The 532,067-nt window shown below is 41.7% G+C and overlaps 13 protein-coding genes, 2 long non-coding RNA genes and 1 pseudogene across 45 annotated transcripts; 10 read left to right on the top strand and 6 right to left on the bottom strand.

The window, feature by feature from the left end:
• Nucleotides 1–24,279: 24,279 nt before the first annotated feature.
• Nucleotides 24,280–64,786, top strand: cntn2 (contactin 2). The gene is made up of 23 exons (XM_028997909.1): nucleotides 24,280–24,405; nucleotides 34,502–34,578; nucleotides 37,787–37,928; nucleotides 46,979–47,154; nucleotides 47,237–47,332; nucleotides 48,168–48,380; nucleotides 49,780–49,882; nucleotides 50,292–50,473; nucleotides 51,335–51,471; nucleotides 52,652–52,781; nucleotides 53,037–53,187; nucleotides 53,451–53,578; nucleotides 54,642–54,817; nucleotides 54,943–55,063; nucleotides 56,314–56,472; nucleotides 57,899–58,048; nucleotides 59,102–59,172; nucleotides 59,421–59,655; nucleotides 60,230–60,345; nucleotides 60,478–60,664; nucleotides 61,064–61,176; nucleotides 62,145–62,313; nucleotides 62,657–64,786. Exons 2-23 carry the CDS (start codon nucleotides 34,521–34,523, stop codon nucleotides 62,782–62,784), a joined length of 3,141 nt encoding a protein of 1,046 aa, XP_028853742.1. The 5' UTR covers nucleotides 24,280–24,405; nucleotides 34,502–34,520; the 3' UTR covers nucleotides 62,785–64,786.
• Nucleotides 53,973–54,080, bottom strand: LOC114801498 (uncharacterized; annotated as a pseudogene).
• Nucleotides 64,787–65,412: 626 nt separating the features above from the next.
• Nucleotides 65,413–71,042, top strand: chia.1 (chitinase, acidic.1). Its single transcript, XM_028998275.1, has 10 exons — nucleotides 65,413–65,437; nucleotides 66,120–66,351; nucleotides 66,823–66,879; nucleotides 67,230–67,395; nucleotides 67,727–67,851; nucleotides 67,938–68,061; nucleotides 68,339–68,521; nucleotides 70,240–70,356; nucleotides 70,427–70,553; nucleotides 70,834–71,042. The coding sequence occupies exons 1-10, from the start codon at nucleotides 65,413–65,415 to the stop codon at nucleotides 71,040–71,042; spliced, it is 1,365 nt and encodes a 454-aa protein (XP_028854108.1).
• A 2,931-nt stretch (nucleotides 71,043–73,973) lies between these two features.
• On the top strand, nucleotides 73,974–79,204 carry chia.2 (chitinase, acidic.2). Its single transcript, XM_028998012.1, has 11 exons — nucleotides 73,974–73,995; nucleotides 74,515–74,541; nucleotides 74,631–74,835; nucleotides 75,088–75,144; nucleotides 75,223–75,388; nucleotides 75,471–75,595; nucleotides 75,735–75,858; nucleotides 78,143–78,325; nucleotides 78,503–78,619; nucleotides 78,737–78,869; nucleotides 78,951–79,204. Exons 1-11 carry the CDS (start codon nucleotides 73,974–73,976, stop codon nucleotides 79,202–79,204), a joined length of 1,413 nt encoding a protein of 470 aa, XP_028853845.1.
• Nucleotides 79,205–86,258: 7,054 nt separating this feature from the next.
• Nucleotides 86,259–88,987, top strand: LOC114800530 (acidic mammalian chitinase-like). The gene is made up of 8 exons (XM_028998011.1): nucleotides 86,259–86,485; nucleotides 86,757–86,922; nucleotides 87,138–87,262; nucleotides 87,424–87,547; nucleotides 87,841–88,023; nucleotides 88,117–88,233; nucleotides 88,512–88,644; nucleotides 88,740–88,987. The coding sequence occupies exons 1-8, from the start codon at nucleotides 86,295–86,297 to the stop codon at nucleotides 88,985–88,987; spliced, it is 1,287 nt and encodes a 428-aa protein (XP_028853844.1). The 5' UTR covers nucleotides 86,259–86,294.
• Nucleotides 88,988–90,578: 1,591 nt separating this feature from the next.
• On the top strand, nucleotides 90,579–97,672 carry zc3h11a (zinc finger CCCH-type containing 11A). Its single transcript, XM_028998219.1, has 17 exons — nucleotides 90,579–90,669; nucleotides 92,295–92,356; nucleotides 92,595–92,727; nucleotides 92,957–93,076; nucleotides 93,316–93,439; nucleotides 93,531–93,728; nucleotides 93,826–93,894; nucleotides 93,973–94,053; nucleotides 94,134–94,241; nucleotides 94,358–94,420; nucleotides 94,654–94,743; nucleotides 94,846–95,415; nucleotides 95,505–95,569; nucleotides 95,650–96,037; nucleotides 96,145–96,329; nucleotides 96,450–96,541; nucleotides 96,689–97,672. The coding sequence occupies exons 3-17, from the start codon at nucleotides 92,674–92,676 to the stop codon at nucleotides 96,891–96,893; spliced, it is 2,412 nt and encodes an 803-aa protein (XP_028854052.1). The 5' UTR covers nucleotides 90,579–90,669; nucleotides 92,295–92,356; nucleotides 92,595–92,673; the 3' UTR covers nucleotides 96,894–97,672.
• Nucleotides 97,673–108,680: 11,008 nt separating this feature from the next.
• snrpe (small nuclear ribonucleoprotein polypeptide E) lies at nucleotides 108,681–112,115 on the top strand. The gene is made up of 5 exons (XM_028998595.1): nucleotides 108,681–108,843; nucleotides 109,257–109,283; nucleotides 110,917–110,979; nucleotides 111,554–111,632; nucleotides 111,807–112,115. The coding sequence occupies exons 1-5, from the start codon at nucleotides 108,790–108,792 to the stop codon at nucleotides 111,860–111,862; spliced, it is 279 nt and encodes a 92-aa protein (XP_028854428.1). The 5' UTR covers nucleotides 108,681–108,789; the 3' UTR covers nucleotides 111,863–112,115.
• Nucleotides 112,116–120,650: 8,535 nt separating this feature from the next.
• Nucleotides 120,651–144,553, top strand: sox13 (SRY-box transcription factor 13). 3 transcript variants are annotated; one of them, XM_028997713.1, is made up of 15 exons: nucleotides 120,651–120,954; nucleotides 123,710–123,830; nucleotides 132,356–132,566; nucleotides 132,869–132,977; nucleotides 133,230–133,316; nucleotides 135,299–135,471; nucleotides 136,278–136,346; nucleotides 136,684–136,798; nucleotides 138,422–138,492; nucleotides 138,662–138,821; nucleotides 139,937–140,055; nucleotides 140,745–140,856; nucleotides 141,078–141,245; nucleotides 142,389–142,605; nucleotides 143,172–144,553. In XM_028997713.1, the coding sequence occupies exons 3-15, from the start codon at nucleotides 132,357–132,359 to the stop codon at nucleotides 143,446–143,448; spliced, it is 1,887 nt and encodes a 628-aa protein (XP_028853546.1). In that variant the 5' UTR covers nucleotides 120,651–120,954; nucleotides 123,710–123,830; nucleotide 132,356; the 3' UTR covers nucleotides 143,449–144,553. The 3 variants fall into 3 exon arrangements, with proteins under 3 accessions (XP_028853546.1, XP_028853547.1, XP_028853545.1); XM_028997714.1 differs by lacking the exon at nucleotides 123,710–123,830 and having other exon boundaries at nucleotides 120,652–120,954; nucleotides 136,687–136,798; XM_028997712.1 differs by lacking the exon at nucleotides 123,710–123,830 and having other exon boundaries at nucleotides 120,652–120,954.
• A 3,108-nt stretch (nucleotides 144,554–147,661) lies between these two features.
• On the bottom strand, nucleotides 147,662–160,377 carry etnk2 (ethanolamine kinase 2). Its single transcript, XM_028997715.1, has 8 exons — nucleotides 160,067–160,377; nucleotides 157,403–157,662; nucleotides 156,397–156,537; nucleotides 154,557–154,699; nucleotides 154,399–154,482; nucleotides 154,120–154,280; nucleotides 153,202–153,275; nucleotides 147,662–150,675 (listed from the first exon to the last, which is right to left on the bottom strand). The coding sequence occupies exons 1-8, from the start codon at nucleotides 160,277–160,279 to the stop codon at nucleotides 150,603–150,605; spliced, it is 1,149 nt and encodes a 382-aa protein (XP_028853548.1). The 5' UTR covers nucleotides 160,280–160,377; the 3' UTR covers nucleotides 147,662–150,602.
• Nucleotides 160,378–170,071: 9,694 nt separating this feature from the next.
• Nucleotides 170,072–184,024, bottom strand: tmcc1b (transmembrane and coiled-coil domain family 1b). 12 transcript variants are annotated; one of them, XM_028998495.1, is made up of 9 exons: nucleotides 183,930–184,024; nucleotides 182,999–183,139; nucleotides 181,244–181,340; nucleotides 181,110–181,153; nucleotides 178,940–179,745; nucleotides 175,476–175,907; nucleotides 172,679–173,163; nucleotides 172,299–172,434; nucleotides 170,072–171,246 (listed from the first exon to the last, which is right to left on the bottom strand). In XM_028998495.1, exons 5-9 carry the CDS (start codon nucleotides 179,546–179,548, stop codon nucleotides 170,932–170,934), a joined length of 1,977 nt encoding a protein of 658 aa, XP_028854328.1. In that variant the 5' UTR covers nucleotides 179,549–179,745; nucleotides 181,110–181,153; nucleotides 181,244–181,340; nucleotides 182,999–183,139; nucleotides 183,930–184,024; the 3' UTR covers nucleotides 170,072–170,931. The 12 variants fall into 12 exon arrangements, with proteins under 12 accessions (XP_028854328.1, XP_028854325.1, XP_028854323.1 ...); XM_028998492.1 differs by having other exon boundaries at nucleotides 181,251–181,340; XM_028998490.1 differs by having other exon boundaries at nucleotides 181,110–181,340.
• An 18,813-nt stretch (nucleotides 184,025–202,837) lies between these two features.
• Nucleotides 202,838–203,742, bottom strand: LOC114801321 (uncharacterized). Of its 2 annotated transcripts, XR_003751484.1 has the most exons (5): nucleotides 203,696–203,738; nucleotides 203,574–203,612; nucleotides 203,403–203,463; nucleotides 203,226–203,283; nucleotides 202,838–203,052 (listed from the first exon to the last, which is right to left on the bottom strand). It is a non-coding gene; the product is annotated as an uncharacterized LOC114801321 (long non-coding RNA). The 2 variants fall into 2 exon arrangements; XR_003751483.1 differs by having other exon boundaries at nucleotides 203,403–203,612; nucleotides 203,696–203,742.
• Nucleotides 203,743–226,171: 22,429 nt separating this feature from the next.
• Nucleotides 226,172–389,244, top strand: dock3 (dedicator of cytokinesis 3). 16 transcript variants are annotated; one of them, XM_028999407.1, is made up of 55 exons: nucleotides 226,174–226,599; nucleotides 264,415–264,498; nucleotides 271,370–271,410; nucleotides 285,666–285,721; nucleotides 290,724–290,820; nucleotides 310,204–310,352; nucleotides 316,595–316,679; nucleotides 321,213–321,254; nucleotides 321,800–321,954; nucleotides 328,953–329,034; nucleotides 335,349–335,409; nucleotides 335,584–335,731; nucleotides 337,026–337,114; nucleotides 338,207–338,332; nucleotides 339,610–339,734; nucleotides 339,846–340,008; nucleotides 342,421–342,527; nucleotides 345,660–345,831; nucleotides 349,816–349,913; nucleotides 350,131–350,214; nucleotides 352,160–352,260; nucleotides 352,891–352,972; nucleotides 353,105–353,275; nucleotides 355,588–355,677; nucleotides 356,472–356,664; nucleotides 356,903–357,030; nucleotides 358,466–358,612; nucleotides 359,147–359,245; nucleotides 360,031–360,125; nucleotides 360,612–360,687; nucleotides 361,188–361,288; nucleotides 363,527–363,585; nucleotides 364,089–364,237; nucleotides 365,227–365,312; nucleotides 365,716–365,742; nucleotides 367,763–367,858; nucleotides 367,941–368,001; nucleotides 368,780–368,873; nucleotides 370,057–370,205; nucleotides 370,765–370,851; nucleotides 371,030–371,134; nucleotides 371,227–371,368; nucleotides 372,436–372,602; nucleotides 372,687–372,773; nucleotides 373,424–373,603; nucleotides 376,473–376,556; nucleotides 376,704–376,820; nucleotides 376,921–377,039; nucleotides 377,768–377,840; nucleotides 380,540–380,624; nucleotides 381,228–381,346; nucleotides 381,611–381,698; nucleotides 383,041–383,160; nucleotides 385,164–385,243; nucleotides 386,765–389,244. In XM_028999407.1, exons 1-55 carry the CDS (start codon nucleotides 226,563–226,565, stop codon nucleotides 387,311–387,313), a joined length of 6,207 nt encoding a protein of 2,068 aa, XP_028855240.1. In that variant the 5' UTR covers nucleotides 226,174–226,562; the 3' UTR covers nucleotides 387,314–389,244. The 16 variants fall into 16 exon arrangements, with proteins under 16 accessions (XP_028855245.1, XP_028855240.1, XP_028855236.1 ...); XM_028999403.1 differs by having other exon boundaries at nucleotides 377,768–377,903; XM_028999404.1 differs by having other exon boundaries at nucleotides 377,702–377,840; nucleotides 381,249–381,346.
• Nucleotides 389,245–390,055: 811 nt separating this feature from the next.
• Nucleotides 390,056–391,498, top strand: manf (mesencephalic astrocyte-derived neurotrophic factor). Its single transcript, XM_028999090.1, has 4 exons — nucleotides 390,056–390,291; nucleotides 390,464–390,591; nucleotides 390,676–390,817; nucleotides 391,047–391,498. Exons 1-4 carry the CDS (start codon nucleotides 390,201–390,203, stop codon nucleotides 391,229–391,231), a joined length of 546 nt encoding a protein of 181 aa, XP_028854923.1. The 5' UTR covers nucleotides 390,056–390,200; the 3' UTR covers nucleotides 391,232–391,498.
• Nucleotides 391,499–392,348: 850 nt separating this feature from the next.
• On the top strand, nucleotides 392,349–395,056 carry rbm15b (RNA binding motif protein 15B). Its single transcript, XM_028998647.1, has one exon. The coding sequence runs from the start codon at nucleotides 392,539–392,541 to the stop codon at nucleotides 394,921–394,923; it is 2,385 nt and encodes a 794-aa protein (XP_028854480.1). The 5' UTR covers nucleotides 392,349–392,538; the 3' UTR covers nucleotides 394,924–395,056.
• Nucleotides 395,057–408,103: 13,047 nt separating this feature from the next.
• pcbp4 (poly(rC) binding protein 4) lies at nucleotides 408,104–461,084 on the bottom strand. Of its 2 annotated transcripts, XM_028998036.1 has the most exons (15): nucleotides 461,066–461,084; nucleotides 460,553–460,661; nucleotides 435,757–435,956; nucleotides 433,743–433,766; nucleotides 432,016–432,048; nucleotides 427,683–427,799; nucleotides 424,267–424,398; nucleotides 423,937–424,065; nucleotides 422,893–422,967; nucleotides 421,286–421,357; nucleotides 419,884–419,925; nucleotides 419,017–419,092; nucleotides 414,925–414,980; nucleotides 412,047–412,216; nucleotides 408,104–410,278 (listed from the first exon to the last, which is right to left on the bottom strand). In XM_028998036.1, exons 3-15 carry the CDS (start codon nucleotides 435,862–435,864, stop codon nucleotides 409,921–409,923), a joined length of 1,392 nt encoding a protein of 463 aa, XP_028853869.1. In that variant the 5' UTR covers nucleotides 435,865–435,956; nucleotides 460,553–460,661; nucleotides 461,066–461,084; the 3' UTR covers nucleotides 408,104–409,920. The 2 variants fall into 2 exon arrangements, with proteins under 2 accessions (XP_028853869.1, XP_028853870.1); XM_028998037.1 differs by lacking the exon at nucleotides 461,066–461,084 and having other exon boundaries at nucleotides 410,254–410,588; nucleotides 460,553–460,918.
• A 48,866-nt stretch (nucleotides 461,085–509,950) lies between these two features.
• LOC114801366 (uncharacterized) lies at nucleotides 509,951–512,173 on the bottom strand. The gene is made up of 3 exons (XR_003751493.1): nucleotides 512,145–512,173; nucleotides 511,029–511,082; nucleotides 509,951–510,212 (listed from the first exon to the last, which is right to left on the bottom strand). It is a non-coding gene; the product is annotated as an uncharacterized LOC114801366 (long non-coding RNA).
• Between the last annotated feature and the right edge of the window lie 19,894 nt (nucleotides 512,174–532,067).

Genomic DNA, 532,067 nt, shown 5'->3' with positions numbered 1-532,067 from the left:
AGATTCAAGTCTGGGCTCTGGCCGGACCACTCAAGAACATTCACAGAGTTGTCCTGAAGCCACTCCTTTGATATTTTGGCTGTGTGCTTAGGGTCGTTGTCCTGATGAAAGATGAACCGTCGCTCTAGTCTGATTTCAAGTGTGCTCTGGAGCAGGTTTCCATCCAGGATGTCTCTGTACATTGCTGCAGTCATCTTTTCCTCTATCCTGACTAGTCTCCCAGTTCCTGCAGCTGATAAACATACCCACCCCATGGTGGTGATGCTGCCACCACCATGCTTCACTGTAGGGATGGTATTGACCTGGTGATGAGCGGTGCCTATTTTCCTCCAAACGTGAAGCCTGCCATTCACGCCAATCAATCTTTGTCTCATCAGACCAGAGAATTTAGTTTTTCATGGTCTGAGAGTCCTTCAGGTGCCTTTTCACTCCAGGCAGGCTGCCATGTGCCTTCCGTCTGGCCACTCTACCATACAGGCATGATTGGTGTCCTTCTAAAAGTGTCTCTCTGTCCACAGAAGATCTCTGGAGCTCTGATAGAGTGACCATTGGGTTCTTGAGAATAAGACGGTATTGTGTCTTTCCAAATTATGTCCAATCAACTTTTTTTTTCGACACATGGATTCCAATAAAGTTTCATGGCAAATGCTGTGAATACTTATGTACATGTGCTTTCTCAGTTTTTAATTTTTTACTAAATTTGCCAAAGCCTCAAGTAAACTTTTTTCATATTGTCATTATAGGGTGTTTCTGAGGGTGTTTCTGATTAATCCATTTTGGAATAAGGCTGTAACATAAAATGTGGAAAAAGTGATGCGGTGTGAATACTTTGCGGATGCTCTGTATGTACACTGTTGTTTTCTGGATATGTTTGCTGTCATATAACTTCAGTGTTCAATGCCACGTTAGATCCACTGTGTTTTCATTTGGGTTTCTACTTATTATAGATGTAAAAGAAAAGGTTCAACCTCTACTTCACCTTAGAGAGCCCCTGTTTTAAAAAAAAACCTTGAAACAATAAATCTTTCTATTCTGATTGAAGAATGAATATAGAAGTTGTTTTATCAGTGAACCAGAAAAAAATGGCCTTTACCCTCACAAGGCTGGTAAATATTAATGTTTCTCTTTTAATGACTCAAAAGACTTCTTGCACTCATGTCTCATATATCTCCCAGAGAAACCATTAGATATTTTATCTGTGCCTTCTTTAGCTGCTTCATTTTTTACACAGCATTTGGTAATGGCCTCTTTCAGAGCAGGGTTTGGGTTACATGGGTTACAGTTAATGCACTCAACCAACTGTGCTTTCAAGTGATTAATTAAATGGCCGCATCTTAGGAACCTCTGTCCAGTAATGAGAGAGAACCCATATGCTTCAAGGCCACGTTGAACAGGAAAAAGGGATTCATTCAGTTTTAATTATGTTAACATAATTTATTTGGTTATAGCAAGTTCCACAAACCTTTTTTTCCCTACCCTTCTGGTCATTAAGCAGTTTTACTTTTCATATGACAACAGGATATGAAATATGGAGTGGTTCCAGATACTAATCTTATTACTTTATTTCTCCAGCTTCCTTATTGCAACAACAAGGAGAAAACAAAACTAGTCTGTGAATTACTGGTAGCAAAAAATCTCCTATGGGGAAAAAATGAGGTCTGTCGATTAAATATTTACAAATTAATCACACATTTCACAAATGTATTCACAAATGTATTCTTAATACCCAACAACATTGTGTCACAAGGTATTGTGTGTGCTCAAGTATTTTCATCTGTTTTCATCGGTGATGTAAAGGTGTGCACAAAAAAAATTCCCTAGAACTCCTACACTGACATATTTTAGCTTGTTAAGTTAAAATGCACTCCTCATGCACCCATGCTGTTCAGTTTTAGCACCACCCATGACCACATAGGAACAAATCGTATTTAAAAATATTTTCCATGTCCATAAACGTATATTTTTTCTTTCCACAGTCATCAAACAGTTTCCTATATACTCATTTAAGTGATTTGATTGATAGGAACAGGCCTATTGCATCAGTAGGTATATCTGATATGCACATCAAAATCCATCTTACAATATTATTCATTAAACTGGGCTCCAAAGCCAAGATTCTACCTGCTTCCTTTCTCAGCCCATCGGGGAGACAGAGACAGCTGTTCCAGCCACAACAGCCCAGCACCAGCATCCAGCCTGCCAGCTCCAGCATTACAGCCTTCAGATTTAATTTGCAAAAGTGCATCTGTTTAGAGCCAACAAATCATTCCAGGATTCTTCTTTTAAAAAGATCTCAGAAGGTGTCCTTCAGAATGTTGTATTGTTGAGGACTGAGTTTGAGGACTGAATTTGGCAGGCTGTTGGAAATTGACCTTCAGCCCTATTCTTGATTAGTTAGCATTTGAAAAGGGCATTTTAATGTAGGGTCATGTGATGTGAGATGAACATATGTGAAATAATGATAAATGATAAATAGTATCTGATATTAAAAGTACCAAGCAGACCCTTAAAGTCTTTAAATGGAGAGATTGGGACACTTTGCACTGGCTTGTTTTTCAAGCATGTGACACACAATCAAAATCTGGGGACACTGTTGACTTGTGGGGACACAAGTCAACACCTTGAACTGTCCCTGATTGTGTCCCTGCAGCCATCTCTGTACAATTTTGGCTGCATGGCTCCTGAAAGAAAGATGTTACTGTAATATATGACACCCCAGATAACCAGATAATGATTTCACTTCACCTATTAGTAGTTTTAATGTAGTGGCTGAAACTGATAATGCAGTAAATTAAAATAAAAACATGGAAGATTTTAAAGCACGTGTGTTACTGTTCATGGATGTTTATGCACAAATCAGCACCATAGACAGTTCTTCTAGTATCAAAAGGCTGCAGCATATCAAATCTGAGGGTTATTCCAGGCCCAAATTTCTGGACTGTATACAGCACAAATATATCAATGCAGGTACTTTACACTGGCATGCTGATTAATCAGTCAGTCAATATATTGATATTTTATTGCATTGCTACCAGATCACAGAGTACAGGGAGTGCAGAATTATTAGGCAAGTTGTATTTTTGAGGAATAATTTTATTATTGAACAACAACTATGTTCTCAATGAACCCAAAAAACTCATTAATATCAAAGCTGAATGTTTTTGGAAGTAGTTTTTAGTTTGTTTTAATTTTTAGCTATTTTAGAGGGATATCTGTGTGTGCAGGTGACTATTACTGTGCATAATTATTAGGCAACTTAACAAAAAACAAATATATACCCATTTCAATTATTTATTTTTACCAGTGAAACCAATATAACATCTCCACATTCACAAATATACATTTCTGACATTCAAAAACAAATCAGCGACCAATATAGCCACCTTTCTTTGCAAGGACACTCAAAAGCCTGCCATCCATGGATTCTGTCAGTGTTTTGATCTGTTCACCATCAACATTGCGTGCAGCAGCAACCACAGCCTCCCAGACACTGTTCAGAGAGGTGTACTGTTTTCCCTCCTTGTAAATCTCACATTTGATGATGGACCACAGGTTCTCAATGGGGTTGAGATCAGGTGAACAAGAAGGCCATGTCATTAGTTTTTCTTCTTTTATACCCTTTCTTGCCAGCCATGCTGTGGAGTACTTGGACGCATGTGATGGAACATTGTCCTGCATGAAAAGCATGTTTTTCTTGAAGGATGCAGACTTCTTCCTGTACCACTGCTTGAAGAAACTGGCAGTAGGACTGGGAGTTGAGCTTGACTCCATCCTCAACCCGAAAAGGCCCCACAAGCTCATCTTTGATGATTCCAGCCCAAACCAGTACTCCACCTCCACCTTGCTGGCGTCTTGAGATATTTCTTGGCCCAGTCTTGACGTTTCAGCTTGTGTGTCTTGTTCAGTGGTGGTCGTCTTTCAGCCTTTCTTACCTTGGCCATGTCTCTGAGTATTGCACACCTTGTGCTTTTGGGCACTCCAGTGATGTTGCAGCTCTGAAATATGGCCAAACTGGTGGCAAGTGGCATCTTGGCAGCTGCACGCTTGACTTTTCTCAGTTCATGGGCAGTTATTTTGCACCTTGGTTTTTCCACACGCTTCTTGCGACCCTGTTGACTATTTTGAATGAAACGCTTGATTGTTCGATGATCACGCTTCAGAAGCTTTGCAATTTTAAGAGTGCTGCATCCCTCTGCAAGATATCTCACTATTTTTGACTTTTCTGAGCCTGTCAAGTCCTTCTTTTGACCCATTTTGCCAAAGGAAAGGAAGTTGCCTAATAATTATGCACACCTGGTGTTGATGTCATTAGACCACACCCCTTCTCATTACAGAGATGCACATCACCTAATATGCTTAATTGGTAGTAGGCTTTCGAGTCTATACAGCTTGGAGTAAGACAACATGCATGAAGTGGATGATGTGGACAAAAAACTCATTTGCCTAATAATTCTGCACTCCCTGTACACAGAGTAACCACATGTACTCTGTACTGTATGGTAATGTTACTTAACACCAGAAAACTCTAATAGCTTAGATTCATGCTCATGACCCCTTTTGCATGTTTAATGTTGCCTTTAAGACGTTGATAAATTACATTAAACTTTAATAATTCACAGCATGGGCACATATTATAAAAGGGACGAGCTGGATTAAACACCTATACTACAGGGTTGTATTTTACATACTCCAGAAATTATGAGGCCAGCATCACAAATTGGATTTAATCTCTGGATCCTTTTTGTCCTTTGTGTCAACTCTGAAGTGCATTCATAATTACCAATTGACTCATATTACTTTCTCAAAACACATAGTTGGTGTTTTTCTGAACCAGATAAGATGCACTCCAGGAGCCGGAACCTGAAAATTTACATGGATGTCTCTCAGGAGGCCTTGAAGAGTATTGGCAGGAAAAGAGCACAGGAAGTGGACTGCCCTATCCCCAGAGAAGGAACATTTCAAAAGTCCCTTAACGATACACTATCAAACCTCTCCCCATAAATAGCACCTCCCCCAAAACCCAAATATCATCTTGTTCTTTCTTAGCCACCAACCTTGGACCATTGTCCCATAATGCATCATGGCTGTGGTCAGTATTAGAATAATGAAAGCTGATTGGAATTGCTTTTGTCCAGATGTCTTGAAGCATTTCCACAATGCTTCAGGATTCCTGGCAAAACCACTGATGTCTCAGTGAGAAGGTCAGTCATCAAAACAGCTGTCTGTCCTGTGGCACCTGTCCTGGGACGAAAGAGCCCTCTCCAATCTCTCTGAGTGCCGTTTGGGTCGTGACCTGTGAGCACTCTGATAATCTGTGCTGTTGTCCATTGACAGATGACTTTAGAAAGTGAATAAATGAACAAAGCAGTGAAATTCACAACAGCACATTCACCCAAAAAGTCCTCAAGGTCAATGAGCTGCTCCCCACATGGTGCAGTGTGTATGCTCTAAAATGACGCAAAAGTCTCTTCTCTTTCACACATTTACACTACAAACACATGCATAACGTAAAATCAAGTAGGATGTTCCTCCTACAATGTTCCTCCAGCAGCACAACACAGATAAAACTACATATGTACTCACAGAACTGCACAAAGACAAGACAAGACAGCATCAGTACTACTCTTTTGTGTTCGCATCAAGAACACACAACTTGGGCAAAAGTAAAGCTGTGCAACAGTTCTGAGACAAATCTATCATTAATTTGTTTTCTATATAGAGTGTATTTATTAATTAATCGCTAAGAATGTTCATATATTTAGAAACAGCCACTCCTTATGTCGCACTCCTTATATGACACTATGATATGTAAAGAACAACATGTGTGTTCTTATTTCACTCGTTTTGAGGAGGCACAGCAAACCAGACAAACACTCACAAAAACTGCACAACTATGTCAAACTTCACTTCTAAATTTCCTTAATAAATTCATTTTTAGAATCTAATTAACGTAGACACAATTTCACCTTCAGCTTTACTCTGGCTCTGCATCAGAAATACTTGCACAGACAGCAACTTATTCTGTGCCTTCTTTAACAGATTATTATATATTGATCGTTTTTAAAAGCATTGCCTTGTTACTAAATTGACATTTCTGCAGCTGCAGGTATTACTGTACCAGTTGAGTGAACCTCAGAAGGGGACGCGCACACGCGTTCCCTGTGCAACGTGTAAAGTAAATGCATTCGTGTTAATATGCTTTTAGTAATTCATGGCACATCGGTGTAAGAGAGAGTGAAATAAAAAAATCAAGGGGTGTTGGAGCATCTCTCTATATAATCGCATTACTCTTCATTTGTCAAAGAGGTCAGGCTGGAGCGTCGGGGTGCATTTTGCACTTAAAAGCCACACTTTCCATTATTCATGTCACTCTAGGCATGAGACCATCAGCACGCGGCCAATGAGCTTTCAAGAGGTGAGGGAGGCGTGAGGAGGGGGATCGGTCCCCCCTTGCCCACCAGCTGAACAAGGGGAAGGTCTGCCTCTCCCCGCTTCCCCCTGAGGATCAGTCCCCATGTGTGCGTGAGAGCTCACCTTAATGAACTGGCCAGCCATCAAGCATGGACAGATGCCTGAGGATGGCAATTAGCTCACACGTCAAAGAAAGGGAGGAAACCACCCACCACTTCCCCTTTTATCCCTTATTCCTCTCCTCCGCCCACTCTTCTGATCTCTGATCAGCTGACCACACAAAAAATATATTATATTATATTATATTTGATTGGTAATATGATCCTTCCCTGACCATCTATAGTAAGAGGAGGATGGAGGGTCCCCTAAAACCAGCCATCTTTTATTAATCACCAGACCCTTTTAACACCGTCTTTATTAATCTTTCAGATGTGCTTTTCATTACGTTGGCTACCGGCCTTCTGCTTAGTAGGCTTGGAGATGAAAGGATCTTTTAGATGTTAACCCTGCACTTTATCATGGGTGTAGTTTAAAATAAATGTATTTTTATTAATGCTCATAATGTGATGCAAATTGTGTAGATGTAACGAGTGCAAAATATGGTTTTTATGATCTTGATCATTTATTTATGAGGAATAAATAGCTTGAAGAGGAGATTGTGCAGGGAAAACAATAAGTCATTTTTAACCAAATACACACAATAATTTAATTGGTAATATGTCAGACTCTTGCAACACAATACAATCAGTGCAAAACTATATTCAGTTTATTTCAGTCTATTTGCCTCATACACTAGACATAGAACACTTGTTCTGCTGTTAAGCTGTTATAATGTAACCATGGAGACTTTAGGAAGATATTCCATGGTCCTGTCTGATACTTGATCCTATTTCCTCACTGCAAAGCACTACAAAATGAGCTGCTCCTCAAATAACTTTCCCCTGCTGATCTAAGTTGTGCAGAATAAGCACGTTCACTTTTTTCTCCTCGGCTGGGGGGGGTTGCAGGTAGATCAGTGCATCACACTGTTCCGTCAGTCTGGATAATCGACATGAAGACGGGGCCCTTTTATCTGCGTGGACGCGTCTCCTGTTTAGAGACTTTGTAGATACTGAACCCAGGCTCGACGGGGCAGAAACTGCAATGTCTGCAAAAGTATCTTCATCTCAGGAACCACCAGCGTGTCTCTCGTTCTGAGAGGAAGGACTTTATTTATTTACATAGGTCTCTCATTTCATATCGTGTCCAAAAGCACTGAAATTGGAGCTTGAGAATGACAGAGGCTGATTTCGTTTTGCAGCAGTTAAAGAAACCAGGCTGCAGGTTCTCTGTTCTCAAGGACGTCACTCCCTGCCCCCTTCACCTTGTACCCACCCACCCACTGTCTTATGACAAAAGCCAATGTCACTTCCAAATGTCTGAGGGACGCACCGAAAATGTCAGACGTCCCCAGGGAGGCCTGCCAATGAAGAGGAGATCATGCACAGCCCCCTACCTGCCGTGTCCACCCCCAGCCTGTCAGATCGATGGGGCCGTTCTCTCATATTCTCTCTGTCCAGATAATGGCCTTTAATGGGCCTGGCCCCTTGGGAGCCGTCTACTGAGATAAGAGAGGGGTGGGGAGTCAGGGTTCGGGTGGCTCATCTGCTCTGGGACTCCTAGGACAGCGTCGGTGTCTTTCTCCTCACGACTTGACTGTGATTTGGGTGGACAGGCTGAAGACGAATGTATTAATTAGATCAGTTTCATTCGCCTCCATTGGTGCACACTGTGTGACAGACAGGTCATGTAAACAAAGTACTGGTATGCAGCCTATGTGAAATGATGAAGTACACACACAGCATCAAAAATCTGAACTGAATAATGTTAGAATGTGTGCATGTGTGTGTAAATGTAAAAGTGAATTAATGGCACATAATGCATACTATGACAGGATGAAATGAAATTATTATCCATTTTTGGAGAAGATCAGTGGGTATTGCCTCTGGAAATAGTATTAGTGTCTTAGAAGCCCAATTCAAAAGGCAAAACTTGATGGTTACTCTGTAGTTGTAACAAGGCCACTGTGAAAATCTGTATGTTAAGCATATTGTATGTTATATATATTTATGCCTGCATCTGTGTGTCAGTTTATATAATGTATATATGTGCGTATCATTATGTGTATGAAGCATTCAGAAAAATGCCCTGGGGTCAGAATCTGCATCTCCTCCCCTAACAGATGTTTTGTAGTGAAGCACTCAATAATGGAGAGGTTCGTCACCATTTGGTCTTGCAGAGTACACATTAAGAAGCCTGAGAATAGATTTACCAAGTCAAATGCAATGCCATGTCAAAAGCATTAACATGTGGAGACTCATCATTATGCAGATATATATTACGTAATATTACATATTACACATTGTTTGCACAGAAATAACAAAATTCCGTTGTCTTTCCAAAAATACTGGTAGGGGCTTGTCCATGTTCCCCAGGACAGATACAGCAGGTTGCACCATGGTCCAGTCTTAGAATAGTTCCAGGAAATTGGCTAGTTGAAACGATGTGACAGAAAGTCAAAAATGGAACTTCATTATGGCAAATAGGCATCAGCATATTACCATGTTTGTTCTTTTTTTATGCTGAGGACATTTCTTTCAATTACGCTTAATGAAATGACTTGGTGCAGATGCATGCTGACTTGGTACCATCCAATTACGTGCTCTTGGCAGCACCCTGGTGTGCCAGTCAGCATGTGCCCTTCAGGCAGATGGCATCATTTGTGCCACAATGGGAATTTCTATTCTGAGGTCTGACTTTTGGAAAGCTGTCTTTACTTTTTTTTCCAGACCTCTTGGGAATGGCACTTCATTTAAATTGACTTGGTGTTGACCTAAATGGATGTTTCTCTAAAAGGTCTTTGGCAACAAAAGCTGTGGGCTGTTTAGTGATGAAACAAGAGATCAGGCCAGTCTTCCAGCGCTGAGCTACTCCATGGCTTCTTGCCAAAGTTATACTTGAGAATAGGTATTCTGAACCTGAAGTTATTCAAGTTGGACTCCAGCAAGGTGGGCATTGTCCCAAAATGCTTAGGAAGACATGAACATGCACCTGCCAGAAGCTACCCGGAAGGCACCCTGGGGCCTAAGCCCACATGTCAGCTCAGGAGGCTTTGAGTGGCACTTCTCTGACAGAATACCTATCCCTGGCAACAGCTCTCCTGCGCAGTGGGAGAAGAGATATTAGCAGTGGAAAGAAGTGCTGTCCTCATCTGAATAGTAATTGTCACCAAGCTAAAAAACTAAATGAAATTCCTCTGCTACGAACTGATTCTTGGCTTAAAATCCAAGGAGAGGCAAATATACACTCAGTCAGAGTTGATGAGAGGCTGGAAAGGCAAAGAGAAATTAAAACCGGGACTCACAAGTCTCCAAAACCAATTCTGTCTGTTTCCGTACACTGGTCTTGCTGATATCAATGTTAAAATGACTTTCTAAGCTTTCCTCGATTTTATCTAACATTGCATATGTACGGCTTCTTAATGTCTTTGCTGGCTTCTCCATATTTGCTGAAAACGACCAACAAGAGGAAAATACAGCACATCCCTGCAGATGGTTTCAGCTGGACTCAGCTGGTACAACCTGTCCAAACATTCTTCAGGATAGGATCCCATTCAGAAAGCTTTATTTTATTCTGGAGGAATTTGCACACATCAAACACCTAAAACTCAATGACGAGAGCAATGCAGTAGAATAGAAGTAAAAATTAAACTAAAAATGAAAGGACTGAACATGATTTTAACCAAATATTTTACCTAAATGTTATCTAAAATATCTTGGATTAAATTTTTTTTTTAAACGATATAAATTATGGCGAATAAAAAAAGTTTGAAAAATAAACGTTCAATTAAATACTAAAAAACTGTTTCTATTGAATAAAAGTATATAAAAAAGAAGCAAATTGTACCTAGAAATTATTGCACAGTATATTATTAAAAATATAGAAGTATAAATGTATAAATATATTGCACATATTGTTATGAGGGTAAGTGATGGAGAGACCTTTTTGCTGATGAGGCTCTGACTGAAGCTTCTCTCCAGCTCAGTCACCACACTGTACAGTGGGTGGTCAGTATTGCTCATGATGGCCTGTAGACTGGACAGTGATATTCTTCTGAAACAGTCTCTAAAGTCTAAATATCTCTGATCACCCAGTTCTCATCACTGATTTCATGATAAGTTTGTTCTCTTAACGTAAAATGTCCTTGTCAACCACCTTAACCAGCTTTTTATGTCCAGGGATTGGTCCAATCAGATGTCTACATTGCTCATCCAATTTTACATACTATACTATATTACTGTACACTGTAAGAAGTGAACACTGGCTACACTTCTGGCTAACATTTAAATATAAGGCCTGAATTAAATGAGGCAATGTTATTTTGCCACAAAATAGCCTAATTAAATGAGCTCTGAGCAAAATAGTTCACAGGAGCTCAGGGACTTTTTCACACACGCCAGCTAGATCAGAGGAGTGGCGGCTGTTTCATCTAAACTTAGCACGAAAATTCTACCCTCTGGAATTAAACTATTATATAAGGAATTAAATTAAGGGTAATCTAAATTGATGAAATATTTAGATTTTCAGGATTCGTGAACTCTATCAGCATGATTCTGTTGATTCTATACACACACATATATATATATATATCAGCATGATGACTATCAGCATGATTCTGTTTATATATATATATATATATATATATATATATATATATATATATATATGTATGTATATGTGTGTGTGTGTGTGTGTGTGTGTGTGTATATATAAAATTTGTACATGTTTTAATGTGTGGGTACTGAGGATTGAGTTTGGGCTCTGAGGGCTCATCCGTCAGTCGGATGGCACTAGACGTCAGAATTTACCCCTGGGCAGAGTGATTGGGTTTCTGCAGGCTTTTAGCCATCGTTTAGGAATCAAAGTTATTGATCCACTTCCTGCAACAGATGGCTTTTCCTTCAGGGAGTTTTAATCCAGATCCTGGAAAAAATAAGAGTACTGCATGTCATGTCATTAACTGGATGGTCAATGAGATCACATCGTTTGTATGTTCCATGTAAATGAGTTGTGTATGAGGATTTTCAGCTGTTTTATATATATAAATTGGCTACAGTGCTTTTTTTACTTTTTAATTTAGAGTATTATAGTATTATATATTAAAAATACAGGTGCACATGTGAATAATATGAGCAGCACATCTGACTGTTTTCTGCCAAACATTTTCAAGATCACTTTCACATTTTTTGTTGCAACGTATCTCAGCATTCTCAGCATTGGTCATTACGTCATAGCATCATTAATGATGGCACAATGTATAAAATGTGCCAAAGACATGGTCAAGCGCAGTTGGTCTGACTTACACTGGTCAGCCTTCCCGCTTCAAGGCAGCAGCAGTAAAAACTTTTCAAAAGACTGAAGTGTCAATACCCAAGCCTATTCATAGAAAATAAGGGACATCAGGGACTCAACAAAAACACACTTCCAGCCTTATGCATCTGATTTTTTCACACCTCTGCTCTTTTTGCACACTGCTACACATTTTGCACATGTTTGTCTTGTCTTGTGTGTCCTATTTGAAATATCCAACATATCCACTTACAAGCATCCTGCATGATTTTGTCCATTTATGTCCTGTTCAACCTGTTCATTGTACAGAAAGGTTCTACTTTTCTCCTATAGAGAAACCTGTACAGTATTTTAGCTTTAGTTTTAGTTTGTATAGTTGTTTTATGATTGCACTATGGGGGGTTCTATGTGAAACATTATTTCAATACGTGGTATACTGTGTATACTGTTGTACTGACAATAAATCAGTCTTGAACCTTGAATCTAATATTTTAGCATTGCTGTTATAAACTACACATTAAACAGACAGGCCAGGAGGTGTTTGAGGAGGTCCAAAAACCAAAAGCAAGCCAGAAAGGACATATAGATCATGTTGTCAAGTTAATAGCAGAGAACATCTATTTAACAAAATGTGTTTGACAAAATCCTTTTGACAGTTCTGAGTGTTCTAGGCTAATATTAATATTAGCTTGCATGAAGTGCACATACTTTAGGCATTTACATTGCATGGCCAAATGGCTAGATATTTTTCAAAATGTGCCCAACATTAGCCAACAAGCTATTCATGAGTACAACTATAAGGATGACAGAATGTCATGCTCGGACGCAGTGATGTACAGGCCAAAAGTTTGGACACACCTTCTCATTCAATGTGTTTTCTTTATTTTCATGACCATTTACGTTGGTAGATTCTCACTGAAGGCATAAAAACTATGAATGAACACATGTGGAGTTATGTACTTAACAAAAAGTGGAGACCTGACCTCCACAGTCACCGGACCTGAACCCAATTCAGATGGTTTGGGGTGAGCTGGACCGCAGAGTGAAGGCAAAGTGCTAAACACCTCTGGGAACTCCTTCAAGACTGTTGGAAAAGCATTTCCATGACGACCTCTTGAAGCTCATTGAGGAAATGCCATGAGTGTGCAAAGCAGTAATCAGATCAAAGGGTGGCGGTTTTGAAGAAACTAGAATATAAAACATGTTTTCAGCTATTTCACCTTTTTTTTAGTACATAACTCCACCTATGATCTATGAGCGCGGAATCAGGAACAGGAATCAGGAGCAGAGAAGGCAGGTAAGATGTCATCATGAGAAGAGATGAATCCATAATCAAACAATGGCTGAGCACCGGCCAGCTGTCAGAATGCAAATTATATAGGAAACATGTCACCCGTTTCTGCGTTCGTACCGCCAAAGTCACATGACGGAACCACCCTCGGCCCCGGGAACAGAGGAGGAGCATCGCCAGCACTCAGTAATGGGTCCAGGATGAAGCGGCTCATCACACGGAACACTTCTTCGGGGGCAAAACCCGCCACAGTGGACCCCGCAGCTCTCCAGGATGTGCTCAGCTGATCCGGGTTGGAGGCGGAGCCAGATCAGGTGATGAACAGTTTGAGGCGACAGGCGTGGAAGACAGGGTTGACTTGAATGGATGGAGGGAGTTGGACCTGGTAAGTGTCTGGTTTGATACGGTTGAGGATCCTGTAGGACCGGATGTCGCCAATCGTGCTGGGATGCGGGGCCACAGAGCATTATCCTGCGGCACATTGTTTTTCACCAGAGGAAACAGCAACCGGGTGAGTCGGTTCATCTCTACGTAGCAGACCTGTGGGGGCTGGTCCCGCCCGTGTGGAAATTGCGAATCCTTGACACGTAAAACTAGGTGGCCTAACTGCCCATCTAAACCTGCCAAATCTGCTCACAATGCGGGAAGCATAACCATTTTGCCCGTGTTTTCCGTTCATCCACATCTGGCCGTCGCAGAGGCCATCTTCTCCAGCGCCACCTAATACTTTTCACTCAGTTACTGCAGCATCTCCCCCATTCAAAACATGTATGGTATGGTTGGATGGTGTGCCACTGCCACTGCTGTTGGATACAGGGGCTTCACGCTCCTTGCTGAACCTGTCCACTGTCAAGCAGTTTTTTTCCCATTATTCCCTCCGCCCTGACTGTGAGCTCCTCGGTGGATATTCCAAAGCGGAATAGTGGTGGGCACTATATGCCTGCCGCTTCATTATCAGAGCATGACTTCGCCATCTTTTACTTCTCACGTCTCTCATCACAGGGCTGACCTAATGGGTTTAAACTTGTTCAGCAGTCTGGGCTTTTCACTGACTGGTATGGATGGTGCCACCATTCTCACAGTGGGCTCACCCTGGCAGCAGCGCTGGCCTTCTCTGTTCCCTGGCCTGGGTTGTCTCACCACATTTAACCACCAGCCCCTGCCCTGTCATTTAACCACAACCACCAGTGCCCTGTCATTCAGCCATGGCGCCACCTCCCTCTGGTTCTCTGTCATGAAGTCACTGCAGAACTCAAGAACCTGCTCGAGCTGGGCATAATCGAGTGGATCGATGCTTCATCCTGGTTCTCCAACCTGGTGCTGGCACGGAAGAAGTCCGTGTGTGGATCTAAGGTTGGTCAACACTGCTCCAACAGGGCAAGTTCTGCTGCATCCCGAGAGCCTCAACCTGACCGCTTTTGTCACACACATGCCCATCTTCTGCTATACAAGGATGCCTCAGCTCTGTCCTTAGTTGCTTCCAGAAAATCATGTCCACTATTTTTGCTGCAGTTTTGGGGTAGTGGTTTACCTGGATGACATTGTGGTGCATTATCCAACCCCTGCATTACATGATGAGTGCCTGGACCACATGCTCAAGATCCTGGCAGGCCGCAATCTTACTCTGAATGGGGACAAATGCGTCTTCACTGTGCCAGTGGTCGTTTTTTGGTTTTTGCCTGTCTGCAGAGAGCATCAACCCTTTACATTCTAACGTAGAGGCTGTTCTATGCCTCCCTGAACCGTCCGGCCCAACCCAACTCGCATCCTTTCTGGGAATGAATGCGTACTACTTGCGTTTTCTCCCTCAATACTCTGCCACTACAGCCCCTTAGCACGTACTTCTGAAAACTGGGGCCCCATGGGCCTGGTCCTCAACCTGCTCCTCAGCCATCTGCCATCTAAAGGCCCATATTACCTCACCACTGGTGCTTGCTCACTTTGACCTGTCTTGCCCCACTTTGCTGACCCATGATGCCTCTGGTGCGGCGCTGGGTGCTGTCCTTTCTCAGTGCCAACATGATTCTGAGTGCCCCATTGCTTTTGCCTCCAATGTCTCTGATTCTGGCTGAGCAGAAGGATTCAGTTGGGGAGCGAGAGGCACTGGCCTGTTTCTGGGCATATGAGCGGTGGCATATGTACTGGTATGGCCAACATTTCACTCTTTGCACAGACCACCAGGACTTTACGACTCTACTCGCATCTTCAGTCACAGGGCACAGGCTGCTTCGGCTCCACCAATATAATCACTATAATCACAATATATAATCACAATATAATCACACCACTGTTTACCCCCGGCTGGGACAATGTTATGGCGGAACTCATTTCCATGGCCACTGCTGACACTGCTTATCCACATGCTTCATGGACCACTCCATGAAGTTGTGTCTCTACAGAACCTCCAACTGGCTTCAGCGCAAGACCAAGTGCTGTCACATCTTTGCACTTTCATTCGAGAGGGGTGGCCATTTTTTCGGATTAAAGATGAGCTTTCCTGCTGCAATGAGGTCTGCGTGGCACGGGGACTGCAGGCAGTCATACCCGGCAGCTTACAACCTCACATTCTTGCCATGGCTTATGAGGGACACCTAGGGATTGTAAAAAATCAAGCATTGTAAAAGTCCCTGGATAGAGAGGGACATTGAATTTATGGAGAAAGACTGCTCAGCCTGCCTTGGCCCTCCCACACCTCTGCCACTGCAGCCTGTGCAGTGACTGGCAGGTCTATTGTAACACATTCAGCTGGATATCTGTGAGCCATTCCAGGATGTACCATATCATCAATGCTTTCTAGTGGTTGCCTATGACCTTTAATCAGAATGGCCCGAGATCTCCTATACAGGCTTGGTCATGTCTCAGGCGGCCATGGAGTTCCTTGACTATCTGTTCTCAAGGTGGGGTCTTCCAAACACCATTACAACAGACAATGGGCCTCAGTTCACCTCTGTGGACTTTCAGACATTCCTCGGGGACAAAGTACGCACTGCTTTCTATCACCATCTATAACGGTGGTGTAGAAAGATACAACCAGACCTTAAAGAATGTTGTCTGGGCCCACCTGGCCAATGTCTTGGCATTTTCCTCAGCCCTGCAGCGTACCATGCTTCATTATAGATCATCTCTTCATTCCACCTCTGGCATCTCCCCAGCTCTCCTCATGGGTTTTGACTTCTCAGTGCCGGATGAAACCTTCCTGGTTGCCTAGTTATATTGTGTTGTTGCCGTTCCTCCTAGGAGGGAGAAAATGTTACATATGCACATTGGGGGTGTTGGGCAGTGTGTGTTTTGTGTCTGAGTTATGGATGCTGCTGTAATGCATTATGGGTATATGGAAGTAAAGTAAGAGTAGAAGCAGAAATGTGTTAAATGTCCGCGTTTTCAATCAGTGACAGCAAACATAACATGGTTGGTGGTGGTGACGGATGAAGGAAGGACGTGGACGGTAACCAGATGGACGGCCTTGGAGAATCCAGGTAGATGTGAGTCCAGGGGCAATGAGAAAAAGACAGAAGGGGCCCTACAGGTGGTGAAGTGGAGTTCATGGTGTCACAAGCGTCAACGTAGGCCCAGACGTCATGGGTGTCATGAAGAGGGTGGAGGAGCAAACCCAGCGAAGAACTTCCGATTTGCAGTTTTGAGTACTGGGCAACAGGAGAGGTGGAAGATAAACTGTTCAAAAAAGAGCACCCATCTGGCCTGTCAAGGGTTTACCACGAAAAAAACACGGCAGTGGCTGGAGATTTGGATGGTCAGATGGTAAAGTCGAACCACACCTTCCACGCCTTCCGGATGGCTGAAGATGGCTTTGAGTTGTTCTACGAAGACCTGGTAGGTGAGACAGTTGGCAGTGGGCATGGCCAACACGCTGTCATTTGTCCGTGAGCAGGGAGAGAAGAAGAGCAATTTGGGACTCAGTAAACTCGGACGTGGTGACGAGATGAAAGAGCAATTTTTGGCTGGGATGTATAACCCAATTGCAGGACAACACAACGTGGCGGGTGAGCCTCTACCGTTTGATATACGAGTGCGCTTCAGCTTTTGCTGCAACCCCCATGAATGTTCTCGCTTGCAGAATAAACTTGACAGATGGACAACAGGAATCAGGAGCAGAGAAGGCAGGTAAGAGGAATTGGGCTTACTTGGTTATGATGAAAAGAGATGAGCTGAGTCAAAGTCCATTAAGTAAATAATGACTGAGAACCGAACAGCTGTCTGGACGCTGATTATATAGGGAAACGTGTCACCAGGTTCTGAGTTTGTACCACCACGCAACCAAAGTCGTGACATAGAACAGATAAAAAAACATAATTTTAGCAAATAACAGGTCAGTTATCAAGACAGCATCATGTCATGTTCAGTTTTACCTTCAAACTGCCAGTCAATGTCAGCACAAATAAAAAAATGACCATGTTTAATAATTCGTATAAAGTGCTTTGAATTATGAATATGAACATGTGCTGTTCCTGGAAATGCAACTTCAGAAAATCATATTAAGATTTAGTACACAACTTTGATGTGTGAATACATTTCTTTCTTGTTCTCACTGCATTATATTATGAATAAATAATATCCTATGAATTCATTATATATGAATGAAGAGGTAATTATAAGAATGAAAAGGTAATTATACATCAATTATCAATGCTGCCGACTAGCATTTAGACTGACAACTTTACATTGAAATTTTATTTCACGTATAGTTCTATATTCTGTATTTTGGCTATATTCTGTATTTTCTGCAGTGGTGGCCTAGCGTTTAAGGAAGTGGCCCTGTAATCATAAGGTTGTCGGTTCGAATCCCGAGCAGAGGACATATTTTGTTCTGTCATCTTGTGCTGTGCTGCAGTGTTTCATAATGACAATCACTTCACTTTTACTTTCACTTCACTTTACAGAAATTGCACAAACAAAACCTGTTAATATGCATGAGATTGTGCCGATATGCAGACAAGGTCTTGCATCAAAGCTGGATATCCTAGATTACTTGTGGCCTGCTAATGATTGACAGGTGCTGGTTTGTGTGGTGTGGCCCCAGCAGCTTTTCATTATGTATGAACAAAAGGAAGTCGCTCGGTGTAGAGTGCTCCCCCGCCGCACCCAAACACAGACAGCCCCCCGCACTCCCTGAAAGCCTATGATGAGATTTGCAGCGCGTGGCATGACTTGGCTGCTCCTAATGAAAATGAATATGACCGAGTAGTGGGACTCGCTCCTCAGATCTGGAGAATGGGGACCCCCTTAGGGGATCAGCAGTGAAAAATGATCGCGTCCTCTCATGTAAAGGGAACCTTCGCAAAGAGCGAGCGCCACGTTACCGGAATCCTGAACGAATTTAAAACCCAAGGTACTTGCGGGGGTGCCATTTGACATTGTCTGGCTTTCTTTTTTCTTGTGCATGTTCATCCATCTTGGATTCATTTGAGCCAACCACGTTGGTGCAGCTGCATTGCTGAATTATGTTTGTGGTTGGTGTCTGCTTAACGATTTACATATTACTTTGGTAAATGGGAAATAATCCAATAAACAGAAAAGGATAAATAAAGAAAAAAGCATTCCATGTTTGACTGATGATGGGGTGTCTTGTTACTGACCACAAATAATTTTGCATTATATACTTTGAAAATAAGAAATATTATTGTGGACGCACTATGAATGTAAATGCACCTCAGGAACTTGCTCATCACAAGCAGCCATTTGTTTGACTTTAACAAAGTATTAAAATGAATAGTTACAGTGCAAATTTCAGTAGAAAATGCAAAATGCACTTTAGTGGTCAAGATCTCCAGTTTAAATAATTGCTATTTAACTTCTTTTAGACTCCTTCCCCAGGCAGACGAGGGCTGAATTCAGAAGATGATTAGAACTGACAATGGTCTATTGGTGGGTGGAGCATGGTGGAGGTTGAGAAGAGCATTGGTGGGTGGAGCATGGTGGAGGTAAAGAGGAGCACACATCCTGTCTTGGAGTATGGCACGTCCTATGGTTGCCGCCGCAGGTGCAGAAAGGAAAACTGTGCTCCTTTTTCATCCATAGTAGTACAGTCATTACCATAGTTGCCTGTATACTGATCTTCAAATTCAAGGGCTTTGAACATTGAACACTTCCCTGTGCATCTCACAGGCAGTGAAGTGAGATGGTGGAGGATGGGAAGAACTCCAAAAAAGGCAACTAGGGGTAAGGGACAAATGTCTACAAATTTGAGTCAAATGTCGACTCATTTGACTCTTGTCAAACACACCATGCCAAAACAATGAAAGGGTTTATGACCCTATATGACCAAGACTAGCTGGGCTGAAGTGACACCTATAACTACAAAAAATATGGTCTAACCTACTTTAGACCAATGGACCCTGTGAACCGCCTTAGACTGTAAAAGATATGCACCATGCTGAGCATCCGAAGCTGAGGACTGATGTGTGAGAAGCGTGTTATATATCACTGAACTGGTACCTTTGAGGTAGAAATTAATTGTAAGGATGGTGTCAGTAAGAGTGATGTGAGGTATGGCAGTGAAGGAAATGGTTACGAACAAAATCTCTGATTTGTAAGTATCTAAAGGAATGAGTCAACTGTAAGTCAATCACGAAGGGTTGGACTGTACAGGGCTTGGGTGACTTTTTACTTGCAGAGGTGTTAATGTGCATAAATCACTTTTATGTAAATTTCAACACTAACAAAGAGCAGACGATCTTCTGCGTAAGAACACTTTATGTTCAACACCACCCCTTGAGATATCCAGCAATGACCAAAGGCTCAAAGGCGATGGTAAACAGCAATGAAGAAAGTGGGTAACTCTGCCGGGTGACACATTTTAAGAGGAAATCATTTGAGTCTTTAAAGTCTTAGTTATTCGGAACATGTTTTCCTAACGAATGCCATCATACCCTGGTTAGAAACTCCCTACAGGGAGTCAAAGGGCAAAGCTCGTCACAAAGGGCAAAGCTCGCAGTCAAATGGCTATATAACAGGCTGTAAGGATCCTGAACTCCTGAACATGCCCCGGAGTCTTAATGCATGTTACACTCTTTTCGATCTGGCGCTAAGTTTGGTGCTACAAGCATGGTGCTTGTTTGCTATTGTCAGGATTTAACTAAATAGATGTACAAGAAAGAACCACTTATTAGGTATCTGTTTCTGGAAGATGAGAAAATAAACTTTGTTTTGGTGTTTAATTATTACCGTCACTCAGAATACAGATTTTAATGTAACAAGTCATATTACTGAAACCTGCACCTGTCAGTCTTCTTCTTCCTTTTGCTGCTCCCGTTAGGGATCGCCACAGCAGATCAGTCAGTCTGGCTGTCCGGAAAAAACTGACTTTGCAAAGGTTTTACACCGGATGCCATCCATGTTGCAACCATCCCCATTTACCCAGGCTTGATGCTAACTGGCATCAAGAAATACACTGTCACATGCGTCCCCAGTGGCTGGTCTAAACCTGCACCACATCATTAATGACTGTGTAATGACTTTTTCTTCTTTTATCATTTTGTTGGAATGTCTTTTATTTTATTTAATAATGTTCCAGTTCCAGTTCAAACGGAGTGCCTTGGATATCTGTGTACAGGATCACTTTATACTGTTCATCAGTACAACTCAGTTCATAGTCCTTCTGCAGTAACTTGCACTTCATTTTGCCCCCCTTGCTGCTCCCTTGCTCTTTTGTCAAATTATTGGCAAATAAATATTTCACTTGACCTGAAAAGACACATTTAGGTTTGTTAATGGAATTTGCACACTTCTATCATTGCACACTTCCATTACTGCAATCCGACCATTTTTCAGAATTAGATAAATGGCCACTAAGCAGGAGCAGGAGCTTGTCTGTCAGGGTGAGTGTCTTTATTGAGTTGCACCCTTTGCACTACATAGTTGGGCCGAGTTCATTTCCTTGGCCACTCACTCTGATAAGATCCATTATCCCTCCGCTTATACACTTTCTGGCCTTTAATGCTGATCAGAGGACAGCTCCTGCAACCTCAGCCATTAGAAGCAAAATGTGGAAACTGATCCCAGGTCACCCATTAATAGTTTATAAGCAAAGCTGCCATATGTCTGACCTTCCTTCATGTGTATTCTCTCTCATTATTCAGAATTATCTCCTCAATTAGTGGACTGTACAATGCTTTAAAGGAAAGACTGGGACTTTTTTTTATCTATCATTTTTCATTTTTATCCCTCCATGAATTTCTCATGTTCATTCAGTCATCAGACTGTAATGTAAAAATATTTTTTATTTTATGGTTGTAAAATAGAAACTTTTCAGTTGTTCATTAGATTTGATCATTCACTTGTATAAATGTGTCAAGTCATCAGTTGGAACGCGTATTGTTCTCTGGGCAGGTTCCCTGACAGATGCATTAAAAGTTCTCCTGAGTTATGTTGATAATGGTTCAAGATTCTTTAACTGATTTCAGCCATTCAGTATGCTGTCCACTCACATTCATGTGAATTATTAGGCTCCAAATAAACACAGGGCATTTTCACCCTAACAGTTCTCACAATAAGGGATGCCACACATTTCTGATATAATTACATTTTAATTAAAACAAGAACTTCTTTGCTTTGTGCATGTGGATATGTGGTTCACTATTCAAATTGTTTTCCGATGCCATTTCTACAGGTAAATTTACCAGTAAATAGGTAAAATGTGAAGAATTTAGTGGAATGAAAATAAATTTGGTTTCACTCATCGAAGGCAATCATTTGTTTTAAGATCACATGCTGGGCAATAAAGGCTGAAATTAAGATGTTCCTACAGAGCATTTTAAGAAAAACAAAACTGCTGTTACCATGACAATAAAACACACTGCACTTGACATGACAAACCGCAGCACAGTTTTCAATACACACACGTCATCCCAAAGGACAGGGCTCACTGAGGGTCTATGGCAGTGTTTTACTGTCCTGCACTCTCCAAAATGACCTGCCAAATGAAATTTCTTTCAGCATCACTCTTGAACTGTCAGTCACCCTCACCAATCAGCTTAATCAGAATTGAATCCGAATTTTTGGTTTTAGCAGACTGAGTGGAGCAGATATTCTGCTTCTTGTGATGTGGCATGTTTTGCCTGGATTGAATAACACCGATCAGCATAGAACTGCAACCTTTTAACCACTAACTGTCCAGAAATCAACATCTCCTCAGTCATCTGTTTTAAAAAATCCCCCAATTGATTGTCTGATGCCATTCTGTTGATGTAATTTATAACATGATCATTTCGTTTTAAAAATAACCTTGTTACTTATTTTAACACATTTAAAGGAGTATGTCTTTGCCTGATATCTGTACACATTGTAAATAGTTCATCTACTGTGATGAAACACTTATATAATGTTTGATTGTCATGTGGGCAGTGGTGGCCTAGCGGTTAAGGAAGCGGCCCTGTAATCAGAAGGTTGCCGGTTCGATTCCCGATCTGCCAAGGTGCCACTGAGGTGCCACTGAGCAAAGCACCGTCCCCACACACTGCTCCCCGGGCGCTTGTCATGGCTGCCCACTGCTCACTCAGGGTGATGGGTTAAATGCAGAGGACAAATTTCACTGTGTACATCGTGTGCTGTGCTGCTGTGTATCACATGTGACAATCACTTCACTTTATTTAGTACAGGGTGACGGGCGAAGGAGCGCGCAGAGACGGGAAATCTGTGCAATAGAGATTTATTAACTACAACAAAGGAAACGGCACGAGGGCGAAACAAAGGAAAACAAACCTACAGACGTGAGGCACAAGGCCAGGAACACAAAACCAACACTAGACCGGTCGATCTGCCGCGGGAGATTATGACAAGGATGATCAAATGACGTCACAAACACAGAAGAAAACGGATGCTAAAACCTTGTTTTAAACCGATTTAAAGCTGCAATGCTTTTTGGAGTAAAAAAAAAAGAAAGAAAAGAAAATTAATTTTATTAAATAATATCTTCTGATGCCAAAGACACTGCATTTGTTGCAAAGATATTAAGTTAACATGCTTATAAGCTAGTAGCAGGGGCAACATAATGAGTATATTTAATCGGTATTTTCCTACTTTCTGTTGATTTCTGCTAAGAACACTCTGTATCTAAAGAGCTAATGGTGATTAACTGTAGTAAAGACGGTCAGATCCTGACTTGTGCCCGCTGCACAATACGTTTTTGCTCATTTGGAGAATGAATTGAATGAATGAGCTGACCATGCAAATACAGTGTCACACTTTTTCTGTCTTTCTCTCTCTGGTGAAACAAATATGCAAACTTTTTACACTTGCTTTATGTTTGCTTGGGTCAGACTATATGTTTCCTGGTCATATGCTGCCCTCTATTTGAAGTTTCAAGGTTAAATTTGTACACATTTAACGTTTCACTCTAACCCATCCACTGAGGACGCATGTGACCGTCCTAGGTAAATGGCTATGGTTGCATCAGTTAGGGGCATCCACCGTCAAATTTTGACAGGTCTTTGAATGGTCCACTGTGGCAAAACTCTGATGAGAACAGTGAAAGGAGAAAACAACAAAAAGCTTAAAAACGATTTAAAGTGAGAATAAAGTAAATTATTTACCTTTCATACACATTGGATAAATACTGTTCACTCACTCACTACATTTACATTTAGAACATTTATCAGACGCCCTTATCCAGAGCGACTTAAATCAGTAGTTACAGGGACAGTCCCCCCTGGAGACACTCAGGGTTAAGTGTCTTGCTCAGGGACACAATGGTAGTACGTGGGATTTGAACCTGGGTCTTTTGGTTCATAGGCGAGTTACCCACTAGGCTATGATCACCCTAAGGCTACAACCACGATCCACGGACGCTGGACTCATCCAGGGTGGGGTGCCAGTCAACTCCAGGGAGCAAACACATACCATTCACTCACACACTCACACCCACCGGCGATTCGGACGCAAGAGGAAAGCAGAGAACCTGAGGGATCCTGCACCAACATGGGTGCAAGACAAGGCCCAAGCCGGAATTCCAACTCACAACCTAACCAAATGAATGACAATCGCAGGAAATGAGCAGAATAAGACAGAAGCTACACCTATCGTTTATTATAGGGTATTATAGGGTAAAAAGGGTGAAGAGGAGGAAGGCGGTGCTCTCTGGTTTTCCTCCGCAGGTTCCAGTCGGGGGCGGAGAGGGCGTGGTCGGTCGCGAGCGCGCGATGGATTGGCGCAGAGGCGGGAAGGGGCGGGGCTTTGGCGGAGGCTGCGCCGCGCCGCGCTGCGCGGAATGAAAGGAGCGAGAGAGGAGCGCCGGAGAAGGAAGAGTCCGACGTCTTCTCCATCACGCCGCCGGTTGTAGCCCGTTTCCGACGCGACGTACGGTAAGGCCCGCTGACGTTGTCGCCGTCGCCGCCGTTGTTGTTGTTGTTTATTGTCTGAGGGGCGCGTGCGGGGGAGACGCGTCCATCTTTCATCACCCCGCGGATGAAGGCGTCGATCTGGATCTTTCTCCACCGTCCGTGTCTGTCTAATGAAGCCATTTCACGCACGCTTAACCCGGCGGGGGTTCCACACCTACTGAACAGACCCCACTGGGCAGACACCCTTCACTGGGAATCCATACCCGCCCTACTGGGAAATGCTGGGCATCAGCTGTGCTGCAGGCTCAGGGCTTTAGCTTCTTTTTTTGCATTCTGTTAAATATGTGAAATTGAATTTATTCTGTTGTCTTGCAGTTTTTAAACGTTCATGCTGACTGGTTCCAGGTGGCCCATTGGATGTAGATTTGCTTAAAACCTGCATAAACAAACGGAGGCGTATCTCAGCATGTCCTGAAAACTGAGAGCATGCTCGTACTCCAGAGGTCAGCACCACAGACAGCTCAGTTTTTTTTTATACATTCAGCAGCTTCCTCTGTGCAGTGAGAACGTGGAATAAAGACCTGGAATGGGAATTTGAACGCACCAGCGGCCTGAAATTATGCGTGGTGTGAAATGCGACTATTGTGACTCAGCCTAAAGGAATGAGCTGCTGTCCACCTCTTTGTGATTTTCAGATTTCAGATATACTTGTATACAGTGATTTTTGATTGAAGCAGTCTGAACCCGTGGAACAAAGTGTGTCTTTGATAGTCTTCATCACACCCCCCCAAACCCCCATGGCCGGGGCTGTTAACTCCAGTAAAGGTCGTCTTCCATATAGAACCATGCAGTGTGACTGCAGCTATAAGACTGGACACTCTTTTTGTGTGAGTGTGTGTGTGTGATCTCGGTTGGCAAGTGCTTCTTTGTTGTGTTCAGTCCTTCTTCATCTCCTACATAAAAGTAGCCAAAATATGTCTATAATTCAGAGTTAATAATTAATAATTGAATGACATTAGCGATAACAAATAAGTAGGCCACAAGTATATTGGTATAATCAATGAAAATGTTATTTTATTGTTTTATTGTTTCCTCGTTAAACTCTTATTAAACATTACAGTTGTCTAGTTTGTGGTCCATTGATATAAAATTCCAAAAGCAAGGTAGTCACAGTTAGCATATTCCATCTGAATTCTGCTTACATACGTAGAAATAGGTACTTGTGGAACAAAAATATATAATTTTTGTGTGCTACCAACTTTTGAGAATTGCAGCTAAAAAGCCCTACAGGCTCAGTGACCGGGTTTAAGGAGGGCAGATGTCCGTCGGGGGTCAGTCTGCTGCTGGGGGGGAAATTAAAACCCAGCCGACCTCTGGGGGTAAATGACATAATGCTGGATCATGCTGACACGTTTTTTTGTTTTTTTTCAAATTTATCTCAATATTTGGTTATTTTCATTGAAATAAGTGAAACTATGAAATCACCACATTTGAATTAAATTAAACGGAATTGATATTTCATTTGTAACATTTATATATCCTGTTTCTTGTCTGAAGTAATCTGGAAATTGAAAAGGTTATATTTAATTCTGTTTATTCTAAACAGAATAAAAGTCCTGATATTCCTCAACCTATGTATATGTATAATGTGTGTGTGTCAAAAGCATCCCCCTTCTAAAACGAACGTCCCCCATTCCATCCTTTGTGCTATTTTATCAATGAATGCATAGGTCCATGAAGTAAAATATGATGAGCGAGGGTGTGAATAATGCGCGGGCCATTCTATTTACCTCAATAAGCAGCATAGCAGGTGACGGCCCATGGCATATGCAATATATGCAAAAGCTAAGGGCGCCATCCATTCAGGTGCCACAAACGAAGGAAGGAAAAATAATTGTTTCTTAAAACATTTGTATAAATGTGTATTAATCTGAAAAGTCAAGACAACAATTTACCTGCATAGTAAAACCTATTAGTTAGTAGTAGTTACAATAATAATGATACGGGAGTTTCTGCTGAGGCCACCGCGGTGATAAAAAATCTTTAAATCTTGTATACTACTTCAGGGCAAGACATCTGTCATGTTATTGACATTAAAAGACACAATAATAATACAAATACAATCATGATTATAATGATTCTCTAACTGAATCATGCAAACGTATCTTATTGATAACATATCTTACTTCATGCACACTGTCTCCTCTTCAATCTTTCAGGGTCTCTCAAGACCTTTCCATTCCAATTAATTTCTTTTTCATAAACCATTAGCCACAACATTTATGTTGAGGGAAGTAGGGTGCATTCAATATGCATATGAACACAGCATAAGTTACCTTGGTTACCAGAATGTTCACATTCACAATCGGGCATCTCCATCTAGTGGTGCTTCCTTATATGACACTGAATATATATAAATATATATGATATGACACTGAATATGTGTGTGTGTGTGTGTGTGTCTGTGTGTGTCACGGTGCTGGCAACATGGTAGTGATGGAGGACACATAGTCTTGACTTCACAACACAGGATTTACTAAAAAAAACACAGTATAAGGACAACACACAGCAAAGCACAGCACAATACACCCTGACATAGATGGGATACATTCAATGACCAGGCAGCAAAAAAACAGCAAAGAAGTACATTTAACCTGGATACAATTGGTGAACACATTTAGGAAATCGAGGGCACACATATACGCACAATACAAAACTCTGGAATATGGGACCAGAGCACCTCCCAAAGTCTGAGTCCTGAGTGTATATGTATACATACACACACACATATATTTTATACAGATTATACATAAATTGTCCATATAAGTGTTACAGGAGTGTCTACTACGTAATATCTGGCTCATATTCTACTTTAGTTGAGTGGCAATGCCTCTTATCCAGAGTGCTGTGCACACAGGAAGTCTCATCAGGAGTTTGGGGCTCAGCACGTTCCCCTTTGATTCTGCCCTTCAGCTGTCCGCTAAACCCAGCCAGGATTTATCAGCTGTGTTCAGAGTAGCTGACCATGTCTTGCTCCTAAATGTGTGTGCATGGAGTTGAATTGAACACTACATGTCCTGAATTATGACACTACTCTGGTGGATTGTGGATACCAATTATCCAATTTGTGCTATTTTGCTTACTTATGTTCTTGTGCTGCAGGCACAGGCTGCCTCAATGCTAATGCGTTTATAGAAAATGTCTGATAATTCATCTCCAGACAGCCTTGCATGGTATGAAAGCGCAATAGAAGTTCATTTTCTGTCAGTCTCAGATGCGGCTTCCTTTCATATTGCAACCAGACTGTTGTGCCAGGGCCACAAAAGAATTGGTTTGCAAATGAACATGCTGCACCTCTCTGGTTTGAAAGGAGACAGATCTTCCTCACAGAGCATGCAAGCGTGCATGATTTATGTGTTGTTAGGTTTAGAGGGATCTCGCATTCTGATAAGGTGGAGCATCTGGCTTGGGTAATAGACCACTTCCAAGGCCAGTGCCCAGAAACCTTTCTTATTGGGGAGGGAATAATGAAATACTGGTTAAAATGTTAATATTAATGTTAGTTTTGAAATATTGATTCAATTAATGGCTAATTTTCTTTTGTTGGTTCCTGTTTGATTTTGGTTGTTGTGCATTGTTCCATGCTCTTCATTATTAAGATGCAGCTGAACACACATGGATTTTCATGAAGTGACAAGACGTTGAGGTGACAGCTGATGTTGTGCTGTTTATTCCATGTTATGCATAAAACATACCTCAGCATAATTAAGGACAAGCTCTTCGCGCTTGCACAAAGCCGTTTGTTTCCACTGAGAGGGAACGAAATGACAACAAGGACCAGGGCTTGATTCTGTCTTGAGACTGTGGGGAAAAGTTGGATTAAAATGGGATGGATGGATGAATTGTTATTCATTTTGTGGAACTGCACTGCACTGTTTTCCGGTGGTGATGGGGTTAAAAAATGTCTTGCAACAACAAAAGTAATAAATCAGACATATAGTGTATTATGCATCTGTCACTACACCAGCAGGCATTTCACTTTTGTCCCAAGCCACCTTTCATTTTCATTTTTGTCTCTCTAACCATCTGTGTAGCTGTTACTCATATAGTCAGATCCTTAAGTCCCACGACGCTTGGAGACATGACAGAACATAAGGGACAAGGCCAATATTTGTGAGCCCTGGCTCCAACAATTGGACTCAGAGGTCAGTAGGTTATGGTGGGTTGTGTCTCTGGAGGAAATTCCGATCTGTTTGGTGGGAAAAAGCAGCACACAGCACATTTTGTCTTTGTTTCTGTTGCCTTTCTCAGTTAACCTTGACATTATAATCACAAAATCGTGTTGAATTATGTATCATTTTTGGAAACAGATTTTAAATCACTTAGCAAGTTTTCTGTCACTTAGTATGTCTCAGTTCAGCTGTCTGGTTCTGCAGAGCCGAGAGAATTGGTGTTAATGTAGAGCAGAATATGATTAGAGCATTTGAGAGGACCTTGTTCAGCCCGTTATGAAATTATCACTTCCATGGCTTCCCCTACATTAAAACTGAGGATATTTCAGAACTGCAGACTCACTGAGTTTACAAGGCCCTGGAATAATGCAAACTCGAGCCAAACTGGCTGTCCTCCTGGGAGCAGGGCAATTTTATCTGCATGTCTGCCACCCTTCTGGTTCGTGGACCCTATTACATTTTTTTTCTTTTCTAATGAAAAGCTGGAGGTCACGTCAGAGGAGAAAGGGCACAGGGGTCAAAAATCTTAGGGCCAAAAGGTCAATGGACTTGACATCTGTAGTGCCAAAGATGTCCGTTTGGGATAGAGGTGTCATGCTAGAAAAGAATACTGCTCCTAAATGGATGAGGGTCTCAGGATCTGCAGGGGGATGAGCAGTAAACAGGGGTCCAGGCATGTCTTACATAAAGACATCCTTCAGCGAGAAATGAGGGAAGCTCATAGGCCTTCCATTGTGTCCCCATTCTCAAACACAGACGCTGCGTTGTCCCTTTGATTTAGGAATCTGCCACTAACTTTGTCCAAATGAAGTCACCGCACCGTGCCATCACTTTTCACTCTGAGCACGCCGTCACAGAGGATGCGTACTCGAGACAAGCGCCCCATTTGTCTCTTAAAGGGCTTTGTTGTCGATCAGTCTGTGTTGAGGGTGCTGTAAATAGTGTAGTACATACTGAGCTTGCAGAGGTTTGGTGTTGGGTCCACTATTGGGTCCACTAGTGCTGTTCTAGTACTCTCCAGGGAGGCTGATGTTGAAAATAAACACGAAAATCTAAAACACGAAAACCCAAAAATCCTCAAAAGCTTCAAATAGCAAATAGTTTTATTTAAATATAGTGTAAAAAAAGAACTTAGTTGGAACTTAAATGTGCTTAGTTGAAACAGAACAAAGAAAGTAAACTGTGCTCAGAATGCACTAGCTCAAGAGGGCACCTGCAGGTCGATGAAACACGTGTTGTGGGTTTTAGGAGTATATATATTCTTGTTTGGGTGCCCAGACAGGCACCAGCTTGAATGCCATCTGCTGAGGGAAAGGGGCATTATCTCACATGGATGAGAACATGAACAGGTGGCGTGCATGATTCCCGCAATGGTCTCATGCTGCGCTGACATGGCTTTCTCCTATAGAGAGCTTAACACACAAGTATGAACAATTTCTACCTCCGAGGTACATATGGTACATCAATCTTCCCCCTACTTATAACACTGAACCGTTTACATGATACACTCTTGAAGGAGATCTTACGATTGTGGGGGAGCATTTTGCATTTCGCACTTGTGGATGGTAACTAGGTTATAAGATACAACACTATCATGACCTCCTGATGGAAAAAAGACTTTCTGAATATAGCAGAATTGTTGAACTACTCCAACCAAAGCCTATCAGAACATGCCATTACTCCCTTTGTTAAATCTGTTTTGATTTTTGATCCACTGATGAACGTATCTGAGTTTAAATGAAGTTTTCAGTTAATACCCTACACTCTATATGCTCCTGAGTCTCTTTTTGTATTACAACCTGGCTACAGGTTAGGCTGCATACTTGATGTAAAGTCAAGTACCTTTTAATTGTTTGATGTAAATTAATATTTCAAATAAATTGTACATGAATACTGTCAGGCGAGCGATTGTGTTTCAGCAGAAAAGAAAAACCCCAGTGCGGAGAACCCCTATCTGCTCAGCATGAGCTGCAACATCCGCAGACAAGCAGAAAAACAAGATCAGACAATCAGCAGATGATGAGGAGGCCTTGCAGGCTAAAGCAAATAATGACTGAGCGACTGGGGGCAGCCATCTATAGGAGTCGCGTCACCCCACTTCCTCGTCGGTCCTGGTCATGTGACATATACAATAAAAGAGGACGCTCTTTTAACCTGGCCTGAGGTAACAAATCCCTCCCATGCTGAATGAACCTGCAGTGTTGTAGTGCTTATATCCAACATGAGCACTGTGCACATTGTTAAAAGATGTAAAAATTGTAACATTTTGTCATGATCCGGACCGGCAGGGATTACTCCGAATCCGGAGTCCGGACCGGAGTTTCATGTTCACCTGGTGTATTTATATAATTGTATAAAGCTATCCTGTTCATGTCTGTTCGCTGTCGGGTCATTGTGCGTGTAGATGTTCCCCTGTCTTGTGAAGTTTGTATTAAACCCCTGTCCTGTGATCGTGCGAATGCATCCTCCTTCATGCCATGTCCAGCCCACCCGTGACACATTTAACAGCGTGCCACTAACTTTAAATGTGATTTTGTAGGTCAGAAGTAAGTGTGATTTCACAGCCTTAAAATATTAACTAACCCACAATGTTCCCGACCACACCTCATTTTAAAAACTTCACTCCTACCCACGAAAGATCATTTGCATTTTTTTAAAATGCTGGTGCATTAAGCAGAAGGTTCAACCTTCCACTTTTTTTTTTTATTTTTAAATGAGGCGACCGACTGACAGGATGAGACATCAAAGCAGCTGTCAGTAAATAATGCATCACCCAGGCAACCGCTGCCCTGACAGGGCTGCTCAGTTCAAACACACTTAGTCTGCAGCCAACTGTGACGCCTGTTCAGACGGGTTAAGACATTGGTCGTCCCCTCAGGCCTGTCTAGTGCCGGGGACACTGGGGGTCTGGCATGATGAGACCAAACTCCATCTGCAGTCAACTGGGAGCCCTTTGGCAGGTTAATGGACGCCCAAGGGTGGGGCAGAGGTCTGAAAGAAGCAGCCTGCCTGTCACTCGTGAAGCACCAGCAGCATGAGGATCATGTCATGCTGAAGCTGAAGCTCAGTTCAGGTCAGATGAAGGCCTTGATACTGATCTGGCCTCTAAGGGCTTTACACTCATCATGCCATTTTGCATGGTCATGTTAATAAACTAAGCATTTTAAACTGTACATTTAGTTTATACAAATGCCTTTTCTTAATTTAATGTTAAATAATTACTTTTACATTTACATTTACAGCATTTACCAGACGCCCTTATCCAGAGCGACTGTAACTACAATCAGTAGTTACAGGGACAGTCCCCCCCTTGGGTTAAGTGTTCAGGGTTAAGTGTCTCACTGTAAGTGGGGTTTGAACCTGGGTCTTCTGGTTCATAGGGGAGTGTGTTACCCACTAGGCTACTACCACTTTTACTTTTCAGACATGTCTTAAATTAAATTAAAGGCAGAAATGACGAGAGTGTATGTTTGAAATGTGCTGCACAGATCAAGCAGATTATTGTTGTTATCATGAGCAGAAATGTATGAATGTGGTTAAATGCTTTGTGTTGAGTTTGTTAAAAGCTGCTCTCAGAGGCGCTGACTGTTCTGAGGTTCAGAGTTAAAGGTCCATTCAGAAAGAAGGGAAAAATGGAAGAAGGAGGAGAGTGCACGTGCAGCTCGGGGTATATTTTGTATTCACACCTCTACTGAGAATGGTTTGATTTAATGCACCTTCATTCACTGTGGTTTTTATTTATAAGCCTCCATAGATTTGGACAAATCCTGAGTGCCGAGCACAGCTCCCGTAGATGCACAGAAGGAAAGAACACATAAGTCGAGGTGGTTCAGAGCATAAATATAAACATAGCATCATTAATATTAATACATTGGGCAGAATAGGATGACAGATTGGGGGGAAACCAGATGGGAATGGGTGCACAGTAGAATGGGTACACAGCCTATAATGAACTTGCCAGATTTTAGGGGAGTTTTCAATTTCTTGTCCATTCTTGGAGTTATTTTGCGAGCCGTTGGGTGTCCGTTTTGCTACACAGATAATCCATCTGAGTTCCCTGTAGTATTATTCCTGCATTTCCTCCTCTCATTAAACCCCCAGGGAAATGAGCTTTATTTCTGACTGTAGTCGATGACTTTGATGTCGAGGATGAGAACCACATTGCTATGTCAGCAAAAAGCAGAAAATGATCTAACAGACTCGCCAGCTTTTTACTGTTTTCTTTTAGAGAGGAGCTCAGGGGCAGACTGTGGTTTTGGCTGATGGATAGCATATCTTTTAGGGTTTTAGAGTGTCTGGTGGGACAGCAGTACACCTTACTATTCTAAGTGGCTACAATCCTCCACCTCCTTCCAGGATGAGCATTAAAAGGGTTAAAAAAATACAGTAGAAGATTTTGAAGTGACGCCATTAAAACACCAAATGAGTAAGTACGTTTTGGAAGAGTGGTGTCCATCGTTCCTGTTTAGGTGTTCTAGAGATGCTGTTGCAAGGTTTTCTTTCACATTTTTCTTTACCGGTTTAAGTGGTTGAAATGATGAACCAGCAGAATCACTCTATAAAGGTATTTCTGTGCCCTCCCCCATCTGGCCTGGTCACCACCTGCTGGGAGGAACCTTTTCTGGGAAGCACTTACAGCCTTACTGCCTATGGCCCTTATATGGAGAATGACATCTATTTTTTTGTGGAAAGGGAGGCAGAGAAGATTTATGTTTTTATGAAACTTGAATATTAGGATTTTTATAGAGATTTTTTTTTTGCATGTGGTCACTTACAGGAAGTGTTAGGTTGCTCAGAACAAAGACATAAGCACATTTATTTTTGCCTGAATTCATATGATGCAAATGATTTTTTGATGAACAGACAGAAATCAAAATGGGATAACAGACATATTGTATATCTGTTATAGCAAGAGTGTGGACACTCAGACATTCATGCTAAATACATGAAATGATTCACTATGTAAAGAGTTTTAGTGCAAATGAAAGGTGAGAATTGTGACTGGGAGGTGTGACCCGTGAGCAAAGGCCTACTAGACACCTTTCAAACAGTGAGTAGAATGAACGGGAAGGTAGGGAGGTGTGCCGAAAGCTCTGAAATCGAGCTCTGGTGAGTGCTGGTGTGTTGATCTATCATGGTTAAGCAATTAAGTTGTTCATTTTGTCTCAAAAGCATCCAGGTTCTGCCTCATGGTATCAAGCACAACACTAACCCAGCCTTAATACAATTTATTTAAAATGCCACTCCACAGCAAGGAAGTAAGGGGGCTGTATATATAATCGTATATAACAAGTATGCAGATCTTACTATTTAATCTGGCCAGGATAAATATTTAGCAAATTTTGAATTACTAGAAACTCTTAAGTCTCTGAAGATGTTTCTTCCATCTGAATTTCTTAAATTTAGTTCTCTGGTTGGTAATGGAAGTTTGAAAAACTGACTTTACACAGCTATGCATCTCAGGGACCGCACACACACACACACACACACACACACACACTGCTGCAGTGTGACATCCTGTACTGTACTGTGAAGTGAAGTGGATCATAAAGTGTCAGAAATAAACACTGTGAATATCAATGTAGAGGTAGACAGAAGTAAATAAATGCAAATAAATTACAGTCATCCAGTGCCAGAAAGAATACAAAAAAGGACTTTGTAGTTTACTGTATAATGTACCAATAAAAATGTTGATGCTCAAGCTTTCTCTGTTTTCATCTATTTAATCTAGAGGTGATTATAGAATGTAAATCTCTTGTGGAGGGATTCACAGATTGGCACCAAGGCTAAAGTGTGTCATGTGTATATGTTCCAGAGTGTGCTGATGGCTGTAAGAAGTTGTGAAACTGGCTAAATCAAGTTGTAACATTGTGTTTCTTTCTCAGGTGTTGCTCTAAGAGGAAGATGGGGTATTTATCCTGTCTGCTTATTCTCACTTCACTTGCTTTGACCTACGCTGTTGGTGAGTACACTATATTCTAAAATGGCCTGTTACATCTTGGAAATGTGATTTGTAAGGATTTAATATACAGAGAAAATCTAATATGATTTTGGCGAGGTTTTAAGTTTGCTTTTTATAGTGCGTTTGCCAATCATAACCAGTTGATGGAGCATATTACTGTAATATATACAGTACAGGACAAAAATGTTTGTACACACTTTCTCATTCAATGTGTTTTTTTATTTTTATGACCATTTACATTGGTAGATTCTCACTGAGAATCTACCAATTCTGGTCTGTATCAATTTTGGTCTGTACTGTATTAATATAACAAAATCATTAATAGCACTTGATATCTACAGTATTGTACATAAGTTTCAGGGAGGAGTAAAAAAAGCTGTAAAGTAACAATGTTTTTAAAAATCTAAATAACAATCTGTTCTTTTTTTACAATTTACAAAATGCAAAGTGAGCAAAAAATGGCAAATAGTTTTCTTTAACTATAAAGGATTTCCTTTATCCTTATTTGATTTCAATTATTCCTTATGATCACAGTTGAAACACAGTTATCTACTGAAACCGGAACAGATGTGTCAGGAAAAGCCAAACAATGTTAAGGATCAATCCAGCCAGAGAAACTTAAGATAAAAAACACATCAGTTTTCTTTTGAAATCATAAGATGTCCAGCAGTGCCATCAGTTCTGAACTGGCACAAACCAGCCAGAAGTAGAGCCAAAAAGCCATACCTAAATGCCAAACGTAAATTCCTGGTCCAGAGTATAAGGAAGTGTCCGGATTAAGACATGAAAAAGGAAGGAAGTGGGAGCTCTGGAATTTGAAATGTTTGACTGTAGCATTTATGGAATGGAACAGGAGATTTATTCAGGCTTAACGGTGCCCTGCAATACATGCAGGTATGATTGGCCCCAAATTTGTTCTGCAGCAGGACAACAACTTCAAACACACAGCCAATGTTGTTAAGAACTGTCTTCACTGTAAAGAAGAACAAGGATTCTTGGGATTCTTGGGAGAGTGTATGCAGAGTGTATTTTTTTTTTTAGATATTGTCAGGTAGAAAATGCCCATACAATGTGCAGCAGCTTCTGAATTATTTGCCTTGTTGTGCTTTCCTCTCCTTGCAGTCTAACTTGCAGCTTCATGCAGCGCGTTGCAACACAGTCAGAGAAACACCATTTAAATGCAAAGTGTTTTTCGAGGGTCTTGCAAGTACTTAAATGCTAAGGGCTACAGTAAAAAAGAACACAATAAAAACACTGGTGCATTTACTTTGGGCTGATTAATGAGTTCCGTCCCTTTTATATAGAGCTGCTATAGGGCGACCAAAGACAAGGGCGTCTGGAGTGTGCACACTTTTTATTCAACAATTTAAATTTCCTCCTATTCCTTATTCACAGCAACATTTAGATGTCAAACCGATCACCACAGAAAGTGTCTGATGTGTACGAATTAAGGCACTGGGGTGTTCCTCTGGGAGTGTGCGCAGGGGGATGCATCTGACAAGGGTGGGATTAGGAGTCAATTAAATATTGATGGTGTTATTTTAGCAGGACGACGGGATTTGGGTTTTGTGAGGTGTGCTTTTTGGACTTCCTCCCTTTGCAGTTGAAATAATGTAGTCTTCCATGAATGATTAATGCACATGTTCTCAAATTCTCACTGAGTGTGCAGTGGCAGTAGCCTGAATAAAGGACTCTTGTTTCAGTAAGAGACACATTCAAAAACAGTACAAAAAAAATTGCATTTTTCATTGTCTTTACTCAGAAGGTATTGAACATTGCTTCAAAAAAAAAAAGTTTATGTTAATCTTTCCTTGACCAGCTATGTGTTGTGCAGAATTATTCTGACCAGTTAAACAACACTGAGTTACTGCTCAGAAAAAAGTCTCATGACATGAAAATTGAACATTAATACGAATTCCCATAGCCTTTCTGTGGTCCTGCAGTGGCTAGAAATGGTGATAGGTGTAAAGAGTACTTTGGTGATTCTGTTTTGCCGTTCAGAGAGAGGCAGCTATTACGATCGGATCTGGAATTTGTCCCCTTTTGTCATCATAAGGGGATTGGTTACCTCCCGTCATGCCTTTTCTGGCCAGAGAATTTCCCACCCTTTCTCTTAAAAAGGAACTATACCGACCTCATTAGCATTTAAAGCTACAGACACTGGAATGGCTCATCCTGGGGAAACCTCATTGTGGGACTGGATCAAAGTGGCTGTAATTCTGCACCAAGGCTGAATTTCAGAAAGAGACTTCAGATACAGTATTAAGGGACAAACAAAAGCAAGTATTTAGGAATGTTCTTGTTTTCCTTTATAAGAACATTTAATAATGTATTAATAGAAATAATTATTAAATGAATAAGAAAACGTTATCAATACACATGTAGTGGAACCCACATTTGCTGAGGCAGATCTGTAGAGCACTGACACTCAGTGCCCAGTACAGACACAAAGCCAAGAAGGCCACAGTCTCTTCTGCCTTCAGGCGTAGCGAGTTGGGAGCAGGCGCAGGTCATTCTGGAGAAGGTGCACAGGAACTTCCTGGAGGCAGGTGTGAGGACTGCAGACTGAAGTTCCCCCAAAAACGACATAATGAGCCCACTTACATCAGCCATACCTCCCTATAGGCTCAAAGCCTCCAAAATATGTTTCTCAAATTCCTGAACGCCATGAGCCTCTGCCAGGAGGAGAACAACACTTGTGTGAGGATGACCACCCACTATGATACCTACCTCCTCTTGTTTACTGTGCATTTTGCATAATATAGATTTTTCTGAATGATGAGCACACTGTTGTGATGAGCTGTAAAACATTTTAATTACCAATTACCGGAGGAGGCTAGAGAATATGCCTCCAATGAATGGGACTTATAAGATAATTATGAGCATGTGCCTGTGATTTAGACATTTTATTATGCATTCCAGGTTGGGACGTGTTTGGATGGAAAAGACATCAAATTTACAAAATAAATCTTTTTACTTATTAACCAGAGTGCGATTTGCTGTGCATTAACCTGTCCATTTTCTGATATTTATTGAGTATCTATTTGAAATCAAAATTCATTATGCACCAGTGAATTAATTCTATGCTGAGCTTCACTGGAGCTCATTAGCAGCAGACATTTTCCAGAATCATATTACCTAGGATGTGCTTAAAATGCAGAGACTGGTAAACACTGACTATATGTGTGTGTATGTGTGTGTGCGGCAGGTGGGGATGTGTGTGTGTCGGGTCACGACAGCGGGCCAGTGTTTGAGGAGCAGCCCACCGGCCAGATTTACCCAGAGGGTCTGACAGAGGGGAAAGTGACCCTCACCTGCCAGGCCCGGGCCAGTCCTGCTGCCACATACAGGTAATAAAGTCCTGCAGCTGAGCTGTTTCATGCTTTTCCTGCATCCTCAGCTAAACTGGATCAGCAGTCAAATCTCTTTCTGTCAACAAGGCATCATTTTGTTCTACATAAAGTTTTTAGTCACTGTACTGGACAATTTGAAACGTTTAACTAAACCAACATCTACTTTCACTGAAGCTTTCAATTAAGAAATGATCCACTCTACAGTCTGATAAAAATAATAATAGTAATATTACAAATAATAATTCACTGTGTCAAAACACTATCTTTGTTTTGTTGTCATGGGCAGTTCTTTAAACAGTACGATTTTGGATTAATCAAACTAGCTGTATTACTAGCTATATACTAGGATCAATTGAATATAATAGTATTAGGGTAGTGGTGGCCTGGCGGTTAAGAGGGTTGACTTGTGATTGGAAGGTTGCAGGGTCAAATCCACCAACAATCAATGTACCACTGAGGTCCCTTTGCTCAAGGTACCGTCCCCACACACTGCTGCCTGCTGCTCTTTGTGTTGTGCCCACTGAGCGCTGTGTATTACATATGATGAATAATCATTTACATGATAAATATATTTTCTGAAACAGCTTATCATTTTACGATTGCATGCCACTTTCATAGTAAAGTTCTGTCGCTTTGGATAAGCTTCTGATAAATGCTGTAAAATGCTGTAAATGTTTACAGTTATTTGTATTTATATTTCTTATGAACTGTCCTATCTATTATTCCTGTTCTTGTATATTAATTGCACTTTTTCTAGGACTAGGAAGATAAAAGGTGTTCATAATTTAGTATGCATCTATGCATGTATTCATTTATGAGTTATTCATGTGCAGTGGATGGCTCTGTCTCTGTGAGATAATGATGTTGCCACATGCTGGGGAGCACGTCAGCTCGCACGGTGCACGTCACAGACCCGGAACCAACATCTGAACTGCAGCACATTTCAGAAAAACATTTAGCCATGAAACCACTAATGAATGGTATTAAGTGCAGTAGCATGGCGATCTCAGAGCTGATGCCAGATACAGCTTTTTATCACTGGCCAGGTATGAGTCTAAAATAGGTGTAGCACACTTGGCTAAATTAATAACCAGTGCGGGAGAGGGTTGTGTTCGTTCACTCCTTTATTGCACAACTGCAATCACACACGAAACTCAAATGAACAGCGCGAACTCGGCATGCACGCTACTCCGGCTGCCTCTGCTCTAATTCAGCGGCCGTGTAGAGCACTCTTACACAAACTTTTTCACAAAACATACTTTTACAGACATATTTGGTACACTAACATACATGGCCTTCTGTCTAGTACTGATTCAATCTCAAATCGCTCCTGTACAAAACACATTATATACAATAATTAAAACACTTTACTTTCATTTTCTAAGTACAGGTTCCATCCATTCATAATACATGGGAACATGACTTTTCACTACGCTCATCGGTTGTCCTTTTTCCTCTACACGTGTCTCTGCGACTGATTCGCTTACCTGCAATCACACACGAAACTCAAATGAACAGCGCGAACTCGGCATGCACGCTACTCCGGCTGCCTCTGCTCTAATCCAGCGGCCATGTAGAGCACTCGTCCTACTGTTCCTTTGGTGCCGCCCTAGTGGTGGGTGTTCGGTATGACATTTGCAGAATGCAGGAATTATACATACAGTTTTGCCATGACTCTGTGACCAAACATACAGGATATTAGGAAATACAAAAAAAACACAATGGGGGAGGCCCAGAATGATCCCAAAGTGTCCAGATCCCTACACTCTACCCCCATGAAAAAAATGCCGTCCGGGCATTCAGATACCCACACATCAAATGAGAACTCACAGAATTAACAAGGTTATCAGGTTAAGAGTCAGTAGTCCATAGAAGATGAACACAAGATACATTGCTGCAACAGTCCCGTTTATGACATCTGTCTCCCGTTAATGTCATAAGGTTGCTGTGAGTGTCATTGTGCACGATGACAGTCCACAGCTGCCCTGTCCATAGCCAGGATGTCCGTATCTTCCCTGAGAGTAAAGCATACTCATCCCACAACCTATGTTAACACTACCCTGTAATATTTACAATGTAGTACCATCTTGATGGGTAATCTGAAAGAATCAGTACAATTGGAACTAAAGAACTAACATTTTTTCTTTTTTTTTTTCACTACTAACAGGATTCTCGATTAACACAATCAATTTGAAACATCAACCAACGTGGGCTGTCCCACTCGATCATAAGTGAACATCTGTTTCAATTTTCTCTGTCTTAAAGGATACCGCCGTGTTGTTGCCGATCTGTAGTCATCTCTTTCTTCTTCGTGAGACTGGACTCCGCAGTCTGCATCTGACGTGTTAGCGTCACTGTCTGTGTTGGTCCCTGTAGGGTCTGTGTCTTCATTGATTCCCTCTCTTCTGTGCTCCGGCTGGTCAAAGATGTCCCTCTCTTCCAGTGTCTCCATCTCTATCGCTTCATCATTGGGGTAGAACGGGGGTGCCTCAGCTCTGAGTGAGCTTCCCACCTCGTCCCCCAGACTCTGTACCTCAGACCTGATGACATACTCCCCCTCCAGATCTTCCAACTCATCCTCTGATTCTGACTCTTCATGTGGATGATTGTCTCTCCTGATGGGTTTCGTCTTAGCTGCTGGTAGCATCGTTTCCTTTTCTGTCTGTAAGAAGTCACAGGGCAGCAAGAGGTTTCTATGCATGACCCGAACCCGACCTTTCCCATTCTCCGGCTGTAGTTCATACACAGGGCTATCTGGATGCTTGCGCTGTGTGACTACATACACTTGATCTTCCCAAAAAGATCTGAGTTTTCCAGGTCCTCCCTTCTCATTCAGATTCCGAACCAACACTCTGCTTCCAATCTGTAGTTCAGCACCATGAACTTTCTTGTCATACAAGGCTTTTCCTCGTTCATGCTGCTGATTGACTGTCTCCCGTGCTATCTGGTAAGCCTCCTCCATGCGAGCTTTCCACTTTTTGGCGTAATGGTTCTGTGACTGATGTTTTTCTTCCTTGTCAAGGCCAAACATGAGGTCAATGGGGAGTCTTGGGTTACGACCAAAAAGTAGAAAATAAGGAGCAAAGCCTGTTGCTTCATTCTGTGTGCAATTATAAGCATGCACCACCTTGGCTAAGGATGACTTCCAATCTGTCTTGTGTTGTGCTGTTAATGTTCTAAGCATGGCCAGAAGTGTTCTGTTAAAACGTTCCACCTGCCCATTTCCCTGCGGGTGATATGGCGTTGTCCTTGACCCCCTCACCCCACTGTATGCCTCCAATTTTGCGAACAGCTTATTGGTAAATTCCTTACCCTGATCATGGTGCAGGCGCACAGGGAATCCAAATCTCAACACAAAGTCTCCGAATATCTTCTCAGCTGCTGTCTTTGCTGACTTGTTTCTGCAGGGGTACGCCTGCGCGAACCGCGTAAAGTGGTCCATCACCACCAGAATATATTCGTACCCTCCTTTACATTTCTCCAAATGCAGGTAGTCAATTGAGACTAACTCAAAGGGATGCGAGGTAGCTATGTTCACCAAGGGAGCTCGAGCTGGTCTATTAGGCCGTTTGCTCTTCACACAGCTGCACACACGGTTGATGTAATGTTCTGTATCCCTTTGCATGTGAGGCCAATAGAATCGGCTTCTTACCAGGTGTAGTACTCTCTCCACCCCTAGATGACCCATTTCCTCATGAAGTTCTTTGAACACCAGCCGGTGAAACCTCTCCGGCAGGACCAGCTGAGATCGAGTAGCTGTCTTCCGATACAGTAGCCCGTCATCTTCCAAGAGCAATCTCTTTTTCTCTCTGATCAAGGCAGTTATCTTGCTCTGGGTCTTTTGTTTTCTGATTTTTGGCCAATTCCCCCGTGTAACATACCCTATTGCCTCACTAAGAACTGGATCGTTTCGTTGCGCTTCTATCAGTGTCGACATGGGGATCTGTGACACCGAGGCGGTTCCTCCCGCGCTGTCTCCATTAAGCAGGGTAGAGATTGTCAATGGGCACAGCCATGGGTCGCCTCCTTCGCGTTGGATGGACAGGACCTGCGTCACACTCCTCATAACCTCTGGGGAAACATCATGTGAACATGCCTGCATATATCCTTCCATGTCAATAGGCATGCGAGACAAGCCGTCTGCATCCCTATTTGCTTTTCCTGGGCGATACTTAATTGTAAACTGGAAATCAGCTAATTCTGCTACCCACCTATGTGTAGTGGCATTCAACTTTGCAGTTGTGAGGACATAGGTGAGAGGGTTATTGTCGGTATATACAGTGAATGGTGGGGAATAGTAGAGGTAGTCCCTAAACTTCTCACATATGGCCCACTTCATCGCCAGGAACTCCAGTTTGCCAGAGTGAAGATGGTAGTTTTTCTCTGCAGCAGTTAAAGTCCTGGAGCCATATGCAATGACCCTCAATTTCCCTTCTTGTCTCTGATACAGGACTGCCCCAAGCCCTTCCTGGGATGCATCACAATGCAGTACAAAGGGCTGCTCAAAGTCTGGATAGCCCAGCACAGGGGGCTTGGACAGGAAATCTATCAGCTGACTCAGTACTTGTCTGTGTTCATCCTGCCACTTGATTGGGTGTGCTGAGGAAAGCTGAACTGTTTTCTTCCCTTTCCTGTTCTGATATTTTCTGTTCCTGGGTTCTTCTGCTGCATTACTCAGGCAGAGTAGATCATACAAAGGTTTTGCTACTCTGGAGAAATTAGGAATATAACTACGGTAATATGACACAAACCCCAAGATCTTCCTTAGTTCTCCGACTGTAGCAGGTTCTTTCTGTTTTAAGGCTTGCACCGGGGCCACCTCTGCTGGATCCATCGTGTGTCCATCTTTCGTCACCATCTTCCCTAAGAACCTCACTTTATTCCTGAAAATGTCGCATTTCCTGGGTGTTAATTTCACTCCATGGACGATATATCGACTCAGAACACGTTCTAGATCATGTAGATGTTCTTCGAATGACTTCGAGTGGACCAAGTTGTCATCCAAATAAGGTAAGCATACCTCATCTCGCAGTCCGGTTAAGCACTCCTCCATTGACCTCTGGAACTCAGCTGGGGCTGAAGACAGTCCAAAAGGAATTCTGACCCATTCATATAATCCCCATGGCGTTATGAAGGCAGTGAGAGGGCGGCTTGACTCCTCCAGGAACCCTTGATGATAGGCCTTTCCTTGGTCTAACACTGAGAACCAGGCGCTGTCTTTCAGGCTATTTACCATGTCTTGGATGCGCGGAATTGGGTGACGGTCTGGAATCGACTTTCTGTTCAATTCCCTGTAGTCACAGCACAACCGGAGACTGCCATCCTTCTTTCTTACACAGACGATGGGACTGGAGTAGTGAGATCTTGACTTTGTGATCCACCCTCTGTTTAACAGATCTTCTAAGTATTCCTTCACCTCTCTATGTAGTGGCTTTGGTACTGAGATGTACGTTTTCCTGACTGGCGTTGGATCGCTCAGACGAATTTTTAGTTGAAGCGATGGAATGGTCCCCACATCATTCTCATCTCGAGCAAATGCGGTACTGGTTCTCCTCAGCAGCTGTCTTACCGACTCCTGCAGGTCTGGTGAGAGATGATGTAATGGAACTGGGGGGTCCCAGAGATCCTGCTCCCCTATCCTCTTGGCTCCACCAGCTGTTCTGCTATCACAGTCACTACTTTCAACATGATGGATTGATACTGGCTGCACCGGTGCTGGATAGGCCGTCTTTATAATCTGCGCTTGTCCCAATATTGTTCTCGGCGGAAGCAGGATGTCATGTGTGGTGTCATTTACCACCGGGACAACAATGTGGGACCAGGTTCCCTTCTGTAAACGCACCAAACTCTTATTGATCTTCAATCCCACTGGCCACTGGGGTTCTGAACTGGGTTCGAATAAAACATCCTGTGGTGTGCAGACGGGTCCTGCTCGTACCCCGCACCGCACCACCTGACTCTGACCAGCTGGGATTATGACCTTCTCTCTTCCTATCTTCACTGTTGCCTCATGCCACGTGTCATCTCCTGCTTTCATTATTTTTAAGAATACTTCTGTCTTCCTACAGTCAAAGGAGAACGCGTTGCTGATTGCTTCTGTAATCACTTTTGGTGGTTCCACCCCCTTCGCTAACAACTGTTCTATTACGTTGAACCCAATGATTGGTTCACCTGTCATTCCTTTATCATCAGTGATCAGCACCGGGACCCGCAACTGCAGTGAAGGGCTGGTTTGTGCAGGCAGTTCAAAGTCGATCTCCACCCAACCTGAAAAGGGGATTGGTGTCTGGTTAACTGCTTTTCCCTCTAATGCATCTGGGCCCAGAATCTCTATTAGACTTCTCACTGTTGTATGTGGTAGATGGTGTCGCCTCCACTTCTCGCTCATCAGGCAGACCTGTGAGCCCGTGTCCCACAATGCCCTTGTTTCAACCTTGTCTAGACGGCAAAGAATGTTGTACTTCTTTCCCACCAGGTTAACTAGTCGGGAACTTTGTTTTGGAGACAGAAGGTTGACACTGGCCATTTCCTTACTCTGCGCTGCTGTATTCAGTCCCTGAGCTGATATTTTAGCTTCTAGCTGTTGAATGCTGTCCGTAATAAGCTTGTGTATGTCACCCGCTAATTCACTCTGGTAACTGTGCTCTTGAATCTTTGTTGGGCTGTGTGTGACTGAATAACAAGATGTATTAAGTGTATCTGCTCGACTGGTGGTCCTTCCCACTCGGCATCCCCTTGACACATGACCACTTTGGCCACACTTGAAACAATGGTCACACTGCTCGCCTCTGTGTTTTTCTTGACAGTCTCTGCATCCACGCCTCTGTCTTACTTCCCGTGGGAGGGGTGATCTCGCTGTTCCATGTCCACTAGTTTTCATCATCTCTATTTCAACCTTTAGTTGTTTTATCATCTCTTCAAGATCTGATTCTCGATTTCTTGGTGTCTTGGTTGTTTTCCACTTGGCATGTGTGGTTGACGACTGCTCTGACCCGCTGGCCTCGCTCTGTGTAACCTCTTGTTTATGCACTTCAGCTCCCACTTCACGTACTTTGACTTCTTTATTATTCTTTTTGAATTTTTGTTGTCTTTCCCACTCTAAACTTGCAGCTTCATTGATTTTGTCGATCAGGACATCGTCTGTCACCGTGACGTCATCTAGGTAACTCTTCAGTTGATACTTCACACTGTCGCTGATCAATCCGGTTCCCACTGCCCTCAGAAATTTCTTTTGAATTAATTCAGAGCTGTACTGTTCATCTGATCCGGGTTCTCTTGATGCAGCCAAAAGCCTCTCTTTCAATCCTATGGCTCTAAACAGGAAGTTTTGGGGCGACTCATGACTGTGTTGAATTAGGTTCAAGAGACGGTGGTACAGATCTGTGGGACTGTCTTCCTTATAGTGACCCTTCAAAATGGTTCGGAGTTGTGGCAAGGTGAGATCTGTTTTAATCTCCAGCATGTCTCTGAGACTGAGGCCTGGGTTAATGGCTCTCACTACTGCTTCAATGATCTCATTCTCGCTGTGACCCTTCTTTACTCCCATGTTAATCTGATGCATCAGGTTATTGTATGACAGTTTGTCCTTTTGGTCTCTTTCTCCAATTTGGCCATTGATTTTGAAGTCACGACGTATTGTCATTTCTGGAGGTATATTTACAGAGGGTCTTGTTGAAGAAGACAACTCGTTTCCAGATTCCTGATTTGCCATTTTGTCGGTAAGAGCTCTCATTTCCTCCTCCATGCGTTTTGTGGAAGTATGAAAGTTCAGTTGCAATGCAGCATATTGTTCTTGCAATGTGGCCAGGATTGCTGCATCTCCACTGAGGCTAGATGTGCTCGGTGACGGCGCATCCTTTTCTCGTAATATTCTGGCTCTTTCCATTAAACGGAGCAGGAATTCACGTGCCACTTCTCCTTCTTCATTTTCAACAATCACATTTACAGTTTCGTTTATTGAATGAATCAGCATGTGCTTCTTAAACTGTTTTTCTGTTGCGATTTTACCTTGCTTGCACACTTCCTGAAGCCGCTCAGCACTTAGCTGCACCAGTACCTCGTTCAGGCGGTCCTGCAGCTGCTCCAGCTCCATTTTGTGCCTGCTTTCTTGTCGCTCTCGTAGCACAGCTGATCCCGGGTTTCGGCACCAATTTTGTAGCACACTTGGCTAAATTAATAACCAGTGCGGGAGAGGGTTGTGTTCGTTCACTCCTTTATTGCACAACTGCAATCACACACGAAACTCAAATGAACAGCGCGAACTCGGCATGCACGCTACTCCGGCTGCCTCTGCTCTAATTCAGCGGCCGTGTAGAGCACTCTTACACAAACTTTTTCACAAAACATACTTTTACAGACATATTTGGTACACTAACATACATGGCCTTCTGTCTAGTACTGATTCAATCTCAAATCGCTCCTGTACAAAACACATTATATACAATAATTAAAACACTTTACTTTCATTTTCTAAGTACAGGTTCCATCCATTCATAATACATGGGAACATGACTTTTCACTACGCTCATCGGTTGTCCTTTTTCCTCTACACGTGTCTCTGCGACTGATTCGCTTACCTGCAATCACACACGAAACTCAAATGAACAGCGCGAACTCGGCATGCACGCTACTCCGGCTGCCTCTGCTCTAATCCAGCGGCCATGTAGAGCACTCGTCCTACTGTTCCTTTGGTGCCGCCCTAGTGGTGGGTGTTCGGTATGACATTTGCAGAATGCAGGAATTATACATACAGTTTTGCCATGACTCTGTGACCAAACATACAGGATATTAGGAAATACAAAAAAAACACAATGGGGGAGGCCCAGAATGATCCCAAAGTGTCCAGATCCCTACATAGGGCAGTCAAATTGTCTCAAACTAGGAGGCTTTATATATATATATCACTAAATTTATCTAAATACCTTTGTAATTAAGACTTTGTCTTAAATCAAATGTTGTATATCAAGAAGAATAAAGCAAGGTGAATTTACTAAAGCAAGGTCATTTCACTTTCATTTTGAAGTCTTGTTATATTTCTTTTCCACTAGGTGGCGTTTGAATGGGTCTGAGGTGGTATTTGGGGCTGACCCACGTTACACGCTAGTGGCAGGGAACCTGGTGATCACCAACCCCCGGCACGATCGGGACACGGGATCCTACCAGTGCCTGGCCATCAACCGCTGCGGCACTATTGTCAGCCGCGCCGCCAACCTCAAATTTGGCTGTAGGCACGATTCCTCAAGACAAAACGAAAAATAACTTGTTTACATTGTACTGTGTCCCAACAATGCTTTTCTGGGTTTAAGACCTCCACGATTTTCCGCCGGAGAGCCGAAGTCCCCAGACAGCGTATGAAGGAGCCGGCACTTTCCTGGCCTGCCAGCCCCCAGCTCATTATCCAGGTACATTCAGCCGCCTGGGTGCTGTTCACAGCATTTTTCACGGAGAGAGCCCCTGTAGGAAGAGAAAGGGGATTTATGTACCTCAATCTAGAACTGTGATTTATATTGTGGAATATTTGATTTTTACATGGATGTGTTTGTACTGATATTTTTTTTTTTACTATTGACCAATGACTACTAATACTACTTTAGTACCACTGATCCATGACTACTGTATAAAAACAGCATCAAATTACCTATGTTTTGCTTAATAATGATGCAGGCACGTCCAGTCATATTTTAAAACTGGTAAATCTGTCTACTGGATGACTTTCTGTTGTCAAAAAAGAATTTTGTGGATGAAATGACAAAATTATTTTCTGTCCTTTGTACAATACAGATACAGTATATACAACACAAATGACAAAATTACAAGTGCTGATGTTTTTGGCAAACAAAATAAAGTGAAGACGTGTTTACTTTTACATTTGTGGCATTAATCAGACGCCCTTACCCAGAGCGACTTACAATCAGTAGTTACAGGGACAGTCCCCCCTGGAGCAACTTAGGGTTAAGTGTCTTGCTCAGGGACACAATGGTAGTAAGCGGGATTTGAACCTGGGTCTTCTGGTTCATAGGTGAGTGTGTTACCCACTAGGTTACTACCACCCGTGTTGCTTTTGAGTAACATGTGTAACACGTTGCACAGTGTCATCTGTGCTTTCATCATTATATTGTCATTATAGAATGTGTTTTGCACACAGAAATGAACACTTGACACTTGGTGCACTATGTCAGGGAGACTGAAGTTTTTTGCTTTTTAAAAGAGCTTTTCTCCACTTTGTCTCCTCTTAAGCTCTCTCCTACCGGTGGTTTGTCAACGAGTTCCCAAGCTTCGTGCAACCAGATGGGGGACGCTGGTTCGTCTCTCAAGTGACAGGAAACCTCTATGTGGCCAAATCCCAAGCAAATGACACAGGCAACTACTTCTGTTTCACCACGATCAGCATGGACATCAGCACGAAGAGCATCTTTAGCAAGGCAATCCAGCTTACTGTGCAGCCTGATGGTGAGGACCTTTTCTGTATTTGGAAACGTTAACCGTGCGTCTCAGATTGTGGTTATGAATTAATGAGCCTCTGGCCAGTAGACTGGAAGTCATTGGTACATTATGTCCCCCAATGTTTTATGGTCATGAATGGCCAGGAGCTGCACGGTGACATCGTGGTTAGCATCTTGGCCTCACGCCTTCAAGGTTGTGAGCCTGGACATATTGTGTGTATGTGAGTTTGCAGGCTCTCCCCATGTTGCCGCATTTCTTCTGGGTTTTCCAGATGAAGCGGTGAATCTTTTTTTTTTTTTTTTTTGTGAAGTGATTGTCACATGTGATACACAGCAGCACAGCACACGATGCACACAGTGAAATTTGCCCTCTGCATTTAACCCATCACCCTGAGTGAGCAGTGGGCAGCCATGACAGGCGCCCGGGGAGCAGTGTGTGGGGACGGTGCTTTGCTCAGTGGCACCTCAGTGGCACCTTGGCAGATCGGGATTCGAACCGGCAACCTTCTGATTAGCAATCTGAATGGCAATCTGAATCAGTGACAGATTTTTTTTGAGAATAAAATGTTCACTGTGCAATTCGACTCATGAAACAATGTCTGCTCACTACAAGCATGAGCATAGACTCTGCACAAAAGTAAAAAACAACCTGAACCTTTTCTGATCTGTTAGGGGGGGTATGATGAACTCAACTGAGCATTGCTGTAGCTCATGAAGGTTTACATGTTGTATACTTTTTGTTGTTGTTGTTATTATTAAACGAAATTGTTAAGCAGTTAAGTTATACTTTCACTTAAGATTACCAGGGAATACACTACTCAGCTTCTGACTCCGTACAATCCTCTGACAATATATTATTGCACTATTGCACAATATACTATTCACACAATAGATTAGCATAAAAACCAATTCATAACTGGAATCTGCAAAAAAATATTGCCAAATGTTCTTAATATCATGTTTGGTATAAGAGGTCCAAATGTTTTGATTAGACTTCGGGTGAACATTTATCTTCTTCACCATGCTTAGCTGCCGTCTCATTTTAGGATCTGAAAATCTCCCTTTCGTGATATTTTAGATGCTCCAGAATAAAGATGTTTTGCTGTGTCTGATCTTCATTGATCGGTGACCACTCACCTTGTAGTCACAGTGATTAGATGAAAAGAAAGGTCATTTTATTGCTATTTCTGTAGCTTGTGGAATATAGCGAAACTGGCTGTGGCTAACCACTATTCTGATAGTCATTGATTTTTTTTAGCATTTCGGGTAACTAATACAAAATGATGATTAAACATTAGCAAAACTCATCATGCCCTAGTTTTAACACACCTTCAATACAGTCAAAATCAATAATTTCCCCAGTATAAACTTATGTAACTGTAAAACTGTATCTGATTATCTTGCAGCAAACCCCAGAAAGTCGGCACCCAGCATCCGTGTTCGTTTCCCTGCTGAGACGTACGCGCTTGCAGGGCACAGTGCACAGTTGGAATGCTTTGCTTATGGAAAGTAAGTCCATGCCGAAAAGTACAAAGTCATCAGAAACAAATGGAGGCATAAATTGTTTATATGCCTCACAGTTGTAAAATTAAATAGACAAATTAATGTTTTTTTCCTAATTTCATTTTTCCATCCCTGTAAATACCACAATGATTGGGATGTGATTTGTTGTCTCCCGTGGAAATGACCTTAGAGAGAAATGCATCCATATGAAGACCTCACTGCTCAGCCTTGTCTTCTAATTATATCGCAAATTTGGCTTCAGGCTCCATAAGTCACATGCCCAAGTGCATTATGGGCTGTTGCATTACTGTAAATATTTATAGTCTGTTACTTACTGCGCATGACCCTTCCAAGAACCCAGGTATTGATAAACGACAGCAAAAATCTTTGCAATGCTCTGTCTTGCCCTCTTCAGCCCTGTGCCAAAGCTTCGATGGAGGAAGTTGGAGGGCGTTCTGTCAGCCAAGGCACTGGCCAGTGCTGACGGACCCATCTTGACCCTGCCTGACCTGAACTTTGAAGATGAGGGGATGTATGAGTGCGAGGCCTACAACTCGGAGGGCCGAGATACTTACCAGGGCCGCATTGTGGTACAAGGTAGAACTTCTTTAAAACATTTAAATAGTGTACTTAAATACTGTCTTTTGAACTAGTTCCCAATTATGGAAAAAAACTGAATTTCTGGGGGGTATACATTTTTTTATACATATTGACTCAAATATACACATTTTTATGAAATATTTAAATATTTTATTAATATTTGGTTAAATGTCTCCTTGCAAGCCATACTTTCATTAGATGCTTATGGTAACCATCAACCATGTTCATTTAAATGTGAACATTTTTTTCAGCATAGTATACACATTTTCAGTAGGAATGCGATGAACCATTGCAAAATTAAAATGAGCATGATTAATCACAGGTCAGAGGACTGTACCAGTGAATTATTTGATAATCTTGGTCTTGATGGCACAAGGAGACCGTAATGTTGTAGTTGATCCTATCACCTCATTTAATGTAAGTGCCTGTTAAGCCTGTTATGTTTTTTGATTATAAGTGATTATAAAGACATAAAGACACAGAGTTCTGCCATGTAAATGAATTGCAGTGAGGTTTGAAAGAAATCTGTCTCAAATGACTGAAAGACTTTTGCTTGTGCATTTTTCAAAATGAAAGTATATCCCGTTATATGAGGGAATATAAATGCAGTGAAGTCCTGGAAGTGAGGCATTACCAAAACCCTCCAGTGCTTTCAGCTCTCCAGTGTGCAATATGATACATTCATTACCCAGCAGCAGCAGGATTTAATGCCAGTGATGCCATATTATAGGCTGAGCATGTATGTGTGTGTGTGTGTGTGTGTGTGTGTGTGTGTGTGTGTGTGTGTGTGCTTATATAGTAATACATGATGTATGTACCAAATTTGAATTTTCTGTGTCTGTGTGTGTTTGTGCACAGCTCAGCCAGAATGGCTGCAGGTGATGAGTGACTCAGAAGTGGAGATCAGCTCTGAGCTGCACTGGAGCTGCATGGCGGCGGGAAAACCACGGCCCACCATCCGCTGGCTTCGAAATGGACAGCCGCTCAGCACTCAGGTACACAACCCTTCAATCTGTATGAGCACACACACACACACACACACACACACACCACTCTCACCTACAGCAATAAATCCATGGGGATGAGAACATGGGGACGGTGGTTCAAGTGTCTGTGATGGGTTTGTTCTCTGTACTGGAGATGCTGTGACATGTGGTCTGGACTGGGACCAGGGCCTAGATGGGCCTGTTTAGTGCTGTTCCAGTCAGACCATACCTCTTGCTGTTAGTCACATGATACACACATGTTTTATCAGTTCATACACCTAACTAACTGTGTGTGGGAGGAAACACTGGGATGACACATGATTTGTAAAATTTTATGGACAATTATCTTTTTTTCTTTTTGAAATCACACCACACTGTCACACAACCATAAAGAATTAAAAACTTAATTATAACAATAATCGACGCAGTTTTCACATTGTATATCTTCAGAATTTACAGATATCAATTGATTAAAAAGTAAAATACTGCTGCTAGTTACTCACACATTCCATTTTGTTGATGTACTATGTAAATATTTTTGATATCCAGAACATTAACTTTGATATTTTGTTCTGGGCGCAGTTGATATCTAAAGTAATAAAGATGAAGTGAAGTTATTGTCACATGTGATACACAGCACACGGTGCACACAGTGAAATTTGTATTTCACGCTGTAATTTGTAATCCTCTGCGTTTAACCCATCACCCTGAGTGAGCAGATTGGGATTCGAACCTTCAGATTACGGGGCTGCTTCCTTAACCGCTAGGCCACCACCACCACCATCTCTTGTTGATAGCTGCCCTGCTTCTTCTATCTCCACATTTTTTCCTCAATTTCACTTAATTTTCTTTCCTTTTAATAATTCTTGCTCACTACTAAACCAAACATACATTATCAGTACAATGATTCAAGAGCTCTGATTGGCGACCAAAACAAGACACAGTGAAATATAATGAATGGACAAGGACTAGACAAACACTATACACACAATCTGCAAATCAGGGACACACACAATGAACATCAAACAGAACCGGAGCTCCCTGAAAAGGGAATATGACAGACATGTTCATCTATTCCTCTATTAAATGACATTTGAATAGATTCATCAGGATAGTATTAATTCTAAAGTAAATTTGTATCTTTTCACCTCATACCTTTTTTTAATTACGGCACTTGCCCTCAACTCAGGACAGGGTCGATGTCAGCAGTGGAAGCCTGAGGATCAGCAACTTGGCACTGGAAGACTCAGGGATGTATCAGTGTGTTGCTGAGAACAAACACGGCGCGATCTACTCCAATGCTGAGCTGAGGGTGCAAGGTGAAGACCATATCCTGATTGGCAACAAAAGACACTGTCTAATTTATTATACTGAAGGGCAATGGTAGTTGTGTTTTTATATAAAGACTTCATACACATGAACAACAATTCCGTCTAAAGTATATTATTTTTTGTTATAATTGAGTATATTATGAATTTGTTGTAAAACATATTTCTGCCATCTGAAAAGAAGCTGAAAGACGCCATTACTGACTCTTCCTCATAACAAACTCATGTTCTTTCCCCTGACCTCAGTCCAGGCCCCGGACTTCCGTCTGAACCCGGTGCGCCGGCTGGTTCCAGCAGCTCGAGGGGGAACAGTGAGGATGGAGTGCAAACCACGCGCTGCTCCCAAGCCCACGCTGTTCTGGAGCCGCGGCACCGAACTCCTCACAAACAGCAGCAGGTAGGCTTTGCCATTTGAAATGTGAAATTCTTGAAATTACTGCTGTGCACTGTAATAAATAATGAAAGAGTGTATACAGACAGGGCAAAATGTCAGTCCAACGTCCCCAAAGTTTCAAATTGTTTCATCATATTTCAACAAGCATTGCAGCCTTTCTTGGATCAAAATCTAATAATGTTTTTCCCTTTTGAAGATCTGATTGGTTGTTTGATCTTGCAGAGAAGTTGTGTGATATGTAGTGTGTCTGCATTGCTCCCGTTCAGAGTGACAGTCTCTCCAGACGGTGTCCTGTGGATCTACAACATCAGTCGTGCTGATGAGGGGAAGTACACCTGCTTCGCAGAAAACTACCTGGGAAAAGCCAACAGCACTGGGCACCTTTCAGTCCGAGGTCTGTCTCTCTCCATTCATCCATCTTTCCAGTGTACCCACGGAGTTTTAGCAGTTCACACACCCAACTAACTGTGTGTGGCAGGAAACACTGGCATGACATATCTTACTGTAAAATTAAATATTTCTGTAGACTATAAAGAACAATTACTGACCTGGGCATAGGGCACACTAGCGGGTGGGATTCAGGGCTTGGGGTGATTCAAATTCAAAGAAATTTATTTATTATTAATTTAGAAGGCACAGTGGAGCAGCTCACGTGTAACACTTGTTACAATAGACACAACATATGACACACAATAAAGTTTTCCTTGTATGAACAACGATAAATAACTGTACATAACAGGAGCAGTAAGGTGCATCATTTATAAAGTGTGTGAGGTGATAATGGCTGTAGAAAGTGCACCGCTCCCAGAGGCACTGCAATACTGGGTACGTATCAGATATGAAACTGATAAGAACACATACTACACTTGATCTTAGCCAAATGTCTGAGAATCAGGTGATTACGCTTGAACTGGCAGGGAGGAAGAGTGGGCATGGTTGTTCTCTGGAGCATGACGGAGGTCGCTGGGGTGCGGGCTGTGGAGAGAGGAGACGTGGTACTGGCCTGGTAGTGGTAGTGGAAGGTTGCAAATGTGGACGACAGGCTTGGTCGGGTCTCAGGAGCGGATACAATATCAGAGGCTGGGCTGAAATCTTGGTCGGGGAAGGAAAAAGGCAGAAGGGAAATCCAAAGAGGCGTAGTTGGGTCAAAAAGGGTTGTGTGAGGCTTGGCCAATAAGCATAAGGCTTACAGCAAAGGTGAAGAGATTTTTAACGAATGAGTTCGCACCTGTCTGTTTATGTCTCCGTCCCTTTTATACTGTGTGCTGTCTTGGGTGTCATCATCTAGTCAGCTGCTCATCATTTTGAAGAAGCACAGTTGTTGTTGAAATTCAAAAAACAATAGACATGGCCTGGTTGCCATAGAAACAGAAAGGAATTTCATTCACAAATTTCCAGCCAACCTTCACTGTCCTTTCTCTATTCGTGTTTTATATTTTGCCTCTTGATTTTCTCAGATGCTACTAAAATCACCTTGGCGCCCTCCAACGCTGACATCAACCAGGGAGAGAATGTCACCTTGCAGTGTCATGCATCACATGACCCCACTATGGACCTGACCTTCACCTGGACCATGAACGGGGTCCTGCTGGATACAGAGGAGCCTGGCCAACATTACCATCGCGTGGAGGGGGTGAGTACACACAATTGGATAAACTCATACTTACACACACATACATTTCTATCACTTCAGCTCTGTGCACATGGCAAGGTGACAAAATGTGTCCAAAATGTGTTTTGTTTTTTTTTGTCCACCAGAAAGAGACAATCGGGGATTTGGTGATTGTGAACGGGCAACTGGGCCAAGCTGGCACATACACCTGCTCTGCTCAGACGGTTGTGGATACAGCCACTGCCTCTGCTAAACTGGTGGTCCGAGGTGAGAGGAGACTCATATCTTATTACATTACCCGGTTGTGTTTTATTTGGTTTATACTATAATTACTTAACATAACTGAAAAAGAAGATGCAACATAAAACAATCTCAAATTTGTTTTCTCAAACCACGTTTTATACTTACTAGGAAATCTATTAATAACTGAAATTACTAAATGAATAGGCCTCCATGGAATCATTGTTTAATTAACCCATTCTAATTTAGTTGTTACTCTGATAAAAATAACGTCTAATGGCTAGTGGACATTGAAAACACAGATGTTTCTGTTTATAATCTTAATTAATATCTGGACCTGAATTCAGTTACCACACTGAACAATGAAGTAAAGAAACACTCTACCACACATTCATTTTGTTCCTATAAGTGGGTATTTGTGAATCATTTGGCACATCTAGGATGAAAAGAGGAATACATACATCTGGGAGATTGAAATGAGTTTCAGAATCCTTCATTCGTTTATAACGTTCTAAAAGAAAACCTTATTTCGGGGCAAATGGAAAAATAGAACCATAACAGCCCAAGTATACTTCATAAATAATTCAAACATTCATCAGTGAAATTTAATGCATCATTAATACTGAAATTAAAAACATGATTTGTGCCACCATTCCACAAAAACAATGAAATGGGGAGTTTGGTGCAACCTCTGCATGTTAACAAGCTACAGTACATCACAAAGTGCTTCTTGATCTATTTCTCCACAGATTGTTTTGAAAATCAGTGTTGGGTTTTAAGGCACAAAATATTGAATTTGAAGATGTAAATTTTTTGTAGTGTTTATGTGGTGAGTACTTGAGAATGATTGAGAAATGAGGGCTATAATGGGCCCAGTGGCTAATCTAAATGAACTAATTTCCTCTGTAAGCACTTTATCACTCAATTAATTAAATGGGGGAAATTAATTGTGTTTTTGTTCATTGATTCATTTATGTCTATTAGATTACATATCCACACAAAACTGCAATACTTATCATTGTTAATTATTACAGTAGGTTAACATGAATTAACCTTTTAAAACCTTCTATATAAGCTGTATTTTCTCTGTTCCTGAGACATATTGCCTGAAAGACCATCTCCTGGCATGGCATCTCAGGTCCCAGTAATGTGGTCATCTGTGCTTTGGCCTTCATTCAGTCTTGTCGCTGTCCAGAATCTCATTGCACATTTTTGTACGCTTGACTCCTGATTGCTTGATGGACCGAGTGAATGTGACCAAATTCACATCTATGCAGGGCCTCCTGGACCGCCTGGAGGTCTGGTGGTGAAAAGCGCCAACGAGACCTCGGTGGAACTGCGTTGGAGCCGTGGATATGACAACCATAGCCCCATCAGCAAGTACCTCATCATGGGCCGGTCAAAACACACACACGAGTGGAGGAGGATGAGGACAGGTGAGTGCATTCACTAAAGTCAAATATTTGTGTTAAATTTACTTCACAGTGTTTTATATAATTCTGTCTTAAACTCAACATAAAATAAATCTGTTTTAAAATTCACACTTTAGAGGGAGCAGTCTGTAAAACTGTCACTATACTATCACAGTGACTCTACCCATCCCCATAGCCCATATGGGTGGTACAAAGGGACCAAACAGGTGGCCCATATTGGTCCCATCTTAGAACCCATATGAACAGTCCGAGCCTGTTTTGCGCCCTGGTATCCCCCATTAACCCATGAAAAATTACATAATGGGCTTGTACTGACAATATTATGAATGAAATGTGCTTTATTTGGAAGCACCCCACCTCCTCCCCTTTCCACAGATTGTGTGTGAGACTTTAGCAGCAGCAAGTAAACGTACTGAGGCCTTCACGCTCACTTCCCAAATTTACAAAAACACATTGGTGCAAATTATAAGTCTACGTCACAATGTCTGGTGCTTTTGTATTTCTTTTTATTTTGTAAGCTGGTTATTAGATGCCAGAATCAATGCGCTGGCATGTCAGGGCAGCATGGGCACACACACAATAAAAAATGGCAGAAACCTGTGTTGCCCATATCAAAAACTGCCACTGCATATGAAGAACCAGAACATCCCTGATCACTATCATGAAAATTGAATCACTATCATGAAAACTCTGATCATTGTGGGCCTCACTCTCTCTTTTCTCATTCCTGCAGTGGCTAGAAATGGGGATAGGTGTAAAGAGTGTTTTGGCCAATCTGCTTCGGCATTCAGATAGCGGCAGGTCAGACGGAGACAAACCAGTCGGTTCATTTTATTTTCGTTCTGGTGAAACGCCTTCACTATGTTTGTGAAAAGTGTTGATGACTTCATTTCCGAATGCCCGCTCACTTCTATAGGCCGCTGTCCTTCTCGTCCCGCCTCTCTGCAGTGCACTGCAACACTGCAACAGACATTAAAACTGCACCTCTTGGGGAAATCGAATTGTGGGACTGGTTCAATGTGGCTGTAATTCTGCACCACGACTGAATTTCGGAAAGAGACTTCAGATACAGTATAGGGGGACCACTAAGACCTGTATAAAAGCAAAAAACAATTCATAATAGGGGACCTTTAGAACTATGTCCATCAGTTCTGTTCCAGAACAAATGAATTCCTGTAAGATGAAAGTACAATTCCCAGACAATAGACTTTTTCTTTAGTTATTGGCTATTGTCTCTCTTCCATTGTTATTTGCCATTTCATTGCCATTTTTAGAGTAACACAGTACCTGCTGCAGTAAAATATTGTTTAAATAAAACTTCAAATAACAATCAAATATTTTCTTGAATTTTGCTGGTACTGTGTCCAGTATGTTGTAGCAGACTGTTCATTTTCTTAAATATAATGAAAGAAATGTCTTGATCTTTCAGAACCACACAACATTGAGGGCAATGCCGAGTCTGCGCACGTAAATGACCTTCGACCCTGGATGAACTATGAGTTCCAAGTTATTGCCAGCAACATCCTGGGAAGTGGGGAGCCAAGTATGCCTTCCCAGATGATCCAAACCAAACAGGCAGGTCAGAACCTCAAAGGAACACATCCTGAAGTACACAGTCCCTCATGTTGTCTCACTGAACTGCTTTTAGGCAATTTTGAACTCAAGCTTAATTTGGCTGCAATTGCAACTCACATGCTTGGTTTGGTCGTCATTTGCCGGGGGGGTTGGGGATCATGACTCCTCCATAAAACAGATCCAGCCAATATAACTCCCAAATAAAATCACATCTTCCATTAATAACTTGTTGTTTTTCTTTATTAATTTAATTTTCTAGCAAATATCATAATATCATGTTTAATCATACTAAACATTACCCCATTGCTCTTTTTTGAGCAGCATTTGGCTGGTTTTTAAAGTTTTCTGTTTTTCTGAGGCGATTACGCTGATGGACTTTTTTTAAACAGCACACGTTTTATTGTAGAAAGAAAACACCATCAACCCCCCACCCTGTTCTCTGATATCCCCCACTTCTAGTGGGTGACATAGCCATTCATATATTTATCTATATGTGGCTCTTATCTAGAAAATCGCAGCCAAATTAAGCTGCGCTAGCACCCTCCAATAGCTCCACCTTGTGTTGAAACTAAAAAAGTACACTACGGTTGAGAACAAATTTAATGTGTGGGCCATATTTCATTATATTTTTAGAATTAGCTGTGGGCCAATTAAAAATGGATCACAGGCCGCAGTTGGCCTGCATGCCGTAGCTTGGACACCCTGGATCTAGATTATCTGTATGATTTGACAAGCTATAATGTAGCATGCATGCAGTTTTTTCTTAGGTTATTTTAAACCTCTGATTTGACAATAGCTATGTTAGTAGATTTCATTAGTAAATATAGTGAAACACTGAAAATATTTTTTAGTACCGTTTTTGTCGCACATATGCACTTTATGTCAGTATGTAACTTTGTTTCATTGTTTAAATGTTACATGTAGCACCAGGATGCGGTGAAACGTTATTTCATTTTACTATATACTGTCTAACGCGTATATATCTAAATTGAGAATAAAGCTCAACTTCAAAATTCATGTCACAGTCAGTTCTGTTTGCTCTTTTTTTCTTCCTCAGCACCCACAGTTGCACCCAGTGGACTTGGAGGGGGAGGCGGAGACCGCAGTGAGCTCATCATTACTTGGACGGTGTGTGTTTTTTAAGGCCACAAATGTAAAGAGGACTGTCATGTGTGAGCTCAGGAACAGAATTGTATGTATTGCAGCCTACCACAATGTGAATTAATCCAATGTAGCTTAACAATTATGTATAAATGATCACTCCAAAACAAAATTGTTTGGCAAAGTGTTTAGCATAGAAAGTAATTGAAAGTGAAAGAGGCCATAATGTTCTGGAAAGCCATGATTTGTTTTTGGCTTTAATTAATGCACCACAGCCCATGGCCAGAGAGTACCAGAATGGGGACAATTTTGGCTACATTCTAGCCTTTCGTAAGCGTGATGCACCCACCTGGACGGTGGTGCGAGTCCCCAACGTGGAGTCCTCCCGCTACGTCTACATCAACCAGAGCTTGTCTCCCTACTGCCCCTTTGAGGTCAAGATAAAGGCTTACAACCGAAAGGGTGAAGGTCCCTTTAGCCAGGTGGCTGTAGTGCACTCTGCAGAAGAAGGTGAGTAATTACCCTCATGTTACTATGGTTAAAATGTTCTGATACTGTCAAGGATCCAAAAAAATTCTGAGCAAAATTTAGGTTGCACCATTTTCCTACAAAAATGTAAAAAAGAATGTAGACAAATTATGAAACTATGAAAAATTATGTTTCAATTGCCTCATTATTAAAAATGTTAAATATATTTTATTGTTTGTTGAACAATTCTGTAATGGGTATCTAGAACAAGGTATTATTATGTTATCGATAGCAAAACATTTTGAACAATATATAACTTTGTTTATGTGATTATTGTATTTATTGTTCGTGTTGCTTGTAAATATATTAAAAAATAATCAAAACTGTGATTTGGAATATTTAAAAAGAGGTGCCTGTTGGGGTTTTATATTGTAGGCTTATATTACTGAATTATAAAAGCTCTCTGGCACATAATACAGAGATTTTAAGGTGTTAATATTTGCTACTTCATCCATTTCATGATAGTTGCCATCCTGACTCAAGTTACAGCTTTAGCAACGTTTTACGATGGAAGCTGGTTTAACAGGATGATAATTCCTTCTCGCCCACCTGGTAGAGCCCACTGTGTCCCCGAGGAAGATCAGTGCTGTTGCTCTTACTGCCTTCGAGATCCAGGTGTCCTGGGACCCTGTACAGCATCTGACAACCAATGGAGTCCTGAGAGGATATGAGGTTAGTTTAATAGTTTACTAGCCAGTTAACAGGCCGTCCAAGCATGCTTTCTATTCCATATTTACCAACCTATTTATTTTATATCAGTTTATTTGTTTAAATTCTGTGATTAATTATCCATTGGAATCTTAGATCCGTTACTGGCGGCAACACGAACGTGAGGCAGCGGCTGATCGCGTCAGAACAGCAGGTCTGGAGACCATGGCCCGAGTGTCTGGCCTGAGACCCAGCACCCTGTACCACGTCACCGTCCTGGTTTACAACAGTGCCGGAACTGGACCTCCGTCACCCCGCACCACTGTCATTACCAGAAAACCTCGTGAGATACCTCCTTCAGTTCCATTGATTGTGTCCTTTGTGGGTGTGTCCTTGACATTGGGGCAGTGGTGACATGGCGGGTAAGGAAGCGGACTTATAACCAGAAGGTTGTGGGTTCAAATCCTTAACCGCCAAGGTGCCACTGAGCAAGGTATTGTCCCCTTTTATGGCTTCCTACTGCTCACTAAGGGTAATGGTTAAATGCAGAGGACACATTTGCTTGTGTGCACCGCAGTGTTTCACGATGACAAATAAAATCACTTTCACTTTCATTCCCAGTGTGCTATATGATATATGGTATTAGTAAATAATAATGGGACACGTGTGGATGTTAAAAGCACTGACTGAATTAATCATTAATCACAATGTTAAAACCTCATATCTCTGTCTGTCCTTGTAGCACCAAACCGGCCACCAGGGAACATCTCATGGAAGATAGATGGATCATGGGTAACAGTGAGATGGGATCAGGTGGCTGCCATGGACAATGAGTCAGCTGTATTAGGATACAAAGTGAGTCGTGTCTGGGCTGTGGCGTAATTCTATTGTGTTATGTACATATTTCCATGACTTGATTAAATTTGGTTAAAAGGATTCTTGGTCAAAAATGTTAAATATCAAGTATTAAAAATATAGCAAATGCCAAATATGTCTTTTGATTCGTTATTTATAAAAAAAAAACCTGAGCAAAACACTGTAGTGATTCTTGTTAGGAAATTTTATATGTGAGGATTCCGTGGGTTTAAGTAAGATAAAGCGTTTACACTTGTGCAAGAAGGAACTCCCCCATGGTGAAAGGATTGTGGATTTTGTTCTGAGACTAATTCTGCACAAGCTCCTTTGTCAGCAGAGGAAGTTACACAATAAGACAGAGATAGACATGTTCTTTGGTTTGAACCAATGAGATACAAGAAGCTCTGAACACATCAGGTACATACTGCAGACACCTTGGATTCCCATCAAGGTTTCCTTAATAAACCAGTCGCTTTTATGCATGCAAAACAATTCACATCCAGCGTTTAGAAAAATTTACTTTTACATTTACAGCATTTATCAGACGCCCTTATCCAGAGCGACTTACAATCAGTATTACAGGGACAGTCTCCCTGGAGCAATTTAGGGTTAAGTGTCTTGCTCAGGGACACAATGGTAGTAAGTGGGATTCGAACCCGGGTCTTCTGGTTCATAGGCGAGTGTGTTACCCACTAGGCTACTACCACCCTCTATTATTCTATCTTAAAATAATTCATTTATGATAGAATAATAATTTTCACAACTAATCTCTTTTCATGTTAACCTTTAGACTTCTTATTAGTATACGATCTAATCTGATCTAAATTTAGGATTTTTTTCATTGTCGGTGTACGATTTTGTGAGATTTTTTATTTTAATACATGGTACAAAAACTTTTTGCCACAGTGCATTCAATTTTGTTTGTTCATAATTGTTTGCTTATTATTAAAAGTAATTTTTTGTTGTAGGTGCTGTACAAACACGAGGGTCAGTCTGCACTGAAAGTCCTTGACAAAGGAAAGACCTCAGTGAGACTTCCTCTTCCGAAAGACAATAGCTACGTAGTCCTGGAAATCCGCTCGTGGGGTGAAGGTGGAGACGGAGCTGCGCAAGAGATCATTGTATCCCGAGACTCAGGTAATGAAGTGACACTACTGTATTTATTGAGGATATATATTTTAATGTTTCTCTTTTGAAATTTAAGTGATTTCCCTTATTCATCTTTTTGGAACAAGGTTAAATAGCACAGTCGAAAATTGAAAAGTCAGCTCATATCACATGGATTTCAACAAGGAAGAGGAGTGGAATATAAACAGCTTTATTGTTATATGGGACAAACAAACATATAGAGCTCTAATTTGGGAAAATTGACATGTAAATGGGAAAAGGAAAGGTCTCACTCTCACGGGGACACTCCACTCTGTAACACTGTGTTATCAGCTCATAAATAACTTGTTCCGCATTTCGTTTGCTTCCACAGGAACTGGGATGATGGTGCAGAACGAGGCAAACCTTTCCAGTTCATCCTGCCCTCTACTCCTGCTCACCGTTGCATTGTGGGGACTCATTTTCATTGTCTCAGCGGAACAATGGATGCCTCACTTTTGATTTTTTTTTTCTTTTTTTTTTGCCTCCTCTCATAATCCAAGAATATTGTACTGTATGTAACTTCTGAGGATGAGGTTGAGAGTGTTTGGAACGAGGAGTTTCACATTATCCTGCTTTTTACATGAAAACTAAAACGGCAAAAAATGTCTTGAGGAATGGGTGGTTATGACAGCGTGCCACATACAGAAAGTTGCCTTATGGAAATCAGCGTTTTTCACACAAACCTTGGCCAGCAAATATCAGTGTTTTGTTTTTGTGTTAAGACTGTTTCGACTATGACATATGAGACTATAGCATCTGAACACTGCCATCATGGGAATCACTATAATTGTACACATAAAAGTTGGCATTTCGTAATTCTTTTATTTGGGCTGAGTTGCCATAAATTACTGTTTTGTGTGTGTATGAAAATCTCATCACAAATATTTCATGAAACTTCGCATAACATCAGTTTTTGCATGAACTGAACGGTAGTTTTCACAGGTTTTCATCTAACTGCATTCAGTGGGTTTGGGGGTGAAATGGGTTTGAGCCTAAATGAATGTTGGCAGATATTTTATACAGTAGAACTCATTTCAAGTATTTGCATTATGTAACACAAAAAAATTCTGTTGCAGCCTGAGTTAATTTGACAAGTGGGTCGCGCCAAAGTTATCTTTCGAGTGCATTGTTATCTTACAGTTTTACGGCTTATATAAGTCTTGCATTGATTATTAACTATTAATAATACTTTCACTCAAAACCCACAGCAACATGTCACAAGAAAGATTAGGACATGAAAGACATGGTGTCATTAACCGTGATAAGAGGACTTCAGACAGACTGTACCTGATGAGATGAGTGATAAAACAGCAGACAACAACAGGAAATGTGATGATTTTGCAAATGTGAGAGATTCAAAGTAAATTAAAAGTTAATTTACATGATTGAATCAGTTCTCAGACTGGATAAAAGACAGTTTCCTACCAGTTCCTTTGTCATGAACTCTTTCGTCTCCATTTTAGTGACTAAAAAAAAAAACAAGAAAGTAGGGAACATCCCTGAATTTTTTATTTATTTAATAAAATGGAAATGAAAGAGTTCATGACATGGTAGAGGTGAAGATGAAGAACTAACAAAGACCTGTGCTGGCTTGATGTCTACTTGTACATGATGAAGGTTGTGGCTGTGTTCCACTGTATGGTGTCTTTGCTTTTTACGTCCATTCTTACATGTTTATAGTTTTCTATTTTTTTTATGCAATATGATTGTAAAATACAATATTAATGCATGGCTGAAGAATGAAGACAGACTGGTTGGTTTGAAAGGCCCAGAAACCCCCAGTTTGTAAATGTTCAAACATTTAAACCAGTTAAAGCACCAGATAAGAACAGGGTGGTTTTGTATTCAGCTTAATTGTGTTTTTAACTGAAATAGAGTTTTGTATGTCATTGATTTTATGAAAAAAAAAAGAAGTTACACAGTAGTGAATGTAATGGCCTAATAAATATAGAAATAGATGCTCTCACACTAAACCATGAATGTTCAAGTTAGGTTTCTTTTTTAAAACAGGTATTTCACTATTGTGTGCCATCTATGTATTTGTTACACTGAGCTTTCACATATGACATGTTGAAAGTTCAACTAAGCCATTGAGGTGATGATGTTGGACTGCACTGAGGAGCACACTGTGGATTTTTCTTTTGACATTTCTATATTGAGTCCAGAACAAAGGACACCTAGTTATTGTTTCTGCAGTCATTGTATAAGTGTACATTGTTGTAGACCCAGACATCTATACACACAATGTCCATGGAATTCAGGAATCAACACCAATTAATATCACAACCTTTCAGTAAAATGTAGGGAGTCCAATTCATTTCCACTAACTGCTGGAGGCTATTATCAGGTGAACATGTTTGAAAGCATTCCTGAAATCCTATAGCGTTTCCAATCCAAATGTAAGAATCAATGAGAACATGGCCCTTGTAAATATTCTTCAATAAACACAATTGTTTTAAAATTGCATGTCCTTTGTGATTTTAAATTACACCGATTATCTTGCATTATAAAATTATTTAATACGTTTAAAGATTCATGTTGTACAAGAAGATATTGGATTGAAAGGTCTGGCAACACATGTGAAACACATGTGAAATAATGTTTATTAAGGATGAAACCAGTATTCTTGTTTACTGATAAGTGTTAGAACCTCCTGCACTGGACTTGCACCCTTCAGAAAAACCACCGCTCTATGACCCAAAACTGGAAAAGTTGAATGGATGGATGGAGTTATTCACACGTTTTCACGCAGATAAAATTCTATCATTTTCGCATGATTGTCCCCTAACATGATTTTATTGAATCGAGCTAGATTGTTGATTATTAACTGCACCACAACAGTTACTGTTTCCCGATAAAGATCATAAATGATGTGCTTATCAGCTGAACTTTGGTAATAGAGTATTAGCAGAGTATAAATGAGCTGTTCTGTGTGCGACTGAGGTCTGTGGTCTGAGGTGGTGACAGGTAAATTTAAAAATCATTAGATGCATGATGTCAGTGTGTCAGACTGATTAATTAAATAGTACAAAGTAATAATAAAATTCTGTCATTATTTAATTCTCTTTGCACAGAGGACTGAGGACGATGGCACGACTTCTGTTTGTTGCAGGTAAGGTAGATCTGTTGCTCATTAAATCCTTTCATTTACTAAATATTCACAGATTATAACAGAAGGTTGTGAAAGTGATGATATGATTTTTTTCTACTCGGTCCTTTAGCTTTTGGGCTGCTGCTGTCCCTGCAGATAGGTACGTGTTTACTTTGATTTTGAGGAAATAATAAAAATGGACTAACACAATTATATTATATTCAGCAATTAATTAAGTATTCTAGAGTGTTTCTGAATATTCTTTTTTGCTTTTTATTATTGGTCAGAAACTGAACCACATCCATTTTTTAAGTTATTTGTCTTTGATCATTGCCCTCCTTCACCAGTTGAAACCATAATTATCAAGACTAATGGTGTCATAGAACAGGTAAAGGACAACACTAAGTAGTATGGCTGTGCTTGAGTCGGTAATGTAGCCCTGCCAGGGAATGTCACAACCAATTAACCAATAGCCAAAATTTGTTTTAAAAATGTCTCTGATGTATCTTAAAATTATGTTAATACTTGTGGTTTTATAAGGTGATAAAAAAAGGTGTTTCTGGTTCCCAACACTTAACACAGCAAATAGCAGAAATGAGATGCCGATGCTCAGTTTACCTGGAAGGAACCACAGTTCATGGATTGATCATGACAGTCTGGTGTACTTTCGGTCATGTGATTATGAAGAAATACTCGGGATAAGTATATTGCATATATCTACACTTTCCAGTGGCTTCCACCAAGCTGGTGTGTTACATCACCAACTGGGCACAATACAGGCCTGGTGCTGGGAAGTTTACCCCTGACAATGTGGACCCCTTCCTCTGCACTCATGTGATCTTCACCCTCGCCACCATCACCAAAGACAACCAGCTAACAACTGTTGAGTGGAATGATGTGGAGATGTACCAAAGCCTCAACCGATTGAAGAATGTGTAAGTAAACAGCATACATTAGGCAATAATACATGATGCCATGACTCAGAGGGCAGTGGTGGACTATCAGGTAAGGACCCATAATCAGAAGGTTGCTGGTTCAAATCTTGAATCGCCAAGAAGCCACTGAGGTGCCAGTGAGGTGCCACTGAGCAAAGCACCGTCCCCACACACTGCTCCCCAGGCGCCTTTCATGGCTGCCCACAGCTCACCAGAGGACACATTTCGTTGTGTCACTGGGTGCTGTGCTTGCTGTGCATCATAATGACACTTTCACAAATATTATTAAGAGCAGCTGCTAAAGCATGTAAAATTTTATAAACTTTATCAAGTCAAGTAATGTAAAACCTGAACAAATACATTCAAAACCAATGATCATTCAGTCTCAGCCAATCATAAACATATTACCACATTGGAACATGTTATGGATATTATGGATAATTAAATGCTATTAATTTTTTCTCTTTTCAGTAATCCCGCCTTGAAGACCCTACTGTCAGTTGGAGGCTGGGTGAATGGGGTTAGTCCGTAAGTTGTACGGGTGGTAGTAACCTAGTGGGTAACACACTCGCCTATGAACCAGAAGACCCGGGTTCGAATCCCACTTACTACCATTGTGTCCCTGAGCAAGACACTTTACCCTAAGTTGCTCCAGGGGGACTGTCCCTGTAACTACTGTTTGTAAGTCGCTCTGGATAAGGGCGTCTCATAAATGCCGTAAATGTAAATGTAAATGTAAATGTAAGTTCAAGGTTTAAATGACATGATCAAATGGATTTTAAAAGCAACGTCTTCATACATTTTAGCAAAATGATTATTGTCTAGTCACTGAACTGTGCACATGTACTCACTTCAACTTATTTGATCCCACTCTGCAGATTCATTGAAATGGTTTCCAAACCTGAGAATCGTGAGAAGTTCATTGCATCTGCCCTGAGCTTCCTTAGGACTCACGAGTTTGATGGGATGGACCTGGCCTGGGAGTTCCCAGGACACAATGGCAGTCCTCCACAAGACAAGCAGAGGTTCACTGCTCTAATTAACGTGAGTATTTACCATGTGTTGCCTTCCATCATAAAGCAGCATATAGTCAATGCTTTATAAAGTTATACATTGCTTTTTTAAAAGCTATTTCAAGATATGTGGTCAGAATGTGAGATTTCAGCATACTTTGAATGTCTATCAGTTAATGTGTCTTTGAATTAACTTCATTCTAATTTATCATTGTTTTATAGTAGTTTTGAAAGAAGAACAGCAGCTAAATGTAATTCTATATTATACATGTACATTAAGCCGTTTTTTATACTCACATTCAAATTCATGACACTTGCTTTTTGTGTAAAATCCATTGTCTCTTTTCCTCTGCCATTTGCAGGAGCTGAAAGAGGCAATGGCCAAAGAGGCTGTGGACACAAAGAAAACCCCCCTTCTGCTCTCCGCTAAAGTGGCACCACTTAAGTCCACCGTTGACATTGCTTATAATGTGTCAGCAATTGCAAGGTGGGCGCAGGCAGGCAACACTTCAACACTCTACCAAGCTCACCACGAGCTGATTCTCTAACTGAAGCCCTTATGTGTCTCTGCAGCCAGTTGGACTTCCTGAGCATCATGACCTACGACTACCACGGGCACTGGGAGTCAGTCACGGGACACAATAGCCCTCTCTACCCAAGCTCAATTGACAAGGGAACTCATCTACTTCACAATATTGTAAGCTTTTAAAACATAATCTGATGAGAAAGCACAGTGATAAAAAAAAAAAAAAACTTCATATAATTGTGGAAAAGTTTAATTTTCTTGTGAAAATGGTCTATAACTGAAACCACCTTAATTGTGGAATCATATATTTAAACCCTTAAAACCCCACTGACAGTTCCTCTGTACTATTCGCCAACTACATTGAGTGAAGACTGGGTGTCTGGACTGACTGATAGAGGTCAAGCCACAATAGAGCAAATCACAAAGTATTTTTACTTCTGGTCTGAAGGACGCATCTGTGACGTACTGGCTGGAGCAGGGTGCCCCTGCTGATAAGCTGCTCATGACCTTCCCCACATTTGGTCGCACCTTCCACCTCACCACCTCTGCACAAGGCCTGGGTGTGCCAACAAATGGCCCTGCTGAAGCTGGTCCCTACACCCGCGACGCTGGCTTTTGGTCGTATTATGAGGTATCCTGTTACATTTTATCATCAACCTTTAGTACACAGAATTTAGCAAGTTATAATATATATATATATATATATATACACACACACACACACACACACATATAGTAGTTTATATTTATATAAAATCTAATAAAATAATGTGCTGATTAATAATAAACAAATTAATATTTAATAACATTCTTAGAAATTGCTTGTTCACGTGTAAACGATGTGCCATGTCTACATAACAAATGCACTGCTCAAAAAAATAAAGGGAACACTTAGACAACACAATGTAATTCCAAGTCATTCACACTTCTGTGAAATCAAAAAGTCCACTTAGGAAGCAACACTGATTGACAATCAATTCTACATGCTGTCGTGCAAATGGATTAGACAACAGGCAGAAATTATAGGCAACTAGCAAGACGTCACCAATAAAGGCGTGGTTCTGCAGTTGGGGACCACAGACCACTTCTCAGAGTCTATGCTTTCTGTATGATGTTTTGGTCAGTGCTTTAACTCTAGTGGTACCATGATACGGAGTCCACAACCCACACAAGTGGCTCAGGTAGTGCAGCTCATCCAGGATAGCACATCAGTACGAGCTGTGGCAAGAAGGTTTGCTGTTTGCTGTGTCTGTCAGTGTAGTGCCCAGAGCATGGAGGCACTACCTGGAGACAAACCAGTACATCAGGAGACGTGGAGGATGGCGAATGAGGGCAACAACCCAGCAGCAGAACCACTTCCTCTGCCTTTGTTGCAGGAGGAACAGGAGGAGCTCTGCCAGAAGTAGGCCACAAATGTGCATGTGTTTGTTCAAACAGTCAGAAACTCTGTGAGGGCGGTATGAGGGCCCGACGTCCACAGGTTGGAGTTGTGCTTACAGCCCAACACCATGCAGCACATTTGGCATTTGCCACTGGCGCCCTGTGCTCTTCACAGATGACAGCAGGTTTACACTGAGCACATGTGACAGACATGACAGAGTCTGGAGACGCCGTGAAGAACGCTCTGCTGCCTGCAACATCGGCACGGCCGGTTTGGCAGTGGGTCAGTAATGGTGAGGGGTTGCACAGGCCTCCATGTGCTTGCCAGAGGTAGCCTGACTGCCATTAGGTACCGAGATGAGATCCTCAGACCCATTGTGAGACCATATGCTGGTGCAGTTGGTCCTCGGTTCCTCCTAATGCAAGACAATGCTAAACCTCATGTGACTGTAGTGGGTCAGCAGTTCCTGCAAGATGAAGGCATTGATGACTGGCCCGCCCGTTCCCTAGATCTTAATCCAATTGAGCACATCTGGCACGTCATGTCTTGCTCAATCACCACAAACCATTCAGTTGGTCAATGCTTAAGTCCAGGTCAGAGACCATCTGCACCTCATCAGAATCATGCCCAGGCGTTGTAGGGAGGTCATGCAGGGACGTGTAGGCCACACACACTACTGAGCCTCATTTTGACTTGTTTTAGGACATGTTGGATCAGCCTGTTGTCTGTTTTTCCACTTTAATTTTGAGCATGACTCCAAATCCAGACCTCCATGGGTTAAATTTTTTTTTTCTCGATAATTTTTGTGTGATTTTGTTGTCAGCACATTCAACTATGTAAAGAACAAAGTATTTCATAAGAACATTTCTCTGAGCTCTCTTTAATTTTTTAGGCAGTGATTGAAAAAAACAAATAAACAACAAAACAATCTCCATTGGCCCGGTAAAAACCTGACTCTCTTCTCACAGATCTGCTCCTTCATATCAGATGGGACAGTAGGCTGGATTGAGGAGCAGAAGGTTCCTTACGCAGCTCGCGGTCAGTCCTGGGTGGGCTTTGACAACCAGGAGAGCTTCACTGCTAAGGTAAGCAAGCCAATGTACCTGGTAAAGTGTTTACTGGAACAACCAACTTTCACCAACCTTACCGTTTCAGGCTCAGTGGCTGACAGTAAAGGACCTGGGTGGAGTTTCAGTGTGGACCCTGGACTTTGATGACTTTGGGGGCACTTTCTGCTCTGAGGGAGATTACCCTCTGGTTAACCATCTGCGCAACTCGCTGGGTAAAGACAATTAAGAGACTTTTATGTGACCATAGTAAATCCTACCACTGTGTGCTCAGTATTTGCTGCAATTTCAAACACAGTAAAAAAAAATCTTCCATGAACAATAATAGCATGCATTGTCCCCTGATAGACTTCATAAGGTTAATTGATGTAAATTTGCAGTTACCTACATAACACGCTGAGCAAATTACATTAAACAAGAGACAAGGCAATTCTTTTCATGATAGATTTACATGCATAAGAAATAATGTTTCGTAACAATTTAATTTTTTCCCAGGTTTCCCTCCCAAACCCACCACCACCAAAGCACCAACCACCACTCCTGACCCCATTACATCCTTCTGTGTCGGACGCCCCGATGGCCTTTACCCAAACCCCACTGACGAGACCACGTACTTCCAGTGTTTCCGTGGTAACACTTACCTGCACAAGTGCCAGCCAGGCCTCATCTATCAAGATTCCTGCAAGTGCTGTAACTGGCCATGATCAACTCATCAAAGTCTTTTTTTTCGTGCCACCTCTGTTTTCTAAAATACATTTGTTGGGTGTTCAGTGACTTGCAATGTGTTTCATACTTAACATTTCAAATAAATGGGTACAGTTTATGATAAGCCAGTTGCTTTGATCTCAAATATGATCTGGTTATAAAAGATTACAGTGCTATATGATATGTTTTCACATCCAGTGTAATAACATTTATAATGAAGTCTGTCCAATCATTTAATCTTCAACCAGATTCAAACTTACTTACACAATACAAATGCAACCATAAGCACATGGTTCTATATTATACCTTCTTCAGTGTTTATTTATTTCATGTTCATAGAAAAAAAAAGTTATTGTGGTATGTTATTAGCCACAGTGCTACAGATATAACAACAGTGTCTCAAAAAGACAATGTACAGAATAAAATAAAGTTTGTCTATTAAAGCATTGGCTCACACTGCAGCATATTTGTTCAGTGGATTAAAATGAAGTTTACAGTTTTTACTTTCTGGATAAAAATATGGTCAGCAATCAACAGATTACTTACATCATCTTGTTTCAAATTAAAAGTATCTTCTTTCAAAAAGAAACCAGAAGTTAAGGCATTTACTTTTCATTAAAAATGTTAAATTACAGAAATATACAGTGCTATGAAAATGTTTTTGTCCCTTTCTTGTGTGTTTGTCACACTTCAATTTATTTATTTCATTAAATAAATGTAAATAACAAAGAAATGTTTTAAGTGTTGGTTTTATTTATTGAGGAAAATTAGTCATGAAAATATTAGTTATCATGAATTAACTGTGGTTAATCCCGTTCTGGAAAAGTTGAGTTGCCAGACCCCTTGAATCAATTAAATAGAACCTGTGAGAAATTCCAGAACAGAACCAAAGTAATTGACATGCCACGTTCCCGCCTAGGGGATGAAGGATATGTGATTTAGGGATTCACACACAACAAAAAAAAGTGAAAATATACTGCAATTTATTTACAGTGCGAGTACGTGAAACAAACAACCAAACTAACTAACAATAGTACAGACAAGAGGCATTCTCACATTCTGTCTACACCAAAACTCTGCAATCTTTCCACGTCATCTGGAAGCATCCTTAAATAAGACTGGATGATTTGCTGATTAGTGGGTGGAGCAATCAAGCATGAAACCCCTCCCCTCCAGCAGACTAAAAGAAAAAGCACACACATACACACAGACACACCACCACCAAACAGAACACCAACAACACAACACTACGGCCCTAAGCATATCAACATATCAGTTTGGAAACGTTTGCAAAGCCATTTCTAAAGTACACAAATGGAAAAAACATGAACTTTGGACAAAAGCATGAAACATGGACAAGAGGTCACAATGGATGATAGAACATCCAAAGAACCGCTTGCCTTATTTAAGGTCAATGTTCATAACTATAACACAACTAGGCAAATCATATCAACATTCAATCAATCTAAAGGTCTGGGGCTGCTTTTGCTGCTTCAACTACTTGCTGTGATTGAAGGAATCATGAATTTTGCTCTCTAGCAATTCTGCTCTCCAATTTGTGACCTCAAGCACATGGGCTCTGCAGCACACACCAAGACACTCTGATTGGCTTAAAAAGGAAGGTCCCCAAAATCCAGTTGTGATTCCTTGGCATGACCTTAAAAAGGCTTGTTCATGCTTGGAAATCTGGCTACCTTTCTGCAGTAAAGACCGAACCAAAATTCCTCCACAGCAAAGTGAAAGACTCATTGCCAGTTGTCACTTGATTGCAGTTATTACATAACTAGTTCTTAGGCTTGGGGCGGGGCAATTACTTTTTCACACATGGCCATTTAGGTTTGGTTTACTGCTCTGAAACTGTTGCATAAGAAAATGGAACAGAACACAGTATGATTCAAATTTTACAGCCGAACTGATAAGACAACTGTCTTCAGACTATAATGGTGCAGAGCTGAAGGCAATTTAACCTGCTGCACTTTTAGGACCAGACTATCATCAGAGGCTAATGGTCTAATGGTTGTGGGAACACAACCATTAGACCATAAATAGCACCATTATGAAATTGTGCAGAAATTTAAAAATTCTTTGTCTGTGTATTGGTACGAGAGCAATCAAGTGCCATGAGTCTGAGCAATTTGCAATCAGGGATTTTAACTGATTATTTTACCTCTTGGTAAGATAATTGATGAAACTATTGAGTTTCTCTATATAATGTGTTGAAATGAGTTTGTGACTGGCAATACCACAAATATTATATATATATTCTTTCTTCTTTCACTTTCATTTTATTCTGTTTTATAGAACTTTCCCAGAATTTGGGATGTTTTTTTAATACACAAATGGAAGCACAACAGTCAGCACTCCCCACATCTGGATTTTCTTTATTGATGTGGAAATATCCCCCTGGCCATATCAGGAAAGACACTAATCTCCCACCACATTACTTCATTGTAGATCAGTGTTTTCAATAAAATTCCATTAAACATTCAAAAGAAATACTGAATCCTAATTTTTATTATTCTGGAAACACACAGCTTGTGGGTATTTTGTTTGTTTCTATCTTACTTATACTGTATACTTTGTGGTAGTGAGATAATTTTTCAGTAAAACTGAATGCTGAAAGAGATATAACAAAAAAGATAAAAACTGTGTAGAAGCGGTCATGAAAAGTAGATAAGTTAAGGTGTGATGTTCACTTTACATAATGCACCACTCCTTCTTTGGTCAAATGAGGTTACACCCAAGCATATATAAAAGTTAACAGATATAGGAGTGTCATCCGCAGTTGGAAAGAGCCCAAGGTGAGTATTTCTGAGAAGAAAAAACATTAGAAACCTTAAAAACACTGTCCAAAAATGTATGAAATACTGATGATATGGTTCTGGACAGCACAATCAAATTGAAGAAGAAAGGAAAATACTAAGACCAGCATGAGGCTCACCATCATATCAGGTAAGCTATTATTGTGGAATGTGACTAATGTTCCAATTAATTCTGTTCATCATGCACATAAAGCAATGGATAGTATATCTGGTATTACTAGCCCGAATATAAAACGTCTTCAAATATATTTTAGATCAAAGCTTGTTTTTATAACATAAATGATAGATGCTTTAAATGAAATTATTTCAGTTTCATTCATGTCATAAAAAATATATATTTATGTTTATTTGTATTTATTTGTAAATAAAATGTGTTATTTATAATAATTTGGCAACACTGGTTTCTATTTCAATCAAAACATTCCTTACAAAATATCTTACATGGCACATGTGGCATCTGGATGTAAGACTAAATTCTTGTTTTTTTATTAGCATTGGAGATGACATGTACTACTTATTTTGATTCGTTTTCATTCTGTACTCTTTTCCATTCCACATGTTGCATTTTCTGAAAATGTATTGTGTCATGTTGTACATTTATACTTTATTATTTCAAATTGTAATAATACAAATATTTTTAACTAAATAGGCTTGTGCCTGGTGCTTTGTCACTTAAGTGAGTATTTTCATTCATTTGTAAATTAATTAGTAAGCACCTTTTCTAGGTTAGAGTCACTGACTTTCTTTTCGTGAACTATTGTGCAGGTTATTCTGAGGAACTTGGATGCTATTTCACCAACTGGTCCCAGTACAGACCAGGGGATGGAAAATATACCCCTGCCAATGTGGATCCCTTCCTCTGCACCCATTTGTTCTATGCATTTGCAATGATCAACAGTGCCAATGAGCTTGTTACCTACGAGTGGAACGATGAAGTTCTCTACCAAGCCTTCAATAGCCTGAAGAACACGTATGTATCTGGGTTATTATTACAACTCACCTTTGCCCTTAGTATATGAGTAGTACAGTAATGCACATTTTTACATTATTAGTTCATGTTTCAACTCAAAAGTAATCCTGACATGATGTAGAGAGCTTTCTGTCTGTTTGACATGCTTATAGGCACAATGCAGTTTATCCTGAGAGGCACAAAATATGAATTAAGCATATTTGAAAATCAAGTCAATTGTTTAAAATCAAGATGTTCTTCTGTGTTCCACAGAAATCCATCACTGAAGACTCTATTGGCTGTTGGTGGATGGAACTTTGGCTCCACACAGTAAGTAATTTATTGATGAGCTGCTTTTTAAGTGAAATGTATTTGGATGAATGCTCATTCTTCATCATTCTTCTTAAGATTTTCAATCATGGTATCTACCCCAGCCAACCGCAACCACTTCATCCAGTCATCAATTAGTTTCCTGAGGAACCACGGTTTTGATGGTCTTGATCTGGACTGGGAGTACCCTGGTGCACGCGGAAGTCCTCCTGTAGACAAGCAGAGATTCACCTTGTTGTGCAAGGTGGGGTTGATATGGCTTCAACTTCCTGCTCCAGTCCTGTTTTTGTCTCTCATGCTCGGGGCTTTTCACAACACATTTTTAGGAGATTCTGGAAGCTTTTGAGGCTGAAGGAAAAGCCACCGGACGACCCCGACTACTGGTCACTGCTGCAGTGTCTGCTGGGAAGGGAACCATTGATGGTGGATATGAAATTGCAGAAGTTGCCAAGTTCGTTCAATAACTTTGAAACATAGCTCAGAATTGTTCCTATGTAATTCCATGATTATGAAGTTACATTAAATGTATTCTTATAATGCATGAGAAATTTAGAAAACTATTAATTACATTTAAACTTTCTTTGTTTAAGGTATTTGGACTTTATGAATGTGATGACCTATGACTTCCATGGTACATGGGAGACTTTCACAGGCCACAACAGCCCACTGTACCAGGGGTCTAAAGACTCTGGAGACCTCATCTACTTCAATACTGTAAGAGAAAACATGTTTAAAATATGACTCTTATTTGCTGTAATTCTTACTCTCTTTCACTTTAACACAAACAAGTAAAAAATTAAATAAAAAACACATAGAGATGTTGCACTAACATTAGGTACATACATACAGACAATTTAGAGTCTCCAATTAAATTAGTGTGCATGCCGAGAGGAAATCCTCGGAGAGCATGGAAATTATACACACACAAGGCTGGAGCTGGAAGTTGCAGACATAAGTCTCCCGAAAGCTAAGACGAGGAAACATGACAAAGAGAATGGTGCGCTTGAGTAGCAAATCCTGAGTAGCAAATCCTATGAAGTAGTAGTGAAGTGAAGTGAAGTGAAGTGATTGTCACATGTGATACATGTGCACACAGTGAAATTTGTCCTCTGCATTTATCCCATCACCCTGAGTGAGCAGTGGGCAGCCATGAAAAGCGCCCGGGGAGCAGTGTGTGGGGACGTTGCTTTGCTCAGTGGCACCTCAGTGGTACCTTGGCGGATCGGGATTCGAACCGACAACCTTCTGATTACGGGGCCGCTAGGCCACCACTGCCCCTAGTAGCAGTTCTAATGATAATATGTAACTTTTCTTTGAGGCCACCGCAGCTAAACTACGGCGAGCCAACAGGGCCAACAATCTTCAGGTTCACAACGCATTTTAAAAGACAATGCCATTGTGTTGCAAGAAAACAGCTTACACTGTGTTTTACTCTGCTTAGTGGTAAAGCGCTGTCCAGCATTCAGTGTGCAAGCGCCGTTAAAAGTGAAAGTCTGAACACGTCCTCAGCGCTGCTTTTTACGCCATCAAGTGTGACCCAGCATCATTCTGGGATTGCCACCTAAAACCTTCCCCAGGTCTCAAAATGTGTTAGGGGTCTTAACAGAAAATAATTGAGAAGCACTGGTGTAGTGTTCGTCTTTCGTGTTTTCCTCCTCGTGCATTTGAATGATAGAAGATACATCATTGGGGCAGTGGTGGCCTAGCGGTTAAGGAAGCGGCCCCATAATCAGAAGGTTCGAATCCCGATCCGCCAAGGTGCCACTGTCATGGCTACCCACTGCTCACTCAGGGTGATGGGTTAAATGCAGAGGACAAATTGCACCGTATGCTGTGCTGCTGTGTATTTTGTTCACTTTCACTTCACAAGTTTAATTATAGGTGCTTAAAACAGGAAATGAAAATAGGCTTAATAATTAAAACGCTCTCTCAGGCAAGGCGAACTAAGATTAGAACAGATATTTGGGACATGCAACATAGATGAGCGTCAAGTAGAGCTGGAGCTTAAATAATGGTGGTAACTGGGAATTCAAAACACATGGGTGAAACCTGACTAGGGTTTTACACAATGAATCAAACAAGGATGTGGCACCATCTAGTGGGTTAGGTGGGCCAATGGAAAAGTAGCGTGTCTGAGCTGTCAATCAGTTGACTCCTCCCATTTTACTAATTAAAGTTCATTAATCCATCATTAAAAAATATGTCCTGGGTGACTGGAACAATTGCACAAATAGGTAGTTAGTTTCTTTCCTCATAGATAACAACCAAGCATTTCTTCTGGGGCAGTGGTTAAGGAAGTGGATTCATAATCGGAAGGTTGCAGGTTCAAATCCCGAGCCGCCCAGGTGCCACTGAGGTCCCTTTGATCAAGGTACCGTCCCCACACACTGCTCCCCGAGTGCACATCATGGCTGCCCACTGCTCACTGCTCACTAAGGGTGATGGTTAAAAACATTTTGATGTGTGTCACCATGTGCTGAGCAACAGTGAAATGCCTTACCTTACCTTATCGTTAGTATAGTGGTGAGTATCGCTGCCTGTCATGCGGGAGACCCGGGTTCGATTCCCCGACGGGGGTACCTTTAGGCAGTTGGTGCCCCTAAACTTAAAGTTACTCTAGCAGTTAATGAAACAAACCCATAATTGAAAGGTTGCCAGTTTGAATCCTGAACCAACAAGGTGCCACTGAGCAAAGTACACTTCTCCCCGGGTGCCCTTCATGGCTCATCACTGCTCCCTCATGGGTTAAAAACGCTGAGAAAAAAATTCACTGTGTGCACTGGGTGATGTGCAGTGGTGTGTCACGTGATAAATACTCACTTTCACTTCACTCACCTTGATGACATTTATAGCATTTATGTTGGCCATTTAAGGTTCAAATATATGCATTCAATTTTGCCTTCATTTCACATTATATAAATAACTGGTTCTAAAACCACTGATGTTCATGATAAAATCATTGTTTTTTGTGATGCGCAGTCATTCAATATTCTCTCAGGATTTTGCCATGAGATATTGGAGGGACCAGGGAACCCCTGTACAGAAACTGAGAATGGGTTTTGCAACATATGGTCGCACCTTCCGTCTCTCTTCCGAGGAGAATGGAGTTGGTGCCCCATCCAGTGGACCTGCATCAGCTGGAACCTACACCCGCGAGGCCGGCTTCTGGTCATACTATGAGGTGATGTAAAATTTAGTAGACCTTATATTTCCCAATCATGGATTAAGGCTAGTCATAGTTGAATGGTGTAGGACTAGGACCATAAATGGGACCCTGACCATACATAGCTACAAAGCAAAAGAAAAGTATGGTCTGCTTATGGCTGTTGTTTCTGACATTATTGCATTTGTGTCCCAGATTTGTGGATTTCTGAAAGGTACAACAGTCCAGTGGATTGATGATCAAAAAGTTCCTTATGCCACCAAAGGCAATGAGTGGGTGGGATTTGACACCAAGGAAAGCTATGAAAATAAGGTGATCGTTTTATACAATGAGTTGGCCCGTTAGAGTATTATTGTGGTTTTGTGGATAGGGTATTTATTGTTTTGTAATAAAAAATGTATTTATCTTTTGTTCAATATCCTACTATAGGTCAAATATCTAAAGAACAATAAGTTTGGTGGGGCTTTTGTTTGGGCTCTGGATCTGGATGACTTTTCTGGGCAGTTCTGTGGACAGGGCAGATACCCTCTCATGCAGCATCTTCATGCTCTGTTAAATATTGGTAAGAAATGCAGATTCTTTATATTGTCTCACAAAGAAAGTGAGTAAGCTCATTCTTTTTTCCTGTACTCATACCATACAGAATTCCCTGACCCACCACCGACCACCACACCGAAGCCTGGAGTCTCCACTCCTCCCACAACCACAACCACAACAACTACAACCACCACCCACAAACCTGGCCCAGGATTTTGCAATGGAAAACCCGACGGCATTTATCCTGACCCTGACGATAATACAAAGTTCTATGTGTGCGATAAAGGAGAAACCTATGAGAATTTCTGCACGGTTGGCACAGTGTTTGATGACGAATGCAAGTGCTGCTCTTGGCCTTAAGTTCAAGACTTAAGTTACTATAAGACTTGGTAACTATAGCAACAATACACTATGTGTAAAACCATTCTGTGCCTACTCTCACCTATCTTAGCATGACATGTTAACTATTGTCACTAATAATGACTATGTTTTTTTTTAAAGAAATGTTTATGACATGTTATGCTACATGTTATGTTATTTCATTTGGTATCATTTTCAACTTTAAAAACAATTTTTAATATGTTCGAATTGGAAATTGTATAATTATATGTCACTAACTCTTTTCATAAATGATTCTACATGTTTTATGATAATTTATTTGCCATTTGATTTATTTCTTAAAGTAAGAAATAGCTGAGGTTGTGTAAGATCCAGGCAAATTTTATCTAGAGGAACATGAGTGCAGAAACAGATACTAAATTTGGTTATCATTTTACAAACAATCAGGATATTTGTCCAATATGAGCTGTCATAGGTGTTTTAATTCAGTCAAAAGGTGAAAAAACAAACTCTTTGCCAGAATCACAGGCAAAAACTACTTTAAACACTTGTTCCCTTGTTCCCCACTTCTTTTAAAGGCAAATATGATGGAATGAACTTTCTTGACTCTCATCTGAATTAGCCTGTTCTGTCTCACTGTGCCTCAAGCATAATTTCTTTATATTCACTCAACATTGTTGCTTCCCTAAGTGACACTTTTACAATTATGAGCCGGGGAAAACCAGGCTTCCATGATTTTTGCAGTTCTTGATTACACAATTGTGAAACTGTGAGCATTGTTGTTTGTTAGTTGTGAAATGATTACAACATATATACAAAATTTAGAAATAAAGTGACTATTTATATCCTTTTTTTTTTTAAATGGTACTGAGAAGCTGTTTGTTCTGTTAATGCTGGGTCACTTATTTAGTTTAATCCAGCCTAAATTCACAGTATGGATTTTCAGTACACAAGATTTTCTGATACAATAACATTCTGATGCCAAGGTACCTGCAGTAATGTGTTCGACACAGAACATTTACCCTTTTATTGTTGCTGCATGGAGAACATAAGTGTGCGGCACAGCAGCTGCCCAGTGACCCACAAGCGGCATTTCAGAGGGTCGTTAAATTTGCACAGAAGATCATCAGCTGCCCTCTTCCCCACACTGGAGGAGATGCACTCTTCCTGGTGCCTCAAGAGGCAGAAAACGTCATAAAGGACATTTCTCATCCTGGACACACACTCTTTGAACTGCTCTCACCAGGGAAACAGAAGCAATAAAACAAGGACCAGAAGATTTAGGAGCTGCTTCTATCCCACTGCACTAACTTCAATTAACACTGCTAATACATGATTTTTAACGTATATTTTTATGGGGATCTGTGCAGTGAAAGTTTGGACACACCTTCTCATTTGATATGTTTTCTTTATTTTCATGACCATTCACATAGGTAGATTCTCATTGAAGGCATCAAAACTATGAATGAACACATGTGGAGTTATTTACTTAACAAAAAAAGGTGAAATAACTGAAAACATTAGTTTCTTTGCTCTGGTTACTGCTTACTCTGGTTAGAGCTTCAAGAGATCGTCACCTCTTGAAGGAGTTCCCAGAGGTGTTTAGCACTTGTTGGCCCCTTTGCCTTCACTCTGCGGTCCAGCTCACCCCAAACCATCTGGATTGGGTTCAGGTCTGGACTGTGGAGGCCAGGTCTTCACTTTTCTTTAAGTACTTAACTCCACATGTGTTCATTCATAGTTTTGATGCCTTCAGTAAGAATCTACCAACGTAAATGGTCATGAAATAGTAATTGCAGTAGTTAATAGTGTACTTTAAGTGCTTTAAGTATTAGTCCAATTTCATTGGATTTTCATACTACCATCAAATGAGTGTTTTTTAATATACAATAAATAAATGTACTAATCACAAGCATATATCAGTCTGAGTTGTACTTAAATATAATTAACTGAAACTTAATGGTGTCTGAAAACAAATTGAAAATAGCATACTTTTGGTGTAATCCACATGAATACATTGAAGTATAATACACTTAAATTATTTGTACCTAAACATATTTTTTTACTTGGATAGGTCTATGCTAAATGACAGAACATGAATTAGCATAAATTTAAAAATTGTCATTTAAGAATTATTCATGTTTTGCATCAGTATCTTCCAATTGCACACGAGAAACAAAGGGTTTAAAATGCTGACTGTGAATGTTTGTGTTCGCATACGGACATGACCTCCACAATTTCAGGTAAGGATCATGGTTCGGGCTCTCAATTTGGGCCTGTACAGGACTGCAGTACTGCAGACGTGTTATGGTGTCATCACTAACAAAGGTTGTTGTGTTACATACCCTCATTGTTCTAAGATAACATGATAAGACAGTCTACTTCACTTTTATTGAACTGTATGATCGTTTGATAATCACGTTTGATTATCTTTCCGTTCCGATTTGTCTTGTATCTTGTCCTACCAATTATATTCAGTATTTGTTGTTTGTTGCTATGACAGCTGTAATGAAGGAGGAGAGACATCATACTAAAAATCAGCTTTGAACTCATCATATGTGGGTGGTACTCCATCATACTGCCTTCCATTGTAGGAAGTGCAAGATTCACGCACACATGTGTCCCCCGTCCATATTTGTCCATATTTGTACTTCTCCCTCTCCACAGTGCTTCAGCAATCTCGTTCATGCGAAGGACAACCTGAAGTAGGGGTCCATGTTGCAGCTGACCACACCACTGAAAACACTTCTGACACCACATGTAGCAAAGAAGTCTTGCCACCCATCCTTGAATCCTTTCTTCAACCTTTTGACATGTCAAAACAACAGGCCACCATTGAGAGAAAGATTTCTATCACTAAATCACTGTCATAAATGTAAATGAACAGCGCATTCAAAAGTATTCACAGCATATCAATTTTTCCCCATTTTGTTATGTAGCAGCCTTATTCCAAAATGGATACAAGTTTTTCCTCAGAATTCTACATCATAAGAACAATCATAAGGAAAGTGAAGTGATTGTGAGCACAGTGCACACAACAAAATGTGCCCTCTGCTTTTAATTCATCACCTTGAGTGAGCAGTGGGCAGCCATGAAAGCAGTGTGTGGGGACGGTGCTTTGCTCAATGGCACCACAGTGGCACTTCAGTGGCACCTTGGCTGATTGGGATTCGAACCAGCAGCCTTCTGATTAATGGGCCACTACCTTAACCGCTAGGCCACCACTGCCCTAATGACAATGTGAAAAAGTTTACTTGATGTTCTCCTGCCCTTAAAACACTAGCAGGCAGGGGGCAGGCACTAACGGGCTGAAGGGTCCCCACTGCCAAGCTCGGGTGTGTGCAAGTGATTTTTGGTGTGGTGCATTATAGGGCATGGGGACCTGGCCACACAACCCAGGCTGAAGGGGCAACACCCTGAGAGCCGAGGAGAAAAGGTGTGAGAAAGTTGGGGAACCTGCAATCTGACCTGCAACACACAGTCTGCTGGGAGAGGAGGCTAGAAATGTAAATGTAGAAGGCATCAATGTTACATTTATATTTATGGCCTTTCTTCAAAAATACTGCCTTTTGAAAATATTCATGATTGTGCTGTTCTGACCTCGAGGGGAAGTTCATTACACCACACAGTAGCCAAGACAGAGAATAATCTAGATTAGTGTCTTTCTCATACCTTCAGCAGTGGAGGGACCAGGCGAGCAGTACTGGAGAATCAGAGTGTGCGAGGTACAGTGGTTGTTGATGTCTGCAGCATCAGCGGTGAGATAATTTAGGCTTGGATGAACCCTGGCTGTTTTAAAGACAGGTGGTACATGACCAGATGTACATGAGCCATTTATGACGTGAGAAATGAAGGGGATAATGTCAGGAGAGATTGTGGAGGGGATAGACTCCAGTTCACAGGTAGTGGCCTGTCCACTGGCCACATCACAGTGGCCTGCACCATATTGATGGCTCTCTGCATGCCTAGTGACTTCCCAACTGGAAAATACAGTTCAGGCCAAATGTTTGGACACACCTTCTCATTCAATGTGTTTTCTTTATTTTCATGACCATTTACATTGGTAGTTTCGCACTGAAGGCATCAAAACTATGAATGAACACATGTGGAGTTACTGTACTGTACATCACTGGAGTGTTCCTGTTCAGCCGTAGAGGGGGCACTTGTCTGGTTTCTTATGAGTACTTTGGTCACTTGGGGATCCATCCCTCACTTTGTCTTGCCTTGCAGAAAGTAATGTAGTGATGGTGTAACGTCAGGCCGGCACCTTAACACGTTTTTTATCATCACTTTAAATAATACACTGAGAACTAGTGAAAAATGACTTGTGTAATCAATACAATTTTTTCTGATTTTGATTCTGGCATTATGATTAGTGAAAGGTACAGAGCAGGATGAGCTTATTAATGTAACTGACTGTGTTACTGTGCCACTCAGACTTAAGTTAAGCCCGTTATCAGGCTTGTGATCTTGTTTTTAATAGTGGTCCTTGGGGAGGGGCTATGGCAGTGCACGGTGAGGTCATGTCACGTGCAGCAAAACAACTGATAAAGCTGTCAAAACTGGATACTAGACTAGGACTCAGTATTCAGGTTGTGAGATACGGAGTTTTCTCAGGCAGCAGTAATAGCAGCACCTCACATGTTTTAATTTATGATGCAGGTAAAACAGATCAAAGTAATGTTTCATTATGATTATGTGATTAAAATCAGATTTTGATCGCAGTCTGGAGCCTCACATGAGACACAAATCAGTTTTCTGGGAAGGCTCTTCAATCCAGTTTACTTAAAGGGTTAGTAAAGTTCAAAAGCCAGACCTACCCAAGCTACTGTGTACTTGGATGAGCATTTGATTTGCTTTCCAGGCTGAAGAAACCAGACGAGGGTGTCATCAGAATGGCTGATGAATCCCTTCCCATCTACAAATGATGATTAAAGACACCACTTCAATGAGTATGGACTGGACATTGTTATGAGTGGGCAGAGTCTCCTGTCTGAACTTTTTTGTTTTGGATTTAAGACTATATAGCTATATAGGAATGAAAATCAGATATGGACTATAGGAGCATCTGCTAAATGCCGTAAATGTAAAACCAGTTACGGCTCTATGCTTACCATCAAATGAGTGAACACCACTAGTGTCATCATAGCAGCCAAAGGCCAGTCCCTCAATAATAAATGTCCGCTGTTACAGCCATAGATCCAAAGTGTCACGGTCGGTAAACAGGTCAGTAGAACATTCAGGTCATAGGTTCTGTATACCATGAATTCTGTATCTAGTCACCATGCAATCAAATAATAAATAGCAAATGACATAAACATAACATAAGTAGCAAATAAATAAATAATTTGACATGTTACATAATGCATAAAGCAGTTCATTGACAAATCAAAGAAACTGTCAGATAAATTTGGTCTGAGTAAGCATCAGTGCATATAATAATGCAACCAATTTTGACCTTCATACTTTGTCACCTTCCCCTGGCCATTGTTCCACACCAACATCCTTTTATGGACCCTGTAAACTTTACGATCCATTTCATTTGCTGTTGTAATCTGTTATTGCAGCTCTTCAGACAACATGAAGTCATATCAGAAAATCAGAGTTCTCCTTCAATAAACAGCCTCCTTATCTACACAGTGTGTTCCAGCATGAGAAGGCAACGCGGAGACCTTTTGAAGAATGTTAGCATGAATTTATTACAAATACATTTAAGTGTCAACTTCTAACAAGGACAGATCCTTTTTTTTGGACAATTTTAATACCAACCATGTCATTACACGTATTAGACCGTCCTCTTGGACAACTCATCACCAACCATGCACTGTAAGTGGGTCCCTCTCTGTCTCACTCTTTCACACGGTTTCTCACGTTTTTTGCTCTCCATGAGTTTTTCCTTGTGTGCAGAAAGGGTCAAAGTGTGGAAGGTGGCAAGAGTAGGGCCTGTCAAATCCCACTGAGGCAAATTGTATGTAAATTTGGGCTAAATAAAAAATAAATGTTGTTATATGAGACCCACAAATAGAATTTTAGTAAGTGTGTTCATCGCTGTAAAAAATTATAATAATAAAATACTGTTGTGCTATTGCTATGTGTTTACTGAATGTCCAGTAGATATATATATATCCAGTAGATATATAATTCTAGTTATTACAGTTTTGAGTGGGGTGACATATATTAGGCAGCAAGTAAACAGTCTGTTTATCATATGCTGAAGCCAGGAAATATGGTCAAACATTAGTATCTCAGTCACTTTGACAAGGATAAGCAGCTGATGTTAAGTGACAGAGCGAGAGCATAATTATAATACATTTATTGAGTGTTACGGTTAATCTGCGGCTAATGTACAAGATACCACAAGTCACCATCAGAGGTCTTGTGGAGTTCATGCCTTGACAGTTCAGAGCTGTTTTGGCAACAAAAGCATGGCCTACTCAATATCAGATAGATGGTATTATGGCTAATCAGAATCGATATGGCGGTCATCTTAGACAAATACTATTAATAGTATAATAGTATTAATACAATCTTTCTTTTAAGTCAGGTGATATAGCACAAATAGAACAAGGCTACCCTACTATAATCTACCAATGAACAGCTTGCATTTCCTTGAAAAATTGCATATCTTATCATTTGATTAATAAATGTAGCAGATCAGGGCACCGCCCATTTTACTGTACTCGTACAAATCTATAAAAGCCAGAGTGTCTGAAAAACGAACTGGTTTTTCCAACGAGTTGAGAAGTGCCCAGGTAAGTGATCTTCCGAAAAAACGGAAATTTCATATTGTTTTTCATACAGAGTTTGGTGTCTCATGTGTGTTTTCTTCTTTGACTCAGTAAAATAAAATAAAATAAACATTAGAGAAACGAAAAGATGAGACTGACGCTGATAGCAGGTATGTAAGACAAGGCTTTACACTATGAGATATTCTGGACCGACTACTGGACTGTTTGAAAGATTTAATTTTTGTTTTTTGTTCATGTAGGCTTATGCCTGGTGCTCTTTCATTTGGGTGAGATTTTACATTTTAAGTAATATGTTTAGTTTCATTTCCAATACTGTCAGTTACATTGTTGGTTTGTTCATCTTCATAGGCTCCTCATTGGAAATGGGGTGCTATTTCACTAACTGGTCCCAGTATAGACCTGGTAGTGGGAAATACACACCAGCAAGTGTGGACCCCTTCCTCTGCACCCACCTTTTGTATGCTTTTGCAATGATAAACCATGCCAATGAGGTTGTAACCTATGAGTGGAATGATGAGACCCTATACCAAGCCTTCAATGACCTGAAAAACATGTATGCTGCCACATTACACACAAAAATGAATATTTGTACAACACTTTCAATTTATCAGTAATGTTGTTTATTTTATTTATACTAAAATGCAAAATTCTAAATTATGATTATTATTTACAAATTGTTTTTCTTTATATTTTCATAGCAACCCATCGCTAAAGACACTCTTGGCCGTTGGTGGATGGAACTTTGGCTCATCACAGTAAGTATTTGCGCTTCTCTGTAGTTTAGTAGGGGGTCATTACTTTTTTAATGTTTCATATTTTTAAAGGTTTTCCATCATGGTGTCCACTCCTGCCAACCGCCAGAAATTCATCCAGTCATCCATCAGTTTCCTAAGGAAGTACGGTTTTGATGGACTGGATCTGGACTGGGAGTATCCTGGTTCTCGAGGAAGCCCCCCAGAGGACAAACAAAGATTCAGTGAGCTCTGCAAGGTGATAAAGTACTGCTGAAGTAATATTCACGCGATGGAGTCAGACCAAACTTACAGTCTGAACACAGATATTGGACATAATTGGCAAACAATAGTCAATACACAAAAATGATGTATTGGTTAAATGAGTATGTTAAATGTTTGTACACTAAATGAAATGGCATTAATATTCTTATTTATCATTAATTTGGGGTTATTTTATTATTCTAATCTAAGGAAATACTGGAAGCTTATGAGGCTGAAGCAAAGGCCACTGGACTGCCCAGACTCATGATCACTGCTGCAGTGTCTGCTGGGAAGGGAACCATTGATGCTGGCTATGAAATTGCAGAGGTTGCCAAGTAAGGCAATCGTTCAAATTTTCTCAAAATTATTTTGTTGAAAGAAATGTGTTTTGAATGATCAGGTAAAATGTCAGCAATGAGCATCTGCATTCAATATACCTAAAATTAATTTTGAAACATTTCAGAATACTGAACCAAGACGTCATCTGATTTTTCAGGTACCTGGACTTTCTGAATGTGATGACCTATGACTTCCATGGCACCTGGGAGACTTTCACAGGACACAACAGCCCACTGTACCAGGGGTCTACAGACTCTGAAGAACTCATCTACTTCAACACTGTAAGGGGAAACTATTCAGATTTATGCCATTATATCTACACAACACAGTAGTATATGTCAGATTAATAATTGTGACGTGATTCACTCAACAGGCCAAATAACAAATTTACAAATATTTGTTCCACTGTGCAAATCACCAATATTTTGAAAATGTTAAGAAATTCTCAATTTAAGGATGTCCCTCAAACTGTATATATGACATATTTTCATAATCACCCACAGGTCAACGTTATGGAAAAAATTGTGTTTGATATGATTCATTTATATAAACAAGCTTGATTGATTTTTCTCAGGATTTTGCGATGAGATATTGGAGGGACCAGGGAACCCCGGTAGAGAAACTGCGAATGGGCTTCGCCACATATGGCCGCACCTTCCGCCTCGTTTCAGCAGAGAATGGAGTTGGAGCACCAGCCAATGGACCAGCATCAGCTGGAACCTACACCCGCGAGGCCGGCTTCTGGTCATACTATGAGGTGAGTTTCTACAGGAGAGTGGGTTTCATGGATGGTGTATCAATTATCGTCTCTATGATTGTTTTAAATGTTTTCTGACATGTGCTTGTTCAGATTTGTGGATTCATGAAGGACACGACAGTCCAGTGGATTGATGATCAGAAAGTGCCCTATGTCACCAAAGGCAATGAGTGGGTTGGATTTGATACCAAAGAGAGCTTTTCTATAAAGGTGGGTTAAATATATATAGAGATATATTTATAGTGGTGTAGAAAAATAGGAATGTCATAAGTAATTGCCGCATCAATTATTGATCAACTTTATGATTTAAAGCTTTCCAGCACTTACATTAAACATGTTTTCTTTCTAGTTTCTTCCATTGGTATTATGCTTTCTGAGGGCAATATATATGTCGTCCTTGTAAAACTGCTGTGGTTACAACTCATTTTTATGTTCACAATTAGACAGCTCCATATACCCCCTGTAACGTCGTTATTCTTCTTTTGCAGGTAAAATATTTAAAGGACAATAAATTTGGGGGTGCCTTTGTTTGGGCACTTGATCTGGATGATTTCGCCGGACAGTTCTGTGGAGAAGGCAGCCACCCGCTCATGAGACACCTTCACAACCTTCTTGATATTTGTGAGAAAATTTCTCAGTGTAATGTTAATAGAAAATCTGTTTTACTGGAATTTACACACCATTTTAATTGCAACCCTTCAATTGAAATATTTCAGATTTTCCTCCACCACCACCCACCACAACCCCCAAGCCTGGTGCCACCACTCTTACAACTACAACCACCACCACAACGACCACACACAAACCCAGCCCAGGATTCTGCAATGATAAGCCTGATGGGTTTCATCCCAATCCGGACGACAAATCAAAGTTCTACGAATGTCTTCATGGAGAGACTTACGTAAAGTTCTGCAGTACAGGCACAGTGTTTGATCAAAAATGCCAATGCTGCAACTGGCCTTAAAAACAAGGAAGAAATGCAATGGTAGTAAATGCAAAAACATTGATCTTCATAGTTGAATGATACTGTCTATACTTGTATTACTTTTAGACTCTTTAAGTGGATGTACGTTCATGTAACTTCTTAATTAAAATGTGTCAAGCAAGTCAAGAAATTCAAAAATCACGATTCCTTTTGACAAGAAAGCATTCTGTTTTTATTAAACTTCTGTTTCAGAAAAGGGTTTTTCTAAAAATGTGCTCTTTGGGTTTTTTTTTTTCTTTCTTTCTTTTAACTTGTATGAGAACACATTGTAGTTAAATAAATGACACAGTGATGCTGTGAAACATATCTATTGCTAGATTTCTGCTTTTTGGTTGTTCTTTAGGACAGTTTTTTAGCCATCGACTTTATACCAACCAATAAATAATCTCCTGCTTCTCTCCATTACCCCCAACATACAGCAATACTCAATATTAATCACTTCACCTGTCAGCATCAGTAACGTGTGAGCAATTTTAAAATTGCACTGTAGACCAGTGGTTCTCAACCTTTTTTTGCAGTGGGCCGCACTATGTCCAAGTTCAAGTCTCACGGGCCGCATATTATTTACATATGACGTCATCAACGCTCAATAACCAGATATTATGCATCTAAAATTATTACAATTACAAGTATTATTAGCATTAGAGAGTATAATTCTACTTACCATTAGTGGGACACCTGATGTTGTCGGGAGCCGACCAATTTGGTGAAATTCGGCACAAAAGGAGTAACAGCACAATGAAGTTGTGACTAAGTTGTAGTCTGTAAAACGCGCACGGAAACGTGACTTGATGCGCGTCATTGCAGAAAATGTGCGTTCGCAAATGTATGTGGATCCAAATATGGAAAGCACTTTTGAACTTGAATCTGAGGTTTTGTCCCGCTTACTACCATTGTGTCCCTGAGCAAGACACTTAACCCTAAGTTGCTCCAGGAAGACTGTCCCTGTAACTTATTGTAAGTCGCTCTGGATAAGGGCGTCTGATAAATGCTGTAAATGTAAATGTAAATGTAAATGTTTCGCCACATTTCTGCAACTGAGGATGACTGCTGCGCGGTTCGGCTGTGTCCTCTTGCCTGAACATCCATCAGTTCATCTTCGAGCAAACCGAAAGTTGCAGCCAAGTCCTTGATTATTGTTCAAAGTTTGTTTAATACATTTATTTGTGTAATACATTTTTAAAAATGAATTGTAAAACCATTTATTATTATTTTATTTTTTATTTTTTTCACGTGGTCAGCATCGCGGGCCGCATTTGCATTTATGACGGGCCGCAGGTTGAGAACCACTGCTGTAGACAATGATCCTTCAGCCTGAAGAATATGTGTGTGAAAGGAGGTCTGTGTATGGGCCCACCCAGAAATATCTAGAAAGGATGAACACTGTTTAGTACATTTCACTGGTGTCAAAGGAACCTTGAACTGGTTATTTTTTGCAGACGAATTATAACGTCCGCGTCCATTTTTAGAAACGTTTCTTAAGATCGAAAGTTAGTTTTGATTGGATGCTCAGTAAAGGAAATCCCGGCGCATGCGCAGACCGTTTTGGACAGTTTCTTTTAGCCTTTTCTGCTTCCGCCATTTTGTTTGGGAGAAGAGAGAAGAAGAGGACTGCGTCGAGTTGTGAAAACGGATAGTTAGTGATTCGCTTAGTTAAACTGGTAATTAACTCGTAATTATTGTATTTAAGTGATCTGTGCTTCGACGCCGGGACGCGCTTTTAAACGACCATTCGCCCTCCGCGGTTTCAAGCTAAGTGTGTAGCCCGTTAGCTTGAGCTGGTCGATTAGCCGCTGCACTTTTATACTGCGCCTGCAAATCACGTCGCGTGTGTTTGTAGAGACTATCTGTGTATGTCGTGTCGTGCCAGTGGGACGTCGTCTGGTACTTTAACCAGCACTGGCTAGTCAATGTCTGGCACTTAGCATGCGCAGTTTGGATCATGCTGTAACACGCTAATCTTCTTCAGGCTAATAATTCGCCGTTGTTTAGCGTTACAGCAGGAGCCGTTGAAATCTGAAAACATTTTCTTTTGGTGACGCCATATTTTGTTTAACGCGCCGAGCGGGGAAATATTAATACCAACCTGTAAGTAGTCCTGGTTTTGTTAACCAGTTAACTAGCGCCAACAAAACCAAAGCACCTACTGTTGTGTGTGTTTTTCTTGATATTATGTTGTGTTGTACGATGCACACCAATCATCCATAATATTATGCCCACTGGCAGTAAAGAGTATAGATGATCTCGTTACAGTTATTACCTGGGATGATATTCGCCAGTAGACATGCCCGGTTCGAGAAGAGCTACAGCAGCTCATTCTGCTCCGAGAGAAAGGTGTCAGAACACACCACACGGATTTGCATGGGTCTGTCTGCTGGATGACCATTTGGGTCAATTTACAGCATCTATCAGCTCTTATTTCACAGCTTTACAATCAGTAGTGACAGGGGCCGTCCCCCTTGGAGACGCTCCAGGTTAAGTGTCTCGGGGACACAATGGTAGTAAGTGGGGTTTGAACCTGGGTCTTCTGTTACCACACACATGGATCTAGTACTGACTGCTTGGTGGAGTGTATGGAGGCTGGAAAGGGGTCCAGTGCGATATTAGGCAGGTGGTCATAATGTTATGACTGATTGGTGCATGTTTAACCATTTCATATAATCCACCGGTCTCAGTACCGCGTAGAAATGGCAGCTATATCAGAACCGTACCAGGTTCATGGCAGACACAAAATTCTTCCCATTATTCTTCAATTTTATTCTTTATTAAGCTTGTTGCTTTTGCAGTCTTCGCATAACTAAAATGTGTATTTGGGAGGTTTTTTTTTTTTTTTCCTTTGTTTTCCTGTTCACGTTTAGGTAAAGAAGCTCGATCTTCATTCTTGAAGATTTCTGGATGTGGGGAAGTTTTTTTCTTTTTTTTTTTCTTTTTTTTTCTTTTCCCCCATTAAAGATAAGATGGGAAAATTTGCATTTTACCAGCATTTTTTTTTTGCCAATTTTTTTTCCTCTGCCGTGAATGCTTTAATTCCATTAGAAGCCCATGCCCAGTGCCCTTAAGAAACCGTTCTGCTCCAAAGAGAAGATTTTTTCCCCCCTTGACCCATCCTACAAAAGTTTTTCCTTTTACTCCCTTTCCCTTGGGATGAAGATTTTTTTTAACCCCACGTATTAACCCTCAGTATTAATAAAAAAGAAAAAAAAAGGACTGCCTTTCTCTCAGCGGAAATTATAGGGTGTCTGTCCACCCTTTTCACTCTTAACTCATGGATCAAGTGTTCCTTCAGGACCCCAGACTGTGGAAGACAGTACTTTGAGAAGAGTGGAGGCATCTTCTCAGCGGTTCCAGGTACTTCCACATTTTATTTACGGTCTATGTGCTCCTGGTGTCCCCTACAACTTGGAACATAAGCTGCTTCTGGTGTTATTAATGGCTGAATGGTTAAGATGGCAGGTTATAAGGTAAGTTGGTTTGTCGGGCATGTGGTACTCCAGGAGCAGGAATGAGAAACGCTGTTCTAGGCCTTGGTCAGAAGTGAAATATTAAGGGTAGCGTACGTATGGTAACGGTGTGATCCTTGCATTAGGCAGACGTCCTCCGGCCCGTGGAAGACTCCAGGAAGAACGTCGTCCCATTGCCTCCACAACTTTAACCTCTTCTTCAGAATGACTAATAGTGGTGATGACTGCTATTTCTACTATTACTCTACATGCGCCAAGGTATTTTTATTTTTGTTAAAGAAATGTCACGTTTAACTGTTGTACCTGTTAGGACGATTACAAACAATAACCTGTGTTGATCTTGGCCGCAATAATCGCAAATAGTTTCGTTTTGGTGGAATCTAATGTGTTTATATGGACCGATAGATCTGTTGTTGTATGAAACGCTCTTATTCAATTTCCATTTTGTGACCGAGTAGTATTTCTGACCGTTGAACTGTCTGATTAGGGAGACCGTTGCCCATTCAGGCACTGTGAGGCTGCAATGGGCAGTGAAGTGGTGTGCACCCTATGGCAAGAGAACAGCTGCTTCCGCAAGATCTGCAAGTATCGTCACATGGAAATTAAAGTGAGCAGGGTTTTCTGTTTGTGCTGTTTAGAAATGTTCTATATATTCTTAATTAATTGTGTAGTATGGTTAATTCCTGAATGAAATTGTAGCTGTTGATCCAGCTATGATGCTCTATTTTGTTTGTCCAGTATAGGAATATTTGTTCTACTTGTACGCATGCACAAATTGAAGCTTTTTCATTTACATGTTTCATTTGGTGTCTATTAATTGAGCTTTATTTTATCATTACTTTTTAGAAAAATCGTAAGGAAATTCCATGCTACTGGGAGAACCAGCCTGCAGGCTGCCAGAAGCCCCACTGTGCCTTTCATCATGAAAAACCACGCTATACCGATGGAGTGTGTGTTCCTCCAAGTAAAGGTAAATTTGAAATAAGAAACATTATTCTGTTGAAAAATGTTTTTGGACCTTCTCACAGAGGCATGCTTTTTTGTGTTGCCTCCAACATCAGGCCCAGCTCTGAAAACGCATGTGGAAGACAAGATGGTTCCTAATGAGGAACCATCTCCGGTTTCCACCCCAGCCACCAACCCTGCTAACCATCAACTCATGGGTGTCATGAAGGTGGAGACACAGGAGAACGTTCCCAGCCCCACACATCCGCCTGTGGTGATTAACCCTGTTGATGATGAGGATGAGGATGAGGATGGTAAGGCAGTAGTAAAATAAACTATGAAAAGTGACACATTTCAATGCATTGCGAGTCCTGAGAATAAATGTAATTCACGTCTGACTTGTACCTTCAGATCAGTTTTCAGAAGATGACCTCTCAAAAGGAGCTTCTCCACGAAAGTTTGTCATAAGTGCCAGCAAAGGTAGAGTTAGTTCCATTGACACTTTCATGTCTTAATAATTTTTTACATTTGTCTTATTTATTTTCTGTTCCATTACAGACGACTCCCTAAACTTCAAGGTCCGAACGCTGGAGGAGATTAGACTGAGGAAAGCTCTCAAAGCTGGTCTAAGGAAAACTGGTAAGTTGCCTTTCTAAATCTATATTGTCACCTTTTCACAAAACTGGCTTCATATGCTCATGCACCTTTTATATTTTAAGGTTATTTACCCAGTAGTGGAATACCAGCCCAGCTCAACACCAGCACCACAGGAGAGAAGGAGAACATCCGCACTTTTGTACAGCCTTCAGTCTACACCGCCAGGAATGGTAAAACTTTTTTTTTTTTTAAATCTTTTATCGAAAGGGGGGAAATGATTTTCTTTCTGTTGATATACGGTGTGCTGGATTTTAATCAGTCTATTTTAATCCTCCCTTATTAACAGCACCCACAGAATCAGGCCGGCCAAGGTTGGCAGATAGGCTTGGCAAAAGGATTTTTCCAAAAGGTGAGAAATAACTTTTTTTTTTTTTTTTTTTTAATTTCATGTTGCAACAGCTAACAGTTACAATACTGGAATGCATTAAATTTGCATATGATCAGCAGCAAATTTATTTGTATATAGACTTTATTAGTCTGTTGAACAATACAATATTTCTGTAGTAGTTTTTAGTCATATTTCCCATTAAGAGGGAACAATTCTATATAAAGTTATCGCTAATGGTCATGTTTGCACATCAGATGATGAGATGCCTATGAAGAGCAGTCTAGCACAGCGCCTTGGGGGAGTAGTTGATTGTCCTGAAGATCCAAGCCAGTCATCTGAACAGGGTGAGCATCTTGTGACCTTTTTTTTTTAATAATAATTTATGGTTTGAAGTCATCATTAAGGATTATTTTTCTGACCTAATTTAAATTCACATATCTCTGCAGTTGCCAGACCTGTGCGAGCAAGACTAGGCTTGCCTGTGGAGGTCAACAGCACTTCACAGCCGAGTTCTGCATGCCCGAATGATCCAAAGCTTTCCGGAGAGATCCATATTAAAACCCTTCAGGAGATCAGACAAGAGAAGGCTGCCAAAGCTCAGGCTCAGATCAGCGGTACTGCCGACGAAGTCTCCTTCACAATCACTAGCAGCAGCATTCAAAAAGGTGCTAAAGCTTCAGTCGGGCCCCATGTCAAGACCATCTCTAAGGTGCTTCTTGCTAAGAAAAGTCAGGAGGAGAACAAGAAGAAGATGCGGGTGGCCAGCTCTCCAGATGCTTGTGCTGAACAGAAGGTTGCGGATTCTGCAGCAGAGACGGCGGGAGTTGCCAAGAACGGCACTCCCCAGTCGGCTGGAGAGGTCCGAGTGAAGACTCTTGAGGAGATCCGAAAGGAGAAAGCTGCCAGGATGCAGGCCAAAGCCGAAGATTCGGCAGCAGATGGTAAAATCCCAAGCCCTGTTGGAGGAGATGCTCCAAAGAGACGAATCCTCAGAATTAAAAAAAACACACCTACAGGTAATTTTTAGATTATTTATTGTTAAATGCATGAGTTTTACTGTAAAGTTTTACTACAGTTTTATATATTTTATATTTCATAATTTCAGCTGAGACAAAGGCCAGCACACCACAAGCGTTTCCTGACAAGCCTAATGAACCGGTTTCTGCAGAGGTGAGGTGCTGTTTGTGTGTCACTGTGTCTTTTACCTAAATGATCCTGGTCTCTGAGCTTGTGTGTGTGTCTCCCTCCAGACTCCCACAAATGGGAAGGTTCACCTGTCAGAGGGTGTGAAAGTGAAAACATTTGAGGAGATCATGAGAGAAAAGCGTCTCCGAAAGCAGCAGCAGGATGAGTCGGCCTCAGCTTCTTCCTCTACTGCGACCAAACCAGATGTCTTGGACAATCCCATCCACAAGCCTGCTGCTCGATCACAGCTGACCTCCCCAAAGAAGGACACCAGCACCCAACGGTGCATCACCAAGAGGAAGACCACATCTCCAGTGCCAGAAGTCACAGCCACTGTCTCTTCAGCAGAGTCTGCCAGCGTGAGCTCAGCAAAGCACAGTGGCTTTTCAGACCCACCACAGCCTGAGAAGCTGTCTGAAGCTGCACCTCCAAAAAAATCTCCTGAAGCTAAAGGTAATAAAATGCTTGTGTGGAAGGTCTTGGTTTTTATTTAGTTGTATTTTCTTAGGAGCGCTTGGCAAAAACTGATTTTTATTCATTTAAAAAAAATTTGGATACAGTAAAGCCCAAGGTAAACGTGAAGCCATCTGTGATGAAACCGGCTGCCCACGTGAACCCTGGCCAGAAGCGCAAGATGATGGGAAGCCAGCGCTCTGCTGTCGCTGCAGTGAAACCCCTTAATGCTGGTTCCAAAGCCCTGGAGCTGCCCTGTTATGCAGATGAACAACCAAGCAAACGTGCCATGGTAATTCTACTTAATCCAAACATCAAATAGCACTTTCACAATAAGTTTCTGGGTGAAACAAGAAGCACAAATAGATGCTGCTTTCATGCTAACTTTTTTTTTTTTTAACACACTACACAGAAATTTATACAGAGTCCAGACACAAGCAAATGTAGACCTGAAGAATCCCAGATGGTCCCAGTCTTAAAGGAGGCCACACCTGTCCCAAGCAGGTATTTATAATAGAACTCCTTTCTGTTTCCTGATTTTTTTGTTTTGTTTTAAAACGCTCTGTGATGCAACCTGTTGATTGTCTTATCACTAATATGTCAGTGGTACGTTTAGTGCACTGTCTGACTAGTTTGCTGAATGCCCCCCAGCCCATCAGTGTCGAGCAGCACTGCTACAAAAGCACGCCGATCAAGCACAGCTACAGTGCGAACACCCTCCGCCACCAGCTGCTCTAACGTAGATGACTTTGACGAGCTGATGAATGAATTTGACATGGAAGATGAGGTTGAGCTGGACCCCGGAAAAGGCGAAGATGATCTGCTTTTGGAATTATCTGAGATGATTGACGGCTAAGAAGAATGGAAGCTTCTCATTTACAAATCACTGCCGTTACAAAATGCTTACTTTTAAAACCATAAATTCTTAATGCCCCAACATTTATCTTGTCTGTGACATCTTCTGTGCTGACACACTGCAATTGTTTTATTTTCTTTTATGCTTGAGTTACATGTTCGGCAGCATTTAATGTGACTCAGTCTTCATACATTTTAAATGTTTTTTTTTCCCCAATTTTTTTTCCAAAAGTGAAATGTGTATTATAGTTGATATTGTAATAATGGATAAACCATTTTGAGCTTCAGGGATAAAATTGGTGTGGCTTAGATTGTGGATAGGCAATAAGTTTGTGTATACTATGTATGCGACGATTTTTTTTTTTTTAAAGAGAACTGGCTGGATAAATGCAGTGTGTGAATCCTCATTTCGCTCAACAGTTTTACAAATTGTGTTTTTGTTCCCTACTATATACCCACTGCTGTATTTAAATAATGCTGGTGGAGACATTGCTCAGGAACAGTACTGAAATGTAATTTCTTTTTTTTTGTCTTAATTAAATGAGTAACATTTACTCTTAATATTATCCTAATTGTAATCCCTCCAGTTTTCCCTCATATTTAAGCGTCTAGTGAATTGAAGTTGGGACCATGACACTCAATAATTTGCTGTTACCATTGGATAACTGTTGTAAACAAATGTTTTAGGTGATTAATACATGTATGTCATGCATTTTCTTCCTCAACTGCCTTTCTACCATTGCAGATCTGGGTGTTGGCATGAATAAAATTATAATGGCATATTAGCCTTTAAGGAATTCAATTTGCTTTTTAAATTATTGCTGGTCATGTTTTTTATTATTATTATTATTGTTTTGCATAGTCCAGTTTAGGTCAGTTATATTTTAGGGTCATTGTCTACATGAGTTTTTTTTTTTGTTTTTTTTTACTAAAATATGCACCACACATCCCACCAGTTTAATCTAATGATGCTTCAACCGATCTTTAATTATTGGCGGTGGTTTGCAGTGACAATCTCTTCAGCTGCTTTTGCTCAGGACACCTCTCTTCCTGGCTTCTTGTACTTCAGGTCATTGTGGGCTGTGGACAACTTATTCAAGGTGGCACTGGAACAGCTACGTGTATATTTAGCAAATTTTTACAAAACCTGCAGGTGAGTCTGGAATTCTTTTGGGGGCTGAATCACGATACACCCATAATACAATACACTTGGAAGCACTACATGACAATTCCCTCATTAATTGCATTTCTAATGACATCTGGACTCGATTGCACCCAGGTGGGGCAACAGTCGTGAGATGTATTTCATGTTGTATGTTGCAACTATCTCCAGTATATATATAAGTATATATATAACTCACAAGGTGATCGCGGTCGAACGCCGACAGTTTTTTCCGCTCATTATAGCAAATCAAAGCGTCCACACTATGGTGCTTTTGAACACATCATGTGACCATGTAGAAAATGATGGGGTGCAACAATAATCGTAAACAGGAGAAAGACAGCATTTACCCATAGTTCCGTTCGGCGCGTCATCTCCCAAACGTGCACAAACGTGATTACAAATAAAAGTACTGGAGCCTTTGCAACGCTACTACTGACATGAAAATGGTTCAGGAATTTCATAGAACGCTTTTTATTAAACAAGTAATGGCAGTCGAATACATTTCACATGTGGGCGCCTACGCTACTGCGCTGTCGACGACTGATGACGTCACGTGTCGAGCAGTGCCCAACCAATTAAACAATTTAATTTAAACAAATCACAACTACTCTAAGGACTACTACTACTATACTATAACAACCAAGGAATTATTCGTGTTATTCTGCTACTTGTAACTAAATCTTCTAAAAATTACACTTCAAGCAGAGTAAGTCATCTTCTGTTTTAATGTTTCAACAAATTCACAACTTGTTTGACACAAACAATTAGAGGTGTGAACCTTCAATGGTCTCATGATTCGATTCGATTACAATTAACAATGCCTCGATATTGACGCATCGCGATGCATCCCATACATTTTCTACATGGTCACATGACATCAAATATAAGAGTTAAGGTCATTTGCTACAATGAGCAGAAAAATGGTCTGTGTTCAGTCCGCATCCCCTGACGGCACGAACTCCCTAATAAAGACCGTGAAGACCGTTCTGCTGCTCAATGGAGAGAATCTAAAGCCGCTTTCAAGCGCAGTACTTTTAACAAAAATTTTTATGCTGCTACCAGAAAATCACCAAGATACGTCATTATGTAATCGATATTACGTAATCGATTATGTTCTTTAGCGTATAACGAAATGTGTCCCCTGTATTTAAACATCACCCTTACTGTGCAGTGGGCAGCCATGACATGCGCCCTGGCATCATTGTGTGGGGACGTTGCTTTGCTCAATGGCACCTCGGCGGATCGGAAATCTTTACAGACATTGACAAGAATCATTGTCTGACGGAATCATTGTCTGACGGAATCATTGTCATAGGAAAATATTTATATCGAATTCACATTTAAAGATTTATAACAGAAATGGATAATCGTATAGAAAATACAAACACTGTCAAAACTGAGGAACCAACTACAGTGCCGGTGAATGAAACACTGGCTGGGCCTCTAGATGAGACAGGAATGGTTGATAAGAAGATTTACGATAACCTGATGAGCAGGTTTGTGGCTTTGCATAAAAGTTACATGGCGGTCGAACAGCGGCTGAGGAATGTAGGTAACATCCATGTTAATACAAACAAAGAACTGGAGAAACACTACAAGGAGACTATAGAATTAGCACAAATAAACAGGAATTTAAAAAAGAAGTATCAGGTTCTACAAGCTCGCGTTACACAGCTAGAGCACGATAAGCAACAATTAACTGATCAGTTGTGCAAAGAATGCAAAAGAATCTTGGAACCCTGGAGAAAATCTCCTTCAGGCAACTTCCCAGATGAGCAGTCCAAGTATTCCAATTTTGATTATGTATTTTGCGCTCTTATCATATTAGGAGCAGCTGCTGTTGGATACACAGCCGTAAATTATTTCTGGCATCTTGTGTGAGTCCTGAAGCTGTACAGGCCATTGACCGTTTATTTATACAGCGATAAGACATTATATTGACTTATTGACCTGAATTTATATACATTTATTATCACAAATTCTTTATATGTGCTGGGCAACGATTAAAATTTCTAAAAAACACGATTATTAATACATAACCGTCAGTGATTACACTGACACTCATGTAATAATAACATTTTTTTTTTAGAAATTATTTTCTTAGAAATTTGAATCGACAATTAGTCGCATCGCAATGCGAAACATTCAGCCATAAATTCAAAATTCTTTCTTTTTTTATTGTTATTGCAACATTTATTCCAGTGCAGAAAAGTAATACTTATTCAATGTCATTTTAGACCATTCTCAGACATTCCAACCTGAAAAGACTTGGGATGGTTGTCTGCTTTTACAGTCGTTCAAACTGCTATGAACAATGTCGAAATCATACAGTAACAGTGGGCAACATTGTTATTATTTGTCCTTTTTACTAAACAAGGAAACACTTTTTTTTTTGTAGTCTGGGGTAAAATATTCATTATATTATATATTAGAATTTTTTTCAGGGAGACTGTCCCTTTGCCGTGATGCTCCAATGAACTGGTAACAGTTATCATAACTTTGGATCCAGAGATGCTAAAGGTCCCATGACATAAATTTAGTTTTATCATTTATATCTGTCTTCTTGGTCCCCTAATACTGTATATGAAGCCTCTTTCCAAAATTCAGCCTTGGTACAGAATTAAAGCCAGTTTGATCCAGTCCCACAATGAGGTTTCCCCAGGACGCGCCGTTTCGGTGTCTGCATCTTTATATGCTAACGAGGAGGAGAGAGGCGGGACAAGGAGGAGAGCGGCCTATAGAAAGTGAGCAGACATTCACGGAAAAGACGTCATCAACACCGTTCACCAACCACAATGTTTGCACAGACATGAAGTTGAGTCTGCGTTCTTTTCCAGAAAAAATAAAATGAACCCACTGGTTGTTTAGAAGTTCGTGTGACTGAACTAAAAAAAAAATATTTGGGCTAATTATTACATCTAATCACTGACCAACAATAATGCTTCACATTTTTTGAAGCCATGATGGTCGGTGGTGTTCCTTTTGTAAGGGAGGGGTGAGAAATTCTCTGGGTTGAAAAAGCATGAGAAATGGGAGGTAACCTTTCCCCTATTAAAATCATAAATGGACAAATTCCAGATTATAGAGCGCTTTTTACTACTGCTGTGTGGGTTGATCCCCGTGTGGGGGGTGACTTTCCTGTTCCCGTTTCCAAGTCATATGTCTCAAAGTATTAGCACTGTATGTTTGTGTCCAGTTTAAAATAATAGTTTTTGTGGTATTATTCCGCACGCTGGTCAGCGAAGATTTCTTCATTAACATTTTAACATAATTTGACTAACATGTAATATGTCAAGGATTCTTCATGTACATTTTGATATGATAAAATTCTTAAAGAAATTGACAAGAATGTATAATTTTCTTCATGTGAAACTCAAAGTATTTATATCTAAGATCACATTTAAAGATTTATAACAGAAATGGATAATCGCATAGAAAATACAAACACTGTCCAAACTGAGGAACCAACTACAGTGTCGGTGAATGAATCACTGGCTGGGCCTCTAGATGAGACAGGAAAGGTTGATAAGAAGATTTACGATAACCTGATGAGCAGGTTTCATGCTTTGCAGAAAAGTTATATGGCAGTCAATCAGGAACTGAAGAATATGGAGAATTTCTATTTTAATACAAATGAAGGTCTTCAAAGACACTACAAGGAGGCTTTACAATTAGGACAAGAAAATGTCAGTTTAAAAAAGAAGTATCAGGTTCTACAGGCTCGCGTTACACAGCTAGAGCACGATAAGCAACAATTAACTGATCAGTTGTGCAAAGAATGAAAAAAGAATCTTGGAACCCTGGAGAAAATCTCCTTCAGGCAACTTTTCCAGATGAGCAGTCCAAGTATGCCAATTTTGATTATGTATTTTGCCCTCATATCATATTAGGAGCAGCTGCTGTTGGATACACAGCCGTAAATTATTTCTGGCATCTTGTGTGAGTCCTGAAGCTGTACAGGCCATTGACCTTTTATTTATACAGCGATAGACATGATATTGACTTATTGACCTGAATTTATATACATTTTATTTCACAAATTCTTTATATGTGCTGGGCAACGATTAAAATTTCTAAAAAAACACGATTATTAATACATAAGCGTCAGTGATTACACTGACACTCATGTAATAATAACGTTTTTTTTTAGAAATTATTTTCTTAGAAATTTGAATCGACAATTAGTCGCATCGCAATGCGAAACATTCAGCCATAAATTCAAAATTCATTCTTTTTTTATTGTTATTGCAACATTTATTCCAGTGCAGAAAAGTAATACTTATTCAATGTTATTTTAGACCATTCTCAGACATTCCAACCTGAAAAGACTTGGGATGGTTGTCTGCTTTTACAGTCGTTCAAACTGCTATGAACAATGTCGAAATCATACAGTAACAGTGGGCAACATTGTTATTATTTGTCCTTTTTACTAAACAAGGAAACACTTTTTTTTTGTAGTCTGGGGTAAAATATTAATTATATTATATATTAGAATTTTTTTCAGGGAGACTCTCCCTTTGCCGTGATGCTCCAATGAACTGGTAACAGTTATCATAACTTTGGATCCAGAGATGCTAAAGGTCCCATGACATAAATTTAGTTTTATCATTTATATCTGTCTTCTTGGTCCCCTAATACTGTATATGAAGCCTCTTTCCAAAATTCAGCCTTGGTACAGAATTAAAGCCAGTTTGATCCAGTCCCACAATGAGGTTTCCCCAGGACGCGCCGTTTCGGTGTCTGCATCTTTATATGCTAACGAGGAGGAGAGAGGCGGGACAAGGAGGAGAGCGGCCTATAGAAAGTGAGCAGACATTCACGGAAAAGACGTCATCAACACCGTTCACCAACCACAATGTTTGCACAGACATGAAGTTGAGTCTGCGTTCTTTTCCAGAAAAAATAAAATGAACCCACTGGTTGTTTAGAAGTTTGTGTGACTGAACTAAAAAAAAAACTATTTGGGCAAATTATTACATCCAATCACTGACCAACAATAATGCTTCACATGTTTTGAAGCCATGATGGTCGGTGGTGTTCCTTTTGTAAGGGAGGGGTGAGAAATTCTCTGGGTTGAAAAAGCATGAGAAATGGGAGGTAACCTTTCCCCTATTAAAATCATAAATGGACAAATTCCAGATTATAGAGCGCTTTTTACTACTGCTGTATGGGTTGATCCCCGTGTGGGGGGTGACTTTCCTGTTCCCGTTTCCAAGTCATATGTCTCAAAGTATTAGCACTGTATGTTTGTGTCCAGTTTAAAATAATAGTTTTGTGGTATTATTCCGCACGCTGGTCAGCGAAGATTTCTTCATTAACATTTTAACATAATTTGACTAACATGTAATATGTCAAGGATTCTTCATGTACATTTTGATATAATAAAATTCTTAAAGAAATTGACAAGAATGTATAATTTTCTTCATGTGAAACTTAAAGTATTTATATCTAAGATCATATTTAAAGATTTATAACAGAAATGGATAATCGTATAGAAAATACAAACACTGTCCAAACTGAGGAACCACCTACAGTGTCGGTGAATGAATCACTGGCTGGGCCTCTAGATGAGACAGGAAAGGTTGATAAGAAGATTTACGATTACCTGATGAGCAGGTTTGATGCTTTGCAGAAAAGTTATATGGCAGTCAATCAGGAACTGAAGAATATGGAGAATTTCTATTTTAATACAAATGAAGATCTTCAAAGACACTACAAGGAGGCTTTACAATTAGGACAAGAAAATATCAGTTTAAAAAAGAAGTATCAGGTTCTGCAGGCTCGTGCTACACAGCTACAGCATGATAAGCAACAATTGACTGATCAGTTTTGCAAAGAATGCAAAAGAATGGTGGAACCCTGGAGAAAATCTCCTTCAGACAACATTCCAGATGAGCAGTCCAAGTATTCCAATTTTGATTATGTATTTTGCGCTCTTATCATATTCGGAGCAGCTGCTGTTGGATTCACAGCCGTAAATTATTTCCGGCATGACGTGTGAGTCCTGAAGCTGTACAGGCCATTGACCTTTTATTTATAGTGCGCTTTTTACAATTTACATAGACATGATATTGCCCATCACATATTAAAAAAAATGTGATATAAAATGTATATAAATACATTTTATATCACAAATTTTTCATATGTGATGGGCATAGATTAACATTTCTAAAAAACATGATTATTATTACATAAGCGTCAGTGACACTCATGTGATAATCGTTTTTTTTTAGAAATTGTAATAATTTTTTTAGAAATTCGAATCGACAATTAGTCTCGCATCGCAATGCGCAACATTCAGCCAAAAATTTAAAATTCTTTCTTTTTTTATTGTTATTGCAACATTGAGACATTATACAACACTTTATTCCAGTGCAGAAAAGTAATACTTATAAATGTTATTTTAGACCATTCTCAGACATTCCAACCTGAAAAGACTTGGGATGGTTGTCTGCTTTTACAGTCGTTCAAACTGCTATGAACAATGTCGAAATCATACAGTAACAGTGGGCAACATTGTTATTATTTGTCCTTTTTACTAAACAAGGAAACACTTTTTTTTTGTAGTCTGAGGTAAAATATTCATTATATAATATATTAGATTTTTTTTCAGGGAGACTCTCCCTTTGCCGTGATGCTCCAATGAACTGGTAACAGTTATCATAACTTTGGATCCAGAGATGCTAAAGGTCCCATGACATAAATTTAGTTTTATCATTTATATCTGTCTTCTTGGTCCCCTAATACTGTATATGAAGCCTCTTTCCAAAATTCAGCCTTGGTGCAGAATTACAGACAGTTTGATCCAGTCCCACAATGAGGTTTCCCCAGGACGCGCCGTTTCGGTGTCTGCATCTTTATATGCTAACGAGGAGGAGAGAGGAGGGACAAGGAGGAGAGCGGCCTATAGAAAGTGAGCAGGCATTCACGGAAAAAACGTCATCAACACCGTTCACCAACCACAATGTTTGCACAGACATGAAGTTGTGTCTTTGTTTTTTGCCAGAAAAAAAATAAAATGAACCCACTGGTTGTTTAGAAGCTTGTGTGACTGAACTAAAAAAAAATTTATTTGGGCAAATTATTACATCCACTCACTGACCAACAACAATGCTTCACATGTTTTGAAGAGATAATGGTTGGTGGAGTTCCTTTTGCAAGGGAGGGGTGAGAAATTCTCTGGGTTGAAAAAGCATGAGAAATGGGAGGTAACCTTTCCCCTTATGACATCATAAATGGACAAATTCCAGATCCCACCATCTGGAATTAGTGGAATGTCACTCTCACCTCTCATACTTCTGCTGTATGGACAACCTGTCACACTGGATCGCGTTAGGACCATGTTCCTCACGCTCTGATTGCAGGCCACGCCCCCTTGATTTCCCGCACCTGACATCCTCTCTGTTTAGGTTTCTAGATTTTTGAAAGTCTTAGTCTTGGTTTAGGTCGGTCTTGGTCGGAGGTGGTGTGCCTTCAGGGTATTTTGTGTTTGTGTGTTTGTGTGTGTGTTTTTGTGTGTGTGTGTGTGTGTGTGTGTGTGTGTGTGTGTGTGTGTCATAGTGTATGTAATGGTCTGTGTTTGCTTTTAAGATGGTGTGCATGTGTGGGTTGATCCCCGTGTGGGGGGTAACTTTCCTGTTCCCGTTTCCAAGTCACATGTCTCAAAGTATTAGCACTGTATGTTTGTGTCCAGTTTAAAATAATAGTTTTTGTGGTATTATTCCGCACGCTGGTCAGCGAAGATTTCTTCATTAACATTTTAACATAATTTGACTAATATGTCAAGGATTCTTCATGTACATTTTGATATAATAAAATTCTTTATAGGCATTGACAAGAACGTATCATTTTCTTAATGTGAAACTTAAAAAAAGTATTTATATCAAAGATCACATTTAAAGATTTATAACAGAAATGGATAATCGTATAGAAAATACAAACACTGTCAAAACTGAGGAACAAACTACAGTGCCGGTGAATGAATCACTGGCTGGGCCTCTAGAAGAGAGAGAAACGGTTGATATGAAAATTTACGTTTACCTAATAAGCAGGTTTTTGGCTTTGCATGAAAGTTATATGGCGGTCAATTAGGACCTGAAGAATATGTAGGAACTCTATTTTAATACAAACAAAGATCTTCAAAGACACTACAAGGAGAATATAGAATTAGGACAAGAAAATATCCGTTTAAAAAAGAAGTATCTGGTTCTACAGGCTTGTGTTACACAGCTAGAGCACGATAAGCAAAAATTAACTGATCAGTTGTGCAAAGAATGCAAAAGAATCTTGGAACCCTGGAGAAAATCTCCTTCAGACAACATTCCAGATGAGCAGTCCAAGTATTCCAATTTTGATTATGTATTTTGCCCTCATATCATATTAGGAGCAGCTGCTGTTGGATACACAGTCGTAAATTATTTCTGGCATGTTGTGTGAGTCCTGAAGCTGTACAGGCCATTGACCGTTTATTTATACAGCGATAGACATGATATTGACTTATTGACATGAATTTATATACATTTTATTTCACAAATTCTTTATATGTGCTGGGCAACGATTAAAATTTCTAAAAAACACGATTATTATTACATAAGCGTCAGTGATTACACTGACACTCATGTAATGGGATGGTTGTCTGCTTTTACAGTCGTTCAAACTGCTATGAACAATGTCGAAATCATACAGTAACAGTGGGCAACATTGTTATTATTTGTCCTTTTTACTAAACAAGGAAACACTTTTTTTTTTGTAGTCTGGGGTAAAATATTCATTATATTATATATTAGAATTTTTTTCAGGGAGACTGTCCCTTTGCCGTGATGTTCCAATGAACTGGTAACAGTTATCATAACTTTGGATCCAGAGATGCTAAAGGTCCCATGACATAAATTTAGTTTTATCATTTATATCTGTCTTCTTGGTCCCCTAATACTGTATATGAAGCCTCTTTCCAAAATTCAGCCTTGGTGCAGAATTACAGACAGTTTGATCCAATCCCACAATGAGGTTTCCCCAGGACGCGCCGTTTCGGTGTCTGCAGCCTTATATGCTAACGAGGAGGAGAGAGGCGGGACAAGGAGGAGAGCGGCGTATAGAAAGTGAGCAGACATTCACGGAAAAGACGTCATCAACACCGTTCACCAACCACAATGTTTGCACAGACATGAAGTTGTGTCTTTGTTTTTTGCCAGAAAAAAATAAAATGAACCCACTGGTTCTTTAGAAATTCGTGTGACTGAACTAAAAAAAAAATATTTGGGCAAATTATTACATCCAGTCTCTGACCAACAACAATGCTTCACATGTTTTGAAGCGATGATGGTTGGGGAAGTTCCTTTTGTAAGGGAGGGGTGAGAAATTCTCTGGGTGGAAAAAGCATGAGAAATGGGAGGTAACCTTTCCCCTTATGACATCATAAATGGACAAATTCCAGATCCGACCGTCTGGAATTAGTGGAATGTGACCAAGATGTAATATGTCAAGGATTCTTCATGTACATTTTGATATAATAAAATTCGTTATAGACATTGACAAGAACGTATAATTTTCTTAATGTGAAACTTAACAAAAGTATTTATATCTAAGATCACATTTAAAGATTTATAACAGCAATGGATAATCGTATAGAAAATACAAACACTGTCAAAACTGAGGAACAAACTACAGTGCCGGTGAATGAATCACTGGCTGGGCCTCTAGAACGGTTGAACGAGAGAGGAACGGTTGATAAGAAGATTTACGATGACCTGATGAGCAGCTATGCTGCTTTGCATAAATGTTATGTGGCGGTTAATCTGGACCTGAATGCTAAAGAGGCCATCTTTTTTAATACAAACGAAGATATTAAAAGACACTACATAGAGGCTTTACAATTAGGACAAGAAAATATCAGTTTGAAAAAGAAGTATCAGGTTCTACAGGCTCGTGTTACACAGCTAGAGCACGATAAGCAACAATTAACTGATCAGTTGTGCAAAGAATGCAAAAGAAAATCTCCTACAGACAATATTCCAGATGAGCAGTCCAAGTATTCCAATTTTGATTATGTATTTTGTGCTCTTATCATATTAGGAGCAGCTGCTGTTGGATTCACAGACGTAAAATATTTCCGGCATGTTGTGTGAGTCCTGAAGCTGTACAGGCCATTGTGCTTTTATTTATAGAGCGATTTTTACAATTTACATAGACATGATATTGACTTATTGACATTAATTTATACAAATTTTATATCAGATTCTTTATATGTGCTGGGCAACGATTCAATTTCTAAAAATCGCTCGTGTGGGTGGTGACTTTCCTGTCCCCATTTCCAAGTCACCTGTCCCACTGTATGTTTGTCCAGTTTAAAATAATAGTATTTGTTGTATTATTCTTCACCTGGGTCCTCTTTCTTCTTTCTGTGTCATAACAACCTGTTCCATGTGAATTTGAAATATTTTTACTCAGAATTTGAAATATTTTTTTTGCAATGATAAAATGTTTGTGAATATTTTGCGTTTTTTTTTTTTGTGTCTCATGAATTTATGACGTAATTGTACTGGACTGTGTTGCTGGCTCGCTTCCGCACCTGTGGCGGCGCTGTAACTACGATGTAGTACCAGTTTCTACCCGATATCCGCTTTGTTTCCGGAAGCCCGCCATTGTTGCAAGAGGCCAACGTGCGCGTTTCGTCGCGGTAATTTTATTGTATTAAAGCTCTTTTTGGGATCCAGAAAGCGAATAATCTGAAACCATGGCGTACAGAGGACAAGGACAGAAGGTGCAGAAGGTTATGGTGCAGCCAATCGTATCCTTTTTTATGTGTTTTTAATTCCCGCCGTTTGGCTGTATTTGCTCATTCATTCGGGTCAGAACGAGCGCAAAGTCTCTTAATTAATCCATCTTAGTTCTTTTTTAATGCATGTCTTTTTATTCTTTTGCCCCTCCAGATTCACCAATATTCGGACGTGTGGTCTGTGTAAATGGCGATACTAGCTATCGTATTAGCGTTAGCTTGAAAGTTAGGACCTTTTTGCAAATTGAATTGGTCAAATGGATATTCTGCGTCAGGGGGATGTTTAAACTTTACTGCGTCACAGCTAGCTTGTCTTATTGATTTACCATTTAACCATAGAAATCTGGGGTGTAATGGTGAATAAAGTTATCTTTTTTTTCATCAGGCAATCTGCTGTTAATAATTGTCCTTAACTGCTGGCTCAGAATCTCATTTTCAGATATCTACAGAACGTAAGTATCTACTTCACATGAACGTCTGAAAGGGTCTGGGAGACATGGTTGAGATATTAATATCAGTGTCTTCATTCTTTATGCTTATGGCTTCATAAACTAGACGTCTTCCTTTCTATGGCTGCTCCCGTGTTTAAGATTTTGTTTTGTGGTGTACACAATAACTATTTAGACTATTCAGCGAGTGACTAACAACTATGGAATCTGACTTTTAATGGTTGCTTAAGAAATTACACAACATTATTTTTCAGCTAAGGACACTACAGTAATAAACCCGTTTTACCTATTTGTTCATCAGTTAACTGGTCGTTAACTACACTGCTGGATATGAATGAAATATTCTTTGTTCTTTACATAGTTAAATGTCCTGACAACAAAATCTACCGATGGAATTCAGACCCATGGAGGTCTGGATTTGGCATCACACTCAAAATTAAAGTGGAAAACTCATTGCAGGCTCATCAAATTATGTAATGCCAGTCAATATGAGGATCAGTAGTTTGTGTGTCTTCCACGTGTCTGTTTGACCTCCCATACCACGCCTGGACATGATCCTGATGAGGTGGCAGATGGTCTTCTGAGGGATCTTCTCCCAGACCTGGACTCAAGCATCCGCCCAATCTTGGACAGTCTGTGGTGCAACATGGTGTTGGTGGATGTGCTCAATTCGATTCAGATCCAATTGAGGGAATGGGCCGGCCAGTCCATAGCATCAATGCCTTCATCTTGCAGGAAATGCTGGCACACTCCAGCCACATGAGGTCTTGCTTTAGGAGGAACCCAGGGCCAACAACATATGGTCTCACAAGGGGTCTGAGGACCTCATCTCAGTACGTAATTGCACTCACCTTTGGTGAGAACATGGACGGCCAAAGAAATGCCACCCCACACCATTACTGACCCACTGCCAAACCGGTCATGCTGGAGGATGTTGCAGGCAGAAGAGCGTCTCCAGACTGTGTCATGTCTGTCACATGTGCTCAGTGTGAACTTTCTGTCATCTGTGAAGAGCACAGGTCCCAGTGAAAAAATGCCAAACGTGCTGCATGGTGTTGGGCTGTGGACGTCAGGCCCTCATATCACACTGACTGAGTTTTTGATTATTTGAGCTGACACTGGAGGAGGTCATTTTGCAGGGCTCTGGCAGTGCTCCTCCTGTTCCTCCTTGCACAAGGTAGCGGTCCTGCTGCTGGGTTGTTGCCCTCATACACCATCCTCCACTCATGATGTACTGGCCTGTCTCCAGGTAGTGCCTCCATGCTCTGGACACTACGCTGATAGACACAGCAAACCTTCTTGCCACAGCTCGTATTGATGTGCCATCCTGGATGAGCTGCACTACCTGAGCCACTTGTGTGGGTTGTAGACTCCATCTCATGGCCAAACTTCATGGTACCACTAGAGTGAAACCAACACATCAGCCAGAAAGCATAGGAACTGAGAAGTGGTCTGTGGTCCCCAACTGCAGAACCACACCTTTATCTAATCCATTTGCACGACAGCATGTGATTGATTGATTGATTGTCAATCAGCGTTGCTTCCTAAATTACGTTGTGCTGTTTAAGTGATCCCTTTATTTTTTGAGCAGTGCTGCACATTACATTGCCCAGTAATTTTACGGCCTTTTTTATAGCGTTCCCGCATCCAGGTGTGGCTATATGAGCAGGTCAACATGAGGATAGAGGGCTGTATCATTGTGAGTATTTTTAAGTTTAAATAATAAGATGCTACACAATAGCTGATCCAAATGATCTTTTTACCTTCAGATTTAAGAGCATTATAATAAAATACACATAGAAAACAATAAAGTAAGGCGGTTTTACACATTGTGAAAGATCTGTCCCCTGTACAGGGATAATGTTAGAAACAATCCCAAAAGCAGTACCAAGTACGTCCTAGTTCAATGTGTTTTTTGTATCCAGCGGGTGGCTCCACTGAGTCGGTTCCATACAGTCGATTAGCTGTCTGTGACTGCTGCAGAGCACAAAAAAATCAGGTTAAGTAATACCTCAGGAAACACTTTTTTTATAAAACTAAAACGATCTAAGGGATTTTTGAACACCTTGTACTTAAGGTGCTTTTGTGGAGACCTTGTCCACAAAATCTGTAGGCAAAAGAAGAGAGGTACATGGTCTGTGGAGTATTTTCACAATGTTCCAAGGAGAATCCTACTGACAGCTTTTTTTATTTTCGGTGTCATTTGTGCTTGGCCTGTTGATTTATGGGGATTATGTTGCCGTGTTCATTAAGGTAAATGTTTTCTCCATCAGGGTTTTGATGAGTACATGAACTTAGTGTTGGACGATGCAGAGGAAGTGCACATGAAGACGAAGAACAGAAAGCCACTCGGTGAGTCTTTGTTGACCATCACGACGTTATCGGCGGATTAAGTGATGTTCATGACTAACTGCTGTGATGAGAGGATGAGTAAATATATACATCTTATATGTGGCATGTTGCATTTGTGATTTGTAGAGGTAATTTATTGAATTTTATTAAATTATGTAATTTTTACTCTTGCAGGACGGGTCATGTTGAAAGGAGACAACATAACTTTGCTACAAAGTGTGGCCAACTAATGGTGCTCCAACCCCACCCAGCAGATGTGAGGATGATGTGACATCTTTTCTTATTTTGTTGAGGCATATACAGTGGAATAGTACTAAAAATGCAATTTTTTAAAATACTCTTTCATAAGAAGTAATTTGCCTTTTTTGGGCATATACTTTAGTCAAGTGAATACTGTTTTTTTTTTTTTTGTTAGTTTTTTTTACTGAATTCTTCATGAAAAGGCCTCAGTGATGTTTTGAATAAATACCTGTATGGAAAGAGTTCTGTTGTGTGTGATTGTATTTATTTATTTTGGTCATTGTTTGGTCAAGGGTCATTGACCCTTTCAGTACTTAAATTAAGAATTAAGATGGAACAGCTTGTTCTCTCTGTATAGGTTTTGGACTTCTGTACTGTTGCAATCCCACTGGGTTGCCACAAGTGGGAAGCGTTTTTGTTCAGAAAGTGCATATTCTGCTCTTTGAGTCTCTCATCCTGTGGAATACTGATCTCGCATCAGGATAACCTTTCATTATAAGTTTGTGGTGATATATCAATGGCGCTTTTTAGTCATTTAGTGCCGCACAACAGGAACGCCAAGCACATGTCTGCTGCTTTTTCTTGTCTCACCTGTCTGGTTTAAAAAAAAATGAAAAGGCGTTTGATTACTTTCTTTCGTTTATGTGCAGGGAAACCTCTCATTTCTGACATGCTGCACAGATTAATTACCGCAATTGAAGTTGCAAACGCCAGAGAAGCGCAGCCATGGGAATGCCGTTGCCCTCCTTCCTCTACAGCAGGCCTGATAGCAATCTGGAAGCGTGAAAGCGGACGTCGAAGTCAGCGAGATGCAGGCTGCCGGAGGGGAGGCAGAGTGAGCGGGTGGTTTGCCTGCTATAGATAGAACCAAGTGTCAGTCTGAGGAGGAAGTGGTATCTCCATCACTTGAGACAAGTTTGCACATTATTACTGAGTCTGGGGTTAGTGCCAGCTGCTGCCACTGCCTCACTTCTCCAGCCCACGTGGAGGAAATCGGTTGCTGCTGACTCTAGAAGTGCAACTGGAGCGTTTTAAATTGGCCATGGCCACAAGCCTCAACACTCGTTGGGTAAAATTACAACTTAAAAGAGCTGAGTTTCTTACATTCAAAGGAGCTTCTGTTGGAATGGGTGGTCAAGTTTCTATAACTGGGTATAATATCTTGAAATGCTGGAGAATGTCTATTGAGATATGGAGACACACCATTAGCTTTTGTTATCAGTGTAATTAACGACAATTGATGTTCAGTCAGAACATCCACAGGCATTCCATGATGTTCCTGGTGTTGTGACAATGGAGGAGATGATGTTAAGTTGAGTTAAGACCATGGGAGTGTTGTACAAAGCAGGTACCTGGACCGTAGATCCCATGACATTAAAATTTCACTTTGTGAGATGATTTAACATTAATACGAGTTCCCCTAGCCTGTCAATGGTCCTGCAGTGGCTAGAAATGGTGTGTTTTGGTTCTTCTGCTTCACCATTCAGAGAGCAGCAGTTCAGACGTTTGGATCTGGAATTTCTACCTTTATGTCGTTATTAGGGGATTTTTTTTTATTCTGAAAAACACACTTTCGTCTGCGGCAAATATTGTGATTGGTGAATGTTGTTGATGACGTTGTTTCCGCGAATGCCCGCTCACTTCTATAGGCCGCTCTCCTCCTCATTAGCATTTAAAGTTACAGACACCGAAACCTCATTGTGGGGGGATCAAAGTGGCTGTAATTCTGCAAATATATAAAAGCTAGTGTAGACAGGATCTCCAACATGGACTGGAGCATCTGTCTATTCAACAGGGAAACCATTCAAGGAAATTCACTCCTTTATTCAGTGTGTAACTAATCATTGTTTCTAACAGACATTGGGCGCCCGTATGGACTCTGAAGGTGTACAGACGACCAGTCAGAATCTTTGACAAACTGATTTTTACACTGCATACTGAAATCTATGTCAACTAAAATGTTTCACAATTTCACAATCAGAACGTTGGCTGTGATGACAAGAGTTTGCGTTCTTGGCTCCTCTGAACCACCTGAAGTTTGGCAATGAGGAGGTTTTCCTGCTGCTATTCCTTCCCTCATGTTAATCAGCATCTCATTCATCCATCATGAAGGTGAAGGGAGGCAACTGAACAATCAGATTCATGAAACATACTGTGTTTCCGTCTTACACAACTAAATAAATATGTTTCCAGCATCAGATTATTCCAAATAACCTTCACATTGGTCCATTGACTATTTTAGTTGTCTGATAGTTCCACGCTGGTTGCATACAGCACAATGCCACACCACTCCATCTCTCCCTCCTGTTCCCCCGTCTTTCCGTGCGAACTTGGCGGAAATGCTGCATGGGTCAGACTGCTATTCCGCAGCTCCCCAAAGGGCTTCCTGTTCCTCTGGGGTTTATTCTCCTTCTTCTAGTCCTTTGGCCCTTGACCCTTCATCTCCTTTGCCCTGCTTCAGTCCCAGACACCGGCATGGCAGACAGTCTGGTCTCCCCCTCCCCATGTCACCACAAAACAGTTTGTTTGTTAGTTAGCATGTAAGTGCCAAGAGGTCACACTGCACCATAGTTTCCCCTTAAATGGAGCGGCAATTAAAGTTTATCCAGACAACTTCCACTATGTATCTTTTGAACGGGTTAAGCGTGTTGTGCACAGTCTGTTTGCAGGCTAGATCTTATCACAAAAGTGCCACTGGATAAGAGCAATCTGCAAAATATTGGCCAAGAGGAAGATCATAATCTGTGCAATGATGAGTCAGATAGTTATTCTGAGGCTCAAATTGTAACAAATAGTTCTTCCTTTCGATTTTCCTCACAGCATCTTCACTACAAACAGCAGGGCATTTGGCCCTTGAATTGAGCACTGCCTAGTCTAAAGCAGGCGGCACAGTTACTTTACCAAGTTTTAGTTGTGTAAGCACCTTTTTAAAGGAAACAAAATGGGATTCAACTGAGTAAAAATACTAAGAAGTCTAATATATAATTACTATAATATGCTATGAATAATTATAACACAGTTGCTTCTAACCAGGCATTCTGGTTGCAGAAAACTGGATTTTATTAACATATAGCTGAAAAGTTATAAAGTATTCTGTACTTTTAGAGAGTTTTAGGCATCTTAATTTAACTTCCAGCATTTTACTTTCAGCATGAATATCTGTAATTCTGCAGACAGGCTTGTTACTCTAGCTCTAATTCATTTGCATGTTGTTTTCTATTTTTAGGCTATTTTTGCCTATACTGTGTACTACCCACCCAGCCAAGAAAAAAATGTAAACAGTCAAAAGATGCCAAATAAAAGGAAACTGGTACTGTTTAGTATTAAGGCCAAGAAAATATCTTTACTTACAATGTAGGCAACGGAACTTCTTTAATTCAACTCCACTTTCTTTGCTTCTGCTCCATGTAACATTTGATCACACTGAACACATTCATTATTCATGTTTTTTGTCCTTTGCATGGCTACTTTTATCCTTTTACAAGTATGTTTCTAATCCCATAGAAAATAAATTTACATTTACAGCATTTACCAGAGCAACTTCAATCAGTAGTTACAGGGACAGTCCCCCCCCTGGAGACACTCAGGGTTAACTGTCTTTCTCAGGGACACAATGGTAGTAAGTGGGATTTGAACCTGGGTCTTCTGGTTCATAGGCGAATGTGTTACCCACTAGGGTAACATCACTCTTTTATTTTAGCATTTAGCAATGAGATGCAGTCGTCCTTATTCCTGGCCATTCATCAGCTTCAAAATTGGATTTGGAAAGGTTTTCTCATTGGAAAGGTTTTCCCTGCTTTTTTTGGTTTTGGACAGTTGAACTATTCAAATAACATTTCTCTCTGCAGCCTAGCAGCCCGACCTGCACATGTTTCTTATCTTGTTTTAACAGTCGCTGTGATGCACAATGCATTCATTTCTTTAATACATTGGTCTGATAAGGAAAACAAGGAAACCTTGTCGAGTTTTTTCGTCCTCATTGCCAAATTCTTTGGCCGGACAGTACAATATGGTGGGTGGGGTGGGGTGTTGGCATGCACGAGCCAGATCATCACCACCATTTGTTTATTCTGATGGGGCACGGTTGCTGCGCCGAAAAGCAGCTGGGTTCCACGTCTTCTTTGCGAACCGTTGTGTGTGGGCTGCTGATGAATGATTAAAAGCAGGTATAGTACAGCGTACCCCTTCACAATGCCTTCCCTGACAGGGCAGCAACCTGTTTGTTTGTTTGCAGTCCAGACCTTATGTGCACACACACACACAGTGACACACGGTGAGTCGATATGAAGTGTCTGCAAATGCATCGAACAAAAGATCTGCAGGGGAGCAAAAGGAGAAGGGAGAACAAAAAACAAACGAGTAATGCAATTATAACAATACAGAGAGAGAAAGAGAGAGAGAGTCGGCGCGGGTGCTACAATAGTAGGGAACAATCGTGCCGCGTCAATGGAAAAAAAAAGGAGGGGTGAGGGAGCGGTGGGGTGGCCTGGACAATGGAGCCGGTGACAGTGGCACAATGGCCGCACTGTTTTCAATTAGACATTATCTCATAGAGAGAGTGGCAGGTCGCATTGTGTGCGGAGGCTATTTTCAGGGCCCTGCTTTGTGTGGGCCACCGCCAATATTCCCTTCTAGCCCCCGCAGCGAGCCGCGGCCTTTATTCTTGCCTCTGTTTGTTTTTCGCAAGCCAGAGGGAGGGGGGAGGGAGGGACGGCAGCTTTCGGTTGGCCAGACCTTGACTGGGGATTTTATTATTATATTTTTTTAAAAGGTGAAAGGCACCATGGCACTGTCACCCGAGGTGACCGGCCAGCTGGTAATTGGTTTGAGGCGACCTTCTTGGTGTGCTTAATGAGCATCCTTCCTGAGTGATGTTCACATTTTTTATGACATTTAAGGAAAAGATAAGAATTAAATGTCATAAAGCAGAAGGAAAGTTGTTCACATGCACTTCATGGATTTAAACATATGATCAAAACCAAATCCACCCCACACTCAGTTGATGAAAGTTATTTTGCTGCCATGAAATTGACCCCTGACCCTCAAGGTCTCATAATAAGGAAATGGATCCTGAAGGAAGTGTTGGTGCCCTCGAGTTTATTTGTTCTAAGTCAACATTGCTCCGTTTGTGAGCTTGGCTCTTTAGCTTCACCTCTTTAGCAGTTTAACACAAATCCGCCTTTGTGCCGAAATAGTGTTCTGTAGAAGTTCAGTTATCGTGTGTATCAGATGAGAAGGGGGACACTGCGGTCTTCAGGTGTTTTTTTTTTCATTTCGGAACACTTCTGCAGAGCTCGGTATCAGCGGAAGTGGGATCGAAAACGAGGAGGGTTGGGCGGATGGGGTGTCACAGTCTTCCGATGATTCTCAGAAATCGTACCTCAACCGTTATCGGAACACACATGTGTTCTGCGCCACACATATTTGTCGCGTTTGCTGTTCCATATCAGCCGGAGTGCTCCCGTGCGGTCGTGGTGTCGATCCACCACTGTTGGGTTTCCATACAGCCATTGCATTTTGGCTGAGCGCACCTTGGTTTTGTGAAAATGCACATATGGGCAAAAGTGCCAGGTTGGTTACCCACCATGAGAAATTGCATCAGTCAGGCAAAAACCTCATACCCATTTGCAGTTTTAGGTTGTGTCCTTTTTTCTTTTTTTTTTGACATTGGGTTGTGTGATAAAGAAACAGCAGTTCTCAGAGCACTTATAAAGGTAGAAAGCAGAGAAAACACGATGGATACCAAGTTCAAATTATGTTTTTGCAGAAAAGTGAGTCTACTGACTGTAGAATTGAGTTTAGAATAAAGAATACTGTATTGATTTTTCCACCCTGAGTAATCTTAGCTTTACTGGTTGGCAATAATCCAGTGACAGATTATTAATGATGACTGAGGGATGTGGTTTGATAAAGATCTCAACCCAAATGGCAGGGGGCAGCTGAAGAAGTTCAGAACGTCACAGAAAACAGGAAGAGAACGTGAGAGAGAGAATCTTTTCTTTTTCATTCTTTTATGTTTTTTGTTTATTACAGATTTGTCAGATGAAAGTTCATCTTCTGCTGTCCACCAGAAGACGACCATAATAACTTACATTGAGGTTGGCATGTACAATAGACCTTATGCACAACCATGAACTTGACATTTAGTAAAAATGTAAACATGGTTATCATCATTTATTATCATCAATCCAGTGATGTCGCAATTAATTATTCTTATTTAGTCAAATTAGTTTCTTAAAATGCTGAATTTGTCGATCTTCGAGGGTAAGCCTGCACCAGCTCTGTATGTTGTTCAGTGGTGATGTGGCCCATTACCCAAGATTTATCTTTACGGCATTTATCAGACATCCCTTATCCAGAGTTCCTTACAGTCTGTAGTTACAGGGACAGTCCCCCTGGAGACATTCAGCATTAACTGTCTTGCTCAAGGGCACAATGTTAATAAGTGGAGTTTGAACCTGTGACTTTGTGGTCTTCTGGTTTGAAGATGGGTGCCTTACCCACTAGGCTACTACCAGCCTGCTTACAAAAACCATGTACCAGCCTCCACTGAATACTGAAAAGTGCAATAACCAGCTTTAAACTTTGAAACATTAGAACTATGTGCATTAAGCAAATATGTGCGCACAAACAAAAGTATTTTAGCACAAATGTGACACTGTCAGGATGTCGGGACAACTTAAGAACTATGATTCAGATGTAGCAGAGTGATGTATGCACTTGTCAGACGGAATTTAAAGAACCTAATCTGTCAAGAAAAGGTGGTCAAATCAGGTCAAAGGCATTTGGAGTTCAATAACGTTGCACATGGTTTCACTTTCAGAAGAAAAATCTCTTGCAGGTTTGTAACAAATATGTATATTTATGTCACAGTAAGCAATACAATATCAATTAAAAGTTTTCATAAATTCTTTAAAAATCAGTGATGCAGCAGCAGTCAGAAGAGGATGGCCTGTCATCCTATCCCCACATTTGACTAACATCTGTCTGGATGAATAAAAAATAAAAGCAAGTCTTGTTACCACATTAGAGCAAAACCTAATTTCTGCAAATACACAAAGACACGGACCTTGGCCAGTTAAACTGAGACACAGCAGTAGTGCACACACTGCTCTCCGGGCGCCTGTCATGGCTGCCCACTGCTCACTCAGGGTGATGGGTTAAATGCAGAGGACAAATTTCACTGTGTGCACCGTGTGCTGCTGTGTATCACATGTGACAATCACTTCACTTCGCAATCATATGATGATGTTTACGTTTTGGACATGTTGTGCATGCGCGGCTCTGCTTTCGAAGTTTTCGCTTAGCCAGAGAGGTTGGGGTGGCATTAATGCCGCAGGGAGTTGGGAGTGACGGGTTTACCTTCACTGTTTACCAGAAGATGAGTTCTTTGAAGAATGGATACAGGAATCAGTCATTTCAAAACCATTGTTTTCTTCCAACTGACTCGTCCAGCCTGTTTGTCTTTGGCGATTGTGCGTGTGTGTGCGCGCGCGTGTGTGTGTGTGTCTCTACAGTACACACATGCTCTACAGTACAATATCTTCAGGAATAATGATTGCTGATGTGATACGTCCAGTGTGGTTTTGGGGTCTTCTGGTTCATTGGTGACCCAGAGGCTATCCAATAGGCTACTACCACTCCAAATATTTTGCACATTTATGAAGTAACCTTCATTGTTAATTGCTGAAGCGTGATATAAGGTCTCTGGGCCAGAGGACGGCGTCCATTAAACAGTGCAAGTGAAGCGGGTAAGGATGGACAATGAAGGTCTCTCTCCAGGACAGTCTCCAGTTTGGCCAGAACACAAGAGAAGCGTATCTCCCTATCTTGGACCCACACAAAGAACCGTCTCAAATAATCCTCTGGGCCAAGGACAATAAAAGGAGAGAGCGAGAGCGAGGGATGAAAGAAAGACAGTCACCATAAAAGAAAGTCACCAACTTTACCTCGGCTCGGCACTGGAGACAAAGGTGGAGGACCTGAAAAGCATCAGAGGGGGGGTGCAAACAAAGGTGCAAGTGCTGGTGTGTGCTTCCAGAGTTGCTTAGTGACAAGAGAGCGACTCAGAAATAAAAGAAGCAAAGTCTGTGTGTGTGTGTCGGGCAGGGAGACTGAATAAGAGAAAGAAGAGGGGGGAAAGGAGAGACGGAGGGGAAGAAAGCAAGAGAAAGAGACAGGGCGAGCAAACATGAAGAAGTGGAAAAAGGGGTCTCTATAATCCTGGAATAGTGGTTAGTCGAGCATCTCCATGGAAACAGGCACAAAGGCCCGTGGTTTCCTATTGATGGCTAATTGTATTCTTCACAGCTCTTTTGTTAATTGTTGTCTGCCCGGCACTCACTTCCTGCTGGGCCTCAGCACAAAGGCAGGAACAGAGGGGATTAGGAATGGCACATCGGCTTTGGGCTCTCACCCCGCGAGGCAGTGGCTCGCTGCGCGGGCGCAGTGGGTGGCGAAGTGACAGAAAAAGAGACGTAAAAACACGGGCCTTAACACTTTGATGGCCCGAGCGCTTGGCTGCGTACCTGTGTCGAACCCGCATACCTGTCAAGTCCTGAACAATCCCCCGTGGGACCCTGAAAAACAATGCCAGTTAATGTCTGGAAAGTTTAATAGTGAAAAATGACCAGTGCAGCAAACTTTATTGTTTTCAGTAGTTTGAGTAGCTCTGCATGGAGATTATTATAATAATTTTTTTAATGAATGATTTTTTTTAATTAAATGCATGGTTGCATGACGTTTTTTAAAAGACCCCCGGCTTGGTAGAAAACAGCAGTTGTCGCTTGTCACAGCTCCACCATATTTCCCCGCCACTGGAGTCCTTTCCCTTTAAGAGGGAGGCGAACGACAGGAGGCTGAAAATGTTGGAAACAAAACAGCCAAAAGTCATTCGCGGAGCAGCGAGCGGCGGGCGCCGCGGAGGGACGTGAGCGCGGAGCGAGGGCAGCACCACAGCCTGCTTCCGTCCGAGGACACCGAGCGTCCGGGGGGGGCTGCATGCGGCCCAGCGAGCGGCCGGCGGCCAGCGGGAAGCCTGAACTTTCTTTTCGGGGGGCAGCGCGGCTCCGCGTCCGGGGTGGTGAGTCCATTCAGCGCCGAACTCACGCCGCTTACCTCAGGGACGTCGGTTACGTTCTTTCTTATTTACGTCAGGCACGTTAGTCACATCGCGAACTTTTGTTATTGTAGTAACGTGACCTACGTCGGTGACGTCATCCAGGTCCGTAATCACGCTTAACTTTAGTTCGCCACATATATTACTTACATTACTATGTCTAGTAAAGTTCGGCGTTGTTGTCCTACTTTCTTACTCCATGTTGCCCACTTGCCAATGGTAATAACGCATAATAATGTGTGTGTGTGTGTGTATATATATATATATCTCCAACTTGATAACTGTTGGCAATCAAACTCAGGAGCCATGTGCGGTAAAACGAGAGTGAGAGCGGGGCAGAGGCACATCTGACAGCGGCTGTCACCGCTCGACAGGCGGCCTGTGCGGCCTGCCATCACACTGCTCCGCTCTTCTGTATTTTACTCTGTATTTTTTTTTTTTTTTTTTTTTCTTCGTCCGCGTACACCACCATTCAAAATATGTGGGGTTATTTGAAAATGGCATCGTTTTTCCGTCAGAAAAAGTGACCAGGTCTCCTGACGTGAAACCAGTTTTATTGTTTCTTTCATCCTTTTTTTTTAAATTCTGTGATCAAAGATCAAAGATGTGAATAATCAATGATGCTTTTAAAGTGACAGACACAGCATCCCTCCGTTGGAACTCTAACTGTTGCTGCTGATAAGCCTCTCTGTATTTCTGCAGATGTTCCAGTCATTAACAGCTACCATGGTCATTTATATCTGGACAGGATTGTCCGAATGTTATTTTAAACTTTTGAACAGTAATGTGTTGTTGTTGTCATTTTGTCACATGCGCTCCTGCAATTACCTGCTGTTTCTGAAAAATGATCCCATGTCAAATAAAGATTTTAAAAATAGCTTAAAGCAGATCCTTTGTGACTCTTAATACCAAGTAGTAAAAGAGATCCTGTCACTGACGGTAAAAGCTCTCGTCTCAGTCTTCATTTCAGGTTGTAATAAATCTGATCAGAATATTTCTATCGGAGCCGCTGAAGAACGTGTCTGATGTGTTTCAGGGCCCGATTCAGAGATCCAGTCCATCATTTGGTTGCAGTTTTAGTCTTAGCAATTTGAGCATTGACCATATGAAATGTACGTTTCTGGCATTTATCAGCAATTTACAGTAGTGACCGGGACAGTCTCCCTGGAAACACTCTGTGTTAAGTGCTGTACTGTTGTTGGTACTGTTGGTGAGGGAAATTGTACCATCATGTCTAAAGATATTGTTCTGATAGCCTAGTGCCATTGGCTGATGCAAAATAAAAATAAAAATGAAACAAATAATGTCACCAGTTTGTCACTTTGTTGTCCATAAAAAGAATTTTCTGCGCTAGTGGACGTTGAAAGGATGGTGGTTTTGATGGCTGTGGGTCAGGTGAGGAGTGTGGGTGGCATCACTTGGCAAGAATCGTCCCAGTCGAATTTCCCGCAGGTGACAGTCGGCTCTGCCGCTCCCAGCGTGTCGACAGCTCATTAGAAGGGACGTTTGGCAAAGTGTCTGCCCGTGTTTGGCTGTCTGAACACAAAGCTGTCTGTCAGCAGGGAGTCGCTGACCTTTTCCTCGGCCTCTCTCTCCTTTCTCCACGTGGCTGCTCGCCTTTTGCCGTCTTCATTTGGAAACTTCTCGTTTAGCCTGTGCTGTTAATTTTTTGGAAGAAACCGGCCCGAACGGGGAACCTGGCGATGTAAATGAAGAGGTCGGGGGGTGGGGGGGTCCGCTGACAGTCAAAAAGCCTCTTCCTTTCATACGGCTGTCAGAGGAAGACATGAGGCGTGTTGGAGTTTGCATTCTGTAGCTGGTGTCACCAAACTTTCATTCCACATGTTGTGCGGCACAATAGTGTTTCTTTTTTTGTGACTTTCGTCTTTGATCCTGTCAGTCTTGTGTAAAGATGGCCTTTTGCACCGCAAACATGGAAACAAAAGGGCAAGACATTGGCTTCCTTTCTCGCCAGCCATGTCCATTTTCTCTTGGTGTTCCTACCCGGGCCTTTTCACCGCCGCACAATAATGCTGCTCTGTTTGTGTTCTGAGGGAGAAGAAAGGTGCGGATGATGCACAGTTCACGTCTAGCCCTTTGTTAGCTTAGCTTGATGGTTTGAAGAACAGCCGTAACATTTGACCTCTATCTCAGGAACGGAAGAAAAAAAAACGCAGCCTACAGAAAGGTAAATTGGCTGAGATGTGAAGAAAGATGTCTGGCCTGCTGTTCACACAATGCATCACGGTGATATGACCGTCACTATTCACTATTAAATTACAAAATGGAATGAGTTCACTTGCAGCTTCACGGTGAACCAGGAATCCAGTTTGGTTGTTTCATTTCACTTCTCTAACTTTGACATTGTGTGGATCCGGACAGGACTTGTTTCCAGTGTGCCATTTGGTGCAACAATGCTCTATAAAGTGTTTTTCCCCCTGGAGTTTGCCTGAGGAGCAGGGCTGTGAAGGACCTTCTCTTTAGCCTTATGTCTGATGTAACCCCCCCAACCATCGGTTAATCGGTTTTCAGATTTGAATATTAATAACAGCATTCATTTCTAATAATGGTGTTGTGGTTCTGCATATTTAGTATTGCTACGATAGTTGATTTCTCATGATCTAAGATTTGTTCATTAATTCTTTTTTTTTTTTTTATGGTCCTCTTGCCACGTACCCCCTTTTTCTTACCACGGTGTTGTATACGAATGCGACCACAGCGGAAACTCTGCCTCCCATAAGAATGGAGCTCCGACTTACTGATGCAGATACTGTTAAGAGAGGAGAACAAACAAGAGGCGAGTGTTGAACAATTCTCATTTTCTGAGTACACAAGATAAGGTAAGGCGCTTCCCATTGAAGTCAAGTTTACAAAATTTGTGTGTAAATTCTAATAATTAATAATTAATAATTAATAATTGTAATTATTCAGTGTATATCTCTTATCCTGTATATAGATTCTTACATTTTTAGAATGAGGAACTCCAAATTGAATTGCATTTCATTGGGACTGCTTAAAATTTCTTATTTGAAAAGTTTTTATATTTTGACATAACAGCAAATAACAGATTAATTTTGTACAGTATAGCCAGTAAATTATTTATTTCCAATGAAGAAAGCTAGGGAAACATTAATCTGTCGAAACAAGAAAGAACGGGAACTGATCTCTTCAAATAATACCTCTATTCAAAATCGCCAAACATGTTTGATTCCAAGTGAAAAAAAGAACAAAAGGCAGGCAGCCCAGTTTGTACACATTTACATTTCTCCAACTGCACAGACATTTACTCTGCAGCTTGTTTCAACAAGGTGTGGTCGCATGTCAGAATGCAAGCTGCAACAGGGTAAAAAGATGATCCAGGTCACACGTTCTATTTCATATACAGTACTTTACAAACCATTATGCAAATGTCTTCAGTTAATTTAGCTTGTGTTATGTATGCTCCAATCAAATAGGACATGCATTACTTTAACATTCAAAACAAAAAGGCGCTACATTATCGATAATTAATTGGTATTGAATGCAAATCATCAACATGTCAAATAATTTAGCTATGAAAATGGCAAAACTCAATGGAAAATATTTTATCTGTCAATTTCTAATCTCGTAATGGACTATTGCGAGATTCATTAGTGTCTTCTAATGTGCTTCTCTGGGAAAAATTCTGAACTTTGTCTCAATTTTCTTTAGTAAAATAAAATAATATTATATATGTATTTTGATATAGCATTAGATAATATAAGTTTATTATACAAAAAAGTATATTGTATTCTATAATTGTGTATTAGATTTTTGTTTTAGTGGCACCATCCACAAGAAATTTGAATAATTTACACTTATTATAACGCACAGCAGCCTGTGTTCACCGAACAAATCCGTAAACACTGTGGACACTTTTACGGCGCTCAATCCTCATTTGCGTTCTTCTTATTATTCTTTGATCAGAAAAATCTGAATAATTTATGACATTTTTGTAATTTGTATTTTTTACATTCAGGATGTGTGTTAGTGGATTTTTTTAAATGATATAACTTCAAAAAAAATGTACGTAAAAAAAAAAAAAAAAGTTCCCTTATGTTTTATGCTTTTAAATATTTTTTTTCCGTTGCTCTCTTGCTGTCATGATACAGTTACCACTTTCCTCAGTGGGTGAAAAACAACTAATCACTTGACATGTTGCCCACCCCTCTGATTGCAGGCGGTGGGGACGCAGTATAAAATGTCCTGTTCAGGAGTGTCAGCTGCACCTTGGGGTGGCTTTGGCCTTATAATAATGTTGCTTCCTTGCTGCTCTTACGTGGCACTTGGTGTTCTGTGCAGAACAGGACATTTTTGGCTTTGTTTGCATCGTTTCATTTACATTATGAAAAATGGCTCACCACTATCACCAGTGTAAACTGCCATTCCACCAGTTTTTTCCTTCTTTGTCCTGCTTTCTCTGCTCAGCATCACTCTGCACCTGTTACTTTCATCTCCAGTAAACCGACCACAGAAACCAGAGCATCATAACCAGAGCGCTGGGCTCTCGTCTTGCATAACTATTATTAAGCTGGCAGGAAGCTGGCATTCAGAGCACATGCACAGGCGTCCTCGTAGCTGCGGAGAGGAAGGCGGGCTCTGCTGGCTGAGGAGCACAGAAGAGCCATCTCTCTCTCTCTCTCTCTTTTTTTTTTAAACATAATAACACATTTTTATCAAAGACCATCCACCTTCTTCCCCCTATCAGATCTTCTCAAACTTTTACTGAGGTAGAGAGGCTGGTGCTCTACGGCCAGCATCTGATGGTGCTACATGCACGTGTGTGAGCAGGCAAAAGCCCTCAGACTTTTGAAAGCAGCAATAAAAATCAGCCAAAGACTTCCTACAGTTCTAGATCTTTTCCTGTATCTATTGATTAGCAGCACAGAGGGTTTCAGAATAACTTCCTCTGACAGTGTAGTCTTTTTTTAATGCGTTGTAAATACATAAATAAACATATATATCTCAAGAGGTGTGAACTTGAGGTTCAGAAAGCCACTGGAACTTCACACTTCTCCTCATAGCATAAAAACATACAGAGAAAGGCCTGAGCATAATGAAAAGGTGCTGATGACTGCTGCTGTATAAATGACATCAGAATATTTTTAACAATCATTGAATAAGAATGACAGAAACCCTAATAATTGCAGATTTGTGGAACCACAAACTGAGTACAGTACTTAATACAGGAAATCCTTACAATGCAGTAACTGTGCAAGAATGGCAGTCTGCACAGATGGTGGTGCACTTTAATAGAGTTTGTTACAAAGTTTGGACACACCTTCTTGTTCAACGTTTTACACTGGTAAATTCCCACTGAAAGAATCAAAACTATGAATGAACACATGTGGAGTTATTTACTTTTGGCCTGTACTATAAATCTAGCAATACAGGTAAGAAGAACTGACATGGACTACAAAGCACTGATGGACAGGAGCATCTGCTAAATGGCGTAAATGTGATTTATTGATTGACATTCAATCATCTTATCAATCAGCTCCATGTTATTGTCAGCTTGGAGTTTTCTTAGCAGTACAGTTTCGTTACCCCTGTACCCCACCGAAGGGGGTGCAGTGTAGATCTGATGTATGTAAAAAAAAAAAAACATGGCGCCCGGGGAGCAGTGTGTGGGGAAGGTGCTTTGCTCAGTGGCACCTCAATGGCACCTTGGTGTATCGGGATTCGAACCGGCAGCCTTCTGATTACGGGGCCGCTTCCTTAACCGCTTGGCCACCACTGCCCCATACAGCCCCCTGTGATGTACCCATAGTACCATAGTGGAAAGGGGGTGTTTCTATTCATGTTGCCTGCTTTTAAAGCAGGTAAGGACTGTGAAGTACTGTGGACTACACAGATATCGGCCTCGGTCCGTCAGTCTCTCACACTGCTGTTTCCCCTGGCATGTATCCTGTGTAGTGGGGTGCAGTAGTTCTCGCAGTAAAGGGCAGTTTGCAGAATGTCCTGAAAAAGGTTTGATCGTCACGATCTTATTTGACCTATTCGTCTGTTTTTTTCCGTTTTTTTTTTCCGCCTACATGCCACTGCTCTTTCTTTCCTTGTGGTAACGTGGTGGTGGAAAGACATTGGAATTTCCATTGCTGGGAAGTGCGTGTATTGTTTCCTTTAAGTAAAAGCTTGACATGACATGATATTTCAAATGGTTTTAAATTGTGGTCATGTGACATTGTGACTAGGAAGATCTTTATTTTGAGGGGTCACAGGGTGAAATTGAAGCAGGTAACTTGGTTAGCTGGTTAGCTTGTTCTTTAATGAGCTGAGTGAAATCCCTCACCCCCCCACCCCCCACCCCCCCCCTCCTGTGCTGCTCTCTCTCGTCTTTGAGATCAATACCGGTACCAGCCAGTGGCTTTAGAATTACCTGTTGTGCTCCTCCATGGTAACAAAAGGGGATGGCCTGGGTTGTCATGGAAACAACAGCTGTCATGGCCTTTTGGTCCTTTCACCCCATCCCTTCTTTTTTGTTCTATGTTTTTTAAGGACAGGCATTATCATGATCCAACCCTTTTCATACACACACACACACACACACACACACACACTCACTCAGTGACCCTCTCTGAATCCAGATTGGATATTTAAAGTGTGCCAGGAGAGATCTTGGGGGGGGAAGGCCTTGCACATTTTCATGTCTTTTCCCCCTTTTGTTTTTCTTTGCCTAGAGGAGTGTTTGTGTGTGTGTGTGTGTGTGTGTGGTGGGGGTGAATGAAGGGAAAGGGCTCTTCACAAACATCTTTTATTCCTCTTCTCTTGTTATATTTTCTTTATTCTGAGTGCGCTTTGTGCCTTGCACTTCTTTCACTCGTCCCTCTTATGTTGCAGATAAATACCACAGTAGCCTTTTGCTGGGCAGCACAATAACAGGACTGTTTTAGGCCCGGAGAGCTGGGATGAAAGAGGCTGCTTTTTAACCTGCGTCTCTGAAAAGCGCCGAGCGAGGGAGGTGAAGGGGGCGGTAATAAAGAGCAGGCCTTCCTCCCCCTCCCCTGCTATTTATTTAGTTTGGAGGAAGAGCACATCGTCCTGTTTATGTCTGATGGGGGTGATGTCTGGTGGAGGGCAGAGGGGGGTTTTGCCCCAGAACTGCATCTGACATCTCCCACCTGCAGATGTCCCGGTTCAGGATTGGAGGATCTAGTTGGCTATGATCCCTGGCAAGCCCCGTCCGTCACGATGGATGCACTCATGTCGCCGCCGCTGTCTAGGACTCGCAGATCCCGGTTCATTTGCATCATGTTGACCTTCCTGCCTGCAGAGAGTGCGCCGACGGGCACAGGGGACCGCCTGGGACTGTCCCCAGTAAGGAAGTGGAAGAGGAGAGGCAGAACAGGGCCATTATCACCTGGAAAGAAAATGTTCCGCCGCTGTTGTGTGTCAACGTTCAAAATAACATAAAACAGCACGCTTTTGTCCAAACACACACACAACCTTATCTGCTTAACTCATTGGCGCCCCACACAAGCCCATTGAAACGGAATCAGGCATTCATGACTTTTATTTTGTAAACATGTCTTTTAAACCCCAGTTATATTCTAATTGAATTGAATTTGACTTTTATCAGCCAATGATTATGTATTTTACATTCAGGGTTTATTGGCACTAAAATATTTCCTTGCACTACGTAATCATTTACAGCATTTATCAGACGCCCTTATCCAGAGCGACTTACAATCAGTAGTTATAGGGGGACTGTCCCCCCCCTGGAGACACTCAGGGTTAAGTGTCTTGCTCAGGGACACGATGGTAGGATTTGAACCTGGGTCTTCTGGTTCATAGGCAAGTGTGTTACCCACTAGGCCACTACCACCTGATCACAGTAATCACAGTAGTCAATCCTGTTACGTCAGATGAATTATCAGTTTTCTTTTTACTTTGTGACATACTCCTTTGTCCTTGCACATGATTAAAAGAGCACTGAAGATTATATTGTAGATCTACATTATGCAGGCCCAGCACTTTTATGTTTATTATTAGTCAGTGATAATTATGTACATTTCTGACATAGGTGGTGCAAGTTTAATGTGTGTGGCATGTGTCTGTATCTTGATGTTTTGTGTGTGTGTGTGTGTGTGTGTGTATTTAGGAGCAGGTAAGGAAGATCAGTTTATTATGACACTGGTGTCAACATCATGCAAATGCATAAAATTGTGTTCTGCTTTAAAAAAAAACAAGTCTCTTAAACCTCTTTGTGTTGACGATATGCCTCCGTTATCAGGGATGTAAAGCTGTGGGCACGGGGTCTTGGGTGATGACCACATTTTATGCAAATTCTGCTTTTGTATGTTTAGGTGAAATGCCATCAGAGTAGAAGATCTGGACACTTTCACCTGGTGTGTGTGTGCGGTGCGGAGCGCTGCACACTTTGTTGTTTTTATTTCTCTCCATTTTAAAACGAAGGCACTTTTTGTCTGGCATCAGCACAGGTAAGTGGCAGTCGGCTAGAAATTCGATCTGCCGCAGGCGACCCCCAACCCCGGAGCCTGGGAAGCAGAAGCAGGTGACGGGGACTCCTGTCAGGCTTCCTAATCCCGTGCTGGGGAAGCCCAGAGATGTTCTCTCTGTTGGAACATGTCAAATCGCTCCGCTTACCTGGTGTTTCGGACCCCTGGAGGTGTGTGTCTGTGGTTTTTCTTCTCCTTTCACGTATTGATTCAACGCCTTTTCCGTGGCACGTCGACTCTCCTGTGCTCATTAATCCTGCTGCCAGCTTCGTTCTTGACAACCTTGATCAGTTTTTGTTCTTGAGTCATTGTTTGCACTGGGGCAGTGTTCAGTGTTCGGAAACTACATGGAAGATGAATAACGGCTATAGCTTCCACAAAAGAAGACAAAAGTGAGACAACACACACACACAAGCATTCGCATGGGCTGTGCCCTTGAGCGACAAGTGGAGAGTGCATGTTACAACTTGTAACTGAAGGTTTTGTTGTGAGCAGCGGTGGCTGCCGTGGGAAGTGTTGGATTTCAAAGACGCTTTATCTCTCCGATGGTGAGAACCTGCTGAAGCTGTATCACCCGTCCCCTCCCACCGGGTGGGCCACAGAAACAGGACGGTCACTCCGACTTCTCCCCGACAGAGCTGTCTGTGCCCATGGCATGGTGTGACACTTTTCGAATCGGAAGCTGCTCTTTTCATTTGTGATTTTAGTCCACTTGGCTGGTTGATGTTGTCCAGACTTGGAACCATTTTTTAAAGAAGGAAATTGTTTAAAAAAAACAAAACAACTGGGTAATTTGATAGCCATTTACATTACATTTACATTCAAGGCATTTGGCAGACGCTCTTATCCAGAGCGACTTACAACGTGCTTGTAAGTCGACAACGATAGCCAAGTTTGAACTGTTTTTGAACAGTTTTCTGTGATTGGTTGTCCAATCTGAGACCATTGTGACCATTGTAGAGCATGAAAGGACCTGGTCTTCAGTTGGTCAGAGTTGCACAGAGCGGGTCCACCTGCTGCATTGACTGGTGTGAGTGCGGATGTGTTTTTGTGGAAGATGACTGTGTTTGGCACGCCGAGGGGGTGGGGTGGGGGGGACCAGCACCCTGACCCTGTATCCAGCACAGACAGGTCCTCAGCACATTCTGCAGACTTTTTTCAGCTGCCAAGCTTCCTGCTGCCCGATTGCTTTTGTCCATTTCATTCCCCATTGTTCGCACTTCCTTTGTTCCCCCTGAGCAACAATGGGTTTCTCTTCTCTTTTTTTCCTCCAAGTTCTTATGCACACAAACACACCAAGTGAGTGAAATACACACAGAAAATGACATTGTTAGTGTGCATGTGTGGGTCTGCATGAGCAAAAAAGTTTTTAATGTTTTTAATATTGTTCAATCTAACCTTCATTTTAAAGGAATTTTTACATTTACATTTACAGCATTTATCAGACGCCCTTATCCAGAGCGACTTACAATCAGTATTACAGGGACAGTCTCCCTGGAGCAATTTAGGGTTAAGTGTCTTGCTCAGGGACACAATGGTAGTAAGTGGGATTCGAACCCGGGTCTTCTGGTTCATAGGCAAGTGTGTTACCCACTAGGCTACTACCACCCTACCAATTTTTGCCTTTTCATATAAAATATTCTAATATTATTCAGCCCATAAGAGTGGTAGAGTGGCCAAGGAAGCGACCCCATAATCAGAGGAGCCACCGCTGAGGTGCCACTGAGCAAGGCACCGTCTCCGGGCACCTGTCATGGCTGCCCACTCCTTACTAAGGGTGACTGTTAAATGCAGAGGACACATTTCGTTGTGTCACCGTCTGCTGTGCTGCAGTGTTACAATGGCCATCCTTAAATGACGGGGCACACAACAAAATTTGTCCTCTGCATTTAACCATCACCCTTAGTGAGAAGTGGGCAGCCATGACAGGTGCCCGGGGAGCAGTGTGTGGGGACGGTGCTTTGCTCAGTGGCACCTCAGCGGGTCGGGATTCGAACCGGCAACCTTCTGATTATGGGGCCGCTTCCTTAACTGCTAGGCCACCACTGTCCCATAAATAGCGACATAGGTTGTGAGTTCAAATCATGGCTCCGGCTTTGTGTGTCCAGAGATTGCAGGCTCTTTTTTTCACCAGACAACACAATCGGTGTTGCCGTATAAACTTTGACTTTTAAATCATCTTACAGCTGAATTGCCCATGTTTTTAGCATAACTGACCCGGCATTACAGATTATTTCCTGTGTTCTTTAAAAGGTGACAGTGATGCTTATTTAAATATACTATGCCTTCCATTTCTATGGAAATTATTCATTTGTTTTGGAGTTTCTTCTCATCCGTCTTTGCCGCCCCTTTGCTCTTATGATGGATCTGAATTGCAGACTCGGCTCACCACCTGAACCCTTAAGGTTCCAGATCCTCTGGAGAGCCCTTCAGGGTGTTTCTCATCGACTCTGGCGCTGTACTGAAAGGCCTGTTTTCAATGGCCTCTGTCTGGGACTGTCACTCACAATGCCTCCCTTGTTCCACATGCAAAGCAGATCACTGCTGGTCCAAATCAAAACCCTTAGCCAGGATGCGCTCTCTGCCAACACATACCATGCTCTTGTTAAAAGATACGGTCATTGCAGTGCCATTGATACGTGAGAGGATTGTGATTGGAAAGGATTTAGTTGTTCTTTGAACTGTTTGTCATTTCAAAATGAGACCAGTGTTAATTATAGGATAGGAAGTTTCTTCATCACACTATAATGTGTGAATGAGTCATTAAGTGTCATCAGGAGACAGAGACTTCATTATATTTCTTTGATTAGCAGGTCTTATGAATTGTTGCCAAACTCAGCTGTTTTTTTTTGCAATTTTTATTTCTTCACCCGTCCCTTTTATTACAGAATGTGTGAGGCCAGCCCACCAGCAGTCAATCTCCATGACAACAGCAATGTGGCCATGGTGGGCATCAGTGTGAAGCAGGAGGAGGAATCCAGCGTAGAGGGTGGGGCCATGGGTGTGGGGAAGGAAGCTCCGCAGTCTTCCCCTCAAAACGATTGGGTGATGCCTCTTCCCGCAGAGCGGAGCACCACTGACCGTTCCCAGCCCACCTTGGTATGACTGACTAGATCTTACATCACAAGAGTCACAAGATCAAAAATGTAATGGGGACTGAATACTTAATTACATTATAAATACATACATAATTCTATAAACAACAGAAATAATTTCACTTTACCTAATGAGTCACACTTTTTGTGCTGTGCTGAAGCAATAAGCATGTGTGTTTTCTTAGTTATAACTTAATTTATAATGATTTTTATTGTATATGTGGCTCTTGATTTAAAATGAAACAGTTTTAAATGTTTTTGTGTCAGAGAAGGATGGCAGAGAAATGGTCTCTATATTTTCCTCAGGATGGTTTCCCCCAAAAGGACCAGCAGCCTGTTTCAAGCCCCAGCAGCCAAGACCAGGGGCTGAACAGGAGCTATAGCCAACCGGATGCCCAGCCGAAAGTCAGCGAAGGTGGGCAGCCCAACATGCATCCATCCCTCCCTCAAAAATTCACACAAAGAAGCATGAGCTCAGAATCTACATCCTTGATTAAGGGCATGTGGGTTTACATTCATTCAGAATTTTCATGTAGGTTTTAGTTATATATACAAGGTGTTAGTCTCCATTGATTATTCTTTTTGCCTTTTTACCAAAACTACTTTAGAATGGGCCATAGAAGCACAAACACCAACACAAATTAACTTCTGGATTTGATCTCCATAGTGATGCCAACCATAGAGAAGCTGCTAAGTACAGACTGGAGGGAGAAGCTCCTGGGTAAAGGCAGCCATGGCAGCAGCAGCCTAAGAGGTGAGCAGCCCTCCCCGTCCACCCAGCACCCCAAAGCCATTTGCCAGTGTTTATTCAACCGTCATCTCCAGCACAAAGAGCAAGGAATATTACATTATTTTATATTTGTAGACATTAGAAATTTCATACAATATACATATATTGATTATTGATCAGCACTGTCATTTAGCTGTCTTTTCATGCTTTCAGAGAGTAGTATTAAGGCCCTTTTGTAAGACGTGTATGCCTAGCTATGCCTCACCTAGTGGTACTTCCTCATACAACAGTTAAAGCAGTTCTCAAGTTCTTTAACATTGGTCCCAAAGGGCACTCATCCTGCATATTCCAATACACCTTATTTAGCCTCTCTGCCTGTTCCCTCCCAGGTCTTGAACTGAATCAGGTCTACTGGAACTGGTTGGAGAACAATGAGTTGAATTTACATGAATCTCTTGACATTTGTCAGACGCAGATTAAACTTTAAAACAATTTTCATATTCCATATTTACAGTTGAGGCCAAAATTATTCTGCCCATTGTTGGCAGAATTGATAATCAATTATTCACCAGTGCTATTAAGTAGCTTTGGTACATTTTGTAATTTAATACACATTTTTAGGCTAGCTTTTTTATCAAATATATAAAAAAATGGGGTGGTTCAAAACACACCTACAGTAATGAACCAATCAGCTTTGAAACCACACATGCGCAGTCAGTTGGCTTCCTAACAACATTCAATCAGCATTAAAAGACTGCAAGGAACAGTGCACCTGAACACATGAGAGGGAACGACTGTTACTCACCATTCCAGAGACTAAGGAAATGTGTCTGGAGCTCAGAAAGAAGATAGTAGAGGCTCATGCTAAGGGGGAAGCTACACTGCCATCTCCAAGCCATTCACAGTGTGGATGTTGCTTATGTTTGAGAACGTCCACCCCAGGAACACAGGTCCCACAGGTAAACATGGTGGTAGGAGCATCATGGTGTGGGAACCTTGTTCGGGTGCATGGCATCATGAAAAAGAAAATGCTGTTGACATTTTGAGGGGAAAATATTTCGATTGCAACAATCTGCTCATAGTCTAGGCTCAGGTTGTCTAGGCTCAGTTCATTAGTTCATCCAAAACCAGGATCTTGGAGTGACCCTCACAGAACCCAGACCCCAATCCTACTGAGAATCTGTGTCTCATGCTCAAAGTGAATGTCCATGCTGGGAAACCATGCAATTTGGACCAGCCAGAGCAATTTGGGCCAAAAACCTTCATCAGACCAGTGTCAACCTTGTAAAGTCTCTAAGAAGTTGGTGTCACTTGTGGATCAGAATGATTTATTATTAATGGCCAGGAAGCTAATAATTTTGGATGTCTAATTTTTGTTTCAACTCAGCGTATCAATAAAATATCCTAATTAAACAGTGTACACTGTTATTAATATAGTGTTTGGCTCCAGACACTTGTTGTTAATGGTCAATGGTGGCCTAGAGGGGCAGTGGTGCCTAGCGGTTAAGGAAGTGGCCCCGTAATCAGAAGGTTGCCGGTTTGAATCTCAATCCGCCAAGGTGCGTCTGAGGTGCCACTGAGCAAAGCACCGTCCCCACACACTGCTCCCTGGGCACCTGTCATGGCTTCCCACTGCTTACTCACACAAGTGACAATCACTTCACCACTTTATTTTCATGGAGAAATCAAGATTGTTGTCTAAATTGTGGTGGTGGTGGTGGTGGGGGGGGGGGGGGGGGGGGGGTAATTATTTTATTCAAGGAAATCCTTAACTTTAGCTAGAAGCTATTGATTGGCTTGTTGTAAGTAACCCTGATTTTAGAAGGGCGTACCTTGGACTATATGTATCATGGTCTTTACATGAAGCTTTTCAGCATATGTAAATATGTTTTGATCTTTTTTTTTTTTGCCTTTTTAAATATTTTGTCAAAAGGGCAATCGATTGATTACCTTATACCTCCATTATAGTCTGTGATCCTTCATGAACATATAAACATGTGTCCCAGGAACACCCGAGAGCCTGGCAGAGAAGGAACTCCAGCTTCTCCTGATGATCAACCAGCTCTCCGGCCTGCGGGAGCAGCTCCTGGGCGCCCACTCGGAGCAGAGGAACATGGCCGCTCTGTTGCTGGAGAAGCAGCAGCAGCAGATGGAGCTGGCCCGGCAGCAGCAAGAGCAGGTCAGGACCAGGCCAGTTTAGGTCTTAATGGGCAGACAAGGAAACAGCCCTGAATTAGCTTGGGAATTTCACAAATAAAAAGGTGAGAAATAAAGTGAAGAGAAGTTGACTTTATTGTCAGGTTAGACAGTACATAGTGAAGCAAAATAATGTTTCTCCGGAACGTGGTGCTACATGTAACGTTTAAACAAAGTTACACACTGCCATAAAGTGCATGTGTGCGACACAAACTGGGCTACATAAAGTGCAAACAGGGGACACAGGTATTGCAAGAGTAACAAAATTAGAGTAATAAGAAAATTAGTGGAAGATTAAAAAAAAATCTATATATACATCTATAAAAAAATCTATATATTATTTGTCAAACCCTATGTAAGAGAAAGCAATAAAATGTCATGCCAGTTTCTTGTGATTTACAGCCAAGACAAGTAACTCTGAAGTGGAATTATATCAAAGACTTGATCTCTCAATTCCTCTTTGATTCCTATGCTCAGCTTTTCTGCATCTGGAACATTACTGCACTTAATATTTCTTTATACCATTTATTTCATGGAATTTCATGGGCCACAGGAATGACGTTGAGGACTTCTCAGTTTTGGTGAACGCTGCAGCATAGTTCACGTATTTGATTCAGCCCAGGTGTGGTGTGGTGGGGTGGTTGATTCTTCCAACGTCAGCAGAGATATCTGACCAGCCATGTCTGCACAGCTGCTCCGTCCCTTGTGTATTAAATATATGTGAAACTTGCGTTCCTGGTATTTCTCCATGTTTGGATTGAAATGGTGTTCTTTTATTTTGTTCCTCAGATTGCCAAGCAGCAGCAGCAGCTGATCCAGCAGCAGCATAAGATAAACCTCCTTCAGCAGCAGATTCAGGTAAGAGTCAGATCTCTTTTTATTTTCCAAATGATAAGAAATCCTTTAATTAAACCGTGCTCGTCAAAGAGGATTTTGTACAGGAGCTGATGATTTAGTTAATGGTTAAATAACATGTCCATGCTCTTGCTGCTGAGCTTTGAAGCAATGCACATATTGCCAGTACGTTGTTATTATTATTATTATCATTATTATTATTGCTTTTTAAACAGGACAGTGTAATTGAGGGGGGTTGTGCAAACTTCTTAATTGTTCTGTATGTGGGATATGAGTAGTAGGAGGAGGTGTGAACCCCACACCGGTGAAGCTGCTGATGATGGAGCTTGCTGTGCTTCAGCAGGTGAACATGCCCTACGTGATGATCCCTGCGTTCCACCACAACGCTCCGCCCGTGCCAGTCACCTCAGAGACCCAGATGGGGCTGCCGCTCCAGCCCATTCCCTGCAAGCCATGTGAGTTCTCCTGAACATTCCTTGGATGGGAGTGGATGTCGTGTCTGTTCAGCATGCACGCAGTATACTGTTGGGCTATATTGCTCACAACTCCTTTTTAGAACCATTTTGTAAAATTATTAAGAAGTGTGTCATTGCTGGAGTTTCAGAATATCCATGTCTGTATTTTATAAACCACCTGTACCTTTATATCTGTGTTGTTTTCAGAATGTCTTCATACTCCATTTCCCTCCCTTTTCTCTTGTTGTACTGCCCCTTGCTGACATGGTCTCTGCAGTAGACATCTCAGGACCATGCCCACTGCCAAAACACACAGGATTTTTATTCAAGAGCTCTGATTGGTGAACTTGTGAATCCAACAATTGTGAAAACTCCCTGCATGCTTTAAAAAGCACAGCTGAAATATCCCCTTTACTAGGGGTGGGCGATATGTAGAATAAATGTCATGTACCACAGATTGTTGCACTTGTGATGTAGAGAAATGACTATAATGTGACCAAGTTATTGTTATTGTTAAACAGACAGCGTACTTTGCTTTTGAGGTTCACTTCTGTGCGTGACCACTCTGCTCCCTCGCCCAGAAGTGATCCCCATGAAAGTTAGATCAGTTTAGGGTTTATTCACTTTCACTCGCTTGCGGGAAACCGATTCTATAAACCAGGCTGGACACATTTTACAAAAAGAGGACATGTCCATGGAAAAAGAGGACATCTGGTCACCCTACATAAGGACACTGCCTTATTGATATTTTTTTGCTGATAAAGCACCACCGGAGAGGAAGGTGGCCGATCAGTTAATAAATGTGAGTTACTTCTCCACAACCGCAGATCTGTGGTCCAGCAGAACCTGCCAACCTTATCTTTATTACACTCTGGTTTGAATTAAAATCATTGACTATGTTAAACTTTAGTTACATTCATTATATTAATACATTTTATACAAGAAAGGGCTGAACTTATCATGTAAAGAGTGATTTAGAGGAAATTTCAAGATATCAGGATGTATTACGATATTATTTTTAGGCCATATCACACAATCCTACCCACTACATGAAAATACAAATATTCCGATGGTAGACATCATCTGAAGGACCATGCGAGGAGCTCTGTTGTCCTTTCTAACTGGGTTTTGCCAAGTTTGTTTTCCTCTTTGTTTTTAATCTTATTTTTAATGTTTTATTTCAGTTTTATGCTATTCAGTGAATGGTTACAAAAGTTGGATCTCTTTTCAGCTGGACTTGTTCCTTCCCTTTTTTCCAGCTTTTAAAAGAAAAAAGTTGTCATTCTGATGGTACAAGGTTGCGGTGTTTTTCCTCTCTTTTGACCTTACACAAGAGTGGTGGGGGTTGGACGGATGGATGGGTGGAAGACGGAGTTAATTGAATGAACGTGCTGCTTTCTTCCATTAGATCTTGCGGACAGGCACTGACTCATAGGGCTTGTTACGCCTTTTCCTGGATCACAGTCCATTTCAGGGCCTTTCATTAAACGATTCTGTGAATTCTGGATTGAACATCTGTGCACGTTATATAAAAAAAAAAATAAAAAATGTATGTGTTTGCAGGACATTATTTAAACAAGCTTTTTACTTTTTCTCTTTTTTTATGAACGTTCATGTCTGCAGTGGAATATCCCATGCCTCTCCTCCCCCACACCACTGCTGTCAAGAGGCCTTGCGGATCAGTCTTCCGACAGGTACCATCTTTCTTTTAGATTTACTGCTTATTCACCATTGTTTTTTGGGGGGATTTGGATGTGATTTGTTTTTATTTTTCACGCCCTGCCTCATATTTCAGATTTATGACACATTCTCATGCAGAGAATCACACGCTGCTTCTTGCATTCATTCTTTGTTTGGTCGTAGGAAACTAGTCAGCCTCTGAACCTCACGTCCAAGCCAAAGGGGCTGGATACGGTGAAGACCCCAAGCCCCCAGGCCTTGGAACTGGCCTCGAGTCATCTGTCAGGTGCCTACCGACCCCGAGACCTGCCCCACAGCCCCTCACGACCAGTGATCAATCTGGGTATGTTGGCCCTGTACCCCTGTATCCCAGATATACCATGGACAGACCTGGTAAAGAGGATCTGCAGTAACTCTGTTCATTAACTAAACTAAATTTCTCCTTTAAGAAAAGACATAAGCTTATGAATAGAGCATGACTAGAACCAGAGATGTTGTAGAACTGTTGTGTTTCATGCCTTGTTTTTAATGCATGGGGAGAATTTCAGGATAAAGCACACCACATGTTTGGTTATATTACTTAGTCATTCAGTTGTTGTTGGCAAATTGTATTAAAGGACTGTATGAAATGAAACTTCATAAAATACATGAAAATTAAGTTTGTCTTTCAACAAATTCACAGAAGTGTTCTAAAGACACTTTGATTCAACTGCAAATAAATGCATTTTTATATAAAAAGTTTTTTTTTTTTTAATGAATCAAAATCAAAAGGGTCGGACAGGGGTTATATGTAAATATGTGCAATGCTATATGGAGTTACGCGTGAAAATAATACATCTGTTCTGATGCTGCCTTGTGCATGCTGACAGCTCCTAATTGACCAGAAGTAAGGAGTCATGATGTGCATGTTGTAGCCATGGAAACACAACCTACATTTTCCATTTGTTTTCAGTTCTAATAAAATAATGGCTTGAAGCACATCAAGTTCAATTTCAACTCTACAACAGGTTTGATCTGTCCAACTATGAGTGAATTCCCATTCTGTCACTTGATTATATGCATCAGCAGTAAAAGGTATCACAGTAAAACTAAAACCCATTTCCAGGAAGACTCTAGGTCTAGTACCCACCTGACTTCAAGCTGAGATTTTAGTCTGGAGTGATTTGGTCCTCGACCAATACTGAACTCAATACTGTTCTGTTTGGCTGAAAACAGCAGTTCCTGAGAAATAATAATGTAATAATGTGGTTTGTCAAAGTCGAACACCTGTGTGTGTCGACACTTCTGCGTGACCGTCATTTCCTGCAAGAAATGACTGCTGCTGTCAGCACCCAAAAAACCGGTCCCCTTCTTCAGACCTCAGGGCAAAGGATTGATAAGAGATTGTCTTTCTTTCCTTTCTTTGTTTCTTCCACTTATCATGACACATGAGCCCCGAGTCTCTCTGTCTGTCTGCAGGCTACTTGGGAGAGGGCGATGATGTGACCCAGGCAATCCATGAGGCCCAGCAGCTGCTGAGAGCCCAGGGCCACACAGGGCGTGAGAGGGACCGTGAGAGGGACAGCAGTGCCAGGCTGGTGAGTCAGTGTCTTAAAAAACCTGGCATGGAGAGAGACTCTACTCCTTGAATGCACCTGGACTTGGCTGTTTGTCACCGCCGCCGCCCCTCAGTCTGTCTTGAAATCCAAGACCAGTGCCACCAACATTAATACCGGGACCCTGTGAGCAACATAGGCACAACTGTGCTGGAATTATCCCGGCGGGTGACACAATTCAGAGGTCAAGGTCGCATTGAGGTCAGATATAGGCTTACAACAGGTTACATCTTCTAGAGAAGAGATCTGACCAAGAACAGCTGCTGCTTAGCCTCCACACACACACACACACACACACACACACACACACACACACACACACACACGGCTTGAGTGTCTTGTGTCCTTCTTCAGATTCTGTCTCACAGCCTTTGGCAACTGCACTTCTTTTTCACAGCTTTCAAATTAGAAGCCCAAAAATATGACTGCAATGTTCTCAGCATTTGTCGTGACCTTTGTTCCAAACCTGTTCTCTTTGTTCCCCACGGCATTCAGAACAAATCAAAGGATGTTTTTTTTTTCTGTTGCATTGTTTGACTCTTTTATTGTTTGAGAGCTTCCAACTTTTTGCAGAATGTTTCAGTCATTTTGAAACAGGTTTATGTCAATTCTTAAATTTTTTTTAAATGTCTTTCACTGAGATTTATGCCACTTTATCCACTCCTGTTCAGAGTGACTACAAGGACCGGGCTCGCACCGAGCGCCTGTCCCACGCAGACAGGACTGACACTGACAGCCAGGTCCCCCGACCTGCAGAGGATCACATGAGCAGCGACTCCGAAGGTACAATCTGCAGAGCTGCATTCAAGAAACGTGGCGGAGGGGCAGACAATTGTAGATCAATTGATATTGTGGCATTTGAGTCAGTAACCAGTAACCAAAACCGGAGATGTGGCCACACATTTAATCAGCACATGATGACTTGTTATCCAGTCATGGCTGTTAAATTAGATGTTGCTTTTACCAGCACAAGACCTGATGTTCTTATGTGTTGCCACCCACAGGGACGATGTCCATTCAAGGCTTGGGGGGCTTCTCTGAGGCTCGAACCACCTCTTCAGGCCACATCAAGAGGCCCATGAACGCCTTCATGGTGTGGGCCAAAGACGAACGCCGGCGCATCCTGCAGGCCTTCCCAGACATGCACAACTCCAGCATCAGCAAGATCCTGGGTGAGAAGGTGGACCAGGCTGCTGCATCCATCAATTACTGTATCGTCCATCAGGAAAAGCTCAAATACAACAACAACATTTATTTCTTATATAACCCAAAATCACATACGGTAGTTCTCAATGGGCTTTGACAAGCCCTACAGTTGACACCCCCCACACTTGACCTGTCTGTGCTTAACAGGGGAACTGTGTGATAAACTGACACTCTGTCTGGGACTTTAACAGAAGGCCAGAGAAAACAGATGTGTTTTCAGTTTAGATTTAAATACATTTTCAAATAAGATAAAATCATGAAATACACATGATGTAGGCAAAAAAAAAAAAAACAGGTTCCAATTGGTCGAAGAATATGTTGGCCTACACTAATTTACACTGAAATTCCCATTAGTGGTCTGTATGAGTGGTATAGTACCACTCAAAAGTTTCCACAGACCCACCCAAAAATCAAAGCAAGCAGCTCCTATGTTGAGAACTTGTTGGCTGTTTTTCCACCACTCATGATCGTAATCTTCTCATGAAGCTGCTTAAGATGATGACAGTAGTCATCATGAAGGCGAAGGGAGACGACTGAACCATCTGACAAGAACTTTTTTCTCTTGCTGTCCGTTCCATTTAATTTAGCTTGACTTCTTCACTTTTTTTGAACAGCAGGCGGGTGTTCAGAGTGGGTATCGGGCGGGGCAACGTGTAAAATTTTTCTCTATTTCTGGGTGTGTCACCTGCCGCAGCCCTTGGCACAGCCCAGGGCATGAACTGACACCTGCCTCCCCCGGGCGACAGGAAGACAGCCCTCCCCCTCTTCCTCTGACAAAACACTGACATTCCTTTCCATTGTGGTCGTTCTTCGTACTCACGCCATCGACACCCTCCCCCTCTCTCTCTCTCGCTCGCTCGCTCTGCTAAAAACTTTCTTGCTGGCCAGTGTAGTACCGTCGGGCCTGTCCACCTGTTAGGAGGAATTCCTTCCTTGCTACCAGATCAGGTTCCTCACCAGGCCGTTGCTGGGGTTTCACTTTCTGCCTGGGAAACCTTCTTAACATGAACACATGTAGTGTTTACACGGTCAAGGTCAAGAACCACGCGGATCTGTTCCTTCAAGCTAAAATTAAACGTGCGTCGCCGTCCCTTTGTCTCCCTCTGCAGGCTCCCGGTGGAAGTCCATGTCCAATCAGGAGAAGCAGCCGTATTACGAGGAGCAGGCCCGGCTGAGCCGGCAGCACCTGGAGCGTTACCCCGACTACAAGTACAAGCCCCGGCCCAAGCGCACCTGCATCGTGGAGGGCCGGCGCCTGCGCGTCGGAGAGTACAAGGCCATGATGAAGAGTCGGCGACAGGGGACTCAGTCTGCCTACCCCAGCAGGTAACCATTCACCAGTCGTGGAACTGTAATTAAAGAATTTGACTAGTGTTACGTCTGATAGTGGACTGTTCATACGTTGACACCGTGGGCAGCTAGGGACTAAGGGTGGGGCTTGTTCACTAGTGTAAGGTCAAAAGTCTCCTGTGTCATTTTTGTCACAGAGATATTTTAATAAACAGTTAAATATGGAAAGTGCCAAAAGACCGAAAGCTCTCTTTTTAAAAATGATTTAATTTGCATCTGTCTATATTAGCAAACATCATGAATGGTCATGTTTCCTGTTTTGTATCTATTCTGAGGATTCATTTACTGTGGTAGAGAAAGAGGGAGCTGCTCTGTGATCTGTGAGCTGCTCTCTCCTGCAATTCTCGGACATTATGAAACTCAGACATGACCGTTCCCTTTTAAGAGATAGATGAGAACAATGCAGTAGACGCAGATACTATAGAAGTGACGGCAAGTGTTGCCATAGAGGGCAAAGGTCAACTAAGAACCAGACAACTTCTTTATTAAACATTTTACAAGCCAAGGGCCTCCTCATTGATATTTCCTCTTCTTTCCGACAGCCAATCAGAGCAGCAGCTTCACTATGCTGCCGGCACCGGTGACAGCCAATACCCTACCACACCGGTATCCATGACAACTCTGTCTCTACACCCTGCCCTCCTGGAGCATTACCTCCCCCGGAGCATGGAGACCCCCAAGGGCTGTGAAGGAGCAAAGGCCAGCATGGAGAAGCACGAGGGCCCCGGCACGCCGGCACAGAGGCAGCCCTACAGTGAGGGCGAGGAGAGCGACGGGGGCGAGCGCAGCGAGGGGGAGCTGGTGGTGCTCACTGACTGAGGAGATACTCTACTTTTATTAAAGCACTGTGTGAAGCAGCCCAGGCCTATTTAGCAGAAGTACAATCCCGAGGTTCGAGAAGGAATGCCTCGCTCTTTCAATATGTCAGCATGGGAAGCAGCAAAAGGAACACCTGCACCCACACTCTCATACAGAAGCCAGCGGTTTTGTGCAGTTCTCAATTTCCAGGTGAGGATGGGATGATGTGGTACAAGACCTCAAACATCACAAGAGTTCCCGTGTGTAACCTGTTGTTCTTTTATTCATGTTCATAGTTTTGACATCAGCGGTATGCTGCAGTTTTCATGAACACAGCCTATAGTAGCTTCAAGTTTTCAGCTTTTTAATTTTTTTTTCTTCTAAATATAATCCAATTTGAATAGAATTTGGACCTGCTATCAAATGAGGATGTTCAACAGGGAGCTCTTCCATTTTTCCTCTTTATCTCCTGATCTGAGTTAATGGTTTGAGAATCGGTCAGTTATAATTCAGTGTATATTACAAACACCTCCAGCTAATATGAGTTCTGTTTGTTGAGAAGATCAGCCCCTATTGATCATAATTTGTGCTGCCTGAAGTTGAGAATGAGAATGTGACACTTGATGTTGATATGCAAATTGTGTCACACAGGGCCCACCAAAAAGTGCCCTGAAAAATTTGTTATTGTCATTTGCGCTTAAGTGTGTGTGTGTGTGTGTGTGTGTTTTCTCGTGATCACTGAAGGGGCAACAGCCTGCTCCTCTCTTTGTAAATGTGAATTTAGGATTAGTTACCTGTTTGAGTGACATAAAAGACTAACAGCCAGATGTAGGTATGCAGATGCAGAGATGCTGTAATGCATACAAAACATTAAAAATACTTAAAAAATGTAATAAAAAATAAAATTAAATACAATTTCAAAATCTTTCAGATGTAAAATCAGGTTATAAAAAGCTGAAAACTGTTGTAGCACCTGCTGTTGTAAATAACAGAAATAGACTTTATTTTGTTTATAAGAATGTAATTTAAAGGTTGTACATTTTATGTTCCACCATCCCAAAAAAAAGTTTTGTGCTTTTGTTTTTTCGAAATATAATAATAATAATAAAAACGTTGTACATTTGCATTAATGTGTGAATTTGTAATCTATGCGCTTACCACCTCTTTTCAACTATAGAAGTTCAACCATAGAACATGGCGCGTAGTGGAATATTGTAGAAACACAAACACACGTTTAAAGCTGCTGAACATATATTGTGGGTGGTGGTGTTCACACTTCCAAGGTTTCACACTGTGGTCTCACACTTCCAAGGTTTAAATCCCGGCTCGGACCTTGTGTGGGCGGAGTTTACGTGCTGTTGCCGTTACCCTGTGTTGGTGCAGGTTTCCTCTATGCACATACATTAGATGAATTGATTCAGTTCTAAATTTAAACATTCTTGCAAGATTTATAAGCCTGACTTGCATGAATGAGGGTCCATAGACAACAGACAATTTTTGATAAGTTTGATCAGAAGAAACACCATTTTCATTAGTTTAATATTTATAACCCCAAAAAATTTGACAATAACAGAGATAACAAAATAACAAAAATTGACAATGTCAGTAGTGGGTTTTTCCACCATTTGCCGCAAGGACAGCTTGACAGCAATGTCTCATGCTCCTCACTTGCCTCATGTTGTTCTGAGGCAATGCACTCTACTCTTCCACAAGTGCTACACGCAGTTCTGCCAGGTCACGTAGGTGTGGGGTACGATCATTAAGTCTCTGGTCCCAGACGTGCTCTATGGGGTTCAGGTCAGCTGATGTCGAGCGGTGACAATTCTGCCATGATGTGGTGGAGCATTAATATCCATGAACAGAAAGTTGGGGGTGTGTTGGCGGAATTGGATGATGATGATGGGTTCTATGATGTCTCTGAGGTAAGAACGTGCAGTGACTGGGCCATGTACAATAACCAAATCTGTTTTGCGCTGACTGGTGATGCCTGGCCAGACAGATGCACCTCCCCCACCAAAGCAAACCCTGGGCACCATGTTGACCTCAGTGTATCGCTCACTTCACCTTCTCCAGCAACGCTGACGCGAAACTCATCAGTGAACAGGACGGTAGACCACTGCTGCATTGTCCAGGTCACATGGTCTTGTGGCCACTGCAAACATTCACGCAGTGTCTGGGTGTCAGTGGAGTCAAGGGTCGTCTGGCATTCAAGCCAAAGCGGTGGAGTCGGTTGTGAATGGTTTGTCTGGAAATGCTAGAACCCTCACATCTCGTAAACAATGTCCGAGTGTATAGGTCCTTAGGTCCTGGTCATCATTGCGCTCTGTCATTCATGCGGCTCCACTCCTGGGTCTGTCATGAACTCTGACAGTAGTTCTGTGTCTTGAAGCAAGTCTGCTGATGACACTTTGAAACACACCAAGCTCACGAGCAACATCTGACTGCCTGCCACCGACCCTTATGGCCAGGTGACCCTGCTCGTCTGTTTAGTGACGTTGGCTGTTTGAATGATGAACTTGGAATTACTTACTGACAATACCAGCTTTTTAAACCCACAGAATGTTAAAACTGATGCCACATTGAGAAAGGTTGTCTCTTGATATTGGCCCCAATATAAGGCACACCTGTACACAATGAGACCATTACATGGAAAACACAAAATGAGGTGGTCATCACCCCAATACAACTGCCTCCCTAGCTTAAAAATGTCTGAAGTGAAACAAACACCGTATGTATGACATCCACTAAGTCTCTTACTTACAATAGCTCTAACTTATTATGAGTAGTGTAATTTGGTCCTTGTCAAAGATCCTCAAATAAAGTATTCATTTATACATTTTTTTATGATATCACCAGAATATGAAATTGCAATCAATGGGGAAGATCCAGTTTAATGCACTGCTAAAGAAACAATAAAAATCTGATTTCAGTTAATGGCTACAACTGACAGAAAAACAGGTCAACCTCCTGCTTGGAGGTGCTCTCGTGCCTGAGCCTGTAAGCAGAGGATGCTGGAATGGGAATGTTGTGTGTGTGTGTGTGTGTGTGTGTGTGTGTGTGTGTGTGTGTGTGTGTGTTTTTGGGGCAGGATATCCTCAATAGCAGACTTCCACCAGCTAGGATTTCCGGGACCTAGGGTCACAGCAGAGGTCACAGGTCAGGTGCATAAACAGGCAATGGTTCAAGTATTCCTGAGAAGTTTTAAAAAGTAATCAGACCTTGTTTTCACCATGTGGAACCACGGACTGGATTATAAAATCATAATTAGGTCTCCTGGGGTCCTGAGCCAGAATGAAGACAAATTTCTCTTTTAAGTTTTAAGTAACAATAATAAATCAACTCCAATCAGTTATGACTTTGTATCATACAGCAGCTACAAAACATATTTCAGTATTGTCTTAAATGCAGAAATTCTGCATTTAAAAAAAGTGTTGTTGTACAAATTCAGTTCCATAAAGAACAATTCTTTTTTTGGTTTTAGTTCTGGTTCACTAGTAGTTACCGGGAGCTGGTAGCTGGCAGGGGTGGTGTGGGACGGTATTGCTGCGTTCTGTATAACTTGTAGAGGCAGGGTGGCATTCAGAGGTAGACCTGCTAGAAGAGAGTTACAGTGACCCAGTCGTGAGATTACTAGGGACTGAACAAGTGAAATGTTCTGAGCCTTTTTTCAAGTACAAATTTGAATAAGCCCCATTTCAGTCGTGTGTGATTAATGAAATCTGCAACAATCCCTGAACAGCCAAGCTATGAAACTTCACGTACACAGTGTACACTGACCTTGAGGTCAAGCTGCTGGGCCTTTAGACTTTTCATTCTCTAATCATCTTCCTTTCTTCCAGTTTCAGTGAAATTCTAGTTGTAACACATTTAATAAACAAAGATGCAGGCTTTTATTGTTATTTATTTTTTTTATTATTTTTTACAATTGCATGTTAAGTTATTCTCCCCAGCAAATGAACAGAAGTGAAAAATAACATTGTACAGTCAAGCTATTATCACAGTTTTTTTTTAAGTTTTTTTACAGTATGTACACCACGTTCTCATTATATCTCTGCTGACCACTTGTCTGCACTGAATGCCACGTCCGTCCCCAATCTTCTGATCTGAAATCAGTTCAGGGATCCTACCGCAGCAATGTCATGGGCATCATGTCGCTGTCACCCCCTAGTGGTGACTAGTTGCCACTAGGTTTTATAAACCATCTTTTATATCACACATGCAAAGAAACTGATCATGGGTTATAGACAGTGGTTAATTTTTATTTATTTAATCAGCAAACTAAGTAAGGTCAGTACATTCAGGCAAAGTTCATGTGAAAAACAAATTTTGAAGTGAACTGTTATCAAAAATATCTCCTGTTTAAAGCTATATGGCATATTAAAAGGGCAAAACCACTGAGAGCAATAAATAATCAATAAATACCAAAACGCCTTGGTGTAAAATTACCAAAAGAATACATTTCACAGCATCTGTTCCAAACTGTTTTTACATATCGACATAATATTCAAAAGATTGCACCTTTGTGTAGAGGAAATCTGAAGCAATATCATGCAAGTTCGTATGTAAGAGGCATGTAAGGGTGTATAACTGCATTTGGTTTTTGGTTTGTTCCATATGAGATATAACCCATAACCTAAAAAAAATGCAGAAAGAGCCTGTAGTCATAGAAACACATAAAATGCAGATGCAGCACTGGTCTGGTTCTAATGCAGCAGCAAAAATCGTATTCGCCCCGTGGCTGTGACTTCATTTTACTGTTGATCAGGTAATTCTCGCATATGCATTTATACGTATATGGCCTTTATGCATCAATAGCAGAAACTTTCACAAGGCCTGTGATGGTGCTTAAGACATTTGTTTCAGCCACTTTGCTTGTGCTCATATGGGTATCATATAAACTAAATGACTAAATTACCTTTTTTTCTACTAAACCACAGGTTTTCAGAGGCTGAGGGGTTTACAGTTTTAAGAGATCAATATATTAGTTATCAATCAATATGTTACTGATATGGTCTTCCATCATTGATAATTTATATTAGAAATGTTATAGGTTGCTTTTGGCTTTTCATTAAAAGGAATATAAAATAATCTCAAACACCACAAGGGGGCAATATTTCCTGTTTATGCCCACTTACGTGATAACTAATTTATACTTAATCAAGCATTCCCAACTAGTCACGCTTCCTGTTAGAAACTGATTTACTATTCCTTTCACTTTAAGTGAATAAATATGGTATGCATTGAAAACGCAGGAAAATGTTCATCCAATAAATATAAAAGTTAGTTTTCTTAAAGTTTACAGCCTGCATTCCAATGTAGTACTACATTTCCATTTGTATGTTTTATTTATTTACTTCCCCAAAGTTCATTAGGTAGTCTTAAGTTCTTATAGGTCTCAAAAACATTTGAGGCCGGTGAGCATCTCATCAGCTACAAAATTATTCATGCCATCGTTAGAGGGCTTCTCAGCTCAAACTGGTGGCCACAGCTTGAACTGCTAAATTATTCACCTGTTGCCATTAAGCTTTAACATGCACTCATTGCTTAGCAACCAGGCCAGAGCGTCAGGGCTGGGGAGACCATATCAGTAACCGGCACCGACTGCTGAACAGAGATTCAGGTATGTATGCTTTCTGAAGGGCTCTCAGGGACATAAGCAGCTTATGACAGGAGGAAAAAAAAGTCAAAGTGACTAGCTGTAAGCATAAAAGACTGAAGGCTGTCAGAAATGGAATGTCAATGGATGAGAGAGGAATAAAAACACAATACAATGTTCAAAGATAACAGACAAAAAAAAAAGATTTAAATCCAATCATAACACTAAAGGCAATGAGAAAAAGGCATGCAAAAAACTGTTAAAATACACAATCAGTAATGCTGAGCTCAAACAAAACAAGTACATAACTACCGGTCTGATGCAGCATTTAAGAATATTAATCATGTGACACTGAAGGTCTCCAGTAAAACATTTTTGCAGAGCAAAATGAAGACTACTTCAAATGAAGGTTACTTTTTCCCCCAAAACAACCTATGAAAGTATGGAAACATGTCAATTGTTATATTAAGTGTCGTATTTGTATACGTATCCAAATTTCCAATTTTCTTTTTGCTACATCCCGCAGTGTAATGCAGCTTTTTCTGTACAAGATTCTCAGCATTCCACACCGTGACAATATCACGTGGAAGTAATAAGCATATATGACGTCTAGTGTGATATTATGATGAGGTTTTTTTTTTTTTTTTTTTGAACATCTGTTCAACAAGCACATCAGTCATGGCAAACAACTCTCAACACAGCCACTGTCATTCCAAACAGGCCCAGCAATGTAACGTTCCGGAGTCTAATTCTACACACTTGTACGGACTACATACAAGCTTTCTTCTTCAAATTCAGAGTCAAAACAAACACTTCATCCAAAAGTCCAATATTCCTGGGTCCAGCATTCAGGATCCATTCATTTAAAAGACTTTTGGTCACACAATAATACAAAGTGACATTTTTAAATGTATATAATACACAGAAATGTACAGTTTACCTACATTTAACATTGCATGTGGGCCAAATTACACCATAAACAGTATTTACAGTTCAAACAGGATCAACTTCTTCATTCAGTACATAAAAACACAGCAGCTTTTGGGTCATTTAAGTGCAGAGTGGCAGCTGCAGCTTCCTGCAAAAAAAAGAACACCAACATGTGGACTTTCTGAGTGAGCTGCTCTCGGCCTGCCGGGCCCAGCAAGTGCTCTGCAAACATCGCCCCGAGTCACTGCGTGGCACAGGCCATGGCAAGCAAACTCACGAGAGGAGAAGAGCCCACAGCAGTCCACTCCAACATTCCCACTACTGCTACAGGGCCAAAAACCTCCCCACAATAATTAATAAAGCAGTCAGTCGGAAATATGAAAATATGACACACAAACACACAGATTATCTGGGAACTTGATCAAAAGGAAACCGGAAATATGTTTTTCAGAAAGGAATAATACTAAAACAGGAACACAGTATCACAATGCAGTGTAGATAGACTGAAGACAGAGGGGCAGATGAGATGCCACACAATGCCCTTCAGCCAACCGACAGCCCAGAACTTTATACGAAGTGCTCCTGCTCAGGGGTCAGAGGTCAACAGTGACACTGGCCCACCTCGTTGGCGCCCTCTGCCCACCTATCCTCATTCTGGGATCTCCAGGGCCATGACAGCAGGTTTGGTCTTAAAGTACTGGTTGAAGCGAAGCACTGCGTACCTGAAAGAACACAGAAAATGAGCATCAGATACACGTCAGCACAGGGCTAGAAAAACGATTCATGACATCAAAGCGAGCAGACGTTTGCTGAACTGAATTTGTTTAGCCTTGAGCATGGAAGACTAAATCAGGTCTAGAAGATCAAACACAAGAAACCAGTGGTCATAGTAGGAAACTAATGGAGGAACCGTTTAGATTTTAGCTGAGGGAGAACATCCTTTTAGAAGCAAGTACATGCAGTACAGAATAGTTTGAAGAAGAGCGTAGAGCATGTTAAAAAAAAAATGGTTAATAATTATTAGCTCAATTTCCTCCAAGCTAACTTGTTGCATATACACAGAATATATATAATCATATATAATAACAAACTCGCCCAGCAGCTAGGATTAGGACAGAGGCTGCCATGATGATGCAATTTTGTTTCTGGTTCACAATAGCCCACTTACACCCAATCCTGCTGAAAAACCTTGAAGGGTCCTGATAAAGACAGATACACATTGGTTTGAATGAAGATCAGATTTCTGCATTAACCTTCAGCACACAGATGCTTTTTTACACAGGCTGACATTTGGCAATTCATCAGATGTCACCCCTAATGGACTAAGAGAAAGGACATTCTTCAAAAGGAGAATGTTTAAAACTGAAGCATACAAAGACAAGCTTCATACATGCACCTTGCAATGAGATTTCTTTAGGTCTGTTCAAACAGAGACCCAGCTGAACACTTCCCTAGAGGTAGTGCTAGAACTACAGGTTACACAAAACACAATGAACTAAGAAAAAAAAGTCCTACTAATCAAGTCCTACCAACTGGGAAGGAACCTAAGATAAGAGTATGGTGAAGCTTGGGATAGTATGGTGAAGCTTGAGTATTTAAGCTGGGTAAATACAGTGGGTTCGCAAAGTATTCAGACACCCTTAAAAATTTCACTCTTTGTTATATTGCAGCCTTTTGCTAAAATACATTTTTTTAAATAATTTTTTTCACATTAATGTACACACACTCATATATTTAACTCTTGAGATGGTTCTACACCTTCATTTGAGTCCAGTTGCGTTTGATTATAATCATGAGATCAAAGGAACTCCCAGAAGAGCTCAGAGACAGAATTGAGGCAAGGCACAGGTCTGGTCAAGGTTACAAAAAAATCTGCTGCACTTAAAGTTCCTAAGAGCACAGTGTAATAGCTGGGGGTGTTTGTAATCCTTAAATGGAAGGCAGTTGGGACGACCAGGACCCTTCCTAGAGCTGGCCGTCTGGCCAAACTGAGCTATCGGGTCAACAATCACTGCAGCCCTCCACCAATCGGGGCTTTATGACAGAGTGGTCAGATGGAAACCTCTCCTCAGTGCATGACACATGAAAGCCTGAATACAGTTTGCTAAAACACCTAAATGACTTAATGGTGAGATAAGATTCTTATGGTCTAATAAGATTCTCTGGTCTGATTAGACCAAGACAGAATTAAAGCCAAAAAGGTTAAGTGGTATGTGTTGAGTAAACTGCTCATCACCCGTCCAATACAGTTCCAACAGTGAAGCATGGTGGTGGCAGCATCATGCTGTGGGCATGTTTTGCAGCTGCAGGGACAGCACGACTGATGAAGTACATGGACTGGGCCAAAGGTTTACCTTCTAATAAGACAATGACACTAAGCACACAGCTAAATTAACGAAGGAGTGGCTTCACAACAACTCCATGACTGTTCTTGAATGGCCTAGCCAGACCCCTGACTTCTCTGGAGAGACCTAAAAATGGCTGTCCACCAATGTTTACCATCCAACCTGCCAGAACTGGAGAGGAATGGCAGAGGATTCCCAAATCCAGGTGTGGGGAAAAATGTGATGCATCTTTCCCCAAAAAGACTCATGGCTGTATTATTACATGAAAAGGAAGCAAACATTCCGAATACTTAGGACCATGTGATATTTCTTTGTTAATAAATCAAAAATGCACCAAAACACAGAATCAGCAATTCTGTTTTTCTATCAATATGGGGTACTGAGTGTACATTAATGAGGAAAAAATTATATTAAATGATGTCATCAAATGGCTTCAATATAACATGAAAAATATTTTCTGTACCCACTGTAAATGCACATAAGGTCCAGGGTGGGTCGAGCAATGCTAGCAAAAACATGTAGATAACAATGAGATGGCGCTAACTAATGAAATGAGTAATAAATGTGCAAAGTAAAGTGCGAGCAGACAGTAAAAGTAACACGATTTTATAGGTTTACTCTATATAGTCAGCGCTTCTAAAACACTGATTTCTAAGAGAAAACTCTTATTGCAAATAACCTATCTTTACAACATCCTGTTGTTAACAATCCAGCCAAAGAATCTTTCTGATCTCTTTGATGAAGTTCTTGCCAACATCTGCTTCAAAACGTATTTCTGTTTTTAGAGATGTGGTCAGGCACTTTGCTCCACCCTCAGTGTGTAATTTCCCAGTGATGAATGAGATGGACTTTTATCTGAGCCTGAAAGGGTGAATGATGTGTGGGATGATGTTGGTAACTTACCCAAGAAAGTCAAAGTCAATGGAGGAGTATTTTGCTTGGATGAGCGCCCAAAAGCCCCAGAAAAAGTGTGAGGCCTAATACGGAAATAAAGTAGGCAGAAAGATTAGTGTTGCAGAACAGGTCAGAACGCTCATTATGTAAGAACCATGAAATTATTCTGAATTTGAATGGGGGGAGGGTTTCATCTTTCAGCCGCAATGAGATTCACAGACAATAAATTATTTCAGAAGATCGGACAATAGTGACAGGGCACAGCCTGTAAAGTTTATTGCCCAACCAAAAACTAAGACATAATAAAGTAGGTGGTAGGGTGGTAGTAGCCTAGTGGGTAACACACTCGCCTAGGAACCAGAAGACTCAGGTTCAAATCCCACCTACTACCATCGTGTCCCTGAGCAAGACACTTAACCCTAAGTTGCTCCAGGGGGACTGTCCCTGTAACTACTGATTGTAAGTTGCTCTGGATAAGGGCATCTGATGAATGCCGTAAATGTAAATGTACAGAAGATGGTTTCGAAGCAGTCGTGCACACCTGGTCAATAAGTCTATTCAAGTTAGCAAGTGTGTGTGTGTGTGTGTGTGTGTGTGTGTAAATGGAAACAATGATGGTCATACAAGGCTTGAATTCAGCCAGGCTCCTTTTCCAGCAGCTGCTAACAGTAGCCTGACTGTTTCCAGCTCTGACCTCCCTGTGCAGGACATCAAGGCCACTGGTACTGGTACAGTAGCCATTTACTGTAGTAAAAGCACTGTTACTGATGAAAATATCATGGTGAAAATGCTGGGCTACTGGGTGTATGTGTGTTACATATAACATTTATCCAGACTTATTCTGAAAGATCTGAAACACTTACAGGCTGGGTTGAAAAATGGTTATATGCTCTGCATCAGAGTAATGTTTACAATTATTTCACTCACCAGGGAGAATTTGTTAACCTGCACAAAAAGGGTCTCCAGCTCCTGTGATGTCACTTCCTCCCCCTTCTTGGTGAAAAGTTTATAGGCCTGGAGATACGTATGCAGCCAGTCCAACTGTAGCTCCCGGCTTGGGTACAGATCATAGTCTGGTTCACTCATTCCTGGGAAATGGAAAATGTATCATTTTTTTAAACAATTGAATAGAAGACAGGGATGCAAGTTAACAGTATAAAGTGGCTTATTAGTAAAATAAGCGACTTCATTAAATAATATGCTCACCTGCAAACTCATTGAAGTGGTTTCCAATATCAAATGCCTGGTAATTGTAACTGGAGTATTCATAGTCTATAAATCGCACATGACCTAATGGAAAATGGAGTAAAATGTTTCAATGACAACACCGCTGGACCTACAACCAACGCAGCAGGTGATCATACCCTCTTTCACGTTGTGGATGATGTTCTTGCACAGCAAGTCATTGTGACAAAGCACAACTGGAGAGCCCAACTGGGACAGGTGCTCCTTCATCCATGTCATTTCCTGCTCCAGAACCTCTTGGCTAGGAACCTCCTGTTGAATTCTTTAAAAATTTCAAAAGTATGAGGTTTAAAGAACGGACACCTCACCTTACTTTGACGTCTGTTTTTTAACACTAGTAACAGAACTGGAATAACGGCCTTGAAAGATTAAGCAACATTTTATCTTTGAAATGATAAAAATAGACAGTGGCTGTACATGACCTTCTAGAGATGAGTGGACAAAAAACATTTTAAATGTTTTGATAGATGCACTTTTTTGCATGATTCAATGGTTGCAAAAGGACAAAAGAGCAAGATGCAATTGAGCAATAAAGTTCTATAGATCGATGAAACCGTTCAGAAATGTCTGTAAGGATGAATCTTTGTATAAATGGCTATAGAATAAATGGCTACAAAAAAAATTATTTGTGCCATTTATCAGTAGTGCCAGGGACAGTGCCCCTGGAGACACTCAGGGCTAAGTGTCTTGCTCAGGGACACAATGGTAGTAAGTGGGGTTTGAACCTGTGACTTTGTGGATCATAGCCAGGCTTGTGACCCACTTGGCTACTACCACCCCTACTACCAATAAGCAAGCAAATATAGTTAAAGAAATTGTAAAGTTTGGTGATTATATTTAAGTTAAGAAACAATAAAACAACAGTTGGCTCGGTATTACACAAAGTTTCCATCTTGATGTTTAATTCATGACACTATTTAAATAAATGTTGCAAGTAGGTTATGTAAGTAAGAAACAGCAGCAAGACTTTTCTAAGGCAACCACCGCTACAGGTAGAATGACCAGCCTATCAGGACTGGTGACCACTCTTACCACAGTAAGTGGTTTATGTGGCTTATCGTAATATCTGCGAACCTGTGGGCCTGCAGGTTGCACATACCTGCTGACCAAGGCCCCGTTAACCCTTCCCTAATCCTACAGTCCTCCATGATTTCAATGTCAGTAGAGCTCATACACTGCAGTGTTCTATTATCTGCTGGTTGGACTTTTTTTGGTTTTCTTCTTTTGCATTTATGAATATTATGCATCCAGGCAGTGAGTAATGTGGGTTTAACATTAAGCATAATCACTATTCTTTCACACAACAGAAAATAGATATTTCTGAATTTGTCTGAGCTACCAACAGCTGTGAGCTCAGCCACACACACACAACCAAAAATCTGTATTAACCTAATGAAATGAACTATTTGAACTGGGTCAGCATTAAAAGCTTGCTAAAGCAATTTCCTGTTCACCTGCCAAGTTTTGCATAAACCGCAAAAATGACCATATAGCCATTGATGCAGTGTGAGATTTCCAGCACCAAACATCTGCTTTTGAGTCATTCTATAGAATTCCCGTCATGGTAATGTTATGCTGTGACTATTTTTATGCGTTATCACTCAGCAGTTTTTTTCTGGGTCCTTTTATATCTCCTATAAAACACGTCGTCTGCTTTAAGGACAATTAGACAAGTGATTAGATATGTTATCCTGTCCCACGTCATGACCACTCATCCTCTGGTCACATGCACGCCACTTTATCCCATATACCTGCCCCACACACCAACCTAGGTGATCTGACAGGATGACATGCCTGGTTTATTATAGCTTAGACATTTTCATTCTGTTTTCGTTTCCGTCCATTTTTATTCAAGAGTAGACATTTTTACCAGCATAATCCAGCATACCTTTATGATAAAATGCATTTAATCCCCTAAAAATTATAAGGATGATAATAATAATCCAATCTTGTTGTTACCTGCTGTTGGAGGCTTGGTCGGTGAACTCTGTGGCCACTAGTGAAAAATACTTGCGCATTTTGATCCATAAATTGGGTTTGGGTATGCAACCGTTGTGAGCGTGGATGGCGTGGATTCGTGCCATCTCTCTGGCAATGAGTCTAATAGAAACAAAGATGTGAAAAAGACTGCTGTGAACAGGCAAAAATCTAAACGGCAATCTAAATTAATTTTTTTAAAAGCATTAGTTTATTAGGACTGTTGGCTGAAACAAAGACTGGTAGAGCCAGTTTGAACCAAGGAAGACAATCAAATTCAGAACCGGAAGACAATGATCAACCTGCTTCCTCATGTCATTATTTTCTCCCATTTTTGCAAGGAACAAACATTCTAATGTAATAGCAGGTGTAATAACTTAAGACATATCAGCAGATCTAGCTTTTATAATAATGAAATGTCATGTTAAACGGTGGCTCCGGTAAGTCATCAAGCAATGATTTATGGCCACACAAAAAATCCTAAATACAAAAGTGATGAAAAAGCATTAAAACATTTCCACAAAATAATTTCCATAACTTTTCAATTGCTCTAAGGCAAATTTTCATGACCATATGTTCCCTGAGATTTCTGTGCAAATGTGAAAAAACGTCAAATTCACCTGTTAAACTAAACTTATAACATTACTGAAATGCTTAACTTAAAAGACACAGTCCAAGCCTGAGTAAAATGAAACTGATCACGTTCTGGCATAGATCATCAGCTGTAATGCCAGCAAAGGTACTTCATATTATATATTCATGTGTCAATCAGATTTCAATTACTTTTCCATGACTTTATAACTTTTCAAGGCCTGGAAAATTCCATAATTTTTCCTTGTTTTTAATGACTGTAGGAACCCTGACAATAGCTCCTTTTCAGAATAATTTCAGTCTTTGCCCACAGATACTGCCATCAGTGTCTTGTTGAATAAATTAAGTGCAACACTCTCAGCAAATGGCAAATAATCCACCATCAGCAGGACCTCACCTGAGCAGCACGGGGTCGCGGACATCCTGGGTCCCGAGGGCGTCCCCCTGCATGAACTCATAGCAAATGCCATTCTGGAAGCTGCAGTAGAGGCGAGGGGCACAGCCATTGGCATGGAGGACCTGGAAGCTCTTCAACTCGTTATCTCGGTCCACAATCAGCTCAGTCTTGTTGCCGTACACCCGCACCAGCACCACATCGTCAGGATTTTCCTCCGTATAACAGCCCACCAGCTTGTTGGTGGTGCCATCTGTGAAAAGCTAGTGGACATGGGTGTGGGTGTTAGCCCTGCAGTGGATGAACACTTTGAGGGGTTACATAATGCTTATGTAGGCACTACATAACTGCTCTTTCCATACTTTTTGTGCGTATGTGTATGCTCAGTAGGAATTTTTTTTTTACAAACTTCAGATTTATTCCCTGCACAAAAGCAGCTCATTGAGTCCCAAAGAATCAATATGTTGTGAATTCATCTTCATGTTCAACAGCTTTCAATTAGCTTTCTTATTGCAAGAGACAGACATTAGCAATGCAAGGAAGTTCATTCTAAAGAGAAACACTGATTGGATAAATACATTGTGACCGTTTTTCCCCATCAATATGATCAAAGAATTAAAAAAAGTACTTTGTAAATATTAATGCAAACATTGCTTATTAACCTTTATGTCTGTTACCTAGCAACTGACCTGACTTTTCACTGTGCACCCTATTAATGGGTCACTTAACAAGCAAAAGTGTCACTTTAAGAGTGTTTTTGAGGCAGTGCTGCCTTTAAGACATAACCATAGTTACTATGGTTACCAAGCAGTTAACATGGGATCTGAAAGTTTCTGTAATAGACAACTAATGAATCAGAGCAAGCTTTAATGTTTACATTTTGTATGTGCATGAAAAGAACATGTGCATAGTTTTGTATGAGAATATAGAGGCAAACTGAAGAATATCATCTGATTATTATATGTTTGGTAAGAAACATTAACAGTCTTTTAAAAAGGAAAATACAGAAACAATGAACAGTGGTCCACCTCCACCCACAACTACAGCATGACTGAGATTCCTGACATAGCCAGCCTATAGTGATATAGTATTACTGTACTAATTCAGGCATTATCTGCTGACCAGGAATGACATCAGTGTCCTGGAATGCGGCAGTGATTTTTTTTTTTTTTTATAATACCAAAACTGGCTGTTGACCTATGTGGGGTGACACAGGTGACGTGACAAATATTATGAGCACTGTTAATTGTTCCTTGTATGAGCAAGAGAAATGTTTCAACACACTGTCCATCAAAAATTTCCCCTATGACTTCCTGTACAGGCAGCTTGGGAAGTTTTGTAAACAGTTCACTCCGCACCACCCCCCTGTTATCCTCCCGCTCCGACAGTCACCTGATCGCAGTCGCCTCATTCACCACTAATCAGTCTGGACTGCTGCCGTGACCGTCCCATCGTAACTTGACCCGGTAATCTAATGAGCAGTGAACCCACTCTCTGTTGGATGACACGTGCCACCCGCTCACTTTTTAATGCAGTTTTTTCCATCACACAAACACTGGCGCAGGTGGATCCCCTCAAACAAAAAAACCCAAACATGCGGGACAATGTCCACTGATAAATACAAATGCCAGCGGGCTGTCAAATGCCCCGTATTAGGGCTACTTCACCACATGAAAGTCAGTCAGTGGTAAACATGTGCTCTGGGGTCAGAATCAAAAGCCTGAACAAAGCCAGCAGTTCGAGGAGCATACCTGTAATCAAACTAATTGAGAGATTCAACTTCGGCTCAACCAGAAAAAGTCATAATAGAAATAAGCACATATTCAGAATTTTTCCTTCAAGACAACATACCATTTACCTACTCACTGTATGTGTGTGTATATATTTGTTTTAGCATGTTTTATGTGTACATGTGGACTGACCAGCATTTCTTAAATCTTGAACTTGAACTCAATTTATATAATTTTTTTTGTCATTTAGCATCTGAAGAGTATCTACATGAAGAAGCAGTGTGCATGACTGCTATGAGCCAAGAACCTGATAATGGGAGATGCAGGTCATGACTGATGCCAGTTTCTGTTATTAAAACCGACTTATATTATGCTATGTATTTTCAACACATAAATATTATATATTTACGATAACGGTTTTACAAAGTTGCACTGGTCAAAACTGAGCCAATGCTATTATTAAATTATACGATGTTATTTACATTATGAAGTTTCCAGCTGAATGAAGTCCAGCATCACGTCACTGACAGCTGCCCGTGACGTCACCAGCGCTTCAGGAGGCAGCGCCTCTGCGCCTTAAATTCTATCCCCACGTTGCCAGTATTAACTGCTCATCTGCCACCATTACACGTTTACGTTGAGATTTGTAGAAAAAGGAGGGGAAAAAAATCCCGGCTCTATCGTCTCCAGACAGCAAATTATACCGTTGTCATGTTGCACGTAGGCTGACTAGCAGGCTAGCATCAGGCTGAAACTTATCTCTTCTTAACCGGTCTTTTAAAACGCGCGCCGCCTCAAATAATCCGCGCTCGTAGGCTATAAATATATAGAAATATATTACACACGAATATTAACGCACGACTCCCTTCTGAAGGTGAGAGTTGATGGATAGCCGGGTAGCTTAGCTAGTCATTCATATTTTAGGGGCTAGACCCACCTTGGTGTTGACCCGCTGCATGTCCCACGCTGGCCGCAGCTCCTGGATCAGTTTCAGTGCCCCGCTGGTGACATCCTTCTCGTCGACAAATACGTGGAATTTTCGGATAGCCGGCAAGCCCACGGGCACGTGTATTTCCGTCTCCATGGCCGGGGCAAGTAGTTCTCCTTCACAGAGAGTAGAGAGCAGTCTTGGCAGGGAAGCGTGTGGCATGGAAAAAAAGCGACGTGTTAGCCCGGTCGCGCCTGGAGATTAAGGCGGATTCGGAACCGTGGGAGTCTAGGTACGCTGCGCCGTGAGCTGCCGGCTCCTGTTTCCTCGCTAAGCGCCGCCCCGACGCGATTGTCCGGTCTGCGACCACGCCCCCTCCCGCCTGCCCCGCCCCGCATGCCCCGCCCCGCGGCTTCTACTGTCAAAGAGCAGACAGCAAGTACCCTACATTACACTAGGGTGAGGACCGGTGTGAAATACCATTTAATTTATAAAGTCCTGCACTACAGGTGACGTGATGCAACTACAGCAGTCTTTCAGAACAAGACGACCTGGAAGAAAGCTTTGTTGTGTTCTCACTCGTACTTAAACAGTACTCCCTGCTCCATGTTCAAGGCATTTCAGATAAGGGAACGTTATTTTTTCCACGTTTTCTGAATGGAGCATGGTACAGCGAATACATTTATAGCACTAACAGCATTAAGATACCTGCTGCTGCAACTCTGTGAAAGTGAAAAACTGCAGCACAGCAAACGGTGACACAACAAAATGTGTCCTCTGCATTTAACCATCACCCACAGTGAGCAGTGTGTGGGGACGGTACCTTAATCAAGGGGACCTCAGTGGCACCTCGGTGGTTCCGGATATGAACCCACAATCTTTTCCGATTATGGGTTCACTTCCTTACCCACTAGGCCAACCACTGGACATTTCACAAGTGAAATAAACAACAAAAAAAGATTGGAAAACCTACAATGTTTATAATTACATGTAAACTCCTTTTTTACGTTTATTTTCAGCAGTACTTCCAGTGGGAAGAACCACTGTGCTTATTCCATACGCACGTCACAGTTCCATTTGAACTGAGTGTTTTAATATGGTAACTCCAGAATTATTGTAATGCATCCACACTATTCAAGAATTTTGTAAAACATAAAGCAGCTCAAAGTGTCCTTCCTGACATGGACCATCTGGTCACCCTAGATACACTGTGAAAAATGATATTCCTTATATTGTGCAGGGCGGTGCTGAAAGCACTAGTGGAAATGCATTTGTATCTGCACTTCACCTTGTGAGAGACCTTTGGTGGAGCAGGGGCTCAAATAATAATCGACTGCCAGATAGAAGTGTCACATGAGTTGCTTCTATGAGGTGACGCGACTCCTATAAAAGTGCAAGATGGCCGCCTTCCATCAGTCATTGTTTGCTCTATCCTACAATCAAGTAAGACTGTTCCTGTCATTTCATTCTGATCTTTGCTCTGCCTGTTTTTCATGAACATCAACATCCGTGGATGTAGTAGCTCATGTCTACATGTTCGCAGATCAATTCGGTGGAGATTCACCCGCTTCCTTGCGCTACTGGGTTTTCATTTCACCTGTCTCGCTCATTCCCATGAAGAAGTATTGCATTGATGCGTTGATTGTGCCCAACTTAAATAAATTGTGAAATATTTCTATATTAAACATTTAATTAATTAATACAGTCTTTTTTCAGATTTTATTATTCAGATCCCATTGAATTAATTAATGACATTTTAAAGATTGTAAAAGGAAATATACTGAATTACTGTAAGCTGATTGAGATGAATCCTTCCATCCTTCTATATCCATAGTATCCATATCCACAAAATAAGACATATTATCTTAGTTTATACTATTTTCATACTGTATGCAGAAAATAAACCACTCGCTTCCTCAGCAGCTCCCTCACTGCAATGTCTGACTGTGGCTTTGCTGTTTTCTGCATGCTTTCTGTTTGCTCTCTAACTCAGTGTCTCCGGCACTCACCCCGTCTCACGTCCCAATCCTATTTACTATTCTGTTGCCTGCTATCTATTCAGTACCACTGTGATGAAAATGCATTTCTTAATGTAACATGCAACTTAAGTTAATTTTAATGACTTTATATACTTGTATTTAGCTTTAGACTTTTAAATATGTGGATTTGTTTACAGTATGCATTTAATACAGCATGCTTTAGGACTGTTTCTCCAAAAACAGGACCTCTATTAACATGCCAAAATGTATAAACCAACAATTCTAGGAAAAGTCAGATGAATATAGACCCATGAAAGCTGGGTTAAAGATGTACTTTCCCTACAGCATTTCAAACAACTTTTCGGAGCTAAGCCTCAACGTCATGGAAATAGAATCTACAATGTTGTGTAGAATGCTGGAGATTCGTTCAGGAAAAGCGTAACAGGTTTATTGCACTATGCAGTAAGACATCAGCCAGCCAGTTGACGTAACTGCCCCAAACCAATTTTGTGGCTTCATTTTTATACATTGCTTTTGTCTTTAGTCATGAGTCATCGACACATCTGGACCCAAAAAGTTGTGCCAAATATGTGTGTGCTTAACCTTTCTTCCTGTCTCAAGTTGCATATGTGTGTAGTCCAATTGAAAGTCTAATTAAAATGTGCTTGACCCTAGTCCTAAAATGTATGTTCACTGCCAGGATCCCTGTAAGGCAACTAAGTGAAAAGTAGGGACAGGCCCTATTTCATCTGTGTGCGTGTGTGCTTGGGTGCTCAAAGGTGATCAGTTCATACTACATTTTAATAATGACAGTGAATAAGTGTAATAGTGCGCAAAAATACAACATGCTTATATGTATATAGTGCTGATTATATACAACAAATATCTTATTCATTTGTGCTCCTTCATGCAAATACCAAGTCAGGCCCATAGAAATATTACGTTTAAATGTGTGCACTCGGTCCGCTGTTATCATAAATGGTTGAAATTGCTGTGAATGTCCGGTTCAGTTGGCCATGTTTACAGTCAGGCACTGTTCACCCAGCTACAACAGTTGGGCATCCTCAGTGGCATCCCGAGCCTCCCCATCTTTTACTCCCCACTCATTAGGCCTTCCTGGGCCCTGCTAGTCTTATCTTGGTTCTCCCACACCTCCAAGGTCTCAGAGGGCCCTGGTTGGCCTTCGACCTCTACAGAGTTGCTTTATGTTCACTGCACATCCTCGGGGTGTGTTGGGTGAGCTCATTGCAAGTTCACATGAAGTTCATCTTGTAACTGTGTGAAAAGTAAGTCCACAGAAGCCCACAAATAGACAATACCAATAGCACATAGTCAGGTCATTTCAAAATTGCATTTCTTTGAAAAATGGTATATTGGTTTACTTTGCAACATCAACTGCATGGTTTGGATAACAGAGTGACTGTGAGTAAGGTAAAAACTGAGTAAAGTGACCAGATGGTAGCAGTGATGCATTTTAATTTAGACATTATTTATTCTTTAATAAATGATTATTAAAATGAGCAGTAAATAAATATCATAACAAATGATCAACTGGTAAATTGTACACCTTGATCCTAAAATGAGGTAATTTCTGCTACAGGTCCCTCGGGAAATAGAAAAGAAGGTTAGGAGAGCCTCTAGCAACTAATGGAGTTAATTGATACCAGGTCTGTAAGATGATTAGCTATAAAAGGGATGTCTTAGAGAGGCATAGTCTCTCAGAAGTAAAGATGGGCAGAGTCTGTCTAATCTGTAGTGAGTATGTAAAAACATTGTAGAATGCTTTATAAGCAATGTTCCTCAAGGCCAAATTGCAAAGGCTTTGCGAATATCATTATCTACAGTGCATAACATCAGCAAGAGATTCTGAGAAACTGGCAATATCTCTGTGCATAAGGGACAAGGTCAAGATATATATTGGATGCCCGTGGTCTTCGGGCCCTCAGGTGACATTACTAAATGGGCCTTTATAAAAGCAATTAATTGCATGAATATTACTCAGCATGAGCTGTTTGACCCCACACATTTCCTCTTTTCTCATCCAAGAAGTTGTCTGCTATGACACCTTAGAATTAGAGGAAAGCTGCTTTTCCTGTTATACATCTTGTCAGCGTCAGTGGTTATTCACCAGCCAGCATATTTGAATGCTAGAATTGCTAGAATTACATCAATGTGAAATCATGATGATACACTTTCTCCAGTGTTAGGCAGTGAATACAAGAGAAACGCTCAGTTATGGAAGAGGGAGCAATTAATTGCAATTGCCCTCAATGAAGCTTCATAAAAATGTTATCTTTTAAAGTTTTTCTAACAACCATGCAGAAAAGAAGCCATATTTGAACATTGCGTCCTGTGGGCTGTTCAGTCATTTGAAATGGACTGAACAGGTGCTGGTTTACCAGGATGGAGATGACATGGGCGGAGGAACCCCGACCAACCATGAATTACTCACAATGCTCTGGAATTAGCATATGGATTATAACAGTATGATCCTACCGTAAAATGAGGCCTTGTATTATCTTTAAAAAATGGATAATTTATAATGAATTTAATTTATTGTCAACTCATGTATTGAAGGAGTTGAATATTCAAACATGTTGAATTACGGTGTTTTACAGTATTAGAGTAGCTATGTTTTTGGAATAACAAGTATGGATGTTAACTGTGATGACTAGTGAAAGGCCTTTGTTGATTAACTCCAGCAACTACTCCAGCAACTGCTGCAGAACGTTTGATTCAGAGTTTGATGTTTTCTGATATCTTCCTACAAAGATTACTACAAAGGTTATTACATGAAAACTGATAAAATAACAATGTGTATTCCTGGAGAAGTAATTATTTTTATTACTATATGATAAAGTAAAGTAATCTTCAGTAAACATCAGTCCATTCAGGTTAGGTCATATTCATGATGTCAGTCATTCTCATCTCTAGATGACTTCTAGATGAATGCTGCCACCAAGTGGTCACAGTTTGGAAACATTTTATGTTGTCTCATCTTAACTGGAGAGGGTCTTTTGCATTAGAAACCCCATGATATACAACTCTCACACACTTACACTTACCTCCACTGATATTGTATTCAGCCTGTCTCAAAAATTTACTGATTTATTTATTATTGTGAACATTTATTTCTGCCCAGAGTTGCATTTAATATTCCACCTAGATCACTGTTAAATAGATCCATGAGGTCAGCTGTTAATTTTTTACGATTTTGGTGATTATCAAGATTTTTTGGGTTCCCCACTATCCTTACAGTTTTTAATTATGTGTTGGACATTTCCTTGATTGATGCATGCCATTATATGACCACTTCTGAAACAGATTAAAACTTTTACCATGACCACAATATGTGTTTTCTGACATGCTTGTTTGAGAATTGAGAAGCAACCACAGCATCAGCTCGAGTTAAATAACTTAAATAACCAGCTGGAACATACTCATCCATGCAGGAATTATCCAATGGATAATGGATAATTACCTATCAGCTTCGTTAAATCCAGGGGGTGACTTGATTTGGACAGGGAGCATTTTTTTATGCTTTTGCTTTCAAACCAGCATCTTTTATGCTGATCTATAAATTCCCTTGCACAACGTCATGGATTTTCCAGGATTATATTCAGGTTTATGATTAATCACAGAAACAGCTATGCAGGAGATTGAAACATTGGTGGGGATAAGACAAACTACCAAGGTGAGGTTGTGGAAGACAGTTTCATTACATCAGGTCAAACACCATGGCACGACTGAACACTGTAACAAGACAAGAGGTCACTATACTGCATCTACGAGGTCTTTCCCACACAAAGACTTCAAAGGAACATGCACAAATAAATGGCCAGTGTTGAGGATCACATATGCAGCGGCTGTCCAAGGAAAACACATCAAGCTTATTTCCCTTTGAAATGTGAAATGGCAGTGCCATTCGTTGTAACACTGATCTACTGTTTGGAGAAGTCAGGCCATAAGTGGTCTTCGTGGAAGAATTGCAGCCAAAAACTCTGGCACCTCCATGTCAACTGAACCTTTAGAAGGTACACCACTTTAACACTAGTAAAGTTTACCAGTTTCCTTGGATGCTAAAGAGCTATCAGGACATTTTGAATGAAAACCTGGCAGCATTTCCCAGCATACAAAACTAAAGTTATTATTGGCTATATGTGGCAGTGGTGGCCTAGTGGTTAAGGAAGCGGCCCCGTAATCAGAAGGTTGCCGGTTCGAATCCCGATCCGCCAAGGTGCCACTGAGCAAAGCACCGTCCCCACAAACTGCTCCCTGGGCGCCTGTCATGGCTGCCCACTGCTCACTCAGGGTGATGGGTTAAATGCAGAGGACAAATTTCACTGTGTGCACCGTGTGCTGTGCTGCTGTGCATCACATGTGACAATCACTTCACTTTAACTTCCTGCATACTGAGCTCATAGAGGAGGGTACAGAGGAGAGGGCCTTGGAGCCTGGATGATCTAGAGAGATTCTGAGGACTACCCCTTTACATTTACATGTTGTCAGAAGTATAAAAAAAGAAATCAGGAACAAGAACAATGATAATTGGCTTATGTCACTGTACAACTGTACACTGGCTACTGCAGGGTCTGTTTTTTCACAATCTACATAATTGGAGACTTGTGGTCATCACTGTGGCAAATTGATTCTGGGCATCCTTTAGAGATGTTGCTCTCAGCCCTTCTTTAACCTATTTTGATATGTCTCTGTCCAGTGGTCCATCCCATTGGCAGTGTCCTTTCTTGTGACACCAAGGAACTATTGGTGGCAGTGCATATGAATTTTAATGCTGTTGTATTTGTTAGGATTAACCATTAACCATCGCAGCCTATAGAATTGATTCATTCAGTTCTCCATTGTGGTACATTGTGGGTCGTTGTGTTTAATTCCTGGACCACCTTGGAGCAGTTGCTGGTTTGTAGGGCTGCAACAACGCATCGATTAAATTACTAAAAGAATTGGCAACGAGTTTCATCGATTCGTTGTGTCGAGCAACGCGGAAAGCAACTTTAGTTGAGCACGGAGTGGAGTGAAGATACTCGGTCTCTCTCACGCACTGATGCCTTCAGAGTTCGTCGCCTCATAGTCGGGGCAGACAAAAAAAAAAAAAAAAAAACTAGTGAGGTAGAGGAAAGATACGATACTCCACAGCGCCGTTTGTTTTAGCGGACCACTCATTTCTCCTCTCACGATAAAGCAGCGAGCTCGTCAGCCCACGTGAGCGAGCTGGAGAGGACAGGTGAGGTGAGGAGAGGTGAGGAGAGGACAGGTGAGACATGGACAGGTGAGGTGAGGACAGGTGAGGCGAGGACAGGTGAGGCGAGGACAGGTGAGGTGGGGACATGTGAGGCATGGACAGGTGAGGCGCATGTAGCTTGTCTTTCACAGCAGTCTCCAGATTAATTGGCAGAACATAATGAACTGTGTAGCTTTTTGAAAGAGGATTTTTGCGCAATTTATTTGCATGTTTACAGTCCAGTTAAAGCTGTGACATTCTTGAATCAATTTTATGACCATCACTGATGTCCACAGCCAGTGAGGAACAAAGTCCTCACATACTTTGGAGAAAAGAGCCTTGCCAATGAAGAAAACCCCTTACTGTGGTGGAAGGCTACCGAGCAAAGCACCGTCCCCACACACTGCCCACCAAAGGTGATGGTTAGGGCTGCAACTAACGATTATTTTAATAATCAATTAATAATTATTTGATTAATCGTAGAATCGGATAAAAAAAAAAAACAAAAAAAAAACAAGAAAAGCATTAATTTCCAACCCTTTATTCAAACAGAACCAAACATGTTGCTCCTTGAGCTGTTATAATAATAATAAAATAAAAATGGACTAACACAAAAAACATACACATGTATGCTTTACATCTGACAAATATAGACTTTTTTTTTTTAAATAAAGTGTCACCTGAGCTGCCAGAACGATAACTAATTTAATAAAAAAAAAAATTTAAAAAAAAACAAAAAAAACAATACAAATCAGAAAATTTAACAGGATTTGTTTGAATGTCAGAACTTGTTCTCTACACTACACTGCAGATGCACACACTCGCAGACACACACACTCACAAACTCTCACACTGACACACACACACTGCAAAAAATGCTTTTCTAATTTAGTAGTCCTGATTTCAGTCCAAATCTCTAAAAAATCTTACATCAAGATACATTTACTAGACACATGAAATAGCTTAAGAAATGATGTCTTGTTTTCTGATAAAACATCTCAAAATTAAGTGATTGTTTGTTTAAAACAAGCAAAATTATCTGCCAATGGGGTAAGAAAACTAATCTTAATGAGATATAATCTCAAACAGAAGTTTTAATCATCACTTAATTTTCTCATGCCATATTTCTCTTGTCTAGTAATCTTGATTTAAGATTTTTTAAATATTTGGACTGGAAACGAGACAAAATTACTAGGTAAGAAAAGCTTTTTTTGCAGTGTAGCTATACATAACAACCGATTGAAAAATGAATGGTCCAAAAAAGGCTAGTGAATAAAAACGTGTCTTTAGTCTTTTAATGCAAAGTAACTTTAGCACCCCTGCTTTACTACTGCTAATAACAAGCTAACGCTAACTTGTCATGCCTGTCAAGCTGGATGACGGGTAAACATTTACATTTACAGCATTTATCAGACGCCCTTATCCAGAGCGAGTTACAATCAGTAATTACAGGGACAGTCCCCCTGGAGCAACTTAGGGTTAAGTGTCTTGCTCAGGGAGACAATAGACGAGTCGTCCACGCGGAGACGCAGAGAACAGTCCGAACGCTGTTTCATTCCCCCCTCCATACCTGTAGGTGGCGCTGTAAGTCCCCGTCTAGTTCTCCTCTGCGGCGAGTTAAACACCAGCACCAGGGACATTACGTTCCTCACTTCAAAACGGAACAAAAGTAGGATTCTGTAGTGACTTACCCTGCTGTTGAACTCCCTTCCGCCTCAAACACGCGTTTCAGGTGCAGGATCATTGCCGTGGTGCTCCCGTGCTGTGCCATGTTTCTTTTGCATATTTTCGCGCAGATTTCTCTGCCTCCGCCATGTATCTGTCCTCTACCTCCGCTTGTTTTTTTTTTTGCTCCGCGCTGTCTATGAGACGCCAAACTCTGCTAGCATCTGTGCGCGAGTGAGACCGAGTGTGTTCACTCCTCTCCGCGCTCAAATAAAGTTTTTTTTTTTAATAATCAAACGTCTCCGCGTCGCGCGACATAACGAATCGATTAGGAAATTCATTGCCAACTCTTTTAGTAATCGATTTTTATCGATTCGTTGTTGCAGCCCTAGTAATGGTTAAAACATTTTGTCACCGTGTGCTGCAGTGTTTCACAATTACAATCACTTCACTTCTTACCTCTGCGTCCCTGCCACATAAACACCATCTGAGCAGCTGTTTTCTGCAGCAGCCTCAAAGAGCGAGCCTGAGCCAGGAGCATGTGGACATGCTCACATTTTTTTCATTGCAATGAGATGTATTTTGGAACCAAAGGGTTGGTTTTCTTTTTTTTTTATCCGATTAATTAAAATAAAATCCAGAACAGATTAACTGATTATTAAAACAATCGTTACTTGCAGCCCTACTGGTTTGCTAATCCTCTGTTGACTTAAGCAGACCCTTTTTTTCTTTGCAAAATACAATAATCCATTTCTATCCATGAGCTGATTTGAAGGCTTTGTGAGATGAAGGCTTTGTGAATGCAGATGATTGTCAGTGATTAGCATTATTATAGTGTTATGACTGTAGCTATGAAGATATTCTTTAAGATGTTAAATTTGTTCAAATTTTACTTTCCCATTGTAGTTTGAGTAGAATTCAGAATGCATCTTTTTGTGAGCTGGTAGTTCATCTGTAATCCTGGACACTGGCAGAAAAAAAATAAATGTTCTCCTTGCAGAGGTCACAACAAAAAGACTGTAGTTTGCTGCCTCGCATACTTTGGATTCGTTCTTGATAATACCAGTAATGCACCCCTGCAAGACATACTGCTTCCCAGAAATCATATTGAATGAGTATCAGTCGTTTCTTAATTTTTTAAACAGCATGTTTATTCTTTTGTTTTAAAAAATAAAAATAATAAAAACTAAAAAGGACTATTTCATTGTCGCTATAACAAACAGTACGGAAGCACTGAGAGTCTTTGAGCCTTTCCAGCTCTTCAAGTATGTTCATCAAGTTCATTTGTCTCTGCGAGAGGCAGACCAGTGTTGCAGGGCGTGATCAGCGGGCTGGAGGAAGAGGAGGAAGATAGCAGGCCATGCCCGCCTACACAGAGAACGTTCCAGATCAGCATCCCAGTCTAACGAGGATCAACAGCGCAAGAGTCACTGAAAATGTTCAGCAGAGCTCCTCCCTGTTTGACCTGTGGCATCTGCACTCCACAGGCTTCACAAAGGAGGGGCAGAGAAACAAAGGCATGAAGCAAAAAGAAAAGCACAGAAGAAAGTCGATCAGCCTGGAGAAGCGAAAGAGGATTCATGAAGCAGGAGTAGGTGCGGAGGCTTGGTGGCAAGTATGAGGGTTTGCTCACTGCAAGCAAACACTTCAAATCACATTCAGTATTTGCACATTTCAAATGGATCCCAATCAGGCGCATAATTCCAAAAATTATGCAATTATGACAATATAGAATACCACTTCAATCACACTTTTAAAAATATCACTGACATCTCTCCAGTGGATGTCAAAACAATTATCTAAAAAAAAATTGTAAACATTCACTCTTTGAGGAGAAAATGAGAGTTGGGTCTTTCTCTTGGTGTATCCTACTGGGCTCAGTAATGTGTCCATCTGAGGTGAGACTGCGCTGGCCCTTCTCTTGTTTTCCCCTCCTACTCCCATGGTGTCCCTGTGTCCAAACAGAAGTAACGTACAGCGCCTGCAGCAGGTCATCTTGGGTGCAGCAGGAATCGGTCCAGGTACTGTGACATCACCTCCCAGTTCCTCCACAGGAAGACGAGCACAAGCACGGCCAGCAGGGTGGAGAGCGTGCGGCTGCGCGTTTTCATGAGTGGCACCACGCAGTTTGCCACGGTGGAGACGAACACCAGCAGCACCGCCATGACGGCCAGCAGCACGTTGATGAGTTTGCCCAGCAGGGTGCGCGCTGTGGCGTTCTCCAGGCCCTCCAGCTGCACCACCTGCTGCTGCTGTTGCTGGAGCTCCATCTTGGAGATGCGTGTCTGGCAGGCCTCCAGCGCCTCCTGCACAAATGTCGTTTATTTATTTTATTTGCACCCTTTAAACACTGGATTGACGTTAAGATTAGGAAACTAATCTACTATTAAAATAACTAAAAAAGTGTTCCCACTGTACTGTTGGATGATGCCACTAAATACTTCGCAACAAATAACAATCAGCATATCAGTCATTTTACAGGAGACTTCTACAAAAGCTGAGCCACCCTTGAGAATTTAATTTAGCTGGAAGAATTTAAGTTCATGGACACATAAATGCAGCAGCACGACTGATCGTCAACCTTCCCAAATTTTCCCACACCACCCCTCTGCTACATCCCCTCCACTGGCTCCCAGTAGCTGCACACATCAGGTTCAAAATACTGATGCTGGCCTACGAAGCCAAACATGGAGTAGCACCATCCTACCTCACAGCCCTTATTATACCTCGCACTGCACCTCCAGTACTGCTTGCCTGGTCCCTCCATCTCTGAAGGTAAAAGGAAGACACTCATCTAGACTCTTCTCTGTCTTGGCCCCTCGTGGTGGAATGAACTTCCCCTCGAGGTCAGAACAGCTCAGTCACTGAGCACCTTCAAACGGCAGCTCAAGACCTTCCTCTTTAGAGAAGATTTAGATTAACTTGTAACCTTCTTATTGTCTGACTTATGTATAGAAACTGCAACAGAGTGAATAATAAGATTGTATTCATAGTTGGGGGTCCTAATTGATCTAGAACTGATCACTTCATCGATGGTAACATGAGAGCACGTTGTAAGTCGCTCTGGATAAGGGCATATTTAAATATACATAAAGGCGGAATTCAAACGCCAGTGATTATTTTTTACCAAGATTCCTGGTAAAAAGAAAAAAAAAAAATCGGTGAAATTGTATGACTGTAATCCATTAATTATCTTCAGGGGTCAAAATGACTCCATCCATGCTACAACCAGTTTCTATCATCAATAGAACAAATGTTTTTTTTCTCCAGCTCTTTCATACAATGCCATGCCAGGCTGAGGTCAGCTAGCGCCCAAAAACAGAGACATCCAAGCTGATCAGATAATTTAAACCCTTACCTGGATGTCTCTGGCTCTTTCATACGACTGGTAAGCGATCTTCTCTTCCATGCTGGCCAGCTCCTGCTTCAGGTTCAGAATCTCGTTCTGATGGAGCTCAGTCAGGTCATTTAACTGCTCCTCTAAACGTTCGCACCTACACTCACACATGAAGAGTCAAAGAGACATTTATATATATAAAAAAAAAAACTGCGTCCATTACAAACTATTAATGAATTCAGGTACATAATCTTCCTAAAAATAAAAAGATTTGTAGTCTATTGTTCTAAATTGTATTGTTCTAAATGTTTTTATGCATCTCCATGGACTTCTCCATTACCACTTAATTTTATACTTCATTTTATAATGGAAAAAGGACACAGGAAGCATTGGATGTCCACCTGTAACGCTCCTCCTGTAGGGATTGCATGATGATGGTGTAATCCCGCTGATAGTGAGTTTTCAGAATTTCAAAGGATTCCTCCAGACGTGCTTGGTTTTCCCGGAGCTCCTGGACTTCGAGGTACAGTGAATCAAAACCCGAGCTCTGTGCATGATCTAGTGTGTTGCCCTTTGAACTTGGAGGGCCACCTGGAGCCCCAGTGGCACTGTTGGCCCCGGCAGAGCCTGAAGTCGCACTGGAACAATCATCCTCACTGCCGTATTTGGGGCTAGACTGTAGCTGACCGGCACCAAGGGACCTTGCCCCAGCCCCAGCGCCTACTTCTTCTCCCTGTGGCTCATCCAGAGAGTCCTTCAGGGCAGAGATGTTGTCAGCACTGCCAAACTTGTTCCGGATGAGTGAGGCAATCTCTCGAGGCTTGGAGACGACCGCCCCAGCTGCTGAGTGCGTGGCTTGTGAGAAGCTGGAGAGACCACCGGTGACCTACACACAGAGGAGATCAAGGTCATGAGGAATGTTCAGAATAATTACAGGAATTCAGAAATAGTCAAACAGAAAGATTTCACATACAGTGCTTAACAGAGTATTCACGGCACACGACTTTTTCCACATTTTGTTATGTTGCAGCCGTATTCCAAAATTGATTAAATAAAATTTTCCCTCAGAATTCTACACACAACACCCCATAATGACAACATGAAAAAAGCTGTCAAATACCTGTCTGTATAAAGGTCCCACATTTTTGTCAGAGCACAAACCAAGCAAGAAGTCAAAGGATTTGTCTGTAGATCTCCAAAACTGGATTGTCTCAAGGCAAAAATCTGGGGAAGGTTACAGAAATGTTTCTGCTGCTTTGAAGGTCCCTATGAGCACAGAGGCCTCAAACATCCATAAGTGGAAGAATTTCAAAACTCTTCCTTGAGCTGGCCGGCCACCTAAACTTAGCAATCAGGGGAGAAGGGCCTAAGTCAGGGAGGTGACCAGGAATCCAATAGTCACTCGGTCATAGCTCCAGAGGTCCTCTGACAGTGGAACATCTAGGTCAACCATCTTGGTCTACCAATCACGCCCGTATGGTTGTGTGGCCAGACGGAAGCCACTCCTTAGTAAAAGGCACATGGCAGCCTGCATGGAGTTTACCAAAAGGCACCTGAAACTAAATTCTCTGGTCTGATGAGACAAAGATTAAACTCTTTGAATGCAAGGCATCACGCTTGGACCAAAAAAGGGACCACTAATCACCAGGCCAATATACAGGGTGGTAGTAGCCTAATGGGTAACACACTCGTCTATGAACCAGAAGACCAGGTTCAAATCCCGCTTATTGTGTCCCTGAGCAAGACACTTAACCCTAAGTTGCTCCAGGGGGGGACTGTCCCTGTAACAAGAGCGTCTGATAAATGCGGTAAATGTAATATAATTCCTACAGTGAAGCATGGTGGTTGCAGAATCATGCTGTGGGGAACTGGGAGACTAGTCTGGGTAGAGGGAAAGATGATTGCAGCAATGTACAAAGACATCCTGGATGAAAACCTGCTCCAGACTGCACTTGAACTAAGACTGATGTGAAGGTTCATATTTCAGCAGGACAACGACCCTAAGCAGATATCAAAGAAGTGGCTTTAGGAGAGATCTTAAAATTACTGCACCGACGCTTCCCATCCAACCTGAGGGATTTTGAGAGGTGTGGCAAAGAGGAATGAGCCAAACTGGCCAAGAATAGGCATGTCAAGCTTGTGGCATCATATTCAAATAGACTTGAGGCTGTAATCACTGCCAAAGGTGCATCGTTGAAGTATTGCGCAAAGGCTGTGAATACATGTGCTTTCTCAGTTTTTTATTTGTAATAAATTTGCCAAAACCTGAAGTAAACATTTTTTCACGTTGTCATTATGGGGTGTTGTGTGTCAAATTCTGTGGGGAAAAAATGCATTTAATCAATTTCAGAATAAGGCTGTAACATAACAAAATGTGGAAAACCTGATGCGCTGTGGATACTTTCCAGATGCACTGTATATGAAGATCAATCATCAAGATATATTAAGAGATTTGAGCAGCATCACCTGCTCAAATTGCAACAGTATCAAAAGATCAGATACAGAAATTTCTTTGGCATCTTCTGAACTTCTTTTAAAAAGGTAGAAAACTTTCATATTTTGGCCAGTACAAATAATTGGATGGTGAGTGGAAATGTCAAGCATGTAATGCTTTATCTGAGTACATCCTATCCTACACATTTAAACTTTGCATGCAGGTGTGATTTAGCTTTTTTAGCCTGCCTCCGATTTTTCTAGTCAACTGAACCGAGCCTGTTTTACATTCACTGCTGAATTCATGATGTGCACGCACATACTTAAACTACATCTTCATTAAATTCAATTGCACTGTCACTTAAACTAAATTTTATGACATTGTTTCTAAAACAAATTTCAGTTTACAACCTACATCTGTTTTGTGCTGAACCTAGACTTGTTGTCACTTAAAAATACCAATCAGATGCCTAAGAAAGGCTGCACTGAATTATAAAAAAGCTACAACTGCATAATACCATTGAATTTTGAATTTCAAAATTCAATATTACAGTCTTTAGTCACTGCTTAATGTCCATCCAACAGCTTGCTAATGTGGCAGGTAATGGCGTCAAGCAAGTTATGATATGTTATTAATAAATTGACTAGCTTATTATTTTTAATTCAATGCAACATACTTATTTAATGTTCCCCATGAACACTGTTTATATGACAATGTTTCAAATATTAACATAGAAACATGCAGAAAGCATGAGACAAATATACCTTGGCACCCACATCCTTTAGACCCTGGTGCATGTCTCGCAAGACGTCTTTGGGCTGTCGAGGGATGCCGTTGTGCTCCACCTCACGTAGCTTTCGGTGGTAGTGTTCCAACTTCCGCTGCAGCTGCTGGATGGTCTGTGCCGACTTCTGATTCTTCTTTTCAAACACTTGCTTGATGCGTGCACTCTGCTGCTTGTCGGCGTTGTTGGCCAGCTTCAGGTACTCGGCCACGTTGTCGTCGCGTGCTGTCTGCTCTATCTTAATCTGTTCTGTGAGTTTGAGGATCTTCTGCTGCAGCTGGGCTATGGCCTGTTTTGTGCGGTGTGGGTCGGGGGTGCTGTCCACCACGTCAATCCCATACATCCCACCGTCTGAACCACAGGACAGTGCATTAGGAGATATGGCCGGGCCCATGGCATCCATCCGTTCCAGCTACCAGATGAGAAATGAGATTCACAAAATGTACCAACAGACGTACAATATACAAAATCCACACCCCCGCAAAAAAAAAAAAAAAAAAAAACCCACAGCAAACCTCAGCAGACTGAAGTAAGTTCACTAATGGCTCTAGTATCCATACTGACGGCCATGGTCACAGTGCTGAATGGAACTGGCTGCCTGGCCACGTAGGCCCATTGAACCTCCACCTGCCCAGACCTCTGGACTATGACGCCACCTTGAAACTGTACAGATTAATGAGCCCCTATCACTGATAATGTGCGCTCAGCACACGATGAAATGTTCATATACACAGTAAAGGAGAAAATGTAGTAATATTGTAATAAAACAGATTGTAGTAGAACAAAACATTTTTTCTATGATTTAGTATGTTTGCCTTCATACAGCAACATTATACATTTAGCTCGGTAAAGAGCTTCTAAAGATTGATGATAAGATAACTACATCAAGACGTTAATGTACGACAGTGACAGTGAACAGTTTCATATGACATCACCCTGAAGAGAGGCGGGTGAACATGTTTAAAGTTCACAGTGGATGAGATCTCTGGAATGACAAACGTTGCCTTTGGTGGCAGTGTTGAGCGGCGCTTGGTAATTACACTGAGCCAGTGGGCTGAAGTGACAGCAGGAGGCCAGTGAACGCCTGTCCGTTTATTCAGCATTGCAGAGACGTTCACTTTCCCCCAGCGTGACAAAATACAAGCTACTACTCTGCAGAGCAGAAGCTCACCGTAGTCACCCAAATACAACAACAGAAACAACAAAAAAAAGGTACCTTGGACTTGATCAAGCATTGAAGAGATCATCTTGCATGTCATCAACCCTACTACCGGCTCACAGTATCCAATCTTATGGACAATATTCCAGACTGTCTCATCACTATCATCCACAGAGATCCTCTCATGTACCCACGATCTTCAAAAGAGCTAGGGTTACTTCCATCCCAACCTAATTTTTACATCAGCAACTACTGGCCAGTATCTCTTCTCAGTACATTGTAAAATTTCCAAAATGTCTCTGCCTCTGAAAGAACAGATAAAAAAGAAAAAGTCTGGGCTTCAGAGCTATACTTTCCAAAGAGACTGTCCTTTGGGCTTTCAATGTGAAACTACACGCTGCTAGGTCAGTGTTTAATAAAAGACACTCTCATCCATTCATATATGAGTCTTGGAATTTATGGCTCAGAATGGCTTGCTTCCTACGCCTAATATCGGTCATATCATGGAAAGGTCCTTCTATGCTATACTAGGTCTCATCTCTTATACTACTGCTAGCCTGATGGCACTCAACCCACGTGTGGCCCATGGATCTTTAGCAGATGGATGGTAGCTCTTCAGGTTGAACATTCACCTCAGCAAAAATGATTTACTGTTCATTCCAGCTGATTCACCATAACCTTGTGACCAGGACATCTTTTGGCAAAGTTGGGGTAACCATGGACCGTGGCCTACTTGTCCTAATCTGACTCATGTCCAGTCATCTCATAGAGACTAATTAAAGTTGCTCTGCATAAAGACACCTGCCAAATGCTACAAATTAGGACTCCACAATTTTTGGGTAAAATTCAATGCACGATTATTGACATTTTTGCATTTTTGAAAATATGTTGTTGTGCTCAACTCTTCACCTGACCCTGCACACTGGAAAGCCATGTGACCATAAATGGCACATATGCTCCTTCCTTTTTCACCATATTAAAAGCAAAAATGCAGTATACAGTTCCTTTCAACGCCCACCAAATAGCTGGACTAATCACTCCAACTATTAATGGTTCAGGCACAGAATGAGGCCATGCTGTTCATTCCATGTATTTCAAAATATCCAGTTGAGTGGGTAAGCAGGAGCCTTCATCGAACAACATCCAATCCATGACATTTCGGCCAGATTTCAAACGAAGAGGCGCAACAGCTCAGCAACCTAATCAGTCTTGTCGATACAAACAATACTACATGAACAGTATGCTGCAATTACAGTGGGTAATATGTCTCTCCTTTACTATACATCTACAAGCTTAGTGGAAACAGTTTGCGATTACATAATTGCACAGACTGACATGACAATTAGATTAATTGTGCCACATTAAAATAACCTGAATAAACATAAATAGAACCATAACAGTAAATAGAACCAGTCTAGACTGAATGTAAAAACTGTACGTCACCCTGCAACTGTATGTCACCTATAGCTTAACATGTAGCAAAATTACCAAACTGCGCTCATTACAATAATATATACAACTGATAGATTGTGCCTGCAAGCAACCTTGCAGAAGGATCCTTTTGTTTCGCGGTACAGTGGAATGGTCCAATTCACGGCCAAAGATCTAGTGTTAACATAGACTGGGAAGCCATTAAAGATATTTCATGATGGCAGCTCAGTGGTTTCCCACTCCAGAAAGCGATATCCCTGACCTACACTCTCACTTCCACGCGGTCATCTCAAATTTAAAACCTCCAGCAGAGGTAGGTCTGTCATCACCAGTTTAACCCAGCTGAGTGGATAGACTAAACTGTAAGTGGACGGCCTGTGTAATACCAGACAGTGGTATTGCAGAAGATATTTCCCATCATGAGACAGGTACCTCTACTACCTGCAGTGGTGCTGATAATACTCCATGCACCATTCATCTAGACAGGGTCAATGACCCAGAGTGCACTCCGAGGACGTGAGGCACTTAAAATTAGAACAGCTTAGAGAACATGGTGACCTGCCACCTTGGCTTGGTGGCCTGGCATCGCTGTCAACACATCAGGGTCTTAATAGCTGGTATGGAACCAATCAGATACAGATCTGTTCATTCACATCTGATCACAACCACGTGCACTCTCCTCGAAAACAGTAGAAGGACGTGGTTATGGTGTATTATCAGTCGCACACCTGTTAGCATCAATCACACACACACACACACACACACACACACACACACACACACAAGCATTCCTAACATGTCAGACACCGGCAGCCTCAGGGATCAGAGAGCAGATCTGTGGGGTGCCCACTCACCCGGTCGGCCTCCTCAGTCGAGTGGTACCCTGAGGTGATTAGCATGTCGGCCAGGGCGGGGCTGCTGGGCGTGTCCGTGGTGGAGGACGAGCGAGGCCGGCCAGCCTGGAGCAGGGCCTCCTGGGTACTGCGCCGGTGGATCTGTGGGCTGCCCTTCTGGGGCGGCTCTCCTCCGGTGCCGCTGCCCCCGCCAGTCTTGCTGCGACGGCTCTGCAGGCTGGTCCCTCTCTTCATTATGGGGGGCGCGCCACGGATCTGCAGCAGCACACGGCTCAGAGCTGCAGGGGGGGCGGGAGCAGTGATGGGGTTGTCAGTATCGGCCCCGCCCCCTGCCCCATCCACCAGCTCGGCTCCACCCGCTTCTGTGAGCTCAGGGGCCGGGCCGGAGGATGAGGAGGAGTCGTGTGGCGAGACGGACGACCGGCGGCGCTGCGGCTGGAAGAGCTGCTTCAGACCCTGGCCCAGAGCGCCCATGTTCTCCAAGGCATTGTGGGTGATTTTGGACAGGCCGTGCTCCGAATCAGATGCCCTACGGCCCACCTCCGGCTCTGCAGCGCGGCCCCCGGCGTCCGGCTCCTCTGGGCTCTGCTCGCTACTAGCGTGATCCATGGGGGGGCGCCAGTCTTGGACAGTGAGCCTCACAGCCTTTTGGGAACTAAGGGGGTGGGGTGAAACTGGTGGGGGGTGGAAGGGGCTTGGATCTAGCTATGCCCCGCCTCCACTGCCCCCTGATAGGCTGGTTCAAAGCCAGGTAGTAAGGCGGGCCCTGTGAGCGTGCATGCGGATTGGCTCAGAGTCATGCTCGTCTACCACAGAAGGAAAACAAAATGGATTATGACATGCAGCAATGTAATGGAACAGAGGCAGCAGCAAAAGCAGTTCAAATAAAATGGAAGCAATCAGGGCTGGTCATCAGACATGATGACTGAATGATCAGGGGATGACAGATCAAATTTCACAGCATTGTCTATAACAATAAGATCAAAATTCAACATCGATGTATTGCTGGACAGTCTTATACAGTACATCTATTATAAATTTTGAACCTAAGATAGAAAAAGCTCAATTTGATAATAAAAATTGCCTTTTTTAACTGTGAAAAATAACTATATAGACTTATTGACAATATTGTCTAGCAAAAACGACTTCATAAAATATCACAATATTTCTGCTCCACTCTCAATCATACGCTGTATTCATAAACTAATACCTGGTTTTAACTGTATGTTACAAATAAGTGTTATCAAGCCATCATGACAGCAAAGGCCAGCCCACTACTAATACAATACACCTCATTCAACAAATAGGCATGGATACTACTTTGGAAAAGCATGCCAAAAAAAAAGATTTCTGAAATGATATTTGTTTTGGATAGATTTAAAACTTAAATAAAAGGTAAAGATCACACAATCAAATCGAAAAATGATAGCATTGACATTCATTCAAAAGTAACTGCTAAAGTCATTTCAGAAATCATTTTTCAACCACACATTATTGCAACACCATAACAATTTCATGGTGGTTAAAAAGCATGGTTTGAAAGCTACAGTTCAAAAAAATGTAATTAATGAAGCATGGCATCTATGGGTCTGTTTAGTGTTGTGCCTGAGCCAAATATAACATTCACTGATGTTCAAGGGTAACCACTTCCCAAAGCATTATGTCATTCTCAACACCCAGCAATCCCACAATTCTTCTACCCAACTGATAAACACAGGACAACAACAAAAAATGTGCAAAAGAGTCCGATTATTCAATAAGAGTCAGAAGTATTTCATAGGGAAATTCCATTCGGTGATGACAGGTATGTTATTACATCCCACAAAGCAGCGTCTGAAAGGTGGTGCTGCAGTGGCATTTTACCATGAGCCTTTACAGCTATTCTTCTTTAATGTCATTGTCAGTGTAATTTTTACTGAAAGGAAGGACAATTCTTCCTCTCCAGGTCTCTGGTAACTGGACAAACATCTATCTAATGTGTCATTTGATTTTGAAGAAAAAAAATTATTATTATTATTATTTTTAAATAGCAATTCATTCTCTTAATCACCCAAGCATTGAAGCAGACTCCCTGTTGGAGAGATGAAATATTTTCATCTCTCCGACAGGGAGCCTGCTTCAATGCTTGGGTGATTACGAGAAAAATTCAGTAATAGACTGCCATGCGTACCATCAGTCCAGCCACGCCTCTTCTGACTCAAGGCTCAGGGTCTGCTGTAACAGATAAGGGAGGATCCGGTCAGCCACAAAATTAGCACACACAAAGTGAGAGCACAAAAATGCTCCAATTCACCAGATTCCTACTTTTTACCAAGCAATGGAATGTTCACTTCAGTCATCATCTTAAAGCAGAAGAGGACTTGCTTGGAGATGTTACAACACTATTGGGTAATCGCATTTCCTGTACAAAACATTACACTGTATTTGTAATACAAATAGCTGAACAATTGCAGATACAACAAGTGTTTTACTGTGTGTGTGTGTGTGTGTGTATGTGTGGGAGAGTGTGGGAGAGTGTGAGGGAGTGAAAAGAGAGCCTGTGTCAGAGCACTTTGTGTGAGATTTGTGTGCACTGCAAGTAACAATAAATGTAACATTTTACTTTAAATGATTATATATTATATATTTTGATGAAGAAAAGACTGGCCTATATGGAAGAAATATCAAAGACAAATAGTCCATAATGGTGTGACCAAAACATGCATGCAAATACACAAATACTAATTTTAATGGTGATTATTATCTATCATGCATGTGCACAGATAAACATTGGGAGTGCTGAGGTTATAAGAAGCTAAGGTAAAACATAGGCTTGACCCTAATCCTCTTCATCCTGTTCATAATGTGAACCCATGGTTGAACATATGCTGTAATATTATAAAGAAAGCATTCATCTAACAAATCAAAAACAATATTTGTAAAGGTCCTGTGCATCTGTGACAGCCCCCTCCCAATACCAAAAATGAGCATTAAGGTATTAATGAAATACAACTCTCTGACATAACCAACTGCTGGATGTGGGTATGCGTGCTGTCCTCTATTAAACCTGACGTGGTCTACAGGTGGATGGATGCTGGTAAGCTGCCATGGCGAGGAGGTTGCACGCATTCAGCCTCACCTTGTAACTGTACGCCGGAACTGAAGCAACGTGTCTGTCGCACATGCATTATTAATGCAACAAGCACAGCTCTGACTGCCGGGCTTCGTGCCATAATGATGTGTCACAGTCAACATGCCAGGAACTTAACCTGCCCAAAACACACACCCAGGGCCTATTCCACCAACACAAACCACATTACAGAGAAGCAGATGTGTCTAGTTTCATCTAGTTCGAGTGAAACGTCTAAATCAAACCCACACATGACAAACACAAACACACACACACTCTATATATATATATATATATATATATATATATATATATATATATATATATATATATATATATATATATATATATATATATATATATATATATAGAGAGAGAGAGAGAGAGAGAGAGAGAGAGATTCAAAAGTAAAACATCAAACTAAACCTTTTAGATTATGTACTATTTTGATATGATTATGTAAACATAGGAAGTGTCTTATCTAAATCTCACTGAACTAATGACACACAGCAAGCAATAGCCAAGAGCTGCTCCAATGTAGAGTATATACAAGTTTATATCAACTGAATTCAGTTTAGTTTAAAACTCTTCTTTTAAAACTACCCTTATCATAAGTCCACTGCCCAATCAATAACGTACAAGGAAACTTATAATTAACATTTAAAAAACACAAAACAGACCAGAAAGTGCACGTTTTAATTACCTATAGAGAAACTGGCAGATATGTGCACACAAAAGAACCTAAACTCTCCATCTCTCCCTCTGATGTCCTCAGCAAGGCCTCAAGGGCAAAAGCATGTCATCTGTCTGAAATGGGACATTCTCACCACTGGTCTCCCGCTTCTGCTTCCCAAGGTCACATCTGCCAGCACGTGGATGCACGTGTCTGTCTGCGTAAGAGTGTTTAAGGTAAAAAGCATGCGTCCTGGAACGCCTATATATCTTCTTACTTGCGTGCCAGTTGGTGGGGTGTCATACTTTCGTTCTCGCTCATTGGTTTGCCTGTTCAATCTGCTCGACATAGAAGGTGTCAGGCCGACGATGACAGTCTCCTCTTCCAGCGTCGGTCACTTCTCAAGAAATATCACATGCTGCAAAGGAGAAAAATGACACGCCATGTATTTATAATGCTAATCATTGTCCAAAATATCTACACTCGCTAAGTGCAAGTTAAGGCGAGTGGACATGTGCACCAGGTTTCTAAACGGCGTGTAATTTATTCGGCGGCATTAGATCAACGGGCGCGATTTATTAAAAAGCGAGGCCTGCCATCTCTGACACTGTCCGGCTCCGTCTACGCCCAGTGCCTCCGCGACACACACGTCTTCTAATCGACGGCCATACACACTCCAACACACCATCATCCCCATCGCCGCCGTCCAACTCGCCGGCCAACGCCTCGTCACGGTGTCGGTCGCATCCGGCTGTCAGGGAAGCTCCAGCATCACCGCCGCGGAGGGGGCGCTAGCCTCGGCTAGCATGCTAACGCTCCGCAGCTAGCCGGCCCCCTCCCCGGCCTCTCGAAACTCCTTTTTTTTTTTTTTTTTTTTTTTTTTTAGCGAGGCTCAAAGGCACTTCTGCCTGACGGAGCCATTGGTCAGCGTGAGGGACGCCGAATGTTTCTCCGGAGGCGGCGGCTCTCTTCCGCTCGGCTAACGTCAGACCCGTTAGGTTAACGAGCTAAAATGCTAGCGCCGCGCCGGGAGAGCAGGTGGAGTTGGGGAGCAGCAGACGTTCGCGCAGAACCGGGCAAAGCCCCCCACGTTGCCTCCGGCGACAGGGAAGCAGGGCGGCGGGACTCGACTCGTGTCGGCGCTGTGCGCGCGTACTGTTACCGCCGTGAACAACGCGCCGTGTAATAATTCACGAACCGCAACTTACATGGGCGCTGGGTGGACCGCGCCGATGACCGTTCATTTCGCCCGACGGAACACTCCCACGATGACGTCAAACAGCGTGAGCTGCGTGTGATGCAATGAGGCAAGCATCCTGTAGTGATGTCAAGTTCCACGCTGCCTGGAGCAACCATTCATTTCATAGGTCTATTTCATTATGAATGGCAAAGTCTAGCACAAAGTACTACGCAAAGTACTAACACAAAACTATAAAACATCCTAAAGCAGAAATGAAGAAAACCAGACCAGAACTACATAACAACAATGCAATGTAAAACAACAAAGTCGTATAATGTGCAAAAGTAAAAAACATTTCCTTGGCACAATGCATACGTGAAAATGTCGCAAATGTCTTAGATATATACAAACTCATGTGACCGGATGTCAATCTGGGAATGGGGGGGGGGATTCTACACTGACTTTCCTGAGCAAATTATAAAACTTTTTTTGGAGAATCTCATTCCAGTCCATCTGCAGAGAATGTCTCTTAATGTTTCTAACCTTTGGCCCATTTGTGCCATTGTTCGACATAATCTTCACCATAGGTCAGATTATTTTTCTAGGACATGGTCCTCTATTTGTGTATCCTTGAGATTGAAATGATTTGTCAGCAGAGATGAGAGTCAGCGTGTGACTACAACCTGTTCTCCAGTAGATGGCGCTGTACAGCTGGGTACATGGAATTACTGCTTCGCCTAGGCAGAGTGAAATCGCAGATCATGACAGACCGATAACAGCACATTGTATTTCAACTCTGTTTTTACATTTTCAAAAAACTGTACAATGAACGATTTCACAATATATCATGATATAATCATATCGTACGTATAGTATTGTGAGATCTTTGCCAATACACACCCCTAGATTCATTTCGGTACAACATGAACTATTCAGCACATCAAAATTATTCTATGTAGCTTTATTGTCAAACATAATTGCAGGTGAATGGCTTAATATTTTTTTTATTATTAACAAAGTTTTCTGATGTTTGATATGCTGGTGAAAAAGGGGTTGGAACGACAGAGCATCTTCTATCCACTAGATGGCACTACGGTGAGAGGTTTCAAAAGCTCGCATTTTTCTTCAATTTAATTGTAGCATTTCTAGAGCATTTTCAAGCCCTAATAATGTCATTGCCATTTTGTGCTGCAGGACTGAACATTCAACACTTCAATGCATTTTTGTTGCTAATGTAGATAGAAAGTGTCACATTGCATTTGCATAGTTTTATAGGACCATGACTAACCAGCAGAGGTGGAAAGTAATGAATAACATTTACACCCCATAATGACAATGTGGAAAAAGTTTACTTGCGCTAATTTATAAAAAAAAAAAACCTGTATTCACAGCTTTTGCACAATACTTTGTCGATGCACCTTTGGCAACAATTACAGCTTTGGCCCATTCCTCTGTGCAGCACCTCTGAAGGATGGGAAGTGTTGGTGCTCAGACATTTTAAAGATGTTCGATCGGATTCAAGTCTGAGCTCTGGCTGGGCCACTCAAGGACATTCACAGAGTTGTCCTGAAGCCACTTCTTTGATATCTTGGCTGTGGTGCTTAGGGTTGTTCCTGTCAGCTCAGTTTGAATTCAAGAGCACTCTGGAGCAGGTTTTCATCCAGGATGTCTCTGTACATTGCTGAAGTCATCTTTCCCTCTATCCTGAATAGTCTCCCAGGTCCTGCAGCAGAGAAACAGTTTGTGTCTTTTCGGCGTTGGGTCATTGTTTGATAAAGTCTCTCCTGTCCTGTTCACCATGTATTAAATCCGTTTTGTGAAATTGTGCATATATGTCCTTCTTCCTCGACATGTCCAGCCATCATTCCAGATCTCCTTCCTCAAACCAGAGTGACACTTCAAAGCAGCAGAAATGTCTCTGTAACCTTCCCCAGATTTGTGCCTGGAGACAATCCTGTCTCTAAGATCTACTGACTACATGCTTAGTTTGTGCTTACATGAATTGTCAACTGTGGGACCTTATCTAGACCATTGTGTGTCCTTGCAAATCATGTAAAAGCAGGGCCGGTGGCGCAATGGAGCATGCATCTACGGATCAGAAGATTCTAGGTTTGACTCCTTGCTGGCTTGTGCATTTGTGGGGCAGTGGTGGCCTAGCGGTTAAGGAAGTGGCCCCTTAATCAGAAGGTTGCCGGTTCGAATCCCGATCCGCCAAGGTGCCACTGAGCAAAGCACCGTTCCCACACAATGCTCCCCGGGTGCCTGTCATGGCTGCCCCTGTTCACTAAGAGTGATGGGTTAAAAGCACTGTGTGCTGCTGTGTATCACAATGGCAATCACTTCACTTTAAATATAAAATCAAGTGGGTTTTTTTTCCCCCACAGATGGACTCCAATTAAGCTGCAGAAACATCTCAAGGATGATCAGGGAAAATAGGAGGGACCTGAAGTAAAAAAATTAATTTAAACAATTTTGGAATAAGGCTGTAACATAACGAAATGTGGAAAACGTAATGTGTTGTGAATACTTTCCGGATGCCATGTATATGCTTTTTGCCTGTGTATTCCATACATTACATTGCTCAAACTAAACAAAAGTTTTACAGTCTAATAATGTAGTATTCTGTGGGGAAGTAGTTTTTAGTTTGTTTTAATTTTTAGCTATTTTAGAGGGATATCTGTGTGTGCAGGTGACTATTACTGTGCATAATTATTAGGCAACTTAACAAAAAACAAATATATACCCATTTCAATTATTTATTTTTACCAGTGAAACCAATATAACATCTCCACATTCACAAATATACATTTCTGACATTCAAAAACAAATCAGCGACCAATATAGACACCTTTCTTTGCAAGGACACTCAAAAGCCTGCCATCCATGGATTCTGTCAGTGTTTTGATCTGTTCACCATCAACATTGCGTGCAGCAGCAACCACAGCCTCCCAGACACTGTTCAGAGAGGTGTACTGTTTTCCCTCCTTGTAAAGCTCACATTTGATGATGGACCACAGGTTCTCAATGGGGTTCAGATCAGGTGAACAAGGAGGCCATGTCATTCGTTTTTCTTCTTTTATACCCTTTCTTGCCAGCCACGCTGTGGAGTACTTGGATGCGTGTGATGGAGCATTGTCCTGCATGAAAATCATGTTTTTCTTGAAGGATGCAGACTTCTTCCTGTACCACTGCTTGAAGGTGCCTTCCAGAAACTGGCAGTAGGACTGGGAGTTGAGCTTGACTCCATCCTCAACCCGAAAAGGCCTCACAAGCTCATCTTTGATGATACCAGCCCAAACCAGTACTCCACCTCCACCTTGCTGGCGTCTTGAGATATTTCTTGGCCCAGTCTTGACGTTTCAGCTTGTGTGTCTTGTTCAGTGGTGGTCGTCTTTCAGCCTTTCTTACCTTGGCCATGTCTCTGAGTATTGCACACCTTGTGCTTTTGGGCACTCCAGTGATGTTGCAGCTCTGAAATATGGCCAAACTGGTGGCAAGTGGCATCTTGGCAGCTGCACGCTTGACTTTTCTCAGTTCATGGGCAGTTATTTTGCACCTTGGTTTTTCCACACGCTTCTTGCGACCCTGTTGACTATTTTGAATGAACCGCTTGATTGTTCGATGATCACGCTTCAGAAGCTTTGCAATTTTAAGAGTGCTGCATCCCTCTGCAAGATCTCTCACTATTTTTTACTTTTCTGAGCCTGTCAAGTTCTTCTTTTGACCCATTTTGCCAACGGAAAGGAAGTTGCCTAATAATTATGCACACCTGATATAGGGTGTTGATCTCATTAGACCACACCCCTTCTCATTACAGAGATGCACATCACCTAATATGCTTAATTGGTAGTAGGCTTTCAAGCCTTTACAGCTTGGAGTAAGACAACATGCATGAAGAGGATGATGTGGACAAAATACTCATTTGCCTAATAATTCTGCACTCCCTGTAAAGACAACTTATATATTTATGTTTGCTATAGAAAGAACAAAAAGCACAGTTTGTTAATAAGGAAGTGTTGAACATTCACGGTTGTGGATTCTTTGGTTTTTTGCTTTATTTTCAATTTTTTAATTGAATTTGGTACTTTTGTGGCCAACTGTGCTTAAAACGGTTTTATGGGGTGGTCTGAACATAGTTTACACATTATACTGCCTAAAAGTTATAGGCACATTAAATAAATGCCATTAAATAAAAATGTCTAGTGCTTTATTGGATTTTACATCAAATAGAATTAAAGCAACTTGTTAAATTAAGTAATTTTTTTTATTTTACTCAAGTAGATTTTTTAGGTACTTTTACTTTTAACCAAGGATAATTTTACTTAATTAAAAATGTTCAGTACTCTTTCCACCTCTGCTAACCAGTAAGAACCAGATTTGACAATGAAACCCAAAAGACTGCAGAGTCTGTTTATTATATGTTGACTGGACTCATGTAATTATGCTATTACTCAGACATTGACTGAATTACCCCAGTTAATTCTTAAAACAGATGTAATCTTAAATGGGATGACTCAAATGTCCAATGGGGGGGGGGGGGGGGGGGGGGGGAATAAATAAAAAAAAAATAGATAATGCAGAATACAACGGTTTTAAATGTAAGAGCAAACTCCCAAATGAAACAGTGCATATGAATGTGGTCATAAAATCCCTGATTGTGGTCATACCGTGGTCATGTGATGGGTTTTCTAGCCTAGTCTGTGCTTTTTCATGGCCTGATTCAAAGCTTGAGCTGTAGTTTCAATTTATTAAAATGACCACTAAAACGTTTATGGCATTTCCCCTCCCTCTAATTGTTCATGTCCGGAATTAAGTGGCACATTAACTTCTTGTGTTAGTCCTGTGATCAAAATTGACAAATTACCATATACACACCCCTACTCCAAAAATTGTAAAGCCAGTCAAAACTAGCCATGCTGGTGATTGGAAATTTAAATTACAGCTGACTGTTTAAGGTTTCCATATTTATGTTGCTACTAAATGAAAGAGTCCCTGCTCATGTAAACAGACCTGGTTTAAGGATTTTAAATGGAACCAGTCAAACCTAAATGGCTGAAGATAAAACAGTTTAACTACTTTAAATTGTGGACTGACCTTTCTAGAAGATTAAAAGTTTAGCAATTGGTCAAATGTTCTTGAGCAAGAGTACAGAGTTGGCTTTGATAAAATTAAATGAAACCAAGTCAAAGTTTTAGTCAATGAAACTTTATTTATAAGAAAAATCAACCCTTAACTGCACTGGAGGCCAGAACACAGGGGTACCTGGATGGGGGAAAATTTTTTTAAAAAGTAATCATTTAGTACAAGAATATTTAAAAATAAATATTTGTACACCCACCAGTCCCTAATGACTTACTGGCCAAAAAGCTTTTGAAGTATTGCACAGTTCTGTGATGGTAAAATCCCTGATTGCTGGATTGGGGCTGAAGGATTCTGATACGGCATCAGCAGGGGTGGATTCTGTGGAGCAGCTGAAGTGGCTGGAAGGGTGACGGCAGGAGCTGCAGTGGTAAGAGCAGCAGTTGGAGGCTGAGGCCATGGCACAAAAGGAGGCCAAATGTAAGGGGGAAATGGAATTTGGGGGGGCATTTTGCCAGGATATATTTGATTTTGAGGTGCAGTTGTAGGGCCTGTAGTGGTTGTAGCTGAGGGCACTGTAGTTTGGGCTGGTGCTGCAGTGGTGGATTGTGCATAAAACCACCCAGCAGGACCGAAGCCATATGGATAATATGGTATTGGGTAGGGATCATAAGGAGGGGCCTGAGGAGCAGCTGTACTTGCTGTTGTTGGGGCCACGGTAGAAGGGACAGGACCTGAAACTATTGGCAAATTGGGTCCATAGCCATAGTAAGGAGGTATTAGATAGGGAGGGTACACAGGCATGGGAGGATACATGGGTTGCTGAGCTGCAGGCATAGTTGGAGGGGATTTTGTAGAACTTGTGGTGGTGGTCGTTGTGGTAGTGGGTCCTACAACAGGTTTGGGAACATTCGGGCCACTCCACATAGGATTCCACCGAGGATGCAATCTAGGATGCCACCTATGATGCCACCAGTTTTGTGGATAATAGACAGGGTAGGGCAAAGGCTGGTAGGGAGGATAAGCAGGGTATGCAGGGTTCTGAGGGAGAGGTGTGGCTGTTGTGGTTGTAGGGGACGTCGCAGCAGTGGTAGTAGTGGTGGGTGTTACCGTGGGTTTTCCTGGTGCTGGGAGATTCCATACAGGATATTGCCAATTATAATATGGATTATAAACTGGGTAGGGCCAAGGTTGATAGGGAGGATACATGGGATTTCGGGCAGGAGGTGTAGTTGTGGAAGTAGTAGTGGAAGGTGTTGGGGTGGTGGTAGATAGAGAAGCTGTATTATTGCCCAATCCTGTTGCCGTTGATGGGCAAGAGAAGGTCAGTTCTCGGTTATTCAAAGTCAGCGTCAGGAACCATTCAGCACCCTGTTACAATACAAAAAAGGGAATCAGTTAAGCAATTGTCATTGTGACAAGCAACCAAGATCACCCTTGTTGAGCAGTGGGCAGCCATGAAAGGCACCAGGAGAGCAATGTGGGGTGGACTGTACTTTGCGTAGTGGCACCTTGGCGGTTCAGGATTCAAACCTGCAAAATTCTAATTACGAGTCTGCTTCCTTATCCGCCAGGCCGCCACTGACCCATTTATAGTTAACCCAAACTTACATAAAATGATATAAAGTGAGCCTACATTTTTCACCATGCATGGTCCATTGAACGGCGCAATGAGGACAAACCCATCTGGCTGAGTCTCAGATGAAAAGCCACAAGGACCAGGCACAGACAAGGGCATCAATTGCCCATTTGCTGAAAATATGTAGTACAATATAGTTGTGGATTACATTATGGTCACATTCACAGGAGCCAGTTTAGTATAAACTAGGGTAGGATAACTTGCCATGACTAATATTTAAATACGCTTACATTTCAGACGCAAATCAGCTGCGGTGATCCTCCCAAGTTTAACCACCATTCCAGAAGGAAGGCATGAAACAGTTGGTTGAGAAGCAATAGGACAGGACATTTTAAAAGGGGTTCCCCATATCTGGAGTGGAAGCACGTAACGCCCAGCCTAGAGACAACGTCATTTAGAATTTGCCTTAGGATCCCAGGTCACATCCCCTAAAACTCACAAACACTACCTGCTGGTAAACATGACAGCCATCATATGGGGCAAGAAACACCACATCCCGACGAGACCTCTTCATGGAAAAGCCACAGTGGGCAGGCAAGTGGGAAAGCTGTACTGGTTGCTCACCACCTTGACACAGCAACAAGCTCAGATCCCAGTCAAACTACAGAAATGCAAATATTTGACATTGTAGACGCTCACCTCGTTCCACCATGAAGTGGGGAGCATCAGACCCCTTAACCCGGAGCATCATTGAGTCACCACTACAGTGAACAGATGATCCTGTCTGCCGCAGCTTAGCACTGGCCAAGGTGTTCCATGCTTTTGGTGGTTGGAGAGGGGTGTGATGAGCATTGAATCATAGTAACAGAGGAGGTAGTAAAGAGCCTCCTCTAGGAAACAAGGTCAGCCTCACCTGCCAAACCTGGTTCATCCGACTGTAATAAGTCAAAGGATCCTCTTCGTGAACGGACGACCCGCTGAATTAAAGTGTATAAATATAAACACAGTAAGAGGTCTTGCGGTGTTGGTAAGTTTAAGCTCAAGACCTCAGGAAGAAGTAACTTGGTCAGGAGTCAGGTCATTGAGCTATAATGCTAAATACAACAAAAGCACCTAAAAAGACTAAATCTGGGCCCACCTTTAGTACAACAAATCATTACTACAGGGGATGTAGGTCAAGGACAGGCTACAAATTTACAAGGTTAAATAACTGCTTCATTAAGAGAAATAATGCAATATAATGTAGACTATATTCTATTATTCACAGTTTTCAAATGGAATAAACAGCAAACCACATTCACCATCTTAGGAGCATGAGACATTTTTATGCCTTACCTTTTCCCCCGAAAACAAAAAAGAGCCATAACAGATTAATGAATTTAAAGTCAAAGTCACTAAAAACCACAACACTGCGCGCCACCGCATTCTTCATTCACTGCGATCCTGTAGCGGACCACAACCACCAAGCCACACAAGACAATAAGAAAGCAAGTCCAATGAAAGGCTTAAATATGTTCACAGCCTCAATTACTCAGTACCTAAGAAGATGTCCACAGCTCCACCTGTTGTCATCAAGGCAATCAGGAACATGATGGAACACAATGGGATCCAGCTGGTGAGTAACAGGAACACATGCTTTTTGTTAACCCTACTACAATCTCACAATTTGACTTTCGTCAAAAGTTTATTCCCTTAATCGATTCAATGAAAACAATGAATTGACCTGAAACTACATATAATAAGGCTGTAATGGTGATTGGTGGACATCTGTACAGATGATGCCTATCTTGCTGTTTTCACTTATTATTTGGGATGGAAGAGGAACTTTTGCACAGTTTCTCATTAAATTTCTCAAAATGATCTGAATACAGTTGTCAGAAAGATGAAGTTTGAGGATGTGCAAATAATATACTGTGTTTTTCTGTTACATATTTTATTCAGTAAAATATCGTTGTAATCCAGATTCTATGCACACTTTACTTGTCCAATGAAGTTAATTAAATCTACAAATCATCAGTTTGTATACACAAGTAGGTACAAAGGTAAAACTTTACCACATATATATAATATGGTATATCATATTATATTTGTTTGTAGAAATCTTAAACTTAAAAACAGCGGGTCTCATTAATTAGCCGATCTTTGCATAGCACACATCCTTGTTGATGAATCCAGCAACTAATACCAAGCATAATGTACATGGCACCGCTGCATAACTTTGCAACATGAAGGAACAGAAGGTGGCAAAGAAGAGGAATTGGAATTTAACGTCATTACAACTGGTGGACTCTCACCACCCCTCACATATCCTGTTCTCCCTCCTACAGTCTGCCAGATGGTTCTGCAGCATCAGAACTGTAACCGCCAGACACTGCAAGAGATTCTTCCCCTAAGCAGTCAGAGCTCTCAATGCTCTCAATGCAATGCCATCACAAAAAATGATAAACTCAACAACAATACACTTCCTCTCAACTCATTTTGCTCATCTCTGCTCTTTTTGCACATTCCTGCACATCTTGTCTTGTGTGTCCTGTTTGAAATATCCAACATATCTACTCACAAGCACTCCTACATGTTGTTGTAAAGTGAAGTGATTGTCATTGTGATACACAGCAGCACAGCACACGGTGCACACAGTGAAATGTGTCCTCTGCATTTAACTCATCACCCTTAGTGAGCAGTGGGCAGCCATGACAGGCGCCCGGGGAGCAGTGTGAGGGGACGGTGCTTTGCTCAGTGGGACCTCAGTGGCACCTTGGCGGATCACCACCTTCCTGACAGAAAGTAAGGCTGGGGGAGATGTCCCTCAATAATGTGTCCTGCCCCTACAATGACTGCAGGAACTCTGCAGTAAAACTTCTGAAGTTTGCAGATGACACCAGCATCATTGGACTCAGGTTGGTGACGAATCTGCATACCAACAGGAATCTAGCACTCTGGTGAAGTCAGCAGAACCTGGAGCAACAGTGGACAGTGGACTTTAGGAGACGTCAGTCAACACTGCTCCCTCTAACTATTAGAATTAGAATATCTTTATTGTCATTGTAACAACCACAATAAAACCTGAGCCAGAGAGGTATTTTAAATACTGTGTAGAAAAAATTCTAGCTTAAAAGAAGACATATACTAATAGAATAAAAAATATACATTTTAAACTAAAGGGTGAGGTAGAAACCTTATTGCACATGAGAAACCTTATAGCAAATGAAAAAAGAGATATAGCTGGAGGTGGAAAGATGGATTAAATGTCATTAAGTGCCCTGATGGCAACAGGGTAAAAGCTGTTGTTTAGTCAGTTTGTCCTGATTTTAATGCTCTGATGGCAACAGCTGGAACAGGTCATGATCAGGATGTGAGGAGTCCTTTATGATATTTTGTGCTCTCTTGAGGCAGCGAGAGCTACAACAACAACATTTATTTCTTATATAGCCCGTAATCATATACAGTATTTCTCAATGGGACCCTAAAGTTGAACCTTCTGAAGAAAATGAAAAACTTCACACAAAAAAAACTTGCTACTATGATGATATTGAGTGATAGTATTAGTTTCTGTCTTATTCCTGTTATCTTGGCTATTGTGTTAAACAGGAATCTGGGATTATTTTTGTTGTTGTCTATTAATGAGGAGAGATACGCGCTAAGAGCGTGTGGGCTGCCCAGACGGTCTTGGACCGAGTGGAGTGTTCTCTGTGTTTTTGGACATCCCCAGTGTTTTTTGTTGCACAATAAACTGTGTTCTTCCTTCGCCGTCCATCGTATTCCTTAGACATCCAGACTCAGGCATGGAAAAAACACTGTAAATTGATGTAATGTCATTTTATTGTGTCTAAGACATATTTTAAAAGCTATATGGAAATTATCTGAGACTATTTCAGATTGTGAAAATGTGACTATGTCTGCTATATTTGAACCAGTACAAGATCAAGTGTATGACCAGTTTGTTCAGAAAGGGTAAAGAACAGCCAGTGATTTCTTGGGCAATCTGTGAGGAAAGATGGTGTTAAAAGCAGAGCTAAAGTCTATAAAGAGGAGCCATGCATAGCTCCTCTGGGGCTCTAGGTGGGACAGGGTAGCATGGTGAGCAACAGCTACAGAATCCTCTGTAGACCTTTTAGCCCTGTAGGCAAATTGGAGTGCATCAAAGGTGGGAGGTATGAAGGACAGATAGCCCAGTTTCTTCTGAGGAGAACTTAAACATCCTGGGTACCACCACCTCCCAGGACCTGAAGTGGGACACCAACATCTCCTCCATCCACAAAAAGGTCCAGCAGAGGATGTACTTCCTAAGACAACAGAAGAAGTCCAGTCTTCTACATTTTCCCTGGACACAGAATTTTTGACCTGCTGCCCTCTGGAAGATAATCTAGAAGCCTGCAGACTAGGACCAGCCGACACAGGAACTGGGAGCACCACAGAAACAAAGTCCTTTAAAAGGACAAGGCAACGCAACTCCTGTTGCTCAGTCATTGAATGCCTTTGTTAGGAATCAACAACCGAGCTCTGCTCAAACCTGCAAGTAAGATTATTCCTACCCTTGCCCGTTTACCTGTCCTGCCTCCCTGACGTCTCATTCCTTGCTTTCACAAGCGTCATCATCCATTGATGTTGTAGCTTCGGCTGACCCCAACACTCGCAGATTCATGTCATGGAAATTTTCCAGCCTCCTTGCACTTCTTTGCACCGGGATTTTCATTTCCGTGTACAGATGCTCACTGTCCTGTCTCGCTTTATGTTCGTGACACAACTAAACTATCACACACATTGCCACTGCACTTCATGTTTTTACTTGTTGCACTATTCTCTTCAGTACATTTGCAGTCTCTTTTTGTATTGTTTTAGTGATGTAATTTTGAATTTAGATATATTTATAAAAATATAGGATAACTGTAATTTACAATTACTGTTGATTTGTCTGTCTATTGCTGTTCTGTTGTGTTCTATGTTGCATCTATGGTCCAGGAGGTTGATATGTTGTCTCACTGTGTACCATGTATATGGATGGTATGGTAAAGCTGTAATTTACTTGCTTAATTACTGCCATTTTTTTTAAATTATGTGTTGTCATTAAGAAAAGAGAATCATTGTATCTGAACCAATAAGCAAGATTAGACCACCAGCACAGTCTTCTGAGCCTACACATATAAATCACTAAGAAACAACAATAAAATAAAATAAACTCATTTACATTATATTATAGTGAAAAAGGACCAGCGGGTAAGGAATCGAACCTGTAACCGAAGGGTTGTGGGTTCAAATCCCGAACCGCCAAGGTGCCACTGAGGTCCCCTTGATCAAGGAACCGTCCCCACACACAGCAACCCGGGCACCTTGGTGATAGGTTAAATTCAGAGGGCAAATTTCATTGTGTGCACCATGTGCTGTGTTATGCTGTGTATCACAATGACAAAAAGTATGAGGGACTGTTTAGGAACTTTTGTAATAACACATACACATTCATATATGAAACTGACATGCGTGCATTTACTCTACTAAAAACTCACACACACATTTATGAAACACTCATACAGATACAGGTGAAATGAACTTACACTAACACACATGAAACGCTCACACATACATGTGAAACTGATTCTTATGTAACAAATAAATGCGTCAGCACTAAACTTTAACAGTGTGTTAAATGTTCCTATAGCATTAGTGAAGCTTTTCACATGTTCATGTGTGTCAAAACATTTCACTATATTCGGAAGACTTTTCAGTATTGAAATGAGTTATAAAATCATAGCAACTGATCGTAATAAGCTTTATGAATGCTCACTTTAACATCCTGACTAAACTGGCAGATTGGCTTTGTCTGTTCATCGACTTGCCATTTTAAACTTGTTCTTGTTAATAAGTACCTGTGCCAGATTCTGATCTGTCAGAGGTGTGTTCCATAAATGACCAAATGTAATAATAAAAAAGCATACATACTATGCTATACAATTAATTTGATCTCCACCAGAGATCCAGCAAACAGAACATGTCTACAAGTGGGAATGTGAAAATGTGGATTCAGAGTCTGAATTCACTGTAGCAGAATTACCATTCCCCCTGTGGGCTGCCGTTCTTCCTGCTGTGCAGCAAGTAAACCCCACTGCAGAGTCCTCATCTTTTGGACGGCACATTTATATGCATGTCTTTTAGTTGCCATCATGAGGAGTTGCTTGAAGCTTTGTGTGACAGTGCAGAATTTCAGAATCAAAAATAAAATAGATTGAATAGATACTTTAACAGGGCTATTATTCCATGAATACGTTTTTGCACAAAACAACTTGCTGAAATGATCCCAGTGCTCAGAACATTAAAAGGGGGTGAAAATGGCACGTTATAAAACACTGCACCACACTGTATAGAGGAAGTGATCATAGTCTCTTATGTGGGCTACTGGGAGCATGACAGGTGCATTTGCAGGAAGGTATTTATATATATCACAGAGCCCAGCAGATGCTTGTCTGATTTGTATTTGTCAGTGATTTTTGCTCATTTGGCTAATTGCCACCGTCGGTGTCATTATCTTATTGGCTAGGTAGATCCTTATCAAAAAGCCTAATAAAACCTTGTCATTCTTAAACTACCACGCTCAAAGAAAATGTACCTGGAGATAAAAATGACAAATATTGTTGTGTAATGCAAATCTTGATAATTAAGTTCCACAATTAAAGCCAATACTGATTGTAAAGGAGAATGTATTTTAATCCATAGAGTTATATAGTATAATAATATTAAGCACTTGCAATGTGATAAAAATATTTTGTGAGTGTTGTATTTTTGTTTGAATAAAAAAGCAATAAATGTAGCTCCATAGCTGCCACCTGCTGGTGTGTAACGGTGACACAGAGGCGCGCGAGTCGGGGCAGCTCTTGTTAGAAGTAGCGAGGTGACGCGACGCGCTTAATGCAGCCGCCAGGGGGCACTGCGTCCCCGCTGCTGCAAAGTAAAGTGAATGTGGGGGAAAACGAGGAAGAATGATTTGATGAAAGGGGCTGACGGATTGCACGCGTGTGCACTTGTGTCACACTTAAACGAAACCACCGAAAAACACACAAAAACCCTGCGCACAAGTTAAATTAAACCTGCTGTCCGGAACAAAAAATTTTCAAACTCAGTCGCAACAGCGCCAAAACTCGTAGTGGCCAGAAATATATTACACCCGTACTAGTGAAGCACTTCCATTAAAAATGAATGGGAAAAGTGAAGGGGACTTGAGTGGGGACCGGGGTTCGCGCCTCGGCTGCGCTACCAAAAAACAAAACAGCAGCGGGACAGAGTAGCGTTCAGGCGTGGGTCAAATTAATTGTAGTTAATTCTTCAAGATGCTTGGAACAATGTACCAAGTTCCTTCAAAAATTGGATACAAGCAAACGAATTGACAAATGCATGCTCTTTTGAAGGCAAAGGGTGGTTTCAGAAGGGTGATATTTTACAGAACAAAAAGTCCACATAATAAACCGTCAATGTAAGACTAGACTGACATGGCTGCCCAACGCTCAGTAACGGGGATAGGTTAAAAGCAGAGGACACATTTCGTTGTGTGCACCGTGAGCTGTGCTGTGTATCACAATGACAATCACTTCACTTTCAATTCAATTACAAAGGTGTCTAGATGATACAGCAAAGAATAGCAGCATATAACATATTTCAACAGCATATAACATATTCCAGTACTGATATGGTGTTACAGCCAGTGTTACTTTTATCACATAATTTTATGTTTCTGGTGATCATCATAACGCCTAATAGAATAAATGAAAAAGAAAGATTCTGACCTTTCACCAACTGAAAACATTTGGAGCATTAAGAAAACAAAAAAGATACTTCGAAGATACTAAATGGAACTCCAGAAACTGATATCTTCAGTTCCCAGATGTTGATAAGCTGATAAAAGAATAGACCAGGTTACACACTGCTACACTTTTTTGAGTTTATCTTTTATTAACATGTGACATGTTTTCTGTGTTCTACTGTGAATAACGCATTAATTTGTGAGATTTGCGTGAGATTTGTATGAGATTTAGGATTAGGATTCTGGAAAGGTTGACAGGCACTCGGGGAACAGTGTGTGAGGACGGTGCTTTGCTCAGTGACACCTCAGTGGAATATTGGCAGCTCGGCAACCTTCTGATTACAGGGCTGCTTCCTTAGCCACTAGGCCATCTTCTGCTCATTTTTACTTCATATGCTTTATATATTGTAAACATTTGAGGTGTGAGTGTATTGTTGTATTTTGTGTTTTGCTTTGTGTAAATTGTGTAAATCTAAATGATCTAGATCTAAACAAAATCATCAATAGAAAAAGTAAAAAGAAATTGATAAAGTTGATTGGAAACTTCTATTTGCTGTGTTACATAAGTTTGGTCTTGGACACTCAATTTTTTTTAAGTATTACATTGTTCATGTCAGCATGTGTCGGGACAAATGACCAAACATCGTCCAGCTTCTGTCTCAAGAGGGGCACGAGGCAGGAATGTGGAACATATAGTCGGCCTTTATGCGGATGATGTGTTACATTTTCTCCAGAATTCACAAACCGGTCTTACTGTTTAAAAACATTTAATTTGACTAGAAATACCAATACATAAGTAATACCAAATTCTTCTTTGAGTGCACTATTCAGGCCAAAGGATGTTCTGGATGGGTTTTACGTCTACTAACAACTGCTCACACTGTCAAGGGGAAAACCAGACAATTACATCCATGCTCTTTATCTCTGTCCACCATTCCAGCCTCAACTTCAGTCCTCTTGTTGGGTGTCCTAGAAGTGATTGTCACATGTGATACACAGCAGCACAGCACACAGTGCACACAGTGAAATTTGTCCTCTGCATTTAACCCATCACCCTGAGTGAGCAGTGGGCAGCCATTTCAGGCGCCTGGTGAGCAGTGTGTGGGGACGGTGCTTTGCTCAGTGGCACCTCAGTGGTACCTTGGCAGATCGGGATTCGAACCAGCAACCTTCTGATTACGGGGCTGCTTCCTTAACCTCTAGGCCACCACTGCCCCTTTTTTATTTATTTATTTATTTTTTAAAGAAGGTGTCAGAATGGAAATGAATGCACTCCACATGGCTTTCACTGCTTTATGCATTGCTAAGAAAACTGTCCTCATGAACTGGAAAAATAAAAATAATCTGAATAGCAACCAGTATAGAGATCATTTGCTGGACGATATTAGTCTTGACGCAGCTTCTGCTGCCACATCAGGTCCAATCTGTCTGGGCTCCTTTGATAAACTCCATTGCATAGTGGGGGTGGGGGTCTTGGTTTTGTCCTTTGACGTGATGCAGTATACGGACTTGGGCCATCTGGGGGTTTACTGTGGTGAGTTTCCTGGTGGGCTTGGGGCTGTGGTCCTGGCTGGGATGGGGCTCTCAAAGGGGGGTTGCATGGTGGTTGCATGCTGCGCTGCTGTGGCAGTCGTGCCGGTGGCTGAATGGGCATAAGCTCCCTGCCCATGGTGGATTTCAGGGTGTCAACGCTGACTCTTTGGTAGGTGCTTTGCGACTTTCCTCCACGTCCCTAAATGCCTCCCCCTCCTGCTCCGTCACACATAGGGCCTTGAGGTGCAGGTGTGCTTCTGGGGTGCAGGGGACGTATTCCTCTTCTGTCCCCACATGGCAACCTGCACTTCATCACAACTTAGACCTTCTCATTATGGACTCTGTCATGATACATACATATAAGACCTTGGGGGTGGCATCCACAGGGCGGGCTGTTAATTCAGACTTTCCTCTGGAGCCAGTGCCCACTTCTAAATTTTAATTGCACCAAGACATTGAGGGTTCTAGGGAGGGGCCGAGGTGACACAAACTGTGGTTTGGTAGAGGGTTGTCAGCTCCACACCCCTCCCTTATTTTAAAAGCATTTTAGAACAACAATACCACATTTGAGCAGCTGAGGGGATGCAGGGGCGGTTTCACACTCCATTCGCAGACTAGGGCTGGGGGCTGAGAGGACAAGCTGGCCGCCCGGTCAGGGTCTGCAGGGACCAGATGGACTTGTCTCCACCCCAGGGTGAGGGGAGACCATTTCCTGGGTCTAGGGTAAACTGCCCCTCTTGGGGTGGTGGTCCCTGGAGCTGGGAGAGTAGATTAAGTATGGGGAGTGTGAGCGTTTATTTTTGTGTGTCTCCATGTTGGGTGAATGTGTGAATATCTGCATATGTGTGTATGAGGGTGGGAAAGTATGCTTGACTCTTTCCCTGGGGGTTACTTGGCAGGTCTGGGCCCTCCTGGCTCTGTTGGGTCCCTGGTGGGGTGTGGGGGACCTTGGGTCTCTGGGTTGCTGGTCTACAGGTCCTCTGCCGTGGCCCACTGGGGCTTCTGTATGGTGGCACCTTTTTTGTTTGCTAAAGCAGGTATCGTGTTAATTCTCTATCTTTCTTTTTTTTTTTTTGTTTTCTTTCCCTTGTCCCTCCTCTATATGTTGACTTCTTCCACAAAAAAAAATAAATCCTGAACCGTCAAGGCGCCACCCCCACACACTGCTTCATAGCTTCATGGCTCAAGAGGAGATGGGTTAAATGCATAATTTTGTTGTGTACACCATGTGCTGAGCTTGCTGTGTATCACAATGGCAAAAAAAATCCCTTTCATCTCCTCACCCCTCACACCCTGGAACTTCTTCCCTCTAGCTGATGATGTAGAAGTCTGCACACCAGAGTTATCTGACACAGGAACGGCTTCTTCCCTCTGGCACCATCACCCTCATAACCTGTTAACCTACAAAGCGTGTTCCATGTCCACCTTCTGTTTGGTCTAAGCCTCGTACTTGCACTTCATGTATACTGTGTTGTCTTGTTTATAATCTGTATTTTGTGCACGTCTGTAAATAACATCCCGATTGTATATTTTGCATACATTGTATACATTGCTCTATATTGTACTGTGTTGCATGAGAGACAAAAAAATTCCCTGCGTGTGTGAGTGTGTGTGTGCTAACATAATTGGCCAATAAACATGATGCTGTTTCTGCTAAAACCAACAGTGAATGATTGCAACCCTCCAGGAAATCCACAATTGTATTTAAATGTTGGTGACTTTGTGTTTGCAACATAATCTGATCATGTACCCACAAATACTCTCACGCCCATAACTTGAAGAACCGACCGTTTACTTGATGTAGGCAATTTAAGTGAATGGAAAGTGATTATCATTGTGAAAAACAGCACAGCACACAACAAAATGTGTCCTCTGCTTTAACCCATCACCCTTAGTGAGCAGTGGGCAGCCATGACAGGCGCCCATGGCAGTGTGCGGGGACCGTGTTTTGCTCAGTGGCACCTTGGCAATTCGCAACTGGCAACCTCCCGATTACAGGTCCGCTTCCTTACCCGCTAGGCCACTACTTATTTAAATTTATTATACTGATTTAAAATGTAATTTAAGGCTGCAGCGTTTAAAAGGCACACATATTTCATTTTAAAACACAGTATATGCCGAAATATTCTGAAAACAACATTGGTGTGACACTGTGCACTGATAATGGTGCAAAAGTCATAGTGCAAGTGATGCAGCTTAACTGTCCAGGGCCAGTGTGGACATTATTTTATCATGGTTACATAATAAAATGTGAACTGTCAGTATTTCTTTTGTGATTTGAGAACAGGTTAGCCCCCTGGGCCTGGTCATAATTATAAATCAGCAGTTGTTCAATTAATTAATTAATTAACCCACTGCATTTCTCTTTAATATATTTCCTTTTATATCAATATTTTGGTGCAGGTTATGGTCAATACATTGTATTATGGATTGATTGTGGTTTGCAGCTGCCACAACTCATTCCAGGTGAATAAATCAGTCCATGAAATGTTTCATTATCTACTGCGTTCCATGTTTTCTTTGACTCAGAAACACACATGCTGATATGCAATAATCTTAATTTTGATACCAACATTATTCTAATAGGCTCTGAGGTATTGTTTAATTTATTAGTTTATTGGGTGTGTCATTTAAAGGTGTTTGGCTGTTTAATAAATCTGCTTTCACAAGTTTTGGTTCGCCAATTCACCTAAGGCAAGTTTTTTATTTGTGGGATGGAAACTGGAAAACCCAGAGAAAACCCACACCATCACTTGAAGAGCACGCAAAACAGAGGTTTTTAATAAAGTTAATTTATACGTGCACATATAACCAACATAGAAAATTAATATACATTATTGAAAACTATAGTATAAGAACTAATAATATATAAGCATAGTAGATACATGCAAAAACTATAAATAATACAAAAAGAGCAGGCAAGACAGAAGTGCTATACAAAATTAATTTATACGTCCACATATAACCAACATACAAAATGTATAAAATTGAAAACTATAGTATAAGAACAAGAACAAATCTATATAAGAATAGAAAATACATGTAAAAACTATAAATAATACAACAAAATGTACAAATCACGTTAAGTATTTATCTACAAAACAATCTCTCATCTGAAGTCCTTGGGGTTGAAGACAGTCTTCACAAAGGCATCTGTGGCAGGAGGTCACCAATCTGCAATAAATTAATTTACAATTAACCAAGTTCAATAATAACGGCAGAGAAAGATTTCATATATTGAACCAAATACTGAATACTGATAATAGACTTACTGTACATCTGGTCTGTGCAGAATTTCTATCATTGTTCCCATGTTTATAATAAGTGATCATGTGAATGTGACTGACCTGCTAGGCTTCTGTCTTCTGTCAGATACAGCTGGCAGCAATAAAGTTCAAGCCAGTCCTGAAATGCAGATATGTAAATTAAACTCATGTCAATAACAAATAATAAATAACAAATCTGAACTGACATGTACACTGGGCTAAAGGTTACTGTAGACCCACTACACCATATAATCTCACCTGCACACAAGACGGGTCTCTCCACTCTCCTCCTTCGTCTGCTGGTTTGGACACTCAGAACCTATTTTAAAAAAGTGTGTTCTGTAAGACATTCAAAAAGTTGTGTATGTATATGTATACTGTTCATAGAATAAAAAAGGCAGCTTGTTTGTTCCTGTGTCCAAAATCTACCGGTGTTGATGGAGTTTCCTGGAGAAGACTGGTTTTGGGCTAAATATGAAATAAATGTTGGGATATGAGAGGAGGATCTGGATTAAGTATGTTTTGTTTATCCTCCAGGACAGGACTTGTACCTGCTAGTTTTAGTCAGCAGGCCAAATGCCACCCCATGTTGTTCTGGTGAGTGGTTCTCAGTCCAAATCTGCCTCTCCTCCTCCTGGTCCTCAGGGATGAAAACATCTATATAAGCATAGTAAAGAACAAATCTATATAAGCATAGTAAATACATGTAAAAACTATAAATAATACAACAAAATGTATAAATCACGTTAAGTATTTATCTACAAAAAACAATCTCTGTCATCTGAAGTCCTTGTGAATGAAGATGGTCTTCACAGAGGCATCTTTGGCAGGAAGTCACAATTCTGAAATAAATTAATTTACAATTAACTAGGTTCAATAATTGTGACTGACCTGCTAGGCTTCTGTCTTCTGTCAGATACAGCTGGCAGCAATACAGTTCAAGCCAGTCCTGAAATGCAAATATGTAAATGAAATTCATGTCAATAACAAATAATAAATAACAAATCTGAACTGACATGTACACTGGGCTAAAGGTTACTGTAGACCCACCACACCATATAATCTCATCTGAACACAAGACGGGTCTCTCTACTCTCCTCCTTCGTCTGCTGGTTTGAAAAACTCAGAACCTATTTTTAAAAAAGTGTGTTCTGTAAGACATTCAAAAAGTAGTGTATGTATATGTATACTATTCATAGAATAAAAATGGCAGCTTGTTTGTTCCTGTGTCCAAAATCTACCGGTGTTGGAGTTTTCTGAAGTAGACTGTGGTTTTGGGCTAAATATGAAATAAATGTTGGGATATGAGAGGAGGATCTGGATTAAGTATGTTTTGTTTACCCTCCAGGACAGGACTTGTACCTGTTAGTTTTAGTCAGCAGGCCAAATGCCACCCCATGTTGTTCTGGTGAGTGGTTCTCAGTCCTAATCTGCCTCTCCTCCTCCTGATCCTCAGGGATGACTGTCAGACATGAAAAACAGAAACTACACACCTCACATTAATAACATACCCATCTCCACGCCCCAACTCCTGCCCTTCTCCACGCCCCGGCTCCTGCCCTTCTCCACGCCCCGGCTCCTGCCCTTCTCCACGCCCCGGCTCCTGCCCTTCTGCACGCCCCGGCTCCTGCCCTTCTCCACGCCCCGGCTCCTGCCCTTCTCCACGCCCCGGCTCCTGCCCTTCTCCATGCCCCTGCTCTTCTACATGACCTGGCTGCTGCCGTCCTCCATGTGTGCCCTTCACCACATGCTCTGCTTTACAACCTGCCTCCTGCACTTCTTCATGCCCTGGCTGTAGGCTCTTGTCCAACATCTTGTATAGCTGTAAACAGCCAGAGATTAGGTTAACATACAATACACAGACAATAATGGAACATGAACATGTCATGAAGCTGAAATTTAAAATCAGCTATATATCCGTCAATCACTGAACCTTCACTATTTCTGTCCAAAAGTTATGTGGTGAGATTGAGGGAACCAACACATTTACCTCTTGGCACTTCAGCCGGCGATTCATCTGACATTGTGTTAGATGAGATCCATTAACAAATGGATGCTGCGCACACACACGCACATAGAATATTAGTACTTGTAGTTTTCAGAGTACATTCTGAATTGCACTTCCTTACCAAAAGCAGCTCTTCGGCAGACGGCCGTCTGCTAGGATTAAACACAAGGAGCCGACGGATGAAGTCATGGCATTCCCTAGACCTGAGAAGAGAACCGTCTGGTTTAATTACAATCCTCCAGGGGTGAGTGTGTGTGTGTGTGTGTGTATGTGTGTACATAATTAAGAAAACATTCACCAATTTCCATTCCGTCGTAAGTCGATGGAGGGAATTTGGGCTTCAGCAATTTCCATGGTCATCATCCCCAGTGACCAAATGTCGCACTTCTCATTGTAGGGCCCAACGAACTTCACTCTGGAGACTTCGGGGGCCATCCTGTATGTCACAGATAGGGGAAAGGAAGTGAGCACAGAGACACACACACACCACACAGAGACAAGAATGCATTTTAGATTTTGAAAGAAACTTACCAATCGTAAGTTCCTACTCTCTGGAACCTTGCACTGAGGTCTGACACTCTTGCTGCCAAACCCAAATCGCCTGCAGGAAGAGATGTTTGAATAAAAAAAAAAAATCACATTTGAAATCTATCTTCATCCATAAATCTAAACACACTCATTCAGGTTCTTTTCTGATCTAAACAGTATGTGGCGGAATAATTTGTTTCTAGAAGTCAGTACTCACCGATCTTCACTTTTCCGGTTTCATTAACCAGGATATTCTGACCCTGTAGACCAACACACAGAGAGCTAAGATAGGACTATGCTTGTAAGGAAAGCTACTCTTGGAAAATATTTCACATCAGACAGTAAAGAAGCTTCTAAACTTTCAGATTGTGTTTGGTGTGTGATGAAGTACCTTTATGTCGCGGTGAATGAGGCTCTTTCCATGCAGGTACTTTAGCCCCTAGTGGACACAAAGAGGAAGCACATCAAATTAGATGTGTGAACATTGACTAGTCTCATGATTCAATTCCAATTCCGATTATCAATGCTTTGAAATTGATGCATCCCGATTCAGTAAATTTTCGACATTGTCACATGATGTTTTCAAATACAAGAGTTAAGGTCCCGTACACCTGTGTGAACGCGTTGGTTTAATACAATGAGCGGAAAACGCATTCACCTTGTAAAAGTTATATATACTGGTATTTCTCCTTTAAATGCACACGGCACTATGATATGGGCGGAGTTAGTCATCTGAGTTTAGTCCACTACACACGGACTCAAACCCATTACAAACTGAAGCCACAAACAGCAGAAAAATGCCTGGTTCAGACGTCCATGGCGCCAGATGACGGCGGACTGAATACAGACATTTTTTTTCTGCTTATTGGAGACTGAACTGAAGCACAAAAAAATATGTGTGGATTTCTAAACTCCAGTTAAGACAATAAGTCTCTGGACACTGGACACAGAGACTGTACTCAGATTAGGCCGCCACAGTCACTACTAGCATTACTTTTCATCAAGAATGTTTATGCCACCACCAGAAATCACCAAGCAACGTCATCATGATGTAATCAATTATGTTCTGCACTGCATCGATGCAGAAATATATTTACGTCCGCATCGCGATGCATCGAGTATATGATTAATTTGAATACCACTACATCACATACAGATCTGCAAAAGTATGTTTGTGTGTGTGTGTGTGTGTGTGTGTGTGTGTGTGTGTGTATGTGTTGTTACCTTTAAGACCTCCCGGCAGACATAAGCCACCTCGTCGTTGCAAAATGGGCCAAGATCTGTCCAGAAAACAAAGCAAAAATGAAATACTGCCCAAAATAAACAGGAGAAGAAAACAGAGTGAGCGGCACAGGAGTGTTACATTTGTAAAGATCATAGAGAGACCCTCCACCACAGAACTCCATGGCGATGAAGAGGTTCCCACTCTCTTGATCCCTGAAGAAGAAAGACAAATAATGAGACTATCAGTCAGATGATCACAGGGTTTTAGAAACAGAAACTATTGAGCTGTGGAGAACATCTCTGGATTCTTTGTTGTGTTGATCATATGCAGGTAGAAAAACTCCCAGCCCCACCCCACCCTCCATGCTGCTTACAGCCTGTAGACACCATGAAATTTGATTAGGTTTTCATGGTTGCACTCCTTCAGCAGGCGTCCCTCCTCCATGGGTTTGACATCATCTACAGAAAGATAGACAACACACAATATAAACATACAATAAAAACACAATCTTTCACCAACTCACTACACTGATAAATTTCACACCACACACCTCAACAAACACACACAGATATACAGATATACACACCCAGAAGCTCAGGGTGGAACATTCAGCTGCACCAGAACACTAATATTATGTTGGGTAATGTTTTAATACAAATGACACAGTCACAGTCTCTCTCTCTCTCACCTCCATTATTCAAGTGCACAGACTTAATGGCCAGTATCTCATTAGACTGCTGGTTCACAGCCTGTAGTGAAAAAGAGCAAAGAAAAGCATCAGCTGCTATTTTAAAGGCTATAAACACAACAGTGGAACATCTATTCATAGGAAGTACATAGAAATAAACTCGCTCTTTTCATTTTTAACCTCAAACCTCAAGCCATCCATATTACATGACCATAAGACTGAACATAACCTGCATTTCTGTAGACAAATATCTAGGTGAACTATTCATTTGGGCAAACTGTGGCACTGTATGTGCCATTAAAGATTTATTAGGACCCAAACTATAAAACTTTGCATGTCACTATAGTTTTTCACTCAGTCTATTACAACAGCTGACTGCTGTTGGAGGGTTGGTGTTCTGCCCTGGGCCCAGTGTCCCTGGATCGGCTCTGGCTGCCGCGACCCTGAGTAACAGGACTAACCGGTTAAAGGAGCATCTACAGGTTCCACATCTGGGAATTGGAGATGCAGGTGGACATACCATTACAGTAGACTTCCTAACTAAATTGAGTAAAATTCAATTATATTTATGTACCACTAAGCCTAAAGATTACAATTTTTAAAATATTTAGGCAACTTTTTTTGCCTAAAGACACTTTAATGAAACTGAATAGTTAATCTGAAGTGAAAGTGAAGTGATTGTAATTGTGTTACACAGCACAGCAGATGGTGCACACAACGAAATGTGTCCTCTGCCCATCACCCTTGGTGAGCAGTGGGCAGCCCTGATAGGTGCCCGGGAAGAAGTCTGTGTGGACAATGCTTTGCTCAGTGGCACCTTGGTGGATTGGGATTCGAACCGGCAACCTTTTGATTACGGGGCTGATTCCTTAACCATTAGGCCACCACTGCCCCACTAGGCTGTTAATTAACTGCTGTTAATTTCATTCATCGTATTGCACAAAATATACATGTAATATAACAAACAATATTTCTGAATGGACAGCACATTAATTTTAATCAAGGTATCTTAATACCTTGAAGACCTGGCCAAAGCCCCCATGACCAATGCACTCAAGGAATTCAAAGTCCATGGTGCTGGATCTTCAAGTCCACACGGATCCTCGAGTCCCCAACAAGTTTGCTGGTCCCTGGTTGTTGATGATGATCCTGATCTTCTTCTGTTTGCTCGCTGTGTCACTCACTGTCTCAGTTGTTGTGTTGCTCGCTGTCCAGCTGGCTAAAAATGCTCACTGTAGCTCACAGGGTTCTGAGTCAGATAAACAAAGAACATGCATTTTAAGACCTGGCTCTTTGGTTGCCAAGTCGCCATTTACCTGACCAGACATAACTCTCCCCACAGAAACACAATAAAAAAAAATAAAAACTAGAAACCAAAATCCCAAAAGGAATTTTGATGGGCCTTTCCGGGCCACAAAAATCAGTCGCAAAATCAGGTGTGGCATCCACAGCTGGTGTCACCTGTAAATTCCTAAATTAGCATGTTAGTAAAAATTTCAAGATGCGTCACATTAAATTTGGTGACATTTGGACCATGTAAAAAATGAGCATGTTAGCATGCTAATGCTAGCATGCTAACATCAAAATTATGAACAGGACGTTGCCAATATGTGTCACATAAAATTCAATGACATTTGGTGCATGTTGAAAAATTAGCATGTTAGCATGCTAACGCTAGCATGCTAACATCAAAATTGCTAACAGGGCGTGGCCAAGATGCGTCACGTTAAATTAGGTGACATTTGGAGCATGATGAAAAATTAGCATGCTAGCATGCTAACATAAAAAAAATGCTAACAGGGCGTGGCCAAGATGCGTCACGTTAAATTAGGTGACATTTGAAAACGTTGTTGAAATCTTAAACACTAACAGAGCCTTTGGCCTCGCCTCGACTCCCGTGTCTCTAGCTTTGACAGCTGGTCACAGGGAGCTGAAAACTTCTTCCTCAGCACAACAGTAAACCGTACTTTTTAAACTTTGAACTCGATTTGTGGGCGACCCGTATGACCCACCAAAATAAACAATATGTCATATTGTGTTGTTTCTGTGCGTTTCACAGTCTTAGCGCGGCAGCCTTGATTGTAACACTGTCCTTTTTTGCATTTCTCTCAGATTTTCCAAATCCCCATTAGCCAAAAAACGTATTCCCAGCACAATAGTTAATGGTCTGTCATACTAACAGGCCTAAATGAGACACACAGCCTTTTTACAGGCATCTCATTTTAAAATGAAGTAGCATTAAAACATTTGTTGTGAGACAAGCAGCTTTAAATCTAAATGCTTATTACTGATTTGTTGCCCAGGTTGGTAACCATGGTTGGTAACCATGGCAACAGGTCAACAATACTTAATATAACATATAATTTCATATTAATTGTGTGAATTTCAGTCAAATATCTATTTACATATGGAGACCTCATTAACTCTTTTGCCCAAACATGATCTCCCCTTCCACTGTACTCTTTCGTAATATTAATAAAACGTACTAGTAGAAATCGAAGAAAACATAGCAATTAGCGTCGCTACACAATACTTAATTTAACACAGAACATGAATTTAGCTTGTTTAACCACGTCGACAGCTCCTACACAATTAAATCCACGTTTTTCCTGTAGATTCTAATAAACATTTACACATATATCAGATGTTGAAAACAGAACTAAAACAGATCAGTACCTCACTGTCAGACGCTGAAAGTTGAATAAGGCGCGCGCTGCTCAACGTCCAACGTACCTTGCGTGATGACGTAAACAAAGCCATATTTGTCTCAGGAGGCGTGGCCACATTGAACCACGAAGTAATCGGTCCAAAGCCTGAACAGCAACAGGCTAAACTACAAATCGGGTTTGACTGTCTCAGAAGACAAAGGAGGGTCATCATTGTATTTATGTTTTCCTGTAGATATCTAGTCACAGGAACGTGGATGTCTTCGTATTTTGCAGGTAAAAGGACCTTGATGTAGTGGCTACGTGTGGAGAAAATATTCAGATGTTCTAGCTAACTGCCTACAAGGCTGCTGAAAATGTTAAATATTTAGTCCGTGTCTCCGTGCGCCATGGTCGCGTCGTCCGTGTCCCCGTGCGCCATGGTCGCGTCGTCCGTGTCCCCGTGCGCCATGGTCGCGTCGTCCGTGTCCCCGTGCGCCATGCTGTTATATGCAAAGTAGGATCTGAGTAATTTAATAGATTTTCTTTCAGTTTTTCCCCTCTGTTGTGAAGTTTAGCGAGTTGCATGAAAATGTTGGATATTGGCTCTGTGATGTCTGCTTTTGGCTGAAGGGATAATGATTGTTCTGTAGAATGCATAAATTGCTCTGTTTTTGCTTTTGTTCGATTTCACCTGTTTCAGGAAGAAAGTTGTCCTGTCTGTGTTCCATTTTACTGATTGTTGTATAATTTCTGAAATATGCAAATAGCCAGTTCAGTTCTTGTTTAAATAGTGATATGGGAAATGGAAGCGCAAGCTGGTTACTTTTTGTCCTGTTTCCACCAGCCTCCCTCCCCCCTTATTCCACTGCGTGAGCGAATCTCAGCGTTATTTTCTGAGGAAAAAGAAAAGACTGCAGCTCCAGTCCAGCCTCGAGAGCTGGACTCTGTAACAGGTCCAGAAGTCGGAGACTTGAGAGACTTGTAGCACTTGAAGCCTACAGAGAAGATGGGAACAGTCCTGTGGAAACAGTAACCAGAGATGTAGAGGAAGGAAGGACAGAGCAGCCTAGAGGTAACATGGTAGAAGTTCTCAAACCTTATTGGAATCTTCAATTATCATTCAATATGACATTAGTGAACAATGTGATTTTATAATTCTATCAAACATACAAAACACCTTAATGTGATTCACTCTTCAACTGGGTTGCTGTGGGCTGCAGATGATGCACCAGCCACACTTTCAGATACGGACCTGGCGAAAATTGACCCCTGTGCTAAAGATTTGGCCCTTTATGTGCCTCACTACGGGTCTCTCATAGCAACGTCAAGTCAATGAAGTGCAATAGAAAGTGAAGAAGACGGCATATTAAACAGTGCAATAAACAAGACAGCAGGCAATTTCAGTTCAAATGAAATTATTCTGGACATAAATAGGCAAGCAAGACAGTAACAAGATGAGAACAAGACACATGACAGCTTGGCTGAGATTGAGACGTTGTTTCCTTTGGTATTTTTGCTTTTTCTCTGCTGTTACTCAAAGGTTACAGCATTCTTTCAAATCTTCAAGTTTGTGCATTTAAATAAGAAACGATTTGTTAGGGAATATAGTGAAACTTCTAGTAACCAATAGTCACATAGCAGCATATATGCAGCAGGATTTATACACATGCTGTAATGGTGCAGAAAAAAAAAAAATTCTAAACCAAGTCTGAAATGTTTTCGTTAGATGAATAATACTAAGATATAATGTAAGGAGGTTTTACATCAATGTCTTATTATATAAATGAATAACCTTCCAATTTCACAGTGAAGAACATTTATATGACAAAGCAAATGCATAATCTTTATTTGCTGATAAAACTGCAATATAGTTAATCAAACATCAGGAAGATAAATTAGTGAAAAATAATTGACTGATCGCCATTGTGCAAAACCAATCACTGACATGAAGGCAAAGGTTCAGTGTTTGCAATATCAGTGTTTCCCACCGTTTAAATATGAAACTACATGGACAAGAGTATTGAGACGCACCTATTAAACTATCGAATTCAGGTGTATAAAACGTGTTAAACCAGCAATGCAGTCTGCATTTTAAAAATTGCTCATTGTGAAGAGCTCAGTCAGATCAAGTGTGGTACTGTGATAGGATGGCAGCTTTGTAGTGTCAGCTGTAAGTGCTGTCATTGATAAGTGGAAGCATTTAGTATCCAAGAAGGCCAAAATGGCATACCAGTCAAAAGTTTGGAGGTCCCTCCTTCAAAGAATCCAATACAAGAAACATATTTTGTATTTTTGTAGCAGGAGAAAGTACAGTTTGATGGACCTGTTTTTCCAGAATTTCGAACCGGGTTGATTACGGGTCTGTTTCCTTACTCACTAGGCCACCACTGCCCCACAAGGGAGGATCAAAACAAGCCCAGAGGTGCCAGAATGTCACACAAATCTATAATCAGGAATAAATTATTGATTAAATGTAATGTATTCATATAAATTAATCAGAGGGGGCTGGAGCGTGGAGAGTCTGACTGCTTGGGGTAAGGTGTTGCTGGTCTGAAGAACCTGTTACAGCTGGTCCAGAAGCTGGATGGTGAGAAGGAAGGTCCTGATGACGTCCTCAGCTGAGCTTGCCATTCTCAGTAGTATCTATGGTCCTGAGGTTCTGAGAATGGGGTGTGGGAATCTTCTCTCCTCTGCAGAAACTGAAGTAAAAGGGACAGTTTCTGTATCAGACTGTGGCTGTGCCATGATGCTGGGTCCTCAGTGTAAATATCTCTGTTACTTCGATCACAAACTGCAGTAATAATGAATAAAGAGTGGTAATTGTGGCGTGTGTGTTCATGTGTGTAGATACTCGTCTTTATTAAAGGCAGTGACTGATAAGGGTGGACAGCTTACATATGACGATCTACTGGATGGAGTCCTTAAAGTGAAAAGAAAGTGATTGTCATTGTGACACACAGCACATGTTAACACAACAAAATGTGTCCTCTGCATTTAATTATTCACACACACCCGGGGAGTAGTGTGTGGATGTGTGTGCGTGAGTAAAATAAATCTCTTCAGAGAGATCAGGTTGTTCCTACACAAGACCTGAGGATGATGGATCATGTGGGTTGGTGTCCAGACATCATCAGCTGATGAGTCCCAATCGCTAACAAGGCAGCTTCCAGAGTACATATGCACGGAACCAATCAAGCAAGTGGTTTGGATCGGGTACTGACAAGTCTGTTGTGCTCTATACGCAAGCGGCAGGTGGCGACAGAGGCTGCGATACTTAATATTCTTTGTGTGTTTCTGGGAAAAGAGAAGAAGAACACAGAGAGACTGAGAGAAGTGCCATGCTGTGTGTGATTATTTTACTTATCCTGATTTTGGTACTCCAGTCAGCCATCACATGACATAGCAGTCTTGTCCTCCACGTCCTACTTCTGATCATAGTTAACAGCAAGCTCCTACAGGGCCTGCAGAACCTCCTTCACTTCTTTTTTCATTCTCATTCTCCAGCTGGAAACACATCAACTCAGTATGGCAATAACACACACACAACATGGTTAAAATCTTTAAGGTCCATGCAATGAATTTTTTTAGCCCCTAATACTGTTTATCCCCTAATAATGTAGCTGAAGTCTCATTCCGAAATTCAGCCTTGATGCAGAATTACAGCCACTGTGAGCCAGTCCCACAATGAGATTTGCCCAGGACGTGCCGCTTCAGTGTACAACACCATTCAACACCATGCACAATGTTTGACATAACAGGAAGTCTTGTCTGCGTTTTTCCATAATAAAAATATTCCCCTTGTTTTAAATGGATGGATACAACCCAGCAAACGCATAATCAGTAGATCAGGGATATGATGCGAAATATAAAATTAGAAAAGATGAGACCTCCGAGAGGTTCTAGTCATAAATTCAATATAATATTGGGCCCTTTTTATACGACATGTAAATGGTGCCGGGTCCAGATCTCTATCAAGGGGCAGTCATGGCCTAGAGGTTGCCGGTTCGAACCCCGATCCGTCAAGGTTCCACTGAGCAAAGTACCGTCCCCAAACACTGCTCCCCGGGTTACTGTCCTGGCTGCCCACTGCTCACTAAGGGTGATGGTTAAAAGCAGAGGACACATTTCGCTGTGTGCACGTGTGCTGTGTTGCAATGACAATCACTTCAAATCTATTCCTCATTGGATGAATTGCCTATACATCTGTTCTATTTATGCCAAACTGTTTTTTCAAAAAAATTATTTATTTAGTTATTTCCCACTTTTTTCTTGTATTGGTCTTGTTTGTCATGTTTTGTATGTGTTAGATTGGCTAAAGGTTGATATTGCTAATATTAAGGTTAACATTGTGGGTTAACTATGTTCATACTGTTTCTTATCTTCATTGTATCAAAAAATGCCTAAAAATAAAGAGTGGAGAAAAAAAATCACCTGAGCTGCTTCTCTCTGAACGGCAAAGCAGAATGGCCAAAGCCTCCTCCTGATCCAGCATCTTCTGCTGTAGTTCTCCACAAGACTTAGTTCATCTCATCATCCTACAGAAAAACAGGAAATTAAAAAAATAGTGATAAACACATACAGTCAGGGTCAGTCTATAATTTCATTGGTAGATGCATTTAACAGTAAATGTATTTAAATACATTTCAAAATAGTTCCTGAATAAAATAAGTATTTGATCCCCTATCAATTAGTAAGATTTCTGGCTGTATTTCTGTATTTTATACAGGTAAGGAGCAAATTGTCAGTGATACTTTAGTCTGGCTACTGTATGTTTTTTTGCTCTAACCGGCACCTCCTGCTCGTTCCTACAGGGGTTGCAGGGAAGGATTCTCCTGCTGCTTCTCCTGCTCCAGGTTTCCTTACTTTGCTCCACATAGTGGCAGAGAGAAGGGAAAGAGTGCTGCATGATGGGAACAGACAGGAGTGGGTCCAAGATTCGGACCAGTAAACCTCTTTCCTGATCTCTCGCTGCTTCCTGTACTCTCTCTCCGTGCCGATGTCTCTCTCCACCAACGTCCCAAGTCGCAAAAGATTTTGGGGCATAATCATTTAAAAACTGCATTTTGTATTCATTCAGGTTATCAGTAAAATTTGTTTGACGATGTGAAACATGCAAGTGTGTCAACAAATGAGGAAATACTTTTTCAGAGCACTGAACCAACAGGATGGTTCCCGGCTGATGACCTGTTCCAACCAACAAGAAAGATAGGACATCAACATTGATGTATTATGCCAAAAAGTGTATTACACTGTAATAAAGTAAACATCAGCAGTTTGTAAGCGCTTCCATGACTCCAGCAGAGCATCAGGAGTTGGTCTGTAGTCGACCGTATATGGTCCACCATGTTGTCCCTTCACAGCATTGTCTTCTAACATCGTGGGAAACGTCTCTGGATTCTGGATTTTTGTTTGTTCAATTTATCGTTATTGTAAAAAGTTATGTGGGTTCTAAGACATTGGTCACCCCCCCGAAAATTGTTTGGATGCAGCCGTGCCCTTGGGTTAGTGGGTTGGAGACCCGGTTTAGTTCTCTTGGACACATGGCGTTAGTTGTGAGAGAGATAGGTGCAGAAAGACGCGATGTGTGACGCGACCTTGCTTTTTGTACAGAATACACTTTGCACAGAAAATCTCTTGGGTGTCAGATCATCATTTGTGGTTCAAGAAACGAAATCAAAAAGTTACACAACGCAGAAGAAGAACCGCTACACTATGATGACTTTCACCTTGATATTTTAGCGCGAATTGCACTGTAGGGGGCGAGAACAAGTCTTCAAACTGTGAAATTACCACATCAAACGTGACGTGGTATCATGGATGCAGCTATTTAACTGAATAAACATTTGGTAAACACAAGTACATCTTATTGAACATAATTTGTTTTCATCACCAATTATCATAGTAGAACAGCTTTCTCAAGCAGTTTGTGATGCATTTTGGAAACAGGAGATGAGCCCCTGGTCTGATGCGCCACCTGGCTTGAGAAACCCGCTCTCAAAGACTTTTAGTCATTATTTGGGTAGCACACATATTCAGAATGCCTTCGAATCCAAATGAGCCATTTTAATCTAGATTAATCTAGATTAATTCCAAGATTACAGTGAGATTAATGTAGATTAAAAAAATAATCTATGACCACCTTTTAATTTAAACATATTCTTTATCTTGCCGTAAATCCAGCGATTATGCTAAAAACAGAGCAAGGTCCTTCTAGCTAATTCTTCTGAATCTAGAAAGCGAGCGAACTTACTGAGAGAATGCATATTTACTGTCTTCTGTTGAATTAGCAACATCCGTAGCCTCTCTGTTCAATTAGACATCCAATATTTATCCAATATTTATGGAACTTGAGCATTAAAACAATGATTTTCACGAAGCGCAGATGCTGGAAGAGCGAGTGAACGACGTTAAAAAGACCAAAACACAAGCACTTGTTCCTGCTGCTGCAAGTGCTGAAGTTCCTGTGCGTCCAGAGACATGACCGTCAAATACCAGCAGGTGGCGCCCGAGGCACCATTTTCACTCCCTGACGACCTAGAAAATGATGGAACTTTTTTTGCCTTTACGTAAAAAACCTACAGCAATCTGCAAAATGAGGTCAAAAGCCAAGAAACAAAAATACAGGCGCCACTGCATTTTCACTGGTTTATCTGTACAAGGAAACCATAGTGGCACCATGTGGTTTCCTTGAAACGATGAATAAACAAAGGGTGCACAGAAACAATGGTCATTAAAATATGGAGCTTTCATTAATAGAGGAACTAAAATCTAAAAAAAATGTCAAACTTAATTTAATTTTTAATTAGAAAAAGAGGGACCATGACGTCATAATTATCATTTGAAAGTTAAAAATATAACATATGTACAACATGCCGCCTAACGGTTCCTGGAGTGGCTCAGCTGGAAACATTCTTTAGAAATTTGGGTTAATATTGACGTTACTGCAGATTTGATGGCTGCACATCCAGAATGCAATTTTTTTTTTACTTCTCCAGCACTTTCAGCACAAATCCAGACCCTCCTGCTGACAGACAAACTACTGCAGATTACAGTGGGACCCAAGCCTGGTGACCTGTACTGCATGACAAAGGAAATTCTTCTGATTGTGAATTTGAGACAGTTGTGTCCTAAAGGCTTTACATCTTCTAAAAAACATTTCTTACACCACAGAAATGTCAGCACACTAAAATCTTTAAAAGTCAGGGATTTTAGAAAAGTGACAAGATTCATCATATTGTACAATATGAACACTTCTATTTTTGATACCACAGCTAGGAGATAATTGTTACCAAGGTCCTTATGCTTTAGACAACGTACCTTGTATCTAGAATAAATCAACATATTTTAATGTGTTGATCTCTTTATAGACACTTTCATTTTTATTATGTAAATGCATTTAAAAATTATTATTAACAATATAATACACTATTGAGCAAAAGGAAATGTCATTTGTGGAAAAATAAAACTAAGAGGGTAAACTCCAAGCACAAAATTTGGGCAGAGATATTTCAGCACAGAGGAAGTGAAGAACAAATTGTCTCATCAGCTGTTGGGAGACCATTTTTAATGTCAATTACCAATCATCAAGGAAGGCAATGAGCTTCCAGGGACTTGTTTCTTCTTACTGTTAAATGGGAATCAGAGAAAGAGAAAGATCTTCTTGCAGATCCAAGACTCTGTGGTCTTCTGATGTTTTCTGCCCATACAAGAACACGTTCCTCCTTTCCTGGTTGGGGTGGAGGTGCTACACCTGAGAAATTGGACCTTTTTTAAAAAGCCATGCTCAGCTGCATAACACAAGCCTGGCACAAGGATATAATTTATAGAAACTCAGAATACTAACCTGGTCCTGAATCTCTTCATCTTCATCTCAGCCATCTTTTGCCTTCTCATTCATCTTCTCATTCAGCAGACAGAAGGTTCATCAGCTCACAAGCACAAAATACCCAGAATGTGTGATTGTACAAGAGAAAAGAACTGGGTTTTACTGACCTCACTGATGGTTGCAGTACTGGCTTTGAATGGGCGGGCGTATGGGTGCTGTGCTGTTGAACCTCCAGCCGCTGCCTTTGTTTTGCTGCTTCTTCCCTCTCCTGTCGGAGTCTCTCCTCCAGATCCGGTGGACTCGCTCTGCCCTCTCATCTCCTACTCTTCCTGGACCCCCTGCACTCGACCTGTAAGCACATCACAACACTCTCTTCTTCTCTAGCCAAGAGACAAAGAATTTGAGAATTTGATATTTTTTTTGATATTGTAATTAATTAGTCAGATAATAATATTTGTGTGTGTGTGTTTGTCATTGCGCCTGCGGCAGCAGTAACTGCACTGTATTGCAGAGCTGGAGATTCCTGCAATGTGCTCCAGTCCCTGCAGGCTCTGAAGGCTGATCGCTTAGAAAAAGCAGCATGAAGCTCAGGCCCAACAGAAGGTCCAGCTTTCATCACAGGAAGCACCCAGAGTGAGTACAGCCTCTTATACTGTATAATCAACAGGCAAATAAACAAACTGGGGCATCTGTCATTGTCAGCATCACCAGAGAAATAAAAACTGGACGTTGAAAATGGAGTGAAGTAAGGTCCTCTGGTAGATAAATACAGATCCACTTTACCCCTCCCCTGTCCTCAAGTAAAAGGGACATGGGACACACTAACTGTTACACACTAACACTAACTTTCGTTCATGAAAAGTGTCACAGTAGGACCCTGGGGTGGCCTTGTTGACCACAGAGGGAGAAGGAGAGAGATGTTTTATGGAATGTGGTTAAAAAAATGAAAAAAATGCAGTGGAATGCTGGAGGGGAGGCTTCACTACAAAAAGTAATATCAATACTTTTAGCTTTCCTTGGGGGATATGAATGGAAATGGATGTGTAATGATGAGTTTTATATGAAAACTGATGTCATCATACTTGTGTAAGAGAACTAAGTACAGGCACATTTCATAATAACAAGCAGAGGACACATTTCATTGTGTGCACCATGTGCTGTGCTGCAGGGTATCACAATGACGATCACTTCACTTTCACTAAAGTAAATGGTTCATAAACTCAGACATCTCCAGTCCAGATTGTGGATGAAAATTAAGATCCCCTTCAAGTTATCAATAGTCACAAAGCAACATATATGCAGTATGATTTCTACACTTGCTGTAATGGTGCAGAATAATAAAAATAATTCAACCATTCTATAAAAGTCTGAAATGTTTAGTTCTGTGAAAAAAAGCCTTGAATGTAAATACCTTGAACCTGAATGTAAACTGTGCAAGATGTGCAGACACCTTTTACAGCATTTATCTTATACAAATTTATATGTGTTCTAAAACAGCAGAATTTAATTATGAAGATAGGAGTGTTCCCTGAGGGGAGAGTAACAGGACAAGGTTGTCAGGATTGCCTGCAGCTGGGCTCCACACCTGACTCAAATCCTGATGCCCCATAAATGCCGGAAGTTTCCGCCCCTTCTGGGTCTCTGGCATTTTCGTGAACTCTCTGCACGAACTTGACCTGGTTTAGTTTTATGTGTTTTGAGTTCTGGCAATCGCCACACGCCTACGGGTTAGTTTCAGTTCTTTATTTAAGTTAAATCGTTTTCGGCCACCGCGCCATTGTTTATTTGTATTTCTTTATTGTTTGTTATAATAAAACCCCCTTCCCAGTATGTCAAACCTCTGCGCTTCCTTCCCCCGTAAGTCCGTAGTCGTGACAAAGGTTTTCACCACGTAGGATAATGATGGTCACCATCATCTTTGCAAACGGCCTTATGCTAGATAAATTGTTTGTGCTTAAAACCTTAAAAACCATCAACAAAATTTAAAATATTACAGTACCGGCAACCAGTGTTGTGAAGCCAGAACTGGTGTTATGTTCACTCTTTTTAGTACCAGTCAGCAGGCGTGCTGCTGAATTTTGAACCAACTGTAGCCATGATGTCTGTGGGAGACCAAACCAGAGAGCAAGTCGTGATGTTATAAAAGCATGTATGGCATCCGAAAAAAAGAGCTCATTAAAAAGAGCTTAACTTTGGACAAAAGTCTTTATTGACAAAAGCTTGTTTGTTGATAAAAGCTTGTCCATTTTAAAATTGCCATCCATGATTATCCCCATGGTCTATACTGAGGGCTTAAGGAAAGTGAAGTGAAGTGATTGTCATTGTGATACACTGCAGCACAGCACATGGTACTCACAACAAAATGTGTCCTCTGCTTTTAACCATCACCCTTGGTGAGCAATAGGCAACCATGAAAGGCGCCTGGGGAGCAGTGTGTGGGGACGATGCGTTGCTCAGTGGCACCTTGGTGGATCGGTATTAGATCCGGTGTCATGACTACGGACTTACGGGGGAAGGAAGCGCAGAGGTCTGACATGTTGGAAAGGGGTTTTATTCATAAACAAACAATAAACTCAAAGAAACACAAATAAACAATGGCGCGGTGGCCGAAAACAATTTAACTTAAATAAAGAACATAAACTAACCCATAGGCGTGTGGCGATTGCCAGAACTCAAAAACATAAAGACATTCACTCACTGAAGTCAAGTTCATGTCTGAGTTCACGAAAATGCCGGAGACCTAGAAGGGGCGGAAACTTCCGGCATTTATGGGGCGTCAAGATTGGAGTCAGGTGTGGAGCCCAGCTGCAGGCAATCCTGACATCCGGCAACCTTCTGATTACGGGGGCAATCTCCTTAACCGCTAGGCCACCAGCCACCACTACCCCTGTAATTGTAAAATTCTAAGGTCCTATTAAGTAATGGAGTTAAAGTCAAAAGTCCCAACTGTTCTACTTGAATAAAGTACATATACCTAAAAAGTGTATTTATTACAAGAACAATGTATTACTGTACCTGCAACCTTGGTAGCTGTTTCCACTGTCAGATCAGTTGTTATTGTTACTAAACCAGATTACATCCTGCACATAATAAAAAAAACCATCATGCTGCAGGCACATTAATGCGTTTGTACAATATTTGAATACACCCATGACTAATTATAACATATTAAGTACAACGTCAGTATAAGTCTGCTGGAGGGTGGTTTTCTTTTAGATCATTTTTTTTCATTTATATGTTTACTTGCTTTAGCACCGCCCCTTGATCCTTGCCTCAGTGGTTTTCACCACTGCAAAGAAATGTTTATACAGCTTAATATTGATTAGGGCTGCAACTACCGATTATTTTAATAATTTTTTTGATTAATCATAGAATCGGATAAAAAAAAAAAAAAACAAGAAAAGCATTAATTTCCAACCCTTTATTCAAAAACAGAACCAAAATCTTTAGAAAGTGCACAAACATGTTGCTCCTTGAGCTGTTATAATAAAAATAAAATAAAAATGGACTAACACAAAAAACATACACATGTATGCTTTACATCTGCCAAATATACTTTTTTTTTTTTTAATAAAGTGCCACCTGAGCTGCCAGAACGATAAATAATTTATAAAAAAATAAAGAACAATACAAATCAGAAAATTTAACAGGATTTGTTTGAATGTCAGAACTTGTTCTCTACACTACACTGCAGATGCACACACTCGCAGACGCACACACTCACAAACTCTCACACTGACACACACACACACACACTGCAAAAAATGCTTTTCTAACTTAGTAGTTTTGTCCTGATTTCAGTCCAAATCTCTAACAAAAATCTTAAATCAATATACATTTACTAGACACATGAAATAGCATAAGAAATGATGTCTTGTTTTCTGATAAAACATCTCAAAATTAAGTTATTGTTTGTTTAAAACAAGCAAAATTATCTGCCAATGGGGTAAGAAAACTAATCTTAATGAGATATAATCTCAAACAGACGTTTTAAGCATCACTTAATTTTCTCATGCCTTTTTTCTTGTCTAGTAATCTTGATTTAAGATTTTTTAGATATTTCAAATTCAAATTCAAATTTTATTTGTCACATACACAAATTTGGACTGGAAACGAGACAAAATTACTAGGTAAGAAAAGCTTTTTTTGCAGTGTAGCTATACATGACAACAGATAGAAAAATGAATGGTCCAAAAAAGGCTAGTGAATAAAAACATGTCTTTAGTCTTTTAATGCAAAGTAACTATAGCACCCCTGCTTTACTACTGTTATTAACGAGCTAACGCTAACTTGTCATGCCTGTCAAGCTGAATGACGGGTAAACATTTACATTCACAGCATTTATCAGACGCCCTTATCCAGAGCGACTTACAATCAGTAATTACAGGGACAGTCCCCCTGGAGCAACTTAGGGTTAAGTGTCTTGCTCAGGGAGACAATAGACGAGTCGTCCATGCGGAGACGCAGAGAACAGACCGAACGCTGTTTCATTCCCCCTCCACACCTGTAGGTGGCGCTGTAAGTCCCCGTCTAGTTCTTCTCCGCGGCGATTTAAACACCAGCACCAGGGACATTACGTTCCTTACTTAAAAACGGAACAAAAGTAGGATTATGTACTGACTTACCCTGCTGCTGAACTCCCTTCCTCCTCAAACACTCCAACATGTTTGCGTTTCAGGTGCAGGATCATTGCCGTGGTGCTCCCGTGCCGTGCCATGTCGCTTTTGCATATTTTCGTGCAGATTTCTCTGCCTCCGCCATGTATCTGTCCTCTACCTCTGCTTGTTTTTTTTTTGCTCCGCGCTGTCTATGAGACGCCAAACTCTGCTAGCATCTGTGCGCGAGAGAGACCGAGTGTGTTCACTCCGCTCCGCGCTCAAATAGTTTTTTTCTACATAATCAAACGACTCTGCGTCGCGCGACATAACGAATCGATTAGGAAATTCGTTGCCAACTCTTTTAGTAATCGATTTTTATCTATTCAGTCGATTCGTTGTTGCAGCCCTAATATTGATCAGGTCCAACTTTTGTGACTAAACAGGCCTGACCTGTCCAGGCTTGAACTGAAGCTCTGCTGTAAGTGCTGCATGCTGCCTCCATGAATGCAGGGCCCAGGGTTTCCTAGCAGAATTTCCCAAAGCATCACTCTGCTTCTGTACAGCTTCCATAATTGCCCCAGAGGTGACAGACAAATTCTGAAGTTGAAGTTGAGCTTTATTCTCATTTCAGCTGTATACAGTACATTGTGAAACGAAATATCGTTTCTCCGGAACCTGGTGCTACATGTAACATTTGAATGACTAGACAAAGTTGCATACTGACATAAAGTGCACGTGTGTGACACAGACAAACTGGGCTAACCAGAAGTAAATTATTGGTTTAATTACTTTGATTAATATGAATTAATCAGAGGGGGCTGGAGAGTGGAGAGTCTGAATGCTACAGCTTGTCCAGAAGCTGGATGGTCCCAGGGAAGGAAGGTCCCCATGACACCTCAGCTGAGCTCGCCATCCTCAGTCATTTCTTTGGTCCTCCTGTAGAAGGTTCTGAGAAAGGGGTGTGGGAATCTTCTCTCCTCTACAGAAACTGAAGTAAAAGGAACAGTTTGTGTATCAATCTGTGGCTGTGCCATGATGCTGGGTCATCAGTGTAAAGATCTCTGTTACTTCTATCGCAAACTGCAGTAATAATGAATGAATGGTGGAGCTTTTAGTGTGTGTGTGTATGCATGCTTTTTGATTTAAAGTGTGTGTGAGTGTGTGTTTGTGAAATAAAGAATTACTCATGCTTTGTTCTCTAGCAGCTTCAGAGAGAGACCAGGTGATTTCTGCACAGGACCTAAAGATGATTGATCCTGTGGGGTGGCGTGCAGACATCATCAGGCGATGAGTTCTGTGGTGTCCTGGTGGTAAGGAAGATGACTGACCTAAGATGGCGTATCTGTTGTAACAACTATCATTAACATATGATGAGTTGTGCATTCATTTGGTTTGTAAATTTTAGATGGATTTAGAATGAATGCAGGCGAATACTTAACCATTTTTACAAATGTATATATTTGAACCTAATTTTCAGTGTAAAGTCCACCGAAACAGATGATAATAAATCATAGGTTGCATCAATCTAATCAGCAGCTACACTCCAAAACTCCTTGAGTTTTCATAGTTCAAGTCTGCTCAAACAATAAATAACGAATAGTTCTTTGATCTTGAATTCCTTGACCTTGTAATATACAACATAGCAACATGTGTTTATATGTTGCTAACACAGTAACATATGAACTCCCACACCTTACCCCAGCAACCCAAATACAAAATTGTCCCAAATCCCTCCCCCTTTAACAAAAACCAATCACCTGAAAGTGAAGTCATTGTGATACACTGCAGCACAGCAGACGTGCATGCAATAAAATGTGTCCTGTGTTTTTTGCATCCTGATTACTTGCATAATAAATGTCCCAATTATTAGCCTAACAGGCAACGGCTTGGTGAGCGCAGCAGCGTAACAGTAGTTAAGATGTTTATGAGAGTAATGCAGTAGGAAGATACATGTAGAAAAGAAGTCATGTTTTTTTTTTTTTATCAGAGATGATTAACACCCACTGATTGTTGCCTTTTCCTGTTCTGCAGTAGTTGTTCTGTCTGACCTATTCAGACACCAGGCTGTCTGTGACATGAGTGAGCGAGGAAACTTTCATTTAAACTCAGCAGAAACCCAGTTACTACCACAACACATTGCAGGATTTGTGTTATATTTATGAATTTTGTCCCAATTCATTTTACGAAACTTGTGCTTTCGCAATTCCTTACAAGAAACCATGACAATGCACGAAAGTAGCACATAAATGTAAGGGAATTCACATATATATGGAGGTTTGAAAATGCAGGTTTATCGGTTTGTGAATAAATGGAACTGCACAGACATTTGTGCATTCCATACATTTATTTTTGAGTTGAGAAATGCATTTGTGAACGGTGTTACATTTATTTGTAAGTCATAAAATATATTTGTGAAATTAAACTATCTTCATAAATCTACAGTTAAAACGAATAGGTTGAAGAACTGGAATTTGATATGAAGAACGAAGGCAGAGGTTCATGGGATTTCAAAGTGTGTCAGGTGGTGTGACAACAAGGCTGTGAATCTTCTGTCTCTTGAGGTGTTGACCTCCTTGACATGTTGTCTGCACTTTACAAGTTTTTTCTTTAGATTTCGAACATGGTATCTGTACATTTGGTGGCATACTGTCACTGTGGCAGTCATCAATGATGGAAAGAACCAGAATAGAAGAAAAAGCCCAGGCCGTTGTGAAGATTCAACGTTTCTCTCACAAGCACAGGACAGGGCAAGATCCACAAAGGAATGTAAAGTCAGGCTTTGTCGAAACAAAAACAGAAATTGCTTTTAGGCCTTCCAGGAAAAGGAAACGTGAGAAATCAGCGGCAGGCAAAAGATGAACCACTGCCAAGCTTCCACATGTGAAAAAGAATGACCGCCGATCATTTACTGAGAAACAAGACACAGACACAAGCAGTGGCAGGAAGGCAGAAATTCAAATTGGCCAAATACTGTTACAAACCAGTCGCCTTTAAGGCTGTAAAACACAAGCATGTCAAACGTTTTCTAAATTTGATAGTTTTTTGTCACCCAATATATGCTCCTACTCTGTTCTCATGTCTTTTATATTACACCCCTGTGTGTGTGTGTGTGTGTGTGTGTGTGTGTGTGTGTGTCCCACCTTCATTGCACTGGTAGTGACAGTACATGATCAGAAATTCCTAACGGATCAAGTATGATACAAAAAAAAATTATATCAATTTTTTTGTCGTTGTTAAAAGCATCCTTGTTAAAACCAGTTCAGTTGAAAACACTGGTTATACGTGGTTATTGAGGTACCCTGTTGATTCATAGAAACAGAGCAGATCAGCAAAGTGTTTCCCGTGGAATTGTATTATTCTCATTTTTATTTTCGCAGTGAGAGTGTCTCGGTCCCGTCACGGGGTGACGGCTGCGGTGGCGTCTGGGAGGAAGATGGCGCCGCGGCGGCCGCGCGCTACAGTAAACAGCTGAACCGCGGGCACGCGCGCGGCCACGCGCACGCGAGACCGAGATTATTCTCCTGCCGCACATGTGCTGCGTGACTGGGCGCTCCTGTCCCGTCCGGTCCACTCGGGTTCAGAATTTTATTTCTGTAGAGGCTGGCCGGCAGCGCGATAAGTACATATATAAATAAAGCGAGTGAATAAATAATTGAATAAAGAACAGGGGATGTTGCCGGACTGACGGCGCTCTCAGATTCCGGACAGGCGCAGTTCCATCGCCGCAGCCTGCGGACAGTCGGGCTTTATCCGCTGAGCGATGACAGCGCTCTCCGCCGCCGGTCCTGCTGCCACCGATGGGTTCATGTGGATCTCTCTCTTTCTTTCAACTTTCATGAGCGAATCTGCATGAAACAGCTGAATCGTGTTCGGTTTTGTTGGCAATTTGGCCGGGATCATGTGGACTCCGACGGAAGAGGAGAAAATCGGTGTCGGTAAGTGAAGGAACGCGGCTATTCAGTTACAAACTGCCTCGTACAACACGGACTGGCATTTGGGAATTTGTAATGTTATTCGCAATAAAACAAAAATCTAATTCACACAATCAGCGCTTCTGTATACATATTTGAAGCACTACTTTTCAAAAGGTGTAGTCATAAATAAAACGAATTACTGTTTAAAATCAAAATAACTAAAATATGAAGGTTTTGTAAAGGTTTAGTCAATTTTCCGTATTCAATCCACAAAAAATATTAAAACAGAATGAATTATTATACGTGTGGATTTAGTTTTACATTTTGGTGGACGTGACGTGGGATGTTAGAGGATTTCCTCAGCAGTCAGCTCTTTTTACGCGTCGTCTCGGAAATGCCCAGCAGGGGGCGCTGCGGACGCGCGGCCGCCTTTCCAACAGGTGCGCAGCTTCCTCGACTAAACACAAAACCAAGAAGCTCGAAGAGTTTCACGGAATTACGTCATTAAAATAATCCTGTTCCCTTGATGTCTCTCTTGGTTTCGTTTAGTGGTTAGAGATAAAATAAGTGAAGTGAATCCATTTTAAATACCTTGACAATGATTTGTTTGACACCGTGTTGCCATGCGAAGTTTCATCGCTCTTCACTTTATCACCATTATAAGCTCCGAATGGAGTTTGCTAGTGCTGTCACTGGCCCGTTTAAATGGTTTCTGCACCGGGCCCTGGCATCCACTGACACCAAGAGGCAGCGTAGCTGCTAAAGCAGCTTTTTATAAAGAAGGTGCTCAGACGAGATGCTGTGTGCGTTGGAAAGATGGTTTTCAGGGCTGAGCGAGGTTGTTCTGTTGTGGCTGAATAATTTTGTCCACCTTTCTTAATCCTTACCACAATATAACGCATAAACGCTTGTGGTAGCTATCGGGATGAATTTTTGATCTGTGGTTATGATCTGTGCATGCTACATCATCCTGTATAAAGGCCGCAAGGCTGAGCTGAATCTGACAGAACAAGGTGGCTTTGGTGCCGGAGGAGGACCATGCACCAGTACACCAGAACCCAGATGAACCCTTAATGATTTTAGGTTTCCAGTAGGTTAGGTTTGCCCTTGCTGTTCTCTGTGTGAGCATTTTTATCTTCACGTTGTGTTCGGAGTCATATCCCCTGAAGAAGTGCACGCTTGCACGCTTGCCTTGGCTACAAACAAGCCAGTCTTTTAGTACAGACAGAAGGGTTAGCATTCTAAGGCAGGGGAAGGAGGTAACTCATGGATGCACTCCGCTCTGCTTCCCTAAGCCTTTGGCACATCGCGGAAAAACAGCCATTCAGCCGGACTCTCCATGAATGGCCCTTTGTACGCCGTAGGGATTCGCTGAATGCAGCGCTAACCCACTGGCCCTCGAGGCAGCTCTGGGTTCTCACCACCAAAGAAGGTTTTCGCACCCATCCCACGGATGAGGACAGGAGATCCCCATGAATGCGCAGGGATCCAGCAGCGGCCGGTGAACACACAGGTAGTGATTCTACACTACCGGTCAAGCACATAGGGTCCGGAAACAATCGTTTGCCGTGCTAAAAAGATATCAAATGAGTCAAACTCCAGTCCAGATATTGTAGCTGGAAATTGCTTTTAATGACGCAATAGCTGCATGTGGAGACAGTCATTATCAGTTCCAGTTCTGATTGAAAATTATGTCCTTTAATTGTAGTGTATTCCTTCAAAAGTAGTGTATTCCTTCATTGATTATCAGAAAAACATTTTACAGTTGCACTGATTAAAGAGGCATTAAAACATTAAAAAAAACAATACTGTGGGGCAGTGGTGGCTAGCGGGTAAGGAAGCAGACCCGTAATCAGAGGGTTGTTGGTTCGAATCCCGAACCGCTAAGGTTCTGTGCCAGGAGTTCGGCTCTGAGACTGATTCCGATGATCAAAATTCAGAGAGCTCTGTCGACTGATCGTGTGTAGGATTTAGATCAACTTCCCAGTTCATTGTTTGTAATTATTATTGTGGTTTCCCACACACTGCTTCCCGGGCGCCTGTCATGCCTGCCCAGTGCTCACCCAGCGATGGGTTAAAAGGATTTTGTTGTGTCACCGTGTGCTGTGATGCAGTGTTTCACCATGACAATCACTTCACTTTCACTTAGTGCATCAGCATATGTGTTTTTTCACATAGTGCATCAGCATATGTGGTTTTTGAGCATTATTTCAAACTATTTATTATTCTTTTTGTAATTTTCTGTTAAAATCCTTGGAAATGTCAAAATAATTTTTTGAATGGCAGCAGAAACACACACGTATCCTGCTGCAACTTGGGAATCAGATTTATGAAAATATGTAGATAATGTAGCTGCTTAACCAAATCCACAAATGCAACTGTGTAAACACACACATGCCGGCAGCAGCAGCACAGAAACAACATCATAGCATCAGATTTGTTGGATCAGCAGTCACACCAGACAGGAACGCAGAGTTCCAGCTGCAACACTGAATGCTAGCCAGTATATAGAGATCTGGTAGGAACACAGGATCACTTACATAAGCATGAACACGTTGATTCAGGAGGATCCCACAAACCTGACAGGGATCCAGTAGAAACAAAGGTCAGGGATATAGGGCTCCAGTAAGAATACAGAGGTTTAGAGAGATCAGTAGTAACACAGAAATCGTGCAGGGAGACCAGAATACAGTTTGATCACACAGATCAAACGGAAGCACTGACACCCAGAAGAAATATCTAGAAGATACAGCAAAGATCCAATAAGAACAAAAATCCAATCGCTGCAGGGTCAGGTAAAGACATGGCCATTGCTGTATTAATTATTAATTACACTGGCTGCAATAACATTCTCATGAGGTGTTTATTATGTAATGGTGGTTATCTTTTATTAGCCTGGATGCTCCTGCAGCTTGAGATGACTTTCTGTGAAGAGTAATGTCAAAAACATCGATCATCAGATTATCAATACTACCATTTAGTATAAAATTTAGTGACATCAACACCATTCACCAACCACAATGTTTGCCGCAAACAGGAATTCGTGTCAGCATTTTGCAGAAAAATAAAATGAACCCACTGGTTTTGCGTGATGGAACTAAAAAAAAAAAACTTTTGTTCTAATTTTTTTACATTTAATAACTGTGCAGTTACAATGTTTCACAAGCCATGACGGTTGTTGGAGATAATCTTCTAGAGGAGGGGTGGGAAATTCTCTAGTTGGGCAAAGCATGAGAAACGGGAGGTGACCTTTCCCCTTATGACGACATAAGGTGTCAAATTCCAGATCTGACTCTGAGCTGCTGCTCTCTGAACGGTAGCTCATGGCCAAAGCACACCTTACACCTAGCCACTGCAGGACGATAGACAGGCTAGGGGAACTCGAATTAATGTCACAAAGTCACATTCTCATAATAGGGGACATTTATCTATAAGGAAAGCTGTGCTTAAGAGCTGTAATCAGGCCAAAAAGGCCTGACCCGGCTCAACCCTGACAGGATTTGGCCCGGATTCGACCTGACCTGACCGGACCAGACAGCTTTTTAAAAATGAGTAAATGAGCAGTTTAAAACATAAGGCTAGCCTCCATTTCACACACACACACACACACACACACACACACACACACACACACACACACATATGTGTGTGTGTGTGTGTGTTTTTATATATATATAAGTGTAGTGTAGTATATACACTTTTTTAAAAATATGATTTTTTTTTCTTCCCCTGTAGTATCAAAACTAGTAGAGGAGGAGAGGAGGAGGTCCATTGTTACACACATAACCAAAAAAAGCGTACAAATAATTATTTTATTTACAGAATTAAATAAATAAGATGTACAAAAAAACAGCAGACTCAGCACAACTAACCAACATCACAACAGCCTAAAGGAAGGGATGGTCCAGCGGGGATAACTCAAATATGCACAAAAGTTAACAAAAAAAGGGCACATAAACACACACAAAGCTAACAGGCTAACACAGGCTAACAACAAGGGGGTTTTCACCTCAAAGCAACAACACACACAAATGAGATCCCCAACGGAGATCCTTGCAGATCTCCGTGGTCCCTGTGGTCCTCCCAAAAGAGTAAGGGCCTAGCAGACCTTGGGGACCTCCTGAACACCATCCGAAGTCACTTTATATACAGTAGGTGGAGGTGACCAATAGGCAGATGGTAGGTGGAGCTGGTAGGCTTTAACTCCTCCCACAAAGTCAACCTAAAAGATACAGGACACAAATTCACAGCCAGCCACACAGAACATGTGGGAGCATACGTCCAGGGACGTAACAAGTAACAAGTTTGACATTTCTGTATTGTGTAGTTCACATTGACACAACCGTCACTCTTTACCAACAGTAACTTTATCCATCGAATCCATCGAATCATTACTGAGAGTAAAGAGGCGGATATACTGAGGCACCATTATTATGTGGCAGGGATGCCATGCACAGTCAGCCTTGCAGTACACTTACTTGTTTTATTCCCAATCTCTTCCTTTCTCGGAGTGACTGGGTTCAACTGAAACACAGTCAGGACAGTGGATACAACTCTTCAGTCAGCCAGTGAGGTATCAAGCATTCTTTGGCTGGAGATGTTAGCTGGTGTTGCACTGGTGGTGAAGGTCTTGGTTGTGGTTATCTGGAGAGATGAGTTCTTGTATTCTCCATGGTTTTTGTGCATCTGTGTAGACGCCATAGAAATATAATCATTTAAATACTCGATCATTCTTGGAGAGGAAGAACTAACCACCAAGCCTACTTCGTTGGTCTGTAATTATTTCTGACACCAGGAAAAGGCTTTTTAATCAAAATTTTAATTAAGACAAGCCTGTAAGCATGATTGACTGCTTATTCTGGACAACATGTTCCTATATTTTACGGCTTGTCTGTAGACTCTGATGGGATCTATAGAATTAATTGTTTTATTGAGTATTTTTAGATAATTATATTAATACCATGACCCAGTTCTTTCAATCAGGTTGTCTAAAAACCTGTGTCCACACAGTAGCGTTATCTGAAATGTTGTCACCTGCACAGAGACATCCTGTGCAGGTGAGAACATCCCGAATGCTGTTTTAACCCTCGATCCACACCTGTAAATGGCACTGTAAAACTTGCCTTGCTTTGCTTGTAGTTCTCTGGATCTGGGGCTAATACATTGGTGAAATTTTCACTCTAGAAACTGTTACATTTACAGCATTTAAATGTTAGAAAAACACCGGTTCTGTTTGGATGGTTAGAAATAAAAAAAAGGTTGTGTGGATGGGGCCAAAGATTTTTATTTAGGTGGGAAAGGCTTTCCTGTGTATATTGTGAAAAAATGAAGAACAAGTTCACGTGTCACTGGTCTTGAAGCACAGAATCATCTCTTGTCTATATTTAGCTCATTTGCAGCTCTTCCTCTTAATACTTAAAGCATGAGTGACCCACTTTCCTGGACATGACTCAACCATGCTGAATCCCGTTAAATCACCGGGATTCACCGCAGTCAGCTGCATAATGATGGGAGGAGGACCTCTGGACAAAAAGGGTTCCCGTGTTCTAAGAATGTTTGGGTCAAATTTTGATGTTGTATGTCATGAGGTGGGTCCTCTATTCCTAGTGGTGGTCATTTTTCTAAAGGATGACTGACTGAATACCTGACTCCTCTATGGGAGTCCCTGCAGAGATTTAGCATATTCTTCTGCTATGTCTGTAAAATGTCTATGTCATGTCATAAATGTCTATGTAATACATTTTATGATAGATTTTTTATTCCATAAAACTGAATTTAGTTTGTGGCCATACAAAGAAATGAATCTTTCGCTGCTTGTGCATATCCCAACGCTGCCATTATGATTAAAAATACAGGGCAGTGGTGGTTTAGTGGTTAAGGAAGTGGCCTCGTAATCAGAAGGTTGCCTGTTCGAATCCTGCTCCCCAGGGGACTGTTATGGCTGCCCACTGCTCACTAAGGGTGATGGGTTAAAAGCAGAACACACATTTTGTTGTGTGCCCCGTGTGCTGTGCTGCAGGGTTTCACAATGACAATCACTTTCACTTTTTCACTTTCATGTGTGTGTGCTTATGCTTATGGTAAATGTGACTGTGTGTGTGTGTTTGCTACAGAATGCTGTGCTGTGTGTCTGTCTGGATTGTGTGCACAAAGACAAAATACACATGCATGTGGTCTGTGGAAGGAGTGTTTGGGTGTGTGTGTGTGTGTGTGTGTGTGTGCATATGTGTGTGTATATTTATTGCCTGAGGGTTTATTATTTGTGGGGAATCACTGCAGACTCACTGACCTTAGCTCTAAACCCCTAACATGCACACACTGCACACACACATATGGAAGGCATATCCAGTCTCAATAAGCATATAAATATATAGATGCTATGGATATAATTATTTAATGTACATAATTCTTCATGTAAATTCACATAAATTGCATTTTACAAAAATGTGTTGTGTTTTTACAACTACATCTCCCAGAATCCCTCTGTACCTCTGTGGCTGTTCAATATACGCAAGATTTCAGTTGTTTTCAGTCATGCCCCCAGGCCCCTGCCAGTGTTCTGGATCCACAGACCTTCAAGTGGAGATTGGTCTTTGTTCCCCGATTATTCTGGTCATATTCACCTGTGGACATGTATATGAATGGCTCCATTTTATATGCAGTCTGCAATTTGTTCCTATTTTCCTGCAAGGCCCGCAAACAGTCCTGCTGTGAGGATGCTGCTGGTACCTTGCAATGAAATTAGTGCTTTTCTGTTTCCTTCAGAAAAGTCTGCATGCCCAAGACGTGAAGAAGCTCTTGCTTCTTCATATCGAAAATACATATGCTTATTATACATATAATAATATAGATGCAAGTAAAAGCACAGAAAGCTGAATAACCACAGGCTGAAAGCATAATGGTAAATCACTTCACTTTTTCCCCACTTTTCCATTGTTATTGTAATTGTTAGTAGTTCCTCTTAGCTGCAAGGCAAAAGATTCTGAGGATCAAAGGCTCTGTCCTGTGGATGGAAATGCGTGACCTTTTTCTCTTTGACCGGTGTGATATAGAGGTTACTTGGAGCCTGCAACCTCGCTGCATCGACCTTAATCACATATTAATGACGTACTCCTGTACAGACTGGTTTAAGCGTGCATAAATGACCCGGCTCCATGCCGATCCGCATGCCACAGTTGAAACGTGTGCTTACTGGCATATTACTTAAACGTTTTTGCGATTCCTTACAAGGGAACTCTGTCTCTGTATGTTGTGTTGGTGTTTTTGTGTACCTTGATCAGGTTGGTGCAAAATCAATTAATAATCACAAATCTAAGGACTAAGCAATCTAAGCTATTTACCTTGGTGTTCAATAATGTGCGCTGTCTGAAGCTGTCAGGATCTTTACTTCCCATGGCAGTTGACAAATTTTTTTCCTTCACACAATTTCTCAGTACCTACATATTAAAAGGAATCCCATTTTTTTGATCTCGCAAAAGGCTGATGCTGCCCGTGGCGTGTATGTGCAGATGGCGGACGATGCTGGAGATCTGCGGATGTAAAATTTAGCCCCCCTCCCACTCAGGAGTCACAGACTAAAAGTTCGCTTTTATCTCTCAGACACAGTTTAATGTTTTTCTCTCGTTTTCTCTGCTCTCCAGCGGTGTCAGCCCTGTTGGCGGATCTTGTGTTTGGGTTTTTCTGGCTGAATTTGTGCTGAAGTCTGTGACCCTGCTCAGCCCTGATCTGGTCATTATTGAGCTCGGTGGTAGTCCTTTATGCTGCTGTCCTCTCATGCTGCATTTCTCAGTGTATGGACACTATGGCCAACATGTGTGGTATTTGTGTGAGATAAAGAAGGGACTTCTTACTCACGGCTCTGCTGTTGTTATAGAGACAGTATCCAAACAGTGCATTGGCAGAATCACAGTTTGGTTCTGGCTTTTGGTGTCTCTCAAGCAAAACTGTACAATACAGTACAATATACAGTAGAGAGCAATATATACAAAATACAATTCAGATTATAAAAAGTATGGTGTGTAGCCCAAGTAGTATTAGATTTGGAACATGGTTTTATAGATTAGCTGTTTATGTGAGGGAAGAAGCTGTTCCTGTTATGGCTGCTTCTGGTGTACAGACTTATTATCTTAGACCTATATTATCTGCTGCATGGTTCCAGAGTGTGAGGGTTAGAGATTGTTTCTGCAGTTCTTGCAGTCCGCTCCCAACCAGACTGTGACAGAGGAGCACAGGACAAATTCGATGACCGGTCTTCTCAGCAGATGCAGTTCTATACTACCGAGACAATCGACACAAGAATTCAGATGTTTGGTACCTCCATCAAAAAGCAATGCAACACACAAATGTATGAGATACATGGGACGTGAGGATGAGACAAACCATCAGAATTAGTTTGTATGTGTCACGCTAGCTGGACATGGCGAGGAAGCAGGACGCATACGCACAATGTCACAGGACAGGGGTTTTAATACATAATAAACAGGACAGAGGAAACATCACCACACAATGACCCGACGGCGAACAGATACGAACAGGTTAGCTTTATACAATTATATAATTATACACAGGTGAACACGATCAGGGAATATTGCACAAGACTAACATGAAACTCCTGCCGGACCGGATCATGACAGTATGTGTACTAGATTATTCCTGGGATCATTTAACACAAGGCTTCAGAGTCTCAGTAGGTTCTGCAGGGTGCAGTGGTGGCCTAGCGGGTAAGGAAACAGACCCGTAATTAGAAGGTTGCCAGTGAGGTGCCATCGTCCCCACAAACTGCTCCCTGGGCACCTTTTATGCCTGCCCACTGCTCTCTCATGGTGATGGTTAAATGCAGAGGACACATTTCGTTGTGTGCACCATGTGTTGTTCTGTGTTTCACAATGACAATGACAATGACTTCACTTTCACTAAGCCATTTTCAACTATGGTCATGGGTGGTAGTAGCGTAGTGGTTAACACACTCGCCTATGACCAGAAGTTCAAACCCCACTTACTACCATTGTGTCCCTGATCAAGACACTTAACCAGTTGCTCTGGGTGGAGTGTCCCTGTAACTGCTGATTGTAAGTTGCTCTGGAAAAGGGCGTCTGATAAATGCCGTAAATGTAAATGTCTTTTCATGTGTGTGTGTTGAGTGAAAAACATTTAGTTGTACATTTTATGGTATTTATCATACGTTCTTGTCCAGAGCGTCTGACAATCAGTAGTGACAGGCACAGTCCCTCTGGAGACACTAAGGGTTAAGTTTCTTGATCAGAAGACAATGGTCTTCTGGTTCATAGGCGAGTGTCTAATTCACTAGGCCACTACCACAGAATTAGACTGATTTACATGTCATTGTATGTAGGTACACGTTCTCACTTTTAATTTTCCTACACAATACAAAACTGAATGTCAATATTAATATTATTTTTTTAAATTTTTTATTCTGTTTCAGATAATACTGGTACTAATCCACACTAGGTACAGTTGAATTTTCACTGCGTGTCTGCATAACTTTACACTGACTTTTAAATCATAGTTGTAAAAAATCTATCTAGGTTAAAATAGGTTTACTCCGAAATTTTGACATATTTTTTTACTGTGTAGTATTGTCTATTTTGTGCAGATTATCCCTAGATTCGTTCCATCTGTTTGTTCTTTTTGGAGGAAGTTCTCTATCTGATCCTTTATTTGTTAGTCTTCTTTTTTGTCCCACATCTCCTTCTGATGTTTTTGTGAGGTGTACTTGGAATAGTGTGCTTAAGTATCACTTTTTTTTTTTTATACATTCACTTGTTCACTGTCTTTTTTCCGATCATTTGATTATCCCATTGGAGCACTACTCGCAATACCCTCAAAGCAGCAAGTATGTGTTCCCAATTCATCTGTGTTTTGTCATTCCTCCAAACTCTTTTCCTTTTTTCACTTTTCTAGAGGCTGTGCTGGTTGAGGATGAAGTGGATCTGGACTGGGACAGATGTCCTTTGTCTGTGGACTGTTATGAATAAGTTTAGCACTGCACTGTTCTCCAGCTTCGTTTGACAGAGAACATGCATAGACAGCAGGCTGTTACATAAAGCCATCAAATCATCATCTATTATGGAGGAGCACCGTTTCCCAGCCATCCCGTACATTAGAGCTCTCCCCCTCTCTTTTAGTCCTCTCTGCCACCTACTAATTCCCATTCTGTCCATGCCGTTCTTCCAGCTCCCTATGTACAGGATCATTTTATGTGGACATTAAAAGAAAAGAGAAGAAGACACTAAATGCAGTGAATCAAGAGAAGAGAAATCTATATCAAATCACCATTTTGGTTCAAAACAACCTTGACTTACCAAATGTCCATCCTCGTTGGCAGAAATGCAGCAACAAACTTGAAAGTTTGACCATGATTCACTGTTGATTGCAGAAAGTCATTATCAGGGGTGCAAAGGTTTTGGTTTGTTTTTGGTACATGTTGTGTGCGTAAAGAGAACACATATAGATCATTTTCTTGTGATTTATCTGAAGTGCCATGGTAGGTCTGTTCACAAACTTTTTTGATAGACTGTTGGTGTTTGCTGTGGTTTGTAACAGATGTGAAATACACTTTTAAAGGTCCCCTGACATGACAGATTCACTTTGTGAGATTATTTAACATTTATATAAGTTCCCCTTGCCTGTCAATGGTCCTGCATTGGCTGGAAATGGTGATGGGTGTAAAAATTGTTGGTAGTAGCCTAGTGGGTAAAACACTCGTCTATGAACCAGAAGACTCAGGTTCAAATCCCACTTACAACCATTGTGTCCCTGAGCAAGACACTTAACCCTAAGTTGCTCCAGGGGGACTTTCCCTGTAACTACTGATTGTAAGTCGCTCTAGATAAGGGCATCTGATACATGCTGTAAACGTAATGCTGTAAATTCTGCTTCACTGTTCATAGTGTGGCATCTTAGACTGTTGGATCTAGAATTTGATAGATTAGACTGCATAATAAACTGTAAACTCCAATGGACAAAAGCCCAGTCAATGTTCACTCACTGGACCTTTTTGTGACCAATTTCAAAATGAATTGCAAAACCAAAGGGCACAATTCAGTTTGGTATTTTACCGAGTACACGCCTACTCTTGATTGACTTGATTCCTGCTACAGCCAAATATTAGGTGAGGAACCTGGATCTAGAGTAGCTTAGAGAGAGACAGATTAAATGTCAGTGGCTGGGACTGGGTGGTTATCGTAGATGCCTGTGCACATGTTGAGTGCAACATGGCCCCGGTGGAAAATCTAGGACAGTCTAGGTGAAATGAGTGTCATAGCATATGTGTGTTTTAACATTTAAAATGTCATGGATAGGGCATCCAATAAGTAGAGAATTACAGTAATTTAGTCTTGACGTTGATGCTTGAATCAGTTTTTCTGCATTATGCAGAGTAAGTGTTTGCCTTTCAAAAATTATGTAGGTGAAAAAATGATGTCTTACAAATATTACTTTGTAAAATTATTACAAATATTGTGGCTTGGCCTTGGTTGAAGAAATCTATCTGACTTCTCAGTCTAACATGAGGGAGTTGCGGTTCATTTACTCTTTAATGTCCATTACACAGTTCTTTGTTTTAGATTTTTCAGTTTCTTCTCCACATCTGGTGGAGATGTACAGTTGTGTGTCGTCTGCAGAACAGTTGATATTATGGTTTGCAAATTATATTTCTCTTCTTCTTCTTCTCTTCTTCCAGCCCACTGACTTTCACAAAAGTGTATAGAACAGAAACAAGGGCTGTTTCCGTGCTGTGGCGTGGTCTAAAACCTGAATGGAATACATCAAGAATGCTCTACTTTTCTAGGAAATTAATAAGATGTTAAGGTCTGTTTTTTTTTTCTAAGATTATCTAACAAGGAGGATCCTGGGATGACAGGATTGCAGGCCCCGCCCCTTGATTCCCCACACCTGATGTCTTCCCTATTTCAGCATGCCTGCATCAGAGCTCCGGGCTCCAGTATTGAACTGCAAACCTGACAGATGAAGCAAGCTGCTATTTAGAGCTCAGTCATTTGTCACAAAGTCTTGTTCTGTTCTGAGACAGTGTGTTTTAAGGTTTTTGAGAGTCAAGTCACGTTCCTGGCCAGAGTGGTGTCACTTATGATGTTCCCTTTCCCCGTTTCCAATTCCTCTTTATCTAGGGTCGCCAACTTTCTCAACCCCAAATGAGGGACGCTTTCTTGCAGATGCGCGTGCAGAGCAGCTGACCCCGTCCCCCAGAAAATCTCATGGTGCTGCAGGACATGCACTTTTTATTAAAATTTTCAAAACAAATGTAGATTTTGTATGAGTTATCAGTATTGACAATACCAACCTGAATTTTGCTTGGTATCGGATCACAAAGGAAACCAGTGGTATAGCACATCCCTAGTGGAAACTGCTTCTCGCCGGCCTTATCCAGAGCGACTTACAATCAGTAGTTACAGGGACAGTCTCCCTGGAGCAACTTAGGGTTAAGTGTCTTGCTCAGGGACACAATGGTAGTAAGTGGGATTCAAACCCGGGTCTTCTGGTTCATAGGCGAGTGTGTTACCCACTAGGCTACTAGCACCCTTAACCAGACATCATTAGTGCCGACAGTAATTTCAGAAAATAAATATTTACCTTTAGACAGCTCTTTTACATTTCTTCTTATGTCAAGAGCTCTGTCTAGTGTTGTTGGTGTCTCTAATGGTACTGTACCTTTCTTTCATTAAATCACCAGGTTCTACAGCTTTCTTTCTCTGTGGTTCAGTGGATTCTTCTCTGAGTTGAGACAATCAGGTCAGACCGTGGTGGGGCGTTTCATAGTTACAGGGACAGTCCCCCAGGAGACTCTTATGGACACAATGGTAGTAACCTGTAACTTTGGGGCTGTGTTATCCAATAGGCTGTTACAACCCCTTAATAATAATATATTTTATACCTCTTGATTTATACCTCAATACACAAATACACAATACACAAATTGTCACTGAACTTGAATGGCTTCTGTGGTGAAGTTCAATTTCATCAATATGACTGACATGACAACTGAATGACACTGGGTTCATACTGGGTGTTTGATTGATCTAAATATGCCTCTGTGCTACACTGCAGTGATTGTTGGACTGTGTGTGTGTGTCACAGGGGGCCTAGTGTTTCATTTACTGTTACACTGACAGTGGACATATTTATTAGCTCGTGTGCAGTTGCCCAGCAGCTCTGTCTCACGCCTGGTGAAGGGCCGAGTTTGTTTCCCCAGTGGGGAGACCCAGGCCATGGGTGCAGTCATATTGAAAAATGCAGCAGCCTGGTGGGCAGGTAAACCATTTAGTCTACTTGAACTGAGCTGCTTCCACTCAGTCGCCAGAAGCGTACAACCTTTGGGCAACATTTAACCTGGTAAAACTCTTAAGACCTGTGAGTTGGCCCAGATGCGGGTTCTACATAGTTACTACTTACTGAATCATTGAATAAAGCTACTGATTGCTGAGGTTTTATAGAAAACGTTGACATGTTTTCATTTACAAGGAGGACGACTGCTACACATTAAGATAATATACTTAAATTAGGTTTTTCTAAGAAGATTATCAATAGGACAGTGACCACATGATTGATAGGTTTGCTTATTTTTTTCTTAATCTACAATGGTAATACATATAGTAACTATGACTTCCACAATAGGCATCTGGGGACCAAAACCACTACCAAGCCATAGCACAACACACAACAACTAGTTCATGGCTCCTTATTAGCTGAACATTTTTTTACATAAAGTTGCTTGAGATGATGCCAGTGCTGCATGGAACAATCATGAAGGTAAAGAGAGGATGAAGGAGCTCTGAAGAATCTGATTCATGAAATATACAGTATCTCACATTTTGTAAATATTTGATTATATCTTTCCTTGAAGATGACACTGCAATTGCAGTCAGTGTACAGCTTGTTTAAGATAAGACAGGAGAAGAACACTAATCTCTTTTTACTATACAACTATAAAACTACTTTACTATTCTCAGTAAAATATATGAGAATATATATAGATGATGATAATGAAATAATGAGAATAGTAAAGAATCCGTGTAAGGAGTAAGGAGAATAACAGTAATGAGTTGTTATTTTTTATTATGTGTTTTTGTGATAGCTTTGCATGTGTACTTTCGGCAACAGTGAGTTTTCGAGCTATTACTGTTATATGGTTCTCTGGGGATCAGTTTCCAATTCAAGGTGAAGCAGAAATGCCAGAGAATCTGTGAGATGTGTCTTTTTTTGTTAAATTATTTCAAAAAGCATTTTTGGACAATAGCCATACCCGCTTCTACTCTGCAGATGGATTGTGCTTGATAATGTGACAGAACCTGAGATTGGTAGAATAGTGCTCTGCATTAAGTATATGGAGAGGGCCTTCTGTCTTCATTTTGTCTATATTTTTTTGTAAAGCTTACTAATGTGGACAGAACAGAAGCAGACAGGCTGTGGGTGTGACAGCATCATCTCTTGAGGCATGCCTCATGGCTCTGCACACCACAACTTGCTGGACCACCTGGACCTTGGAGCTGGACGCACCGGTTGCTCATGGTGACAGTCCTGAATAAAGGTGTTGTCAAGGTTCCAGGACACAGGATCCCAGCTTTGTTCTTCCAGGCCGTATCCCTCCCAGTCCACAAAGTACTGTATGTGCGATGGTGGAGCAGATCTCTTGTGTAGAGCCACCCTGGTTGGTACTGAGGAAGATTCTGACAGTGACGATTTGCCTGTTATTTCTGGTGGTGGATTGATGTTGGTGTGGTCACCCTCACAGGTCTAGTGTATATATATATATATATATATATATATATATGTGTGTGTGTGTGTGTGTGTGTGTGTGTGTGTGTCACGATCCAGGCCGGCAGAGGTTTCATGTTCGTCCTGTGTAATGTTCCCTGATTGTTATCACCTGTATATCATTGTATAAAACTATCCTGTCCGTGTCTGTTCGCCATCACATCATTGTGTGGAGATGTTTCCCCTGTCCTTTATATTATGTAGTAAAAACCCCTGTCCTGTGACGTTGTGCGTATGCATCCTGCTTCCTCGCCATGTCCAGCCATCGCGACCATATTTGGACGCAGCCGACGGCGCCCTGCTGAGATCCAAGGAGCCGTGGTTCGTCGAGAGGACGCCTGCCCCATAGTTCCATGTCTGGTGGAGTTCCAAGGTTCCATGTATGGACGCCCCCCAACGCCGCCATCTTGTCTGGATTCCAGCGACGCACCTCCGGTAATCGGCAGTTTCCTGCCCAAGATCCATGGCATGTTTTTATCATTACCCCAATCGTGACAGACTCTCGAGAGCCTACGAAAGCTACCGTGGGGTCGAGAGGATCTGTCACGCTGTCCATGTTCCCCCTGGCGATTCCGGAGGCGGGGAATACCGGCGAATTCGTGCGGCCGGACCTCGATGGCCTACGAAAGGAGACCCGTCGCACAGTTCAGGTGCTCCCGGTGATAACCGAGATGAGGAGAGTGCCAAACGTCCTAGCGGGGCGCGCCCCCCCCCCCTTCATGGACCGTTTTGTGTGGCACTGCCGGAGGTTGTGCCTTTGAGGGGGGGTAATATCATGATCCAGTCTGGCAGGGGCTACTCCAGGCCTGGAGTTCAGCCCGGAGTTTCATGTTCATCCTGTTCCCTGATGTCAAAATAGGGCCCATAGACACATAAACCTGTTGTCACATCCGGTAGACAATTGAGAGAGATTTGGAAGATTTACAAACAAAGGTGAATCTGAGGTTAGGGGGATTTTGTCCTCATTTTCATAATTGTTGGCTGTTGTGGGAGACACATTTTGGTCTAAATCATTTGTGGGGATTATAGATCCACTCTACTGCTTTCCAGACATGTAGTTTCTGCTTAACAGACACTCAAATGTAGAGTTGAGGATGCCAGCTGCTTTGTGGTGTTCTCTGTCAGCGCGCTGATGTCTTTACTGATTGCAGGCACTAAATAGAAGGCATACTTTAGAACCTGAAACATGGACATGAAACACATCTGCTGAGGGTTGTGCAAGTTTGTGGAGTTAAGAGGGTTTGAACATGAACATCTTCTGCTTCCAGTCTTTCCATTTAGGAACTTTTTCATTTCATGTGTATGCATGCCTGTGTTTTGTGTGTGAAGCTTCCAGAAACACTGTGGCAAGCGGATGGCATTGACTCATGGGAATTTCTGCGGTGTCCACCTGCCAGTTGTGTGCAGTTTACTTTATGTGATCTTCAGGACCCTTCACTGTGCCTAGTATGGTACTATCAATGAATTGTAGATCATTTTTTCATCATAATTTCATGTGTGAGCAGTTTGCGACTCGGCTCCATGTTCTTTTCCTGAAAAAAAAAAAACGGGGTTTGCCACCAGTTGTTCTGCTTTACTATCAAGAAGATGGGATTAAAGGTTCTAAAGCTTGTGTAATGGAAGCTTAGCCTACTGGTCTAGTTACAACAGGCAAGCACCATCAGGTCACTGGTCCTTTAGTGATGTTATTGTATTGTGTTGTTCTACATATGCATAGCAGCTAGAAATTTGGAATATTTTATATTTATAATAAATAAGTAAACAAACCAAGACTAATGTCCATGCTAATTTACATTTTTACATAAAACATAAAGGCGTGGGCAATGTATGTTTTTTTCATGTAGACACGCAGACACACACACGGACACCAGATACACACCAGAAGAAAGGCTGCTGCATGCTGCCTGAGGAGGGCTGCTGATCTCAAAATCTTTTTCACAGAATTATTTTTTGATATGCTTATCAGGTTTCAGTAATTTAATTTAAAACGTGATCTCCAGGGAGCTAGTAGGTCATTGCTTATTTAAGCAGGTTTTGTTTTGGTTCTTTCTCAGGAATCCCAGTCCATGACTAGACAAGGACTACATGAGAGTTGACATCAGCCACGAGAGCCCTCGGTCTGTCACAAAATGTACGCACGGGCTGATGAACTGTGGAGAACAGCTCACAGGTTGTGTGTACGCTGCCACACGTGGCACTCATGGTTGATAGAAGCACTCCAAATGGGGCCAAAATAACAACCCCTCCCCACGTGAACCAAATTTTGACCCTTTCAGATGGACTGAGGGGATTACCGGGTCCTAGTGTGCAAGTGTTAGATGCATGACATCCCCTCTTCTTCTCAAGAGCCTTTCGTATCCTTCACCTCACCACCACCTGGTTCCCATGATGCATTCCTTTACTACTTAGTGACAGACTACGCCATTTACTGAACTCAATAAAAAAAATTCTGGTGGCTGATGAGTGGAATGGAAGCATTGAAATTGGATCTGGTGCTTATTATGGCAATAACCTTCCAAGAACATACATTAGAAGGGTGTCCACAACGTAATAATATTAAGACCCACACCTTTTTTTTCTGGGAGAAATATGTTGCAATAACCAGCTGCATCGTCTGAGGACAATTTGTGTTTATGAGCTACTCTGCCCAAGAGGACAAGATGAGAGGAGGAGAGCAGAAAGAGGGAATAAATTGTGGACATCTTTGGTGATGGATCTCTGCTGACTGATGGGGTGGTTAAAACTGGCCTGGAGGTCAGAATGTAGAAAGCAACCTCACCAAATACTTAAAATGAATACAAATGAACCTCTTTCCACTACTACTAACAATCTATTATATGCACCCCAGCCAGGCAGTAAATGCTCCTCTGGGTTCAGAAGAGACGTCAGAGTGTTATTAAAAAGTATTTTTATCACTTGCAGTTCTGGATGCAGCAGACATGCAGAGAGAACCGAGTGGTGGCTGCTACGGTGAGGCTGGGTCTACACTCCGTTAAGCTCCAACATGGGTATAAGAAGGGATACCCCCCTCTGTCTCCTTTACCAGAGAGTTTTACAATCTAACAAAGAGTCTACATTTTCTGTTTTTTTGAAAGAAAACGACCTAAAACATTGTCAGAATTTCACACTCTAAAAGTAGAGAGAACCCATTTTAATCAAATCAGACAAAATATTATACTTAATTATTAATTTACTGAGGACAATAGTTATATGAGCAATATGCAATATTACATACATTTGACAGGATTTGAGGTTTGTGACACTATCCTGCTGGACGTAGCCATCAGAAGATGGTACACTCTTGGTCATTAAAGGGTTGGTCAGCAGTTTAACATCCAAACCACCAGCCAGGTCTTCTGCAGCTTGACAATCAAGGTTATTTGAGCTGCTGTTGCCTTTCTGTCATCCTGAACCAGTCTGCCCATTCTCCTCTGACCTCTGACATCAACAAGGCAGTTTCATACACACAAATTCTGCTCTCTGGATATTTTTCTTTTCCTAACCTTTACTCTTAAACCCTACAGATGGTTATGCATGAAAATCCCTGTAGATCAGCAGTTTCAAAAATACTTAGACCCGCGCATCTGGCACCAACAGCCCTGTCACGTTCAATGTTACTTGAGTCCCCTTTCTTCCCTATTCTGATGCTTGGTTTGAACTTCATCAGGTCTTCACGATGTCTAGATGTCTAACAGGGATACTAAATAACAGGGATACTAAATAAAGTGGCTGGTAACAACGTTTGTGTACGGCAAAATAGAACTAGAATTGTTTCTAATCAACTGGTTAACAGTCAGGTGTGAACAGGCGTGCCCAGTGTTAACCCACAATGGCCCTAAGCATAAAACTCACTCTAGAAAGGAATGGTTACAAATAAAATTAATTCTTTGGATTTTGACCTGAATCCAATAGTTATTTTGTGGAAGGACCTGAAGCAAGACTGTTACCATTTCCTCCAGGCTGTTATGTAGGATGGAAACATTCTGAGGGGTGTGAGGGGTCACCCTGGATGCTGGAAGCAAATAATCACATATAACATTAATTATTTAGTAATCTTAATAAATATGAATTATTTCCCCCAGTAAATAAATATTTACATTTAATAATTTTGTCTTATTTGTATAAAGGGGTTTACACTGTAAATTACATCCATCAATACATGCATGAATAAGGCAGTGAAGTTTTTGGGCCATGTGGCTCTTGGTTTTAATTGTATGATGTGCATTTGAGCAGACAGTCTCCTAGGGGTAGAGAGATCAAAAAGCATATTACTCAAATTCCTCAAGGCCTGTAGTAGCCCGTATTCACAGTGGAGGTCATTAACAATGGCCGCTACAAATCTCACCACTGCTGTGCTTGTGCCACTGACCATGGTTTACTACTGGAAATAGGGTCTGGAACCACTCTATAGAAAGAAATTGATCCAACGTAAAAGTAGAAAGTAAAAGGTAGAGCAAAGAAGGGAGACATAGAGGGTTTAAGAGGACAGTGACACGGAAATAAGAAGCATTACCACTGATTGTATCTGAACCATAGCTGAGGCATCCTGCTGCACCAGAGGCTCCCTGTGTCCCTCTGTGCTCATGTCAGTGCCGTGCTACAGGCCTGTGCTCCACCTGAGGTTTGGGGAGGCAACCTGATTCCCTGGTGTCATAGCAGGATTCAGTTAGAAAAGCAAGACTATTAGTTTTTAGTTTCTTCTCTGTCTGATATTTATTTCTTATTTTTTATTTTTTTCATAATTCCTCTCAATGGCTGGACAGCATGTTGTCCATGTCTGGTCCTTTGTCATCTTTTGATGGCCTTACACATATGACACATTGTGAATGATGTTTTTCTTTTATTCTTGTATTGAATTAAATAAATAATATTAAATTACCAATAATATAAATAAGGATAAAATGAATATTTATACATTTATATAATAATAACAGCAGTTATTGCCTGCAGTAATTATTTACATTTCTTTTTATATTATTATTGTAAATCTTTACTTTATGGGTACAAATAAACTTGTTGAAACTTTTAATAAGTTTGAATGTTTTTTTGTGGTTGAATGTTGTTCTTCCATGAATACAATGCCCCAGTATTCCTCCTGTATTTGTTCAGGCTTTAGGGTTGAATGTCCTGACCATCTACAAGTGAAGCATGTCACAGTGTTACTGTGTTACTATGGTATTTTCGCTGTTAAGAATGTTGTGTCTTACTAATCCAGTTTGCTGTCTGTGGTACCCAGGGGATCCACCAATATCCAGAATCTGCTGCTTTGATTTATGTTGCTGGTGAAAGAATAACTATAAACGATGCAGATTTTGTGCAAGACAGGATGTCGCTGCATTTATTGATGAGCTCACAGTTGACTGGGGCATCTTGGTGAAAAAAGTTTTGGGAAGGGATACAGAAAAATACAGAATACAGAAAAGCAATAATAAACACGTGACAAAAACTGCAGGCAGATCAACTTCTTTTTTATAGTAATATATTATTAATATTATTGTGTCCTGCTTATTAATGACTATAGAAGCACATTTAATTTATTAAATGCTTACATTAGTCTTGACTAGAATAGAGTGCTGTGTGTTTTATAAAATGTACAAATATTTTAGACCAGGTTGTCTGCATTTTCCACAGCTCTAAGCTTTAGTCATTCAGTGCTTCTCACTCTCAACATCTCTTTTTTGCTTTGCGCTCCCTGAGAAGGACACTATAGAAGGCAGCAGACAGGAAATGTAGGCATTGGTCTGTTTTCAACATTGTGATACATAGCACATGGTGCACACAGTGAAATGCGTCCTCTGCATTGAACCCTTAGTGAGCAATGGGCAGCCATGACAGGTGCCAGGAGAGCAGCATGTGGGCACGGTATCTTGATCAAGGGGACCTCGGTGGCACCTTGATTGTTCTGGTATTTGAACCTGAAACCGTCTGAGTCCGCGTCCTTAGCATTGATTTCTTCTTCCTTCGGCTGTCATGCCAAAGCAGATCGTCACAGTGGGTCAGCCGGTCTGGTTGTCATAATTGACCTGCAGAAGTTTTACGCTGGATGAACTTCCTGACACAACCCTACCCATTTGCCCGGGCTTGGGAACTTCACCAAGAAATACACTGTCACGTGCGTCCCCAGTGGCTGGGTTCTGCTTCTGCATGACTGCCAGTTGTATAATATATCCACTGGCACACAATCTGGTGTCTTACCCATCCCCGATGCCCACACGAAGAAGGCATCGTCACCAGTTTAATACTCAGAAACAAGCTGTATATATGCAAACACACACACCTCACCATGGTTAATACATTTCATATGTTCATGCAAACATATATAAAACATTAACTGGGCAAATACACAATGCAGAAACAATCCTGCACACACAGAAAATGGGTTAATCCTATATCATGATTAAATCTCAGAAATCTCCCATATCCACACATACATGTAGAAAATAGGGTTGCATATGTGAAATACATGTATTCTTAGAGAATTAAATTCTAAAAATAATTATCATTAAATACATTTTTCTTCCTATTGATAATCTTTTATAGACATATAAGACATGGTTGATACAACATCAGTAGAACTCATTCTATCAATGTTCATGAAAAGCCAAAGTACAATCAAAATTAGAGTGACGTTTGACTGCGTGAGTACTCCCATTCATTACTTAAGTGAAAGTACAGATACCACCGGGGAAATGTTACTGCATATTTGCATTATAGGCAGACACAGTACGCTGTCAAAACCATTTAATCCTTTCTGAGAATTTAAACATTTCATCAAGTTATGGCCAAGGCTATGAAAATTACACCAAAAAAAATTGCCATTTCTCCATCTCCCCTAATCATCTTGCGTTGCAGAAATGCAGTACTGAACATAATTTTATGGCTACAGATTACATCAGACATGACATGACCCTAATGATTACTGATAAATTGTCACCAGAAAAATAAACCGATCTCAAAAACATCCAATTTCACATTTAAAAGTAGTGAGTAGCGAGACCCATGATAGAAATGTAGTAAAAAGTAGTGACAGGGACTTGTGTCTTGCTTGAGAAAGTCATTCCACAAAAAGTTCCCCCAAAAAATACTACTCTAGTGAAGTACTCAAAAACTCAAGTAAATCTACTTTGCTAGTGTCCACCTCTGCCCACAAGAAAATGCAACCACTTGCTGCCTTCTATATGATGAAGACCTATATACTATACATGTGTAATTGCTCCTATTTTTCAGCTGCCGATTGCATCTCTACATTCCACTTGACTTCATTTCATTATGATTGTGGATTGTTTGTTGGTAGGTGCCTATGGAGGTTCTCACCAGCACCAGTTTATATGCAGTGTTTTCTTTGGCTATGGTAGTGAGATGTCCACAGTTAGAAACTGGACAGTAATGTATTTACCAACTAATTTAATGAAATCAAACAAGACAGATGTACATTTCTACAGCAGTTAGTTGTAGGAGAGCTGGAATATGTCTCCATGACAACCATGCCTGGAGCCACTGTTTTTGGGTTCTTAATATGTCCACCCAACTAATTCTTTCACAAATTTGCATCAATTAGTATCAGTGCAAACATTCTCTCATGTTCAAAGATGAAATATATAAAAATGAAAAAAATTTTGGTCAGGAAATCTTTTAACCTACATTTTTGTAGCTCTTAAACCAGGGCCAGACGAGGAGTCTCCCTTTAACATCGCCTTATCAGAGTGGCTCAAACATCAGCCTAACTGCAGCAATGTTTTTCTAGCTCTGCAGACATCACCCAGGCTTACTGAAGCCTATTTATTCTCCATTCTCCTTGAAGCCAAAGAAACAATAGAAGACTAGAATATAAAAGCCATCTCACTCATATTTTAATGACTGATTATTTCTTAATATTTCTTAAACATGGATTCTAATGGTGATACCCTGGCAGGCGCTTGGTGCTGCCTGCTCTGTGATGTATTCTGTTTGTGCATGTGTGTGTGTGTGTGTGTGTATAGGACACTACACAGCAAAAATGTCAGAGTTAAAGTAACACTGCACACAGAGAACATAAGCCCACTCCAAATCAGGGTTTGAATTGATCGATTTCAGCGTAGAGTCTGTAAAACTGACACTTGTCATGGCTGCCGCTCTACCATCGAACTGACGGGGCACAAGGACAACCGAGGGGACAGCCACCTGGAAGCCCTCGAACCTGGGCTCAGAATCCAGTTTAAATGAACCAATCAAACCTGCTGTAACCTGTTCATTAGCATTATGTCAATGCTAAAATAAAGCACATGCACATAAGTTTTCACACTTGAGGCTGTAATTGATGCCAAAGGTGCATCGACAAAGTATTGAGCTAAAGCTGTGAATACTTATGTGCATGTGATTTCTTATTTTTTAAATTTTGAATAAATTTGCCTAAACCTCAAGTAAACTTTTTTCATGTTGTTTTGTTATAAGGACGTAACATAACAAAATGTGGAAAAAGTGGTGCGCTGTGAATACTTTCCAGATGCACTGTATACTCAATACATCCCTTCTCTCTGTTAAGATATTTATGCAGAGCTTTTTATGTGGTTGCTGTAAGTATACTTGCTTATATTTAGCCCATATGGAAGGGCCTGGTTCATATAGCACGCGTAATTATAGCATATATAATTAATATGAGGCCTAAATCATCTGAACAATCTGCGACTGTCCTTTTGCTTCTGAGACGAGTGGACAAGGCTGTGACCAGTGGAGAGAAAACTATCACTGACACCAGCACTGCCTGGCTGGATGCTTTTCTACCCTGAGCCACTTGCTTCAGAAGAGTGATGAAGTGTGCGCAGGTAATTGATCCTAAGTCAAGATCAACACTGCGGCAGATTCTCAGCTATCTGGTTGCCAGAGTAACCATGCGGAGCTCTGCTGACTACGCACACTCTTTACATGGACCAGGGGAAATCAATAACGCAGCTAACATGTGTACCTCCTTGTAACAAGATCTTTCCAAGCCTAAAGTTAACTCCACTCTTGAAACACAGTCCTTGTTATGTGCAGTCGTTATGTTATTTGTACATAGAAATGGAGGACTGAGGACAAGCCAAATGTCTTTGCGATGACATTTGTGTTCTTTAATAGTCTGATGGCCCAGTGTCTGGCCCAGAGAGCTCACATCAATCCCTTTTCCTTATGACAACACACACACTCCCTTCTGGTTTGTTTCCCAAAGGCATGGCTGCTAACCATGTTAGCAGTTATCATCTGAATGTAAGCTTGGTGAAATGCAGGGTTTTTTGTACTACTCATTTGTTGTCTACTTGCTGTTTCGCTTCTGTAATCTGTCTTGATAAATGTTAAAAAATATGTTAAAAGGTACAACTGTATCATCAGGCTGTTCAAATTATGCCATAATGTTCATGTCAAATGGGCCAATGCGTTGAGAGCTGGAGCAAGTAGTTTGTTATATTTTGGTATTGGTCAGTCACTAAGGGTGGTAGTAGCCTAGTGGGTAACACACTCGCCTATGAACCAGAAGACCCGGGTTCGAATCCCGCTTACTACTATTGTGTCCCTGAGCAAGACCCTTAACCCTAAGTTGCTCCAGTGGGACTGTCCCTGTAACTACTGATTGTAAGTCGCTCTGGATAAGGGCTTCTGATAAATGCCATAAATGTAAATGGAAATGAATCCCAAACCTTTCATGGCTGGCCAATACTCACTAAGGGTGATGGGTTCAATTCAGAGGTCACATTTCGTGGTGTTACTGTGTGCTGTGCTTGCTGTGCTTCACAATGACAATTACTTCACTTTGTCTTTTCGTCAGTACCACGTGGGTGTTAGTGAGCAAAACACTCGACTTTGAATAAGAGGGTTCCCAGTCCCAGGTTCAAAACCCCCTTACTACCATTGTGTCACTGAGCAAGACACTTAACCTCCATGTCTCCATGGGGACTATCCCTGTAACTACAGATTGTAAATCGATCTGGATAAGGGTGTCTGTAAATGTAAATGTGCACTGCATAAAGCTAGCAAAGAGTGAAATGTCTGAAATTTGTTTATTGTCATGCCCTCAGTCAGTCTGCCCTGTTTACCATCACCTGTCTTCTCAGACTGATCCAGAATATTGATAGAATACCGAGTTGGTATCTGTAGTGCGACGGGATTGATACTTTAAATCCCCCAAAAAGTAGAAATATTGCGCCTCACGCATCAACATGTCACCATGTCAACATGATCCAGTGACGCCGGGCAGACATATCGCCTTGTTTTTTTGTGTAAGCGGCGCTGTGACTTTGATCCCCCTCCCCCTCTTGATGTTGTACTGTCACGTGACTAAGCAGCGCCAATCATACGAGTAGACAGCAGCACTTACACACCCAACAGAGACGGAGCAGAGAGGAATGGAAGAGAGGAACAGTTTGGTTGCATTTTCATAAAAATAAAGGACGAAAACTGTGCCGGGCGAACTGAAGAGGAGGAGAACAGACAAATGCATTGTATTAATTACGAAGCTATAATTTGAAATTAATACATTTTCCAAACACATCAAGATTTTGTATAAAGTTTCAGAATCGGAATTGGTATGGGATTGGAAAGGAAACCAGTGCTATTGCACGTCACTGTCCAGCACCACCACAGTACTTGCTTGCAATCACATCGGGGCCAATTCTACTGTTATACCTAATGTTGTATTCATTTTGTTTTGGGGGCCTGAACCCGATTTTTGTGTACAAAATCTGTTTTGATTGAACTTGTACTCTCGGGTCTTCCATCATCTGTTGTGACATGTATGGACAATGGCTGCTTTTAATCTCCTGGAGCTTTTCATGGAGTCCATGGAGATGCTTCTTCTAATCCCATGTAATCCCTGGGAATAGTGTATTGCCTGCTGCCATGCCATCTCTTTCTTTTTGCTTCACGTAAATGGTGGAGAAGGGAAAGAATAGAATTTTTGAATTGATCCTCTGACCCAATTTACAGAATTATATTGGCTTGATCAACCAAAAAACATATGAATCATATGGCCAAACTCCACTGTTCTTTACTATGGACATTATGCACTTATAGTGGCACCTAGCATTGAGTTGAATATATTACGTAATATATAACATTTGTCCCTGAAGTTGTTGGTCTGCAGTGGTCAGGACCAAAAAGCAAAACTGGGTTGCCAAATCTCATTAGCTGTCAAATTCGACTAACAGTCGAATATACTGTTAGTACTCTTTTAAATGCACACGGCATTTACGTGGACAAAGGCTGCAAGGTGGACAGTGGAAAAGACGAGCACACAGGGCAAACCAAAGTGCACTATATGTGTATATTATTTACAGTGCGAGAAGTGCTATATACAACCAAACCAACTAGTGCTATATACCCCACCTCAAGACCCTTAACCACACACACACACCAACTATATACAACACTGGCACAGAGCCAAACATGCTGACAGAGGGGAATCCACGCACGCACATACAAATACTCACACGGGCAGAGCAGGGGACACATAGGACGGAGAACCAACACTAGAGACCAAAACCAAACACACTAAACAACAACTCCAACAAATACACACACAGGCAGAGCAGGGGACACATAGGAGGGAGAACCAACACTAGAGACCAAAACCAAACACACTAAACAACAACTCCAACAAATACACACACGGGCAGAGGAGGGGACACATAGGAGGGAGAACCAACACTAGAGACCAAAACCAAACACACTAAACAACAACTCCAACAAATACACACACGGGCAGAGCAGGGGACACATAGGACGGAGAACCAACACTAGAGACCAAAACCAAACACACTAAACAACAACTCCAACAAATACACACACAGGCAGAGCAGGGGACACATAGGAGGGAGAACCAACACTAGAGACCAAAACCAAACACACTAAACAACAACTCCAACAAATACACACACGGGCAGAGGAGGGGACACATAGGAGGGAGAACCAACACTAGAGACCAAAACCAAACACACTAAACAACAACTCCAACAAATACACACACGGGCAGAGGAGGGGACACATAGGAGGGAGAACCAACACTAGAGACCAAAACCAAACACACTAAACAACAACTCCAACAAATACACACACGGGCAGAGCAGGGGACACATAGGAGGGAGAACCAACACTAGAGACCAAAACCAAACACACTAAACATCTCCAACAAATACACACATGGGCAGAGGTGGGGACACATAGGACGGAGAACCAACACTAGAGATCAAAACCAAACACACTAAACACAACTCCACTCCAAATGAGGCCATTGTCTTCCCATCTCAGGCCTCCTCATACACAGCAAATGAATCCCCAGACAGTGGGTGGAGCCCGTCCCCGTGAAGCCTAAAAGGGAAAAACAAAAAAACACACCAACAAAGTGATTCACACACATATACACACTGTGTGCTAAAACACCCAGGGATGTAACTCTATGAGATGCAAAAAATATTTTTTTTGTGTGGACTGCTGTGTTCCTCATACTTCTTATTATAAGACCAACATTATTTCAGATAAAATTCATTCCAATGGCTGATTTTGTAGTATTTTGTGTGCAATGTGATATAGTGATATATAAACAGTTATTATTAATCTTTTACTGCAGTTATTGTACTAAATTCTGTACACGATTTGGACCCCATTTTACTTCTAAAAATGTATAACTATTTTGTGAATTTTCTCAATGATTGTGATGGTGATGGTGAAAAGCCATTCAATTGTGAGTTCATAAATAATTTTCAACAGTCAATCAGCAGAGCTTTTAGACAGAGCTTTTCTGTTGGCATCCCACCCCCCGTCCCTTTCTGTTAACCCAAAAAGGAGACGTTGACTGTGTTTGCACAGCATGCAGCATGCCCAGATAAAGTTGCATCTGTTTTTATTTTCCCAGCAATGGCTGGCTTCCAAAATTGGATGCCAGGCATCATTTGCGACTGTGGTGATAGTGACAGTTTTTTTGGGTGCTGTGGCAGTAAACATTACACACTGTCCACTCTGATACTGCAGTCACCCACAACTAGCGTGAGAACAGACCTCTGCGGGTCTTTAGGGAAAACAAAGACAAAGGAAACATTTAATCTTAAAGAGCTCTGCAACAAGGCCACCCCATGCTGAGAGCCTGGTGGGTGGGGATTTATTATTTTCTTTTTCAGCATCTGAAATGAAAGTTAATGCATGAAAAGCCCGGTAAATTCTCACTGCCAGTGAGACAGGCTCACATATGTAGTTTTTTTTTTTCTCCATTCAGGTCAGCGGGCGCTGTGTACCGTGTCCGGTTGTCTTCGGCTGGTTTTGTTTTCAGTCATCTGCCAGTGCCCAGCTTTGGTTGGACCGAGGCAGCCAATTAAGAAGAGGACTAGAATGGAAAGTTGGAACAGCACAGTTATCTGGTTTCCCCTTCAGTGCAAAGACATGGAAGTTGGATGAAATAGGAATGCTAAATTGACCTGACCAAATAATAATAACAGTGAAGCACTTGGTGCACACAACGAAATGTGTCCTCTTCTTTAGTGAACAGTGGGCAGCCATGACATGTTCCCGGGGATAAGTGTATGTGGACGGGGCTTTGCTCAGTGGCACCTCAGTGGCACCTTGGCGGTTTCGGATTCAAACCCACAACCTTCTGATTACGCTTTCTTAACCGCTAGGCCACTACTGCCCCTGGTGGTTGTGACACATTTCAGTTCCAGCTGGGCAGTTTATATGCATTGATATGATGTGCTTACTGATCAATAAAGAGAGGAAGTCTTTGGCCCTGAATACTTTAATATTCCAATTAAACTTCCTCGTCATTTAGTTCTAGTTAGTAGTTAGGTGCTGATATGGAAAGGTGTTTTTTTATTATTAATTTTGTTTTTGTCATAAGCATGACCCATGATTTGAATGCTGCTCCTGATGGAACCAGATGCCTGCAGTGGATATATAGTAGCTTCTCTCACGCAGAGCATCAGTCATCGGCCTGCCCTCATCCCCGAGGGGCTGTGTGTGTGGTGCTCTCACGCCATCTTTACATCAGACATGAATATCCGCGGCCATTGTCTCTCTGCCTTTCCCGGTCTCATTCTCCCTCACAAATTTCATTTACTGGCAAATTCTAATGGGCTTTGCTGCCAGCAACTGCATTTACAGAACAGAGGATTCATCACCCTTTTCCCATGCATGTCTGTATCCAGGTGTATCTTCTGATACAGAGGTCTGACACCAAGCTTCAGGTAGATGAGGAGAGTGAGTGCTGCACGATCCCTCTGCTTTTGCCTCCTGTTTTTCTTCATTGCACCCTCCCGCATGCCCAAAATCGATTGAATCGATTAATTTAATCGATTGATTAAACTGGGGAGGGAAGTTCTGGGGTCAAGTGGAATAAAAGTGGGTGGTGGGAGGCAGCGCTTCAGTGTAAGAGCTAACAGAGAGTGAGAAATGTCAGATCTGTCTCAGTAAAACACTCCTGAGCTGTCAATGAAATTTCTCGTTTTGAACATTTCTTCCATTATCATTTTTCTTCCACATTCAAACACACTCCAGTAATGAGAATGAACAGAGTGATTGTGACGTTGACAGCTTTGTGTCCTCTCCATAAAGGCACATGATCCTGCTCTGTCGGGTCTCGCCCTGAGCACCCTCCCCACTGCTGTTGTGTCGCTCAGCTAATGTCCACGGTAACGCTCCCATGCTATTTGCAGATCGGCCTGGATTAGCACAGCGGGCATCTAGCCGCTTAGTTTAACCCCTTCCCCTCCGTGACACACTTTCCCTGTGATGGGATGTCGCTCACGGGGCCGGTTGGCATATCAGGCTAAATAAAGCAGTCTGTGCAGACACTGGCTCAGAGCGTGTTTGTGGGAGTGGGTATTTTAAGGACATTCAGGAAATAAAGACAGAACTTTGTCAATTCTCTTTTGTATTAAAATAAAGGTTTTGTTTTAAAAGGAAAGGCTTTTTGGAACAGGAAAGGCTTTTTGGAACAGGTAACAAAGGCATCCACAAAGGCATCCGAAACAACAGGCTGTGTCCTTTGTAAGTGAATTGATGATGTGACTGGGCATCCCTGTAATCTCTGCAAAGGTGTGTGTGTGTGTGTGTGTGTTTTAAGGACTGCCACTGCTTGTCACTGGAGGTGTCTGGAATGATGGTGACAATATAGCCCCATTAGTGCTCCCAAGCTGAACCTGGTCTGTTCTAAATCAATGCAGAGGTAGACCTGACTTTGCCAATTCTGTCCAGCCAGCGTAATGAAATTTACAACCAAGGACACTGCATTGTGTGGTTAGGTAGGGGTCTGTAGTAATGATGACAAACACACATTTGCTGATGCACCAGATACTCAATTGGTATGAAAAGGGTGAGTTTAAATGCAAGCTTATTCATGTTTATAAATGCAAATGGTGTTTCTAATAATTATTTAACCATTTAAATAGATGTTTAAAGTGACTTAAATTCTCTTAAGGTTTTTGCAGATATTACAATAACAGCCATTTCCAGCAACATAGTCATTTACGACATTAATAATGTCAGGGATTGGTCATAGTAATAATAATGTTATTAATATCAAATGTGTACAGGGCAAACTTGTGTGAAAGAGGAATAGTGCGCAGTGGTAGCCTAGCGGGTAAGGGAGGTGCCACTGAGCAAAGCACCGTCCCCACACATTGCTCCCTGGGCGCCTGACATGGCTGCCCACTGCTCACCAAGGGTGATGGGTTAAAAGCAGAGGACACATTTTGTTGTGGCATCGTGTTCCAGTGCTGTGTTTCACAATGACAATCACTTCACTTTCACTTTCAAAGCGCTTATATAAGTTGTTCTGGGTAAGAGCATCTGCCAACTATCAAATTAAGATCATAAGAGGTGACACCAAAGATTGCAATTAGTTAAGGATGTATCAGTATTTTGGCCAAGGATATTTGAGGACTCCTCAAACACCAATCCCCAGAAATTTGATACATTTTAAGACCAAAACGTGAAATAATGTAACTGGGAACTGTTTTGCAAAGCCCTTGCATTTTGACATTGAGGAACACTCTTTCACAATTGAGAACTTCTGCCCATATTCCAAGAGAGTCTGGCTCTCTAACACATCCCTTTTATAGCTAATCATGTTACAGACCTGATATCAACTTCATTAGCTGCTAGATGTCGTGCCAGCTGAATCTTTTTTTAATTCTCTTGCTTTTTCAGTGATTTTTTTTTTACTTTTTGGGACCTGTGGCAGGCATCAATTTCCCAGTGTGAACATTTATTATGTTATTTAAGTTGAATAAAATATTAGCTCATCTGATTTGAAACTTTTATCTAATTTTTGCCTTCCATTTCTTTCATTATGGCTCTCACCTGGTCAATCTCAGTCTGAATTAGCACCGAATGGTTTGCCAGTTTGTTTTTCACCGCCTGTATCTCATTTTTTCAACATTTTTCAGTTTGGACCATATTACTTCAGCAACGTCAACTCCCAGTAGAAGTCAGTAAATCCCGGTCAGACCCCGCTGTCTAGTGGCAGTGGTGGAAGGACCCTCTGAACCTCAAAATGAAAAAAGAGAATGGTGCTGGTGTGGTGTGTTATTCCTGCATTTGCACGAAAAGCATTTACATTTACATTTAGAGCATTTATCAGACGCCCTTATCCAGAGCGACTTACAATCAGTAGTTACAGGGACAGTCCCCCCCTGGAGCAATTTAGGGTTAAGTGTCTTGCTCAGGGACACAGTGGTAGTAAGTGGGATTTGAACCTGGGTCTTCTGGTTCATAGGCGAGTGTGTTAACCACTAGGCCACTACCACCCTACGTGGTGGTGTGTGCGAACAATTTTGTAGCGCACATCCGGTTTACAGTGACCAAAAGGTGGAATCTACGGGAACAAATAAATTGATTTAAAACAAACTTTAAGACTGAATCTGTATACCAAATAACAGGGTGTTAGCATGAAAAGTGTGGCCATGAGAGTGAATCAAGAATTGGCCCTATTTTAACTGGAATCTGGATTTTCCAATTACTTAGCAAAGGATGCGTACACTACAAAATATAAAGTGTAATCCTGAAAGTATAGGGTGGTAGTAGCCTAGTGGGTAAGACACTCGCCTGTGAACCAGGAGACCCAGGTTCAAATCCCACTTACTACCATTGTGTCCCTGAGCAAGACACTTAACCCTAAATTGCTCCAGGGAGACTGTCCCTGTAACTACTGATTGTAAGTCGCTCTGGATAAGGGCGCCTGATAAATGCTGTAAATGTAAATGTAAATGTAAGTATCATGAATGTATCTTAAAATCTGTAGGAGGAGGTGTGTATAGAATAATGGGCCAGAAAAAGAAGAATAACCCACTAAACATTAGATGTCTTATATGACGTGCAGATCACGTCTATATTGCATCCGTCGGTCCAAGACCAATTCTGGACTTTTATACGAAGTGCAAACTATGTCCGCTATTTTGATGTCTAACTATGACCCAATATGCAGTCAAACCCGGACTTTTTTGTATGTCATGGGCTCGTCTAACCTAGGTGCAAGAAATTGACATTATTAATGAATACTTTATTACATTAATATTAATGAATACTGAATACATTATTAATGTAGTACTTTGCACGTCCGTTAGGTCCTCTGTTGGTCCTCTGTGTCGCCAGAGTACGTGCTTTATATATATTCTGAATGTCCAGTATTTACCTCCGTAAGACCTCTGTATAAGGGCTCTTTATTTTTTGGAAAATAATTCATACTTAAATAATTAAAATCAGAGAAACTTTTCAGAACAACAATGGAGCACCAGTGTAACATCTCATAACCATCATAGAAGTACTGCTTCTTACTGTGTAAGAAGCATGTTTGAGTTCCAACCAGTGTTGGGTTCTGTGTCATTTGCATTGTATTTTCTTGAATGGGCTGATTTGTTAGAAGGTTGACAGTAATGTGATATCCAGTATTCATGTGGATGATTTGTTATCATGATGAATGTGCAAGTTAACGATCAGATTATCGAGCAACACGGATGTTTGATTGACAATATCACTGAAGGGGAGTGGTCCTCTGATACGGCCACTCAGCTATAGCTCCAGTCTGCCATCCCACTTCGGAATCAGACTCCAGCCTGACATATAAACATAAATTATAAAGTCAACATAACATTAGGCTTGGACGTATCACTGAATCATTATATAAAACAAATGCCACTAAATAACACCTCCCATTTTTTCACTGTCCCAGCCGATAATGATCAGCCGCATTTTGTTGCACTCAACATCCCGGTACTTTCTACCATAAGTAAATGTCATGATATTCATGCAATAATATAATACTTGAACATTATGCACAAAAAAATGATTGCGATTGCAGCCGAGTTGTTCATTATCCTCTGTGCAGTTGTTGCAGAAAAAGTGGCAAGAGAAGCCGTGTTCAGAAGCACTATTCATGTTCATCTTTGTTTTATTCATGTTCAGGACAGTTTATGTCCAGAAGAACCTATTGAACTTTTAATAATGAAAATACTAGGGGTGCCACTGATCAAAGCACCACTGCTCACCTAGGGTGATGGGTTAAAAGCAGGGGACATGTTTTGCTGTGTGCACCGTGTGCTGTGCTGTGTATCACAATGACTTCACTTTCAAAATTCAAGATACCCAAGGACACTGCACAGTCTAAAGACTGGTTATTATCACGTGTCATACTTGATTTTCAGCCGCTCACCACTGCCAGATGATGATGGAGCAGAGGTGTGTAGCGTAATAAAAAAGCTTGAATAAAAGCTTGAAAGAGGATTGCTGTGGGCTGTCAGGAGAAAAGGACTGCCATCTAGTGTTACTAAAATGGTGCATTATCACATGGAAATAAGTAAATAAATAATAAAGTAAATAAAATAAATCTGACATCAAAGCAGGAAAAACCTTGTCGATGTTGAGCATTGATCCAGTTGTTTCCCATTTTCCCAGTCCATGAATCATGGCTTAGATAGATTAGTTATTGCCATGAAAAATTGGTCTTTCTGTTGAAAGTCGGTGGATTATGTGCCATTGCATTAGTGACCACACAAGTGGAAGCTGTGGGAGTTATTCAGTTATTCTGAATGTTTGGAGTAAGGTGCAGGTTTGTCAGCTTCTATGTGACTGAAAAACTTGTGCTCTTTATCTTTGATGTCTGTGGTGATGGTTATTGCAGAATAGGCCAGTAACTGTCTGTCGCAGCTGTTATGGTCGATTTTCTCTGTGGCTTGATGATGCAGAATCAGTTTGTGTTCAGGATTTATAGTGTAATGAATGTTTAGCACATAAGGGCTTTTAAAACTGAGTAGTTGTATTTGTGTGTCCTTTATATGGGTTACGTCATTGTGACTTTTGGATGACCTGGTGTGGTCAGCAGTGATGATCAGCCTGTAATGTGATCGAGGAAGTGGTGCGTTGGTTCACTGACCTGCTGCCTGTATGAGGAACAGAAGGTGTGGGGGACAGCAATGTCCAGTTCACCACGGGGAAGGTGTTTTCTGTCATTGTGAAATTTTAGTATATTGTCTTGATTCATTAACAGTATCTTTGAATGGTGTAATATAATGCAGTTTATTCTTTAGCATTGGAAGTAGTCTTGTATTGTAGCTCTAATGGACAGCGGCATTTATTTGTAATTTAGTAAAGGAAAGGAAAATTTAACACAAAAGATGGATCTCGCATGATCGATACTGCAAGGACCAAACAACAAGAATAGCTTACCTCGTATGCCATGACATGATCTTTTTTAGCAAATGTCATCTCTCAGTTGCTAGGTTACCATCATAGTAGATCCTGGAAAATACTGTCTGTAATTGCTTTGTAGTTTCCCAGGCAATTTGTTTTCATTAGAAACTACATAGACAAATATTACATAAACTATATAGAGCAGGTATGTTAGATGTAGATAGATATGATTTTAGAGAGAGTTTCACCTTCCAATCATGGAGATAGACAGGAAACAACAGACTCAAAGTGTTGAAAATAAAAAGTGTATACCCATGTGAAAATGTCCACCAAAACAGTCCTACGCCTTGAAATGACTGTGCAGACAGGTACAGTTAGTCCTATGTGGCATTAGGCTTGGACGTATCGCTAAATAATACCTACAGTACATGATCTTGTATGCTGCATAAAGAGTCACTGACAATAAAGCATGCAGTACATACTGGTTTGGGGAACCATGCAACACGGGGAAACCTCAGGGTTTGTGTTGAAGATCAGCTCTGTAGACTCCAGTTCCAGGGTTTATGTAGGGGAGCAGATGAGACACAACAAACCGCACCTGATGCTTGTTACACAGGGAAGAATTGCTACCCTTGTTGAAGAGACCTGAGAAAGGGATGTGAGGAGGATCCCGCATCCCGGAAGTGTGAGAGAATTAAAGTGCATACTACGGATTTGGGATTTACCAGGGAGCCTGTGGTTACAAGAGTGGGGGGCAGATGATTAATTGAATGGTCTCTAGCTCTGCAGTATTCAGATTGCTTCAGAAACCAGAAGACATTTTACAATTTGGGCTAATTTAATTGATTTTAAATGAAGTTTAATTGATCTTGTGCCAAACTATTTCCATTTCCATTTTTGATTATATTATGTTTTGCTCTCAAGTAAAAATTAAATACAAAATATCATGAAGTTGTATTCTAGAGATGATTAGTGATGCAAAGTTATGCTGGATAATTTGTGATTGTCTAAGTGAAGGAGTCTGATGTCACCGGTTTATTACAATTTTCCTTAAAGGACCCCATAAAGTATTCTGCATTCAGGTGGCATTTGAAATGAATTTCCAAAGAATATTTTTTTCAGGTGCAACTGGCTTGAATGCACTGTCTGTTGGCATGGCAGCCTTTGGCCTAATGGTATGTGCTGTGTACATATTCATAGTCATTAATTTAACAATGCGGGTAGCAGGCAGGCATAGAAAGCAAGTGAATGTGAAAACACAAAAAATTATGATCACATTGTTAGAGTAAACAGAGAGCAAATCAATGCAAGCACAGCTAGCAGGCAGGTTTAACGTAGAGAACATTCATGTTATTTAAGTAAAATCTTTCATTTTTGAAAGATTGCTGGTTAGCCTGTGGTTATGTGTTTACTATGTCTGATGGAAGGAATGTCCCCTTGTTTTTATTTCTTTGAGCACAGGCCTTCTCAGTATTCTAGAGCAGTGGTCTGGTTGCCTGGTAATGACTCCAACACACTGGTTGCAGTCAGTTCTTCTTTGAGCCCTGATTGATATGGAGAACCATGCAGAGGATTTGCTGAATAATCTGACAGAACAGGCCAGTGTCAAAGGCCCTCCAGAAAAACAACTTGAGATACGACTGAGAAACAGTAGCACAAAACATCACGTATATCCTGACAAAAATGTTGTTTATTCATTAAACACACATCTTCTGATATATCAATGATTCACTGTATTGCTCTATGTTTATATTTTTTGTTATGTATATTCTTTCAAAGATACACACTGAATCCCTCTCAAAAAAGTCAACTGTTGAAAATAAGTTGGTGTGTAAAGGCTACACAGTTATTTACTGCATATACTTTTTGTAGTAAATAACAATGTTGTAGGCAAGTGCGGAAAAAATTAAGCATGCATTTAAAATTTAAATAATAAAAATAAAGTGAGCAAACAAAGGGAAAATCGAAGTCAGCATTACTTCTTATAGGCAGGGATTTTCAAAGTACAGAGTTTTTATTATTATATTTAGTACGATCAGTCAATCAATACCAAACAAGTGCTAATTTATTTATTTGAATAAGAGAATCAGCTGAGAAGAATTCTTTAAATATGGCTGGAATTAAATACCAAACCAGTCTCAATTAAATACCAATCTTATGAGGCTTGCACATACACCATTTATTCCTCATGCATCTACACACAAACCTCACACATACACCATATATTCTACAAAAATGTCATGTGTGATGTGTAACGAAAAAATATGTAAATGCCTGCGTGGCAAAAATAGCATGTGTGTGAGGAAAAATTGGTGAATGTGCGAGATTTGTACGTAGCTGTGTGAGGAATACATGGAGTATGTGTGAGCTTATATTATAATGAGGACTGTGCAGAGACTTTGCCATTGGCCGGGTGCCCAGCTAGTCCCGGCCACAGGACACGGCTCTGGACATTCAGACAGAACAGTGACAGCGGATTTTACCACTTGAGAGGAAGCACTGAGTCAAGTCATTCATTTAATTTATAGTATAATGAAATCATCACAGACCACACTGAAGTTAGCTCCTTAATCGCAGCTCCTTATTAGAGTTGTCCTTCCACCTTAAATGCTACTCAGAAAGCTGCAGAACCCATATTACCACTTGTACCTGTATTCACTGACAATTTCACCTGTGCATTGGATTATGATGAATTTCTTACCAGGTGAGAAATGTCTTACTAGGGTTCATAAGCCTTGGGCCACTGAAAACCCACTTGTTTAGGATAAAATACGATGTGTAGGAAAAGCATGAAGTGTTACCTATGACGATGCCATCATGCTATTAATTAAATGAATGGCTTGACTCAGTGCTTCCTGCCATTTTCCCTGGATGGTAAAATTCGCCGTCGCTGTTCTGTCTGAATGTCCAGAGCCGTGGTCCCATGGGCAGGACCAGCTGGGCACCCGGCCAATAGCACACTAGGTATTCCTCACGCATCTACATACGAAGCTCGCACACTCACCACTTTTTCCTCGCATGCATACTACTTCTGCCACGCACGCATTCATATGCACATCACACATGACATTTTTGAAGAACACATGGTGTATGTGTGACGAAAGATAGTGTATGTGCCAGCCTTTCTTGATATACGGCCTAGGGGGCACCTCATAACATCTTTGCTAGTGAAGACTTTCACTCAGTCAAATCAACCCCAACCCTGCTCTGACACCTACTGCACGCTCAGTCTACCCTGGAAGGTAGTACGTCTCTGACTCACTCCTTTTTTTGTGTGTGTGTGTGTGTGTGTTTGTGTGTGTGTGTGTGGTGGGTGGTCAAAGCCCATTGAGACATTTGAGCTTTTGGGCAGAATAAAAATAAACAATTGATGTTGCTGTTGTTTTAGTAGCTGCTCGGTGTTCATCCACCTCTTCTTTCTTCTAGTCATCTGCAGCTTCCGGGGCTCTGTCGCTCATGGACTGACGCTGGAGATTGGTGAGACGGTGCAGATACTGGAGAAGTGTGAAGGTAAGTCCCAGTTTGCATACTGACGATGTATGAAGGTTTGCAGACTTTTGTTTGCCTCTCTGAACAAACCACTGCAGAAGACATCATCATTTCTTTCCCAATGTAGATGTGTGTACAAATAAAGTAAAGTATTAGTGTAACCATCCCTCCAAGCCCTGAACCCTTCAGAAATATTTCAATGTGTGTCCATGGAAGATGTTCTACAAATCTATCAGACTTGGTGACCAATGTGGCAAAATGCTTTTGAGAAGCTTATGGAAGGCTATAATAAGCATTTGATTCAGTATAAGCAACTAAAATGTAATGCTACTTGATAACAACAAAGTGAATCATTTCACTCTCACTCACTTTCCATACTTATGAGCAGGGTCACAGCTGCCGAATCCCATCTGTAACAAACTCAAAGTTTTCAGATGGCTGTGAGTGGCAGAGAACCCAGGCCCAAGCCAGAGATAATGAGGATGATTAGGTGATTATTAGTCACAGCTTGTTGGTTCTCTGAACTGGAAATTCCACTAGGACACTGGATGCTCTGGATGGAACTCAGAGCTCAGGAGAAGAATGTTAGAAACGTTCAGCCATCAACACTGGGTTTACACTCATGACCTTACATAGGTTCAGGAAACAGTGCAGTCTTCATCTAGTGCTATGTTGCTTTCAAATAATTGCAGGAGGATGTCATTACAGTGGAGACTTACCGGGCTAAGGTCTGATTTAGCATATTCTAGCTAAACTCTATTGCTTGGTCTAATGGTGTCTACTATTGGTCTAATGGTGTTTACTATTGCTTGGTCTAATGGTGTCCTCATTTGATCCATGCTGTCACTGCAATGTGTTTGGAATCCAGCCCAGCCACTCTGTGTACAGACAGTGAGAATATGCCCAGTGGGTTCAGTGCATTTATCCTTGCCGCTTCTCTGTACTTGCTGCTGATGAGTGTTTCCATGACATGTCTGTGGGTCATGCTGGAATTTTAAAGGTGCTGACTGCACTACTTTCCACACAGGTAGTTTCCAGCAGCTTCCACACTGATTTAGCTCAATGGAGATAGACAGATATCATTGCATTTGTCTTTTTTTCTTATCTGGACTGATCTTTCTTGCGCATTTGTAAAATGTATTGTGCAGCTGGCACACATCAGGTGCTGAAACTGGCCTACTGGTCCTTCTGCATTAATGATGAGGAGAAATTAGGATCTTTCGGGGCAGTTGTGGCCTAGCAGTTAAGGAAGCGGCCCCATAATCAGAAGGTTGCTGGTTCAAATACCAATCTGCTGAGGTGCCACTGATTTGCCACTGAGCATAGCACTGTCCCCACACACTGCTCGCCGGTGCCTGTCATGGCTGCCCACTGCTCACTAAGGGTGATTGTTAAATACAGAGGACACATTTCGTTGTGTCACCGTGTGCTGAGTAATTATTTCACTTTCACATTTTTTTTTCACTTTGGCCATTTATACTTTATCATCTTTATGGCAGACTGATGGAAATCTAGAGTTTACGTGTGGTGGTCCACTGCTTGCTGAACAATATCTCATAATTCATTCAAAACAAATCTTTTAAATCTCTTGAATTGCTGTCAATACAAAATGAGTTATGTGCCCTAGACTAATAATCAATGGGTTAGAAACATACTTTACAGTTAGCGTGGTAAGTTGGCATATGGTACTTTTCTTTATAGCCATCTGTCTTTTTGCACTTAACCCATGTTGACTGTTTATTTGCAAAAAGTACAGTTTCAATCATCTGTGCCTGCTGTGCTTACATTTGTGGATAACTGACAGAAAGGGCCTATTTTTGTCATGCTTTCCAAATAATATGTTGGGATGGAGGTGCTGTCTGATGGTGGTTGGCAACACCACAATTTTCCTATTTCCTATCTCCGTCTTCCACGCCAACCACATGCACGTCCTTCCTCTTTTCCTCCTGCTTGGTAGCTCTATCCTCAGCATCCTTCTTCCAACATCTCTCCTCTGTATGTCCAAATCAACACAATCTCACTTCTCTGACTTTTTCTTCAAATCATTCAACCCATTACGTTCCTCTAATGTAGTCATTATTAATCCTGTCCATCCTCGTCACCCCAACATAAATCTCAGCATTTTTATCTCTGCACTCTCTTCTTCTCTCTTTCACACTTGCCATTGCTCTGGACTGTGGAACCCTAAAAGCTGAACTCATGCTCCTTCCCCAGCTCTCCTCCCCGTAACCTGATCATCCCCTTGTCCTTCTCATTCACACTCATGCATTCTGTCTCAGCCCTATTGACCAATGTCTGTTTTAACTTCTCCCTGAACTTCACCTTATAGTTCTCCTTCTTCAATCTCCAACTCTTGATTATTGGCTCTGCCTTCCATGTCCTCTTGAATTACAGAATTCCAACCTACAAACCACCATCCACTATGTATATCTACACTCTCCCCTGGTACTACCTCATTCAAACTGATCCTCCTGCTTAGTATATAATCAACCTGGGTGCATGTTCCTCCACTCGTATATGTCACCCTGTGCTCCTCCACAAGTGTTCACCATAGCTATTTATCCCCATCTGACCTTCTGCATTCTTCACTTTCACACCATCTCTACACATTACCTCCTCATCAGCTTCATTTCCTTCACCAGCATGTCCACAGAAGCATTGGAAGAAAAGCCCTCTTCCAATACATCTGGTCTCCTGCACACACAACATACCAACCTTCATATCAGTTAACTCTCTCTACCTTTACTAGTCATGCTAGTCATGATTTCCTAAGTCCCAACCTCCATCCTCTCCTCCTGCCTTTGGATACACTTCCCCCTCTTCTTCTTCAGCACTAGCCCGATTTCCACCAGCACCTTGTCGGCTAGCAGTACTGGTGGCGGAAAATTGTCTGGTTTGCATAAGTGATGTGAATAGAGATTTCTTATGTAACCCTCACCATTTACATGGGCTTGGGACTGGCACAAAGAAATACACCCATATTTAATAAAACTACCAATCCTCAGCATGACCTCAAATTTGCACAAATGGATTTTACTGAAATAGGTTTCTCATTATAAAAGATATTATATCATCTTTAAGGAGTAGATTGTAAACACTTGTTCAGCCATGGGCACAGCTTCAAGTTTATAGATTTTTTGAATCTCTAATTAATATCATGTTGGGAGACTGTCAGGACTGACCAATGGTCAAAACAATGACATGTTTATCACAGTCACTGCTGCACAAAAAAACATCATAAAGCATGATCAAAAGAAGGAAAAGATTCCGAATCTAGTCAGTGGTTATCTTAGATGACTGTGAAACCAGAGATGCACAGAGAACCGCCGACAAACTGCCAACCTTCAGGGATGTCTGGGAGAAATAAGTGAAGAGGCTGTCTGGGATATTTAACCTTGGGCCTGACATCACACTGGATGAAATATTAATTCCCTTGAAAGGTAACTCACAAGTTCTGTTTATTATGGCCATAATCAATAAATCATAAGCATTAATTGTATGCTCAATAAAGACTAATCTATTTCAGAGTTGTTTTGGAGAATATTTTGAAATCTGTTTTCTTTTTGACTACCTCTAGATCACCATCGCAAAGTGGAATCTGGGGGTTCATGTGGTTTTGGGTGTCATTCAGGATTTCATTGGACACATACTCAATGGTGCCATTGCTGTATTTTGTATATTTATATATAGTTCAAATAGTTCTACATGTTGTCATGTTAAAATGTTTAAATTGTATTGTTGAAGTTTTACTTAATGTTGGGTTCTGTTGTATCGTTTTTGTGTCATGGTTTTATATTTTCTGTTCAGAAATTTGATGTCTAGATATCTATTTTATCTGTTTTATTTTATGAACACTGATTTTTGTTTTACAAAGAAAATTGTTAAAATTAACAAAGGCATTCATGAATTTCATTGTGCCACAGAATGACTATTTGTCATAATTATGATCATATACGGAGAAAAGTACTGCTTAATATTTCAGTTAGAATCTAAAATAGACAAATGCTTATTTTCCATAAAATTTAGGAAAATTGACTCAATGTGAACCTGAACAATTTGAAAAAAATAAAATATTTGATGACGGTGATGTTTCAGCTTGTTGTAATAGACCTTTGGAGGCATGTGACACCTTGTGGCCAAAGGTGGCATTGCAGTTTTTATTAGAGGCTGGTGTAAACACTGAAAGTGGAATTAAATTTGTATCTTGTTGTGTATGTGAAGGACAGGCCATTCCAGATCCATTCTTGTCGAGCTTTTAACACATCATCTCCAGTCTGCCTTCCATACAATTTCAGTATGAATCCCATAGTTTCTCAGACAACAATGGCCTTGTAACTGAAATGACAAGTCGATCTAACACTACACATGTTCACCCAAGCAGGAAAAGATTTTAAAGGACAATCATCTTATGGAACATCAATACCCTTCCCCCCCTTTCCTGTTTTGTTTTTCTCTCGCTCCATCTGTCTCTATCTGTCCATGAGTCACTTTGAATAATAACATAATTTTTTTATTTGTTGCACATAGAAACCATTTAAATTACATGGCGTTATATCGGCATGTTATATAAGGTGATAGAAGCCTGGAAGTCATCTGTGATTCCAGTTTAACAGTAAAAACATGTTTTACACTTTTAAGTGTGTTTCTATCTGATGTCAGACTGCAGCAAATCACACCTTCAGACCCAGCCGTGCCTGTCTGTCTGTTTTAGAATCAGACAACGGTGCCACAGGCCCCCACACTCTCTGTTAGACACCCTCTTAGCCCAGCCCCCTGTTTATACCTCTCTACCGTTACTACCTGCTGTACTTCCTGTTTCTCTATTTCCTTTTTAGTCTTCCTGACGTTAACCCCATTCCTCTTTTCTGTCAACTTCTGCCTCACTAATTCACTGCCAGTCTACACACCAAAACCAGCGGCCTCAGGCCGAGAAAGAGAGGCTGATTTAATGTGATGGGTGCTCCTACACAGATGGGAGCAGGTGCAGTGGGGACCACAGCCTCCACTGTTGCGAATACTGCTTGCTAGCATCACATGTGGATTCGTTAGAAGAGCATCATTCCCATCATGCCGCAGGAAATTTTCTCTCATTTTTCCTTGCTTGCTCTCTCATCTCTGATGAGTACGCAACTTGCTGGCTGTTTCGGTCATTCCCATCCATCCGCCTCAGGAATGAGTCACATGGAACTGTGATGCAGTTGTCTGTCACTTTTCTGCTCAAGGACGTTGAGAATTCCAGTGGCACATTTAAACGTTAATTACAAGTGATGAGTTTCTGGTGTTCTGGTACCTAGTTTTAATGCTGCCACTGACCTTAATTTAGTCAAAATTTGCCAAAAGCTTGTTGGACCAGGCAGCATTTGCAGGTTGCTATTTCAGTCAGACAAATCAGATCCTCAGAGAGGAATTTGCTATATGAAGGTTCAAACAAGTCTGAATTTCCTGCCTTTCATGGCTGCATTCATACTTTTCAGCTCCATGAAGCTGTACCTGTAGGGGTCACGGTGGTTTTAAGTGAAAATGAAGTAATTGTCATTGTGAAATAGTGTGAAATATGTCCTCTGCTTTTAACCCATCACCCTTAGTGTGCAGTGGGCAGCCCTGAAAGGTGCCCGGGTAGCAGTGTGTGGGGACACCAAATCCACTCACTCTCATGCTAGAGGAGATCATACTAAAAGTCCTCATGAAGCAGACATTTGTTGAGGCAGCAAATTTATTTGTATTTGTGTAATGGGTTGATGATTTGTTCAATCATCTTTTGATTTAATTGCAGCATTCAGGATTTGTAAAATGCTCCAAATTCATGTTGAAAGCACAAGAGATGCATAAGAGATGCCGATGCAGTCGGATTAAGTCTGGGCACTGCCTGGGCCATTCTAAAAACCTTTGGTGGAGCTGTTCTTTTGTTCATTTAAATGGATGCTTGGGGTCATTGTCATGTTGGAATCCTTTAGGATAGTGACCAAAAGGTGACAATTGGTGACGCTGGTGACCTTGGTGACCATAATTAATTTGATTTTGGGACACCTTTTATGTTTATACATGGGTATATTTTGCCACTATAGTGCTCACACGCTGGTTTCCATAGCCACAATCCACCGCTCCACTCTGGGCAAGTGTCATGATGGCCAGGAAGAACTGTATAATTTGTAGGTTGGTGCTTTGTGGGTGAATATATGGATGTATGATGTAGCTGTTTGTGTGTGAGGCTGTGTGTTTCTGTGTCAGGTTATGCAGACGTTGCATTTGAGACAGACAGGCTTTGATCTACTTCATCCGTATTCACAGTCTGCCGTGTGAGTCTGTCATCCCGTAGCGGCTCTGACCTGGTTACACTTTCCCTTCCCCTGACTCCAGCTGATTGGCCCTCTGTGGAGCAGTGCAACGCTGTATTTTACGCTAATGGTTTGAAACATTAGCAAAAATGACTATTTAAAGTACATGAATCGGTGGGAAAAACATCCAGATACTTAAATTCATCAAAATACCATGAATTTCCTCTCCTGCTTCCATTAGTTTTGAGGCATGATTGGAAGGCAGGTTGAGAGCCCATTTTGAGGAGAATTACCATTATCAATTCATCACTTTTTCACATTATTCACTTTTCACATTATCAATTCTTCACTTTTTCACTTTTCACTTTCACTTACATCATTCAGCCATGAGATGAATTACATACTTCCTACTAAGATATGTACTGTAAATAATTAGTTTTTGACATGATTGTTTGTGGCTATAGCAGCCAAAACATGGGACTGTTGCTGGTATATTTTGAAGGTACTGCCTGCAACCAAAAAAACAACATTTCCACCACTGCATAAGGGCTACAGCATAACAATGCTAGCTGTTTGGGGAAGTCATTCTGATCAGAGCTGCACTTTTTTTCTTCCAGGATGGTACAGAGGATTCTCCACCAAGAAGCCCACAGTCAAGGTAAACAGAGTTCAACCAATTTCCTGTTAAATACCATGAAAAACATTTAACAAATGGGGATCAGAGTACCCAACTGGCTATTTCCTTAATTTCAGGCTCATTTCCATTGTCTATAGATGGCATGGTTTTACTGGACAACCTGTAACTATTTCTTCCAATGCTGGATTTGGAGTGCTTTAACAAAATGTGCTGCCTATTGGCATATTTCCCCAGACACTGCAGAATGTACATAAATTGTTATAACCAGGGCTAAAATCTTTCTGCTTTCTAATCCTGATACAATTCTGTGGTGAGAAAAAGATGTTTCAGAATCAGTAGATGAATAAATCAAAGAATATATCAAAAAGCACACATTTTGTGGGCTATATTCATGCACTGATGCCTTAAACACATTTCAACACAATGGAAATTCTGGATCTTCTCTCACCCATTATGTCTACCATCCTGTTTAGCAATATCACTCACGCCTATATGATCCTGGCCTTTATCACCTCCACTTATTTTCATGAATTTTTTTAATATGCTTTATTTCCTATGTAGCAAGCATGTTCTGTTTTGGTGCACAACATGCTTTGAGTATCTGTTCTCTCAGTAATTTGTGAATATAACACTGTATACCACATTACCATGCTGGATAACGCTACAAACTTGCCCAGCAGAATGCAGGTTGGAATTGATGCATTATCTCACCACAGGCCTCATGATATGACCTTGTCTGTCTCTATTGATCAGTGGAGAATGCAACCTATTCTAGCCAAATCTCTCTTTAGGGTTGTATGTTTCTAAAGATTATTTAACGCTTTGAAGATACCCTCATCCTAATCCAAATATTCCAGGAAGCACCTTGATAACTGTTAGTTTAAATAGCTTTTAATGAAATATCTTGAAATAATGACGTAAGTGGCGAACTGCCAGAAAGGTACGGTTAAAGAAAGGTATGGTTACGTGGCGAGGCACTCTGACCGTGCAAACATAACCACCTGTTCTGATATTTCTGGAGAAATGAATCACTCATAAAAAATGTACAGTCACACACAAACACACTGCCTGTCTAGATAAAAGGCTCTAATATTTGTTGCAGTGCATTTAGCCTTTACTACAACATGCATTTGCAGTAGCCTCGTTTCTATGAGCTTCTGCAGTGTCTCAACATTCATTTTTGTATATATTTGCACTAATTTGTCACCAGAATATATATAGATATGATGGGACAGTTGGACAACTCTGCAAATTCTTCTCAAGCACGTCCCAAAGTTTTGGTCTAGTCTCTAGACTGTGGTGGCCAATCCATGTGTGAAAATGAAAATCTGAAAATCTCATGAGCCAATCTTTCACACGTTGAGCCTAATGAATCCTGGCATTGTCATCTTGAAATCTGCCTGTCCCTGATGGAGTAACCTGGTCACTCAGAAAGTTCAGGTAGTCAGCTGACCTTGACAGAACGTTGCTGAACCTCGAATAACTATCCTTCCCCACCATCCTTCCAGTTTCGAATAATGCATTGTGAATGGTTTTTGTTTTCGGTCAGTGTCAGACACATGACCGCACACACAAACATAACCAAGCACACTCCACAACCTAAACACAACGAACATGAAGCTTATGTGTTATGATGCATCTGTTATGGTATACCACACTCTGTGCCATTTGACACGTTAGAATCTAGAGGTTATGTGCATGCTGTGTGTGTGTGTGTGTGTGTGTGTGTTTAATACTCTCAGTGCTATGTGGCAGCCCTTCAAAGAGCACAGCTTCGTGCCCAAACCCCTGCTGTCATGTGTGTTCATGGTCTGTAGTGAACTCTGTAGTGATTCTGTGTTCGGTGTGGAGCCCATCTGTCCATTCCTGTCCTGCAGAGCATTTCAAAAACACAGAAATTAGTGTGTATGAGTGTCCGGGGGGGTTGTCGTGTGTGAACAATGCAATACATTACCTGTCCAAGTGCAATAATCTGTCCTTATCTTGATATTCTCTTCAAACTTTGCAAAAATTTTTGCTATCATACCCTTCCAGACATAAGTTTGGATGCACCTACTTTCTGTCGGTTATGGAGACTGAAATGGAGCCATTTTGAATAATTCAATAAAAGAAACAATTTACTGGGGAAAGTGAAGTATGTTTAGTGAATGTGATGAATCGGCACTTTTTACATTCATGGCTGCTTTTTCACTATTGTCATCATCAAAAGCCGCTTGATGAGATGCTCATTAACATGAGTGAATGATAAGAAAGTGTTCAGCGTAAACCTTCAGGTTCTGGAAACCGTCCCCGTTGTCCAACTTTAGGTGATGGAGAGAAGCAAAAGCTTCATTATTTGCAACTTTCATGCAACTTGTTTGCTATTTATTTGTTTTTTTATAATTCTGTGTCTTGAATTTTGTTCTATAATGTAAAATGCAAGACCCATACACAATTAGATGCATTCAAACATTTGACTGGTAATGTATGTCTAGACTGGACTTAATCACACCGAACATAATCACATTTTTAATTTAAGATAAATGAAATGAAAGGCCTTGAGGGTTTTATTATCACTCATACAGTCTATGAGGGAAGGTACAGGGTGTAATTGTTTTCCCTGCACTCGTCTTCACAGGGATATCCCCACCTAACCATCACACAATGCTGATTTCAATTATTTAATCACTCAACAATAGCATATAAACATTTTTTTAACATTTCAATGCTGTACCGCTATTCAGTATGTCTTTAAATGTGTGCAATAAAAAACTGTAAAAAATAATCTATTTACCTTCAGTGCTCCTTGTTCAACCTGTGAGTGTTTGGATAAGGGTGTCTGAAAAATGTTGTAAATGTAAAGGTTTATTACAATAGCTGCAAATGTTTCCATGCTTATTACCCCCCTTATTCATCCAAAGAGGAATGAAAAGATTTAAACAGGATAAGTATCGCAAACCAACACATGTGACAGTGTGTTACTTGGTGCTGGTCCCGAGCCCAGGTAAATGGCGAGAGTTGAGTGAGGAAGGGCATCCGGTGTAAAACATTTTCTAGTTTAAGTATGCAGACAACAGACTGGCAAGCCCTAATGGGAGCAGCTGTGGGAGAAACTATGAGGCCCCCCTAGGCCGTATATCAAGAAAATCTCACGCATCTATATACAAACCTCAAACATACAGCATATATTACATACAAAACTTGCACATTCACCACTTTTTCCTCGCCCACATACTACTTATGTTGCCCATGCATTCACATAATTTTTCATGCACATCACACATGACATTTGTATGAGGTTTGTATGTAGATGCGTGAGGAATATAAGGTGTATGTGGTAGGTTTGTATGTAGATGCGTGAGGAATATATGGTGTATGTGTGAGGAATATATGTAGATATATAAGGAATATATGTTGTACGTGTGAGGTTTGTATGTAGATGTGTGAGGAATACATGGTGTATGTGTGAGGTTTGTATGTAGATGCGTGAGGAATATATGGTGTATGTGTGAGGTTTGTATGTAGATGCGTGAGGAATATATGGTGTATGTGTGAGGTTTGTATGTAGATGTGTGAGGTTTGTATGTAGATGCGTGAGGAATATATGGTGTACGTGTGAGGTTTGTATGTAGATGCGTGAGGAATATATGGTGTACGTGTGAGGTTTGTATGTAGATGCGTGAGGAATATATGGTGTATGTGTGAGGTTTGTATGTAGATGCGTGAGGAATATATGGTGTACGTGTGAGGTTTGTATGTAGATGCGTGAGGAATATATGGTGTATGTGTGAGGTTTGTATGTAGATGCGTGAGGAATATATGGTGTATGTGTGAGGTTTGTATATAGACGCGTGAGGAATATATGGTGTATGTGTGAGGTTTGAATGAAGATGCGTGAGGAATATATGGTGTACGTGTGAGGTTTGTATGTAGATGCGTGAGGAATATATGGTGTATGTGTGAGGTTTGTATGTAGATGCATGAGGAATATATGGTGTATGTGTGAGGTTTGTACATTTTACAGCATTTACAGCATTTATCAGACGCCCTTATCCAGAGCAACTTGCAAATCAGTAGTTACAGGGACAGTCCCCCTGGAGTAACTTGGGGTTAAGTGTCTTGCTCAGGGACACAATGGTAGTAAGTGGGGTTAGAACCTGGGTCTTCTGGTTCACAGGCGAGTGTGTTACCCACTAGGTTACGACAACCCTTTGTATGTAGATGTGTGAGGAATATACGGTGTACGTGTGAGGTTTGTATGTAGATGCCTGATGAATATATGATTAATGTGTAACCACTCACAAAGAACAGAACAAAAACAAAACAAAAGAACAAAAACTCGGACAAAATACATATGCAATGTTTATTGTGTTGATTTACCATTACAGTAGCACCCTTCACAATAAAGCTAACAAAGGCCCTGTCATCATGTGAAAAGTGTATGACATGCTCTCTGAACAGCCCAAACAATGATGCTCATGCACACAAGGAAAGCCAGCTGACTGGGAAAAATCCCCATCAGTGATATAATGAACACATCCATTTCAAGGTACAACCATGTTTCCAGATTATACACTTCTGCTTGAATATGCTGTGGGGCAGTGGTGGCCTAGTGTTGACTCCAGCTGGTCCAGAGTGTTGGTAAGGATGCAGACCCGTAATCAGAAAGTTGCCGGTTTGAATCTGAGGTGCCACTGAGCAAAGTACCGTCCCCACACACTGCTCCCTGGCCGTGTGTCACCGCTGCCCACTTCTCCCTCTGGAAATGCAAAGGACACATTTCACTTTGTGCACTGGCTGCTGTGCTGTGGTGTGTGACAACTGTGATGACTAATCACTAACTAATGTGACGATCCACTGCACTGCATCCATAAAAGTCTGTCTGGCCACACACTCAGCACAGGGCGCCAGTCAGCTGAGGAGGAATGTAAAGGCTAGAAATGTATTGGAGACTGCAGTGTAGACTTGCCGGCCTCTGTCCTTTGCTGATTTAAGTGTTGGCCAGTGGTTGTCAAACTTCTTTTTCCTGGCACCTGGTCATGTCAGGCTTTGGGGTTGCAAGGCCCTGCATAGCCTTTGAACACTTGTGTACATATAGAGATATTATTATTACTATAAGATAAGATATCAGATGGAATCAGCAGATGGCAAGGTAGGGACCAGGTACTTGGGACAAACAGGGAAATGCATAGAGGTCAGTGTTGTCACATGATCACTCCACACCAGGAAGCTGTCCAGGAGAGATTTACCATGCACATCCGATCCACTGCACTGCATGGTGGATCACTGGATGGTGAAGGATAAAGAAAAAAGAAGGCTGTGTTAGTATGAATTTAGCTAGAATGACAGTAGGAGAACTAAGGACTCAACATTTATGGTATCAATGGTAAAGGGAGTGTTTTCTAGCATGGTTTTAAATACTGAAACTGTGTCTGTTTCCCCTAATATTATTTCCAAGATGTGGGGCTATCTAAGCAAATGCTCTATTTCCAGCAGTGACTTTGCATGCTTTGGGGACAGCAAGTAGGCCTTCTCACTGAGAACGAATGGATTGTGGTCAGTTATGAGGGACTAGTAGATTACTAAAATATTCTGGAGCAAGACCATGCAAGGCTTTATAGGTGAGAAGCAGTATCTTCAATATGGTATTTAACTGGAAGCCAATGTAGAGAAGATGATACAGGAGTAATGTGTTCATACAGTCTTGTGCATTAAAAAGTTATTAATGTTATAAATGCATGTTATAATAGTATAAATGGTATAAGTGCATGTATATGTATTAACTTCCTAACCCTAGCTATATCTTTTGGTGGATGTACGCTGTCCTGGAAATATTTTGAATATGACAGTCCAATATAAGGTCACAGCCATTTTTTGTGTGATGTATTGAGAAACCTGCACAACTGAAATCTGTATTCTTATAATCTGCATCTCGCCCCTTTAGGACCAATCACCAACACTTCAGTCTTATCAGAGTTGATGTTAAGGAAGATGTGGGTCATCCAGTCTCTGATGTTCGGTTGACAATTTTCCAGGTTGGAAAGGTGGTGAACTTCATCCGACTTGGGTGTTGTCAGCATAAAAGTGAAAGTTTACTCCATGTTTATAAATTAATTGTCTGATAGGCAGCATGTACAATGAGAATGATAAGGACCCAGCACTTGTGGAACTCTGTATTTTACTATGGTTTTTGCAGAGTAGTCTTTGCATAGTCTGATAAAATGAAAGCAATTCATTCAAAGCTGTCATTTGAGCCAGGAGATGGCTGACCCACGTATTCCAACTAGCTTTTCAAGATGATTTACTAGTCTGTAATTTCATAAAACTCCAGGATTAAGAGTAGATTTATTTTATTTTTTAATATATCTTTATTGTTTTAACACGTTAACGTAAAAACATGTAACATACAATAAAGAAGATAAGACTAAGAAGTAAATATAGTTAATGAATAAAACACAACAAAAACACTTCCCTCCCATTGGTATCAGTCAGCACGAATGCAGACTAGTTTTTCATATACTCACTTCTCCTTAATCTCTTCAGACAGATCAATATTTGGATGAATTCTTGTTTACCCTTTAAAACATTTGAAGGCTTGATAACATTTGCCTTGTCCATAGAGTGATTTTTAGGTCCATTTGTCCTCTCACTAAACATTGCTATACATCTGTTTGCATTTAACAGTCAGAGGTCCATCAGTGTTCGCTGGCTCTCATTATATCTATGCTGGTCTGGATACAATCCAAGTAGAAAAAAACTTGTCCCCAGTGGGACTGGTTTACAGATCATCTTCTCCATCACAACCCACAGATCCTCCCAAAACAGTTTATTACTCTCCCGGACACAATGAAAAAGGGTTCCTTTTAACACACATTTATTGCAAATATCGGGAATATTTTTGTTAAATCGGTTACATTTTTCTGGTGTTACATATGTTCGCATTAGCCATTTGTATTGTAGTAACCCAAAATTTGAATTTATTGTTCGTTTATTGACTTTGATACATACAGTCTGCCAGTCTACAGATTTTAAATCTGCCCTCCATGCATCCAATTTATAGAATGAATCTTCAGTCGATTGTGATACTAGCAAGTTATAGTGGTCTGAAATGATTCATTTTCTTAAATGGTCTTTTCTTAGTTATTCAACTCGTGTAAACCTCTGGTTACCCCATATCAGGCTTACAGACATCATGCCAAATTTTTATCATATGTTTAACCATTGGATTTTTAATGTATTTCCATAGTTTTCCCACTGTGTCTGAGTATAGGTATGAGAGACTGTGGACAGTCATTTTCAGAAAACAGAACCTCAACTGTGCAGCCCAATAATACATCTTAATATCTGGACATTTCGAACCTCCTCTATCTAAGGGTAGGTATAGCAAAGATGAACCTAGCTCTTCTGTTACTTCATATGAATTACACAAATAGTTTTTTCATTCTTAAAAAATCCTGTGGTAATGACAGAGGTAAATTCTGAAACAAATATAAAAACTTTGGTATTCATTTTTAGAATATTGATTCTGCAATAATATATATGGTAATGACATTCATCTATAAATTTTTTTAGCAATTTTTTCCATCAGTTGGCAATAATTAACCTCAACAATGTTCTCCAATTTAGATCCAATTTGAACCCCCAAATAAGTAAATTGTTCCACCACATTAAATTGAGTTGCTTCAGTTGTTGGTTTATACTTTGTACAAAGTAATAACAATAATAAGTCTTTGTAACCTGATATATCCCCATACATTTAACCGCAACATACATATATATATAAACCATATATATATATATATTGCATTTCATGGTACTTAAGGGGCTCTGTAGTTGTGATCTAGCTGTTTGCAAAAAACTAAATAGCAAGTTACTAGAAAGTTATAAATCAGCAAACTTGCTTTAGTGATTTTTTTCATGTTTTATTTCATTTTGTTACTGGATATTGTACTGGATCCATCCTTGTTCTTGGATGTAGAACAACATAAAGATTTGATTTAGATTTAAAATGAGGATGTATTTGTGATCCAATCTAATTTCAGAATCTCTTTTTCATTTGAACAACCAATTTTCAACATTCAATCCAATCTATCTGAAATCCCATTGGATTACCTTTTGAAAAACTGGACCCAGGATAAGATTTTGTTGTCTTATGTGCTTTATTTTGTGTCAAAACTGAGAATGATTCTTTTTTGCTCTATGTATATATCTGTCTTCCTTGATAAATAAAAATCTGATATTTCTTCTGATATTTGAGGCCTTGTCCTCTTCTGATATTTGAGGCCTTGTCCTTCAAGGCTTGTCTGAACCCCTCACAGTATTTGAAGAGCAGAATATTAAGTGTAAGTGAAATGTGATTAAGAAGTCATAATTTCCTAGTATGGTGTGTGGGAGTTCCTACTCTATAAATAAAAGCAAAAATCTATGTGTTTTACATTGATGTTGCATATTTTGTGTACACTGGAGCCTAAAGGCTTGTTTGTGTTTTAATTCTAAAGTTATTGAGATCCAGGGAAAATGCATGGTTATAGATGGGAGTTCACAAAGTGCAGAGAAAATGGCCTTAAAGCAAAAAAGAAATTAGAATCATATTAGCCAAGTTGGATTCTGAGTGGTCAGCATACAGGCATAAACAGAAACTTCACAGGAGACTGTTGTTCTCAAAGGGACCTAATTGTATTTGGCAAGTTTATTAATATGACAAGTTAAAACATTTTTGTGCATTAATGGGCGCATCAACGGCTTCTCATGAAACAGAATGTGTCTGAATTCCTACAAAACAAGCAAGAGTTATTGCAAACTATTTTATTGAATCATTCAAAATATTACATAACTGCCCTAAATAGTTTGTACCACAGACTGTGTTACAGAACCTCACAGGATAATTTTTTGGCATTTCATGCTAGTTGTGATCTAGCTGCTTACATAAAACAAAATATCTCCCCCTGAACAATCTACTGTACTATGCGCCTTTGTCAAAGTCAAAGTTTTTCCTCATAGTTTGATGACAGGAAATGCAGATCTAGTCGGCGATCTTCTTGTTAGTTCTTGGTACTTTCTCTACAGATGCCTAGTGAATGCCTAGTCCCAGCTGTCTCCATCAAGGTGGCTCTACAACATCCTTTGCTAATGGGCATAAAAAAAACACTCGCTTCTGACTTGTTGCATTTCAATAATGATACTGTTCTGTGAGAATGCATTGTTTTTTTTTCCTGATCCCATTGAGACCGCTATGTCCGAGAACAAGAGCAGTCTCAAGAACTACATCACTAGAGTCTGCCACAGCTGAACAAGCCAAGACTCCATGTTCTGCTGTGTGTTTGCACATGTGCAGTGAGAACAAAACTTCATGATGAGTGACAAGTGACTCGATGATCATACATCACTGAACGATGCATGAGGCACGACCAAGCTGCGAGTTCTTTTGGCAATCACTGAAATAAGTTTACAATATAGGCCGTAAGTTTGTGTTTGCTGACCAATCATTTACCACGCAAGCATAACCTGACCCACCCTGACCCGAGCTCGACTAAACTGATAAAACTCAACCAGGAATTACAGCTCTACCTTGCATCTCAGTCATCTATCTGACAGATGACTGAGGTCCAGGGGGTCAGGTTGTGTCTCCTTGCTGTTGCATTGGCAAGGTGGCACTACTGGCTGCTGTATACTGTTTCTGACAGTTTCATTTGGCGTGGTGCAAATGAGGGTGATGCAACTGCAAAGAGCATAATCATTTTCTCAGCAGTCACATAAATTTAGTCATTTGAAACTGGGGTTTCAAATGGACTCAATTAACCACTCAGGGTTTGGTCCCTCTTATTCAGCCAGCCGCACAGGACTACAACTACACTGTTTTTTGGTAATGTCATTGATTTCTGTCACTTGATTTTCATTTTCATTCTGACTGTATGACCTGTCCAGTCTGCATGTTCCCATTGTTAGTCGACCAAACCTGAGAAATCGTTCACTGAATACATGCTAGTTATTGTTCTCCCTCATAATGAGCACAGTGAATGTCTGTTGGAGATCAGAGTCAGGTGTTGGAGGGTGGTTGAAATGGAATTATTCCTCCCCTTACATATTGTATGAGTTGTCCGCTTCCCGCCCTGAGCTGCCATATGTCCATTTAATCGAAAGTTCTGCAGAGGACGAACAGACGATGACCTCCTTTGTGTTTGTGTTTAGCCTTGTCTACTCGCCTGTAAGCAATGCGCACACAGAGGGATGGTTAGTCACAGGTCAGCAGCCCTGAATCACACAACCATGCTTGGTGTACCTGAAGCAGCGCTGACACTGAAAAACTAATGAGCAGTGATGAATTAAAGGAAAAAAAAAAAAAAAACAATGACCTGAAAAGTGGAGTATTACAATGTTACAGGCACATTTTACAGTGAATTACAAATTGCATTTTTTGATAAAAATAGGAAATGTATTTAATGAACAGACATGCATTAAATGTGCTGGTGAATAATGAAGTAGGACATTTTGCGCTGGACAATATCCAATTACATTTACAGCATTTGGCAGATTCTTTTATCCAACTTACATAAGTGCTTAAGATGTCTGTCATTGGAAATCCCTCATTTGATTCACTAATTTGCTTCACGTTTTGCACTGATCTGCAAAAACTGCACACACACACTTAAAAAAGTAAAATAATAAATAAACATCTCATTTAATCCAAGTATTTGCTTAAATTTACTTGAGTTCTTTAGTGTCTCAACTGTTGGAACATTACACCACCTAGGACAGGGTTGCGCAAACTACGTTCTGCTGACCACATCTGGCCCATTGACCTTTTTAATCTGGCCTGCTGAAAATTGGTATAGAATTGGCAATAATTTATTGCGGCTTTATAATTTATGACTGCTCTCATTTGAACTTGTCCTGTAACGCTGCATTAGCCGCAGATGGAGCTGAATATCTTTGCCGGAACCCGACTGGTTTTTACACTGACTTGTGTGGTAAATGAGCGGTCAGGTGATGCGTTTCGACTAGCGAGAAAGATGCCAAATGGTGAGGTGCAGAGTTGAAATAGACTCTAGCCTCTGGCGATTATGTTTTGGTTGCACCGACAATGAAAGCAATATCTGGTTATGTCACATTGTCACTTTAGCCATGATCTTAAATGACATATTTTTAAGTAAAAGAGCTGTGTGCGTGCAAACATTTGAATAATGTGGGGACCTTAACAGCCCACCCCACCCCCCACCCCACCAGAGCTGTTAATTAATTTGTTAAATTAAAGTCGAGTTTCAAAATCTGACTCCTCTTATGGTGAGTAATCAGTTGTTTGTAATGTTTAGTGTTTAATCATTTGCATATTTTGATTGTTGATAAATAAGTTGTGTAGAATTAGCCTAGCATTTGAATGCTTTCCTTTTACCTTGAGAGATGGTGGTACGAGTGGAGCAGTGCTGGAGGATCTGAGAGATCCGTTCCTCGGCCAGTGGTGGCCTAGCTGGTAAAGAAACAGACCCGTAATTACATGGTTCCTGGTTTGAAACCCGAACCCCTAAGGTGCCACTGAGCTGCCACTAAGCAAAGTACCATCCCCACACACTGCTCCCTGGCCGCCTGTCATGTGACAATTAATCACTTTCACTCTCAGCACAAGGTGCAGATTGAGGCAAGCATCAGTATTTAAATTCTGATGTGAAGGCAGCTGCAAGAAGCCAAGTGGAGGGAATGTAGCAGTAGAGAGGTGTGGGAGAATTTGGGTGGGTTGAAAACATGTTGTGCTGCAGCGTTCTAGATCAGCAGAGGTGAAGAAGCACTAAGAGGAAGACCAGCCATGGGTAAGTTACAGTTGTTAATGGGGTGATGGCAATTGCGGTGCTTGCTGCAACAAGTTTGAGGATGATCGAATGAATATTTGGCCTGTCAGTCTCATGACGTGATCTTATATGGTGCATGGATGTTCCTTATATGTCTGCCTCTGCTCTGGTCTTCCTTTGGGCTGTTGCTGTGTATGATGCCCTGTGGCTGACGTTTGGCTATAAAGTTGCTCAGGGTGTGACAAGCTCAGCCAGAGTTGGAAGGCTTACTTGAGCGTTTGAATGGGAGCTTGAAAAGTTCAAGCAGGGTGAATCGAGCACGGAACCGCAGAGGGCAAATGAGCCAATCAAGAAGATCAGAGAAGACTCAGCTTCTGGGGGCACCAGCCATTCTCCAGCACTGCTCGACTGGTACCACCATTTCTCACTAGTACTAGGAAAACATTCATCTTGACTATTCTCTGTTTTGGAGACTAGGTGATGGGATGAACTAGATGTTTGTGCATCCGAGTCATTAAAGATCTTCAAACACAAGCTAAAAACCTCCCTGTATAGGAAATACTTAAAAAACGAATACATACACTTTCTTCTAAAACAAGTTGGTTTGGGTTCAATGTGGTTAAGTGAATGTGTCTTGGTTCCGGCACCTCCACCCACAGCCGCTGACCCGGAAGTAGACTGAGCAGAGGTCGGGGGTGATGCTTAAACGGCGAAGAGAGTATGTGAGGAGTGTGTAGAGTGTTTTTTTTGCAACAACAGTCTAGCCCAACCTTCTTGGCATGCAATATCAAGTAAATGTAAGCAATCATGATTTACAGCTATCACTTTTCCATCTAGGGATCAAGAATATGGAACAAAGGAGATGTAGCAAGTGGCTGTCTTTTAAACATGGTCCCGACATATAATGTTGAGGGGAGGGACTTTGAGTTGTGGGTGTTCTCGTCAGATCAGTTGACTATATGACTTATATCTAGTTCCAGTAACAGTGATATTCATAATCAGTTCTTCAATGAATCACAAACTCATGTAGCTGGCAAAATATGTCTGGCAGTCCACAACCACGCTGACCAATGTGTGGGTTTTGCTTATAACAGTATCCGGGAGAGGTCACTTCATTGAGAACTATGTACTCACCTTGTTTAAGGCACGTGTCTGTAGTGCAGAGAATGTCTATTGACTTTTCTGTATTAAATTCATTAATTAATTCAGTTTTCTGAGCTCTGATGTTTAAGAGTCCAAGTTTTCCTGCTGAGTCACTGCTGAGAGTTTTTAGAAATTGGTAAATTCAATTTAACTTAATCAGATGATCAGGTGACAAACAGCACATTTGATAAATGATAATTGATAAATGGTGAAAGTAACTACCAGGGTCTCTGGGTGGGCTTTCTAGGTAACCAGCTGGCAGTTTGATAAGATGCTCTGTCTGTTGCCTGGACTGATCTCTTGGGTGTCAATTTGGACTAAAATGATTATATACTGGTGTTTTTTGACATGAACTGATGCAATTGCTGAGATTAATAGGACAATAGGCAGCAGTAAGGTGCCAGAAGAGAACAACCCCAGATTTTTAATATGTAGATTGTAGGAAATTATTTGAATAACCTGGCTTTTAATGGATCGTCTTTTGAATGGTCATCTTTTATAGTGGTACTTTATGATTACACTACAACAACATAAAGATAAGAGATTTGGTAAGACTTTATTCTCGATTCTGGCCTCACTTCATTGGTTACTAGTGAAGTTTAGGATAGACTTTAAGATCTTGATAATTGCTCTTAAAGCTCTAAACGTGTCAGCTCCTGAGTGCCTCTGTGACCTTCTCCACACCTATTGTCCAGCAAGACAACATCGGCCATCTGATCAGCTGCTTTTGACCACCCCTAGGAATAGGCTAAAGACTCGTGGAGATAGAGCTGGCATGTTAGATTTGCTCCTACTCTAGAGGTTAAAACCTCACCTTTTCTCTGCCGCTTTTAGTTAGAACTGGGTAAGGAGCAATGTTTATTGTTATTTTTACTATTTTTTTAGTTTTATGTCCTATAGTTATGTTTTATTGCTTTATGTCCTGCTTTTATATTTTTATGTTCAAAATGTTTTATTCATTTGCATTTGTTCTTAGCTGTCCCTTTTATGTACTTATTACCTTGTACAGCACCCTGGTCAACTGGTTGTTTTAAGGTGCTCTATAAATAAACTGAACCTGAATTTGAACCTTAGGCCTTATCTGTGATTTTTTTTTTTTTAGCTTAGTGAAAAGGACTGATCAGATAAATGATCTCAAGATCTTATTCTCAAAACCGGATTAACAAACCCTCCATCGATTGATTCATTTGCATTAAACTAGCAAAAATGATTTAATCTTCAGTTCTGTTTAGTTTTGCTTCATTTTACATTTTGCTCCTTTTTATTATTAAAATAGGCAGAGAGATGGAGTGAATGATACAAATCCATCTCTCTCACCTTCAGTGTATGGTTGCCAGTAATATTGTGCAGCTAAATGTATCTCTCCTCTTTCAGGGCATCTTCCCTGCCAGTTACGTTCACCTGAAGAAGGCGGTGGTCACCAACAGAGGGTAAGTGCCTTTATATTGAATTATGGCTAACAGTCTTCTGAACTGCCAGGGGGAGAGGGGCGCGTAAGGGAAAGCGGTGATCATTCCTTCATTTATCTTCCTCTGTACTACTCCCTCTTCGTCTGTGTGTGATGAATGAGTTAACTCTGCATTGGTGTGATCTGTGATCTTTTGTCACACTGCTGGGATTTATTAACTGCATATGTGGACCTGAGAGAAGCTGTATCATATTCAATTAGGGAGCAGGGCATGTACCCAGATGTACATTTTGTCAGGATGAATGCTGCTACAAAACAGCCCACATGAATTAGAAATATGGCCATAATCTACAGATATGACCCTGCAGGATCAGTATAGACTTTTTCCTTCACCTTTTCCTTCACGTTTGTTGTAATCATTTGTTGTACCATGAGAAAGTGAAGTATCTTTGATGAATCTGCTTTTCAGAGTTGCCTCTTTTTACCTTCATGGCTGTTTTTTTATTGTCATCATCACATTCTGCTTAATGATATGCTCATTAACAACAGGCCACCATTCCTCTATAGGACCCATGAATTGCTTCCCTGTCAGGGAACCAAACCTTGGTTTCCTGTGTGATAGGCAGGGATACTCACCAGTACACTAATGATGAGATGCCCACCTAGCTGTTGCTCCCAGTATGCTGGTCAACTCCAACCACAGAAACACAGCAGGGAGAACACAAACAACAGCACCTCATGATAAAACGATGTAAGACCTACCAAAAGTGCTATAAGGACAAGTAGGAAGTGAAAACTAAGCCATCTGGTTTGATGCCACATAAGAGCTACAATGGCATTAAAAGATGTCAGAACAACATTTATTTATTATTTAGACCCAAATCACAAGTAGTATGTCTCAATGTGCTTACATTTTACAGCCCCCACATATTCAGCACACAAGGACAACCTGAAACAATGGACTCCAAGGTCAGGAATGTATGTCAACATAAAAAGGCGAAACCTGTTCAAATTTGTGTCTGGTTGGTTTTTAGTATACTTCAACATGGTCCAGGTTTGAAGGTACTGGACAGTGCAGAGCAGGTTTCAAGAGTAGTCCAGTGTCATGATGAAATTGATTCATTTTGAAAATTTGGCCCTTTAGTTCATATCATTCTGGAATGTCTCTGTGTCAGGATCTAAAGTAGCTCAAAAAGAGAAACTCAGATGGCTGGGACTGAATGGTGAAAGAGGGGATTAGAAGCAATTCCTTTATAAAAAAAAAATATGATGACTCTGTCCTAAATCTGGCAGATGGAATCTTTCTGATTATCTCAGTCAGTAATGATGACACCCCAACCATGAACCACCCCCCAAACTAATAATCTGCAATGAGACACAATCGAACCTTTGACACTCACATAAGTTATATTTGTCACACTGCAAACGTTAGATGGACTAAAATACCGTAATGCCCTACTGTGTATGTATAATTTTAATCACACTGATCTTTATTGCTTTATAATTTCATGAGTAAATTATTTTTCTAAATGCTGTGTTTATGATGATAGTTGTTGTGTGAGCAAGAACAATTGAGTGATGAAGATAACCTTGATAAGAAGCCACTGTGTCTGCAGTATAAACTGATGTGTTCAGAGCTTTTTTTTTATCTCATTGGTTAAAACAAAAGAACCCGCCACTTTATCCTATTGTGTAACATTCTCTTCTGCTATATGTCTTAGAGCAATCCACAAATCTTTGAGTATTGTTTTTTTTTTTAGTTGAGGAGACTTACTAACACTCACAAGACTCCAGGTTATTACTTTACCTTACTTTACTTTACTTTACTTGGCAGATGCTTTTTTTCAAAGTGACTTACAAGAGGAAGAGCAATGAGCAATTCTCATTCGGTTTCTATAGATTTTGAGTTCCAAAGCTAAGAGCCTTGAGAAGACCTAAGTTGTCAGGAATAGAACATGCTAGGGAATTGTTAAGTGTTAGACAAAGTGTTTTTATTTTTTTATTTTATTTTGTGCAGTGTGTGTGCATATGCGTGTGTTAGTGTTAGACTTGTCCGAAATACTTTTTAAACAAGTGTGTTTTCAACTGTTTCTTAAAGGTGGTAGTCTCGGCTAGTCGAATACTGGCGTCAACAAATTTTCAGCAGGTGGACGAGACGAAACTCAGACACAGCATCAAAATTTTAAATCAATATACAGTTTAGAATTCCATAACAATACTGTGATGATCATCTCATCTAAACTGTCCTAGATAGACCCCCAGGGCCATTATTACACTTGACATACCTATTCTACTTTAATACAATATACAGTTCTTTATTTTTCAAATTTGGTTTCCTCTCTGTGTCTGGCTGGTATGTACAGTTGTGGGTCATCTGCATAACAGTGGTAATATGGTTGTGAGATGTTTTTCTTCCAGAAGATTGGCCATTGATATTCACCAGTTAGATATACCAGTTAAATATAAGTTAAACCATTCAAGTGCACAGCCTCTGATTCCCACAAGAGTTTTTAACCTGAATGCAGTGGTCAAATGCAAATGCAGCACTGAGATCAAGTAGGATGAGTATTGAAATGCAGTCACTACAATGTCTTCTGGTTCTAACTGGAGACAGTGGAAGCCTAGCGAGATAGGAAGTGGCCCCATAATCAGAAGTTAGAATCAGGAGCGGCCTAGGTACCATTGAGGTGCCACTGAGCTCCCCGGGTGCCTTTCATGGCTGCCCACTGCTCCCTCAGGGGATGGGTTAAATACATTTACCTTGTTTTTATTTCCTACTGCCTGATTTAGCTGACAGGGAGAGGATCATTCTTAAAATAAGGGCGACAAAGCTGCCCCCAAAAACAAGCCTTTTTAGACCATGTGTCTCTTTCATGTCCCCACACAAAACAGCATTGCAGCAGAACCCTTCCAGCGTTGTCAGCCTGGGTGTGTGTCCACATATTCTCCCAGAGGAGCGTTCCGTATATAGCTGTCAGATTTCACCATGAATATTTCATGTGATGCTGGCCCATACTTCAACTGTTTGTGTGTATGTCTCATATTCTATTCTAGTGAATATCACATGTGGGTTTGATTCCTGTGTGCTTAATATGTGTGTCTCTGCTTCGTCTCTGACCCTGAACTGGATAAAAGAGTATAAAAGATGGACGGATGGATACATGCAGGAATGCTACAGTTTTCTAGAAAATTAAAAAAATAAAAGCTTCAAGGGCTGCCTGAGAAATAGAGTCACATGAAACTGTTTAGAGACCCTGCTTAATTTTGGGGATTATTGGTTAAACTTTCACTTCTTTTTAATATATGTTTTAGGTCGATGATGAATCAAGGTGAATCTAGATGAATGCCTTTGCAGATGTTTACTGTGTTTTAAACATTATCCTGAAGAATTAATCGATATTGGATTTGCCTCACGACTCCACAGCAGGACAGTAGGTAGCAGATGTTTATGTTGGAATGAGGTGTTCTTTTTCCAATATACAAAGTGCTTAAAAAAAAATAATTTTTGTCTCATCAATCCAAAACTCTTTGTTGCAGAATGAATCTGGCTTGTCTAAATTAGTGCAAAAAGGCTTCTGGTATCTTTTGAGAGTTGCTTTGAAGATCATGCTTTGAGAGTCAAAGAGAAACACAACTTTTCAAGGCTTATCAAGTTAATGCAACCAATTTGGTGTAGCAGGTATTCGGTATTGAGCTGGTACTCTGCAGTGCTGCATTGTGGATAAACTCAAACTGCTATAAACTCAAAATGAAAGACCACTTAAAATTATTAAAACATCAGTGAACAGGATAGATCACAGAATCACAAGAATAAGTAGAATTCAAAACCTGGTTAGGAGAGCAATGATCTGGAGTGCAGGTTGGAGAATTGAACATGGCAGTATGTGACAACTGCTATTTGAATTTATGATGTTGTATGATTAAAGATAGCATTCCACATTTTCTCATCCTATTTCCAGTTCTAGCATCCCCGATGTCCCAATCATCCCAATTAACCGCTCCAGATATATGTAAAGGATCCATGATGCATTCCTAACCAATAATGCATAAGCCAACTGTTTAATGGGGGTATTTTGTGAAAATGCAGTGCTATATATAAATATGAAACGGTGTGTAAAAAATATCTAACAAATGTGTCAATTTATTGAGTGTTTTTTGTTCTTGTTGTTGTTGTTTCTATGCGACGATCTGAAAACCACAATTTAGACCATTGCTCTCCCATGTCTCAGACAGACACAGATATTTTTCACATGTTTCATCAAAATTGGCAGGAACCCAGAAATGTGGTCCAGATTATAATTCTTCATGTTCATATATATGTTCATATATATATGTTCATAAGATGCATGGTTATTAAAATATTTTCAGCTGTGGACTGCAATGCAGGGATAAAAAAGTCCTTATCTGACATTTTTCACAGTCACAGGGTTTGAAAATGTTTATGATCTGCTGCTTCTGATGCAAGGCTGAGCGACTCAGCAGTTCTCCAGTGCGTCTGCCTGCTGCCACTATTATCATTAAAGGGCCAATGCCAGACTCCCCTGCTGCCTGTTTAATTGATGGACTGAAGTTCCTCTTAACTCAGAGAACATCCATTACATAGTGGAGTGCTCAACTCACTTAAGACTTGTCTTGAAGCAAAAAATACTGAACAATCCTTTGAAAACAGTGGCCTTGTAGTTGTAGTTAGTAGTTTCTAATGGTCAACCGTGACTGAACATGTCACATTTTAACCACTTGTTCACTTATGGATGCATTGCTTTGAATTTATTGATCAAAATTGAATGTAACTTATAGTTGTCTTCAGTTTTTCATATAAACATTCATAAAACATTAATAGACAATATTTAGGGAAGTGTGGAAAAATGCTGTAAACTAAGAATGCTTCTTTTAGTTTATGCTTAGTTTATTTGAATGCTCAATTCAAATGCAAAGTGAAAAAATTACTCAATTACCCACAATTACTCACCTGTCCTTTTGTCCATAAGGACATGCTGATCATCCTGTTTGTTTGTGGTTTGCAGGCAGTATGAGACCGCTGTTCCACTAGAAGACCCCATTGTGATGGAGGTGACGTCAACGCTACAAGAATGGGCGGTGCTTTGGAAGCAGCTCTTTGTGGTGAGTACAGATCTCTGGTGAGTTTGTTGAGCCATGGTTACAGTGAATGTGAAGCTGTAGAGTGCAGATCAGCAAGCCTGAGCCTCACATGGGACATATTTTGGTGATGCTTTTGACTGACAGCAGTCAACTTTATGAAATAACTCATGAAATGATGATGATGACAGTAGTCCTCCCTCTGTGAGTAGGGGGCTGTATGTGGTCATAAGTAGATTTATATTGAAAATTCTGTTCCCATAAAAATTCTTTTTAGTTAGCATTTTCTGGTGTTCTGTGATGATTCCTTTTAATGTCTATAACATATTGAGCCACCTTGTAAAATTTCATTTTATCAAGTTCAATGCTTCTGATTTATCATAATTTCTCCCTTGGTTGACATTTATGGCCTCACAATTCCAAGGTCATGTGTTCTGTCTATGTGGGCATGGCCCATCGGCTCTCATGATACTATTTATACCAAAGGCAAGGATGGCAAAGAAAAACTTCCTGAACAGAGAAGTAGGAAGAAACTTTGATGGGAACCAAGGCTCATAAGTAGGAACCAATTTTCATCTGGTCGGGCTACCTTGAGTTATTCATGCCACAGTTCTAGTTAGGTGTGAAGCTCTTTTAGGAATCAGAAAGGTCCTTTCATGGTTCTGGCAGTGTTGGGTCCTCAGGGGACACCCAGTTGGACCTACCGCATTGATGGCACTTTAGATGGACATGAGCAAGAATGGCATGCTGGGTCATTGCCACATGGCCTACTGCCGCTGGTGGTTGTGTTCATTTAAAGAACTGTGTTACCTGGCATTGGATTCTTTGGATGAGGTCGATTGCTGAGGTGTATCTGCTATGGTTAATGTTTGGTGTGCTTATTCTTTTGAAAAAAAATAGGGTGAAAAAACTCTTTTTAATCTGTTTGTATTTTGCATTTCTGTTTATGGTTTGAATCATGGACATTTCTTTCTTTGGAGGATGTTGTAAGCTATTTTATTGAGCTGTTGATTTTGGTTATGTGCATTAGTCCTTTATTTTGTGTAATAAAAAAGGAATCATGATTTTGGAGTGTGCGGGTTGTGTTAATAAAGTTGGTTCTGGCTTATTACATTCCTCACTGCTTCGTTTTATTTTATTTCATTATACCATTCAGTATCATTGCCGTCCATCACCCTCATCTACATGTATGTTTCTTGGCTGAACTGCTTTCTGAGTGAAACATAACAGTAATACCTACTTGCTTTACCCAATCAGGGGCAGTTTGCCGTATTTTGAACGCAGCAATGCCAGTCATAAGCAACTGACCTGCTTGCACAAACACCATAGGCCTGGGACTGTGGAGGGACACACTTGTGTGAACTGAGAGACTGAAACAGAGACAGTAGTCAGCGCTCTGGACCATTTATAAGATCACTCCAGGGATGGTGACGATCATTGTCTCATCCTTGTGGCATAAATATACTGCAGCCTCCATCAGGACTGGCACAGTGAATCCAGAAGATGCTGTTGGACATTTCTTTTGGTGGTGCACCAATCAGAGAGAGGCTAGATCCTGGTCTTTGAGTGCTTTTCCATTCTGAATGCTGCTGTTTGTGTTAAATTGGGACCTGTAGAAGGCTCAAACCTGGCTCATCTGAGGATGAGCTACTGACTGTCCTTGTGGCAGACCACTGCTCTCCTGAGACACATCCTCATTTGTTTACGTTGTCTTTTCTCACATTTATCTCTGTGGCTTTGGGTTGTTTTTTTTGGGGGGGGGGTCCAAAATTCTTTGTTGAAGAACATGATACTGTTTGTCAATTTTATGTGTAGCAAAGCTGGAAATTTGGGAAATACTATAGAAAAACAGAGCATTGGTCAGGGTGTTTATGGGTCTGGAGGTGGGACATTTTTGTGTGGCATGCCTTCTATAAATTGGCAGGGAAATTCAGTTTTGATGGACAGATGGGGATGCAAGGGGTGTTGTGCATGCTTAACAATATTAATGAGGTCAGTTTGAGATTTTAAAAATGTCTGTATTCCCTGGATTGAGAGTGTGACATACATTTTTCTTATTTCTTTTGGCTTATGTCATGAGTTTTTTTTTCAGCTTTTTAATTGGTTTCATTTGGGTTTTGTTTTTGTTATATGACTATTTTGTGATAAAGGAGGAGCTTTCTCTCTATATATCTCTTTCTGTCCTGTCTTCCACTCTGTGCTTCTCACTGTGTGACTAACTGTAGTTACATTACTGCTACAGATCACTAAAAATATTCTTTATAGTTTTTACATTAGAGACTTTTATTTTGCTTCGGGCTTTATCCATGCTGGGTTTGGTGGTTTAATGCTTTGGTTTAATCAGTTTTCAGAATAATTATTTTAGAGCTTAGGAAATGGTCAATACACAGTCTATAATCCCTGAGAGGGCAGATTGAAAAATACACATAAAATGTTAATCAAGCAGTTTCATCCTTACTCCATAGACCATCAACATTTCATGAAGATTTACATTTTACATTTATGGCCTTTAGCCAATGCGATTTATAATCACTAGTTTGAGGGACAGTCCCCCTTAGGACACAATGGTAGTAAGTGGTACATAGATGAGCTCTAGGCTACCACATGTCAGTATGTTACATCATTAAATTGTATTTGTGCATCTCACCAGCGCATCCTGCCAGGTACTGTTTCAAAGAGCAGCCTCATATACGGCACCAAATATTTTTAGAATGTTAAATGGCGTATCGTATCTCAATCCCATTTTTAAAAGGTTCAACGTGAGCTTTCTTTCCATTTTAATGCAAATTAAAGAATATAATGAATTTTCTTAATTCAAGTAATTACTGAGGAAAACGATGCATTCTATTCCATTTCCATTACTCAAAGTGCTTATTATTAAACATATGAGACCTTTTGAGAATGGCATTGACATTGACACTTACATTCTTTTCAGTGGCTCCTGACACACACCCTTAAAATATAGAAGTGTGCCATACATTGCGTGCCTAGCCAATGTCCTTTGGTGTGAGGTATGTAAGTCACATAGAACTTCAGGCAATGGTGGAGTCCAGTGGGAGTGCACACCTTTCAAACTGTTAAATTGATTCAGATAGACACCACCTTCACTGTGTGTGTTTTTGAAAACTTTTCATTGCTAGAAGAACAGCGGGAGGTTGCACAACTCCTGGTCTCAGCCAAAAGCCCTGTCAGATCTGTGACTAGCATCTCCTGTCATCTGACTCTGATGAGTTCTGCTAGTTCCTTCTGCAGAAACTCAATAGTCCACTGTTGACCTCATGAAATTGCCTAAAGGCTTACAACCTCCATTCGCACTCTTCACACCCCTTCTTCTCCACACAGCTGCTGCAGCCAAGTTTGGTACTGGACATTTAACATAAATTGTGACATCAGATTTTATTGAGAGTCTTGCTAAATGACTAATTCCTGCAAATAAAAAAAAATCACATTATTGAACTTCTAATTGATAAATTATTGACATATTTGCAAATTATGAGTAGAATTGAGAATGTGTCTCAGTTCATGTACAAACTAGGGTTTTAAAGGTCCGTTGAAATTACATATTTTTTTGCTTTTATATACGTGTCACGGCCAATACACCTCCAGCCCACCAGAGAGTGCTAGACCAGCCGGGGAGAAGGCAACCCGGAAACGGAAGTGAGAGCGGGCAGCGCCAAGTATAAAAACTAGGTGACACTGAGGAGACACTGCCTGCTCTTTGACGAATTTATTTCCATAGACGCCAGCCTTATTTTCCCACGCCCAACTGATTGATATCCATGACCACGACTTTTGCCTGTCCCCGACCTAGAACTTTGCCTGCCCCTCTTGTGACGACGATCTCTAATCGGATTCTCCAGTGTGACCACGACCTTCGCCCCCAATTTGACCTTGAGTTCCCTCCCCGCCGCGCTGCGGCGCTTCCACAGCCACACTCTCGTTCCAGCTCACCTCCGTCCGCCTTATCACCGGCCAAGCGCCTCCAGTCCTCCTCTCCCAGTACGACGACTACTCCACCCGCTCCAAGCATGCCTGCGAATGCGTCCCCGAACTCGGCCAGTGACAATAAGTCTTAGGCATCCCTTAATACTATATCTGTCTCTTTTCGAAATTCAGCCAGCAGAATTACAGCCACCAATGAGATTTCCCCAGGACTCGCCATTTTGGTGTCTATATCTGTAACATTTACATTTACATTTACATTTACAGAAAAAGCATGAGAAAGGTAGCCTTTCCCCTTATGAGGACATAAGGAGTCAAATTCCAGATCCAGCCGTCAGAGCTGCCGCTCTCTGAACGGCGAAGCCGAATGGCCAAAGTACTCTTTACACCTATTTCAAACATATTTATGCCTGTGTGTGTGTGTGTGTGTGTGTGTGTGTGTGTGCAGCCATCCAAGTGTGTAACTGAAGAAGCTGGGACATGTAGCAGTGGCTCATTTCAGAGCTATTTTTCATGCTGGTTGTTAGATGTCAGAGAGCAGTCAGTGTATAATACAGTGTTAACTCTGTCATGACACCACTGCTATGTTATCCACTGCGCATAGACATGTTGAAGCAATGTATTTTTCAGGTCATCTTTGGACATCCTCTGTTGATCCTGTGAAGATGCAGACTGACTCCAGATGACATATTTTTTACGTCTTCCGAATGTCCAGTACTTACATCCACAGGAGCTCCAAAATGAGGTTTAATCATAGTCCAAATGAAGTCGTTCCCATTGCGCAAACACATTGAAGCGAAATGGAAAATATTCTGGAAATTATAAATGTTACAGTTATACGCATCATGCTTTACAAAAAAATATCTGCTCACTGATTTCTTACCATTTTTCCATCAACTATATGCAATATACACATGTGGACAAAATTGTTGGTACCCTTTAGTCAATGAAAGAAAAACTCAAAATGGTCACAAAAATAACTTGAATCTGACAAAAGTAATAATAAATAAAAATTCTATGAAATTCAACTAATAAAAGTCAGACATTGCTTTTCAACCATGCTTCAACAGAATTATTTAAAAAAATAAACTCATGAAACTAATGTGACCAAAGGGACATGTTAATCCAAGGTGTGTCCATCACAGGTGTCTTGTAATCAGTCAGTGGACCTATATATAGGGCTCCAGGTAGTCACTGTGTAACTACCTGGCCTCCTATGAACCCTGACCTCAATCCTATTGAGCATCCTTGGAAAGAGCTGAAACATGCCGTCTGTAAAAGGCACCCTTCAAACCTGAGACAACTGGAGCAGTTTGCTCATGAGGAGTGGGCCAAAATACCTGCTGAGAAGTGCAGAAGTCTCATTGACCGTTACAGGAATCGTTTGATTGCAGTGATTGCCTCAAAAGGTTGTGCAACAAAATATTAAGTTAGGGTTACCATCATTTTTGTCCAGGCCTGTTTCATGAGTTTATTTTTTAAAAATAATTCTGTTGTTGCATGGTTGAAAATCAATGTCTGACTTTCATTGGTTAAATTTCATAGAATTTTTATTTATTATTACTTTTGTCAGATTAAAGTTATTTCTGTGACCATTGTGAGTTTTTCTTTCATTGACTGAAGGGTACCAACAATTTTGTCCACGTGTGTATATGTCCCATCAAATTTCATGACTCCATCTGCACAAGTAGAAAAAGACAAGTGACTAGAAATATGATGGCAATCTGCAGTCATACACGAAGTCCCCATATCAGTTAACAAAATTAGGTTGCATATGCATCCACTACCAATACTAGATTAATACAAAACCACTCTAGCAAATGTTAAAGATAGCCATGGTACATACCATTGGCAAGGTATTGGCAGTGGTGGCCTAGCGGTTAAGGAAGCGGCCCTGTAATCAGAAGGTTGCCGGTTCGATTCCCGATCTGCCAAGGTGCCACTGAGGTGCCACTGAGCAAAGCACCGTCCCCACACACTGCTCCCCGGGCGCTTGTCATGGCTGCCCACTGCTCACTCAGGGTGATGGGTTAAATGCAGAGGACAAATTTCACTGTGTGCATCGTGTGCTGTGCTGCTGTGTATCACATGTGACAATCACTTCACTTTACTTTATTATTTATTTTTAACATCAACAGGAGAGGAAATACACTTATTAAGTTAATTAATTTATTAATGAAGTTATGAAATTGATATCATATGACAGAGTTTAACAGATTAGGGCAGCATTAAAAGATAAATAATATATCTGGAATTACATAATTACAACAATTAGGGGTGCATCGGTACTACCCACTGAGTGTTTTGACTCACCATACTTTGGCCTGTCATAGGTGGAGCTGGTAAAATCACTATGATCTGTCATCATATCTGTAGTCATCAGAATGGCATGCCCCGTCACTCAAAAAAATCCACATTTACTCATATACATTTTCACATTTTCTAATGTCTATGCAGATGAATAATGTGCAACTCTCTGCAACAAACAGGCATAAACTGTGCAGCACTTCCACTTTGTTTTTTGTGCGCACTCACAGAACGAAAGCACTGCAGCACCCGTCCGTGGGTGATGACATCCATGGTTTGTCTTAAGATAGAAATATACTTGCTGTGAGCCATGTACAGTCATAACAGAAAATTAGGACACCCCATTAAATAATCAGCTCTTTATTAGGAAGTGTTTGCATATCAATGTCCAATAATTTTTTTATGTATGTCTGGAAAAGAAAGTGACTTAATTACAATTAAACATTTTTTACACATCCAAAAAAATATCTATATATGAACAAAAATTTGTATTTTAATGGAGGAAAAGGTTAGGACACCCTAACTCCTAATAACAAGTGTTGCCCACTTTGACTGATATAACTTGAGTGAGACGCCCTTGGTAGCCTTTTAGCAGTCTCTGACATCGATCAGAAGAAAGTTTGCCCCACTCCTCAACGCAGAGTTCTTTCAGCGGTGAGATGTTTGAGGGCCCGTTGCAAGTCACCCCACTGCATTTCAATGGGATTAAGATCAGGGTTTAGAATTGACCATTCCAGGACTCTCCACTTCTTAGTTTTTAGCCAGTTCTTGGTGGATTTGCTGGTATGCTTTGGGTCATTGTCATGTTGCAGTATGCAGTTCTGCTTCAGCTTACATTTTTTTGCAGATGTTCTTCAAACACTCTCTGATACACAGTAGAATTCATGAAGGATTCTATGATGGTGAGCTGGGGTCCTGCTGCAGCAAAGCATCCCCAAACCAAGATACTGCCACCTCCATGCTTTACAGTTGGTATGAGCTTCTTTTCTTGGAAGGCTGTATTTGGTTTATGCCAAACATGTCTTCTGTTCTGGTGTCCAAATAATTCAATTTTAGACTCATCTGTCTAAAGAACATTATTCCAGAAGTCATTGTCTTTGTCTACGTCCGCTCTGGCAAACTTCAGTCTGGCCTTAATGTTTCTCTTAGAGAGCAAAGGTTTCCTCCTTGCACACCTCCTATGAAAGTCAAACTTGTTTAGTCTCTTTCTGATTGTAGAGTCATGCACTTTCACATTGACAGTAGCCAGAGCCTGCTGTAGTTCCCGTGATGACATTTTAGGATTTTTGATGACTTCTTTGAGCAACTTACGGTCTGCTCTGGGGGTCAATTTGCTTGGACAGCCAGACCTGAGCATGGTAGCAGTTGTTTTGAATGTCCTCCACTTGTAAACAATTTTTCAGATGGTGGAATGGCTGATGTCAAATTCTTTTGAGATCTTTTTTAAATCCCTTACCAGACTCATAAGCGGTCACAATCTTTTTTCTGAGGGCATCAAACATCTCTTTAGATCTCACCATGGTGCTCACTTCAACACTTCAACAGTCAGGAGCACACCAAACTAATCTGAGGTTTAACCAGGGCAAGGCTTCTTTACAATGCTGGATAACATTGTACTGATCATATGCACATGACGTGTTACAGCTGTTTGGGATTTTAACCATTTTAAGTGGGATAATATGTGGGGGTGTCCTAGTTTATTCCTCATCAGAAATTGCATTCTTTTAAAATTACATTTCACAGAAATGTAAGAAAAAAGGCTTTTCCTAATTTTTAATTGTTTAGTTATATTATTTGGATCCCTCAGTATCATTAAAATTGATATTAAATATCCATATGTCCAAATATGTTTTAAAATATACAGGCTTTCATAATTTTCCTAATTGTCCTAATTTTCTCACATGACTGTATGTGTATCTGTACACAGTTGTTAACATTTGTGCTGATATACACTGCTCTAAAAAACATAGGGAACACAAAAATAAGACATCATAGATCTGAATGAATGAAATTGTCTTATTAAATACTTGGGTCTTCTGTTTCATAGGCAAAGAGAGATTGAACCGGGGATTGAACTCATACATGCAAAGCATGCGCTCTACCACTGAGCCAAGTCCCCACACTATTAAAATTACATTTATCAACCCATGGAGGTCTGGATATGAAAGTGAAGTGATTGTCACACGTGATACACAGCAGCACAGCACACAGTGGCACATGGTCTCCTGAAGGATCTTCTCCCTGACCTGGACTCAAATGTTGTCTGTGGTGCAACGCGTCATTGGTGGATGGAGCAAAACGTGATGTCCCAGACATGCTCAATGGGCGAGCAAGTCCATAGCAACAATGCCTTCGTTTTGCAGGAGCTGCTGACACACTCCAGCCTCATGAGGTGTAATATTAACTTGCATTAGGAGGAACCCAGGGCCAAATGCACCAGCATATGGTCTCACAATGGGTCTGATGATCTCATTTTGGTACCGAATGGCATTCAGGCTACCTCTGGCGAGCACATGGAAGGCTGTGTGACCACCAAAACTGTAAGCACAACCCACATCCTAGTACCTTGTACCTTTCTTGCTTTATCAATGGTGTTGGGACCATCAGTTGTGTTGTGCAGAGGTCAGGTTACTACACAGCCGACAGCCCTATTGGACAACTGTTAAAATTCATATTATGGCAAGAACCAATCAGCTAACTAAATAAAAACGAGTGGTCATCATTTCTTTAAGAAAAGAAGGTCAGTCAGTCGCCAAGTGGAGTCACAAAAACCATCAAGCGCTACAACGAAACTGGCACAAATGAGGACTGACCATGGAAGACCAAGAGTAACCTCTGCTTCTGAAGACAAGTTCATCCGAGTCACCAGTCTCAGAAATCGCAAGTTATCAGCAGCTCAGATCAGAGACCAGATAAATGCCACACAGAGTTCTAGCAGCAGACCCATCTCTAGAACAACTGTTAAGAGGAGACTGCGCGAATCAGGCCTTTTTGGTCAAATAGCTGCCAGGAATCCACTGCTAAGGAGAGCCAACAAGCAGAAGAGATTTGTTTGGGCCAAGAAACACATGGAATGGACATTAGACCAGTGTAAATCTGTGCTTTGGTCTGATGAGTCCAAATTTGAGATTTTTGGTTCCAACCTGCATGTTTTTATGAGACGCAGAAAAGGTGAACGGATGGATTCCACATGCCTGGTTCCCACTGTGAAGCATGGATGAGGAGGTGTGATGGTGTGGGAGTGTTTTGCTGGTGACACTTTTGGGGGTTTATTCAAAATTGAAGGCACACAGCATCCTGCAGCGAAATGCCATCCCATCTAAAAGTTGGACAATCATTTATTTTTCAACAGGACAATGACCCCAAACACACCTCCATGCTGTGTAAGGGCTGTTTGACAAAGAAGGAGAGTGATGGAGTGCTGTGGCAGATGACCTGGCCTCCACAGTCATCGAGAGAATGCCAAGAGTGTGCAAAGCAGTAATCAGAGCTAGAAAATAAAACCTGTTTTCAGTTATTTCACCTTTTTTCGTTAATAGTTATAGTCATAGTTAAAGGTCAAAACAGTGTAGAAGTCCAGAATGGGTTTTGCAATATTTTCTGCTCATCCATAAGACATCTAATGTTTAGTGGGTAATGTCAACAGAATGCTCCACACTTTCTGTTCTTGGTAAAATCTTACGAAAAGTCAAATATCCCTGCAACCTCATGAAAGAACAACAACAAAAAACATGTCACAACAACAGAAGAATTTGCACCAGTGTGTGTCCACAGTATATTCCAAATCTATAGATAGAGCAAAAAACAAGGAGCAATTTCATAAAACTCAAAAGTATAAAACTAATCATTTTTAAAATACTGGAAAATCTTGTCATAACTTTGCAGCTCTGTGTATGACAAAATGGGTTATGACCATAAACAGATATAGAGCATACAATAAACATAGGGGAACAGTTTTTTATTTTCCTCTTTATTGTCCTCTTTAATTGCCCTGTAGCATTTAGCTTGTAGTGCAGTGATTGGTAAAGCATTCGAACCAACTCTGTGGCCTGTGCCGAGCTGTTCCTATGGCAACAAATCCCCTGTGTCAGCTGATAGGAGGGAGTGGGGAGTGTTGGGTGGGTGGTTTGGATCCTCCCACTCACCAATTGTACACACATACTGTACACACACGGACACACACACACACACACACACACACGGAGATTCACTCGCTAGGTCTTCCCTCTCTCTCACACATACAAACACATAGATCTTTAGATTGAAAGCTGCCATTCCAATGACATTTTTTTACTATCTCAGAAATCCCAAGAATTTGACTGAAACACTGTTTCCTCATTTCCTTTCATTGATTACAGACGTTAATTCTCTTTTCTCCCAACAGACACCTTCATTGACCAGCATTTCAATGCTCTCAGACAATCAGTAATTAGTGTTGAGGCAACCTGTACACTAAAGGCAACCTGTACACATAACATCCTCCCTTCACGGGGAAATTATATAACCGTATTAAATCAATAAATAACACAGCGAGCCAGGACTCACATGCATGTGGGTGCGATTTTTTTTCTTTTAAATCTTCATACACACACACACACACACACACACACACACACACACACACACACACAGGGCTTTTGCTCCAAAATACATTTATTATTGTCATTCTCTAAACTACCACTAGTTGCTAAGCAACGTTTGAGAGTTCAGTATTGTGATGCACAAGATGTTAGTTCAGTATGAGTAAATGTTTGTGGTCTTAATTTTATATCTTAGTCTGGGCCTGTTAAATAGAAAAAAATGCTAAGAACCCTTCAGTACGCACGTACCAAAAAAAAGTGCTCTGTCTTGTGTTTGTGTTTCTATTGTTATCCAAGAATATGCCTCAGTTTAGTTTAATTTATTCATATATATTCACACAAGTGTGTACTTGAATGTGTGCAAAAGTGTGTACAAATCACGGCCAGTGGAGTGTGTTTGTGTGTGTGTGTGTGTGTGTGTGTGTATATCTATGCACCCATAACTTGTCATGCCTTTGAAACTGAAAAGGAAGCAGAACATACATACATAGGCTATGCATAATAAACAAGCAACAGTTCTGGTAATATGTATTTTGTAATACATTTCATCATATGATATGTTTATGGCAATATCTCTTTTCTGTCTACTTATAACTGAACTTCACAGTTTCTCGCACTTGTGACACGTGCCTGTACTCAGTCGTGACAGAACAACATTAAGTCATAGGTGTCCCTGAAGATGAAATCAGTTGGGGGTACAATTACTCCTGGGAGAAATGCTGGGAATTAGAGGACAAATAGGAATGGGGTCTGGAGCAATACATGGAGTGGGAAAGTTATAGCAGCATGCTATTTAAAACACATGATTAGAAGGGAACAATGAATTTTGCATAATGTTGAGTAAAACCTCATTATGTAGTGGAGTGGTGTTCTACGGTAAACAAACTTTTAATAACAGTAGAACTGTAACAAATGACATTTTCTGTTACTGTTGATCAGGTGATAAATCTGGATACAAAATGGACATACACCAATTAGCCATAACACTGTGAGCACTGATAGATGTGACGGGGGCTGGACATGGTGAGGAAAGAGGACAAATATGCATGACGTCACAAGACAGGGCTTTATTACATGGAGAACACGACAGGGGACTCATCACCAACAATGACCTGATGGTTAACAGAAACAAACAGGGCAGCTTCATACAGGCAGACGCAGGTGAAAACATTCAGGGAACATAATAACATAGGATAAACATGAAGCTCCCATCTGAACCACGGATCCAGAGTAGCCTCTTCCGGACCGGATCAGCACTCTTCCCTCAGGCATGACTCCCAGCAACAGCACCCAAAACAGTCCATGAAGGGGAGAGCATGGACACGGACAAGTGACAAACAGACAAAACAGGGCTTATCCATGGGGAACCGACACCCTGTCCGCTGTCCACAGGCACCTGCTGCTCCGGTACATTCCACTGAATGGCTGCTTCTGCTTGCCTTGAAGGCCACCAGACATGGGTCCATGGGTCAGGCATCTTCGACCAAACAGAAAAACCAGGGGTATCGGGACCCTGCAAAACATGAAGCAAATACTGGCCATTTGGTGGCCTCCTGGTGAACCATGGTTACTTGGATCTCAATGAGGCGGCATCTGCTGCGTCCAAATTCTGGTCTGGTCATTCCGTCATGGTTAAACATGGCAAGGAAGGTGGACGCATACGCACGACGTCATGAGACAGGGGCTTATTACATGGAGCACGCGACAGGGGAAACATCACCAAACAATGACCTGACGGCAAACAGACATGAACAGGGCAGCTTTGTACAGGTAGACAGGTGAAAACATGAAACTTCAGTCCAAACCACGGAACCGGAGTACTTCCTTCTGGATCGGATCCTAACAATTAAACATAGGTTGTAGTGAAGCCATAATTTAATGGCTCATAATATGTTTTGAGATGTTCTCGGTCTGCAGTGGATCAGTGTGGCATGTATGGGCAGAGCATGTTAAACATTATATTACAATGCATTATTAAAACTGAAGTGTGAGAACTTTTCAGTTTTTCTGTTCTTTCTGTCTGATAATATTTCATAGCTCATAATAGATCACATGTAGGCAACATACCCAGTGCCTGCCTTTCTGTCCATCTCCGTTTCTCTTCTACATCAGTCACAGTCCTTTTGTGCTTCCAGGAACCACAGGCAGAGTTGTTAATGCCAGGACAAGAAGAGCTCTCTGTGTGTGTGTGTGTGTGTGTGTAGGCATCCCACACTCTCAGACTGAAACTGCCATCCGCCAATGGCAACAGAGTCTGGCTCATACGCACTTCCGACTGCAAGGGAGTGTGTGTGTGTACGTGCTGAGAGCTTCACATTGTGTTAGGTAACTGTATGGATTATAGGAACAGGGTAAAACAGAAACGAGGAGTGAGCGAATGGGAGCGGGAGCGCGTGATGGTGAGAGAGTTGTTGGTGGTGAGCGTTCTGATCAACACATCTGTCATAGGCTCACCTATGAGTGCTGGCGTATGTGTGTTCCTGTGTGCATGGTGTGTGTGTGGGTGGCCATGTGAGTGTGGGGTGATGCAGCCATATGACAGGCTGTAATTTTCTCAGCATCACACTACCAGCTCATTCTAACATCCGCTCAGCTGTGGTGTTGAGGGAGAGGAGAGGACTTGACCCTCAGATGTGGTACGTATTCCTTCTCCTGTGTGTTTGTGCACCTGTGCTTCTGTATCTTCATCCTGACTGATGGGGCCCTTGCTCATGACCTTTGGAGATGGTCAGTAGACTTGCTTATGTGTAGAGTGTCTGGTCTTATCACTCATTTTGCTCTCTTCCTTTCTAGATTTACAATCTATACATCTATGTATATTAATCAAATGTCAGTTTGGATTTGTGGAAACTGCTAATTCTGCGATTAGCTCATGACTGAAGCAGATGGTTGTGGGTGGAGCTGAAGGGCGTGGTGGTCTGCAGAGACTGTACCAAGTGTCTAGGACTAAAGAATTTGTGGCTATAGTGTACATTTTTTGGGGTATTTTGAAATGGGTAATATTTACCATACTGCTGTCACAATTGTTTAGTAAGTTTTACTTGAATGCAGTCTTAGGTCATGTATGGATTCTTTTATTTCTTTTATAAATGTATTGCTGTTTTTTTTTTTTTTTTGACTACATAATATAAGTCAGATCTAATGATTATTCCAGGATTAAAGAGTGAATAAAAAAGATTTTTGAGCAGACTGCACTGTCTCAACATGGATATTGTGTAGGGTTTACTGAGCAGTGTGCTGTGGAGGAGCATGGCGTGTGTGGAGTGTGTAAATTTTGCGAGAAGCTGTAGGCAGGTAAAGTAGTGGGAGTTGAGGATGATTCACTGTCCTTCTCCTGGTCAGGATGCATCTCCTCCCACTGAGCTGGCTTCATTAAACACTCAGGCTTTAGGGGGTCTGGTGGCTTTTGTGCAGCAGGTTTCCTGATGTCTGTAGTGGTCTGAGAGGTGATGGCATAGCCCAACGTCCCATCTGATTTCATCTTCAAGCTCACTGGAATCTAGGTGGCAAGGCACTTGATGAAATGTTCACATTTTCCTGTTGTAATAAGGACATTTGTCTTATTGACCTACCAATGAGAGGTCAGATTGCATCCTGCAGTCCTGTCAGTTTAATCCTAATGAGAGCATGAACTGAGCGTGTGCCCGCGTGAGCCCGGGCATGTTTATGCTGACCCCTCTAATAAATGTTTTGTCTTTAATTTGAATGTAAAATTTAAAACACACATACCTATATGACTAGTATTGTTATTTTTACATATGTCTAATAATTATAATGATAAACCACATGCACATTCCAGTGTATTTTTTCGTGTTGGTCCCAAGCCTGGGTAAATGGGGAGGTTTACGCCAGGAGGGTAAAATTTTGCCAAATCAATCATGCAGACAGGTTAACCAACAATCCTGTTAGTGGAAATTGGGTGAAGGGGGTATGAGGGGAGAAAGGGTAGCAGAGTAGATGTGAGGGTTTGGGATTTTGAATGTTGGCAGCATGACTGGTAAGTAAGCTGTTATGATGGAGACAAGCAAGGTTGATATATTGTGTGACTCGATGGAAGGGAAGTAAAGCCAGGTGCATTGGAGGAGGGAGGTTGGTCCGATTGGAGAATAGGATTAATGTGTACAGCTACACCTAAATGGGGAAAAAATTGATCAACCATAGCAAGACGTTATGGGAACGAGTGGTAGAAGAAAAGATAAGAAGCGAAGTTATGATCAGTGGGCAGCAGTGTGGTTTCATGCTGGGAAAGAGTACTACAGAAATTATGACTCGGGGTGTTAGACCACATAGAAGGTCAGAAGGAGCTGCACTGTGGACTTAGAGAAAGCACATGAGAAGGGGCCTATGAAGTCAGGAGTGTAAAAGTGGTGCAGGACATGTATGAGGACAATGTGACAGTGGTGACGTTTGCAGTAGGAGTGACAGGCATGTTCAAGGTGGAGGTGGGTCTCTGGTGGGTCTCTGGTGGAGGTGGGTCTCTGAGTCCTTTCGTGTCTACTGTGATGATGAACAGGTTGACAGATGATATTTGACAGGAACCACCATGGACTATGATGTATACTGATGACATTGTTCTCTGTAGCGTGCTCTCAGGTAAAGAGAGGTGAGGTGGAGAAGTACTCTAAAGAGTAGCGCAATCAAGGTCAGTAGACCTGACACAGAATACATGAGAAGGAGGACAGTGGGATGGTCATGTTGTAGATTAGAGCAGGAGTAGAGCTGGAAAGCTGATACTTTGGATTTAACAGTCCAGAGCAATGGGAAGTGTGGAAGAGAGGTGAAGAAGAGGGTTCAGGGTGGAATTGGTGGAGAAGAGTGGCAGGAGTGATTTATGACTGGCGGGTACCAGCAAGACTGAAAGTCTTGTCAGTCTGAAGACTTTAGTGTGGTTAGTCATGTACATGTGAGTGGTACTGTGCACACCTGACTTGTTCTGAATGAGGCATGACTGTGTATGTCAGGGTGCATATGCAACAGCATCCATAGACATGCAAGTATCCTGTAATCTCTGTATGGGTTTGTAGCCCTAGATTTTTTTTCCCTTAGCTAAAACAGTTAAATGATTTCTGACTGGCCAAGTAGTCCAATTATTTTGCGTGCATTAACTCTTTGAGGGCAATTTTTTAGTTTGGGCCAAGTTAGCAGCAGCAGTTTGCAATGGTCCAAATTTTTGCAAGATAGCAATATGAATTACTGAAATTTACAATTAAATGAGGGCACCAATTTGTTCTGTTATATCTGGAATCCAGGGAAGATGCACATGCAGGATAAAGGCATAGCTGGCCAGCAAGCTGCCTAATGTAATAGCAGTTGGAGTGGAAGAACCATGCTGCTGATGTTATCTAATATCTATAGAAATGTCTAATACGTTTTAAGAAAGAAATCTTTTAATTTACTTTATGTGGCTTTTAAACAAGATCTCTGGCTATGTGGTACTTTTGTTTGAGAGCTTGCAGAAAGTGTGAGGGCATGAGTCACCCAAAATGATGGCTAGACAGAGAGAGAGTGAGATCGAAAAAGAGAGAGGGAAAGGACAGATTTAAATGACAGTGATGAAAGAGGAAACATTGCAGTGAAGCCATGGGTGTTTGGTGGGTCAATTAGGTGAATCCTTTGTAAATGTTGGTGCCACAGTTTCTTACACAATCCGTTCAGGCACTGAACACAGTCTGATCAGTACAATCACTTGTGCAATCACAATGCTGCACTCCCAATTAAATGGCTCTCAAACTAACAGTGAACCCTATTTTAACTCAATATATTGAAATAAAGTATGTTCTTATTAGAACTGATTTCAACTTGACTGTCCATGTATTAAAGATACAGTCATGGCCAAAAGTTTTGAGATTGACAGAAAAACTCAAGAGGTAGGTGGACAAACAAAAACCCACAAATTCTGACAAATTCCAAGCACTGATTATGAAGAAATAGGTTGCCATCGGTCAGGATTTGGCCCTGAAGTGCCAGAATTGTGGACTTATTCCTGGATCACTCCCGTTCTCCAAAACCTCCGTTGGCTTCATATTACCCATAGCATCAATTTCTAAATTCTTCTTTCTTCTACTTCCATCTGTCGGGTCAAAGTACCGAAGGTGGGGTGACCAATGTGGCTATCACATAGTACAGTCTGTATATATGTTTCCAGGTCCTGATGCTTGAATAAATCCCATGTGGGAGAGAGCTCGCTCAGGCCATATCGTAATATACTTTGCGATAGATCTTGCAGTTCTCCAGAGGGGGGTGTCTGACAAGTCCAAATGTTGGAGGGACACTGCTCTGTAGGCATGCTTTAGACTGGAACACACCTTGTCAAGAGTATTTTTCGTCTTGGTGGCACATTTCACATATTTAGTGAAGTTTGTAAGCAAATTTTCAAGGATGCCTGTTGGAACGACTACCCGGAGCAGCGTTGTACTCAGATCAGGCAGCCACAGTCTTTATCGGCACTATTTTATAACTGCCGCCAGAGAATCACCAAGCAACGTCATTATGATATAATTGATTATGTTTTACATTCCATTGATGCAGAATTGTCCATGTGTGCATCGCGATGCATCAATCATGCAATTATCAATGTGAATGACACGGTCCAAGATTTTACATTTTTAGGAATTGATAACCTTACTTGGTCAACCAATGTGGTGGAGGATTTGCTGAAGATTTGCTCAATAAATTCAAGCAATAGAAAACTATTGTAGACATTGTTTATACTGAAATTTGCAAAAAGACAACAGCCAGCCAGTTGACACGGATTCGCCCCATAACACATTGAGGCTTTTGTTCTTATACATTTCTCTTACCTTTTTATTTACTTTTTTTTTATTTACGGCATTTATCAGGCGCCCTTATCCAGAGCGACTTACAACCAGAAGTTACAGGGACAGTCCCCCCTGGAGCAACTTAGGGTTAAGTGTCTTGCTCAGGGACACGATGGTAGTAAGTGGGGTTCGAACCCGGGTCTTCTGGTTCATAGGCGAGTGTGTCACCCACTAGGCTACTACCACCTTTGGTCACACGTCATCAGAACATCAAGAAAGATTTGTGTGTGTGTGCTTAACCCTTCTTCCTGTCTCAATATGTGTTATTGTTTGTGTTATCTATGTTTTTTCTCCATGTACAGTTAATTGAAATGTGTTAGATGCTTGTTTTGAGATGTATGCTCACTCCCAGAATCCGTGTGAAGTAGGCTAAGGGAGGCACCAGCTAAGGGAGGCCTCAAGGACAGACCTTGTCTCCTCTATGTGTGTGTGCTTAGGCATACAGTACAACAATGATCAATTCATTATACATTTGAAGAACTTCAGTGCACATGTAAGTGTTCAAAGTATAACATGCACGTATATAGTGCTATATATGTCTCCAACAAATATCTTATTTATCTGTGCTCCTTCAAGCATACACAAAGATAGAGTGCATACACAAAGTTAGACACAAATTCAAATTGTTTGAGTTCAGTAAGTGCAATCATACATCTGTCATCATAATTAATTTCCTGGCTGCTGATGGGGCATTCCAAACTCCCTATAATTTATTTGGCTTTGCTGGGCCTTGCTTGTCTTATCTCTGTTCTTTCCATACCTCCCAAACATTGGTTGACTTTTTACTTCTACAGACTTTCCTGCAGGTGTGCATTTGAGTGTATGATGTCATTTAAAGGGCACATAAAGTTCAGACTGAAACTGTGTGAAGGGTCATACCTTGAAGGGCCCGCAAAGGCCCACAAACATACAATGTGGTTCAAAAATATACCTTATCAATATCGTGTTGTATTGTGTTATTCTACCACTGTGCCATTGTGAGCAGTCTGGCGTACGGCATCAGAGTTTGGTAGGCTTGCTGCTCCGCAACATACCAGAAAGCTATGCAGGGAGTAATTAAAACTTCCCAACAGGGGAGCACTGTGATCAGACAGAGGTGTATCATTGGTTCATGATTAAAGGCAGCATTTAGGTCAGGTGCATGATAGTGATTTTATATATATATATATATATATTATATATATATTAGCAAATGTCATCAGCCTAAGCAATTAGCATAGCCTCATAATGTCATGACCATTAAAATATACATCATAGCAAAGGTTAAACTCTTGATGTGCTAAAGAGTCACATCTCATAATCTTTCACAAATGATCATCACACTTTACCTTGTAAACACAATTAACACGCTTATGTTTGGCATGACCCCGGGGGTGAAAATGCCTTGCTGTCCAGTTGGATTTGACTAGGTGACCCTGCAAATAATACTACATAAGGGTTATGTTATCATTTAATAATAGCATTGCTAAACTAGGTGTAAGAGATTCATTGGGTTCTGTTAAGCTTATGTAATTACACTACAATTGACCTTGTTTGCTTTGTCCAGTTTGGACCTTTTTTTTTTTTACTGAACAGTGAAGAGAAACCTGTTTCTGGTGTTCTCATCAGGATTCAAGCTACAATATGGAAAATGCCTGTAATTGTTGATTATAAAACTGTCTAAGGCGGATGTTTATAGTTTTTTTTGTTTGTTTTTTTAAAAAGGTTATTCTTTTCAAAAATGTTTTTTGCATTCTGTCTTTCTGTCTTCCTTCTTTCAGAAGCACAAAGTTGACCTCTTCTATAAACTTCGCCAAGTCATGAATGAGCTCATCGACCTGCGAAGGCAGCTGCTTTCTGGTCACCTGACCCAGGATCAGATTCGAGATGTGAAGCGTCACATTACAGTGCGTCTGGACTGGGGCAATGAGTGAGTACTTAAGAAAATCAGTCAAATGAAAAAGTGAAATATGGCAGTAGGACTTAGTGGACCACTAGTACCCCTGTTTTGTCATTTCTGATTGTTCTAACCTAGAGGTGAAAACAGAGTTCAGTCTTTAATTCTGTTTAGCTCTGATCATGTTTTCATTTTACTAACATCCAATGCTTTGCCACAGCCCCCACTCATTAATTAATAAATCTCAGTATAGACCACTGGTTTGTCTGAACATCTTTTAATTAGCCACTGAGTCACAGAATAAGTATGTTAGGTAAATCTGAGACAAAAAATATGTGTATATATATATACTTTATATTGTAATATGTATTGCTCTAAATCAGATGACATTGAATTAGACTCATATTCATTCAGTTGTCTTACGGTGTTAATGTAGTCTGGAATAAAAGCTTTTGGATGCCACAAGGGGACCATGTTTATTCTATAGGCTCAGTTTCCTTAATAGAATATTCATTTTTATTCATGGGGCAGTGGTGGCCTAGCGGTTAAGAAAGCGGCCCCATAACAATATATTGGACTGGACTCACAATACAAATGCTCTCTATAAAGAAGGGCAGAGCAGGCTGTACCTGCTGCGGAGGCTCAGGTCCTTTGGAGTACAGGTCCACTCCTGAAGACTTTTTATGACTCTGTAGTGACATCAGCCATCTTTTACGGTGTGGTCTGCTGGGGCAACAGAATCTCTTCTGAGGACAGGAAGAGGCTGAACAGGCTGATCCAGAGGGCCAGCTCTGTTCTAGGATGCCCTCTTGACCCAGTGGAGGTGGTGAGTGACAGGAGAATGGTGGCTAAGCTGTCATCCCTGTTGGACAACATCTCCCACCCCATGCAGGAAACTCTGACAGAACTGAGCAGCTCCTTCAGTGGCAGGCTACAGGAGAGGTTCAGAAGGTCTTTTCTTCCAACCGCTGTCAGACACTCCAAACAAAGACCTCACAGTTGACCACACACACACACACACACACACACACACACACACAGACAAACAAACACACACTGGCATGCAAACACACAAATCAAATACACCACGGTAAATACCAATCATACAGATGTACCCATTGTACGTGTGTAGATTCCAATTGTACATTTGTAGATATATACATATACATATTTATTTTTCGCTGCTATTACCTCTGTTTTGCTGCTATTACCTCTGTTTCTATCCACTTTCTGCCGTGACATGAAATTTCCCACTTGTGGGACTAATAAAGCTTGATCTTATCTTATCTTATAATCAGAATATAGCCGGTTCGAATCCCAGTTCGCCACGGTGCCACTGAGGTGCCACTGAGCAAAGCACCGTCCCCACTCACTGCTCCCCTGGCACCTGTCAGGGCTGCCCACTGCCACTGCTCACTAAGGGTGATGGGATAAAAGCAGAGGACACATTTTATTTTTTCATTTTATGCACTTATGCAGTTCAGCACTATCCAAGTCCAACTGGGATAAAACCCCAAAAAGTGAAGACCAGATCGAATTGTGCTAATAGGGTGACAGCCCCACAGCCTGTTCATTTTCTTTTATAAAGGATAATTATAGAGGTTGAGGGCACGGCTGGTGAATAGGTGTGTGTGCATGTGTGTGCATGTCTTGGGCTTTTGGCAGGGTATGCATGGTTAGGTATTGTCTTATCATATGAAGTTAGGAAGGTTTAATTGCTGCTCATTTTTGTAATCCTTTTCATTTATACTGTCAAGTTCAGGAACAGACACACGCACACCCTTATGATAATATGCATATCTGTGAAATTTCAGTCTCCAATGCAGAGGGAAGTTAAGATATGAGTCCCTTTATCTACTAATGGCTCTTCAGAGGTATTCTTGTTTTAATCAGAATACATTTGAACCGTTTTTCCATAATGATGCTGCACAAGCAGATAGTGCCCCCTTCATTTGAAGCAGCAAACAGAGTTTTCCCCACAGGGAGTGGAGTGAACAGCCTGTGCGATCAATATGCTCTGGAAGCCATTCAGACAGATGAAGGACAGGACACCCCCTCTTCTGAGGTGGGAAATAATGAGTGAGGGTGACCCAGAGAAATCAGGCAAATGATTCCTCCAAAGAGACATGAAAGGCTGGGGAATGTTAAGGCATTAGCCCCCCTCTCTCTCTCACACACACACACACACACACACACACACACACACACACACTGTCATGTCTATGGGCTGACGGGGGAAGGAAGCACAGAGGTGGGACATACTGGGAAACAATGATTTATTAAACATAAACCAAAACGGTGCGAGGGCCAAAAACGGGAAATAAAGGGGAGAACGAAAAACAAACCCGCTGGCATGTGGCGATTGCCAGAACAGAAACAACAATATACACAACAATTGCAGGTTCCACAAAAATGTCACAGCTGCCGATGGGCGGAACCCCTCCATGGGCTATGTCCTTGGACCCCCAGCAGTACCATCAGTGGAGGAGGCGGGGCGGACGGTGGCAACCACAGGGCTCCTGTCCTGCTTTGTCCTCCCACTGGAGGACCCGGACCCTCTGGCTGGCTCTCAGAAGTCGGCCCCTCCAACCTGCACACAAAAATCAGAGGCGGATTCCCCAGGAGGCAGTCCCAGCAGCGCAGTTGCTGGCTGGAGACTTCACTTTGCCCTATTCCACCAGATTACCCCCGCATCGCCGTCTTCCTCCTCGCTGTCTGTCTTGTTCTCATAGTCCTCACACTGCCAGAAGTCACGTGGGTCCCCACAGACCTCCCTACGATTGTGGACGGGCATGATAGACAGAGCCATACCGGCCCCCACTGGCCACCAACTCGCATCATCGCCGCTCTCATCGTCGGCTGTGTCTTCCCAGTCCATGGGGAACCTTGCCAGCAGAGCGCAGAAGTTATGAGTGAGAATGTAGAAAAGGGATCTAAACCATGCTATTGTTAAACAGGATAAGATTAGAAGGATGATTTAGATTAAATTAGTATTTCAGTAGTCTGTCTGATCTCATCTAAGAAACAAGTACTGATTATGAAATTGAATGGCAGTGATTATAATTCATACATAACCTTGGATGGCGAATGTCTAGGTTCTGGGTGGGAAGAGGTAATTTTTAGCTGATGAGATCATGTCCTTGTGTCAGAGATGCTGATGAAGCATGGAGCCTCAGAACAGATGAAGTCTGATAAATGCTGTAAATGTCCTTTGCTCTATGGGAAACTGTCCTTCAGAGTGAAGTAACATTTGTTGGCCAGGAGACACGCGCACACACCATACACACAGTCCATCACATGCACAGTCAGCATCATGTTCCTGCCATGTTGAGCACTGGGGAGACTCATGGAAGACTGAGTGGAATGTAGGTCTTTAGATGTTAAATATATATAAATATATGAGGATTTTTTACATGGGACAAATCACATTTGTCAGGTGACAATTACACCTGAGCCTTACCTTTACTCCCGAGGTAACTGGACCTTTTTTCCCCTGATTGGTCTAATCCTGTTCAAAGTGTTTCCTAGCCTAATTGTTAGTCTCTGTGAGTATTTTGCTAATTTCCTCTTGATTAAGGCTGATCTATTTTAATTAGACAGATTTGTCTCTCTCTCATCACTGCACCTCTTTGTCAGTAGATTTAATTAAACATTAAGTGGAAATGGAAATGGATCAGAACCTGGGTGTTCCTGGGCAGGTCTTACTCAGCAGCATTTCTCTGAGCTATAGGGGTTTCAGTCCTGCTCTTCTGAGAATGTATGTGCCTCTTCTCCTGCTTCATTAGGATCAGATGATTGTTAAGTAGCTAATGATCTATGTGCAGCAGGTTCGAATGAGAAACGCTGAATGATGCTCCTCCAAAAATAACATGGAGCACACCTGCTGTAACCAGATGAGTAATAACAAGCACATTAACATTATCTGCAAGTTTTAGTGATACAATAAAAAATGAGACCACCAAAAATTATTTCAAAACCTTTAATACTTTTTATGTACCAAATCCCACCTGTTAGAAACTGAAGACGAAGAGGACTTTCAACCCAACAGTAACATACAAATTGTCACATTGAGTAGAGAGTATGAGGCTGTCTTGGCAGGGGACAGAGGACTTGGGTACAAATGTGAATGTGAACAGATAGCCGAATCTGAAAATGTTCTGCCAGAGCACAGTTCCAGTGGATGATGGAGTTATTGTGACTGTGAATGGGGAAGACTGGCTGAAGGTGTGACAGGAGGGAGACATGGAATATGTTAATTAACAGGACATTGATATGAAACCTTATTCCTCTGATGGAGGACACGGAAGGGTCAGAGGAACCAATGACTCATCGGTTCCTCAGCTTTTGACAAAAAGCTTTTCAGATTAAATGATGCACAGAGGAAATACATAAATGCAAAATGTTGCGATTTAATTTGCGTGTACTGACCATTAATAAGACAATAAAAGAATAAAAGAGCTGTCAGCATGTACTAAAAGAAACAGAGGTAGCTTAAAACAAAGCTTGAGTACTTCTCTCTTCCCTGCTATTGCCGACACTGGTTAATGTGAACAGAGGTCACGTGAAGTATAGAGGTCACTCCAACAGTTTTTCAGTTTCTCAATTTTGTGTGATTATTTCCCATTGTATCTTTAAGACCTATCTTCTACATTTACATTTACATTTACAGCATTTATCAGACGCCCTTATCCAGAGCGACATACAATCAGTAGTTACAGGGACAGTCTCCCTGGAGCAACTAGTGTGCAAGTGTCTTGCTCAGGGACACAATGGTAGTAAGTGGGATTCGAACCCGGGTTTTCTGGTTCATAGGCGAGTGTGTTACCCACTAGGCTACTACCACCCTATCTTCTATCTGCCATAACCACTTTTCTGTCTTCTCATTCCTTGAGACATTGATGCTTCATCAAGTGTCATGTCCGCGAGCTGATTGGAGAATGAAGCGCAGAGACGGGACATACTGGAAACAATGATTTATTAACAACACAAATCAAAACTGCACAAGGGCCAAAAACAGGGGAAACAAAGGGGAGAACATAAACCAACCCACAGGTGTGTGGCGTTTGCCAGAACTTAAAACAACTAAACAGCTAAGTTGCAGGGTCCACATAAAAATGTCGCAGCCTCAATGGGCTGCTCAACAAGTCCTTATAACCAGGCTCCAGCCATGTCCCTAATTACTCACACCTGTTCCATGGCTGGAGACCTGATGTCAATCAGATTGGCATACCCAGCCGCATTATTGACATACTTTTTTCAGCATGAAGATTTCAGTATTAGATTTTCAGCATCAGCAGTATTACCAGCAGTATTGAGATATACTCTGAGAATTTCCATCATATGTCTTGCATTCACATCTGCTGGTTTCAGCCCACCCTTTGCCATTGTTGGATGAGCTATATCATTAATCTTGCTACTAAATTGCCTAGACAATGGTCAACTTTCAAAAGCCACAAGATCTTTTAAAGCAGATATTGATCTTCTTTTGAGCTCACGGTTACAGGAAAATTCTCCAGCTTATGTCTTCATCACTGTCTTGTCCATTGATTGGGTATTGAGAAGAGACCATCAGTCAGGAACACAGGAAGATATTACCTCTGTTTTTATGCTTGCTTATATATCTTCAGGGGTCTTTTCTGTCTCTTTTGTCTCACACCAATCCTGCTTATAATGACGCTTGATGAATTTTCATGTTGGGAAATCTCCAGGTTCTCTGAGTCAGTGATGAGGCATGGCAACTTATATTTATAAGGATGGCGGTGGCGAGGAAAATGCAAAAGCTTGACTCACAAACACAGGGGTTTTAATCAAATAAACAAGGCCCTCCTACAGACACGAAACACAGGTACAAATGACAAAAATGACAGAATAAGGACAGGACACATTTTTACCACAAAATGATCAGGGGAGCACAAGACAGAGCAAACATGAAACTTTGGTGAGGAATTCATGGGGCTGGAGCATCGTGAAAATATCCAGGACAATGGATTTATTTAGACCGCGAAAAGAAATTACAGCATCCTACACATAGTTGAAACCAAATCGCTGGATAGATGTAGGAGTTGTTATTTCATTGTTGGCGACTCCTTTGGAGCTGGTTTTGTTTGTTTTTCAGGTGATTGTCATTGTGATTTTTTTTTTGTTGTTTTATGTGTGTGTGTGTGTGTGTGTGTGTGTGTGTGTGTAAATGACCAGCATTGGGTGCACACTGGGGTAATACTGAGGATTTATCTGATTTGTTCCTTTTTGCCCTGTTTCTTCCTTTTTCACCTCAGACACCTTGGCTTGGATCTGGTTCCTAGGAAAAACTTTGCGATGGTGGACTCTGATCAGATCAGTGTATCAGACCTGTACAAAATGGTAAGTAAGCTTTGAGCTGTGTGTGTGTGTTTATTATTATTATGTTTTTTCTATTGCCGCTTTTTGATTGTAATGGTGATTGGAGAGTGGCACCTAGACAGTACACAGTCTAGTTTTATCAAAGGGTATAAATGAAGTGTGTGATCATGTTCGTTTGTCTATGAGGTAAATAGACTTTTTTGCAGATATGGTGCATATTCATTTTAAGACTTAACAAAGCATCCAATGGTACATTAATCCAAGAGAAAGATGTCCAAAAAATGATGATGAAGCCTACATTGTTATCCATACAAAAGCCAAAGGGTATAAAATTTTTAGGGTGCACAGTGACTACACACACACACTCCCATATATGTAAATTCTATAGAGATGAGAGCGAGAGTGGTGTAATTGACATTTTGGCTGAAATGGAGAACCTTTGTGAGAAGATCCCTTTATGCAAGAATGTGTTTTATTATTTTTTTATTTTGCAGTGCCTAATAATACATCACTGTTATGATAAAATGTTTATTACATGCCCATTTATTTTGCCGTAAAATAAAATGTGACCCAAGCAAACAACAAAAAGTTTGGAAAAATTCTTAGTCATCGTGTGCTGTACCTCACATCTGGGATTCATTTTACTGAGGTCTGAATATAGATGTCAGAATATAATGAATATTCTGACATTTATTTATGTTGCATATTTATTGCTCAAGACCTTCAGAAAGCTGTTAACAAGCATGTATATAAACACACACACACACACACACCACTTGAGTTATTTTTTACGGCCTTTTCTATGGCAGGCAGTGTGATGTCATTACCAGGCTACAGGCAGAGCATTTATATGCAAATGAGAGGTGCATAACTGTTGGCAGCTGGGCTGGGCTGGGCTGGTATGGACAAAGATTTCATCCCATTGCAGAAGGACATGTGTAGCCCACTCAGCCCTGCAGAAAGGCGATCATTCTCATACTTTAATCAGAGAATTCCGTCATTTCATTTAATTATTTATCCTTTCTCAATGCTTTACACAAATACATAATCAGTGCATACAAAATAATCAAATACATACATAATCAGTATGTGCTTATGCTTAATTTACTGAAATATATATTTTGTTTCCTTGAGCTTCCCAAAAATGTGTGTGTGTGTGTGGTCTTCAGATTGTCAATTTAAAAAAGCCTGCTTTTTTTTAGGAAGAAGCTTCTAAAGAAATCAATAGAGGGATGTCATAACCATTATTTAAAATCGTCAGAATTAAAACTCAAAAAAGAAATACTTAAACAAAGATTTTATATTTGTTTGTGACTGGAACTTGTTACCACCAGATTTTTTCCAGGAAGAAAATGTTGAATATTTTTATGGAATAATACAGGTATAACAATAATAGTCGGGCTTCACAGCTGTGGTCCATGTCTATCTTAACAGCATTCCCATTGATAATTTGAAGCAATGCTGCTCATCAGCTGTAGCATATCACTGTCTCATTCACATAAAGAAACATTGGACACAAGCAGTATTCATATGCATTTAAAAACAGCATATAACCAAGTAAAACCAAGTAAAATGCTTTAGCTAATCTAACAACAACATTTATTTCTTATATAGCCCAAAATCACATACAGTATGTCTCAATGGGCTTTGACAGGCCCTACAGTTGACACCCCCCACACTTGACCCTTCTGCACACAAGGAAAAACTCCACACAAAAAAAAACTCTAGGAGAGGAAGAAAAAAGAGAGGAAGAAACCTTGGGAAGGAGTGATACAGAGAGGGACCCCCTTCCAGGGTAGAGTGAGCCTGCAAATGGTGTCAGAGCAGGGTTGGATATGATATAATGATAAGTCCTATGGTTGTAGGGTTGGAGAAGTCCAGGATGCAGTCCAGTGTCATGGTCTAGATTACATGTCCATAATGATGTTATTGGTCCATTTGAAGATCCCTGAAGCTGTAGTTGTAATGGTGGTGGTGGCTATGGTGACCCTCTGGTTTGTTTCATGTTTTGTCCTTGTAAAGCAGTTGTCAGGAACCAGGATTTATTTGCTGGTCTCTTCACTGGGGTCTGCCAGTAGTCTGGGCGCTTGATTCCGTGTCTCGGAGAAAAACAAACAGAAGCAGCGGCAGACGGTTGCACTGTACGACCAATACTGAAATATGTGGTTATAGTGGTATATTGGTGCTACAGTGGCCCGGTACCCTAACTAGGACAGCCTAACTAGGGTGAATTTAACTCTGTCTGTGTCTAACAGGGGGACTGTGTGATAAACTGGACTTTATAATTGACACTGCGTCAAAATCAAGTGAAATGAGGGTCTAGGACTTTAGCAAAAAGCCAGAGAAAACAGATAGGTTTTGAGATTGGATTTAAACACTGAGACTGTGTCTGAATCCCGGACACTGACAGGCAAGCTGTTCCACAACTGCGGAGCTCTATAGGAAAAGGATCTGCTCCCAGCTGTGACCTTCTGCACCTTTGGTACCAGTAGTGACCCCGCACCCATTGATCGAAGGGGGCGTGGCGGTTCGTAAAGAACCAAAAGTTCACTCAGGTATTGCGGGGCGAGACCATTTAGAGCTTTATAGGTTAAAAGTAGGATTTTGTAGTCAATCCTAAATTTGATGGGTAACCAGTGCAGTGATTGTAAGACTGGGTTGATGTGGTCAAATTTCCTGGTTCTAGTTAGAACTCTGGCTGCTGCATTCTGTACTAGCTGGAGTTTACTCATGCACCTACTAGAGCATCCAGACAATAATGCATTGCAGTAATCTAACCTTGATGTAATAAATGCATGGACCAACTTTTCTGCATCATGCATTGAAATGATATTTCTTATTTTCGCAATATTTCTAAGGCTACCAAAAAGTTGAATAGCTTGTATCATTCTTATTTTTAAGAGAATGACATGAGTAGGCACACACACGCGATTCTAGACCTCCCGCTAGTGTGTGCATAGAGAGCACTTTTTTGAAAGACAGACCCTGCTGTTCATTTTCCTGTTTGAAAATGTTTTTTAGGCCTTCATCCACAATGTTCTGCTGCCAGGCAGAGATTCAGGCTTCACTGTCACTGTTAAGCATGTTGGACTCATCTCAGTGTGATCCATGAACACCGCAGTCAGAAACAACACCTTTGAGGCGTGTAGGTTTTCACACAAGCTCAGAATTGTTGACTTTAGTTTTGTTCTAACGTGAGAACAGTTACCCAATATCCCTGGAAGCATCACAGTCGTGGGAGGCAGGATGGCTCATCAACAAAACAATGGCGAAAAGAACAGATCAAGCCTCTCTACACACATCCAGCTATCTTTCCACCTTTCTCACTTATATAGTATATACAGAACATTTTGAATTACGCCATCCAGTTATCTGATAGTCCACGCAACCCAAAACCTCCACCAATAAAACTAAGAAGAAGAAGAAATGTCCTACATGAATTACTTTTCCATCTCTATTCTTGTCTCCAGTCTGCATGAAGCCATTCGATAGAGCTGATGCCCCTGAGACATGTGTCCTTATGATGGGGAAGAGGAAACAGAAGGAACTTGTTTGTTTTTCAAAATTAGACTCCAGATGGACTCCAAAATCCTGGATTCACTGTAAACCCCAAACAGTGTCAGAGAGTGGGCATATATCAGCGTTAACCCTTTAACTTTAGTATTTGCTATCTGCATTTTTGTCAATGCACTAAATCCATGGAATGAAGACATGGAGTGCGATCATTAAGGCTGGGCTCTGCGCATAATGGTCACATTGTTTCTGTGGTGTGAAACTGTTGTGTAAAAAAGGTGTCATCTGCATGTGTGCTGCATATTGTGCGTGTGAAATTGTCCTACTTGTAGTTGGGGAGGGGATGTGTTGTGAGATTCTCCCTATCAGCGTGTTCACAGTTAGGGGTCCACTTCAGAACAGTGATAATTTATTCCCAACATTAACAAACGAGACTGAGGAGCAGAAACATATGCTGGTGTTTGCTAGCAGCCTTCTCATGCCTACTGCTGCAGTGTGTGTGTGTGTTAACAACATGTTTAACACATTTTGCAATGGATTTAATATAAGCTCTGTTCTTGGGTGCTTCTGGTTCCTTCTAAAAACCATCTGGTGGTACTGTGACTTCACTACTTTGTTATTGTCTAATGCGTTACTATGTCTCATATAAAAATGTAATTTTTACCTGTAATAGATCCACTGATGGAGAGAAGACAACTATAAAATAATAATAAAAAGCTCATGAGTACTCACAGCTTGTTACTTTGAATTGCATCTGCTCAGTAGTGGTAGTAGCCTAGTGGGTAACACACTCACCTATGAACCAGAAGACCCAGGTTCTTACTTACATTGGGTCCCTGAGCAAGACACTTGCTCCAGGGGGGGGGACTGTCCCTGTAACTACTGATTGTAAGTCGCTCTGGATAAGGGTGTCTGATAAATGCTGTAAATGTAAATATTTATTTCCTCAGTATTCTTCTGTCCATTTGTGTGAACAGCACCTGTTCCTGCTGTATCTGTTTCTCTAACAGGCATATCTGTTCTTATCTCTGTCTTTTACAGCATCTCTCCAGCAGACACAGCGTCCAGCAGAGCACTTCACAGGTACAGTGTCTTCATTACCACCTGACAAATATCAGTCTACACACTGTCACCATGACGACAGATCACATTCATGGCCTTGTTAAGTAATTCTGTAATCTGTAGTTGTCTGAAACTTGCACTCATAGTGCTCTATTTTGGTCAAGGTGCAAGGCGCAAGGTGCAAGGCGCTAACACGTTTCACTGCACAACAACTTATTTAGATTCTCGGAATAAGCCACATGCTCAGTGGTTTCCCAATTTTGTCTTTACGCAATGCGCAAAAAGGCAGGATATGGAAGGGAAGATGGAGATTCATGTAAATTAGTTCACAAGGGGGAAAATAACCTATTCTTTGCTGTGAGCAAACTCTGTTTGGTGTCAGATCTCACTTTCACTATTTGCACGGGTGATGTATTAACTGGAGGTGGTTTAATTCATGTTGAATGAAGTTGGAAGTAGTTCTTTATTATTAGACAACAAGCCCTATTGAATTTCACACCCTAAATCTCTTAACTATAGCATGTGCAGTAGATGGCAGTTTGCTGATTGTTGGATGTTTCCATTAGGGTGACAGTGCACGCCAGCGACACACTGAAACCTGTCACGTTCCTGTGCCACACCATCTCCTGGTCAACCTCAAAAGCTTCACCTACAGCACTATTGGCGAGGACACTGACATCTTCTTTTCTCTCTATGACCTCCGAGAAGGCAAGCAGATAAGGTGAGAGCATCAAGGCCGACCCCAGATTCTCCAGACCATAAATAATATTGTCAGAATTAGGAAGAAAGCGACAAAGGTATGAAAACAATTCCATCCAAGCACACCATTCTGTTTATTGTTGCTGTACAGATGAATGAATGTATCCAATACAGTAAATGAGAGAGAATAGAAAAAAATACACCAACTAGAAGCCAAAATTCCAGAGGAAATTTTGATGGGCCTGTCCGGGCATTTTTCGTAGGAGCGCGGGCATAACCTCCTGAGCTGGTCTCAGCTGTGAAATCAGGCGGTGTTATGAAAGTATCCGATAGAGCAGGCAGTGACATGAAGTTTGTTGACGTTTAGAACATGTTAAAAAAATAGCATGTTAGCATGTTAATGCTAGCATGCTAACATCAAAAATGCTAACAGGGCGTGGCCAAGGTGCTTCACATTAAATTTGGTGTTGTTTGGAGCATGTTTAAAAATTAGCATGTTAACATGCTAATGCTAGCATGCTAACATCAAAAACGCTAACAGGGTGTGGCCAAGATGCGTCACTGTAAATTTGGTCACGTTTGGAGCATGTTAAAAAAATTAGCATGTTAGCATGTTAATGCTAGCATGCTAACATAAAAAATGCTAACAGGGCGTGGCCAAGGTGCTTCACATTAAATTTGGTGTTGTTTGGAGCATGTTTAAAAATTAGCATGTTAACATGCTAATGCTAGCATGCTAACATCAAAAACGCTAACAGGGCGTGGCCAAGATGCGTCATGTTAAATTTGGTGACGTTTGGACAATGTTGAAAAAATTAGCATGTTAGCTCAAGGCATAGCATGTTAATGGCCGTAGGACAGGGCGTCCCTAATAAAGTTGCTGTAGGACAGGGCGTCCCTACTAAAGTGACTGATGGACCGGGCGTCCCTACTAAAGTAGTTGAAGGACCGGGCGTCCCTAATGAAGTGGTTGTTGGACAGGGCGTCCCTAATAAAGTTGCTGTAGGACAGGGCGTCCCTAATAAAGTTGCTGTAGGACAGGGCGTCCCTACTAAAGTGACTGATGGACCGGGCGTCCCTCCTAAAGTGATTGAAGGACCGGACGTCCCTAATAAAATGGTTGTTGGACAGGGCGTCCCTAATAAAGTGGCTGTAGGACAGGGCATCCCTAATAAAGTGGCTGAAGGACAGGGCGTCCCTTATGAAATGGCCTAAGGACAGGGCGTCCCTAATGAAGTGACCGAAGGACCGGGTGTCCCTAATGAAGTGCCTGAAGGACAGGGCGTCCCTAATGAAGTGCCCGAAGGACAGGGCGGTCTTAATAATGTGTTTGATTGGCATCCTAATGAAGCTGCTGGTTTGAGATTCCATTGAATTACAGTGCTGGCGCTGCTGCTGTATCAGTACCCCTTGTAGGACCCCCTTTGCTGGCAATGACACTGTAGCAGTACCACTTAAAAGGGGCCCCATTTTACCAATGCTACCAATGCTAAAATTAGCATTCAATGCATTCTAATGGAAAAATGACCCTGTTTGAGCGTTAATAGCTCGGCCACGCCCAGTCCAATCGCTTATAAAAGTAATAGCACACCTCACACAATAAAGTACTAATTTTTGATATAGAGCACGAAGTCTGAAATAATAATAATAAAAATAAATAAATAAATTAAGTTTTTTTTTTGTCATTGACACTTTTTTGTTTTTCCAAATTTGTGCATGATCCATTAATCAGACAGAGATAAACCATATGTCAAATCGTCGGCCTTGGTGAGATCTACGACACAACATCTTTTTTGTATGTCAAACCATCTGGACACAAAGTCCAAAAAAGTCCAATTTTGGACTAGGATAATAAACGCGTTCCGAAAACGTTTTTTGGGGAATTACGCGCCGACCGTAAATCCGACCGAGCCAAGCCATATGTCAAAGCGTGCGGAAGGAAAAGCCGCACTACCTGACATGAAACTCGTGTGTGTGCTGTGAAGCGTTTCATCGCAAATTTTAAGAAACCAAATTTTTTCACACTTTTAATGTTTTGGTCACGATGGCCCTCCTGTGGCCCTCCTGTAGTCCCCAAAGAAGCAATTAATCGGCCTGACCTCTCCATTTTTTTTTGCGTCTCACGGTCTTAGCGTGGCAACCACAAATGCAAGACATGGCCTTTTTTGCCTTTTCCCATATTTCCCATGTTTTCCTGACAACTGTTGGTGGTAGCAACACATCCAATATGTCAGATTGTGTGCCTCGACTCCCGTGTCTCTAGCTTTTACGGCTGGTCACAGGGAGCTGAAAACGTCTTTCTCTGCACAATAGTAAACGGTACTTTTTACACTTTGAACCCGATTTGTGGGCGGGCCATACGACCTACCAAAATAAACAATATGTCATATTGTTGTTTCTGTACGTTTCACGGTCTTTGCGTGGCAGCCTTGAATGTAAGACATGTCCTTTTTTGCTGGTCCCAGCACAATAGTAAATGGTCTGTCATGCTGACAGGCCCAAATTAAGAAAATATCAACACCTTAATGACCCATCCTGTTGTATAAAAGGCTTCAGTTGGGCAACAGAATGGAAAACCCAGTAGACCATAAATGCTGTCACGAATGAAGGATGGTACTAGGCACAAATGCATGAAATACTGATTCTTAATTATAAAGGAAGTAAAACTTGATTTCTGGAACAAAAGATAAAATATATTCTCTCAGGTGAGGTCTGTACTAAAAGGAAACAACAGAGATGATGAGCACTCAAGACAAGCAACAATGGTGGGAGGAAATGCAGATTATAATGATTAGGAAGACATGAGGATGATTATTCGATCAAGAAAATAAACAATGATTTGATGCCAGGATGTTACAAGCTGAGACAATGGCATATTTTAATTTTTAAACTCTTATCAAAGGCAATGTCTTAAACTATTATTTTATTCTTGTTTTATATTTGTATAGTGAACCTTCCTCATATTACTCTGGAGACTTACAAGCAACTGAGAATTGTTTCTGCTGTGGGCTAATATATACACAGTATCTCACTAAAGTGATTACAGCACTCACATTTTACAAGAAAAATTATATTTTTCTTTGGGACAACACTGAAGATACGTTACTTTGATACAAGTAGTCAGTGTACAGCTTGTAAATTTGCTGTCCCTTAAAAATGACTAAACACACAGATATTATTATCTAAACCACAGGAAACAAAAATTAGTGCACCCCTAAATGGGTGTACTCTTATCCTTCTCAACATTTAAAAACACCTCTTTGGGATTTTAATAGAAAATGTTGATTTTGATGCTCTGCAGCAGGCCTGTGTTGGTTGAAATTTCTGAAACCCCTGGATGCTTTTACTCTAAAACAACATTCTACATTTAATGAATTTTGACCTGTATGATGACTTTGCAATTTGTAATATGTGAATTATGGCAGTTGTAAGTTGTTTTTGAGTTAAAAAAAATGTGGAGGTACTGCAAGTGGGTACAAACATAATTGTGCACACCCTTAAATATTTTATTTATTTATTTATAGTGTATTAAATACACTAATAAATGATAAAGGATTCACATAATAAAATGTAGTTTGTACACAGTATGTAGAGGTCTGCAGCGGTGGGAAGGAAAGCAAGAGTTGTTGGCAAGCAAGAGTTAACTCAGTTCTGTCATCAAATAGCTTTGTGTTAAATGGCTGATGCTATTTGACCGTGGTTTGGCTACATTACTTTAAAGCTTGTGGAGTATTCAGGTTTGACACTAGTCTAGTGCTTGACTTATAATCAGTAGTGACTGGGTCAGTTCCTCTGGAGCAAGTTAGGGTTAAGTGTCTTGCTTAGAGCCACAATAGTTGGATTTGAACCTGGGTCTTTATGGTTTATAGTCGAGTGTGTTACCCAATAGGCTACTACCACCCTTCACAGGTCCCGTGAGATGGCGTGCTGTGTCTGCCCTATTTGCTGTCCTGCTTTTTCCCTCCTGTCTTCGAACAGGAAATAATCTCATAGAGACGGACAGATGTAAGGGCTGTGGCTGAAGGTCAGGGGAATAAACCCATTCTAGGGTAATTTTCAGACAGGATGGTATGGTGTTCAAAAGGAGCACCTCTGTTCCAGAAGCCCCTGCTGCTCAGGAGCAGGACAAGGAGGTATTCCCCACTTGTAGCTGTCCTGCTAATAAGCATTAGCCTGCTAGACTGACCTTCAGCGGCAGCCCCTACATCTGTTCGTCTGTACGTGTTTATTCCCGTGTTGGAAGACAGTAGGGAAGAAGCAGCACAGCAAGTAGGGCAGACACAACACGGCATCTCACGGGACCTGTGAAGAGCTTAATTAAAAGAGTTTGCTAATGAAGGCTCATTAGGAAAGCTTTGTTGGGATGTGGTTGATGGCTGGTTGTACGCAATGGTGACTTGCCCTGATGTGAAGCGTGCCAGACCACACTGAGACCTGCCCGAATCCAAGCTTCCTGTGATGTGCTGCCCGACAAACCAGACTGAAACCTCAGCATCTGACCAGTTTGTTACTAATTTTTATTTATTGTGTTTACCAACATTTAACATGGTTATCTACTGCATATTTGATCATTTTTAATTAAGGATTGGAAACAGTGTTAATGCAGAATTGGAACACAATGATAAAGCATGCTTTTTCATTCCCGCAGCCAACATTCACTAAAAACCTGTGTGTGTGTGGTTCTCCTCAAAGGGTGGTCGATGTGAAGTCTTCTCACTAATCTGTTTTGCTTTTGTAATGGCAAATTCTCTCTTCTTCTTTTTCATATGACAGAGTGGATGTTTGCATAGGATTATTTCCTTCATCTTCATCTTTCCCCCTCTTATTCATTGACTGTAATCTGGGTGGTCACGTATGTCAGTCTAGACCTGGCATTAGACCTGACTTGTGACCAGAACTCATTTCCCTGCAAAACAAGGCAACGTTTAGTCTGCCACAAAAGGTGACACCTATTGTGCTAACACCTATTGTGCGCAGTGAAGGTTAGTACAGTAGGTCAGTAGACACACTACCAACCGACCCAATAACTGACCCTGATTAGGATTCAGCGGTGATTTAAGTGTGTTTTGAAAAACTCAAAACCCCAAATCCACCACCAACAATTTTTTCCGGACTGTTCACATTTTTTTGGCTCTGGCCAAATTCTCAAGACGTCAAAGGATGTATAATATTGACTGTCTCATCTGCTATCTCATGTTTTTCTAAGACTGACGCCACTTAGCATTCCTTTCTTCTCGCATGAAAAGACTGTCCCACGTCTGTTGTATTCTGTCTTTAGACCACTCATCATCGTGGCAAACTGCAGCCTCCGGGAGACGAATTCCCGGAACAAAGGCCCGGCGGTATGTGAACAGGGAGGAATAGAGGGAATGACAAAGCCACGTTGATTGACCATAGTTGCAATGAGTGTCTGTCACCACTTTATCTGCACTCCCACCACCAGCCGCCGCTGCTTCTGCTTTGATGGAGCTGCATTGTCTCTTATGTCTTTGTTTTGAGCCCTCCTGGTCTTTCCTTTCGATGCTGCCACCTTGTCAGTGGTGTTCCCAGCATATACTGCCAGGTCACTGGTGTAGAGGTATTGTTCACATCCAGGACAGACAAAATTACTTCATCACTTTGATCTCCATGGTGGTGCAATGAGCACAAACCTCCCTAACCTTAACTCTGCCTTCAAATGACAGATGGGACTGTCTGCTGCTTTCTGTGTCATTCTTTATTAAACCTAAATATATTGTGTAGTTGTGCCTCATACCTAATTTCTGGCTTGTGTGAGAGAAAGGTTCAGTGTGTGCTATGACTTAAAAATATATATATTTTAATAAAGAAAAGATTTTCATTGCCCAAATCAGTATGATGGTCATTAGGTGTGGTCACTGAGTGTACAGCTGGCAAGAAATGAGGTTGGTTTTGACAGCAAATGATGCTGATGATGCAGGAAAAGCCAAGGTGGAGATATTGCACCAAGAGGACAAAATGATGGGACAAATAGAGAGAAGAAGAGAGAGGGGGGGTGGGGTTCAGACGAGAATGAAGTGATAGCTGCTGTCAGCCGGGATTCTGCTCCTGTGACAAACTTTAGACACGACAGCTGCTGAAAAACGTCTGTGGTGCTTGAGACAAGGCAATGCAAGTGAAGAGATTGTCATTGTGAAACACAGGACAGCACACAGTGCAAACAACGAAATGTGTCCTCTGCTTTTAACCATTACCCTTGGTGAGCAGTGGCACCCGGGGAGCAGTGTGTGGGGATGGTGCTTTGCTCAGTGGCACCTTGGCGGTTTTTAGTTGGTGTCATTTGACGTAAAAACTATATGACCAATTTCTAAATTGTGTTTGATTCCATTTCATTCTCCTCCTTGAGGAAAAATTTGTAGTAAGTTGGTTTAGTATGTCTTTAGCTCACTAGATTCTTATAGAGGAGTTTTTTGCCCACTGGGCTGCAACCACCCACATTAAAATTGGGTAGGGAAGGTGACCCGCAATCAGAAGGTTTGTCGGTTTGCCGCCAAGGTGTCCTGAGGTGCCACTGAGCAAAGCACTGCTCTCCGGGTGCCTTTCATGGCTGCCCACTGCTCACTAGGTGCACAATTTTATATTTTATAAATGTTATATGTTTACTTTTAATTTAATTGTATATTGTACCTTCTTTTAAGCAGGATTTCGTACAGGATTTCAGTCCCTTGGGGGCGTTCAATTATTAAACTTTAGTATGTTAAAACCGCTAAAAACAGCTTTGGAACAGCCAAGACCAGCACAAACATTTGCAGTGCCACAGTACCTCTGCCTCTTATAGTTACCTTATAGAATACCTGGTATTCCCAGGCAGTATACCATCCAAGCACTAACCAGACTCAACCCTCCTTAGCTTCAGAGATCAGTCGAGATTGGGCAGTAAGCAACTGGCATGGCCATAAGCCATAAAAACACTACATTTAAAACTTCTGACTGTGTTTTTATAATTTTTTTCTGTTTTCTAGGTGGATACTCAAATCCATTCTTGTTTTATTATCTTTGCAGTGAGAAGTTCATGGTGAGACTCAATAAGAATGGAGGCCCAAAGAATCCTGAGAAAGTGGACCGCTTGTGTGCGCTATTCACTGTAAGCCCCCATTTCATGTCCCAGTATGTAACAGCATTTCTATGTCCTGCGTCTCTTGTTTGCAGTCTGACAATGAAACAGGTCGCAAATGCATTAGGTTTTCTTCACCTTAAAAATGTCTCACCACAGGATAAAGAAACAGGCGGTGTGTCAAACTCAATTCACAGAATGAGAAACAATGAAACACTGAGGGAAGGACCTTTTATTTCACAAGGAACAAAGCAGAGACTAACAATGCAGAACATGACATAACAGAAGCAGGAAGGGGAATACCCATTATGCCTACTGGAAGTGGGAGCAAGTGCAGCGAAAAAGTCAATGAGTACCCTTTTTGTTCACAACAATGACTGTTTTTAAAAAAACGTTTACCTTACTGATCTTTTCCTAATTTTATACAAATATTTATGCAAATTACCTTGAACAAATGTCAACCAAATTGCTTGTCACAAGCAAGAAACATCAATTGGTTACCACCCTGGCTTTTGTGCACCAGTCAAGTGATCGCCAAGAAGACATACATGGTTGGTAGGTATTAAAAAGTATGAGCAACTGCATTCAGTCAATGAGTCTTCTTGGTTCCAAGGAAACCTGACCCGATGCCAAGAATCTTGAACTTGGATAGTGGTGCATAATTATTTTTGTGGTGGAAAGCATTCATAGATTAAAGGTGAGATTCACCTCCTCAATTGTGTATGCTGTCACTGTAATGCAGTCAGCCTGTGGTCATCAGCTCACACTCCTGGAACACTGGAATAGCGTGGACGAAGTATGATATATTGCTCACCACTGGATTGTAGGTCGTTACTCCAGCCGACCTGGTATCCAATGTGGCGATCACAGACCATCGGGCAAGCAACTGATGGGCTGCAGTTATGCTGTGGCTCCGTCCCTTCTCTCATGTATGCTGGTTTTGTCAATGAGCTTAAATATAACTCCAGATAGTGAAGTGGAAGAAGCTCTACCACATGCACCAGAGAAGCTCCTCTGTCAGCCATTATACTACTGAATTGAGTACTCTCATGGGACAAACCAACCAGGGTAATTTTGCACTGTGCACCTTGCAGTAGTGTGAAAAAGCCCCCTTTCTGACTTTTTTCCATGTTATAAATACTGCAACGCTGGGTCAAAGCTTCAGTCTTTTACGCCTTCTCGCGCTCAACGAAGCTTACTCCTACCTTGGCAGACGCGATATGGGAAGACTGGCTCAACTGTTAAGAGTTAAGACCTCGGCCGTCCAACTTCACCATGGACCAGGGCCCCACACCAAGGACCTGTGGGAACAGAATTTCCAGCATGGACATGCTCCACCTGCTTTGGGCTGCAACAAGCTCTCTCTGGAATCCTTAAACTTGTGCGTTCATTGCATCCGCCTTTTGCTGAAAAGTCTCCGATGCAGCTAGGCGTGGAAAGTACAAGTTCAGGATGCTGACACATGCAGCGCTCACACATTTCGTGCGCCCAGGCAACTGGTTCACATCCATCGACCTGAAAGACGCGTAGTTTCACATCTACCCCCTGCACAGAAAGTTCCTCAGATTCGTGTTTCATGCCGCAAACTACGACTATCTGATTTCTCCCGGCACTCCCTCAGCATTCGGGTGTTTGTGAAATGACCGGAGGCTGAGATAGTGCCTCTCAGGGAGATCTGGAGCTCGTGGAGCATCTGGAGATTTTAGGCTTCACTATAAACCAGGAGAAGAGTGCGCTGAGTCCCTCACAATCAGTCTTCTTCATATGGCTGACGCTGGACTGTCAGAGGGCAGAGTGCGGACTTTTCGGTCTGGCCTGTCTCTCTTCCACAGGGACTCGTCGGTACATTATCAGGTGTGCCTGCGGCTCCTGCGCATGATGGGATCAGCAATAGGAGTGGTGTCATTGGGCCGGCTGCATACGAGGGACTTTCAGCGTTGGGTCGCCTCCCTCAGACTGTACCCAGCCCACGGGCGTTAATCTTAAGCAGGAAAGTCATTACGACAGATGCTTGCCTGGTGGATCACACACGAGGGCAGGTTGGTGAATTAGTGTCTGACGGCCACATATGTGAGCTACCCATATCAATTGCCTGGAGCTCCTGGCGGTGTCTCTGGCACTGGGACATCTTCTCCCCCTTCTCAGGTGGTGTCATGTCCAATGCTCTGTTGCCACAATATTATCCTTTCTGCAAGAGGGCCTTTTTTTACGGTTAAGGTCTACCTCGCCGTCATATCGGCTGGTCATGTGGGCTTTGCTGAAATGACAGTGGGTCTGCATTTACATTTACATTTACAGTATTTACCAGACGCCCTTATCCAGAGCGACTTACAATCAGTAGTTACAGGGACAGTCCCCCTGGAGATACTTAGGGTTAAGTGTCTTGCTCAGGGACACAATGCTAGTAAGTGGGATTTGAACCTGGGTCTTCTGGTTCATAGGTGAGTATGTTACCCACTAGGCTACTACCACCCACTGCACCCACTCATCGCCCGCATAGAGGGTTGTCAGCTCTATACCCCTCCCTTATTTTAAAAGCATTTTAGAACAACACACATTAACACCACATTTCAGCAAGCAATGGGAATCACTCTGAGGCTGAGAAAACGGGCTGGTCATGGTCTGGGCTGGTGGGCTTCGTTGCTGCTGCTGAGACAAGGTGAACTTCTTGCCTCCACCCCAGGGTGAAGGGAGACCATCTCTTGGCCTCCTCTGGGAGGGCATGGGGAGTGTGAATGTGTATACAGCATTTATTTTTGTATGTCTCCATGTTAGGTGAATGTTTGAACATTGTGGATGAGGGTGGGAATGTATGCTTGTGTTTGTGGGTGCCTGCTTGTGGGTGCCTAATGCCTATTAAGATAAATTAACAGTGGTTCATCACACCTGAGTTTATATCTAGCCACACCCAGGCCTAAATCACTGATACACCCGTTCTCAATCAAGAAATCACTTTAAAAAGACACAAAGTAATGTAGACCAAAGGATCCTCAAAACTAGGCAACATATAGGGATCCAAAGAAATTGGGGAACAAATGAGAAAGAATGTAATTGAGATCTATCAGTCTCGAAAAGGTTACAGAGCCATTTGTAAAGATTTGGGACTAAAGTGAGCCATTATCCACAAATGGTGAAGCATGGAACAGTGGTGAACATTCCCATGAGTGGCCGGCCAACCAAAATTACCCTAAGAGCACAGTGACAACTTATCCAGGAGTCACAAAAGACCCCGTAAGAACATCAACAACAACAATTCAACAAAACACCTTTCTCCACGGACCGAACAATCAGGCTGTTGGATCAGATAAGATTTCAGGTCAGGTGCTCAGAGACATCTTCATTGACATTTGCTGAGCCAGGTGATCATCCCAACATGCTTGATGTCCACCATCATCATCCCTGTGCCTAAGAAATAGTCTCTATGGCATCCCTGACCCTCCTCATCATGAAGTGCAGGGAGATCTTGTGTATTGGATATCAAGAGACTTGGTCAACAGAGGACACCATTTCCAGTGCATTTCACCTGGAAAAGAATGACATCAGAATTCTGTTTATAGACTATCAGTGACCATCCAGTGCCATCCGAATAAGCACAGGAGCCCCTCAGGGCTGCATTTTTGGTTAGTTTGCATTTAACTTTGCAGACCTATAACTGCAGCTCCACACACAACCACATTATCACCCTCACTGATGACACAACTATGGTGGGATGTGAAATGTTCCCTAATCGTTTTCACCTGTGTCAATTGTATAAAGCTGCCCTGTTCTTTTCAGTTTGCCGTCAGGTCTTTAACGTTATGTTCCGTGTTCACTAATGTCAATGTCTCGGATGTCTTCCCCTGTCCTGTGATTCACCATTAAACCCCTGTTTTGTGATGTCAGGTGATAGCGTCCTTCATTCCTCGTCACACTTTGTCCTACTCTCCGTGCACCTGCCCGCATGGACGTGACAGTAGCATTCCAACAGTGCATTCCGACAGTGCTTTGCTCAATTGCACCTTGGTGGATCGGGATTCAAACCCACAACCTTCTGATTATGGGGCCGCTTCCTTAACCACTATGTGTGTGTAAATGCATAAACTAGGTAGCGGTAGCTAGTTTAAATTCAAATTTATTTGTCACATAAACAGTCATACACGGTATGATGTTCAGTGAAATGCTTTCTGCAACTGCTACAGACCACAGTATTGCAAATGTTGCAAGTAAACAATGAACCAATATGCAAATATTGCAAACATAACCAAGTATTACACTTTTACGTCTTTAACATAAAATATGTGTAACTGGTAGGGTGAAGGTGTGCAAATGAGTTACAGTTTTTTTTACAATGTTTAAAGAAAAGAGAGGAAGAGCCATAAAAGAAAGAGCAGTAAGGACCTAAAAAGCGCAGAGTAATTTTGTGCAAAGTGATTTTGTGCAAAGTGGTTTTGTGCAAAGTGATTTTGTGCAAAAGAGTCCGGAGTGATTGGAGTGCATGAGTTCTATGTACTGTTGTTGAGAGCTTGGACAGCCTGCGGGAAGAAGCTCCTCCTCATTCTCTCTGTGTTGGACTTCAGGGAGCGAAAGCGCTTCCCTGATCGCAGCAGAGAGAAGAGTCCATTGTTGGGGTGGGTGAGGTCCTTCACTATCTTCCTGGCCCTGGTGCAGCACCGTTTGCTGTAGATAGATTGAAGGTCAGGGAGCTTGGTACGGATGATTCGTTCGGCTGATCGAACCACCCTCTGTAGGGCTCGCCTGTCCTTCATGGTGCTGTTCCCGAACCAGGTTGAGATATTTACGAACCAGGCTGAGATATTAAATCAGACATGATGGGCGGGGTCAATGTGTTGTTGTGAAGTTGCATCCTGTTACTGTTTATCGTTTCTGTGTTTGTGCTTGAGTGGGGGGGTGGGGTGAGAGTGTAGAAAACTTTTTCTCCCTCCACACAAAAGCACTGTATTCAACCACTCCAACTTGATGTTACCTGGCAGAAAGAGGCATGGCACAATAGAGATTAAAAAATGAACAGTTTCTAATTTATTAACACCAGTAAATAATTATTGCAGTTACATGTGAATATTATATGTAAAAAGGTACCAATGTTACAGAGAAAACAAAAAGGAGAAGAAAGAGTAAAGAGAGAGGGAGAGAGAAGAGAAGCCATGAGAAAAATTGAGAGGATAGGGCAGACTCGAAAACCAGAAGATCCGGTTTCGATGGAAAGACAGCTGGGAAAGAAAAAGACCCCCTTCCCCACATGTGAACAGACCTTTATACCCCTGGCCTACAGGAAGTTGTCACTGGCCTACAAGAAGTTGTCACAGACCAATCAGAACCTGTTGTTTCTGATGTCACGCCCCCGGTGCCTCCCATCTGGGGAAGACAAAGAGAGTGGGCAGTCCTGACGGCCGACACCTCACACGTTTGGCTCGGGGGCCATCCGTCTGGGCAAGACAAAGAGGGTAGGCGGCCCCGACGGTCAACACCTCACACGTTTGGCTCGGGGGAGGCCGACAAAAGGCAGTTCGACAAAAGGCATGTAAAACAGAGGTGTTGAATCTTCATGCACAACAAAGGCACAGGAATGTCACATTTCTTCTTGCAAAACAAAAGCATGGTCCTGCGACGCCCCATCCTACACCACCTAGTGGTGGGATGTATTAAGACTAGCACCTCAATGGTGAGTTATTTATGTTTACGTATTTGTTTTAAAAAAAAAAAACACTGAACTTTGAATCCTGGCCTGAGTGGTGTTCTGGCCGACACTCCAGCAAGGTAGAGCGGTAACATAGCTACTACTGGTACATTCTTAGTGGTCCTCCACTATACTACTTCAACCCATCCCCGAGCCCCTCCAGTTTTGAACACCTGCATGCTCACAAGTAAGGTGACCAAAAAGGGGCCATTGTCTGTCTCACAGTAAGATGTGTGACAGTTGGTATAAAAGGTATTCTCAGTTCCAAGGAATCTTGTCCCGATACCAAGAAACCATGAGTCTTTGCATCCATACCAAACTGTCATCATATAATTTTGTTCTCTTATCAAACGTGGATATTCTGACTCTCCTTGTGAGAAGCATCCTTAGATTAAAGTGAGAGTCACCTCTTGAGTTTTGACAACAAACGTTCTGGTTTCCTGACCCTGTCCAGCAAGTCATAACATCAGCGCAGTGCCATAACAGCATCAGTACAGTGTAAAAGTGGTAACTGATTCACTGTTGCAAATGGATTTAAACATCAATTGAAATGTCTGTTGACTTCAGTTGGTGCTTGCTTTATAATTGACATTTTGTTTAGCAAATTGTAATTATACTGTACTTTACCGTAATTTTTGCATATTTTAAATGCTTTCTTGTTTTTCTATAGGATTTGAGCAATAAGGACATGAAGAGAGATCTGTATATCATTGCCCAGGTCATACGGACTGGTAAGCAGAAACACCTTTTTTTCACTGAAATAAATATTAAAAGTAACTGTTCAGAAGTAATGCAGGTACATAGCACATGCATACACATAGGAAAAACTGGAGGTACAGTACACACTTGCCAAACACTTAACACATACAGCCATGGCAGCAAAGTACCTGTCTTTTTTTCTCCAGGCCGAATGCTGCTGAATGACTCGAAGAAGGGCCCATCCCATGTACAGTACAGAAGGCCATATGGCTGTGCTGCATTGGCTATGAGTGATATCCTACAGACCATCTCTGAGCTCAAGGAGGAGAAGGACTTTGTGCTTAAAGTTTACACGTAAGTTAAACTTTTGAAACACAAACACATTTGAAACTGAAACCAGGGTTTTCAAAAAACTCTAATATTTGGCCTTTGTGCAGTATTCAGTAAGGTAATTGAAATTATGGCTCTATAAAGTCTTTAGTAACAGATGTCTGCTCAAAAGATGCAGCTGTAGGCTACTGGTGCCTCTGGTCATGATGAAATCGGGTGTTTTTTGGTTTGAGTATACAGAGAAATTCTGTGGTTAGAACGACTGCACACACTTTCTTACTTGTAGACTGGCAGAATTTTTATCTGTCTGATATACAGGCTATAACTCCTTTGCTAGCATGAACAGCAGTCCGGCATTGGTGGAGGCTAGAAAACAGTGGACAGTGTTGGCCTAGCGGTTAAGGAAGTAGCCCCGTAATCAGAAGGTTTACAATGAGGTACCACTGAGCAAAGCACCGTCCCCACACACTGCTCCCTGGGCGCCTGACATGGCTGCCCGCTGCTCACCAAGGTTGATGGGTTAAATGCAGAGGACACATTTCGTTGTGTGCACTGTGTGCTGTGCTGCAGTGTTTCACAATGACAATCACTTTCATGATTCATGATTCTGATTCTCACACTCACAAATAAACCAGAAAACCAACACTGTGTGGGGACGGTGCTTTGAACCAGCAGCCTTCCAATTACGGGTCAGTTTCCTTACCCGCTAGGCCACCACTGCCCCATTTTATTATTAATAATAATACATTGTATTTATACTGCACTTTTGCATTATCCAATGTCTTTGAGATGGCTTATGATGACTTGGAACTTATTCTCACCACCTCCTCATTTCCCCTGCTAAAAAGCCCAATAGCACGTGAGAGCATACTCTCACTCACCATCTTTAGTCTTGTTACTCAGGGTCATGGCTGTCCCTACATGGGACACTCACCCAGGGCAGGGCACTAGCTCTATGATCATTTTAGAGTTGCCTTTAGGGACCGTCTTTACCTTTATAGATTGTACCTTCCTGATTTCAGAGTTACTAGTGATTAAAATGTTCACTCAGTACTGTACATCCCAAATGTATGCATATGGTAAATTGAACAGTCAAGGTCCATCACCAAAAAAAACCCATAAGGAGCCCATAAGGAGCTGTACTGGGCCAGAATTTAAAATCCATGCAGAGTTGGAGGTCACATTTCTAGAGCTTTTAGACTGCCAACTGTGCTAGAATACTAATGGACTGCCAGAATATGCCAAGCCGACCTCACAGAAAAGCATCGCCTGCATTTTACTGTGTGTTTATATAATTCCCTTCCTCCCTCTATTACAGCTGTAACAATGAGAATGAGTGGTACCAGATCCATGAGAACATCATCCGGAAGTCCAGTACAAAGTACACAGCACCCAGCAACAACTATGGTATGTTCTTCATTGCTGACATGCTGAGTCACCTATAGAACATACACAGTCATGCTTTTGAATAAACAGTGGGGCAAAAAAAAGGATTTAGGAGCCACCAGTTGTAGAAGTTATGCAAAGGTCTGTAATTTTCATCACAGGCACACTTCAACTGTGAGAGACAGAATGTAAAAAAAATAAATTGTATGAGTTTTGTAATCATTGATCATATGATCATTGTAATGAATTTATTCGTATAATGGTGCAGAAAATAATTATTTGGTCAATTACAAAAGTTCACTTCAATACTAATACATTGTAAACTTGGTTGGCAGTGACAGACCTCAAACGTTTCCTGTAGGTCTTCACCAGGTTTGCACACCCTATAACTGGTATTTTGGCCCATTCTTCCAAGAGCTGTGATGATTTGGGGTGTTGCTGGGCACAGATTCTCTATTGGATTGAGGTCTGCAGACTGCCTAGGCCACTCCAAAACCTTGTAAAATATTTTGCCCAGGCTGTGTGTTTGGGATGATTGTCATGCTGGAAGATGCAGCCACGTTTCATCTTAAATGCTCTCACTGATGGAAGGAGGCTTCTGCCCAAAATCATGGATACAGATACATGGCACAATTCATCCTTTCCTTAAACATCCTTTCTTCTTTGCAGAAAAGCAGCCCCATGCTTTGCAGTAGGTATGGTGTTCTTGGGATGCAACTCAACTCATTCTTCCCCCTCGAAACACAATTTTTTTTGGTCTCATCTTCTCCCAATCCTCCTCTGGATCATTCAGATGATGAGACAGATCTGGACGTGCTGGTTTAAGCACGGGAACCTTTTGAGCACCACAGGATTTTAATCATTGACGACATAGGGTGGTACAAATAGCAACCTTTGTTACTGTGGTTACAGTGTGTTTCTGGGCTGTTTCCTCACCGTTCTCAAGATCATTTGTACCCTACGTGGTGAGATCTTGCATGGAGCCCCAGGTCGAGGGAGATTGACAGTGATTACATTTTCAAATACTTTTTTGCCCCATTGTATATAAAGCCGAAAGGAATGAAAAAGAAAATAATATGTGATGTATTGGTAACATTTTCACATTTTCTGCAGGGTTAATTATCTCTCTACAGCTGCTAAGGGGAGAAGTCGATCAGGTGAGGAGGGAGAACCCAGTAATATTTAGCAGGGGTGTGGCCATCACACGCAAGCTGGGCTTCCCAGATGTTATCATGCCAGGTGAGTTTTGCTCCGCCCTTCTGAACATAGTTTCCAGTGATTGCTAAATGTGTGTTATTTATACTTTTTTAAAGGCCCTTCAATCACCTTTACCACCCATCATTAACCCAATAAAGAGTCTTAATTATACAATGCATTATATTCTGCACGTAATCACAATCTCAGATGTGTGATGACATCACTTAACACCGCACCACCATGCTGCCCTTTGTTATTGATTTTATAGCAATTTTTTTAAATTAGTATTTATTACATCCTAATTTTTTATTTTTATATCTTTTAAAATTTTTACTGATAATCCTTCATTTTACTTTTCTTTTTTGTAATAGGTCAACAAATTAAACAAACTTAATTGTCTGCAATCAGGATATGAAAAGATCATTTATTTTCGGCAACTTTTTCTTTGTGTGTGTGCACAGCGCTTCTCACAGGCCCAAATTTTGTAGTGCCATAGCCGTGAACACATTCAAAAATGCACTTTGTACTGTTTGCGCCTTACATGAACTAAAACTTGCATATGCATGTGTGTTCTTTATTTCCTTTGCCATTGTGAAGATGACAAGTAAAGCGGATATGACATGACAAGAATTTTATTAACAATATCAAACTAATCTCTGTACATAGTTGTGAATCAGTATTTTACACTGTCATTGTCTTTGTGAATAATTAGTTCTAATTGACAAAGAGGGTTGAATACATGGGCCACACGGTGAGATGTGACGATAGAATGAAGAAGCAGGGCAGACCCTGCTTATAGAAAAGTCATTCATTAGTGTTTACTTTGGTTCTTTTAAAAAGATGCCTCTTCTGTGTGACGCTTCTAATCAGTGGTACAATACTCTAGTTTACATGGTGCTTTTCTTCGACCTGAATTGGCACCGTTCTACTGTGTTTGGCTGCAAATCAAGAATTCATGTAAAAATGATTTATTTAAACAAAGTTGCCATTTCATCTTTTGTTGGCCAAGAAAGTCTATTATATTTTTTGTCTTCCCTTCCCTAAAGAGTCTTAGGTACTTGTGTGTGTGTGTGTGTATGTTTAAATACTGGCTACTGTAACAGTCTTTAATTGCAGCTTATTGTACCTGGCCATCCCCGACAGTCATTTCTAATGTGGGGAATGGCATCTCTGAATTTAATATGCTTGGACTTGCTTTGTCTTCATGAAAGCATTCATGTAATAAAATCAGTATGATATGTGGAGGCTTTCTTCTGACTCAGTTTTTAATCCTGAAGGAGGTACAAATCCCGTTGTGGCCTGTGTCTGTGACTTCCCAGGTGACATTCGCAATGACCTGTACCTTACCCTTGAACGAGGAGACTTTGAGAGAGGTGGAAAGAGTGTGCAGAAGAACATTGAGGTTACGGTATATGTGCTGTATGCTGATGGAGAGATACTCAAAGTGAGTCCTTCTTCACGCTGAACATTTTATTTCAGTGATTGGATTTGCATATTTGCATATCTGCCGGATGTGCTGTGTACATGCCCTGTTTTTGTGCATCCGTGTTTTCAGGACTGCATCTGTCTGGGTACCGGTGAGCCCAACCTCAGTGAGCACCGTTCATTTGTGCTGTACCACAACAACAGCCCACGCTGGAGTGAACTCATCAAACTGCCCATCCCCATCGACCGCTTTCGGGGATCACACCTGCGCTTCGAATTCAGACATTGCTCCAGTGAGAAAAATGCACACGTACACACACACATACACCAAAGGGCCATATCTTCACGAACTCCTTATCCAAAATTAAAGCAAACAAGTACTGACTGGACAATTAGATCTCCGTCAAAGTACGTACGGAGCTTTCTTGTACAAGAATGTTATTTGGCTCTCATGCAGACAAGATACATCTATCAGCCACAGCATTAAAACCACTGACAGGTGAAGTCATTATCATTGATAGTCTTGTCTGTGGTAAACACAAACCTTCAGTTAATTTAGAGAAATCCAGGGTAAATTCTCAGTTTAAAGTTTTACTTGAGTAAAAATATATAAGTATTTGCCTTCTGATATACTTAATTAGTACTGGTTGTAATGTCCTATTATCCTTATTTTAAAAGGATTTTCACTTTAACAACTAATTTTAGGTGAAAGGGTTCTAATGTCACTTTTGACACAATGTTTGAGCACAATGTTATTCAATGAATCTCCTGCGCAGAGCGTCTTAATCACTAGGGCACCACTGCCCCATTAGATATGTTCATTATAATGTGTTAAGAAACAGGTTGGTGTGTGAATTATGAAATTAAGCAATCTAGAAAAAATTACTCAGTGAGAATGAGAAAGTTAGGTGGGTCAGCGTAACAATGGAAATATCATCCAGAGAAGCTCCTGAGTTAAATTCTATTGTGAGAGTACCTACGCTAAGCAACAGCAATTGAACTGCATCTGGCCCTTGTTTTTCGTTGTGAAAAATCAGTGCCATTACAAAAACTAGGATTCAAAGTTTCAAAAGAAAAGATAGGAAGAACAGCAGATAGACACCAGTTCGAGGGCATCTTTGGTGTCATAGAAAATCTATAAGAGAATTTGTACTACTTTGTCCTTTGGACACAGTTTGGCCATTAAAGGAATGACTTGAGGTAACTGTTTGATGCAATGGCCAAACTGCCAAGCTGTCACTTTATGTTACCAAGAAAGATAATCCTGCTATAATTGGACGAGTTTGGCTAAAGGAAATTTGGTTTGACTGGCAAGATATCAGACAGCTCCACCCACCTTCAGGCCATACTGCAGAAACAAAAGGAGGTTTTCTGGGACAAGTTAGGCAGCGTAAAAGGGATCACATTGTAGCTGCATCTGAAACCTGCTAGCAAAACAGTTTCATGAAGGTGATCTGGAGGATCTGGTCAAGACGGGAGTTCTTGGGCCTGTAAGATGTAGTGAGGGTCAGTTCTCACATTCACAGTTCTCAAAAAGGATGGTTCAATTAGAACCTGTGAAGACTTCAATGTAATAATATATCCAGTATTAGTAGCAGAGCAGCACCCTCCTCCCTTAATCAAAGTCCTGTTTGTGGGACTGAGTGGAGGTCACAAGTTTATCAAGATCTTACTTGCATGTGGAAAAGCTGTCATGTGAGTTGTTGACTATAAAAGGGGATTTTGAGATATTATACACTGCTCATTGGAGTCACTGTTCCAGCAAGCCATGGGTCAAATTTTGAGTGCCCTGTCAGGGGCGCAATGTTACTTGGATGATATCTTGAGCAGATCAGTCCTTCCAGTTTTTCACAATCTTGCATTCTTTGAAATCCCACAAAACGTTGTGCGAAAGGTCGCTTTATGGACACTGAACAAAGAGTCGATCTATGAACAATTGGAACGTGAGGCTCTATGTATCATAATTGGGATTAGGAAATTACAATAAATTAGGTTCATCATCCTGACTTCTCACAACCATTCTCACAACCGACTTACTGTGATATTGTGTTTGTAGAAATACATATGTGTGTGTGACATCAGTGGGTTGCTGTGTTATGTGTCATTTTACCTGTTATCCACAAAGCTTTGTGTTCTGCACTGAACCCAAGAAACCCTTTTGTAGGATTGATCATCAGCTCTTAACAGTCCAATTTAACATTTTGATTAATCTATGAAGGTCAGGTGAAATGTCATTGCAAGTGATTAACCTACTAACACAGACACATTTTTATAATACAATTCATTATTCAGCATATTACCCATATTCTTCACAAATGGAAATACACTAGTAAAGTACTGATATACAAAAATCTACTATTTACTTTTTTACTGTCTTCACTGGGTTACAATGGCACCTTGGGTGGGTTGGATCTATAAGGCAGCTGCCCTGCAGTTTTGGCAGCAAAGGGGTTCATAGTAATTTGGTTGATTGGTGTGCATACTTTTACTTGCACTGGATTAGACCTTAGACCTAGTCTCTCTGCTTTGTGCACACAACATTTTATGCAAACACATACTCTTGAGTTGGGAAGCTGAATTGTTATGATATAGGGTGAATTTACTTGCTATGTATTGACTTAACATGCTGGACATGTTTTCCAGTTTATAATATTCTAGTAGAGGTAGAGATTGTTTTAATGTGCGTGGCTGTTCCCTCCCGTCAGCGAAAGACAAAGGAGAAAAGAAGCTGTTTGGCTTCTCTTTCACTCCACTTATGAGGGAAGATGGGACGACGTTGTCCGACGAAAGCCATGAGCTCTATGTTTACAAGGTCAGTCCTCTAACTGAATGTCTAACTTTCCATTATTCATGATGAAACATTTTAGTCTTCCTATCTCTAGTAACCCCTATGTCCCTCTTTTCCACTGCTCAGTGTTTTAATTGCTTAAAAAAGTGGTAAATGTATGATAATATTATGTTATTTAAACCAGAACACAACGAAATGTGTAATTTTAATCAGTCACCCTTCGTGAGCAGTGAGCAGCCATGAAAGGCGCCCGGGGAGCAGTGTGTGAGGACGGTGCTTTGCTCAGCGGCGCCTCAGTGGCACCTTGGCGGAATGGGATTCGAACCTGCAATGTTCTGATTATGGGCCACTTCCTTAACCGCTAGGCCACCACTGTGACCCCGCCATAAAGCCCTGATTGATGGAGGGCTGCAGTGATGGTTGACTTTCTACAACCTTCTCCCATCTCACGACTGCATCTCTGTAACTCTCTGGATCTTTGGTTTCTTCTTTACCTCTCTCACCAGGGCTCTTCTCTTCCAATATCTCAGTTTGGCTGGACAATCAGCTCTAGGAAGGGTTCTGGTCATCCTAAACATCTTCAATTTAAGGATTATGGAGGCCACTGTGCTCTTAGTAACCTGCAGAATTTTTTTGTAACCTTGGTCAGATCTATGACTTGCCACAATTCTGTCTATGAGCTCCTCTGGCAGTTCCTTTGACCTCATGATTCTCATTTGCTCTGACATACATTGTGAGCTGTAAGGTCTTATGTAGACAGGGGTGTGGCTTTCATAATCAAGTCCAATCATTATAATCAAACACAGCTGAACTCAAATGAAGGTGTAGAACCATCTCAAGGATGATCAGAACAAATGGACAGCAACTGAGTTAAATATGATTGTCACAGCAACGAGTCTGAATACTTAGGATCATGTGATATTTCAGTTTTTCTTTGTTAATAAATCAGCAAAATATATATATTTTTTGTCAAAATGAGTGTGTGTACATTAATGAGGAAAAAATGAACTTAAATAAAAATCATTTTAGCAAATGGTTGCAATAAAATAAAAAGTAAAAAATTTAAGGGGGTCTTAACACTTTCCGTACCCACTGTAGGTCTTAGTGGTCCCCTATTGTGAAGTCCTCGTCTTCCTCCGCTTATCTGGGTCCGGGTTGCGGGGGCAGCATCCCAAGTAGGGTATCCCAGACAGCCCTCTCCTCCGGCAGGACCCCAAGGCGTTCCCAGACCAGACTGGAGATATAATTTCTCCAGCGTGTCCAGAATTGACCCGGGGTCCTCCTGCCAGCAGGACATGCCTGAAACATCACCCCAGGGAGGCGTCCAGGAGGCATTCTGACCAGATGCCCGAACCACCTCAACTGGCATCTTTCGATGTGGAGGAGCAGCTGTTCTGAGTCCCTCCCGAATGTCTGAGCTCCTCACCCTATCTCTAAGGCTGCGTCCCGCCACCCTACAGAAGAAAACTAATTTCGGTCGCTTATATCCGCAATCTCGTTCTTTCGGTCATGACCATAGGTAAGGATTGGGATGTAGATTGACTGGTAAATCGAGAGCCTTGCTTTCTGGCTCGTTTCTGGCTAGTTCGTCTCTCATGGGTTCAAGCCACCCTTTTCTGGTTGAGAATCTTGGTCTCAGATTTGGAGGTGCTGATCGGCTGCGAACCTACCCAGCGAGAGCTGAAGGTCAGAGCCCGATGAAAGGAGGAACACATCATCTGCAAAAAGCAGAGACAAGATTCTCCTGCCACCAAACTTGACACCCTCCACACCACGGCTGCACCTAGAAAGTCTGTCCATATAGGTTATGAACAGAACCAGTGACAAAGGGCAGCCCTGGCAGAGTCCAACCCTCACCAGGAACATGCAGACCAAACTCACGCTCCTCTGGTACAGGGACTGAATGGCCCTTAACAAAAGGCCATCCACCCCATACTCCTGGAGCGCCCCACATAGGGTGCCCCTGGGGACACGGTCATAAGCCTTTTCCAAATCCACAAAACACATGTGGATTGGTTGGGCAAACTCCCATGCCCCCTCCATCACCCCAGCAAGGGTAAGGAGCTGGTCCACAGTTCCACAGCCAGGACGAAAACCACATTGCTATTCCTCAATCCGAGACTCAACTATCGACTGGACCCTCCTCTCCAGTACCTTGGAGTAGACCTTTCCAGGGACGCTGAGGAGTGTGATCCCCTTATAGTTGGAACACACCTTCTGGTCCCGCTTCTTAAAAACAGGGACCCAGTCTGCCACTCCACCGGAACATTGTCCACCCAATGTTGCAGAGACGTGTCAACCATGACAGCCCTACTATGCGGTTGGTAGTAGCCTAGTGGGTAACACACTTGCCTATGAACCAGAAGACCCAGGTTCAAATCCCACTTACTACCATTGTGTCCCTGAGCAAGACACTTAACCCTAAGTTGCTCCAGGGGGACTGTCCCTGTAACTACTGATTGCTCTGGATAAAAACATCCATAGCCATGAGATACCCAGAACAGATCTCATCCTCCTATTGTGAAGTTTATTTCCAAAATTCATCGATGGTGCAGAAGTATAGCCACTTTTAGCCAGTCACATGATGAGATTTCCCCAGGTAGCACAGTTTCTGTAGGAGAGCGACCTATAGAAGTGAGCAGGCACTGGCGGTAATGATGTCATCAACACCATTCACTAACCACAATGTTTGACGAAAACAGGAAGTCGTTTCTCCATTATTACATCCAATCACCAAGCAACTGCAATGCTTCACACGTTTTCAAGACATTACGGTTGGTGGAGATAATGTTTTAGGGGAGGGGTAGGAAATTCTCTGGGCTGAAAAAGCATGAGAAACGGGAGGTAAACTTGCCCCTTATGACATCATAAGGGGACAACAAATTCCAGATCCAGCCATTCGAGCTGCCACTCTCTGAACTGTGAAGTACTTGTTACACCTATTTCCATTTCTAGCCATGCAGGTCAATAGACAGGCTAGGGGAACTAGTATTAATGTTTCATAATCTCACAAAGGGAAATTTTCACTATTGGGGACCTTTAAGATTTTATGTGAATACATTGGTAGTTATGAGGCTCACAATTTTCAGATTGCTTCCATCAGAACTGTCTGTTCTGAGGATTATTTTCTGCTCTGTCTATGTGTGTGTTTGACAGTGTGATGAAAACACCACCTTCAGCAACCATGCGTTGTACCTTGGTCTGCCGTGCTGTAAAGAGGACTTTAACAGCTGCCTCAACATCCCATCCAGCCTAATCTTCCAGCGCAGCACCAAAGAGACTCTGTGGATCTCCACACAGCTGGCCTCCACCAAACTCACACAGAATGGTATATTTCTAGATCTTTATCATTATCTCAAATGTATTACTTCAGACTAATTGGAAGATAAGCATAAAACACTTGAAACATACACATTCCAGTTAATGAACTCATACTGATAAACATATATCAGTTCAATATTTTGTGACATCCATTTCACTCTGAGTGACTTCACTCTGAGGTACTTTAAAGCCTTTCTAGCCTATTTATTCTAGCTATAACATTTTGTACATCCACCTTTACCATGTTTTTATTTCCACATTTTATTCAATTTTTGTGAGCCTGAGCATCTCTGAGTAAAGGATCTACAAACAGTCCACAATGTTGCAGCAAAATTTTAAGTCTGACAACACATGTCTGAGGTGCAAGTGGGAGGCATCACACAAATGATATACCTCTCCATGATCAACACATATGGGCAGATAAACCGGGTACTCACTGATCTAAGATCTGATGATGGGAGAAATCTGTTCATCAGCCATTGGCCTGTGGATGTAAATTAGCTGCTTAGTTCAGTATGCTTTGGTATGACCAAAATAACTGTTGATTATTATAATTAATCTATGATTTGTGTATTCATCCATGAAAGATGAACACAGAGCCCACAAGACTGCTTATGCCAATCACTTTTTCTATCACTCAGTATCAGTAACAATATCCTGAGCTACTTGACCTCCACCTGAGGCAGTGTCTCACCCCTGACAATGCAACTACATTTTCCAATTCCTTTAACATCTCTTGATGAATCTCATTTACCCCTGTAGCCTTTACTACTGTGAAGGCCAAGAACCATCATGCCAACTTCAGCAACAGCAATGGAGTATGATTGATCATTGGATTCTCAGGGTTGGTCAGTACCTTTCCATAGCCACTCCAAACTCCTCCGATGCTTTCAGTTGAAAGCATTGCCCTGATGGCTTCCTTCTTCAACCTGCCTGCATCTCTGACTACTCAAGTTCACCTGCAGGACCGTGACTTGCACAGAAATCCAATAGTAATTCACCACTCAGACTCTGGGAGCCCATTCCCCACATGTGCATACAGTACTTACAGGGAGTGCAGAATTATTAGGCAAGTTGTATTTTTGAGGAATAATTTTATTATTGAACAACAACCATGTTCTCAATGAACCCAAAAATCTCATTAATATCAAAGCTGAATGTTTTTGGAAGTAGTTTTTAGTTTGTTTTTATTTTTAGCTATTTTAGGGGGATATCTGTGTGTGCAGGTGACTATTACTGTGCATAATTATTAGGCAACTTAACAAAAAACAAATATATACCCATTTCAATTATTTATTTTTACCAGTGAAACCAATATAACATCTCCACATTCACAAATATACATTCCTGACATTCAAAAACAAAACAAAAACTAATCAGCGACCAATATAGCCACCTTTCTATGCAAGGACACTCAAAAGCCTGCCATCCATGGATTCTGTCAGTGTTTCGATCTGTTCATCATCAACATTGCATGCAGCAGCAACCACAGCCTCCCAGACACTGTTCAGAGAGGTGTACTGTTTTCCCTCCTTGTAAATCTCACATTTGATGATGGACCACAGGTTCTCAATGGGGTTCAGATCAGGTGAACAAGGAGGCCATGTCATTAGTTTTTCTTCTTTTATACCCTTTCTTGCCAGCCATGCTGTGGAGTACTTGGACGCGTGTGATGGAGCATTGTCCTGCATGAAAATCATGTTTTTCTTGAAGGATGTAGACTTCTTCCTGTACCACTGCTTGAAGAAGGTGTCTTCCAGAAACTGGCAGTTGAGCTTGACTCCATCCTCAACCCGAAAAGGCCCCACAAGCTCATCTTTGATGATACCAGCCCAAACCAGTACTCCACCTCCACCCTGCTGGCGTCGGACTGGAGCTCTCTGCCCTTGATGGGCCCATCCATCTGGCCCATCAAGACTCACTCTCATTTCACCAGTCCATTAAACCTTAGAAAAATCAGTCTTGAGATATTTCTTGGCCCAGTCTTGACGTTTCAGCTTGTGTGTCTTGTTCAGTGGTGGTCGTCTTTCAGCCTTTCTTACCTTGGCCATGTCTCTGAGTATTGCACACCTTGTGCTTTTGGGCACTCCAGTGATGTTGCAGCTCTGAAATATGGCCAAACTGGTGGCAAGTGGCATCTTGGCAGCTGCACGCTTGACTTTTCTCAGTTCACGGGCAGTTATTTTGCGCCCTGGTTTTTCCACATGCTTCTTGCGACCCTGTTGACTATTTTGAATGAAACGCTTGATTGTTCGATGATCACGCTTCAGAAGCTTTGCAATTTTAAGAGTGCTGCATCCCTCTGCAAGATATCTCACTATTTTTGACTTTTCTGAGCCTGTTAAGTCCTTCTTTTGACCCATTTTTCCAAAGGAAAGGAAGTTGCCTAATAATTATGCACACCTGATATAGGGTGTTGATGTCATTAGACCACACCCCTTCTCATTACAGAGATGCACATCACCTAATATGCTTAATTGGTAGTAGGCTTTGAGCCTATACAGCTTGGAGTAAGACAACATGCATGAAGAGGATGATGTGGACAAAATACTAATTTGCCTAATAATTCTGCACTCCCTGTACAGTAGTTACAATTTGGGATGGCACCCTCTCAAATACTCCTAGAAGTCATAGTCTTTCTCTCTTAAACTCTTAGCCACATTGAGGCTACCCTCTCACCTACTGGTTTGATCTTCAACTGTTCTGCCTGGAGATTGGGACTTGTGAGTATGCACACACCCAGCTGTGGCCTCACATGTGCAAGAACTCCAGAGAAGGAGTGATACACAGCACAGCACACGGTGCCATCACCCTTGGTGAGCAGTTGGCAGCTCAGGGATGGTGCTTTGCTCAGTGGCATCTCAGTGGCACCTTGGCGGACCGGGATTTGAACCGGCAACCTTCTGATTACAGGGCCGCCACTGCCCTCTTCTAAATAATTTCTTTTCAGACCCCCCCTGCTGTGTATGGAGGTGATACCACTTTTTGTACCAGCTCCAGCTCCTTCCCCATAATGAGGTGACATTTTGATACCCAAATTCAATTTTTATTCCTGAGTTCCATCTTGGTCTGTCCAGCAAAAGGTTATCACTTTGATGATCCATGATCCTGAATCCACAGTCTGTTCCCACATTTGCACTTCAAGCTGAGCCGGGCCGGTCCATGTGGGTCACCCGGCCACCTGGCACTCACCTGCTAAACTTACCCTCAGGCCTGGCTCCAGGAGGTCCCAAACTGGCATATACACACAGATTTTCAGTTTCTAAAATAACCTGCATTCCTATGGGAACATTATCCAAAATCCTTTCATCCACACAGAGAACATCCCAAACACTGTTTAATCATGTAAATGACACTTTAAGTCCCTGCTCTCACCCAAAGTTCTCTTGTTTTTCATCTAGTTTGTATGGTAGAAATGTTCTTGTTTTAGAGAAAAAATATTCTAGTGTGGTTTTAGGTTTTATAGTCATACCCTTGCAAGAAATCTGGACTATTCTCTCACCTCAGAGCAATTTGACATACGAGACCTCACCAGGAGCCCAAAGCCCTGGAAAACTTCTTAGTACCCATGCTATGCCGCTATAGGACTTACAGGCAAACTCAATATTGCCTCTGCCTGCATACATGATTTGGTTGTGAAACAGTTGCTGTGATAAATTCCTTGATAAATTCCTAAATTCCACCTGTAGCATTGTGGTATTTTCACGACTCCATCAGATTTGACTCCCCCATGCCCAACAAACTGTCACAAGAAACACTAAGAACGGGAAATAAAAAAGAAAGAAAATAAAGAGTGGACACCACTTGTTCATTATCTCTGGATTTGTGCTACCAACGTGCTCCTGGATTTTCCCATTCTTTTAGGCCCTGCCTGTTCCTGACCATTCCTCTCACTGTTTTGGACCAGTGGATTTCAAGGACTGTCCACCGATACTTTTGAATTTTTTAACCTAAATAAATTACAAATTGCATCTTTAAATCTTCTTCTTAGTGGACCTCCTGGCTCTGTTGAAATGGAAGGCCCATCCTGACTGTGTGATGGATATACTGGGCCGGCTGCGGCATGTGAGTGGGGAGGAGGTTGTCAAGGTGAGAGTAAAACTGATTTCAAGATTGCCATCGACACTAGACTAGAATCAAGACTAGACTAGAATCGCTGTAAAGTTGCTCTGGCTAAGAACATTTGATAAATTCTGAGATATACTTAGTTTATTTGGGTATATCACTTTCAAGAAGGAATCTCTGAAAAAGGACCCAGGATTTAACAGGGTCATCAAGATGTGTCTTTTCTTTGTCTCTTTTCTAGTTCCTTCAAGACATCCTGGATACACTTTTCTCCATCCTAGATGACAACACAGATAAATATGGCCAACTGGTTTTCCAGTCTCTGGTGAGTGCATGATTATTTTTCATACACATACATGCCTGATTGGTGGACAGTGTCCAGAGATGAATTTTGAACGTGGTGCATGCATAAGACTCAATGAGATCAAAGTAAAGCCCACATTGGTTCTGATACGTCTGATACGTCTGGCTCCCACTGGGCCCAGTCGCATTTGAATGTTGTCGGCATAGAAATGTTGTTGGAATGCAATGCCATATTTCAGAAGAATTGAATCTAGAGGAAGTAAGTACAAAGAGAAGAGAAGAGGTCTAAGAATAGAACCTTGAGGCACTCCACACATGAGTGGTGCTGGAGCAGACTCAGGAAATTAAAGTCAATAATATCAGAACATTTTTTGGTTTTAGCAGCTTTCACAGTTCTCTGATAGCACCACCAGCTTTCTCTCAATATCTAGAGAGACACATGCAGCTTGTCCTTCTTTCTCAGCTCTCCTACATTTGTGCCTGTCAAGAGTCAATTAGATTTAAAAAGTCTTTAGCTAAAGGTTTCTCAGGACAGCACACCAATCATATTTAAACAGTATTCCTGCCAGGAAATCTGCGAAGTCACAGATAAAGTCCTTGTTGTACTTGGGAGGTCTGTATATAAAGGCGCAGAAAACGTGCATATCAGAGCCCAGCTCAAACAGGTTCATTTCAAAGCTGGAATAGGACGCTGTCAGGGTGACCTTCTAGCAAGCATAGTTTTTTCTGTAAACGGTCACTATTCCTCCTCCATAACCTGATGTCCTCGGAGAGCTCAGAGTTTGCTTAGCCATTCACCCCGCATCCGTAAACTGGGGAAAGGCTCAGCGCCAGGTCTGCTGCTCCTTGTCCATGCCGATCAAATGAACCAGACAGGAGCTGACTGGCTATATAGAACGCCACAGTATGAAGCGATTTGCCGATCCAGTGTCTCATTAGAAAGCAACAGGAGATAGCCAGTGAGCCTTCAGTTTGACCAGCACGTCACTACATTTCTCCCATCAACCGCGCTTTCTGCGCTGAAGTAAACCAGAAACATGCCAGAGGTGTGCTGGTATCTTACAGATGAATGGGGGGTGAAAAGTTCTCTGTCCATCCTGTCCAAACTGGACCAGATTGTCAAAAGAAGGTCGGAGGTCCAGGAGTGTTTGCCGACCATAAACTACCAGAGAGTTGGTATTTACCATAAAAATTAATAAGAGTAGCGAAAATGCAGTTAGAGTATGGAGAGACCGAAGGCAAAGCCGCACACACAGGCGTAATCTTGAAAATCCCTCAACCATCAGCTCAACCTCCAACCTGACCTATAACCCCGAGCGTGTCACACATTCTATAATGGCGGAAAACACGTTCTTGGTTGTGCTACAGTGGCTGCAGGACCTCATAAATTAACTACAAGAAATTGTAGTTGTATTGAAAAGACAAGCTGGAGCCGTGTTCTGGCAGTTTAACACACCGCAAAAGAGAGCTAGAAGTGCACAGCTTCTCCCGTATTTGCTCAGTTTAGGTGACTGGCTAGCTCTAGGAAGAGTCCTGGTGGTTTTAAACTTTTCCACTTATATATGATGGAGGCCACTGTGCTCATTTTGTAACCTTACCCAGATTTGTGCCTCAAGACAATCGTGTCTCGGAGGTCTACGGACAATTCCTTTTGACTTAATGCTTGGTTTGTGCTCTGACATGAATTGTCAACTGTGGGACCTTATTTAGACAGGTGTATAACATTCTACATCTAAATCTTTTTTTTTTTTAAATAAATTTGCCAAAACCTCAAGTAAACTTTTTCACATTGTTATTATGGAGTGTTGTGTGTAGAATTTAATCTAGTTTGTAATAAGGCTGTAATGTGGAACAAAATGTGGAAAAGTGATGTTCTGTGAATACTTTCCAGATGCGATTTATGTATCCCAATCACAGTGTTGTGTCTGCAGATGTCTTGTGACCACTGATCTGACCTCTGTTCCCAGGTGTTCATCATCAATCTGCTGCGTGACAGCAAGTACTACCATTTTCGGCCTGTAATGGACACCTACATCCAGAAACACTTTGCAGGAGCACTGGCCTACAAGTGAGTGTTTTCTGTCTTTACATTTAAGAAATCAGACGATTCTTCTTGCTTTTCTTCCGTTTTGACTCTTATTCAGGGTGTTGAACCTAGACTTTAAACAAAGACATCCTTAATACATTCACAGACCTCTCCTATACCCTTGCTGACCTTTTCTGTTTGTGGAATCTGATGTAGATGTAGGTCAGATGTAGTGTGAAATGTAGACTGAAATTGGCTGGTTCAGAATTTCAATTTGAAAATAGAATCTATATTAATACAACAGTAATGGTGTCCCAACTTAGAAGATCATATATAGACTACAAAGCACTAATGTATGTTGTTCTTGATAAGAACATCTGCTAAAGAGCATCTGACCAACCCTGGTCCTTGAGCGCACCTGTACTGCACAGCATAGATTTTTCCATGTTCAACCCCACCTTATTCAACTCAAGAACTGGTTGATGATGAGTACAGAATCAGGTCTGCTAAATGAAGGTAAATACAAAAATACACAGGACAAGTGACCTCCAGGACCAAGCTTGGTGACCCCTGTGCTAAATGCAATAAATGTTGGAAACCAGCATACTGCTTATGTTTATTGGCATTATATTCTTAGTTTTTCATAAATGGGAGTATATTCATTTTGAGCAGGGAGCTGATCCGCTGCTTGAAGTGGTACATGGACCGCTCAGCCGAGGTTGTGCGTCAAGACCACATTCAGGAGGCTATGAGGGTAAGTTCAGTGTCTACTGAAACTTCAATATTATAAGAGTAACAGGGGTGAAGACTACAAAGTTTGATAAATGCTGTACAAAAATATTGTATATCGCTAAATGCTCTTAGTTACTTTCTCTTTCTTTCCCAGGCCCTGGAGTATCTGTTTAAATTCATAGTGCAGTCGCGTATTCTGTACTCGCGAGCCACCTGTGGTATGGAGGAGGAGCAGTTCCGTACAAGCATCCAGGAGCTTTTTCAGTCCATCCGCTTCGTCCTCAGCCTGGACAGTCGCAGCTCTGAGACCCTGGTCTTCACACAGGTCAGAGGAGCCAGCAGTACTGTTCTTTTCTGTCCAAGTTCAGCCCATGGCATTCATAGTCTTAACATTATATAGTACCAGAGCTGCATATTGACGATACTTGTTTCTTTGAAACTATTTTACCTGATAATTCCAGGTCTTTCTAAAGCTCTCCACGAGTGATCCTTGGATCCTAGACAACTCTTCTGATAATTATTTACTCTGCACTGTCTGAAATTTTGTGGGGAGTACCTGGTTGTGTCTGCTTTATGTTGAAATTATGTTATTTCACTTCCAGATTATGGCCCTAACAGAACCTGCTCATTGGGACCTTCAGTAGTTCAGTAGTATCCAATTCATCAGAATGTTTGGAACAATAAGGTCTTGATAGTTTTACCCATCATGAGATGTTTCTTGTATGACACCTTTGTAATGATACACATTTTTATAATCCATCAGTTGGTACTGAACAAACTGATATTAATTTGAGCTAATTGGCCACCTCCTAATTATGGATTGATTCCAGATGGTATCATAACTTTCCATGCCATAAATTGATGAGATTTTAACCACTGTATAGTTGTACTTCATCAGCTGTTATTGCATGTTGTTGAGACCCAGCTAGCTACCTAAAGTTTCCTGGATTTTTTTTCTCATCTTTTTAAATGGGACAACTTGCACAATCGGTGGCTTACAAATAATTGTTTGTCTCACTGTATAAGCATGCAAAGCACAAAATAACTAGGCTAGTCCACTTTTGCAGTATTGTCAAGTGATTTTGGTGGCCTGTCTTAATTTAATTTTTACCCTACGTCATTTACATTTACATTTACAGCATTTATCAGACACCCTTATCCAGAGCGTCTTACAGTCAGTAGTTACAGGGACAGTCCCCCCTGGAGCAACTCAGGGTTAAGTGTCTTGCTCAGGGAAACAATGGTAGTAAGTGACATTTGAACCTGGGTCTTCCGGTTCATAGGCGAGTGTGTTAACCACTAGGCTACTACCACCCAGTACTACTACCACGTCAAGCTGTCATTTTAGCTTTTTAGTCATGTCAGGTTTCAGTTGACTAAAAGACTGAGCATGTTAGTCTTATTTTATTCATAATTATCCATGACTACTTTAGTCTAATTTGTCAAGAAAACTGACTTAAACTGACTTAAACTGACATTTTAGTCTAGTTTTAGTCTATGAATTTTTTTGTCTCCTTTCTTTTATTAATGCAATTCTATTTAACCCAGTCAATATAGTACAAGTAAAACAGACAAAACAACATTTTCTTTTAGTACGTCCAAAGGACGCTTTGTCATTTTCTTCCAGCCAGAGTCTTTACCGCGGCTTGAGTGTTGGAGCAAGGAGCAGGTGAAAGAAGAATCTTCAGGCAGGGGTCAACAACCGCGAGGTCAAAGTAGCAAAGGGACTGAGCAGAGATGACATAGGCAGGCAAGAGTTTGGCAATATCATCACCCAAAATGGCGGGCAGACAATTCCAAAGGAGTAGTTGGGCAAAAGTGAGGTGTTTGTCAGGAGGCAGGGGAAAAGGGAGCAGCAACTAAGGGATAAAACTACAATGATGAAGAGTACAGGATCCTAGATGGCCACCAAGTATTTATAGAGGAATCTTAAATCTTCCTTATTCCTCGTGGTCATGGTGGGCAGGGAACCATGAAAATTAGCTATTCGTACATAATTGTGATTGTGACAAAAAAATACAGCAGTGATGGCACAATTATTTCTTGAACCATGTGAAGTTTTTATGTGCTGTGTTCAATAATGGTTGGTTTCAATAGGGTGGTAGTAGCCTAGTGGTTAAGACGCTCGCCTGTGAACCAGAAGACCCGGGTTCAAATCCCACTTACTACCATTGTGTCCCTGAGCAAGACACTTAACCTTAAGTTGCTCCAGGGAGACTGTCCCTGTAACTACTGATTGTAAGTCGCTCTGGATAAGGGCGTCTGATAAATGCTGTAAATGTAAATGTAAATGTTTTGTTGGACATCATTTGTTGGTTATCTATCATTGATGATATCCTCTTCTCTTGGACCATGCCATTTCATTCATCATCTTTCTCCTTTGCACCTTCACTTGCATAATCCATTTATCCACACCAGAACAGGAGAGGAGAAAATGAAGCTGTATGTGACCATCGATTGGAATATGTGTTTTTCCCCACCCCATGACTCTTCTAACTCAGATTTGCCATTTTCTATTTCATATCATTGCTGTGCTTGGCTTTTTGATTGTCCTCTAACACACTTTTCTTCATTTTACCCCTTTTTGACCTTTGAATTTTGACCTCCTCCTGCCCTTACCCTGTCCTGCCCCTTCAGAACCCCCAGCCTGCATCTGGAACACCCGCAGGCTCTGTCAGCTGTTCTCAGCCCTGGGGGTCCACTGCCCCCCGTCCTTCTCCTCTTTCCGTAAGTATAGATGCCCCCTAATGGCACCACTTCCCATCTGTGGTGCATACTTCAAAATGGAGAGTGCCATCTTCTCCTTGACTTGGAGGTCTACCCGGCTGATGGGTCTGGGTCCAGCAAACCCAACTCAGCACAAATGCTGGAGCTGAAGCCCAGAGGATTGTAAACCCCCACAAGTTAAAGTGGGCACCACTTTTGGCAGGCAGTGGGGAAACCCTTCAACCAGCACAATCCAAATTACTGACAATGCCCCTAACCGATACCAACAGTGAGCAACAACCACAGAATCCATCCTACCAAAGAAAGGGACACATTTTTGTTTGTTAGGGCTTTTTATATGGTTTTGTGTTCTGATGTCTCAACCATCTTCACCTCACTCCATTGTACACATTTACAATGCAACTAAACAGGTTTACAAGATCAACGGGAAACATATCTTCACACATGTTGCTCAGTAGTTACTGTTGCTAATCACTATATCACATGCTAACTTTTTCATGCTAACTCTCTTTGACAACAGATTATTAAGATGATTGTCTGATATTTGTCTTCAGTGATCCTTCCTGAGACGTTCTGAAGGGTTCCTCCTCATGAAACCCACAAATGTAGCACTGCACAGAACTGTGATTAGTGCTACCCATTTTATGGAAGATGTGTTACTTGCTCTGGTCTTTGCCGTTGCTCTCCTCAGCACCCAGTCAGAGTGGCTGGCTCACGGCATTGCGATCTCTGGACCCCCCCACCCATATTGAAGCCATATTGAAACTTAACTCCCCTTCCTCTTTCCTCACCAGGCTGCTCTTCTCAACTCCTTCCCAGCCATCTTCAATGAACTGCTGCAGATGTTCACGGTGCAGGAAGTGGCAGAGTTTGTCCGGGGCACCCTGGGGAGCATGCCCAGTACAGTCCATATAGGCCAGTCTATGGACGTGGTAAAGCTGCAGTCAATATCGCGCACTGTGGACAGCCGGCTGTTTTCTTTCCCAGGTACTTATTGTTCCTCACTGTTCCTTTTCCCTACTATTTTCCACACTGTCTTCCTTCCTGTAAATGTTTATCACATCTTATAAAGTAGTTCAGGAAAAAACATATACTGTACCGGGATTTTTTTTTTTAATGCTGTAGGTCAATATCTCGGGAATTCCATTCCGTTATATCTTGTCTGTGTCTTTAGAGCAGTGCATGTCATGTTGTCCTTTTTCTCTTTCTCCACTCACCGTCCCAGATTCTCGACGGATCCTGCTGCCTGTGGTCTTACACCACATCCACCTGCACCTGAGACAACAGAAGGAGCTGCTCATCTGCTCAGGCATCCTTAGCAGCATCTTCTCCATCATCAAGAGCAGCTCACTGGTAAACACACACATACATTTATCATCAACATGTGTTATCAACACAGGTTTTATATGACGAGACATGAGCCTGAGCTTGCTCATAATTAGAACATATATGAACAAGAAGGTCAATATGCATGTATCAGCCATAACATTGACAGGGAAGTGAATAACATTGATTATCTCAATACAGTGACACCTGGGATATATCTGAAAGTAAGTGAACATTTTGCTATTGAAGAGTGTGTGTTGGAAGTAGAAAAAGGAACAATGATTATGATTGGCATCACCAAAACTGCAACGCTAGTTGGAGGTTTCCAGTCTGTAGTGGTTAAGTGAAAGAAATGGTGAACTGGGGATAATGTTCTTGGGTGGCCATCAGACTTCAAGCTCAGAGTAGTGGTAGAAGGTGTCCTTGTCTGATTAATCACTTTCCTTGATAGCAGACACGGCACCAAGGAGAAGGCAATTTGGGTGATGCTTTTGGCAATGTTCTGCTAGGGCTCTGCATTTATTTGAATGTTACTTTGACACCTGAAAGTAAAATGGATTGTTTTTGTCATTGTGATACGTGGTGCACACAGTGAAATGTCTCCTATGCATTTAACCCATCACCCTCAGTGAGTAGTGGGCAACCATTAAAGGCGCCCAGGGAGCAGTGTGTGGGGATGGTACCTTGATCAAGGGGACATTGGTGACACCTTGGCAGTTCGGGATTTGAATCTTTGGTAACAAGTCTGCTTCCTTACCCACTAGGCCACCTGTGCCCCACTTTTTTAACATTGCAACATAAATTGTGGCTGACCAACAATTCACCCCTAGAATTTTTTTCCCTGATTGCAGTCTTCTATTTCAGGCGTTGACCTGGCCTCCAAATTCAGCTGATTTCAAGCCAATAATCATCTGTGGGATGGGCTAGAATGTCAGATCCATCAAGCCACCACCTCACAAATTAAAGCCTTTGCTACTGATATCTTGGAACCAGGTGGCACAGGATACCTTCAGAGGTTTAGTTGAGTCCATGCCTTGATGAGTCAAACCTGTTTGGCTGCCAAAAGTGGCATTTACTCAATATCCGGTGGCTGATTGATGGCTATAAAGCTGATGTATTATTAACTACCATAAGGATCTTTTTAAAGCATTTACATCCTCCAAACACACAGTTCAGTTATTTAATATGCATTCATATATTTAAACACACAATGCATCACAAAAGAACAGCCTATACACACCTCTAATGTCCTGTATTTTTCTCAGTGTATGCATCTGCACTGCTCTTCCTTCTCTATTTCTTCTCTTATCCTTCTGCTCCTTGTCCACTCTGTTTCTCTCTTCATGTGGTTGTCCATCACTCGTTATTTGTTTATTTTTGCTCACTTCATCTCTGGGCATATGAATCTCCATCTGCTTAATTTCTCCATTTCTCTATCACACATCTGTCTTTCCTTCACCAGGAATGTTCGGTTCAGGAGGAGGTGGAGATGGTGGTGGAGAGTCTGCTGGATGTGCTGCTGCAGACGCTTCTGTCCATCATGAACAGGTCTCAGTCTCAGGAGGCGGTAAGAGGGCAGCGCTGTCCCCAGTGCACGGCCGAGATCACTGTTAGTAACTAACAATCTGCTTCTTTTCCTCTCCTTCCTCTTTTCCTCCTCCCACCATCCTGCCTCATATTCCTGACTGTCGGTCTGTGTCACAACCCCATACACACACACATACACACACACACACACACACACACACACACACACACATAGTGAGGTTACAGTTGAATGCTGATTTAAGGCTGTAATGTTTTTTCATATCAAATAAAATATTTGATAAATTGGAGCACAGAATATCAAATCATGTTCAAGTTGATGAAAAATGTCTGTTCATCTTGAAGGACCGCTATTTGATTAGGGGACTGGTCTTTTTAATTTGTAACATTTTACTTAATTATGATGATATTAACAGTGGTACACAAGAGGTTCAAAGCAAGAATTGCCTCGGTTACTGATGCCTACGGCAAAATATTCTTGATATTTTCCTCCCATTTTTCCTCTCATCTGTGCTCCCAACCCCTTTACCCTCTGTGTTTTAATTGCCCATGAAATAGTACAGCGGTTACAGAAATCTGCTTGTACTCTGATTGGCAGGGCGAGTATGTGTCCTGCCTTCTGTCACTCCTGAGACAGATGACAGACATCCACTTCCAGCACCTTCTTGACAACTTTCAGAGCAAAGAGGAGCTGAAGGTGAGTCTCAACAGTTGGGGGAATTGTAGTAAATATTTTTGCTTTACATCTGGTTTATTATCATTGATAAAATACAGTATATAGACCCAGCATGCCAGGACTAAACAGGTTAATGCTTTGCTAAGGTGCTTGAATTGAATTTAAAAAAAATTATTACTGTCAACATTATTAGCAGATTTAGTTTCAATGTCATGTATAGTGCTTCATACATATTTACTAATTATTTACTGTTAACAATCATTGCAGCAAATCATCCCGTCTCATCCTAATGGTTACTATAACTATCCTCTCTTCACTCAGTCTTACTAAATATTAGTAAATATTTAGTAATATTTAACTAAATATTTCTAGCCTGTATTCTCCCCATGTTCAGTTCAGTCATGTACAGTGTTGGGACGATTACTTTGGAAATGTACAATTACAAGTTATCTGATTTAAAATGTATTAATAGTGTAACCATTTCAATTACTAAATAAAAGTAATGTAACTTATTATATTTGATTACTTTTTGATTACTTAGGAATTAATATTCTTAACTGTTAATTTAACATAAATAATATAATAAGAGCCAACAGTCTTTTTCCTGCTTTGTGGCATTAGCGAACAGGTGACAGGGACAGTCCTAGTGGAGACACTCAGGGTTAAGTGTCATGCTCAGGGACACAATAGTAGTAAGTGGGACTTGAACCTGTGACTTTGTGGTCTTCTGGTACATAGTCAAGTGTCTAACCCATTAGGCTACAGCCGCCTACTTCTTTTTCTCTGTGTCATTGTGATCCCCTTAGGAGTTTCTGCTGAAGATTTTCTGTGTGTTCCGGAACCTGATGAAGCTCAGCATTTTCCCCAGGGACTGGAATGTGATGAGGCTGCTGTCTAGCAAGTAAGTCAACACACACACTGAAATGTGTAAAGTTTACATTTTTAGAATATAAAAATGTGACAAGGTTTTATTTGACAACCCAGATGAATAATTGTGCAAAAGTGCTGTTGAGTTTCTTTATTTCAGTTTGCCTCATACTTTGGTGTTGATTGCTGTGCAACTGAAATTGATGCAGTGGAACATTTACTGAAATAGCATATTTTACAGATACTATTAGCAACAACGCTTATATTATAAAACATTATATTATAAAACACATATGTTTTGGATGATTAATATGTACAAGAGCCTATAGGCACACATGCACAAACACAGTCCTATAAGCAATAAGTGTTATTAATATCACCACTCACTACTAGTTTGAAGCTTTTTTAAAGCTGATGCTGTAGATGTATGTGTATATGTATCCATGCATGTGTATTTATTTGTAAACTATATGAATGTAAACATTCAGCACAACATTCTTTCTTTGTCTCTGGTCCTCAGCATCATTGTGACTACGGTGCAGTACCTGTCCCCCACACTTCACAAGAACTTCACTGATGCAGATTTTGACTTTAAGGTATGAGGTCATGTGTTGTACTGTATCAGTACAGTCAGAGTGTGCTTGTTATTTGAACAACAGGCATCTATATAGTTTACGTTCGAGTGAGTGTGTGTGTGTGCGTGTGTGTGTGCATGAGTGAGCTCTCAGCTCAGTAATCCTCTCTGTAATGAGCTATGCTCCTCTCCTTCAGAGCTGGTGCCAGGTCTATGCTGTGCTGTGTTAGAAGGGGTCTTGGCTCAGGCTAAATGTCATGAATAATTGACCAAGGTTGTCTGACACACAAATGCAGAGATGGTGCAGTCTGCCCAATGCAATCGGCTTACAGCATAAATCCACACACTCTGCTTTAATTGTTCCTAAAAAGCCTCAGAATCTTCTCAGACGATATGCTGGGAATCTGTTTATTCTTCCCCTGTTCCTCAGTAAAATACTTAATGTTTAATGTATCATGCTTTTTTCACATTTATTTAATAGGGTTTCAGTTTTTGATATTAATGTGTGTGTGTGTGCTTCAGGTGTGGAACTCCTACTTCAGCCTTGCTGTTCTCTACATCAACCAGCCCAGTCTACAGCTTGAGAGCCTGACTCCGGCCAAGAGGAAGAAAGTGCTGGACAAGTATGACACACACAAACCAACACACACATGCACTCAGCTACACACTAGGGATGTGTAGAGATCCTACAGTTTTCTGAATTAGTACAGTCATTTATATTAGAAAACTGCTTGCTCTTAAAGTGTACTGTATACAGTGACATTCTGTATAAGGAATATTAGATTATACACCCTCCATTAACTAACAGTTATTTTAGGATGACAAAGGTTCCTTTAGGCTCAAATGCATTATAACCACAACAACTGACAGGAGTGTACGTTCAGGCTTCAGACTACAGGGTTGACACTTTGGTCATATTGATTCCAATATTTCAGGTGCTTGTGAACAATGGCTATCATGGTATCCATTTCTTAATCTTACATATCATATATATATCAGTTTTGTGTGTGATTTGACTGATTTAACATACATGATGGCTAAGCATTGCCTGTTAATAAGTCGGTCAAACTAATACCGTGTCACATATTACATGTCCTATATGTAAAGTACTTAAACTACAAAATTAAACAAATGATAGCAGTGGTGTACCAGTATATTTATGTCATTTTCAGATTGAAAATGCTTTCATAATATTCACATGAATTTATAAATACTCACTCTTTGTGTATTTCTGGCACCAGTACTGGTAGAGACACAAACATACACACACATAATCATACAGCAACCTTGCACAAACACAAGAATGCATTTACACTCAAGTACATGCATACATGCACAAATACAAAGACAAGTAAAAACCCTGACTACTGTCCCTCAGTGCTGTGGGCAGCACCAGCTCTGAAAGGGGGCACTGATCAAAGGGCGGGTAAAGAAATGTGCCCGTTATAAGAAGGTTGCCGGTTTGGATCACCAAGGTGCCACTGATGTGCCACTGAGCAAAGCATCATCCCCACACACTGCTCCCCGGGTGCCGGTCAGGGCTGCCCACTGCTCACGTTAAAAGAAGAGGACACATTTCGTTGTGTGCACCCTGTGCTGTGCTGCGCTGCAGTGTTTCACAATGACAATCCTTTCACTTCACTAGAAATTGGATAATGCAGCTTCACACTAATGCATATCTTTCACTGATGTGCTGATGAATATATGCACATAATATAATATGTATATTATATTATAATATATTATAATATAATATAATATATAATGATTTTGTATACAGTATAAAGACATTTTCAGAAATTTCTGGTTCAGAACATCTAGCTTGCATACAAAATTTTATTTCATATTTACACACAAGAGGTATGAGTTTTTATGTTTTGGATGCATGCTCTGCATGCAGATTATTCCTGCTGTCCTGAAGGTGAACATTTCATCATGATCCAAACGAGGAAAGGTAGGCAAGTAAATACTTAGGTTGCTGGGGAGGCAGGCAGATAAGAAGCAGCTCTGGTGTGGTGGGGGTGAAAGTGAAGTGATTGTCACAGCATCACAGCACACGGTGCACACAGTGAAATTTGTCCTCTGCATTTAACCTTTGTTCAACGAGTAAACAAAGTTCAGACAGTAAAAAAAGTTATGTTCTCTTCACAGCAGTCCACCCTGCATGATAGACAGTCATACTCCTCAATCAGATGTGTCTCATATTAAAGCCACGCCCACTTAAACACAAGCAAGGACACTTGCTCTCAACTCGTGGTATGCTTATTACAGCACAGACTAGTGCAGTTCATCCGTTCATGTATGGTTATGCTATGGTTATACATTGAATACTGACCAGACTTTGCAAAAAATTGCAAATTAAAACGCAATGGCGAGAGCCGTCAAATAAATTGCAATTCAGAATTGTTCAGCCCTAGCATAGCGTATTGTGCAATATATGAATAGCTCTACTGTGAGTCCATAGGCCTGTGTCAGTATGTTTTTGATGGCCTGGTAGAAGAAACTGTTCAGAAGCCTTTTGACCAGGACTTGATGCTGCAGTACTATTTGTTTGGGAGGAGGTAGCAGCTATTTAAATACTTAATGAGTTTGGTTCATGATCTTTGATTTTACCAAATTTAGAATAAACTAATTTAGACTGATCTTACACAAGGCTGAATACATTAAGCTATATTTAAGAAATACCAGGTGTCAGCCTGAAACAGAATAGGTCCAGGTGCCCTTCATGTGCTTCTTAAGTGGGATGTGGAAGCACAGACACTTTTGTGCTTTTTGTTTAAAATGAATGGAAGTAAGTTTCATGTTTTGTCATTTGTCAATTTTGATTCTGTTCAAATCTAATTCTGATCTCTCTGTGACAGGTATGGGGATATGAGAGTGATGATGGCATATGAGCTCTTCAGCATGTGGCAGAACCTCAGTAAGAGTTCTTCTATTTCTCCTCTCTTTCTTTCATAAGAGTTAAACAGAGCTCACATCAGAGCTCACAGAAGACAATCTATAAATAAATGTAGGGATGTCCAAAAATATAAAAATATTTAAAAAATCATATCCATATTTTACAAATATTTCCTGTCATATTTGTAAAAAATTGTACTGCAGCTGTGAAATCTGCACACATGAGGTGAAATTACTCATTTAATCCCATGTACATGTGTAGAGAAAATAATATTTGAAATAGTTCAGTTTTTTGCTTACAGCCTAAAATGAAAGCACACACAATCTTCCAGCTTTATTTACTCAATAAATCCTATAATATCCAAGTGGTACAATTGCTATAGTAGTAGCTACATTTAAAAAAACAAGAATTGAATACTCAGATGAATACAGCTAATCAATTTTGCACATATAGACTGAATCCAGTTCTGATTTTTAAATTCAGGTGATGTTATTTTTTATGTCCTTTTTGTTGTTCCCCCACAGGTGAGAATAAGATCCACTTTATCCCGGGAATGATTGGTCCATTCCTGGGTGTGACCCTGGTACCCCAGGTGGAGGTTAGAAACATCATGATCCCCATCTTCCATGATATGATGGACTGGGAACAGCGCAAGAATGGGAACTTCAAACAGGTTAGTCTCCACTTGTATATCACTTAATCGCTTCACTTCTCTGAAAACGGCCTGTACTTTACTGTGTGACAGCCAATAAGGGGAAGGGGCATGTTGTCTATAGAGGGTCACTGTCACCTTCCCCTCTAGCTCAGGTGATCGACGCAGGTTCAAATGAGAAATTAGTATTTTATTTAAACTCAGGGGAAAAAAAATGAAATAACTGAAATGTCCTTGCTCGTGCCACGCCTCTCCTCTAGAGGTCGTGTTGCAGGATCTTCAGCGAGGCCCTCAGCGTGAGAGCCGAAGATCGCCTTTGTCTTACACAGGCCTCAAACCGGCGTCTCTGCGTTCCTTGCCTTAGCTTAAACCCGTGTGTGCTTTATCATCATGCGCTGGATTCTAACCCATGTCCTCCGTACACGGTATGAGCGTCTTTACTTGTTGCGCCACTCACGCACCGGTACGTCGCCTGGTGTGAACAGCATACGGGAATTCTGCACAGAGAATGCAGGCTACACACACACACGTGGAGAGAGCAGGAGAGAAGGGGAGACCCAGGAGCTGCGGCGTGGCGGAGCTGTAGCGAGCCCAGAGGGGAGAGTCGAGTTCCAATCCTACCGTGGGGTTCACTGTCATTGCCGTTAAGGACAGCATGCGGTGCGGCGATAAACTCAGGTTGTGTGAGGGAGACCAAACGCAGGACTAAAGGGACCGGCTGGTTATAAAGAGGAGTGGACAGACCCATTACCGCTAAACTAACCAATCACCGATCAGAAGTCATTATCCCGCTAAGCACCCGTGATTACCAACACTCACCTGTGATGAAGAACAGGTGGGAATAATCAGGGTGCTAGTGAGCCCCGGAAGAACACACAGTAATACATGGGAGAGTTCGACCGCTGGGGGCGTGGCAGAGGTGGCACGAATGTTACAGTCACCTTTCACATTTTAATGGATCTCTCTTTGTGTGTGTGTGTGTGTGTGTGTGTGTGTGCGCGTGTGCGAAGGTTGAAGCAGAGCTGATTGATAAACTGGACAGCTTGGTATCAGAAGGGAAAGGTGATGAAAATTATAGAGAGCTGTTCAGTCTTCTGTAAGTACACATACTCATAATTACATAAATTACATACTAATATTCACTTTCACACTTTCATACATAACATGACAACTACACAGTCCCATTGTCTGTTAAAATGTTTTATCGCTCACACATAGTAGCATATGTATTATAAATGTGTAATGATTCTAATATTCAGGTTCAAACCCTACCCGAGCTTAACCCTGAGTAGCCAACTTACTTTTTGTAGAATTTCTTTAGCTTTTGTTAATAAGAACAAAATGTCTTCCAATCTTTGACAGGACATTTTGTGCAGTCTAAGTTTGTAATTAAGAAACGAACACACACACATTCACACACCGTCTGCTTGGCTAACAGTATTAACAGTATTAATCTCTGTGCTGCGACTATTCGGACTAAATTCGGCCATGTGGAGCAGCACCCAGCTCTTTGGGCCGTACCCCAGGTAACGTAACACTTCTTTCTGTCTGCTAACACTGACTCCTGTAATGTATGTGTGTGTGTGTGTGCCATTTTGGATATAAATGTTCATAAAAGTATGTGGGCAGGTATATCTTAGTTGCCTGTGCATGGAACATGTCTGAGACAGTTTTAATGTTTTATATTTTAGGTTTTATTCATTTAGATACATCTGTGTGGTTAGCATGCTAACAAGCTAGCAGTTAACCAGCCTGTACACTTTTTATGTTCCTGTTGAATAACATGACCATTTTATTAGATAAGTAAGAGTAAAATGTAAATAAATCAAATTATGTTACATTTAATTAATGTAAAGGTGAACCTTTAATTAAGGTTAAGGTGATTTTTTTATGTAGTTATGTAGTTACCAGTACAGTTACTAAAGTTACTGAATTAAACATAGTTTTACATGCTACATGTCAGGCCTTATAGGATCAATTCAAATATACAAACCAGATTACAAAGAAGTTGGGACACTATACAAATCGTGAATAAAAACTGAACGCAATGATGTAGAGGTGCCAACTTCTAATATTTTATTCAGAATAGAACATAAATCACAGTACAAAAGTTTAAACTGAGAAAATGTATTATTTTAAGGGAAAGATATGTTGATTCAGAATTTCATAGTGTCAACAAATCCCAAAAAAGTTTGGACAAGGCCATTTTCACCACTGTGTGGCATCTCCCCTTCTTCTTAAAACACTCAACAGATGTCTGGGGGCCGAGGAGACCAGTTTCTCAAGTTTAGAAGTAGGAATGCTCTCCCATTCTTGTCTAATACAGGCCTCTAACTGTTCAAACCTCTTGGGCCTTCTTTGTCGCACCTTCCTCTTTATGATGCCCCAAATGTTCTCTTTAGGTGAAAGATCTGGACTGCAGACTGGCCATTTCAGTACCCGGATCCTTCTCCTATGCAGCCATGATTGTTGTGATTGATGCAGAATGTGGTCTGGCATTATCTTGTTGAAAAATGCAGGGTCTTCCCTGAAAGAGGTGAAGTCTGGATGGGAGCATATGTTGCTCAAGAACCTGAATATATTTTTCTGCATTGATGGTGCCTTTCCAGACATGCAAGCTGCCCATGCCACATGCACTCATGCCACCCCATACCATCAGAGACGCAGGCTGAACTGAGCGTTGATAACAACTTGTCCAACAAGGGTTGTCCTTGTCCTCTTTGGTCCGGATGACATGGTGTCCCAGATTTCCAAAAAGAACTTTGAATTGAGACTCGTCTGACCACAGAACAGTCTTCCATTTTGCCACGCTCCATTTTAAATGATCCCTGGCCCAGTGAAAGCGCCTGAGCTTGTGGATCTTGCTTAGATATGGCTTCTTCTTTGCACTGTTAGAGTTTCAGCTGGCAACGGCGGATGGCACGGTGGATTATGTTCACTGACAATGGTTTCTGGAAGTATTTCTGAGCCCATTCTGTGATTTCCTGCTTGTGATGCAGTGTCGTTTAAGGGCCAGGAGATCACGGGCATCCAGTACATTTTTTTCTCTGAATCTTCGGATGATGTTATGCACAGTTGATGATGATAGGTGCAAAGTCTAGATGCAATTTTTCGCTGGGTAAAACCTTTCTGATATTGCTCCACTATCTTTCTGCGCAACATTGTGGGAATTGGTGATCCTCTACCCATCTTGGTTTCTGAGAGACACTGCCACTCTGAGAAGCTCTTTTTATACCCATCATGTTGCCAATTGACCTAATAAGTGTTAATTGGTCTTCCAGCACTTCATCATGCTCAAATATACTTTTTCCACTACTTGTCCCAACTTTTTTGGAATCCGATTTGTACAACAATAGCTCTTTGATGTGTTCCGTAACTTCTCACTCCTCATCCTCTCCCCCTTCCACCAATTTCAGTGTTTGTATCAAAATTAACATCTACCAATGAACCATATGAATACATTTTATTGCATTCTGTTAATATGTGGCTGAAATTATCAAAAAAATAATTTTGGTTGTAATTGATCTAAAAAATATTTGTATGTAGTTTGCTGGAAAAGATTGAGCAGGAGACATGGAGGGAGACAGGGATTTCATTTGTTACCTCGGTAACTCGTCTGATGGAGCGCCTGCTGGACTACAGGTACCTCACGGCATCCCAAATGCCGTTACTAAGCCCTTAGTGCACTACACAATGCTGAGGTTTTTATGCTGTGGCATTTTAGAGACTGTATGAAAGGAGACGAAACAGAGAACAAGAAGATTGGCTGCACCGTCAACCTTCTGGTGAGTCTTATTTGTCATTTGTCCCAGGATTTGATGTTTAAAGGAATAAATTAACTGGGGGATGTCGCATGTGGCTCCACATGGCTCATCGGTCAGTGTCACATCAATGCAACACAGGTTTCTAGCCCAATCCTGTCAGGCTGCATTGCAATGCCGATACAGTAACTTTATCATTTTTTTTTAGACAAACGTGGTTATGTTGTTCCATGATTCTGAACTTTCCCATCTCAGATCACATGCTAAAATTGAGTATAAATGTCTGTCTGTTTGTCTGATCTAAGTCCCTGTGAATTGAGGCCACTCTGATTGTGTGTGTGCAGTGGCCTTTTTTGGTGTGGGTGACCTAGACGGTGGCATCTTTGGGGGGGGGGGGGGGGGGGGGGGGGGCATCACGGGCGTCTGCAATTTTTTGTTTTACGCTTGCTGCGGGAGATTTTCTGGCTGGCTGGAGCGCAAAACAATTCAAAAGCACCAGAAATTATGATATAGACTTATAATTTTCACCGATGTGTTTATTCTATAACACCCATAAATGTGGGAAATGACCACAAGGGCCTCGGTGAACCAGCTTGCTGCTGCTGCTGGGCTGAAGTCTCGCACACAACCTGTGAAAAGGGGAAGGGGGCAGGTTGCTTCCGGATAAAACACGTTTCATTCCTAATTTTGTCAGTCCAAGCTCATTTTGTCACAATTACATTTCTTGAGTAGTGCAAAATCGCAGAAAAATTTTTTTATCTGTATATGTCAGTTGACGGGTTTTTTTCTGGCTCACCTGCAGAATTTCTACAAGTCGGAGATCAATAAGGAGGAGATGTACATCCGCTACATACACAAGCTTTGTGACATGCACTTGCAGGCGGAGAACTACACTGGTGAGAGAGAGATGACTTCAGACATTTTAAGTAACGTCAGATCAAGTTTTGAGCACATTTAAACACTAGCAGCTGGCTCAAAATGAACAAGCTTAAAACTGTCACGTCTCGGGGCTCAGGAGGGAGGAAGGCACAGAAACAGGACATTGGGAAAGGTAAGGTTTTTATTAAACAACAACAAAACATGGCACAAGGACCAAAAACAGAGAAAACAAAAAGGGAATAAACAACAACAAATCCTAAGGCATGTGACGGTCATCAGGAACTGAAAATCAAAAGGTAAGGATTCCTGTGTCCGTATCAATGTCGCAGCAAAGTGTGGGTGCTGCTTCTCAGGTTTCATTGAGTCCTGATCCATTATGCCTAATTGGGGACAGCTGGGATGGATCAGGACCCAAGGAGCAGCAACAAGATGTTGCTGCAACATTGAAGTGGACCTGTTACTTACCTTGTTAGTTGATTTCAGTTCCTGACAATTCGTCTTAAGCCTTCAGATTGTTTTGTGTTTCTTTATCCCTTTTTTGCATTTGTGTTGTGTTTTGTTGTTATTTAAAAGAATCCCTTTTTTGTCACAAAGTACTCCTTCTGCATTGACTTCACCCCGAGATGTGACAAAAACAAACAAATAAATGACAGTTTTGCCAAACGAACAATCGCTTAGCCAGAATGAATTCCTTTATCATAAAAATATGTTTTAAATGAGATTTCCAGTGAGTGAGAAGATCTGAAAAATAGGGGAAGCTCATTTTATGTGTACCAGAATGTCACTGTTTATGGTCACAATGTCGCATGACCAGGTAATGACATTGCTGAATGACATTGCTTTGGAACAGCTGGATCAGAGATTATTTTTTTCATTAATCACTAATTATTTCTCTGTGAAATAGTCATTGAAGGGTAAGCTGTGATATAATCCCATTAATAAGATTGCGATGGTTCTGTTCCATGACATGTTGGTATTGACAACACCGGCAGACTAGACACAGGGAAGCAGCTTTTTTAGAATTTGTTTGATGTAAGTGTATAGTATTCAGTCTCACAATAACCAAATGAACAATGTCGTATAAAATGTGCGAATGAAATTAGTAATCATGAGCATTGAACAATTGAATTGGGAAAAATGAAGAATAGCATGAATACAGTTGTTTGGAATGTGTTATTCTGTGTATGTTTGTCTGTACAGAGGCAGCCTTTACTCTCTTGCTGTACTGGGAGCTGTTGCAGTGGGATGACCGGCCACTGAGGGAGTTCCTGCACTACCCCGCCCAGAGTGAATGGCATCGTAAAGAGGGCCTCTGCAGGAAGGTCATTCACTACTTCAACAAGGGCAAGGTAACAAACATACTGCGCATATGCAGATAAACACACAGTTCAAACTCAAGACATTATGGGGAGGATAGGTCAGAACCATCATCTTTGGTTCTGTGGTCGAAAAAAAAGCCTGTCATGGCTGCCCACTGCTCACTAAGGGTGATGGGTTAAATGCAGAGGACAAATTTCACTGTGTGCACCGTGTGCTGCGCAGCTGTGTATCACAATGACAATAACTTCACTTCACTTCTTTCCACATGCACAAAGGGAACTAAAACAGCTGTGTAGCCTTAAGAAAATAGCTGATTAATGAGGCTAATCATGAAAAAAAAGGCTTCAATTTGCAATGGAAGAAGGTTGTGTGATCTGATGAGTCCAGATTGACTCATCAGATTCCAGAGTGATGGGGACATTAGGTTAAGACAAGGAGACATACAATGATGAGGTGCCACCTGGTGGCCCAGAGGTGCCAGGACATATTGTTTACACAAGATTTGGTGGTTTTCTGCATTTACGATATATTTATATGTGAGTGTGTGTGTGTGTGTGTGTGTGTGTGTGTGTGTGTGTGTATTTTCAGTGCTGGGAATATGGTATTCCTCTCTGCAGAGAATTGGCTTTTCAGTATGAGTCTCTGTATGATTATCAAAGCCTAAGCTGGATTCGGGTGAGTTACACAGTACTTTATTTTTATTATTAAAGCCCATTGAGACATACTGTATGTGATTATGGGCTATATAAGAAATAAATGTTGTTGTTATTATTATTGATTAAAAGATTAACTGCTTGATTTTTTGACAATTTTACTGTGGTCTGGGTGACTGCTGTCCCTCTTTCTCTCTCAGAAAATGGAGGCAGCGTACTATGACAACATCATGGAGCAGCAGAGGCTCGAGCCGGAGTTCTTTAGAGTTGGGTTCTATGGTCGCAAGTTCCCCTTCTTCCTCAGAGTAAGTTCTTGGATAAATACATCTTCTGCAAATTATTACTGATTGAGACCAACAGATCCTCAAAGAAATATGATATATACTCTCTGTTCCAGAATAAGGAGTTTGTTTGCCGGGGTCATGACTATGAAAGACTTGAAGCTTTTCAGCAAAGGATGCTGGGAGAATTCCCTCAAGCCATTGCCATGCAGCACCCCAACCAGCCAGATGAGGCCATCCTTCAATGTGATGCACAGTGTATCCTCCAATCTGTGGGTCACAGGGCCAACAGTGGATAGTAAGCATGCATATGATCCTGCCGATGCGTTTTTATTCTTGTGGTGGCAAACTGAGACTAAGTTGATGTCAGACAAAGTTTTGCAGAGGCGTTTTATTGAAGAACAGATCTGACACTAGTATCTTCTTACATTCCCTAAACTACCTGACCACAACTATCTACAAACCAATTAGGCAGCCAACATTAGGCAGACTCTGAGAACCTAATAACACAGACTGTGTTTTGTAGTCATTTTGTGAGTTTAATATTTACCAGTATCTAAAGTAAATTATGCCCTTATATATTCATTAATAGCAATGCTCTAAGACCCTTATTTCTGTCTCAGCCTCCTTCAAAGTGACATCTTTCATTGTGACATTGTGATACAATGCACACAACAAAATGTGTTCTCTGCATTTAACCCTGCATCACCCTTGGTGAGTAGTGGGCAGCCATGAAAGGCACCTGAGGTGCATTGTGTGGGGACGGTAGACCCTTATCTTGAAGTACGCTCTAGGTGACTTTTACATGGGCGTCCTATCAGGATTTCACCCAGATCTTTCCAACTAATGCTCTGCTCTCCTCAGTACACAATAAATGTGCCTTTGTATCATAATATGAAATAAAATACATGCGTTGTCTTGAAATTCAACATGATCAAAAGTATCATTTCGATAAACCAGTGACCTATGTCTAATATTCAAATACTCAGATACAGTTATATAGTTATTAATATGAGTGGTGAATAATTAGTCATATAAATCAATACATTTGTACGTGTTCCCATAGTGGAACACACGTCTTTAAAGTGCTCTTTGTTGGCTGTCCATGGAAGAAAGGCTTGAGTTGCTACATTTACATTTACGGTATTTGGCAGACGCCTATGTCCAGAACAACTTACAACGTGCTTCTAGGTTGCCATCAGTAAAAAGAATTGTTCGCTAGGACCCCGACTATGAATACAATCTCTACCAAGGAGCCATTTTTTTTATTTTACTTTGTACTATCACATAAAAAAGGTGCCACCACCTTTAACTGAGTTCATCAGACCTGCAGATTTACGCAGTCACACCGGTACCCGAGAGTGTGGATGTTCTTCAGATGGACAGAGTGCCCGACCGCATCAAGAGCTTTTATCGGGTCAACAATGTTCGGCGCTTCCGCTACGACCGACCATTCCACAAGGGTCCAAAAGACAGAGAGAATGAGTTCAAGGTGAGTTTAGAGGAAATATAAGCACTGGTGAGGGTCATCGTTGAGGTTGATGTGGTGCATCTGTGCTCTGTTGATTTTTTTTAGAGTCTCTGGATTGAGAGGACAACTCTGATCCTGTCTCACCCACTGCCAGGCATTTCACGTTGGTTTGAGGTTGAGAAGAGAGAGCTGGTGAGTGCAGAGTCCATTGAATCTTGCTCAGAATGCACATGAACCTGAGTCTCTCTAGGGGGACTGTCCCTGTAATTACTGATTGTACGACACTCTGGATAAGGGTCTGCTAAATGCTGTAAATGTACACCACACACACACCCTTAAACATCATGCAATGACTTACCTTTTCAAGATAGAACCAGCCCTGACCAACATGGTTCTAACTGGTGGACCACCAAACGTATTTATCTACAGCATTGTAACCAACCCAGAAATAGAGAAAGAATTGTGATGATAAAGAATGTGATAATAAAGAAATCAGTGCTAATCAGGAGGAGCAAGATTGCTGTTAATGCTTTAAGACAACAAAACAATACTCTTTTAAACTCTCCTTTATGAATTTAAGGTGAGAGTAACCAATAAAACCTAACTAATTAGAAAACAATATCCAAAACAATAATATGATGTGGTAGTACTATAATAAATTATACAATAATGTGACAGTAATGGTAACTTCTCTAGGTCGTATGGCTTTAGTCTTTATGATAATATTAACATTTAATATTAATGTTAGTTGTATATGATAATTTAATTTGTGTGGGAAAGAGGAAGTAGTTAACAGGCTATACCAAGTATGACATTCATACTTCTCTATTTGTGTGTGTTAGGTTGAGGTGAGTCCTCTAGAGAATGCCATCTCTGTGGTGGAGAACAAGAACCAGGAACTTCGGACCCTTATCACTCAGTACCAACACAAACAGCTCCACGGCAACATCAACCTGCTCAGCATGTGCCTCAATGGAGTTATTGATGCAGCCGTCAATGGGGGGATTGCTCGTTACCAGGAGGTGGGGGTTTCTATATTTATTTTTAAAAAACACATGCATTTTTGAAAACCTTTGCTGAACTTCATCTTATGGATTTTCAATCCATGCCCAAAGTCTCGTATTCCAAAACACTGAAAGAACAAGGTCAATTCACTGGTGTAATAGATGTTGTATAGTGTGTTGCTATATACTGTATTCTCACACAACACAATAGCTTTCAGTAATTCTCAGTATTATTTCATTTGAGTTACTTTAGTAGTTACAATACTCATTACTGCTAAAGGGAGTTAAATTATATTAACATACTTACAAGACTGCAGAGTGAACCACTAAGAAAACACAGGAGCACCTTCAAGCCTACAGGGAGTGCAGAATTATTAGGCAAGTTGTATTTTTGAGGAATAATTTTATTATTGAACAACAACCATGTTCTCAATGAACCCAAAAAAACTCATTAATATCAAAGCTGAATGTTTTTGGAAGTAGTTTTTAGTTTGTTTTTATTTTTAGCTATTTTAAGGGGATATCTGTGTGTGCAGGTGACTATTACTGTGCATAATTATTAGGCAACTTAACAAAAAACAAATATATACCCATTTCAATTATTTATTTTTACCAGTGAAACCAATATAACATCTCCACATTCACAAATATACATTTCTGACATTCAAAAACAAAACAAAAACAAATCAGCGACCAATATAGCCACCTTTCTTTGCAAGGACACTCAAAAGCCTGCCATCCATGGATTCTGTCAGTGTTTTGATCTGTTCACCATCAACATTGCGTGCAGCAGCAACCACAGCCTCCCAGACACTGTTCAGAGAGGTGTACTGTTTTCCCTCCTTGTAAATCTCACATTTGATGATGGACCACAGGTTCTCAATGGGGTTCAGATCAGGTGAACAAGGAGGCCATGTCATTAGTTTTTCTTCTTTTATACCCTTTCTTGCCAGCCACGCTGTGGAGTACTTGGATGCATGTGATGGAGCATTGTCCTGCATGAAAATCATGTTTTTCTTGAAGGATGCAGACTTCTTCCTGTACCACTGCTTGAAGAAGGTGTCTTCCAGAAACTGGCAGTAGGACTGGGAGTTGAGCTTGACTCCATCCTCAACCCGAAAAGGCCCCACAAGCTCATCTTTGATGATACCAGCCCAAACCAGTACTCCACCTCCACCTTGCTGTGAGCTCTCTGCCCTTTACCAATTCAGCCACGGGCCCATCCATCTGGCCCATCAAGACTCACTCTCATTTAATCAGTCCATAAAACCTTAGAAAAATCAGTCTTGAGATATTTCTTGGCCCAGTCTTGACATTTCAGCTTGTGTGTCTTGTTCAGTGGTGGTCGTCTTTCAGCCTTTCTTACCTTGGCCATGTCTCTGAGTATTGCACACCTTGTGCTTTCGGGCACTCCAGTGATGTTGCAGCTCTGAAATATGGCCAAACTGGTGGCAAGTGGCATCTTGGCAACTGCACGCTTGACTTTTCTCAGTTCATGGGCAGTTATTTTGCACCTTGGTTTTTCCACACGCTTCTTGCGACCCTGTTGACTATTTTGAATGAAACGATTGATTGTTCAATGATCACGCTTCAGAAGCTTTGCAATTTTAAGAATGCTGCATCCCTCTGCAAGATATCTAATTATTTTTGACTTTTCTGAGCCTGTCAAGTCCTTCTTTTGACCCATTTTGCCAAAGGAAAGGAAGTTGCCTAATAATTATGCACCTGATATAGGGTGTTGATGTCATTAGACCACACCCCTTCTCATTACAGAGATGCACATCACCTAATATGCTTAGTTGCTAGTAGGCTTTCAAGCCTTTACAGCTTGGAGTAAGACAACATGCATGAAGAGAATGATGTGGACAAAATACTCATTTGCCTAATAATTCTGCACTCCCTGTATATTCATAGTCAATTCTGAACATTAAGCGTACTGTTCCAAATCCTGCTACTGTTTTTGCATTTTATTCTGTTACAGGTTGCACTGTTTTTTCACTTGTATATCACTATGCACTTTTGTACAATTTACACTACACCCCAAATATATTAAAATAGTGGTAACACACTTGCCTATGAACCAGAAGACCACAAAGTCATAGGTTCAAACTCCACTTTCTACCATTGTGACCCTGAGCAAGACAGGGACATTAAGGCTGTCCCTGTAACTACTGAATAGGGCATCTGCTAAATGTTATAAATGTAAATGGAAGTCCAATGAAATGGTACAAAGCTTTAAAAGTAAGATTCCCCAACAATAAAATAAATGTTTACAAAAGGGCTTTTTCAGAGAACAAGAATATGAGCCCCAATTTTTCCTGATTCTTTCAAACCTGCCCTGTATGCATAAAAGTAGTGTTAGAAGACATTGTGGTACCATAACATCATGAACATTATTGTACTGCAGAAATTAATCACTACTGACCATCATAGCCATAACCACATTTTCGAGCACAGCTTAATGGACTACTGACAGGAAAAAGGTGTTATGGACTGATGAATCAAAATTTAAATTCTCAGTACTGAGTAACCTGGATTGCAATATCTCATGCACTGCCCCAAGATGAACACATGGAATGACCAGCACAGTCTCCATACTTTAACCCCATCAAGCTAGTTTGTGATGAACTGGACAGAACAGTGAAAGGAAGGCAAAGTGCCACACATTTTCGGGAACCTCTGCAACAGAATTAAGTTATTTTTTGAAGGAAAAAGCCAAAGTTGGCTCTTTTTGCCACTTTCTTTTTGAAAGTCAAGGATGTTTCAAGAAAGTAAAAGGTCCCAACTCAGTGTTTTGTAATTTGATTAAATGTACATAAATAAACTGAATGAATCCAGGTTGAAATATAAAAAGAGTTCATTTTTCTGGTGTATGTGTGTGTCATAGGCCTTCTTTGATAAGGAGTACATTGGCAGCCATGCAGAGGACACTGAGAAGATTACTCAACTCAAAGACTTGATGCAAGACCAGGTAACTACACTATCAGACTGTGCATTTTGAAGAGGGACATTCTGTGTTTGATGTCCCATAAAACACTAATGGTTAGTGACATTTTTGATCAGTCATGTTGCAGATTTAGCTGGAGGCAAACAGTTTCTTTGGTGCATCATCTGACAGGTTCACATTCTGGGCATCGGCCTGGCTGTGCATGAGAAACTGGTGCACCCAGAAATGCGTCCCCTGCACAAGAAGCTGATAGAGCAGTTCCACATGATGAGGACCACTTTGTGCCATGTGAGTTATTATGCGTGTGAGTGTGAATGTTTGGCTGATCTTTAATCAGTGTGATTTAGTTAAGTTAAGTGTCTAAGGGAGTTTCTATGTGGCCTTGCAGGGCCTGCCATGGCTGGATAAGATGAGTCCGGCCTGTTCTGGAACTACCACCCCCCGCAGACTTCTGACCTCTCACAACCCCATGAGTCCAGAGAGTATTAAAATCATGCACAGACACAGGTGAGATAAAACACACTAAGCACACACATATAAACACTCGCGTCCGGTAATGAGTGGCTGGTGTACATATTTTTATCCAGCACATTTCAGAACGTGTGTGTGTGTGTGTGTGTGTGTGTGTGTGCTTGCATGTGTGCGGGAATGGGGAAGCCCCAACCCTTTTTATAGTGTTAATTACCCCAAAACATACCCAATACCATCCCAGAACCTACACTACAATTCAGAGGTTTACAAATCTCTTCAATTGTCCTCACAATTGTTTTGTCCATTAAAATGAAAATTGTGTCCAGTTGAATTAATGAATGGAATATCTCCTAAAATGTAGCCCCACAATCAGTCTTCCAAAGGAATGCTGTATTCACTAAAGCAAGACTGTCACTTCAAAAGGTTATATTATTAAGTATTCATTGAACTGAAACAGTTGGACTGATTACAGAAGCAATTAAACTGGGCAAATTCACACCAGTTCTGGTTGCATCAGGAATTGTGGGATCAACTGATTTTGTCAATGACTTTAAGCAGCCTTAAACTCTTGGGTGGTAGTGTAGTACCTATCTAAACACTCCACTACTCAGCACACCCCACACTTTGCTCCTCACTTCCTTACTCACTCTCCTCTCCTCTCCTCTGCCCTCCTCTCCACTCCACTCCACTTCCTCCAGTCCAGTGACAGTGTTGGGTTCCGTGCGTCATTCCTTGGGTTCTGTGTCCTCCTCTCACCTCTCCAGCGAGACAGGGAACCTGCTGGTCCTGACCGACGGGCTGCTGGTGGAGCACCCTGATGACACCTACCGCATGCAGGTCTGTCTCCACACCAATGCCGTCGCCATGCCAACTACTGCAACAGAGAGGAGTCTCAGCCATGTGAGCCCTGCTGTGTGTCAGCCCTGTGTCTCCCACGCACAGCGTGGCCACCAGTCACCTGTCTCACCCAGTCCAAATTCAGCTGTATCCATATCTTCTATAAAATTCATGTTCCTCCCTGGTGTCTTATGTATTATTTCAATACAGAACTTTTAAATCTTAAAAAAAACATTAAAAACATTAAAAAATTTGTATCAACTTTCACCAAATTATTATCAACATTAGTACCCAATAATATTTCTTTGTGACAATGACCTCCGTGATTCACCTGAGACTCTATCAGCCATCACAGAACTGCTCAAGCAACACCACAACATGGTAGCCACTGATTTTAAAATGTCTTTTAACATGCTACAGTGCATGGGCCAGTCCTTCCATTCTTCCTGTCAAGTCTAGAGGGGTTTCAATACTTGTCAATAGGGATATCCTTTTTAAGGCACAGAAGGTCATTTCAAACAGATATGGTCGGTACATTATCATCTCCGGTAAGTTTATTCAATACCTTTGTAGATTTGGCTAACGTCTGCGCACCTGACTTAGATGATGTTGGGTTTTCTTGGATCTGGAGCAGCAATACGGAAAACAACGTTTTATTAAAAGCCTATGATCTGTTGCTCTTTATTTCATCTCTCACTTCATTCAGCCATATCATTGAAGGTGAAAGTGAAGTGATTGTCATTGTGAATCACTGCCTCACAGCAGTGGCTGGTCATGACAGGCACCCGGGGAGCAGTGTGTGGGGACGGTACCTTGCTCAGTGGCACCTTGGCAGCTCGGGATTTGAACCCGCAACCTTCTGAACTCTTTCCTTACTTTTTTTTCATTTGCTTGAATCCATAATTTCATTTTCTGTTTGGCAGGTAAAGAGCCCCAGATCTACATAGAATAGGAATAATAAATATATATTATGGTCTTATTGGGTTTTTCTGATGAGCCCTATTGGTGGAAACTCTACTCAGGATTCCAGTTTCCTGGAATGACAAAAGAGAGGAATTGTGCATTTTATACTGTAGATAATGTTCTGGCATAATTCAAGGATCTAAGCAAAAAGTCTTCCAAAGTTGTATTTTTGGGGATATTTGCAAGCATGTCTTCTCAATTCTCCAACTGCCTTTAAGGAAGCCCTCTCACTAAAGGGCTTACTTCTGTCCTGTATAGTTGAACTGTAAAAATTTTGCCAGCTCCTTTGGATCAACTCAGGGCTGCTTGGCAGGAGGATTTGGGTTTTCTCAGCGGAGGTCTGGGATTCTGTGCTTGGTACTGTCATTTTAGCCTCCATCTATGCTCGCCATTGCTTGCTCCCAGAGGTGAACAAAGTACTCACATTCATTAGTCAAATAGTCAAATTTTTACTTAATTTAAAGTACTGAAGTACTTGCTTTTATATTTAAGTATCAAGGTATATTTCTGTCACTGCATTACTGTCGCTGCACAATACATACAATACCTAATTCCTCTGACTAACTTATACAACCTCTAGAATAAGGAACTGGTAAAATGTTACAGAATGAAACACAACCATGCTGTCAAAGAAGTACTTTTGATTGTACCACTATACACCTCCACACCCTCATGAAACAGCATGGTACTGTAGGTGTTCTGTAAGTATATGCATGAACCAGGTAGCACCGTCTACCAGGTATGACCTGGGTGTTGGCATGCTGTAAAAAATATATATATATATATTTTACAACTATATACACATATAATGTAGACATAATTATGAATTACATTTAGAAGACAAGCCTTCCTGGTGAAAAAATACAATCAAATACAATCAAAAGATTCAGTTCTTTTTGACGTCATGTTTTTGGGAAATGTGTGACCTGTTCAAAATGTGCTGTGAGATGTTTCCAATGTGCACATTAGGCGGTGACCTGTTTAGCACTTTTCACTAGGGGTGACTTTACAGGCAATGCTGAGGGGCTGCACACGGTGCACACAACAAAATGTGCTTTTAATCCATCACCCTTAGTGAGCAGTGGGCAGCCGTGACAGGCACCCGGGGAGCAGTGTGTGGGGATGGTGCTTTGCTCAGTAGCACCACAGTGGCACCTTGGTGGATTAGGATTTGAATCGGCAACCTTCTGATTACGGTTCCGCTTCCTTTACCGCTAGGCCACCACTGCCCCTGCCCCATACTGACACTGGCATCTAGTGTTTGTCATGCTGCATTTTATATGTACCACCTTTCTTATGGTGATTTTGTCTGTCATTGTATTTTAGGTGTCTTCATGTGGTTTTGTGTGTTTTTTGTTATGTATGATATGACTATGGACAAATGTAAATTAGGCCATTTATATTGTTGATTATATTGCAAAAATATATTAACCCAATGCATTTAAATAATTCTAATTTGTCCTAATTTCACATTTCGTTGTTTGACGCATTGAATCTAGCTCTCCTCTTGGATTATATACAGTTTGCTGCACTTGTGTGGGTTTTTATTAAGCTGGCAAGATGTTATTAATATAATAAGGTTAAGAAATATTATGAACTCTTTAACTTTAATGTCACTGAGATGTTGTCAGCTCTGATATAATAAATATATGCATTTTTATAACAATAGGAATATGTATTTATATATGTTATGTGTGTGATTTTACCCGTTAATAAGTGTGTGTCTCTGATTGCAGCCCAGCCCCTCCTCCTCCTCTAGCTTGAGTTCAACTCACTCCGCTCCCTCTCAGATGATAAACTCCTCCCCTTCAGGCATCAGAGGTAACCTTCACATACAGACAATAGGTCAAATAATGCTTCATAGCCACAGAAGCAAAGATCTGTCTAATTAGGAACAAATATATTATTCTATGCCCATTATATGTTAACCAGACAATCAGAATTATGCATTCATCCTGGTCAATTTCAGGTACCTCTGTAACTAACCATGGTTGGCTTCTTTGGTTTTGGAAGACAGATTTGGCCAGAGCAGAGTGGAGACTCATCAGAAGGGTGTCAGTTGAACAAAATTGCCAGCATTGCTTACATACATGTATTTACATGTATTTTAAGCAGCTGAAAAATATTCCCATTTCTGGAGACCAGCAATAGTATAAGAGATGTGGCTTGTAAAATGTTAGATAGAGAATTACTAGAGAAAATTTCCCAATCATATTTCATTACCTAGACAATATTATAATCATGGAGTATGACTGACCTGGGCATGCTGCCCAGCTATAGTGAGAAATTGCCTCTTGTTGAATTTCATTATTGAATTCAGTTTGACATGACATCATTTCACCAGTTGGATTCCTGCCATGTTCATTTTAAACCACAGTGTTCTTGACCTGTGGCTGTAATGGCTTCCAACCTTCTCATCAACAGTTGGCTCCCCTTCCCTCCCAGAGAAATACAGGCACAACCGGGATATGCTGATGCTGCTGCCACCTCACCGGGACCGACCCAGCAGTGCTATGTACCCCAACATAACTGACAACGGACAGGTAACTACCGACGGGGGGTGACTTTTTTTTATAAAGAAACTATAATATATTGCTGGATATCATGGAACATCAATGAGCCAAGCATGAATTACAGAAAAAGTGCAATTGACTTTGTGCACAGATAGCAGGGATTATAAAGGGTTACCTTTACTTAATTTTATGAGAAACTATTTTCATCCTGATTGTTTAAGACACTTTAATTTGTCACTGTATATCTGGACATGATGTAAGTATAGTTTTCTATGTGATATTTAAATACTGCAGCCAGCCAGCTTCCAGCGTGCACTGTTCCATCAGGTGATTGGCCCATGTAAACCCTGCAGTGACCCCAACCTGTCGGTGGCAGAGAAAGGTAAAACAAATTGGATCTCAAAGATCACAATTGCCTGGTCTTACCAATAAAATCTTACCAACAGGACACGGATTGATTAAGAGATTGGTATAACATAGTATAACGTTCATAGTTCATGGTATAACAATAGATAAACAGAAATCCAGCAAGCCCACAAAGGAACCATTTTTAATTAGCAAATACAATTGCAAACATTGTAAAGCCTTAAACCTCTATTTTAAGGTCTTCTATATCAGGTCAGGATTACTTTACTACTCAGATCTAAAACCATGACTGGAATCAGAAAGTTAATGTAGATTTCTCAAAAAGTCATGTAATACATAGCAAATGAATTATTATAAAAATGGTCAAACCTCTTCAATATGAATGTGACCAACAGTTTTTGTTTTTTGCATAGTGCTCACTTGTCATAATCATGCTCTTGCTTTGGAAGTCCTCATCATCTCATTTGTTTGACATATTGTATAACCAGTACCCTGAATGAACTGCCCTGTTGCCAGGATACAGTGATGTCCTGTTCGCTCATCTTGAACTCTCTTTTGACACAGTATAACGTTCAGAGACGCTAGTGATAGGAATTGCTTGGTTCATTTGAGGGCAGTACACCAATCTAACTTTTAACACTGAGAGGATAACATCCATCTGTCCTGAAACAAGCGTAATTCTGTGATAATAATACTTCATACTTCCATATTTGTCAATAATTTCTAGTCTAATATGCTGTTGGTGAGGAAAAGTCAATGATAAATTATTTGAAAAATATAAATTGTATTATGTTAATTGACTCCATTAATTAGTGGTGTATACAGTTAGCCCCTTAAATCCACGAGGTTCATCTTTGCATATTTCATTCAATTATTTTCTTCTTTTTTTTATTATTCCAAAAATTACAATTATTGGAAATTGTATTAATCATTGACTGTTGTATTGAAATACAGTAAAATCATCAATCATTATATCTTCAACTATATAATAAGGAAACATAATTACTCAGAAGGGGGGCAGTTGTCATCATTGTCACTTAAATGTGTCAAAGTGATACAAGGAGTCATATGGTTCTGTTACAAGTGTATTTTTTATTTGTACGTTTTTTTTTTTATTTGTCTACCACTGTGACTGTTAACTCTATTGTGTGTATTGCTTAAATTTATCATTTGGGACTCTGATCTGTGATCAGGAGCTAATTAAAAAAAAAATATGGATAACACTTTGATAAAGTGTTAATGATAATATGTTGATAAAGTGATATAGATAGTAAATGTTTGAAGGTTTTGGTGTCTTCTGGGAGTCCTGGAACCTCCCAGAACATCAGTGTATTGCTAATATCTGTCTTCTTGTCAAGTCCTGACCACTCCCAGCAGTTGGAGTTTGGACAGCGGAACTCGGGACACAATGCCCTTTCTTTCGGCCCATGTGGGGAGCATAATAGCCCCTCCTGTCCCTCCCCGCAGCCTGCCACCAGGTGAGCTCATGCACAAACACTAGGTAGAAAGATAGTTGCTGTTAACTACGTACATAAGTGTGTGTGTGTGTGTGTGGGTGTGTTTGCATGTACACACACAGTATACATGCAAACATGTGCACAAGCACCGAACTATCTCCAGCACCATGTGTCCCTTAAGATCCAGATATTCATTTGGATTGCAACCTACTCTTGGTGGAAAGGAGTACCCACTACAGATTATGACTCACAGTACGGACAAGTATGTTAACATTGCAACGGTGTACAAACACACATACGTAGATCACAGCAAGTATATTTCTGGCTTAACACCTCACTCTAGAGCCAATAGTAATAAACTCCCTTCACACACGTTCAGTACCTTCCAAATATTTAGGGCACTTTAGACCAACAGGAGACTTTAACACTGGACAGTATACATGCAAACATGTGAACATGCACAGAACTATCTCCAGCACCATGTGTCCCTGACCTATGAACTGTATCTAGTTTACAGAAACGGATATGTCTGAATGAAATGGATGAGTGAAGCAGACCTGTCTCAGAGTCTTGCTCAGCTCTGCTGTGTAGATGGGTCACCGAGAGTTTGAGCTGCATGGTAATTTGAGTGCAACAGAAAGGCTGCACTGTCACAGTTCCAGAGGATGATCAGAAGTCTCATCCTGTTTAATGTTTAGGCTCCAGTGTGCACAACTACGGTCAGATGTATTGGGGGATTTGCTGAGATTTGCCTTGTTGCAGTTGCTTCTAAACTCCATGTAACGCTGACAGATTTCTTGGTGGAGTTGGCGAGGGAAGGAATCATTCATTCTGGCAAAAGATATTAAAAACAGATTTCACTGATTTGTTAGGAACTGGGCAGCTGTATTTTCTCCCATTTATATTTTCATATTTGTGCTGAATGCTCAGTGGTGCTTCATCAAGAGGAGCAACACATAGAAGAGATTTTCCAAATGTGTACATCATCCATCCATCTATCCAATACTTTAAGTATTAGTTAGTTAATCAATCATTTAATTAATTAATTGATAAAAAAAAAATACATTAGTATTCAAGAGCATATTTCACCCATATTCATTTGGCTAAATAGTGAATGCTGCTGCTGTTAATTCAATACACTTGTGAACAGGTTAAATACTGTAAAAATCAGCGTGAATTAGGAGAAGCCCAGTGGTTTATGTTGTAACTTGGAAAAACTATATAAAGGTGCTTCAAAAAGTTAATTTATTTCACTAATTCCGTTCAAGAAGTGGAAAGTATATGTAAATGTATAGATTTATTCCAAACAGACTGATATATTTCAAGTGTTTATTTCTTTTCATGGTACCACATAGCAGGTACCATGTATGGTTTGGATAGCATGGTAGTAGATAGAACAATATGTTTTACTATAGGAAATGGGCATATAAGAGGGAATTTTTGGTTGGATCCTTGCTCGTTTGTGCCAGGACTGACAGTGTTTCCTGCTGTGCATATTTCATTAGAAGTACACAAGGTGATATTTTTTATTTGTACAGACGATTGGTTTTGATCTAAATCTGCGTCCTGCCATTTCTAGGTGACATTAAAGGATTAGTAGAATAGATCGAAGCAGGATGGTAAACCTTGAATGGTAAAGCAGAATCTTGAATGGTAAAGCCCATGACAGGCAGACGTAATTCATGATGTGCCCAAATAATAATTAAAATATTCAATTTAATTTGTTTTAACTTCCCATTTAAATCATTTATAACACTTTTTTTTCATTAAATTATTGATGTATTTAATTTTGGCACTTGATTTGTGTTTTCCATAAACTAATAATTCAGGTTGAAACATTTGAAAAACATTTGAACTCAGCAGTAGAAACCGTAAATGTAGCTGTCTGTGTGTGAGCTGGGAGTGTTTTGTGTGGATTATGGATTAGTGTGTGCATTTGTACCTCAGTGTGTGTGTGTGTGTGTGTGTGTGTGTGTGTGTATGGCCTTTTTTCCAACCCGTGTTCCTGCTGTCTTTTCCTGTAGGGCTCTTCATGCACTTTGATGCTTTGCAGCTGCAGGCCAGTGATCTCCCTCCAGCTCTCCCTGCGCGCTCCCTGAGAAAGGTACCCTCCCGTAGTCTCTGCCTTCCTGCTCCGTTGCCCGTCCATCCGTGTGTGTGTGCGTGTGCTTGTGATCTCTGTTAGTGTTGTTTATATGCAAGGTGTGCTACACCTCCTGCTGCCGCAATGTGCTGTATTTGGTGTTTGTGCACTCATACACATTTTCTTTTCTTTCATGTGCTGCTGTTTTTATGAGCAGTCACTCATTTTGATCTTTTGCTCATTAGTGGTTGGACTCATGCATACTTAACAAGAGCTGAGAGACCACAGATCTGAGTTTTTGGGGTTTTTTTTGGCCACAGCGAACAACTCTTTAAAGGAGGTTGAGGGGAGAGAGAACTATTCAAACAAGCACATACTGACACTACTGTTCAAAGAAAGCCTTTCAAATGGCAAGCTGAAATCGTGATGTTTGACATGCAGACAAATCTATTGATGTTTCTATGTAGGAAATGGAACTCTCAAAAATATATTATTTATTATAGATGCATATATAGATTGATTTACCCTCCATGTACAGTAAAAAACATATATAGCTTTTTCTTTCTATTTTCTATATAATTGTTATATACTGAACAAACTATGACTCTTTTAAAAGTATGTGTCATTACTGCTGCATCTAAGTAATAATAAAGATAATAAGTGCACTTTCCATAATGAAAGTGAAAGTGAAGTGATTGTCACAGCAGCACAGCACGCAGTGAGATTTGTCCTCTGCATTTAACCCATCAGCCTGAGTGAGCAGTGGGCAGCCATGACAGGCGCCCGGGGAGCAGTGTGTGGGGATGGTGCTTTGCTCAGTGGCACCTCAGTGGTACCTTGGCAGATCACATGTAAATTTGTGTCACATCTTCACATATTCACTGTGTATTTAGAAGGTTTTTTTATGAATACACATGCCTACGAATACACAAACATATGATTTGTTTACTGTACTGTTTCATAGGGCTGTTAATTTATCTCATTATCAATGCCTCTTGATGTGGATGATTCTGCATCAATGCAGTGTAGAACACAATTGATTATATCATAATGATGTTGCTTGGTGATTTTCTGGTAGTGGTTTAAAAAGTCTAGCTAAAAAGAAGTGGAGGTAGTGTCTGTGGCCTCATCCTCACAGACCTTCAAAATGCGCTTGTAACTACGTTCTATTGCCCTTTCACTGGTGTTTTGGAAGAAATATACACCTATAAAAACATTGCATTAAGTCATCGGAACGCGCAGCCAGCCAAATGCTGGTGCTGAATGCCCGTGTGGACACTTTTGATTTCGAGCAGAAAAACGGTCGCTGTTCAGTCCGCACTGACCTGACATCACAATAGCCAGATTTAGACGTCCGCGTGAACTCTCATCCTTGACTCTCATCACCCTGGCATATTTGAAAACATTATGTGATGTAGCAGAATTGATGGGGTGCATCGTGATGTATTGATAATTGGTTAATTGATAATTGTAATCGGATTAAATTGAATGTTCACACCTGTTCTGTTTCCATGTCCACAATGTATCTTTTTCTCTCTCCAGTCTCCTCTGCACCCTATACCTGCTTCACCCACCAGTCCACAGTCGGCTCTGGATGGCAGTAACTCCACACTGTCCGGCAGTGCCAGCAGCGGCGTCTCGTCCTTGAGTGAGAGCAACTTCGGCCAGTCATCCTCTGAGCCACCAGCACGCACTGACACACTCGACTCCACCCCCAGCCAGACATGGGCCACCGATGCCGAGGACGGAGACGCCCCTTACCTACCAGTGCGCTATAGCGTATCTGAACCAGACACCCTCGATCAGGGTAAAGGCCTGCCCTGTCGGAGCCAATCCGCTCCCGGCGGAGTTGCCCCCCCAGTCCTGCTGACCAGCTCTGGCCACCTCCACCAAATCCATCACCTTCACTTCCATAATCACAATCCCCCAGCTCTACCACCCAAACCTTACCTGAGGGAGACCTGCGGCTCTGATGAGCCTCTGAGGCCAACACCCAGACCCATGCCGCGCAAAATCTCACAGCCCCTCCTCACCGGTGGCAGGGAGGAGCAGGCCAAAGTGGCATGGGAGCATGGAATCAGTGAGGAGTAGGCGCGTGTGTGTGTGTGCTCAGGTTTCCTTGGTTACCTTAGCAGTTGTGGTAACCTTTTTGGCCAGTGATTAGGTTGATAAATGTTTCAGTTCACCCCCCATGGGACTCCGCCCTCTGAACCAGGGCTCATGATTAACACAGTGACTACTGACTACTGACACTATACACATGGATGCTATTATGTATGAGTGAAAGAGTCAGAAGGAAAATGTTGGTACTCTTTACAGATACCAAGAGCTTGTACTTTCTCACACATAAAAGACAAAAAAAACAGCTGTGAACACTGCACACACACTGGACTTCTGATGTAACATGACCTCAACTATGTCTTTACCCCTCAAATAATGACAAGCAGCACTTTAGCCCTTAGCACCATTTTTTTTAAGTGCTAAATTAGGGTTTGGTGTGAGGGGATTTTTAATGCACTAACTGTGAAACCATAGTCACTTTGTGGAGTTAAGATCTTAACCCAGTCTTGTTTTCCCATGGTTGTTATTTGGAGACTGATTTGGATCCAAAGAAAGGACTGTACTAATGAAATCTAAACACGTTGGGGAAATGTTAACTCCACACTCTTCATAGAGCACACTCAAGAAATATTTTTACAATTTTTTTTTTTTTTGGAGTTGCCACTACAAATAAAGAAGTAAATATTTTAGATATAATAACTACTGATCTCTAATAATATATACATAGTTATATATAAATAAATAAAGCTATATAAATTAATCTCTATGTCACAGACTGAGGGAGGAAAATGTTATGCAAGACAGGAGGTTCTCAATGCCTCTTTAGCTGCTAGATCTTAATGCACGTCCTGTATGAGTGTGAGTACTGATGGATAATATTTACCAACCTACCTTTTTAATAGAAAGATTTTGTTCACTTAACCCTTTTGTACAGATACTAGCAACTTTAGTCTGCTTTGAATGAAGCAGCCTGTTCCCAATCACAGTGCGCTGGACGTTCAGACGCTATGTACTTCACATACACATACATGCTACCTAGCTGGGGGGGTGTTACTCATTGCTGGTAAGCCCGACATTTCTGTATTGCTTTTTCCTGAATGAGTTTGGTGCATGCAACTATCGAAACTGAAGAAAAAAATCTATTTTAGGTTTGGACAGCTGGCTTTTGAGTTTTATAATGTGTTATTAAAATATTTATTATAATAATGTAGATGATAACATGTAAATGTGTACTTGAAGGATGTCAAACCAATTGAGTCATTTTGCATTCTGATTATTTGATCTTTTGTATATTCTCTTTATGGTTGTGGTCACAAAAGTAGTTTATACTTGCATGCAGGGTCAGACTGGAAATGCAGATACTCAAAGGATTCAAAGGCCATTTATGATGATGTGTGTGCTGCGAAGAGGGATGGGGCAACAAAACATAAGCCTCTATGCATTTTTAGGGGCTAAAGAGCAGTAATAAATGGGTGAAATGGGCGGGCATAGATTTTCTGTTTACTTTTTATAAATCAAGAAACTTATCAGGAGTCATTGTAGTTCATACACCACCATGCTTGTCTTTACCAATTGTAAATAATCCTACAGGAAGCTGTGTATTTATAAGGTTAAGAAGGGCAAATCATGCATAGATTGTGATTAATTGTCTGCCTTGTAATTTCTGATGTAAATGTGTTTTAAAACTCAAAAAATCATGATTATTTAAATGTCCTAATCACTACTGTTATTTGGGGTATTTTGCACAAATCTGGAAACATGCTACATTTTACCATTTAAGAAACAAGACCTTTGTATGAGTATGAGTATTCTACAGATAATTTCTTTGTATATATTATGTTGGCATGAATGATCTGTGAAGTGGATTTTAGATGTAAATATACACTCTTTTCCTACTCACTTAACTGCTGTGGTGTGGCGATTCATTAATAATGGCTAACATTAAAACCATGTTTTATGAACGTGTCTCTTTATTGAATCTTTCTTGAGTTTTCTGACAGTTTACTAAAGCAAATGTTAATTTATATGTGACATCATTTATTTTTTGTTGCGCACCATCTACACAAATTCTGTGCTGTGTAATATTCTCACACTTTGCTAGTAATACAAAACTCACACCAGCCACCATTTTGTGCTGTACAATAAGTTAACAGATTTCCACTTTTTTATACTCTTATTCTCATTATTAGTATTAGTACTGATAATTATTTATATCTGACCCTTCTCAATAATTACTCTTCCACCACTAAACCAAACATTTAAATCAAACCCTTACTTGAGGCTGATGGGTTAAAAGCAGTGGACACATTTCGTTGATTTGCACCGTGTGTGGTGCTGCAGTGTATCACTTCACTTTCACTTCAAACAGAGATGTGTGATTCTGCTTCAAAGGTGAAATTGAATCGATGAGTTGCCAAATCTCCGCTTTCTTTGAAAGCTTATGGCACCATACATCTCCACCTCATAATCATGCAGATGTTTTGCTCTGGCTTCAGCTCGGTAGTTGGCCATGTAAGGTCATATTAGGTTATTTCACCATCCACACCTTGACAACGGTTCCTACTGTAAAAACTACAGTAATGGACGACACTGTACGTCACACCCTTACTTAGCCAATCAAAGGCCGCCAACTGGACTCTGTTCCCGGAGCAAACCGCTCACAGCCAGTCAGTGAAGCGTGCGTGGAACGCGCACGCCACGGGGCCAAGTTGCTTACTGATGTGTAGACCCGTTGACCAATAGGAGCCAGGGGCGGTGCTTGATTGGCCGGAAGTGAGCCGACGCTGTCGTTTGCGTGCTGAGGAGCCGGTGCGAGGAACCTACTGTGGTTAATGTACGAGGCTTATTGTTCGATTCTCCCCTCCTCTCCTCATACTGGGTACTAGTTTAGGTTAAAGCAGGCAGCCGACTGGTTGGGATGCTGTATTTAAGTGGCCTGTCTGTCGCCTTGGCGCTGGCCCTGGTGCCCGGCGGCAGCAGCCATGCTTTGAAAGAGGGAGAATGCGAAGGTAGGTTCCTGCTGAGAGTTTGGCCAGTATTGCTACTTGTCAGTATCGGTATTAGACGCAATATGTGCATAAAACTATTATAAAAGATTGCAGCAACATCCTGAGTTAAAATACAGCTTAATAGAAGCATGTCTGATGTATTCGTGATGTATTTCTTCTTGTTTCGTTTCAGTGTGCGTGAGCTTTCTGGAAAGGTTTCATCAGTCTTTAAAAACTAATAATGTGAAGTTCAACAGCGCTGACATTGAAAAAGCTCTAATTAAATTCTGCAAAGATGTAAAAGGAAAAGAGAACCGGCTGGTGAGTGTTTTTCCCCTTCACCGCTGTCAGGGTTTAGTCCTGTCTGCATTGTACTAACCACAGTGCTCTTCCCCTGGAACCAAGTGCTACTACATTGGAGCAACAAGCGATGCTGCCACTAAAATCATCAACGAGGTCTCCAAACCGATGAGCTACCACGTACCGACCGAGAAGATCTGTGAGAAACTAAAGAAGAAGGACAGCCAGATCTGCGAACTCAAATATGGTGCAGTTAATATTCTTATATTTATGATTGTTTGGATCTGAATGTGTATTCTTCAAGTACAAGTTGAGTTGTATTCAATATACAGTTCCAACAAAAGAGACTCAGTTTCATTAAAAAGATAAATACATTTATCTCCTTATATCTCACTTCCTATCTTCAAGGGCAGTGGTGGACTATTTAGGGATAACTTAAGTATTAATGCACATTTGTTGTTACCTCCTACCCTCAGACAAACAGGTGGACCTGAGCACAGTGGACCTGAAGAAACTTAAGGTGAAGGATCTGAAGAAGATTCTAGAGGAGTGGGGCGAGTCGTGTAAAGGCTGCGTGGAGAAATCTGACTTCATCCGCAAAATTAATGAACTGATGCCCAAATATGCCCCCAATGCTGCCAGTGCACGGACAGACCTGTAATCCTCATCATCCTTGAAGAGTATGTTTGGTAGAATCCAAAGGCTTGGTGTGTAAAGATCGCTGTGCGTCACATTTCTCATGGCCCAGTCTGAATTTATTTTCCTTTTTTATTATTATTATTATTACATCAGCAGCTAGAATTTGGGGTGTGAAACTGGAGAAGGGGTCCACAAACATCTGCCAGGTTACATTTGCTGTACAAAACGTGTTTAATACAGTTGTACTATACTTTTTCATTAAAAATGACAAAAACCCTCTCCGGCTTCAGCCAGTATTCCGTGTTTATGTTTCATGGGAATCATTTAAAGGCACTACTCATCACTTCACCGAGGGACCTGATGACAACATGAAGAATTCATTCTCACATTATATAACATCATGTCTGTAGAACATTTGTATATATGTGTTGTTTCTCCAAAACTACCTTTTGCACCTCATTAATTATGTTAATGAACAATAAGGGGAAATGTACACTTTATTTGTGCTGTAATTCTATAAATACTGGAAGATGTATGTTTCAGATCAATGAAACCATGTATGTGAACTTATTAATGTAGAAGAATCATCAATTCACTGACCTGGTAACCCCATTTTCACAGAATATTTTTAGTATTACATTTAATTTGAAGAGTTTGTGTAAGTCACATGGACATACTGCTTGTTTTAACACGTTTAAATTTATAATACAGTGTTGGAAGATTATTTGGCAATTCTGATTATGATTTAAGAAATTACTTTTATGAAAGTACATAAAGTGTATGTATTTACACTCTCTCATACCGGTATGAATACATAATTATGAGTATATACAGGTACAAATAAATGCAATTAAGGAAAAAAAATGTATAAATATAAGGAATATCCTTTATAAATAAGGAAAATGAACATTTATTCATTTAAATAAAAATATTTCTGTACGTGTAAATACACATTCGACTCATTGCTCTAATGTCATATTGTGATAGTGTGATACGGTCCTTTCCCTCATTTTTGTTGGCTTGCTCCGACCACATCAGTGAATGTCGGGGTATCCTGGCGTGTGACGTCACGCCCTGGGAATCGCGTCTCCCGAAGCCCCTCCCACTTCCGAGCGCGCACGCATTCCTTTTGTCCAAGATGGCGGCGCAGATGCAGCCCTGGTGATGCTGCCGACTTTTAAGCGCGTTTTCACCTTGTTTTAGAAAGGCGCGCAAACCTCCCATGGTGCGACCGCCGGTTCCGCTCTGACCGCAGCCGCCGTTGAGGTGCGCCGGACGCCCGGACCTTGCGGGCTCTTATTTGCGGGAAACTTCGGGCAGCAGTTGAAGATGAAGCGGCAGGCCGAGCGGGACTCCAGTCCGGCGCGGGCGATTGCGAAGCGCATCCGGGAGAGAGACCGGGAGCGGGACGCCGCCGCGCCGCTTGCGCTGCTGCTCGCGGAAAGCCGGAATTACCACAAGCGCCAGGCGCGGAGCCGCAGCCGGGAGAAAGCCCGGCTCCGGGAGGAGCCGCACCACCGCCAGCACCACGACCCGGCTCTCCTGGGCCGCCCGGCCCTGCGCACCACGCCCGCGCTTCCGAAGGCTAAACCGAGCGCAGAGCTCCTGGCCGGCCGCGCGTCGGGGGGCCTGGAGTACAAGACGCTGCTCATCAGCAACTTCACGTCGCAGCTGACGGACGAGCAGGTCGAGGACGGCCTGTTCCACGAGTTCAAGAAGTTCGGGGACGTGAGCGTCAAGCTGTCGCACACCCCCGAGCTGGGTCGCGTGGCCTACGTCAACTTCCGGCACCCCGAGAACGCGCGCGAGGCGCGACGCGCCAAAACCAAACTGGTGATGTGCGACCGCGCGCTTAAAATCGAGCCCGTGTACGTGCGCAGGCGCAGCTCCACGCCTCCGGAAGTGGGGTACCTCCCCCTGTCCCCGGGGGGCGGAGCCAGCAGCAGCGTCAGGGAGGCCCGGGCCCGGCACGTCGAGGCTCTGGGGCTGAGCCGGGAGCGCGAGAGGATTCTGGAATACTACAGCGCCCTGGACGAGCGGGGCCGCGCCTTCGCCTACCAGCTGCCGGAGGACGACCTGAAGCCCGAGGACGACCAGAGGGCCACCCGCAACCTGTTCATCGGCAACCTGGACCACGCCGTGTCTGAGCCGGAGCTCAGGCAGGGCTTCGACAAATACGGCATCATAGAGGAGGTGGTGATCAAGCGTCCGGCACGCGGCCAGGGCGGAGCCTACGCCTTCCTCAAGTTTCAGAACCTGGACATGGCCCACCGGGCCAAAGTGGCCATGCAGGGACGCATGATCGGCGGGAATCCTATCAAGATTGGCTACGGCAAGGCCAACCCCACCACGAGGCTCTGGGTGGGCGGTCTGGGCCCCAGCACCTCCCTGGCCGCCCTCGCGCGCGAGTTCGACCGTTTCGGCAGCATCCGCACCATCGACTACGTGAAGGGCGACAGCTTCGCCTACATCCAGTACGAGAGCCTGGACGCCGCGCAGGCCGCCTGCGCCCAGATGCGCGGCTTCCCTCTGGGCGGTCCCAGCCGGCGGCTGCGCGTCGACTTCGCCAAGGCGGACGAGCTGCGCTCATACGGGCAGCAGTACCCGTCCGCGCTGGCCGTCCCCGCCCACTACGAGCTTCTGGCCGAGGGCTACGCCCCCCACTGCAGCCTGGAGAGGGAACTGCGGACCCGGGCGAGGTCGCCCACCCACCCGCTGGCGGCCGAGCGCGACTGCGCCGCGACTTTCGAGCCGGACTGGAGCCCGCCCAAGAGCCTGGAACGGAGGACGGCACTCGAGGCTTTGGAGTGGGGCCGCGCCCGCAGCCGGAGCAGGGAGCGCTGGGTAAAAGAGCGGGACGCGGAGCGCGCCCTCGGGAAGGCGTGGGAGGAGCGGCACAAGCGACGCAGCTTGTCCGCCGACCGGCTGGTGGAGGAACGTGGTCGCTCCAAGGTCCGGGCCGGCGGTCCGGTGTCTCCAGAGGACAGTCCAGACCGGGCGCGCGGCAGACTCCCAGACTCCACCTCCGAGCCCCAGGACCGGTCGCCCGACGGCGGCCAGCGGTCGCCCGACGACCCGGACCCCCCGGCCTCGCACAGGAAGGAAGACGGGGTCCCCGAACGGAACCACAACGCTGCGCCGGACTCGCAGACGGACAAGCGCCGCAGGCCCGGCACGCTGTCCGAGTTCGCCCAGCCGCTCGGCCGCGTGTGGCACGGCGCCCTCGTCCTGAAGAACAGCTGCTTCCCCACCGACATGCACCTGCTGCAGGGCAGCTCCGCCTTCGCCCTGGCCTTACTGCAGGACCAGCGGGCCAAGCCGCCCGCCAGCATCGGCCAGCTGAAAATCGCCCAGCGCCTGCGCCTGGACCAGCCCAAGCTGGACGAGGTGACCCGGCGCATCAAACTCGGCGGCCCGGAGGCGTACGCGGTCCTCCTGGCCCTGCAGGCCCCCGCGGAGCGGGACGTTCCTCCGCCGGAGCCCGGCCTGCAGAAGCGGCTGCTGCGCAACCTGGTAACCTACCTCAGAAACAAGCAGGCGGCCGGGGTCATCAGCCTGCCCCTGGGTGGCGCCAGGGAGCGCGCCGCGGGGGGCATGCTGTACGCCTTCCCGCCCTGCGACTTCTCCCAGCAGTACCTGCAGGACGCCGTCAGGACGTTGGGCGCGCTGGAGGAGGAGCACATGGTGGTTGTGATGGTGAAGGACTCGGTGTGAGGGACTGGATTCCAGGAAGTAGGTTCTACCTGATGAACTCGATTCCAGCTCTGGTCTACAGTGACCGCCGGACACCTCACAGCCGCTCTTCTCATCCGGCCTGGCACTTCCTTTTATCATCTGTTGCTCTGTTGCATATTTCTGTTCACACTTTGTTTTTGATTCTAAACGGTTTGATGTGTTTTTTTTGTCGTGTGAAAAGGCTGTTGATCCACTTTCGGGAAGGGACTCGCCGCTACCTCTACAGTTCGAACGTGTCAGCAGGACACTGCGGAACGAACCTAATGACAGTAATATCTGTTCTACTATGGTGTAGGTAGCACAACCAAGTAGTGAAATAGAAACGGACTCCGGGTCATAGACTGGAATGGCCGTGAGTGTCATTCTTCTTTATTGGTGGGAGGGGCATAATCAATGTTTACCAGTCAATGCAATCACTACTGTCTCATGGACGTTTTTGACTGAACAGTAACAGTTTATTTTAAAACACATTTTGCCATCTGTTCAAGAGTGTAAACTCTTACACCAGTAACACTAGCCTTTGCTCATTGCACATAGAGGACATTCTTCCACAATTTTCTCCATTCATACTTGAGTGCTACACTCCAGTTATATTGTTGTTATTATATTTTAATAAGTGAACCGGCTAGGCGTTGTTTTTATTTTATACTGTGTGTGTGTCGTGTGGAGATGTAAGTAAACATGTCATGTTCTGCTTTTTAAACTGGTGTCTGGTCTCTTTAACTTTTTAGCACATCTCATCTCCATAGTTACGTGTTTGTATTCCGCCATCTACACAATAAATGAAGGTTGAAGCGGTAACCAGGCGGCGACAGGACAGGAGCCACTAGGTGGCGGTAAAACACTGCACTGTGCTGTAGTTCTTCCAGATTAACCATCTTTTATCACTATTGGGTTCTAAAGGACACCTTTATCAGATGTAGTGTCAAATGATCCGATATGCCACACAGATGCTTCAGGATTGTATGGAGTCTGGCCATGATACATTTTGGCAGTGTTTGTGGAAGAGAAGAGTACTTCTTCAGCTCATTTAATAATAAATCAGTAGTGCAGTCTGGCATCTGCCACTTAAAGAACCTCTTAAGTTATAAGCACCTTATTTATTGGCCTTGTGAATGATATACATTTTAATGCTGAATCGGTTCAGATTTGGCCATGTGGTTAGAGGAGCATCTACCAGGAGGTTGTTGTTCCAACCTACACATCTTCACAACCTGCCCCATTCATTATTAGACCATTAAATAACACCAGAGCTGAATTAAAGTAGGGCTGAGGTGAAGACTCCTCTAGGACCATGGTTTGGAAACGCTGGTGTAGTCTTACTGATTCCGTGTGAGCCTGAGCGCCCTTTCTGATTTGACCCACATACATCTCCCCTCATTAGCTGCTTCAGAGCAGCAGCCAACGTCTACAGCACGTCAGCAGTCAGAACTGGTGAGGAGTCTCTGCTAAACATGTTTTCTGTGTTCAGTATCAGTTAAAATGGTACAAGACAGCCAGGTCAGTGTCACTATTCTCTGACTATTCAGCCCCACCCTGCTGTCCTCGGGGCGTGGCTGTGTGAGCAAATTTCCTGTGGCCCAGATCAACCAGTCTGCCTCACTGCAAGCCTGCACCGCCTCGGCAAGGCCAGGAAACGTCAAAGGAGGGATGAAATATTAATGCAGAAACATGAGGGCTCCAATGAAATCCATTAAAGGGTGGGGGGGATCAATGGAGTAACTGCCCCCTCCACCACCACACACACATACACCCAACCCTCCCATGTAGCCCAGACAAGAGAATATCAGAACATATTCCTGAAAACAATGGCAGCCCCTCCTTTTATCAAGTCCAGATCCAGCTTCGGAAGGGTATTTTTAACCTGTGAGCATGAGGCAGCTGCTGAAAGCTCAGAGTTTCTAAAATAGATCCCCTTTCCTCCGGCTAAAGAGTGCAGCACGATAACAACAATGGCTGCCAGATTAGATTACTAGAGAAAAAGCTGAGAGGCGTGGATGAAAAGAAACACGTGTGTGGCTGGGTGACGGCGGCCATTTTTATTTACTGATTAACTTTTTCATTTTGTCTTTTTTACAGCTTTAAATCAGCAGATCTTTGTCCTTGGGGTGGGATTACAGAGCCTTCTGTCAACCTGTGGTGACCCAGCCCCCATCCCAGGCTGGGGACACCCCGCTGGCAGATGGTGCGTCCTCTGATCTCACCCTCTGGTTGTCCTCTCTGTGCTCTGGGCCGATGTCCCAGAGGGACGGTGAAAGAGGAGACTTCACAGCCCTTTGATCCAAAACCCTGAAGGCGTGATATATATATATATTTAACAGACTTCACTTCTATACATCACTCACAAACAACAAGATGTGCTCGATAACTTCTCTAACCACACAGGATGCTCTGACATATATACACAAGAATATTGTACTTGTGTTTTGTCATCCATTTATTAAAAAAAGAGAGACAATTACGTATCGCTTTAATTTAAAATTATGTCAAATCACAGATTGTTAGAAAGTGAAAGTATTCAATTAACGTTTTTACATCAATGGAATGATAATCAGGGTTGAGTCGGGGGCCTGTTTAATAGTTTGTTCTGCAAACACAGTGGGAGTGTAAAGTGTTCATTGGTCCATAAAAATGAAGGAAACCCCTTGTTATCTTCAATGTAGAAAATTGAATTGGATCTGGGTAAAATATGGGAAAAACATGTCTAGAGTTTCTTCTATTGAACTTTTCCTGGACAGCTGATGTTGTTGGACATCATAACTGGACATCATGTGACATGGACCCGGAGGGTACAATTAGATCCGGTATCTGGTTTTCACCTGCGTCTCCCTCTGTTCCTATTTTTCTTCTTCTTCTCAATCTTCTCATCGATCTGTTCTCTCACTTCGCCCCTCGCTTTCACTCTGTCTCTCCAGCTTCCTGCTTCACCCGTGCTGTAGTTTGTAGATAGTCATTAAGACGACGCTGAGTGTGTGAGGTAGTAATGCCTATGGATTATCTGTCATGCAGTTAAGTAAAGGAAATAAGTGAGCCCCTCTCAGGGATAAAATGTGGGCCTGAGCGATTCCTGGATGAGGTTGTTGCCTTCCTGCAGAGATGATTTAGTATTTTCAACAGGAAGTGGGCATCCAATCCTAATACAACAACAGGACTCGGAATGGAATTCCCTTCATCCTGGACTGTCCTGAGTGCATGCATCCATTAGCTCACAATTACATTACTGCAGTGATTTCTTCTCTGGCCCTCAGCACCAGTATTTTGACTGTGGTACCAAACATGCACACAGGGCAAGAAGCCCACAAACCAAAATGAGCTTTAAAAATCAAGATGTACAAATTTTAAAGTTAGCAGTTGCACATATATCTTGATTGCATTTCACATTGATTAATGCTATTCCAGGCCTGGAACTCTACCCTGGACCTAATCTAGCTAATGAAGGCCTTCATTAATGATCCCCAGGACTGCTGAACACAGAGCTCCACAGCCATGGAATATTCATCCTACCTCGCTCCATCATCGTTGTCACCATAGCTTATGGTGAGGACTTTGAAATATCTCTCTCTCCCAGGGAAGGTCCAGCTACATCAGTCACAGATATTCTTTGGGGGGCTGCTGATGTTTTATGTTTGGGTTTTACTTTAGTATTTTAGTATAGTGTGGAAGCTTTATAAGCTTTAGTTCATCTGTTACAATCACTTAATAAAATAACAATACAAGCAGTAATAAAAAAAAACGAATTGAATGGTGCTAATTAGGAGCATTCTCTAGCACAGAATTCTGTAAATCTGAATGAAATGCATCAAGCCAACATTAGCAAACCAACCAATCAAATGACAAAACATTTTTCAAACATGTGCCTTTCAATTTCTGTTGTTATGCAAACTATTACATGCAAATGCAAATCTAGGCTGGTAGTCACTTTTTAACCAAAACCACTCACACACACACACACACACACACACACACACACAAACGACCCTTTTTTCAACTGCAAGAGACTAAGAGTAAAAGAGAACCAGCAGAAAGAGAATGAAGAAGCTTACAGAGAATATTGTGCGATCATATAACATAATACAGGTCAGTAATGCTTCCGGCTGGTGCTGTTTTACCCCGGGAAGACATTTATAATTATAGGAGGATCAAAACCCTGTCTGCAAAATATACTTTTCACAACTGTTTTTTTTATTGTCTCTGTTTTCACTTACGGTTTTATTATAATTTAGTTTGTTTTTTATCATGCTGAAACACAACTAGAACCCAGCATCTTCTGAAAAAGGAGTGGAATACATGACCATGAATAATTTCATAGTCACAAAATTTGAAAATGTTGTGTAACAAGACAAATCTCATTCAGTCCACCAATAAATAAAAAGAAAAATTGTCAAATGAAAACAAAATGATGAAGTCATGCATATTAATAATAATGTGTTGTAGTGGACATTACTGTTACTGCATAATTACTAATTACTGCATAATTCACCATAGTCACAGTTCAGGGGAAAGGTTTGCATTTTGGTTGCAAGTGGCCCCTTTAAGGCAGTGGCTGATGGGGGCTTCGGGAGACACAGCCATGTGGTGGGAGGGGTTAATGTTTTGTGGATTTAAAAGTAAAGGACGCGCAAGTGTGTTTTTTGAACACGAAAAGTGTCTGTCCCTTTGTGCAATTTCTTATTTATGTATCATATACATATTTTGCTTAATCACTTTTATATACCTTTATCTTGATTTTGCTCTGTTGTAAAACATTGAATGACTACTTTGTATGAAATGCAAACATATAATAAATTTGACTTGCCTCTTGTGTTTTTTTTTATATTTGTACAAAACTGTATACTGCTTGCTGATACTGACCCAGCTCCTCGGGAACTCACATTTCTATGGTGGCAATAAATGCCATAACAAAATAAAATTGTAATAAAATAACAATCAGATGCAGCACATGCTTGTCTAAAATCCTAAGCTTATTTGTCGATTTATTTTAACCGTGGAACGTTACACAAATTGGCCCAAAAGTGTGGATGTGATTTCTAGTTTGTTGGTCATGGTCATTTACGCATCACTTCCTTGTTTTGAACAGAAGATTTTCAGATGAGGGCCGATCTCTGGAGATTATCAGACATCATCAGTTTTCTTTACCCGGGGCTGCACTTAACTGCTGGAGCACCGTCATGCAAGAAAGCATCTAATAAGCTCCTGTGGTTACTGCAAACAAACACCACATCTTCAGAGGACAACTATGCTGCATGCAGTGGCCTTTTTAAACCTCCCACAATTGCCAAAAACATTATCCATGGACTGTTGAAATGTGGTTCCGTTTGATTTGACCTAGTATAAAAATGTACACAGTAACCATTTCTCCTCCCATTGGAACACCATGTTCACTGGTTGGACATTTATATTATTTTCTGAAATGGTTAAAGGACAGAAATACTATAAAACACCCAACTGTACTTAACTTGAACCTGATGACTCCACCATTATAGAAATGACACTGTCACTTGAAAATACTAAAACAAATAGTTTTATTATAAGGAAGGGAAAATGTAAATAATCATAATACATGAACTATCACTCCACATTCCATACATATGTTGTGGTCACATGAAATGTCACCTGAGAAGCTGCTGCTGAATGATGCTTAGAATAATTTGGATCAGAGAAGAACTCTCTCAGTATGGAAGAGGATAATTAAGTACAGCAGAACTCTAAACTGGTGCTGATTAAACCAAACTCTCCCATTCTAGAGAGCTTTGTTTGGCTTTAGACACATTTAATAACACAAATGACATTACAAAAAGACACAGACCTTCATCCACTGTGAAACAACATCCTCCAAAACATCTTTAATGTTTTCTTGTCTTTTGGTGTAATGCTATGCAGGTATCCATTTAATCTCAAATTGAATAGTGAAGCACACAGACTGCAACAACACAGTAACAATCAGGGCTTTTAAACAGATAATAATGCCATGTGACTCCTTCAGACAGGGAGGTATGGATATTTTTATCCCGCCTCACTCCAGCCATCTCTTTCTCTAACTCAACTTGTTAAGTGTTTTTTGTGCTTTTCTTGGATAATTCTGCCAATATTTTTGGACTTGTGTGTTGTATTGATCAAATGAAGGAACATTAAAAAAAGGTTCAAGATTGGTTGGTAGTAGCCTAGTGGGTAGCCTATCAACCAGAAGACCCATGTTCAAATCCCACTTACTACCATTATGTCCCTGAGCAAGACACTTAACACTAAGTTGTTCCAGGGGGGACTGTCCCTGTAACTACTGATTGTAAGTCGCTCTGGAAAAGGCCGTCTGATAAATGCTGTAAATGTAAATGTAAAATTCATGTCTCAACCTATTGAGTTGTTTTGACTAGGCTGAAAATGTAGGTCACATATTATGAGGGGCCTTTATTCAGAATTACCATGCAAATGCTTATGTAAAACCAAGCATGTACGCATATCAAATCAGAATCATTCACCTACCACAATAAAATCTGCAAACTGAAGACATTTACATTCACTACTGAAACACTCACACAAACAACTGAAAATATATATGTTCACATACCCACCTGAAATGCTCACACAAACAACTCACATACACAACCAAAACAATCACACAAACAACTGAAAATATGTACATTTCCACACACCTCTGAAACACTAACACAAACAACTGAAGAAGTATACACTCAGATACACAATCAAAACAATTACACAAACAACTGAAAATGCATATATTTACACATACAACCATAACACTCACACAAACAACCGAAAATGTATACATTTTAACACACTCAGGTTCACACTAACACAAACAACAGAAAATGTATACATTTATACACACAACCGAAACACTCACACAAACAACAGAAAATGTTACATTTACGCACACAACCGAAACACTCACACAAACAACAGAAAATGTATACATTTATACACACAACCGAAACACTCACACAAACAACAGAAAATGTTACATTTACACACAATGGAAACACTCACACAAACAACAGAAAATGTTACATTTACACACACAACTGAAACACTCACACAAACAACAGAAAATGTTACATTTACACACACAACCGAAACACTCACACAAACAACAGAAAATGTATACATTTACACACAACGGAAACACTCACACAAACAACAGAAAATGTATACATTTATACACACAACCGAAACACTCACACAAACAACAGAAAATGTTACATTTACACACACAACTGAAACACTCACACAAACAACAGAAAATGTATACATTTATACACACAACCGAAACACTCACACAAACAACAGAAAATGTTACATTTACACACACAACCGAAACACTCACACAAACAACAGAAAATGTATACATTTACACACACAACCGAAACACTCACACAAACATCAGAAAATGTTACATTTACACACACAACTGAAACACTCACACAAACAACAGAAAATGTATACATTTACACACACAACCGAAACACTCACACAAACAACAGAAAATGTTACATTTACACACACAACGGAAACACTCACACAAACAACAGAAAATGTATACATTTACACACACAACCGAAACACTAACAAAAACAACAGAAAATGTATACATTTATACACACAACCGAAACACTCACACAAACAACAGAAAATGTTACATTTACGCACACAACCAAAACACTCACACAAACAAAACAAAATGTATACATTTACACACACAACCAAAACACTCACACAAACAACTGAAAATGTTACATTTACACACACAACCGAAACACTCACACAAACACATGAAAATGTAGAGTTGAGGCCAAAAGTTTTGAGATTAACACAAATACTGGTTTTCACAGTTTGCTCCTTCAGTGTTTTTAGATCTTTTTGTAATTTGTTTCTGTGGTTAATTGTATAATTACAAGAATTTTATGAGTTTCAAACGTTTTTATTGATAATTAGTTTATGCAAACAGTCAATACTTGCACTGTTGACCCTTTTTTCTAAGACCTCTGCAGTTTGCCCTGGCATGCTGTCAATCAACTTCTGGGCCAAATCCTGACTGATGGCAACCCATTCCTTCATAATTAGGGCTTGGAGTCTGTTGGAATTTGGGGGTTCTTGTTTCTTAGCCATGGACCCAAAATGTAAATGTTTTATTCCCCGAGTAACTTATTTATCACTTGGGCCGTATGGCACAGTGCTCCATCATGCTGGTAAAGGCATTTTTCTTCACCAAACCATTCTTGGATGGTTGGGAGAAGTTGCTGCTGGAGAAGGTTTTGGTACCATTCTTTATTCATGGCTGTGTTCTGAGGCAAAATTATGAGTGAGCCTGTCCTTTGAATGAAAAGCAGTACCACACATGAATGGTCACAGGATCCTTTACTGTTGGCACGTTGGTAGCATCACCTTTTCTTCTACGGACAATAATTTTTCCAGATGCCCAAACAATAGCTAAGGGATTCATCAGACAATGATTTTACCTCAGTCCTCAGAAGTCCAATCCCTGTACTATTTTTGAGAATATCAGTCTGTCCGTTTTCTTACAGAGAAGTGGCTTATTTGCTGCCCTTCTTGACACCAGGCCATCCTCCAAAATCTTTGCCTCACTGTACATGCAGATGTGCTCACACCTGCCTGCTGCCATTCCTGAGCAAGCTCTGTACTGGTGGCACCCCGATCCTGCAGCTGAATCATATTTACGAGATGGTCCTGTTGGTTGCGGTGCATCCTGCACTGCTGCAGGATGTCTGGCAGCAGAGTTGAAAGAGAGGCCGAAACTTTATCAAAAAATGTGCTCTTTTATTTTTAACAGGTACTACAGATAGTGAACCTACAGATAACAGAAGACATAAAACACTGATTAGGACAGGCTAACCCAACCTGGTCCGGGCCCCAACACTGACCAGTGATAAGTGGTCGGCTCTCTGGCAACACTATCTCCCTCTGGTCTCAGCTGCCCTGGTGCCCTGCCACCTGTTGCCCCTCCTCCTGGATCAAACCACAAAATGAATTTCACAATTCATTTCACAAAAATGAATTTAATTTACCACTATAAACAACTTTCCTCCATGTTGTTCCAGTCATGATAAGTAGGCGAGACCACGTTTAAAGGTTTTGCTTATGTCTCCTACAGCTGAACAAGCCAAGATTCCATGTGCTGCTACTTGAACTTCAGATCTGCTGCAAGGACAAACCTCACCTCTCTGTTTCTAAAATTTTAATTTAAGAGGGAAGGACATATGTTTACTGGGGCATTGCCCCTCTTGCCCCAGCGCAGCACCGGCTTTCACTAAAATAGGAAAGTGTTTCACTTTTTTTTTTTTTGTGAAGTGATACACAGCAGCACAGCACACGGTGCACACAGTGAAAATTGTCCTCTTCATTTAACCCATAATCCTGAGTGAGCAGTGGGCACCATGACAGGCACCCGGGGAGCTGTGTTCACTTAAACATGGAGGCGTTTCACTTGAACAGGGAGGCATTTCACTAAAACAGGAAAGTGTTTCACTTGAACCGGGATACATTTTGCTGGGATGCGTTTAACTTAAACAGAAAAGCATTTCAGCTGAACAAACGATGCATGACAACCAAGCTGCAAAATGGCAGGGACTCCAGGAATTATTGCACTAGTGCAATATCGGCTCTAAACTCTTATATAAGCCATTGACTCTCATGGTGGCCATGACTTGTGTGCATCCCAGAATGTACGTCTGCATACTGTTACAGTGTTGACCTCACCTAGGTTTGCTTTATGTTTGTTCAGCCATGTGCCATTTACTCTGTATTTATTATTAATATTCCATTATGTCGTGCACCTCAGCATGACACCATGTCGAGTAATATCCTACGTAACACAGGGTAAAACAGAATGAACTTGATGGTTGCATGTGTATATTATAAATTTGTTTAATTGTTGATTGTTGTGCACAGCAGCATGAGCATTTCAACAAGGACATAGTATTACTGCTTAATGCATCATAAGAAACTGTGCACAAAGTCCAAAATTATGGCTACAAAATCCTGGGAATGTCCTCAGTGCCTTTAAATTGAAGGCAATATAATATTATTAATAGTTTGAAGTTGAAACAGTGGTCTTTCTTGATCAATGTCATGAATTTCTCATCCAAAATTCAACATCCAAAAAAATGTCAGAGACATCCTTAATTAAATCTGCTGCCATCTACTATGATGATGAAAATAAAATGAAAAATGGACATTTAAGCAAGACAATGATTCCAGACACTCAAGGAGCCAAGGAAAAATTTGTTTCAGAAAAAAAGAAAATAAAGGTCCTCACCTGACCTGGATCCTTTAGAAACACTATGGAAAGAACTAAAATTCAGAGTTCATAGAAGGGAACCACAGAACCTTCAGTATTTAAATAATGTTAGTTTAGCAGAATGGGCCAAAATCCAGGTAACAGAAATGCACCGTCAGCTCTACCTCACTATTGGCCTATATTTTGCATTTAATGGCCATTGGCAGATGTCATGAGTTGTTTAGTTGAATGTCATTTACAATAATCCTGTCTGGTTGCAGTTTCAGAGAAGACACAGTAGGTGATAGTAGAGTGCAAATTGTCTTCTCTTTTTAATTTTCAGTATTCAAAGCACAAAAAAAATAATTAATTAAATTAATTAGATAAAACTTCAGTATTTGCCATTGGACAAATTATTAATTTAAGCGCAAGACCTGACCCTAATGATTAAAAATTTGGTCCCCCTGCAGTTATATCATAAAAAGGGTCTTACTGCTCAGAGACCACTAGAGTCCAGGCGCAGAGAGTGCAGATAAAATCCAGCATTCTTGAGCTGCGCAATTCTTCTGATCATATTCTGGGTGATGCGGAAATCACCTGAATCAGGTCTCTTGCAGCCCTGCTAACCCAACTGTCTCATTTCTCAGATCAGCTGCTAATTACCATGTTCCTGTCTCTTTGTCCCTTTTTGTCAGTAATTGTTGGTAAATGGTAATTATTATTTAGAACTCTGACATTTTCAGTCTTTTAATTACCCTCCATCTCTCTCAGTGCTGCTTGCAGGGTCCGCCTCTCTTTTAGGAGGCGGGCAGCAGCCAAGCCACAGTTGGGGATAAAAATGCACCATGCACTGTGTGTAGGGGTTCTTCACCATGGTTGTGTTTTTGGTGACTGGCATCCACACTGCTGCCTCCAACAATTTGTTTGTGTTTGACCAGCTGTTAAAGTGCAGGCCTATTCTTACCCTGCATGTGTGTTTGTGTGCGTGTGTGTGTGTGTGTGTGTGTGTGTGTGCAGGGTGATGATTTGGCCACTTGACATCTGCTGCTGATGAGTCGAACTGTGTGCGTCAGGGTAGTAATAATTGAAGTGTGTCTTCATCACTGTTCTCATCGATGTGCTGCAAAGGTGACAACCCCAGACATTTGTTCACACATTTGTTCTCCGTGTCAAATTGGAGTAATAATGTGAGAATGTTAAAATTTCAAAAAGTAAAAAAAAAAAACTCATTCATGATGCAAGAATGCTGATTAATTCTTCATGATAATGCAAAATTATAAAGATGAATGATTAACTTTTTAGTGCCATCAATTAACCATTGAAGGCTTTTATCTGTAACGACTCAGTGGCCGGTTCAATAATAATATATAATGCATGTAGAAGAAGGAGCAGTGGGGGACAATCTGCCACTGCCAGCAAAACAGGAATATGTCACCTGCTACATTTTAGTACAAGAAAACACTGCTAATTTAATACAGACTGACCTACAACATTTGAATTATATGAGAAATAAGATTTTCAAAGCACATGAGCCAATATTTTATTCACAACAGAACAACAAATAAATAAGATAATGAGCTAAAGTTCAAACTGGGAACACCTTCATCCACATATCAAATTGGATGCCTGCAAAAGGTCACAAAAGAACTGAAAAAACAAGAAAGTTGAAAAAGATTCAGTTAATTATATCAGGACGCTAACATGATTATAGAAAAGTCATTTTAGAGAGGCAGAGTCTCTCAGAAGATTGGCAGAGGCTTGCCAGTCTGTGAAAGAGTATATAAAAAGATAGTGGAATATTTTAAAAACATTTTTCTCTCAATGTCAAATTTCATTGGATGCCTGAGGTCTTCGGGTCATAACTCATCAACATGATTGTATGAATGTCAACACTAATGGACTGAGGAATACTTCCAGAAACCACTGTCGCTAAACACAGTCCGCCTTGCCACCTACAAATGCAGCAGTGGCCTAGTGGGTAAGCAAGCGAACCTGTAATCAGAACCACCAGTCCTGAACCAGCAATGTGCCACTGAGGTGCCACTGAGCAAAGCACCGTCACTAGACACTGCTCTCCAGGCGTCTTTCATGGCTGGGAGACATCCCAGCATTCAGTTCAGAATTCTGTATTTCAAAAGGTTATACAGGCCGGTAATATGAGCAGCTTACATGTTTTGGAAAGAACTATGAATGCTGAAAGGTATATGATGTTTTTAGAGCCACCTTCAGGGAAGGCCTTGTGTATTTCAGCAGGACTGCAGCATGGCTTCATCAGAGAAGAGTCTGGGTGCTAAATTGGCCTCCTGCAGTCCAGACCTCCAGATTCACATATAGAGAATTTTTGGTGCATCATTAAACGAAAAATATGTCAAAGTCGTCCAAAAACTGGGAGCTGGAAATCCACATCAGGCAAGAATGGGGCCAAACTCAAACATCCTAAAAACTCTGGAAACTTTGATGCTCAGATGTCAGGCAATGCTACACCAAGGTAACCATGCCCCTGTCCCGAATATTTTGAGACTTGTAGCATGCATCAAGTTTAAAAATAGTTTTGTTGTGAATAAAATATTCACTGAAAGTCAATTTATTTGACTTAAGTTTTTTAGTTTTCATATTTTTCAAATTTAAAGAACAACCCAAACTTTCTGTAATTCGGGTTGTATTTCTCACTTGACATGGTTGATGAATATATACTGTTCACTCTTTTTCCATTTGAAACAGGGCATTTTGTGTTTTGGCCCTTATGTTGGAGAAATCCAATGGTTTCCCTGGTTTTGGTAATGCAAAAAGATTATTCAATGATTCTACACAAATGTTTTGAATAGCAGAGGAAGCGAATTTCCCCCCTGTGGCTGAAGATTTTTGGAATCAGCACCTCATCCAAAAAACAGACACCAGAATCCAGAGTGGAGTTAATACATTTTTATTCATCTGAATGGCAATGGAGTCGTGGAAGGAGGTCTGCGATCATAGAATCGCCAGGTCGATACTGTACAGATGGCAAACCTGTGTGCAAAACCAAAATCATGTTCGGAAATGTCCAATGTAATCGAGTTGTCATTTTTTTTCTTTCAACATGGAATTATCAAGTGTAGAGTGTGGTATGTGTGTCATTATAACATCGATTAGTTTCACGTGTGAGAATGTGTGTGTTAAGTGTTGGAATGAGGTTATGTATATATAGTATATTTATATATTTATATATATAAGTATATGGTATGGTTCTCATAAAGTGAAAGAAGCATCATTTATACAAGTTCTATGCCCAAACGCAAGTTTCCAAGGCCTGTTCCTCTCCACCAATGATGCCCAACTCACACTACTTTACTGAACCATACAGAGATATTTTGCATAGACGGCAAGTTGAATTCATGCAAATGGTAAAGAGAAAAAATGTGAAAGACATCAGGTGAACAAGGGAAAGAAACGAACATAGAGTGTAGAGACTGGAACACGACTGAATGGATGGGTGTGAGATTAGTAGTGGCGCATTTAGACAACAACAATAATAACAACAATAATTATATGTGGGTTTATAAAAATAACTGAGCTCATTTATAGAGTTATAAAAAGAAAAACTGAACAAGGGAGACTACAGAGCATGAACACAAGCACCTGCAAATGAAAGCATGATTCAGCTACAGTGTCCTGGCCCTCTGTGCCAGCGCCACACGCTCCCAGTCCAGTATTGCTGTTCACTCACCTCCCGGCCTGTCAGTGCCTCAGTCGGGTGTGTATGCGTGTGTGTGAGAGATTTTGTCCCTGTGTGTTTATGTGTGTGTGTGTGTGTGTATCTGTGTGTACACGCTCCAGTCAACATGCAGCAGTAGTTACTGTCAAGGCGGGCACCATGCATAGAGGCCTGTGTGCCGTTTCCCTCCATTTAGCGCCTCGGCTCCTGCAGCCCACACTGGTGGAGAAAATGGCCTAGTTTTTTTTTTTTTTTTTTTTTTTTTTTTTTAACTTCTGCTCAGTTATAGTTACATTGCATCAGTGGCAATACAGTGTCTCTTGAAAAAATGAAGTAAAACAAAAACCCACACACAACGTCTGTCCAATCCCTCAATTCAACAGGAGCTACTGCATCTGTGGTCAGTGTGAAAGAACAAAATTCCTGCTCTAAGCAATCAAACAACAAATTAAAACAGCAAATATTAGAAACAAAAATAATTGTCATAATAAATTAAATAAATTACACATTTCAAATTAAAACGTGACAAAACAAAAGAACACATTAAAAATGCAGCACAACGCAAGATTGAAATCTGTTTAAATCTGTCTTAAAAACATTTTTTACAGTGTTCAAATATTATAATATATTTTTTTAAAAAATCAGGAAGTTGTATACAGAAGCATACACATCAGAGTATAAAAGCTGATACAGAGAGCTGAGCATCAGTCACCAGTGTTTCCTTAATAAACTGGGAGGGTAAAAGACATGAATTATTAATAAATAAAGAGCATACGGTAGAAGTGGGAAGAGGGGTAAGTGGGACACCAGTCTATGGCTTTAGAGGCTCTCTGCCAAAAATAAAAAATAAAAACAGAAATATTGCTACCTGCATACAAGCCATCCGCACCGTCATATAATTCTTGGGACGAAGCTATAGGAGGAACAGAAAATGGACAGATTCTGTGTTGTTAGGGCAGGGGAGGGACGTAGCTGAAGAGAGAGCTTCTCATGGGGCTTGTATTTGGAGAGAAAGGACCCGTGGGCACGGACATCAGTAGGGTGCAAACTTCTGTCGCTCAGGCTTCTTGATTCCGTTGGCGGAGGAGATTTTGGCGGTGTAGGAGGCCAGGGTCCCGTGTGCTGGGACGGTGGCGGCCGCCGCAGTGGCTGCAGTGGTGGCCGCGGTGGGGGTGGACAGTGCCAGAAAGGGGACGGATTTCATTCCCAGGAGGCTGGAGAGGGGGAGGGCATAGGGGGTGCCCAGGATGGGAGCATGGGGCAGGCCGCCCATCGCTGCCAGGGCTGCGGCAGAGGACGAGGCAGGGGAGGCAGGCTGGGTGAAGCTCATGTTGAGGTCAACAGGGGTTGACATGGAAGAGGACTGGGCGGTGGATTTGGCGGTCTCTAAACTGCACAGGGGGAGGGAGAGAGGGAAGGGAGAGGGACAGAACGGGAGAGGAGAGGAGGTGGAGGGGGTGGAGGAGGGACAGGGACACGAATGGAATAGGGTTAGAAGGATAAATAAAAGACATGTTAAAGAAAGAAATTGAGAGAAAATCAAACATAAAAAGTAAAATAAAATTAAATAAAATTTGAAAAAAAAAAAAAAGTCATAAAAGAGGTGTGTTTTGCTGGAGGTTGCAACAGATTATTTGAGGGGAGACCTTGGCACTCATGGGGGAGGTGCTGTTTAATTTGGGGTGATGGCTCGGGTAAGGGCTTGGGGGAAAAGAAACAGAATGATTTTAAACTCATTAGGATTTTCTTGCTCTCTGAAGGCTGAAGCTAGAAAGCAGAACACATGTTTTAAAACGTCAAGTGTGCAGTTGCATGGAGAGTCTTGACCACGCCCTGGTCTTTTAACCCACTTTTCCACTGCATACTGGTGTGAGGACGGTGGTGTGTTCAAAACGCAGAACTTTCTGATGGGATGGACAAGCATGGCCTGGAGATGAAGGCCTGAATTTTACACTGCTTTAAAAGAATGCTGTCAATCAAGCAGGGTCAGGGACCAAAGCCTTTTAATCCATCTCACCCTGAACCGCCACCTTTTATTTACTCAAAACCTTCAGAGCACACAAACAAGAAATAATCTGGTGAGCAGATCCTCTGCACCAGTCTGCCTGTTGAACACACCAGAGATGAAAACACCTTTAAGAACCAGTGGCTACTTTATTAGGTACACCTTGTGTATAGATGTACAGTTGCGGGGCAGAGACCCACTGTGTCATTCATCAATGGTCAGTTTCTGGCCAAAGGACCACTGGTCTGAGTTGATTCAGTGTAACAGGCATTTTGTACAAACACCAAAACAACAACAAGAGGGCCATCTAGATCATGTTGACAGCCCAGAAGTCTAATTCATGGGTTCTGGTGCAGCTTACAACCTCCTGGAGCAAGTCGGGGCCCCTGCTGGATGGATGTTCAATTGATGAGAATGCTTGTTAGTAGGATTACGCTGCATTTTTGTAAAGAAAAAATAATTATATATTTTTAAATAAATAAAAAATTGCATCAAAACCACATCAAATTCTTATATATAAAGCAGTGTTTTTAACTATTTAGTATAAAACAAATTAAGTAGAAATAATTTAATGGTGCATTAAGCAACTGTATTATTAGAATCAAATCAGAATTTAAGTGACCTGGTTCAGTATGAATACTGATGGCAGGTGGGATTTTGGTGTTTTGGAAGGAGTGGATCATTTACAGCAGTGCTGATGGAATAGTCCAGCAGTCCTGTGGTCCAAAACTGACCGATGATAAACGGTTAGATGAATAAATGTCTCTCTCACTAACAGAGTCTCTCTGATCAGAACATAGAACTGGATCTGGATCAAGATATTTTGCTTTTACATTCTAAACCAACTGAATGGCAAGAGGTAACCTCAAGAATGGAAAAAGTTAGATGATATTTCTCCAGACTGTAAAAGTTTAAAAGCAAGTTTACTAAGGGACTCTTCTGTGAGTTCATGCTGCATTGGAGGAAATTGAGCAGTGCTCTCCGTGGACAAAATTACAGTCTTCCTTCAAGGCTGCGCAACTTCACTGACTTGTCACCCCCTAACAAGCTGCACATCACAAACCAGTCCCAATGAAAAGCTCAGCCTGCCTAAATTCACTGCACTTTGGTGAGTTGCATCTGGACTGCAGTGGGTTTGCACTGGGATCTCTTACCAGGAGGTGATGAGGTACTGGGCAAGGTTGATACTAATGGGGGAGCCAGTGATGGTGACGTGCCGGTCACTGGTACTGTCTAGCTGGCTGCCAATCTTGATCTGCGCCCCTGAAACCTGTCGGATCTCGTTGATTTTGGTGCCTTGCCGTCCAATGATGGAGCCAATCAGCTGTCAAGAAAGAGACAAAATGGTTAATACCAACATTTTCAATACACATTTTAATGGCCAATTTTATATCCTGAAATTGTGTTTCAGGGACTTTCACAATATTCACACAATATTCACCTTACACTCACACACTTTCAATACTGACACACACAAACACCCTTCACTCACACCTACGGACAATTCAGAGTCGCCAGTTGACCTAGTGCACATGCCTGTGCATTTGCAGAGTAAACCGTGTATGCCTGTTATTTGACAAGACTCAAAATTTAAAAGGAGAATTTGATAAAAATCAATGTGTTGCATAAGATACCGGTGTATCGATAAAATATCACCAAAGAAAGTATAGATTGCCATGCAAATAAATTTTTGGTCTAAATCCCACACAATTCATGTGGGCAAGATATGCTACATTTGGCTTTATTCCAACTTGGGCAAAACTTTTTCGCCTATTTCTACTACTAACCAGTCTTCAGGTTGGCATGGTTTGCCGATAAGAGCCAGTTCTAGCTGATGAATAGTTTAGGGCCAGAGTTGGAGACATCATTCTTTGTGGTATCCAGGTCAAAGGACAGTGGACCAGAAGAATTTTGTGTGAGCTACCTCTGTACCATCTCTGATTATATTTACACTACCTCATCTTCATCGGGGAATTTATGCTGCCGCACACCTGCCTGTGCGCTGCATTATCTTCATACATGCCCTACCAGTCAAAAGTCTGGATGTCTCTACATTGTTGCGGTTATGGAGACTAGGTTGGAGCCATTTTGAAGAATCCAATGCAAGAAACATATTTAGTTTTTTTTGTATCAGGAGAAAGTGAAGTATGTTTGATGAATGTTGGTTTGCCTTCAGAGCTAGTGGAGGAGGAAGACAAGAGTGCGAAATGCTGCCATCACAGCAAAAGCTCCCTGATTTGGGGAGATGCAAATTTTTTTTTTGTTTACTACATAACCTCATGTGTGTTATTTCATTGTCCTGTGTTTTCAGTTTTGTGTTATATCTTAAAAAATGCAAAACCCATAAATGAGCAGGTGCTTCCAAACTGGTGTTCTCATGTTGGTGCTATTCAGGTCATAGAAACAATGAAATGGCTCTAAAGAGAAAACTGATTCCAGAAGCACTTCGATTAGCAATTGAGAGCTGAAGATGGTGTTTTCTGATTAATTAATTGTGTGTTTGGCTCACTGGTATGCTTGCCAGGGCCAGCCAATACTATCCTTTGATCCCTCTGATCCAAGGTCACTTCCAGTCTTTATAGAGAGACACAATGTAGCTGAGGATGAGCAGCTTTTGATTTTTTGTTTAGGGGGGCGGTGCTGGGGGAATAGGGGTAGGGACACTGCTTCATTTCACTGTGATCCAGAATGACCTCTTCTCTGGATCTGCAATTACCATGAAAGTTGTGCCGAGAAGCTGAAGACTCCGTGGAGCCATAAAGTCCACAGCGGCAGGATGCCTGCTTTCTGCTCAGAGTGGTGCTTAATGGCTTTGTTTGCAGATTTGTGAAGTGGGTGTAAACTCTTGACAGGCTCTGATCTCTGGCTCATTTTTTTATTTCACCAGACGGATCAGTCACTTGAAACCCTCCCGAAATGATTAGCACAAAGCTTTCAGTCCGAGGTTTGTAGTTGCCAGCATCTGCACCAACAAAAAAGCCTCCCGTGCCACTCATGTCTGGGACAGTTAAGTGACCCTCCATCTCTCCATTCACCAGCAAAGCATTCCTTTCCTTCAAAGTCACAGGCCCACACAGAGCCCGATTTATCATGCTGCTTTCCCCAGTGCCCGTGGCTATTAATGGCACCCCACCATTATGCTGGATGAAGCGCCTGGTGGCAAGGAACTCGACCTCTCTCTTTTTTTCTGTCCTCTGTGCCTCCCATCTCACCCCTGTTCTTATTTTTATTTATTTATTTTTAAAATAATAATTTCTACTCTTCTAAATCTGATAAATATTACATAAATAAATATTAACTGGCTCCATGGGCCAGTGTCATCTTTATCACATCGACCGGTACAGGCATGCTTCATTTCTTTGGAATCAGCTTAGGGTGTCAGGAAGCTGCATCTTCGGCATAAAATGAGTCAGGCTCTATTTCTGGATGGTTGAAGAACACCGATCGATGCCGGTGCTTCTGATTTCAGACAGAGAGGCGTTCTGAGTGCCCGGACAGGGGGGATTTAAAATTACAGAAGGACGAATTATGGGGCAGATGCCTGACACTGAGCAGTCACCAACAGATTAGTACTTCAGAGCTGGCTGGGAGGGGCTGGGGGTCTTTGGAAAACCCCTGGTGTCCAGGCAGGTCTCTGCTCAATGTGTGTGTGTGTGTTTTATTATTTCAGGTCCCTGGCAGAATTTATTCCAAACTGAGGCGGTTGATCTGAGAAAAAAAAAGGATAGAAGGAAAAGGGGAGAGAGTGATGGAGGACTGGGATGGGGTGGTGTGGGTGAGTGTTTGTGTCTGCATGCTCTGCCATTCTTTGATGAGTTTTTTCCTGACCAGACTAGAAAAGAAAACTTGGCTTTTTTCTTTCCTCGACGCTTGCCTTCTTTATGCTGCGCTGACAATCCCTCAGTAGCTCGGCTGCGATGCTCCGCTGTGAATAATGATGTCAGTGGAGCTGCTAGCTGAGTTGTGCTAAATGAAACTGTGTGATGTTGCTATGAAAATAGGGCAGGAGACATAAACTAAGACTTGGCTTACGTCATTTGGAATGAGAAGTTCCTGGGACGTGGTGTGGGAATTCGTCTCCATTCCAGCTGAAAGAGAAGAAGAGTGGATGTTAACACCATCATGGAGATCCACTCGCACAGCTGAAAATGTGTTAGATTCACTTCTGACCTGGTGTACCTGGACACGATCTGAATCAGGAAGTCATTTATAGAGAACTGATAAAATTAAGCTGAGAACTGCTAAAATTTAGAAGATAAAGACGTGGTGCTATTTTTGAAAGTTCAGCTGTATTTGTAGAAACAGGGCTGAAAGATGAGTTCAGCAGACCATCATTTCTGTGTCAATTAAAAATGCAAGTGCCATAAATGAGTAGGTGTAACCAAACTTTGACTAATAGTATATTGTAGTGTGGACCATGGCACTGGACTAGCTGAAACCTACTCTGCACTGTCCAGTACCTTCAGACATTGACAAGGTAGCTCTCCCATGCAACATGTTCCGCTCTGACACTCTCTCTAGCCTAGAAGGTCCCTTTTTACTCCTTCCTGGGGTTTTCTGTGTGTATATAAAAGTTCAACGTGGGTGCAGAGCCTGTCAAAGCCCATTGGAAAATACTCAATCAATACCCTTGAATACAGCATTCATTCTCTGTGCTGTTATTTGATGAGCTTTTGCAATGTCATTCACTTCTGCCCAGAGTAAATTTTTCATCGAGATCTGCTTCGCAAATTGTTCTACACCAATGGGGACTCTGTGGTGAATCAATGTGTGAAAATCCTGCCTCATGCTCCCTGAACAACTCGTTCACAAGTTGAGCCCAATGAACCAGTCATCTTGGAATCTGCCCATGCCATCAGGGAAGAGGAATATCCTGGTCATTGATGGAATAACTTGGCCATTCAGTATGTTCAGGTAGTCAGCTGACCTTATTCTTTGGGGACAGAATGTTGTTGAACCTCGATCTGAACCAATTGCAGCAACTCAAGATCATAGCACAGCCCCCATAAGCCAGTATGTAGGCGCAACTTGGCGTGATGGCAGAATCACTTTATGCATCTCTCTTCATACCCTGAAGACCCATCACTCTGGAACAGAGTCAATCTGGACTCAGCAGTCCACATGACCTTCTTCCATTGCTCCAGAGGTGAATCTTTATGCTGAAGCTTTTTTCTGATCTGTTTAATCCAAATCCCACGAGTTCCCTTGAAACAGATTAATATATTTTCCACTTCCTGCTTTTCCATGTCTTCCATTATCATTGTTTGGGTTAAATAACTTGTTGCCAGATAAAACATCATCCCTGCAGTAATTATCCAATGTAAGGATCTTACATATTTGCTTTGTCCCCCAGGTGGGGACTATTTTTGAACAGTGTTTATTTCTAAGCTATTCCATACACCCTCCATAGGTTTAAACCATTCAAAAATGTCTATACCTAATCTATACCATTAAAAACATCTACTGCACATTTCCACTTCAAGACAGCAATAACTCAGGTTAATTAATGAAACCCCTTCACTTGAAGCCGCTCCTTCCCATGACCTATCATTTTAAAGCCACTTATTCCCTTATAGCTTACTACATTCCTCCTGCATTATTCAAACACTACATAAATCAATTTTAAACTGTTAAACACATGAGACATGCCTCCACACACCTAACACCGTACAGTAAAAACATAAAGATTTACAAGGTCGTTTCCAAACAAGCACAATAAGAAACAGGAAGTAGAGTCATGTGTACACGTGACAGTCACCAGCCACGGGTCGGATTTTCCGTAAAGTGGCCGTGAATGCATGGGTGAGCATGTCCGTTCGCTGCAGTTCTCCAGTCCCAATCATCCTTGCATTTTCAAACAATAAATAGAACATCTCAGATCCATCTGTAGATGCAGAGCAGGTAGTAGGAAGAGAAACTCTGAGGAATGGTGGTCCTCAGCACAACCCTGTCTCAGTGACAGGACATGCCCTCTCTCTCCTTTATCTGTGGCCCTTTCCTAAAAGCTGTCCAACCGTCACAGCAGCGAAAGGCTTCACAGTAGTTTAGGTTGTAGACTGGCTGATAAAATAGAGAATAATGTCTCCAAAATTCCAATTATACATTCACTTCTATCACTATAACATTTATTCAGGAGACAACCTACTTCCTTGATTTATCTGGTTTTACTCCTCACAGCATCCCCAATACAAACTAGTTTATAAATCTTAACAGTTATTAATGTATGATTCCAACTTGTTCTTGCGGCATGCATTTATCTTTTGGCCAGTGTTAAGAAAGTAATTTCACCCTGCAACACTTTCATTCTGGTTATTGATCTACTGTAAAATATATGACAAAAATGGTAAAAAGTTACAGAAATATATCTGAAAGTCCTGCTTATGACAGCCTGTTTTATATTTCCCTTCGTCTGCATTAATCAAAGATGTTCTACATATTTCATAAAGCCAGCCAGGAAAACAGCCCCATGTTTTAGAGCTGTTTTTCTAAACTGCAATCATAATCATAATGCAACTCTCTGAAACAGGATCATTTGTGCATCATCTTGAAATTAATTGACTGGGTAAAACTAGCAGTTCTTTTGGGTGACAATTTGTGTAACATCCAAAACTTCCTGAATCTGACAAACCGTTTGTTTCATTTTATTTTGTGACCCAGCTTCACCTTCAGCTTCACCAACATTGTTCCAACATGTTTCCTGTCTTCCATTTGGATTAATCCCCTACTGAAACTGGGCTATCTGATGTGGTTCGGTGAGCATCTTTACAACCTGTAGCAAAGCAGCAGCATGAAAATCTGCCTGGTGGCAGTTTCTACAGCATGACCTACATTGCAGCACCCAGCCATGTTACACAACAACAGGCTGTTTTTTTTTCATTTAAATGCAGTGACGCAAACGTGTCACTGCAACACAAACGACAACACTATGGATGGGATTTATACAGGCCAGTCATTAAAGTGGATGACAACCCTGGTCTCTACCACTGGGAAATTGTGTAGCCACAAACAATACGCACATATTTGTTATCCTGCTTTTCAAACTTTTAGGCCCCGTCCACACCAAAACGGTTTTCTCTCTAATCATTTCAGGGGATCCAGAATAGTTAATTTCTAAAAGAGGTTCCAGAGTGAATTCTTCTTTTGTGCTTGCTACGGCTGCACATATACTAAAATTGGATCGATACCGGTTCGAATCCTGATCCACCAAGGAGCCACTAAGGTGCCACTGAGCAAAGAATTGTCCCCACACGCTGCTCCCATGGCCTGTCATGGCTGCCCACTGCTCACTAAGAGTGATGGGTTAAAAGCAGAGGACACATTTCACTGTGTGCACAGTGTGCTGTATATCACAATGTCAAATCACTTCACTTTATAACTTTACACTTTATTCTTTTCTGCATACTAGTGTGGACGACAGCAACTTTTTTGTGAAAATGCTGACATATTAGCCGACCTCCAACCTGACCTATAACTCCAAACGCATCATATATACAACAATGGCAGAGAACATGTTCATTGTTGTGCAGCAGAAGCTACAAGAAATCCTCTCCACGGTGCACAAATCTAATGTGGTAGTAGCCTAGTGGGTAACACACTCGCCTATGAACCAGAAGACCCGGGTTCGAATCCCGCTTACTACCATTGTGTCCCTGAGCAAGACACTTAACCCTAAGTTGCTCCAGGGAGATTGTCCCTGTAACTACTGATTGTAAGTCGCTCTGGATAAGGGCGTCTGATAAATGCTGTAAATGTAATGTAAATGTAATGAAAAGACAAGGACGTGTTTAACTCACTGCGGAAGAGAACTAGATGGCAAACAAGATGTGAGATTGTGGAGTTTCGCCCTACTTACAGGTGTGGAGGAGGCTTAAAACAGTGTTCGGGACATTCTCTGTGTCTCCAAGTGGACAACAACATTTCAGATAATGCTGCCATGTGGACGCAGGTTTTTTCGTGCTCTGGCTCCATTGCACTCTCACATAACACCCAACATTACTAACAAGGGTGAGGTTGCAGGCTAATATATCTCAATATGACACCTAGACTAATCCTTGAAAAATGCATGAATGGGTACAGGTGTTTTTAAGAATCCTAGTTTTAGGACAGATGACAGAGTTGACCTACCAGGCAGCACAGTGGTGGCAGGCTGACCCATCGGTGTCAGACCCTGCTGCAGTGACAACTGATGAAGCTTGGTCAACTGCAGGGCAGAGAAATAGGAAGAGTGAGGAGGAGTAGGGAGAGCAGGAAGACATGGCATGAAAATGGTTAAAAAGCATTTTTGGAGAGAAATGAGCTCTGGGTGAACTGGAGTGAGGGGTTCTTGGAATTCAGTTACTGGAACCTGCCACTTGGGGAGCTCCCCTGAGAACTAAATTCACCCTAGCACAAATTTCCTGGTTGCTTTCTAACTGCCGTAGGAAAAAAAAAATTAATTTACATGGTGACAAGGTACCGTCCCCACACAATGCGTTGTGTCGGTGAGTGGTGACACAAAAACAATCCCTTTCACTTTGTTCACTGACATGTCTGTTGGAAATAATCCTTATGGCTTTGTTGGGTGGTTCTTGGTAACAGTATTCATTATAAAGAGTAAGTTCAACATGGATACGACAGCACCTTGTGCAGTTTTTAATATATTAAGTTTTGGAGCAGATAAAACAAGTTAGGTTTACTCATATAGTTAATTAGACAAATAATTAAAACCTAAATAAGCTATCTTAATTAGGATTTAAATTCTATCACCAGGAAGTTCCTAGTGTAATTCCCAGAAAATATTTCCCATAGCAGACAGTTCCTTGCTCCTCCACCAGTAGGTCTAGAATTGTGAAATATTTAGCCATGCAAAAATGGCTTTATCAGACCCAGAGGAACAAAATAGTTTCAGGCTTTAAATATTTACATAGATGAAAGTGTTTAATCGCTAATGAAAAAAGAAGAAGAAAAAACATTATGGGACATTTTACCAAAAGCACAAATGGGCATGCTTACTTCTGAGTGTGGAATGGCATATTGGTTCTGTACAGTGTAGGCCTGTAGAACAGACAGAAGAGAAGAAAATGAGAGTTGTGATGAAAGGGAAGGAGCTCGGCAGACTGACGCGGCGGACCTCGTCACCTGGTGCGCTTGCATAAGACTGTCTAAAAGTTTAAACATGCCACACACATCCACACGTGCAGAGCTGAGTGGGTGGATTGGAAGCCTGATTGGTGTTCACCGGCAGAGCGGCTTCTTGCCATGTCAGGACTGTGAGAAACTCCTGCCTTTTGTCAAGAAAGATAAGAAGGTTTCCCCTAAGGGCGGCTCAGTAAAACACACACACACTCACACAGAGACAGACAGACAGACATATTTGTTAAAAGATGGTGAAATGTACATAGTCTTCAAGTAAACACTGCTCACACGCTTACACTCACACGCGCACACAATGATGCAACCTTAATCTAATACAATATGAGAAATGATTACGGTTGGCTTTATGACTTATAATTGCTGGGTATTTCCCATGGTGCACTTGGTTGGTACCTGCTGCATTATCAGATGGCCGAGCTAGCTTTACATATCAATGTGGAGAACTGAACTGTGCTCCACCCCATTTACATAGAGCTCCTATTTTCACCTTCCACCCAGGTGCAATGCAAAGTGTGCATGACCCTTCAAAGAGTCTGCCAAAAAGCCCCAAGAGCCCTACTTTAATTAGGCTCTGGTGTTACTTAATGGTCTAATAATGAGTGGGGAAGATTGTGAAGATATGTGGGTTGGAACAAAAACTTCATGGCAGATGCTCCTCCAGGACCAGGGTTGGGAATCACTGCACTAAAGCATTGGTCTGTTGCATTGGTGCGTTGCAACATGTCCATGTTTGCACATGAAAATAACACACACTAAAAGCCAAAAGACTGAAGTGTCATTATTACACCACATTTAAAACTTTCAAAACAAAATATTCCATTATTTTTCAAGGTATTTCAATCATGAAGTATTTTAGGTACTAAAGTGTAGAATTTAATTAAACTAAACCCTGCTAGCATTAGCACAAACACATACGGCACAGTATCTCCTCAACTATCGTCATCATGACTCACTACCACAGCAAAGATCGGTGGGAAAAAAAAAAGACAGTTTGGTTTCAAAAAGCAATTAGAATTTAGCTTCAGCTTGGAAAGCAGGATCAGCAGTAGTACACTGCCATGCATGTGTACTTAAAATCCATAAATAAAGCAAACAGTGAGGGTTTGATGTTCTTTCTCATTGGCCCAAGGTGTTGTCTGGATGCAACATGCATGGAGAATGTAGAAAGAACGCAGGGGGAAATGTAAGGAGAAGGCAGAAAAATAAGGAGATGCGTACTCCCATAGTGCATGTGTGTTACAATATTGTAGCTCATACTCACTTGTTGCAGATCCAGACCTCCTTGAGCCACTGAGAAAAGGGGGTGAGACCCAAACTCAGAGGTTTCGAACACCTTGAGGGGCACAGAGAAGGGAAATAATGACACAATAGGCTTTACTTTCAACACTTCAAACTCCTCCCATTACTGTGATAATCAGATACTCCTGAAGACCAGAAACAGCTGTGCTCATCCTTTTCCTCAAAATCTCAAAGAAATCATGACTTTAATTAAACCAACTGATAATTGGATCAAAGTTCCAAACTCGTGAGACCAGCATGAATATTCATGAGCCTGATTGATCTTAATGTTATGGTGACTGTGTATGTGCATGTGTCTAATGAATAAACATCTAGTTTTTCCCCACAGAGCCACACATAACACATTCAATTCCAATACAGATTTTGGAGGTGTGTGCACCATTAAGCCTATGCAATGTGCTGAAATCATACTGAGCTCCTGGTGAAGAGTACGTGCACAATGATTGTGTATGGACCTGTCACAATGTCTCAACTGGGGACGGGTCCTCACACACACTCTTCACCAGAAGCTCAGTATGATATCAGCAATATCATATCAAATGAGGTCCTGCAGCCAGCAACTGCATTAAATACTAAAAATTAATTCTCTTAAGCATGTTGTCTAGATAGAGGGGCCGCGAGAATAGAATTTGCAATGTTTTGGTTTAACAGCCACGGGGTCGAAAAATTGTTGCTTCAACGGGACCATTTTTGTCCTTAAAAACCTGACAACTCTGTGGTATACATTTTAATTAGATAAGTTAGATATTTTACTTCAATATCAATTACCCTCGCCAAACATTGATCAAAAAATGAGCAGAATTACTTATTAACAGCATAGCATAAAAACTACAACTGTCTAGTAGTTTATGGACAAGTTGACTGTCGCACATTTCCATGTATTTTGACATAACACTGCCCTAATATATGTGTATAGAATTTAGGTGTGTGCGAATGTACTTTCAACATTTCTGCGTCACTGCTCTCACTGAACCAGGCAAGGAAACACATATCAACACCACATAAAAAGTCCCAGCTATGGTGAATGTGTGTGCTGTGTGATAATGTAATGGTGTACTAATGTTTATTATGTGTGATGAGTGTGCAAGTTGGCCCAATGGTGACCTAGTGGCAAAGGAAACGGATTTGGAAATGAAATGTTGCGAGTTCAAATCCCGAACAGTCAAGGTTCTGTCCCCACTGTCCCCACACACTGCTCTGTTATTTGATGCCCACTGCTCTCTAGGCTGGTGAAATGCCTCCTGCATTTAACCCCTCACCCTTAGTGAGCAGTGGGCAGCCAGGAAAGGCACCCGTGGAACAGTATGTGGGGATGGTACCATTATCAAGGGGACCTCAGGGGCGGGTTAAGGATTTCCAAGGATTACCACCGCCACCAAATGTAGAGGACATATATCACTGTGTGCATTATGTACTGTGCTTGCTGTGTATCACAATGACAAAAACAGTCACTTTCACTTTATATGTGTACAGGGTGTGAGAACACGTGTGGTGTGTGTATGTGTTTATATGTATACGAGAGGGTGTCTGTTAGTGAATCTGTGCATGTTAGTGATCTTGCATCTTTACCTGATTTCCAGAAAGCAGAAGGGCTCCAGGCATGGGGCTTGGACGATATGGAATAGTAGCTCCTTTTGGAGGAGACTGGAGTGCATACACACACACACACACACACACACACACACACCAAACAAAAGTGGTATCAATACAGTTTTATTGCAATTACACCTAATCACACACTATGGAGTATTAACAGTCAGGTTAACAGACTATAGAAACTTGTTTGAATAGATGAGCTGCGAGCAGTAAATTGGTGAAATCCCCAGAAACCCCTTTCGTTTGCATTTCTGAGCACAGTGGCTGTCCGCTCTTAAACACAAAAGTGCATTTATTTTTATGGCCCTAATTATGGACCATTCGGCTGTGGTACAAAGACAATATTTTTAGCGGCAAAGGATTTTTCAGAATTTCTCATAGAGGCTTATGGATTAGTCTTTGTACTTGTACAAATGCCAGAATTGTGTTTATTTTGCACACACACAAAAACATGCACATCATAATGTACAGAAAAGCCAAACAGGCCATATAGAGGCTGTTTCAAGATGTCAAAAGTCAGATGGAAGACTGTTATTGTGCAAATTGTATTTTTATTGGTGTATGAAAACACCATATGTGTATGTATATGTATGTGTGTGCTAAAATGTAAACACTCCCGGTTTAATATGTTTTAATAAATAAATCCACAATCATAAAATGGACATTTTTACAGTCATGGCCAGTTATTCTTACACGTGCTCACAATTGCTATTAGTACACAACTCCACTGATGGGAAAGTTACACGGACGCACAAAGGTCTGGCTCCTGCTAACTCTACACACTAAGCCAAAGCTCATAAAATAATGAAGCTTTTACTCCCGGTTCTGAGGAAGGCAGTGGGCTGTTCTACATTTTAAACTGGTGAGCTGGCCTCTGAGACGCAGATTAAGGCCACTCTTCACAGTGGCAATTTCACAGCAATGTGCCATTAGACGTTAATTACACAACTTAATTGGTCTTTGGGCTCCCCTACTAGAATCTCAAACCCTTTCAACTGTAGGAAACGTTCTTCATACCTCCAGTATTACAGTGCAGATGAGTTTGATGCACTGGATGATAGCGTCCTGTGATCCAGATATCGTGACTCCCCGCTCCGTGGAGTTGGGAAGTAGGTCTCCTGCTACCTGGACCTGAGCTCCTGTGCTCTGCAGGCAACAACACAGCATTACACATTACCTCATGCCCCTCACAGCAGGGACCATAAATGCAAAATGAATGAGCTCTTACTTCCATCACAAGGCATGAAATATGCAGTAGGGTGAGCAGCTCTAGAGACGAAAGAGTTGCTCCATTGTTTCAGAGTTCCTGCAATGGCGAGAAGGGAGTACAGTCCCACAACCACTCACCTCTCTGATCTCTTTGATTTTGGAGCCGCCTTTGCCAATGAGGGATCCACACTGGCTGGCTGGGATGACCAGACGTAAGGTGACAGGGGGCTTGCTGGTCACTGTGCCGTTGGCCACAAGAGCTGTGAGATCCTGAAAGAAAACAGGTGAAAAAAAAAAAAAAAAAAACATTTATGGAAGAACTCTGCTTTTCAGATGAGGTACACAGCACTACAATACTGAATTTTAAATAAATATTTATGTATATTTATTAGAAGGCATATTGGGATTCTGTGTGTAATCAATATATTGTTATTTCCTGACTGTTTTTCCAAAACGACCACACTTTCACATGCTATTTTTGCATTACCTGTACATTTTATTACAATATTCTGAGGCAATATATAATAATAGAATTCTAGTTAACATTTCTTATATTTTAATAATGTGTTTGGTCTAAACAAGGACACAGATTAGACCCAAATATTTAGCTATTATCCTTGCAGCACTTGTTCTTTCCTTGAAGCAATTTCCTGCAGAACATAATCTTTACACAACACTGTCTAATGAATCAATGCCCACCCTTCTTATTAGAGTGTGCAAATCAATGTATCTGCCACACAAAGGTTACAGTGGATCGAGCAAGGTTTGCAGATGTGGATGCCATTGATTTCCAGAGGAAAAAAAATTACAGACAACAGAAGCCCTGCTGTCATTGTTAGACTAATATTAAATAATAATACCAATGTTTTATTACTAACAATGCAATGGGTGGGAATGCATCAGCCACTTAATTGTTCAGTCCAGGCCACCAACAAAGATACACTGGAATTATTGGATGCATCTTGCTGGCAGAGAAGGAGACTGCAGTTTTACTCCGGCTCTTTCTTTAATTAAGCCAGGTAATAAATATCAGTTGGAATCGTGGGTCAAGACTGCTGCAATCAATTAGCAGAAACTGGACTCTCGCCGGGGTTTGAAATGTAAATAGCGTGCGCTGTCTGGGTGCCCATCAAACCGGCTGGAGTCGACGTGAGCAGAATTTTCTGCCCTTCGATCGACAGCTATGCTTTGCTCGGCTCAATTTTATTCCAGCAGCGTTCACAATTTTCTGTTCGGCATTCAATTCAAAAATATATATTTTATCTTTATTTCAGAAGAATATTCAGAGGCGTGCATAGTAAATCTTCAGAACCCTGAAAGAGATCCAGGCAGGTCTTAGCATCACCTGCATGATTTGAAAAAAAAAAAAAAAAAATGGCACTAAGTCTTAATGACTGTCAGCGGTCCACAACTTAATTCACCATGCAAACCAGAGGAAGTGGGCTGCCTGGCTTTTCCAATGATTATTACAACCATTTGCTGCCTCAGTCTATATATGTCTATGCTGAGGACCATCATACATCAATTGCATGAGTACCTACCCCATGAGGTACGTACTTACAGCTTACTAAAAGTATTTTTAAAAGTATTTTTAGTACAGTGTGTTTTTCTTTTTTTTCTGTAGGTATTTTAGTACAGTGCGTCTTGTCCAGATCTGTTGGTTTGTACATGCAGCTGGGTCAGAGCACAATGGCCCTCCTTGTAAAAACGTGCATCATATGGTTGGCGCGACCAAGCCTGCTGGCCACCCCAAGTGTTTCTATGACAACACTGCCGTTATGAGTAAAGAAAGGACATGTGAGGGGGTTCAGATGATTAATCAGATGTTTAATGAATGGCACCCTGTCTGCTAGCACAGGGGAATTAATGGCACTGAAGTCATGTGACAGACCTCATCGCATTCTCTCAGAATGGGGGGCTCCTGGGATAATCACCAACCAGTGGAGATGCCTTGAGCTTGTAGTCACATGTTTGAGCAGGAGGATTTTTGCTTGTGCATGGGTGTGAATTTCTGTTTGTTGAGTTAGAGCACACATATTTCTGAGCATGTGGTGGTGGGTACTGAATAAACTGACATTGGTATGTGTGTACAGTATACATGACACAAACAATTATACACAATAGTTTAAAGCATGCATGCAACTTTTGCCCTCTGTTTGTCCTAATTCGCTTTCCCATGTTTTTCTTGTCCCTAACAACCACCATAATACTTTTTCCTCTTTACCTTGTGACTAGTACATGCATGATCTATGTATTCTCACTTTGTATTGTCTATGAGCTCTGTGTCTGACTGTAATTTCAGTTGTATTTTGGCCCATGTGCCTATCCTCTGTTTCTGTTTTTACGCACAAAATTTAACTTTCACCATGTTGTGCAATTGTGCATTCACTCAGTTGTGACAGAACAAGCAATCTACCTCAAAGACGGAGATAATTCCTGCTTACAGAACCTGTGCTTCCCAAATAGAGTCTGCCATTCATGATGCAGCATATAACATTGTGACCAGGGCTCCTAAAAATGGTACCCAGGACCTACCTACCCACCTCAGCCTGTGCTCATAATTGGCATCAAAGACATGCATTTTACCATCTCTCCCCAAACAGCGAACCCTGTTCCAGATGCGGTCGGTGCCTGATGCCACGGTTAGTGTTTGCAAGCTTCCTTAAGACTGACAACATGCTCACACTTTTCTCACCCCCTTCATGTTTTTGTCTGACTCTCTCGGGGCAGGGAGGGGGCAGTATGGACAAAGGTCCCTGCCCCAAAACCTGATGGAAGAGGAGCAGAATAGCATAGGGGAGCAGAAATTCTAAAAGGCAGGAGGGCAGATTCATGACCCAAGAGGGGGTGGGGAACCAGCGTCGCTTCTGAATGTGCAGACAGAGGGCCTCGGAACTCCTGGGCCTGCCCATCTGCTGTCACCCAGTGAAGGAGGACCCTATGCCACTCATCTGCACAGTCAATGCCTTAGGTGGATCACTTGTGACGCTTCCTCCTCCCAGACTCTCACCTTGGTGGGCCTTTGAGGACAGGGTACTGTAATGTCCTTGTGCCGCAGTCCCATAAGTAGCTTCCCCATGCGTTTCTAATCCCTAATTACCACTGTAGGAAAAACAGGAGCTTATATACTTTCCCTTGTCACTCATCTGTGATGCATGATGCCATGATTTGTGATGCATGATCTATACTCACTTTAAGTACAGACACTCAGTAGTGTCATCTTAGTTTTGGCTATGTGCTGTGTTCAGTTTCTGTGCCCTTAGGGATTTCTTCGTATAATTTAATAGTAAATAATAATGTTAGTCTTTAACATCATTGTATATTTACAAGCTTGATCCTTGTTAATTTGTGATGCTAAAATGCTTCGCCAAACATTGACACTTTGAAACCTGTAAATGAATTTTCCGATGTGTGATAAGAATAATATTCCTTATAAAAAAGCCTTAACGAAAGTGGGATAAACATACTGCATTGTAATACATAATATTATATCCACTATGCATTTCTGTGAGCACCTGTGTGGATGTATGCCTGTGCATACGAGTGACCGTTACCTCCTCCAGTTTGAGCGTGATCATAGTGAAAGCACGAAGCACACACTCTGTAGGTCCCGTGATGGTGATGATTCTCTCTGGGCAGGAGCCTTCTGAGATGTTGATTCGTGCGCTGCTCTGCATCAGGAAAAACAAACAGGCAGTGAGTTTTTGTGTTCAAGGAAATAAAATTAATTTTTAGACAAAGAAGAAAAGCACACCAATCAGACCCCATCCATTCCTGTCCTAGATAGAAAAAAAATGTATAGACAACAAAAAGAGGAAGAATATGTGGCTCTTTTTCTGTCACACAATGTACAAAAAGGTACAACATGTTAGAGAAGAGGGACGTTCATATAAATTAGCTTGTGAGGGAGGAGTGGATTTAAATAAACTTGCACAAGATGAAAAATGATCAATTTGGTCCCATTGCGCCTAACCTCTAGACCTTTGAAAACCATGTCTACTTAATGGCACCAAGTGCAAAGTTAATGTGTGGTTCTGTAGCAATGAGACCAAGATGGTCCTATTTAATCTTGCCTGTAAAAGAGTTCTTCTCAGAAAGTCATGAACAATTTCTGACAGCTTGTGGGTCCAGACCTAAATAAAATTGTCCCTTCCTTATAACATTACAAGAACAGCTGCATCTTCACTGCAGTGACGTTCTAGCATCTAGAGCTTCTCTCACCAGGATGTCCCGGTTGTCTTTAAGTTCATTGTTCACAGTTTATTGAATTTCCTTCACCTGCTACATGAAACAAAGCGGCAGTTCATGGATATTTGGAGATTCCCTGGTGTCAAAGACAGCATGCTGGATTCCATTTCTGTAAGAGTAGGTAAGGGGAATGTGTACAATATCCTAAACAGTGATAATACTACAGTAACACAGTAAATGTTCCAGGGACCTGCTGCACATGTGAATGATCAGGACATTACGATGGCGGATGAGGCAACATTGAATACTGAATTCGTTTCAGTCTTAGCTGAAAGAAAAATTGTAGTTCTTTGCAGCAGTAGAACAATTTCAACCATGAAAAAACAGCATAATAATTACAACTTCTGACACCAGCATTGTGACAATTTAGGTTTCATTTAAAAAAAAAGATGTCATATTAACAGCAATGTTTGTGCAGCTCATTGTGAAACTCTACAAGTTTATTTGTGTTAATGTGTAAAGAGGGTTTTGGGGAGAGGGTTATCCTTAAACAGAACATAGTCGTTTAACAAGTAATGTAAATATATATTTTTATCATTTGGCAGTGGCACAAGTAATGTTTGTAAGACTGCTTTCTTTCACACTTCAATATCTCAAAATTTCAATTAGATATCCAGAATCATCTTTAAAATGCCACTACTAGAATCCTAACTGAAAAAAATAACATTTTAACACATTAGTTTGATTCTGTCTTCAGATCACTGGCTACCGGAAACGTAGGATTGACTAGGAAATTCTGCTAATAACAAATAAAAGCACAAAATAGGTTGGCACCTGATTACTTGTGTGACTTGCTAGCAGACTACTGCAATACATGAGAATTAGAGTGAGCACAAGAGAGTCGAGAATGAACAAATTCTCAGCAGGTGCACGAGCTTCTGCTGTTCACAACTCAGATACAGAATCAATATATACTGAAGACACATCTTTTAGCAAAAAGTTAAACCTACTATGATGATCATCTAGGCTGCCCTAGATAGACCACTGGGGACATTGTTGCATTTAACATGTACACAGGAATCTACCATAACCACCCAGTCCCAGCCACGCAGGACTAATCTGACTTTCTCTGAGGTACTGGTTCCCAACCTCGAGCTGCTGCCGAAAGGTACCAGCATAAAAAAAAGTCACCACAACCACCAATGCCATAACCACATAGGGATCTTTAAATGGACCAATTTCATCATAATGGACATACACTTTGGACCAGGACACTGGACTTTTTGAAACCTATTCTGCAGTGACCAGTACCTGCAAACATGGACAGATCCTGTCTCCAATGCACCGACTCTGAATTGTCCATATGTGTGAGTGTGCCCTGCAGTGGGCTGATGCCCAAATCTGGGTGTCCTGGGATAGGGTCAGGCAGCCCCCACCCTGAGTAGGACTAAGCGGATTTGGAGAGTAATACAAGTATTTTTTACACATCTATTTACTGATAATCCATTTTTTTACTTCCTGATATTGTTGTAAGAGACAAAAAGTAAAACATCAGCTCTGTTTATGGGATCATCCAGGATGAACCCAAGTTCTATTTGAACATTAAAGCCACAGACTGGAATCATCTTGTAATTGTCTACCATTATTTTGGAAAGGTAATCTAGAAAAGCAGATTATGAACAGTATTTCTTTTTTGAGTGATATGCTATTTAATTGGCACTTAGAACTAGTCCTTTACACGTTCCTACCTTGGACTGACTGATGGAATTCTTTGTGCTTGTTTTGGTGATTATGCTTGGGTCCTGTAATCTATCTGTCTTCCTTATTTTTGCCTTTTCCCTCTGATTCCCTGTCTCTCCCTCTCTCTCTTTGTCTTCCTGTCTTTCACTCTGACACACACAGGGGAGCAGTGAGTCAGCCTTACGCTGTCTGTCTCATTCACATGTGAGCTCTCCATCACTTGTCCTCTCCCCCCACAAATGCAAATGCATCTCTCTGACTTCCCTCATTTCCCAACCCTGCACTCCTCTCATCATTGTCTATTCAAAGTAGGCTTTAGAGAGGCCGAAACAATAAAATGTGTTCCGCTTACACGTTTATTTTAACATGGTGAGTGTGTGTCATGTGTTTTGTGTTCTAGGGTAGGACCACTGCTCTTCATCCTTTCATGGAGGAAAGCAAGTCTCTCAAATACATTTTCATGCTGCCCGTATGGGTAGTGAGCATGGAATGTTTATGAAAAAGCAATAAATCAATACCATTACTGACAAAATAATATTAATTTGCTGCACTCCAACAACAAACCCTGTATACCACTCCCTGCATAAACTTCCTCTTTCAGCACACTCGTGCTACAGAGCTAGCACCTAACGGAACGGTCTTGAAACCCTGTCAATGTGAGTTAATGAATTTATATTGTGCTTGTGTAGCGTGTGGATCTCTTTTTCTCGCTCACCGGTGCCCTTGAGATTGAAATCTTCATTTAAATATTCATCCTGCTTTCATACACATCCTCTGCAGGCATTTGTGAACCCAGGAGCACTGCAATACTTCCATTTCTTTTGAAGTTTTGATGAAGCAAAAACAGCTTGTTTGCATGGTATGGAGTATTTATACACTACCGTTCAAAAGTTCAAGGTCATATAGAGGGTGGTACTGGCCTAGTCGGTGAGACATTTGCCTATGAACCAGAACACCACAAAGTCACAGTTTCAAACCCTACTTACTATCATTGTGTCCCTGAGTAAGACACTTGAAGGGGGACTGTCCCTGTAACTACTGATTGTAAGTCGCTATGGACTGATAAATGTAAATGTGAATGTGTTGTTAATTCGGGAATATATGCATAAATTGGGTGATAGACAAATTTTGTCAGCAAAGTAGAAATGCTGTTTAAAATCTGTCACTTTAAAAGATTCATTGACTATTAGAAATACCTCATTAACGTGACATCTATAATGGCCAAAATAATTTCTTATTTCTTATAATTTGTAATTTTTTTTTTTGTCTTGGAATACAATGACATTTTGAAGGTTAGTGTAAATGTGTTTTATTTACAATGCAAAAGTTGGGATGTTCCTTAAATTTGAATAAAATGAAAACTTAAAGCCTGGCTTCTCTATTTATTCTCAATTGTTTTGGACACAGTTTTATTTATAAATATAATATCAGCAGCAAACTTTTTTTTGTTCTTGTAGTATCTTAAAGTATCTTGTCTTTATTATTTTCCACATAATTTAAATTCCTCGTGCTAAATGTAAAAGCTGGTAGCTAAATAGGAGAGGAGATATAATAATTATGCAATTTATAATCCAACTAGTCAATGACTAGTCCATGAGTAGTCTACTACCAAAATAGTCATTCGCCCATCATTTTTGGGCCCTCAGATCACAGTGCATCAATGCTGTTTGAATGACATTTCTAAATAGGCCCAGAAATACTTCCACTGTTGCTAAACACAATCCACAGTGCCATGTAAAGCTCTGTCATGCAAAAAAGGAAGCCATAGTTGAACATTTGGGCAAGTGTTCAATAGTCAGATGAGTCCAAATATGACATTTTTGTTACCAGTTATCAGTGTGTTTGGTTCTGAATAAAATGTGATCATGTGATTTGAACATCATTTAGTGTTAATTTTTTTCAAATTTACAGAAAGTCCCAAAGCTAGGACATGAAGAAATGAGTATCAGCCCAGCTTACCTCCTCTCGTATTCTCTTCACAGTCTCCCCTTTCTGTAGAGAAGAGAATAGCAGATATTACAGATTTTCATGCATAGTATGAAAATGACCCGGACCAGTCTAAAAGATAGACCAAATGAATCAATTCTGCTATACTACACTGGCAATATGGCTTTTGCATGAATATGTCCTCAGGGAGCAAGTTTTCCATTTCAGGGGCTGAAGCTTGGTGTGGCTTTGGAATCAATAGCCCTTGGATTTCAAAAAACAAAAATTGGCAGTTATGTGGCACAGTGCTGTGCGGGTGGCTGAATACCTGTTTGTGGAATGCAATGACACTTTAAGAAATGACAGAAATCTGCTAAAAACATGCTTTTTTAGGCCTGGGTGTGGTCTATTTTTAGAGATCCTGCATGTGCAGACACGTTTCTTTGTTTGTGATGTGTGAAAATTCTGGAAGAACAAAAAGGCAAGCTGTGTCCGAATATTGCAAGGGCTTGCAAACAATCTAATTCAGGCTGCTCTAGCTCTGAAGTGGAGCCTGACAAGGCATTGCTATTCCATCAGCACACTGCTGTTTCTATACTGTGGAGTGTGTAGCAAGGCAGATCATGTCTTTCCTGTGATATAATTTCAATGTAACCTCTCATTGGCCAATTGGTGTCACGTCATTTACATTTACAGCATTTATCAGACGCCCTTATCCAGAGCGACTTACAATCAGTATTTACAGGGACAGTCTCCCTGGAGCAACTCAGGGTTAGGTGTCTTGCTCAGGGACACGTCAGGTGCCTCATGCTAAATTTATTCTGCAAAACAATCTTGCAGATGCATGAGACTGTTCCATGCAAGTCATGACATAAGCAAGCTAAACATTACTCCTGTTAATAGGTCTGTTAACATTTTAAGCGCCAGTCGTGAATGCCCACTGCTCACCAGGGGTGATGGGTTAAAAGCAGAGGACACATTTCGTTGTGTGCACCGTGTGCTGTGCTATGTTTCACACTGACAATCACTTCACTTTCACTTTTTCACTATATTGTAATTCATGAAGTTCAGAAATTCCATTCACTATTCTAGTAAACTGTTCTAAAATGCAAACATAATGTCATCTTGTAACAAATTGACCGCAATATAGCAGACGAGTCTAACATAAAAAGGTGGAGGATGACTGTTCATATTTATTTTCCCTGCATGTTAAGCTCTCCTCCAACAGAATTAGTATGACGCCTTGATGTCTAACGAAATACTGGCTGTATGGAGCTGCTGGCAGACGACCAGGAAGCCATTAGAAGACCACTCCAGAGGTGAGTGGCTGGAGTCAGAAGGCACTGAAGCCGGAACCGCTGACTGTGTCCTACGGTGCTTGCCCCAGCGAGGCCAGTACGACTTCACTGCCAGATATCTTTTAATCATTCTTCAGCTGACTGCAGTCTCACACAGGCCTTGCTTTGGTCTGCTTATAATGAGACTGTGATGTACTCTGTTTGTACAATGATGCTAATGCTGCCCTTGGGGATAAACAGTTAGTTGTCTTGGGTATTTAAAATTGGTGCTGACCATGACGTAGACCATGGACTTGGAAAAATTATTTAAAAAGGTCATTTTCAGTGGAACCAAGTGATTATGTTGACTACAATCAAACAGTAAATGGCAAAGCAAGGACCGCCTTTTATCCACATACGCAAGCAGACACAAGAATCTCCTATACAAACTGTGACGACAGCAGGACAGAGACAGATACTCACCTTGCCTATGATGCTGCCAACCTCCTGCAAAAGTGAAAGAAAGCAAATGTCAGCATATTGATCTTCCCCAAGACGCTGTGTGTGGGTTTTCCAACGATGCCTGACTCGGTTTCTGTGAACGCCAGACAAGGCGCCGCTTTGCTAAGAAAAAAAAAGGGTGCTTAAAGCTGTTCAAGAACAAATCTATAATTCGACTCTTTGATCGAGCACAAAATTTTATACATATACATTATACATTAGCATTTAATTAGATCACTAGATATATAAGAGGTGCACAAACAAACTTAGAATATGCTCAAATAATGATTTCCATATTTATTAACATCTATTATAGTCCCTATAGACGTCAGAGAAAGATGCAGGACAAGCAGTCCTTTTTTCTCTTTTTCTGTTTTCTGGGTATGCTGGAGTGAAAGAAAAAAAAGTCATTCTTCAGCCAGGAGGAAGAAGAAATTTGTGAAATCAGCTGCCTCAGTGCATGGCTCCGGCAAAACTTGTATACAGGCATTTCCCAGTCCAACTCTTTTATCATTTTTGTAAATTTCAACAAACCCTAAAATTACACAAAATGTATCTCCAATTGGGTCTCAAAGAATGTGACTGTCTGTTCTTTAGTGATAGTGCTAATGGTGAGGTTTGGATGGAGGTCATTACCAATGGAAGGGTGAAAATGGGAATTGATAATTTTAGCAATATCTTGCTAATCCCTATGATAAATATATATTTTTTCAAACAATTCCTCTAACATTACTGACATGAGTTAATATCATATCGGTATTAATTTACCCATATAACTCATATAATGTAGTCTAGGAAAGTGAAGATGCTTCAACAATGAAAAATCTTTCTTCTGTCTATGCTACCAAATATTCAATATGATTTCATATTTTTATATGACTAGTTTTGATGACAAAACTCCCACCAGAAACATGTAAATGGTCAAGGGTGGTAATAGCCTAGTGGGTAAGGCACCTCTGAATCAGACGACTGCAAGTTCGCAGGGTGCAAAACTATCATTCTGACCCTGAATATGAGTAGCCCTGTGTCGCCCCAGTGGACCGACCCTGTAACTAGTGAAATCAGAGTAATGAAATGTCCTGTGTGTCAGGTCTGACATAGAAGACACTACATATATCTAACACTCATGACATGATGCCTTTAAACCTGACACTTCACAGCAGGGCAGATATGACTGCAACCGTAGCTGTGATCAGAATAAATCACCACACACACCTTAATCTGGAAAAATAAGCAGCTGTGTACAACTGGTTGGCACATTGAGTTCAATTTAAAGACAAATATGTAGACAAATATTGCAAGAGAGACTTAAAATAAGTAGATTCAAGGACAGTCCCCCAAGGCAGAAACAGATTTTGAGGGGAGCAGTGGTGGTCTAATTAAAAGGTTGCCGGTTCGAATCCTGAACAGTCAAGATGCCACTGAGCAAAGCACCGTCCCCACACACTGCTGCCTGAGCGCTTGTCATGGCTGCCCACTGCTCATTAAGGGTGATGGTTATATGCAGAGGACACATTTTGTTGTGTGTACCGTGTGCTGTGCTTGCTGTGTTTCACAATGACAAACATTTAACCTTCACTGGAGACACCACAGCAAGTATTACAAACTCCTGTCAAGTGCATGTATTCCTTTGCCACTTTACTGGACACATTTTCATTTTTTATATGTTTACGATCACCCAATCTCAGTGCAGCAATGACACTGACATTGTAGAAAACTTCTACAACATAGCAGCAGAAGGTTGGGATGCTAAAATCAGTTATCTGTAACAACAACTGAAAAAACATGTTTAACTTTAATCTACTGCTTCTAATCTTATTTCAAGATTAAAAAATTGATGTAAAGATTTTATGTATTTATTACACAGAAGGTTATTTTGTAGAATTTTGTGCAATATTTTACAGAAAATATTGTATTAAATTTCTATGCTGGTACTGAATCTTTCAGATCCTTGGCTTTAACCCCCTAAACCAGAGAATCACTCATGTGTGGTTACCTTGCCATGCATGAGGAGCCTGAGGGTAAGTGTGACATTCATGCCCCCATCTCCAAAGTCCTGCTCACAGTTCATTCTGGCGTGGGAATCTGGCTCAGGGAGACGCATCAAACTGGCCTCGCCAGAGGAGGGCGCTGGCAGTGGGACGTGGTGGGCAGGCAGGGGACGGGGTGGCTGTGTCTCCCGTTCGTGGTGCTGCTCTGCAGAAACACAATTAAAGAAAGCTGAAAATAATAAAAAAATTAAATAAATGTTGCTGTGTAGAACCCACAGAACTGCACACACTGAACTACACTGTTGTTGTGTCACAACCCCCATGATGAGAGAGGAACAAGATCTCAGAAGAATTCACATGATGATTAGTGTACAGCGCAGCAGGCTCTGCACACTCACCTCAAGGCTGTAGGGCACAAGCTGAGCAGAATTTTCACACCAAATGCACGTCTATCCATCCATCCATCCATCCATCCATCCATCTACCTATCTATGCTTTGAAGTCAATTACTGCATAAGAGGATGGGTTACCATTTAAAAATGTATTTATTGATAAAAAATTAAATCTGCTCAGAGCTTGGGGCTGCATTAAAGATGCTTTTGGCTCTAATGTGCCACTCATGCCGAGTAGGTCTTCAGACACTTGCAGGCAGAGAGACTCTCCATAAGACATCACACGTGGTACTGAAAAGTAACACCTTTGCATACGAATGAAGAGGCTTTTACTCAAACATCTGTGTTGGAGTGCAACGCTGGAGGATGATCAAGCATTCACCTTGGAACATGCCGACAGGTTCATTAACGATTCGTTTGCCATGTCAGTGTACGTGTAATTGCAGGTGTGGGTGTGTGTACGGCCAGCCACAGCTAGTCTTTCTGCCTTGTGGCAGTGTTCTAAGCAACAGCAATGAAAAAGTAGGTCACAAATTCAGAGCTGGAATAAAACACAGCCCCACGTGCCACATGATCTGAATCTGGAACTGATTTGGTCGTGTCACCATTGGGTTGTCATTTCAGCAGTGTCACCATCTGTGTAATTAACTTTGCCATTAAACGGTTGGTCAAGCAGAAAACACACCCAGACATACATGTCTGTACATCTTCACTGCTCCAGATGTCTGTTCCTTGCCTCCGTGATACTAGGTTCTGGTTAATGAAGAACTAGTGGCAGCAGCAGCTATTGCACGACAGTTTCAGCCAAGCAACTTCACACCACCGAAATCAACTTATGTATACAGACGTACAGAAGTGAATGACATACCAATGGCTGCTGGAAAACATATTGAAAATTATGCAAAAATGTCAAACTGTAGAAACTCTGTTCTGAGGTCTATTGAAACTCTATTATAGACCTCAGCAACTATTTTACTACGGTTTCTATTTAATGTTACTACTGACATATTTGACATATATTGATCTGAATTACATCAAGTGATGTATTATTATTCTACCCAATAGAAAGTATTGGTAGGTCTGGCATATATATTATATATATTATACTCAAAGCTGTGTTGGTGATGCACACTGGGCAAAACCCTGGCTGTTACCAAAACACATTGCAACATCCTGTCTCAAAAATATGTTCCAAATTGTGTAGTATTTTCATATATACAAGATAAAACATTCACTCCTCAGCTCAATACAAAACTAATTACATCAAGTACTAAACGCAAAGTGTCAGGCATTTGGAAACTAACTGTCTTTAGGTGTGAGGTTTATACATTATAATCATAGTTGTATTAATGAGACAAGCTGGCCTAAAGTCTGGCTGATACCTACCAAAGCAGACTGTGCAAAACGTATGTATGTCAGTATTTGTCAGCATTTGTTGGACTCACCAGCCATAAGTTGACTAATGGTACAGTGATAGTGATGCTATTTTGTCCGAAAGTTGTAATAGGAAATTTGATATTTGTGTTTCATAATATGAATATTAGGTCAGAGCACTATGCCAAGAGCAAAGAAATATATTAAACATCAGTTTTAAATTTTTGCTAAACTAGACAACATAATTCCTGAGAGCAGCCAACTGACAAAAGCGAAGTGAAAGTGATTAGATGTAACACCACCGCACAGAACCCAGTGTACGCAGTGAAATGTGTCACTCTGCTCAGTGCCACCTTGGTGATTCAGTATTCAAACCCACAACTTTCCGATTACGGGTCAGTTTCCCGGTAGGCCATCACTGTCCCAGACCGCCTTGTCCCAGGAATCGAACCCTGTTCTCCTGCATGGAAGCCAGGATACTCAACGCTACACTAATGAGGAGATGGCGATACTTGGATAGATGTTACTTGATCTCATCGCCCTGCAAGTAATGACCATACACTGAGTGTTTTCAGTGGTGGCCTAGTGGTTAAGGAAGCGGCCCCGTAATCAGAAGGTTGCTGGTTCGAATCCCGATCCGCCAAGGTGCCACTGAGGTGCCACTGAGCAAAGCACCGTCCCCACACACTGCTCCCCGGGCGCCTGTCATGGCTGCCCACTGCTCACTCAGGGTGATGGGTTAAATGCAGAGGACAAATTTCACTGTGTGCACCGTGTGCTGTGCTGCTGTGTATCACATGTGACAATCACTTCACTTTTTTTTTTTTTTTTTTTTAGATGGAAAAGGAGCAAAAACTCATCCTTCCTGTTTCCTCATAGGTCCACCAGAGCAGCCAGGCCAACAGGACTGAATGTGAATCAGTCAAGTGACTAATTGAAACCAAGTCAAAATTAGAACAGCAGCTCTCTTGGATAGAAATTATGATAAATTTACACTTCTGCAGTTCCAATCGGAATGAGGAACCATATGCATTTTTATATTTAGAATGCAAGTTTTTAAATATGTCAGAAACCACATACTGTACTACACAGTGCTTTATAAAAATAAAACAAGAATAGGTGACCCATCAGTTAAAAAAACGTGTGTACTGGTTTCAAAAGACTTGTTCTTCCAGCTTCTTTATCATCCTGAATCACCTTAAGGAATCCCTATTACACCAATTCAAATTAAGAGTAAACTAGTTGGGCTGCATGGTTTAGGGGCAGTGGTGGCCTAGCGGCCCCGTAATCAGAGGGTTGCCGGTTCGAATCCCGATCCGCTGAGGTGCCACTGAGCAAAGCACCGTCCCCACACACTGCTCCCCGGGCACCCGTTATGGATGCCCACTGCTCACTCAGGGTGAAGGGTTAAATGCAAAGGACACATTTCACTGTGTGCACCGTGTGCTGCACTGCTGTGTATTACATGTGACAATCGCTTACTTTGTGTGTGGAATTTGTGTGTCTTGCGTCTTGCGCACGGATTTCCAGTTTTCTCCCACCATCCCAAGATATGCAAACTAGGTGAATTGGTGACTTTAAATTGGCCACAGGGTGAGAAAGTGTGTTGTATGTGTGTGTGTGTGTGTTTGTGTGTGAGCGTGTGTGAGTGTGTGTGTGAGTGTGAGAGAATGTGTGGGCTGCACCCAATGTTCTACCTCAATATCTCCTGTTCTGGGTTCAGGTTTACTCATCTTTGAATCATCTGTCTTATCCTTCTAGATCTCATTTGAACATTTAAAACTGAGAGCTGAGATGAAAGATCATAGGAGATGGGCAAAAAAAAAAAAAAAAACGTTCATCTGGATTTGAACGTCTTGTTTACATCTTAGACTAGTTTGCTGACAAATTAATGACATTATGTCACTTGAATTTTATAGTTCTTTATTGCTAGGTATTTGAACTCGAATTTAAAATTTTCTTTTTACCAAGCTCCCTTTTGATGAATATTTCATATCTCTTGGCCTGAAGCATCTTCATGCTCACTGCAGCCTGACCATTTACATGGTGCTGTTTTCTGCCGGCGTCCCTGATGTGCGGCTTACATATCACAGGCTGCCAGTCAAGGCCGAGAGGACTCCTACACACACACACACACACACACACACACGCGCGCACACACACACACACATTCCACAATCTCCTCTTGTCAAACAGCCTTCAAGTGAAACAACCAATAGCAGGCGGGAGGTCCGGAACCATCTTTTATTTCATATGTGAGGGGTGGGGGTGGTATTTTTATGGGACTCTGCTTGTTTATCTTGAGGAGTGGGGGGTCGGATTCTCTGGATGAGGGATGGTGATGTTTGCAGAGGCGATATTCCTTCAGGGTTGCTCTTCGTGCGTCGTCATACAGCTGATTAATTATTGAAGTATTTTCAGGGTTAAAATCCCCATTACTTCTCAGGATGGAGACCACCTCCGTCTCCTTAAGAGCAATGACCCCACACAAGACAGATTCCAGTCAGGCTCAATCACTTCCACACCTACATTCCTGGCCTGGGTGGCTCATTTCTACTTGATCAGTGCTGCATATAGTGAGCTACTGTACCTCATGATGCACACTCCAACACAAATTACTCAGACAATGAATTTATATCAGTAACGCGCATGATCTTTAACAAATGTAAGAATACGAGAAAGTGCACATATTCTCTCCTAATAAATGTCACAATCCTCCAAAATAACACATTTATTCAACAATGTCTCCAAGCCAGCGGCGCTGCAAGACAGAAATAAAACTGGTGCAGCACTGGCAAGTGAAGCTGTGGTAGCTGTGAAGTCAGGGCGATTTGTAAAGAAGCTTTTCCCACCGCTTCCCCCAACGTCGATAGAAATACAACACACACACACACACACACACACACACACACATGGCCCATGCGTGTGACTGCCAATGATCTAACTGAGTCTCTGAATGTGGCAGCTCCGCCCCCTCCTCATGATGACTGTAATTACACCGAGGGTAATGGCAGGATGCAGGAGAGGCTGCTGGCATTGCGGCTCGTTCGTTTTTCCCTGCAGGTTAACCCCAGTCATCCTAACCTGGTCCTGTTGTTCTGGTAATTGAAGAGGAGACGGACGATGCTGCCGCCATCAGACAATGAGTCACCGTTTCCTCTGTCAAGATTTCCTCCACACCAACTCGTACTTCATTTCTTGGTACTTTAAGAACTGAAAGGTCAATAAACAGCGGCATATGTCCCCGGGGCTCAGAAAACATGCTGAAAGTGATTACATCGCCTGAGATTTTGATAAATAAAATAATGGTCACATGGTTATTTTTCTATATTATTCTTTTATTTTAAATTAAATCATGATACGCTGCACAACATATCAATATATTGCATATATGTGTCTCTGCACATGAAGCAAAAACTGATTCCATGCAGAATTAAAATCAAAATTTTATTACAAATGCTGCACTTTAGCAAAAATCTATTCACATTACTACAGTAAAACGTATCAATATATATTGTATAAATGCTACACTTCTAGTCCATTAGTGTAATTTGACAATGTATTCAACACTTTATCAAATAAAGTTTTACTATTGATCATGTAAAATATGTCCACAAACTGTACTGGTGCATGGCTATGAAGATATATTGTGAAAAAAGGGGAACACTCAGAAAGGGACAAGGCTGCTGTCCGTGACTGACAGCTAAATGTCACCCTTGACCTTGGCCACTAGCTGGGCCAGTGGCTAGGGGAGATTTATATGAGGACTGATAGGTTGTCAGTGAAACCCCTGATGTTATCAAAGCAGCCACACACACACACACACAGCAGTGGTCAAATGTCTGAACCAAACCACACAAATACAACAAGCAGGGAAATTTAAAAAGAATCAAGCAGGAGATTTGATCAGTGTGAATATTGGTTCTAATCATTTCTGTAGAATAATCAGGCAAAATATGAAGGAGCAAATGCAGTTCTTTTGATACAGGCATTAAAAGGTCAGGCAATTAGCCACTTAATTAAAATGGCCACGGAAATCTATATCTGCACTGGTGAACAATTTAGACTAAGTTGACGTGACACTTCCCAATATTATGACTGTGACAAGTGCTGCACTGAGCGACCGAGTCATGTGACTGAATCATTCTGCCCCCCCCCCCCCCCCCCCGCCGTAGCACCAGATTAGTCAAATTCAGGTCCCAGATTTGAATGGCAGTATGAGCCTCGTGCATCGATAGTTTATCCGAGAGCACAGGAGCGGACTGCAGCTTGTCGGAACTGATTTGTCAGTCACATTGCTGGCATCGTCCTCCATTCTCCAGCATTCTCTCCTGGCAACTAACATACGTACTGAATTATCTGCAGTAATGAATCACATGGCTATTATTTGGAAGATTATATATTTAAATGATCACATACTATTTAATTACACTAAATTGAGTTTTTAAGTCAAAGTCTGCCTTGGCCTTCATTGCATATTGTATCCAAATGTGCATATGTGTGACTGCACTGAATGGATTAACATAAATCCAGGCAAAATGGCTTTTGTCCTTGTAAAATAAAAAATCTAGCCTAATGTCAATCAGTTAATGTTTGCATTTGCAAAATATTGTTAGAATTAGCCTTGTGCAGTAGATCAGTCTGTATTTAATGTTAGCTAAGAGAGATCATAGAAACCACATATAAAACCACGACAAATCTAAAACAACTTATTTTTACATTTCACTTTTGAATGACTTGGAAATAATTTATGCTACATTGTTAGCCAAATCAGTTTTATGGAACTTATTGATCAGTTAAGTAATTAAATCTGTTTCAATTGAAAAAATAATCAATTTTTACAATTAGATGAAGTACAGTTTGTAGTACTATTATTTTGAAAAGCACTTAGAAAAAGCACTAATGGATCTTAGTGTTCCGGGTCAACGGAAGCACATTTGTTCACTGTCATTAATTTACTTCATTAATTCTGATTCTACAATAGAGTTAATCTCCCATTTCTTAAAATTTGACATCTTAACATCTGACGCATTCACTGATTTACACTGATTTTTCAAAGTGTACAACTAACAACCTTCTGAATGCAATTAGTTCAGTCATCTCCATCGGGCTCGAGTATGAAAACGGAGCAGATAATTAATGAGTAGAAGCAATAAGCCAGAACTGGCTCTTTTTATTTAATTAGACACTCCACGGACGCTGCCCGGCAGGAAACGCCGGTGTCTTATTTCCCCCTGCAGTCAGTAGAGCTGCCATGGTGCAAGAAGGTCACGCACAGAGAATATTGGCTGGAGAAACCCGGCTGCATTCGGCTCTACTGACCCCGCACCCCAGAGGATGATTGTGTAAATAAGATTGAAAATGACGTTTCCCTGGCGCCAGACATCTCAAAGTGCAATTCCTTCTTTCTGACATTTTCTTGTTGGGAGCAGGGTGTTTTGGAGCATCTGCAAGTTTGAAGATATGATTTGTGGACGAGTAGCTCTCATTACACAGAGATTAGGAAGAAGCTGCTCTGGACTCAAACTGACCCAGATACATAATACAGGGCCGACAGGAAGCGTGAAATGTTCAGGAGGAGAGGAGTGAAGAGGACTGCTGATTTGTAGTCTAGATATATGTGTTACAAATGGATCCCCGGGAGTTATTGAGATGTGAGAGATGTACAGAGCTTCAGTGGGAGAGGAGGAGGTGGTGGAGGAGTGCGGGCGTCAGCTGCATAAGCGGAGTGAGCCGGGCGTGTGCCTCTGATCCCTGGGAAGCTGCTCAGCTGTCGTGGGCTGGACAGCTGGACGTGTCACCCAGGGAGAGGGTCTCAGACAGCATGCCATGGTCAAAGGGACTACAGAAACCCTGCGCCGTCCCCCTCTAAAACACCACCCTTATCGCTGATCCTGCCTAAACAAGCGCTAATCACCGCCGTTAATCCTGATTTTCTCCCATATTGCTTTTTAATAAGGCTTTCCATTCACCAGCTAACTGCTCCATGGTCTACAACAATGTACTGATTTCAGAATTAAATCCACTGGTCTCTGAACATCATGCATGGCTAGGACCAAAAAATTATATCATATATATATATATATATATATATATATATATATATATATATATATATATATATACACACACACACACACACACACACACACACACACACACACACACACACACTATAAAAATATATCAATTACCAATAATAATCTTTTGTGCATAGCCATTCAATGAATTTTCATGCATAAATCAATACATAAGTATTAGAGAAGTGAACTGTTGTGGCTTCAGGTTAAATGCCAGTTCTGTTCTGGTCAGCCTGTCAGTGGCCTTGGTAAAGTAGGACAATTTCATGCCAATGTAGAAACATGAATAAAAAAATAAAATATCTAATTGCTTCTATACTGAATAAACACTCCTGATGAGAATTCTGTCCAGAAGACTGTGGTCTCTCTACCGTTCCTGTTTCCCATTCGTGGTTCTGTAGAGTGAACAAAGCTTGCAGCAGTCAGATTCCTCTGGCCTGCCCTGAAGATGTAATGAGGTCTGTGGGGATCGGCTCTCCAATCTCCCGGTGAGCTCTGACCCAGGACATGTTTCAGTCTTCCACAGGGCCGCATCAAAGCAGCCCTGGGCAATTAAAACCAAAGGACGAAATCATTACAACTCCAAGCTTGGCCAGAAACTGGATTTTTTGCCAGAATATATTGTGTGAACATAGGGAGCAATAAGGCAAATGCTCTTTTAAGAGCTGAAGCGACGGATTTATAACCTTAAAAAGAACCTTTGAAAGTGCAATTTACCACTGCCACTTAATCCATGATTTCCATAGTGCCTTTGGTTTTTGATTGGACCAATATTCATGAGGCAAATCTAGTATATTTTTTATTAGCAACATCATTGGGGTTCTAAGAAAGCTGATCTGTTTATGTTACACTGTTCGTAACAGTAATCTGTATTCATTTAGAAACATGTTGTCAGTTAAGGAAGTTCCTTCAAGTTTGGTTCCATGCCTGAGGCATGAGCTGCAATGAATCAAACTGAGGGATTCAGTGGAAAAGAAACATTAATAAAAGCAACACCAAAATGGTTCTTTAGAGCAAACATATTCACCTCAACTGTGCCTCTCTAACACAGTAAAACACTGCTTACCCATCAGGTACACAATACAGTACAATTCACCAGACGACCCATACCCATATACCCACCCAAATTGGTGGGTAAGCTGTCATCCCTGTTGGACAGCCTCTCCCACCCCATGCAGGAAAATCTGACAGCACCGAGCAGTTCCTTCAGTGGCAGGCTACTGCACCCACAATGTGGGAAGGAGAGGTTCAGAAGGTCTTTTCTTCCAACCGCTGTCAGACTCTATAACAAAGACCTCACCGTTGACCCCACACACACACACACACACACACACACACACACACACACACACACACACACACACACACAACACACACACACTTCAAATACATCACGGAAACTGTGCAGGTGTACCCATTGCACTTTACCCATTGCACATGTGTATATCTCAATTGTACATTTGTAGATATATACATATTTATTTTTTTGCTGCTATTACTTCGTAACAATTGCAATTTCCGACTTGTGGGACTAATAAAGGTTGATCTTATCTTATCTTATCTTAAATACCCATGGCACTCATACCCAAATACCCACATACCCATATTCACCTCACCTGTTCCTCTCTAACAGTGTAAAACACTGCTTACCCATCAAGTAGACAATACAGTACAATTCCCCTGACGATTCATACCCATATATCCACCCATATACCATATAATGGAACACTGATAATTATGTGCTGCAAATATCTATATCTATATGAAATGTTTTCTTCCTGTGCAAAGAGGGAAAAAATATTAATTTGGAAGGAAGAGCAGCATAAAAATGAATGCACATGGCCAATTAGGTGGGGGTACAAATGTTCTAATTATAGAAAAAAAAATTCTGCTGTACTGACATGACACTTATAAATGGTTGTGTGTCGAAAAGACAGTCGTTAGTCGCGCGGCCTGCAAATTGTGATTTACGGCTGTTTTGTGTGAGGGTGGGCGAGCGAGTCAGAGAGAGGGAGAGACAGGCAGGCTGAGGAGACCAGCCTCATTTGTAAAGGTGTCTCAGTCCTGCTCCCACATCCTGTTCAGTGTCAGCAGAATCAACAGTCATCTGCTTGGTCGGGGAGACTTGTCTGACATGAGAAAAACTTGCATTAGTCCCATTTATTTTAAAATGGAAAACGTATTTATCATATGACGAAAGGAAGGTTCATAATCCAGAGAGCTCCCTTAAGACCTTCATCACCTTATTGTTACAAACATACTGATGTATTGGATATGTAACAATTTCTAAACTACTGAAGGTCCCAGTGAGCAGGTTCTGTTGGATTCATAATCCAGAAGTGGAAAACCGTCCACGACCATGTGCTCCCTACTAGATTTCAGACGGAGGAGTGAAAAGTGGACAACTCTTCTGATAATCCTTGTGAGGAGCCACAGAAAGACCTGAAGCAATTCCGCAACATTCTCAGTCTGCTGTCAAAAACAATCTGAATGATGTCATCATGGGTCTCCTCTGCTAGCAACTTGGAACGGCCTTTCTAATCCTGTGGCGTGATCATTTGTCCAGAGGTCGTCCACCACCGTTCCCCCGGGAGGCACGCATTCACCCTACAATAGTGGGACCAGCACTCCGGATGCTGCATACTCCACCACCACCACCACCGTAACCCAGTCATCTCTTCGTTAACCCCCCTGGCCTGTATCGACGTCTGCCGCCTCCACCCCAGCCATCTCCTGTTTTCCGCATCAATTGCGTTAATTCGCAGCTACATCAGCGAATACAAGCAGCCCTTTCACTCCCACGCAGCACACCAGATAATGGGGATTCTGGGAAAATGAACCGAGACACACAAACAAACCCTGACCCCTGCAGACATTGGAGACTATTTGAAAAATATTTCAAACGAATCGATTCAGCTCATCACAAATACGTTATTTACTTCATCATACTACACAGCTAATATATATTATTATATATAATAATATATAATAACATTTAAGTATTTATTGTTCACGTCAGTGCAGTTGAGTTCAATCAGGCAGATTTGAGCAGAGAGATGGAAGGGCAGAGGTCAGTCAGAGCTGGGGTACCGTCCCCACACACTGCTCCCCAGGCAGCTTTAATGGCTGCCCACTGCTCACAGTGGGTTATGCAGGGTTAAATGCAGAGGTGCAGAGTATTGCGCATGACTTTCACGTTTACTGAAGTAGGCGTCTAAGCTGCCTGTTAGGTTGGTGCAGACTGGCCCAGGCTGGATGCCCATCATGTTCCTGGTCATCATGTCTCCACCTGCCAGGGACATACCCTCTTCTGGTGACCGAGAAATAACAAAGATGCATGTGTACTACGTGACTGGCTGAGTGTGAGTCCACCTGCACATGCCCAATGTGTGTGTGTGTGTGTGTGTGTGTGTGTGTGTGTGTGTAGGAAAGCCATGGTCGCTTTGGGGATGACATGCAGGTTTATAGGTAGGCAGCACATTAACACAGTGGGGGGATCTGAGCTAAAGATTAATAATTTGTCACCGCGCCTGGCACCCGGCCTCATCCCTGTCAGTCCTGTCACTCACTCCGCATTTCTCCTCCCTGTCAGGCCTTCACTACGGCTTCCTTAAGTACAGCAGACTACAGAAGCAATCAAATATGAATAGATCATCATCTATAGATCAAGTTATTCACATTTTGAGACATCAGTTACTGTCTAAATTGTGTAACATACACACTGCAGCATTTGTAACATTTCCTGGTGTCACAGTAGCTGGGTAGTTGCCACTCATCTCAGACCACCTGAAAATTTAAGAAGCAGTTGAAAACCCACTTATTCAAAAAGTGTTTCAGACAAATCTAACACTTACACATGCACATGCGTACACACTGCACCAAAGAAATAATAATAAAAATAAAAATAAACTTTTTTTTTCTTCATCTAGCACTTAACAATCTCTGAGCATGCGCTTTGCTGACAAGTTAGGCCTTATCAGGGCTCTTAGTTTTTGTAAACTCAAAATCTATAGAAATCAAAGGAGAATTGCTGGTGTCTTCCTCCTGTAAGTCGCTTTGGATAAAAGTGTCTGCAAGCTAAAGTAAAGTAAAATTGAGGGCGGGGTTGTGCACTGTCATTTCCAGTTTTAAACAGATCTTGTGAACATTGGCGTGCAGTCTGTAAAAAGATAAATGCATAATGTGCATGAAATATGAACTACCCCATCACCCTTTAGGATTAATATTATTTTACTGAGACACTTCATTTGCCCAGTATATTACTTTTTTCACGGGAGGGCCCCCCAAGAAGACAGTTCCCCACATTCTGAGGGACACAAGTAGAGTACTAAATCACATTTGATTAATGTGTAGGGACGAATCACCACTTGATAGACATTTTATGCCACTTCATCATGTTCTCTTTGCTCATATGCAGTTGAGGGGATAAAGCTCTTATCCATGTGTTCATCACTTGAAAGTGATTGTCATTGTGAAACACTGCAGCACAGCACACAGTGACACAAAGAAATGTGTCATCTGCATTTTACCATCACCTTAGTGTCTTGGGTCTTGCCACCAAAAGTGAGTTTGCACACTCTATAGCCTGATGTTCTTACTCCTACCTTTATCCGCCTGCACTGGCTCCCAGTCAGGTTCTGTATCTCTCAGTATTTATCCGACCTGTTGATCTCCTACTCTCCAACTCACTATCATTTACACCAGACTTTGTTCCTTTGGTCATGAGCCTTCAGTGCTGCCTCCTTCTCCTATCTCCAGCCAGCTGAAAACGCACCTTTTCTCTAGACCTTCATGCTCTGAGCTAATTTCTGTGACCTTCGCTTCCATAAAAAAAAAAAAACACTTAACAAAACTGTTAAGTCCCATTTTTAACCATTAATCACATAGGGCAACCTCTTACCATTAGAAAGGAACATCAAATTTTGACTATATACAGCATTCAATTAAGCATCTGCCTAAAGGCAGCCAACTGGACACTTTTTGTGTGACTATATAGGAAACTAGAAAGACATTCTGGCCAACAAGCAGAGTGGTTTATTCAAAATCTTGTGAGCAGGGGAGATTAGTGGAAATAATGTTTAGCGAAGCTCCTGCAATCAAAGAGAGGCAATCTCCACACAGACATGCAATGTTCTTTAACACATCCTCTGAGGAGCCATATGACCTCGAGCAGCAATACAATAAGCTGAGATGCACCCCCGGCCAGGGTCCTCAGAGGGCCCTCCAGCCCTGCCCCTGCTAATGACATCCAGGGGCTCTTCGTTGGGTAATCATGTGATGAAAAACCCCTCCCTCCAGGACAGGGGGCTGCTGGCGATGCCCAGGCCTCCTGTTCATCCGGCCCCCACTGTTTCTGTAGTTCTTTTTATTTAGGAAACTGCTTATGGCCTGTCTGGTTTGGTCATTACAGAGAGGCAGTGACTACTCATTAAAGAAAAATCAGCAAGTAACGCCTTTAGGCACCTTTAATGCAAGTAGGTAAATCTGCAATATAACTATGTGTACTGTACGTGGCTGCAGCACTGAAATATTACATGTTACCATTCACATAACAAGACTGGCCCTGGTAAATCAGTGAGCAATGGACATTTATGTTTCAAATGTTGGAATTAGAATTTGAAACACACACATGTAAACGTCTAAAAACTCACTTTAAGCAGGACAGTGCACCCTGCCATGCCGTAAAAACGGTTCAATAATGGATTGAGACCACAACAGTATTGGGTGTTGACTTAGGCTCCAAATCGAGCACCTCCAATCGATCCATGAAATGTGCCACCTCGCAACTCGCAGTATATTAATAATTTTCTACTGATGCCATCTTCATTTCAGACACCACAGCTACCTGTGCTACCATGTGCTTGAAAAACAAGTTTGACCCATGGAGGTGCCACCTTGCAATTTGCAGTAATTAAACAATATTCTGATGTCATCTTCTTTTCAGATGCTACAGCTACCTGTGCTTAAAACAAGCTTGATCCATGGAGGTGCCACCTTGCAGTCTTTTACCTTCAGAGGTCTAGTGGAGTCTATGCCTTGATATATGGATGTGCTTGTGTGTGAGTGCACATCTGGAGAGCACCAGACATCAATAAAGCGGAGCCCTTCCTGCCATTCTAACCTCCCCCAGGGGTGAAGGTCACCTCCACCCTCTGTCACTTTACTCCTCCCCTGGCTCTTCTCCCTCAGTGATGAAGCAGAGGAACACCAAGTTGACCGAGGGCCAGGGGCTGGGCCAATCAATAGCTGTTAACAGGCAGAAGGTGGGAGGGGCTGAGAGTGGGGCTCGGGTTATGGATATTGGTTCCTGTTTCTCCTTACGGGAATTCTCCCTCATTCACAAATGGAGCCGAAATCTACACCCGCCGATTAGATCACACATCTCGGGCACCCATCAAACTACAGTGTGTCGCCATTTAAAGTGGCTCTGTCACAGGAGACCACAGATTTTCTTTTTCTGAGAAATGATATTCAGTTCCGGAATAATCCATGAACAGGAATCTGACCCATTGTCTTCTTTTCCTTATTGGGTACTTTAAACCAGGATTTTGATCCATATGAGAGGTGTGTCTTATCTCAGCTCTGCTAAGAACCACCATGGGAGGTGAATGGCAAAGCTTGTGGCGAGAGGGTGAGAGGTTAAGATGAGGATAAGCAAGGATAAGGAAGTTCAGTGGATTAGGATAAAAAGTCCTGAGCCGGTGACAAAGAGTCCGGTGTGAGTCCTAACTCGTTTATCTCCCCAGCACTGATGAGTCCGTTTGTGACGTAGCACAGATGCCAGCTGCTAGATCTTCCATTTTCCTTAAACCCTATTATTCCAGACCTTTTAGTGCAAAAGACAGAGCATCTGCTGGAGTGAAACACACAAATGCTAAGTCTGTGTTTTTTTTAATATCCCTTCTGTCTTTTTGACTGAAGAACTGGATACAATTTATCCGCACTGTTCACGTTGCAAATGATAATGTTGGCTGAAAATGGCTGTTAATGGATGGAATACACTTAATGCTGCTGATTAAAAAAGCAATAAACTTGCCTTCTTCAGACTAGTGCGTCTGGTGCATCAGCAAATGTGGGTTTGACTTCATCATTATTTCTGACTTCTATCTCCTATTCATTTTAGTAATGGCTTTCATGGATATAGCAACATGCCTTGAAATAAAATTTATTTGATAGAATATCATATCATCTTACATTATTATTTAGCAAACATTAATCTCTTTTTAAATTAAAGGATACATCAGCAAAATCCACAGATGAACTCACAAAGCAATAAGCAGCTTTACCATAGGGGGCACTAATAAACATCAGAATTCAGCCACTGGCTGGAAAGAGATTTGACTCATCCTTAATTTTATTAGATGTTCAGGTTAGTCCCTCGGTCCTGTGACGCTGCCAACTCCCCACCCCGATGAATTCAAGAGCGAAACAAATCAGTCTTTCCATTTTCCACCGAGAGTCGGAAGACAGACAGAACAGAACTTTTTTTTAATTCAACAGCCAACGCTGCCTGAGATGTGAGAGGAGCAGGAATTCGAGTGAAGTGTTTATCCCCACAGAGGACAAGAAGCAAGAAAATGAAGATCTCTATCCAGCTCCTCTGATCTAACAAGCCAAATATCTATTTTTATATTAATTTTACAATGAAAGATCACACATTATAATATTATTTGAATAATGTGATTTGCTAAATCTTATCTGGCAAATTTTATACTACCAATTATGTAGATTTTATGATTTTATTTTATTTTAGAGTATTTTTTGGCCGATAACAATTGACCTTATTTGTGCCCATAAAATACATTTAGAATTTTATCTGTGTTACATAATATTTCCTCACAAGCTTTCAAATATAATTTAAAGAATCACATTACCACATATTACACATCAGTGCCATTCCATGCAGTGCTGTCCTCAATTAACCTGGATCCTTCAATGCTAATGCAGGTCTAACATCTCAGGTGTATTCTGGTACAAACGTAAAAAAACGAGAGCGCAGAGGTAATTATTCTCCAGCGCCGCCTTGGTTTACCTGTACATACCCACTGCAGCAGGGGTCACTGACCCTGGCCCTGGCCCTGGAGGGGCACCAGATCTTTCCATGTTCCACCACACCTCATTCAACTCAAGAACTCGATACCGATATACAGTTTCTTCCTAGGAAGAAACTTGCTTTAAACATTTTCTAACAAGCTTGGTGTGTCTCTTCAGTAAACATTGGGTCCTCCAGGTAGTTGGGGGAGGGGCTGCCTGCTGCAATGCCTGTTGAAAATTGTTGTAGCATTTCATCGATTTCCATGAACTGGCAGATGCAATACTGGAATTTAAGTGTCAATTTAAGTGTCAGTGCTAATTGATATCAAAATATATAGATTAATTTCTGAGAATAATTTTTTTTTTGACAACATTAAACCTGGGTGATAAGGAGAAGCTGAATTCAGGTATGATAAAGGTAAAAACAAAAAAATATGCAGGACCAGTGCCCTCCAGGACCAGGGTTGGTGACCCCTGCTCTACACTGTGAACACGACAGCCGCCATGTCCAAACAAACCAAAAGTTCATCTACGATTTGAAATGAAATCCAAAATGGGTCCGGTGGACACAGATGAGGTGAAATGAGGGGAGGTCAGATCTGCCATGTAGGTACTGAAGCAGAGTGGCCTGCAGTGATTTCTTCAATGGTGCACCACTGGTGCCCTCTAATAATGAGATCAACCTGCACAATATATATACGTTTTACATTTTGGTCACCATATCATATCAAAACCACAAATATAGTCAGATCACTACATAAATTGTCTTAATGATCGTCCATTACAGGGCCTGCTGAGCCTAAATGGTAAATGTAAAATAAAATGTAAATTGGGAGTGAATATTCTTATCAGTAGGGTGTAGCTTTACTTTTAACTTGTCACCATACAGGCACTATCATCTGTGGTGGAGCATCACATCATGCAGCCTTTAACGCCCTTTTCATTCCGCTTCAATCCATGCCAGCCTGTGTCACGTGACCGGATCTTACAGACAGGGACCGTCAGAACACTTGGGACATACATTGTCTAACTGGCGGGTGCAGAGGGTGCAATTGCTCAGATAGAGGTTGGCTAGCAGGACGCCTGTCCGTCTGTCTGTGAAGGTAAAAGACAGGTGGACGTCAGGGTGGTGGAGGGAGGACAGAATGCGGTCATTTCCATACATGCCACCGGGCAGAGCGTCTTGGAGTCTGCGCAGTGCAACACGACGCGGTGCATATCTCAGAAACAAGAAATAAATGTGCAGACGATGTGCGAGTCAGAGCCCCTGCGTTACAAGCCAGAGATAAAAGCATAGAGAGATGGGGGGGGGGCAAGACTGAGCTCCATTCCAAAAATAGCTGGGGTCTTGTTAAATATTTTAAGCGCTCGGCAGCAGACTCCCCTGCCACAAACAAAAATATACAGATGCAGATGAGAGGCATGCGGCAGTAACACACTCCTCATCACAACAGAGCTCTAACACACATGCACGCACACACACACACTCTCTCTGGGTTATGGGATAGAAGCTAATCCCACATGCACAAAGGCACATCAAACACACACGAGTTACGGTCTGGACAGGATAAAAACTAACCCCCTCAGACACACATACATGCAAACACACACACACACACAACTGAACAGACACAAAACAAACACACTCATGCCCTGTTCCTTTCTGAACAGGCGGATCACACACACACTGACATGCATAACATTCCTTAAAAGTCTGGACAGGGTCAGCACATACACACACACACACGCACACACACACACACACAAACACACTGAAGAGCCAGTGTAGTTATTTAGGTGCAGGCTTTGTGTGGAGATGTGTGGCTAAAGGAGAGAGATTAGTCGCTGCTGAGAAAGCAGACTGGTGCTGTACAGGCAAAATGGAGATTACACACACACACACACACACATATAGGTGTATAGGACAATATGAGACATTACGGGGGCAATGATTCAATATATCATAATGTATTGTAATATTGGATATAAGAAGATAAATTGTGATAAATGTAAGAAATTGTGGTAAAACATGTGCACATGATTAAAGCAATAAAAAAGTTCACATTTGTAACAATCAATATAGACTTTAAATATTTTGTGATCCTTTTAAAGACAATAAACTGTAAATAATAGTCCAATGTATTATTGATAATAAATACTCTTAAAGTTCTCTTTTCAAATGTTAGACAACATTTTGTGGATTATTTTAACATGATAAATGTAATGTCTCTGTTATTGTCTCAGTGTGTGTGTGTGCGTGTGTGTGCGTGTGTGTGCGTGCGTGTGCGTGCGTGTGCGTGCGTGCGTGTGTTTGCCGAGTCGTAATCTTAATTTTGGCTTCCAAAAATTAAAAATAACAAATCAAGAACAATTATTTTGGCCCAATCCATTTTATAACAATGCTCGCATGTGTCCAAGCTTTAGGTGTAAAGATATGGAGAGATAACAGAACAGAAAGACCATCATGCCCATCATGCACATCTCTGTTATATTTATTTCAGTTTCTATTCAGTTCATTTTTAAATTTTCATTTCATTTTGACAGCATGTGCACAATCGTTGAGTTTTTGAGTTTTAGCTCTTAGTCATGCACAAAGCGAAAGAATCTGCATCTTTTCTTTATTTATGTGATTTGCCTGTAAAAATGGGGTCAGCCAATTCAAGTCATGAATAAACTTAACTGGCATATGTGTGTAATATTTTGCGTTCTGTGATTGATTGATTTATTTCTCTGTTCAGAGGCAGACAGCCGTCCACACCACTACCGCACACAGCAGGACCCCACCAGACCCTGGCAGCTTGTGTTCAGTCACTCGCAAACCAGCCCACTGTCACCTTTAATTGTGACGGAGACATGCAGGTAACTGCCGGAGGGATGCGGGTAGAGAGCAAGTCGGGGATCAGGAACGGGAAGATTCCAGTCGGGCAGAATGAGACAGGAGAGAGAGAGAGAGAGAGAGAGAGAGAGGAGAGGTCCTGTGTCAGTCCCTCTCTCAGTCATTTATTGTGCGCCTCCATCTCGCTTCCCCCACCCACTTCCTCTCCCGGTCTCTTCCTTCACAGATGCTGGCCGGTTTTCATTATTGAAAAGACCCCTGTTCCCTCCTCCCTCCTTCCACCCCCCCCCCGCTTGCTCTCTGTCTCTGACTTATTAGATCTCGGACTGGAAGAGTACATTAGGATATTAAATCCAGGAAGCGAGTGGCATGCTCTCCCACCACCGACCCGATCGTTCCTGGACCGGTCCTTCTCTGAGGGCTGCTGCCAGGCAAGAGAGAGCAGGCATTTCTCACTGTCCGGTTTTCCCAGCATGCTGCGGGGGGCTGTTCTGGCTCAGGCCAATGGCAAGTGACAGGGACACAAAGCTGGCCCTTGTGCGAGACGGCCGAGGGAGTGAGAGCGTGGCATCGGGACGAGCACAGTGCCTGTTCTGTGGACGCGGCGGGTTCCGCTGGCACGGCGATGAATAAAGATGTGGATGTGCCCACGCATGACCCCCCACCCCACCTCCCAGCACACTTGGTCACATTCCCTGTGACTTGTGAGCGGCTATTATGGCCTTTTTTTCGAATCCCACAGGACACTTTGTGAATGTCACCATTGTTAAATAAAAGAAAGTGATTAAAACAAATTAAAAGTACAAATGGGAATATAGTCCCAGGTCATGGTTGTCTTTTTAAAAGACCTTCAGCAAACATTCATTTTCTGTCCCTCTGTAAAAATGTTCACCAGACACCTATTTTAAAGAAAGATTCAGTCATTAGAAATTGTCTCTGATCTTGTTCACAGTGCTGTCATCTTACACTTGCCCACTCAGAAGTGATTCGAAACAGGGTGACAGATTGGGGTTTGAGGGTTTGGGCCAGTCATAGGTCACATGTCCCTCAAGTCTCAAAACCCACACCACACACACACACACACACACACACATAAGCCTTGTTCTCTAAAAAATAAAAAAAATGAGCTTTGGGCAAGCATTGAGCGTGAAATGTGTCCTCGTTAATGGGCAGGGGGACAACGGACAAAACGGTGGGGCAGAAACAGGCGGCCTTTTGTTTCGTTGAGGTCTAACCCACTTTTTCAATTGGGGTGGGGGAGCAGACCATGTAGCAAGATGAGCGTTTGACCCAGATCACTCAGCAACGTTGTACATTAGAGATTAGAGCTGAGACCCATTCCTGTTAAACTCAATTACGCAGAGGCTGGAGACTCGGCATGCTATACCACCAGCCATCTAATCCCATCGCAACTACGGAATTTCTCTTGCAACGTGGGGGGAAGAATTAAGAAGGCAATGAGGTCCCTGGCATGAGTGGTGCTGTCTACCCTACAATCCAACTAATATGTAATATGTAGGTTTCCGACTGTCAAGACATCCAAATTTTTGATTTAGAGAACCTAGTCACATGTTTTTTTGTTGCTCCCTTTTTAGTATTGTGAGCAGTCAAACCGTTGACCTAAGTACTACTAGATATCATGGACACTAACAAAACCTGGTTTAAAACTTGCACTATAATGTGTCATGTGTAAATGCGTCAATTCTCTGCAGCTAATCAGTTGTGTCTTAGCACATTTTCCAGTGAGACAAGGGGACCACTGAAGGTCCTGCCGCTGTCTCGCACCAAAAGGCTGGGTAACAGCATCCCATAGCCCCTTGGGCCAGCTGTAGACGCAACTTCTCGCCATTCCCACGTCACACGGCCACCATTTGACAAAAGCCATTCTTTTTTTCCCAGCGTGCTCTGCTCCCTGGCGCTAGCTATTAACCTGTAACCTCCCAATCTGATGAAGGATTTCTCCAACCCTCTTCTCCAGCGCTCCGTTATCCCTCAGAGAGTTCTGAGTGCTTTAAAGTGAGTGCTTCTAACCATGCCTGGCTCCTTCTTAACGCCGCAGAAAGCCCAGAGCTCCTGGGATATGCCCCCCTTTACTCTCAAACGCTTATATGGAAAAATGGGGGTTTGCTCGGTGGATGGACGAAGATGTCCAACCTATCATCAGCCAGCCGCCAGGTGAATGCTAATATTTTATGTATCACTCGCTGCCGGTCTCAAGCATCAATTTTTGCATTGTGATCCCCTCTCTGCGCTCAGTTGTGTGGTAAAAACCCTACTTTTACCACGTGGATACAAGTAAACAGTTTAGACCTGTGGATTATGGGGTTGCTTCATATAAATATCTTCACTTCGATTCATACCTGCTCAAAAAAGACAAATTATTGCCAGTTAGGCCTGATTATGGCCTGAGATTTGTGAAATATAATGGCCTGAATGCAGTACTAACTGCTGCTATATATAATCACTTATCATTTGTCAATTTCAAGTACCAGAGACAGACAGTGCAAAAGGGGATGTAACAAACCTGGACCGGGCCAAAAAAATCATATCATAATCGCACAATGAGTTTGTTATTGGCTGCATTGTGGAATAAAGGCAAGGTAAAGACACGTAATTGCATTACGCTACGTGTTAACTCCATTTATTCAATGATTATTTCCTGAAATATGTCACGGGATTTTCATCGGGTGAAGACTGCTGAACCCTCCCTTTTAAAAGACAAGCAGCAGCTTTAGATGCCTGTAAACAAGCTCTCCAGCAGGGTCCCCGAACATCTGTCCTCTCCGACGTCTGCGCTGGCTTTGATGGTCGTGTTTAAAGCTCCTTCTCCCACCGCTGAAATGCACCCTGTAATTAGAGCGCAGGCTGCACCAGTTGGGGGGGTACAGAAACGGGGGTGGCTGGGCGGAGGAATAATTAATATGTGTTGGAGTTTCAATTAACAATGACCTCTATCTCTCCAAACGCAAAGCTGACGGTGCAGCGGCGGTGACGGGGGCTGAAGAGGTTCCCTGTTTCCCGCCTCTTTATTTCTACGGGAACAGAGGGTGACAACAAGGTCTCTGTTCCGGGGTACAGGCTGTCTCTGTAACGCTGTGCGCAGCACAATATCACGTTTGTGTTGTGGACTGCCAAACAGCAGGGACGATCACGTGTTGTCTCAATCGCCTGTCCAGCTTATCAGAAGAGAAGGATAAATTGCGTGTGGAAGCTGAGAGAAGTTTGAATTCCAGCTGAAGTGGATGTGAGTGGAGTCAGGAAATCCTGCTGAGATTAGACCACAGTAAAAGGCGTCAGTAGTTAAGTGAGGTTCCTGATAACCCCGCTTATCTGGTACAGTCACCCGACAAGCGGCTATTAAACTAGCACTATGGAAGTAGGTATTTCAAAAAATACAAAAAATACTGCAAAAAATGTTAATAATCATGAAATAATTAGGAGGTGGGACAAAAATGGTTACAGCATAATATTGCGATATTTTACACAGTGATGTTATATCGGGACACAAAATATTGATATTTTTATAACAAAAAAAATTTTTTAATAAAAGATTGATTCTTTTTTTAATCCACCAGGTGGTGCTTTCAGGTGGGGGTCGTTTCTTTGGTTAAGGTGATGTGAGAGTCAGTATGCGTGATGAATTTGGTAAAACAAGATGGAGGCAGATAAAGGCATTAAGAATGCGCCGTCCATGTTTAAAGAAATGTTTTGACAAAGTTTACTTTATGGATATAATTTAGTTGAAAAAATCTAAATCTCAATATATTGTATCGCAATACTAAGCATATTGTAGAATGTTTAAAATGTTAAAATACCTAACTCACAATATAATATTATTGTATTGTGTGTTAAGTATTAGTACTGTAGTGGTCCTTGCCAATTTCCACCCCTGGTAATAATAGAGTAAACTCTTTACATAATGCATGTATTCATGTAACAGCAATTGTTGGAATTGTTACAAATGTAAGTTAATATTTTCACCTGATTGAACCTTGTTTCACATCTGCAAATTTCAGCCTTTTTCATTTTGATTGTTGATCATTCTTACACACATCTGAATTTCTTATAGATTCTTGTTTACAAAACACATTTTTTTAGGTGTAAATGTATTAATTTAATAACCGTTGTTAATGGTAATGCTTTATTAATTACTTCATGTATTAAATACTGATACTACCAGCCCAAACAGAGGTGAACACACAAAGACCCAAGAGAAGATGGCTGTCACCTGCCTTAGATTTGTGTGCTCCTCCAAATGTTAGATGGGAGCTCAGATTTCCAATCTGTGACTCTCTGAAACATCAGAGGAAGATGAAAAGATAAAAAAACGGAACCTCACATTTTCAGGCAGTAAGTGACAGATACAATGTCTAAATCTATTCTGGCTGCCAAATTTAGTTCTGAAGAGAAAGTACCAAGTTAAGATGATATTTAAGAATCAGTGATGTATGTATTTCAATTGAACTCCATCTTCTTTTCTTTAATATTTCATTGTTTGTGTTTTTGAAGGAGGAGAGTGGACTAGATTAAAAATGTAAGGAATTCTCCAATCCTCCAGATGGTGACTCAGACCTCCTCAGGATTCTACACACCACAGAGAACCCAGGGCCTTGTTTGTCCAAGTCCATGATACTTGGAAATGAAAGACGTCTTTATGTAGACTTCGCTTTGATAACACACCTCCTTGCAGCGACTGGTGCTCCGTGGGCCTTTCAACTACAAAGCATCGCTCCACAACAAGTCTAGGTGGGCGGCAAATTTGCATTAATCAAATGCACGTGGAAGCGTAGAACCTGGTCCTACTCACCGGCAAGCCAGAACAGCCTCCTTTATCAGAATGACTGGCACATTCCTCTAAAAAAAATAAAAAATAAAAAAGTCCTCTCACATTAGATTTTTTTTAACCAAATGTGGCTGACTGAAGACAATTTTGGCACATGACCTCTGCATATAGAAGGCCTCACATTCAATGGCATAGTTGACATGGAGAGCGAATTTTCTTCTAATTATTTGCATCAGAAGTCTTCAGACACGGAAAGCAAATGTCAGTGTGTGTGCGTATCTGCTTCTGTAATTAGGGAGCGGGTTTTTACGTTGACAAGCAACTTACATTAGCAAGACCAACACTAATGTGCTTAGGCCCGGCCTTGTCAGACAGCAGCAGGCAGGCAATCACTCAGCCTTAAGAGCACTTCCAAGCGCTTATTTCTGACTGTTGCCCCCAGTCAGTCTGCTGGACATGCATCCTAAGGACATACCATGACTGAGACTGGAAAATCAGACATCAAGGGACTGTTAAACTAGCATTTTATTCAATGGTAACTGTCTTGAGACTAAAGTGGCCCATCATAGTCACAAATTGCAAAGAAAATAGTTTTTAGGCACCGTATGTGAATCACAAGTCATATCAGCTGGTTAGTCCACAATTCTCATCCATAAAAACTCAGTCCGAGTGAACAAATGCTCGGAAGAAATGACTGAAATGAGTCCTGAACCCTAATGAAATTACAAACAAGTCCCTCAGTCCTTGGTTTTATATATAAGGGGCTCATAGACCTCGCCACCCACAGTGATGCCAAAAACTAACCAAAACGTGTTGGTGCTATTCCGGCACGACACCAGGAGGCTTATAGTAAATCACCTGCAGACGCCACGGGACAAAAAATGTTTTAATGCATTTTTTATTAAAGACTACTGCAGATCAGAATTGTTGTAAATGCGCAGGGACCGTCCTGTCATTTTCTGACTGTCACAGATCGTTTGATTATTATCGTTATTAATCCGCATCCCGCTACGCTATAAACAGCAGCCTGGTTCGGAATGAAAAACGCGAGCCTGGAGACCGAGATTCCGACGGTCCGGGAATCCGTCACCCTCCGCGCGCGTGTAACGGGTCCGAAATGAGCCTCGCGCCTCTTACGACCTGCTAATTAGCAGCGACGATGAGAACAACACGCGCTCCTTCCGTTTCATGCCGATAAAAAAAAACCATCTTAAACTTCCATACAGACACATCTCTCTCTCCCAGCCAGACGAACATCTCGCCAAGTAAATAAGCAGAGACGCTGACAAGCCGTCTCCTTACCTTCTGTTGAGATATTCTTCCTCCTCCTCAGCAGAGAAGGACGCCGAAACGCAGCCGAGTGAATTATAAATCCCCAGCCGAGCTCCACATCGTCAGCGCGCCGCGATCGCTGTAGCAGGAGGGGAGAAAAAAGCCCCGATGTCAGAGCAGAGCGTAACAATAAACCGGAGAGGGAGGGGACGCGGGACTACCCTATCCAATTCCAATAAATGAGAGGCTAAGTGAAAACAGGGCACTCCGGGTACGAGCATCTGCTTTAAACCGATCCCGGTCCCGCAAGCGCGGACCGACGTGCGCGCCCGGCGATCCAGACTCCGTGTGCCACGAGCAGCCAGATTCCGGTTCCAGATTTTCCAAACAGCACCAAACTCACATGATCATCACGTTTCGGTCAAATAAAAATACTTTTTTATGGGGGGGCGAATATCAATCGTTTAATCAATCGCAGATATATGTAGAAAGACTTGAATTATTATTTGGATGCTGTATACTCAATTGAAATCTAAATTCTACTTGGTTTGTGGCATCTCTTGCGATCAGCTTCGCCGCTTTCCCCCCATCGCTGCCATGAACGCAATAATGTCGGGTTTAGCAGTTTCTCTGTTTATCTTGCCTGCCAGCGCCACAAGAGGTGCGGCAGAAAAGATTTACCGCCATCTAGTGACATCCAGACGAATTCAGGCCTGCCTCTGCTGGGTCGTCATCTTTCCATGGTACATTCAGTACATTCACTGGCATGCACAGAAACTCGTTCCACACTGTGTGTTCAAACACATTTGTAGCATCTGCAGTTTGTGATGCAGGTTAGTGTGGTAGTGGCCGAGCGGGTAATACACTCGCCTATGGCCCAGGAGGCCCAGGTTCACATCCCACTTACTACCCCACTTGTGTAACTGAGCAAGACACTAAACCCTAAATTGCTCCAGGGGGGGACTGTCCCTGTACCTACTGTACCTGCTCTGGATAAGGGCGTCTGGTAAATGCTGTAAATGTAAATGTAAGGTAGCGTTTCTGAGGGATCCGAGCAAAAAAAGTCTAGGCTTCACTCCCCATCAACAGCATGGGAACAGCAGTACCCTGTTTCCAGTGGACACGGATCAGCACTGTACACCAGGAGCGTCCCAGAAGAGCTGCAGTTGTGGACATCTTGACAAAACCTTAACCAACCTGCCACCACATGCCATTGTCATCATCAGTGTTATTCTCTTCCCCCGTAGCAAAGCTGGGGTTGATCAGACTGTAATTTGATTTGAAATAGTCCACGAGTAAAATGAAACTCTGTGCTGTTGCTGCAGAGCAGTTTTCTCTGCACCGTGTAGCTGTCTGCAGATGCATCCCCCTCTAGTGGAGCCACCGCAGCATCTTCAGCCCTTACGTCAGCAGATCCGCCGCTCTGCCAGATGGGCACGGCTAAACATTGAACGCTTCCCTCACGCTCACTTCTGACCGATGGAGGCCAGGCATGTTTCAAAGCCGACGGAAGGCAGGTTTACAGGACCGGGCTGTCAAATAGTGAGCAGGACACGGGCGCCAGTGCTCTGCGTCCAGCTCATAGCTTCCGAGGTGAAACAGGCCGCTCCCCACTGGCCCCAGTCTGCTGACTGAGCATCAGGTGGGGGCAAGGTAATAGACTCTTATTTCTCTCACACGTCAAATGTAAGAAGTGCTCGGAGATGCTGCCAGCCTCTCTGCTGGGTAAAAGCTTTGCTGCTAATGCCTGCTGGGCCAGATTGTGTCTGTGAGCACAGAGACATTAGGAGGCCAACATATCAGGTTGCGTTCCACCCCGCCTCCATCCCCCCGCTTTGTCGTATGAGCTCTTATGGCAAACACACAGGCATGCACACGCATTGTTACGTTGGCGTCTCGCTTGAGAGATTTATTAGGCGTGGGTGCGGTGAAGAAGCGGAGCTGTCAGTCTCACCTGTTCCCATTGATCATTGTAAAGCTGCGGGCTGCAGTACTGAGAGTCCCATAAGAGTCCTGCCAGGCTGTGTGGCTTAGCATCCACAAAGTGGAGCCAGAGTGGCTCTTGGTGGCTCTGAGTGGCCGCCACATGGGGGAGTCTGCAGAAAGGGCCGCAGCGGTGACGGACGTCCTGGCAGCTGTCCTGCGTGCGGACACTCGGGCCAGGGATTATTAGCCGAGGGTGTGAGGGGAGTTCCTCTCATGTTTTCATAACCACCCAACAGTAGAAAAAAAGAGCTGGGTGACACGCAAAGTAAATACGTGGCAGTAAGACACAGGAGACAGAGAGGAGGTGGAACAGGTGTCCAGGCGAGACGTGCTCCACACAATACCATGACAGCTCCATACCACAGGTCTGAGATTAGATACGATGACAACCGTGGCCCAGAGATGGGCAAGTCTGGGGCCTACATGCATGTCGCTGTAGTGTATTAGAATGACATGGTATTCCTGTATTAGTGCAAACACTTGACCTTCAGACCTATTAATGGTGTAATGCAATTTTAATGCTAAAATTGAACCTGATCTTGAACCATTTGGAGGCCTGAGCAAAGCAGCTGTAGAGACACTCACCTCTGCTGGATAAAAGTGGAATGGCAGTGGGTGAGCTTGCTTTAATATTAATCTGGTCTGAATTGAAATCAAAAATAAGAAACAAAATAAGACCATTCTACCAAAAAATGCACAGACACTCGCCATGTGTTATGAAACAGCAGATCAAGCTCAAGCTGGTGAGAAGACTTGCAGCTTAACAGTCACAGTCCCTCAGGGATGGAAAGGTGGAAAGTGTCCAGTTCCATCATGTCCCTCCACAGACAGGCGTCCTCGGCGGCTGGTCACATTGCTGTGCCACCCCGACGTCCACAACATCCATTTTCCTGATCCGCTGTAAATATTTCACGTCTGACTGGTATCAGCTCCCTACCCACAACAGGATTTAGGATGTCGGTGATGGCATGATCCTCATCCATCACAATGTAAGCAGCTCATTTCACAAAGAAAATATCTTTTTATAGTGTTTGTGGCTTACAGGTTACCACAAAAAGAGTCTTTTCATCCTAACTAGTGGCCCCAATAAACTGTATAACATTTCACTTCAAAATGTTAAGTTGAAATGTAAAGGTTTGCCTTGTAGTTGAATTCCTGAAGTGGCTGAACACATTAACAGCATTTTAGACATTAGCTAGATTCACTAAATGTTAAATATACATTTGCCACATTAAAGTATGATAAGAAGAACAGATTTGTTGTTTGACAGTTTAAGATTTACATTTACTGCATTAATCCAGAGCGATTTATATAACTGACTTTAATTATTAAAATCCCTCATTTGGTTCACTTGGACCCAATTTGTTAATACCATTCATTTAACAATTCAGAAACCAACTTTTCTTTATAATATATTTTTTAAATATACAATAAATAATGACGGTTTTTAGCTTGTGCTTGAAGATCTTTAGTGTTTGGACATCTAGTGGAAGTTCATTCCACCATGATCCTTCATCATCCAGTCTCCAAGACAGAGAATAGTCTAGATGAGTGCTTTTCTAGTACATTGAAAGATAGTGGTACCAGTGAAGCAGTGCTGGAGAATCGGGTATATCGAGGTGCAGAGCGAGCAGTGATGTCCTTGGCTTTGTAGGCAAGCATCGGTATGTTGAATCTGATGTGGGGGCAGCTACAGGACGCCAGAGGGAATGTAGCAGTGGAGAGGTGTGGGAGAATTTTGGAAGGTTGAAAACAAGTTGTGCTGCAGTGTTCAGGATCAGCTGGAGCCAGGAGTGAGTTACAGTAGTCTAGAGATGACCAGAGATTGGACAAGTATCTGAGTAGCCTGTGTTGATAAAAATTGTTGTAGAGAATGAATTGAGAATGAATTAAAAAATTAGCACTGCTCTTAATTTGCTGACTGTAGTGGTAAATTATAGACTTTTAAGCGTAAGCAGTTTTTTTCATTATTTTTGTGTTCAGGATGTTTTGGCCAGGTCTAATTCATAGACTGAGGATGCACTGGAGCCAGTATAACAAATCAAACTCTTTATCGCAAAAGACATACAGCATATAAGCACCTGCTCCATGGCAAGTTTGGAATTTTTCAGACGGACTTATCCAGAGCACCTTAAAATCAGACAGTCCCCCTGGAGACACTCAGGGTTAAGCGTCTTGCTCAGGGACACAATGGTAGTAGGTTAGGTTTTATCCTGTGACTTTGTGGTCCTCTGATTAAAAGTCAAGTGTTTTACTACCACCCAATACTACACTATTATGGTGAGCAGGCTTCCTATGCCTTCATGCTGGATTCCAGGTTTTACAGAACACCTTGATGATATCAAAAAGAGATGGACTGGTTTTGTTTGGAGCTGACGATCAACACCATTACCTGCCCCTCTGACCATTTTACTGTATAAATAACTGTATTTGGCTAGGTTCTGAAAGCCAGTCATGTACGTTGCTAACTCTTAGTGACTCTGAGAGGCCGTCTGCAGAAAAGGCTGCAGTGGTGATGGACATGCTGGCAGCTGTCCTGCATGCGGACCATTATGCTGCAGACCCAGAGAATGAAGCTGATTACCCTGGTCCTGGATCTAATTCGTGATCTGTCACAGACCAGATGACCTTATCCAGAGCGTCTTACAATCAGTAGTTACAGGGACAGTCCCCGTGGAGACACACAGAATTAAGAGCAGTGTGGCCCATCAATAGTGTGAGGGTGGTAGTAGCCTAGTGGGTAACACACTCGCCTTTGAACCCGAAGACCCAGGTTCAAATCCCACTTACTACCATTGTGTCCCTGAGCAAGACACTTAACCCTAAGTTGCTCCAGGGGGACTGTCCCTGTAACTACTGATTGTAAGTCGCTCTGGATAAGGGCGTATGATAAATGCTATTAACGTAAATGTGGGGTGCCAGTCTCACATGAAGAAGAAGATAGACATAACATAAAATAATTTTTGAAAAACATTATACAGGCTGTGAGTACTGTGTATAATCTGAATTCAAGTGTAGTTTTTTTCATTCAAGTGTAGTTTTAAAATATTCTCCAAATGGTCATGACATATTTCCTTTTCCTTTTGTGTACAAAAATCTGTACCATTAGACTGATGCTATAACTGGTGCATGTACACTGGAACCCCCTCCAGTACAAAGTATAGGAGAACTTTGGGGAGATAAATTTTTCACCCAAATCCTTCCCACAAGACCGATGTTACAGCTCCGCTCAGGAAATTCCCTCCATAGTTCACCATGTTCCTTTATTTACAGTTAGCTGAAGCAGCTAAGCAGCTTGTGGAGTTTTAATCATGGAGAAAAAACTAATACTGTATCTGAGGTCTTAGCTGTGGTGCGAAATTGCAGCCACTTTGATCCAGTCACACAATGAGACGCTTTAAATGCTAATGACGAGGAGAGAGGCGAGACAAGGCGGAGAGCGGCCTATAGAAGTTGAGGTGGCATTTGTGGAAATGACGTCATCAACACCATTCACTAACCACAATGTTTGACACAACAGGAAGTCGTGTCTACCATTTTTCCAGAATAAAAAAATCCTCGTGTTGACAGATTCCAGATCCGTCTGAGCAGACGCTCCCTGAATGGTGAAGCAGAATGGCCAAAGCACTCTTCACACCTGTCACCATTTCTAGTCACTACAGGACCATAGACAGGCTAGGGGACATCGTATTAATGTTAAATAATCTCACAAAGACAAATTTTCATAATAGGGGACATTTAAAGTAGTATAATACATAAGAATGGTGCTTTGGCATATCCTAGTGGTGATATGTGGTTAGACATTTGAAAACTGACTTTTCACTAAAAACTATTTTCACCAGCCACCACTGGTTATGAGTCTTGCTCATGGACACAATGGTTGGTAAGTGGGGTTTGAACGTCGGACTTTGAGTCCTTCTGGTTTGTTAGCCACTAGGCCACTACCACTGTGGGAGTGCTAGAACCCTGCCATATAATATATTTATCTAAGACAATAGAACTAACTCCTATACACATTAACTTCATAAAAAAAAAATCATAGAGCTGCACAACTGTAACCAAGGATTTGTGTCATTTGAGGTCTCATTTGATGTAGGTGGGTAGTAAACACTGCTTATGGGCTGCCTAGTCCTCTGTCACATTACTAAAGCACACACTTATATTTACGTCATGGAGACCCTCTCCGGCTGCTGCTGCTGCTGGGTAAGCCCAACAACACCATCCTAACCCTCCCTGGCTCACATGTGCCAAAACGCACCGTCGGTCTATTAGCAATCACCTGAGCCTGTCCCGCCCCCAGTGTCTCCCATCCCATATCGCAAAACCCCATGGCTGGCATTTCACACCTCTTGCCATTTCACAAAGATATGGAAAACGGAGGTGTTGCAAAACAAGGAGCAGAAACGTCATGGCCCTGCGACGTCCCATCTTACAGTTCATTATTACTGTCCCCATAGTCTGCACTTAACAGTGAGTTGTAGAGTGATAGAAAGAGCTTATGGAAGAAGGGAACAGAAAAAACACTGACACTACAAAGAAGACATGTTGTGACTGATTGGATGCTGCTTCAGTATCAACTGAATGCAAAATGTTCAACCTGGTTTACCTCAGTAAATCTGTAAAAATGCACAATATATCTGAATATGAACATTACCTCTGGAGCCGCATGCGACTCTTTCATCCTTACACTGTGGCTCACTGTGGCTTTAGAAAATCAATGGATAAAAAAAAACATAATACACTTAAATTATTATTGAATTTTTATTGTTGTTTGCAATTTGAAGATTATTGTGATCTTGACACATTAAATGCAATTTGTTTTATTTTTCCGTCACAAATGCTGTATATGCGTAGATGTGAACTAAACTGCTGTACATTTAACAAACTTTTCATCACCATGTAGTCTAAGCCAGGGGCATGTTCACAGGGCTCGCCTGGCCAAAACCCAACTCAAGCAGCGAGTCTGACGCCTCTTGTAGTGAGTAAACCACTGTTTATATTAACTTTTTTAATGATTTACATGTTGACAAGTAATAAGTTGATAAGTAAGATGTGTACAGTTATCGTAGCGTCACTAAGTTAGTGTGACTAGATCTCTTTTCCCCGAACATGTCCGGCCTTGTCTGGGTCATTAAACATAGTCTCTTCATTGGCTTCTACATGCAAATTCATTATAGTAATAAAATGGCATAAAAGACGTTCTGGCAGTGTTCACCCCACTCCCGACTGACACAAAATCACTCTTGAATCTTCAAACGCTCTTTAACAGCACTGTGGTAAAACAAATCTGTACTGCTTGTTCTTGTTGCCTCTTGCTACCTGCAAAATATGATACCTGGCAATGTGTATCAGTGTCTACAACTTATTCCCCGCATAAGCAGCAATCACACACTGGTGTAAGTGGCAATGTATGCTATTAACACGGTGTGTACAGGATTATAAGACAACTGTTTTTAAAATTGTTTAAGGCTCAAGCATATTATTGTTGGGGATGTGATTTTAAGGTAGATTTTAATTTCATACCTTTTATACTGCCTTGAGGGTGCAAAGAGACACTTACTTAAAGCTCCAGTTAAACATTCATTCAGCATAAGTACTCCTCTGGCATTCTGCTTGGCTATTCATTATAAACACTTGTGTTCAGAGTGAGCAGTAAATGTCACTGCCACAATGCATTATGGGTCATACACGGCCAAGAACCTCTCCCCAGTGCTATTAGCAAAAGTGCACTTTGGCTTATTTGAGTAATGGGACATGCTTGAACGCTCATTCAGAAGTAAGTGAGTATGGAGCGAGTACTGGTTCTAGTACAGATAAGGGTGGAATGCAATTTGATCTACTGTGTGGACCAAGACAACGCAATCTCTTGCTTGGTTTCTACCTCGATGTACAGACAGTTTAAATGCTGCAAAAAGCTGCTCCATCCAGACTCGAACCATAACTAAGTCTTACATTTACATTTACAGCATTTATCTGACTCCCTTATCCAGAGCAACTTACAATCAGTAGTTACAGGGACAGTCCCCCCCGGAGCAACTTAGGGTTGAGCTCAGGGACTAATAAGTAGGATTTGAACCTGGGTCTTCTGGTTCATAGGCAAGTGTGTTACCCACTAGGCTACTACCACCCTGTTTTGTGCAAAAAAAGACTTTCTTCAACTAAACAGCTGTACCTACATAGAAATTAGATAGCAAAGACCGTTATTGAACTTCAGTGTATTACTCTAAAAACCCTCGCTGTGGTTTCAGAATAATAATGTTTGGAAAATATAACAATAGAGGGAGGGATATCTTGTTAGATACAGGATGGTGTTTGGTGGTGATCTTCCAGTCAGGAAACGGGTGATGGCGATTTGAAGTGACTGTGTGCAGGGACAGTCAACACCAAGGCATAACTTAAAAGCTGTGAAGTTAATAAAAAAAATTGAAAGAATCAGGCATGAAGATCACCAGAAAAATAAACTTGGGAAGACAGTGGACTGGGCCAGGCCATATTTGAGCCTGTGCAGTGAATGAAAAGACCCTGCAGACCCTCTCATTAAGAGCAGAATTTACAGGATCCATGTGCCTTTGGGCCTGCGGTTCATGAAGGCAGAAGGAGTCACACCGACAAGCCTCTGGAAAAGGCCAGGCTGAAGGTTACTGATGGAAGGAGACAGCCCTCTAACTGCTCACAGCATATCTGCAGGTCATCACACACACTCAAGATCTGTCAATGTCTTTCTCACAAAAGCAGTCCCATCTATTTTTTCTCTCATTGCTGTGCAGTAATATGTGCACCGGGGGGGGGGGGGAAATAATCTCTCCTTTGTGTAGTGCAGCTTTATGGGCAGATGTGGAAATCCCAACTTCTCATGATTTACACATTTGAACAATATTTTGGTTTGAATAAATCACCTCAGTGTGAGGATTTAAAACCATAGAGTGCATTTATGGTTAACATGCAATTATAATTGAATTCCAGCTATTGTAACCATAAAGAAAGCAGATATGCACATATGAACAGCTGGAACCACTAGAACACTGCAGAGAAAATGTGGGCCAACGTGGGAGGGAGAAAAAGGGGGGGATGGGGCAAAAACAGCTGCAGTAGCATCAGCGAACAGCAGAGGGCAACATTGTATTTGTTCTGTCAGCCACCCCACAAATACGATGTGGACGAAGCAACTTAGTTCAGTAGAAGTGATAAAGCATTATTGATTTTAATGCAGCAGCATTAAAATTTAATTTGGAGCCATTATTTATCTTCATTAATATAACTCCTCCACCAGCAGGTAAGGAAGCTGAGGTTCAGAGCATTGTGACTCCTCTGGTTTTTCCTGGCCTACCTGTGTCTTTGTTTGTTGTTCTAGCAGGTATCAGTGGGCGGAGTCTCATTTGGGGTGAGCAGCATCGCCTGAACCCTGTGCTCCTCAGTGATCTGAGTCTGACATCCCTCCCACATTTATTTGTCATGGCTACAAGCCGGTCATGACAGCATTGATTGTCATTACTGTCCTTCATTCAATTTTTTTCCTCTGAAAACTGCATTTCACCCGATGAAGGGAATTGACTAACTTTAAAGCTGAACAGACCATCTATAAAATATAAAGTAAGACAAATAAATGCATTGATTCATGTGTACCTTGCATCAAAGTAGACTTAGCAAAGACATTAAATGAAAAAGTCTGGCTTTTCGCTCAAAAAATATGCCCCTCCCAAATACACATATAGACATGAAAAGGGAGCACCTTTCAGAGAGGGGAAAAAGAACTTCAAAGCTGGCTCTAATGAAAGAGACATAACTAGAGACCACAGAGTTATCGCTATTCCTAGATCTCAGTTTTTTTCTCAGTTTTGTTAAAGAGCATGCTGCCGTCTGAACCACATGCTGCATGCATAAGAATGTTCTGACACAAGGGCCGTTCTCTTGTCTTAGCATAAACCCGGGCATGACTATCATTGTGACTATCCATGACTTTTCATGTGTTAATGAAGACCCTCACTTTATCGCCAAGCTGAGGCTTTCCCCCTCATAAACATGAAGTACCACTAGGGTGCCAAAAGGACAGCATATGGCCTGAGGTGCCATGATGGGAATGTCTTGTGGGGTGTGGATGACAACTGTATTCCTTTATCAGGGGTCCCGCTTGGACAAGACAGAAACATCTCATTGGTCTTTTTGGGAGCCACATGTTCAGTATAAAGGAGGTGTAGCTTGTAGCCTCAACACTTTTCTTCCCGCCTGCTTTTCCAGGTCCAGGCTCCCTTTACAGAGTTTGTCTCCTTGATCTTTCTCTGTCTAGCTCTCTTTCCCTCGATCTAGCTTCTCTTTTCCTTCTTTCCCTGTCTAGCTCTTTCCTTTACACTAATTTGTGTTTTTCTTGTTATATTGGTACTATTTTACAGACACTATTTCCATGTAACTGCAATAGTAATCTACTTGTGTTAATAAATTAGAAACAGTTCATTTTTGTAACACTTGGGGCAGTGGTGGCAGAAGTAATCAGTAATCAGAAGGATGCCTTTTAACCTGCCTTGTCCTGCCATGCCATTGTGACATTGATCTATTACTGTCTCTACTCCATTTTAACAATTCAAAAGGGTCCAATGTATGAATGACATAATATTATGCAGATTCCCGGCCACATCATAATTGTGCCATAATGATCTGATATGTGTTTCTCAATTTCTCAAAATTAATGCTTGACAAACATTTATTTTCCTGAAATGTAAACTTGAAATGAAACCGGTCATAGAAGTATGTCATTTGAATGTGCATGTGGGTCGATTTTGTTCATGGTTCTTATTTAACTTATTGTAAGGGTGTATATAATTCTGTATATGCAAACACTATATATGCTAAAATATACCTAGTGTGTATAAAAAAAAACCTTTGTACAACTACAAACACAAATAAATACAACAATTTTTTTCTGGCCTCAACTACAGTGGGATCTCTGTATATATCCCTAGAATGTACTATACACACACAAAAATGAAGAACTAAGGACAAGTACTATTTCTAGACTTTTTCTTGAAAACTCATTTTCTAAAAGCCCAAAGCCCATGCAGATCCAGCCCTGGCATCATTGGTGTCCTCCTGCCTTCTTGTCTTATCCAAGATCCAGGATGTTGGTCCCATTCTTCTCTTCTCTCTGGTCTACACCATTTGCCCCTCTTCTGTTAGTATCAGAGACCTGAATCTAAAACCAGAAGACCACAAAAAAAGACCACAGGTTCCAACCCAATTTCCATTGTGTCCCTGAGCAAGGGTGTCTCCAGGGTGACTGTCCCTTGCTCTGCATAAAGGTGTCTGCTAAAAGCTGCAGAGGTTTGTTGTTTCTGGGTTTGTGACACCGAATGTCACACTGTGATGCCAATTTGCCTAAGAAACTCCTGTAACGTTTCAAAAGTTAATCAATCTTATATAAGCTAATGTTCCTAACCACTCTGATTATTTTGATGATCCGATCATTTACTCAGTTGGAAGGAGCATATTGCTACCTAGGATAGTTATTGAAAGATGTTGTTCTGCATTCTTAACCTTAAATCTAGCAAAGTAAGAATTCACAAAGGATAAAGTGTTATATACTTGGGCTGCAAGGTTACACATGCCCAAGTTCGGCTGAAGGAGGTGAAAGTAATGTCGATTACAAAACTGTTAATCTATTCAACCTTTGAAAAAGAGACTTAAGCAATGATATGGTTGCCATTGTAAGGTATATGCTATCTGTTGTTGTACACCAACCACAACATATTAGAATTTCTTTCCAGAATGTATAACTGCTAACATCAGACAGAATCTGGTCATTTGCCAAATCTCCTCCGGCTTCTTTACTGGGTGTGAAATGAGATGGCCGGTCTCTGAAATAGTGCCAGTGAATTTTTCTCTTTATTGCATGTCAGGTGGGGAGTCTCAATCCAGGTAAGGAGCAGAAGGAGTTTCACAGGTATGCTATAGTACCAGCATCCTGGTGCATGGCACCTTGAAACCAATGTATGACAAATGCTTTGTCATAAATTGCTTTTCAATATATTAGTAAAACCTTGCCTAAAGGTTGATGTTGCATGTGTGGAGCTAGCAGTTTAGTGCCACATGATGCTTGTTACCTGTCTTCTCAATAAATCTGGTAAGATACATCAGTTGTGATTACATTATACCCATAGTTCCAAAGTACTCCCTTCTGGTCAGCACTGAACAGTCACACTTTTGGATTTTTATCATATGTGCATATTATTTATCATATGTGCATATTGCTTAAAGTGGACCAGTAAGTAAAATGGTAAGTGTACATTAACATTTACAGCATTTATCAGACGCCCTTATCCAGAGCGAGTTACATTTAGTAGTTACATTTTACATTTACATTTACAGCATTTATCAGACGCCCTTATCCAGAGCGAGTTACATTTAGTAGTTACATTTTACATTTACATTTACAGCATTTATCAGATGCCCTTATCCAGAGCGAGTTACATTTAGTAGTTACATTTTACATTTACATTTACAGCATTTATCAGATGCCCTTATCCAGAGCGACTTACAATCAGTAGGTACAGGGACAGTTCCCCTGGAGCAACTTAGGGTTGAGTGTCTTGCTCAGGGACACAATGGTAGTAAGTGTAGTAAGTGGGGTTTGAACCCGGGTCTTCTGGTTCATAGGCGAGTGTGTTACCCACTAGGCTACTACCACCCACAGTTACAGGTACAGTCACCCCCTGGAGACACTCAGGGTTACCATTGTGCTCAGGGATACAATGGTAGTAAGTGGGGTTTAAATCTGTGACTTTGTTGGCTACTGGTTCATAGGCAAGTGTGTTATCTACTAGAGTACTACCAAAAAAAAATACCCAGGGTTTAAACTGCAACTTGGTATTTATGTTGTCGCCATATTAACACCACATGAAATAGCATTGTGAAGGAAAAGCCATTGTGAGGTGCCATTTCATCTTGTGGCCTCAGGCGTTGGTGAGAAAATGACTGGCAGCTGGCCATGTAAACATGGCAGGGTCGCAGTGTGGCATCACAATGGTGACAAGCTTGGGGCTAGTGCCTGGGCCTTCTGCAGACAATCTTCAGGCAGCAGCAGCTAATTTATCACCCACTCCTGTCTTGACTGCAATGACTAAGCTGATGAGAAAGAACAAACCAAATAGGTGGAGCTCATTTTTCCCGGTGCAGGTGCATTCCTTGTAAGTCAGCCGAAAATTGGCCGATCTGATGAGCTCCTCCTGGGTCAGGTCACCTTCTCCAAACAAGGACAGCATGTTGGCTAGAGCTATTTACTTGGAGAAGTCAGGGTTTCACATGACAGATTCCAAAATATTTGGAAAAATATATAGTTTCCATATTAAGGTAAACATCAGCAGTGGTCTGGAACAGGGGTTCGTGTTGTGTAAAAATCTTACGCCATCCAATTAACAGCTTAGCAAAATAGTTATTTATTTAGTCTGGGCCTCATGATGATGATGATCATGATGATGATGATGATGATGATGATGATGAAAACCCTTTATTGATGCTGCTGGAGGGTACGAAGCGGGCGGAGGTGTGGGTGGGCTGTGAGTGCATATCAATATGTGTCCAAGTGTCTTTGGGTTGTGGAAGGAATGAGCGAGTCAATGAGAGATTCAAGCTGCCCTGATCTACAGGGAGATATTATTCAGCAGCAGGTGCTGATTAGGGGAGCTGAACAAAGATAGGAAAGAGTTGTTATATCATAATCACAACTATCACATTATGTCTTCATCTCACTGTTGTCACACCATTGGCTCATCTGCCCTCTTCAGCTTTGCATGTATTTTGAACTCCTGATCTAATAATTCAACGAACACACACACCCTGATCCATCTCCCCTTTTGTTCTCAGTGTTTTTAGGCAAAGTAAGTGTATTTAAGATGTTCCAAGATGGTGGCAAGCGGCGTGCATGAAACCGGAAGCACGGGAAACAGGCAGGGTCCGTACTAGGCTAAGGGCTAATCCTACCCGACTGGTTCTCCCATCCATCCTACTATCCAACGTGTATTCCCTGGACTGTTTGTTTTGTCGCCAGAGATTTCAACCATCTTAATCTCAACCATGTGAAAGTCAGTTCTGCCTGAACTCCATCAAGATGAGGACTTTGCAACGAGAGGGGATACCGCAGTGGATCTGGTTGCATACAGGGTGCTGCATACTGCATACAGGGTGTGGCCCCGCCCCATTTCGGCCAATCAGACTACATCACTGTTATGCTAATCCCAGCATACAGACTTCTTGTCAGATGCACAAAACCGGTCCTGAAGCAGGTGAGAACCTGCCAGCAGGAGCCATTTCTGCTCTTCAAGAGTATTTTGAGCACACTGACTGGCAAATGTTTAGGGAGGCTGCAACCAATGGCGACAACACAATGAAATGCACTGATGACATTACAGCCTTAAAAGTTAATCACCACAAGATCCAACAAGAAGCTGTGGATGGCTGCAGAGGTACGTAAACTGCTCAAAGCTTGATACTCTGCCCTCAGGAATTGTGACAAGGTGGCCCTAAGATCAGCAAGGGTCAAACTGTCACAAGCCCTTAGAGCAGCAAAGCATACACAGGGGCAGAAAATCCACAGCCACTTCCAGGACAGAGGTGACTCATGGCGCATCCAGGCTGTCACAAACTACAGGACAAAAATCTCTACCTATGACAGTGACCCCTCCCTACCAGATGTACTGAATGACTTATATGCAAGCTTCAACAAACAGAACAATGTGACTGTGAACAACGTGACCAACACTTGAACTTGGATCTTGAACTTCCTGACTGAGAGACCTCAGTCTGTCCGGATCGAGAACAGTCTCTCCTGCACCACCACGCTGATCACTTGAGCTCCTCAGGGCTGTGTGCTCAGTCCAATACTGTTCACCCTGCTGATTCACTATTATGCAGCGATGCACAGCTCCAACCACATCAAGTTTGCAGATGACACAACCATGGTGGGTCTCATCAGGAAGAACAATGAGTCAGCGTACAGAGAAGAGGTGCAACATCTGAAGGACTGGTGTAAGGTCAACAATCTAATTCTGAATGTGGACAAAACAAAAGAGAGACTTCAGAACAGAACAGAGGGACCACTCTTCTCTGAACATTGGCAGATGTGTGGAGATAGTCAAGAACACAAAGTTTCTCGTGTTCATCTAGAGGAGAACCTCTCCTGGACTCTCAACACCAGCTCAACAGCCAAGAAAGCACAGCAGCATCTTTACTTCCTCTTGAGGCTGAGGAAAGCCCGTCTCCCACCACCCATCCTCACCACCTTCTATTGAGGGACTACTGAAAGCATTCTGACCAGCTGCATCACTGCCTGGTTTGGGAACTGCACCACATCAGGCTGCAAGACCCTACAGTGGAGAAGATGAGAAGACAGCTGAGAAGATCATTGGAGTCTCTCTTCCCTTCATAACAGACATTTACATCACACGCTGCATCCAGAAAGTCACCAACATTGTGAAGGACTATACACACCCCTCACATGAACTCTTCACCCCCCCTTCCAACTGGAAAATGGTACCAAAGCATTCAAGCCCTTACTGGCAGATGTCACGGGTGGGCTGGACATGGCATGAAGGAGGACGCATTCGCACGATCACAGGACAGGGGTTTAATACGAACTACACGAGACAAGGGAACATTAACATGCACAATGACCCGACGGCGAACAGACACAAACAGGATAGTTGTATACGATTATATAAATATACACCAGGTGAACACGATCAGGGAACATTACACAGGACAAACATGAAACCCCTGCCGGTCCGGATCATGACAGCAGACTATGCAACAGGTTCATCCCACAGGCCACCAGAACTCTCAGGGACGCTCCCTTTTGGACTGACAAACACACACACACTCACTCTGCCTCTGTTATATTATAATAAAATCTATATGTAATATCTCTTAATGCACCACTATTTTACTTATTATTATTCATTTCACCAGTTTAGTGCAGTCTGTCTCATTGTTGTCTACATGTTTTGTTTGTTAAATGTTATACTTGCACGGCCTGTGCTCCCTGTTATGCTAACAGTGCCCCCCGTCCCCCCCTGTTTGCATCTTATGTAGCCTAGTTTACCTGTCACATGTGCACTTTATGTCAGTATGTAACTTAACTTAATTTAAATTAATGTTTAAATCATACAAGTAGCACCTGGTTCCGGAGAAACGTTGTTTTGTTTCACTATTGTCCAACATGTATGTAGCTGAAATGACAATAAAGCTCAACTTCAACTTCAACGTCTGTGTGTGTACAGACCACTCACACACTCAAACCTATTCAGAGTCACCAGTTCACTTAATGTGCATGCATACTCCGCACACACAAAGTCCAAGGCAGGATTTGAACTCACTGCCTTGGAGGTGTGAAGCCCAATCGTTAATTGCTGTCACATTCTGATTATTATAAGTTATAAAAAAGTTTCATAAAAACATGAATGAATGATAAGAAATAAGAAAGTGATTAGACACTGCAAAGTATATTCGGCCTTAATTCCATTCAACCAACTCATCATATGCCTATATTCATTAAAGGCTTTATTATTGCATCTGCAGTTAGTTAGTGTATAGCGGATCTACCTGTACATGTTTGAATAATTTTATAATAATTATGCAAGTGGTCTGATGAGCATTTAATTTCTGATGTTAATAAATAACATCTGTCACGTCCATGCGGGCATGACGCAGTGGGTGAACGGAGAGGAGGACGAAGAGTGACGAGGAGACGAGGAATGAAGGACGCTTTCACCTGACATCACAAAACCGGGGTTTAATTGTGAATCACAAGACAGGGGAGACATCCAAGACGTAGACACTGGTGAACACGGAACATAACTTCAAAGACCTGACAGCGAACAGAAACGAACAGGGCAGCTTTATACAATTAAACACAGGTGAAAACGATTAGGGAACATTACACATGACAACAATTAAACTCCGGTCCGGATCCTGATCCTGATCCGGACCGGAGTAACCCCCATTTCGGACCGGATCCTGACAACATCAGAAATAAATAAAATGTTTGGTGTATTTGTATCTGGATAGGAATGATGGGGTGTCCCCTGTAATACACTGTCTCTGATTGTGTTGCCTGCAGCAGTCTATAGCAGTCGCTGGCAAGGTTCTGTACTGCAGCTCTCATGAGGGACCTTCCTGAGCCCAAGTGTTCAGTTGGAGGAGTGTCAGTAACAACAAAGTCAAACATCCATCAGACCCAGGCCACATCTCTCCTGTGTCCTGGCATTGTAGCGCTGTAGTTTGCAGAGCCCGGAGCGGACCCTGAGCGACAGGCGTCCTGTAGGCTACGACTCGCCGCTTTAAAAGCCTTTATCTCTGAAGTACATATGTCTGCAGGAGTGCAGGGGAGGATGGCTAATTCAAATATAAAGCATGAGGGAGGCACTGAGAGAACAATGGAAACAGGACCACATACTACATGGTAATTAGAAGCCAGAAGAAGAAAAAAAAACAGAATTCTGGCACAGCCCCGCTTTTTGTCTTCTTGGCGCTCTCTCTTTCTCATCAAACTCCTCCTCAGCCAGAAGGGATTAGGTGTGAAGGATTATTTGGTGGAGTCATTTATCTCTCTTGTAAATTCCTGGGATTGCAGTGCATTAGAGTTACATGAGGAGAAGCAGTGAGGGTCATAGTCATTTGAAACTGGGAATCTGGATCCTGGCATATGAAGTTAAAAAAAGATCTATGACCATGACATTAAAATCTGAGATGATCAAGGGAGTAGGCTGAAGTTAAAGAGTTGTTGGTTGTGTGTGTTTATATTTCATTTCAGGCTGAGGTGTCTGATAGCCTGAAGGGAAGAAACTGTTCTCCATTCTGGCAGTGGAGGCCCGTATGACACAAAAGCTTTTTCCAGAAAGGAGAAGAGTGTGTAGGAGGGGTGAGTGGGGTCTTCCACAATGCGAGTTGCTTTGCAGATACAGTGTGTGGTGTAAATGTCTGTGACAGAGGGGAGAGCGACTCCGATGATCATTTCAGCTGTTCTCAGTATCCTCTGTAGGGTCTTGTGGTCCAAAACAGTGCAATTTCCATAAAAGGTTGTGATACATATAGAACATGGTGAGAATTGGGGATGGAAAGTGTGCTCTCCTCAGTCTCCATGGGATGTAGGAACATTGCTGGGCCTCCTTGGCAATGGAGCTGTAAAAGGTCCATCTGCCGTTGCACCTACTTTTTTTGTATACTGCCTCATCATTCCCCCATATCGAACCCACCACAGTTGTGTCATCAGTGAACTGGAGGTTCAAGGTTCAAAGCATTTATAGTCATATGTACAGGAGAAAAGAGAATTACTCTGTGCAATGAAATTCTTGTTTTGCTTTGCACATGCTAAGATAAATATAAAAGAAATAGAAGTTAAAGATATATAAAATGAATAACAAGAAAATGTGCAAAATAGCAGATTTGCAAGAATAATAGTAGGCAGCTCTCCTATGGACTCTGAGCATTTACAGTCCATAGCAGTAGTACTGCCATACCAAGCTGTGATGCAGCTGGTCAATGTGCTCTGTACAAAGAGGCTGAGTTTACAGAGAGTAAGAAAACAAGCAGAACAGATGATTATCAGAACAAGGGTTTGAGGTAAGGGAAAAAAGTCATGGAAAAATTGCTTGAAAAAAGCCTACAGAAATGAATGTCTTAGATTCTAAGACATTCATTCAGTTGTAAAAATACAACTGAACTGAAAAGATGTAATGTATGGTATACACACTCCTAAAAAATAAAAGGAAACACATAAACAACACAATGTAACTCCAAGTCATTCCATCAATTTCAGGTGATGTCTCCAGCTGCAGCCAGTCCTGACATTAGGATTTGCAGAAACCCTGGAGGAATGCTGTCCCTGACACCCTTAGGGTTCACAGTCTGTCACAGTTTTTTGAAGAAGGCTTAAAAACCTTCTTTTTAGATGAATATTTGGGTCTTCATTGATTTAGTCTCAAATGTTTTTTTTGCAGCTAGGAGTGTGCATTGGCAAGGATGTCATGATACAGTATAAATTTTATTGAATATTGTATCATATAATTTTGATAGAGTACATATTGCGATATTTTACAGTTCACTGAAAATGTAAAAACAGAACTTAAATACATGCATTTATGGGTGTATCTGGGTGGATTACATTACATTAATAATTTACCTAAAACAACATAACTAACAAGTGAATTTTAACTTTATTGTTTTTGCATTTTAGATAAAATGCATACGTTTGAAAATAAGATATTAAAGTGCCCAGTCAGTAATCTAAGGCTGGTGTGGTGCTTGTAGAGAACTGGGCTGAAATGTAATAAAAAAAAATATGCATACAGATACTCACTGATCACTACTGTACAAATGAAAGAAAAATAACAATCAGTATGATGTAAATAAACGCCATAGCAATCAATGGGGCAGTGGTGGCCTAGCGGTTAAGGAAGCGGCCCCATAATCAGAAGGTTGCCGGTTCGAATCCCGATCCGCCAAGGTGCCACTGAGGTGCCACTGAGCAAAGCACCGTCCCCACACACTGCTCCCCGGGCGCCGGTCATGGCTGCCCACTGCTCACTCAGGTGATGGGTTAAATGCAGAGGACAAATTTCACTGTGTGCACTGTGTGCTGTGCTGCTGTGTATCACATGTGACAATCACTTCACTTTATTATTTCTTTATTAAGCCAGGTAGCTTTAGTGCGCACTGTGAAACTAAATTCAATGTGTAAATTCATGCTGCGCTACAATGTCCATGTTTGATGCATTTCCTCCACTGGCTCTTTCTGCAGCTCAGCAGTGTTACTGCCAGTATGGCTTTCATGGTAAAACAGTAATATGTATATTATTATCATTAACGTGATCATAACGTAATATTCATCTGCCAAGGGGCCACTGAGGTGCCACTGAGCAAAGCACCGTCCCCACACACTTCTCCCCGGGCGCCTGTCACAGCTGCCCACTGCTCACTCAGGGTGATGGGTTAAATGCAGAGGACAAATTTCACTGTGTGCACCGTGTGCTGTGCTGCTGTATCACATGACAATCACTACACACTTTTCCTTGTACATCCTGGGCACAGCTAAACTATTTGAGTTGGGGTCACATAGAGTGGCTCTGTGTCCCTGAACCTAGTGTTTTCAACTGCGCTATAGAGGCACAAATCCTGACAAATAAAATGCAGTAGATTCCGTCATTGTCATTTGTTGCTTTACTGTATGTGGATGGTTCCTGCTCAAATGAACTTGGAAATTGGTTGACTTGCCTGAATATTTCAGAGAAGTGAGTCACAAATTATGTTTCCTTCATCCAAATCTATACTGCCTGGATAATTTATACCAGTTGAAGGGACTATAAAGACAGTCGGTCATGGTTTGCAATTTCAGTCTGCAATAGTTGCAATATCCATGGATGTTGACGTTTGCAAAAATAAGCAAGATGAGGGACAGAAAAAACAGGTATGCAGGACATGTTGTAGGATCAGTCTTACTTGGATGTCGAAGAGAACCAAGTCATAGTAGGTAAACGCAAATGATGACTGAGCAACCAGAGGCGGCTAGTCATTTTATAGGAATCATGTCATGCTTCTGCGTTTCTCCCGATCATGTGAGTAGAGTCATGTGACAGTACCTCCCCCAGAGCTGTCCCACAATAGGGGTGGCTGGTAGGATGGGTGCGGGCTTAGACAGACAGATATCAGAGGAGTGTTGTCAAGGGCTTCTGCTTTGGTGTGTTGACTGCCTGGATGGTAAGAGAGGTGTAAGCTTAACTAATGTCCACTTCCATGATGAAAGGAAGTGCTGGGTCCGAGTGTTGAAGGATGGGTGCAGTGGTGAATCAATGACAGAGAGACTGCAAGGCCTGGATGGTGGCATGTGAAAGGGCCAAGGTCTTTGTGAGAGTTGTGAGGGGGGCTGCGACTGCAATGTAGCCACAGATGAAGTGGTGATAGAATTTGGAAAACCCAAGAACCCGCTGAATCTGCTTGAGCAATGTGGGTCATAACATCACTGCCTCAAGTTTCTTGGGCTCCATGGCCACATCTTGGGGTGAGGAAGAGAAACAGAGGAACACTGATGGAATCTCTTGAGGACTGCTCTCACATGTTGGACATGAGCTTCAAGTGAAGGTGCGTAGATGAGGACGTCATTCAGGTAGCCGTACACCCACTGTCACAGCATGTTGATAAACTGCTGGAAGATGGAGGGTACGTTGCACAAACCAAAGATTCTCATAGTGACCGTGGGACTGATGAAGGTGGTTTTCAACTCATCACCCTCTCAGATGTGGATCAGATTGTATGTGAAGCGGAGATCCAGGACGCAGCTCCTGAGAGGGCATTAAGGGCGGTGTTGGTGAGTGGCAGAGGTGTCTGGCTCTTGCCAGTTTTTTATTGAGACCATGGTAATCGTTGTAGGGCCTTAACCCACCATCCTTCTTGGATACTAAGAAGAACCCAGCTGCGGCCATTGAAGTACAGCTATCTATTCCAGATGTCCTCTCTAGGGTGTTGTTCCTGAAAGCAAATCAATGGCCATGTTGTCTGAGGTGGTCGATGAAGTGGGAGCTGAAGAAGGTGGCCAGTTTGTGGTAGCACGTGGGAACAACAACAACAACGTTTATTTCTTATATAGCCCATAATCACATATAGTATGTCTCAATGGGAACAGTGTTGAGGGACAGGAGTGACGTGGCAGGTGCAGGGGCCGGGGACCAGACTGGAGATGATGGCAGTGGGCTCCTCATTCCAACACCAGGCCCGATGACCAGGAGAGGTGTGGTTCATGGATGGTAAGCCAGGGAAACCTCTGACTGAGAAAGAAGAGGTGAGATGATGGTGGTGACCAGAAAGCTGATGTCTTTAGTGTGAACATCCAGATGGTTCCACAGTACGGCAGTGCAGTGGGTGATGGAACCAGAAATGACTGGCTGACCGTTCACAGAGATGACAGTAATCGGAGCAGGGATTCGTTCGAGGGGTATTTGGTGTCCTTAAATGAAGTTCCTTCAAGCGCCTTTTAGCAAACTGCGATGTCTGCGATGTGCCTTTTACTAAGGAGTGGCTTCTGTCTAGCAACTCTACCATACAGGCCTCATTGGTGGATTGCTGCAGGCATGGTTTTCTTTCTAGAGGATTCTCCTCTGTGCACAGAGAACCTCTGGAGCTCTGACAGAGTAACCATTGGGAACACCTTGGTTTAGGATTAAAACCAGCAACCTTCTGATCATGGGTCAGTTTCCTTGCCTGCTAGGCCTCAACTGCCCCAACTCCTTTGACTTCATGCTTGGTGTCTATGTCTCAATACAGATCTTAAGGAGTCATTGTTTTGAAAAGTCTCTCTTGCTATTTTTTACAACTTCAAATTTCTTTGTAATGTTTCACCCTAGCTTCTTCACCCTGTGCATGGATTCTGTCTGAATGAAATCAGCTGAGATGGTTCTCAAAGCTGTGAAGTCTGACGGGTAATTGATTATCAGGTTTAAATATAGATGTTCACAGTGTTTACCCTCTGTTTAAAGAGCAGACAGCACTATCTCACATGGGCTTATTGCCTGTGAGCCTGTGGATAATAATTATAAATGTATGTCTATATTATAAAATCACTAGGGTTTAAAGGATTAAGTTGGAGCTTTTGGAGCCTCAGTCTCATTTAAGATGATCAAGAAAACTACACAGTCGATACGACAGCAGTCTGCTGGCTGTTCCTGCACAAACAAGCTGTCTTTTATGTTACTTCATATCATTTTTCCTGCCCAGGCAGGAGAGGAGTGAGTGGCTGCTAAGTGGAAACGTTAGAATGAGCTGACAAGCTTTTTATCTCAGTCTGGGGGTATTTAGGCTGTGTGTGTGTGTGTGTTTGTGTGTGTTGTGTGTGATTTCTGATAGTCACCCCCAGGGGGAGCTTTGTCATTGTGCGTATGTTGCATCTGTCTCTCCTTTGTACAGAGCCCATTCTGCCACACCAATACAGAGGATTCTGCTCTCTTTCTGTCTCTTTCATGTTTCCCTCCCCTCTGCTTTCTCCTACATATTTCTCCTACTGTCGTGACGTCACGTACTTTTTCATCCTTCAGTGCATTTGGTTAAAGAACAAAAAAAAGAAATGAAGCAAGAAAAGAGAGCAAGTCTTTTGTCTACTGTTGTAGTGAACAGGACAGTGCTATAGGCTTGAGGGATGTATGGTGGGGCTGTTTGATCACCACGTGATGCAATGATGGGTGGTTCACAGCTGATAGTGCTTTTATTAACCTATTTAAATGCTGGGCAAAAAAAGTAATTTTTATCAACAGGACTGTGTTTTAATCTTTAATCTCTAAGATGCATGTCATTTCCATTCCTTTTGCAGCATGCATCAATTCTGATAATCCTGGGCACGTGGGCTAATCTGAAACGAGCCAGAAACATCTGCCTGGGTGCTTCCCTGTGGTTTGCGCTGGCCTCTTAATTTAGAGTGGAGAAATTAATGGGATCATGTCTCTCAGTTCAATATGTGTCTTGTGTTTTACTTCCAGAAAAAAAAATCTGAAATGTATATGAAATACAGATTGATTTCAAAATGTGTAAATGTGTAACCACACATGTGAGCTAAGCACAGAGAGATTGGCAGAAGGAGGGATGGGAAGCAGAGTGTAAGGGAGGGAAAAAAGGGCAATACTATTTCCAGCTCTTTTGTTTTTTAATGAAATGCAAAAGTAATTCCCTCATGAAGGGAGCTGTAATTGCTCAAACAGTGTTATTATGGGACAATTGTGGAAGAACAAAATATGAAATTGCGAGGGATTTTAATCAGGGATAATTTCTGCAAGGGCCCTGACAAGTTCCGACAATTTAAGAATATTTCTGAAGAATGGGTTTTCACTAGTCTGCCACATGCAATCCTGCTTCAGAACCTACACTATTAGGCTGCTATATTTGACATGCATTGTGGGCCACCGCTGGATATCCAAGGAAATTAGCTGTTGTCATCCCCAGTAATACTTCTTCATCTCTATTCAGCCCGTTACAGGGGGAGAAGTTCTGTGGTAGATAAGGGCATGGAGACGTGTTACCGGTCCTAGCAGTTTTTTGTCCTTTTTCACCGCAACTCTGTCCATTGGTCAAAGGAAATAAGGAGGGCTGTTGTCACGTGCCTTTCAAAACTGAACGGTCTCATAGAACCTTAAACAATTTTCTGAAGATAAAGTCATCTTTTTCTGCTTTAGAACTAAAATAAGAGGAGTGGATGAAAGCACAAGGAGAGGAAAGGGATAAAGAAGCCACCGCAGACGTTCCATGACTGCCATCGTCAGAGGAACTGGGACATCAGAAGAACAGAGGAAAGCCTCCCTGTGGAATGGCACCCTTTCTTAATCTGCTCAGCCAAGGAGGATCAGCGGTGGTCCATGTAAAGTACGCTGATCAAAACAACCCAGCTAAAGCCTTTTCTAAGTCTTAGGAGATGACTTTGGGCATGAGAGACAGAGGGACCAGAGCCACTACTGAACTTGTCCTTGACTATTTGATGAAGATCAGGTGATTATGTTGTTGTCGGTGCATCTCTCCACTGCTGGAGGAAAGACGCAGCGCTATGAGGAAGATTGGTTTAAAGGAACATTCAGGACAAAGGGAGAAAGGGGAGAATGACCCTGAGTATGCTGAGAGGCTGCTCAGGGCTGAAGCAGAGACTGTTTTGAGCAGTTGTCAGTGACATGCAGGCCGGCATCATGAGACACTGCGGTTGGGTCATCTAATCACAGCTGTATAGGACTCGGAGGAGAGGTCTCAGGCAGAGGGTGGAATAATTGCAGTCACTCCGGAGCTATGGAGCTCTTAAACACTTATAAGCTACCCAGAGAGGGCTTCCTCACTGAGAACTCGATGTCCTGAACTCATGTCTTCCCATCGACCAACACTGCCATTTTACCAACTGAAAAAAAAAATCTCTATACCCTGTGTGTGTTGAGATGTTTTCTTGCTCTACTCACTACTTGCTTTCCTCAGAAAAAAAAACATTTTATAGCATAAGTGATTTTGACCACAGCAATAAAAACCTGGGCATGGCTTTTTTAAATATTTGAACCAAAAATTAAATTAGGAGCCCAAAACCCAGCATGTCAGAGCAGATTTGTGGTGATTGTGGTCCTCTGGCGACTGTGGCTTCCCATACTAAAACAGAAGGATCATTTTAACATTTAAAATAAACTACTGCAGCCTGCAGCGACACCTAATTAGAAGTGAGAGCAGTGAGACGGCTTTATTAATTTATTCAGACAGATCTTCCACATCCGCTCCTGAAGGACTCGGCTGGGTCCGAATCTCCTCTCCTGAGGTTCCTGTCAGGACACGTCCATCGCCCATGGAGCGATATATTTAAACTTCCTCCATTTTCCCCACAGTGTCACTCGGCTGTCGCCGCTGCAGCCTTCAACACCTTTGTTTTCAAGGAGCTGCCTCTCTCCCATACACCGCAGCAAAATGCGCTGTAACACCTCTCAGCATCCAAGTATAATGTCCCACCAACCGCATAATCCTAAATATTGATCCTGTTGTTGTTCTCATCTGCCATCCTTCCCCCAACGCAGCCCTTCATAAGTCATCCCCTTCCTTCTCTGCCTCAGAGAGACACGGAGCATTCTTTCCTGCAACCTGTGTTTAACAGCACACAATCATGGGGCTCAGAAGGCAATGGATGTTATCACCAGCAGCTCAGGGAGAGGCAAGGGTGTCAAGGTTCGAAATGTGGTGGCTGGTACGTTAGTCTTATATGTATAGCGTCCAAGGCTATAGTTGGAAGCTGTGATTTCATGAAAAGGACCCCTTTGCTGAATGATGGGTGAGACACACAGGGGAAATTTAAATGGCCATCTTCCACCGGAGTCTCCAAACTACTCTTGCAGGAGGTGCATGAGTGATTACTGCACAACAGTTCTAAGGTGTCCAAATAGTATTGTTTCCTGTATTTAATATCTCTAGGTTTCAAAGACCCATTACGCATGCACTGAGTGACTTTACTTTACTGATTTTACTTTTCAATGTTCAATGTCAGGGATACACTTGATCCTCAGTGAAGATTCCAAAATGGGGAAAATATGAAATGAGCATAGTTTTCCAACTCCATGCTGTTTCTGTCAACTGCTGGGCTGAGAAGTGTTCCTGTGTAAGTGCTAATGAATTGTTGCAGAATCTGTAGTAGGTCACAAGTGCAAGAAGTGTGTGGAAATAATTGGACCTAAGGTGAGATGCAGCTGGATAATTAGAGGGGAGTAAGGAGAGTTCACTCTGTAATTACTTGTCAGATCTAATTGCTTCTAGATTTTCCACCAAGCAGGTCCACAAATTGCTTTGTTATAACCCACGACTGGCTCTGTTAAAACAACCCAAACATCTCGATTCTCCAAATTCACCAGATTCTCATATAGGGCTAACTATCTCGAATAAGCTCAGAAACAATATTCAATTGTCTCTTACAGTGCTTGTAGTCTGTGCATGTAAAATTGTTCTAACAGTGTAAAAGTGTTTGAACTCATTGCAACACAGTGTTGGCACATTTTACCATGCATAAAATATGCTTGTGACTGATGCAAGTTTCATGCACCAAAAACCAGGAAGTGTACCTGATGATTATGCATTACTGCATTTTCCAGAAATAAATAGCTGTAAATCAAACGTCGAACCTTAACCTGCAAGGTCTTACTGTTGATCTATGCAATTATGTAAAACTGCTGGTTTAATTTTAGTCGATTGAATCAGTGACACAACCTAGATAAGCGTGTTTGGATGAGAATGAAGAACGGTGTTTTGTGACGTCGTGCGTATGCATCCTCCTCCTCCACCTAGCTGAGATCCAAGGAGCCGTGGTTTGCCGGCAGGATACCGCCAGCCCCCTTGTTCCTGGACAGTGTTGGCTTCATGTGCCCAATGGGTTTTCAGTGCGGTCAAGGACGCCTGCCCCATGGTCCCCTGTCTGGCGTTCAAGGTAAGGAGAAGCGTGCCGGATGAGTGTCAGCGTCTATGTTTCCTGATTGTTTTCACCTGTGTGCCTGTATAAATCTGCCCTATTCTACTGTTCTCCGTTGGGTCGTTGCTTGGTGATGTTTCCCTGTCATGTGACAATGTAATAAATCCCATTTCCAGCCATGGTGACAATGAGTCTACGATAACTAATGCCATAAAAAATTGTTGATTTGTCATTGGTTCCAAAGTGACTGTCAGCATGCGGCTTTAGTGTTGAATCAGGATGTATTTAGTCCTGTAGAAATACACAACAACCAACATTATTTCCAAATTTAGTGGTCAGTTCAGTAAATTATAATTACTCATTCAGTCTAAAAGATATAACATCTGAGGTGGGAGAAAGAAAGATTTGGTCAAAGAGCCAAGGTGAGTGTAATTAAAAAACTGATGCAAGTGCTGTTTTTATTCACAATTTTCTCAACTGACAGTACCTCCCAATTATATTACAAAAACTGGCATACATGACAGAAAATTTAATGATTACGCAGGATAATGTGATGCTTCCTGACTTTTCATTTCTTGCTCCTTTTTAATTGAAAATGAGTAGCAGTGATTATAAGAAGAGGCAGAGGGTTGTGAAGGAGGTGAGGGTTAGTGCCTCTGCAGATGCCGCAAAATTAATCTACAGCTTTTCTGTCCATGGAAGCAACTTCAAAGCAGGGAGGGAAAGGAAAAGGAGGAGGGGGAAAAAAGCACAATTTGTACTGAAAATACATGCTGAGATCAGCATGAGAGCCAACTGGCACAATCTCATTTCTAAAACATGCTGTTGTTACAGATTGATCACAGATTTTTGTTTTTGTAGCGAAGCCCTTTTTTTTCTCTATGTGTGTGTGTGTGTGTATCCATGAATATCTGCCACCATTGGTTCAATACCTTCAGACATGAGCGGAAGTTATTGAACTGCCAGCAAACTCTACTGTCTGTAGTTTCTCAATCTGGATGCAGTCTCAATCTCATTGCAATTAATAGCGTCAAATATTTAACATACTGTAATTTAATTGAAGTATTAAGAAAAGTACTAAATAATTGTTTCAGAAAGATTCTGATCACAACACAACATTTTAACATAAGGTTGCCAATCAGACATCAGATCTGTTATATTATAGAAATATATATTTTACCAGGTTCTTAAAATTGACATGTCCTGCATGGACACAAATCATGAATACATTTTTGAATGTATGTTTATTAATAACCTGAGGGAAAAAGCGTTTGTCCGCAGAAAGGCTCTCTATTTTTAATAATGTTCTGCGACACACTGGACTGGACTTGCTCTCAACTAGTCAGAAAATGCTGAAAACTCCAGGCAAGTTGCAATCAATTACCAAGTCAGACATTATTGAATGGGTGATGGCCTTCTGGGGAGGATGATTCATACTGTAGTGACCTGTACTGCGGTCAATGAACTGTGAGATTGAAGGCTGCTGTGCTTCATTTATGGCATTACATTTTTGAATTGTACTTATTCTTTCGATTTAAAATAGGGAGTAAAAAATGGAAAACATATTTTTGTATAGCCCAAAAACACAAGCAGTATGACCCAATAGGCTTTACAGCCAATACAGACTACACCCTTTAACCAGACACAAGGAACAACTCCCTAGAAAACTCACATGGAAAAAAATGGAAGACACCTTGGGAAGGAGTAATGTAGATTGGGACCAGATTCCAAGGAAGCAAGAACGTGCAATGGGAATCAGTGTTACTGTAGTCCATTATTTCTAAGATTGTCCGTGCTTATGCTGCTCAGAAACATGAGTCTATCTTTGAGTTGGTGGGAACCAGGTCGTGGTGGGGCCAGTAGTCCACACCTGCACCTCTGTGGTGGTCTCATCATTGGACTCTGGAGGTGGTCTAATCACTTGATTCAGTGCCTCGGTGAGAACACATAGTAACAGCGACAGATGGAGGCATGTAAAATGGAACAGAAATACTATGAGATCCTAACTGAGGTGAATTGAACACTGTCTGTGCTTGACTAGATGACTATTTTTAACTGAACTTGATAATTGACATTGTGTCTAGGATTTTAACAGATCGCCAAAGTGAAAATATTTGACTTCACTTTAGACTGAAACACAGCTCAAGGTGTAAGCAACATAAAAGGGGATTTATATATTTTATATATATATACACACACACAGAGGACTTAAAAACTCATGAGAAGCTTCCAACTGGTCCTATATAGCTCCCTCTAATTGGGTCCAAGTTGGCAACACCTGCGAGCTGCAGTGCACTCTTCCCTGCCCCCTGCTGGTCACCTAGGGAAAAACACAAAACATAAAGACAGAACAGACAGGGTGTAGCCCTGGTGCCCAACAGGGTCGTAACAACTGACGCTTTGTCTAAATCTTGATCACTGACTGGCAAGCCATTCCACAACTGAGGAGCTTTATGAGAGAAAGATCTGATCCCAGCTCTGACCTTCTGCACTTTGGGTACCAGCAGGGAGCAGCATCCTTCAACCACCTGTTGTGCATACTGCAAATAATTTTTTGCTCACCACCTGGTAGCTTTTGCATTAAAATTAAATGACCTTCAGTTTCATGTTCTTGAAAAACCACTCTTTTTTTCGTACAGAGCCTGGGAGGGCAACTGGTTCTGTTAGTGTGCACAAAATAGCCCAGTCATTTCCATCTTGTATCTAAATTGTGCACGATATGAATTGTTCCCTTGTTTTTTATGTATTTCATCCACACATTGTTTAACATAACATTATTTACTTTAAAGCTTGGAAAGCATTGTAATTACATGCAATGGACAGAGATGTTTTAATAATAATGGGTGGTAGTAGCATAGTGAACCAGAAGACCCTTTGAACCAGAAGACCCAGGTTCAAATCCCACTTACTACCATTGTGTCCCTGAGCAAGACACTCAACCCTAAGTTGCTTCAGGGGGGACTGTCCCTGTAAATACTGATTGTAAATCGCTCTGGATAAGGGTGTCTGATAAATGCTCTGAATTTAAAATAAAGTTTTGTTTTGGTTTGAAATACAGAAATATTGTATCAAGTTTAGATAATAAAGGAATCGTTATACTGTATGTATGCAGCAACTGAAGAGGATTCCAAGGTTGACTGGACTCTAATGATGATGAGACCAACATCCTGCGTCAGAGCACTTAGAAAAAACAACATACTGCCCACCCACCTGCAGGAGCCCTCACAATACAAGGCAAGGCCACATGCCATTCTTCTCCTGAGAAACCTGAATGCAGGGCCAGATGGGCCTAAAGGATGGAGAAGAAATTATTCATATATGAACATATGACAGGAAGATGGACCGGTACATTTATCTGTGGGAGCATATGCAAAATTAAAATATCAGAATATCTTAAGTCTAATTTCTGATCAATTAGTATAATAATATTGTAATAATTGTCTGAAGATAATGTATTCAAATGTTTTCCACCACCTGTTTTTTTTTTTTTTTTTTTTTTTACAAATAATCACCAACCCTGCACTGACAGGGTTGCAGGCTCACTTTACCCTAGAAGGGGGTTCCTGTCTGAATCACTTCCCACCCTAGAAGGGGGTTCCTGTCTGTATCACTTCCCAAAGTTTTTTCTTTTCCTAGCGTTGTGTGCAGAAGGGTCAAGTGTGGGGTGTGTCAACAGTAGGGCCTGTCAAAGCCCATTGAGACATACTGTATGTGATTATGGGCTATGTTGTTGTTGTTATTGCAATATGTGTTAATTTAGATTTCAACTGTACTTATAGTGTTTTGCTGTACCTATTTGTGTGGTGTTATGGTGTATAATTGCCATTAGTTATTCATGAAATGACATTAGGTTTCACTGTTGTTCAGTTGTGACTGCTACAGTTCCTGTTCTCCTCATTTTAATCATTTTAATAGATGCATTTCTGCCTTAGACAAGAAGTGTGAATCATGATGCACCCATTGAGGCAAATGATGTACCCCCAAATTCATGTGTTTTTGTCTGAGGTGAGCAAACAATTGTAGTGAAGGCTGAAATTGTGAAGTCTTTATTCATTACCTACCCATCCAGCGTTTAAATTTATTAGCTCAGAAGGGCGTGCAAAAGGCCTTTCCGTTCATTATTTACAGTGAGTGCTTATGCACCTGCTATCTGAGCAATTCCCATTGATTTCTCAAGTGATTTAATAAGCTGTCCGGGGTACTGTGCATAGAAAATTACACCCGGGCTTTTAAAAGACCAGCCTGCTTTTGTTCAATCACTGTTCACACTTGGACACTTTGGGCCAGAGGGTCTAAAGGCTGAGTTCTTATAAGCCTCAGTATCTGTGCAGAGGTGCATATCAGCCATGGCTGCTCAAGTTATGGGCTGTCACCTTCCCTCACACCCTTGATTGCTGAAAGAGTGGCAATGCATCTAGTCATTTACACCAAAGGAATGTTTCCAAATATTGAAATCAGTGGGCCACGCGGCACCCTACCAGGCTGTGGTGGAGTATAGGATGGAACTGTAAAGCTGATAACAACATCAGAAGATATTCTTCCCTTTTTTTCTCCTTTCAGAACCCCAGGCCTATTGCTGCTTATTTACTGTACAGTAAGTGATTGAAAGTGATTGATCTATTTTCTGCCAGAACTATTATCACAGTGCACATACAGTAAATTCCTCACTGAATGTGTCCAGGAATGTATGATTGACTAGTTTGCCAATCAGAATTCTTGAATAAAAGTAATAATCTGTCAGCAGGTTTAGTTTGGCAGGAGATATGGTACCAAGATGTCTATAACAAAAATTGTTTATGGATGGCATTGTGAACAGGAGGAGGACCTTCTCGGTGTAGCCAGAATGGGAGATGTTGTAATGCTTGATAACCTAGTTTCATTAAAGTGTGTTAAGAACTTTTTTTAAAAATATGTCAGTGTACTACTTTGTGTGAGTGCACTACTTTGCACCTATTGACAAGAGTGGGCTTAAATTGTCCAGAATGAGGAAGTAGGGTACATGTGATCGGTCAATCATAGAGCTATGGGCTTCTCCCATTTAAAAAAAAACATTTATGACACATCTTCTTCAAGATACCGATAAGTAAGTGGTCCTTACTTAAAAAAAAAAACTTCCCTAACAATTACAGCAGTATGCACTTTCAATATTTATACTTTTTATAAATATCAACATTTTATAAATATTTTATAAATATCAACATTTTGACATGCAAAAATCTGTTATAGATGAAGAAAGTTGCATAGATCATATGGGTATATTGGCACATGAAAAGATGGGTATAATAGGCAACAAATTAAGAATTAATTCTTAATTTGGAAGCTGGACAGCACTGGTTAGCTATATGTTTTAAGATCAAAGAACAAACTTCAAAGACACATCATAATATCCAGAATTGCATCCAAAAACATCAAATAAAAGTGTGTTCTGTTCACTCTTTTAGTTTTTAAATCTGGTTGCTAGTGTCTCATAACACATCTTGCTCCAAATGAGCCTTGCCAAATCTTTAAGAAACACACATGGGTGTGTTTCACCCTGTTGTTTCTGACATGTCTGACATGTTCTTATAAATCAAAGAATTTAAATTAAGTCTGGGAAAAATTACAATATGGTTTTGGAAATTAAGACATTTTTGGAATAAGACTTACAATTTGTTGTTCATTGTAATGATTAATTCTAACTCATTTATTCAGGGTCATCTTCCAGCTACGGCACCCCTGTCTGGTGCCTTCTGGGATCATGCAGCCCCTCTCAGTGCACGTCCCCGCTGGCAGAGCGGCCAGCTTCCCTCCCTGTACCGAGCAGGGAGGCGGTCCCGGAGCCTCCGGCAAACATTCAAGGCACTCCTGGCTAATGCCTTCTGGGCACATGCAGCCCCTCTCGCTGGACGTCCCTGGTGCCAAGGTGGGGGATTTGCCAGACCATCCGGCTAGCCCCTTCTGCCCTCTTCCTGCCTATCCCAGCTGGGTCCAACCCGTGTCATCGTCGTAGTCCATGTCTCCCTCTTACCCCTGGAAGTCACGTGGGTCTTCACGGACTTTGCGACAATCTCGGACATGCGCGATGGCTGGAGCCACCAATCCACGTGAACGGCACTTTCGGCGTCCGTGTCCTCCCACCGGTGGTCCTGAGGGTAGTCCACCCTGCTGACATCCCGGACCCAGGGCGCAATCAACTCCCATGGGCATCCCGTCTGGAGCCCGCTCATCTCTCCGCTGGAAGAACGCCTCTGTTGTCACTTCCGGGTTTCGCTGAGTTCTTCTCAGTCTTCCTCCTCTGCCTTCTCTCTCTGCGCTTTTTTTTTTTGAGCTCCAACATTCTGTTACGATGGCGGGCTGACGGGGGAAGGAAGCCCAGAGTTGGGACAAACTGGGAAGGGGATTTTATTAAAAAACATAAATAAACAAGGCACGATGGCCGAAAAGAGAAATAAAGGGGATCAACATAAACAAATCCACAGCCATGTGGAGATTGGCAGAACTAAAAAAAAAGGTTGCCAAACACGGTCCACAAGAGTTCATCAAAATGTCGGAGCTCCAGAGCGGCGGAAACCACAGGCTTTTTAAAAGAGGCATCATCAGCTGTGGCCAATCCTGACAACTGTAGTGAAAATATAACAGATTACAGTATAAGATGTGTCAAACAAAATGTGTCAGTTCTCACAATGTTTACCATTCATATCGATTTGTACCCTCTCACAAACAAAACCGCTAAAAGAGGTAATACAGAGAATTTTCACACAATGAAAAGGCCATAATTTAGTGCTTTGTAACAATAATTATTTGTGATAATAAATAGTTCAGTGCTCATGTGTGACTAAATTTCAGACATACTAATTACAGATATTGTAACAGTTCACAGCTCTGGCACCATCAAGAGGCCCTTGGCATATTAAGTTGACCATGTTTGGCATTATTCTCTGCTTACCTGTCACGCCAGCGAGCTGACGGGGGAAGGAAGCGCAGAGGCGGAACATACTGGGGACAATGATTTATTAATAACAATAAAGAAACACGACACGATGGCCGAAAACGGGAAATAAAAAGGAGAGAACTGAAACTAACACGCAGATGTGTGGCAATTGCCAGAACTCAAAACACTTTAAACAGAACAGTTACAAAGTCAAAAAAAATGCTGCTGCTCCAGAGGGGGAGAACCACAGGCTTTTTAAAAGCTGTCCTGATGGGTCCCAGCTGACACCAATCTTGACATTACCTAAGCATTCAGACAGCAGAGAAATGCTCAGATACACAGACATTGTGTTAATTAGTGGAGCTGCAATTTGTGCTCTTTGGGTCAGTGATGCCTGTTACCATAGAAACAGGATGTAAGCTTGGGTCACTCAACGAGGATAATGGTTTTGAAAATATACTTATTAGTATTTAAAAAAAATGGACCCCACTGTTTCTGTTGCAGGATTGTTTAAATATTTTAAATAGGGTAAAATATTGTGAATATAATAATATGGAAATTGAAGAGCACTGAATAATGTAAGGAACTTTATGATTTGTTTGAGTTCTTCTGGTTCATTGGCAGGTCTATTACCCATTAGACTTCAGCTAGTGTGTTTTCTAACTATACCGCAATTATTTCATTTTACAAACTGAAAAGTAAGTTCATAGCATCCAACCATTTTCTACAGCAGACACCTTCCTCATGGTAAGATGATATAATCTAATTAAATCACTATAATCAACTTATAATTATTGCTATAATCAATAATCATTTTGGTTTCAGAGCCCGCCTCAATGCTTTGTTTCTATTGTTCTTGTGTTCCAATTCAGAAAGTTTGCACTGCATTACCAAAACCACTCTTCAGGTGTGCACGGTGCAAGCTTGGTGCTGGGTGGGACCTGGGTGTGGTTTAGGTTCATTAATTGGTTACAGTGTTGGACACTAATCTGCACTGTCTTCCACATGCTATCCATAATTCCCCTGTGTTCTAAGTAGCTGTCTATGCTTGTGAGATTGTCTGTGTTATTTCTATATGTCAATTATTTTATATTTCCAACAATTATTGACACTTTTAGTGATGGCTATCAGTAGCAGGATACAGAGCACGAACAGTCATGTTCCATGTCAGGACTGGCAACTCGTCATAGTCCACTAACAATGACTATAGAAGTCCCTGTGAAGAATACAGTGTTGAGTGCTAATTGGTGGCAAAAATACCACTCCCATGATTCCCACTACACCACTATTATTGAACATATTGGTAAGGTTTTGTATACAATATTAAGATGCATCAAAATTGTATTCATGACTGCAGTATAATTACATCCTTTCCTCCAGTAACTGTAATATATAACAATTAAGTTTTTTTTTTTTTTTTTAAGTTAGTACTCTCAAACACTTGATAAGTGCTTTTAGGTAAAAAGCTGATAGCCCATTTGTTTCTTTTTAGGTGTCTGTCAGTGTCTTAAATCTAATGCAGGCAGCTACAGAAAGCCAGAGGAGACAGCAGAAAAATGGGGTGGTGTGGGAGAATTTGCGAAGGTTGAAAATGAGTCACGCAGCTGCATTCTGGATCTGTTGCAATGGATGGATGGCCTACAGAGGCAGACCTGGCAGGAGCGAGTTGCAGCTGTCTAGTCCTGAAATGACATGAGACTGAACAAGTACCTAGGTGGTCTGTGTGGAATAAATTGACAAATCTTTCTTGTCTTGGAGATAATAAATCGACGTGAGCGATTTATTGAAGAATATGAGCAATATGAGAAGAAAAGGACAGTTGATTGTCAATGGTTACCCAAGGTAACATGTGGAGGTAAAGTGAGGGATATCAGAATTGTCCAGGGAGACCATAAGATTCATAAAAATTATAATTGGTTGGATGCTGTTAATGTCTGTGGGCCACAAAGTGATGTTTTCTTTTTTTGTGCTGTACATGACCAGAATATGGAGCTCTTAAAGGTATTGGTGATGAAATTGAGAAGGTCACGAGAGAAAGCCTGGGTCCTGTGGGCAAGTGGTACAATTGCGTGATTAGATTACTTGCAGGATCGAATCTGTTGTTAGATTGGAAAATTGCAGCAGTGAAATAGAGGAGCCTTCCTTAACGTGACTAGAGGATGAGGTAGGAATAAATGATTGAAAAGGTGAGCTGGTGGGTTGAATCATGTTGAAAAGACTTTATGGAGTTTGTGAGTGTACGCCCCCTAGGCCTTTGAGTGGTAAAAGGCATCTTTGGTTGTTTTACCAACCTAGTTACCTGAATAACTTTAATAGTTCCCTGGTAAATTCATTTAGAACAGTTTACCTAAAATGTAAAAAAAAATTACAGAAACAGAGACAAATGAGATTTCCTCCCATGTGGAAGGCACACTGGAAGGGCCTACAGTTTTTGGAAATGAAATGGGTGGGTTTAAAATGTAATTACTAGCTGCTTACCTTGTTAGCATCCATTTTTACATCTCTCTCAGGATAATTAAAACGCATCACCAACAACTTATACCGTCTAGGTAGGGTGATGATGAAAGACACTGTCTGTCACGTCCATGTGGGCATGACGCGGCGGGTGAACGGAGAGGAGGACTAAGAGTGACGAGGAGACGAGGAATGAAGGACGCTTTCACCTGACATCACGGAACAGGGGTTTTAATGGTGACTCACAGGACAGGGGAGACATCCGAGACATAGACACTGGTGAACACGGAACATAACGTCAAAGACCTGACAGCGGACAGAAACGAACAGGGCAGCTTTTTACAATTAACACAGGTGAAAACAATTAGGGAACATTACACATGACAACAATTAAACTCCGGTCCGGATCCGGACCGAAGTAACCCCATTTCGGACCGGATCCTGACACTGTCCCACTTCATATCGCTGATCATAACTTATAATGTTGTTTACTAGCATCTGGGTAGGGAAGGGTAGGCATCTGAAAACTAGGTCCAGGGCGTTTCCTACTTTTATGTGTGGGACAAAAGTTGCTCAGTGTCAGAGGGAAGCAATAGAGAAAGGGTAGAAGTTAAGAAGTCATGAGTTTGTCCAAGGGGAGTTCTATCCAGTAGATGTGAGGACAGAGATAGAACACCTGATACAGTCCTCTTGCTTAGTTTATCTGCTCTGATTCCAGAAATGTGTCTTAGTTCAAGCATGTTCATGGACACACCTTGGCAAGGCAAGTTGATAAAGGTGTAAGATGGGAAATTCTAGGTCCATGACATTTTGTGCTTTTGTCTTTTGTGAAGGTCCCCAGTCTGTATCTTATGTAGCTACGACATCCCCCAAACAAGAGGTGTCGAAAGTCAACTAATGGCCTGAGGTGTTACGGGACATGAAAGGACAAATCCTGATTGGTCTGTGGGAACTTTTTCGGAGTAAAATGTATGAAAGAATTTCCTCTTGTGGACTTCTCTTCTCTCTTCCCCCTGGCCTTTCTCTGCTTGTTTCTCCGGGGCCAGGCTGCTGATGCCTGGTTTATGGCTTTTTTCTCTCTCTCACGCTCTGGATAGGGGCGTAAATGCTGTAAATGTAAATGTAAATTACAGTAAAATATAAAAAAAAATCACCAACAATTGGTGTTTTCGGATTAAAAATAATGTGAAGTAATCCCAAGAATTATTGCAAAATGGTTATTGCAAAAATTCTAAATGAATTCATATAAGATTGACAGAAGGGCCTGGATCAGTACCAAAGAGATTCACTCACAGAGCATACCAAGGACAGGCCAAGCTTCTAACTGAGCACTAATCAAATGTATGTTTTCAGTGGGGGCAGTGGCCTTGGTTTTTAAGCGAGGTTCATATTGCCAAGACACAGGGCAATGTAAGCTCCTAGGACCAGAGCCAGCCATATCCTGTGAGCTTTTGGGTTCTGTTGGAGCTTGGGTAAACTATGTTTATATGTATGTATAAACTATGGGAATTTGGAATAAATGCTCTATAAATCAACATTAAGATTAGTTCATTTTCGGCTTCCCATACACTCCGATCTCATAGATGAGACTGAGGTAACATTAACTTTAGAACATTAAATAAAATTTCAAAAATATATATAGAAATAATAATGAGGAAGAGATTAAACAGAGAATAAGTGAGGGCTGACTTGAGAGTGTACTTAGTCACTGGTTAGACTTCAGTATGTGTTTCTAGGACACAGGACATCATTGACACTTATCGTAGGACTGTGAATAAAGGTATGGAAAGTTTACATGTGTACATGTAGGGCATAAGCAGCAGTGATGCATGCAGCCAAGGATGCTGTTGATCATTATAATTAAGAACCCTCCTAATGTCTCTGTGATGCCCAGAGGCTGCTAAGCAGGAGCGATCAGGACATGTTTAATGCTGCCTACGGCATTTATGTAGATGCTCCCTTATCATGTCTTTGTTGGTTTTGTTCCTGTCTGTCAGGATTGGCTCCAGGTGCTTTTTCCACCTGTAGCCTATCCGGATGGCTTTTAAAAGCCTGTGACCCTGCCTCTCTGCAGCAACGGCATTTTTGTGAACTCTCTCATGAACTTGTGTGTGAACTTGACCTGGCAACGTTGTATGTGTATTTTGAGTTTTGGTGTTTTCCTTTTAGCCCTTGTGGCGGTTGTCTTTCCTTTATAATAAAATTCCTTTTTCCTGATGTCCTGCTTCTGCGCTGCCTTCCCCTTCCAACCCCTAGACATCTTACTAGAGTTTTACTAGACATGATCAATGAATAACTTTTCAGACACTGACCATTACAGCCTTTGTATAACAACAATAAAGATTTGTTGACTTTAAATTATCCATTGATATTGTGTGCACTTAATGTCCTGTGATGGGCTCTGACCACCACAAGTGGGAAAAAAATTATGGTGGGAAGTGAGTTCACTGCTAGACTGTAATGAGTGTAGTTATTATATTCCATGATCCTTGGAGATGATCCTTGATTGTGTCACCTCCAACTTTACTCTTTCTCCAAAGGACGCCGGCACTCTCTGATAAGGAAGGAGTGCAGGATGCTTCCCCACCCAGCTGTCTCTGATGGAACTGGTATTCAGGCGTCCAATCTGGCATGGCATGAAACAGTGCGACACCCATAAACATATACTTACACATTTACTCTGTCTTTTTTTTTAGGTTACATTGAGTTTTTACTCAGTCCAAAAACAAGTCTGAACTGAAAACTGTAGTTTAGACATTGTAGTATACACACACACACAAATACACACACAGAGTGAAAGGTCATTGGAGCCTATTTCAGGGAACAGCCTGTTAAGAAAGTCTCTTTAAAAAAAAAAGACAGCTCCACTTGCTGGGTATTATGTTTGCAAAGGTCATGTTGTTTGACCGCCTCAGTCTGTGGCTGATGCCATTTGCCACACTGCACTGTCGCCCCTGTAAACTCTTATTGATTGCTGGTGAAAACGCAGGCAAGACGGAGCAAAGTGATCAAAGCGGTTGAGAAAAAAGACGAGCCTGCTTTACATATGTGTGACGGTGACCGCCACTGCAGTTGTTACCACACTGACCGAGACTAACAAGGTGTCACAGTACATTTACATGATTCAAATTTTCTCAGCGCATTGAATGTCCATGGATATAAAGGAGGCCGAATAACTCATGAGCACACATACTGACAACTTGCTGACACCTTTTCCCTATCTCAAACCCTAAGGGTAGTTTTGTTTTCCCTCTTTCTGAAAGCTTTATAAGTTATTACCAGCAGTATGAAGAACATGAAAGGTACTGAATATTCTGCAAAGTGTACTGAATGGAAATTTGCATCACAGACTCATGGTTTCCACCACTGGTCAGAAGAGGCAGTTACATGGTTCATTGTCACTTCACATCAGAGTGAAACTTTGAAGACGATGCTAATTTTGTAGACAACAATAATTCCATATCTGCAAATGACATGACATAACTACACAATGCCTTCACAAGAACAATTTCGTACAAGTGCAACTGATCTGACCTTAAGTGAAGTTAAATACATATAATTTCATTTTCTTGTGCTACATATACAGTATATATGCCTTAATGACAAATGTGGGTTTAAAACATCAAAAATGCTTTGTCTCAGTGGTTCTCAATCCTGTTCCAGGAGAACCGCCTGCCAACCCACACTGCTGCCAAACTGCCTCATTCATTAGTAGTCCATTAATGATTATCTGAGCCTGATTAAGGTTGGGATGGAATAAATACTGTCTGGCAAGGGTCCTCTAGGAAGAGAGTTGCGAATTAGCATATCTGTGCAGCATTGCATTGTGTCTGCATTTGGCTGGTACCTCCCCATAGCTTTGAATGGCAGATAACAGACAAATATTTCATTTATATTTATTTCTGAGCAAATTTCAAGCTAATCAAACGATTGAATGCTTGGTCTAGCACTGCCTTTATAATTGTTAATGTTGTTACTCTTTATTTTCTTGCTTTGGAGTTGAAATAGTTAATTTTTCTTTTATCTAAATGAATTACTTACACCTAGTCTTCACATTTCAAGATTTCACAACACCGCCAAGAGAGAGAAAGCTCATAATCCATCTTCCATTAGCAAGCATTGCTAGGTTCAGGATTCACAATGCAAGTATCCTCTGCAATGCTTTTCTAAATTTAAATATAATACCTAACCATGCCTGTCATATCACACATTCCCACTGATCTCATATGTAATGTACAGGTCTCATTAAAGTGCAAATATTTTCACTCCCAAAAGGATCAAATATTTATGAACTACTACTTTAGACCATAGTACTGCAGCAATAGGTGAAGAATCATGGCTTTTCAGTCAAAAGTCAAAAGGGAATTGATTGTCATTGTGATACACAGCAGCACAGCACACGGTGCACACAATAAAATGTGTCCTCTGCATTTAACCCATTACCCTTAGCCATGACAGGCGAAGTGTGTGGGGACGGTGCTTTGCTCAGTGGCACTTCAGTGGCACATTGGTGGATTACGGGGCCGCTTCCTTAACTGCTAGGCCACCACTGTCCCTTCAAGCTAACTTGACAGATGGATATTGAAAGCTGGAGGGAGTTAAATAAATGTTAACTAGAAATAAGACAATTTATTGACTTACCTTGTTGTGCAGGATGTAATTGTGCACACTGATGTAATTGCCACGATGTGAGGGACCTGATTCTTGCATTAAGACATGTGAGATTTTCCCTCTAATCACATCCCATGTTGCAGTCCTTTCTGAAGTTTTGGAACCAAATTTTTTTAAATAACTTGATTGATCTAGCAACAATAAAGAAAAAAAGAAAGGAATGATAAATTAAACAGATATCGTTCCACTATGTTTGTGGCATTGTATAAGCATTGTATGTAAATAAGTAAATATGTTAATCTTTGCATTTCACAATATGCTTGATGCCACTATCTTCACAGTGAACACATTCCTAATATAATGCCTTCTCAAATAGCAATTTATGCATGACTGGCAAAATTCAATATTTTTACGAATTTCTGTTCATTCATGAGCACAAACACACACACACACACACACACACAAAGGTTGCTTGTTTTTATCCCTGATGGAAATTATAGGAATAAATGATAGTTTGCAACATGTTTGATAAGGGTTTTATAACTACATGTTATTTCACTGAAGTGGAACATTTCAAAAATCTGTTTATTTCGGAACAATCAGATGCATGTGCATCAGATGATTTGCGTTGGGTGTCTTTGGAAAGCTCCATCCTGACAGTTCCCAGAAAATGGGCCTTCTCACCGCTTTTATGTATTTTATGCTCTGACTATTTCTTTCCTTTGTTCTATAGATGCTTTTGTATTCAACTTAGCTTTCCATTGTATTTTCCAAAGCAATTTTGTGAGCATGGATGGTCGAACTGAGAATTTAACCAAATCTTTAAGTATTGATTGAACTCCAAAGGGACTAGAGCAGAGTGGAAAAAGGTATATTAAATTGACCTTGCCTAATGTATACAACTGAGAACAAGTGTGCTTGTTTATTTGTCAATTACAAGCTTGTTGGAGTCAATTCAGGAAGGCACTGTGCTGGGTAGGGGAAAAATTTAAACTCTCAAAGATAAAGTGCCTGCAACTTGCACAACTCAACCAACTGTCTCCAGAATATTTCCTTTATTCCCTCCGAATCCCAGAGCAATTTCATAGCATTTGATCAATGATTGATTTGAAATTGATATGGCCTCATGTGACTTGCTTTTGCTACAGGGGCCTAATGCAATGTACTTGGGGTCATTTACACAGTGACTGCCACAGGAACGAGTATGGTTTATTACAGTAGCCGCAGCGTCTGCAGTCTGATGGAGGGGGGAAGATTACTCATTCTCTCTTGCAGTTAGCAGGGGATTAGGCAACCAATTGCACTGATCCTGGTAGGGAGTGGTAATGGTGCTGTGATCAGAGTGTGTAGTCCATGATGCAGTGTGTGAGTTCATGTGAAAGTGTCTGAGAGAGAGAGAGGCACAACAGGGATAGGGGGATGGTGATGGATGTTTGTCATTATTTGAAGGAACTTTAAATCAACTTTAATATACTGTACAGTTAGGATTATTCATACACTACAAATGGTAAACCATGTTATAGAGAGTCATGTCATGCTTTTGTGTGTAGTCTATTTATTATCATTAACAACTTGTTCTAGAGGAAAAGGAAAGGGAATTGCATCTGTCAGCGACCTCTGCAGGGCAAGAACAGACAAGGGATTTACTGACACTTAAAAAGACCGATACACAGAAATGGTGAAACTGGCACAGTGCAGTGATAAAACATTAATGACCAAACACAGACATGACACATAAAGATACATTTATAAACATAAACAATAAGGTATGCAAACAATAAGGTAATCGGGTCGACATTTGACACACACAAAACTCTGGAACACTGACCTGGAGCACCCCACAGTCAGGTTCATGATAGTGGCTTTAAAAGGCCTTCATGTTCAGGTGTTTGAGAAAAGAATTTTTTTTTCAAGTCAATCTGTTCAAGTATGTCATTCAACTGAATGACAGGTTTTTTTTTTACAGTAATTTGGGACAGGCAGTGTAATTTTTGTGTTTAAAGAACATATGCACATTTTTCCAGGTATTGTTGCCTGCAGTCCAGGGTCCTGGCCCCTGCTAATGAATTATTTCAAGAACGCTAGTCTGGGGTTTTTGTCTGACCACCAGGTGCAAAGCATGATGGGAGGAACAGAAGGAGAGTGAAAGACTATGGAATAGGTATTCAGAAACTATTACCATACCCCAAGATGGCAAGTCCGTGTTTTTATTTTGCTGCCAGACCAACAGGCATTATGAAAATAGGATTTATTCATGCAAATATATGTATGTAATGACTGGCATTTTGAGCAAAAAAGGCTAAATAAAACATTTACTCTTACCTTAACCTCAGCTGGTTTCACCTATTACCCATGTTTAAGGTTATTCATTTAATCACATAATCATTAATTATTTCAAGATAGATTCAAGATTTTTATTTGTCACATGCATAGTTATATCAGTACAACATGCAATGAAACGCATCCTGATTATGCTTTTTTTTATTCAGGTTATAAAATAAATAGTATAGAAAGAGAACAAGGTTTGTAAACCAAAAGGAGTTTGCAAATATTTATGTATTAACATACAACATACATCACTTGGTAGTGGCTATGGATGCATTGGATGAAAAACTACTCTGAACAAGCAAGGTGTCTATGGCAAAAACCACAAAGGAAGCCACTGCTTACTAAGAAGAAAATAGCTGGACGCATGGAAAAGGCACACTGACACAGCGTTAATGGCAAAACCTTTTGGACTAATGAGAGGGAGATTGAACTATGGAACACAGCACCATATCTGGTGTAAAAAGGCCACTACATATCATCATAAAAACATCATCCCAACTGTGAAGCATGACGGAGGATTTGGTCCTATTTTGCTGCTTTAAAGGGCAATCAATGAGTGGAAGATTAATAACTCCCAAGTAAAATACAATTAATTATGCAGGAATGATTAAATATTATCTGTACATCAGCTGGTATGACAGAATGGCTTGAACTAACTAAACTAAAGTCAGAACCCAGAGTCCAGATCATGAAAACATCATTCCAACTGTGAAGTATGATAAAGGATTTAGACTTGCTTTGCTGCATCAAGGGCAATCAATGAGGGTAAGCTTAATATTTCCCAAGTAAAATAAAAAAAAATCTGCAGGATGATGTGAGATTGTCTTTTGAAGACGGATGAGGATCTGGAATGGCCCAATGAAGCGAGAAGACAGCTTATGTGACTGTCTGAAGGTGGAGAACTTAAGTGGCGAACCACATGCTTTAACCCACTCGAAAACGCAGTCACCGGGGATGATGATGGTCATGCTGGCTGGAGGTACAACGAGTGGAGGTGAGGAGGGGAGACTGCGCTTTCCTCCAGGCACGTCTGCAGGCACGGATCAACTGACGGGCCGCTGGGGGGGGCATTTGGTGGGCGAAGAGGGCAGTTTGATAGCCATAGCAGGTCTCAAATGGGCTTAGTCCAGTAGCAGAAGAGCCCTGCAGATAGTTGGACAGGTGTTCTGATGGTCTGATGCAAAAAAAAATTAATTATTGTCCCAGCTGTTGATTGGCTCTCTCCACCTGGCCATTGGTTCGAGGATGGTAGCCAGAGGGCCACCAAGTGGACTGCCTTAGAAAAGCGATCCACTATGGTCAGGATGGTGTTAAGGCTGTTGGTGCCTGGGAGCCCGGTGATGAAGTCTATGGTGAGGTGGGTCCAGGGTTGGTGAGGGATTGGGAGAGGACGTAGGGGACCGATGACTGAAGAAGTTGGGTGTCTTGGCCCGGGCACACAACTTGCAAGCATCGATGTGGACTAGTACTTTCTTTGCTGGCCATCAGAATGCCAGAATGAAGGCTGTGATCTGTTGGAGTCCTGGATGACAGGGCTTGGGAACGCCTGAGTGATCTGGACCTGGGTCTTTAAAGACCACCGGAGTAGACCTACAATGCAGTTGGCAGGAAGGATGGGTGCTGGATCAGATGAACTGGTTTCAGGGGCATGTTATCATGAGACAGCGTCAGTTTTGGTGTTTTGGAAACCAGGTCGGTAGGATAGGGTGAAGTTGAACTGTTCAAAGAAGATGGCCCACCTCGCTTGTTGGGGTTTTAGTTGTTTGGACAGGTGGATGGTGATCTTGTGTAGTCTCCACTCCAAGAGGGCTGAGAAGATGAGTCGGGAAGCAAGAGTTGGCGAGATGGAGACAGTTTGTCCAGTTGAATGTGCCGCACCGATGACCCGGGTGGTGAGACAGGGAATCGCAATAGGCACAATAGGCCCTCTCTGCGTCAGTGAGGGTCGTCCACCCAAGCTGCATGGGTTCCCCCTGGAGGTTGAGTCTTCCAGCAGTGGAGAACATGTCCTGGTGGAGAAGGTGGAGGTCGGGCAGTCTGGTGTAAACCGCTGGTTGGTGTGGTAGTTCTGAGGTGAGCCAGAAGGTGGCGGTCTATCCAGAGCGCCAGCTGGATGAGAGCTTCGTATGTTGTTGGTATCTCCCGGCTGACCATCTTGCTGGGAATCCGTGGAGCCAGACCTTTATATCATATGTAGAGTGTGGGTTTCCAAGGGTGTTTTTGGCGGCCACGGTCCGGAACTTGGAGGTGAACTGATTGAAGAGGAACCTAGGCTGCAACTCAAAAATCAGAGATAATGTGGTTAAGAGAGCTTTGCCACTCCCCTCGGTGCCACTCCAGTACTCAAGGAGAGCCAGGCTGGGCTCTGGGGCTGAGAGAGGTGGAGAACCTTGGGCCACGGCAGCGGCTCCGTGTCCCCAGCACCTGACTGCCACCTTATGTAAACATTGTCGCAGATGGGTAACCTTCTGTGACAAAAGCTCAATGATGGTTGCCTGACGGAAAAGATGTTCGCACAGGGTTATTCCGCAGGGTTAATGTATGGATTAATCATTCTGTCACATTCTGTCTCAGAGAGACACATGAAGGTTGGTGAATCTCCACTGCTCTGATATTCAAACATGAACTCGCGAGAGCCGCAACATCCAGAAATGTTGACATTTGTGTGTAGAAGACAAGACAAAAAAAGGCCCAGACAAAAAGGCAGGAAACAAACAGGCAAAAAAGAACAGGAACAGACTTACTTGGAATGAAGAGGATCAGCCAAGTGTTTATGCTGAAAATCTCAATAATGACTGAGAAATCAATGACGAACATCTTTGCTATTTATAGGAAGCACGTCGCCTTGTTTCCACCTTGCTCCTGGTCATGAGTGGACTTCAGGAGACATCCCTCAACATTGCTCCCCCTCACCATATCAGACAGCCCGGTGTCTATTGTGGAGACCTTCAAGTTCCTGGGCACCACCATTTCCCAGGACCTGAAGTGGGAGACCAACATCTCCTCCATCCTCAAAAAGACCCAACAGAGGATGTACTTCCTGAGGCAACTGAGGCAACTGAGCTGCTAATCCAGTTCTACGCTGCGGTCATTGAGTCTGTCCTGTGCTCCTCCATCACCGCCTGGTATGGAGCAGCCACTACAAGAGACAGGATCAGACTGCAGCAGACTGTACGGACAGCAGAAAGGATCACCAGTGCCCCCCTGCCCTCCATCCAGGACCTGTACCTCTCAAATCCAGGAAAAGGGCAGGGAAAATCATCTCAGACCCCTCACACCCTGGACACAGTCTTTTTGACCTGTTGCCCTCTGGCAGACATTATAGAAGCCTGCAGACCAGGACCACCCGACACAGGAACAGCTTCTTCCCCCTCGCCATCTCCCTCCTAAAGAGCTGAAACTGTCACACTGCAAATCACCTTCAACATTGCACACTGCACTTTATGTACACTCTGTATATAGTATTTAGTTTTTTGCCTATTTATTCATAGACCTATGTACATTCTTAGTTATATTTATTTATACTCAGTAGATATAGTTATTTATAAACAGTACAAACAAATTCCACAACTTGTACAATAACACTTACACACATCCTTGCGCATTGTTGTGCAAGGATGTTTTTGTTGTTGTTGTTGTTGTTTTTTCTACACTGTAATCAAATTCCTTGTATGTGCTTGCACTTACTTGGCCAATAAATACGATTCTGATTCTGATTATAGTAGCCTTTATTGTTTATAGTGTGTCACGATACACCCCATGACACTGCCCACATGACTGCTCCCGCAGAGAGATGGACGACCAGCAGGACTCGCTACCAACAGAGAGAATGGCCATTTTGGTATACTGTGTATGTATAATGGGAGCCGGTTTTTATGCTTTGTTTTAACTCATACACTTAATAATATAGGGTAGCCTACCTTGATAGACCAGTAAGCCAGTGTAAAAAAAAAATTAAATCAGCTACACAGGACACACATTGCACCCCTCATTCTACCCATCCCACCCCACCAGGTTATTAGTTAAAATGTTTATGCATTTTGAGAAGTAGTATTGCAGGCAGCGATGTTGATCATATTAGCCACATTTAAAGTGTGCCCATCTTCTGCAAGACTCACATTGGACCTACAAAAAAGGTAAAGCAAATGATATCACATGCAAACTATTTCAGCTTTACGTTACCATTTAAATCACGCTTGTTTTGGCATCGCATTTGTGTATGGAGCACACAACACAGTAGTCTTTTTATGAGTAAATAAATCAAGTTACAGATGATATAGTTCAAAGTGAAACTCAGCAATATGGAATGATTGTTTCTAATATATATTTTAAGACTTGTATGACGTATGACTTGTAGTGTTTAATCCCACTGACCTGTACACTGAAGCAGTTCACTTGTGACCTCAAGCAATCCCTTTGCTATGGCCTGTGGCGATGTCTAGACCGCATTGATGTCTCCTTCGTCATTTTTTATATGTACAAAGGCAGCAACTTTTAGGAAACAGAAATAGCCATGTGCAACTGCATGGAAGTGTACCTAGAAGAACTAATTGAAAGAACTGTATTGAAGGCAAAGGGATGTCACCCCAAATATTGATTTGATTTAGATTTCTCTTCTGTTCATTCACTGCATTTTTTGTTAACTGATAAAACTAATTTTGTGAGAGCTCTCTGTGAAATAAGTAACACAAGATGAGCCATTAACCTTGCACACTCCATGTTCTCTTCCTATTTTGTAGTTATGTGGATAGATTTAAATAGGTTTGATAAATAAGTTCAGAAGCCTGGATGTAAAAAAAAATATGTAAAAGCTGAATAATATATAAAATTCTGAAAATGTTTGCATTTGACAAAAAGTAGGTGACAATTGCCATATTTCTCCAACTGTTGTATAGGTTAAATGTATTGCTGATTAGTACTGAATACATTTCTACAAACAGTAAATGTGATGTCCCACTTCAGCAGTTGATTTGGTTTTTAATGGAAAAGCCTCAACTCATTTCGAAAAGTATTTTCAGTGGCTGTAATAAAATAACAAAAGCCACCTGCAATTTTTGGTAGAGGTTCAGTCAAATCAACCTCGATGGGCTCCCAGACAGCAGACACCTATTTATGAAAATGGAGGTAGCCATGACAATTAAATTTATCAAATTGATGGTAATTCATGTAATGAAAGTGTCACGACTACGGACTTACGGGGGAAGGAAGCGCAGAGGTTTGACATACTGGGAAGGGGGTTTTATTATAACAAACAATAAAGAAATACAAATAAACAATGGCGCGGTGGCCGAAAACGATTTAACTTAAATAAAGAACTGAAACTAACCCGTAGGCGTGTGGCGATTGCCAGAACTCAAAACACATAAAACTAAACCAGGTCAAGTTCGTGCAGAGAGTTCACGAAAATGCCAGAGACCCAAAAGGGGCAGAAACTTCCGGCATTTATGGGGCGTCAGGATTGGAGTCAGGTGTGGAGCCCAGCTGCAGGCAATCCTGACAGAAAGGCATTTGACAGAAGTCAATGTTTAGTACTGCTATATAAGGTAAAGCTTACAAAATTCCAAAATGGTTAACAGTTAAGAATATTAAATCATAATTTAATTCCCAAATTCTCCCATACCACCCCTCTGCTACGTTCCCTTCACTGGCTCCCAGTAGCTGCACGCATCAGGTTCAAAATACTGATGCTGGCCTACAAAGCCAAACATGGAGCAGCACCATCCTACCTCACAGCCCTTATTACACCCCGCACTGCACCTCGTTTACTCCGAGCCTCCAGTACTGCTCGCCTGGTCCCTCCATCTCTGAAGGTAAAAGGAAAACATTCATCTAGACTCTTCTCCATCTTGGCCCCTCGGTGGTGGAATGAACTTCCCCTCGAGGTCAGAACAGCTCAGTCACTGAGCACCTTCAAACGACAGCTCAAGACCTTCCTCTTTAAAGAATATTTAGATTAAATTGTAATTTTCTTGTTGTCAAACTTTGTGTACAGAATCTACAACAGAGTGAATTAAATAGATGTATTCATAGTTCGGGTCCTAGTGAACCGGAATTGATCTCTTCATCGATGGTAACTTGAAAGCACGTTGTAAGTCGCTCTGGATAAGGGCGTCTGCCAAATGCCGTAAATGTAAATGTAAATGTAAATTTACAAAAGTAATCAAAAATTAATCAAATGTGATTAGTTACACTACTATTAAATTTTAATTAGGGTAATTTTCCAGACACTTCTGTCCAATTGTCCAATCTGCCGAAAACTGTCATCCAGATGCGTCTCCAGGTGCAGCCAATCGTGACAGAGCCCCCTCCTCTATGAGCTACGTCCTCGGAGCCATAGCAGTAACATCAGCAAAGGAGGCAGGGTGGACAACGGCAACCACAGGGCTCCTGCCCTGCTGTGTCCTCCCACTGGCGGACCCGGACCTTCTGGCTGGCTCCCTGATGTTGTCCCGCATAGCGGCCTTGGTCCCTCCAACCTGCACTCAAAAGACAGGGCCAAACCTTCAGGGTATGCGTGGGCCCTGTCTCCCCTCTGACACCTCCTGCATCGCTTACTGCATCCCCGGTTGGTGCCTTCTGGTGACATGCAGCCTCTGTTGCTGCACGTCCCTTCTGAGGCTTCCTGCATCGCTCCCTGCCCCAGAGGCGGTTTCAGACACTGGGTGGTGCCCTCTGCTGGCAGTGTGACCAGCTACCCCTCTGCATGTGAGGGGGGTAGCTGACATGTGAGGCCACATTGCTTATGGTCATGTTGCTTATGGTCATCTTTCAGATTATTTGAAAAATCACAGGAAAGTTGTTTGTAAAGGGAGGCTGGAAGATTAACTGATTATAAAAACATTACAAAATGCTTCATATTGCTTGAATACCATTCCTACATTTAGTACATTGCCATTGAATTCTGGTTTTATTTTGGCAATAAATATCGACTACAATTGTATGGCCCCTTTATTGTAATGCAATTTTTGTACTAAAATTTAACAGCTGTCAAAGAGAGTCATTAGAAAGAGGACAGGAGCAAAAAGTTATATGTAAAAATGTTTAACCTTTTAACATGATCTCAATGTTTTATCAGTGTTTTGCATAATATTACATGGATTTGTCCTAATGCTGCAGTTGAGTGTCGCAGATGAAGCAGGGGCATCATCTTGGTGAACACCAGCTGGCTTACACAAAGGTATTCCTGCTCTGCCTGGACTGGCATTGACAATCAGGGTTTTCTGCAGAGCGCCATCCAGGTTCAGAGGTCACCAGGTGTTGGATAACAGATATCAGGGCTCAGGGACACTCACCTGGATGTAGAATGCATGCAGATATCTCCCTTTGCTTGAGCGCTACTGGTCCACCTGCAAAGGACATATGTTCAAACCTCAGTGGTGATTAACCCTGACCCTTTGTTTTACTTAATGGGTGAATGGATCATCAGAGGGTGACATGATGAGGACTATTGGGATCGAATGCAGAAGCGTGATTTGCAATATCACTATTGACGTTGGCATAGGAAGATAGATTTCACACTCTGTAAAGTGCTCATGGATGCCAGGGCTTCTAATTAGCTGCTGTAATTAGTGTTGGGATGTTAACATGAAAGAGTAGTGACTGCCACCAATCTGGCCCCCTTAGGGTGACCCATGTGGTGGCTCAGAGTAGTCTCAATGTTTGCAGGATGCCGGTTATGCTTCAGACATAAATAATTGTACTCGTTTCTGAATCTGCTGACTGTGTGGGAGTTAAAGTTTCTAAGCATGTCCGTCAGTGTGTTCACTGTGACAGTGAGCCATGTGTGTTTATTAAAATTACCTTATGTATGTGCCTCTGATGACTGAAACATTAATTCATCCAAACTGACCAATGAGTCGTTGCCAACTCCTTTTGGCTATTCCCATTAGGGGTTGCCACAGAGGATCAACCGGTCTTGTTGTCTGCATAATCGATTTGGCAAAGGTTTTACACCGGACCCCCTTCCTGATGCAGCCCTTTCCATATACCCAGGCTTGGGACCGGCACGCTGTCACATGAGTCCCTAGTGGCTGGATTAAACTGACCAATTAGTATTAATTTATTGTGTAACAGAGAGATAACCACAGAAGAATGGATATGAGATACAATGCACATAAAAGAAGGTGTGCTTTCTGTCACATGATTTTGTCATGTGACCGGGAGTAACACGGAAACGAGGTAACGTGACTCCTATATATTAGGCTGGAGAGCAGCTGCCAATTGCTCAGTCATTGAATGACGCACGCCATTCGACTCGGCCCCGAAAACCTGCAACCCAGTAAGACCGTACCTGTCCTCTCTGTTCTCCTGACCCACGAACTCCTTCCTGTCGCCCTGTCCTGCCCCGTCTTGTGTCTTAATACGCGAACGACAACATCAGATTCGCAGATTAACGCGGAGGAATTTACCTGCCTCCCTGCGTCCCGCCGCACCGAGGTCTCTCGTTTCCTCCTACACGTCTCTCTCGTTCTGGTCCCGGTTCGCGTTACACTTTCTATTGATCTTTATTGTATTGTTTAATTATTTTACACTGCATTTTCTCTGTTCCCTCTACATTTTCTTTGACACAATTCCTCTCAGAAGTGTTATCTTTATAATGATACCAAAATGATACTAACACGAGTGCAAGAAATTAAATGAAATATTATTAAAAAAAATATCCCACTGCACAAAGTCATTTTTAGATCAATGACATCTTTTTAGGTCAACATTGCATGGCCGCTGCTGGACCTCTGAAGGTGCAGACTGAGACGCCAGATGACATACTTTTTTATGTGTTCTGAACGTCAAGTATTTACATCCCCAGGACCTTCGGAAAATGGCTAATTCTAAGAATAAATATTCATTTTTTTTCATTTGACAAATTTCAGCATTGTTATTATTATTGTTTTTATTTTTTATTAATATGAATATATATTGTTTGTGATTACACATCATCTTTGTAGCAGGTGATGTATTTTGTGCATTTACAAGCTGTAAAACTGTACAGTGAAAAAAAATAGGCACCTGTGCCTTTAAGACGAGCCAATGATATCATCACCCATGGACAGGCGTTGTGGTGCTTTCCTTCTGTAAATGTGCATGAGAAAATGTGCATGTGGAAGACAACACGACATTTTAATCTGTTCTGAGATTTGTAAGCAGGTGTCTGTGAATAATTGAATTTTGTGGATATGTCAGATTGGCAGCTGATTCACGGTTCTTGTATTTGAGTTCATTTCTATTTAGGAACAGCCCTCACCAATCTGTAATTTGATAACAATCAACATGATAACTTTACTTGATTAATAACTTGAATAAGTTGATTTCCTCTCCTGTTGACGTTAAAAATAACACGACAATTGTCTTCCATGATGGCTATCTTTAACATTTGCTGAGATGGTTGGTTTTGTATTAACCTATAATTGGTAGTGGATGCATATGCAACCTATTTTTGCTTACAGACATATGGAATGGTGTATGACTGCAGATTACCCTCACATTTCTAGTCTCTAGTCTTTTTCTACGTGTGCAGATGGAGTCATGAAATTTGACGTGAAAGTCATAGAGGGTTTTATAAGGGTGTGTGCTTCAGAGCATTTGAAGCATGCACCACAAAGATGTGGAGGTGCAGGACACACAGCAGTCTCTCAGGACGGAATCTCTCAATTGTTGTTTTTTGTTGTATTTATATATGTTGGATATAGTTGGTGGATGTAATAAATAAAAATGAAAAAAAAAACAAAACAAAACTGGGCATTGATAGTGGGCATGATGTGTATAACTGTAACATGTATAACTGCATCTCCAGAAGGTGGAGGAACAGTTAAAAAAAGTTTAAAATGCATATGCATATAATGATGCATACAAAGATGTAAAATATTTCCAGTTCAAATCTGCTGCTAAAATGATTGCAGGAAAATTAACTTGAACAGTGAGAAGTGTTTTCTTGGAGAGAAGTGGGTTCTTTGATGCCCTTCTTGACACCAGGTCATCCTCCAAAAGTCTCAGCCTCACAGAAGAAGCACTCACAGAAGAAGATGCACTCACAGAAGCACTCACACCTGCCTGCTGCCATTCCTGAGCAAGCTCTGCACTGGTGGCACCCCGATCCTGCAGCTGAATCATCAACAACTGAACATCTCTCCTTGCAGTTTTTAATGACTTGATAAATTGTTGATTTGGCAATCTTATTAGCAGCAATATTCTTGCCTGTGAAGCCCTTTTTATGCAATGCAATGATAACTGCATGTGTTTCTTTGCATGTAACTATGGTTGACAGAGGAAGAACCATGATCACCCTCCTTTTAAAGCATCGCATCTGCTATCCTAACTCAACCAGTATGATCTCCAGCCTTGTGCTTATCAACACTTTCACTTGTTAATGAGAGGAACACTGAAATGATCAGCAGGTCCTTGTGTGGCAGGGCTGAAATGCAGTGGAAATTGGTCTTTTGGGATTAAGTTCATTTCTATGGCAAAGAGGGAGCAGCAAACTTTGTGAAAAACAGTATTTGTGTCATTCTCAAAACTTTTGGCCACAACTGTACAAGTTGTGAAGGATGCAAAATGTAAAAAAGCATGCACATAATGATACCAGTAAGTATATTTCTAAAAGATTCACGTTAACATGTTAGCATGACTTTTGTCAGTAACAACTGGCCAGCTGATTTATCTTTGGGTGTGTGACAGGGAAGCTCTAACCGGCTCAGTTTGCCTCCTGTCCGGTTTGGCTGGCAAACTGTGATGGTGGGAAGAGACAGATGAACTGAGCTGCTTTGGTCCTCCCCCCCTCTGTCTGTCCCGCATGCTCCCTCTGAAATCTGACATTTTTCAGCTGAGGCATGCAAGCCTGCCTTGTTTAGCCTCGTAACTTGATTGATTTTCTCATTTGTGCAGACTGTGATACATTTATTGCGATTTGTTTTTGGAATTCAAAAGCCCTTGACTGTTGAACATGAATGTGAACTTTCAGAATAATCCCCTACTGATTTTTCCCCACATTTGGCTGTATTATTGGAAGATGCTGGCATTCAGAAACTGAAAGGTACTCTCTGTTTTCTAAATGAAACACCTAAGGGTTTCTTGTGTTGACCACTCTGCAGGATTCCTGCGGTGACCTTCCAAAACAAACGTCTAAAGCAGCTGACCTCTAGTCAAATCGTTTTATTCTCATGAAGAAATGAAAACACACACACAAAAAAAAACCCCACAGATTTCAAAATTTAACAGAGACCACTGCTTTTATTTAAAAAGTATTTCCTGAAAGCATTCGAAGTTACTCATGCTCTCCAAGCTGTGGCCTTCACAAATCACCAGGGTGCCAAAAGGCCAGCAAATGGCCTGAGGTGCCATGATGAGAAAGTCTTGTGGATGTCCACTGTGTTCCTATATCAGGGGTTCTACTTGGACAAGGCAAAAACATCAAAGGACAATCTGATTGGTCTGTGGCAACCTTTTTGCAAGGAAATGCTGATTATAAAATAGATTCTCCTAATGGCTACTGGCTCTCTTTTTCCTCCTCCTCATATTTTAGGAGTAAAATTGTAGCTCTTCTGTTGGATCAGCAATATATTTGTGGTGGACGGACACCACATGACTTAAGCGACCAGAGAAACTTTCCTTTCAATTCAGCAAAAACACAGTTACTACCACTACAAAACACCGGAGGATTTGTGTTATATTTATGACTTGGATGAAACTGATGAATTTTAGGTAATTCCTTCCAAGACAATCTTGTTACATTTGTTGCTGAATCAAGAATCTATTTGTGTGAAAATTCACAAAAAATATCTCCATACTCCTCCCTAACAGAGAGCAAAGACTAGCATGCTGACAGAGCACGAAAAGATTGATAACGCCAGTACCCACTCGTCACAACCCCGGAAGACGCTGACCATGTCCCCTTCCTTTACTCCACTTTTCTTTGTAATAAACGCCTCCTCATGTCTGTGGTTTCCCTCGTATAGCCTCCGTGTGACATCAAATTTAAGAACAAAATGTTCACTTGCTGCAAAATATATCATACTCACTCAATGTTATTTCTCTTCACCTGGCAGTGGTCTGTGTATTACAGTTTTTTACAATCACTTTTGCACTAATAACAGAACCTTCATGTCATTTTTCAAAATTCTAGACACAAAACTCAAAACAGTCATTATTCTTAACACAGGCTGTCCAGTGTTCAAAACCTGGCATATTGCATTCATATCTTTAGAGAAGCCTTGCTGTTGCAGAAGCATTGTTTCTAAAAATCTAATTTATTATGAAATATCATAGGAACATTACTTTAGATCACCCATACATGAGATACCCATAGCTTCATTGTGTATTTGTTAGTACAATCATTAAATATAGGTGTACAAAATATGTGATTCAGGTTTTATTATTTTATTGAAGACTAGAGAGAATAGTACAGACACTGTGGCATTATTGAAATCCTGCAATGTGGAATTTACTGATCAAATCAAATCACAACATAAGATTTGTAGATTACTTAAAAAAACAAAAAGAACAAAAAACAATACTGTATACTGTAAACGGAAGTGTTCTTCACTGCACTATGGATCTATGTGGAAATCAACCCGGTCTTGTGGATTTGGCCACAGATTCTCATCTACATCACAATGGATGTTTTCATTCTCCAAACATCTGGGAAAGAATCTTCTGGCATGGCGAATCCAGGCCTGACACTGATCTGCTGTGATGTCATTGCAAGCATCATCCATAGCCTGGAGAAGAGTGACTTGTTCGTGAGGGTGCCTATCATAGACCTTCCACCTCCATGTGGAGAAAAACTCCTCAATTGGGTTAAGGAAAGGGGAGTATGGCTACTTAAATTCCAACCTCTCCTCCTTGTCTAGGTTGAAACCTGCCTCATCCAAAAACAAGAATTTGTGATGGTTTTCATCAGTGTCAAGCTCCATCACCCTCTAAAATACAAAAACAATTACAATTACAATGACAGAATGTTTGGAGATTTTTTCTCCCCCTAAAACAGGCAAATTGATCATACCTGAACATACTCAGACCTCAGTTGCTTCACTCAATCTGTATTTCTTTGAAAAGGCACATGATATAGTTGTTTTAGCACCCGTGCAATAGTGGGCAAACTTATGGCATTCACATTGCTGAATAAGTCATCATTGTCCAAGATGTGCTGCTGGATTTCTCTAAGGCGAATATCATTTCTGACCCGAACCATTTAATCATGTAAAAAAGTGTAAAAATCTTGCATACATTAATGTTGAATATGAAAATGTGTTCATGGTACATGGGACCATAGACACAATATCTGGTAAAGAAAGAAAGTCCACCTGGGGTCATATTCTGTGCTAATTGGTATCAAATGATAGTTCCTGAAACTGTCATAATCTAAACATACACTATTATTAATCATTCTTCAAAAAAGCTATGCTTCAAGAGTAATGCAACAGTTACTTATTATTTTAAGCAGTTGTATCAATTGATAGTTGGATCTTTATAATGAAATGAATAGACACCAAACTCAGATGTGATGTGTGATTTGCATTTTGAAATAGTAATACTTTGATGTTAAGTTGTGTCATTTTGAACCAGTGATTTTAGTTCAATGAACAAATGATCTTTGGTTTATATGTATTGTATCCAAGCATTTGAAAAAAGAGTTAAGTGTTTTGAAAAATGTGCATTTTGATCATTGGTTGTGATTTATGTGTCTAAAGTTTTGAAAAATAACATGAAGGTTCTGTTATTAGTGCAAAAGTGATTGTAAAAAACTGTAATACCACAGTACAGTCAGAAGAGCTCCTGTTTGCCTGTCAGTTTCTGACAATATATGCCAGTGTTTTGCGCTTGTGGATGGAAACTGACCAAAGATGAATTTGTGTGACTCCAGTGCTGCTGTGGTGCTCAAATAAGTCACCCTCCTTGCAAAGTGAAAGAAGGTCCACCTTCCACAAAGGACACAAAGGATTGCTTTGCTTTTGACAGTTATCCAGCACAGCTCACCAGGTGCTGTGTAACACCAGCTGCACATGCTTGTTGGGAATCTGCAATTCATTGTTTTCTCAAGGACCCGGATTGTGTCACATTAACTTGAAATTGCATTTGGTGAAGCAAATTTGTATTACATTTTAAGGAATAAAAAAGGCAGTTTAAATTAATTGGAAATCAGATGCAAATTAATACATTCAGCTTTAGTTTGAACAAATCAGATTCAAATACACTGCAAAAAATTAATAAAGAGAAAAGAAAATTTTGATTTGAACTTTTCTTTTATTAAATAATTTGTTCTTTACATGGTTGAATGTGCTCACAACAAAATCACACAAAAATTATCAATGGTCTGGATTTTTGAGTCCAATTCAAAACTAAAGTGGAAAAACAGACTACAGTCTGATCCAACTTTGATGTAATGTCCTTAAAACAAGTCAAAATTAGGCTCAGTAGTGTGTGTGGCCTCCACGTACCTGTATACCCTCCCTACAATGCCTGGGCATAATTCTGATGAGGTGCCGGATGGTCTCCTGAGGGATCTCCTCCCAGACCTGGACTAAAGCATCCGCCAACTCCTGGACAGCTTGTGGTGCAACTTAGCCTTGGTTTATGGAGCGAGATATGATGTCTCAGATGTGCTCAATTTGAAAGTGAAAAAAGTGAAAGTGAAGTGATTGTCATTGTGATACACTGCAGCACAGCACACAGTACACACAACAAAATGTGTCCTCTGCTTTTAACCCATCACCCTTAGTAAAAAGTCGGCAGCCATGACAGGTACCCGGGGAGCAGTGTACTTTGCTCAGCAGGGATGGTACTTTGCTCAGTGGCACCACCTTTGTGGATCTGGATTCGAACCAGCAACCTTCTGATTACGGGGCCGCTTTCTTAACCGCTAGGCCACCATTGCCTTGATTTGATTGAGGTCTGGGCATGGGTGGGCCAGTCCATACCATCAAGGCCTTTGTCTTACAAGAACTGCTGATACACTCCAGCCACATGAGGTGTGCATTAGGAGGAACCCAGGACCAACCGCACCAGCATATGGTCTCACAAGGCGTCTGAGGATCTCATCTCAGCACCAAATGGCAGTCAGGCTACCTCTGGTGAGCATGTGAAGGGCTTTGTGGTCCCCAAAGAAATTCCACCACACACCATTACATGCCAAACAAGGCATGCTGGAGGATGCTGCAGGCATGTCCATGCTGGATTCTCCATACTGTATCATGTTTGTCACATGTGCTCACTGTGAACCTACTTTCATCTGTGAAGAGCGCATCTTGGTGTTATCTGGCAATTGCCAACCGTTCTGCAAGGTGTTGGGCTGTAAGCACAACTCACTCCAATGGATGTCAGACCTTCATACCACCTTCATGGAGTCAGTTTTTGACTGTTTGAGCAGACACATGCACATTTGTGGCCTGCTGGACATGCTTCTCCCCTAGGATGGTCTACTTTACTCCAACCAGCAGAGCTGGTTGGGAATCTGCCCTTCGTTGGTTTTTCTCAAGGACCCGGATTGTGTGTCACAATAACTTGAAATTGCATTTGGAGAAGCAAATCTGTGTTACATTTTAAGGGATAAAAGTTCAAATTATATACATTCAGCTTTACTCTGAACACTTCAATTTGTGCAATTCAGATTCAAATAAAAAGGCCATTTTGCAGGCTCTGGCAGTAGTCCTCCTGTTTCTCCTTGCACAAAGGCTGAGGTAGTGGTCCTTCTTGTCACACAAATCGGGATCAGAACGAGAGAGACGTGTAGGAGGAGACGAGAGACCTCGGTGCGGCGGGACGCACGGAGGCAGGAAGGAGTTCAGGATTCAGGAAAATAGCGAGGACAAGTACAATCTTACTTGGTTGGGGATTTCAGAGCTGAGTCTAATGACGTGTGTCATTCAAGCTGCTCTCTAGCCAATTTATAGGAGTCACGTTACCTCGTTTCCGTGTTGCTCCCAACACACTTCTACTGTGTTGTTGCCCTCCTACGGCCTCCTCCATGTCTCCTGATGTACTGACCTGTCCCCTAGTAGTGCCTCTGTGCTCTGGACACTATGCAGACAGACAGAGCAAACCTTCTTGCCATAGCTCAAATTTATGTGCTATCCTGGATGAGCTGCACTATTTGAGCCACTTGTGTGGGTTGTAGACTTTCTGGTTGATATGACCAAATAATCAGAAGAATATGTCCATATTTATTGACACAAATTACTTAAATACTTGTCCAATTTCGAACATTGCTATGTTCGCTCCACTGGCTTCCTGCAGCTTCCTACATCAGATTCAATGATGCCAGACTGAGCTATCATGGTCTGGGGTTACATCCAGTATGGGGGTGTGCGAGAGATCTGCAGGGTGGAAGGCAACATCAATAGTCTGAAATATCAAGAAATCTTTGCTACTTTTTTATATTCCCAACCATAAAAAAGGCCAAATTCTGCAGCAGGATGGTGCTTCTTTACATACTTCCATCTCCACATCAAACGCAAAGAAGATGAAGATACTCCAGGATTGGCCAGCCCAGTCACCAGACATGGACATCATTGAGCACGTGTATGGTAAGATGAAAGAGGAAGCATGGAAGACGAAACCAAAGAACCATTAGAGCTACTTCTAACACCAACTGATGAAATTAAAATTCAGGTTAATAGCAAGTGTTTCTACAAAATAGATAGCGACTTTTGTCAGGGACTGTAGAGCTCTGCATGTCCACAGCTGTATTTCCTGGCATTTTAAATAGCATGCATTCAACCAAACGTCTCTCCAAAATAGTTACTTTTTTGTCATTGTGATAGACAGCAATAGCACATGGTTCACACAATTGAATTGCTGCATTTAACCAATCATCTTTTTTGTGAGCAATGGGCAACCTTGTAAGATTAGAGCAGTGTGTGGGGTGGTAGAGCCGTGTTTAGGATGGTAACTTGCTCAAGGGGACCTCAGTGGAACCAGGATTTTTTTCACCACAAACCTTTCGAATATGAGTCTGTTTTCTTAACCGCTAGGCCACCACTGCCAATCTGTGCAATCTCCTAAAAAGTTTTTTGCTAACCTGCCAAAAACATGTAGATCAAATGTCACCTGAATCCTCTTAGCAAACATGGCTGAATGCCACATTCATTTTGACTAATGCTTTCAGGAATGTAATGGCCGCTGCCACACACAAACACCATCTACACTTTATTGGCATAATTTATTATTTGCAGTTTATTAAAATAACTCCATAAAACAATAGTTTACTTTAAAATAATTTTATTTTACTTTAACCTTACATTGTTTTATATGGTGTACATATATTAGAACACTGTGGCGTTAGGAACGTAAAATGCTTGCTTTGATTGTTAATCATCTTTCATTGTTTGACTAATCTGGGGTGTTTGGTGGCGATCCTTCTGGTGAAACTTCCTGCAGGGGAGAAGCCAAGACTGCGGGCTGAGGAATCCTATATCCTGAAGGGGGGTTTGGTATTTGATTGTGTTACTTGTCTATAATATACATTTGGAATTGGTGTTAATTGTTTTTCTTTGTAGTGTAATTTGGTTTGGCTAAGTCACTTTAAATGATCCCGTTGTCTCTTTGTCAGGTCAGGCGGTGTCCTGGTGTTTGTTATTTTGATTTGGGTATGTTCAGTTTACTCTTTTATGAACTTTTTTTCATTTGTTTGGGCCCTTTGCAATGTTTATAATAAAAAAGCAGGGTAATAAAACCTAGACTGTTGGGTCCCTTACAAGGAAGTATACCATATTTTAGTTAACATTTAACCCCTAAAAATGGAAAAGATTAAATACATGGAGGTGTGTCATGGAGAGATCAATGGTTTGAACTACAGGGAGTGCAGAATTATTAGGCAAATTAGTATTTTGTCCACATCATCCTCTTCATGCATGTTGTCTTACTGCAAGCTGCATAGGCTCGAAAGCCTACTACCAATTAAGCATATTAGGTGATGTGCATCTCTGTAATAAGAAGGGGTGTGGTCTAATGACATCAACACCCTATATCAGGTGTGCATAATTATTAGGCAACTTCCTTTCCTTTGGCAAAATGGGTGAAAAGAAGGACTTGACAGGCTTAGAAAAGTCAAAAATAGTGAGATATCTTGCAGAGGGATGCAGCACTCTTAAAATTGCAAAGCTTCTGAAGCGTGATCATTGAACAATCAAGAGTTTCATTCAAAATAGTCAATAGGGTCGCAAGAAGCGTGTGGAAAAACCAAGGCGCAAAATAACTGCCCATGAACTGAGAAAAGTCAAGTGTGCAGCTACCAAGATGCCACTTGCCACCAGTTTAGCCATATTTCAGAGCTGCAACATCACTGGAGAACCCAAAAGCACAAGGTGTGCAATACTCAGAGACATGGCCAAGGTAAGACGACCACCACTGAACAAGACACACAAGCTGAAACGTCAAGACTGGGACAATATCTCAAGACTGATTTTTCTAAGGTTTTATGGACTGATGAAATGAGAGTCTTGATGGGCCAGATGGATGGGCCCGTGGCTGGATTGATAAAGGGCAGAGAGCACCAGTCTGACTCAGACGCCAGCAAGGTGGAGGTGGAGTACTGGTTTGGGCTGGTATCATCAAAGATGAGCTTGTGGGGCCTTTTCGGGTTGAGGATGGAGTCAAGCTCAACTCTCAATCCTACTGCCAGTTTCTGGAATACACCTTCAAGCAGTGGTACAGGAAGTCTGCATCCTTAAAAAAAAAAAAAACATGATTTTCATGCAGGACAATGTTCCATCACACACGTCCAAGTACTCCACAGCGTGGCTGGCAAGAAAGGGTATAAAAAGAAAAACTAATGACATGGCCTCCTTGTTCACCTGATCTGAACCCCATTGAGGACCTGTGGTCCATCAAATGTGAGATTTACAAGGAGGGAAAAGAGTACACCTCTCTGAACAGTGTCTGGGAGGCTGTGGTTGCTGCTGCACGCAATGTTGATGGTGAACAGATGTTGATGGTCTACAAAACACTGACAGAATCCATGGATGGCAGGCTTTTGAGTGTCCTTGCAAAGAAAGGTGGCTATATTGGTCGCTGATTTTTTTTTTTTTTTTTGAATGTCAGAAATGTGTATTTGTGAATGTGGAGATTGGTTTCACTGGTAAAAAGAAATGATTGAAATGGGTATATATTTGTTTTTTTGTTAAGTTGCCTAATAATTATGCACAGTAATAGTCACCTGCACACACAGATATCCCCTTAAAATAGCTCAAAATAAAAACAAACTAAAAACTACTTCCAAAAACATTCAGCTTTGATATGAGTTTTTTTTTGGGTTCATTGAGAACATGGTGGTTCAATAATAAAATTCCTCAAAAATACAACTTGCCTAATAATTCTGCACTCCCTGTATGTAAAGCATGCTTGATTCATACTCACAATTCATGGAGAAAATCACATACAATTTCTGAAAAGTCCATGAATTTTCATGTGATAATGAAGATTCCCACTTAATTTCCAAGCTTTGGCTTTCCATTCACAAACAATAAGTACCACCAGGGTTCCAAAAGGGCAGAAAATGGCCTGTGGTGCCATGATGAGAAAATCTTGTGGATGTGTTCATGGGAGGTTCTGTTTGGAAAAGGCAGAAATATCAAAGGATAATCTGATTAGATTGTGGCAACCTTTTTGGGAGCCAAATGTCCAGTATAAAAGGAGGTGTTCAGACAGGGGGGGTTCTTCTCTCTTCTCTGGCTTCTGTAAGGTGCAAGCTCTCTTCCTGAAGCTTGGCTCCCTGCTCTCTCTCTCTCTCTTTTTCATCTATCTCTTTTTTTAATCAATTTGTTTTTTTTTCTGTAACATTACTAAGATTTTACAGTAATCTACCTGTGGTAATAAGTTATAAATCGTTCATTCCTGTAACTTCTATTGAGCCATGCCTCTGTACACACAGGTAACATCAGATGAATGATACATTACTAATAATTAATGAAGCCAGATTAACAAGGTCAACATAATATCTGATATATATCATTCACTGTCAAATTGGATTTTTCTCATTTTACAGCATACCTACTGAGTCATCACCAAAAACTAATATCAGGATTTTGCTTCTTGTGTCAAGTATACATTTTTGTGCCAAAAATAATTTAATGACAGTAAATAGCTGAGAATAGCTGATGAGATATCAAATGATACAACATTTCTATCTATCTATTAATGTATTAATATGATGAAACAAAAAACATTTTTGAACACACGGTGATGCACATATTGATGTGAGAAGTCCAAGGTACACCTCAGGATATGATCTTAAGTGTATATGATATTCCTTATTCAATTGGCTTTACTTTAAAATCCAATTTTGTCTTTTTTTCTTTTACTCTCCTACCTTTGCTACTTTTGCTAAAGAAACAGGTTTTCTCAAGTCCTAAATAATTTTTTATCTTCTTGTAACAAGCGTAACTTTAATATATTGGAAAGTTTTAAACACTGCTGGGAGAGAAAAACTTCATGCTTGTTTTCAGCATGTCACACTTGATTTACTGTGTGGTGATAGAGTTCATCAGGATCCAGGCTAATAATAAATGCATGGAATCTGCAGCTGTTAGCAGCCTCCAATTTATGTTCCTTGGGCTGAAAAACACAGGGGCTGCTTCACTTTTACCTTTGTCCTCTCGAATAACAAAATGAACAGCACATCGGTACAGGAATCATTCGCAGAGGTGGAGAAAAAGAAAAGAAGAGCTGAGAGAGACAGACATTGTTGAATGTTCACTTGCTTTTAGTTCAACACTTTGTTTGCTGATCTCCTGCGAATATCACAATATCACAGATTTCTAATAAACAATGTACTATGGCTCCTCGATAATAATGAGTTTAAAAACAGTAATTCACATCATAACAGCAGAATATAAAGGCTCACATACAGTGAGCATACAGATACAATGCATCTGGAAAGTCTTCACTGCATAACACTTTTCACATTTTGTTATGTTACAGCCTTATTCCAAAATGGAAAAGGCTTTGTTGCTTGAAATTCTACACACGGGAGAAACACAATCATGTAGAGAAAGACTAAAGACAGAGACTAATGCAGAGAGACAAATACTGGCAAGTTTCTATCCTCATCTGTATTAGGACATTACCTTTGTTTTGAAGCAGTACAGGTTGTCTAACTCAATTTGGTTTAAATACATTGGGCATACATTGTTCTATGTTCTACTCAATCTTGATTATTTTTAAAAATGTTTAATACATTACAATAATGAGATGATTACAAAACACCCACATTTGATTAAAGTATTATTACAATTGTTAAGTGTTTGAAATATTCATCAATTCATGCTGTAACACAGTGTGTTATGTAAAAAAGGTGTAATCAATGCTTTTTATTTCCTCTGCTTAATGTTGTAGAGGAAATGTTGAGAAATGGCAGAATCCCATATGAATGCAAGTTACAAGAATGAACAGTTTCTAATTTATTAACACAGGTACTATTACTATTGCTCCTCCTTGAATCATCACCTTATCATGGTGGAGGAGTTTGAGAGCTGTTGTCTTGGGCACTTGGTGTCCCCGGTAGGGTCTCCCATGACAAATTGGTCTACCCATGACAAATTGGAATAATTTGGTAAAGGGTGAGACAAAGAACGGTTCAGAAGGTCTTTCATGCAAGGAAAAACTGTAACGCGAACCGGGACCAGAACGAGAGAGGCGTGTAGGAGGAAACGAGAGACCTCAGTGCGGTGGGACGCAGGGAGGCAGGTAAGTTCCTCCGCGTTAATCTGCGAACGTGGACGGCGCGAGCCGCAACACCACACTGATGTTGTCGTTCGCGTATTAAGACACGATACAGGGCAGGACAGGGCGACAGGAAGGAGTTCGAGGGTCAGGAGAACAGAGAGGACAGGTACGGTCTTACTGGGTTGCAGGTTTTCGGGGCCGAGTCGAATGGCGTGCGTCATTCAATGACTGAGCAATTGGCAGCTGCTCTCCAGCCTAATATATAGGAGTCACTTTACCTCGTTTCCGTGTTACTCCCGGTCACATGATGGAATCATGTGACAGTACCCCCCCCTCCAGGGCCGACCCCCGACGGCCCCGGAGTGGCGGCGGTACGCTGCCGGTACTCAGCCACCAGAGACGGGTCCAGGATGAAACGACTCGGGATCCAAGACCGTTCTTCTGGTCCATAGCCGGTCCAATGCACCAGGTACTGGTCCGGATCCGGAGCAGGAGGATGAAGCGAGGATCGGAAAAAGGGTTTGAGTTTGCTGACATGGAAGACTGGATGGACACGGATGGCAGGAGGGAGTTGGAGACGGTATGTGAGGGGGTTGATCCGACTGAGGATCCGGAATGGTCCGATGTATCGAGGGGACAGTTTGTGTGACTCAGTCCTGAGACGTAGGTCTTTGGTGGACAGCCACACCCGCTGTCCCACTCGGAAGTGCAGTCGACGAGGGTGCCGGCGATCGTGCTGGGTGGACATCCTTCGGGAGGTGATGAGGAGGGCCGACCGCGCAGATTTCCAGGCCTTTCGGCAACCGCGGATCATCTGACGGGCCGAGGGGACCCCGCCTGCAGGCACCTGGTGCGTGAAGATGGGGGGCTGATATCCATGGCAGATCTCAAAGGGACTATGGCCGGTGGCGGAGGAGACTTGCAGGTTGTGGGCCAGCTCTGCCCACAGGAGAAACCCGGGCCAGGTGCGTTGATGTTCTGACGCAAAGCACCGCAGGTATCGTCCCAGCTGTTGGTTGGCCCTCTCCACCTGACCGTTGGTCTGGGGATGGTAGCCAGAGGAGAGGCTGCAGGTCGATCCAATAAGGCGACAGAACGCCTTCCACACAGCTGAGACGAATTGGGGTCCCCGATCAGAGACGATGTCTTGGGGGAACCCATGGAGGCGGACCACGTGTTGAAGCACGAGGTCAGCGGTTGTGGCAGAAGACGGTAGGCCGGGCAGGGCGACCAAGTGGACCGCTTTGGAGAAACGATCCACTATGGTCAGGATGGTGGTCATACCACTAGCTTCAGGGAGGCCGGTGATAAAGTCCAAGGCGAGGTGGGTCCAGGGGCGATGAGGAATGGGAAGGGGACGCAGGGGCCCAGCAGCCGGAGTGTTGGGAGTCTTGGCCCGGGCACAGACATCACAGGCATCCACGTAGGCCTGTACGTCCCGTCGTACTGAAGGCCACCAGAATGCTCGGCGAATGAAGGAGAGGGTCCGTTGGCGTCCTGGATGGCCTGAGAGGACAGAAGAATGGCCCCAATGCAGTACATCGGGTCGGCAGGTATTTGGGACGTACAGGCACCCGGGTGGGGTGTTGTCTGGGCCAGGATCGGATGCCTGGGCTGCCCGGACCTTCGTCTCGAGGGACCACCGGAGAGGGCCTAGGATGCGATGAGGAGGAAGAATGGGTTCGGGGTCAAAGGATGGTGAGTCTGGGGCGTGTTGACGGGAAAGAGCATCGGCCTTTTGATTTTTGGACCCGGGACGGTAGGAGAGTTGGAAGTTGAATTGCTCGAAAAATAATGCCCACCTCGCCTGGCGGGGATTCAGTTGTTTGGTAGCCTTGATTGAGATGAGGTTTTGGTGATCGGTCCAGACCAGAAAGGGGGTGTCACTGCCTTGCAGCCAGTGCCGCCACTCCTCGAGGGCCCACCTGACTGCCAGCAGCTCACGGTCCCCCACCCCGTATCGCCGCTGTGCAGGGGTGAACTTCCGCGAGAAGAAGCAACACGGGTGCAATTTCCGGTCCGGACCGCGTTGAGAGAGGACGGCGCCAGCACCCACCTCTGACGCGTCCACTTCTACAACAAACGGAAGGGTAGGGTCTGGGTGTTGAAGAATGGGGGCAGTGGTGAAATGCCGACACAAAGATTTAAATGCTTGAATGGCCTCCGGGGTTAGGCGAAACGGACCTGGTGACGGTTTGGTGAGAGCAGTGAGGGGTGCTGCGACCGTACTGTAGCCACGGATGAAGCGACGATAGAAATTTGCAAACCCAAGAAACCGTTGCAGTTGCTTCAGCGTCGTGGGTAGGGGCCACGACGCCACTGCTTCTAGCTTCTTGGGCTCCATGGCCACACCCTGGGACGAGATGGTAAAACCCAGGAACGTGGTGGAGCGCTGGTGGAAGGCGCATTTTTCCAGCTTACAGTACAGTCGGTGGGCGAGCAATCTCTTTAGTACTGCCCTCACGTGTTGAATATGGGATTCGAGAGTGGGGGAGTAAATGAGTACGTCGTCCAGGTAGGCATACACCCACCGTCCCAGCATGTCCTGGAGAGTATCATTTATGAACTGCTGGAAGACGGCGGGTGCGTTGCATAGACCGAATGGAATTACGAGGGATTCAAAATGACCAGTGGGGGTGATGAAGGCAGTTTTCCACTCGTCGCCCTCCCGGATACGGATCAGGTTGTAGGCAGACCGGAGATCCAGCTTCGTGAAGTATTTGGCTCCCGAGAGGGCGTCCAGGGCGGTGTTGGTGAGGGGTAACGGTGTTCGATTTTTGATGGTGATTTTATTGAGTCCCCGATAGTCCACGCACGGGCGCAGGCCACCATCCTTCTTGGTCACGAAGAAGAACCCTGCCGCGGCCGGGGAGGTCGATGGGCGGATGGTGCCGTTTTGAAGCGCCTCTGCCACAAACCGCTCCATGGCCAATTGCTCTGCCTTTGAGAGGGAGTAGAGATGTCCTTTCGGAGGAGTGGTTCCCGGCAGCAGGTCAATGGCCATGTCGCCTGGTCGATGGGGAGGCAGCTGGGCGGCTTTGGCTGCACTGAAGACGGTGGCTAGGTCATGGTAACAGGAGGGAATGTTGTCTAACACGGGAGGACTTGGTTCTGGGTTCATGGAGACAGACGAGGAGGGTTGTGGCAGAAGGCAATGGTGATGGCAGTGCGCTCCCCACTCCAACACCATGCCCGACGACCAGGAGAGATGGGGTTCATGTAGTGACAACCAGGGGAACCCGAGGAGGAGTGGTGAGGTGATAATCTTGGTCACCAGAAATTGGATTTTCTCCACATGGGAGTCCAGCCGGAGTTGCAGAGGGACCGTACGGTGAATGATGGGTCCTGCGGAGATAGGATGACCATCCACGGAGGTGATTGTGAGCGGACTTGGGAGGAGTTCCAGGGGAATGTGATGTTGTCGGATGAAGGAGTGGTCTATGAAATTTCCAGCCGCCCCGGAGTCCACAAAGGCTGTGGTGGAGATGCTTCGCTGATTACATTCCAGGACGGCTGGGAGAGTGAGTCGGGAGGTCGGTGGCATCAGATGTGGAGGAAGGGGCCTAGATGGCCGCGCCGTGCTGATCTGCTGGGTGTCCCGTCTCCCCGGACGAATAGGGCAGGTCAGGCGGATGTGTGAGGGGGAAGCGCAGTATGCACACAAACCCTCCCGAAAACGCCGTTGCTTCTCTTCAGGCGTGAGGGTTGTCCGTCCCAGCTGCATGGGTTCCCCCCTATGGTCTGGAGGAGTGACGGTGGGCTGAGGTGGTGATATCGGAGGTCGAGGGGTCTGATGCAGGGTCGGAGTGGGGGCCGCAGTTTTCGGGAGTGCCAGCAGGTGGCGATCAATCCGCATCGCGAGTTGTATGAGGGCCTCGTACGTTGCTGGCATCTCCCGGCTGACCATCTCACCACGAATTCGTGGGGCCAGTCCCTCATAGTACATCATCCGGAGGGCGTGGTCGCCCAGCGGAGTCTTTGCAGCCAGGGTCCGGAATCTGGCGGTAAACTGGCTGACCGATGAGGTACCCTGGCGCAGATGGTAAAGCTGCGACGCGACGTCTTCCACACCGTCCGGATGACAGAAGGTGAGTTTTAATTCCTCCACGAATTCGGCATACGAGAGGGACGCAGAACTTGGGGAACTAATTCGCGCAGCCGCCCACTCTGCGGCGGAACCACCGAGCCGGGTTAGGAGTAAGGCGATTCGGGACCGGGCACTGGCGTAGCGGCTAGGCTGTAGCTCGAAAATCAACGAGAGAGCGGTGAGGAGCACCTCGCCGCTCCCCTCGGTCCCGTTCCAGCGCTCCGGGAGCGGCAAACTGGGTTCGGGAACCGCGGGGGGGCGAGGGCTCTGCGCCACGCTCGCCGCTTCATGGTCTCGGTGCGCGGCGGTCACTTCCTGAACGCACTGCCGCAGTAAGCGAACCTCCTGCGACAGACTTCCAAAAAGATTCTCCTGCCGCGCTATCCGATCGCACAAAGCAGCGAGTTGTAATTCTGGCTCAGTCATTCTGTAACGCGAACCGGGACCAGAACGAGAGATGCGTGTAGGAGGAAACGAGAGACCTCAGTGCGGTGGGACGCAGGGAGGCAGGTAAGTTCCTCCGCGTTAATCTGCGAACGTGGACGGCGCGAGCCGCAACACCACACTGATGTTGTCGTTCGCGTATTAAGACACGATACAGGGCAGGACAGGGCGACAGGAAGGAGTTCGAGGGTCAGGAGAACAGAGAGGACAGGTACGGTCTTACTGGGTTGCAGGTTTTCGGGGCCGAGTCGAATGGCGTGCGTCATTCAATGACTGAGCAATTGGCAGCTGCTCTCCAGCCTAATATATAGGAGTCACGTTACCTCGTTTCCGTGTTACTCCCGGTCACATGATGGAATCATGTGACAAAAACAAAGAGTCTGAGTACCAGGCTCGGAGGGTTACTGGGGTCCCACCCTGGAGCCAGGCTTGGGGCCCATGGGTGAGCGCTTGGTGGCCGGGCTTTCGCCCATGGGACCCGGCAGGACCTAGCCTGAACCGGATATATGGGCTCATCCAACTGTGGACCCACCACCCACAGGAGGAACATAAAGTGAAGTGATTGTTACTTGTGATACACAGCAGCACAGCACACGGTGCACACAGTGAAATGTCTCCTCTGCATTTAACCCATAACACTGAGTGAGCAGTGAGCAGCCATGACAGGCGCCCGGGGAGCAGTGCTTCGCTCAGTGGCACCTTGGCGGATCGGGATTTGAACGGGCAACCTTCTGATTACGGGGCCGCTTCCTTAACTGCTAGGCCACCACTGCCACTGCACCACATGAAGGGTCCACCGCAATGTGGATCAGGTGGCAGACCGAGGCGGGAGCTCTGGCGGTCCAATCCCTGGACAAGGAAACTGGCTATTGGGACATGGAACGTCACCTATCTGGTGAGGAAGGAGCTTGGGCTGGCCAAAATGAGTGTCTTGGAGACATGAGTGTCTTGGAGACCACTTCTCCTTTTCCTCAGTAAGTAATACTGCTCTCATTTACATTTATGGCATTTATCAGACGCCCTTATCCAGAGCGACTTACAATTGTAAGTAGATACAGGGGACAGTCCCCCTGGAGCAACTCAGGGTTAAGTGTCTTGCTCAGGGACACAATGGTAGTAAGCGGGGTTTGAACCTGGGTCTTCTGGTTCATAGGCGAGTGTGTTACCCACAATTTTTTTTTTTACCCACTCTCTTTTTTTTTAGTTGGCCATTCGGACACCCAAGACTAACATTATACTTATTTTATTTCAGGGATCTTGTCTAGCAAAACTGACTAGAGTAACACATCTCAACAAATGTTTTTATTTTACCCTTTCTGATGTACCGTATAATTATTATTAGTAACAGACGTCATCTCTATTATACAGTACAGGACAAAACTTTGGACACGCCTTCTCATTCAATGTGTTTTCTTTATTTTCATTTACATTGGTAGATTCTCACTGAAGGCATCAAAACTATGAATGGATGTATGTGGAGTTATGTCTTTAATAAAAAGTGGAGACCTGGCCTCCACAGTCACCGGACCTGAACCCAATCAAGATGGTTTGGGGTGAGCAGGACCACAGAGTGAGGGCGAAGGGGCTAACAAGTTCCCAACCTCTGGGAAATCCTTCAAGACTGTTGGAAAACCATTTCAGGTGATGACCTCTTGAAGCTCATCGAGAGAATACCAAGAGTGTGCAAAGCAAAGGGTGGCTATTTTGTAGAAACTGGAATATAAAATGTTTTCAGTTATTTCACCTTTTTTGTTAAGTTTACAGTACAGCCGGTGGGCGAGCAATCTCTTTAGGACTGCTCTTACTTGTTGGATGTGGGTTTCCAGGTTTGGTGAGTAAATGAGGACATCGTCCAGGTAGGCATTCATCCACCTTGCCAGCATGCCATGGAGAGCATCGTTGATGAACTGCTGAAAGATGGCCGGTGCATTACAGAATCCAAAGGGGATGACCAGTGATTCAAAGTGGCCGGTGGGGGATGACCAGTGATTCAAAGCACCTCTGCCACAAACTGCCAGCCAGGTTAACCTGAGGATGAGAGGTGAGGTGATGATAGTGGTGATCAGGAAATGGATTTGGGAATCAACACAGAGCAGCAGAGTCACGAGCGGTGAGTTGTCGGTCCCGAGGAAACTGGCCGACCTTCCAC

Source organism: Denticeps clupeoides, chromosome 12 (genome assembly GCF_900700375.1).
Source record: "Denticeps clupeoides chromosome 12, fDenClu1.1, whole genome shotgun sequence".
NCBI classification, from domain to species: Eukaryota; Metazoa; Chordata; class Actinopteri; order Clupeiformes; family Denticipitidae; genus Denticeps; species Denticeps clupeoides.
This window is presented reverse-complemented; position numbering and strand designations above follow the sequence as displayed.

Coding starts and splice junctions, on each gene's coding strand:
- manf (XM_028999090.1), top strand. CDS start 390,201: ATGCTGTATTTAAGTGGCCTGTCTGTCGCCTTGGCGCTGGCCCTGGTG. Junction 390,292..390,463: donor GAAAGAGGGAGAATGCGAAG/GTAGGTTCCTGC, acceptor GTTTCGTTTCAG/TGTGCGTGAGCTTTCTGGAA. Junction 390,592..390,675: donor AAGGAAAAGAGAACCGGCTG/GTGAGTGTTTTT, acceptor CCTGGAACCAAG/TGCTACTACATTGGAGCAAC.
- etnk2 (XM_028997715.1), bottom strand. CDS start 160,279: ATGCCACACGCTTCCCTGCCAAGACTGCTCTCTACTCTCTGTGAAGGA. Junction 156,538..157,402: donor CGCGACCCCGTGCTGCTCAG/GTGAGGTCCTGC, acceptor TGTTTCTATTAG/ACTCATTGCCAGAGAGATGG. Junction 154,483..154,556: donor CATCCACAACGTGAAAGAGG/GTATGATCACCT, acceptor ATTTTCCATTAG/GTCATGTGCGATTTATAGAC.
- chia.1 (XM_028998275.1), top strand. CDS start 65,413: ATGGCACGACTTCTGTTTGTTGCAG. Junction 66,880..67,229: donor TGGGTGAATGGGGTTAGTCC/GTAAGTTGTACG, acceptor CCCACTCTGCAG/ATTCATTGAAATGGTTTCCA. Junction 68,522..70,239: donor GCTTTTGGTCGTATTATGAG/GTATCCTGTTAC, acceptor CTCTTCTCACAG/ATCTGCTCCTTCATATCAGA.
- rbm15b (XM_028998647.1), top strand. CDS start 392,539: ATGAAGCGGCAGGCCGAGCGGGACTCCAGTCCGGCGCGGGCGATTGCG.
- chia.2 (XM_028998012.1), top strand. CDS start 73,974: ATGAGGCTCACCATCATATCAG. Junction 75,389..75,470: donor GATTCACCTTGTTGTGCAAG/GTGGGGTTGATA, acceptor ACACATTTTTAG/GAGATTCTGGAAGCTTTTGA. Junction 75,596..75,734: donor GAAATTGCAGAAGTTGCCAA/GTTCGTTCAATA, acceptor TCTTTGTTTAAG/GTATTTGGACTTTATGAATG.
- sox13 (XM_028997713.1), top strand. CDS start 132,357: ATGTGTGAGGCCAGCCCACCAGCAGTCAATCTCCATGACAACAGCAAT. Junction 132,978..133,229: donor CCAGCCGAAAGTCAGCGAAG/GTGGGCAGCCCA, acceptor TGATCTCCATAG/TGATGCCAACCATAGAGAAG. Junction 136,799..138,421: donor GCCCATTCCCTGCAAGCCAT/GTGAGTTCTCCT, acceptor TCATGTCTGCAG/TGGAATATCCCATGCCTCTC.
- tmcc1b (XM_028998490.1), bottom strand. CDS start 179,548: ATGGATCACGCTAGTAGCGAGCAGAGCCCAGAGGAGCCGGACGCCGGG. Junction 172,435..172,678: donor CTACAGGAGGAGCGTTACAG/GTGGACATCCAA, acceptor GTGTGAGTGTAG/GTGCGAACGTTTAGAGGAGC. Junction 171,247..172,298: donor AAAGAGCCAGAGACATCCAG/GTAAGGGTTTAA, acceptor ACATTTGTGCAG/GAGGCGCTGGAGGCCTGCCA.
- cntn2 (XM_028997909.1), top strand. CDS start 34,521: ATGGGGTATTTATCCTGTCTGCTTATTCTCACTTCACTTGCTTTGACC. Junction 37,929..46,978: donor AGTCCTGCTGCCACATACAG/GTAATAAAGTCC, acceptor CTTTTCCACTAG/GTGGCGTTTGAATGGGTCTG. Junction 47,155..47,236: donor CGCCAACCTCAAATTTGGCT/GTAGGCACGATT, acceptor TCTGGGTTTAAG/ACCTCCACGATTTTCCGCCG.
- snrpe (XM_028998595.1), top strand. CDS start 108,790: ATGGCGTACAGAGGACAAGGACAGAAGGTGCAGAAGGTTATGGTGCAG. Junction 108,844..109,256: donor AGGTTATGGTGCAGCCAATC/GTATCCTTTTTT, acceptor CTGCTGGCTCAG/AATCTCATTTTCAGATATCT. Junction 110,980..111,553: donor GGATAGAGGGCTGTATCATT/GTGAGTATTTTT, acceptor TTTCTCCATCAG/GGTTTTGATGAGTACATGAA.
- zc3h11a (XM_028998219.1), top strand. CDS start 92,674: ATGACTAATAGTGGTGATGACTGCTATTTCTACTATTACTCTACATGC. Junction 93,077..93,315: donor ATCGTCACATGGAAATTAAA/GTGAGCAGGGTT, acceptor ATTACTTTTTAG/AAAAATCGTAAGGAAATTCC. Junction 93,895..93,972: donor TGTCATAAGTGCCAGCAAAG/GTAGAGTTAGTT, acceptor GTTCCATTACAG/ACGACTCCCTAAACTTCAAG.
- LOC114800530 (XM_028998011.1), top strand. CDS start 86,295: ATGGGGTGCTATTTCACTAACTGGTCCCAGTATAGACCTGGTAGTGGG. Junction 86,486..86,756: donor TTCAATGACCTGAAAAACAT/GTATGCTGCCAC, acceptor ATATTTTTAAAG/GTTTTCCATCATGGTGTCCA. Junction 88,234..88,511: donor AAGAGAGCTTTTCTATAAAG/GTGGGTTAAATA, acceptor CTTCTTTTGCAG/GTAAAATATTTAAAGGACAA.
- dock3 (XM_028999397.1), top strand. CDS start 226,563: ATGTGGACTCCGACGGAAGAGGAGAAAATCGGTGTCG. Junction 352,261..352,890: donor GCAGGAGCACTGGCCTACAA/GTGAGTGTTTTC, acceptor CATTTTGAGCAG/GGAGCTGATCCGCTGCTTGA. Junction 360,688..361,187: donor ATGCAGATTTTGACTTTAAG/GTATGAGGTCAT, acceptor TGTGTGCTTCAG/GTGTGGAACTCCTACTTCAG.
- pcbp4 (XM_028998036.1), bottom strand. CDS start 435,864: ATGCGTCTCCCTGAGCCAGATTCCCACGCCAGAATGAACTGTGAGCAG. Junction 424,399..427,682: donor TCACGCTCAAACTGGAGGAG/GTAACGGTCACT, acceptor GTTTTCTTTCAG/GATCTCACAGCTCTTGTGGC. Junction 424,066..424,266: donor AAATCAAAGAGATCAGAGAG/GTGAGTGGTTGT, acceptor TGTTGCCTGCAG/AGCACAGGAGCTCAGGTCCA.